The following is a 508,304-nucleotide window of genomic DNA, read 5'->3' as shown; positions in this document are numbered from 1 at the left end:
AGCTCAAGAAGGACGCCAAGGGCGACCAGAAAATACCGTCAGAAAAACGCGTCTATCTTCATATCGAAGGGGAGAAGGAGACTACGACATCCAAGTTTCCTGCGGGCAAGTTCTTTTATAACAAGGAATGGAGCGTGGGCAGAATGCTAGACGAGGCGGCGAAGGGACTGCAAGTGCAGAATGTGAACAATAGGGGCGGCGGAGAAGAGGAGAAACTTCGCGTGTATCATGTGGAAGGCGGCAGGTTACTGGAGTTTAGTGAGAAGCTGGGCGAAGCTTTTGTCAGTGGAAATACGGCCGTTTTGCTTCGAGGCGTTGGGCCTGCTGTGCCGGATCTGATTGAGATATGATTTTTCTGAACTTTTGAGATTGCATGAGCGTTGGCGTTGGTTCGGGTACACCATTTGCAAAAGCAAGACATTGCTTGAGCATGATATACGGCTTTAGATTGGATGATGCATTTACTTTCTCTTTCATTTGGGTCTGTAGTATACTATTGCAAATCGGCTCTAAGTGGAAGACAATTGAGCCGTAGATGTTTACATTGCGAGAGCGCTGGACAGCAACCCCGTCAGCTTTCTACCTAGTGTAAATGTGAAGACCGTCATTCACATCCTGATATCCACGATTGAAATGCGCATTATGTTGTTGTGTTTGAAGATATTTGGTTTACCGTCACATGGCAAGGACGAATCGCTGAATCGTAGACGTCATACACAGTTGCTTCGATTTTGACACTGACCGACCTTCTAATTCCAAGCCCCTCAAAATGGACAGTGAAACAAATAAAAGTCTAAATAATTTATTCAATTCCTAGTTAATAGAGACATCTGCATTGATAAAAGCATTGCACCGCGCGGCGGCAAATACAGGTGGTAGTCGCAAACGACAAGCGCACCACGCCACGCGATTTCCAATTTACGCGTCTGCCCCGCGCTCCGCGATTCGCGATACGCTACGCGATACAGATGATAGTTGCACTGCGCAGGTCCTTACAACCAAACATATTTTGCAAAATCAAACGCAGAGAGGAGAGACAAACGGCTTTCCCACCCACAAGATGTCTCCATCAGCAGTTTCGTCAGACCCTCAGAGCTCATCTGCTCACCAACAAGACCCTGCATCACTCAAAGGCGGCATCGTATCTCTCGCCTCTGACGCACACCATGCGCACGAGGAATATCAATATCTGGACTTGATCCGCAACATTCTCGACAACGGCGAGCATCGTCCTGACCGGTACGATAATGGCCTCCTCCATTGTCATCTTTACTTTCACCTACTCTTTACAAAACATACATAATCACTAACTATTTAAATTCATTTCTCGCAGGACCGGAACAGGAACATACTCCCTCTTTGCCCCTCCTCCGCTGCGCTTCTCCCTGTCCAAACCCTCCGCCTCTTCCTCTTCAACCTCGTCTACATCAGATCCCTCTACTACATCTACATCTACTGCGCAGCCCTCCCAGTCTTCTTCCTCGCCCAGAGATGCAGCCTCCGACACCGATGCGCAATCCTACACGCCAATCCTCCCCCTCCTGACCACCAAACGCGTCTTTCTCCGCGCCGTCATCGCTGAACTCCTCTGGTTCGTGTCCGGCTGCACATCCTCCGTGCCACTCTCGGAGCAAGGGATCCGGATCTGGGACGGCAACGGGAGCCGCGAATTTCTCGACAGCGTGGGGCTTTCGCACCGCGAAGTCGGCGACCTGGGTCCCGTATATGGCTTCCAATGGCGCCATTTTGGCGCCGAATACGTCGACGCACGCGCCGATTATACGGGCCAGGGCGTCGACCAGCTCGCAGAAGTAATTGACAAGTTAAAGAATCGGCCGTATGACCGTCGGATCATCCTAAGCGCGTGGAACCCCGCGGATATCAAAAAGATGGCGCTCCCTCCTTGCCATATGTTTGCGCAGTTTTATGTCTCGTTTCCGTCGAAACGACCTGCCGCGGGTGCTCGGCGGAGACAGACTGCAACAACTACGTCAGCTGATGTAACTCGAGTTTCAACGGAAACTGCACACCAATTACCACAGCAGCAGCAGCAGCAGCATCATCATCATCATCCAGCCGAGACGCCGACTCCAGGTTCAGGAACGAGCACGCCTGTGCCTGTGCCGGTGCCGGTGCCGCAGACCCAGGATGAGCCCTCAAAGACGGCTCAAGAGTCTCAGAATCGAAAAGAAGAACGCGGCGTGCTTCATTGCCAATTATACCAGCGCTCGTGCGACATGGGTCTCGGCGTTCCCTTCAACATTGCTTCGTACGCGCTGCTCACGCACATGCTTGCCCACGTGTGCGATCTGGTTCCCGGCACGTTTACACACACAATGGGCGATGCGCACGTGTATCTCGACCATGTTGACGCGCTGACGGAGCAGCTCCAGCGAGACCCGCGCGAGTTCCCGACGCTCGACATCAAGCGTGAAAAGGGAGGTAGTATTGATGGGTGGCGAGTAGAAGATTTTGAAGTCAAGGGGTATTCGCCGCATAAAGGTATTGCTATGAAGATGTCTGTTTAAAGCTATGCTCCCTCCCGGTTTTTTTTTTTTTTTTTCTTCTCTTCTCCGGTGGGGAGGAGGAATGATTTGAAATGGGGAGGGGCGGGTCTTGGATCTTGTACAGCAGAATACTTGACTGCGTTATTTGACTTTTCGGGTTCATGTTTCAACGATACGGAAAGGGCTTTGGAAGAGGGAAGGTTTCAGAAAAAATCCTTCGATCCTCTTTAAGTTGGGTTCTCGATTTATATTGTTCATTTGTAGTATTACATTCTAGCATATTGGTGCATTGCATATCCAGATACGCAAATAGACCCATAATTCAGCGTCATACTGGCACTGTATTGCCATTTTTTCAGAATCGAGTGATTTCATGTGAATTTTTGCGCACTTGGTGCTAATCTCTACTTTTCGAATATGGTATATAAAATGTACAAGACAGAATTGTGTATGAATCAAATGTTCCAATGCTAGAATTGTTGCAACCCATGCCAGACGCCGCTAAAGAATAAGATAAAAATATGTTTTGAAGCCGAAACGAGCCGCACTTGGCAGCGTGATAAAGTTCGAAGAACCAACCCTAGAGGAGGAGATATGCTAGCGGACGGGTATCACACTATGATGATCCGACCGTCTGGCCAGGGGCATTGAGGGCATGAAATCCATTGAGCGTGACGTTAACCGCACCGGCTTGTACGAGCTAAAGGAAGAAAGTTAGTTTTTTTTTCCTTTTTAATCACTAGCAGCCAGTGATGTGAAGATAGATAAACTTACCGCGCGGCTCAAGTCATCAATGAGATCGTCAACGTCCTCGATACCGACGCACAACCGGATAATGTCTTCAGGCATCTGTCGCTCTGCCCGAGTCTTGGCGTCAATACTAGCATGGCTCATACGGCAAGGCATGCTAATCAAACTGTTGACACAGCCGAAGCTGACACTGATGCCCCAGAGGCGGGCAGACTCGACAATACGCTCGCTGACCTGGACGTCGCCGGTCTCAAATGACAGCACAGCGCCTGCGCCGCGCGCCATGGACCAGTGCAGGTCGTACTGCGGGTGTGAGCGAAGACCGGGATAGCGGACTTTGAAACCGTGGGACTCGAGGAACTCGGCAATACGTTGCGCGTTGGATTGCTGCTTCTCCATGCGAACACCGAGGGTCTTGATACCACGGAGCAGTAGCCAGGAGTCGAATGGAGAGAGGCCGCAGCCGGAAGCGTTGATGGTGAAGAAGAGTTTGTCGCCAATGGCGGGGTCTTGGACTGCAATCACACCAGCCATGAGATCGTGGTGACCAGACAGGTATTTCGTTCCACTCTCGTACACAATGTCGGCGCCAATGTCGAGCGGGTTAAGAAGCATAGGTGAGAGCATGGTGTTGTCAACGGCAACAAGAGCCTTAGGGTTGGCGGCGTGAGCGAGAGACGCAATCGTGGAAATATCCACAATCTTGATCAGCGGGTTCGTGGGAGTTTCCAGAAGAACCATGGCGGTCTTCGGGCCAAGAACCTCCTGGACCTTGTCGGGGTTGGTAGTGTCAACGTGGTGGACGGTAATATCGCCATTGGTTGCAAGATATTTCAGTAGACGATTAGTACCGCCGTACAGGTCATCGCCGGTCACAACCTCGTCACCAGGACGAAGCAGACGGGTGATGACATCCAGAGCGCCCATTCCCGAGGAAACAGCAAGAGCGCGATTAGCGGACATGATCTTTGCGAGATGGCGCTCCAAATGGGAGCGGGTAGGGTTTCCGGAACGAGTGTAATCATACTCGCCGCCTCCGCCGCCAGAAGTCTGCTTGAATGTTGCAGTCTAACGTAGCATACATGTCAATTTCTGCAGATGCGAAAACATTCATTTGAATCAAAGAGTGTGGGATCTACCTGGTAAATGGGAACACTGCTGGCATTGTACTGGTCATTGCTCTCAGTGTAAACTAGCTCCGTGGCCAACGCATACTTTCGACCATTGTGCGGACTAGAGGGAGCGGGTGAAGGCGGGAGATCGTGACCGTCAAGGTCGACCTTGGAGAAGGCTTTGCTGAGCATGCTCGTCTTGCCCGTCGAAGCAGCCGAGCTTCCAGGAGCAGACGAGGAGGACGAGGCAGAGGACATGGCTCTGGAACTGTATGAACGGAGATATGAAATTTATGACTCTTCAGAAGTCTTTTGGGAGAAAATGTTTGGGCTCTTGTGATGAGCCCTCGGTCTTGTATTTTCCTTCTTTGATCAGAAAATGACGGAATGGTACGTAAGGTGGAACAATTGATTCGATTGGACTGAATAGTTTAAGAGATGCGATGATCCATCACTCGGGGTCAAGCTGACTTTGAGATACCCCAGGTTTCCTATGAGCCATTCGTCCAGTGGAATCCAAAGCGAGAGCGGAGGGTTATCGACCATTGACTCATTCTGATTGGCTGTCTCGCCATGGTTTCCTGCCGCCACTGGAATTACGTCTTCATCCGCCAATCACAATCCATATGTACATCAAGTCACGTGCACAGACGATGTCCCCGAAATAACTGATTATTACGAGATGAAATGATAGCAAGTCAACTGGATAAACAATTCAGTTGAAACTCTTCTCTTTATGAAATTAAACGTAATTTCGATGTTCTCACGCTAGGTGGGGAATAGAATGAGTGATAGGGTGAGGACTTTGGGACAGTATATGGTGGCCAAACCGGTCATGACAAGATCACCACCAACAGAAAATATTTATTTGGTGAAAAAGAATATTCAACCAAATTGAAGGATATATGGATGTATGAAAAACTTGACATTTCTTTTGTGACAAGGCGTAATGTCTATGTCTAGAAGGTCAGCGTCCCTAAAGTCTATTTACACCATCATCCTCTCTTTTTGCGCCTGATCGGAGGATCAATGTAGGCCATGGGAATATGCGCAGACTACCCACTAGGTAGTAGATGTGAAACGACCTCCGATCCGTATTAGGGTATCTATCATATGTCGGTATTAATCTCGACTTGATTCTTATTTTTGAAGAGAAGTATGGCAGGGTAATGCGCCGATGGTTGCTGGTCGCAAGCTAGCCGTCGTTGCAAAAGTAGCATGCGGGCATCTGGGAGCCTCTGGCAGGTCTCTTAGGCGCTTCGTAGGCCTCCCAAAAACACCATAGAGCAGATTTGAATCCTTTGTGATTTTTTTTATGACTCTTGTTCCTTCTGCATCTCAGATGCCAGCCACTCCGCCTCTTTTCTCATCTCCTCCTCAGACCGCGGTTTTCGGTTTTCATCGGCATCGACAGCAGGAAACTTCGCCCTCTCACGGTACTTCTGTTGTTCTGACTGATGTTTGCCCACGTCTCCCTCTTCGCTTTCCAACAAGCGGTAGATAGCATCCCCACCCCCTCTGGAATCTAGATCCGCGCGCTGCCGAGGGATGATATGCGCATGGACATGAGGTATACTCTGGCCGGCATCGACACCATCTTGGATGGCGATGTTTATGCTGGACGCCCGAAAGACTCGCTCCACCATGCGGCTCACGCGCTGAACGGTCAAGAAAAGGTCGGCTGCTTCGGCTTGTGTAAGGTCCGCAACTCGTGGAACCACGCGCAGAGGAGAAACTAGAACGTGTCCAGGGAGAATTGGCTTGAGATTGACCAATGCATATGATAACGGTGTGAGATGGAAGACCTGAAAGGCGTCAGGTCAAACTCATGGAGATTTGGGGGTGGAAATGGTTGGTGGCTAGGCGTACTTGGGAATTGACCAAAAAGGTCCCAAAGTGGATCGGCCTTGTGGTAAGAGGCGACATTGTAGATGAAAGGACCCAGGCCAGCAGTAGAAGTCGGAAAGGAGTCTCTTTTGAAGGAGCTTTGGCGTTTGCTTTTCGGTTTGTTGTTGTATCTGGAATTCCGAAAGGTCCGATATAGGTACAACAGAGACGACGTCAGTGGATTGTTTCGCTAGCGTTATCCGGTTCTGGTTATTCCCGAGAGCTAAGCATTACAGCAGAGAACCAACAAGCTCTTGTCACATACAGAGAGAATACGCCATAAATTGCAAACTGTGGCGGAGATTATGCCAAAACCCTAGGTAGACACGACCCAGCGCCGTAGTTTCCCATACCAAAAAGGCCCATTAGAATAACATAGTTACGAGGGGTTTGCCATTTGTTAGTAATTATATAATAAGTAGCCACATTATAGCTATTTAGGTAATGAGATCATCTGACTGTTCTAAAAAAAAAGGCACTTGCAATATTTGTATAACTACTCTTCAAAAAGACAGAAGATAGGAACGAGGGAAGCATGTTATGCTTCTACGACACTTGACTCGGCGAGGCAGAGATATACGTTGAGCTTTTAAGACCAGTTGCGCACAATTTGCTTACGACCTCGGGACGTACTACGTACTTTGTACTCTAACGCGTAGATTGGCGTCAACACTTTACACGAGAAACGCGACAGACGATAAACCCCACGGATAAACCGATACGCAAAGGAAAGCCAACAACAATTCTCTATTCCATCATCTCCAAGAGACTTTGTACCCTTGAAGCTCTTCTTATAAAAATGGGGTCATACTACGACATTGATTCAATTCTCACCGATTCTCAGGTCAGGACTATACCTACTACTTCTTCCATGTGACACATTGCTTGGATCCCTTTGGATAGCTGACTATTGCATTAGAAAGTGCCGTGTACATTTGAGCTGAGTGTGCCAGGGCTAGGATATCTCAGCGGCAATGCGGGTGGAGATGTGAGTTTATTCAATCTTTGCCTCATCTGCTGCCATGAAGGCGTTTGTTGGGTTATGAAAACAACAGCCACCAGATTGGAGTGAAAAACTAAATAAGAAAGAAAAAGAGTGAACTAACGAGGCAATGTTGCGCAGATGAAACAAGGCACACGGTGCGAGCTACCACTGTGGCTTGCGGAGATGCTGGCAGTAAGGTAGAGCAATGATTGCGCCTACACAGATGGTTCTTGATATTCAAGAATCACGTCTTGTTTACGTTGAGTCTAACAATTCTTCTCAGCTTGGGCAATTCGGCACCAATTACGTTGGACATTCCAGATGCGCTTTCTCAGCGGGTGCTTAATGCGCTCAAGGCATCACCCCGGAGCGTGGATCTTAGAGGTCAAGCACCGCACTTTTACCGGCTTGGCACGCGCATTTTAGATCTTTTCGAGGACGAGGAAATTGTTGATGTATTAACCGAGGTCAGTGTCCAAATGAATTTTCTCAATTTTTTTCTTTCCAACGTGACAGTGAAAACTAACAAAAACTAACTTGTGCGGATAACAGTCTTTCAAAAAACGTGCAGCAGAAATTGCAGATCATGCATACAATCCTCGTGGTGCTCTCGGTGAGGGCGCCGACTTCTTGCAAGGTATCGATGAATCAGAAAGAGAACGTAAGTCGTCTAGTCATTAAGCCTCATTATTCGGGCCAGCGCAATGGCGTCTGCACACTGCGTGTGGTAATCCAATTCGTGTCATCCAACGCTAATACAATCTGGTCGTCTAAGTGTTTCGGGCTGCGCACAGTAGTGCCAAAGCCATGCGTGAGTGGATGGGAGAGATGAAGAAAAAGTGATGTGCAAAAGCACTGCCAAGGAGAAAAAGACAAAAGGGAAATCGTCCAATAGAGTTCGGTACTATCGCCGTTAAGGAAAGGATGCCAAAGCTTCTTTCCCTTCAGTGATCATGGATCGAAGCTGTCGGTTCATGTTGCGAAAACTTGTATTTAACTCTCTTTCTTGTTTTCGCCGCTTGGCCGCATATCGTTGTGTCTCCGGGAGGAAATGTTTGTTGGCATGCTTAGAGGCGCTTGTACCTGAAGTTGATCGCGTTGATCGCGCCGGACCAGCAGTATGAGATATATCGTATGAGCGCGGAGATGCAACTGAGGCGGAAGACGCGGACATAGAAGCGGGGGCGCTAGCTTGTGATACAAACGAGGGGCGTCTGGCAGGGAAAAGCGGCCTGCATGACGAGTTCGAGGAGAGCTTTGCAAGGGACGGTCGCCGAGCTCTGCTATCAACGGTTTGCAAAGCAGGTTTCCGCGAGGGCGTAGCAATGGAGGCGTAGCTACTTGACGGCTCCTTATTCGAAGAAGACACCATAACCCAGCTCGCGGAAAGATTATTTTCAGTTGCCTTTCTAGTTTGCTGACGTTTACTTGGCCTCTCTGTCGTGTTGCTTTGCTGATGATTCCGATGCGGTTCGTACTGCAGACTTTTCGTTTGGGGCAAGGGTTGCGGCGAAGAGCTTCCTGCATCCTGCATATCGGTGTCATGAACGTAATACCATGAGCCCCCCATACTCATCGAACCCTGCCGAGGTCGTGTAATAGAATGGCCACTTGCAACACCTGAGTGGAATCCGCGAAAAGGGTTCGTGCGAGCGCATAGATCCCATAATCTCCCAGCAACACCACCCACAATGTTGAAAACAAAGCTTCCCCAGCTGCCACCACTGGAGTCTTCGATCTCTGAATGGGTGCGCTTCCTTCCATTGCCCTCCTGAGCCAGTGCTGAAGGGAGCGGGGGAAAGTATTCGCCCATAGACGCCTTGTAGGGATCAGCGAAAAGTCCAGCGTTTCCACGTCCCCGACGGAAGGAGATGTCGTATTGATTACTTTCGGCATCTTCCTCCGTCATGAGGCCGTATTTTCCAGAGGGAGTCTCCAGACCACCTGCCAGGTCATATTTCAGATTTACCAAAGGAGGTGGGCTGATGACATCGCTTGAGCTAGTCATCGAGCTTTCTGGGCTCGAGGTTGGAGAGCCCCGAAAAGACTTAAAGTCCGCGAAGCGTTCCCTATCCTGAAGCAACGAGATGGACGGCCGGTTGTCGGAACCAAGGGGCATAGAGTAGCATTGTGATGAAGATGCAGACGGTGTCTGAGGCACTTGGAATAAGTTCGAGTGTGTCTGATGATTTTGGTGAAAAGACATCTCAGACTTTTTCCAGAACAGAGAATTATTCAGTGTCGTCGGCTCTGGGGCCTGCTGTATGCGAAAAGAGGAGGACATTGTTACATAAGACCGTCGATGATCTGGCGGTGAGCGAAGCACAATGAGAGATAAGGCGAACGGAGCTGAGTGAAGTTCTGTCTCCAACGCGAGGGCGCTTTTCAGCGCAAAAACCCCGTGTCTAAACAAGCATCATGAAAATTAAAGAATGAAGGACCGTCTTTCGGACAAGCACCACGCACAGCTTTGAGGTTCTGGCGCGGACCTAAGAAGGCGCGATGGAAGAAGATTTAAGGTGCCAGTTGTGGCTGGACGGAACCGATAAGGTCGCTGAGGTGGCTGGGGGATCAGACTTGTCGCTTAGGCAACCACCCTGTCATGGGGTTCAAACAATTGCGGCGGGATGTTGTCGGCTCGGAGAGCTATGGGGGTTTCTGCCTTAAGGATATTGGGTTTTTGTGAAGCAGGGATTCTCCCTGGATTATATAGACGCAGGGAATAGTACTATGTAAGGCAAGAGATGCATGACTCTTCCGATTTTATATCTACTTTTCTTCACTTCAGATATCTCGTGAATTTCAAGCGAGGAACTGATGTTTACCCATATTCCAGACATGTATTTAGTGAATTAATCCAATTACTAAATTTCCATTCATGAATTAAATCAAAAATACCGTCTCCAAACATGTTAACTCATAAAATGAGAGAATAACCCAACCCTTTCAGCCTTGCATAAGAAGTCGTTATCATTGAGCAAGGCAATGACTTGCTCTCGCATTCATCATCATGGTGTAAGCCTTCCTCTTGCCCTGAAAGTATTATACTTAAATCCTTTGTTTCTTCCAGTTTCTGCCGGCGAGCTCTAAACCCCATTCTCCGTCCACCAAAACACACCAGCCTTCAGACCCCCAGCCGCCATCCCCTCCAACAGCGGCCTGAAACTCCTTCTTTGCAAAGTTCAGTACCTTGTCATCAAAAGTTCCCGGCTGCAGCCACACTGCGGGAACACCGGCAGCCTTTGCTTCCTCCAATACTTTTATTGTGACAGCAGGTGGAGTAATTATCGAAATCGACGTCTGCTCTGGCGACGGGAGAGCGGAGACGGAGGCAACGGTGGGATGAGAAGTACTTGCCAGGTCGATGGCTGGAGAGGTAGGGTTGATTGGTGATGCCGGCAGAGAATGCGCTACATACCAGGCAAACACTACGATGTTTAATCAGCAGCTGATTTACTTCAAAGCAATGCTTCCTTGCTCCGAAGTACCTTTGTGACCAAACTTTGCGGGATTTTGGCTCGCCCCAACGACCGCAAAATACGGTGAAGAAAAGAAGGTCTTGACTGCAGCCTCCATGGCTATTTCAAATTGAATATTGCGAACGGTTTTTTTTTTGGCGTGATTGCACCTTCAGAAATTAGAATCAGAGGACAGATTCTGGTGTACTTCGTAATGTTTTGAGCCCTTAGATGACGCCATCGTTCACCAGTATTAATCGATAGCTAACCGCCTCAAGCCGAATGCCGACACCGGAGAAACCATCTTATCACCGAGGTCCTAGAGCTTCAAGCTGAAAATCCCCGCACCTAATCATCTACGAAAGTCCATTGTCCGAAATTAGCCTTTAAATTGGTCACTTTTGCTCGGCTTTATCTGTTTGTTCTTTCAACTCTGCAATTCACAAAAGCTGGATTGATTATTGAAGAAATTTTAATTATGGCGACATTCGCGTATGTTCCTGTCAACCAAATTTCGATCCAATCTAGCTATTGATCAACCGAAAACAGCAAAAGCACGTTTTCCTATGCTTCCTATGCTGCTGTTCGCCCAGTGTATCCGGTTTCTCTCTACGAAAAGATCCTCGCCTACCACCAAGGACCGAAGAGGCTGTGTCTGGATCTCGGATGTGGACATGGACTTGTCACGCGCGCTTTATCCAAGGAGTTTGATCAATTAGTAGGCGCAGACCCATCAGATGGCATGATCAAGCAGGCAGAATCTGGAACCCCGGCGGATAAATATCCAAACGTCAGCTACCGTGCTGCTTCTGCGGAGTCACTCCCGTTCCTAGCGGACAACTCTGTCGACATGGTTGTTGCCGGCCAAGCAGCTCATTGGTTTAATTACCCAAAGCTATTCGCTGAACTGCAGAGAATACTTAGGCCTGGCGCAACTTTGGCTTTTTGGGGTTATAAAGATCCAGTGCTCGTTGAATTTCCGGAAGCGACTAAGATTGTCGACCGGTACGCATACGGATCAGGTGGAAAATATCTTGGAGATTATTGGTCCCAGCCAGGGCGATCAATCGTGCAAAACAAGTTACGAGACATTCAACCGCCGCCATCTCAATGGCAGGATATCCAGCGCATAGAGTATGAGCCTGGAGTACAGGGCCCAAAGTCAGGAGAAGGAACGTTGTTTTTGGATAAGAAAATGACATTGCCCCAGTTTTTAGAATACGCGAGAACCTGGAGTGCTTTTCATGAGTGGCAACAAGCTCATCCGAACTTGACTCGCCGCGATGCTGGTGGGCCCGGGGACGTGTTTGATGAGATGGCAGACGAGATGAAGGCGGCGGAGAGAGGGTTGGACGATGAGAAAGACATCTTTCTGGAATTTGGCACTGGTTTGCTTTTAGCCCGCAAGAAGTAGCATCTCGTATGGTCAACAGGCGTTTAACGCATATTTAGATGGTGTCTCGATAACAAATAGTATAGCCTCGAAAGATATAAGAATCGTAATGATAAATATTAGATTACAGAAGCTAGGAATTAATTAAACTAATGAACTCAGGAAAAAAAAAAAAAAAAAAAAACCCCCTAACAACAGTGGCATATCAACCACTTAAGATTATTAATTGATACATACGCATAAATATATGAATGAGATAAATTATATAATGTCGGCTACAGAGTAAGAGCACTGGACCTATAGGTAAACATGACAGCCTCTCGATCAAGGCTGTGGAATAGTTTTAGAGATCTTCGCTTGTTGCCGAGGTCTTTCTCCTTATGGCGCAGGTACGAAAGGGAGGTGGTTAGGCCGAGGGAACTAAGAAACTTTGTCTGGATGGCCGTTATTCGGTGACGTTAACGACTTATCGTGTAGTCCTACCTCCAAAACCCTTTATCGTCGACAATGCTTCACCCCTAATGTAATTAAAATCGGTACCATGATCGCTAGTAATCATTACATTCGATGATATAATAACTGAAAGTTACATCTCTCATTTAAAAATGCCACCATTTGTGCCAAACAAGCGACGGCACTCACCATCCAATGCTCCTGCCGCAGGCGGCTCTACTCCTAAGCCCAGTCGACCAAGGCCAACGCTGTTTGACACCCTAGACGCGGGACGTGGGAGAACAAGAACTGTAGAGGACAACAAAGCTTACCTCGACAGCCTGCAAGATGAGAGCGACTCGTCCTCTCTGAGCGAAGTCAGCAGCGCGGAATTTGACGATGCCCAAGACGGGACACACTCCGCAAAGCGTCGCAAGCTTGATGGAGCAGGCGCCGGCGAAAGTGACGGTAGTGATGAGGATATGGATTGGGAAGATGCCATGGCGGTGGACCAACCTACTCCGCAAACTTCTGCCATTGAACCCTCTGGAGACCTCGAGCTTACACTTGATAAGGACAACAGACCGGTTGAGTCATTCACAGACACAAGACAGAAAAAAGGCCCCAGCAAGATTGAACGACAGATACGAATACGCACTCACTGCATGCATGTGCAACTCCTGCTGTTTCACAATCTAGCTAGAAATGCTTGGATGTGCGACGAAGAAGTGCAAAATACTTTAGTCGGGCAGTTGCCTCCAAGTATCGTGGAGGCGCACCAAAAATGGAGACTAGCATCTGGATTACCGGTACAAGAGCCTCAGCGGAAGACTGCGAAACGTTCGACAGGGAAGAAAGCCGCGGCAGGGGAGAGGTCTAAGGGACAAAGCCAAAGGGATTGGGGCGATGGTGCGAAGAGGCTAGAGAAAGGGGTTCCTGATACGAGTCATGGCGATCCGCTTATCCGATTTATGAGGGTCTTGTGTGCGTTTTGGAAGAAGCGCTTCAAGGTTGTCACTCCTGGACTTCGAAAGCAAGGTTACAAGCCTCTTGCTGTGGTTGAGTCAGAGCTTGCGTCGTTCAAGAATGAACCTCATAATCTAGAAATCCATGGCGAGAGAATCATGGGCATCAAAGAGTTTCGAGAAAGAGCAAAATTCTGTGAAGGAAGTCGAGACCTTGGCGCTCAGCTCTTTACCGCACTATTGCGAGGCTTAGGACTTGATGCAAGGCTTGTGTCGAGCTTGCAACCAATCGGATTCGGGTGGTCGAAAGGAGAAATGGCGAGCTCGAAAAGCGGCCAGAGATCCTCCCGAGCATCATCAAAGATGACTGACCGGCCGTCGGACACGTTTGAAGACGAAAGTGCATCAGATGGAGACTCTCATCTCGAAGATTACAATGTACCTGTAAACACAGCCCAGCTGTCCCAGAAATCCACCCTAGTGGGTCGAAAGAGAATTTTGCGAGGCACCCAGGACGCCCCAATATCTCTGTCAGAGAACTCGAGTGACCTCTCTAGTCCGCCGAGTGATATTGACTCAGAGATCGATCAAGTAACATCTACACCGCAGAGACCAATTGGAAGATCAGTGGATAAAGACCTGCAGTTCCCAATCTATTGGACCGAAGTATACTCTCCGGTAACCACTCGGTTTCTCGCGGTTGACCCCCTCGTTATCTCAACAATTGCATCTACACCTGATTTATTCGCCTCCTTCGAACCTCGAGGTGCAAGAGCAGAAAAGGCTAAGCAGGTCCTGGCGTACGTTGTGGCCTTTTCGGCTGACGGTACTGCCAAGGATGTGACAGTACGGTATCTCAAACGTCGACAGTGGCCTGGGAAAACAAAGGGAGTAAGACTGCCTGTGGAAAAAGTTCCTGTTTATAACGCAAGCGGCAAGATTAAGAGGCACGAAGAGCGCGACTGGTTTAAAACGGTTATGCGCCTCTATGCCAAAGATGCCAAGGACCGGACTGCTGTGGATGACCTGGAGGAAGAAAACGAACTCAAACCCGCCAATATCCATAAGGCGAATAAGCCTGCGGGCGAAGAGACATTACAAGGATACAAAAATTCTGCGGAATTTGTGCTGGAGAGGCATTTGCGAAGGGAAGAAGCATTGTTACCTCGAGCGCGTCACGTGAAGACATTTACGACTGGGAAAGGCGAGAAGTCAAAAGAGGAAAAAGTATTTCGGAGAAAGGATGTTGTCACCTGCAAGACCAGTGAAAGCTGGCATAAAGAGGGTCGACGAGTAAAACCCGGGGAGCATCCTTTAAAGCTTGTTCCAATGCGTGCGGTCACTTTGATTCGCAAACGCGAAATCGAGGAGGCCGAGCGCGGTGGCGGAGAGAAAATGAAGCAAGGTTTGTATTCTCGAAACCAAACGGAATGGATTATTCCGCCGCCCATTGAAAATGGGATCATTCCCAAGAATGCATTTGGAAATATGGACTGCTATGTTCCGTCAATGGTCCCCAAAGGAGCTGTCCATATTCCACTTAGAGGCACTGCGAGAGTATGCAGAAATTTGGGTATTGATTTCGCTGAAGCTGTCACTGGATTCGAGTTTGGAAACCAACGTGCAGTTCCTGTGATCACAGGAGTAGTTGTTGCGGCCGAGAACGAAGATATGGTTATTGATGCTTGGGAAATTGCTGAAGCTGAGAAAAAGCGGAAAGAAGATGACAAGAGGGCCAAGCTGACACTGTCATTGTGGAGAAAACTTCTCATGGGATTGCGGATTTTCGCCAGGGTTCGGGATGAGTATGGCGGTGATGATGCTCATGTCAAGGATGAGCTCAATCCTTTTACGAACCGGAACAAGTCCAAAACCAAAGGTACTATAGATGACACAACTCACCAAGCTCCTGTAACAAGGGAGCCCGAGCCTGGCGCAGATGAATTTGCCGGTGCAGGTGGCTTCTTACTACACGACGAAACTGGAAACGAAATTCATGGTGGCGGCGGTTTTTTGATTGAAGGTGATGAGGAAGACCCGAAAAAATTCTCCACGGTTGCTGAAGATTCTACTTTCCGAGCACCCATATCTCTACAAGATACTTATCAGCTGGCAGATGGCGAGGAGTGTGAATACGCAAGCAGCGATCATGAGAGTGCCAAATATGCTTCAATATCTGAGAAGGAAGTTGAATTTGAAAGTTCCAATGAACTATCACCGCTACCGGAAACCCTCAAATCTTCTAATAGCAAGGCAGGCAAAGGAGGAAAACTCAAAAGAACTGATCCTGGTCGAAAATATCTTGAATCTCAATCATCTTCGTTCAGCGGCCCTTCGCATTCTGAAACCCCAAAGAGAACAAGGGCCATGCCGACCCGAAAGGCAGCGGAGAGGAGCCAAAGAGCGGTACGCAGCCACTACTTCGAGGGACAAGAGGCGGATGAAGAAGAGGATGACGAGGTAGAATTGGAAGTATATGACGAGCCCAAGACTTCTACACGACGGCAAACCTTGCGGAGATCCTCTAGAAAAGGGAGATGAAGCTGGCGCCATGAATATGAATCACGATTTCGATCTGCTCTTGAACTGACACAGCTAGTGACTGATTGCTGGATTCATCTGGTCGGTATTGAGAGTGGTGATCGGCCCGACACTCTGGGTATATACGTTCCACCAACAAATCAACCAACCTGAAACAGAAGAAATGCATGTGAATGACTCTTATCCACGCTCATGGGCAAATTCAGCTGCAAAATGTCTGAAGTACACAGAATACCAAACAAAGACAGATATCAACATACTTTCTTGCAGCTGCAGCATGTTGAAACATCCTCAACGACCCTAAATAGACCAATGCACCGCTAAAAACCCAAACTGAGCTTGGATTTGGAAAAGGTGTCGACCCAGTTTAATGGCCGAATGCATCATCAAGTAGTCCATCGAGTTGCGTATAGTCTTGTGCAATCTCTTCCATTGCGAATGTCTGCGCCCATGTTTCCTGACAAGTGAAAGCAAACGCAGTTCAAATCTCGCTTTTTCGAAGGATGAGACCCTTGTCGTTGGTCAGGCCTTATGCATGAAACGTATATTACATCAGCTGATACTGATTAGCTAGGGGAAGAAATGTGTTCCAAACCACTTGTTTGATCGTGCTCGGGAAATAATGGACAAAACAAGAAGGGATTACAGCCTTGACTTTGTTTGGTCCTTTTGTACATCTTCATGGACATAAACCCACAGAAGCCAAAAGGGGGTCGTCGAGAGGTGACTTGGAGACTAGGTAGGGAATTAACATCAAGTGGCGGTACCAGCGGATACAAATGGTCGGCAACCAATCGATGACCGCAACACCGCCCCGGAACTGGGGGACCGCTCGGGACCATCTCGCTTCCGGCTGTCCAGTGCATGCCATGCCCCATTACCTTAAACCTTAACGTTGCCGCATTGCGATGAAGGCCTGACGCTGGGCGGTCACACACCTTTCAAATTCGATATTACATACTTTCCATCCGCAAAGCGTCTCTCCAGCCGTCTTTCGAAATTTCGTATTGGAGCCCGGTCGACTCTGGTCGGCGTCGACATTATGGCGACAGAGAATCTGAATTCCGCAACTCCTCAAAACAATACTTCAGTTCATCCCCAAGCTACTTCGCCTCAAGTCAGCACGGGCTCCAATACCCACATCAACTCCGGCGGTCATACAAGCTTCAGGCGGTGAGCGCTCCTTTCGTGTGGAATTTCTTACTTTTTACGAAAATGACATGTCATGATGGATTTGTGACTAACCATTTCACTCTGTCTTCAATAGACAACGCGCCTCAAGAGCTTGCGAGGTATGTTTTGGCCTCGGCGCGATCCGACTTGCCTCGGCATAGGAAAGACTTGTGACTAACTTTTTTAAATCCGCTTTCGATAGACTTGCCATGCGCGAAAGGTGAATACTTATTTCTCATTGCTGGACCGACCGCAAACCTTCCGAGAATTGTTGTTGGAAAGCTGATGGTTTTTCAAGGTCCGATGCGACGCTGCGAGCTTGGGAGTGCCATGCACCAACTGCGTGGCTTTCTCCATCGAATGCAGGATCCCGACACCGAAGCGCAAAAGGGCACCGGGGAAAGCGAAAGAATCGGATAGGTAAAATTTGCTTCAACAGCTCTAGAGCATTCGATCATGGCTTACGTGAATCATGTCGAGTAGCGACCGCGCCGATTCGGTGCAGAATACCCCGCCTGCGAGTGCCTCGCCCTCTGTGACCTCGTTTCTTGACAATCGAACCACAGGCTTCCATGCGTCGGATGGTACTCCTTCGACTCACCTTACTCAAAATCAGGTTGCGCAGCAGGCCGTGACAGCCAATACCTATGCTGAGCTTATGAAGCCCAAGTTTGCTCGTGCACCCATCAAGGAAGCTGGCCGAGTTGCCTATCTGGGAGAGTCGTCCAATTTGACCCTTCTCGTTCATGACCGGCATGGCACGACAGATGTGGTGCATTATCCGCTGCCGGAGAATGTCCGGGGCTCAAAATCACGGGCGACAGAGCTAGATCAGCTGGAGATTGACATTTTGCATCAACGCGGCGCGTTCCTGCTCCCCCCTAGAGCACTGTGCGATGATCTAGTTGAGTCCTTCTTCCGGTGGATTGCTCCCGTGGCCCCGGTGATCAACCGCAGTCGATTTATGAAACGATATCGTGATCCTAAGAACCCGCCATCGCTTTTACTTTTGCAGGCCGTTCTCCTTGCTGGGTCTCGAGTATGCACAAACCCTCAACTAATGGACGCCAATGGCTCCACCACGCCTGCAGCCATGACTTTTTACAAGCGAGCAAAGGCACTTTACGATGCCAATTACGAAGATGATCGCGTCACAATCATCCAGGCTTTGGTCTTGATGGGCTGGTACTGGGAAGGTCCTGAGGGTGAGACGCAGTCGTCATCTGGGCCCACGAAAATTCCTACTCTAACCGCTAACATTGGTTCAGACGTAACCAAAAACGTCTTCTATTGGACCCGCGCCGCAATTATCATTGCACAGGGTTCTGGCATGCATAGGAGGTGAGCCTCAGGCGTTCCGCGGATAAAACAACCATCCTCTTCTTCAGATGTTAGATCTGACTCTGCAATTACCATCTAGCGTCGAGGGCTCGCAGCTGAGCAAAGCGGATAAACGATTGTGGAGAAGAATCTGGTGGACACTCTTCACACGAGATCGATCTGTCGCGGTCGCGCTCGGTCGACCAGTCGGTATCAATACCGATGACACTGACGTTGAGATGATCTCCGAAGATGATTTCGTCGAAGACGACTCGGATGGACCGGCCGAATATCCTCCAAACAAACTACATGTTCAGTTTTTCTTGCAATATGTCAAGCTGTGTGAGATCATGGGTCTTGTGCTGGCTCAGCAATATTCAGTAGGATCCAAACTCCGCCGCCAACACGCAATGGATCTTACCCACAGTGACATGGCACTGGCCGACTGGTTGCAGAATTGTCCCAAGGAAATCCTGTGGGAACGATCGCGCCACCAGTTTTGGTCTGCCCTCCTGCATTCTACCTATTAGTACGTTTGTGCCTTAAAGCTCCTCTTCCATGAAGCTAACCGTTCGCTGCAGCACCACCTTATGCCTCTTGCATCGCGTACACATTGCTCCAGCACCACAAGGGGCCCAAGCGATGCCTCCAGAGTCGGTCTACCCTTCTCGTAATATTGCTTTTCAGGCCGCTTGCATGATTACCGCAATTGTAGAAGACTTGCAGGCTCATGACGAGCTTCGGTTTACCCCTGCTTTCCTGTGAGTTCGACCCTGACTATGCCACCGCTGCTCCTTGCTAAAACCCCTTCCCAGTGTCTACAGTCTCTTCTCGGCTTTGATCATGCATGTGTATCAGATGCGCTCGCCGATCCCCACTGTGAAGGCTGCAACGAGAGAGAAAATCACTACATGCCTCAATGCCTTGGGTGAAGTTTCCAAAGTCTGGTTGGTAGCAAAAATGGTTAAAACCCTTTTTGAATCCATTCTTGGGAACAAGGTCCTGGAGGAACGACTGCAGAAGGCGGCAGGGAAAAGGCACTCCCGATCGTCCAAGCAAGAACCTTCGCCCCTCTGGAGACGGGAGAACCAGCCAAAGCGGAAATTTGATGATATGGAACTGGGCTTTGGTAATGGTCCTCCAGCGCCACAAGTATCCTATGAGCGATCTCGGCCTCAGTCGCCGACCATGGTATCTTCTCGCGAACCTTCTCAGCAGCAACAAGCACAGCCGCAGCCACAGCACCAGAACCCTCTGTCAATGGCTGCTCCACCGCAAACGGCATCACACATCCGCCAGGGCGGCGATACATTCATGGGTGGCGGCACGTCTGCAACCAACACCAGACCTCCAACTCCGTTCAACCCGTCCTATTCCATCCCACCCACCCCTCCCGATCTTTACCTAGTTACCCGCAACTCGCCACCTATCTCTCAGAGTCTGTGGGAGAACTTTCAGCCAGATCAGCTTTTCCCCGCGGAATCCAACATTTCCCTCTCACAATTTTCGCCTCAGGTCAATCCTATCATTGATCCGCAACTATCTCAGACGCAGCCTGGCTCCATACAGACTCCTGTCATGCAGCCCCACCATCAGCAAACTCCGCAGCCAGGCGCCGTTCCCATTCCGATGCAAGGACAAGCGGGCTCGTCTTTGCAAGGACTGCATGGATTTAACGCAGGCGCAGCTTCTACCATGTCTAGTCAAGCGTGGCCGCCGGGTTATGACGGAGTAATGGGTGAAAATCCGGGCGCAAGCCCAGACGATTCGTGGAGCACGGGTTCTTCTGCTGCAGGGGTTGGTGTCCCAGCTACACTGAACGTTGAAGACTGGTAAGTTTCTTGTCTTTACCGCGTTTTTGTGGTGCTATCTTCCCTATCTAGGTACCAAAGAGCTGATTATCATTCATTCATAGGTTCCATTTCCTTGGTATCAATGGAGACTTGAACGGCATGGGAGCTACTCTGTGAGTGCCACGTGCAGATTTACTATTGCATATTTTATTTTGCATTTGACGCAAAGGAGTTTGGGGCTGGCTATTCCCCTTATCAAGGTACTTCTAGAGGGCGTCAACGGTTTGTTTCGGGTCTGGACTGGATATGGCGGCGACCAATTGCTTTATTCGCTACATCGATAGGATGTGCCAGCTTGCTCTTTTTTTTGCATAAGTGAGAATATGCGCGTCATTGTCTATTGATCTATTGCTTGTTTTGCTACACACAGCGGCGGGAAGGAGACAACGCGTTGCAAAGGATATATTGAGCTTTTGATTGCTTGGGAGCTATATCAAATACAGTAACTTATTGCTTATATTTACTTGCCATTCGCCCGAAATGTGCCAGGATACACTGGCGCTCCAGATGCTTAATCAGTCACTCAATTATGCTATCGTATGAACCCATTGCGCGGTGCTGTTGATGCGTGATAATTTAATGCCGCGAGGGTTGCTGTCGTCATGTGGTACCGGTACGGTCCGGGGAGCTCCTCCGCAGACTAAAATGCGTAGCGTGGTCGCTTGCCGGAGGTCTCGGTACCTTTCCCGTTGCCTCGCCTTTACTCGAATCGAGCCTTGGGACGGGGGACATGACATCGTTAATGGGACGCCCTCCTATCCAGCTCGTCCATACCAACAGCTGATCTCTACGGACGCCCTTGATAATGCCGACCCGACCCTTGCCTAACTGAATGACACAAAGAGCAGTTCAGCTTTCAATCTACTAAATTAGCAGGCAATGCTGAAAGCAACATTTCCTTCCATTATCGATCGCCTTGCAGAGTCCTGGTTAGCATCTGCGTCAGCGTATACCCCCGCCGCGACCAGCACGGCCACGGTCACGAGCAATCCCGATACCACCGAACGCCTATATGCCATCCGGAGTTGATCTGGCATCATTGTCGGCCTGCCCCCGACCATGAACAGTGAAACTTCTACTTTGAACCCAAGCTCTTCCAGCCATCATGCTTCCACCGTCGTTAGCCGCGCTTCAGCTTCCCGGACAGCCCCTTCAGGCGGGATCAACTCCTCGACTGCCCGCACAGCGTCTACGATGCGGCCCCGCTTCCGGAATAGCACGATGAATACAGGATTAAGTATGGATGGCGAGCTTGGGTTTGATGACTCGACACCAGATAGCAGTGCAGCTAGTTCTCGGTTTGGGTCATACTTTAACTCTGCCGACCCCTCGCGAGCCGCATCACCGATTCCTGGTCAACACCTGCCTCGAATCGGCTCTACGGGGAAGCTCGGACACTCTGTGGATGTAGGGAGCAGAGGCAGTAGGGATGAAGCCAGATCAAGTGGGCTCAGAGCATTTAGCGCTTCGCCTATGCGGACTTCGGGGATCTGGGAGCAGTCGTGGACCAAGCTGCAAGGTATCGCCTCCAATGTGCTAGGGAGCGATGCACTGCGCAGTGGAACAGCTTCACCAGTGGGATCTCCAGCACCGTCCTCTCGGCGGAGAAAAGACTTTGCGCGTGCGCGCATTGGGTACAGCGCTCCGCCGTCAAAATGGGGCCCAGAAGCCCCGGACCGAAGCTTTGTTGGGACAGGGACTCGACAGGATCGAGAGGAGGCAGTTCGCGTGAAGCGAAGAGAATACATGCTTTCTGCTAATCAGCATGTACTCCCTGATACGATGGGAAATTTCAAACGGCGTTCTTCAGACGACCGAGGGTCTGCTTCTGTTCCGCCAATGGAGCAGGAAGACAGAGATGCTCTAGTTTATATTCATCATGTTCAACCGCAGGACACCTTGGCAGGTGTGTTGATTAAGTATGACTGTCAAGCGCCCGTCTTTCGCAGAGCCAATCGATTTTGGCCCAACGACAGCATTCAGACCCGAAATACGGTGGTTTTGCCAGTTGACGCCTGCAGGGTGAAAGGTCGCCCGGTTCCGAGCCCTTCTGAGTCAACTGCTTTGCTCGGAGATTTGATACCGATGGACCAAGAGCTTGTATCTACTAGTGGGAGCAATGTAGCAGGCTCTCGGAACGATACTCCTCGACAGCCTCCGCCAGCATCCGAGACAACCTCCGTTGCGTCCGCTCAAACGCTAGACCGCCGGGAAGATTCTCCATGGATTCATGAATCCTGGGTGCAAATAGATGGCCATCCTGGCCCCACCGAAATTGCTCGCATGTCGCGCAAAACCTTAGGGTTCTTCCCTCCCAGCCGACGGAAATCCGTGTCCTATTCTGATCTTGATACGCCATCTACTTCCCTCGATCTCCCACGTCTCGGTCACGCGAATGCTACTGTATCAAATGCCCCTCCAATAAGAAAGATATCACGAACTCCGTCAATTTCATACTTTCCGCCTAATTTGCAAGGACCCGGCGGAGTAGGCACACTAGGAAAGGACGTCACCACACCTGGACCGGCGCAGGACCCGTTAAACAAACTCTTTGCGGCGCATCTGCCTAACATGGCGCCGGGTTCTCCATTTGACCCTCATACGGCAACCTCTCCACTTAATGGCATTGAGAACGTGGGATCTGCAATTGAAGGGTGGGTGCGAAAAATGGCTACTCGCGCGGCCTCTTTTGTCGAGCCTCCTGGCACTGCACGTCCGGAACTCGGAGATCTAATTGAGCTAAGCAATGCATCTTCTGTAAATACAATCGAGGAAGACGATAATGGCAACCATTCGGTGGAGATATGCCAAGCAACTCCAGCTGTGGAGCTACGGAGTGCCGCCTCTGCTTCCGCACAAGAAGCGCCACCACGAGGTCGGTTACGTCAGGTAGCAGACAGGAAAAAGGAGGATTGAGCGACACCACACTGGCGTGTTCGGCGTATAGATTTCCCACGGCTTTTTTCCCTTCTTGATTCCCATGGTGCGCAAACAGTTTTTGGGACGTCAACATTCTATTTCCATCCATCAAGCTTTGCGTCGAATTGTTTTTCAGTCCTGCCTTATTTCACCTCGGTGTTTGGAGAGTATCTCATTTTCTTCGACCTGCAGCGTCACTTAGATCCTATGCATATGTGACCGTTTATTTTAAGTTGGGTGGACATTTTCTTCCTAGATGGGTTTCGCATTTCAAGCGGTTCAACGGGAAAGAAAATCCACACAGGGTTCCCTAATTTTTAAGGCGGTCTCATTCTATACAAATATAATATTTTAGGTATAACTGGAAAAGGAAATATGAAGATTCACACCAGAGATGATTATTTCTCTCCGTTACCTGAAAATGATTGACAGACTGATGATCCTACGTCAGCTAGGAGAGATAATATGACAGCAGTCGTCAGCTTCCAAGGACATTGGGGCCATTTCAGGGGTAAAGCGCAGGAAGGGCCCACGTGGGCGAACGTACAGGCTCAACTGCCATCATCCCAGCCCCCCGTAGTATAATAGTTAGTAGTAGTTAACTGGTGTTAGTTATGGTTTGCAGGCTAGACTAGAAGCGCACAGACCAGACTGGGGTTCACTCTCGTCCGTTTACGTCTGGGATCAATAATAACTTCCTAAGCTCCGAGTCTCCACCGTCACCACCAGGGTTCCGAAAGCATACCAGTTAGAAGTATTGACTTCCTTCTCTAATAGACGAAACATTATCAGCAGAGATGATCTTATTAAAGCTTCTCAACAACTTCAATTAGCACAAGTCATTCGACTCAATTTCCTTTCTCTTCTTGACCGACGGAGCTGTGGTGGGTGATGTGTAAGGGGACCGTTGGGGACGACGTTTACAGCGGATTTTTATTTCCTCTAATTTTTGGACTCTCCAGCTTGCTTTGATCAGGGCATCCAATTATTTCTCACATTAGAATCGGTCACGGAGAATTTTACGCAGCAACTGCGACCATGGCCACATCAATATCATCACCGACGAAGGCTCGGCGCCAGCCACGGCCGCAGCGCCGACTCAATCGCTTCGGTTTTATGCTCATTGCAGTCATCTTCCACCTAATATATCTTTACTCGATATTTGATATTTATTTCGTCAGTCCAATCGTGAGCGGGATGAAAGAATTCGGTGTAGAGCGGCCAGAGGGGCGGGAAGCACCGGCGAGGAGATTAGTGCTGGTTGTTGGTTAGTACACACTTGGGATCATGGTGGCATGCTGCGATTGGCGTAGAAAGACAATAGTCTGCCAATGTTGTGCCTTTACGTGCAACAGAGCCATTGGCGCTGTACAGATTGGCTGCGCGGGGCCTTTGCGCCGAGATGTACGAAACTCAAGGCGTAAGCGCAAACGTTCCGCGAGCGAAAGGAGACATCGTGTCAATTGTCTCTGCATTCTTGCGCTAAAGGTCCCTCGGTCTTTGCTGTATTTGTCTTTTTCATTTGCATTTCAAATTATGAAGTTGGTGATGGCCTAACTGCGAAGCTTTTAGGTGACGGTCTCCGCGCGGACAAAGCTTTCCAATCGTTTCCTGACCCCTCAGCCCTTGAAGATGCCGACCCTTCAGCCCTCGAACCTCGACCGCTTGCTCCCTTTCTTCGCTCCAGAGTCCTTGGACACGGAACATTTGGCGTTTCCCATACGCGTGTGCCGACAGAATCGAGACCTGGACATGTGGCCCTTATAGCAGGACTATACGAGGATGTATCGGCAGTCACCACCGGATGGAAACTCAATCCTGTCAACTTTGACAGCGTATTCAACCGGAGCAGACATACGTGGAGCTGGGGAAGCCCGGACATTCTGCCCATGTTCAAAGAAGGAGCAGTGGAAGGACGGGTTGACGCAGACACGTATAGCGAAGAAGCAGAAGACTTTACTCAGGGTGAGGAACCAGGATTGTATTCTTGTATAAGAAGAGTATTCGCTCATTTGGTGCATAATAGATGCCACAGCACTCGACACATGGGTCTTTGATAGGGTCAAAGAATTGTTCGCTTCTGCGGCAACGAATGCGACTCTAGACGCCGCGCTGCGCGAGGATAAGTTGGTCTTCTTCCTCCATCTTCTTGGGTTAGATACGACCGGACATGGCTACCGACCGTACTCTCGAGAATATCTGCGCAACATTCAGATTGTGGACCAAGGCGTCGAAGAAGTTACCAATTTGATTCAAGAATTCTACAAGGACGACAAAACTGCATTCGTCTTTACCGCAGACCATGGGATGAGTGATCTGGGTAGTCACGGCGACGGCCATCCAGACAATACTCGGACACCGTTGATTGCGTGGGGTTCTGGAGTTGCACCGCCAGTTGTCACGCCGGGTATGCTTGCTTCCGGTCATGAGGATGGATTCTCCTCCGACTGGGGTTTCGACCAGGTTCAGCGAAACGATGTGGCTCAGGCAGATGTGGCTGCGCTTATGGCCTACCTCGCTGGCCTGGAATTTCCGGTCAATTCGGTTGGAGAATTGCCTCTTCAGTATCTGGATGCTGGTCCAGAAGAAAAGGCAGAAGCCGCCTTGGTCAACGCGCGGGGTATCCTCGAAATGTACAGAGTCAAAGAAGAGCATAAGCGTACAGTAGCGCTTCAATTCCGCCCTTTTGCTCCTTTGGGAGATGAGGAACATTCGGTCGAGCATCGGGTCGCCGACATCAGAGGCCTGATTGACAACCAGCAATACAATGTTGCCATTGCCAAAAGCTCCGAGCTGATGAAACTTGGTTTGGAAGGGCTTCGGTATCTGCAAACATACGACTGGCTGTTCCTCAGGGCTCTCGTCACGATGGGATACCTTGGTTGGATGTCCTTTGCCATTGTCACACTTATCGATTGGCATGTTCTTCAAGGCGGAGCAGAAACTTGCCGAACAGCCGTGAGCGTTGCCTTTTTTGTTTCGATACTCGTAGCGTTGTACTCGTCAATGTACATTCAGCGCTCTCCGTGGACATATTATGCCTATGCTATTTTCCCGGTGTTCTTCTGGGAAGAGGTAGTGGCGAGAAGAAGCGCTATAAAAGCCGGCAAGGACGCACTTTTACGCAATATCCACGGAGCTGGGGCGTATATCAAACTATGTTTTAACACGTTGGCATTTCTTGGATTATTGGAAGGACTGGTAAGCTATGAAGAACCAGTATTAATTGCGCAGGGTCGTTGACTTCTCATTTGAAAACAGGTCCAGAGTTATTTCTATCGTGAAGTGTACACGGTTTGCTTTCTTCTTGCCGCATTTTGGCCGGCCTTTTACGGTTGGGAGTTTGTTCGCAAAGAGAAGCTTACCGTGGCAACTTGGGCTGTGGCGTGTATACTCATGAGCACATTTACTCTGCTGCCAGTCGTAAAAATTGAGGATATCAACTTGATGTAAGCTTCTCGTCTCGATTGTCCATATATTTGCTGACTGATAGCCCTAGTTTATTTGGTGGCTTCCTCATGGTTGCTGTTGGAGTGCTATACCTCTTGTTCGAGAAGACCATCCTTGCTCAATCACATCCAGCAAAGACTGCGCATGGCAAGCCGTCTGCCGATGTCATGTCTCGATCCATTGTCGGCGTTCAGGTATGGTGTTAATCAAAAATTATGATGCTCTTCCAGTTGTTGGTCCGGTTCCTAACTTGACCATTGTCAGATCGGTCTTGTCGCGTTAGCAATGATTGTAACAAAATCCAGCGTGACTTCACTTCAGGCCAAGCAAGGTCTGCCCGTGGGCACGCAGATAGTTGGCTGGGTCGTTTTAGGTATTCCCCTTCTGAGCCCTCAATAGCTGGACCACCACTGACTTGAGATTCAACAGTCGCATCGTTCATCGTTCCGTTCCTCCACGGTCTGCGACCAAACAGCCACTATCTCCACCGCATGGTCATCATATTCCTCGCCTTTTCACCCGTGTTTATCATCTTGACCATTTCCTATGAGGGACTGTTTTATTTTGCATTTTGCACCATTCTTCTCACCTGGGTCCGATTAGAACATCACATTTATGTGTTTACTACACGCGCCCACTCTCACTCCCACTCTCACTCCCATTCTCATTCCCACCACTCCCACTCGCATTCTCATAAATCTCACCCTGTATCCTCCTCTTTGTCTCCAACCTCGAAATCTCCATCCACCTCTACCACCACCCCCACCCCCCCTACTTCTTCGTCTTCCTCATCATCACCCTCCTCCTCCTCCTCCTCCTCCTCCTCCTCCTCCTCCTCACCCTACCGACCTCTCGTCCTGTCCGACGCTCGCATCTCCCTCTTCTTCTTCTTCCTCTTACAATCCGCCTTCTTCTCTACCGGCAACATTGCAAGCATCTCCTCCTTTTCGCTCGACAGCGTCTACCGCCTGATCCCCGTCTTCAACCCCTTCTCACAGGGCGCCCTCCTCCTTCTCAAAATCATGATCCCCTTCGCTCTCATCTCCGCCAACCTCGGCATCCTCAATCGCCGCATCCACGTCGCCCCGTCCGCCCTCTTCATGATCGTCATTGCCCTGTCTGACGTCCTAACGCTCAACTTCTTCTTCCTCGTCCGTGACGAGGGCTCCTGGCTCGATATCGGCACGTCGATTTCCCACTTTTGCATCGCCAGCCTCTTCTGCGTCTTTGTCGCCGGCCTGGAGCTCGTCTCGGAAGTTTTTGTCGCGGGCGTCGAGGTTGTCGATGTCGGCGTTGAAGCTCTTGAGGCTGCCGGAGCCGGTGTCCGTGTCGGTGTCGCGGCAGAGGAGGAGGAGAAGAAGATAAGGAAAGAGGGGAGGAAAGAAGAGCAAAAGGAATTGGCAGTGGATAGAATCATGGACGAACTCGTCGATGAAGTCGCTGGCGTCATTGCCCCGTCGCCTGCGCCCTCGTTGTCGTCGGAGGAGGAGAGTTCGTCGTCCTCGGCAGAGGCGGAGGCGTCAGCTTCAGCTTCGGACCCGTCCTCTGAGTCTGCATCGCCGCGTAATCCCTCGTCAGGATCAGTCTCGCCGGCCAACCCGGCCCCGGCCGTGACACTGACGGGTTCAGGTCGTGGAGCGTCTACAATGGCGAATACGAATGGCCATGCGACGTCGTAGTAGATGTAGTGTCACTTTGATATTCCGGTGTTTGATTTTTTTTTTTTATTTTAGTTATATTTATTGTATTGTATTGTACTGTATCGTCACTGCATCTCTGTATCTTTTACTGCTAGTATATCCCACCCCAAAAAAAAACCACTGATTTGAACGTCTATTTTTTTTGGTTGGTTCTTTTCTCTTGTCCGTGTCTACAATGACTTGTAGGATGTGAATCCCGTGTGTCTAGGTCAGGGAACTGGTTGGAGCGCGAGTAGATCTGTATGCAGGACAAGGATGGTATGTTTGACATATGTTGGACATGTGTAAGACTTGCATGGCACGCACAAGCCAGATAGCTACGGACACGACATATGTAGATGATCCCATGTTGAAAAAAATTCGTAAATTGTAAATTGTAATCATGTGCTCGTTGGAAAAAAAAAATGTATGTAACAAAGCATTTCCATAATCGTTGCTCTATGCCGACCTTTGTTCGTCCGTTTTTCGATTTGGTATCAGACGGGAGATGCAGAAGATGAAGTCTAGCATCGGGGTAGTAGACAACGTGCGCAAGGAAGTAAACAAGGTGCGCAAACGAGCATTTTATAGGGGAGAATTACATTATCGGATGGAGAATAGGATGAAATGTGGAAATGTCAAGAACAGCGGATATCTTTCAGGAAAAAAGGAATACAAAGAGATTTGAGAGGAAAAGGAAAGAAAAGGAAAGGAAAAGGAAAAGGAAAATGTGCGTCTAAGGTAGAGTGTAAGAGAAAAGAAGATTCGTAACGGCGTAGTGTAAGAGACCAGTGCCTTGGCCATTGGACTATGGTCATTACCGTGGCCAGGAATATGATGGAGGGAATATGAGAATAGATGATGAGAAGGGTCAGGGGAATTCGTGAGATGTGAGGTTGCAATCATAAAGGATGAATGGGATGGTCATTTTAAAGGGAACCGGCTCCACTACCACCACTGCGGGCATCCATCTCGCGACGCATGAGCTCGAGCGAGCGGGGAAAGTAAGGCTCGATGCCATAGTTGCGGAGATAGGCCGCGGTCTTCTCGATGCGCTTGACGTCGCGGACGACGGGCCAGTCCTCGTTGGTGTCGTCAAGACGGCGACGGACCACGTCGAGCATGGACAGGTCGAGCTTCTCGTAAAAGGCACGACGGGTCTCCTGGGAGCCGTCAGACGCATCGAGGCCGCCGTGCGAGTTGAGGTTGCCCGCGAGCTTGATGAGCAGGTCAAAGGCAAAGCGCGAGCCCCGCGACAGGCCAGACAGACGGTCAATGTCGGGCAGGAACTTGGTCATGGCCTGAGCGGCAATGTATGAGGCGCCACTCGAATCATTCAGGTCATCCTGCAGACGGTGGAGGTCCAAGTCGACCATGGAAATCTTGCGGTCAAGCTGGTAGTTGAGGGTCTGAGCGGCTTCGGGCTGGGCGTCCATGACCTTGGCAATGGATGGGGGAACGTCTGAGTCAAGTGAAATTAGTTCAATTGTTCTCGTCATGTCGGCGGTACTTGGGAAAGGTTGTGAAAAGAACATACCAGGTCGGAAGCCGCGCTTGTCAATCCAAGAGAGAATCTCAGATCGCTGAGTCTCCAGCTGTTCGATCCAGAGTTGCATGTCGGCAACCTGGGTCTCAAGCTGCTCCACCTTGTCCGTATAAGGACGAACGGCGGCATTGAAAGCCTGAGTGAGCAAGTCGGGCATGGCCTGGGCAGGACCGGCGCCCTTGGAGGGCGTCGAAGTGAGCGACGGCTTCTCCATGATGCCAGCGTAGTCGACCGAGTGAGGACGTTGAGCGTAGGAGGCGTCGGACGGACCCTGAGAGGTATTGCGGTAAGGAATGTCGTGAGGGGCCGCCGCAGGAGTATTCGGGAGGCTGCTGTACTGAGTTGACTTCTTTGGATCTGAACGACGCGAGTCCATCTGGTCAATGTAGGTCGGGGAATCGAAATCGTCAGACTCGCCTTTTTGGCCTCTGGATAGTCGACGAAGCCACATGATAAAAGGGAAAAAGAAGAAGAGGAAGAGATCAAAAGATATGGACAAGTCTGCCGAGCGAGCAACTACGGATAAAGGGCTTTTCTAATCGGCTCTCGCTCGTCTGGACAAGAGGAGGCTGGTGTTAATTCTATTTTGTTCGTTTCGGGGTGGGTGGGTGGTGTGTGTGTGCGTGTGTGCGTGTGTGTGTGTGTGTGGAGTGAGTGCGACAAGTGTGTGGTGGGTAAAAAAAAAAAAAAGAATGGCAATTGATTGATCAGTGAATTAATTGGCTTCCAATCAATTCGACTTGGACAGCCAGTCGTCTGTGTGGGATGGGGTGGGTTTCGTGTGCTTCCTCATCCAAAACGTGGATTAATATTGGGGGTGGTTGGGAGACTTGAGCTCCAGGGGTGTTTCGGAGATTACTATCACCAACTTTTTTTCTCGTGCAGGTGGCTGGGGCGGAAGCAGAATCAGAGAGAGAGACAAAAGGTTCCACTCAACTCACCTCTAAAATTGAAATCAAAATCAAGGCAGAGTATAACCACCCAATACAGAAGATGGCTGGGGAGCAAGACGGTTTCAAATAATGCAGAGATAAAAAATCCACAACGAGTGACGATAGATAGTCAGAGTAGTTGGACTATTGCTCAAGTTGAACGAGCGATTGTGCACCGTAATGAGTAAGAGAGAGAGACGGAGGAGAAAGAGGATGAAGGAGAACGAAAGAGAGTCAAAGCGTCAGAGCGAAGAGATCAGAAGAAGAAAAAGGACAATCCAATTCAGGGGCTCTCCATGCGACAGCTCAGATCTGTTCAAAAAAAGAGGGGGATCTGCTCTTGCCTGATCAATCCTCGTCGTCGTCGTCGTCTCCGTTTGCTGCAATGGGACATTTACGGCATCGACTCCACATGCGACCACGAACCATTGATGTGTCTCCATCGAGGTGCATGAAAAGAACTAAAAGTCATCCTATAAGATACGACCCAGCCTCGCTATTTTTGTCAATCAAGCACGACTTATTCCGACTCAGGGATGCAAGAGAAGCAATCATGTTCCCCACCCTTCGTCCTCTGACGGACCAAAATGGATTATCGATATTATGATAGAAAGATACGAAAGAAGCTCACCATACTATGACCAAGTCGTGTTAGTTTTGTATCGCTCTCTACGAGGATCTCTGTAGGATTTACCATGGTACATCCCCAACATGACGCCAATCAATCTCTTGCCGAGGGCGGTCAGAGCGGGCAGATCTACGGATTGTATAACAAACTACAGCATCCTTATCCCGTAAAACATAATTCAGTTATCCACTCTGTATAACTTAAGAGTCTATCATGCCCCCGTCTACAATGTATCCTCTTCGATGAAAATATCCAGCCATCTAAATTAAATATTCACTGCATTCCAAATATGTCTCGTCAGATCAGGAGTGTTTCACTCACTGGTCAAGCTGCGACAGACTACCCGCCCGGCGGCCCGCCTCCCTTTTATGAGGATCCGTTGGCAGGCCTCACTGCATCCTTGTCCCGCCACCCTAGCACGCCAGGCGAAACGGTCCTGTGTATCAACGATGGCGCACAACTCTGGCAGTTGGAGCGTGACAGGTGGCTTCGCATCTTCTCTGCAGCCAAAGTTGCAGCGTCGTTACTCAAAATCGCGACAAAGGCAGTCCGGGTGGCATTGGTAACGACCGCCGATGACCAGCTGCAACTCATCCCTCTGCACGGACTGGACGGCACGTGGCAGCCTGTAACGTGCGACGAGCTGGAGGAATGCAGAGACGTCTATCCAGGCTACATTACTTCGCGAAGTGCTGCCCGCATCAAGCCAGGAGACCTGTCTGCGGTACAAGCGAGGATCACAAGCTCTCCAGACGGCATCGATCCTATTGATGCGACGTTTCATGGGGACAGCGCTGATAAGCACCTCTTTGCCCGTATCGTGAGAGGCGAAGAAGAACAATGGCGGTTGTGGCAGAGCCCCTCGCATGTAGCCTTCCTAACTCCCTTTGGCAATACTCCTGGCTTCACGGTATTGATCCCCCGCAAACATCTGGATAGCGATATATTTGCTCTACCTGACGCCGAGTATCGAGCACTCGTGGATGCTCTGTACGACGTGGCTGCTCTTTTGAGGCGCAAGCTGCATGTGCCACGCGCAGGCATCGTCTTTGAAGGCATGGAGCTCGATTATGCTCATGCCAAGCTGATCCCCATCTACGAGCAAGCCCCAGGAGCGTCAGAAAAATCACCTCCTCAGCAGACATATAAGCAGGTCTACGAAGGCTACGTGAGCTCACAACCCGGCCCAGAAGCCGTGACGGAGACATTACTCCCATTGACGGTGGCACTGCAAGTTCTTGCAGCCCAATGAAATGAGCTGTCGTTTGAAATGACATGGGCATCCATTCCTCTTTGCAAGATACATATAATACGCTGAGATATCTAAACCAAGAACACAAAAAGGAATAGAAGAGGAGAAGAAAAACGGCACAGTCGTTCATTAACAACATATAAAAAAAAACTTGCAAGCCGCTCAAAGAAAACTCCGTCGAGGCTTACCAACGCCCGGCTTGACATACAGTCCTGTCGCTTCCTAACAAAAGAACCCCAGGGATATCGTCCAAGACGCCACCAACTCCCAGCGTGCCAACGTCCAAAATCAAATCGCGTTCGCTCCAAGCTTATCCATTCATTCTTCAATGATTCGTCGCGTCAGAGTCTCGACAATCTTGGCGTAAAATCGGCCAGCCTGTGACCTTGGGAAAGTAATCTCTTCGCTAAGATAATCGGGGAGAAGTTCAAGGAGGTCCCGGTCTCTGTTTGCATCAAGTAATGGTATATACTGGAACTCGGTAGTTTCGTAGCTTTCGCCGTGAATGGCAACTTCTAATTTGAAATGCAGCGCTGTGACTTGACTTAGCATCTCGCCCTGAGAGGCCAAATAATCATAAAACTTACTGCCATTGCGACCGGTCTGAATGCAGTCATAGATGTCGGCATCGTGCTCCCTCTGCACGCCGCGAAGAATCAAACCAGTAAGATCACTGTACAGATCCTCTTTGAGCTGCGCCTTTTGAGCGGCTGCTGCTGCCTCAGCGCTGCCCATCATAATCGTTCGAGCTTGCGCGCCGCCCTTGATTGCGCTGCCGGGAACTTTAACGTCTGCGCTCTGAACAGTTGAAGCAGCGGTGCGGGTAGCTGCGAGTTTTGTCGAGATTGCCTTAGTTTCCCTCTGAGCTTCTGCGAGCGAAGACGATAGTTGGTTGACCTTGGCCCGGAGCTTGTCCAGCTCCGCGTCTCGTTCATCCAATTGCTTCTGTAGCGTCTTTGACTTTTGTCCTAATGTTGTCTGCGTGGCCAACTGTTCCTTAAGAGATCCGATAAGCTGGTTTGCGGCTTTGGAGCAGTTAGTTCTCTATTCATTATCTACTTCAAACTTCAGCGTACCTTTGTGCCGCTCATCCGTTTGTTTCTTATATTTATCAAAGTTTGCCTCCGCCTCTTTTATACCCAAGTCTCTCAGAGCGCGGTACTTGAAATCCAGATTCTCGTACTTCTTTGTCATATCTCCCAACTTTCGTCTCAATGCTGGGTCCCCTCCGTGCGGCTCGGCCTCGGATCCATTTCTGCCTCTTCGCGGAGGCACCATGATATCGCGTGACTTAGCTGGCGAGATTCTGCTGTGTGCAGGCGGATACTGCGACATGGGGGCCGAAATATCATCCTCGCCGTCCGACACGAATGAATCTTCAGGGACAGTAACTGGCAGAGGTTGCGATTCCGGAATTTCCTTTTTGGCAGTCTCTTTTTCCACATTGATCTCGAGATCTTTAGATTGAGCAGTAAGTTTCCTTTTGGCTGGAACTGTTTTCTCAGATTTGGAGCGTGAAGCTGCACCTTTGGTAGCGGGCTCAGGTTTCGCGGGCGCTGCTTTTCGGCCAGAAGATCTTGTCGCGGATTGCGCAGGCTCCTTAGCTTTTGTACTCTTTATTGCAGAGCCCTTTGGGCGTCCCCGTGCCCTTTTCGCTGGAGGTTCTCCGTTCTCGCCGGCCGAGGGCGGTGTCAACATTTGGCTGCTTGGCTCGGGCTCTCCGTCGGAGCCAGAGTCGACCATGTTTGCCAATGTCGCAGGTCCTTTACGCTTAGGCGGCATTTCTGACTGTCTTCTCCTCGATTCTGATTACGAGATTAATCGAATACGTCGTCGCTGGCTTTTGTGCGATAGCCCTTGTAAATTATTGATGTCAGATCGGGAAACCAGGGTTGCTTTTGGGAGGGGGGAGATTTGTTTACTCGATGGCGAGCCTCCGACGTGTTTGGGGCACCGAATCGCGCTTCCACGTGACACGACATTTTGCTACAGCGCTTCGCTTGATCCGCCAATAGAAGCTGAACCTCGGATCGACCCTTGTGCACGAGCCACTTGATCAGCCACGGAGGAGCCACATACTGAGCCTCTTCATGTGGCGCATCATTATCTGTCGAGAAGCATACAACTCACCGCCGTCCTCGAACACCAGCAATGCTCCTCTGGAGTATATAATAGTGCTATTTGTGTTTCTGTCATATTTTCTGAAACCTCAGCCTCGATCTTTTGTGACCCGGCTTTATACGTCAATTGATTTTCAGCTTTTCTTCACTTTTCCGGCCAAACCTGTCCTTGCGGTTTCCATCGTCCCATTGACTAACCATGGCCCCTGGTCAAGGTCCTGGGCGGAAGTTTCAGCTCTTCCAGGATCTCATCTTAATTGCTGCTGCGGTATGTGTTGTTAAAGTGGAAGCGCTCTTGAATCATACTTCTCTGCTCTTCAGCTCAAATGATCGCCATTAGCCCAATGTCCATTGCTGATCTCTAGTACAGCAGGTCTCAACATACTATGTTGTTAGATATATCCTTTCGCGCCTTGACCCAGAGTCCGATCAGAAGGAGGAAGCAAAGCGAAAAGCAGCAGCATCAACCGCCGCCTTGCGGAGACTGGATGGTCCGTCAAAGGAGAAATCCCGGTCCAACGAGGAGGAGGCGCGACGGCCCCGCAAAGAAGACCTAGTGCTCAATCAGTATGAGCAAACGATTGCGATGGACTTGGTGGCACCAGACGACATCGCAGTAACATTTGAGGGTAAGTTTTTCTGAGGCGGCCGGATGGGTCAAGGCTGAATGTGTCTTGTTCTAACTCTCTTTTTAAGATATTGGCGGTCTCGACGACATCATTGAGGAACTCAAAGAATCCGTCATTTACCCCCTCACCCTCCCGCATCTATATTCGCACACTTCTTCGCTACTTTCGGCGCCTTCTGGCGTGCTGCTGTACGGGCCCCCAGGATGTGGAAAGACCATGTTGGCAAAGGCCCTTGCCCGCGAAAGCGGTGCTTGCTTCATCAACTTACATATTTCCACCTTGACGGAGAAGTGGTACGGAGATTCAAACAAGTTGGTTAATGCAGTTTTCTCGCTGGCGAGAAAGCTTCAACCAGCCATTGTTTTCATTGACGAGATTGATGCTGTGCTGGGAACGCGCAGAAGCGGCGAACATGAGGCCAGCGGCATGGTTAAAGCAGAGTACGTCATGCTCCCCCATTCCTTCAGCAAGCGTTCTATTCCCTGGAAACCCCCCTTACTAATTTTTTTTTCCCATCCAGGTTTATGACACACTGGGATGGGTTAACATCCGCCAGTGCATCCGGACATCCTGCCCGCATCCTGATCCTCGGCGCCACCAATCGCATCCAGGATATTGACGAGGCCATTCTTCGCCGTATGCCGAAAAAGTTCCCTGTTTCCCTTCCATCTGCACACCAACGCCGCCGTATCTTCCAACTTGTGCTTGAGGACACCAAGGTGGACAAGGATCGATTTGATTTGGACCTTTTGGTCCGCGCGACTGCCGGCATGTCGGGAAGCGACATCAAGGAAGCGTGCAGAGATGCTGCGATGGGGCCAGTGCGAGAGCTGATCCGCTCAAAGTCTTCGCGTGGCGAGTCGATGGACCGGGTCAATCCGGGCGAGGTTCGGGGTATTGTTACAGAGGACTTCTTCAACCGTAAAGGGGGCCTGCACATGATTCAGGAAAATTTAACGGATATGGGCCAGCGCGCGCGGATGGCTGAATTTGCTGAATCAGAGTCCCTGACAGAGGAAACCGATTAATTGATTTAATCCTGTATTTGCGGCTGAATGCTGGTTATTTATGGGGATAGGACGATCTGCTGCTCCTTTTTTTGAATATAGTCATGGTTCTAGGCGTCTTGCGGGCACTATAGTCAAGGTAGATTAGAGAATGCATTTACGACTTGAGACCTTTTCCAAGGTTTTGTTTCACTTTTTCTTGAGTATTAGAAATAATCTGAATTCAAATTGCAAAATGCATATTATTCCTGAAAAAAAGCTCCTTCTAATATGCAAATACCGCTCCAGCCCATGCTCATAATGTCATTAACGCACAGCTTAATGCCAAGTGAATAGGGTATGATTCACGACCCGCCAGCCAGTAAGGAAAAGAAGAAGAAAAAAACACAAAGGTGAGACGGAGTTCAGAAGCAATGCATGCTCATGAGAAATCGAAAGAAATGTATGCTGAGCGAGAGCCCTCAAGGCTTGGCTGCCGATGGACCGCTGCTGTAATACTCGTCCTGCTGGGACTTCAATTTGTCGCTGAGACCAGCTTTGTGCTTTCTACCGATACCCTCCCAAAACACCTCTCTCTCTCGGAGAATGTCCTCGGCCCAGGCCTTAACTTCAGGTAGCACTATACGAGTGGCGACATACGAGAACTCCTGCAAGTCAATGGCGCCCTCGTGTGCGCGCTCATATTCCACCATCTGCAGGAGAAGCTCGACCTTATCGATATCGTGGACGTATTTAGATTCGAGCGTCTCGCCGTCCTCGTATTCCTGCCAAATAGCACGAATCTGCTCCCCAGTCCCAGCGCTTGGCACTCTGCCAAGAAGCGATTTGCAGATGAAATCCATAGTCTCGGCCTCGCGGCGCGACTTCTCCGCCTTGGGCACGCCGTCAACAGGAGTAATATCGCCGACCAGGGCCTCCGCCATGTCGTGAACGAGCGCCATGCGCGTGCAGCGCTGCACGTCAATACGAGAGGCCAGCGAAGGGGGAGCAAACATTGTGAGCAGCGACATTCGGTACATGTGGTCCGAGATGGATTCGCCGTGGTTGATATTGAATCGTCGCCATCCTTCTCGCTTAGTCGTCTTGAGCCGCTCTAGAAGGTGGAAAAATGGGACAGGAGAGGTCGTGTTTGCCTCCAATGGCGTGGACAATGTCGATACAACTAGTAAGTATATTCGTCAGTCGCGTTTGGAATGCCGCAATGCGGGATTTTAATGGGCCCGGTATCTGTACGAACCTGAGTCTACAGACCACTGCTGCTCTTGCGACGAAGGGGGAGTCATGGTGGCTGCTTCGGAGACTGTAGAAGGTTTTGTGTCAATTGACAAATTCTATGATACCAAAGCATGAATTTATAGGAATGAGCTCACCTGGAGCACCGTTCGTGGGAGCGGCTGAGACCATATCGAAAGTGAATGGTAGATCAGAGTGAAAGGTTCAAAATGAAAGAAATCAAAAGGCTAGAGAATTGGAGATTTCAGAACTCCAGATATATTTACAAAGAATACCCTCAGAGTCACTTGAGAGAATAAAGGAGAAAGGTCGAGAAGATGAAGAAGAGTGGGAACATGCATGGTCATGCGCATTTATCAAGCAGGCGGCGGGGCATCTCGGCTCTCCAGCGTCGTTTGTCTCTCTGGTTCCCGTCAAACACGGAGGCGGTGTGTCGCGGCAGAATTACGCTGTCAACATCGCCCACAACAACAATCGTCCAATCACCAGCTTGTTTTATCAAACGTTCCACTCACCGCTTCACGTGGGGTTTTCCCAAACTCGCGACAAGCACATGAAGCTTATCTATCATCAAGCCATGCTCTGTGCGACGTAATGCACAACAAACTTTACAAAACACTGCAAAATTAAATATACCTTGTTTACATTGCTTTCCTCCGCCATGTCTTCAAGGACCGCAGCAACCATTAGGCCACCGCAGATCAGCAGGGGTCCAAATACCTCCCAGCCTGCACCAGAACACATCCCTTCAAACATCAATCTCTTTCTGACAAATTTGCGTCTACTCGACTTGCATTTGCGTTCAGACTGGCCATCAATCACCCCACAGACCTTTTCTACCAAGATTGCTCTCCAGAACCAAAAGGCGCGAATCTCCAGCGTAGAATGGGCTTTATTCCGACTTTTTGAGATCTGGAATCCTATAGAAACGAAAAATGTATGTACTGCTATTTTGAAACATACAAATCAACATTACTCTCTGGGTGTCCAAACAACTAATGCCGTAATGTTCAGAAACTGCGGCCATTCTTTCCGCCTCTTGAGCCTTTGCAGTCGCTGAACCTTCGCGCGGCGCTATTCCGTGCCCTCAATGATCTCAAGAAAGATGGTATCCTTGGACGGGATACAGTCCTTCGAAAGACCATGCTGGACGAATGTAAGGGCGAGAAACTGGAGGAAGTCCTCATGATCTTTTCCGCCGCCGTACTCAAAAAAGTCATCCTGAGCGAAAAGATTCCGGACGGTGTATCAAGCCTCATGATGAAGCTCTCAACAACATCTTACATGTCCGCTAAGGATCAAAAGCTTCTGTTGCCGCTTACCATTGCCCACAGAGGGAGCCTAGTTGCTGCTTTGCAAAGAAAGCAAAATGTTGCGACCAGATATGCCGAATTCAGCGCCATACTCAGAGCAAAGCAGGAACAGATCGACGAGCAAAGAGAAAAGGCTGAAAAAGAATTGAAGGAGAGTTCACATCAGGAGCTGAGCGATGCCGAAGTTGAAATGTTGAAATCAGAACTGAGAGCAAACTGGTTGGGCGATCCTCAATGGCTAAAGCTCTTAGTGGAGGGCGAAGGGACAGGAGCTGCTGATCCTCTTCTGGCCTTGCCATTCCATGAGATCTCGGCCAAGGTCAAGGAAGGGACAATGAAAGATCTGAAATCAGGAGCTACTACAGGACTACTGGAAGATCTCAATGCACGTGTAACGGAGCAGCGGTTGCGACTTCATCGGTGGAAGTTGTTCCGCGAAAATTTCCTCAAACGCGATGAGAGCCGTCAAGTGGACATGTCCAAACAAGAAAAGAAGAAGCAGAATATTCTGTCGTTACGGTTCTCAGAACACACCGACCTTGTGCCGGGTAAACTCAACGGATTGTATACAACTGGAAATGTTCCGCATCATTCTTCTGCCGCGGTGAAATTTGATCCTTCCTCGCATGCTGCTTTCGACTATCAGAACATGACGCAAAAGCTAATTTCAGAGTTGGAGAATGTTGGAAAGGCAAAAAGGAAGGCAAAACCTATACAGAGTGCTCGACATGGACATTCATTATCAGCGACAATTGCTCTCGCAAAAGAAACAGAAAAGCAACATGAAAATCCTGAGCGGTTTGGTCTGGACGCTGACAGTGTCGACAAGCCACTTGGCTCCGGACACATTCCAGGGAGGGGCGAAAGCGATGTTGAAATTGGCGCGACCAATTTGGAAGAGCCCGAACCCTCATCTGAGCAACCATCAGTTCCTGTTAAAGATTATTCTCACATGAGTCCTACGGCAGAATTAGACGATGATGGAGCCAATATCGATACTAGCGTTGAAATGAGCAATGAGCAAAGTGCACGTATCAACAATGAGCACGATCTACAACGGAGGCAGTCACAGGGCGCGAGACATTCAATTGGGCTCAGCGAAGAGGATATGATTGCAGAAAAGATCGTTTTCTCGATAGCAAATGCTGAGCCTTCGCCCGTCAAGCCACAACGACCCCTCGCTGAGCGTGCGCGAATGTCTTTGCGATTTTCAAACTTGGGATTCATGGAAGAAATGGTGAAGGACCAACCGCCCGAGATTAACATCGAGGACGCTCACCAGGAGCATATTCAATCCTCGGATGAAACAGACCAGAAACTTTCCCTGGCCGATCGGACACGGAAATCAATGTCGAGCGCATCTTCTCTGCAAAGGTCTGACGATGGGAACGAAGCAATAACGGCAAACCTACTTCCTAACAATCCATTTGAGACTCCATTGAAAGCTTCCGGCAAAGGTGATGCATCCAGGGCATCTACCCCCCGAGAGGAATTGTTTAGTGCGGAAGCAGAGTATGCCAGCGTATTCAAAAGCAGGCCGAAAATTGCAGTCAGCCCCACAATCTCGCCGATAAGAGATGGTTTCTTGCCTGGACTTGAGGTCGAAGCTGAATCTGATGAGAATGACGAGCTAGAAGAAGCTTGGGGTAGCTCCCCACTTGTCCGAACAGCGCGGAGAATCTGAATTTCTACAGCACTATTTGCGTATATAGATTAAGATCTAATCCTGATAATGGATCCCCGTCCATACAGCTGTGCGAGATGTCCTGCAATTCCTTGGCATGTTTTTTAATCTTATTGTCGTGACTGATTACAAAAATAATGCGGGTTTATCTTTCTCAATCGATTTAAGATTCGATACGAATTATGAGAGTCTGCCAATCTCATTTTTATCTTTGTACAATTTCGGAGTATACATGTGATTGACATCCCTAGGCGGATAGTGCAGGAGCGGAACTTTGTGATGTTGTTGATCGTTCTGTGGGTGCCATAGCAACCAAGCCACAATGACCAGGGATCGGTGATAACTTCAGCACGGCCCAAAGCCCCTCGACAAGAAGTGGGTAAACACAGCAGTCTCTCCACATTACTATTACTACTCATCAATCGTCTACACTAACCACTCTGCTGTCGTCCTTCAAGCACACGTTCAATCTGCATTCCAACAATCCTAGCACAGACGCCCCATTGTCTTTTATCACATATCGTGTCCACCTGCAAGAACTATGGTACGTCTCTGCCCTGTTCTCTGCCCGTACTCTACTCGCACGCAAAAAATGGGAGTCGTTTGAGGGACCCTGGCGTCGGCCCGGCCGCTCCTTCCCGATCTGGGCGACCGACTTCCCTTGGGGGAAGTTGGAACCAAAGCAGGCCGCGCCAACAACAGGATTCCCAAACAGCGATCAATAATACTGCGCATGCGTCTCTGGCTGGTTTACATTTGATTCTGCATCTCTTCAACATTTTGAAATCTGCACGATCATCAACTCTGTCTCCTTGCTCTACGTCTTCTATTCCCAATCGCAAAGGCCCTTGCACGCTCTTCCATAAGCTCTTCACAGCGGGACACTTCTCCTTCTTGATTCGAATCCTTCTACATTTGCTTCGCTTTGCTTTACTTGGGATTCTCAATCCATTTCATCAAACATGTCGAACGCACACTCACTCGATCAGTCTTCTGCCAACTACAAGGAAGCCTTTGCGCTCTTCGATAAGCGCGGCAACGGCCAGGTTGCCCTCGAGTCTCTCGGCGACCTCCTCCGCGCATGCGGTCAGAATCCGACTCTCGCGGAGGTTTCTGAGCTCGAACAAGCTGCTGGAGGCGATTGTAAGTGAATGGACCTCCTTGCTCTGGCGCGCGAATATATTGCCTATCGAGATGATCGACTAACGCACTCCGCCAATTAGTTGACTATGAGTCGTTTGTGAAGCTCCTCAACCGGCCTGGCGGTTTCCGCGACCCGGGCGAGCCCGAGGAGTATTGTCGCGGTTTCCAGGTCTTTGATAAAGACCTGACTGGATATATCGCTGTCGGACAGCTCAAGTACAGTATGTTCTCCTGGATAAAGGGCGGAATCATTGCGGAGCCCCCCACTTTGCTCGAATGGCCGTGGCAGGCTTTTCTCGGACCAGAGAGGCTGATGCTCCTTTAGTTTTGATGAATTTGGGCGAGAAGATGACTGAAGAGGAAGTTAACGAACTTCTGAAGGGTGTTGATACCACTGGCGACAATGTCAACTACGTCGGTAAGATCGTCCGGTCGAGCTCCTAAATTTGATTTCAAAATGCTGACGGAATGATAGATCTTGTCCGGACCATTCTCGCAAACTAAATGCAACGCCTATGATTTTATCAATAATCACATTTTGAGGCTCCACGGAAGTAGGCCTATTCTCCTCTCGAGATGAGACGATAAGGGTCCGTCAATTTGCAATTCTCGATTCGCATCCTTCCTAGCCACTTTGTGGGAAATACTTTGATACGCATCATTCAGTTCGACCAAACACGTTTATTGCTTCACACGGAATACGCAACTCACGAAAGCGATTCTGAAACGAATTACTTTGAAAGGTTTTTGTTGGGTTTGGGTTTCTTTTCAGTCAGAGCGGTCTCTTTTCGTGGCCGCCGGTGTCTGGATACATAGCGGTCGCATAATATCATGGTTACAGTCCACCTCACAACTTCTGTAGATAAGGGTCATTTGCCCTTTTTCCTAGCTCTAGCCCAAAGCAGCTTGAATTCCAAATGACTTGGCTTTCTCTTCTTTCATTGGTGATATGCTTGAAGATGGCCTACGCCTAATGCAAATCATAAGAACTCCTGAAGCGCCTTGCTAGTAGGTCGTTCGTTACGCCAGAAAAGACCTTGTATGATATCCTGCCCATAACTCCCAATCAACAGATGTTTATAAATCCTATAGAGGACGCAGATGTTCTGGGAAAAGCTGCTTCTTTCCGATCGCTTTTCCTAGTCCGTTTGTCTACCTGGCCAATATGGACCAAATGCCATCAAGCTATCAGAGGAATCATCTTTTCTATCTCATTCGCGGGGCCTTTCTCTTCCAGCATCTCTTTGGTCCTTACTAAGCCCTCGGGAAGAAGGTATACCACTTTTCGTTCGCCCTCTAGCACATATCCCACAGCAACTCTGCAGCGACCGCAGCGGTACAGCACCCGCTTCTCGAAGCCATCTTCGCGGCGCACCACGAGCGCCTTGGGTGAGATCACGGTATTGACAAACACGCTCTGAGTATCTCCCGACTGCTTGTCATCCTCCTCATCCTCGCCTTCCGCATCACCTGCGGTTCCAGCCTCGGCCGCCGCTATACCTGAAGACTTAGGATTGCTCGTCGCGTCCGCATTGAGAGATTTCAGAGGAAGTATCAAGGCTTTATCGAGTCCAGAATGTTGCCGTCGAGGAAGGTCTGAGAGGTTATATGTTGTCGCGAGAAGAGTTTGGCTGCAGATGCAATGGTAGGTGTTGATTGCATGAGAGGGCGAGGCCGGTCCCTCTTGGGTTGACATTGTTGTCGAAACGTGATCGCAAGGAGCAATTTGTAAACCCCCGCGCTAGTATTTGGTTCGATGATATTTTTCGGAATGACCGACAAATGTGTTTGCGCAAGTTCAGCAGCTGGTTGAGCATTTGCTCGTTCAAAGACCCTTTTTCGGATTATTCCGCCGTTCCTATGACGATGGACGAATTGCCGGGTAAGCAACGGGTTAAGCGCTCGGTCTTTTGCAACGCCGATGGTTGTCATACGTCGTATGAGAAGTACAGCTGAGCTACTCCTGCAGCTCTCTTGAGGGGTCAATGTTGATGCCAAAACAATACATTTCAAATCTGCCATTCTTTCTATATATCAATCATTTATAAAAAGATTTCTGGATTCGGACTTCCTCTGAAGAGGGTCGTCAACGTGGCTACTCATCGAATCTTTAGATTATTCTTCATCGTTCTTTTCATTTTCGTCGCACTCTACTTCATCGTGGCGTTTCCGTCGAGAGTCGCGCCACGAGTCTCATTGCTCCTCGGACAGCTCAGGCCTCAATTTACTCGACCCCAGAGCTGGTCATCACGGCCACTTACCAACGCGAGTATGGCTGCTCAGGCTTACCGGTCGCCTCCGCAGGCACCCCCAAAGTTCACGGCAACCCCGAAATCCTTGGTTGAAGATACCAAGAGACTCATTGCCAAGTCTCGCGGCCTTCAGGACAAGCTTGCGGCAGATCTCAACGAGGGCAATGCAACTTTTAAAAATGTGCTGGTGCCCATGGCGCACGATGAGAATACTATGGCGCTCGAATCGAACATTATCGGTTTCTACCAGGCCGTGTCGACGGACCAAGGCTTGCGAGATGCATCCACTGAAGCTGAGAAGCTCTTGGATGAGTTCTCAATTGAGTCGGCGATGCGTGAGGATATTTTCAAGCTGGTCGATGCTGCGCTGAAGAAGGGCGAGAAGCTGGATCCTGAATCCCAGCGTCTGCTCGAGAAGGAGCACAAGAGCTACATTCGGAATGGGCTTGGGCTCCCTGCCGGCCCGAAGCGTGATAGATTCAAGGAGATCAAGATGCGGCTAAGCCAGCTTAGCATCATCTTCCAGAAGAACCTGAATGAAGAGACGGGCGGTATTTGGTTTACGCCTGAAGAATTGGACGGTGTCCCAGAGGATATTGTGTCTAATCTGAAGAAGGGCGAGGGCGAGAATGCCGGCAAGGTTTGGCTGACGTTCAAGTACCCGGACCTTTTCCCGACCTTGAAGTATGCCAAGAATGCAGACGTTCGAAAGAAGGTCTTCATAAACAATGAGAACAAGTGCAATCAGAACGTGCCGCTGTTCCGTGAGGCCATAATCTTGCGTGACGAGGCGGCTCGATTGCTCGGTTACCCTAACCATGCAGCCTTTAGAATCGAAGACAAGATGGCGAAGACGCCTGAGACGGTTGACGAGTTCTTGGGTGATTTGCGCACCCGACTCACGGCCGGCGGCAAATCCGAGATTGACAATCTCAAGAGTCTGAAAAAGGAGGACCTTAAAAATCGCGGTCTTGACAAAGCTTACGATGGCAACTACTATCTCTGGGATCACCGCTTTTATGACAGATTATTGGTCGAGCAGCAGTATTCCCTCGATCACCAGAAGATTGCCGAGTATTTCCCATTGCAGACTACGATTCGCGGCATGCTCCAGATTTTCGAAGAGATTTTCGGTCTCGTCTTTGTCGAACTCACTGGCAAGGAGCGGGATGCGATTTCAGAGACTGGCAAGGGTTCCGACATTGTCTGGCACGAGGATGTGCAAGTCTTCAGCGTATGGGATGACGAGGGTGAAGGCGGCAAGTTTTCGGGCTACCTCTACCTCGACCTTTTCCCTCGTGAGGGCAAGTACGGTCACGCCGCCAACTTCAACCTCCAACCGGTTCGTGATTCTATAGCTTTTGACTACAGTATATGTGTTCTTTCAAAAGTCGCCAAAATGCTAACGTAAGATTGCAAAATCCAGGGTTTCATTGATGAGAACGGCAAGCGGCGCTACCCAGCCACGGCACTGGTGTGCAACTTCTCGAAGCCGACGCCTAAGAAACCAAGTCTGCTGAAGCACGAGGAGGTTGTTACCCTCTTCCACGAGCTCGGTCACGGTATCCATGACCTTGTTGGCCGCACCATCTACTCCCGCTTCCACGGAACAAACACGGTGCGAGACTTTGTCGAGGCTCCCAGCCAAATGCTTGAGAACTGGTGCTGGACACCCTCGCAGTTGAAGTCACTCAGTCGGCATTACTCGTCATTGTCGGGCGAGTACATGCAGGCATACATGGAATCCGCTCCGGCCGGCACCGAGAAGCCGTCGGAGCGTCTTCCGGACGAGCTCATCAAAAAGCTCATCGATACTAAGCACGTCAACGATGCGTTATTCAACCTCCGCCAGCTTCACTTTGGCATCTTCGACATGACCGTGCATGAGCCCGAGGACCACGAGGCCGTGGAGAAGCTCAAGGTCTCGGAGAAGTATAACACTCTCCGCAAGGAGATTAGCTTGATCGACGGCCCGGAGGTCCTGGGTGCGCCAAACGACTGGGGTCACGGTCAGGCTACCTTTGGCCATCTGATTGGCGGGTACGATGCCGGATATTATGGCTACCTCAGGTGAGTCAATCCTCCACTGTCCTTTGATCCCATCCAATCCTTCCTTCTCGACTTTCTGATTGCCCGCTTCTTTCTTAACGCGCGCCCCGCTCCGCCCTACCCCATTCCCCCGCGTTCTAGTAAAGTAGCCCAACTTCGCTAACCCGTTTCTATCCCCTCCCCACAGCTCGCAAGTTTACTCCACAGACATGTTCTACACCGTCTTCAAGTCGAACCCAATGAACGCAAAGGAGGGCCGTCGGTACCGCCACACCGTCCTCGAACGTGGCGGCAGTCAGGAAGAGATGCAGACCCTCATCGACTTCCTTGGCCGGAAGCCCAGCACCGAGGCCTTTTACAAGGAACTAGGCATCAGCAAGTAAACCTTTTGGGAGCATTCTTTTGCTCTATATTCTTTTTGAAACCCCAAAACTCTAGCATGTATCATGTTCCGTATAGCCTGTCGCATAACACATGGCATGTAGCTTGTGCGAAGTAGCATTAAATGAGTAAAACGAAAATCAAATATAATTTATATAAAAGTATCGTGACCATATCCATATTCCTCGTTGTTCGATGCTAGAAATTTCCAAGTCTTTTTTCGCTTCCGTTTTGAGTTCCAATCCCTGTCTCTTTTGTTATTCGTCTCATCTTTGTCTCCTTTTTCGTCCATTTCATTTTCGTCTCCTTGTTAGTCCACCACATCTTTGTCTCCTTTTGGTCCACCTCATTCTTTTACCCCCGGAGGACAAGTCCGCGCAAAACATGTCAGTCTGTTTCCCCTACACATACAACCTACACGTAGACTGTACGTCATCGCTGCCACATCATATCATATCATATCAACTCATATCATCTCATGTCATGCGACCTGCATGTTTCCTTTTGAATGTGAGTGTGACTGTCAGTTATGACTGTTGACGGGTAAGTTATCCGGGCCGGAAGTAATACCCGTTTCCGTTCTTATTTTATTATTTTTTTTAATTTGATTATTTTTATTCATTTCTTGTGTATGACTTGATCGTTGTATATAGGATGGTACGTAGACGTGAATCATACTTGCCACATCCATTTCCATTTTCATTTCCATTTTCATTTTCATTTCGCCCTCTAGCAAATACCCCGTGATACCCTGTAAGGTTTGAATAATGTAGGTTGTAAGGTTGTAAGGTTGTAGGGTTGTAGGATGTAGGATGTAGGATGTAGGATGTAAACTTGTTAAACTGGTGTCAGATTACCATACGCGCCTACTCCGGGAACTTTATTCGTCGGGGACGCTGGAGTGCGAGCCGCCGGCCGCCGGAACAGTGGACATTGGGATATTGAGGACTGGAGGTAGGACGTAGGATGTAGGACGGGATGTTGGATGGTGGAGCTCTGTGCAGATGTGCAGAGGCGAGCATTCCGGGATATATATCCGTTGTGAGGATCGTAATGGGTACGTGACATGTGCTTATTTGAGTGACTGTCTGACTGTTTCCCTTTAATCATTGTGTTTTGTATTGTACTTATCTTCTATAATCGGTCTCTTTTATTTTTCTACGTTGGTATAACCGCATATATAATTTAATATGCATTTTTCTATCAAAAAAAAAAAAAAAAAAAGAGACAAAAGGAAACCCGAGAAAGACACCAGGAAAAAGGTTGTTTAGCGGAAAAAAAAAAAAAAGCCCGAAGGAAACGTGAGAGAGAAGAAGAAGAAGAAGAAGAAGAAGAAGAAGAAGAAGAAAGAAATGTACCTAGATAGATGAAAAGAAATAAAGGTGGATAGACAGAACGAAAAGAGACTGAATAGTAATGTAAAATCACGTAAACGCAGAGTCGATGGGAGGAGATCAGATCGGATGTTCCGACGTCAGAGTTCTCTACAACAAACTCCACCCCACTTTTGCGGAGCCGGGCTCCGTGCCCGGTGCCGCCGTGAGGTAATTTCCTATATAGTATTAGCGGGTCAACTTAGGGGGAGGAGCAGGACGAGGAACGAAAGCTTCGGAACCAGCCTCCCATCCACTGGTTAGCCACTGTGGCACTTTTCCCTGGGATGAAAGAGGGGAACCAAGGGGTGCGCGAATGCCCGGAAAAGGAAATTAGCGGGAAATATGACGATTTTTTGTTTGCCGGAGAAGTGTCCCCGAGGGTCCGTGTTGAACCTTTCTGCGCCCCCCCCGTCAAGGGTTCCCGTCTCCCCGTGTCTTTAGGCTCCAGGGGAGGATCCATACGGAGTCGGGTCCTAGCTGGGGCTACTTTTATGCTACGTGTATGAGTTCGCTCTGAAAATTGAGCAGAAAAACGTAAACGACATAAAATCAAATTGGAAAATAAAATACGAGTAAGGGTTTGGGCACTTGTCATACTTACAGTAAACCCATAAGACACGGACGGGAGACCCAAGTTCCTTAGCACAACCTATAGGTATTAGGTAGTAGGTAGGTAGGTAAATACAGAGTACACCCAGCAAACATGAAGACGATTTTTGGGGGCTCTTTTTTTTCGGTTAATGACGCATAACAGCATGGATGGGAAAAGGAGTACGGAGTAACCACATTTGAATGCTCACTGTACTGCGATTGGTCCGGCGAATTGGCCGGTGCAAGGCACCCGAGGGGAAACGAGAATCGACAGGCAGGAATTCCTCTCTGAATCGTTTATTATTTGAAAGATTCTTCTTTAAAGAAAATAATAATAATAATAAGAAGAAGATCATAATAGTATTTACCGGGAACGAACCCGACCAGACAAACCTTGGAAAGAACATATCACGAGGGCATGGTCGATTGCCACAAAGACATAAGGTTGAAATGGAAAAAAAAAAGCCTACTATTGGGCATTGGATGGCTTCTCCGACCCATCATGTCATTGATGGGCTGGCCCGGCTGAACTTCCCGGTCAAAGCCTCTTCCGCTGGGAAACCTAGGTAGTTTTAGCTACACCTCTTTTCTCCGGACAAAGTATAGTCAGCATTAAAGGCAGGGGAATCTTATTCTCTTTAATTGGATATTCAAGCATGACTAGTTTTCCCCACCACTGTCAGCTGCGGGAGCTCTGATTCCTGAGAGGAGTTAAATCGGTCCTGTGTAGATGTCATTCTGCACTAAACAAGATGAAACTTGAACTGTACCTTGTGTGTGTGGACTCGTACTGGGTAGAGAGAACTGTCCACACGAGACAGCCTAACCTCTCTTGAGAGTATTTTGTCTCCACACTGCCTGAAAGAGTGGCAAAAATTGTCCGTTAAGCATGTGCCCTCAGCCATGCCTCCTCCATAATAGCTTAAAAGCAGAACAGCGAATCCCCATCTCGGATTTTCTCTTAGCCTTCTTCTCTGGGAAAACAGAAAAACGGGTTGCCATGGGTTTGTTACGTTTCCAAGACGGTTCAAAAGCCGTTTGATCCGGCATTGGGAAGCGTATCCGGAGCAAAAGGTCGAACCAATTGGGTGGAATGGACGTGAGACGAATGTACGTTACGTCTCCGGAAGGTACAGGGACCCTCGAAATCAGAAATTCCCAATTAGACAAAACCTCCCATAATAAAGCCTCTCGATCCTTGGGATCGGCCGATTCCCTGCATTGCCCTGATATCATTTTGGGGCGATTCCATTCTTCGAATTGCGTAGATGATTCGTAATTTGCATCTAATGTTGTTTCTGTGAAGAAAACGGTTGAATAAAGCACAGAGGACCGTGCAGTGAACCAGTCGCCACCTGTCAGTTTTGAACTATTTTTCAGTATGTACTAATTCCGAGGATCTTCGCGTGAGACATCCAGAAATATCGACCACAAAGATCTCGAACGTACCGATTTAGATAAGAGACCTAGGTTGGTAAGGGTTTCCGTTCCCAGGTGCCGAGGAATCTGGTGTTCGAAGCCCAAAATTCCCCTTATAGAAGGCTTGAAAAGTAATCGTTGCCAATTGAGTGGGAAAAGAGCCCCCGTCGCCCCTAGGGGTTGGTCTAGGTCCGTGACGCTACATAGCCTTTAGGTAGGGGAAACCCCATTGGCTACCCATTCTGCCTCTTTCTGTACGAGTCAGGACCTTTACCCGTTCCTTCCTCCCAATCAATGGGATATGGGAAACGGTCTTTCCCTTACTCCGTACTCCACCGAAAACCTCAGACTGAGAGCGCCATCTTAAGCGCTATTAGCCCGCGTGCCACGACGCCTCCCTAGTGGTTAGGGCGAAAGGACAGACTGACCGCTTCCCCGACAAGATTGTTTTCCCTCCCTTGTGATCTTTAAATCTTGGAATACACGCCCCTCACACTCCAGCAAATCAGACGATAATAAATATTGATATTTAGGCTGGCTTAGTCTGCCCGCATGGCTGACATGGAAGGCTGAGATTTATTAGTGGGGAAATTAAAAAAGCTAGCCATCCAAGTTCGCCATCAAGCCCGCCAATTGGATCTGATCTTTTATTGCTGGCTTTCAGAAGCTCCTCCGAATCTCCGTATATGCCCATATTCCTCTTCGTTGTCGAACCTGACACGATGCTTCGAACATGACAACAAGGTTACCGAACACCAGCCGTGTTGTCTCTTGGATCATTATACCCTTATTTGTCTCAGAGGAAAAGGACCCTTGATTTGATCGTAATCTTTCAATGTCAGGCTACAGGGCTATCCGTCCCTCAGAGCCTGGACGAAGCAGTTTCGATCCTGGCAATAACCAGAGCGAATCGAGCGAAGCTACTGGGAGATCCGCAGGTGAGAAAAGGCGACGAACTCCGGCCCATGTCACACGCAATGCTTGTGTGAACTGCAAGCGATCTAGAGCAAAGGTAGCGTTGAATGGCACTTTGTCTGCGTTCTTCCTGTTCCTCTTGTGTCTGCTTCTATAAGGTCGACGTTCTGCTCTGCCTGACCTCCCTCATCAGAGGTCGCACACTTTCTCTGCATCGACCCTATAAGACAAGTTCTTGTTGAGGAGAAGATATTCTTTTTTTTTTTTTTTTTTTTTTTTAGCTCGTTTCATTCCTTGATGACCCTTTTTTTTTTCTTGCCTTACTAGCTTAAATGATATTGGTCCAGACTTGAATATTATATGGTATGGCAGAGCCACAAAAACTCAATGCAACTTATTGAGAACCTGAGAGTGATTTGCTAACTTGCTGATGCTGAGCGTTTAGTGTGACGGCGAAGAGCCATGCGCCCGATGCGTGAGCCGGGACATTTCAGAAACATGCCATTACGACGTGAACGTGAAAACAGCAAAAGAGGATCTAATACGCATGGTCAAAGACCTCGAGGAACAAAATACTGGCTTGCAAGGAACGAACGAGGAGCTGCAGGACAAATATGAAGGGATGCGCGTCAGACATGATGACTACAAAGAAAAGGCAGCGAGAATTGAATCGATTTTGGCTGCGCTTCGGGCCAATGGTCAAGGCGACGAGATAATTCGTCGCCTCAAAGAAGGGCAAACATATCGGCAAATCTCACACTGGCTTGGTCGGCCCGTTGTGGACGACGTGGACATGCTCTCCCCGACCTCAGAGCGCAAACTGATCGAAGCTCTCAAAAGATCCGGACAAGCAAGCCCAGACTATTTTGAGCTTCCCATCTCTGTTGACCTCATAGAAAAATGGACTGCGGTCACAACTGACCAGAGATTAGTACAGCATCTGCTGGCACTCTATTTCACTTGGATACATCCCGTCCATATGTTTTTCAGCGAGGCGCTTTTTCTCGAGAGCTTTCACAGTGGCGACACAAAGTATTGCTCGAGTTCTCTAGTAAACGCCCTTTGTGCAATGTCGTGCGTCATCTTTGACGAGCATGAGGATGTCCCGGCCCTGTCCCTAGCCCAGGAGTTTTTGGAACAAGCTGAAACAGCTATCCGGAGAGAAGGGCAGTCCAGCTTCCCGACTTTTCAGGCCTTGGCTATCATGTTCCTTGTCGAACTCTCTATCGGCAGCGGAGCCAGAGCGTGGCCCTACCTTAGACTTGCTGCGGACTCAATCAATAGCGTGGTTCTGTCAAATGCGCCATTGGAGGCTCAGAGGATCTATCTCCAGGGTATTGAGACACTCGATGCGTAAGTATTGATTGGCCAGGTATTCTGCATTTCTGGACTTTCTCGTCTCTTTTGTGGGATCCTTTTTGAATTTCGTTTTCCGTTTGCCTGGTTCAGAAGCTTATCAGCTAATTGAAACAGCACATGGGCTTGGTTTACCTACCAAATATCCACTCCTCCCGTGAACAACAAGGCGGCCCCTTTCCCCGATGGCGAACCCGACGTACCTCCTACTTTGTGGAAGTTTTATCGTACTGAAAATGACCGCGAAGCCGCCGACATACCCAGTTTCGAAATGGAGACCGCAAGAGAGCGCGCTAAATTGTATACTCTTGTCCAGAAGACCGTCAACTTATTTTGCGGAAGCGATGGAAATATCTCAGCCAGATCGCTGATGCAGATTTATCGAGAGTTCTTGTCCTGGAAGACATCATTACCTCCAGTACTGGTTCGAGGCAATCCTGCGTCTGCACAGCTACCCCATGTCCTTCTCCTGCAGTACGTTGTACCCTGTCCAACCATAGCTGAGGCCATTCTGACCCGTTAAAAGTATGGAATTCCATGCTGGCATCATTCATCTTTTCCACCCATTGTCGACATGTGAAAAATTCATTCTCCAGTTTCGTGAACAGCTTCAACGTTTCCTCCTGGACCACGCCAGAGCGGGTCTCGACCTTGCCGCATCATATGCGAGCCAGTACTCAAGCCGTTATCAGCTTCCTGTCCATTCCTTTTGCCTCCTCAACTTCTCGGAGATTATCCTGCGCTATGATCCTGAGAGCGCTGTTACTTCTGACCTAATTGGGTTTTGTTTGGAAGCATTTGATCAGGCCGGTGCGGGGTTCAAAATTTGCAGGCCACTCCTGCATATGTTTCTCAAGACAGTCCGCGGCTGTGGACTTGGTATCCCAGGGGAGCATGCGCGATTCAATGTGCCATCCCGGGAGTGCGATGATGAAGAGCTTCTGAAAGCATGTGGACGGCTAACCACAAATCAGCCCGTCACAGAGATCATGGAAAGGATCGAACCGACAATGGCTCAGGATCTTGCAGAAGAGTGGCAAAAGCTGACTCACGAGCATTCGTCTGGTAGGCGTAACAGCACCAGTGAGAGTATGTTGAAAATCAATGCTCTTCTGAACGACTGAGGAAGCTCAGTGGTTGGATGTTTGGCACACCTTGCTGGTTGGGTTTCAAGATACCCTTGGGAAGCGCGGTTTCAAGTGTTCATTCTTTTGTTGCATAAGCGCCGGCTGGTCAATGTAACCATGCCTCTTTTAAAAATTGATGCGGAAGAACATCTTTTTCATGCATGATATCTGAATCTTGAGTATGTGATCTTTTGCTTTGCGGTTGTGCTTGCATCGATCTCAGGGATCAGCGGTGGCATCGGGTAGCTGGGGGCAAAACAATGGTCGTAGCCCTTGCGGTTATATTTTGCATAAATAATACGTTCACGAAGTCCTCAAGACTCATTGAGCAGTTCCAAGGGACCGGAAGACCATTAATTTTTGATATGACTGGGGAAAATTAGAGAAAATTAAATGTGAAGCCCAAATGATATTTGCTGTCTCCCTCCGGGGATACGTCCGGGGAGGCGGCGACATACATTTGGGTTTGGCAGGGCTAGTATTTTTTGAATAGGTAATGGTGACTAAGCTGTCACAGGCCTCTTTGAGTTAAGAAACAAGCGACCGATGACTTCGGCTTAGCGGGTGGTTCAATTGCAAACGAAACACCCGAGTTTCCGCTCGTAATTTTGCTACCAACCTACCTACCTTGTAGTAGGATACAGAAAAGTTCAATACTCTTTACTTACCTACTACGTAGCAATCCTCACCGCGACTCTGTTTAATCCAAGAATTCTGTTCGAATTTCAATGTGCTGAACTTTTCTTTCTCCCTTGTTGCTCATCATGCTGCCATCCAGACTCATTTTTCATCTGTCTTTATGTGTCGCATTAAGATACCTTTTCTTCATTCCTAAATCGCATTGGTGGTTTCAAAACTGCGTGGGCAAACTTCTTTGCTGTTGTATGTACGCAACAAACTTACCCAGAGACGGCTGGGGTAATGCCGTGAGATGGTTAGAACGGCGCTTTCAATATCATGAGAACTTCCAAAGCATTGTGTTCCCTGCATTCGGTATGGTCTTCAGTCCGCTTGGTATAGCTGGTCTGGATGGAGATTGACAGTTATGTCTTTTTATATCACCACGATTTTGACAGCGTTAGCCATCTCCTTTTCATTTGCCGTGCAGACTCACTTGAGGACACATTTTTCATTCCTCATCAATCGAGACATTTGTCTTTTAAAGGCCAAAGGCCGGCCGTTCGTTCGTTTCCCTCAAATTACTTTCTATCTCCTCTCTAATCTCATGTTTGTTCTTCTCTTGAATTGATCCAAAATTGCTATCACTTCATCCCTGAACAGCTTTTCCTTGGAAGATTGCCCGTCCGGGGGCCTCAAATCTCACACACGTTCAAAAATTGGATTGGCGCAGAAACCCAAAATGTATACATACCCGTTCCAGCAACGTCCACAATCATTGGCTGCAGAGAGCTCTCGCCATATGTCTCGCTTTGGGCTTCGACCCCCGTCGATGATTCCCCGTTCTCTCTTTCCCTGGCTTTATCCTCGGCTCAGTGATGATCACGCCGGCGTGAAAGTGTTCATTGACCTTCTTTTCATCATTGTCTTCATCATAATAGCTGGACTTCTCATGTACTTCGCCCCTCAGATTTTCAATAGTGCTAAACGTCTCGTGGGCTGGGCAAACAATCACCTTCAGATCTTGTTCTGTGGCCGTAGGTCTCGAGCCAGACTTGGGTCTCCTGTCCGGCAGACGACAGAGTTACATCATGAGACGTCAGCGTGGGATTCTGATGCATCCAATCTGGACCTGGCCGAAATTGGGACGTCAATTGACCCGAGCAAACTAAGGATGAGCAGTGGAACAGATCGTACGGAATCATCTGGGCCCTCTACCACTAATGAGCTACCACGAATGTCAATAACCTCAGCATATTCACCCAATAATAATAATACGCAATCCTAATCGAAGCTTTTTATATGACTTGAGCACTTCTCGATGCAAAAACCAAATGGGAAAGCCAACATAGAGATCGTAATGGAATGCCTGAGGGTACATATTCTTTTCAGTCCAAGAAAGAGGGTGTCAATGGGGCGTCATCTTTTTGCTTTAGTATTCAATCGGCATCCATTTCTTTTTCTTTTTATGGTTCAAACCTTCTTTAAAAAATTAATTTCTTCTCCCTGGGAGGGTTGACCATGATTATGGTTTGATCACCTGGCTCTGTTTTTCGTCAGATGTTAGACATGTGGTCCTAGTAACTCAGGCCCCTTTCATGTATCATACTTGGATTGTTTGAAGGGTACAGTACCGTTGGTTGGAATCTATTCTTATCTCCTATCCACATAAATCAAATATATCAATTTATTATATTAATCCTGAACTCTTCAGCAGAGCTCAGCCCTTTCCCTCGTTTGCTACGCAATTGCATATGTGGATTCCTCGACTAACGTAGTCAGGGCAGCTACTTCGGCCCAGAACGAAACGGCCACCTGTAGACTCCCAAACGCGCTAAACCTGACTTGGATGCCCGTAGTCGTACTGCTCCCTGCCGACCAGCTATTCGTAACCCGACACGATTGACTGCAGCACAGGTGAACTGGAGAGGAGCAGTAGGTTACCATTACACGATTGGGGAAGATGCGACGTTAATTCTCATGCTCTTTTATCTAGGTGTGTTTGGCGCATGTCGAAAATCCAGCTATCAAGTCGATAATCATCGTTTCGCTGAAGCGCTACCTTCACACTACCGCCCTGAGCTCGAGCAACACGTCCTGGCCTAATCTGGCCTGAGAAGGTCACCTCTCGGTCCCTTGCATTTAGCAACCCGCCAAGATGCGGTTAGACATAAAGGTGCGGTTCTCTCCCAAGGCTGCGTGTCAGGCGCCGGACGCTGTAGACGGTCTATGTGAAAGGGGATCATGAAGCCTAACGCAATTATCGAACAGAGGCAACTTTTTGCCAGATCGGAGAGAGTCAAGGGCATTGATTTTCATCCCACCGAGCCATGGGTATGTACTTTCTGTAAATATTGACTGCAAAGCGATTTTTGCTAATGCGCATATAGATCTTGACTACCTTATACAGTGGTACGTGTCTGGAAGTAGAATGAGATTGGACTTGGGGCTGCCGACTGACGTGCGCCGACTTTGATCTATAGGCCATGTGTATATCTGGTCTTACGAGACGCAGGTTCGTCTCGAAAATTCCCTCAGATGGCTAGGAAAAAGATAAAGCTAATTGGTGAGAGCAGGCTATTGTAAAGACCTTTGAGCTTACGGACGTTCCGGTCCGAGCAGGTCGCTTCATTGCACGTAAAAACTGGATTGTATGCGGCTCGGACGACTTCCAGCTTCGCGTGTACAATTACAATACGTCGGAGAAAATTACCTCCTTTGAAGCTCATCCCGATTACATTCGAGCGATCGTAGTCCATCCTACCCAGCCCTTCGTGCTGACCGCGTCCGATGACATGACCATCAAATTGTGGGATTGGGAGAGGGGATGGAAATGTGTCCGCGTTTTCGAAGGTCATAGCCACTACGTTATGGGACTGGCTATAAACCCTAAAGATACCAATACCTTTGCATCCGCCTGTTTGGACCGGACGGTTAAGATATGGAATTTGGGATCATCCTCGGCGAACTTCACCTTGGAGGCGCATGAGACTAAGGGGGTCAATTATGTCGATTATTATCCTCAGTCGGACAAGCCTTACCTGCTGACAACTTCGGACGATCGAACGGTGAAAGTTTGGGACTACACTACAAAGTCGCTCATTGCGACTCTAGAAGGCCATTTAACAAACGTCTCCTTTGCATGCTATCATCCGGAGCTTCCAATCATTATCTCCGGATCTGAGGATGGAACTGTGAAGATATGGCACGCAAATACTTACAGACTCGAGCAGTCCATTTCATATGGTCTGGAGCGAGCATGGTGCGTCAGCTACCAGCGCGGTAACCAGGGCATCGCGATAGGTTTCGATGATGGTGCTGTAGTGGTAAAAATGGGGCGGGAGGAACCGGCTGTTTCCATGGACAGCTCTGGAAAGCTCATTTGGGCCAAGCACAATGAGGTGCTATCAGCCGTGATCAAGGGTGGAGGTAAGTTTTGGCTTTTTTTTGGCCTGTGACGGGGCTTACTTTGAGGATTCTACAGATGCAACCCTTCAGGATGGCGCACCTTTGACCTTACCGGCCAAGGATCTCGGATCATGTGAAGTTTACCCTCAGTCACTTCTCCACTCACCCAATGGCCGTTTCGTATCAGTTTGCGGCGACGGCGAGTATATCATCTATACAGCTCTTGCGTGGCGAAACAAAGCTTTCGGCTCTGCTCTAGATTTTGCCTGGGGTTCCAAGGACAACAGCAATGATTATGCAATCAGAGAGTCGACCACGAGCGTTCGGATATTCAGAAATTTCAAAGAAAAGGGAGGCGGGCTCGACGTTGGCTTCCAAGCTGAAGGTCTCGCTGGCGGAGTTTTGCTCGGTGTAAAGGGCCAAGGTGGAATCGGGCTCTTCGATTGGGAAACCGGGGGCTTGGTTCGAAGAATTGAGGTCGAACCCAAGAACGTAAGTTGACCCCCTGGTATATATCGGCGGTTCTGTGCTCAGTATTTGTGCAGGTATACTGGTCCGAAAGTGGAGAACTCGTGGTCCTTGCTTGCGAGGACACCTTCTACGTCCTACGCTATTCGAGAGAAAATTATATTGCTGCTGTGAATGCTGGTGAGGTTGAGGAAGATGGTGTAGAGTCAGCCATCGAGGTTGTCACTGATATTAACGAAACGTAAGCCCCTTTCAATTACTCTTCGCTCTCATTTAATTTGTCGTCTAATGAATGGTAGTGTCCGAACGGGAGAGTGGGTTGGCGACTGCTTTATCTACTCTAACTCTACCAACCGCCTAAACTATCTTGTCGGTGATCAAACATACACCATTTCACACTTTGATCAGCCAATGTATATTTTGGGTTACCTACCCCGAGATGGAAGAGTCTATGTTGCAGACAAAGATGTCAATGTCATCTCTTACTCATTATCACTCTCCGTGGTGGAGTATCAAACGCTAGTGCTCAGAGGTGATATGGATGCAGCAAATGAGATCCTAGCGGATATTCCTGAGGAGCAGAGAAACAAGGTCGCTCGCTTCCTCGAGGGCCAGAACTACAAGGAGCTGGCCCTGGAGGTTGCTACTGATTCCGAACAAAAATTCGACCTTGCTCTTGGTCTGGGTCGCCATGACATTGCTCTTGAAATTGCTCGCCAGGCTGACGTGGAGCATAAATGGAAGATCATTGGTGATGCTGCTTTGGCAGGTTGGGATCTTGCTCTTGCGGAAGAATGCTTCACGCATGCCAAAGACTTGGGATCGCTTCTCCTCCTTCATTCTTCCACTGCCAACGTTGCTGCACTTCGCCGGCTGGCTGAGCAAGCGTCTGCCACAAATTCCAATAACATTGCATTCTCTTGCTTGTGGCAGATTGGCGACATCGAAGGCTGTATAGATCTACTCCTCCGTACCAATAGAGTCGCCGAGGCCGTCTTGTTTGCTCAGACCTATAAGCCGAGCAAAGCTCCGCAAGTAGCTACGCAATGGAAGAAGACCCTTGAAGCCGAATCCAAGGGCAAGATCAGCCGAATGATTGCCATGCCTCCGGGTGCTGATGGCGCTGATGACGAGCTTTTCCCAGAATGGAATGGATATCTTGAGCTTGAAAAGCGAGGCCCATCCGCGCAGAACTTGATCGACGTTGATGTCGTGGGCGAAGGTGAGCCGGAAGCAGACAGCGCAACTGCCGGCGGTGACGCTACTGAGCCACATGCTACCGAGGACACGAATGGCGTTGAGGAAAAGGTTGAAGAGCAGGCTGAGGCTGATATTCAGCAGGAGGCCGAAGCAGAGGAAGAGGAATCATAAACTATTCATACTTTGCGCTTCTTTTTAGTTGTTCACCTAGTCTTATTTCCCACGTCTCGACGGTACGAAGGGCCGGCAAAGAGTTCTGTAATCTAGTTGCTAGACGTCTGTTGATCACTTTGAAAAGAAAATAATTATTAGCACCTTGCTTAGCCCATTTTACGCTGCTCCTGACCTCACTGTGGTGTGTCGGGTTTGGAATTCCTAGCAAGCCAACTTAGGTCTTTGAGACTATAAGATTGATATATAACAAAAGATGGTGTAGATAAGTGAGTATTCAAATATATTTGCTGGTCGTCGGCCCAGCACGAAATATGTTCAAAATATATAACCGAACCCTGCAGCCTGGAGCCTTTCTCAATACTGAATTTCTGCCTCACGTCTGACGGCACAAAACCAACAAAGTGACGGAGTATAAATAATGATCTTTAATTTGCTACAATAATAAGGGGAGAAGTAGAGTCTGTTGCTTAGCTCTCCGTCCGCTCATTCTCGGGGCGTCTACAGCACGCCTATTCCAAAGGAGATGCTCAGCTTCATAACCCCAGGAAAGTCGGGTTCAAGCTCATGATACCAGCAACGCCAACGCCCTACGCCACATCAAACCAGCACTGTTATTTTCCCAACATCATTGCTGGAAGATTCTGCTGGTCGAGATAAATAATAGAGAGAAACAGCAAGAGTGAAAGTCATGTAATACGAGAAGAGGAAGACGACGACTACATCAACGCCGGATCATTTCAAACAAAGGACACATGGAGTGAATACCATTTCAAGGATGCCTCTCAAAACGGAAAACTAACCAAAGCCTCAGCGTACCAGCGCCGTGAAGAAGCGCGTTAAACCATCAAAAGCCATCCCAAAACAAACGAAACCCATGACATGTTCATTTCATTTCCGCAGTCCGAGGCGGCGCCCAAGGAGACGCGTCCCACGAACTTCGTCGCGAAACTTGGCCCAGCTGCGCTGCCGTTCCTGCCAGTCCGACATCTGGCCAAGCATGAAATCCCAGGACTTGTTCTCCTGACGGAGAGCGCAGTTCTCCTGTTCCTCGCGACAGCTACGGATATACAGGCGCTGTTTACGTGCTCGATCTGCTGCCTCCTGCCCGACTAAGCCCGGGTCTTCCAACCAGCTCTCTAGCTCGTCATCTGCGCTCGGTGTAGATGCTGCGGTGCTCGACTCATCAGAAGGGATCAAGTTGGTCGATGATGCATCAGACGAAGATGACGAGGGGCTGAGTGAGGCGGAGGATGGAGAGGAGGTATCCGGTGGCATTGCGGAGTTAGATGCCGCTGAAGCTCCAGGAGCATTCTGCGAATTGGCACTATTTAGAACGGTCGACATGGCGGACGCCACCATTGAAAATGAATCGTTCGCTGCAGCTCGGCGCCTCGCGACTGCATGATAGTGCTTTGCCTGATGGCTAGTCTGCGTGGATGACCAGGGACTGATAGCATATGTATGTCCATCGAAATCGGATGCCCTTCTGCCACCCCGGTTCCGCGCCCTGGAGGAGAAGGCAGACACCTCGTCGAGGCTTGGGAGTCCCGTTGCTGTGGTTGAAGCGGTCCGGTTACGACTGGAGACTGCCACGGAGAACGGTGGCGGAGGGGGAAGCACCATCGACGTGTGATAAGAGGGAGCTTCGGACAAGATCGAGCTCGTCTCTGGGTCCCTCGAATATCGAGGAAGCTGATCGGTCGCCCATGGCGTGTTTGTAATATCACACGTCATGCTGGATGTTTTATTTTGCTCTGCGGACAAAATAAGGTACGTGGACGCTTTGAAAAGCAAAACAAATGGCTGAGAGAATCAACTGTGAACGCCTGCAGGTCCTGGAGCTTCAAAAAGAGCTTATATGCTGTGCAAATGACCCCTAAGGATCGAGGACAGCAACCTCCAGAAATAAATACTGCCAATGAGCAGCAAGTCTTTATCTTATATATTTTGAGTCACAAAGGAGGACCACAACACGCAAAACGAGTCTGAGAAACAAAGTCACGGTGGGAGGCAAAGAGCAGGGGGGCTATATGGGATGTGCATATAAGGTTTGTCCGCCCGGACCGGGAAGCATGCTTTATGGGAGGGTGGGGGTGAAGCAGCTAAACCGAACCGCTGTGGGCCATGCACCGATCAACTGGGTCCCAAACCTTGGCTCGAGCATGCAGGTTTGATAACTATACGGTTTGATCCGCGATCATAAAAACCAGAAATTTGTGCTCTCCCGCGGCACCTACTTGGCCAGACACAGATGATGCGCTTGATCTTGGCACGTAGTTCTCTGAGACCTCGGAAAGCATGGCTATGCCGCCTGATCTTCAAAAAGGAGTGGGCACACACTTCGCTGCATTATCGCAGGACGCTGCACCATGCAACTACCGGAGTAGCTCTGGCTTTCGGGCAATAGTCGACTAGTCATAGACTGGTAGACACCCGGAACGTGACTGAATACCTGATCGAGTCATGAGCTATAGAAGAAAGTTGGTGAGGGGTGGGTGGATGGCCGGCCGATGCGGGGCAGCTGCAGACAAACCGCATGGACAGCGGCGATGACTTGCTTGCGAGGGGCCAAAACAACTTTCCCTAAATGGGTGTGCTTAGCGAAGAGATAAGGCGCTGTTGATCCTGATAAGAAAGATTGCAACATGATGCCACGGGACGTCACCAACTTTATATCTTTCGATTAGAATAGCAACACGTCCTCCTCATTCAGATGTAAAGCCTAAATTTATTTATTTTTTTCTTTCTTTTGCAAGTCCTTTCCAAATTATGTATACCTTGATACTTGGGAAAAGAAACCAGCTGTATTTCAGGGTCATCACTTTCAAAAGTAGTCCTTTCAAAAACTGACAACTACAATGTTTAGAGTTGCGTACAAAGATTTTGCATATAGATTTAAAAATAAAGATAGGTCTTGCCAGACACTTACACATATATACCATCCCGTTTCCAATCCTTCATTTTCAGACGATGTTTGATGAAATAAAGCATTGTCCTAATTAGGCAGAACTGTTGAAGTCTTAAGGCATCACATACTAGTCTCATTTGGAGCAGCCAGGCAAATACCACGGGACACAAGTTATTTCAACATGGCGCATCGAAATCGCTATTGATCTGCCACGTTGTCCAAATTCTACAAGACCCATTACAATAACGAAAGCAACTGTGCAAAGCTATAACAGAAGCAGATATGTTCAACAAAGCTTGTCCCTAATGGGGTGCAGTATCACGAGACACCCGTTGGAAAAAAAATAATAAAATAGTAAAAATAGAAATAAAAATAAAAGGCCAACATTCAGGGGTTAATTGTATGGCTATGGCCTCGCCAGTAATTTAGAATGCATCTTGGACAAAAGCAGAAATCGTCTATCATGCTGCACACATTCTTGCCCCTTTTTGGCAATGTCCGAATGGAAGAAGAAATAAATTTCTTCGGTTTGTCGACTTGTTCTATGCCCTCTACAGAGACTCAATACGTGTTCCTTTGCCGGTGCAGGCTGAGCGACCAGAGCTCTGATAGATCCCTCTAATGGATCCTCCTATAAAATGTGAGGGAAGAAAGCAAGTTTTCCCCTTTTCCTTTCCTTCCTCGAAATCGCACTGTTTTAGCTGCTGTTCCAGGTTCCGATACCACTCGAGATCCAAACCCTTCTCTCATCTCATTGTAACTCCGGTAAAGGCATGTGCCTGTACTCCCCATACGGCACACGCTTATCAATGTGCGCTCCCTATTACTTTTCCGGAGACCCGAGCCTCTGCACGAGGTATGATGAAGTCACGACGGAACCCTTTACGCCGCTTCATGAGCTGGATGCCGTGGCCTATACGACGTTCTCAGGGCCAGAAAACTTTGCGCACCTAAGCGGCACGGGAAGATGGCCCTGGCCAATTAGACAACCAATCCTACCACTGTACTGGGAGATAGAAGCGGATATTAACCTTATTCCGAGGGGCCCTTTGCCGCAGCCTTGGCAAACGAGACAGCCAATCGTGCCGCGATTTTGGGATATGGAAGCGGAAATTGACCTTCTTCCAAGACGCCCTTCTCCGCAGCCGTGGCAAAGTGACCTAGCTGTTGCCCTGACATATCCTTTTGAGCCCGACCTGCCATTGGTGGAATATTGGCTACCCGATTCGCCGCATGAAGAAAGCGATGACCTCGTCATGAGGTCAGGAGATGTAACGAGGTTGGAGGAGCGAAGTCGGAACCCTTTGAAGCGATCATGGAGGAAGATTTCAGGGAAGGCAACGAAGATTAAGCATCGTTGTGCCAAGGTGAAGAGTAAGTGAGGATCTGTGATTCTTCTCCCAATCCACTTCAACATCGACTGAAAGAATCTCGCGTCTGAAAGGAGATCTAACTCTTCTGACCAATCGATAGAGTTCTGTGCCATCTCCAAGAGTCGCCGACGAGAGAAGCATGCCAAGGAGATGCGGTCCATATCGATGCACCACATCAACGAATCGACTACACTTGTGAATCGATATCGCAAACGAAGCCCACCAGAGGACGAAATAGAGGGTGTGCACCTTGAAATCCGCAGAACCGAGCAGGGTGTCAGGTACTATCAGGGTATTAGACGGCTTAATAGTCAACACGACTGGGTTGACATCACGGATGAAGTTGGTTCAAGGGTTTGGCTCTTCTGGTATGTTAGCAAACGAAATTTGGTGTTCGGCTATTGACATAATTCAGGGGCCCCGACAGTGACCGAGTGTTGGAGTGATGAAAGGTAGAATAACAGCGGCGCAATTTTTGAAAGCGAACCAATTCCGAGCGTCTCTTTTCCCTGTGATGATTTGGCCTTGGAGTTCCTCTTTGTAACTAGAACTCATCCTCTCGGCGCGAAATCTGATGCCCATACACAACTCTCATTTGCTTTGTAAATCCTCCGCGGCATCCGTAGGTCCAGCTTTATGTCTACTAGACCGAAAAGACAGGAGTGAATTGAACCCGTCCCATCCAATTATTGAGTGAAAAACCGCCCACAAGTCGAGATTCCATTCGAGACGAGCGTGTGCTCAAAGAAAAATTGGCGGCCAATCTAATGGCATACTATCGGTGCGAATGATAAAAATGTCCATTTTAGACAGATAGTTCAGCTTAAATGACTGCTGTCAGCAAAATCTTGAAAGTGTCCACGAGTGAAGAGTAAAACAAACCTCATTTCTTCGGGGCCAATTTCGGCATACTCAACCCACTCGCCAGTAATAGCACGCTTCCAGGTTTTGAGCCTGCCGTCGTCGCCCATAGTAGCAAGCATATCTCCTTAAGCCCCACATTAGCCGAAACAAACAACACCATCGCAAGAACAAGTCTATACCTGTCATATTAAATGCAACTCTCCAAACTCCCTCTTGGTGAGCAGCGAGTGATGCTACTTCTCTTACCACATGCTTGACCTGACTCGAGTCGCCGTCATTTTCGCGACTGCCCCCGTTCGCTCGTAGAGCGCCAGCTAGCCCAGCACCAATTCCAGATGGCGCATTGCGTCCTCCCCGAAGGGGTGTAGAAGTGTTGGCTGTCTCGGAAGCAGAACGAGGAGGAGAGACATAGTCCGTAGACACTAGTGGGCGGCCAGTAGGGGATGGTGTTGTAAGTTCAAAAATGCGAACGAAGCCATCCTTGCAAGCGGTGGCAATAATATCTGACCCTCGCACGGAGCCACGCGCCCAGCTCACATCTCGTACTAGGCTTCTGTGACCTTTGAGTTCGGCGGCCGTGTAGAATTGATTATATCGATTTGTGCGCAACACTTTCACCGTATCCATGGCGCCTACAACCAAAGACAGAGACCTTTCCCCTAAACCGGCCATGACTGCTGTGAAGCAAGGTAGGGGATCTTTGTGGAAACGGACTTTGAATCCAGTTTCTTCTCCCCTTGACGGATTGGGACACACCTGAAGCGAATCAAGTGGCTGCCAATTTCTGAGAGAATCAGGATCAGACGGCTCATAAACGGTCAAGTGACCGTCCCGAGAAATCAGCGCAACAAACGTATCAAGACTCTGATTTTTCATGTCCAAGGAAGAGTATGGTACATGTGTGGGGGACGTGTGAGAATATATGCATTTGAAACGTCTTCCCGAGTTAGGTGGCTCCGCAACGTCTTCTTCCCAAAGTTTGAACTTCCCATCTTCGCCAACACTTCCCAAGACCTGGCCCATTACCGGCCCATTCCATTTCACCTGTCAATGTTTCAGCGCAAATCATCTTTGATGTGAATTTCAGACATTTGGTAGACAACTGCACGTTCTTTTTATGCTTCATTTCAAAAATTAAAATGGCAGCAAAAGTCCAGAAAGTGAGATTCCAAATAGATTCATCGAACGCAAAGCATGATTGATAACCTCGATAAACTTACGTCCATGATTTCGGCATCGTGGCCTCTCCAAGTGTCCGTCAGTTCCCATTCTCCGTCATGCAAGTCCCAAACTTTCAGACGATGATCAGAAGATGCAGTCACTAAGCGATTGCCATAGAAATTATAGTCCGCTGCCTGAACAACATCTTGATGCCCATGCTCAAACACTTGAAAGCCGTTGGTGGAATCCATTGGACGAAAGCGGTGACAAAAAAAGGTACAACAGGCGACAAAAATCGTCGCGACTTCAAGATTTCGAACAGAGATAACTTCGAGATGACGAAGAATGGAAGGAAATCCTAGCAACTAATGAAGGGGTACTGAGGTATTAAAGTTCCCCGAATTGACCTGGATCAAAGACGTTGATATCAACAACACTGCTTGTTTGGTAGTATCGTGAGCACCGTTCACAAAGCCGAGGCGTCACTATCTGAATACAGTTAGTCCATTCTTCAGGAAACTTACCACTTAAGTTAAGGCATACGTCACGTGGATTCGCGTCCTTTGCTTATCCGATATGCCCTGCAATGCAGGGTAAGGTTATGGGATCCGCGTCATGGCATTTGAAGCGTCTAAATGGCCGAGAGTTTACTTCGGGGAGGCCACGTTTGCGACGGCAATTCAAACCCTCCGCCCTGCGTCGCCATCAACGCCATGTCTGCAATTTTGAGCAAAACGGAGTCATGGGCTCTGTTTTCTCTGTCTGCAGCATGTACCGGTATCCTGGCCAATACCTTTCACGGCGAGGGCGAGCCCCTAATCGTCTCGTTAGCTCTCAGTGGGTTGGCATTTGCGTTTAGCTTCTGTCTCATTCGTTGGCTCGGGCCTACTTTCATGAGGGTTGGGCTAAAAGGCAAGGACATGTCGAAGGCGAAGCAAATTGAAATGTATGTGTCCGTCCTTCTTATAGGTAGTGGCGTGAACGGCTAATTTACTGGTATCTCACAGCCCGGAAACCATGGGCGCCATATGTGCAGTCGTATATATTTTGGCAATAATTATTTTCATCCCATTTCCATTCTATAAATATATTGTGGCTGCCACGTCAGGTGGCGGCAACAAAGATGTAATGTTTGAATTAAATCAGGTGGAGACTGGAAGACTTCTCCACCGCTTCCCTCACAGCAAGGTAAGAAAGTTGGAAACATATCATTATGCATAACTAACAAATTTGTTTCTAGCTCGCGTCATATCTATCTGCCATCTTATCGCTTCAATCGGTTGTGCTCCTAGGAGTTGGCGATGACCTGTTCGATATCCGATGGCGACATAAATTGTTCATCCCTGCTTTTGCAGCGATCCCCATGCTCATTGTATACTTTGTCGACTTTGGTGTGACCAAAGTCGTCGTTCCGGTGCCTTTACAGTCATACCTGGGAGAGATTTTCGACCTCGGCTGGCTATACTATGGATATATGGCCAGCGTAACGATATTTTGCCCAAACAGTATAAATATTCTCGCGGGCATTAACGGCATCGAAGTTTCCCAGTCTCTCGTCATCGCTGTGCTCATTGCTCTCAATGACGTCCTTTATCTTATTCCAATCAACGCCCGTCCGCATCCTGCGACGGACTCACATCTCTTCTCGCTCTACTTTTTATTGCCATTCATTGGCGTTTCACTGGCCCTATGGAAACACAATTGGTACCCTGCAAGAGTGTTTGTCGGAGATACCTATTGCTATTTTGCCGGAATGGTTTTTGCTGTCGTTGGAATCCTTGGGCACTTCAGTAAGACTTTACTCCTTCTGTTTGTCCCTCAAATCTTCAATTTTCTATATTCGGCGCCTCAATTATTCGGTCTCGTTCCCTGCCCCCGTCATCGACTCCCACATTTCAATGCCCGTACCGGCCTCCTTGAACCGTCGACTGCCCAGTTCAAGCAGCCTCCGAAGCCACTGGTTGATATTGCCCTCAATATCCTGCACAAGATTGGCCTCCTGAGGATCGAAAAGAACCCTCAGGGACAGATTGTCAGCTGCACCAATTTCACCATATTGAATTTATGGCTCGTGTGGTTTGGTCCCATGCGAGAAGATCGACTGGCAATGGGGATCACAGCCATGCAGACAGTGGTTGGTCTGCTGGGATTGTTAGTGAGGCACAAATTTGCGTTGTTGATATTCCGGCAAGATAACCTGACGGTATGAGGACTGGCTGGTTGACTTATACATCGGGGATTGAAATGAAAGATTATATTTAGATTCGAATTTGCGTGCTTTAGAAATGACTCAGTAAATAGATAGAAAAGGTTCAAGATGCTAGATATGGACAGTGGAGAAGATCTCTTTGTCTGTTGTTTGTCGGGCTGTGCTTTCATATTCGTGTATTGCTGGCCATGGTATGACGTCTGTAAGTCATGCGATAACCGGAGAGTTTCACAGCTTTATCATTAGTGATAAGGTATTTCTGGCTTATCGTTTTTTGTGCGATAAATCGGACTTTGTATTGTGCGATGGCTATTGGTTGTTGCGGCGCTTTGAAATTCCTCCTTCCTGATCTGTCGAAATCAGAATTCGGAGGATGATTCAGACTCGTCCATCGGCCGGGAATTCGCTCACAATACTCTGTACTAATGAAGCTGAAACCCCCCATTGCTTTTGCTGTACCATGCCTTATGCCGGGGTGTGGCTCCGATGTCGGAGGAAAAGCCTGGAGAATTTGTGGCCAATCAGAATAAGGCTGATTCCGGTGACGCTCCCGATGTCGGCTTGCCCCACGAAGTTCTTCGAATGCTCTGCGACCTCATAATACGAAAGACTCCTAACTTTTCTTACCTATCCATAATATTTTGTTGGCGTTCTTCGTCAAATTGGGTCTTTATTATTTTGTCAGAAACCGAAGTTCAGGATGCCGTCTGCAGAGAAAAAGCCTCAGACTCTCTATGACAAGGTCTTCCGAGATCACATTGTCAATGAGGCCGAGGATGGAACTATTTTGCTTTACATTGGTAATTCACGATAATCTCATATTCGCAATAATTATTTACTAAAAGTGTGCAGATCGTCATCTCGTTCATGAAGTTACATCTCCAGTAAGTTTGGTTTGATCCAGAATTCAATATGCAAGCCTGACATGTGAAACAGCAAGCGTTTGAAGGTCTTCGGAATGCTCAACGACCAGTTCGACGACCAGACTGCACTTTAGTCACAACAGATCATGTAAGAATCTAACTGGACTGGCTTTTTTTCACTATTTTTTCCGCTGACGGATGGCTTTAGAATGTGCCTACAAGCTCTCGCAAAGCATTCAAAGATGTTGGGACCTTTGTGCAAGAAGCCGACTCAAGGACACAATGTCTGACCTTGGAGGATAACGTCAAAGAGTTTGGTCTTACATATTTTGGTTTGGGAGACAAACGTCAGGGTATCGTGCATATCATTGGACCTGAACAGGGTTTCACTCTCCCAGGCACCACAGTTGTTTGCGGCGACAGCCACACATCCACCCATGGTGCATTCGGTGCCCTTGCCTTTGGTATTGGAACCAGTGAAGTGGAACACGTCCTCGCTACGCAAACCCTGATTACAAAGCGCAGCAAGAACATGCGGATACAGGTGGATGGCGAGCTGGCTCCAGGTGTTAGCAGCAAGGACATCATTCTTCACGCTATTGGTGTGATCGGTACCGCCGGCGGCACCGGAGCTGTTATCGAGTTTTGCGGCTCTGCCATTCGCGGTCTGAGCATGGAGGCTCGCATGTCCATCTGCAACATGTCAATTGAAGCTGGTGCTCGCGCTGGCATGATCGCTCCTGACCAGATCACCTTTGACTATCTCCAAGGCCGACCTTTAGCGCCAAAATATGATAGTCCCGAGTGGAAGAAGGCCGTCAAATACTGGTCCAGCCTCAAGTCTGATGAGGGAGCAGCCTACGATGTCGACGTTTTCATCGACGCAAAGGATATCGCACCGACCGTTACTTGGGGTACTTCTCCTCAGGATGTGGTCCCTATCACAGGTGTGGTACCTGGGCCTGACGATTTCTCCGACGAATCGAAAAAGCTTAGTTGCAAGAGAGCCCTCGAATACATGGGTTTGACGGCTGGCACACCGATGCAGGACATAGTTCTGGATAAGGTCTTTATTGGTTCGTGCACAAATGCACGAATTGAGGATCTCCGGGCTGCTGCCCAGGTGGTGGAAGGCAGGAAGATCGCGGCCCACATCAAGCGTGCCATGGTTGTTCCTGGTTCAGGTCTTGTGAAGACCCAAGCCGAGGCTGAGGGGTTGGACAAGATCTTTGAAGACGCCGGTTTCGAATGGAGAGAAGCCGGCTGCTCGATGTGCCTTGGCATGAATCCCGATATCCTATCTCCACAAGAACGCTGCGCTAGCACATCTAATCGGAATTTTGAGGGTCGTCAAGGTGCTGGTGGCCGTACTCACCTCGTTTCTCCAGTTATGGCGGCAGCTGCAGCTATCGTTGGCAAACTTACTGATGTCAGGAAGTTGACTAGCCAAAACCCAACTCCTGCTAAAGGCTCCCCTAGGATTGATATTGCTCCAGAAGAAGAGGACCTGGAAACTGATGCGGATCTGGATCGCATCCTTGACATGCCCGAAGACGAGGAAACTGGGAAACATGGGCCGTCGATTTCATCTGCGGGCCTGCCAAAGTTCACGACCCTAAAAGGTATTGCGGCACCTATGGATCGTTCAAACGTGGACACCGACGCGATCATTCCCAAGCAGTTTTTGAAAACGATTAAGCGGACTGGACTGGGCTCTGCCTTGTTCAATGAACTCCGTTACAATCCTGACGGTTCAGAAAAGTCTGATTTTGTCCTGAACAAGGAACCCTACCGCCAGAGTAAAATTCTCGTCGTCACTGGCCCTAACTTTGGTTGTGGAAGCTCAAGAGAACACGCACCGTGGGCCCTTCTCGACTTCGGTATCAAATGCATAATTGCACCAAGCTATGCAGACATTTTCTTCAATAACACTTTCAAGAATGGAATGCTCCCAATCATCATTTCTGATCAATCGATTTTGAAGAAGATTGCTGCCGAAGCTGAAGCTGGCAAGGAACTGGAGATTGACCTTCCTAACCAGCGCATCAACGATGCTCAGGGCAACAAGCTCACCGACTTTGATGTGGAGGAGTTCCGCAAGCATTGCTTGGTTAACGGCCTTGACGACATTGGCTTGACCATGCAACATGAAAGCAAGATTCGCCAATTTGAGCGCCAGCGGACTATTGAGACTCCATGGCTCGATGGTACCGGATACCTTCGTCGCAAGGGTCCGGTCAGAGTTGAAGCTGTGCCTGTCCCAAAGACGAACCGGGGCGAGGTGAAGAACGAGCCCCTTGAGTGGTAAAGCGTGGAACCACCCAAGGAATATTCTATGCATCGATGGGGTTTGCAGGTTGGGCTTTTCCGTTCTGGAATATTTGATTCAAACAGGGAAATTTTTTTTTCTTTAATTTCAGGTTATGCAGGGATCTGACGTCTGTGGTTTTACTTCCCGGCGATTGCGAATTACTGGTGGATTCTTATGAGACTTCCTTTTACACTTGCCTTAGCAATAATAATTTCAAGCACGGAGATTTGTCAGCCAGAGCATGGGTCTACGATTGGAAAGTTTAATATGTGTACACATCCTTTGTGGAATATGGTTCGTTTGCAGTCCTGCTCCTCCACAGCACTGTGCTGAAGAAGAGCACAGGACGGAGTCGACAACCAACCAACGTTGACAACAGAAAAAGGGGCTGGTATCTCCGTTCGCTTATCGCAGCTGCGGCAATCGCCTTGGCTGCAGAAACCAGGAACAGGAACCGTCGGTAGGGAATCGTCGTGAGAAGCAATCGTCAGGGATCATCTCGTATTCGCCCCCTGAGGCTGCAAGCTTTTGGTAGAGCGGATTCTGCTGTGGCAAACAAGCACCCCACTTTGTATTAACTCCGTAATATGCTAAATCAACGGAGAATACAGTATGGAAGATTCGTGAGCACGTGCCAGAAGTGTCCATGGAAGCAGCGAATGAAATATTCCGTAATTTTTGTTGTCATATGGATTTATGAATTTCCGTCTGAATATGCATCGCTTGGACCGCTTGGAGTTACACCAATGGCTCGGGCGCTCAGGGCCGGTAGCTGTACGTGGCATTTACTGCGACCTGATATGAGAGCAGAGTGAACTGACATGACTCTGTCCTGCCCACAGTGCTGTACAACACAATTTTAGGAGTGGGGAACCAGCGCGAGGGCAATGGATAACTTGCCATGATCATTATCATTCTAGAAGAGTTGAGATCCCTTTCTTTTGGTAGAATCACTTGGAAACCAACCGCTGTAGCGTCCGGTCGGCGTCGCTTATTTCAGGATGGAACCCCTCGTTTCCCCTCCGTCCAATTAATTCTCCTGACCCGAGACTACTGTAAGTTAAAAAAGGGTTTTGCTCTCAGTGGCTAAAGAAAACAAATCGGCACGATTTCGGGCCAAGGTTTTAATCGATATTAAGCCAACGGCTTCTCCACCAAACTCATGATTGCTTAAGCCACCGTGTCCATGAGAATTGCTCTTTTATGTCAACCAGCAGTGCTCCTGAACAAGTTCATATTAAGTTTAATTTGTATGATATGCCCGGATAACATCCGACCTATTCCCGAGCCACTTTTCTTCTCTCTGACAAATTTGACTGGGAACGTAGACGATGAATTTCACCCTGTATTACGAGTATTGGACATGATCTTCAGAATAGTTGAAAAGTTTCTGTGCACTACGACTTTGAGCATTAAGACTCAAAATCTGAACGGCCTTCCCCTTTTCTGAGCTGAAAAGTTGTTTCTATAGAGTACTACGTTAGACTTTGCATCGACCACCTTGTGCTCTCGTCAAAGTTTCGGTATTGTGCAGGGCAACTTCTAATTTAAAGTATGAATTCCAGGAGGTTTTAGTTTCCACACTACGTCTCGCAATTAATGATGCCTGGAATGAGGCGGGGAAGCCAAATGTCCACCTGTCGTAGGGAGGCATATTCATCTGTTGACTACCTAAAGAAAAGGAGGCACTTGTGGCACCGTGCCTCGGAGTCATTGTTTAACGTGAAATTGCTTCACTTCGGTACTTCAGCCTACGGAACACATTCGACAGAGCCCCGCTACTCCATACAATGCGGGCGAGTTCTACGAGTAAACCCTGTACTGCAGTGCCGTACAGGAAAGTGTAAATACAGAGCACTTTCATGTCCGACGGTCTTTCCCACTAAGCGGTATCGCGTGCCAAGACTCAAACTTTTTCGCTACGGACGAGGGGAGAATGGCATTATTTTGGCTGAGATGGGCAAAAAGGCTTCGAACGGCACTGCAGGCGAGGGATTCTTAGTTCCCACAGCCCTGACCGCCTGGTCCATTGGTTCGACTGCTCGGTCATATCGTCCGCTCGGGGAAACTAGAAAAGAAAAAGCCGCCAGACCAACTCAAAACCAGATCACGTGACTGTTTCGTCAGCACGCGAAAGGGGCTCTGGTAACTGATTGGTCAACCCCGTCAGGAACGGCCGAGTCGAAGGGGAAAAAAAGAAAAGAGAAAAGAAATTACCCAGAGTGACCTGTGGTTGACATGTCGCGTCCAAGGAGATGCCGCGCCATCTACTCTGTACTCTTTCATGGTGATTCGTTCGGCTACATCAATTCGTCCTACCACCAGCACAAATGAATAAGTTTGACTTTTCTCAAGGCAGACCGACTTGTGAGTATGGATTTTTTTTAGACTATGACTAAGAATCTCTAATAAACAGAGTCTGACTGGGCTGAAGAGCGATGGCAGACCTCATGGGGCCGAATGAGAGCGGGCCCAATTCACGCCAACAATTTGGTGCGGTGCAAGCGTACCGTAGTAAGGAGATAAACAGGGTCCACCTACCTACTCGATACACACTTACCTTGTGGCTGGACATTTTGTTCCACACACTCGCCCCCCATGCGTTCTTGTGCTCATCCGCACACACAGTAGTGATTTGGTACACTGCTGTAGGTGAAGCCAGCCTCTCAGTGATTGGCTGAACCTTTGAAATGGGTACATGGGCTATCTTCCAGCAGAGGCTGCCACCAGTGGTGAATGGCCAAAAGGGGGGCTCTTCTTACCATGAAAAAGGTACAGTACATCTGACGCTTTTGCATCGCTTCAAGCAAAAGCGGAGTACAGAGTAAGTGGCTTATTGGGAGGCCTGCAGGCGCTGGTACTGATCAATATGGGTCCAGGCACACGCGCGCACTGTCTTTTCACCCACCGCCCTAGGCTGACAGCCAAGACGATTCGTCTTTTCGACCGTGGTTGATGACCCGCAGTCGAAGTGTCCGGATACCGCTGATCTTCACTCTTACACTGGGTAAAGGATCTACTTCGGTGGGAACTTTTGCGGTGCTGGTCAACTTTTTCACCATCCTGACGCGCCTAGGAGGTAAACAGTGTCAAGGATCTGTTATCTACACAGGACACCACTCTTTACCCACCAGAGTTTGGTATCGTCATGGTTGTCACTTTTCCCCTGAGCTCTCCCTGTTCTGTCGTAGCCGTTAGCACTGCTGCTTGCTAAAAGGGGGAAGCCTAATTCTCGCTCGATCTAATCAGTATTTTGGCACTGCCGCGATTTGACCCCCGACCCGGTCCACCAAACTGGGGGCTGCTTTCGAAAATCCTCTCCAACGGGGTTATCTCGCAGCTCCTCCCCTTCGTCCCTCACTTTACATGTCCATCGGCGGTTGAGTTGAGCCTCACCACAATCGTGTCAACTGTTAAAACTACATTCGTTTGATATCGCGGCTCTCCTTGCAAAGGGTTTTCGATCTTTCCTCGCTGCTCAACTTCTAGAGCCGCACACGGTCCTCTCGCCGCAGTGGCGGCTTCTTATCTGTTGAGCTTCTCAGCGCAGGCAAGTCCGTCAATTCCACCGACGGCCACGCGAACGCCGGCCGGCTTCGCAGGATGCTGGGCTTTCCTGCGGCTGGCCTCTGGGTGCTACTGACTGCCTCGATTGTCTCGGGACTTCGTTATGATTCAGAGCAGATCCCGTGGAATCTGAACCAGAATCAATCCGCGACGAATCCTGTTGATTACTGGGGAGAATGGACCGGCCACTCCTACACGCCGTCGCCTGACAGTTGGCGTTTCCCTTTCTATACCGTTTTCCCTGACAGGTTCGTGAATGGCGATCCAACCAATGATGATGCCAATGGCACCTACTTTGAGCACGATATTATGGGCAACCAGCTCCGCCATGGTGGAGATCTGGCTGGCTTGGTGGACAGCCTTGACTATTTGCGCGGAATGGGGATGAAGGTCAGTATTCGCGTCTCTTATTTCTTAATCTATGCCCCTACATTGTGCGAGAGCGTTCGTCAATGACTGACCATTGAATAGGGTATCTACATTGCCGGTTCTCCATTTATCAATCAGCCTTGGGGCGCTGACGGGTACTCGGTATGCACTGGCTCCTGGTTGAGCTCGTAACAAGAGAGAGGAAGACTGACGAATGCTGCTAGCCGCTGGACTTGACACTTTTGGACCATCACTTGGGAACCATCGATGTGTGGCGCCAAGCCGTCGCCGAGATCCACAAGCGTGGGATGTATGTCATCTTGGATAATACTTTCGGCACGTGAGTTAGATAACAGCCCACCGATCTTGTCTCGTTATATACTGAATGTTGTAAATTAGGCTGGGCGACCTGATTGGTTTCAAAGGCTATCTTAACGCCACCGCACCCTTCACCCTCAAAGGGCACAAGGTGGAATGGAAGACAGACCGGATATACCGCGACTTTAACTTCTCAAACACCTGGCAAGACAATTGCCAGTTTCCACGGTTCTGGCTCGAGACCGGTTACCCTGTAGGATCCGATGTGACTGATCAATTGAAAGGGTGCTATAATGGCGAATTTGATCAGGTAGGGCCTTTCTGTCTCTTCTGCCTTGGTACAAGTTGGTAGCTGGTTGGCTGACACTCCGAGCAGTTTGGCGATACCGAGGCTTTTGGTGTCTTTCCAGATTGGCAACGTCAATTGTCAAAATTTGCTTCGGTTCAAGATCGACTCCGAGAATGGGACCCCGAAGTGCTCGAAAAGATTCAACATTTCTCCTGCTTGGCAATTGCAATGCTCGATGTTGACGGCTATCGGTTCGATAAGGCAACCCAGGTTACGGTGGACGCCATGGCACAATTCAATGCATATATTCGCGACTGTGCGGCCAGATACGGAAAGCATAACTTTTTTATGCCCGGTGAGATTACGGGTGGAAACGTCTTTGGATCCATCTACTTGGGTCGTGGCCGCCAGCCTGATATGACCCCCTCGAGCAACCTCACAGCGGTCACTATGACGAACAACTCCTCGGAGTCATTCTTCCTCCGTGATCATGGCGAAAATGCCTTGGATGCTGCTGCGTTCCATTATACGGTGTATAGAACACTCACCCGATTCCTAGGGTAAGTCGTCCATCTAGCTGATTTCCATTTACCTGAAACCCTTTGCCTTATCCCCCCCTCCACTTTACAACATAATCTCCCTCTCTTTTCTTTTCCCCTGAAAGGGCAGTGCTGACTTTGCGCAGAATGGACGGTAACCTTGAATCTGGCTATGACACGCCTCCTAATTGGGTTGAAATGTGGGAATACATGCTCCTCACAAACGATTTGGTCAACCCAAGCACGGGATTATTCGACCCCCGCCATATGTATGGTGCAACTAATCAGGACGTTTTCCGATGGCCTGCGATTGCAAATGGCACGGAGAGGATGCTCCTTGGATTGTTCATCACCACCTTGCACATGCCTGGAATACCTTTGGTTCTTTGGGGAGAAGAACAAGCATTCTATATCCTTGACAACACCGCCTCCAACTATCTTTTCGGCCGTCAAGCAATGTCTCCTGCACGCGCATGGCAGATCCATGGATGCTACGAAATTGGCTCTGGGCAGTACTACCGATTCCCAGTCGACAGCGCTACCGATGGCTGTCACGATCCAACTGTCAGTCTCGATCACCGTGATCCTACGCACCCAATCCGCAATATCATGAAGAGCATGTACCACATGCGCTCCAACTTTCCGGCGTTGAATGATGGTTACTACCTGCAACAGCTTTCCAACTTTACTGAAAACGTCTACTACCCTGGTAGTAATGGAACACCAACGGAAACAGGCATGTGGAGTGTGCTTCGGTCCATATGGGACGGCGTCCAAGACTTCGATGATGTCGGTCAAGGCAACCAGTCTGTTTGGCTTCTCTATTCAAACATGAACAGAACGCACAATTACGTCTTTGATTGTAAGAGCAATGATACGGCGCTTATAGCACCTTTCGTCACTGGCACGACTGTCAAGAACCTCTTTTACCCTTTTGATGAGTTTGAGCTGGTTGACTCGCCGCAGAACTGGAGTAAGTCCCATCTCAGAATTAAACATTAACGCCGCAGCACAATTTGCTGACAATTCTCCTAGCATTCACCAAATCAAAAAAGGTCAATGGCTGCTATGGATCTCTCACAATGGAGGCTTATTCATTCCGCGCCTATGTCCCCAAGGACAAGTTTGTTGAACCTCCGCCTATGCTCACCGGATTTGTTCCCGGACACGACGCGCGTCTGAAGTCAACTGTTGCGCCAGGGAAGCAGGAATCAATCAATGTGGAATTCCATTTCTCGACACCGATGGACTGTGATTCAGTGACCAATTCCATAAGCTTTAACTCGTCAACCGAGGATGACACAACGCCGTCTTTGGACAAGAACAGCGTCAAGTGCCAGACTATCTCGGCGGTTAATACGACGTATGTTGGTGGGATTCCTACCACCTGGACCTGGAAGGGTACTCTCATCAATGTTTCAAATGGTATACATGCAGTCACACTCAACAATGCCACCTCGCAGGCAGGCAATGTCACCGATGCTGTCGATCGGCTTCTTTTCCGAACCGGCCAGGACGATAATCCAATCGTTTTCCCTACGTTGGCAAACTATACGCAGGCTCTGTTACACAAGGAATCTGATGGTACACTCTACTTGTCGCACAAAGCTGCCGGCGCTGATATGTTCCGCTATTCACTGAATTGGGGAACCTCTTTCTCCAATTGGACAGAATACAAAGGCGGAAATACAACTCTGGAACCTCAGCATTGGTCGGGTGCGAAGCGACAGGCTTGGAAGGGCGACCATGTCATCGTCCATTATTACAGCCGCTTGGCAGGTAGCAGTGACGCCTTCCAGCATGCCGATGCTGTGGCCCAATCTCCAAAGCGATTCCCACATCTGTTCTTGCATGGTGCCTTCAATCAATACGGCTTCGATTCTGGTGTACCGAATACTATGACTTGGCGGGGCAATGGTATGTGGGACTTTAACCTCATGACTGAATGGCCTGCTACTTTCCAAGTCAATGTTTGGGGAATGAATCCTGATGGCCAGCCGGACCAAACCTGGGTTTTTGGTGACGTGGATGGTGATAGCGTTCTGGACCGGATGCCGCCATCTTCGCTTGCTGGCAACTTCCTGAATGTCTCAGAATATCCCCCTTCGCCATATCTGTCATACAAGATCTCCGTTAATGATGGCGACTATACATACACGCTAACGCCGTCCGGTAACCGATGGCATCAGATGATTTTGTTTTTCCTACTTTGGTTCGTGCCAGTCATTACCGGAGCGTTGGCTATTTGGGCTTTCATGAAGTCTTTCTACCAAGTCAAATTTAATCAAGTTGGTGTCAGTCAGAAGAGAGAGTTGATACCCTTAGCTCTACGTCGCAAGTTTGCTCGGTCGGGATTCTCAGCTGTGCCAGATAATGCGTCGGGACCGCTTTTGAAGCTCGGTCGCGCGATGAATAGCTCGACTAACGTTCTTGACACCGCCGCCGTTGGCGCTGCGGGTGCATCGACGAAGAGACGGATGGTGCTGATTGCCACAATGGAATACGATATCGAAGATTGGAAGATTAAGATCAAAATCGGTGGTTTGGGTGTCATGGCACAGCTCATGGGCAAGAATCTTGGTCATCAGGACCTTATCTGGGTCGTTCCTTGCGTGGGCGGAATTGATTATCCCATTGATACGCCGGCTGAACCAATGGTGGTCACTATCCTGGGTAAACCCTATGAGGTTCAAGTCCAATATCATCAGTTGCATAATATCACCTACGTCCTGTTGGATGCGCCTGTCTTCAGGCAGCAATCTCAGGCCGAGCCTTACCCGCCACGAATGGACGATCTCGACAGTGCCGTGTACTATTCCGCTTGGAATGCCTGCATTGCGGAGACCATCAAGCGATTCCCCATCGATTTATACCATATCAACGACTACCACGGTGCAGTTGCGCCTTTGCACCTCCTGCCGAATACGATTCCCTGCTGTCTTTCTCTTCACAATGCAGAATTTCAAGGATTGTGGCCCATGCGCTCAAACAAAGAGCGGGCAGAAGTTTGTGCTGTCTATAATCTTGACCCGAGCATTGTCAAGAAATATGTCCAGTTTGGTGAAGTCTTCAACTTGCTTCACGCAGGTGCCAGCTATCTTCGAGTCCACCAAAAGGGTTTCGGCGCTGTTGGAGTGTCAAAGAAATATGGAAAGCGATCATATGCACGTTATCCTATCTTCTGGGGGCTCACCAAGGTTGGCCAACTTCCAAACCCTGATCCTTCAGATACTGCAGAATGGGATAGGAACGAGGCGCAGCGAGGCGATGACATCCGAATTGATCCGGAATATGAAGGCTCTCGTGGTGACCTCCGGCGCCAAGCACAAGAATGGGCAGGACTTAATGTGGATCCAAATGCCGAGCTATTTGTGTTTGTTGGCCGTTGGTCCACCCAGAAGGGTGTCGATCTTATTGCTGATGTTTTCCCGGCCGTTCTTGAAGCTCACCCTAAGGTTCAACTAATCTGTGTTGGCCCTGTCATTGATCTCTACGGAAAGTTTGCTGCCTTGAAGCTTGGCAAGATGATGGAACTGTACCCTGGAAGAGTCTTTTCCAGGCCAGAATTTACTGCCCTTCCACCATACATTTTCAGTGGAGCAGAATTTGCACTTATTCCTTCTCGAGACGAACCTTTCGGACTTGTCGCTGTTGAATTCGGCCGTAAAGGAGCCCTTGGTGTCGGTGCGAGGGTTGGAGGTCTGGGACAAATGCCTGGCTGGTGGTATACAGTTGAATCTACCACGACTACACATTTGATCCACCAATTCAAACAAGCCATTGAAGGTGCTCTGGCATCCAAGACAGAGACAAGAGCCATGATGAGAGCTCGGTCCGCCAAGCAGCGATTCCCTGTCCAGCAATGGATTGAAGACCTTGAGACTCTGCAGGGCAATGCCATCCGAGTTCACAACAAGGAAGCTTCCAAAAGTGGATCTTCTACAAGACCGCCGTCTCCGATGGCATACAATCATCAATTTGGCAGCGAGCTCACGCTCCCTACGGTCGCTAGCCGTCCCGTTAGCATCGTCGGCCCTCCTCGAGCTTCATGGTTACATAGGAATTCCAGCAGCTTTTTCCGCTCCCCGAGTCCGGGCGCAGAGGAACAACCACCGGTGCCTGGCCCTGGTTTGAGCCGAAAGTTATCTCTTGGCATTAGATCTGGACCGGGACACAACAATCGAGAAAAGCGTCGGCGCAGCAAAAGCGGTCCTATTGGGGTTGCTGTGTCAGAAGTCGAAGATGAAAGCGAAGAGGACGACATTATCTCTCAATATGGTGACGAGTACACTGTTACTGCTGAGCAAGCTCAAGCTGGTCGAGCGATGGGTGAAGCATACTCTCCCGGCCTCTCCCCGGTCAGCCATGGATTGTCATATCCTCGACAAGATCATGAATTTGAAGAAGAACCGCCGTCCTTGCCTGGTACGCCTGGTGCAGTTTCCCCCGGCCCTCATTCACTCGGCCCCGAGGATGGATTGCTCGCACCTGTGTCCCCTTTTGCTCGTCAAGAGAACCGGCTTAGCAGTGCATCTGTACTCAGTCTTTCTGAAGTGGTGGGCGATAAAAAGGACTTCAAACTACAAAAGGTGGATCCTTTCTTCACTGACTCAAATGGCGAATACTATAAAGCATTTGAAAAGAGGCTAGAAGCACTTGATGGCAAGAACTCTGAAGATGTGATGTGCATTGAGGATTATCTCGTCAAAAGTGAGAAAAAATGGTTCGACAAATTCCGCGATGCACGACTAGGACGAGGCTCTACTCCTGCGCCCTCAGTTTTCAGGATGAAACGGCAACCTAGCCCTACAGGCTCGATCTTCAACGAAGATCTGGACGCAGAGCACAACAATAGCAGTGACAGCCACGATGAATCGGTCAAGAATGAGTTCTTGCTTGGACAAGACTACGTTCCGCCGTCCGGATTGAAGAAATACTTGCAATTCCGGATTGGAGATTGGCCAGTGTACTCCTTCTTTATTGCACTTGTGAGGCAATCTTATGCTCAATGGAAATCTACCCAGCTAATATAATCCAGGGACAAATCATTGCTGCCAATTCGTATCAGATTACTCTCCTTACAGGTCAAGTCGGAGAGTCTGCGGAGAAGCTATATGTCATCGCCAGCATATACCTGGCAACGTCGGTCATCTGGTGGATTCTTTTCCGAAGATTGAAGTCGGTCTATGTTCTTTCAATTCCGTTCCTCTTCTACGGCGCAGCCTTTTTCCTTATTGGTATGGCGCCATTTGTCCACCATGTAGCCGGCCGTGGATGGGTTCAAAATGTTGGGACTGGCATGTATGCGGTTGCATCTTCAAGTGGATCTATTTTCTTTGCTTTGAACTTTGGCGACGAAGGTAAGAATACATCTCGCTGCGGCATGTTCTCCAAGTACTTACTCTTCTAGGTGGCGCTCCCGTCAAATCATGGGTTTTCCGAGCTTGTGCTGTCCAGGGCACTCAACAGATTTATATTGTTGCGCTGTGGTTCTGGGGATCGTATCTCACCAAGCTTACCGACATGGGTGTCACGGAAGCAAGTCCCATTTCAATCACTTGGAAGATGACTGCTATCACTGTGCCTATTGCCTGTTTCATGTGGGTTATAGGCTGGTTGCTATTTGTTGGCCTGCCCGACTATTACCGACAAGTTCCCGGAAAAGTGCCGTCATTCTATATGACCTTGTTCCGACGACGAATCATTTTGGTACGTGTTTATTTCTTGTTGATGTCACATGAATTGGCCCCTGACAGACTATATAGTGGTTCTTCGTCACGGTCATCCTTCAGAATTACTGGCTTTCTGCTCCATATGGTCGCAACTGGTTGTATCTGTGGTCAAGTAATCATGCAAAAGCCTGGCAGATCATTGTACTTGTGGCTGCCTTCTTTATCGGTGCCTGGGCTGCCTTCCTCTGGTTCTTCAGTGTACTCTCCAAAGACCACTCCTGGATTCTCCCAGTCTTTGCCATCGGCCTTGGTGCCCCTCGTTGGTGCCAAATGCTATGGGGCATTTCCAACATTGGTCAATATGTCCCATGGGCAGGTGGACCTGTTGCCGGCGCGCTTGTTGGCCGGTCGATTTGGCTTTGGCTGGGTACCCTCGATGCAATCCAAGGAGTCGGCTTTGGTATGATTCTGCTCCAGACCCTTACACGTATCCATATTGCCTTCACCCTCATTGCGGCTCAAGTCCTCGGCTCTATCGCAACCATCTTGGCCCGTGCCACAGCACCGGATCAGATTGGCCCTGGTGGTGTTTTCCCTGATTTCTCTGGTTCCATTACCGATGGTCTTAAGCAGCCATATTTCTGGGTGGCACTCATCTTCCAGCTCATAATCTGTGCTGGCTTCTTCCTCTTCTTCCGAAAGGAGCAGCTTTCAAAACCTTAAGGCTGTCAATTATTTTCTACGTTTGGAAACCACTCTCTGTCTCTTGTTTCCTCTATTTCGATGAACCTCTCTGAGCGGTACCCACCATACGGTTCACGCTTCCTATCCGAAAACGGGTAACTAGGGGTACCGCCCCTCACATAATTTACGGCAAATGTTACGAACCGCATCGCAGTTACCCATTTCGGCACTTTTGTTGACTCGTCTCATGAAGTCGAGTTGCGTGAATCTTTCATCCAGCGGCATCTACAGCATTGCTTGCGCCAACTTCTATCAATATCATCCTTAAGCTGTCATCATCCCATTTGGATATGATACCAAAGGTATTTAGGATACCGGACCTTTGGGAAGATATTGCTACTCTCTCTGTCATCCATCTGCAATAAGAGTTGCTTAATGGCTTAGGGTCTTGCTTATCAGCTTTAATATATTCGTGCACGCAATGCGGATCCAGCGAGAAGCAAGCCTCGAATACAGCACATTGCAACGTTTCAATATTATTTAATTTTCATTTCTCTTCTACTTTGTACATAACATTCATTTCTTTGTTCCCCCATTTCGGCATTTCCGTTTAGATAGATTCTTCTTCTTCTCCTTCTTTTCTTTTTTATAACCCCTACTGTGTGGCGCATTGTAGAGAGAACCATATATTGTCTTCAGCGTGCCATTACATTGCATCGTCTTATCCATACTGTCTCCGCATGTCTATTGCCCTTTGTGGTTTTTATTCTGTCGTGAGGTTCGTTTTTCGTCTTTCGCATCGCATCGCCTTTCTAACAGTTGAAGTCCACCCCCCCCCTGTGGCGTGGCAGACCACGGATTGGTTGTTTTAGCATGATGGTGCGTAGGCAGGAGCTGGAACTCCCTTTTCCAATAGGTGCACGTCGTTTCAATCCGCAGCAGATGGTGTAAAGACTTTTGTTTGTAAATTAGAGAAATCTTCCTAGGAAACAATCTTACTGCGATCTTCAATTACAGAGTATCGTAGAATCTTGTCAGAGATATCTATTCTCAGTATCACGTGCGGTTCAATGTCGAATGGTTGCTGTAGAATGTGGATTATCCTCCCCAATCAAAAGTACATCTGTGGAGAGGCCGGATATCAGATGCTTCTAATTGCCCGTGGGACACCAAGGAGACGGTCCCAATGGGAAAGGGAATAGTTTCTCCGGCACACATATTCTCCGGGTCCTCTGAGGATCACGGAAGTGAGATTAAAGATGATCCCGGGAAAAGCGTTCCAAGCTCATAGTCGGAAAGTGCTGGGGCATGAGCATGGGAGGCGGCGCCGGTGCGGAAGAGACTGTTACTAAGATCAGGAGGAGAGGTCTTACTATGGACAGTACCATCACTGTTTGCACGGCGTTGATTATGACGACCGTAGACGAATCTTCTCATTGCGATTTGACTGCCTACCTAGGTAGACAGATAGATACTGAATACTACCGGTGACGATAATCATTTCATCATTCCAACCCATACCGTTGTGAGACCCCAAGTGAAAAAAGGAAACAGAAAACGAAAAGGGAGGAAAAGAAGTTTTTAAAAATAAAACCAACAATCAGTGAACCAACGACCAAACCCAATTTGACCCTGTTCCAACAGAGTCTCTGATTCCATACCGATAATGCGAGAGATGCAAACGTCCAACACCAATGACAAGTAAACTCCAGAATGGATAAAGGAGAAACGAAAATGGAGGATATTGAAGGTAATGAAGGAGAAAGTATCCAAGAAACTCGGGACGGGAGAGAGGAAAAATAAAGAATTCACTGGAGAATGTTAATTCAAGCAACCAAAGAAGGAAGAAAGCAAGAAGGCAAGAGAGCAAGAAAGAAACGATCCAAGAATCTAGATGCTTCTATATGCCTTATCGAATTTCTGGAGTAGAGATTCGCACGGGGTGTGCTTCTGTAGTAAACACCCATTCGTCGAGATTCATATGGGAGGGATCGACAAAAGTAAGGTAGAGATACTTGAGCGTTTCAGCAGTCCAGAAACTCTCGCTGTTATCCCCTTGTGGTGCAGTCGCGTTCATGACGTCGCGCAGGTCGCTGTAACCGTGCGCGGCGTGGCAGTGGTCGCGGATCGCGGTGAAGGCTTCCCAATTCCACTCTCGATATTTGGGGTCGCCGGTGAGGCGCCACGCGTAGAAGACGCTTTCGACGTATTCGGGGCGAAGCTTGTAGGTTGGCTCGTTGGCCCAAAAGCCGTATTGCTCCCATTGCTTGCGATGTATCTCGGTCTCCATCGTTTCCGAGGCGTTCTGTTTGGACCTCTCTTCCGGTATCCAGGAGAACTTCTCTGGTCCAACCTTGGTCGGCGTCACAGTATATGTGTGGTGGCATCCTTCTAGAAGCTCGAGTCCCAGCTCAACAATATCCTTCCGGTCAAGATATTTGCCGCCTAGCAGGAGATTTCCCGGAACGAAGTGAGCCAAGTGGCTCATCTCATTTTCGTACACACCATCTTTGTTCTTCCCGAGAAAGAGATGACCTTTTCCTCCGCCTGGCGCAGCTGATCTACTTATCAGGTGTTTGCGAAGGGAATCCACGGCCTGAATCCATCGGTCTCGGTACGTGGCGGCGTACGGCTCGTTTGGGGCCATAATGTAGGCTTTTATCAGATACTCGTAGTAGCTGTCATGGCCCGAATCCCAGGTCCGGTCGTGACCGGCCGCTTTGCCGGTGATGATATCGATAGGAGCGTCTATTATACCTGGGAGTTCTTCAGGGTCTTTGGGCCAGACCATTGGACCCCATGCCTTTGTTGCATTGAGGGTGTAGACGGGGTCTCCAGTCAGCCGACTGAGCACCCGGTTTTCAAGATAGTTTGTCCCTGCTCGTGCTGGAGCCACTGCCGGATGGCCCTCTATGACATATTTTGGAGCCGCGCCAGGGGAGTCATTTTCAAAGTCGATACGCGGCCATGGTAGTCCCGACGGAGTGTCATAAGCCGGGCCCAGCTTTCGAGCCAGCGCCTTAGCCTTGTCGAGCAAACGATCACGTTTCTTTCGAGGCGTGTCAGGCGCGACCCCGCCGTCGATGAGTTCGATGAGAGATATCATGCCACCGAGATATCGTATTGTTGTCTCGAATGGGTCAACGAGACCGCGAGCTTTGTCGAAATCGATCTTCTCAATGATGTGGTCTATTTCTAGCTCTAATTCGGCGGATAAACCCATCACGGCGACTGTTGTTGAAGAGTCCACGATGAACGCTCCCCAGCCATTCCTGCATGGCACATTGAATTGTCAGCATTTAGGCTCTTTAAGCCTCCAAATCAATTGCTTTGGGGGATTGATTGCGACGTGCATATGCTAGTATTCTTACCTGGTTTCTCTCGGCTTTCCAGAGATAGGCTTGATATCGTCGTGGCCCCAGGCTTTGGACCTGTATTTCCAAAATGTCTCCTTCATGACGCCCAAAACTTCCTCAGCTCTCTTGACGTCGGCAAAGTCAACTCCGCTATCCTCGAACGCCGCATATTGGACTTTTCTTGGCCCATTGTTACCAAGTCCATAGAAATGGAGATCTCCCCGATTTATGTCCACATGACGAAATAACAAGTAGAGTAGAATTACGCTTCCAAATGCCAAACCTATGAGCCGGTAACTGGCCAGCCGAAGACCGGAAATCATGACCACTGCATATACCTAGACAGACTCTGAATGTTGGCCAGTTTTCCCAGTGGCTTCCTCATGCATAGCTTTCTAAAAGCAATCTCAGCGTCGAATTTGACAGAAGCTGCAGAAATCCCAGGAATATTTGGCCATTATGCTGTTGGTTGCCCATGATATATATTAAACTGGACATGCTGTCTCCTTCGTGCCTTTCAGCCCACGGGTGCACGTGATGCCCCTTGCGTCTCCCTGCCATGCTGGCCTTTCATTGCCCAACCCCCCTTCTCCCCTCACAACTGTTCGCATAGATTAAAGCTACCTTATTTGACCAGCTAGTGTTATTTCCGGGTTCACTCTGCAGATTGAAGAGGCTTTCAGTCGACCTTGGTGGTGGCCGCTGCTCGAGGGAGGTAAATCAGTCCTCACCTCCTCATCTCCCCTCGCCTGCGCCTCCAGCAATGTCGCTTTGGCAGTGAGTTATATTCCGCGCCTCCCACCCCACCCCAAAGCGCGAAATAGAAGGGATTTACAAAATGCCATCCCTTTGATAAAGCGCCAAAAATGGTCAAGGTGACTGATCTTTTTTTTCTGGTCCTAGATGGTACCGCTCATTGAGCCCGCGCGCCCGTGCTTTCCTGGGGTTGGGCACAGTAGCGTACGCCACTTTTGGACTGGCCCTGTCTGACCGGTTAGAAAAGTCATTCAATCTGGAGGCTACGTCGGAAGAAAGACAGAGGCTGAATGAATATATTCCTAAAGTAAGAGCTGTCGACCGAGAGTATGGTGACGGGACCAAGCATGGGTGATTTCCAAAAGAAATGAGCAATAGCTTGTTATTATCTCTTCGTAGATAGTACTTAGGGTTGATTCCTGGCTCGGCCGAAGGGGAGCGCTCACGCACAGCATGTAAGATTCAATGGGTGAGAACCCTGTATATGGATGGAATGTCAAAAAAATATTTTGAATCAAAGATTTTAAATTCAATGAGAGGAGAATAGCGTATTATAATCATCACGATTGTATTAATACAAGGTGCCCGTCCTTTGTCATAACCAGCACACGATGACTCCCGCCTATGACCTATGAAGACACCTGGTAGAAGAGAGGAAAAGGCTTAAGATAGTAAAACAAATGATGAAATATTCCACAACAGCTTACTGAAGGGAGTATGAAATATAATACAATGCCAACATGTCTAATCACAAGAAAAGAAATAGACCGATTAAAAAAAGGGAAGACGCTTTTGTTGGGCTCAGAGAACAAATTTAAGGCTTCTTCTCGCCCTCACCAGTCTGCTGACCCTCGCCCTGGCCTTGCTGCTGCTGCTGCTCAGAGCCCTCAGAGCGAGCCTTGTGCATCTTGTCGAAAAGGTTCAAGCTGGCCACCTGGAGCTCGTCAGTCTTAGCCTTGAGGTCTTCAGCAGTCGCGGTGCCCTCGCCAGCCTGGCTCTGGGCAATGAACTCGCGAAGAGAGCTGATCTTCTCACGGATGGCGTCGGCCTCGGTCTTGTCAAGACGGTCCTCGAATTCCGTCAGGGCCTTCTCGGTATCGTTGGCGACGCTGTCGGCGCGGTTGGCAGCCTCAATAGCAGACTTGCGCTGCTTGTCCTGTTCACCGTAACGCTCGGCGTCATCAACCATGCTCTGGATCTCAGAATCGGAGAGACCGGAGCCGGAAGCAATGGTGATAGACTGGTCCTTGTTGGTAGACTTGTCCTTGGCGTGAACGTGGACGATAGAGTCGGCATCAATGTCGAAGGTGACCTCAACCTGGGGGACACCACGGTGGGCAGGAGGGATGCCGACAAGCTGGAAGTTACCAAGCAGCTTGTTGTCACGGACAAGCTCACGCTCACCCTGGTAGACCTTGATCTCGACAGCGGTCTGGAAATCAGCCGCGGTAGAGAAGACCTGAGACTTCTTGGTGGGGATAGTAGTGTTACGGTTGATCAGGCGGGTGAAAACACCACCGAGGGTCTCGATACCGAGAGAGAGGGGAGTGACGTCGAGAAGAAGGACATCCATGACTTCACCAGCGAGGACGGCACCCTGAATAGCAGCACCGATGGCAACAGCCTCGTCAGGGTTGACAGACTTGGCGGGGTCGCGGCCGAAAATGCCCTTAACAGAGTCGGTAACCTTGGGCATACGGGTCATACCACCGACAAGGATAACCTCCTGGATGTCCTTGGCTTGGAGGGAGGCATCCTTGAGGGCCTTGCGGACCGGGTCGATGGTGCGGCTGATGAGAGGCTCCACCAAGTTCTCAAGCTGAGATCGGGTAAGCTTGGAGTTGATGTGCTTGGGGCCAGATGCATCGGCAGTAATGAAGGGAAGGTTGATCTCGGTCTGGAGCGAGGACGAAAGCTCAATCTTGGCCTTCTCAGCGGCCTCACGGATACGCTGAATGGCCATGCGGTCACCGGAGAGGTCGATTCCAGCCTCCTTCTTGAACTGCTGAACCAAGTGACGGACGAGAGTGATATCAAAGTCCTCACCACCAAGGTGGGTATCACCGTTGGTGGACTTGACCTCGAAGACACCCTTCTGAATCTCAAGGACGGAGATATCGAAAGTACCACCACCCAAGTCGTAGACGGCGATGATGCGGTCGTCCTCCTTCTCAAGACCATAGGCAAGAGCAGCAGCAGTAGGCTCGTTAACAACACGCAGGACGTTCAGACCAGCAATCTGACCCGCGTCCTTGGTAGCCTGACGCTGGGAGTCGTTGAAGTAGGCAGGGACGGTGACAACACCATTCTTAATAGGCTTGCTGAGGTAGTTCTCAGCAGTCTCCTTCATCTTCTGCAGAACGAAACCACCGATCTGAGCAGGAGAGTACTTTTGACCGCGGGCCTCAACCCAGGCATCACCGTTGGTGTGCTGAACGATCTTGTAGGGGACTTCATTGAGATCACGCTGACATTCGGGGTCGGTGAACTTGCGACCGATGAGACGCTTAGTAGCGAAAAGGGTGTTCTCGGGGTTAACAACAGCTTGACGCTTGGCGGCAATACCGACCAAACGCTCACCATCCTGAGTGAATGCAACGACGGAAGGGGTCGTCCGAGCACCTGCAATTGTCATGTTAGAAGGTGGCAATCAATCATGGGGACAGGGTGGCACCTACCTTCAACGTTTTCAATGATCTTGGGCTGCTTTCCTTCCATGATGGCGACAGCCGAGTTGGTGGTACCTTTGAGTTGGTTAGATTACTGAACGAGTTGTGAACGCGACCAATTTTGCAAGAACTTACCAAGATCAATACCAATGACTTGGCCTTTAACCTTTTCCTCGCCGCCAGTCGAGTTAAACCGCGTAAATGAAGCGCCGAAAGGCGATCTCAGCGCGGAGGCGCGACGGAGGGCAGGAGTGGCCCTGGGGAGCTGTCGTTGAAAAGTCAGTAATCCAATAGTTCACCAGTGCAATAACGGAACATCCTTACCGCTCTTGAAAGTCTTGACGACAACATCTTGCCAAATTAAACCACACAGCCAAAGAAAAAACAACAACGAAAGAACCAAACAAAGGGCTGGTGAATTGGATGAAGATGGGAAGAATTGAAGGTGGATGGGATAAGAAGAGATGGAGATGGGAGGACGTCGTCGGCAGGAGCAGGAAAAAGATTTAGCGTCGCACTGATTGCACCAAAAAGGGTGAATGGGGCGTGAGACTGAGAAGGCACGTTTAGCCGATCCATTGCCGAAATGGGGGAGGCGAGCAATTTTGATAGAAGTTGGTCGAAACTTGGTGAAGTGAACTATAACGCCAGGTTACCCGGCATCTCATAATGGCAATTTCCGTCCATTGGGAAACCCCCCCCTCGCCCGGAACTAACCACATTCCGCCTTTCCTATTCGGATTCTGGTCTCTCATGGGAATCTCAGGGCTGCGGCTGCTGCTTCACTAGGTAGGGTGGGGAAGTTGGCCGACGTCACTGGTAGTCTCGACTTCACTTCGGAGCAAATGTGCAGTGATATTCCCTTTTTTGAATTGTACAGATATTTGTATGGCTTGCGACTCTTGACAGTATTATCATTTGCTTCGAAGCAAGCGTGGTCAACCCAGAAAGCCTTTCGATTTAGCCATCCATTCTCTCTCGTGACTGTCGCATCCGTGAGCGTGTTATTATTTCCGCATTCGAATCCCGTGTCATCCGCCACCAGCTATTCAAATCTCTTCTCGATGCGAGGACAATTGAGCTTCGACTTATTTGCGGCAGAATGACGGCCGACGAGACGTTGTGCGTTAATTCCAACACTTACATGAAGAGACCCTTTCAGAATGGGCTCTAATTTAGTTTTGCTCCATAGCTACCGGCCCACTGAGAGTCTCATCCTGCCCTCTCCACGATACTTTTTTCCGATTAAGATACCAGTTCCGTAAGCTGGAACATAGACCTTTTGTAGTCACAGACCAGGCGCTGAAATTATGCGGGCAGTCACTGGCAACTTCGTCACTTTATCAGCTCGCCTAATCGGGGTCTTATTTACTACGTTTCGGAGAGGGAAATTTACTGCTTACATGCGAAAACCAGGGAGAGACAAATTGTCGGCGTGTTGCCGTTTGAGCCAAGGTGCCTGGTAGCTGGCTATGGATGGGTATGTGTGGGAGGAGGGGATAACGGCCAGTTTGCCGCGGTGAAGTTGGACCGCGCAACAGAGACAGAAGATGCAGCCGCTCGTCGCCATGCAGATGTGGATGCTCTATTACCAGCAGACCTTGACCCCGAATCACGGCGGCAAACTCATGAATTGTTGGAAGAAACTATGGCCATTGCGCGAGAGCTCCCCAGACGAAAGCCGGAAGTGCGAATAGAAGAGCACGGCGGTCTGATCGTGAACTCAGTTACACTACATCAGTGGAAATCAAACGAAGAGTTTGGGGCCGAGGAGACAGTGGCAATTATCACGTAAAGCCCTTTGAAAAAGTTAGCTTGCAACAACAGCTGAGACATTACAGGAACAATGACAAGACGGTTCGCATATTCTCGTTGACTCAATTTCGGATACTCTCGACGCTCGAGTTGCCCTTCGCTACAAACCACGCTACTTTGTCTCCAGATGGACAGCTTCTCGTGGTTGTTGGAGACTCCACCACCGTCTATTTCTACCGCCGGAAGAAGGTTTCGAATTCGTCAAATCCCAAACGCCACGATGCTGAATCAGCGGTAGAGAAGCTTGAATGGGAAGTTTGTGCAGCTCCACAACTTCGAATAGCGACTGAACATTGTTTCACTACAGCGTTTTCTCCAGGTGGACACCTTTGCGCTGTGGGCTCTCAGGATGGAATCGTAACTATATTCGACTCCACTCTGATCGACGGTGCAGAAGGGGATGACGATGCTGTCACGCAGATACTTCGGTCGTCGCGTCCAACGCGAGCGGGCGCAGTTCGATCCATGTGCTTCTCGCCTGAGCCGTGGGATCTTCTTATTTGGGCAGAAGACCACGGCAGAATATGTGTAGCAGACGTTCGAACAGGATTACATGCGCGCCAGGTCATTCATTTGGATATTGACTCTGACAATTTTGAGACTGTCGAAATTACCGATGTGGAAGAGAGTCTGCTCGACCCAGAATTACGGGAATTAAGTAGCGAGGCTGAATTTATCAGACGCTACCGAAGGGCATTGGATGACCACGACGAGACCGCTGCCATCAACTTTGCAGCCGACTATATCGGAGCATCCCCAGTACGTCGTCGGCTGCAGGCAGCCCCTCATGCTTCAGATGACGAGCCACGCGCATTCACCGAAAGAGAGCGTCAGCTTCTAGATGCATTACGTGCTTCGAGAGAACGTTTAGATGCTCGTGAGCATGGACAAATGAGCCCCTTCAGTGTCAATTATTTACCTTCACCAGCTAGCCGGGAAAATCGATCAGGGTCGTCGCTTTTAACACCTGGTGAGTTATTACATTTTCGTGTATAGCCATTGATCAATGGCGGTACATCAAATGCTCGAATCTCGCCTGGCAATGCAGAACTTTTCTCCTGATTTGTTTTATAGAACCTCTCTCCCGAACTCAGACAATCTCACCCACTCAAGGTCGCTTAAGAGGCTCGCCTTCAACAACAAGTGATCCTTGGCGTACGATTGAAGCTGCAATGGCTGCGGGCCCTCTTCCGGACGCGGCGACGCGGCTCCGACGTGAGCGAGAAGCCTCCATTGAGGCAACATTTGAACGCCGGCAAATCACCTGGGCGCGGTTGGATGCCGCCAGGAGAGAGCGGCTAAGAAATGTGCATGCGCGAGGCGGCCCCGTGGATGAGGATGGTCTTGGAAGATATGAACTTGGGCTCCTACGACGAGCAGTAAGTCATCGTGAGAACGCCGCTGATGGAGTTGGAACTGCTGGCGTAACGATGGACGATGATGGCCGAAAACTGTAAGTGCTGTAAAGCCGCGTCGTTGCCACCTATCATGCTAACACAGGGATCCACAAAAGTTATGTAGGAACGGAGGAAGGAATTACTGAATTCTACGTCAATATTCAAGAGAGGAAGTTCTTCCCAAAGTTTCTACCATGCTGAATTCCGAAAATGGACCCGGAATCAGTGCCCGTGCAGGAGCGCGCCCCCAACAGCCATGTCACTCATCTTCAGCCTCGTTTTTGGTAGTACATATGATCATTTCTACCACTCTTTTTTCTTTTTTTCTAATTTTCAGGTCGGGTTGGTGCAAAAGTGGACTGTACAACTTATCTGAAAGGAATCCAGCTCTCGGGGCGTTATTATCGATTGGGAGAGCGGTGGTCAACTCAGCTCAAATGATCACCTCCCCCACGAATTCACTTCTTGAAAATACAGGCCCTTTATGTATTGATATTTTGGTTGAAAAACTTCATCATATCTACCTAGTAATTATTTTAACTTTTTTTTCTACTGTAATTTCGACCTCGTCTTGACGTATATCCATCTTGTGCTTGGCCATTGTCGCATAACTAGGTCGCAGATGAAGCGATTGTTCTTGGGTTTCGCTGGAGGTACAACGACATAAGTACCAGTAGACTGCTCTGTCGTTACCCGATTGGGTTAAAACCATTCTCGCCCCACGAACTTGCCTCCCGATATCGAACTTTGAGAAATATCACACACAATAATTCGCCCCTTGGCAAGCCATCGATTCGTTTCGCGATCGTGTCATTTATCCATCCAAGAACTGGCACCCATAATCGCTGCTCGGATCAAAGATGTCCAAAAATATAAAGTATGATATTTTCCAGCAGATCTTGCGTACGACATCTAGCTGACCGTGTGTGCGCACAAAGCCGGGCCGACTGGGCCGACGATGAAGAATTCGACGATCCCTCTGTTCTCCCTCCCCAGCAGATCACGACGAATAAGGATGGCACGAAGACTATCGTAACCTACCGATACAACGACGATGGCAAAAAGGTTAAGACAACTCGCCGCATTAAGACTGTAGTCATTAAGGAGAGAGTCAATCCCCGGGTCGCCGAGCGAAAAGGCTGGGCCAAATTTGGCCTCGAAAAGGGCCATGCCGCAGGCCCTTCGCTGGATACCACTAGTGTCGGCGAGAACATTATTTTCCGTCCTAGCATCAACTGGAAGGCGAACGCCAAGGAGGAGAAATTGGATAAGAACAGTGTGAAGGAGCAACTCAAGGACAAGAAGGTCAAGTGTCGTATTTGCAGCGGAGACCATTTCACAGCTCGATGCCCATTCAAGGACACTATGGCTCCAATGGACGAAGCTGGTGGCGCTGGCGACTTGGGAAGTGGAGGTGAAGGTCCTGAGCCCGCAGGAGGCTTGTCAGGTGCTGGCGGGAGCTATGTTCCGCCGCACCTGCGAAGAGGAGGTGCAGCTACCGGAGACCGTATGGGCGGCAAGTTTGAGAGAGACGACCTTGCCACTCTACGTGTTACCAATGTGAGTTCTCTGTTGAGACTGGGTTTACAAAATGTTGAAACTGACCGTTTCATCTTTACAGGTCAGCGAGTTTGCCGAAGAGCAAGAGCTGCGAGACATGTTCGAGAGATTCGGTCGCGTCACAAGAGTGTTCTTGGCCAAAGACCGGGAAACCGGACGGGCCAAGGGCTTTGCGTTCATCAGCTTTGCGGACCGCACAGATGCTGCAAGAGCTTGCGAGAAGATGGATGGCTGTAAGTGCAAACCATTATGGCCTTCTTTTTTAATACTCGTCATTTGCTAATACAGATTTGTGTAGTTGGTTATGGTCACCTTATCCTCCGTGTCGAATTTGCGAAGAGATCGCAGTAAAATCGTCTCGGCTTGTTAGGATCTTTCATCTTATCGTGCATTCGGGCTTTCTTTGGTGGAGTTTATGACCCATTTGTAGCTTAAAAATGTAAGCATGATTTGTACACTCTCGCCTTGTAGGCTTGCTTGTGTGGTTCATTTCCTTCTACGTGATGTAGATGAAGCTCGTTTTGTTTACCTCGCTGGGCCCGAGCGGATACCGAAAAACAAACACACCCGCAAATGTTGTCGTAAGTATCCTGTCGATGTGAAATGCAATTCGCCAATGGATATATAAATACTTTTATAGAATGCAATGATTGCGCATGAATATAGAACAGTATTGCGGATATGTACAATGTGTTTACGTCATGAGCCCAAAGACGACACATTATCTTGTCGTCACCACGACATATGGGTTGGAAGATGTGTGACTATCAGAAAAAGCAAAATTATATATATGTATATATATTTTGCTTGGTGTAGAATGCCTTCATTGCATAGACGCTTTTGTCATTTCATCTCTTAGGACAAGATAGATTCTCGGCTTGTTTACGACCATGGGCCAAAACACATTTGATCCAAACACTGACGTGCCCGACCTCACTGGCAAGGTATATACATGTCGTCCACTGTTCGAATCATGAGTCAAGAATAACAGATGATCGTTATAAAGTTAACCATGGCTCTATGTCTAGGTCTATGTAGTTACAGGCGGTAGTGCCGGCATTGGTTTCGGAATCGTGGCACACCTCCTTCAACATAACCCGGCCAAGATATTCCTCCTTTCCAACAAGATAGAACACGGCGAGGACGCTGTCCAAGAACTGAAAAAGTGGGGGGACACCAACCTCGTCGAGTGGAAGAACTGCAACCTGCTCAGTTTGAAAGAGACCGACGAGGTCGCCAAAGACCTGAAGCATCTTGAACAAATGGATGCAGTAAGTCAACCACAGCTGGGTATCTTACTGCATTGTTCTGTAATCTCTTGGATTCTTACATTTTCTAATTGTACTCATCTAGCTCATTTGCAACGCCGGTGAAGGCGTGGGAAATTATAAGAATTCTGACGACGGCATTGGTGAGTAGCCTATGCAACGGCCATCCATCAATTTATTCTTGTTTTTCTTTCTTTTTTTTTCTCTCCTCTCTCTCCATCTCCCCATAATCAAATCAACGCTGTATTCCATTCACGGCATATTTCTTCCTGGCTGAATTTTACTGACCTACCAATACAGACTCGCACTTTCAAGTCAATCACTTAGCGCAAATGCACCTGGCGCTCACAGTTCTCCCTATCCTTCAAAAGACACCAAACTCGCGCCTCGTAGTGCAATCCTCAGAACTGCACCGGATGGCACCAAAATCCACCGCCTTTGCATCTGCGTCTGAGATCAATGAAGAAGACATCGGCGCGTCCTCGCTTTACAGCCGCTCCAAGCTCGCCCAAGTGCTGTTCGTCAAAGCCCTGCTCCGCCGAATGGAGCAAGGAGAAGTCGGTGGTGGCGGCAGCAGCAGCAGCAGCAGCGGCAGTAGTAGAAGCGGCATACCATTCATGAATGCTACGCATCCCGGAGCCATTGTCACTGACCAGCAGGACCAAGCTGTCGAGGCATATGGCACGCTGGGCAAGATTGGCGTTGCGGCCGTCCGGCCATTTATGTCGGACCCTGTCAAGAAGGGGTGCCGAAGCGCTTTATTCGCTGCAACAAGTGAAGATGTCGTTAAGGAGAATATTCAGGGACAATATGTAAGTTTACTAAACGCTTTATGTTGTTGCCTTTTGTGCAAAATCACCTCTTTCTTTCTTTCTTTCTTTCTTTCGCCCTTGACTTTATATACTTTTCACTCCTTTACTTTTTCTTTGCGGTATCCATTCCCCATGTTCATGTATCCATGTATCCATCTCCAAAACCCTAAATCTCATCTACACAATTCTGCTGACCGGAGGTGCTCCACTATCACCGCAACAGATTGTCCCAGATCGCAAAATAGACACACCCTCCGATCGAAGCCAGGATACTCAGCTCCAAGACCGGCTCTGGAAACTGAGCGAGCAGCTCCTCGAAAGCAAGCTCGGCGTCTTATCCTGGAAAAAACCAGCACGTAATTTTAAAAACCTGTCAACACAAACCTGACGCTGGTCGTAAGCCCTTTTGATCTAAACGATCCTATCAATGCGCCGTACAGTGTACTACTGTACAGTGTACTATATATCCAAGACCTCATGGGTCCAACAAATCAGTTTGCACATCGATAACAAAAAAAGCCAGGTTGCTTTGCTTCCTTTTCGAGCGTTACGGGTAACATCATCTAGCTACGGTCCACCAGTCTACCACTGTATAGTTGTAGAGATATGAAATCGATCTTCTCAGGAGTCATGCATTTCATTCGAGATTGTGGTATTTTTATCATGACACGTTGAAACAGGAAGAGAAAGAGTAATTCGAGAGCAGCTGGAAGGAAACAGAAAAGATATATAATGAATAAAATAAAATGAAATAAAATAAAATAAAAAAACACGCAGAAATATAAGCGGTATCAAGTGAGAAAATGAAAATTATAGAGAAAAATAAAAAAAAGTATAAAAAGTAAGAAAGCCCAAAAGATATCTGATATCTTTCGGAAATAGAAAATCGTAATCTGTAATCATAGACCCATAACCACGTAATAAATACTCCCCCATCATTTTGAGAAGGGGCAAAAAAAAGCCCATCCATCATGCGGCCATGCCTTTTACCCTGAAACCCTTTACCCATATCCAATTTCCTGTAGCCGTTCCGGTTCCCATGCCCATGCCCATGCCCGTGACCGTACCCGAAACGCCAATCCCGAGTATCCTTCACGCCAAGCTATTTGGTTCAAGGACCCTGTTTTCATCCTTGAGCAGAAAAAATTAAAAAAAAAAAAGAAAAAGAAACAGAAAGATAACGGAAAAAAAAAGTTCAAATTCAATTCGCAAAAATAAGAAATATCCTTCTAAGTTCCCCCATTTTTTCCAGACTTGGTCGGACAAACTTCATTTAAATGTCGGAATGGGGAGATCAAGGCATGCAGAATGAAAAGAGCGGGCGAGTTTCGGACATCGGAAGTCTTGCCAGCGAGTTCAGTGATGCCAAGCATGCGGCGGCCCATGCATGAATAAAAACTGATGGAGTTCGAAAGAAGGTGGCTCTATCAACCCTCGGGATGATGCCAAATCGGGACATCGTGTCAGCGAAAAGCGATTGCTTCAGATCAGTGGGGAAAATGGCAAAGAGCAGCGAGTAACTCTTTTCCCTCAAAGTAAAAGCAAGAAAAAAATAATACATAAAAACTAAACAAACAGTGAGGAAAAGTAGTAGAGAAGCAATCAAAGTGAAAGACAAATGGGACTGTATGAGCACTGCAACAATTGAAGGTTTGATAAGACAAAGGAATTTGTGCCCGCTGCCAATAAATAATCAGCACAATGCCTTGATCATTGCCACACTAAAATGAGAATTTTCGTTGTAAAGTCCAACGCTGCGCATTTGACGGGGTCTCCGGTATTCGATCTCAATGCTAACAGACGAATTCTAGCTTTCACGGCGCTCATAAAAAAAGTGAGATTGAGCGCGTGAGGAATTCTGCGAGGAATATCAAGTCTGTCATCAAATTGAAAAGTGTCAGAAGGCTAGCTTCGATCCACGACAACTATAATGCCGTAGATATATCAGAATAATATCCTCGACTGGGCTGTACGCCGCGGAGTCGCCCGCATCCGCGGCCACTTTCGCCAATGTTTCCATTGGGCCAGGGATTTCCAAACATTGGAGGCTGCTGGGTAGCGAGGGTTTCCTCTCTTTCCAATCTCTTCGCCTCAGAAATACTGCTAAATCGACCCAGATTTCTGATTGCTTCACCATCGAACGGGGCGGCTGACGGTTCAATGAAGCGGTCATCCTTGAATACAGAATGAACCCGAAGCTGATGTGCCGGAGGTTCAAACATGCCTTGGGAGTAGAGATGGTATCCGGTATAATCATCCATCGCTCCAGAATCCTCGCCAGCTATGATTGGCTCCAGAGAATGCTCAGCAGAAACGTCAATGCTGGAAGAAGAGGAGGAGACCGACTGAGACGTTCCGTCAGTCGTACTGGGGGATGTATAGGAGCGATATGATCCGCCACCTGGAACGGATCCAGAGTTGCCGAAAAGTGAAGCCGAAGTGCTCAGGCCACGAGAGCCAGTCAGCGAGTTTGCGGTACTTCTCAACCCACCCATGCTATCCCCTGATCCGCTAGCCCCGCCGGGTCCGGCACTGCTCGAGCTGGTGCGACGATCCTCGGAATAATGCCCCGGCGATCTCCCTCGCACTACCATTCTTTCAGATATACGAGTTGCAATCTTGACAAACTGGGCATCAGATGATAAAGATCCTCGAACCTCGGCGTAGAGTTCCACAATCAAATGGTAGTATTGCTGAGCGGCGCGGCGCTTTCCATTATTGGCTGTCGCATTCTTGAATTGAATGCGTTCAAAATTGACGCTTGTATTTGCGGCCGAATGTTGCGTTGTGAATGATTGGTCATACTCCGACTGGCTGGTAAGATGTGATGCTGCAAAGGGAAGACCGGCGTGGCTGCCGGAACTGGGGAACATGCCAAGCACTCCAGAAGTGTTAGGTTCCACTTTCACAGGCTCAGGCCGGCTGGTCGGAGCTTTGTCCCTCTTTGGGGTGTGCTGAACCAGCTCAATGGACTTTCCACCTGGGCCATCCACGACAGCCGCAATGGAAATTGCAAATCCTTGGATCGGCTCAGGGCCAGTTTTGGTAGAACGAGTGAGAAAGAGAGGAACAGAAGGTAAATGCGGCCGTAGGGAATATGAGCAATTGACCGAGAAGTAATTCCGCCGGTAACATGTCCAATCATGGTCCGCAAAAAAGAAACCTTTTTCAATCCGCGCATGAATTTGTGGAGTCACTGCTGTACCATCAACAGAAGTTATCGAGTGTAGAATGACAGTATCGCCAAAAGGAGGGCTTTGGTTGGCCGTAGCGAACCCTAGCTGAGAGGGCGTGTCTATCGCCCCGGCCGGGGTAGCACCATTAAAGGTGTTAGCAGCATTGCTCGAGAGAGGCATCATCGCAGGGTCAGACGTGCGGGGAGTGCTTGTCTGAGGCGACCTAGGGGAACGATAAAGAACCTCAGAAGTTTGTCGAGGAGACAGCGTGTGGCGGTTCAGATGGGGCGTAGAGGTGGTGTAATTATCTCTTGCACTCGCAAAGCTCGATGGAGACGCCGCATGTCCTGCACTGGGAGAACGAGATGGGGGAGGCATTCCGGAAATGCCATGTCTGATCGTGACGTCAGCCATGAGCGGTAAATGACTGCGAGTGAGAAAAGGAAGAGCGTGCTTGAGGGGTCGAGGACAATTGGCAGAGCTCGAGGATAGTAGCAGAGTACAAAAGGGTGAAAGGGAGAGAAAGAGAAAGGGGGAAAAAAATGAAAGATTAGATCATACATTGAAGATATTCGCGGTCGAACGTCAGACATGGCGTACGATTGCGAATAATTTGGAGTGTTCGAATAGACCGAAGGTGAGGCCGAGTAGTTGCTGGTACCACTCAGCCCTGGTTGGTAGACATTCATGAAGGGCGAAAAGGCAAGCGATGAGGCGGCTGAGCTTGGACTGGTCGAAGCGGACCCAATGCTTGAGTTCACTGGACTCATCGAGATCCCGGATCTGGGTTGAAAACTGATATCTCATTCTGCGATCAGCCATCTAATGCAGGTGCCGCTGGGATTTCAACGTTTAAAAGCATCACTGATGTTTGGAGACGGCCGCCGCAAGGCAGCCAGTCAGGCGGCGGTAAGCAGGTAATGCGTAGCTAGAAAAAGCGACAGTCCCCAAGGATCGTCGCGTGACGAGGGAAAGCGGAGACAGTGGACCACGAAGCTGAATGAGATAGGCCGTCGGCGCAATGCATGCGCGCCTCAATCCTCTCTCTTTCCTGATGACGCCGAGGCTGACGATCTTCTTGCGAGGCGTCACAGACGTGGGTTGGCCCGCCCGCCTGGGAAGGGTGGGGAGGTGTTTGGGGTCTGGGAGAGAGGGAGGGGGGTTCAAAGGGTCGAGACAAACATCCGAAGCGAAGAAACAAAAGGGTAAGCAGTAAGAAAAATGTGTGCGGCGGTGCGGGAGTGGGAAAAGCAGGATGGGGTGCAAAAGAGTAAAAAGGTGTACTTGAGTCGCAAGTGTAGAAAAAGGACTTACGACACATCCTGCACTGCGGGAAGTTGTGGAATGTAACGAATCCCGTTGGCAGCAGACAGGGACAGCGGATGCACCGACGGGTGTCCCAGCGACCCGTCGCGCCGGATGTGTCCTTCTACTGACCCATCCGGGAAAGGAGGCAGACTCGAATAGATGCGGGACTGGTCAATGCATTCGTTCTCCGAAGGAAGAGCATAGTCGGGCTCCAAAGGTAATTGGATCAGCGGCACTTCGTTCCGGAACGCGCCCAAGTTAGCTTGTCGGCCTAAACAACTGGCGGCAGGCTTGGTTGGGGAAAACGAAAGGCAGAAGGGTGGGTGTGTGCAATGAGCTCAAGACGAGACCCAGGCAGTGCAGCGGCATAGGCGAATGCACGACAAGTCGTCCGAGTTCGGGACATGGGTTACACCGGCCTTCGGTGATCAACCATTCTGCCAAAGCGAGATGATGAAAAAGATAAAACCAGACAAAACGAGAACGATTGAAGCCTCGTTGTAAAACATGCAGATCATGCAGGCGTGCTGGTGACAGAACGACAACGTGACGAGACTGATTTCAGGATTTGTAAAAAGAGAAGGAACGACGCAACCAAAATATCAACACAAAACCCAATAGGGGTACGGTGGGCATGAGAAAACAACTTACTCTCGTTCATTGGTTGGCTCGCTTAGTCAGGGGGATTGCGATCTGGAAACTGTGGGGTGTAAGAGATGGGCCAGGTCCCCAGTCCTGCTACCACGTCGTCGCCAAGCCAGTTTAGACCGCCTTCAACTGGGAAGGAAAAGAATATGAATATAAGCAAAGGCCAAGAGAAAGTAATAATCACAATTGAAAAGACCAACAAATATTGGAGTCGTGATTGGCCGAGCAAAAGAGTAATAAATATACCCTCTGTATTTCCAGCGTCCACGAACGGGACTACCTAGGATGCCGCAAGAAAGGTTTCGCTTCGGCGCGAGAGCAAGGGCGAGGGTCCGGGATGTACCTCCTAAGAGCGTGTCGAGCCTTTTAGCGTGTCAAGCGTGTCAAAGCGTGTGGAGGATCCTCAGCTAAAGAGCGGCCGCTAAAAGTATCTGGTCTAGGTAAAGCTGAGACTAGTCAGTGGCGCCAAACCGAAAATGGACCACCGATGATTTCTGGATGTTGCTTTCGAGCTCGATGCTTTCTTCGACGAAAGAAAGGTGGAAGAAAGAATTTTTCCGGCAAAACTCCCGTTGGATGGGTATTTTCTGATGATAATTATCTTTTGAATTAGTTAGTCAATCTTCTTTCCCAAGCAGCAGAAAGGACATTGAGACACGGAAATGAGACCAATATTGGCAGACCGGGGCCTTGTAATTGGCAGCAAAATGTCATCCCTCCCTGCCCTGAAAGAAGGGGACCCCAGTCCATCCCATTGGCGGTGTAGGTCTTGTAAATGAATCGATGCCGGGATACTAACCTTGAGCGATCTCTAATTCTCGGGCGAATATTAAATCAACCCTGTTGCTGCAGGTAATCTGGCCAAGTCTTGGCCCGGCGACTGATCGAAAAATGTTCGCTAGATCAGAGCGAACCCCGGCAACCCTTGACGTCGGAAAAATCACTTTTCTCCGAGATCGCACAGTGAGTCCGTAATGAATAGCCGTAAGCCGAAATGATCGAGTTGAGATTGACCGCCTTGAGATGAAATGTACGGTATGCGTTGTTTATCTCATGAAATTGCCGGTTTATCGATGATCAAAGCTCCTAATCGGCAAGCAGTATGTTCCTGGAAAGCCGCATTCATTCAGCCAGAATGGTCCGGGCGATAGGCGTGTGGAGTCTAGGTCGCGATCTAGTCGAGGCCCAACTGTCTTGTTCGCAATGGGATTCGGTGCTTGATGCCAGAATTCTCGCAGCCAAAAATCGGGGTCTGCCAGACGATCTGACTCTTCTTTCTGAAAAGAAAGCTTGCAGAGGTCGTTATGTAACAGGACAGCAGATTGTTGATCTCAATCTCACGAGGAAGGGTCTTTCAGAGAGCAAACTTGTGCAAGACTGATCAAGCGTCGATGGTGAGGAACAGCTTCTTTTTGAGCGCATGCAGGGGAACAGTCGTCGAATGCAGAAGCAAATAAAAATACTCCCCCGTCCAAATTATATAGCTTATCTTGCTATAGGCCCACTCAGGCAATTGTGCTGAGGTAGTCCAAGTTAAAAGTAGATTATTCCAGGGCAGAGGCCGAGCATAAAGCAAGAATCCAGGGAAGCATGCGATCCCGGCCATGATCGAATCCCCGAGCTTGGGTCACGTCCCAGATGAGGCTACGCTGGCAAGCTGCATGACGGAGGATTCCCTAAAAAGTTCAGTCCATGACCCAACGGCTGGGTCTTGGTTCTGCCCAGCCGCTCGGCGTCCATTACGACCTGGTATAGACTTTGGTCATTGAGACCGTGTCAAGAAACACAACCCGGCCACGCAAAGTTATCATTGTCTGGCCCGAAACGGAAATGCAAGGAGGGAGCTTTGCTTCTCGCTAGCCCACCTTCTCGGAGCCGTCGGAGGCGGCAGCGGCGACCGCGGTCATGGTTATGGCAGCGACCGTGGTTAAGGGAGGGGGATGGGGTGGGGAAAGTAATCAGGAAAGAAAGAACCTCTTCGGACATGCCATATCTTTCCGACGCAGGAACCAAGTGGCATCCCCTTCAAAGAGAACCTGCCAAAAAAAAACTAAATTGCGCTCTAATCGTGTCCTGCCCATGACTAGATGCGGTGCTCGGGACGCCTGAATCTTGCAAAAGCCGACAACCAGCAGTAGGTCCAAGATTGCGCAATCAAAATGCCGAGCAGCGAATAGCTATCTCCATATTGGTGTCGACAGGCACAACCCACCTCGTAATTGTGCATTCTGGGCCCACCAACGGCAACAAGCTCTTTCGGCGTTTGAGCCATGGACAAATTACGAAACGAACTCCTCATGCCCTCCAAAAGTCCCCAAATCTCTGTTACCCATGAATGAGCTAAAGATAGCGTACAAAGGGAACAATTCAGATGACCGCAATAACATGACCAAGTGGGATGTCATCCCAAGCTGCAAGGCCCACATGAGAGCCATGTAATGATTGGTGATGAGCAGTCTGGACTAGAGTAACGACAGGCTTCAGAGACATGGGGGGGCGCCCACCAGCATGACGAAGTAAAGGATCAAGGAAAGACAGGACAGGACAGGGAGAGCGAAGTCACGTTTCCAGGTCCTCATCCAACCTATTTGAGGCTCCCGGCTCGACTCACTCAATTCTCTCGTCCATGTCTTTCCCATATCCAAGTTCATCCATCTCGCTGATTTTTTCCCTACCAGGGCAAGGGCATATCCGAGAGACCGTGCAATACTGTAATACCTACTTTTCCCCATCAATAAACGTGATCCTGGATTCGCTCATCCTATTCTTTACTGCACATCCTTCAGTGCTTTCCCCCCGCCCCCACTATTTGCTCGAGCCAGGTGCATCAGTTAGAACCAGAAGTCTTCCGTCAGCCAAGACCAAATTTCAGCCTACCGAAAACCGATCAAGGGAAGAGAAAGATGGCCACCCTTTGATTGCCTCGTCATTACTCGTGGCTCGTACACCCTTTGACCTCAGTAGTCTCCCCGTCGGCTTTCAGCTTCTTTATTCCTTGCACAATTCTTTTTTGTATTTTGCACTCCAGCGACAATCAAGCCGATTGATCTACTTGGTCATGACGCTGGCAAGAGAGTTAATGCCCTCTAAGCCAGAGGAAAGTCCTCCCGTCGGGTCCGAAGAGACATTTGTCGGTCCCGAGAAACGGTTTAAACGGTGAGCCGAAAGGTTGAGCTAGTTAGTTGAAATAAGGGAACTCAACCACGGCAGAATAGATTAAAAGTGTGGTGGTGCCTCGACGGACTGGTGTCTAGTCATCTTTAGCCGGTCATGTCCGGCGGTTCTCATTCTACCAAGTTGAAAAGCAAAAGTCGCTACTGCTCTCGGCTGCGGCGTGACCGGCCCACTAATTTACAGCATTGGTTGTAGTGAATACAGTACTATCATTTGTGCTTTTCGCTTTTGCTGGGCCTTTACGACCGTTAAACTTGGACCTTCCTTTCCCACCACAAGCAACAAGAATCATGCCTCATAATATTAAGGCAAGTGCCCATCGACAATAGGCTAGGGTGAGCTGACCACAACGGAAAGCCAGAGCTAGGACTGAATGGTCGACGGCTAGTTACGGTCCTTGCTTTCTCCCATGCCTGATAACCATTCTCAAATTTTTTATGTGCCTTTATCCCGTGAACAAAAAGAAAAGAGAAAGCTCAGGCTCAGGTACACCCACGAGGCATACTTGTAGTCTGTTTCCCTTCTTTTCTTTCCTTACTTTCATGATGGTCGGCCTCATCAAAAGCTCATTGGTCATTTACAATACATGGCGAAGCACAGGTGGAAACGTGTATGTTTTGCCACATTTTTTCTTGCTCTACCAGAGTACTTGCACGACACTTTGGCGGAGCTGGACAAAGACCTCAATCGGTCCGCCTTCATTTCAATTTGGATTGGTTGCAGGGATTAATTCTGATGCGAGAAAGGGCAGGCATACCTTATGTTTATGAATGCTAGGTAGTTCTTGTATCTCATGCCTGCCCCATCTCTGGGAGATACATACTCTGGTCGAGCTGGAGAACAAGTGAACCGTGACCAGGTTCGCCGACCATCTATGATAACCCCAGAATTTACTAATGCAAATTAGACAACTCATTCCTCTCCTTCGGCAACCCCTGATGATAAGCTGCAGCGAGATCCATCATTCCAAAATGTCGTGCAGCACATCTGAGGCACGCGACATCTACGGCCCTTGATTGGACAAAATGTGCCAAGCTCTTACGAATGTCTCAGAACACATTATTGACGCCTAATATCGGCAGGCTTTTTGTCGTTCGTGGTTGAAGTTTCGTCCAAAGTCGATTGACCTATCCGGTTAAGCAACCGATGTTTGACGCTTGCAATATTATCGTGGAACTACCTATCTGAAGGTTACGTGTCCAAAAATACGACTGCACGCTTAGCTTCGACGGGATTGACATGGTGATTTGGAAATCCGTAATGAGATCTCGAACAACGTGCTTTATGCCCTGCATTTCAGACAAAACGCGCATGTCTCAGCATGTTTATCGCTAAATTATGAAAGGGCTGGATTGCAAATTGGCGGGTATTAAGCTGTACACTGATCTATTTTGAGGGTTTGAGAGATTTTATGCAGCAGATAATTTTGGGGATTCGTATCCAGCGTTGACGTACGTGTTTCTCTCGCTATCAAGTCAACCAGAGAATTGTCGATTCTGGTTTGGTTCACTATTGCAAACCGAGACCGAAAAAACTGGCGAATGAGCTGAATGGTACTAGGGCCCAATGATATTCGTCGCTGACGATCATTCTCCTGTGGTCCATCTCCGGATTACGACATGCACTGTCAACACCGAACATCATACTAATTTCAATATTGCCTGGCGATAGTCGCTTTACGAAATGAACAATCATGGATAATCAAGCGCTGAGAAGCCACATTATTAGCTTGGTCATACATGTTGCGTTTTAAGACGAGTCATGATCAGACCATACTTGGCCTCTTAACATTTCTGAGCACTCTCGATGTAAATAGGTTTTAATAGAGATATCATGATCACATGGTTGCATAGAAGCGATGGTCACGTATGGTGTATCAAGCCCACAGCCCACAAGTCAGACAAGGGTCGAGCATTCGGGCCTGAGATGGTGAAAGAGATCTGATGGTTATTACTGACATGGTCTTGGCTAGAGCTACCGGAGAAGGCCACGTCCATACTAGGTAGTCAAAAGCTTGGACCGGCGAGTGGATGCGGGGGAAGTAGACGTGCCGGGGAAAAGGACTCACTCCCCTTGGGCGTGGATCAGCCTAAGGGACGCTCTTTCAAGAAGCGCTACTCATGAACTCCCGCGCTTCACGCTTTTAATTTTTGAAACAAGGATATAGTAGTTAGCAGTTCCTTGTGGGGGGCCCTTTACGGCCAAGCCAGCAGACACATCCTTTTCTGAGCTGTTGACGCAAGGGGTGGTAAAGAACCACTGTACTGGAATATTGGATCGGTACTATTCGACTTCATTTGGTGCATACAGCTTTCACGGCCAGCTTACTGGAATTCGGTGAGATGGTTCCTGAATGGCTCAAAAGAAGAATGCCTTGGTCCCAGAACTCGCAAAAAGGTGCTCACTCCGGCCTATCGGCTCACGAAGATCTCTTCCCCGCTGCACGATCCAAGTAGCCCCTCTACAAATACGAGAGCCACTCGTCCTCATGATGGTGCTGACCCACGAACGTTGGGACGGTCATGAAATGTATACTGCAGGTGGGAGGGCCAGCTTAAGCGTTGGAAAGGGAGAGGGGGGGCAGCCTAAAGCAGCAGCAGCCTTGGGGTTAAGCCCGGTGGACTGGATCCCCACAAATCATTTCCAAATGAGGTGAAGGGTGACCGGGATGGCAGCGGCTACTAAAAGCGGGGAGGTTGAGCGGTGAGAAGAGAGAGCTGTATCAGTCGAACGCATCAGCCTTTTTGGGGCGTCCTTTTTTACCATCTTCTCTGAAACCCATCCATGGCCAAGGGCGGGATCCTGTCATGATTGCTAGCTAGGACTGACGGGGAAGTTGCGTGTCCGCCACGCCAGTGCAGAGTGAGAAAAGCCACGGGTGACTTACGCCCTTGCTTCGTCCAGGGCGAGACTCTCTGGCTAATTCTTCTACATAGCGCTGAGACATTACGTGAATGGACCCAAACGGTCGGGACGGCCCGCTCGAGGCTTCAGACGCAACGCCTGTTGTGCCCCCTCTTGTCCGGGTCCGTGGCCCATAATCCCCAAGGCCCCCCCTCCTTCTCTAGTTTGCAATGACGGTCATAGTCCATTTGGCAAGGCTTTCTCTGTCAAGAAAAGCTGTATCCCTATCTCAACGCTCAGTCACTCTAGGGGAGGCGGGCACCAAAGGAATGGAACCATTCAAAAAGAACTCGAGCACGATCAGGCTCAAACATGAGGATGACCTCTCAGGTGACACTGTTCTCATTCGGGGAGACCGAGCCCTTCTTCTAATCCTCATTCGCAGCAATTTCTGACAGCGGTTACACTGCCTGAGAGTGACCGAGCAGAGCAGAGCGACAACCACCATAGTACTTTTGTTCTGTTCTTTTCCTTGCTGTTCCCAGGTTCCCTTTCTGCCTTCGCTGGGGCATCCACATTTATCGGCCAATCTCATCTCTCCTTTTTGTCGCAATGCCATGTGACACGTTTTGATGAATTTACCATGAGTTTTTCTTCATGCTGTCAACGTGACGAAAAGAAGGGCCAAGGCCAAGGTGTATCCCGCAGAGCGGCAAAACAGATGCTTCCCATGGCCCCGGGTCTGAAGGATTTAGCAACGGCCCGTATACAATCAATTTCGGCTTAAGGGGTTTTTTTAATCACTTTGTCATCGATTGATATATTCTGAAAATTTTGTTGCAACCTGAGGCAATTTTTCAATTCTCTGCGATTCCTTCACCTTTTTCTTTCTCGCGAGGCACGAATTTTTCTTCGGAAGGCTTTTTATTTTTATTTTATTCTTTATTCTTTTTTTTTTTTTTTTTTTTTTTGAAATAGTGATATCTTCAGATTTGAAATGGCAGCCCAAGGATACCTGCGGGACCCTTGCCTGCCGGCCCGACGTCACGTTAAGCTCCACTGCAGCTTTCCTTTTCGTCACACAGCGTGTGAGCCTGGACCATGCTCAAACTTTTCGGCATCGACGACGGCGTCCCCGATAGGACCGTGATGAGCTTTTTCGAATCAACTTATTTTCTCATCTTCTGAAGAATTTGCACCCCAGCACGGCACGGGCGGGCGTTGGCCCATGTGCTGTGGCGGGGGTTGGTCGACAGCCATCAAATCTAGCTCTTTTACTCAATTTTTCGCTAGATGGCACATCTTTTCGGGGCTCTGGAGGGGTTGCTATTATCGCAAAAGGTATCATTTCTTTCCAAGGCTATGGGATGAGAAATGCACATCACTAGTCTGCAGATACCATTTGCTCTTTCTGCATCAGCCGAACGGGGAACTTGGTCTTTGCAGATGAGGTCATATGCGGAAATAATGCCCTCGTCCATGGGACCTTGCTTTGTAGCCCATCCACAGCATTGACCCTGGGAACCAAAAAATATTCAACGAGCTTCTTTTTTTTTTTTTTTGCTCACGGATGCCACAGCCTCACGATGAACTGCGGTAGGGAACGGCCACTCCGTTGGACCCCTTCTTTTTCTTGTCCTGCCGTGCGAGAGCAATGAAGCTTGGGCGTAGCGGGTCGGGCGGTCATCCCGCGAGCATTTTGGAAATCAAATCGCTGCCATGATACTCGCGGCATCTCATCCGATGCGAATAAGTAAAGTGTTTTTTTAGCTGACCGCTCGGAGATGCCGGGGGGTAGCAGTCGCCAGCAATCATGGCAGCATGCCGCATCGTCACTGATCCGGCTTTTCTCTTCCTGTCATAATCTACTTGGCGGAGATGTGGGGGAAACCGGCAGTATCTCTCGAAACAAAACCTCCAGCCCAGAAACCGGCTAATGGCCCCATCGCCCATCATCCATTAATATTACATGGCCACGCTTGACTTGACTTTGCGCGCGCCTGCTCCCGGTGGTCATGTTGCCTGACGCATCCCGCATTTTTCATTCATTCGTTCGTTCGTTCGTTCGTGACCTGTGAACCCTTTTGGGGGGGGGGGGGTCCTCATTCACGGCTGCTTGCATTTCTGGAAGCTCCCCCCGTATATCTCTTCTCTTTTTTTTTTTTTAATATTCCCGCGACTTTTTCTCTTCTATGCATGCTCTTACCCGCTGATCAAGTCTGAAACCGAGGAGCAGACAGCCATCCCATAAGTTACATATCACCGCAGTATCGTAATTCCCAAGATGATGTGCATGTCACCGCTCTGTTGTTTAGGTCTAAGTACATTTACACTTCCCAGTTCATTGAACCCCCTCCAGGATTTATGATTTTTTTTTTCTCTCAAATCATTTTCTGGGTTTAAATTAGCAGAGGTAGGTTCTGCTATACTGATGGCTTTCTCAGTAAGCTTTATAAGGTAGATGGTAATTTTTAAGATAAGTATATTTTATTTTTCTTTGTCTTGAGCTCCCTCTGGGACATCGAAGCTGAGCGGATGTAAGTGAACAGTTTAATAAGCAAAGTCTCATTAGTATCATATAGACTATAGTATCGTAAGACCACGTAAAACAAGCCACTTAATCCATTGAATGACATTCGACATGCTATCCTACTAGGCATAACAATCGTATTGCTAGGGTCTTCATGACAAATTCAACAAGCTACATGATCCCATCTCTGCATCAACTCTTGCAAGGTAATTACCTGACACACTAAGCATATAAGCCACATGACGTCAAGACAATAGTGCTATACGTAGGGATAAAAGGTATTGCTATTACTTTGATTATTAGAATTCCTTGTAAAACGACTCAGAGGGCCAATAATCAACAACCAACAATCGATACCGACGTAAACACCGGATTCCACGTTTCCCAATTTATTCCGAGTTCCCAAGAGACAAGAGAAATGAAAAAAAGGACTAAGGAATAAACAAAGGCTCCGGTCTTTAGTCATATGACCGAACCAGACAAAAGAGAAGCAAAGAAATCTTGAGCTCAAGAGAGCAAGAATTTTAATAGAACAGGTGAAAGGAAAGAATTAAAGTAGTAATAAGAGAAGAAAACTGCCCCTTTCCCCCGCTTCAAATAAGAAAAGGGCAGAAAAGAAGGGGGGAAAAAAAAAAGAAAAAAAAAAAAAAAAAAAAAGAGAAAACTGAAAGCAAAGGTTATACTCCAAATCATACATGCACAGCTTGCTGCACTTGCGGATAGACAGAGACAATCTTTGCCCACAAGTCAGGGTGATCTCTCATGAGGACTTGCGGATCCCAAGCGGCGGCGACGAAGATGGTATCCACGCCGGAACTGATGGGTGTCATGAAAATATTGCAAGACTGGAGGCCGATGAGAAAGGCAAAAGCCATGACAACAGGCGTGTATTTGTTGTCCTGGTTGTACGCGGGCTTGGTGAAGTCCAGGTACAGATAGGCCAGAAAGGAGCATAGGTAGGCGACAAAGGCGGAGCCCATGGTGAGGACGGGCCCAATGAGACAATCGTTGATGAGCGCGTCGATGCCGCGGTTTTTGATGAGTCTAATGGTAATAAAAAAGGGAATGGGTTAGCCTATAAGTACTAGAGGAAAAGGTCCACCAAGGGACGAGTATGATGGAACATAAATGGGGATTTGATACGCACCCCCAAGTATCCTTGGCAGCTGGGATATAAGCTTTTCCATATAGCGCAATGTAGGAGAATGCGTAGCGATTCAAGAATTGCACAGCCCAGTCGAGGATTCCAATGAAGCAACCGAGAATGCAGAATAGGATGCTGCCGACAATGTTTCCCTCTGCTGCTTCTTGACGCTGAGCAATTGACGCGGCTTGCCGCAGCATATTGATGAGAGCCACCAAGAGGCTACCTAGACTGATGCTTCCAAAGCTGTAGGTAGTCGCGCGTCTGAACGCACCGCGAGTGCTGCCCTTGGGCATCCCGCCTGGCTTACCAGCGCAGAAGTACCAGGAGCCGTATACACCCGCGACGGTGGTGTGCATGGTGTTTTTAATCCACTCGGTGATCCAGTATCCTGCAAAGGTAATAAAGACAGTTAAGCCAATGACCTTTGCACTCGAGCAGTTACCTGCGCCTTCGGTGCACGCTGGATTGTTTCCAGGCATATATTTGACGTAGACGCCAACCAAAGTGGCCGAGAACCACGCAGCGAACGCAATTGACACGACACCACCAATAAGGCTGACCAGAAAGACGTGCCCATGCTTCCTCGCCACATCTATAGAAGTTTGCAGCATGACGACGCTGAAAGGGATTCGCGGGATCCACGAGACGAAGCAGATGATTGAGAAGATAGAGAAGACGAGGAACACAATTGCCGCCGAGTAGTAATGTCGAGCAAAGTAAACGATAGCAGTGCCTATTCCAAACACGATATGTAAGATGCCCGTAATCCAAATGAACTGCTTCGTAAATGCCCGCGCCAGGAAGAAGTAGGCAAGGCTTAGGACCAGCGCGACTACCAAAACGAAGGCGAAAAGGACCAGTGTATTAGTCGAGAGACCAAAGGTATTATTTCCACCGTAGATGCTTCCGCCATTGTATCCTTTTGTGGATGCATAGCCTTGCAATACAATTCCAGAGACCGCCACATAGCCAGCGAATGTGATTAGAAACTAATGTGAGACATGTCAACAACAATTTGTGCTGACAAATCAATCGCCGTGCGTCTTGCAGTGAAGGTGCTTGACTTACCAAAATTCCTGCCCAAACATCGTTCCATTTTGGTCCTTCGAGCTTGAAGCTCTGCTCAAAGGTAGGTTTATTTCCTGGGATGGGCGGAGCCGGTCCATTCTGCCCAAAATTCTGACCATAATTAGGCGGCGGTTGTTGGTATTGCTGCTCATACGGCTGTTGATAAGGTTGCTGGTGCTGCGGATTGTTTCCGTTCCCATATGTTGGTTTTGGTTCTTCCATTTTGTGACCTTAAAAGCTGTGCTATCAATTTGAAAGCTCGCGTGGACAGACTTTCGTGGTTCAGCAGTTATCGCGATCGTCCTCAGTTTCGAAAGTAGGTACCGCCTGCTACAATGGCTCTACAGCATCTAGCGGAAGACTGTTGAAAGGTCAGAAAACATCTAGACTGGAGCTCAAGCAGAGTATATACACACCTACCACAGGGTCGAACACAAGCAACAAGTGCGTGCCAGTACGGATCCGCAGAAGTCAGATTGGGAAACTTGCAACTGACACAATTTCTTCACGAGGAGGCTTCTTAGCCGTGCTTTGTGCCAAGATTCACATAAAGAAGCGATCAATTGCGATAGGGAAGCCAAGGAAAGCGCGAGACGCGAAGAAGTCGAAAGGGCACCGTTTGCGAACCATGTGCCCTGTTTGGGCATCGTTGATATTTACATTACGTAGCACAAAAGCACATAGCTCTCAATGGGTTTAGAATCACATGATTGTAAATCGCGGTATCTCTCACTTTTTCACTTCGATCATCTGTCTAACTCTAATCTGATTGAATCTTGTGAAAAGTTGAGCTCACTCTTCTGCGGTTTGCGCTGTTGAATGAAGATGCTTGTCCAAGCTCACAAAAACATTGCTGTAGCTACTTACGTCATCGATATTCCCAGTAACATATTCCCCATGTGAAGCCAAAACATAAACTCCTTTCTCCTCACCTCAAACCTATCCTGAGATCCTTCTAAAATCTGTATATATAACTAATTCTTGAGAAATAGAATCTTTTATGACAATAATAAATATATAGTTAGGAGATGATTAAAGTATCGCAGTGCAATAGCTACGTCAACATTCCAGTGATGGAGCTCCCTGGAAACAGCAATCCGATTACATCATCACCCTAGGCCTCTCCTAGAAGCATCACATGTTGCCTAATTAATAATGAATGCCTCTCCTATCATGATTTAGATAAAAGAGAGAGAGAGGAGAGATATGTTGTCTCCAGAAGCAACCGTCCGTGCCTTTTCTCATATATAACATAGTTAAATACTGACTCGCCTGATCTCCATTGTCCGGAAGGCTTGTCATCATCGCAATTGCCATTCATACGCATATCCGATAAAAGATGTCTAAAGTACTGCTCATAACTGGCGCGACTGGAAAGCAGGGAGGAGCTGTCGTGGATGCTCTGCTCTCGAGCCCAGATGCGAAGGATTTCACAATCTTGGCTGTCACACGCAACGCAAGCTCCTCGGGTGCTCAGGCGCTGGCAAACCGTTCTCCGAATATCAAGCTGGTCGAGGGCGATTTGAATGACCCGGAGGCCATCTTCAAAGCTGCTGCAAGAGTAACCAGTCAGTCTGTATGGGGAGTGTACAGCGTTCAGTCGTCTGTGGGGTCGGGCGGCGCAGACGTTGTCGGTGAAGAACGGCAAGGAAAGGGCTTAGTGGATAGCTCCATTGCGCATAACGTCCACCAGTTTGTTTACTCCTCTGTGGATCGTGGAGGGGACAAATCTATCGAGAACCCGACAAACATTCCCCACTTTATTACCAAGCATAATATTGAACGACACTTGCTCGACAAGGTTAAATCGTCTGGGACCAGCATGGCCTACACGATTCTTCGTCCAGTTTGCTTCATGGAAAATTACACACCTGGCTTCATGGGCAAGACCTTTGCAACTCTGTGGAAGGTCTCTGTTGGCGACAAGAAACTGCAGCTCATCTCGACTGCAGACATTGGATACTTTGCTGCGCAGGCGTTCATTCACCCGGAGCAGTATCACAACAAAGCTCTCAGCCTGGCAGGTGATGACCTCACCTTCTTTGAAGCCAGTGAGATCTTTAAGTCCAAAACCGGTGCCGAAATGTCCACTACATTCGACATTATCGCCTCAGGTATTACATGGGCGAGCAAAGAGATGGGCCTCATGTTCAAATGGTTCCGAGAGGAGGGATATGGTGCTAATGTGGCTGAGCTGAAGAAGATTCATCCGGGACTTTTGGGGTTTGGTGATTGGCTGAAGGAGAAGAGTGCCTTTGAGACAAAATGAATTGGCTGGCGCTTCCTTCAATAAAAATATCTGCAGTTGTTTCCTTCTCTTTAGGTGTGGCCTATAGGTGGTATATCATCACGATTCAACATGAAAGGATTTTATGGGAATATTCCGTTATGTTTAAGCGCTATAGTATGTTAAAATCATTCATTCATAACTCCCTTGGCCATTTCAAAGTTTAGCAAGCATCTTATTACCGGTCTGCAGCCACTTGACTGCATCCGTGACCATTTCATCCACGATGGCCTTTGCACTCTTCCGCTCAGTGACCACAGCCGCTGCTTTGCCCATCAAAAATGGTCGAGCATTGTCCATGGTCTCGTCGTCAATGTCATCTCCGAGCTTTTCAAAATCATGTTCCACAGGAATGATTCCTTTGCCAGTAAGCTCCTTGATCTCCTCTGTTCGTTTCTCTTCCCAGTTCTGTATATATGGATTATTTCTGACCCGCAATGGGCGTCCCTGTTATGGATAGTAGTCAATATACTGCTCATTTGATCTATGAGTGTAAGTGCGTGATCTTACCGTGAAGATGATGGTTCGGACATTGTCGTCAAAGCCTGCAGTTCGGACAGCTTCCTGATGAGCTTTGGGCGCGCCCGCCTCTTCCGAGAGTACAAATCGAGTTCCAATCCAGACAGCATTAGCACCAAGCATAAGAGATGCTGCTAATGATTGCCCGTTGAACAGACCTCCGGCTGCAATGACCTGGACATCCTGGCCGGTAAATGCGCTCTTCTTTCCCCGACACATTTGCGCGACAGTGGGTATAAGTACTGTCGTCGGAACGTGGCCGGTATGACCGCCTCCTTCGCCTCCCTGCGCACATATAATGTCTGCTCCGACCTCTAAACACTTCTTGACGTGTTTTGGGTGACCAATCATATTCATATAAAGCACACCTGCGTTGTGAAGACGATCCACCACATGTTTTGGCGGCACTCCAATTGCCGAGACAAACAATTTGGCGCCACTATCGATGATGATTTCCACTAGTTCATCGAGTTTTCCCTTTGTATAATCATAGCTGTCATAGCATGTTCGTGAGTATTGACTGTCTCATAAAGGAAGAGAAACAGTCATACATACTTTGTCTTTCGCGCACTACCACCAACTTGCGGGATCAAAAGATCCACGCCGAATGGGGCATTCTTGTCCTTTAAATATCCTTTGAGCTCCGCAATTTGTTCCCGAAGCATATCCGGAGTATAGCCAACCCCACCAATCACTCCAAGTCCTCCAGCATTGGTAACAGCCGCAGCCAATCTTGGACCGGCAGCAACGTTCATACCAGCAAGTAGAACTGGGTGATTGATTTTGAGGAGATCCGTGACAGGGGTGCGAATCTGCTCTTCGGAATGTCAGAATGAAGTGACTTCACGTATGGGCAAGCTGACTCACGAGGAGACGCCATCTTAAAGGCAAGTTGCTATATTGGAAGGGAAAAGAAGCAGAACTATCACAGACTTGGATCTGAGCTCAGAGAATTACAGAAATCAAAAACGAATAGATTTGTTTAGCTAAAGTTGCTTCAACCCAGACTCATATACTGGGGAGTAATGGTAATTGGGGGTCAAGTGACAGTCGAATATCTGGGGAATGAGACACCGAGCACCCTGCTGCTCCGAGAGCCGAGGCTCGTGCTACGAGTATCGACCGAGGTACTTCTACCAGTCTCGCGGTCGCTTATATACCCGTGAAAGGAAATGTCACCAGCACTAAGGACCTTTGGGAAACTGTGGAGGGGTCAAGGTTCATCTTATCCGATCTTATCAGATTGAAAATCTAATCTAGAAATAAGCTGTGGGCAACATCCCTGTTTGTTCTGCAGACGCGGGCGGATACGAGTGACGAAAGAAAAGCTTCGGAGAAAATCTACGCTGGAAACATCAATAAAGATGAGATCCGCCCAATTCCAAGCGTAATACTTGATATTTGGAGGCGGCACATGCTTTTTCACTTGTCGTACTTCCCCTCTGTCAATGACAAAGCTTGCCGTGTTTCGGCGGCCAGCTCTCCGCCTTTTCCGTGGCACCCAAAACAATTGGCCGGCACGACCTCTACAGAGGTTTCGCCCAATGTCCTCACTCTCCGACGATGAAGCTTTGAATGGTGTCGCACCGTTGAGCAAGGATACTGCAGATATGATTCATGTAAAAGGAACTCGACTGTGAGTGTGAGCATCGACATTGGACCCACGGGGGACGACTGCTAATTTGAAAATCAACAATGAAGCGGGAAAGATTCTCGTCAGAATGCAGGAGACGTAGACACAGTCGATGTGTTTTTACAAACGGATTTCAGTCTCTCATCATCTGCAGACAGTCCAAAAGAGCCTGTGGATTATGCAAAAGTGTCAAAGTATCTTCGCGAAAAAGTCCCTCGCCCTGGTACTCTACCTCTTCAGTTCGCGCGCAAGATCACAGAGCATGCTCTCTCGCTTTCGCAGTCAATCTTTGAAGCTCGCACGACTCTGCGACTTGGGCCTAGACCACAAGCTCAATTTACGAGTAAAAGGACGTACAATGAAACAATTCCACCCAGACGATCACTGAGCTTGCAAAGGAGAAACGATAATTCAGGTGTATTGAATGGGAGTGACTTAGCGTCGACCAGGATTCCAGAGGCATCGTTGAAAAGCACAACAGAAGGACTCAAATTTACAAACCCATTAGGATCGCCTATCACTGAATATCCAAAGGAGCAGCAGATTACGATGGACGTGCATCTGTATGCTCAGATACCATGCCAGGAATTACTTGATCAACCACCTGCGAGGTTTGCATCTCTGAAGGACAAGGACTTGGAAGCACTGGAGGCGGATCTCCACGAGCTAACCACGCAACTTCCAAATGCTTTAGCAACTGCTGGGAAAATCGCGTCCTGCTCATCAGTGGAAGCTCTAGCTTCTCATTTAGCTGACGAGGGTTTCCGGATCGGCGATGAATACAATGCGGGCCCACTTCTCCACGCCGTGTCAATTCGACTTCGGAGGCCAAATGCTGCAATTGATACAAAATCCGCCGCGATTGTTGTCAAACGGTTCCGAGAAGATCATGGGCAACCAGACTATAAAAGGATTGCGGAGCTGAATCGCAGAGGTCTTCACCGTGCAATAATTGCTCTCGGAAGCAACCTTGGAGATCGCGTGGGTATGATCGAGAAGGCCTGCGAGGAAATGCGACGTCGAGGCATCAAGGTTGTGCGTACCAGTGGACTATGGGAGACGGAAGCAATGTACGTCTTGGACCAAGCACGATTTGTCAACGGAGCCTGTGAGGTAAGTCAACCTGCCATTGAACTTTTTTTTTTATTCGACACTGGACATCAGTCTAACAATACCTGACATCATCTCCAGATTGAAACCAGCCTGAAGCCCTTGGACCTTCTTGATTTGCTGCAGAGCATAGAAAACGACCTCGGTAGAATAAAAGTAATCGACAAAGGTCCTCGAAACATTGATCTGGACATTCTTTTATATGACGCCGAAGTCATCCACCATGATAGACTGATTATCCCCCACAAGCTAATGCTCGACCGACAATTCGTGCTCCAGCCTCTATGCGAGCACGTCCCCCAATCTTCCACAAGTACTACACTCTGCTAATACATCCCAACAGACTGATTCCGTACGAAGCGCAACCGCCCCCAGCGCCACCAACCTCATTTCAGCACCATCTCAGAGCTCTACAGGTTGGCGCCGAGGGTCTTTCAACCATCACACCTCTCAGTCTAGCTCTCGACCCCATTACTGCACTCACGCCAACCCGAAAAACACACATCATGGCCGTCCTCAACCTCACCCCTGATTCCTTTTCTGACGGGGGCCTTCATAACCCTGCCAACACCGAAGCACTTGCCTCCACAATCAAGCAATTCATCGCCGATGGCGCCACCATTCTTGACCTCGGCGGCCAATCAACGCGGCCAGGCGCCGAAGACGTCGGCGAAGCGGAAGAGCTATCTCGCGTCCTCCCAGCTATTCGACTGATCCGATCACTCGCAGAAGGCCAAAAAATCTGCATCAGCGTCGATACCTACCGCGCGCGCGTTGCCGAGGAAGCCGTCAAGGCAGGCGCCGACCTGATCAACGACGTCTCTGCCGGCCTTCTTGACCCTGCCATGCTTTCCACTGTCGCCTCTGCCGGCGCTACCATCTGCTTGATGCACATGCGCGGAACCCCGGCCACAATGACGTCCCTCACCGACTACCCCGCGGGCTTGATCCCAACCATTGCCGACGAACTTACAGCCCGCGTCGCTGCCGCCGAAGCAGCAGGCATACCCCGCTGGCGCATCATTCTTGATCCAGGCATCGGCTTTGCCAAGAACAAGCCCCGGAATCTAGAAATCCTCCGTCGCCTAGCCGAACTCCGTGCCCACGAACCCCTCCATGGTCTACCGTGGCTCATAGGCACCAGTCGCAAAGGCTTCATTGGCCAAATCACTGGCGTCAACGAGCCCCGCGAGCGCACGTGGGGTACCGCCGCCGCCGTCACGGCTGCTGTCCAGGGAGGCGCAGATATCATTCGTGTGCATGATGTCTCGGAAATGACAAAAGTCGTTCGCATGGCAGATGCGATGTTCCGTGTGCCGTCTTGAAAACATTTCACTGCTGAATATCTCCCGATCTATATATTTATATCTTTGATCTATGGTTTTTTGCATTTTTAACTTTTATTGATATCCCTCAAAATCGCCATTTTCTTTTTCCTTTTCTTTTTGCCCTCCTTATCCTTTTTTTTTTTTTTTTTTTTTTTTTTTTTTTTTTTTTTTTTTTTTTTTTTTTTTTTTTTTTTTTTTTTTTTTTTTTTTTTTTTTTTTTTTTCTTTTTTTTTTTTTTTTTTTTTCTGTTCTTTATTTATTTTATTCTATTTTTTGTTCATCTATTATAACTCTTTTGCTTACCACGATTGAAATCCGTTTCAGTCTTTTTATCTTCTCGGCCTTTTTGATTCTTGTGTTTCATTCAAACACATTTCGGTTTAACCCACTGTACTATTGTCATGTCATGTCATGGTCAACCCATGTATTTATGTTGTACTTGGCAAATATATGCCATAGAGGACCTTGCGGGAAAGAAAAAAATAATGAGGGAAATAATACATGCTGTATATACCTTCTCAGATGTCCGACTAAAGCTGATTTGGCACTGGCGCGAATATGTACCACTGAAAGTAACAAAGTAATGTAGCGGAAAAGATGGAAATTTATCGAATCAACATTTTGCATCTATTTTATTTTCCTAGAAAATGGGGGGGAGGGGATCAACATTCACGTGTAAATGACAGAAGAAACAAGAAAATGATAATCAAGAATTTCCACTCGGATTTAAAAAAAAAAAAACAAGCTTTTCACTCGTCGATAAAACGCCAATTCATGTGAAGAGGAGGGGAAAAAAAGGGAGGACATGTTATAATAGAAATAAAATTTTAAAATAAAAAGCTTGTCAAGATCGTAAAATCGGCGTACGTGGATTAGGGACTTTGTTGCCAGTGGCATCAATATCAAAATGAGGTGCATCGAGGGATGGATCATGGAAGTAGAGGGCGAAAAGGGGATTTAAAAAACATGATATACTGCAAAAAACATAGTATCATTGTGATATCTCAATTTAGCTGTTAAAGTAGTTGCGCAAGGCCCCTAAGACAAGAAAGAAATGATAATTAGTATCAGCTGCCCAAGAAATGTAATCGCAATGGGAATGACTGTCGTTGACGGGAAATAAACAAAAGAGGAAGAACCAACCTTGCAATCGAACCGCGCCCTCGCCGAGCGCCTGCGTGACGCTCTCGAGTTCATCGCTAGCCGTAATACCATAACGTCGAATGATATCCTTTGCCGCATCTTCAAGGTTGCCGTAATTGCCGGCAGCCTCCGCAGCAGCCTCGTCTTCTTCGGGTCGTCCAAAATATGCGTTGCTTGAAATTGACGTTGCCCCATCAAACGCTTGGAGACGAGTACGAGCTTCCGACTGAGCCGTTGGGTCAAACTGGTTACGTCCAAACACCTCATCGGACGAAATGCCCTTCTGGCTGCCAAATTTCGAGGTAATTTCTGAGTCTTCATCGTCTGCAAGTCAAGTTAGAAACATAACCCTGACCAAGGCGCGACGAGTTTCCTTACCTGCCGGAGTCGCTCTGCTTGAGCCCGTAGATCCGAAGCCCATTTTCTTAGGTGCAGCGGCAGACTTGCTTGCTCCCACTTGTCCAAAGCCCAAGCGCCCAATGCCCATGCCAAGCCTCTCAACTTCTCCACTGCCTCGCTCACGCTGCGCGGTTCCACCTCTTGGCGGACTCATCGGGGCAGGGCTTCCAATACTCGGCTTTTCTGTGGAAGCTGAAGTCTTGGTCTCGGCTTGAGCTTGTGCGGCTTCGGCCTCGGGATCATAGCCCAACTTCTCGATCCGCTCGGCTTCTTCCTTGGCCTTCTTTTCCGCGGCGTCGAAATCGATAGCCTCAGCTCCAGAGACTTTCTTCGCTCCGAGCTTCTGAGTCTTCTTAGCGCCAAGGATATTCGCTTTTCGAGGGCCACCACTCGGCGTATTCTTTCTGATGGCGGCAGAGGAAGTTGTCCGGGTTGCTGGGGCTGAAGAAGTTTCCGAAGACACAAGAGGTGAGGTTGGTCGCGGGTTGCCGTTGCCATTGGCACCGGGATTGAGGAAAGGAGATGCAGTACGACTAACGACAGGGGGCGTCGCAGTTCGAGATGGAGGATTGCTGGGTCGCTTTATGGCGGGTTTATCCCAAGATGAAAAGAAGTCGTCGCCGGAGTCGCCAGAAGGAGTTGCGGACCCTTCGCCCGAAGCTGGAGTAGCAATATCCGTTATCACTACCTCATCAGGATACCTAACATAATCGTTAGCCTGGTGGCCAATTTCTCGGTCTCTTCAAGTCATACTCTCGAGTGTCCGCCTCCACGCGCTTCCTTAATTCTTCCTTGTATTTAGTTGCGGCGTTTGACTCGTATTTGACTTTTGAATCTTTGCTGGCCAACGCAGCAGACCCGCCGTGGGATTGGAAGTACTTTGTGGCCGACTCGTTTCCGCCGACTTTCATGAATCGTAGTTGGTGCCATGACCATTCTTGCCAGTTGTAAGCATGAGAAATTTCAAATGCAAAGAAGGAGAGACATACGATCAAGGTTAGTTGAGCGAACAAAGGAGATATGTGTTCCAAGGTTTCGGTGGTTTGCGGAGCAATCAAGGCAAAGGTAGATGCCAAAAGGGATTGACGACCAGGTCGGATTCTTGGAGCCGCAATCAAAGCATACCTGGATCAGGCGATCAGTCAGTCAGTCTGGGGGGACCCTAAGAAATCCCAGAGTTATGCCATTCACCTTGTTCGCAGGTTTAGTCTTCAACTTTTGAAACAGTGCATGAGATTGGGATTTCGTTGCGGTAGCCATGGCGGATAGTATGCTCCCTTGAGCGTGAGAGGGATAGTGATTGCAGCAGATGAGGCCCTATCAGCCCCTAGTAATCAAGTTGTGTCTATGCAAGATTGTCACAGAGATGTAAAGCGGTTCAAGGGATGCTGAGAAGGTGAAGTCGTCGATGGTAGGGGGAACGGTCGCGACGTTCGTTGTGCCAGATACACACCAGCCTGGCCCGAAATGGAACCCGCCTCTGGAGAAATCTGCGCCTAACCGGAATAGGCTATCCATTTTCCGCTACCACTGTCGAATCGAAGCCGAAGCTCCATGCAGATCAAGAACACAAGCACTCGACCCTTTGACTGAATTATACAAAATTTGTCTTCCGTATCCGACAACGACAATGATCTCTCAACAATATTGCAGTCTTTTCCGCAGCTCTTGGAAAGTACAACCTCGCCTGCTTTCTACGATTCAGACCCGCCTGGCCCTGGGCCACAGTCCCCGCCTTGCCCAGAGTTATGCCACGCAAAGCAGCCTAGGAGGAAGCAGTGGCTCGTCCCGGAAGCAGGTCTCTATTGCCAGTGATGATGGCAGGGTGCGATGGGGCGAATTGACAGCACGCGAAAAGGCAGCAAGAACTACTCAGCAGTCGATTAATTTCTTAGCGATCATTGCGGGTGTCGTTGGAACCGTAAGCAACACACTTTCGACAATCATACGCAAATAGCTAAGATAATCTCGCACAGGGTGCTGTTGCAGTCTTTCTTTATACCGACGTCTTTTCTCCGGAGAGTAAAACAAATCACTTCAACAGAGCAGTTGACAGAGTAAAGGCCGACTCTCGGTGCGTGGAGCTGCTTGGCGACAGCAAGAAAATCAAGGCACATGGTGAGGGTCAAACAACGAGCAACTGGGCGATGGCGAGACCAATTGCGTAAGTGAAGATGGTTGGCATAAGCTTCGTAGACAGTGACCGCATATTGACTTTATGACCAGTTCAACTGTACAGAAGGACCGGACAGGGACGGAGCATTTGTTGATGCATTTTCATGTACGCTGCATCAGCTCAAATTTGATTTGTGCATACCGCTTACATTCAATCTAGGTCGAAGGCCCAATTGACAAAGGAGTCGTGAGCCTCCATATGACGAAGCGCCCGGGCCAGCACGAGTTCGAGTACAAATATCTGGCACTTGACGTGAAGGGTATGCGACTTTCGTTACATATACCAATGGAGAATGAATGCGCTAACTAGATGCAAGGACATCAACGCCTTTATCTGGAAAATGCCGATGCGCGACCAGACGGTTCCGGTAAATCGAGCGGAAAGCTTTTCGGAGTGCGGTGGTGGTAGACACTGCAAGTGTCTGTCATCGTTGCCTGACTTAAAATGCGTGTCGAACATACTCGCTTGTGGCGCAGTCCGAATCGTTTGAAGAATCGGCCAAATTCATTTCCCTTGGCACAAGCCATGCAACAGAGGCATTCCGGCCCGGGCAGCAATCGAATGCCGGTCTGTCCGCCTCAGCCACCCGTTTGCGTTAACTTTCTGGTAATGCATGATAGGCGATTGTCCCTATTAAAACCAGGTCTTATATACATTAAGTTGGTTGGACGGTTTTTATCCTTTGGCTTGCGTCGGAACCTGGGAAGCCATCGCACTGGAAACCTAGGCGCGATTTGCATTAAAATCTGGATCCGTGCAATGGCGTAATGGCTCTTCTGGCACAAGTGATAGACTGGCGTGCTCTTGCCCTAGTCCTTCATGGACGTTGTTAGCGATTGGAAGGCAGCCCTGGAGTTGTTCCTATGGATATGTTATTGAGTGGATTGTACATGATGGATGTCCAGCCTTTTGGGAAACCATGAGAGCAATATTTGCTGAGTCACACAGGGCTCGAGCTATTGACATGTCGTATGTTTGAGAGCACCATGGACGGATGTATGTGCCAGTGGCGCGACTCTATGGGCCGGCACTAGGGAGATCTACAAGGCTTTTCCCAACATAGGACAGCTTCTCGAATGATGGGGGCTTTTTTGAAAAATTTTTTTTCTTTACCTGTTCGTGCGCCTGGGATATAGCGCTGACTTGGTAAGATTAATCAGTCAATTAAACTGTCATGTTCATTGTCTACGTTCAAGGTGAATTGGTAACGTGGTGGAACGCCTCGAAGCCGAAGTTCACCCAAACAACTTAAAAAAGGACCCCTGTTTTATCGCACGTGGAGTGATCTTTTGAATATGACATTACTCCTTTTGGACCAATGAGCGCATGTCTACCAAGGTACACCCCGGAGACGATGGTCTTCGCGGCAGAGACGATTAGCCACGGTTTGTAAGGGAAGAGCAACCGATTGACAGTGTCATGAATGAAGAACAATTCTGATGGGATCGAATCAGATCCGATCAACATCTCTTGGCTTTGCGACTCAGGGGCTCTTCCAATCCAGGCCCGGTCATCGGCGATGGGTTATCAGTCCGGAACCTCGCAGACCCCAGCCCAATTACCGAGACACACCACTAGTGATGATGACGCTGTGCTAGAACATGAATGATCGTTGCAGCAACAAGACGAAACAGAGGATGACGACGATTCAGGCAAGAAGTAATTCCTTCGGCATGATAGCATATTCTATGAGATTACAATTATCAATGCATCGTAACATAATTGGCTGTGCCTCTTGTTTTTACAGGGACAATCGTCCCTCGGCCACATCGTACGGCGCACGGCAGAGAACCCCCTCACGCTCCCTATGCCCCGCCGAAGTTTCCCGAGATACTATAACTCGCGAGTTGACCACGAGCGCCATTGTCTTGGCGTGCCTTGCCAAAAGCAGCGTCTGGGCTGGGAGCACGATAGATGAGAAGTCCACTGCATGGTGTTCTACTGAGTCAGACAGAAAATGTCGCCTGTGATTTGAGGGGTTAAATCATAATGTCGTCAAAAAAGCCCATGGCAAATGTCATACAAGCTCGAACACTACCAGCAGGGTGACAGTTTGTGGGCAATCATCGGGGAGCATCGATCATTGGAAACATGCGAGATCAGCAATGCTGAGCCACATGGATTTACATCAGACCCTTTTGAAGTGCCAAGGCTTTCTTCATGATTACGTTTGGATCGTGATGCCTACTTTACCTGAGGGAGGTGTTGAAAGACAGGTACAGATACCTGAAGAGGGCACGGTGACGACAGCGAAACGATTGACATGGGGTCAGATTGTTAGGCCCTCGGCCATCCCCCTACGCCAACCCTGGACAAGGGGAACTGTGCTCAAGGCATCCTTATTTTTCCTTGACGATGAGGTAGAGATACGCTCTTGGTACGAATGGATGCTGCCTTGGGGCCGAGGCAAGAGCTGAGATGCTCTGCATGCATTTCATCAGTAGTGCCGAAGAGTGAGGCTGCACGAACCCGTTCCTGACGATATCGGGGAGCTGCCCGTCTGTTTTTCTTTCGTCGTCCCCAAAACTAAGCCCAACTAGAAATTCAGTACGATTAGTGAAGACATGATCGTTATTGGTTTGGAAAATTAATCAGTGTTGACAGAGATCTACAGGGCGGAAAAGGCAGGAAAGATGAGCCGTGGCCTGTTCTTCTCGTCATTGCCGCATTCAGGCCGGGCGGTTCTGGGTGGCTCGGTGGTTCGCTAAAAGGAATGAGATTGGGTGGCCTGGTGGACCTTACCACCTTAACCAATTCACACGATTTTTCAGTTAGAGGGGGCTCGCTATGAAGTGCTGTAGAAGTACCTTCGTTGCCGCATCCCACCTAGCTGGACCTAGAAGGAACTATGGGTCCCTCGTACCGCTCTTGGGGAGCCTTAGCCGTGCAGAAAAAACCAACTGATAGCTGGACCGCGCTAATCTCTAATCCGACTTTTTGTTTGCTTGTCCCGATTATGACAAGCTGCCTGGACTGCCTTGGTCCGTGGCCAAACATCCCACCCTCCACCATCCCAAAGCATTTTCGCGCAATTCCAAACCTAAACAAACCATGGCGCTGATGACACAGGAGAAGCTAACAATCGGCCTTGAAACGGAGGGGCTTGAGAAGCTCGCAAGCCCCCCCCGCGTGACATTGACGCATCCAGCCCTTGAGAAGGTTCACACCAATGGGTGGTATGTTGTTTGAAGAATTTGTTAGAGGGAAATGATTCAAAGCGTGCTGGCTGGTGATGGATAAAAAGGACCCATCTTCGCTGTGGAGGATGGATTCAGGAAATTTCAATAATCATCAATCCACTGCTCAGAAAGGGTTCAATCCAAACTCTTTTACTCAAATATATTCCTTTGCATTCAAAGGTTCATACATTTTATCATCATCAACTCTCTTCCTTCCTTCCCAGTTTCGGCCCCGGCAAATTTCCATCTACCCGAAAGCGGCCCCCTCGCCTGGCAGGAACTTGTTGTGGTTCACGATAGCTGCTAGCTGAAGTCACTCCTGACGTTGTGGCGTTTGCTGTGAACTCCACGTCTTCCTTACCCCACAATATAAACAGGCTACCCCACCATTGGGATACACCCGCACAATCGTTGTTCTTTCCCACGATTTTCTACCCTCAAGTCCTTTCTCATCGACTGAGATTATTATTTTGATCCTCTCAACATTATTTCTCCAGTCATCATGGGAAAGAAAGCAGTACATTTTGGCGCCGGAAACATTGGGCGCGGCTTTGTTGCCGAGTTCCTCCACAAATCGGGCTATGAAGTCGTCTTTGCAGACGTCATGGAGTCCATTATTGGTGCCCTGCAGCGTCAATCATCATACAAGGTGGTTGAAGTTGGCGCCGACGGGGAGCACGAATATACCATCTCAAATTATCGCGCCATCAACTCCAAGGAGAATGAGGCCCAAGTTGTCGAGGAGATTGCCAGCGCAGACCTGGTAACGTGCGCAGTCGGCCCAAACATTCTCAAGTTCATTGCTCCTGTCATTGCCAAGGGCATTGAGGCGCGAACTTCCGGCGCGCCGCTCGCAGTCATCGCTTGCGAAAATGCCATTGGTGCGACCGACACGCTTGCTGGATTCATCAAGGATGAGAAGAACACGCCCAAGGACCGTCTCGCCACCATCGATCAACGAGCCACTTTTGCCAACTCGGCCATTGACCGAATCGTTCCAGCTCAAGACAATCAATCATTGGACGTCAAGATTGAGCAATTCTACGACTGGGTCATCGAGGTCACCCCTTTCAAGGGTGGCCAGCACCCTCCCATCCAAGGCGTCAAGTTTGTCGAGACCTTGGATCCCTATATTGAGCGGAAGTTGTTCACGGTGAACACTGGTCATGCTACTGCCGCATATTTTGGCTATGTTCGGGGTCACCACACTGTCAATGAAGCTCTTGATGACCCTGAGATTAAGCAGATGGTCAAGCGTGTCCTGGCGGAAACCAGCAGGCTCATTGTTGCCAAGCATGAATTCTCCGAGCAAGAGCAAGGCGAATACGCACGCAAGATTATCAAACGCATTTCGAACCCCCATCTAGAAGACCTCGTGGAACGCGTTGGTCGCGAGCCGATGCGAAAGCTAAGCCGCAAGGAACGTTTCATCAACCCTGCCTCGCAACTCGTTGAGCGCGGCGAGAGAGTGGATGCTCTGCTTGGTGCTATCGAGGCGACATTACTATTCCAGAATGTCGAGGGCGACAAGGAAAGCGCCGAGCTGGCCAAGATTTTGAAGCAATTCTCAGCCAAGGACGCTACCGCTCGGATCACCGGTCTTGAGACGGATCATCCCCTATTTGGATTGGTGGAAAAGGTTGTGTTGAAGGTCCAAGAAGGTTCGTCATCACGATTGACTCCACCTCTTCATTCATCTGCTGAGGCTAACTTTTACCAAAGAACGATCAGCAACGCCCTCGAGAGTGTCCACTCCAAAGACCGAAGCAAGATTATGAATTACGTTCCCAGATTTGAACGAGTCCTTTGACGGGATACTCTTTTCCTGTACAATAAAGTCATCGCTGGCGCTGATATATACGCTTTTGCGCTTTCCTTTCCTTTCTTAACTTTCTCTGTTTATTCTTATTTTATATTTTTATTTTCAGGCTTTGGCGCGCGGGCATCACTGGTGTTGGTGCGAACCCAAAGCGCAAGTCGCTGATACTTTTCGATGAAACTTTACGATGGTCTACGGCTGGGAATGATCTGGGGAACAAATTGGCAGATCAACGTGTTTATCAAATTGAACATTTTTCTTTACTCTCTCAAGTCCTCGGACCAAAGCCATTGACATTATGATGTGTGAGCTATGCGGTGAAATGACTCAAACCGACGTCGGATCTTATCTGCCAACAATGGAAATTACCGGCGAGATGGCGAAATTACTTGTCAAACATTGTTGAGGTATCAATAATCCTCAATCTAGAATCTTGCCGCGTTCTGAGCCCTTCCCCCCCCCCCCCCCCCGGGGGGTGATGTGTATCTCACGATAGTGCCCCCCGTATTGCGGCCAGCAGTAGACCCAAGTGGATCCCGGACTGGAGTAGTGTAAGCACTGAGTCTCATGGTTCAGTACTCCATGCCGTACGATGGAAGTTGTCTCCAGCTTCAATTTACCCCGCTGTGGTGCCCCATGGGCCGAGGCGTGGTGCGGGACCCACAAGATTACTTATTACTGTGCCGTTCATTATTACTTCATCCGCGCCCTTATCTGCTTTGTCCTCTCCACACACACACGCACACACACACAGCGAAACACACAGACGAAATCCTCAGTAAAAGCCCCACTCTCTCAGAGTCGTTAGGACACAACCAAAAGGTCTAGAGTAGCCATCATCTTTCGAACCACACGATTTAGAACGTCATCAAACCAGCATCTAAGCCACTCAAATCTCCCCCCATCATATTTGCGTCTTAGCCATACTCGGGCCCTTTGTCCCGGATCTGCCTCTTCTTCTTCTCTCATTCATTCGACCCTCCCCCGGGCAATTTTCGCGCTGAGCCGCGTGGACATTTCAACCCAGTTAAAAGCAACCAAGGCTTAGCCCAAGATGTCCATGGTCACAGTGGGATCCCTGCAACGCATGACGGCGGAACAGCTGCGAAACATTCTTCTCACGACGCCAAAGCCGCCTATTGCAATTATTGATGTACGCGATGCCGGTAAGTGACAAAAAAAGAGATTCTCTTACTTTACTATATTATCAATCATCAATCGTCCCCTGGTACTTTTTCGGTACAAGGAAACGCCCTGTTTTGTTTCTCTTTTCTGCACGTGAAAATAATGCCTTATTATTGCGCAATGCGCAATGCGCACTTACCAACTTGTTATTATTATTTTTATTATTATTACTTTGCTGTGCTTCGCGCGCCTTTGGCGGCTGGCTTTGGTATTTTGTCCGCATGATGGTTTTCCCTTCCCGTCTTGCATAATTCATTCTGCACACTGCAGACTACCTTTCTACCTTTCTACCCATGCTCTTTTCTAAAACTCATCTCCATGCCTGCCCTACCCCGGGTCGTCCTAATAATATATTTTTGCTCGCATCATGGTTTGATGCTTACCCCTCATTTACCTCCTCCTCGGGCTCATTCCTTGAGAGTGTCTCTTCAGCCTCAAAGGCGCACATGCGGCCGTTTCCATTACCCCGCGATGCGCACCTTGTTTGATTCCTCTTTACACTGCTTGGCGTCTGTTGTACCTGTACTTTATTCGACACAATCTCATGCCCTCCGTGCAAACGTGCACAGACTGCAGAATCTCTTACCCTGCATGCAGAATTATCTCTATGCCAAACGCCAAATGCCTCTGCCATTGTTTTTTACTGCGCTGTTTCTCTTTCTGTTTCTGTCTCCGTTTCAGTGTCAGCACTGCCAACACTCCCTGCTCTGCTAACGCTGATACGGGCTCTACCTCAACTTCTCCTTTCTCTTCTCCTTCTCTCTCTCTCTCTTTTTTTTTCGTGAGAACTTTCCTTTGATGAATCTTAGCTAATCTGCTCGGCCGTTTCTGCTCCCCTTCTTTCCCCGCGATATGGTAGAACCACAAGGATGCTCGTCCTCGAGTCCCTCAACCCTGGAGGCTGCTGTGACTACCACCGCAGGTCAGAAGGTTACAAGCGTTCATCGCTATCCTTGTGGTTCTGCCATGCGCATTGCGGAAGAAGGGAGCACCAAGGCCATTGCCTTTGCCACCATAACAGACCATATTGGCGGCCATATTCTAGGAAGCCAGCACGTACCGTCTTCATCGCTAGACTATCGCGCACCCGAGCTGGTCCGGACGCTTGCTGACACGCCCACCGTCGTGTTTCATTGCGCTCTGAGCCAGCAGCGCGGGCCGGGAGCTGCGCTGCGATATCTGCGCGAACGTAGTCGTATGGGATACGACAAGACCGCAGCAGATGTCGTGGCAGAGGGCGGCGAGCAAGCCCAGGGAGCCCGGGAGAAGCCGCAACAGCAGGTATATGTTCTACAGGGAGGTTTTGTAAAATGGCAAGAAAAGTGAGTCGATCTGTTCTTTGCTTTCTTTTTTTTTTTTATCTATAATTCATTCTGCCTCTTATCTATTGATTTCAATTCCTCTTTTTTATCTGGCGTATTTTCGTTTCTTTCCTTTGACTATTGTGTTTTCATCACTCTTTTTTTATCTATTGGGTTAACATCCGTTCTTTTATCTATCGTGTTTTCATCCTCTTTTACACATCCTCCTCCCAGCCCTTTTTTGTTGTGTATTATTTTTCCTTTTTCTTTTTCTTTTCCTTTCGTTTCCCCTTTTTCTTTTTTCTTCTTTCCCCCATTTTCTTTTTTTCATCCCCCAATACTTTTAATCCGTACGCACGTATGCCCGTCTACAATCACCCCCCACTCCTCTCATCCCCTAGTTCTAGCACGTCAGAACCCCCTGATCGATCGCACATGAAGCACGTATACATAGAGCTAACATTAATTGCTTCGCACAGATACGGATCCGACGAGCGCCTGACAGAAGGCTACGTCAAGGATATCTGGGAGGCTTTCTAAACATGTGATGGACGCATCATGCATATTGCGGCTGTAGACTTTCTTTCAAATAGAGATTGATATCCAGTAGTCTGTTGCATGTGTTCGCTTACGGAGTATTTGTTTTGTTCTTGGTCTTTAGTATCCAGAGGAGACTAGTAGTCGTTCTGCTCTTTTATGAGTCTTATTTTAGACGACTCTTGACTGGTGGTGGTGGTGGTGGCGATGATGATACACCGCACGCCGTCTTTTCTCCTCTTTTCTTCTCTTCTCTTCTCCCCTCCTTCGCCCGCGCCCGCGTCCCGTCCCCCTCTCGAAATCACATCCCCATAACCCCACAACCACACAGCATGACCCTTGACCTGCGACCTGTGCCTGGCGACCCTGCGACCTAACATATCAATTCACTTGGACCTCAGATGAACGGACACTGTACATAGATGAAGCGGGTCTCGAAAGATTGAACATAAGATTGAAGATGAAGATGAAGATGAAAGGATAAAGTTAAAAATCAAACTAATTCGTAACTCGTATTCTTGTTCTTGTTCTTGTTCCTGGTCCGTATTTACGTGAGAGACAAAGGACGAAACGCAAAGAGATGTCATAGAGAGAGAGAGAGAGAAGCAAAGGGAAGCAAAGGGAAGCAAACGCTAAGTAACGCCACCATTGTCCGCTGCCCGATGCCCGTTGTCCAATGTCCAATGTCCATAGAGTGACCGAATCCCCGAGTCACGGAATCGCCGGATCGCCGGATCGCTGAATCACTGACGGACTTACAGAAGAAAAAATTGAAAAGGTTTTTTAGACGGGCCGTAGAAGAGGATAAAAAACTGAAAAAGAGGAAAAACGCCTGAGGCAGTGGATAACACCGGAAGACGAGGATAAAAATATTGGAAAAAGAGGATAAACACCCTCAAGAAAAAAAAAAAAAAAACCGCAGAAGAGGAAAAGACAAAAAAGTAAAGAACTCCAGATTAGAATTGTACAGAATTGTATCAGTCTCCCGGGCAAAGAAAGAGGAGTAAGGGAAAAAAAAGGAAAAGTAAATGTCCTTGGGAAACGCCATCCAGCGTGAAAAAAATTGGAGAAAGGGATAACAGGCTAATCTACAACGCGAAGTGGAAACCATTGACCTGTTCAATGGCCGTTTGACAGGCGAGAAAACAACGTTAGGGGATGGAGCGGTGGAATGATGGGATAGGATCATAGAATCATGCTTTTCCGATCCAGCCGCTGTGTACGAAAAACTCAAAGATCTTGCCGCTCTTGTTGACGTCGATCTGGAGATATCATGTTAGTGAGAGGGGAAACATGGGATGAAAACATAAGAAACATGGGATAAAAACACAAGAAACACGGGATGAAAAACATTAAAACGTGTCAGCTACATCAGGTGTGTAATACCTTGCAGATTTCTCGGGCGGCTTTGCGTTTGAGATTGCCGCCCTGCTTCATTGCTTCCTTCATCAGATGCTCCTTGATGACCAGATACGGCTTGGGATAGATTCGGAGTACGCTGCATAGCTCTTGCTCTTCTTTTGTCAGGAGGTGGAAGTCAGTCGCGTTCTCGCTGTTGAGTTTCAGCGGAGGAGCGTTGTTCAGTGGCTGGACGACGTATCGTGACTTGTTGGACGACGGTGTGGGAGTAGGCGTCGCGCCGTTGGTTGCGTAGCCATTGGCGAGCTGGGTCTTGTCGGGCGCGCCGCGGTTCTGATGCTGCTGCGACTGCTGCTGCTGCAAACGAAGCGGCAGCTCGGGCGCGGTGAGGATGCTTGTGGATGTGGGCGTTTCGACTGGCGGCGTGGCCTTGTTGGCGCGAGCGCTGGCTAGTCGGTCAAAGGCGCCGGTGAGGGCGGGGGGTCGTTGGGCGCGAGCTTGTTTCTCCTGTTCGTATTTCTCGCCGGTCTTGAGATCGCCGATGCGCATATTGCGCCACTCTTGGAGCTGGGCAATGGCTTGACGCAGGTTGTATTCGTATTCGAGGCCGGTGCAGAACTCATCGAAATCTTGACGGTTCATCATGCGCGCGAACGGCTTGGCCTTGTTTAGCAAGTCGCGCTCTTCTTTTGTTCGTTTCTTGTCCAGCGCAGTGTTTTTGCGATATTCCAGCAGGTTGTGCTCAAAAATAATCTTCTTGCGTTCGGTCCGCCGTATCAATCTTGAGTTGTAAATGTCCATGACTGTCAATTTGAGCTCAACCTCGGGCTCCGTCTCGCCCGTCCTGGGGTTGACGCCGTCGCCCGGATCGAATTGCATGTGCTGAACTGTCTCCTCGGCTTCGTTCATGAATTCAGTTTCGAATTCGAGTCGTCCTGGCATGTAACCCTGGACTTCGTGACATGCTGGAACACTGCTCGTTGGCTTTTGTTTGGGTGTTGTTGGTGCCGCCGCCTTGGCCGCTTCTTTGCGCTCCTCAATTCGCCGCTTTTTCCGCGCCTGGAACTCTTCGCGCGTTGTTAAATCGATGAGGCTTCGGTCATTGGGACTGGCTCGCTCTGGGAGCGGGAATTTGGAGCTCTCGATATAGGTCTGTGTGTAGTGGTCTCGGACCTCGTCCTTTGTTCGATACCCCCCAATGTGATCCGCAATGTCTGCCCAAGATCCCAGCCCGTAGGTTTCCGCGCCTTCTAAGAGGAGAAGCTCCTCGTCTGCACCCCAATCTTCCTGATAAATTGGTACCGAGTGTTGTTCGATGACCTGATATGGGTGTGTCCTTGGGTCGTGGTTATGCGACGCTTCTCCGCTTGAGAAACACACCACGCATAGGTCGTAATCACTGCAAACGCTATGCGCACAACGTATTCGAACCTGAGTTTACCCTCAGATTAGCCCCATTCGAATAATGCGCCTGACATACATGTGGCGCAAAGACTGATAATTTCAAAGCCCAGATACTCACTGTTGAGGTAATATCCACCGAGCACACATCGCATACGTATTTCACGCCGCCCTCTGTCCCGCGCGCAGCGGTCTTCTTCTTAATAACACCCATGTCCGAAGCCAGCTTGTGTGGTCAGTCTGCCCAGCAAGTTCCCTGACCGGCGTCGGCCTGGAACAAGGAAAAAGAGAGGACAAACGGTCAAGGTGAATGAAATCAATGATATAATATAAACAAGGTTCGGAAGAGCAAATGCTCCACTCGCAGTTTCTTGCGAAAGAAAAGAGGTCAGCAAGTAATGAGAATTGCAGTCACAGGCGCAAGCTTCTCTTTCTCAGGTTGCGGTCGCCTGTTGATTGAAACAATTCTTTGTTTATGGCGTAATTGAATAAACACCTCTTCAAGCATGCGTATCGGGAGTCCTTGATTGCCCGGCCTTCGGCGTCGTCAACTGTCAACCATCCGACGATCAGATTGGTTGCGGATGCGTGTTCAATCAAGAGCCAATCAGAAGCGAGAATAGACACAAATGATGACTAAGGATAGGAGTAAGATGGCTAATTAAAAATTGCAAGTACCTTAAGGGTATTTGATAGTGGGAAATGAAGCTAGAAAATACTTTAAAATTACCTTTTCCTGTGCAGGGTGAAACTGCCGGGCCGAAGCACAGCCTTCCCTCGGCCGCTACGACCCTTTAGGGTCGGACAATAGACAGGACCAAGGTAGAGTCCAGTAGCTTCTCCCAAGTGTCCCCTGGATTTACAATGAGAATCTGTCAAAAATACTTTAAAGTACTTGGCTCATTTTGACCACCTCACTTAAACCCCCACACAAGCCGAATCAGTGCCATCCCCCTTCCATCCAAACGATTTGCACTACCAACTGTACGCTCAGTAGTGAGGGAGGCTGACCCTGTTCACCAACACCACTTATTATTGCTCCACATCAACATTACAAGTCGAAACTTCTGACAATCCTGCACCTTGAACAGAGTTCATATCCTGTCATTCACAGTTCTTCAGGGAATTTTGGCATTCCTGGCTATTCACACCATTTTCTTTGACGTCACGCTGGGCTGGTCTGCCATATTCCCTCATCTTGGGGCCTCACTGCTCGTCTCGCCCCGGCACACCCCGCAGACACAGGTCCATTTCTTCAATTTCACATTTGTCCCTGGCCTGTGTCGTGCCTGGTCCTTCAAAGCACTCTGTGAGTTGGCTTGTTCTGAGCAGCACAAATGTCAGGTTTGCTTACACTCTAACAGCTGAACCACTGCACGGTCGAATTCCGGAGCGTGAGAGCTCATCATGTCGTGGAAACTCACCAAGAGTAAATTAACCAAAGTCCATCACCCAGTGCGCTTCTCTCGCTGACGTTGAATGCACAATATAGAGTTGAAGGAGACGCACCTCGCTCCGTTCACTAGCACCTTTAGCCGCTCTTCATCGACGTCCACGATTACTCCGGAGGCTCAGTCCGATGCAAGCTCAACTGCCGCCAGCTCTAACACTTCAAAGGGTAGGGAGAATGACATCGGTCAGCCCCTAGAAGTCTTTTAATTTGGAGGCATGTCCGTGCTGACTTGTATTTAGATTCCTCAGAATCATATACGTCTCTTCCGCCGCCTCCGGTAAAGCCCGGCATTCTCATTGTCACGTTACATGAAGGAAAGGGTTTCTCGTTGCCCCAGCAATTTGAAGAGACTTACAACACCCAAAACCGGCATTCAATTGGAGGATCCTCGTTTGTTTCGGGCTCCATTCGGCCAAACTCTTCTTCGCGCACCCCAGGCGGAAATGTAGGCTCGTACGCTGGTCGTCCGCAGTCTGCTACCGCCGGCATCAACGCAGCTCCTACCAATCATGGCCGGTACTCTACCAAATATTTGCCATATGCCCTCCTCGACTTTGACAAAGTCCAAGTCTTTGTCAATTCGGTGTCCGGTACGCCGCAGAATCCACTTTGGGCCGGCGACAACACTTCGTACAAATTCGACGTGTCTCGCGTCACCGACCTGTCCGTCTCACTCTTTCTCCGAAACCCCAATGCTAACCCCGGCGCTGGTCGCAACGAGGACATCTTCCTTGGAACTACTAAAGTGCATCCGAGATTTGAAGAAGCTAGGCAGCACGTCGAGGACCCCAAAGCCAGCAAAAAGGAGAAGGAGAAGGCTGCGGCTGCTTTTGCGCAGCAGGAGCGTTCTCTGGGTCAAATAGGCGCAGACTGGTTGGATATTCAATACGGCACCGGCTCAATCAGAATTGGCGTCGAATTTGTCGAAAATAGGCAACGATCGTTGAAGATTGAGGACTTTGAGTTGCTCAAGGTCGTTGGCAAAGGTAGCTTTGGCAAGGTTATGCAGGTTCGGTATGGCAACTTTTCCCCCTTCCTTATTTCTCTCAAAGCTCCCATCCTCCTTCAGCTACTGATTGTCCTTGCAGGAAAAAAGATACCCATCGTATCTACGCGTTGAAGACGATCCGCAAAGCGCATATCATTTCTCGTTCGGAGGTTGCTCATACTTTGGCCGAGCGCTCAGTGCTGGCGCAAATCAACAATCCGTTCATCGTCCCCCTTAAATTCTCGTTCCAATCCCCAGAAAAGCTTTACCTCGTGCTGGCGTTCGTCAATGGCGGCGAACTGTTCCACCACCTGCAAAAGGAGCAGCGATTTGACGTCAACCGCTCGAGATTCTACGCCGCCGAGCTTCTCTGCGCTCTAGAATGTCTGCATGGCTTCAACGTCATCTATCGTGATCTGAAGCCGGAGAACATCCTTTTGGACTACTCTGGTCACATTGCGCTCTGCGACTTTGGGCTCTGCAAACTGGATATGAAGGACGAGGATAGAACAAACAGTAAGTTGTTGTGATCTGTTTTCAATATTTTGTAACCGGTTCATCGCTCATTACGTCTAGCTTTCTGCGGCACGCCCGAATACCTGGCACCGGAGCTCCTGCTCGGCCATGGTTACACCAAGACCGTTGACTGGTGGACCTTGGGAGTGCTTCTCTATGAAATGCTTACTGGTCTACCGCCATTCTACGATGAGAACACCAATGAGATGTATCGGAAGATCTTGACCGAACCACTACACTTTCCAGGTCCCGAAATCGTACCGGAGTCGGCCAAGAACCTGCTCACAAAACTCCTGGATCGAAACCCGGCTACTCGTATGGGTGCGAATGGCGCGGCAGAAATCAAGGCTCACCAATTCTTCCACAGCATTGACTGGAGGAAGCTTTTGCAGCGCAAATATGAACCAAACTTTAAGCCGAACGTGGTATGTGTGCCGCTTTTGCCGAATTCCGAGACAATGATGCTGACGGTGGACGTAGACTGACGCACTTGATACGGCAAACTTTGATCGAGAGTTTACCTCGGAAGCTCCCACAGATTCCTATGTCGATGGCCCGGTGCTTTCCGCCGATATGCAACAGCAGTTTGAAGGCTGGTCCTACATCCGTCCTGTTGCTGGTCTTGGCGATGCTGGGGGTAGTGTCAAAGACCCTTCTTTCGGTAGTGTTTCGGGCTACTGAAACCGTGAGGGCTTGATGGGCATTTTGCGGTCCAGTGTCGGCAATGCGCATGGATATTCTGGTCCTAGCTGATCTTGACCGTACAATCTTTCATTTGGGTTTGGTGGCTGTTCTGCATGGCGATGGGAGATTTGTTTTTTTCAATCGTTTTCCGAAATTGAATTTTGCTCAGAGGCGTGCTACGTACTTTAGCGCATATGGGATCAATCACAACGTAGAGTGAATGCCATCATTGAGGTTTTCAAGATTTTTTTATTGATCTGTCATATGAAATTATTGAAGGATCGTGGGGTCAATTATTGGATACAATTTCAGCCCATTGCAACAGCAATCCGTAGTGTATATGTGGTGGGGGCGTACTTCCGCGGCCAAGCGTGGTCCAATAAATTGTTATTGTGACGCGACCAAATTCGGCGACAGAACTTATCACGCCGTGAGTAATCATGCCATGGTCTGGACAAGACGACATCGTGATGGGTCGTGATGGGTCGTGATGGGTCGTGGTTGAGTGGGGTGAGGGATGACGGAGGCCCCAATCAGAGAGAGCAGCGACTCGGTAATACCGCAACTGACGCAGTTAATTGCGCCTAGTCGAAGGTACCTATACCTCACTACTTGCCTAAGCCGTGCCCGTTTGGTTAACTTACAAGCAATGCCTTTCCCCCCTCCAGAGACGTCACCCCTCCTCCCACCAAAACACCCCTCTTCTGGTCCCCCCGGCAGCACAAGTGCAACAACCACTTCCTTTCCCCTAAACTTCATCCATTGCCTGCCATCAATTTTGACTTTTTCCTTTGCTACCCGTCCCTTTCATTCTTCATAATTGTACTTGCATTTGCCTCAATTGCTTTTATTTGTTGACAAAAATGCCTGGATTCGCTCAAGCCAACGATCTCAAGGCCTGGCAACAGCTCCAGGAGCACCACGCCAGCTTGGGCCGCAACATTGTCCTCAAGGATTACTTTGCCAAGGACCCTCAGCGTTTTGAGAAGTTCTCCCGCACTTTCAAGAATGAGGCCGACAACTCTGAGATTCTCTTCGATTTCTCGAAGAACTTCCTCACTGAGGAGACGCTCAAGCTCCTGATCCAGCTTGCAAAGGAGGCCCAAGTCGAGAAGCTCCGGGATGAGATGTTTGCGGGTGACAAGATTAACTTCACTGAGAAGCGTGCCGTCTACCACGTCGCTCTCCGAAATGTCAGCAACTCGCCCATGCAGGTTGACGGCAAGAGCGTCGTTGAGGATGTCAACAGCGTCCTTGAGCACATGAAGGTCTTCTCCGAGCAAGTGAGAAGCGGTGAATGGAAGGGTTACACTGGAAAGAAGATCAACACCATCATCAACATTGGTATTGGTGGCTCTGACCTGTACGTATTCGAGCTCTTGCTGCTATTTTCGTGTCTTTATCTTAGCTATTGGCTGACATTGTGGCTTGGAATCTTGTAGCGGTCCTGTCATGGTTACTGAAGCCCTTAAGCCCTATGGCCACCCTGACATTAAGCTTCACTTTGTCTCCAACATTGACGGCACTCACATTGCCGAGGCTTTGAAGCACTCCGACCCGGAGACCACTCTGTTCCTGGTCGCCTCCAAGACCTTCACCACCGCTGAGACTACCACCAACGCCATCACTGCCAAGAAGTGGTTCCTTGAGTCTGCAAAGGACGAGTCCCTCATTGCCAAGCACTTCGTTGCCTTGTCTACCAATGAGGAAGAGGTCACCAAATTTGGCATTGACAAGCACAACATGTTTGGCTTTGAGAGCTGGGTTGGTGGCCGTTACAGTGTCTGGAGCGCCATTGGCTTGAGCGTCGCCTTGTACATTGGTTATGACCGATTCCATGAGTTCCTTGCTGGTGCCCAGGCTATGGACAAGCACTTCAAGGAGACTCCTCTGGAGCAGAACATCCCCGTCATTGCCGGTCTGCTCAGCGTCTGGTACTCCGACTTCTTCGGCGCCCAGACGCACCTTGTCGCTCCGTACGTCTAGGATCCCTGACGCCTAGATCAATATGTATCATGCTAACAAGTGACATCTGATAGTTTCGACCAGTACCTTCACCGCTTCCCTGCCTACCTTCAGCAGCTTTCCATGGAGTCGAACGGCAAGGCCATCACTCGTAGCGGCGACTACGTGAAGTACACCACCGGCCCCATCCTCTTCGGCGAGCCGGCGACCAACGCCCAGCACTCCTTCTTCCAGCTCCTCCACCAGGGCACCAAGCTGATCCCGGCCGACTTCATCTTGGCTGCTGAAAGCCACAACCCCGTTGAGAACAACAAGCACCAAAAGTAAGACACACAAAAGCAATGCCATGTTCATTTGGCCAATACTAACTTTCAACTTCAAGGATGCTTGCCTCCAACTTCTTTGCTCAGTCCGAGGCTTTGATGGTTGGAAAGACCCCCGAGGAGGTCAAGGCTGAGGGCGCTCCCGATGAGCTCGTCTCCCACAAGACCTTCTTGGGCAACCGCCCCACAACCTCTATTCTCGCCCAAAAGATTACCCCTGGTACCCTTGGTGCCCTGATTGCCTACTATGAGCACTTGACCTTCACTGAGGGTGCTGTGTGGAACATCAACAGCTTCGACCAGTGGGGTGTCGAGCTTGGCAAGGTCCTTGCCAGTAAGTCAAACCCAGTGTATTCATTTACGATTTCAGTGTCAGATTCTAACTACGTTGATTACAGAGAAAATCTTGACCGAGCTGGACCAGCCCGGCGAGTCTACTGCTCACGATGCAAGCACCAGCGGTCTCATCAACGCCTTCAAGCAGAGGGCTAACATTTAAGTTATGAGTTGATGAAGTGAAAGTATATTTCCAAAGTGGTCGTCACAATACCCGCTCTTGTTCATAATGAAAATGAGACGACCTTTAAATAGCTTAGACTCTTTTATAATGATAAAATTTTATAGTTGTTAAATACCTTTTATATAAATCTATGCAGATCCGCCTTTCGATAAAAAATCCAGTGCGAGTTATTGTAATAAAAGCACTCACGATGCCTGCGATTAATTTTTGGAGGTTATTCCGCAGAACAACTTCGTCCTCAAACATTGCGCTCAAACAAACTGATTACGTAAGCCAAACAACCGTTGTGGCCGCGTCAAAGAACAATGGGCGATTGCTCGAGCATTTTTGGGTCGTAGTCCTCTTTAACCTTGTTGTTCAATTGTCTGCTTCAATGAGTCTTGGGACAGGCCCTTTACGTATATGCTGCTGCTAAAATTGGCTGCGTCACTAAATGCATCATCTTCATATCGGCATCGTCCCGCAGCTTAGCTTAGCTTCCTCTTCCTCCTTTGTAGGACCCTGAGAGAGCCCGGACAATATCGTCATGCGCAATTCTTCACATGGAGGTCAATTACAGCTTCTCTGTAGCCGGATTTTCCTCCTCTTCTCCGTGCTTGCGAGATTGGCTTGTGCCACTACTGGCCAAGAGCCTCTTGCGCCAATAAAGAAGACGGTCTACGCACCTGGCCAGGCAATTCCGGTGGAATGCCTGAATCGAACAATGTAGGAGTGGTCCCAGTATTCTCTGCCCCAGGCGCATTGATGATATGTGGCCCAATATGGCCCCCCTTGGAATATCATACTAATTCCGGCTTTTCTCTTCCTCTAGTGATACTGGTGAACATGTACGTATACATTGTCCAAAGCCGCGGCTCCCTGTTGACGCTTTGGCGGTCATCCCCTCGAACCTCAAATTGAACAAGACAAAAAAATACGCGGCAGTGGAGCCCCGGCCATGCGGTGTCAACAAGATTTTTTCTCTCATGCCATTGAACATTGCCGTATCGAATTGTCGTTGCGAAGTTTCTTTTTGAGCGTAAAAAGTGCCTAATAAACGGATCCGCTGATTCATATATGATACGCTGTTCTTGACAGATCTCTGACTCCCGAGGTCAACTACAATACGTTCCCCTACCAGTATGCAATGAAACCGGACGTCCACTGGAGCTTTATTTTGGCGTGGAGCATGGTCAGTCGAAAATCCTCCTTCCCTTTCCTCTTCTCGTTCACCTAAACCCCCACTCATCCTTTCATTTTCTTTTCTTTTCGCGGCCCGCGAATACTCTCATGTCTCTGGGCCGGCTATGAGAGAGCAGCAGACGGCAGCAGGCCGCAGCATCAACACACGAGATATGCTCTATCAATCGAACAAATCTAACACAGGAACTCATAGAGGTCAATTGCACCATCCCCTTCATCACGGACGAATTCTTTCACCAACTGGAATTCTACGTGCACAACGACGCGCCACTGACATGCCGGATCCCCACGCGGCCCTTGCCCGGTCTCGATAGCGAGCGCGAGATCTCCTCCCCATCCTCTTCATCCTCTTCTGGTGGCTCATCATCATCATCTACTTCGTCCGCAGACGATACATACACGCCTCTCATAATCGCACTGACGGGCACGCTGCAACTCTCACACCTCCACATTGCCACGAACCTGAACATCCTCATCCACGCAGCCCCGCGATCCGTTGCGCCTGGAACCATTGACGCCGCTACCGCGTATTCCATCTCTCATCATTCGCGGGTCACTCGGGTCATTATCGGCGACCCGCTCCCGCTGCGACTCAGTGTGCGGTGGTATCCCAATACGGCCCTGCCGAGCGGCTGGTCTGGCGTCGGCGGCCATCTCTATCTCAGTACGGTCGTGTACTGCTTGCTCAGCGCCGGCGCTGCGGTAGCCGTCTGTGTCGCGTATTTCCGTGGCGTCGAATTTCCGCGCCGTCTGCGCTCCCATGGTCGTGAGCGTCTGGGAGGCGGCGCGGAGGGTTTCGGCGGTAGCGGTGTCGGCCGAATGTACGGCGGCTACGGATACGGTATGAGCACAGTGTATAATGGTACGGGAACGAGTAATGGGTTTGGAAAGCGCGATTGAGCTAAGCGGAGGGTTTTTGATATGGTGCAGCATCTTTTCCACCCTTTGGTATTCAACGAGAGAGAAATGGATTTTTTAGAGGTGAGCTTTGGATAAGGCTTCAAAGCGCGAAGGCTCATGTATTTTACGACCCCATCTATTTTCAATTTTGGGCCTCTTTTTGTGCTACCAGCAGAATTTTCGGCATATACCCTTACATCATCAGGAAATTGGAATTGCTTAACAAAATCTTGATTTATTTTGTCCCGAGATTCGCATACGATATATAAAAAAAACAAGATATAAATTCCAACATGCAAAGATGTATTAACATTAGATGATGCCAAGGGAGTATCACATCCAAACAGCGCACTTTTACTTTGTTTATTTTTGGGGGGAATATTTATCATATTTGGCTCAACATTTGCAAAAAGTTTTGTTGTCTAGGACTGAAAACGCGTTGCATCTCATCGTGCTCTAGATGGTGACCATGCTGATAAGCCATGCGAGCAGCAGCATGGCCAAAATATATCCTGGAGGACGGGGTAATGCTTGTGCGGCACTGCCAGACGGCTGCTGCGAGGGCGCTGAGAGACCTGTCGATGTCGCGTCTTGAGACGTGGGAATTGCGGAGCCTGAATGCGATGCAGCCGAATGCGAGGCAGCCGCAGATTCGACTGAGGAGAAAGCCGTAGGGTTTGAAGGGCTAGTGCCAGGGCTTGCGCCATTCGTTTTTCCGCCTATGGTTTTTCCGCTTGAGCCTGTCGCAGATGCACTCGATCCGGTAGACGCGGTTGGTGAACTCAACTGCGATGCGGGAAGCGTACTTTTGGTCGCAGAGCTCGTAGTCCCAGAAGAATGCGCTTGGGTTGAAGGATGTGTCGTATGATCAGAGGTTGAACTGGTCTCTAATGCTGAAGATACCGCAGCAGCTGTTTTGCTAGAGCTGGATGTTGTAGTTTCTTGGCCTTTTGGTGAGGGCGTCAATGATGTCGATGTAGTTGGAATCTTAGTTGAAGCTGTGGTACGTGTTGAAGCAGATCCAGCTGTTATCTCACTTTTAGATTGTGCACTCGCAGGAGCTGCGGGAACTGCGCTGGCGACGCTTGTCGCTGCACCTGCAACTTCTGATTGCGCAACAATGACACTTGCGCCGACTGTTGACTGGACGTCTGTACCGGAGCAGTAGTCGAGCCATTGCTGAAAATCGGGTTGAACAACATCTTTGAATGCACTCGATTTGTCACCGGCGTGGACGCTGATGCAATCCTTGCAGTTCTGAACAGCGGCAGAAAATGCACTATCAGGGGCGCAGAGAGCGGGGGTCTTGCCGTCGTGCTGAGCTTCAATACCGCATGCGTCTTTTCGTGCCACCAGTCAGCTATTCGCGCGTTTATGCGGTCATTTGGAAAGAGACTTACTGCAGTCATCATAGCAGGCTTGTGGGCAGACCTCTGCTCTTTGGAGGAGTTTGTGAGACAAATGGCGTGCAGCTCTATGTTTTGGTAGGGTTGTGCTTGGACTGGAAGACTCAGAGACGACGACCACGATATCCTCTACAAATATATTAAAATCCAGGCCGAAGTATCTCGGGTCCAGATTGAAGTAATCATCTTGCAGCGTGTAGGTTGAGGTCTCATTGGAAACAACCGGCTGCCCCCATATTTCAGGAGGATTTATAGGTGTGACAGGTAAGCATCGATCTGGATCGCAAACGTATCCAGGATCTGGTAGATCCTCGAAGATATTACAACCGCCCTCTTTTGGGGGATGACATAGATAGCCCGGAGCGCAGCCCCATGTGTAATCAGTGGGAAGAGGTCCAGGTGGACTATATGCGGTATTCGTGTAGAGCTTTGGACAGACCACAATTGAAGATAGAGGTTTTTGAGAAGTGAATGTCGTTGCAGTCCCTTTGATCGTAGTGGTAGTTGATATGGGCCGCGTAACCGTTGCAAAGGTTGTGGTTCCCAGTCCGGGGATGGATGTCTCTAGGGTTTGCGTGCCGCTGAAGACAATGACAGGTTCCGATGGAGATGTTACGCTCCGAGTAAGTGTTTCTGTTTCTGCTCCCAGAGTAAAAGTCGACTGAGAAATAGTTGGCGAGACCGCGAAGGTCACTGTAGAGCTTGAAACTGTAAGTGTGCTGGTTGATGTGTATTCCGATCCAGATATTACAGTATACACTGTGCTTCCTGCGGTTGTAATCGTCGCCGGACTCGGGGGCACAGTGATAGTGGTCAATACTGTCTGAGTCAACCTTGGAGGAACCACTACTAATATTGGCCGGTCAGTGACATGTCGACGCGAGATGGTACAAGGAAAATTAAGTATACGACTGTTTCAGCATGGACATTGTTAGTTAGGTAAGAACCTACCCGACAAAAAGCCAGATGTAGCTGGCAAGCTCGTCTCTAGCAAAGTTGTAGATCCCTCGGAGCCCACAGACTGCGCTTCAGTTACCGTTATCGATGTTCCTGGAGAATTAGCCAGGTTCATTTGCAGTATATACGCCAATTTTTCCTACCAGGGATTGCCGCATTACTTGTCTCTCCACTTTGGGGAACTGTACACAAAGCATTAATAAGTGAATCTTTCGAGAGTAGGTCGGCTTGAGTTCTAACCAGTATCCGTAGAGACTAATAGTAACGACGACGAGGCTGTCACAATTTGAGTCAGCCACCTGGAATTTGTAAACACTCCTCTCACATAAGCATTTTTCTTCAAACCTTTTGCAGTCGCAGTAGAAATGCCGCCAGATGGGTTAGATGTGCCATAGACAGAGCTCGTTAATAGAGAAGTCTGTGTCTGATATACCGACGTCTGTTCAGCTGTGGATTCCGAGGGGAGTCCAGTTGAGTCTAACACAGTGGTCTGAATGGTTGTAGTAGCCCCAGCAACCTGGTCTGAAACCGTTGACGTGGCTTGTATTGTTTCAGTCTGGGTGACCGTTTCTTGTATTGATGTGGTTGACGTCGGTGCTATATCAGGAGTTGATGTTGATATGACAGTCGATGGCAGCACTGTGAGAGTCAAAGTATTGTAGATGGAGTTTGTGCTTGCAGAAATTACTATGGTCGATCCTTCTTGACTAACGATTGATGGTGATAATGTCTGCTCTGAGACGGATATTACGGTCTCAATTGTTCCCGGAAGGGTTACTGTTGAGTAAGGGATTTCAGTGTCAAACATTGTACTGCTGCTGAGACTTGAACCAAGACTTCCACATCCTACAACGCCATTCGAGCAGCTAAAAATTGTAGTAGGAGAACTCAAAGTCAAGGTCGTTGTAACAACGCTTTGCGCAACAAAACTAAGTGATGTCAATACGTCGGTTATGGTGGTGGTCATGGCCGATGCAGCTGATTGTACTTGGTTGGACATTAGCATGACTATTTTTATGGTGTGATATGTGCATCATACCTGTGGATGTCAGGATGGAGGTTTCCAATACGGTAATAGGTGACAAAACAGTCGTGTAGTCAGTTGAGATAGCTGAAACGGTTTCAGTAAAAGATGCTACGACGACCTCTGAGACAGTTGAAAGAGAAAGGACGTTTATAGATTGAATAGAGGTTATGGTTTCGTGGCTGGTTTCATATGCAGTGCTGCCGATAGTGAGTGTAGTCGGAATCGGAATCGAAGCCGTGACGGTTGAGGTCTCCGTGAAGCCACTCGTTATTATCGTGGTCAATGGTGTACCAGCAACAGTGATGATGGACTGGATGGTTTGTAATGAAATGGAATCTACGGTCGACGTGCTGTAGTAAGTTTCAGTTGCTGTAACTACAGAAACTGTTGTGTAAATGAACGTGACTGTCACAAGTGAACCAGTGACAGTCGATAGCGCCGTTGATGTCAGAGTCTGATCAACTGGAATATATTCCGTCGTGCCTATGGTAGATGTTGCGAGGTAGATTAAAGAAGTTGTAACGACGGAAGCGGTCATAAAAGTGTAGGTGATCGTGGCCGGAGATGCCGAGATTGTGGAAATAGAGGACAATGTCACAGTTTGCTCAACGGTGTCCGTGTGCTCAAGTGTCTCTAATTCCGTGGAGTCTTCTGTGATTGTAGCTGTTGCAAGAGAACCAGATGGGCCTGGCAACGTTGAGGTGATAGTCACGGTATGATTTATCGCCTCGATATCTGTGACAACAGTCGTGAGCGTGGTAGTCGTAGGTGACCCACTGATGGTCAGCACAGAGGAGATCACCGAAGTGTCTTCGATGGTCTCGAAGTCCGTAGTACTGATCAACACGGTTGTGGTCTTTGTCGGCTCAGGCACAGAGGTGGTGCTAATAACAGTATGCTCCTCCGTCAAATAGTCTGTTGAGACGACTGTATAGATAGTGGTAGATATTGTCGATTCCGTTATAGTGGCAGAAGTGATATCAGTTTCCGTGCTATCAATAGTGATGGTGCTGTCAGATGTCTCCGAAATAGTTGAAACTGTAGTGACTGTTACGACTGAGTCGCTGATCCCATAATCGGTGGTGGTGGCTGTCGTAGTAAAGGTAGTCGTCGCCGTGGTTGTAGTAGGCGAAGTATTTGTAGCTGTTAAAGACTCAACAATAGTTGAGCTCCGAGTAATAGTGTACTCTACGGTGTCATATTCCGTGCTATCGACTGTAGTAGTGACAGTTGAAGGACTGGCCACCGTCGATAATATAGACTCTGTGAAAGTTTGATCAAGGGTACTCCAGTCTGTTTCGTCCACTGTTGTGGTGACGGTGAGAGATACAGCTGCAGTTGGCGATGCAGTCACTGTAGAATCGAATGTTTGATTTGCGATTGTAGTCGTGACAGTTGTCGGGGTTGGTAATGTGATTGTAACAGTGCCAATAGTCAGAATGCTGCAGCAAATTAATAACAAAGTCTTTATTTGAAGGGAGGCGTATGGCTTCCTACTCCGAAGTGACAGTGGTTAGTGAGCCTTGAGAAACGGTATATGTGACCGATTCTGTCGTCGTCTGATTGATGGTGGAGTAATCCGTATTACTGACAGTAAGTGTGATCGGGAGAGGGACAGACGTCGTAACAGTCGAAGTTGTCGTCGACCTTAACTTGCTTTTAGAGGTGAATCACAATATCAAGCCATCCTCGAGATACTTACTCGGAAAAGAATGTAAGAGTGGAACCCGGAAGTGTTTGAGCCTGTGTGAAAGTGGCTGCAAATTGTGAGCTAGAGCATTTCGGCGCACTAACAAAGAGGTTGAATGCCATATATATTTAGGGTTCAAGGGCTTGCCATCCGCCCAGTACTGCCACAAAGGCGGACCGCTCAGCTCAAACCATTAGAATGATGATACGTACTAGTAAAAGTTGAAATAAAGCTGTATGTAGAATAGCTCGTTTCAATTGTTGTATAATCACTTAATATTGTGGTTTGACTATATACCACGACGGTGTCTGTGATCGTGACTATACTAGTGAATCAGAAAAGGACCCTGAACCATATATTTGATGTTATTAATAAACTGACATGACGAATTCGATGGCAAAGCCGTGATATAAATGCTGTCTGTCGTAGTAACGTCATTTTCCACAGTTGTAGTGGAGATATCAGGGGTGTCAATAATGATAGTCGTGGGCAATACGTCCGTAATTGTGATAGTTTTATTGCTGGGATGCATGTTAAATTACCATGGCGGTTACCAAAAATAGGGGATAATGTTTCCATACTAATCAGTCAAATAAATGCTGCTTGTTTCACTCAGGGACAAGGTAGTGGTTTCCGTAACTATTCCAGCAGAGGTTAGGCCCGTTCCAGAATGCGGATATGGGATCCAAACCTATTGACGTGTATGTTGCCGTGACAGTCTTTGTATAGGATAATGTCACACTAGCCATGTTAGATTTTAGTTGGAATTGACCATGCTCCAAGTTTCTTTGTTCTGTCACCCTATCGTGCCACACCCATGAAAAGAAAAACATCAAGTCAAATTTTCTTATATAATGGCAATGACTCACTTATCTAATTTTGTACTTGTAACTGTCGTGGTTAGGTCGTTCCCGGTAATCGTGGCTGAGGAGGTCACGATAGAATTGTTGGTGGAAGCTGACACTACCGACGTGCTGCAAGAGCTCGTCGCTGTTGAGCTATTTGGAGTGACCGGGATGGTGCTGATTGTCCCAGATGCCGAGCTTGCACATGAAGTTGAAGAAGCACTGCTTGGTATTGTTGCGTTTTCGGAGGTGGAACCTCCACTGAAAGAGCTGCTCAACGTTGTTGATGATGATGATGATGATGATGATGATGATGATGAAACAGGAGAGATAGGTGGAGAGGTCGAAATTGTGCTGACCTGAGAACTGGACGAGACGATATTAGAGCCAGAATAGGTCGGCAAAGAACTGGAAGATGGCACGTCTGATGCTGAGTCGGAAGACGTCGCCGTTGATTCCTCGGAGCAAGAAGTCAGGCTGCTTGTCGAACTTGCAGCACTACTTGGAGAAGGTAGAACTGAGACAGCTGTGCCGGAAGAAGTGGTAGAAAATGGAGCTGTCGTCGTAGGATACGAGGACGTTTGAGAGCTGACGTCCGAGATAGTTGTTGAAATTGTCTGACTTTGAGTGACAGTTACCGTGCTAAGTCGAGAAATTGAGCTCTACCGTACTATATATATGTCGAAATTCGGAATAGGATTGGAATTGATGACTTACTAGTTATTCACAATAGTGATTGGCTGGCATTCGGAAGTGGCTGTTACAGTATAACTTCATCCATATTAGCTTTGACCTAGAACTTCAGCAACCCCTCGGCGTGCCGCGCAATGTCCATACTTTTCTGTCACTGTTGTGCTGGATACATCGGTAATCGTTCTGCATTGTTGGGGAATGCAGCCATCGTGATGCCGCCTCCGTTTTGCGGACGCTATAGGTGTCTGTGTCTCTTTAAGTGACCTATTTCACAGGCGGATCTTGGACAATCGGACTGACATCTTCGCATTGGCAATATATCGTCGATGTAACAGGCAACGTCTCCGTCTCTGTCTCATAGCATGTTCTGTGTATGAATGAGAAATGCAATTCTCCTTGAATGGCCGATGTGGACAAAACTTACTCGGTCACAGTTGCGCCAGGGCAAAACGTGCTCGAACTTTCCGTTGGAAGAGCAGAGGTCTAAAACCCGTCAAAACCCAATGAAACGACTTCGAGCAAGCAAAGGTTATTACCGTCGGCCAAGAAGAAGATGAGGAAGAAACCGAGAAGGTCCAATTGCCTTCAGGGCTGGCGGCAAGGGCTCTCAAGGCGCAGGCCCCGAACCATATTGTCAATACTGCACCGCGCATGCCTAAATCGCCCTACGAAAAGAGCTCCGCCCAGTTCAAGGTCAACAGAAATCGAATATATAAGTGGGAACAGGTCGTTCGTTTGTTGCAATTTTGCGCGGTTCACGAGAAGCAAGCCAATTGCCGGCAACTCGAGGCTGAGACAATGTGCAGTCGTAAAACGCCGCTTCGAAACATCAATGCCATCAACATAATAAGTTCAACTGTGAGAAATTTCAAACTCCATAGATCTAGTGAGATAACAGTTACAAGTGAAAACCGGCAAGCGAGTGTCTCTGTGCTGGTGAAAAAAATGGGAGTTGAGAAAGCGTCATGCCATGGCTTCAGAAGGGCAAAGCGAACAGAAGGGACAGAGAAACATGATGCAGAACTTGTGAAGAGACAATGAAGCAACTTTGAGAATCTATGGCCAGCCACCTGGTGCAATAGCACCAGCATGGCTTGTGAGAGCAGACATGGGACTGACACCAATCATACCACGCAGTGACGCAGCTGATATGGGCCAAGGAAAGCAAAAGCATGATCCAAGAGTGTCCTGTCAAGTATACAGGACCGAAACGTTGCACAGATAAAGCCACCAAGCTCGTGCTGCGTGTGCATGTTAGAGTATGAAAGGAGGTGCATGCTACTCTGGTGCCTGTCACGGCGATCAGGCCGCAGAGCCGCACAAGCGGGGTGGGAAGAAAGAGGCTGAAGCATGGTTGGTGACGAGGATCCGAAGAAATCCCCAGAAGACGTAGGCGTAAATGTACGAACAGACTTGATAACCAACCCTCAGCCGTCTACGGAGTAGTAGCCTCATCGAAAGGGTCGGGCATGATGGGCGGAAGTTGCAGAGCGCTGGCCGCATCGTGGGTGAGTAGTAGCTTACGCTAGAACTGGGAGCCAATAAACACTGCGTTGAGCGGGGGAAATGGTGTTGTCTTAATGCAAGGTAAGGGCGGGGGGGAAGAGCGACGCCATTTTCTTCCCAACTCCAAAGTTTGTGCCGGGAAAAGCTGGCGAAGGTGTGGGTTGTTGCAGCACACTGACTGGTGCAGCCGAGGATATATCATCATTATTGACCTCTACTGCTAATATTACGCCAGCAGATGCCTTGCCATCCGTTTCTTTGTCTCTTCCATGCGCTTTATATCCGCATGTGAGAGAAGGGGGAACCCAAGATTGATCGTGAACTTGTCCGAATGAGGAGGGTCAAAGAAGAGAAAGGTATACTATGGTAAGACGACCACCTACCTACGTACGGTGCAAGAGATTAATGAAAGTCATTATCGGTTGATGATGGAATACGAAATGCCGACAGATAATACGAGGGTGTACACAAGTATTAGTCCAGATAGGCAGCATTATAATATTATGTTGTGCATGAGCTTGCAGCAGAATGTGTCGCATCAAGCGGATGCAAATGATAGTTATCCGGTTCTTCTTTCTTGACTTGGGCAGGCTCAAGTAACTTATAGCGGTACAAGCTGTACCACCATAAGCATTTAGGTGAGTTAATCAGTGGGCGGTATAGCCACATCATAGCCAGGTATTAATACTCGCGGGATAACATGTTAACTACCTCCAGTTCTTCCAATCAGTTCATCAACAGCCACATGCACCTAAACCGGATGTGCGTGAAACCGTGGTGGTACAAAGCATCATTATCTCCTCTTCTTTTCCTCTTTCCTCTTTCTTGTACCCAAATCCATTGGTCCGAACATGTCGTAGGACAAATCAGTCTCGGCCCTGGCCGTTTGGTGGGTGTCCTGCACCCAAAGTTCAAAGGCCGGTGGATGCCAAATTGATAGAACCGATCCCGTTGCTTCAATGAACGCAAGCCGCTACCAATGGATCCATTTCACCCCATGACATGGGTTCTTTGCCCAATGCCTCACATGACCAAGAGGTCAAGGAGTCAAGCAATACTCTAGTCTATTGAAATGCGTCGTCGCTCGGCGTCTTCAACCGGCTCTCCTCTGTCACTTTGATGCTTGTGCAGTACAAGACAAAGAAACGGCCTTGCTTGACGCCCCTAGCTTGGACCCATACAAATGCAAGCCCGAAGATATTCATAGCCTGTCACAGTCATAGAGACTTGACATTGATCGAACGAGGCTGAAGCCTCGTTCGCGGCGAAGTGCCATTCCCTGTGGCGCATAGGGTAGGGAGCGTGCTCACACTGCCTTGTGTTCCTCTTTATACAGTATGTTCAAATGATATTACTGTTCTAGTGTACCTTGCTCTTCTATCTCTGCTACTTCTTGCAAAGAACCTTTCCTTGGCTGAAGATGCATTCTGTCACATAAGTGCTCGCTTTGACTGCCCGTCATGAACCAGGCATTAGATATGTTTTTCTTGGTCCTCATTGGGTCCTTCACAGCGATTTCTGCCGCATCATCGACAGGTGTCGTCAACTTGGCGCGCCGAGACTGGGATGTGAATCAGATCAATTCAACTTGGTGCTCATGGATGCTACCTCGGGGTAGGGCATTCCGTTGCTCGAATGCATGGGCTAAGACTAAGTATATCTTTTATATATAGCGGCAGTGATTCGGGATACCCTCTATATCGATGGAGGCTTTAGATCCTATCTAAGCGGCTTCGCAAATGGAAGCGTCGCACCAGATCAACAATGTAAAGTATTCTCACGTCACTCCGATCGAGAAAATTAGCTGAACTAATTAGATGATTCTTCGCAATTCTACACCCTGAACTTTTCTCGACCATTCAAAACTTCAGATAATGCCAGTGACACTTTTGAGATGATAAACAAGACAGCAGGTGCAAGCAATAACCTTGCTCCCGAGTTCTTGGACGGAATGATGTTCGCCAATGACGGCGAGCTTTATCTTTACGGTGGTCTGCTTCGGGACACGGACAGTATGAACCCACCGTCAGAGAGCTACGTACTGGGATATGAAAGATATCAATGGGGTCCAGAGAGAGAAGCTTGGAGCATTGGATTTTACGAGGGCACTCTTCCGCCCAATGTGACAAGATACGTCACTGCCGGGGCGGGTGTCAACATCCCCTCAGAAAACCTGGGTTTCTACTTCAGTGGCATGAGACGGCCAGACTGGGGAGAGATCAGAACATTGGGGAGGCGGGAATACAATGCAACTGTGGCGGCGAACTCTTTGATTTCAGTTGACATGTCAACCATGCGCGCCGAGAAGTGGTCGAACGATACATTGCCTTCACAAGTATCTGGGAGAGCCAATGCTGAGCTAGCATGGATCCCTGTCTCGGATCGTGGCGTCTTACTTGCAATAGGAGGTGTTGTGAATCCTGAATGGGCATTTATAGCGGAGAGCGATGCGCAGAAGATTCAGAATGTGAGTTTTACGGATCCTATTCTGTCATCATATCTAATCATGGATTTCCTGAAATTAGCAATACATCAGTCCACAACTTATGAGCACAATATCAGTTTACGACGTAAATACTCAGAGATGGTACGTTCTACATTCGAAATTTTATGTAATTTTTTTTACTCATCTTCCCTAGGTTTTCACAAAACGCTAGCGGCGATATTCCGCCCCAACTGACTCAAGCCTGCTCCGTTGTGGCCTCAGCAAAGGATGGCTCGTCCCATAATATCTACCTCTATGGCGGCTACAGTGGACTTCCTGATTCCGAAACCGCTTCTGATGACGTTTATATTCTTTCGGTCCCGTCTTTCGTTTGGGTGAAAGCATACAATGGAAGCGGTTCCCATGGCCGGCAAGGCCATCGATGTGCGAAGCCTTATCCGGATCAGATGTTAGTAATTGGGGGCTCACCGATGGAAGGCACATATGCAGATTGTGTAGAAGACGGTGTGATCCAGATCTTTAATTTGAACACTTTGATGTGGCAGGACAGTTATGATCCTTCCGTTTGGACAGAATACGAGGTTCCCGATATCGTCACGGCTCAGATTGGCGGAAAGTATGTTTTTCAAGCTGCAAGTCTGTACCAGGATATCTCTAACTCTGCATAGCATTAATGGGAGTGCTACACGACTGAGTCCAGCAGCCTGGGACAATAGCGACCTTTCGGGTCTGTTCAGCACCAAATACACCAAGACAATCACCACGTATTACCCATACCCATCAATTAACGAGACCTCTACGCCGGCTCCTCCTCATACAAACATCACAATAGCGTCGCCGTCCAAGTCCCATAATGGCGTCCCCAGTTGGGCTGCGGCCGTGCTGGGAGTAATTCTTGGCCTTGTCTTTTTGATAGCCATCATAACAGCCATCCTACTTTGGCGGCGCCGGCGGTACCTGAGAATGTACGGAAGCAGCACTGGTACGATGAGCAACCGGCAGCGCATTCTCAGCTGGATGAGTGGGACGCCGCCAGCCAAGGCGCCCACGGTAACGACAACTGAAGAGACGTCTGGCCGGCGGACGACTGTTACAAGCACCACTGAAGATGTCTCCACGGTTAGGGACGCGGAACCTCCCCAGGAAGCTGCCAGCAGCCAAGTTCATGAGTTGGCAGGTATGTGACACAAGCGACCATCTATGAGCCCTCTCTCGCTGATATTAGTGTACGTACGTAGATACATCAGTGCCGTCAGAACTACCGTCGCCAGGAAGCGAGACTGAAAAGAACGGTTCGCATTTCTTTGGTCCACGCCCACGAGCTAATTCTCCTGCGGATGGTTTACCGCTGCCCGATTCTCCCACTACTGGGGTTGGAAATCCAGTACCAAACCCAGCAGCATTTCATCCAGCATATTTGGATCAAGCAAGCAAGGCAGGTAGACCAGATGCAATATCATCCCCTTCGCCGAGAAGTGAAGGTGGTAGTGCAAAGCATATCTCGAGTGATGAATTTGTCAGCCCTATATCGCCCAAGGAAGAAGAACGTATAGGGAAAGCAGAAGAAGAGGCTGCCATCGGCAGTCAACGGAGGCCAACTTGGCGCCAAAGCAGCTTTGGTGAAGATTTAGAATGACGAGGCGAATAACCTTTTGTGTAATTAGTTTTACCTGGATCAACTTATATACAATATTGGCCAACTTAGATAGCATATCTTTTAGTTAGAATTAAGTTGAATATTTCTCTGAAGCTAGCATGTTACGACTTGAAATTTTCGAGGTTTTCTACACTGAAAAGCCATAGAAAGTTGTTCGGAAAGTCCCAGGAGCTGGTTGAAGTCAATACTGCACTCCACAACGTCTGAACGTATCGGAGACCATTTTGACGTGCTCTACCTCCGTTTGGAACGAAAGATCAGACAGGAGAGAATATCAAAACTCCAGAAGACGTTCCAAAGCTTGATGGGCTTGAGGTCACGATTACTTTGGCGATTATGTCTAGTGTGAACATTGGACGACTTATAGTCTTAACCAGAAACGCTGAAATGCTCCATATAACTTTAATAATAGGGCTCTATAATACACATATACCAAACATCTAAGGGGCCGCGTATAACCCTGCGACCTCAGAGCAGTAGAACGATTCTGTTGACGAAAATAGCCAGATTCTTCTCTGGAGCCCACGTTGCCAATAAATCAATTTCTGAAGCGTGCATTTCTACCATCCCTGCTTGCGCATATCCTGAACCTTCCTCACTGTAGCTTTGAATCCCTCCTTGAACTTCCTTCTCCACACTTGGGTTGCGAGTCTCTTTCTCTTCAAGCCCGGTCGCTCGTGGAAGCGCTGTCGATTATGGTCCTGCCTAACGGCATTTCTGTTGCACTTCAATTCCAAAAGTCTGATTCCGCGGGCTAAATCGATGCCCCTTGACGGTTCAATGACGACGCTCCGTCCAAGACTTGGGCCGAGTCGCAGAGGAGGCATGGCAGGCGGCTTCGGCGGCTCGCCGAGGGAGATGGACATAGGGTTGAAAGGATCGGATGGCAACGGATTAAGCATGCGGGAGGTATCCACGCGTCCACGAGGGGATGTGCCAAACTGGCTCATGGCAGCGTTCATATCGGAAGCCGAGTTTCCGGGTCGATTCGCGGCCTGTGCGTTTGGAGAGGAGAAACGGCTTGTTTTCGCTGTGTTTGAAGCCGGCCGTGTCATGCCAGCGAGAAGACTGTTGATGGTGTCTTCACTAGACTCCTTGCCAGCCGGCTCGGGAGAGTCCGCGGACTTCTTCTCAGCATCTGCTTTGGTGGTTTCGACGGGGCCATTGGGAGTTGAGCCGCCTTCTTGAAGACATCGCGAGCTGCTAGTGAAAGAGCGCTGGACTTCGGAAGAGCTTTGGATTCGCAATGGGTTCCAGGCATTTATATTAGCTCTCCATGATGATCGAGCGCAAAGTGCGGGAGTGAGCAGCGCAGAGAGAGGAGACCCTCTGGCCCGGAAAAGGGCATCTCCAACCCGCTTCAATTCCATCTCGCAGACTGGTTATCTGAATGTGAGCTCAGAACCCCAAATTGAGCTGAGAAAGGGTTTTCGGGTCTCACCGTTGAAAGCGTTCAATCGTCGCAAGAGTATATTTGATTGATCAATCGGCTTAACCCGCAGAATGAACTTTTTGGGGGTGGTTCTACGTCTGGGCGGATGAGTCCCTTTGGGCCCTTTCCTATTTCGGTTTCGCATTTCGCGCCTAAGCGCGGCTGCGCGAAGCTTCACTTTGTAACGGCTTTACCTCAAGGACGCCCTGTGATTAAAGAGGGAGGTGTGAAGATTCAGCAGATCACTAGGGGTTTGTGCGACTTTAGCCAGTCTGTTGTTTCGCAGAAGCATTTCTTTCTTGTTGTCGAATAATACTGTTTAGGAGAGCGCAATGTACAATCCATACGGCGGTAAGCATCCCTCCACCTGAAGCATTTTTTGCGACTTTGTTTCGCAGAGAACACCAGTCCTGAATCTCACCTTTACGCTCGACTTTGCACTAATGCGCAGGCAGCACCTCCGGCTTATGGTCGTCCTCCGGGATTCCCAGGCTTTCCTGGACAGCCTGGGACCCCGCCCGTCATGGGCGGTCCTCCAGGCATGGGTAAGTTCTGTCTTGGATTCTCATACATTAGAACGGCCATTTTCTGATGTGATAATTCCACAGCTCCGCCACCAGGAATGGCCGCGGCTCCAGGAACTGCACCAGTGCCAGGCATGGCGCCGGCAGCTGCTCCTCAGGCTGCTGGAGGCCGTGGCATCCCTCCGAATTTCCAACCGCCTCCCAACATGCCAAACATTAATTTCTCTGCGCCAGTCATTCGACTGGGTACGACCGGACCATCAAAGCCGGCGACTCCTTTGGCTGGCGGTCCAGGGAGAAAAGAGAGTGCGGCCGACGTCGCAGGTATGTCTGGACGGCCTGGTTTGGGCGCAGGAGGAATGGAACAACAGAGGCAGGCGGTTCGGGAGAGTATGATGGCTCTCGTGCCCCCGACGAAGGAAGAGCTCGTCCGGACAGTCTTTGTTGGTGGTATCACTGAAGGAGTCGACGGCGATGAGGGCATTGAGAGAATACTACGATCTGCGGGTCCTCTCCGGAAGTGGACCAGGGCAACTGATGCTGACAGCAAGCCGTGCCGTTTCGGATTCGCCGAATATGACGACATTGAAAGCTTGGGGGTAGCTGTGGAGATCTTAAAGGACATTATTGTCCCTGTCAACCGGCAGTCTCCTCGTACTGCTGATCAGGAGCAGACGCCGAAGGAAGAGATTGAACAGAGCAAGTTGCTGGTAAGGATGCTTGAAAGATTATATTCTCATCAACGAGTCACTAACAGCATCTTCTAGATTATCATCGACGAAGAATCATTGAACTTTTTGGAAGAGCACCTGGCGACAAATGGTCAACAAGATCCGAGCGCCTTGCAAGCACGATTTGATAATGCACGGGAGACTCTATCGAATGTTCTCAACGAGTTCTTCTATCCTACTGCACCGGCTCAAACGAATGAAAATGCCGCGGTCGACGGCAATGGAGACAGTGTTATGCAAAACGGGGAGACCAAGCCCGATGGGACACAAGGGGAAGTGGTGACGATCCCGCTCACGATGGATGACGAGTTGGCGGATATCCCGCCGGAATTGAGAGAGACGGTAGCAGCAGAAATCGCAGCCTTCCGCGACCGCAGCAATCGCCGCGATATGGAACGCTTGAAGCGGGAGGAGGAAATGGAAGCCATGGAGCGGGCACGTGGATCCAGAGTAAATCGCCTCGCATCCCCTCCGCCGGGCGCCCCTAGTGGGCCAGCCGGCGGTGCAAACGGCATTCCAGTCGGTCCCAGAGACCGAGGCGTACACGGCGCACCGCTCGGGCCCAAGGGATTGCAAGGTGGTCAACAGCTTGGACGTGATTATCAAAAGAACGTCTCGTTCGTTAACGGTGCCGGCGTCAACGGCGCTGCAGATGCAGGCTGGATAAACCGGGAAGATGAGGACTCCGACGCCAGCGACGAAGAACTCGAGCGGAGACGGGAAGAGAAACGCCAAGCGGAACTCGAGAAACAATACCTCGACCAGGAACGCCGCTGGCTCAACCGCGAACGAAGTCGTACAGCAGCCGTCGAGCGTGAAAAGGCTCGCGACAAGGACGAAGCCGCCCAGCAGCAGGTCGAAAAGGACGCCATTGCCAAACGCCTCCGGGAATGGAACGACGACGAGGAGGCCTCTCGCAAGGCGGAAGCATATTACGCCGATCGCGGCACCTGGATCCGCAACCGCGCCGCCTTCCGCACACGCGAAGCCGAACTCGATGACCGCGACCGCGCTGCAGAAGAGCGCGAACGAATCCGCGACTCGGAGAAGAGAGAGCATGCCCGCGGCATGGCCGATCAGTTCCTGGCCCGCCAGGCAGAAGAGCTGGAAGAGCGCAATAACAACAATAACAACAACACCAACATCCAACAAACCCGCCCCCGCGAGCCCCAGCGCTTCAAGCTCTCCCTTGGCGCCGCTGCCCAGCGCGCCCAACAGGCTGCGCACCCCCGCCGAACCGTCGCAGAGGTCGAAGGCCTGCTCGAGGACGAAGAAGAAGCCGGCGCCACCACCAAGCGCACGCTTATTCCTATTACGTTCGATTCCGCCGCCGAGGCCGCCGGGCTCACAGAGGAAGAGCGCACCCAGGCTGTTCGCCAATTGGCTGCAGACATCCCGACCACAAAGGACGGGCTCTGGAGCTGGCCTGTCAAGTGGGAGTTTGTGGATGAATCTGTCCTCACTGAACAGCTTAGGCCATTTGTCGAGAAGAAGATTGTCGAGTACCTCGGCGTGCAGGAACAGATGCTGGTCGAGGTCGTCGAGGAACATATTCGCAAACGCGGCGGTCCTCAGGAGCTCGTTGAACAGTTGGAAGGCGTAAGTCGTTCGTTCCGGTCTCTTGCGATTGCTGCATTTTTTTTTTCCTTTTTGTTTTGTTTTTCATTTATGTTTCGTTTTTCCTTTATGTTTCGTTTTCCTTTTATGTATCTCCTTTCTTTCTTCGTTTCCATGCCCTGTCAATAAATTTTGCAGCTCGTTGCACCGCTTGCTAACATTTCATTCTGTTCTTTAGCCACTCGACGAGGAAGCAGAGGCTCTGGTGAAGAAACTCTGGCGTATGATCATCTTCTTTTCGGAAAGCGAGAAGAGAGGCCTGTCGACATAAACCCTCTTTGTCCGATTCTATCGATTATCATAATTTGCACCTTTCTCGTGTGACGGGTATCGCCTTTGTTATTACAGAAGCGCTTTGATCGCTCACGGCGCGTTTAGTTCAATGTCGACTACGGAGATACAGCTTATTCTCTTTTTTTTTTCTTTCGGATCAGGGAGATTTAAACACTTGCTTTTATTTTCCATAAAAAGATTTTGTACGACTAGTTAGGACTATATCAATCAAAAATGTGCGGTACTCTCAGATTTCATTTGCTATTTTCACGCCGCGGTAGAGCACTGGCCGCGTTGAGCATTTTATATTGCCAAACATCTTCAGTATAGACGAATCAAATTGACTGCCGTCAAACGGTAGTCGTATATCATCTTCTAGCATATGTCTCATTTATAATTTCTCGCCTTCAATGATAGGTTTTGCTTCTGGGCTCCTCCACCAGCTGTCTGCACCGCCAGGATACGTGTACCGATCCATACTCTCTGCCTTCATTTCCACACTATACCCGGGCTCCGTAGGCGTGGTATAGTACCCCTCACGAATCACCGCGGGATGCAGGAAATGTTCATGCAGATGGTCGACGTATTCTAGCACTGAGAGCTTGCCCGATACGGAGACGTAGTTGATCGTGGAGAGGTGCTGGGTGTATTCTGGTAAAGCGACGCCCCCAGAATGCGGCACGACTGGGACATTGAATCTGCAATTAAGGAAAAAGCGTTAGTTGTCATATTCTTTTTTTTTTTCCTCCTCCTTTGAATTATATCCGCTTCCTTCCGGGAAGGGTATTAGGGCGTTGTTCATCGCGTAAGGCAGCTGGGGTAAGAGGATGTCCATTGCATAGCGGGGGTAAGGGGGTATTAGGGGTAATACTTTTTGGCCATGAGTAAGACGGCAAGGACCTCGTTGACGCCGCCGATACGGCAGGCATCGATTTGGCAAACGTCAATAGCACCTATTGACAAAAGTTGCTTAAACAGCACACGATTCTGGCACATTTCGCCCGTGGCTACGCCGATGCCGTACGGCTTGAGCGCATCCCGGATGGCCTTGTGCCCGAGCACGTCGTCAGGTGAGGTTGGTTCCTCGATGAACCAGGGCTGGAATTCAGCCAGGCTTTTCATGTATTCGATGGCTTCGGGGACGGACCAGACCTGTTGATACATGAGTGTTTCAGTTCAAGCTCTAGGAAGATATCTCTAAACGACGGGAAAGGTACAAATGGTATTTTGGATGGTAACACAACTTGGAGGTTAGGCATGCAAGGTATGAAGGTCATACCTGATTTGCGTCCACCATGAGGACATTTCCTTTGTCATATCCGATCACGTCTCGCGCAATTTTTAGACGTTTTCGGTCCGCTTCAAGGCTCGTGCCGACTTTTAGCTTGAAATGGCGATACCCATTCTCCAGCGTCTCTTGGAGGAGGCGCTTCATTCGGTCTTCCGAGTATCCTAGCCATCCTGCACTAGTCGTATACGCGGGAACGGCGCGGTTATGTTCTGCTTCTTTAATTCTCTGCTCTTTTCCTGGCTCCGCTTTCCGCAGCATGTCGATGGCTTCTTGAGGAGTAATCACGTCGGTAATGTACCGAAAATCGATGCAGCGAACGAATTCTTCAGGCGACATCTCAGTCACGATGCGCCAGACGGGCTTTCCTAGGACTTTGGCCCACAGGTCCCACAGTGCATTCACAACGGCCCCGAGGGCGAGGTGGATGACGCCCTTTTCTGGGCCGATCCAGCGAAGCTGCGAATCGGAGACGAGGTAGCGCCATGTTTTGCCCCAGTCGGCAGTGAGAGATTCGAGTGTTTGACCTTTGACTCGCTCGGCGAGGAGCTCAATGGCTGCACAGACAAGCTCGTTGCCGCGACCAATTGTGAAGGTCTGTTCAAGGATCCAGGTGTTATCAGCTCAGAGGCTTTTTTTCTATGCATGGCCGATCATGCTGTGGTAGGTCCAAGGAGAAAAGGAAGCAATCTTGATGACGGCCAAGAGAAGTTGTCTTACCATGCCATGACCCTTGTGGTTTGAATCGGTTTCGATGATGCAGTAGGCAGCAGAGTAATCGCCTGCTGCGTTCATGGCATCGGATCCGGTTTTGTCGAGGGATGTCTAGAGTACGTTAGATGCTTACATTTTTACAATTCGAGGGCTTACTAAGAGCATACTGGGAATCTAATGTCCCTGGAGTATGTATTCGTTATTGTCACCATTGTGAATTAGATATGCAGAAGTAACTTAGGCACGTATTGAAGAGAAATGAGGTATATTATGTAGATTCCTTGAGGTGACTTGAGTCTTTACAATAGAGGATATAATGTAATTGATGTGCAAGCGGACAGAGTACTAGAAGTCTGGTCATGTTGGGATGGAAGAGTATTATATGGTCATGGATTGTTGTCGACTGCGTATACTCTAGATATTCTCGGGCTGTTTTGACGCGAGATACCCCTCGGTGGGGGTCTATGTGATTCAATCCACGGATCACGGAAAAGTATTGCCGGGATCAACGTGGACTCTACAGCAGTAATTGCGCATAATGCAATTTTCAGAGTGATGCCAGCAACACATTGGTCAAAGAGAGTCTAATTCAACCCTCATGGGGATTTGTTCGTCGTCCTTCTTTCTCCCCCCCCCCTCCTCCCCCACACCCCAAAGTTGAAGAAAATCCGGGGTCGCCAAACTGGACTAGTGCGAAACCCCCACACTAGTCCCCGCTGGCTTCAACGTCACCCCCATCCCACCCGCGTGCTTGCCCTAAACGGTATATTATACACAGTCTTTCCTCCTTCAGACTTCAACCTATCTGGAAATTACACCCAAGAAGAAACCCACCCAATACAGGCCTAGAAGTCTTCAAAACTAAACCAACATAACGTCGCCTTTTTGCTTGATCGCAGTATAAGTTGACAAGTTTCCCTCCTTCAGGCGAGTCTAATCTGCTTTTACCACACGTCTAAGAAATCTATGCCTTGCACTTTTCCCGACCATATCACATGATGAATGGCTTTTCTTTGCATTATTTCTGATTTTGAATAGCTTCAAATACACCATCATTTGATATAGCTTAGTACCACCGCCTTTTCTACAACTTATACACAAAGGTTCTCCGAACCCGCTCTTCTGCTACATTGACTTCTCAAACTATCACAAATTGGATACCATTCTTTTGAACACATCATCATTTCCCTCAACTTGAACAAATTATTTGCAATGATTGCTAAACCTTTCATGGATTTCTGCGCACCCTTGTGGCCTTGGAAAAATGGGTATTTAACCATGCCCCCCGTCGCTGGATTGCCAGTTTTCTCCTTCCCTCCTTAGCATCACTCGCACCTCCCATCTTGGCCTCTCAAAGCTGTCTTTTCCACTCTTTTCCGTTCTTGCCTCTTTGGTACTGCTCTTCCTACAAGCATCTTTTCTTTCTTCTATTGAAAGCCAGCACTACCCTGCGACAAGCATCAGCAAGCGCAAGCGACATCTTCGGAAAGACAATCTCCTGCCTCTTTCTACTTCAGTTTCTCTCCCTGCTCCGGCACTCCCGCTCTTACAAAAACATAGTTTCTTTCCTCTCTGAAAGAAATTGGCACTGCCACTGGCGGGTACAAGAGAAAACAAAAAATACCCTCAGAGACTCGGTCTAGTCTCCGACACACCATCCACCGCATTTTTCGCTCCCGTACTGCCCTTTCCTACAAACAGCAACTCTTTAATATATTAAAGAGCCCGGCACTACTCTCTCGAGCAAAACCCTGCGACAAACTCCGACGAAGGACTCTCTTCCGGCTTTACTTTACACCATCAGATTGACATCAGTACTGCTCGACTAGCACTACTGCCCCTCTGCATTTTGCCAAATCTCCGCCACTCCTGGGACCTCGATATCCACCCAACCATACGCTCTTATTAAGAAAAAAAGGCAAAGTCCTTTTACAAAAAAAAAATGAAGACTGCTGGTAAAGTCTTCGATCCTCAAGAGCAAGCTCGACGTTTCAGCAAGATGGCCTGGATTCAACACTACGTCAACAAGAATATTCGTCCTTGTCAGGACTTGAAAGCTGGGTGGCGCGGCGCCGAGGTAAGTCACATTTAGTATATCATCTTCCTATTATTCATATTCCCTAATATATATTATCTTCCCTCTTATATCATCGTTCATTTTGCTCTCGTTTCCAAACCGAATCACAAGCTAGACGCTAACAATTACTCCAACAGATATTACCAGACTGCCACCCAACCAAGACCACCAAAAAAAGTGCAACGTCGGCACGAGAAGAGGCCAGGGTCAGTCTTCCACACACACCCCCCATTTATTTCCAACGCGTTCAAGACGTTGTCTAACTCTTTTCTCTAGGCTTTTCAACCACCACTAGAGGCTTCCGGTCAGCCTCGAACACGGAGGAGCGACGACACGCTCACGGTCTGGGCACCAAGCCCAGACAGCAACAAACGCTCCCCTCCCCATCACTTGGGCGGGCAGAGGGGAGCCACCACAACCACACGTACCGACCAGGCAGTGGTCCCAGCACGGAAACCACTTCCACTGCCATCGACAGCACAGGAAACAATACATCCTGTGCTGCCAATCCCACCACCTGGGTTTCAATTCCCGCGCAGGCCGATCTTTCCACCACCCCCTGCGGCCTGGACGACCCAACTTGCAAGCGGCACCCCCAGGACAGCGCTCGGGATGAGCCCACATCCCCATCGCCCATATCAACATCAACAACCCTCGGCTGTCTCGTCCCTATTCCCCCACCATCGTCTTCCACAATTCCTGGAAGGCAACAGCAGTACGGACTTGGCAGACTGGATGTCCCGGACCCTGGTGCCGAATAAGAACCGGGTAGTCTTCATATTGGGACTGCTCGTGTGCTGGGACCACTCGTGGTACGGCTTGGCGGTACTTTTTGCATTTCTTCTTATTCATTGTTAGGAGTTGGATTTGGTGGTTTTGGGCGATTCTTGGAGGAATTGGGACTTTAAGGAATGTCCAACCCTAGGCTATCAGAGGAGTTGTAGGAGGAAATCAAGGGGGAAATCACAAGGAGAGGGTTGGACAGGGTTAGCACTAGAGAAGAGATGATTCTCATACAGCATCAAAAATAAACCAAAGGAATGAGACTTCTCACAAAACATCTTCGTTTCGTATATTGATATATATTTGCCAGTGAAAGTGAATGCTCATCTATACCCATTCGCCCAGTAACGCCAAAAGAAAAACGATCCGACCGACTTCCGAAGCGCACTGCGCCTAGACCCATGGTAAAAGGAGGTATTGATACAAAAGTAAGATGTATATCTTTTGTCTTTGTAAGACATCCAAGTCTGTCTGTCAACAATGTATGCCGCAAAGAAGCATGAATGAAAAAAAAAAAAAAAAAAAAGAATGGGAAAAGAAGAGGGAGTACTAGCGGACTCTAAGACAAAGGTCTAAAACCTCCCAGTCTCTCGTCTTGCCTGCATCGGATCTAGACGTAATCGCCGACTTAATCCTGATACTGATCCTGAGCCGGATCCTGAACCGGAACCGGAACCTGATCCAGAACGGCCACGTCCATCCATTAAGAACGGACTAGATTCGCGTTTCAGCGGACTTGATTCGCGCTTCGAGCGATGCAGATTATGCATACTTCTACTCCGATTAAGCCCGCTGTTTTCGTCGAGAGAAGGAGGGGCCGCCAAATGCTGAGTGACGGCAGATTTCCGCAACGGAGACTGTGCATGCGAGTATACGCCGAGACTTCCGCCGTCGCCACCGCTTGGGACTGGGCGGAACTGGGGCTGACGCATCGCGGTACTATTGTAATTCCGCATGGGCGTAAAAGAGGATGAAGATGGATGGTCCCGACCAGGACCAGGGCGGCCGGGCGTGGCGAACGAGCCGCCCATTCTCTGGCCTGATGTGAAGCTGCGTGGAAATGTCGAAGAAGATGATGATGATGAGGCGGCGGCGACGCCGTCTGGATCGACGTGCTTGGCGTAATTGGGATTCGGGTTTGTTTGGAACCCGCGGTTGATGATTGTGGTAGCGGGAGAGGCGTCTACGCTGTTGTACAGGTCGTATTTTATACTGAACTTGGAATTACTGGCGTCGGTGGCTATGGAAGTACTGGTATACTGGGTGCCAACGTCTCGCACTTGCGGGGTCAAGCGCGGGTGCACGAATTTGGTGTCGTATTCGTGAAGGACTTCCTTGTGGATGAGCGCGGAGTCTTTTGACTGCTGGGAGAAGAACGACTGGAGGAAGAGGAGCTGCGCTGAGAGTAGGCCCGTGAGAACCATGGCGGTAAGCACGGTCGTGCTGGGTCTCGGGTCGTGGTCTGCGACGGGTAGGAAAAGAGAGTAGATCAGGACATGGCCCGGGCTGAAGACGCAGAAGAGGCGCAGGCATATTGGTGTGGGATCCCATATGGCCAGCTCCCATACGTCGCGTGTCGCGTCTGGATGTGCGCGGGAGGCAGCGGTAGGGACGGTAATCATTTGCGATAGGAAGCGTAAGGGGGATGACGAGACTGGAGACGAATCTACACGGACGCGATGCGCGGAGGGGGTGCTGGGCACTTGGTCGATGGGGGATTCGAACAGGCGGTAGTGCCGTTTGCGAGCGAATGTGTAGAAGGCGTTGAGCAGGGAGAATAGAGTGAGAGAATGTGCTATGAAGGTTGCCTGGATTGCGTGTCAGTATGTATCATTGCAACGCAACGCATCGCATCGCAATCGATCGCGTCTTTGTTAGGTTTTTGGTGATTTACCAGCCAGCGTAGCCACCCGCTACCATTCCCATCGTCGCCAAAGACGTCGTCCGCTCTTGTTCCTATACTGGAGCTTCCACTGTTGGCTTTCGCTATCATCATGACGATATTCAACCCAAGCCCTATTGGGATTCCCCAGTCCCGTTGAAACTGCTCCCAGTCGTTGGAGTTGAGCTCCTCGGAGAGCCATAGTAGGAGATCGAGCGGGTTCAAGTAGGATTTGATTCGCTCGGTCAAAGGCCTCTGCCGTACTAGACGAGGCATTTTTTCTTTGTTTTTCTCGCTGCAGAAGCAGGTTCTGAAGAGAGACGTATCACCCGTTTGACATGTCAAATGTCAGTGTTTAGTTTTGCGTGTAAACAAGAGCTGTTCGGATAATCATCGGCGAAGGAGCTTTCCGATGCGTAGGACGTGACGCTAGCGAATCAGTTAGCGCCCATGTGAGCTAAGTCTGAACTATATGGCAACTGAAGCCTCCCTTCCATTATAAACAACAAGATGAAGAGAAAAATATTACTTGTTCATAAATAGTTCTTATTGCAATACTTCTTCATTTCTAGTGGATAATAATTCTAATTCCTATCCTATGTCTATACTTTCAAATATATATTTTCTCGAATCTTTTCATACGATTTCAGCAATATACAATTCATTCGTTTGATATTACAAGAGATATACAGCCACACAAAAGCAAAATGTACCAAGGCTTGATAGTGTTTCCACAGGCTTTTTCTGGCAGACAGATCGTCAGTGGAATATTCCAATGGGTTCAAGCCGCTGTTGATTGTAGACTTTGGGGCGGTAAGGGTTTCGAATGATTTGATCATTTGACAATGATAAAATGTTGTCGAAAATCCAGCTGACTGACTTTTTTTTATCAGTGGATTAAATGATATTGATAAGAATCGGTCCTGCAAAGTCTGCTTGTCCTCTGACGGAAGGAATTCAGGCTTATTATGCATGTCCTTACCATCATTACGTCCGTTACCGGACAATGGCTTCCTTGCACCATTCAATCTTGGATTCTTGGCATATCTGGTAATTAGCTATGAAATCAAGTACAGCTTTATCATGGATCTCTGCTCCGACAAGTTGGCTTATGACAAATGGAAATGATTTAGATAAGTTTCATTCTCAACAGAACCAGACCAATAATTATTTTCCTTAACCCTGCCTTTAGCACCTTCAAAAGCCACTAGCCGTAGCATAGACAGGTGCTTGAGCTGCTCAGTGATGGCTTATTCAAAACTACAATCTAATAATGCTGTCAAGTCACTAGTTGAACCAGGATTTCAGGAACATAGGCTCGTATTGACTTTGATTTCTCTCAGTGACCAGATGTTATGTCTTACCATTGAACAACCCCCGTGCAAGTGTTTCCACAATGATACAGTCCTCAATGAGACGACCCACAATATGGCAGACTATCTCAATGCATGCAGGGGGATTATATGAGTAGATTATGAGTCTATGACCATGACATTGCAGAGCAGAATATCACACGGTCTTATTCCAAGGCAAGTGTAAGGATCTCAGGGTTTGGAGGTACAGAGAGCATAAGCCATCCATAAAGTACGGAATAAACCAGCATGGATGACTTTGAGACTGGTAGCTCTTCCTTGGGAAAGATTAGTTTGATTCCCTCTTTTCCATTTTTGTTTGAATACTTCTCTAGGATATAGCCTAGCGTGCCTCCCAAATACGCCCCCACAAATGCAATTTTAGCCCCATTTTGGTGTTATATAGACGTAAAAATCTCCATTCAAATGTTATTGCTCAGGTCTCAGCCGCAGCATATTTTGCAATATGAATTAGATTATAACTGCAAAAGCTTGCAAAGGTTATTCTCTTCTCGAGATTCGGCTGTGTTGACTGAGAGAGGGGAGTAAACACCTCGGGCTGCTCTCGTTAAAAAATATTATCGGAGTAGGCAGGTGATCAACGAAGTCTAGTTATGCTTCTTAGTCTATCGGCGGGACCGTGGAGTTTCCGTGCCGCTAATTCGGAGGATTCTCCGGGGGATCTTGAGGGAACCGCAAACTGGAGTTAACGACGGATCGGAGAAGCCCGTTCCATTAATCATGGTTGGGCAATACGAGCGGAACCCCAGTCACCGAGACTTTTATGGTGAGGTCGGTAGAATTACGGTTATATAATAGATTTTGGCAGAACAATGCAGGTAATGCCATACATGCGGAATAGATGGATTACAGGGGGTTTCTTAACTAGAGTACAATTCTCCTCGGTTGCGACTCAGCGGCCCGAAACGCCCAGGATTATGCTGCAGTGTTGGTTTGTGGGGGCCAAACAGCCCGATCGTATTACCGGGCTGAAAGCACTCGTCATGCGGCCAGCATCACCATCTGGGACATGGTCATCAGTCAAAGAATGGATCCATACATTGTGTCAGAGGGCAATTGTCGAAAAACTTCCGGGGTCAAGGCTTGAAGCTTGACCCACAACTCCACTTATTATCTAAGATTTTTTAGGCTGCTGGCAAATGGGGTTTCAATCTTCAAGGAATCCTTATATTTGTCATATGAGGAGTTTGGATCGCATGCTCTTCCACCTCTAGTCTAAGAATCGACTGACCGATCCATCAAAATCTAATAACCTCGTATTGAATCGTCTTCCGAAATCCTTGTTCTGCTCAAAACTTCCCGAAGAGAAGATACCTCAAACGCAGTGGAGTCGCTGAAACCCCGCAGTAAATACAACCGCGGAATGCAACGTCTTGGAATTGTTCAATATATAATTAATCAATGTTTCTCTCCAGGTTGCCTAGCATGAAGTGCCAGAACTTATTCTTTCCAAGCAGCTGGTCGAAAAACACTTTGCTCTGTGTTCAGGCAATCACCTGCATCATTCTGATAAGATTGATTCTTACCACCTACATTTCCCAACCGCCGCTCGAACGAGAGCCTGCACCATGCTTTCTCATAAAATTCATATTGGCAGTGGGCTTGTTGCTTTGCTATGCCTATCAATCGCTCATATAGCCATAGCTGCTCCGACAACGACCTCTCTAGACATTCGTGCGGCCGGGACTGTGGCCGAACACTTTGACCAGGGTGAATTGGTCAAGCGTGTGAACATAGGGCTGCTGAGCATCATTTTAAATAGTTTCGAGAAGGTCGCCGAGACGGCTTGTGCTGCAGACATCGAGCCGACTACCAAAGCAGCGATTTGTGCCGTAGCGGTCGGAGGACTCGTCATGTCGCTCGTATATGGGGCTTACAAAGCCTTCAATACGAATGCTATGCTGGCTGCACGGCAAGAAATGGATCTCCGGCTTGCTTCAAATATGATTCACACCATTCCACGCATCGAAGGAAAGTCGGCAACTTCAGTGATGAAGGAAAACTATGCCGGCATTCCGTTGCTAGTAGGATACAACGATTGCTTCGACCCAGGCTGCTTCCAGGTCCACTATCAGCCACATACCACCAAAGGCGGTGCTTCCATGCACCATCTCTCGGTCAGCCCTCGCAACTCGACCCTCTCACGACGTCAGGACAACCAGGAAGCGTCGGACGACGACGGCCTTTATGGTGATTACCTTTACCACGATGAGGACAAAGGAGCCGAAGGCGTGATCAATGACGACGATTCCAAATCATATGTTGTCGACACAATCGAGAAGGATATGGATAACGACGAGTGGACCAATACCGGTGTCCATTGCTTCAATGTTCTTGATACTGACAGTGGCACGCCCGCGTCTTCGGGCTACCTGGTCTTGAACAACGGCAACCCTTACCAGGATCCGGACCAGGAAGACTCTTGGATTGATAATTGCCAATCCCGCTCCGAGAAGGTGAAATTGCTTTAGTGTTTAACCTAGGACCTAGGTAACCCTGGAAAGCATTTTTACACTCTCTGGTACTTGGGAGGGGCGGTCCGCTGGGTGGGTGTGTGTGTTTTGGCAAAGACATAAAGGAGAAAAAAAAAAGTCTACTGGGCTTCTTAGGCTGCATTTCAGCAGATAGCCATATACTTTCACTACCTAGTAACATGATCAATACTTTTTTCTTCCAATTAGGACCCCTAGCGTACAGGCTCGGCCCGGGCGACCATAAAGTGATTTACAAGTTATTTACCTGCCATGATAAACCGATATCGGAGGGTAGACAATGCTCGTAGGTCCATGACAGGAGTATGGCCAGGTCGTAAAGACTACACCACCAACAAAGTTTATAGTCTTAATTCAAAGTGTTTTGCTCCACCTTTACCCACCATTCCCAGGTAGCTTTTCAGGGGTAGATACTGAGTCATGCAGATAATGTTGTTGGCGCTGGACCTGATATCAACAGAATTATGCATTTGTTGTCAGATTTACAGGCCCTTTCCAAAAGCAGAAGGACGATATTTTATGAGCCGCGGAAGATCCGGAACGTCACCGCGTGCCTTGGTCTTCTCATACGTCAGTCATGCCATTCTAGCGTAAGTAGGAAAGACTAAGAGTCTCGCTCTCGATTCTCATCTCAACATGACATGCAATATTACCTAGTTTTCACGCTAGGCTGCAATGCGGGAACATCGGATGGACGTAAAACAGGGTTCGGGCCAACATCAACGAGCAAAATAGTGGCTTTATCTGGAGATGCATAAAACAGTGGGGAACGCCCAACTATGGGTCTCCACACGGAAAAATCACAGCTCTGTGGTTGGCGAGGAGATTATTTGATTTTCCAGTTTGGGGTCTAATATACGGAATATCTCTAGCAAAAATCATGAGAACTATCACAAACAAGCTCTTTCAGGCAAGACTAGGTGCAATGTTGATTGATGGACGAGTTCTGATAGGAGGATTTTCGATCCAAACCATGCGTCCTTTTAATGAACGGATTAATTCCCCCCCGCACATGGCAATTTCCGTCCCCACATCCCCCGCCTCCCCACAGCCGATCCCTCGTCATTTCCCGTGTTTATCCGGGCTTAGATGGCCCGATTGGTCCAGTAATTATCCAGGCACCGGTGATTCTTTGGTACGAAAAGCTTCACAAAGCTGACCATTCCCATGTAGACACAAGGAGCATCCGAGAACCTCACACCCAATATGAGGTTTTTCCGAATGCTGACACAACGGTTGCGCTATGACCCTCATCCCGCTTTGAAGAGCTTCCAGCATAATATAAATTACGCTTAATTGTTACCCCCCTCCAAACGCTTGATCATCCACAGCTTTGTTCCCATTAATCAAGATCATTATGGCTCGGATCGCTGCTACCGCCATCGCTGCGGCGGCATTCTTCGTTAGGGTTTCACTTGGGGTCGACAATGGCTTAGCTCGAACCCCTCAGATGGGCTGGGTAAACTATACTACTACGCGAAGTTTTGACAGCTGTCTAACGACTTGGGCAACATAGAACAACTGGAATGCTTTTGCCTGTGACGTTTCAGAGGAGCTCATTCTCGGTGCTGCAGACAAACTCGTCAGTCTTGGTTTCAGAGATTTGGGATATACTTATGTCCTCCTTGACGATTGCTGGTCGGCCGGCAGGTCGGAGAATGGCTCATTGCAGCATAACACCACCCGTTTCCCGTAAGCCGTTTCCCAAATTTGAAATATTGTGATCATTGGGCTAAAGAAGAATCCAGAAATGGTATGGCTGATGTAGCGGACCAAATCCACTCTCGCGGCATGCGCTTTGGTATGTATTCTGATGCTGGAAGTCTTACATGTGGAAAGTATGGTAAGTGATTGTTCAAGTACCTTGGCTTGATCTATTCGTCGCTGACATGGCGAAATCATAGCTGGTTCTTTGGGTCATGAAGACGTCGACGCAAAGACATTCGCTTCATGGGGCGTGGACTACCTAAAGTATGATAATTGCTTCAATGAAGGCCAATCGGGAACCCCACTCATCACATATAACCGATACAAAAAGATGAGTGTGGCTCTCAACTCAACTGGACGACCCATTCTCTACTCAATGTGCAATTGGGGCGAAGATTACCCATGGAAGTGGGCCGAGACGGTGGCCAATTCCTGGAGAATATCTGGAGACATTGGCGATTCCTTCCAAAGACCAGATGCTCGATGCCCTTGTGGCCCTGATGAGGGTTACAACTGCGATCTAGCTGGCTTCCACTGTTCAGCAATGAACATCCTTGGCAAGGTTACTTCTTTTGTTGACAAGGGCATTCCTGGCGCTTGGAATGACCTTGACAGTACGGTTCTCTCCATACTCGACTGTGTTGATACCAGCCGCTAACTATTGCATAGTGCTTGAGGTTGGAAACGGGGGTATGACAGATTCGGAATACGTCGTCCATTTCAGTATGTGGGCCGCGGTCAAATCACCATTAATTATGGGCAATGATATAAGAAGCCTCTCGCCGTCAAGCTTTTCCATCCTCGCCAATCCTGCCGTGATTGCCATCTCCCAAGATCCGCTTAGTACATCCGCCGTGCGGCGGTGGCGCTACCCGGTCGAGGATGTTGACGAATACGGCCAAGGTGATATTCAGCTGTGGAGTGGTCAATTGGCTTATGGAGACTATGTTGTAGCGCTGCTCAACACTGGCAATAACGCACGGATAATGAACGCAACCCTTGTAGACATCTTCCGTGACGAAGGCCCCGGCGGGAAACCAAACTCTGCTCAGGCATGGGATGTCTATGATCTCTGGGCCGACCGCATGAGCGATGACACCGCAAACCTCATTCTCAACAGCAATGGAACAGCGCTACAGAACGGCACTGTTTCCCTGCCCTACAATGCAACCAAGTTGTCCTATGCAGACGGTCTCGCAAAGAATACGACCGCATTGTTGGGCAAATACACCACGACGATCCAGCCGCAGGGAACCTTGAAGGCCAATGTTACTGGCCATGGAATTGGCTTCTATCGCCTTCGCCCCCATCTTGGGAGCCAGAAGAGAGATGAATTGTAGAGGGTTGCCTCGAATGGATGCCCAGGGGCAGCTATTAGTACAGATGGCACTGTGAATAGGTTACTAGTCCCCATTTTTCACGATGGGATACGTAAATACCAGCGGTTCAAATGTAGTATATTCTAGATTTGGCTCCAATGACCCAAAATACGTGCCCATAAAATATTTGATATACGAGAGGAAAAACTTCTCGCTGACATATCTCCAAGCCTCTTGTTGACGTTTGTCCAAGTAAGAGTTCCGCTTTAATTAATTAAGCGTACATTGCCTGAGAGCTACCCTTATCTCAACTCTAACTCAGTTAAGCCCCAGTCATAGCTTGGACCGAACTTCTCTGCTAATCCAGTGATCTCATAACCGAGTTCGTCGCGGAGCAATAATGGACCACTGTGCCCGCCGTAGCCAGTTATCTTATCCCGACTTCGGGAACCGCCGTACGAGGGTCCCCCCGGTGAGTCGTGATGTTAGCAGCAGGAGCTCGGACAACCTCTATGAACCACTTGCACTAGAATCTAAACCCAGGAATACAGCCACAGCTCACTCTCAGGCTACAACCTTCTCTCACCGTAAGCCACACAATCATTCGTTATCGTCGCAGGTCTACCTGACCCATTTCGAGTACTCACTTCGGCATCGCACGCGGAGAATTTCCTGCACGCCAGCGCTCTCGAGATCCTCAAATCATGGCGGCACCAACTGCCTCCAACAAGGACCGCCAATTCCTTGCAGTCATTGGCGATGAGGTATAATTCCCTTCCCACAATAACTCCGCTGTCCTCGGTTACATGATCCTCTATCACGCCCGAGGTCGATATACACGCTTGCTCCAGCAACTCTTGTCTCATCAGGATAGAGCGATTCGCGCTCTGGCAACTCGCGCTCTGGCAACTCGCGAGCGTCATTCGCGGTCTATAAGCTATATGAACATACCTCGACGTCATGGACCGCGATTGTTTAAATAAGCAAGAGGAAGGGAAAAGAAAGGGAAAGAAAAAAGAATGCATGCTGATTACAGGATATGTATAGGATTCCGTGACTGGGCTTTTACTCGCTGGTATTGGTGTACGTTCTCTCCCTTTTTCCTCCTTTTCATCTTCATTGCTTTCATTTCGTTTTCCTTCTCGCTTCTTTTTGTGCGTGTTGAATTTTGAGGGGGAAGCATTTACTTCCTGTTGAATCCTTCGACACCGTTCCACTGGAAATATGTCGCGTTGAAAAAAGCGGATATGCGTATAAAGCGGATAAGAACATATAATGGATGAAAGGATCAAAAGCTAACAAGTTACAATCTTCGATGGGAAAATAGCATGTAACGCAGCCGCCGGACTCGCAGAAGAATTTCCTTGTCGTGGATCAGAAAACGGAAACGGCCGCGATCGAAGCCGCCTTTGATAATTTCACAGAGGAGCGCAAAGATATTGCCATTGTGCTCATCAATCAACATGTTTGTGCCCTACCCTGCGTACCCTGGTTTTTGTGAATATACATACTATTGAGGGAAAGAAAAAAAGACAAAGGAAGAAAGAAAGCAAGCAAGGAAGGAAGGAAACTAGCTGCGCTCGTATGAAGCATCGAGCTAACCCGCACGGATTTAGGTTGCGGAACGGATACGACATCGCGTGGACACATATACTGCTGCATTTCCAGCTCTGTTAGAGATACCCTCAAAGGATCACCCGTACGATCCGGAGAAAGACAGTGTTCTCCGCAGAGTAAGACGGCTTTTTGGAGAGTAGATATCTTAGAGGAATGGATTTGTCCGCATTAGTTTGCTCATGGGAGAGGGTTCGAGTTGATTGTTAGAAATGAGCGTGCGGGATTTTGTAATTTCGTCATCTTCGTATAAATATCCATGCGCATTATGATTATACTAACGTTTGGACGTTACAATATCATGCAGTACAATTATGCTACCATTTAGACGTTACAATGTGCGTTTGCAGACAAGAGATGCAATGAGCCGTCATGTTTGGGCTTTGGACAAAACAGTATTTGCGAAAAAAACAAAAACATATTCTACATGTCCAGCAGGTGTTTGATCACCTGATTAGGGACCATGTTACAGTGGCTATCCCCTTCATATCGTCCTTCGTAAATGTCGTATCAACTTTGAGATTAGACGCCAGGTCCAGGATTCGGGATCCAATAACCGGATGACCCATCATCGGGGAAAGACGACAGTTGCGGTAAGACAGGTAATCTTCCGGTCATCAACGGTGTAGACGTCGGCGAAAACAGTGTATTTTCCCTGAAACCACGATTAGCGTAATTCTTCCCAGCTGGCGCAAAGAGCAGCAAATGCCTTACCGGAGGGATTTCTTTGGGAAGCTCGACTTCCTTGGTCAGAACCGTCTTGCCCTTCTTGATCGGGCACTCGAGGTCGACATTCTTGATCTGCTCGCAGAGATCGGCGCGTTGGTTGATCAGTCGGATAAGGCCATATTTGACCTGGAGGTTGACGTAGGCCCCCTCTTCAATATCTTCGCTGAAGACGCCGGCAGCTTCAATGGTCAAGGTTTGGCCACTGTTAAATGAGGGAAAACAAGGTTAGCAGTTGAGATATAAACTTTCGTGGTCAAGACCCGACTTACGGTAGTGGCGGGTTGGGAGTCAAGTTGACGCGCTCGATAGTTAAGATATCCTCTCCAGTGTCACGGCAAAACTCCAACGGGTTTTCACCAGGAACAGACAAGTCGCCCTGGATTCTAGGAGTAGTCTGTTCTGTCAAGCCTCCCGGCCAGATCGAGCGAGCGGCAACGACAGACGATAAGGCAAGCGTAACTAAGGCCGATGAGATCCTCATCTTGAGATGACAGGTTGAAGCACTGATTCGTGCTTCGAGGCGTAGGTGGTAGTAGATAAAAGTAGTAGAGCTGTGTCAAAGGCAGCTCTCTGGGTTGATGAGCCGACCTTACGATGATAGGTGATGCAGCCAGATGATGCGATATGGACGGGCGGTCTGCCGGTCGGTTCGGCGAATGATAATCGTGGCGGGGAGGTTGGCGAATGACCAGGGTCTGGCCTTGGTTTTTACTGAGCTCAATTGGGTCTAGTGCATTTTGAATCCGCCAGCTGCTTCTTCCATTGATAACGGGAATAGATGCTGTTCACTACCTACAGTAAACGATCCCTTGACTATAAGATGAGCCGTGAGAGTAGTATATTGAACAAATATTTGATTATTTTCATGTACTGATTATTTACGTCAGGAAGAGAGCATATTTAACGGTAGGCTGCAACATTCAAAATAACAACTTTGTAATGGCCTCAACTACGAGATAATTTCTCTTGCTTGACTTTCAACCTGAGGAACTAGAAAGCTGCTGGTAAAGGGGAACTGGCGCGACATCCCGTACTGGGAGACTCTGCTCTACAAATTTAAATAAAACCATTGCTTTCATTGCGAATAAGCTGTCACTTGAACGGCCGCCCAAGTGCAAGGGTTCAAGGTTCCTTTTGAAATCAGCTGACCAAGTCGTTGCTCAATGTCTAGAGGCACATGAGAAACCCAAAAGGTCCAGGAAGAGGATTAAAAGGGGAAGGGCTGGCATACGTTTGGAGAACAATACCCTGATTGTCAACCGTTGAAAAGAGAGTCGTTCCATCCTCTCCGCCACTTACGAGTAACGCTCCGCAAATGATCGTGGTGCCTTTTTGATGATTTTTGTCGCTATTGATATCTACTGATAACAGCTATGATCTGCAGCTATTTGGTCATAAGCCGAGTACTTATCCAAGGAAGCCGAGAGTTCATCATCGGTCAAGGGGTTATGGCAAGTATATCATGACGAGACGGCATTTCGCTTCGGCGTCTAATAACAAGATCTAGGCAGGATTCAACTTCTTACGCAGCAATGGGATTTCAGCATTTCAAGACTTTGAGCAATAATCCAGTCCACCAGAATAATGAAGCAGGATCGGTCTGAGAAGTTATTTGACATACTAAACACCGGACGATGATATCCCGACAATGGACCTTCCACCCCCTTGGGCTGGCTCTACGCACGGGATCTCTCACCCTTGGATTTGAAGTCGCAGGATGTGCATCGTCCCACCCCACGACAAGGTGGTCTCTCGGCCAACGAAGCCCTGCGATCCAAAAACACTGAAGAGACGTCCTTCTCGCACACAGAGCAGCTTCACCTCTCGTGCAGGTCATCTGTGTCATCGACACTTAAGTGTTATCTCTTACACCTTCGCTCGAACCCCGTGCGCCATCTTACCGTCATACTTCCTTCCGCCCAAACTTCAGTCCGTCCAGCAACAGAGCCATGGTTCATGACATGTCTTCGCGTTCATGCTGAAACCGGATACTTATGACGTGGTCCTTTTACTATATGAGCTTCGCCTGAGGGTACCTTAAAAGGAAGTACCTCATCAGAGCGACCGACTTTGGCCAAGTCCTTTTTCGACCCTCAATCTGGCAACGGTCGCGGCGCTAAATCCCAAAGCGGCAGTGGCGGCCGGGTTAGAAATGGACAAATTACTTTCGTCCCCCTTCTGTAGAATCCCAAACTTGGGCTTTTCTGGGAAAAATTCATGTCCCATTTGCTCTTCGCTTCTCTTCGGGCTACAGCTGGCCAGTCGACTTTTGTCCGTCTATCTGTCCCTCTCTCTCGCGTCTCGTCCACAGAAGGGAGAAATGGGGCAGGGGAGAGAGAGGAGAAGGCAGAGAAAGAGAGAAAGAGAGAAAAGGGAGCGCTGAGAGGGAGTGAGGTCGCAGCGAGCGGAGAGTGAGAGTAGTAACTCTTACGGTACCATCTCGCTTTCGTTCCCGCTCGCTCGCTCCCCTTCTTGCGGACTCTCTCTACTCTCTTCGGCTCTCTTTGGCTCATCTCGTCCGCTCTCACTCTCTCGTCTCGCCTCGCTTTCGCTCTATACTCTCCCTCAGGACTTGCCCTCTCTTCTCTCCCTCTCTCTCCTACATACACTCTCTTCGACCCTCGACTGACTTCTCCTTCCTCTTCCTCCTCACCCACGCCACCTTACGCAGCTCCGCTTCTTATCTCTCTTACCCATTGCTGTCTTGTCCTTCTCCAAAACTATTTCCTTTAATCTTCATTAATTGCTGGATTCGCCTTCTCATCTCGCCAACAATCTTTAAACATCCCCGCCCACCCACCAGACTCCTCCTCGTCGTCGTGCGCATCGCCAACTGGACACGCCCAGTTGGTTATCAGCATCCGGCTCAGCCTACGCAGAAGCCGCTTCATCTCTATTCCGCTCTGTCTCACGTCTCTGCGGCTTGTTGAATCCACCATCATTGAGCCACCGCTTGAGCCCGCCGCATCCTCTCGCTCTTGGAGTCACGCCGAGAAAGTCGATACAGGCTCCCGCCGACCGCTCTCCGTCAAGCATCGCCGCAGCTTCCAGACCAAAGTCCGAAGTAAACTTTTCGCTCTGCGGTTTGGACTTCGCTTCTTCTACAATAGCTTGATTGGTTGGGGATTTTACAAGTCGTTGACTGTTTGGTGGTGCCTCCAGCCGTCATGCGACACCGACCCAGGAAATTTTAATCTTGTTTCCTTCATGATTGCAGGCCACCTACGGCTACGTTTCAGATTATGAACGATACCCCTTCTTTACTCTCTCCGCATGCGGCGCCCCCACTAGATCCGGTCGTCGCCTTTCCGCCTGCGCCGCCCTTTTCCCCTGGCGGGTTGGCATCTTCTGCCAATGTGCCAGAGGAAGATGAGCCCTATACCATCAAGTGCATTTGCGGCTTTCAGGATGATGATGGCAACACCGTCTTCTGTGAAGGATGCGAGACGTGGCAACACATTGAGTGCTACTACCCGACCAAGAAGGTTCCCGACGTCCACAACTGCGTCGACTGTGAGCCGAGGGTCCTGGACACTCGACGGGCTACGGAGCGCCAGAAGAGACGACGCGAGCAGATTGATTCGGGCGACCGGAAGCCGAAGCGACCGCATACGAAGACCAATAGGAAGAAGGCGAGAGAACAAAGTCAAGGCGCCTCGACCGTGAATGGTTGGTCGAACCACGATCGGCTCGATGGCGCGCAGAATGACAGCAGGAGGAGCGCAAGTCCGCGCGAACATCTGCCGCCGGCAAAGAAGGCTAAAACGAGTCATCGCCCCTCGCTTTCTGGCAGTTCGCACCCTTCTTCCGCCGCCCTCTTGCAGTCGCGCAAACGGACGGGCTCAAGCACTCACTTGGGTCGCAGCCCATCCAAGTCGCCCGCGGCTGTGCCTCCGACGAATGGCCTAGGGAACGAACTATACAGTCAAGAGTTTATGCGACTTCATCGAGAAGATCCGGGAGACGTTGCCATGGAAGCCAACCTCTTTGCCAACATTGGCGTGACCGGCAGTCTTTCGTCCTGGATCAAAGACCCATCAGCTTTGGCCCAGGTGACCAAAGGCAAAACGCCACAGGACGTTTTTCAGCGAATTGACCGGCCCATTGAATCTCTACCCCTACCGGATCTCACCAAAAGACTCAAGCGAGACACGAGCCTCTCGTGTCATGGCACCTACCCTATTTGGCAATATCTCACTGTGGAATCATTTGTCCCGGCCGGCGCTGTCGTCGGTGAGCTCAAGGGACAGATTGGCCATCTTCAGGATTATTATCATGATCCCGCGAACCGCTGGCATACTCTTCGACACCCGGAACCATTTGTCTTCTTTCATCCCCAGTTGCCCATTCACATTGACTGTCGGAAGGAGGGCAGTCGATGTCGCTACGTACGGCGTAGTTGCCAGCCGAACCTAGTCATGAAGACGCTCATTAGCAACGGCGTCGAATATCACTTTTGCCTGTTTGCCAAAGAAGACATGCAGCCAGGAGCAGAGATTACGATTGGCTGGGATCTGGACGAAGAGGTTCACGGATGCATCAATCGGGTTCTCCGCCCCAGCATCAATGGGGGTGTGAAGCAAGAGGGTTTTACTGATGAAGATGATGATTATATTGCTAATTGGGTTAGCCCGCTTCTTGCCAACTTTGGTGGTTGCGCATGTAGTGGTCCACGACCCTGCGCCTTCGCTCGATTTGATCGTCGCGGCATGCCTGCTTCCCCAGAGACTGGAATTCTCAAAGGAAGACGGGGTAAGAAGGGGAAAGCTTCTGGTACCCCGCAAGGCGTGAATAGTAGGGCGAGTAGCGAGAACGTGCCGGAGGACGATGCCGACGACAATCGGTCTGCGTCCGGTTCAGTTCCAAGCAAGTCTCGAAGTCGAGATATGACGCCTTCCTCTCATTTGCTGGAACCAAGTTCTGGCCCGGGACCCGAGTTATCGGATCGTGAGAAGAGAAAGATAGCCGCGCTTGAGAGGAGCTTTGAGCAACTGGAGCAAGAGGCACAGCAGAATGCGCTTCGGAGAAAGAAACGAAACAGCGGTGGGTCTAATCTGAATACGCCTGCCATTTCGTCTTCTGTAAGATACCCACGTCTCTTTGGTCAGTCAGGAAGAAAGAATCTTACTCATGTATCATCACAGAAACAACTAGGCCATCGTCAGGCCTCACCATCGCAGCCAACTACGTCTTCTGGTGCCCAAAAGTCGAGATCGACTGATCGAAATCTGTTCTTCAATCAATCCGAGACTCGAAATCGAAGACAATCAAACGCTGCCGTGGCGGAACAGTCGCCACGTGCGGATAATACTCAATCTTTACTGTGGCCGCGCCCGGTCTATGTCGACATCGCCATCCAAACTGATCCTGAGTCGGACGTTTGGTATGATGTTCCCCAACCACCGCCCAAGCCAAAGGTATATGTATCATTGGCGAGACGGCTTTTGACGCGTTGTCACGCCGACCGAGTCAGACTAGGAGAAGGGTCATCCTCTCCCAATTCCACCAATCGCTCCGTTGCCGAAAGCCCACAGCCCCCTGAAATGGTTCCGTACAGTCCCATGCCAGACAGCAACCTGAAGGACTCCAGTAGGAGTCCGCAAGTAGTGGCAGAGGATATTGAGATGAAGGACAGTGAGTCAGAGGCGCTGGGCGATACGAAGTCATCGTCACCCATGTCTATTGTCAAACAAGAGCAGCCCGAGAAGCTGCCAGGGCCAAACGAGCACCGTGATTCCACTGCGCCGAAATCGGACGTTTCAGCAGCCACAGATATAGGCTTCTCGGACAGCCGTGTTCCGGTGAATGGACATGGCGTTAATACTTCTCCAACTTCGCCGTCTCTCAGTGAGACACTTTCGTTGACGACTAGTACGACCACACACTCGCCGCTCGGTCCTGGACCTGGCTTGCTCTCTGCTACTCTCTCTCCAACAGTGGCTGCTTCTGTGCAGCCGAGTCCTGTGAAGAAGAAGCTCAGCTTGAGCGACTACGTTAGCAGGCGGAGTAAAGCAGAGGCACCCAGCGCAGACAAGACCGTGTCGCAAGGTCAGTCTCTTCTCCCTGATGAGGGGCCCAAGCCTCTTGCACCGGTGCAGGAGGAGCCTCAGCAGCTTGCTGTCGAAGAAACTTCAGGCAAAGCTTCGTCGCCAGTACCGGCCATCACGAAAGGCGAGGAAAAAGGGTCAGATCTGACACAATCGCCTTCTGGCGTGTAAGGAGGGGCTCGATGATGCAAGTCCCGGAGGGCGGAGTTCAAAATTCTTTTCTTTCAATTGGTTCTTGTTTTCCTTCTCTTGGAGTCTCGGTCGAGTCGGGTCTTCGCATGGCACAGGGTTCGGGTTCTAGGCTTACGGCGTTTTGACGGTACTAGGAGAAATTCTTTATCCTTGGGGTCTCCTTATACCGGGAGCTTTTTTTCTTTTTATCTGAGTTAGAGACGATTATTTCATCCTCACTTCAAATTCCTCCCTTTTTTTTTTCTTTTTTCCTTTCATACTTTTTTTGGTTGAACCTTTTTGCGTTCGTACCCGAATTCATCACCTTTTTAGGTGGTCCCCTTTCCCCCCCTCCCTTCTTTTATTCCCCCCAAGTTCGATTTACTAGGCACCATGTGTGCCACTCTCTTTTTTTTTTTTTTTTTTTTTTTTTTTTTCTTTTCTTCAATCTTTTTCTTCATCTTTTGTGTTTATTAAAAACACTCCCCTTTTTATCTATAACTTATAGTTTATTTTACCTTTCGTCTTTTTTTTCGATTCGATTCGATTCGATCAAAATGGATTTGAAATCAAACTTGGATTTAAATATTGCCTTTTTTTCTCAAACCTTTTCTTCTTCTTCTTCTTCTTCTTCTTCTTCTTCTTCCTTGAAAAAGGGATTAGTTTGAAATTAATTTTTGTTTTGACATGTGTGACTCGACGACTTTGGTACAGATATCCCTTTATTACTGACTACGGTCTTTCTGTTTTAACAGGATTTGTAGGATTTGTAGGATTCTCAATTATTTATTTGGACCGTAAGGAAGTTAAAACAACCGTTGTTTTTTTTCCCCCCTAGTATGATGAGCTCGCTGGTTGGTTCGGTCGCCCTGCCGTCTGTTGAATGTGATTGTTGTAGTAACCCTTTTGTCCCTGAGCTATATTGGCGACTTTACTTTCTGTCAAAGTACATATCCCATTTAGTCCTACGCTGTTCTTTCTCCTCCCTACCTACCTACCTACCTATCTCGGATTGAATATATATAACGTAGGATCTCTCTTTGTAAGGCCCACGGAGGAAGGCCCACGGAGGAAATAAACGTGGGCCATAGCCATGGCCATAGCTCATCAATGAGCTATACCATGATGGTATGTGATATGGAGCTGTGCGCGAGTAGTCGAGTAGTCCTCTCCTCTCCTCCCCTCTCCTCCCCTCTCCTCCCCTCTCCTCCCCTCTCCTCCCCTCTCCTCCCCTCTCCTCCCGCCCCATCTCTTCTCTTTTCTCATTGAAGTGGGGAGTTTGAATCTGAATTGGAATTGGAATTGTCTGTCGTTGTTGTTGTTGTTGTTGTTGTTGTTGTTGTTGTTGTTGTGAGAGGCAGATAGACAAGCACATCCACCATTTCCTTCGCAAAAGGAAAGACCAAAAAAAAAAAAAGATGAATGAATCAAATACATACTGTATACGCTTCTTCTGGTTTCCACTACATGTTACTACACATCACATTGTTTGCAATAAGCTGTGGCTAAGCATAGAGACATTGTCATTCTGCCAATTTCCCACAGAGGACATGAAAAAGTAGAGGACAATTTTAGTGCGTCTATTGACTTGTGTGGCAAGGATGCCAGTGCCACTGAGGTAAGATTTCATCTTTGTTTGTTTGATTGTTTGTTTTTTAGGGTACAAGCTCTTTTTGCTCGTGGGGGTTTGTGAAGAATCAAAATAAAGATAAGAAGGAAAAGGAAAAGGGAAATAGAATAAAATCAGAATGAAAAGGAAAAGGAAAAGGAAAGGAAAAGAAAACCTTCTATCAAAGAAATGGGGAAAAGAAAGGGCAAAGAGGTTTAAATGTCATTCAATGAAAAATCTGTGAGGGGAAAAAGCACACACAGACACACACACAATAAAATAAAATAAATTTACTAGAAAGTAAATTATATTATCAAAAGAAGCAAGAGAAAAGCCGAGGGGGTTGTGTAGCTGTCGAGGAAAAAAAGAGGAAGAATGACGGGAAATAATCCAGGACAGCTTTTATCCGCTGTAAGAAAACCGTGATGCGGCAAGGCGGCCCAGACCTTCTCTAGGTGCGACATTACGTCGGCGGTAGGAGGTGGTAAAGTCTGAACAGAAAGGTTTTAGCATGGTGGTACTCAAGAATGGCAAATATTGGAACAGAAGAGTTCTGTGCAACCTGCTTACCTTGTATGAGGACTCGCAATTTCCGTAGCTCTCCACTTTGGATCCTCCTGTGGTTTTGCTCTGGTTAACTTTATATATTTCAGAGGTAACCAGACAACGGAGAAGGACTTACTGGGAAATTCCATTCATGAGACGCTCGGTCTCTTGTGGGCTAACGCTACCTTGCGGCAACAGCTCGACTGTTTGTTTGATCCAAATGGCAACTTCTGTGGGCAAGAGCTCAAACAGACCGAGCAAGGCACCTGAAGCATCGGGAATTGAATCCTTGGGGAAATGGAACATCATGCCTGTCAGCAGTCTCTTCACCATTTCATCGCCATGTGCGAGGAAAAGCTGCTTGACAGCGGCACGAATCTCTGGCGGGTTGGTGGTGGTGCTTCCGGCAGTGTCGAAGCTGGAACCAGGTGGTGTCTCTGAGCCATATGCGAGCAAGTCTCGGAGGAAGTGCAACGTGGCTGCAAGCGGTTCGACTTGTTGCAAAGTCAAAGCAGTAAGGGCGGCAGAAAGAATATGGGTGGTAAGCGCAGAGGGGATGAATTTATAGGGATAGTAGAGCAAAGCATCGATGAGGAGTCGGAAGAAGTCCTCGATGACTGGCAAAGACGTAAGTCAATCTATTCACTTCTAAAAGAGCCTCGGGCCTTTTGACTTACCATCAGGAAGGTCCTCGGGCGGCAAGTCATTGAGCGCGCGGAAGAAGGTGACGGCTTGTTGTTCGAAGAATTGGAATATAGCGTCTGTTGTCGTTTGATCGACGAATTCTGCGCCCTCTGCAAATTCGCGAACAATAGAGTCTGTTGCCCAAAGGAAGCAACCTTGTTTTGAGGCGGCAAAGCCGGAAGCTAATTTATCTGCGAGAGCCGGCAGCATCGGCGAGATTGCTGTCCGGTAAGACAAAACCATATGCCTCCAGCATCGGCACACTCGCTCGAGAATGGGTGGAAAGGTTGTGAAGTTGTCGGAGATGGTAGCAAGCACGGGGAAGATTTCCTGGCAGTATTTTACTGCTGGATTCGCCTCTGACGGGGAGACATATGGTTGGACCCATTGAACAAAAATGGTAATCAGTTGCAAATGATCTGTGATGGATGTTAGATTGTGACAGTTCGCGAACAAAATAATTTCTGGTGTGGAGTATACCTGCAACAGCGAGCTTGCCCTTTTCATCATGTGCATGGTTGGCCAAGTGCATTAATCTAGTCATAAGAGGGTCGCAGTACAGCTTAAATGTCTGGTAGACCTTATCGACAGGCTGCGCAGATACGACTGACGCTACACCCTCTGTGACTTCCTCCTGACTGGCCGTCGGCAACTTGTCAATCACAGATTCATAAAAACTCTGCAATTGGGTGACATGGTCCTTGAGAAGGTCCTTGCAATCATTGCAAAAGTACCTCAAAGCCAAGGCTGAGGCGCGGACAACTTCCTTGGAGGGGTGCTGGAACCCAGCAATGATATACTGTAGTTGTGATTCCAAGAATTCGGGGTGCTCGGCGGTCCATTCAGTGTAACGGGCGAGGGCCATGATTGCTTGGAAGCGAACCTTTTCATGCGAAGGGATTTGCACCAAAAGCGGCATTACCTGCGGCAATACATGGCTCTCCTCACTAGAAACCATTCGACCCATGGCTCTCATACTGAACAAGGGCGCCTCCAGCTCCTGCCAATGCGGGACATTCGTATCCGTTGCCTGAGAGGCATATTTGGACACCCATTGTTGGATGAGTTGGAACGCCTTCCCCAAGCACTCAGTAACGCCAATGACTTCGCAGCAGTCTTTGAGCACGTCTCCCATTTGGTGGCGGAATTGCCGGAATTTTTCTTCCTGTTCACGGTCACCATCAAAGAGATCGGTGTCATTGCCACCTTCAGGTCGAGGAAATTCGAGATGTTTGACCATAATGTCGACGAGCTTTGAGTAAATGTCGGCATACTCCATGCGCGCTTGGATGTACTTTTCCAGCGTGAGATATTGCTTCAATTCGTACCAAAAGAGGAAGGTGAGCGATATGCTTTCCCGATCTTTATCTCGTGCAGCGCACTCAAGAACGGCCTCAACGAGGCCTCGGAACTGACTGGGCAAACGTGCAATGAGCACCACCCAGGCCTCTCCAGCCTCCGCGAACAGTCTAGTCACGCCCTTGAACATTTCCAGATCCTCCTCTTCAGCGGCCTGCGCGATCTTGGGTCGAAGGGCGACTACCCGAGGGTAAAGCGTTTGGATAACACCGAGCGTCTCATCCACATCTCGGGTCTCTTTGAAAATGGCGCACATGCATTCTACTGCTGATTCAAATGAATCATCTACTGAGAGAGCGTTGACAACAATGTCTAGCAGAGGCGACTGGACAATATCGGATATGGGCACTTCTCGAAGCCATGACGTGATACACTCCAGGAGCTGCGGGTTCGTTGCTGCCGATTCTGATAAAACTGTGTCAGCTCATACTCATCGTAGACAACGATGAAGCAGGACAATCATTAGCATACCGGATGATTGTGAATATTGACCAAGAAGGTTTAGCACCTGTCCTGCATTATCTTCGAGCAGCTCCTTTGTCCTCTGAGCAAGCTCATCTTCCTGAATAGACTTCTTGTCAGAATTGTGTAACCCGACCGAATGAAATTCATATTTCCGTAAAGGGTCATCCGAATTTGATCCCGCATACCGTTAAATGTATTTTCCTTCCTTCTGTAACTTCTTCTGGTAAAACACGAAGGAAATCCAGGATACAGGACAAATTCTCCGCTTCAGTCCCTAGAGTCGCGACGATAGTTTGCAAGACGTTTTTCCATTCCAGCATGAATATGGCCAAATTTGCAAGACAGACGCAGAGTTGTATGCGTACTGGTCGAGGACCAGCTCGATAGCTTGTAAGAAGTGACAACAAAGAGTCACGGAGCGCTGGCAGCGTCTCGCGCGGGAGCTGCTCTATATCATACGTGATCTGGGAGCTGTCAGCCTCTAATAGTACCAGCAAGTTGACGCTGATAGCTCCCACTTACTTTTCCCTTCAATGTAGTAGCTGAAAACAGCTTCGATTCGGGTGATGCGTCTGTCGATTGCAGCAAGGCAATGGTAGTAGTCCAAGCTTCCGGCTAACGATCATCGTAAGTCAACTTGCGCCGCATTGGAAGTAAAAAAGAGCTCGGTCGCTTACTGATTTCTGGAACTTCTCAAGGAACTCATGTGCTTGTGCTTTTTGAGAGCGGGAGACATTCCCTTGCATTGTTGCCAGAGCCGTCAATACAGGCGCAAACGCCTCTTGCGCAGCAGCTCCATTGGTAGCCATAGTGGGCTGCAATGAAAGAAAAAGGGACAACAAATGATGCGCAAGTTCAAGGTTAACCAGGAGAAGAATAACAGTTCACCATCAAAAGAGGATTAATAGACAGTAAATCCAATGAAATGAGAAATTGCACAAGAAATTGTGCAAACGTTCGGGACGTTGTTTGAAATTGTTATTGCTGTTGTATGACGATCGGCTTTACCCAAAACTTCGCCCCGCCAAACCCACCGGTCACAGGCAAACATCCGGTTACCCGGCAACGACAAAGCGGCAATCGCAAACGTCGAGCGAACAATCAATGAAACAGAGCTACTTTGAAGCAAAGGAAATCCACTGATTGAACGTTACCGCTTCTCGTCCTGCGCCCCAACCTCCATCTCTCTTTTTTTAATACCTTTTATTGCTCTTACATCTTCTATACTCCATTTACAATGTCTGGTCGCGGCGGAGGCGGTGCGCGCAAGGTTCTATTGCCGCCCATCAACTTCATTTTCAAACTCCTCCAACAGCACTCAACCGTTTCGATCTGGCTCTATGAGCAGCTTGCCATCAGGATAGAAGGAAAGATCCGGGTAAGGCTCTTCATAAAGGTGTGCTCATTCTTCGATCAAATGTTAACGTCTGGCCACAGGGTTTCGATGAGTTCATGAACCTCGTCATCGATGATGCAGTGGAAGTGAAGCTGGCGACAAAATCAGAAGAGGAGTCAAGAAGGGAGCTTGGTAATACTCAGACCCTGGCGCAGCCTTCACCCCGAAATACACTAATGGTGGCTTAGGGCAAATATTGCTCAAGGGCGATAATGTTTCTTTAATCCAAAGTCTACAAGGCTAGAATTTCGCAATATTTTTCTTCTTTCTCACGGGTCCAGGTGGATTAATTGGATGACATATTCTGCGTTCGGGCGCTTGAAAAAGGTCTTTTTGCTGGTCGGCCATTACTTTGAAAGAAATTTTCTCAGAAAATCAATGTTCACGTGGTCCAAGAACTCTCCCGTCACCGACAATCAGGCCATCTAGGAGCCAGTCAGTCGAGTCTTTCGGCACTTCCTGTTCCTCGGGCAGCAGTTGTTCCTTGAGGGATAGGCCGACTTGTCGAGCAACTATGATTAGTAGTGTATTTTTTCAAAAGGAGAGTTTTCGTGACCTACTCAGTAATGGCATCTTCGCATTTTCTCCAAGCTTGGACTTTTGGTTCTCATTCATTTTTTGTAAGAACATGTCATAGAATCCTTTTCCATGCCCTAAGCGGCCCAATTTCGTATCAAAGGCCATTCCTGGCATAACTAGGAAATCCAAACCTCCCTTTCCTTGTTCAATTCCAACCCGATCTGCAGGCAGCCTTCCTAAATCTCCAAGACAGTTTTGTCGTCCCGCTATTGAGTCTTTCGAAGGGGTCGGAATACCCCAGTTGTCTGGCTGAAGTGACTGGTAATCTGTGAGGGAGTGTAATGAAAGCATGTCCATTAAAGATACTGTCTGCCCACTTTGTGCCGTGTGGTTATACGTATATGGGACGAAGACGGTCTTTCCCGCTTGCAAAGCGTCAAGTACTATTGGTGCAGTGTCAATTTCACCACTGGGCATGGAAAGATAGATACCGATCCGTTTGGCTGATTTGTATTCGGGCAACTGGGTGAGCGTGTTGAAGACGTTACCGGCTGGATACAAATTAGCATAGCTGCCTTTGACTGGGTCGGTACTCCACCTACACACATTGACTCGTAACAGATTCCGGAGATAGTGAGGAGAGGGTTTTGCGTATCTGCTGGCGCAGTTCACGCTTTGCGATCTTAAGAGTTGCCATTGTACAAGCGGGCGGCTACCTGACAAAGCTCTTGTGGTGGGCGATGTGCTGAATTGCAACCGCAGAGCTCTTCCTTTTCAGCCCCACGGCGTATAGGATAGAAGGCAGACCCTTGAAGGGTAGTTTTGTGAGTGGCAAGCCTGAATCGTTGTTTGTGATATTGCCTCGGGATTATAGTTGTCGACTATAGCAGCAACAATACGGATATACGATCTCCACGTTTACACGTCTGGGGCAACTCGTGCATCAGAATGTTGCTGGGATATGACTTGTGGGGAGCAGTGGCCGCGGAACAGGGTCCAAAATCAGGGAACCTTTGGGATACATTTGCTGCGTACTATGAAAGATCACCCTTCTGAGTACCTCTAAGAATCTTGCATTTAATGCCGAATGTGGTCTAGGCATTTGCTCACCAGGCACTAACGAATTACAGGGGGGAAATTATACAGGCACTTGAACTGTTTTCAAATTCCAAGCATAAGAGCAGCATCGAGAAATGTAATACTGGATCCGCTGCAGTTGAAAATTCATAATTTGTTTTCAGTCTAGATTATCCAAATGATTTTGGAGAGGATCAAACGACGAGGAATTGTTGTGTATATGAATAAGATCTCTCACTGCGTCATGTCTAGAAGACCAGAGTGTGTACCCCTGGACTTCCCCTTTGCGGATACCCGGTGACGAATACAGCGAGTGGGATGGCAAAAGTCTATAATAATAGCACCGCTTCTAAACTCACGTCTCAAAAGTACCCGGTACGCTCCACGTCTTCCCTCCACGCTTGATGGGACAAGTACTGTTGCCCCATTTCTCCGTATCTTCGCCTCCAATCTTAACCAAGGAACGAAACCATCGCCCTTGGCCCTCCTTCCGATCCCTAATTCCTAAACCTGCTTTCTCACAACTATTCTCCAACGTTCGTTTAGAAAAAAGGATTTATCGGTTGTACGGCCGACCTCAACGACGCTCATTCAGCCTCTGTCGCATGCCCAACATGCATCGGTCGTTCAAGTCTATCCTGGCCGCAGGAGCGATGCTCGTCGCGGTGGCCTCAGCCGCCGTTGACTCGCAGTTGACGGGAACTTGGTCAACGAAATCGGGCAAAGTTGTCACTGGTCCGGTATGTGAACAGATTCAAACTCAACGAGCCGCCCGCAGATATAATCTTAGTGAAAGCGCTTCGACACGGATCGAGTGCTTCTTGGGAATATTCAGTTTGAAGTGTGTGCAGTTACTGACAGGATATGCGCATATAGGCATTTTACAACCCGGTCAGCGACCGATTGATCGAACCAGACCTTACCGGTATTTCATACTCGTTCACCGATGACGGCTGGTATGAGGAAGCGTATTATCGGGCAATTGCGAATCGTGCGTTGACACTCTTCCCGTGGTCACTGATCTCAACTGATGGCTGACTCCCATGAAGCCCAAAACCCCTCTTGCCCCAAAGGTATCATGCAATGGCAGCATGGACAGTACACTAAGGTGGACAATGGATCTTTAATCCTGACGCCTATCGCCGTGGATGGCCGCCAACTGCTTTCCGATCCTTGCAACAGTGGATATTCTACTTACATTCGTTATAACCAAACCGAGCTCTTCAAGGTATGTTGATTCAGTCTGTTGGATTTTTGTTCTGTGCTTGCGCCTACGGTTCTCTTGTTTTTTCTAACATTTGCATTCCTCACAACGCAGAAATATGAAGTTGTTCTTGATCGCTACCACAACGTCCAGCGACTCAACTTGTATCAATTCGACGGCAGCCCGGTGAACCCAATGTACCTCGTGTACAGCCCCCCTCAGATGCTGCCGACTCAGACTTTGAATCCGACGCCAACTTCAAGCGGGGCAAAATCCACGTCAACCTCGAAGAGCAAACTGAAGCGTGCCCTCGGAGATTCGGCGCCTCCCCTTGAGTACATGTCGCTGAAAAAGCCAAAGGGCTCAACCACCGCCGAGTCGATCTGGTGGGTCGGCTTGGGAATGACTGCCCTCGGCGGTGCAACATACTTTTATTTTTAAACACTTTCATCATTTGCCTACCAAGATTTCCAGTTTGGCGACCAAAAAACCCCCCGTCAGAATCGCAAACACGGAGTCATTACAAGTGATGATCATGCGAGGAGTTTGGCAATTCGCAAAAGGGCATAAATGGAATTCGGCCGGTTTCTGTTGATTGGTTAATTTGGGATTCCAAACGTCGACTTGAGCGCTCCCCCGGTTTCTTCACCGCGCACAATCTAATTCCATATATCGCTCTATTCCCCCCTTTTCTCTTTCTCTTCTTTTTCTTTTCTATTTTTCTTTCGTGCCCTTCTACACTACTACTACATTTATTCTTTCATATTTATATTTCTCGTCGCCGGGGAGGAGACATATTGTTTACGCGTTGGGCGTTGGGGCGCAGATGGCCGTATATTGCTCGATACACGAACCTATTAAACATATCTAGCATGAATCAATCAATTTGTCCTCCTGTGCATATCAATCTCATCTGCCAACAGTCTTTTAGTATGGAATATGATCAACTATTGCTTCTCACAGGGAAACGCTCTTCCAATGACAAGGTCAGTATTCCCAAAACTCTTCTGGCAAATTTATCTCAGGTTCTCAAAAAGTATGCGTCTCGCCATAGCATAGACAGTATGTGACGAATACCCCAAATCTATTCTCTATCTATTAATCTGTTCTTCAACTCTGTTGTGAATCAGTGATTTCTCACTATGGTATTGTTCCTTTCAGTTCATGGACGTGCACATGTTTCATCATGCAGTCATTCACTGAACATTGACACACACACAAACAGGTACACAGCTAGTTCAGCCTTGTCAAGAGGCATGATGTCTCTTGACGAGCCCAAACAGTGAATATTTTGCCCTGCTCCCCAAAAAAAAAACAAGAAAGAAAGAGGGAAAGTAATAAAGTAGCCAGAATGTCCCAGCCACAAGACGTTCCCGCGTCTTCATCCATCCGTGAGAGAGTCAAGTCACACCATAACACACCATCAACGCTCCTCTGAAAATCGCAAGCACCAGACGCAGTTGGACTTTGAGAATACTTTCATTCCAAGGCCCTCGAGCACAAATAGAGAAGAAAACAGTAGTACGCTTCTGCGGGCAAATTCAGCAGGCAAGGGAAGTTATTCACTGAGTGGGAACAGTGAAGGGACAGTGAAAAAAAGGACGCCAAAACGAAAATGTCAGTTTGGCAGGGCAGGACGAGGAGTTATGGATTTCCTCCCTCTTATGGGATACATCGCCAATTCGGGCCTTTCGAGATCGTTATCCCTGAGAGGCATCATTCGCCGTCCGAGTACGTTGCGTTTGATGAATTCGACCAGCCAATCGTGCAAGACGAGGGACGTTTGACACCAATCAATTTCCAATTTGAGTTTGAACAGGTCATTCCATCAGTTGAAGCCACGAAGGAGAGCGACGAGCCCTTTAAGTCAGAGGGTTTAGTCAGTGTCAAGAACGAGAAATCTATCGAACCTGAGGTGTTGAACTCAGTTGAGATTCCTACCTCGTTTGAACCACTCCAGCACAACGAGTCAGCTGTGTGCGATACTGACATGATGGACATCGATGAGGCCGAGGCTGCGTCCGCTGGAGGCCCGCATCAGCTTCAAGGCACCTTGGCGCTTCTCAAAGCTCATCAGCGGGCCCTTCTCAGTGAGGTTGACAGAACGAAGGCAGAGATCGCCGAGCTTGACGGCGAATGGGCCAAAACTAAGCTCGCTCGAGTCAAAGAAGACCTGGAGAGGATGGATCTCCTCCATGAAAGAGCCAAGCAGGATCTCAAATTCAAAGAGAAAAAGGATGGGCTCGACACCGAGCACGCTGTAAGTTGATCATTCTCGCCCCAGCCCTTATCCACCAGGCCGGGAGCTTCGACCATGCCACCCGCACATCATCATGAAGTTGACTAGTACTAACGGGGTTCTCGAGTTGTAGAAGGTAGTCAGTGTCATCGCAGAGCTCCAGAATTACCAAGGACGTCTCGAAGACATCCTGCTCGAGATAGGATCAGGCAAATTTGTCTCCATCGCTGGTGGAAAACTCGTTGAGCTTCCAGTTTCTGAAGAGCAAGGGGCAAAGCAACGTTCGGAACTCGCGCGTATTCAACGCCTTCTTCAACAAATTTCTGGCGTGGCTGCTGGTCCATCGGCGTCTGGCGGGATTCTGACCAAAGGATATCCCATTGCGGTCGATCGATTTAATATCAACGTCTTTTGGGACAGGCGTGGAGAAAGATTTGTGCACCTTGTCTGCTCCCGATGCCACCAAATCCACTTCGAGTCGGTGAAGCAATTCATCGACCATAACAAAGTCATCCATCGGATCGATGTTCCCGAGGTGCTGGTCTTGATCAAATACGGCGAGACTGTTAAACCTGAGCATGCAGTCACCCGACTTGAACGACAAGTGGAGAAAAGGAACCAGCCAGTCAAGTCGCGAGACTCAGTTCGGACGTCTGCTCCACCCGGAGGCTGGATAGGTTCGGTCATTGATGACTCGTCAGACGAAGAGGAGGAGCCTGAAGAGACCATCGACGCCAGCCACCTGCACGCCGGTGGAGGGGAGATTGGCACTCAAGAGACAGTTCTCAGCCGAGACAGTCCCAGCAATGGACCTTCACTGCCTTTCCTCAAAACGCTTCCTGAGGTTGACGATCTGTCCCCTACTGCAATCAAGGGTGACGACTTTGCGTCGTTGGAGCTGTTCACTCGAAAGCAACTCTGCGACTTCATCGGCGGTCATCCAGCCAAAATATACAACAAAATCCCCGCCTCAAAGAAAGAAAATCAAGTCGTTGACTGCGATGAATATTGGGTGATTGACCCGAAGATCCACCCTTTTGTGCCAACTAAACCGGCTCAGCATTGTGCCATGACAGTCCCATGGGCACCGCTGGTAACCTTCGACCTTAAGAAGGTATTTGCAGTTTTTCTCAAACAGGATACCGAAAATTTGGTGGTGTATGCAGGTCATTATAGCCTTGCAAAGAAACCGGAGAAGATGGCTCATCGGACAGCGGACCACCTTGTGGGCGAGCCAGAGAGGACTTACTGGACCAGCCGCATCAAGAATGACAAGACTGCTGCCCAAGATTACATACTTGACGCAGGACTCTGCGGCACTCACTCGGCGGTGAAGAACATGTCAAACACAGACGTGTTAGCCATCATGTCGGGCGTATGTAATTCATCTCATTTCAGTAACCTTGACTGGCTAACCCTCCTCCAGGAAGAACATAACAGGATGACCTTCCATTTCTCATTCCATTATTTGAAGTGTGTACGGTTCAACAACACTTTCTATGAGGAACTCGTCCATGCTTGCGAGGGCTAGAGAGATATTCTGGAAATCTGGACTCCAGCCAACATCGATGCTGTTTCGAATTTATGTACAAGCCCCAAGAGGCTTTTAATGCTGATCAAGACCAGTATTCCGGCTCCTTTTCATTCGACGATAGCAAGGCACCTTTGTTGAAAGGAAAGCGCGCTGGGTCTATGCGTGTGTATTTGCATGGTCTTTCGCGGAGTCCTGTTTCCGACGAAGCTGGATATCTTCGGGTTGCCTTGTCCTTTAGCATTAATGTCACAATTATGGTTTAAAACAAAGAGCAAAATTTTACGAGGACGCGTCCCAAATCCCAACCATCCAGGAAAGATGTTCTTACGTCAGGTATACCAATGACTATCACCGCGTCAAACCAAAGATCTCCAAGCGTTGCAGTTTCAGTCTTCATCTTATAAGGATGCCCAGATGTACTACATATCCTGAACCCATTTTTAGACCGTCTGTGAGCAGTTCGTCAGGTACGCGCCAAACATTGAAATAGCGGTCAAAGCAAGCTGCCCATGCCTCAAAGACGTCAGGTGAGCGTAGCTGTTGTGCCACAATGCATAGTGTGGGGGCAAGAGTGGAGCCGTCCTGCCTCAAGCTGCAGACTTCAGCACAAGTACGCACCAAAGGCTCGACAAGGGCTTCATTGTAGATGCAATCGCAGGCAATAACGGCATCGAGACCTGTGCGCTGGTCCGAGTCAAGAGCGTTAGGATTTGATTGACCTAGTATTTCAGATAGTCCAGAGAATTCATCAAGCTCCCAGTCCAAGGACATTGTCTTGACCTTCTTTTGAGGTGTCTTGGAATCTCTTGGGCTAACGGAGTGTTTCGACGGCTTCGGTTGGGGACGCTTTTTAGGGGCTTTTGTCGGGCGAGATGAGGCTTCCGTATTCTCTTCAATATTCTGATTGAGAAGTTTGAGGACGTAAGCCTGATCAGTGGCAACGTATGTTCCAATGAAGGGGGCAAGAGCCAGACCGACCACGCCGGAGATGCCGCACCCTAACTCCAGGACATTGGATTTCGCATCAAGAAGTGATGTCTGGAATAATATATTCTGGGGAGAGGCAATCCAGTCGGCGAACAAAGGGGAAATTTTCCACACCACTAGAGAATGCGGTTGCTTATCAGCATTGAATTTGATCTATCCCATAACTCCTATGGGACCTGGGAGAGCTTGCCTACCTGCACCGGTTGTTCCTCCACTACGATTCGATGAGAGAATTGTTGGCGACTGAAGAATTGTGAGATCTCGGCCAGCAACAGTAAGTTCTAAGCTTGATGCATCTGGATCGACAAATCCAAGATTTTGTGACGGGATCGGATGCGAAAAGAGAAAGAACGACTCTGCTCAAGCCGCAAGAGCATTAGCATTTATTCTGTTCGACTTTTACTCGATAATTTTCTGAAGATGCAACTCCACCTTCATCCGGATCCTCCCATTGAGCGCCCAGGCGGGACAGCAAGGTGTCTATGGCCATTCGGAAGACAAAATGATATGAGTCTAGCAGGGAACGAAATTACTTTATTCTCTCGAGCGAAATCTTTTTGATATTTTATTACAATTAAGCACGACGATGATAAAAGCTTCAACTGAAGTCTGTGAGCTCCACTAACAATGTCTAGAACGTAGCCTAAAGTAGTGTAGTCCAGTAGTCTGCTCTAATCAAGAGTGGAGAGTGAACCAAAGCTTAGCTCGGGAGTTTAACTAATAGACAGTTAATCAACTATTCAGCTACAGCACACTCAAACGTCATTTGCGTGTAACTGCTGCATCTGATTTTCTGAATCGTCAACAGCAGCTTTTCGAAACCATATTTGAAGCCTGCCTGGGTGAATACCTTGCATCCCTGATATTATGCCCCATCACACCTAAGCGCAATACTTCAGGACACGACCTGGCGGGGCAGTGACCTGGGCTTTGACGTGGCTTGATGCCACTGTGGCACTGTATTGGCTCAGCGACTGGGCACTGCAAGGGACTCGGCTCGCCTACATCATCACTATGATTGGGTCTGTCATAATAATGAACAGTTTGTCCTACTCACGATTCTTTTCAAGAGGTATAATAGGATTACAAATTGACCAGGTGAGATTTAGGCAGCAAGGTTCTACTTCCGTAGGCAATTAGTTTCTGAATGGTATTTTTCCATAGACTCGTGACGGTCATCGTCAAGCAGTACATACCTTTCCGAGGTTAGGTATGTTTGCCGCCCAGATAGCGTCTCCCATGGTACGCAAGGTAACTGGTGCGCTGGTTTTCTGTAGAAACGTTCTGAAATAGACTTGGATTATACTCCTCTGCCGTCGTAATATCAGACGTGTCCTGGTTATTACTGGGGGATCAACCGAATCGAGTGCTTTGACCGGGCACATGCCGGTCGCCTAACAACAACGGTTTTAGTTAAGAGCCGATCCGGCAACACATTGACAACAGTGTACGGAGTAGGTTGCTGGTACCCTTGACGGCCTGACGTCTCTGATTCTCAGTAGTCTGAGGCCTGCTTAGAAGCTCGCGAACCACTCCACTACCCCCATCCAGACGACACAGCTCAACCATTTTGTTCTTCCGTCATTCCTTCGCGACAACTGTCGTTCCCCTCTAAACTTTACATACTTTCTCGCACTATCCCTCACGGAGGACTGATTGAAGCTGTTTGGCTAGCTGTATCGATTTGATTTGATTATATCTTATATTTTGTATCGCTAGGTGCCGTTTTGGCCTGTTTTGGGAACGCAGCTTATTAACAAACGTATCAATGTCGACAAAAGCCCAGTTCCACCCGAGGCTTGTGAGGCATCCGCCCTTTTCGGTGGAAGCTCCTGGCTATGAGCCTGTCAAAGGCGAGACAATTCCCCGTCGCAATGCCCGGGCGAGGGATCAACTCGTCAGTCGCCCTGAAGAGGGCGTTGCGACCATCTATGATCTCATCAAGCGCAGCGCCGAGAAGTTCGGCAACGCCAAGGCCATCGGGTCCCGGAAAATAATCAAGACGCATAAAGAAAAGAAGAATATTAAGAAAATGGTTGATGGAAAGGAACAAGAAGTAGAAAAGGAATGGAGCTACTTTGAGCTCAGCGGCTACGAGTACAAGAGTTTCATCGAGTATGAGAAGCTCACTGCTCAAATTGGTTCTGGCTTCAGGAAGCTTGGGCTGTCTTCTACCCAAGACAAGGTTCAAATCTTTGCGGCTACAAGGTAAGGATCCTTTCGTTGGCTGTCTGGCAACTTTGGACTAATCAAAAGTGTTTAGCGCCCAGTGGCTTGCCACAGCACATGGTTAGTTGAATCATTTTGAGATACCCTTTCATTGCAAAATTCTCATGCTGATCGACTTTAGGTTCCGTTACTCAGTCGATTCCCATTGTAACTGCTTACGACACGCTCGGTGAGGAAGGTCTTACTCATTCCCTCATTGAGACCAATGCAACCGCCATTTTCCTCGACCCGCATCTGCTTCCGAAGCTTATCAACCCGTTGAAGGAAGCAAAGGACGTCAAGTATGTCATTTACAATTCCGATGGTGATGTCAAGCAAGGTGACATCGACAAGCTCAAGCAAGAGCACGACTATCTCACCGTCCTGAGCTTTGAGGAGCTGCGGCAGTTGGGCGAAAGCAACCCTGTTGACCCTGTTCCTCCACAACCCGAGGACTTATGCTGCGTCATGTACACCTCTGGCTCAACCGGAAAGCCCAAGGGCGTTCCTCTGAAGCACAGAAACGTCATCGCTGCCAGTGAGTGAACCTCCCCCTCCCCCAAACGTGTTTCTCTACGACTTGCATCTGACCTTCCATTAGTCGCCGGTGTGAATGTTATTGTCGGACCCCACATCGGCCCTGGCGATGCCTTGCTTACTTACCTACCCCTCGCCCACATTCTTGAATTCGTATTCGAAAACTCTTGTCTGTACTGGGGCGGGGTTATGGGTTACGGAAACCCTAGGACTCTCACAGATGCCTCTGTGCGCAACTGCAAGGGTGACATTCGTGAATTCAGACCTACCATTCTCGTGGGCGTTCCGGCCGTGTGGGAGTCGGTCAAAAAGGGAGTTATTGCCAAAGTAAACCAAGGTAGCGCCATTACAAAGAATCTGTTCTGGGGCGCCCTGGCGGCAAAGGGCTTCTTGATGTCCACAGGGCTACCGGGTTCCGGGATTCTCGATACCGTTGTATTCAAGAAGGTCAAGGAAGCTACAGGCGGGAGATTGCGCATTTGTCTGAGCGGAGGTGGCCCGATCGCTCGTGACACCCAGCGCTTCATCTCAATGGCCATCTCCCCATTGATCATTGGTTACGGTCTTACAGAAACTAATGCGTGAGTTCCACTACACTGGTGAAGATATGTATCAGATATACTAACTTTTGTAGTATGGGTGCTCTCATGGATCCCTTGGCGTGGTCTGATAACGCCCTGGGTGAGCCGCCTGCTTGCGTTGAAGTCAAGCTGGTCGATTTCCCCGACGCTGGATATTTTGCCACAAACAACCCGCCACAGGGTGAGATTTGGATTCGTGGTCCTAGCGTCACGGAAGGCTACGTGAACAATCCGAAGGAGACGGAAGATTCAATCACATCTGATGGTTGGTTCAAGACCGGTGATATTGGCGAGTTTGACCACAATGGCCATTTGAGAATCGTCGATCGGAAGAAGAACCTCGTAAAGACCCTTAACGGAGAGTACATTGCTCTGGAAAAGGTAATGTTCCATGCTCCTGTTGCTCCATCCCGTAGCTTTACTGACTTTCTGCTGTAGCTCGAGTCCCTGTACCGCGCCAATAGCGTTGTCGCCAACATCTGCGTTTATGCTGCGCAGGACAAATCTAAGCCGATTGCGATCATTGTGCCCAACGAGGCTGCTCTCAAGTCAATAGCGTCTGACCATGGGATCCAGGGCCATGGCCTTGAGGATCTGTCCCACAACGAGAAACTCCAGGGCATCGTGCTCAAGGAGCTGCAGGCCGCAGGAAGGAAGGGCGGTCTCTCTGGAATCGAGATCATTGACGGAGTCGTTCTCGTCGACGAGGAATGGACACCTCAAAACGTAAGTGCATCTAATCCCTAACTTGCAACAGACTTATCGCTGACAACTACCGTTTCTACAGAATCTTGTCACATCGGCGCAAAAGTTGAACCGACGAGGCATCCTCGATAGATACAAGAAGCTCATTGACCAAGCTTATGCCAAAGCCGGCCAGTAAAGTTGTGAGACTCTTCTTGGATGTTTTGAGTCTCCGGACTTGCTCACGTCAGTCTGTCACGTCAGCCTGCGAAACCGCAAAGGATAGTCATTTGGTCACGAAGGTTGGCTTGGAAACGGCTTGTCTGAGTTTGGGAATGAAATCAGTCTAGATAGTTGATCTGTGGTATGGCACGATGGAACGGCTGCACTTTTCCAAGGCTATGATTGTGTTTGTGTCCTTTTTTTTTCTGACTTGCTTTTGTCCGTCTATTTGTTGCTTTTTTGAGATCTCCCCCTGTGTAAGTAGTCATAGCACAACTTGTTTGTAATTGTATATTTTCACCAGACTGGTAGAAATCCACTCTTGAATCACTGAATTGGACTTATTTATTGATCTCTATTGACAAATGTTTGGGCCGGAGCACAAATCTGAGAGCTATCGAGCATCAATCAAGTATACGTGCATCAAGTTAACAAGTGAATTTTCTACGTAGAGAACAAATAAGAAGGAAAGGTGATACGCGGCGGGGCCGTATCTTTTTCATTTTACTGAAAAGCTGAGAGCGGTGATAGCTTCAAAATTTTGATTAAAAAAAAAAAAGGTAATGGGGCTCAACCGGGATTCGAACCCGGGGCCTGTCACATTTGGATTATCTGGGATAACCAGGTGGCAACAGCCAAACCCGAAGCGACAATCATACCACTAGACCATTGAGCCTTGGTTGTTAGTAATTTCTTTTAATTATACTAAATAAATCACAAACAAGTATCCGTTCTGTGTGACGGATAACTGATGACGCTAAATGCCGCCCCTTCGCGAACGACTCGGATGGAGTGAAGTGGCATGTGCCAAAACAAATATTAGTCCTCTGAATCGGATCGATTCTTCCGAAAGATTAGGAACCAGGATCATGGGAGGCTCTTACTGGGCTTTGCCGTATTACAAACGGTTCTAATACCTTTATAATTTTTTAAATCCGCCTGGACGGCCCTTTTACCTGCATGGCGACTCTTCCGTCTTGGCTGCCTCTACGGGGCGGCGGCGATCACAGTCGAAGCTCAGCAAAGAGTGCCTCCTTGGCATCACTCAGTCCTCAACAAGATACGCAGGCGACAATCTTGTCTAGTTCCTTGACACTTATTCCTGAAGATGCTAACCTTCGCATTCTCAACGAATCTCTCCTTACGCTTGCAGCTATATTCCCTGATATCCAGGCGGAGGTGTTCAGGGAAATGCTAGGCAGCTTTGACGAAGAAAGCAGACTACATGTAGTCACTGAGACGCTTTTAAAGCACAAAGACAAATGGGTGCGTGGACGATGGCGCGTTGCTGGAAATGAGGAAGCCCGTTCATCCGTCAGCACACGAGCAAATTCGCCATCCCAAGGAACCGCATTGCCGGTCGAGGAACGCTTCCGGAGTGAGGCCTATAGGACGGCCGTCAAAAATGCTTTCTACCAGGAGTTCAAGGGTCTCAGTCATTCTACTATCAATGCAGTTCTGGCGGAACATAATCATTCCTACACGCTTACGAGACCCGTGTTATCAGCCTTGGCTGCGAAGTCCTGGCGCTTCGCTCTTAGCAGGTTCCTGTCGAGGAGGAAGATAACTGTCCCTTCGAGCGTCGAGGATCACCCATTGATCGTCATGCGGCCAGTTGATGGCCAGAAAGGACGATCTGTGCCTGTCTTGAAAAGCACCGAGAGCTCCGAATTGAATCGGGAGCTGTTTGACAGTCTTATAGCTCCGGTGCTCCGGCAGCAGCGAGAGGAGCAGGAGGATCGAGACCGAACCTTAGCTACTGAGCTAAACAACAAGGAAGCCGAGCAATACGATGCAATGCAGGATTGTGAGTGTTGCTTTATGCCAACGGCATTTGAGCAACTATCTGCTTGTGACTCTGGCGGACACTTTATTTGCTTCAGGTGCCTCAGGTACACTGTGAGCGAAGCCCTTTTTGGGCAGGGTTGGATATCCAACGTCAACCACCAAAGCATCACGCTCAGATGCATAGCTTCTGTTTCTTCAGGAGAAAGCACCTGCAGCGGTTCAATTCCGCAGCCGTCGGTGAAACGCGCTCTTGCGGATGAGAGAAACGGGAAAGAGCTCTGGCGGAAGATGGAGGAGAGGATCATGAACGACGGCTTGACCAAGAGCGACTTGCCTCTCGTAAGATGCCCATTTTGCGTCTACGCTGAGGTGGACGATATTTATCTGGGCCCCAACAAGCAAGCATGGCGGTTTAAGCGCAAGGGTCTACTATCGCTTGCGACGTGCTTGTTGTTTTTCTTTGCTACTGGCACGATTCCGTTCCTCATTCCCCTGTTGATCATGGCTATCTTCATCTTACCTTATCTTCCTCCTTTCCAAGTGCGTTTTACAACTGCCCTCTGCAACTCTCTGACGCGGTTACGTCGCGCTCGCTACGGTCTAAAGTTCACCTGCAAGAATCCCATCTGCCGTCGATCTTCCTGCCTCACATGCCAAAAGGAATGGCGAGACATTCATGTTTGTTATGAATCTGAAAAACAAGCGCTTCGGAGCACCATTGAGCGCGCCATGGCAGAGGCTGTCAAGCGCACCTGTCCGCGCTGCAACCTATCCTTTGTCAAGAGTACCGGCTGCAACAAATTAACTTGCGTATGCGGCTATCAGATGTGTTACGTCTGTCGGCGCGACGTCGCCCGCGAAGGCTACCGCCATTTCTGCGAACACTTTCGGCCAAATCCAGGCCATCCTTGCGTGGAGTGTGTGAAATGTGACCTGTATCGTTGCGAGGATGAAGAGGTCGCTGTTCGTCGTGCAGGGGAACTTGCGGAGAAACAATGGTGGGAACAGCAGGCCGCGCAAAATGCTTCCGCTCATGGTTCACCGACTAGTATTCGCCAAGGTCTCCAGTTTCCGCATTCCTCGTCTTCTGCCGGCAGTTTGAGTAGGATATGGGCCTTCCTCTTCAACTGGAAAGTTCCTGCACGACAGGACATCTTTGATTCAATTGTGGACTTGTTCTTTGAATGACACTTACAGCTTTTCTCTGGTATAATTTTTTAATATCTTCCAGTACATTAATCTTGGTTTTTTAATCTTGCCTTCTCTACTCATATTTCTCACATTTGTTCTTTTCTTGGCGTTTCATCCCCCCTCTTTCAGGATCAAAGGCGTAAAATCGGGCAATTATAAGTTGCGAAGCGGAATTGGAATTGGAAGCGGATGTCAAATTGCATAGTGTCTTCGTTTCAACAAGAAGCCGCTCAAAGTGTGGCCGTGTCTGGCAGCGTTTCATTTCTTCGTTTTTTCTGCTTGCTACATCACAATACGAAGGTATCCAAAGCAGAATTTCTTTCTAATAGTTCTTTAAGCTTTACGACATATGCGGTGTATCTTGCTTCTTCTTCTTCTTCTGCTATTCATAGAGCTCTTTGTTTAGGTTTAATTACAGCAATGAGCTACATAATACAATTGGAAAAGAAAAATGCCACTTGCTATAAACGCTGAGCAATTAATCTGCAGTCAAAAAAAAATGGTTAATGCATGCCCGTCCGCTCAGTCATCCCTTTCCATTTCCCCGCAAGACGTCCTGGCCGCCTCTGCGCATATTTTGAAGGGCTTCATCAATGCTAATCTTCTTGTTCTTGACCGTTTCTTCTCGCACGGCAATGTCATCCTCAAAAGCCGCGAGCGCCTTGCGCTTCGCTCTTCGGGTGTCCTTCATTTTAGCAATCAGCTCGCCGAACCGCTCAACGAATAGATCGCCACAGTCTTCCCACTCATCAATGGTGAGGGAGGAGAAAAATCTACGTTGCTGTTCGCGTGGTCGGGCAATGACGAGATTGATTCGTTCAGAAAGAGCTTGCGCTTCCATTTCGGGAGGGAACACTGACGGAGGTGCATTTGGATCCGAGTCGAACGGCTGGTCTCTGAGTTCGGAATAATCCATCTCAGAGAATCGGGACGGATCATAATCCAATGACTCTTTCACCTCCTCGACTTCTGTATCGGCGCGGCTCGTGAGGCTTTGAAGCGTATCATCCGCTCCGCTTTCCGCGCTAGCGTCCATTGAGGCGCTGTCGGCGGATTGTGGCAGATGCTGATCCGGAGTTATGGAACCCGCGCGGTGGTGGTTTCGTTGCGGTTTTGGAATTGGACCTCGAAGAGGGAGACTGGCACTTGAAGGCCTCTCGAAAGGGCTGTTTGCGCCGCCTCCTCGCCTGCCGGCAACTTGTGCGGATTGTGCCTTTGACCGTGGCTGTGGGGATTGGTCGTTTCTGGGAATTCCACGCTGTCTTTGTCTGTCGTAGAGTAGTTTCGGGGTGGAGTAAACCTTCTGCGCAGTGCCAGGTGCATCTTGTCGTTTCCGAGGTGTCCATTGCGGAGCAGTGTGTTTTTGATATTCTGCCGTGTTTTCTGGCAGGGTTGCACTCACGAGCTCTACCTCGTCGTCTGATCCGCCTGGTGTAGTAGGCGGATACGATTCTTGAGGGCTGTATGGTCGGTTTTGCTCATACAGTGACTGGTTTGTGCTTCTTTTGTTGTTTTTGGAGTAGAAGTTTGAATTGGATTGCCCAAAACGGGAAGACCCCATCGCCTCTTGCGCGTTCATCATGGCATTCATATTTGCAGCCTGCTGCATGAGTTCTGAGAATTGGTCGGCGGGTATCTCGGTCTCGGCGTTGTGGTCATTCACTGGTCCGAATTCGTCATAAGGTTGCTCAGAGTGGTAGTCGTCCGCGTTTCTTTCAGTCAATGTCTCTTCATGTGCTGGCTGGAGCCCTTCAGGCCAAGTTTGGACGTGCGCATCGTCCTCTTCCTCTTTGATATCGTCTTCGTGCGCAACACCATTTTGTAGATTTTGCTCGTTTTGGACTTGCCCGCTGGTAGAAATTTGTAGCTCGCTCACCGTGTCGTCAATCCCTTCGGCATCGGTGTCCCAGGCTGAAGGAAGGTTGCGGTTACGCTCATCCCACGACGTCGTGTCGATATCTTTGCCATTTTGCTCGACTTCAGCAGGGTATATTCGCTCTGTGGTCGAGCTGCGGCTTAGGTTTGGGCTGGTTATACTGCCAAGCCTGCGGGCATGCCATATCGATACTGGAGGTTGGGGATTGCTGGCCGGGGCGTCTGCGTCGGCTCGACTCCCAGAGTATCGGCGACTGGAAAACAGAGGCGTCTCTGGCCGTGAGTTTCCGTCTGGCTTTGGCGGTGCAGGTAGCTGTGTTCGTCCTCTGACGAAGGTTGAGAGGCTGGCCATTGCGTTCATTGTATTGAGGCAAGTAAGGGCTGCCTTTACGTAGGTCGCGAGCTTCACTTGGAGTGACGCGTGATGTCAATACGGTGCCGGTCAATCAGGCCCAATCGACGGCCAATTTAGAGAATAATTCCACCCTTCGATAAAACTCAAGCAGACAATTATAAATTAGGGGTTTTAATTGCCAGATTTCTTTTATTTACATCTCACGCGATAATAATATTTTTGAGCGTAATATCTATTTATGGTTTATTCGCGAATATATATTTCTCGAAAATTTACTCCAAGCTTCATTTTAAGGAGACTCAGGATTCCAAGTCATGAGATTGAACTTTAAAAGACACAAGAATGTGCAACTTCGAGACCAGTAATTTTATGTCCAATCCATCATTTACAATTGAATATTTGAAGCCGTGTAACTCCATATGTTGACGCTGTTGCCTGCTACGGTTGAGATATTAACAGCGTAAATGGTATATCGTACCCGCCGTATCGGTATATTGTCCCTCCGTAATACGTAAGGTGGGCGACCCTTCCCAAGGACGCGCAGCTCGGCCCTTGTGAAGCAGTGAAGCTGTTAAGGATACGGTAGTGCATTTACTGAGCTGTTCCACCGACAACAGACTTTTGTGCCTCACAAACAGTTCCTTAATGAGATCGTAATTGCGATCGGAGAGTTTTCTTTTCTCATTCTTTTAATTACCATCTACCGTACTTAGACCTCTGATAATAATTATTCCACTTTTTAATCCGCAACCGCAATTATGGAAAGCGCATCAGCGAATCCATATGAGCACTACAACCGCAACTCTATTGAGGAGGACCTCATTGATCCAGATGATGGTAACAAGCTCTGGCCTTTATTTCAAGATCAAATAACTAACTCTTGCATGCCCCAGCTGGCTTGAATGATTTGGATGACCCGCTCGCTCCTCCAACGTCATCTGACCGTGAGCCATTGACTGGCAACATTCAATCGTCCTCCAACGGCCCAATCTCTCAATCTTACTTAACATCGTCGATCCCGGGCGAAGACCGTCGCGCACCTACAAACACAATAGACGAAAGTGTATGGCAGACTTTATCACGAGATCTATTAGCCGTTTGGGAGAAGATGAGACAGGTGCTTTGGCCGAAATATCTCCTCGGGGGTTTATTGCAGAGAGGCGGTGGCATCGGCGGCGCAGAGAGAGGAGAAGGAGGCAGCTTAGCAGGTGGTGTTAGAGGGCTTGCTGGCAGATGGCCAGACGCCGATGTTGTGCTTCAAGGTGGCATGAGTGAGGGCCTCCGGGACTGGGATCTATGGTAAGATCTTACCACTTACTGAGCAAATGCTGTTGGGAGCGTTTAGGAGTATTGGCTTGGTTGCTAACTGTGCTTGAAAGGGGTCCCCTCGTATTTTGCTTGTTACTTAGCTTGCTATTGTCCATGACTGCGTCGAAGGAACAAAAGTCGCTGGTGTTCTCCGGAGTGTTTGCCATGGTCTGGATAGGTGAAGCTGTCGTGACGCTTCAGATCAAGCTCCTCGGCGGCAACATGTATGACACTGTAACTCTGATTCGGGGAAAGATACCTGTTGACTGACATTTCCTGCTCTAGCTCGTTCTTCCAGTCCGTGTGCATCATTGGCTATACGCTATTTCCACTGGTGATTGCTGCAATGCTGAGCGCGCTCCACCTCATTACCATTGCGAGAATACCAGTGTATATTGTTCTCGTCTTATGGTCTCTGGCTGCCGGTGTCAGCATTCTTGGCGGCTCCGGGGTAGTTCGAAACCGTGTAGGCATTGCCGTCTACCCGTTACTCGTCTTCTACGTGGGCCTCGGCTGCCTTTGCTTTATTAGCTAGTGCTATGCTCGTTGTCTGACCTCCGCGAAGCTGTGGCATTTCTTTTCGTGTTTCAATGGGGCTTCCAAGGAATGCCCCATCTCGGACCAGTAGCTCTTCTCCAGTTTATGCATATTTTAGTTCGTTCACATGCTCGGCATCTATTTTACATGGACCGCTGCTTCGTGGACAATCATCTTATCAACTATACCAAGAAAAGTATGAGCGTTAATTTGCTCTTCAGCTTGAAATACATCTTTTGAAGCAAACGGTTGTCTGATGATAATATATCTCGTATCAGCTAAATGCAAGCTCTCAGCGCATACGTCTTCTTCAAGTCAGCTGCACCATTTGAATAGTTCTGGTAACCGAATGTGACACGTTCTTAGTCTTCAAAATTTCCGAAACAATTCCCAAGTCGGCGTTTCATAGATGGCCCAATCGCCTTTTGAAATGGACTGTTCGGATCTTTACAAATAGCCATGGTGGAATCACGAAAGTACAAGCTGTTTGTCTGACGTATCATCATTAGCCGATACAACTCGGTCTCGGTAAATGTTGGCAGGCGCAACCGCAATTCCCCAATTCGACTGCTTTGGTGCCGCCAAGTCACAAGGGTAAGTTACTGCGGTAGACCGTCCTTCTTGCCCACTACCCACTCAAAACACAACATTGGTCCCCTCCAACACCCGCCGATAATACGCAAAACACCACCCTGGGGCTCCTTGACCAACAGCCACCTTATCGCATTGTGGTTACCGCACCCCGCTGCTACGCTCATCTGGGACGTGTGAACCCTTGGCCGGCAGCAGCTTCGTTGCACTGGCTCGCTTCCTTTGCGTCTCTTTGCCTTCTCGCCTTGACAGCAACGTACTCTGACACCTCGCTGCGCCGCTGTTGTTACAACGCACGTTGTGCAGAATACCAAGAGTGATCGCCTCGCCATACTGTCAGTCGACTTCGACTTTTCAAACCGCCCTGCTTCCATTCAATCTTCCGACGCGCCTGTTAGTCTTCTCGAAGGTGCAAAAATTCGCATATCGCATATATTGTACTGCGGGGGTTGACTGGCATCTCCCTAGGCACTGTTCCAATCAGAAATGGCTGCCTCACCGAAACATCACAGCGCAAATATCGATCTCGCCGACGAAGCGAACCGGTCACCCCGAATGGAAGCAACTCACGATGGGGACATAACGAACGATGCCGGTTCGGTGGGGGATAGCGACGCAGGCGAACGCCCTGTTCGCGAAAAGTTCAAGAAGACATCCATTGCGTCAGGCCCCAATCCGGATCTGCCACCTGAAAGCTCTGCTGAAGGAGAGAAGCCTGCCTCCTCGGAACTGCGACAGGAGGAGGGAGGCGAGCGAGGAAGGTCGACGAAGAAGCGATCATTCGACGACCTGGAAGCGGAGGCCGCGCAAAGTGGAGAGGCTACGGCAGAAAAAGAAGAGCGCCGCACAAGAAAGAGATCTAGGGATATGCAAAATGAGGCGCCAGATCAGGAGCGTAGCGCCTCAAAGGACGTTAGGGCCTCGGCAGAAGGCAACGGGACGGAAGGTTTGATGCTTCGAAAACGTAGAGAAAGGTGCAAAAGCTAAATCAAGTTATGCAGGAACCGCTCCCAGCCAGCTAGAAGGTCCCGCAATAGATGTACCGGTTCCTAAAAGAAAGAGGAGCAGAGAGCAGTTCGACAAAGACTCGGTCAAAGCGGCGGGACAACCAGGAACTGAGGAAAAGGTTCTTGTCGAGACTAACGAGGTCGTTGAAGAGAGTCGGCCGGGAAGAGCAGCTAATGATGAGCCCGAGAAGAAACGACATCGCGATACGTCGCAAGAGCCAGAGAAGGCGAAATCAACCGAGACAAAGGTAGGGTATCAGAGGCCCTTTGAAAAGCGATACCTCGATGGCATGGCATTGATAAGCTCCGTGTGATGCAGATACCACCCGGCAGCGGGTTTTCGAATACCTCCGCCATTTCACCGTTCGGCGCTCTTGCCGCCAAAAAATCACCTTCACTTGGAGGTGCTTCCAGCTCAGGAGGAAATGTCCAGACCGACAAAGCTGAGACTTCCGCAGAAAAGTTCGCGGCTTCTGGTTTTGGTGCCCTTGCTAGTTCAGCGGCTTCTCCGTTTGGAACATTGGCTGCATCATCGGGCAAGGCAAGCCCCTTCGCTACTCTGAACTCCGGCGCTGGTAATGCTTCACAATCAGGTACATCTTTCGGCAGTGGTTTCGGTTCGTCTGCCTCTGGGTTTGGAAAGCTCGGAACGGGCTTTGGATCGAGCTTTGGAGGTGGTGGACTGAAGAGCTTCGCTTCCCATGATGGCCCTGGCGTTATTGGAATAAGTGATAAGCCCGCCAAGCCCTTTGGAGCGCCGCCAGATGACGAGGAAGAGGAAGAAGCAGAGGCAAATGGCAACGATGAAGACACGCCAGGCGGCTCAGAAGATGCCAAGGACAAGGAGGATAAGCCTTTCCGACCGCAAGCCGGTAAGATAACCTTCATAATTATCTGAGTACATGAGCAGCATTCAAAGAGATACTAACGTTCAATTTCCATAGTGGAAACTGGTGAGGAGGGCGAACACACCGCCTTTTCTTGCAGATGCAAGCTTTACGCGTTTACCAACAAAGAATGGAAAGAGAGAGGTCTCGGTGTTTTGAAGGTCAATGTACCGCAGACTGATGAAGAGTCTGACAAAGAATCGCCCCCCGCACGACTCGTTATGCGTTCGGATTTTGTTCACAAGGTCATCCTCAATGTCCCAATTAAGGATATGAAGCTTGGCGGAAAGGGAAAGAGCCTAACACTGTTTGAACTTCTTGATGGGAAGCCGGTCCCATTACAATTGAAGGTATGTCTTTCCGACTGCTTTTGCAATACCTTCGGAATTCGGCAACTAATTCTAGTACTATTCTAGGCCAAATCTGATGAGATAGCTTCGGAATTGCGGGAAAAGATCTTGGAAGTGCAGAAGACGCTGTAAGTGCCGGGTGATGAGTTTTCGGGGAGGTGCTCGAGATTGATACCCCAATCGCCATTGTCTTACTGGCGTTAAAGAAGCCCAGTCATTTCTGTGGCACTGGGAAGCCGTGGTTGTTTGGAAATTTACGGATAAGAGCCTGACTGTAGGGTGCCGGGAAATGTTTCAAACCTCGTTCCTCTGCCCGACTCAAATCTTACAGCCATCTTGAATCGTACATTTCTTCAAAAGGCATATTTTACAGAAGGAGAACTGGCCTAAATGCATCTCGAGCTTTGAGTAAATGCCACCGTGTATAGCAGAAATGATTAGATCTCAAAAAGGCAGAAACAAATAGAAGCATTAATAAGTTCCATTGCATGACACTGGCGTTTCGCAGCCGCTTCGGGGCACTATGAGTAAAAATAAATAAATTTCAGCTCCAAACATTGATACAAACCCTTTAGATTGGTAAATATAAAATGTAATTCTGATAATTGCGGAGATGTCAGGGGAAAAATGCCATTTATTATAACAGATTAAGACGCTGTCTTTTTTTTGAACCCATGTCAAATTATGACGACATGACTGTTGACGGGCTCGCGAATGGATGCGCGAATCGACGCGCCTCTACTTTGACGTGAACATCCTATCCATACGCCAGGAGGCAGCACGCAAGCTTAGGGGCAATATCCAAGGCTCAAACCATAGATCCTGATGTTTATGCTCGAAAGAGTTTTCTCGTTTGCGAGATGACCAAGCTGCGGGCGGCAACGGTCTCTAATAAAGTCGTCAGAAAAGGGAAGCGAAAAGCCTCCGAACTGGAAAATGGAACTCCCACCGATCCCGCCAGTGAAAATCCATCGACGACAACTCAGACAGTACCTACCAAGACTCATGATGGTGGAAAGAAGTCCCGCCGCTCGGGGAAATCAGCTTCAGACTCCACACCGGCGCTGGTCCGCCAAGATTCGTCGAACTTCGTCAATAGTAATGTCCCATGGCCAGAACATTTCACAAAGCTTGGACAGATCCACAAAGCATTGAACCTGGTCTATACATTTTGTTGTACGAGAAAACACTTGGCAACAACCTTTGACAACATCAAGTCAGCTGTCGAAAGCCACGTAAAACGACCTTTGATAATAGCGGACATTGGTCAGATCAAGGCTCTGGTCCCTAACGCGATAAATTTCTCCTACGTGGACGAGGCAAGCTTGGATGTCCTTGTGGAAGGGTCTGGAACTAAAGTTCGACAAGTGGACCATTTTGCCCCGCTGGAGACGCCAGATGAGGGTAGTCACAATGGTGCTAGAGAAAGGAGAGGAAGGGAAGTACTCTTCTTCGAATTCATTGATGGCGATCTCAAGCGTCAGGTCCTGCAGCCAAAAACAGGGAAGCCTGTGAATCCAGTCAGGAAACTTCGAGAGGAGAGATTGAAGATGCCCGTCTACAGTCAAGCGCAGATGATGAAGATGATTGACAAGAGGAATACCAAGTTTACCTCTGCGGTTAACGCTTTCCTCAACCAATCTGCTGCAGATGGGGTTGATCCAGTATCCCGTCTGGAAGAAGAGCTGAGTGACTATATTCCTGTCATTTCAAAGGAGCGGAGCGCAACTCCTGCAAGGCAAGCCTACGCAAAACTGCCCGCTAGGATACCAGAGGAACGAGCCTCCATAGCAGACATCATTAAAGAAATCAAGTCACTAGAGTGGTACACTGGTCAGATAGTCCCTGATGGGCATCGAGTATTTGACCCCCAACCTCCTGTTCATGGCGAACTAGAATTTCAATTGTCGCAGACATTGGTCAACGCGCTGTACAATACTCGAGAGATCACGCAACTCTATTCACACCAAGCGGAAGCAATAAACCATCTGTATCATGGACGCCATGTTATTGTATCCACCTCTACGAGTTCAGGGAAATCTCTCATCTATCAGATTCCAGTTTTGCACGAACTAGAGCAAGATCTCAATACTAGAGCAATGTACATCTTCCCGACAAAAGCTTTGGCTCAAGATCAACGAAGAAGCTTGAAAGAGTTGATGAGCCTCATGCCTGGGTTGGAGAATCTCGTTGTCGAGACCTTTGATGGCGATACACCCATGCAAGACAGGAATCGCATAAGAGATGAAGCAAGAATCATCTTCACCAATCCGGACATGTTACATATAACAATTCTGCCCCAAGAAGAGTCATGGAGAACTTTTCTCAAGAATCTCAAATACGTCGTTGTCGACGAGCTTCACGTATACAACGGTCTCTTTGGGTCCCACGTTGCCTTCATTATGAGAAGACTTCGACGAATATGCGCCGCGGTTGGAAACCACCATGTAAAATTCATTTCATGTTCAGCCACGGTTGCCAATCCGGAGGAACACATGAATACCATCTTCGGCGTGGATGACGTTGAACTAATTGATTTTGATGGTTCGCCTTCTGGTCGAAAGGAATTTCTATGCTGGAACACTCCATTCAAGGACCCAGCTGATCCCTCCTCGGGCCGGGGGGATGCCATGGTGGAGTCCGCCAAACTATTCTGTCAACTTATATTGAGAGGCGTAAGGGTCATTGCTTTTTGTCGCGTTCGCAAACAATGCGAAGTGCTCGTAGGCGCTGTCAAGTCCGAGCTGAGGGCACTCGAGCGACCAGAAGTCATGGCGCGCGTGATGGGCTACAGAGGCGGCTACACACCACAAGATCGAAGGCAGATCGAGAAAGAAATGTTCGAAGGCAAACTGCTCGGCATCATAGCGACAAACGCCCTCGAGCTCGGTATCGACATTGGCTCTCTCGACGCCGTAATTACCGTAGGGTTTCCATACAGCATCTCCAACCTGCGCCAGCAGAGTGGCCGAGCTGGACGACGTAACAAAGACTCCTTGTCCGTGCTGCTCGGCGACTGTTTCCCCACAGATCAGTACTACATGGAGAACCCAGATGAGATATTCACCAAGCCCAACTGTGAACTGGGAGTCGATCTACAAAACACGCTCGTACTCGAAGGACATCTTCAGTGCGCTGCATACGAGATGCCAATTCGCCCAGACGAGGACCAAATCTATTTCGGTGAAAACCTCCCTGAGCTCGCGCAGGACCGCCTGGTCAAAGACCCTCTGGGGTTTTACCACTGCCATGAACGATTCCGTCCACATCCGTCGCGGTTCGTCGCCATCCGCGACACAGAAGACGGGCACTTCGCCGTCGTCGACATCACCAACAACCGCAACGTCGTGCTCGAAGAAGTCGAACCGTCTCGGGCCTTTTTCACCATCTACGAAGGTGGCGTCTATCTCCACCAAGGCCAGACATACATTGTCAAGGAATTCTCCATTGACTCGCGCCTGGCCCGCGTCGAGCGCGCCAACATCGACTGGACCACCCAGCAACGCGACTACACCGACGTCGACCCCATTGAGACCGAAGCCATTCGGCGCATCCCAGACTCCCTCTCCCGCGCCTTCTACGGCAGCATCAAAGTCCGCATGGTCGTCTTTGGTTTCTTCAAGGTCGACAAACGCCGCCGCATTCTTGACGCCGTCCAGGTCGACAACCCCCCCGTCGAGATCCTGTCCAAGGGATTCTGGCTCGACGTGCCCTCCAAAGCACTCGAGATTCTTGCCTCCCGTCGCCTCAATGCCGCCGCGGCCATTCATGCCGCCGAACACGCCCTGCTTTCTCTCATGCCCAATTTCGTCATCAGCATGCCCGGCGACGTCCGCACAGAATGCAAAAACGCCCTCAAGGAATTCGCGCGCCGCGAAACCTCGCGCAAACGTCCGGCCCGACTGACCTTTTACGATGCCAAGGGCGGCGCCGCAGGCTCAGGGATTTCTACAAAGGCATTCGAGTTTGTCGATCTGCTTTTACATCAGGCCTGTGATCGCGTCGCGGCGTGCCATTGCCAAGATGGCTGCGTCGAGTGCGTTTGCTCGGAACGCTGCAAAGAGGCGAATCTTGTCCTGAGCAAGGCTGGCGCATCGGTCATCTTGCGTTGTCTCTTGAATCTCGACATTGATATCGATTCCCTGCCCTGGGGCCCCGAAGACGAACTGACACCCGCGGGAATCGAGACGATCATTGCTGCAGAAGAAGTCAGACCGGCCAGAGGCACGCTGATTCAAGTACTTGATATTGAGAGGAACGCAGTCGGGTCGTCGTCAAGACGGGCACAAGGGAAGTCAGTTGTCGCGGGAACCGTGGGCGGGGATAACGGTCATGGGGATGACTCGGCGGTGATTATAAAGGACGAGCCAGATGATTGAGACAGTACAGTGTGTAGGCGTACCGTCGGATGCCCCACCTTTTGTCTACATTACACAGCGCACGAACTTTCGCCATTAGGGTTCAATGTGGACTCGATGGGTACTACATTGTGCGAGACAATGGAAACGCTTAATCACAATGATTTTAGGTTGCGCATGTTGATCATCTCGAAAAAGAGAGAATGGTATTCGAGATTTACCTACCAAATTGCTAACCCCAAAAAAGCAAAGCAAACAAAGGGTACATCAACTTGAATACCTTATCAATCTCTTTCAATAGCATATATGCCCAGCTTCAACCGTCCTGCGGCGGTTTTTGTTTATATATGGCACGCAACAACCCAATCAATGCATCATTCAAAGCTTTCCCTTATCAGTTACTAATTCTGCTCCCGCTCCGGCAATGCAGATCTTGCCCGTCTCGACAACTCTGGTCTGGAAAACGACCTTGTTTCCCTCCTTCCACATTTCTGTGCGCAGAGTCTGGCCTGGCAGCACTGTCCCGGCAAAGCGAACTTTGATATTTCGGTACGGGCCAAACTTCAGGAAGAGGTGTTTGGCTGAAATGCCAAATGTGCAGAGACCGTGCAGAATGGGAGTTTTGAAACCTCCGACCTTGGAGAATTCTGGGTCGATATGCAACGGGTTGCGGTCGCCACTCAGACGATACAATGCTGCTTGTTCCTCGACAGTCTTCTCCTCGACAACGACATCTGGATTCCGCTGTGGCGGCTTGTAATTTGCCGTCGCAGGCCCCCGGTCGATGCCCTTTTTTGGTCCACCAAACCCACCAGACCCACGGATGAATGTGGTGAACTCGTTGTAGAAGACGTCTTCGCCGGTATTCTTATCTTTTGTGGTAATCCCAGAAACTACAATGGCGGCATTGCCTTTATCGATAACATCGACAAGCTTGGCGTAAGAGACGAGGGAGGCGGAAGTGGGAATCGGAAATTTGCGAATCTCAAGAAATTGTTCACCGTGTAAGAGCATCATGGGAGAAAAGTTTGGTACAATGTCATCATAGTTGTATGATGCCTTCGTTCCAAACGCTGGGATAACACCGAAGCTTGGGAGCACCTGGAAGTTCTCGTCTCCTTCAAAGACAAGCGGCAACTCGGTACGCTTGGCTCCAAGACCGAGGTCTGTACAAGTTTAGTATTAGCATGAGGCCTTCATGGCTTTAAATATAAAGAAAGGAACAATGGCCCAATGAAGCTCAGTGAAACTCACTATAGAGAATGACATCACGGTCGTCGTAGTCAAATTCAGTGCCTTCTGCATCGGCTTTCTTGGCTGCTTCAATATTCTTGATGAATTCATTCTCAGAATCTTGTTGACCGCCATTGCTACGATTTTCAAAATTCGCCATGATACTCTTCAGTCCATCTTGAGGGTCCTCGGGATGGTCGGCACGGCCGTCGTCGAAGTTAATAATGCGCGTCCACTGTTCTAGAACAGCCTCGGGAGTGAGCTTCACATCTATCGGGAAGCCGTGTCCGCCACTGCGCTGCCACCTTGTCTTGGCAACGAAGCCACTTCCCACCTCAAAAAGCCCACCTGTCGGCGGAGGGGGAACCTTGTCAGAGGCAAGGAGTACCACAAGTGGCGCAACATAGTCTGGCTTGAGGGCCTGAACCATTTCTTCAGGCATGACTGTCCGAGTCATATTCGTGCCTGCGTTCGGTGCAATCGTGTTTACATAGATGTTGTATTTTGCGCCTTCACGAGCCAAGGTGCGAGAGAAGCCCAAAATGCCCGCTTTCTGTAGAGAAACCGATATTAGCAATTTTTTCCAGATTTGACCATACTGGGAAATCGACTCACCGCTGCGGCATAGTTTGCCTGACCAAAATTGCCGTAGATGCCACTGGTGCTAGTCGTGTTGATGACTCTGCCATACTTTTGTTTCAAAAAGTAGGGCCAGGCAGCCTTGGTAGCCTTGTATGTGCCTCGAAGGTGAACGGCAACGACCTGATCCCACAGTTTCTCGTCCATGTTGGCAAATGCCTTGTCGCGAAGAATCCCGGCATTATTGACCAAGATGTCAATGCGCCCAAACGCATCGATAGCGGCTTTGACAACGACTTCGCCATCTTCGGCAGAAGCTTTGCTTGCAACAGCCTTTCCTCCCAGCTTCTTAATTTCTTGCACGACGGTATCTGGATTGACAAGATCATTTACCACGACGGAAGCTCCAAGTTTAGCGAATAAAAGTGCATAGGAGCGACCAAGACTTTAGGTATGAATCAGTAGAGCGCATATCAATAGGAACCTTCAGGTACTCACCCTCCACCGGCACCAGTAATAAGTGCCACCTTTCCCTTAAAGTCCAGCGTCTCACCAGGATCATTGCTGGAGAGCTTCAACCCTTCTTCTAGCTTCTCCATAAAGTTGGCTGTCCCTTGCGGGTGCTCTGGTTCTGAGAAGTCATTAACGTCCTTCCAGCGCTTGAGGATAGCTCCAGGGGTGAGCGTTGAATCGGTCTTGAGTAAGGCGCCCTTGGCACGCTCCCATCGAATCTTGGCAACATGACCACCGCCAACTTCAAAAATGGACCCGGTCTCGATTTCATTCGATGAGTGTACGAGTACGGCGACGAGCGGAACCACCCAATCTGGTTTCAGACTCTCCAGAACGTCTGGAGGCATGACAGTCTCAGTCATGCGGCTAGCAGCTTTTGAAAGCGTTAGTATTTCCCAATTATCTTTCTTTGACCTCGATAAGCTGGATTCAGACATTAAAGAGCTCAAGGGATCTGATTTTGATTTTCTTCCAGGCAAAGATGTCTATGGAGAAAGGAAATGCTTACCTATGGGCGCAATCACATTCACTAAGATGTTATATTTCAGGCCCTCCTTTGCCAGAGTCTCCGTAAAGCCAACTTGTGCAAGCTTGGCAGCTACAGTTTCTGCTTAGCATAGAACTCGCGATGAAAATTGGAGAAAAAGCTGACCTGCATAATTTGCTTGTCCGAAGCCTCCAAAAAGTCCCGCTGCAGATGCAGTATTTATAACTCTGCCGTATTTCTGCTTCCGAAAGTACGGCCATGCTGCTCGTGCACACTATAGCAACAAATTAGACATTTAAAATCTCTGCGATGTCATGGGCTCTCTGGATCTACCTTATAGGCGCCTTTCACGTGCACCTTCATAATCAGATCCCAGTCTGCATCCTTCATGTTCTTGAAGCTGACATCCCTCAAGATGCCAGCATTATTTAGAAGAATGTCTACCCGGCCAAAGGCCTGGATGGCAGTCTCGATAATCTTCTCCCCATTCTCCACGCTGTCGTAGTTTGCCACTGCTTTACCTCCTGCTGCCTTGATTTCTTCAACGACGACATCGGCGGCCTTGGAAATTTGAGCTGTATTAGTGCATAATTTGACCAAAAGTTTGTAGCTCGAAATTCACGGACACTTAGGAATGAGCAAAATATTTTTAGATACGCACCTTGTTCGACGTTCCCTCACCTTTGAAGGAGCCGCCTAGATCATTAACAACGACATTTGCCCCTCGCGACGCAAAGAAGGTAGCATAAGCTTTACCAAGGCCACCGCCTGCTCCGGTCACGACGACTGTCTGGTTGTCGAAACGTAGTTCAGACATATTGGAAAGATGTTACATAGAGTACAGCTTCAGAGCAAGGTCTCAGAGAATACAAAAATGCATTGATGAAGAAAAAGCGAAGTATTATCAGCTGTTGGAAAGCTTAGAAAGAAGAGGTGAGGTCAGCCAAAGCTAGGTGTATAATGGATCAAGAGTGTCGAGCCCGCGAAAGTGAACCTCGGCTTATTGGACCTTGCACTACTATCCAGGGTCGAAACTCACTCCGTTCGCAGAAGCCGAGGCGGCGCCGGCTATTGAAGGAGAGGGTCTTTACAAGGGAAACCTTATTCAATAGAAAATAATAAATAAGCATGTAATTTATTTGTGATCTTTGTTCTCTCTCTCTCTCTCTCTCTCTCTCCCTCTCACTTTCTTGCTGGCAATTATTTGGCTTTTAACCAGATTGAACGTGCAAGGTTTTGTAAGTTGGTAACATAAGGCATAAACAACCGAACGAAGGTCTATGCGAGGTAATGGCGACATGAAATGAAAGCCAAAGCATTCGTCACATGAAAACGTGGGGTAAAAGCCGAACGAACGCCAATCCGGGCCAAGTGTCAGGGGTGGGAGGATTGGAAGTTCTCAGTACTTTTGTTTTTAGTGCTTGGACGGGTTGAGTTCAGGTTGTCGCTACTAAAAGTAAATGGATGAATCTCTTGGCCAAACCGGCAGCTGTACGTCACGAGCTCGGACTTATTCGGACTTGTCCCGATGTTCCACCGCCCGAGGCAGGTTTGATCTCTCAAACTCATCACACAGAATTGCAATTACTCATTGGAGTTACAAGTAACTTACACTTTGTTCACATTTCGAACAAATAAGTGTTTCCTGTACCCTTTAGCTCTTGCGCCACAGGCTTATCTTGATGTCTCCTTTTGTCGATGACAAATCACCCCACTGCATCCCCTTCATCCTCGAGCGGCTGAAGCTTCACCAGAGAAAGTATGGCGGAGATCAACATCCCCCACCATTCTTTGTAGGTATCAACGGGATTCAAGGAGTGGGGAAAACTACCTTGGTAGGTAAATACAAAAAAGCTAGCGGGTTGCGATCCTCATAGCTGGACCAGCGGTTGATTCATTCTCAACGATTCGCAAACCGGCCAAATTCAGCCTCGTTCAATGTCATGCACCCGTCCCAATATTTGTCTTTTTTGTGCTATGTTTCTTGCATGTAAAGCATGATGATGGACTGTTTGCTTTTGCAACAGAAAATTTTGCTTGGCCTAGATCAGCATTGTTTCTCTTAAATGATCAAGCATTTATCTTGACTGACCGTGTAATTCATTGGCAAATTCAAGGTGTCTGCTTTATGTTCGACGCTTAGGTCCCCTCCATACAACCTGCCCACAGTCGTTCTATCTATCGATGATTTCTACCTTCCACATGAAGAGCAGCTGGAATTAGCTCGTCACCATCCTCAAAATCCACTGATCCAACATCGTGGCGAGCCGGGGACCCACGATCTTGTACTAGCCCAGAGTACTTTTCAAGCACTAGCAGAACAGAAATTTACCAAAATCCCTTCCTATGACAAGTCTGCGTTTGATGGACAAGGAGATCGCACCGATCCGAGTACTTGGGCCCAAGTAAATAGAGCAGGTGAAAACCCTGTGCAAGTGATCATTTTCGAAGGCTGGTGTGTTGCTTTTCGCGCAATCCCCAGCAGCGAGCTGAAGGCCAAGTGGGAGGACGCCGTTCGTCGAGCGGCCAAAAATGAGGGCCAAGGCACATTGGGAAAACATCAACTTAATAATCTAGAGTTTGTCAATGAAAGGCTCAAAGATTACGACCATCTGACAGAGTTAGTTTGGAAACGAATAAACCACATTCAGCCATATACCAAAGCTAACATTTTGATCCTCTAAGTCAGCTAGATGCTCTGATCCATTTGTAAATCTCAAGTTATCAGTTCACCTCTCCGGACGTATTGCTAACTTTAGACACCAGGGACGCTACCGACACGCGATTCGTGTATGACTGGAGGCTTCAGCAAGAAGCCGCGCTTCGATTATCAAAAGGCGTTGGGATGACGGACGAAGAAGTCATTAAATTTGTCGATGGCTGTAAGTCAACAGCACACGATTATGAGCATGGTCAAATGTGATTTATACAACTATCGAAAAACATCTGACTAAATTCTTAAAAAAAAAAATCCAGATTACCCTGCATACGAGCTGTTCACGGATACTCTCCGCAAGGGCGTGTTCATGGGGGAGCAGGGAAGACAGCTCAGGCTGATCGTAGACAAGGAGCGAAGGGTTCAGGATGTAATATTGCTATGATGAAAGAGCTCCATGCCATCTTAGATAATGCTTAGTGGAGGGTGCTGAGTTGCTATCAGGCATCATGCATATCATGGTGCTGCCAGATCTGTCAAGCATTGCGAGCTAGAGCTAATCTCTTTTAAGCGTCGAGGAGCGCGAGAAGCTAGGCCACTGCGGCGCTACGAAGGACATTACGTTATTCCAGTGTCAATTATTACCAGCTTGTGGAACTATTGTGTGCCCCTCACCGCTGGACAGGTTGATAAAGCTGATAGCAACCGGACATATAAATTTAAGTAGCGAATAGATATCAGCCACGATATCTGGTAGTACAAATGATATATCGGAATACAGAACATGCAAATGTAATATAATAAAGTTGTTCCCTTTCGAGGAGAGTATATATTTCCATAGTCTTCAGTAACAAATTCTCGGCCAAACCTGATTTACTGATCCTCTTGACGTGGGATATTGACAACCAAAAAAAAAAAAAAAAATCAAATTTATACACTTTCCACAAATTGTCGCTGTATCTAAGTCCTATTCGACATATCAGGCCGGACTTATAAATGCCTCGTAAGTAGGAGCCATGACCCTATCCCTACGATGTTCTCTTCCCGCTTGATATTCGCTTTGCATCACACAAGGCGAGACACTGACTTTTGCAAGTATGCGGTCGCTGTGATGGCGCCGGCCGCTATCATCCTCAGTGTGGTATATGTGAAGGCTATGGCACCGTGTTGCAGAGCGTTCAATGCCACGAATGCCGCGGCCAAGAAGACGAGGGCGAAGAGTTCGCTTGCAGGCGATGTGCTGGCGAAGGAGAAGTTACGGAAAGAACTACTTGCTTTGGATGCCATGGGAGAGGCGTTGACAAATCTTACTCTGTAAACTGCGATTTGTGTGGCGGTTCTGGCACCCGTTGATCGATGGCGTAATATGCGACTCGAGTGATACTGCTCCACTCAACCCAAGTACTGCAGTCGAGCTGGAGGCGATCATTGTTTGAGTTTGACCATTGTCATCATATGTTGAGGAAATAAAAGAGCCCAGGACTTCAAGTGCCTGGACGAGTTCAGGGTGGATGATGACCCCGTCTTTGATTGGCGGAATCATAGCTATAGCCAGAACCGGTGGGGTTGAAGGATTGGGATTGGTCTGTTACCCCAAAAGGATAGGTTGATTGCACGTTGCCTTGATTACCATGCGCCCATCTGTTTACTGCATTGTTTCCGTAAGGAGCCGTAGGTGGGTAACCTCCTGCGGTATTGTCTGCATATTGTGGATAGAAACCGGGAATCCGTTCACTTGCAGTCTGGTCGGGAACCCAGACAGGAAAGCCATCAGGCGGTTGGGAGAAACCCGTGGGTTTACCGCGAGTGTATTCAGTTAAACAGCCGTTAATACCAGTCAATGCCCAAGCAAAGACGGCAATCTCCCTGATCGAGTTCATGAGATCTTCGGTCGCGGATCCGTAATGATGGGTGACACCTTGGGAATCAACAGCATTCGGGCCGAAAGCTGGGACGAACATATTGGGCGCGGCTTGCTGCGGCTGCGGAACGTACGACGGTAAAATAGGCTCGGCAGTCCATGGAGAAGCAAAGAGGCCGTTGGCGAAGGGGTTAGGTGCCGACGGACGTACGGGGTCAGGAATAGCCGGCCTAGCTCGGCGCAGAATTACCACCAACCCATCAGAAGTGCAAGACACCACGGCTTCAAGTTCGATGTCCCCAGCACGCCGACCACTCGAGTCGGTGGTTTCGCCTGAGGAAGCAGGCAGAGAGGAGGTAGATGACTGTGGAACTCCTGTCTGATCGAAGACGGTAGCTCCAGAGGCGCCTTCTAGATCTGTGCTATTTCCCGATGACAGGGAATGGGACTGCACCGAGGTACTTGTGCTGCTTATACGGCTGCCTGCTTCTGTGCTGTCGCTAGACGATCCTAGGTCGCGTCGTCCCAAAGTGGCAGGATATGGTGGTCGCCTTCTTTCGCCACCATTGAGATGGTCTTCCAGGTGGACACCACCTTCTTCGTCCTCGCTACTTTGATTGCTGGATGTTTCTTCCATGCTCGTGTCGTCATCCGCATGTGTTTCCTCGCGAGGGTCTCTAAACCAGAAACGAAGATATGCGATCGAGTCATTTGCTTTGGCACTTTCCAAGCATTTAATTGCCTCGCGCAAGCAGCGTTCTTGTATACAATAATAAAAGCTTTTCCCCCGCATTTCTTCCGCGGATATTCCCAAAACGCTGGCAACCGCGTTAGAGACATACATTATAGTCAGAGTGCGGGTGAATCTGTTCAAAAACAAAGTAGCGCGAGGCTCGTGAGACAGTGTGTTTGATTGCTTTGAGAATTTGGTAGACAGATGCGTAAGCATATGATAGCGAGGATCTTTCGGAGAAGATGAGAACATGCGCCTGATGATAGGAGCCTCTACAGCTCGCTCTAATGAGTGGTTTTAGTATGACGCTTGCAACATCAGTGGATTCATCGAAACTCCTTCTCAGAGCGAGATTTTGGGGCGCCATATCATAAACTTACTTTCACTCTTCGCTCCGTGGCGATATATGCTTGTGCAAGCCACCAGGACATCATACGCAATGGTAAAACAGCATTCACATCCTACCCACTGTCCATCTTTATTCTTGATCTGGCAATAGGCCAAGACAGCGGCCTTGTCAAGCTTTACTCCTCGCCCGTGAACCTCCCTTGCAAAAGGTATCTCCTCAGGGTGGAAGTATTCCCAGCAAGACTTTCCTGTCGCCTCCTGAGGCGAGTAACCGAGTATGTCCGCGATCGAGTCAGAAGCGTAAAGGATGCGTGCATCGCGAGAAAGATCTTGAAAGAAAGGCAACAAGTCAGTGACGGGGGAACAGCAAAGCAAAAGGTTGACGGAAAATTACCATGGATAGTGATAAAAGTCGACTCCATTTTATCGTGATTGAAGCCCCGGTACTCTGTATAATTTCTCAGAAAACGCTTCGTCTGGCTCCTGTGTGGGCGAAATGGAGCTGTTGAGGTTGAGACTAGATTTCAGACTGTCTTCACAAGGAAGAAGATGTTGCAATCGCTGAAAGTTGTGCAGCAGATTCTGAGCTGGTTGACTTCCTTCGTGGAGTACAGTAGTATGTACAAAACGAGAATCAGATACTGCAGGTTGCTCCACACAAAGCTCTGAAGTGGGGTTCGAATGCCCCTAGCTGAAGAGGTTAAGCAAGTTGGGTTTTTTTGACAAACAATGGATAGAAAAGTGCTGGCCAGGAGAGGATGAACGGGTCAAGCGGTGCTAAGTAATCCGGGCAGAAGAGCCCCGCTCAGATGAGACCGTAGAAGCGTTAAAGTTCGACTTCAATCGCGATCTCGTGAGACAAAGCTGCTGTTGGCGGGCAGTCAGTCATCAGATTTGGGAAATATCATTGCGTTCCACCCGCCCTAAGAAACCGGGCCGTTGCTCGGGGGGAAAGACCGCAAGCTTGCGATTCGCTGGTAGAGTGTTGATACTGCAGAGAGCTGAATGTGCAGACAAAAAATCCGCTAAGCAGTGGAAATTGGGCAAGGGGTTGAAGGAAGGTGGGTATGCGTGCGCAGCTACGACGTTCCTCCCGAACAATTGTGACCAAGCAAAACCAATAGCGAGACTGCAGAGCTCGGCCCTTCGCAAAAGCTCGAACCTGGTGCTCACTCTTGCTCCACTTAAAACGGCTGTAACTCAATGCACCTACGTACAAAAAAGAATAATACTACGCGGAAGGCGATCATCCACTGGGGAGCGAGGGCGCAAAGGTTGGAGGCACCTGCACGACCATCCGACTGAGGAAAAGGGCACCAACCCGGCATAAGTGCGACTACCAATTACAAGGCCCGTTTCAAGGTTGACAGAGTTCCCTTTCTTGTCAGATCGACGATCTACGGGTACGAAGAACAAGAAAAGTGGTCAGCTCCATGCGCACACTTGTGAGCCTCTCCAAAATTGGTCCGGAAATATGAGAAATTGGCGTTTGTTGGATCATTCCTGGCATTGATATTTGATATATAAGGGCAGTTCCAGTCCGAGTAAGAGTGCCTCTTCTCCCGCAAATTACCCAATCCCGACACGGGGTGAACTGGAGATTGTATTTAGTCGTCTCGTGACGTAGCTAGTTGCAAGTCGGTTGCGTCATACTGCCACCGCCTAGATTTAACGTTGTAGGGTCGACGTACTCCGATAGAGGGTTCAACTCTTAGATGTTGTTTGGAGGGATTCACTACGTAGATGGTTCTACATTGCAAAAAATGCCCCAGAACACTTTTTCATGAACTGTACAATCAATGCAAGAGCAGTACTATGGCCTGAATACAGTAAAAATTTGATTTACAGTTTTGGGTGACATTGTGCCGTAGCAGGCGGCAGAAATCTGGTGCAGATAATCTTTCTGTCCAAGCGAGCTGCATCACAAGGTCGCATGGCCTTCCGTACAGACGAGAATCTTCAACGCCAATCAGAACGCGTCCTTGTTAGCAGTTTGTTGACTGCAACCAACACGTTAATCCATTCTCATAAAGAGGGAAAGCAGGGTGATCATGGACAATTCTATCTGAATGACAAGAAAAATACGTGCAAATTATCCAAAGTATGCGTGGGTTTGGTTGTCTCTGTACCCTGGGATGATTTAATCTTAGACCAAGAATCAGGAGATGTGTGTCATGGAATCTTAGAAAAGTCAGTCGGTCCGGATCAAATGAAGGCCAACATCTGTGGCATAATTCATATTCTGAAATTGATAAGTCTCTTTGGGCGACATAAAGAGGTGCACTTTCAAAATGTCTCCCAATGAATGGGACCTCCCCCAACTTAGGTCTACTCTCCGGCTAGGTGTACCATGATCCCCGCAAGCTCTCCTCTTGTCAAATCCAATGCTAACCTGTATCCCAATGGTCAAGGCTCCGACATTAAAAGTAAGCTCAACCCCAGCCAAAGGATTCGATCTTTTCCTTCTTCGGGAACCCTTTTGACCAAGCGCCGCAGCACCATTTTATGGAGTAGCATTTTATCCATATACTGCACCCGGAATTGACCCCATTTTTGCTGTAACTGGCGGTCGTGAGGTGAGCTACGTTCTATGCTAGAAGTAGGTGGTTATGCCAACGCTAATGTCGAAGACAATCATTTGTCGTCCCCTGCCTGGAAAACAAAAGGGGGCGGAAATACTCCAATGGTTTCGAGACGAAGATGTAAGCTTAGCCCATCTCGAAACACTTGTTCTTGCTGACATGTTGTCTTTTAGCAATATGCTGGCCTCAACAGCTGTGTCTGGAGCCGCGATCTTGAGACAGGGGAGCCTTTGGTCTGCGTGGCCGGGACCAGTCCAAAAGTCAAAGTGATTAATGTCAAAACCGGACAGCTTGTCCAAGTAAGTGATCCTCTGCTGCGTTAAAAATAAATTCCCTTCGATCGTCTTGTAACTCTGCAAAGACATTAATAGGCCATGGAAATGTAAGTTCGTTGCGGCGGCTTGCCGTTCAATAGCTCGACACTCATGTCCGCCAGGAAATTGAAGATCTTGCGGTATCCCCTTCTTCCCCTTCAATTCTAGCCTCCGCATCAATGGACCATTCTATACGAATCTGGAGTTTGGACTCGAATCACCAATCCAACCCTTGCAATGTAATATGTGCGGGCGAGGGACATAAGGAAGGCGTTTTGACAATTGTGAGTTGATTCGCTTTGCTTTATTCCCATTATACATCACCTTATTAATAGAGCGAAGGCGTTTCATCATACCGGACGTTACCTCGTATCTGGAGGAATGGACTGTATAATCAATTTAGTAGGTCGCCATCAAGATGTTTGATTTCCTTCGAGGCTTATTTCGGTACCAGTGGGCCCTACCGGAGCTGCCTAGTAAGAACGCTGGCAGCGATAAAACAACTATCTTACACTACCCGCATTTCTCTACAATGGCAATCCATTCTGACTATGTCGATTGGTGAGTAACAAAAACCCCGAGGAGAGAAGCGACACGTTGAGAGTCTGATTGGTGAGGATAGTATTCGATTTTTCGATGATTTAATCCTCTCGAAATCTGCCCAAGAGGGGAAAATTGTGCTTTGGAAAATTGATGGATTTTCCTCCGGAAAACCGTTTCCGAATCCAGAAACGGCTCCAACGAGTCATGATTTTCGGGAGACGAAATCCGCCTTTGGAGAAGGATACCAACGTCTTTTGCAGTTTGAAGCGCCTCAGACGGAGCTCTTTTACATGCGCTTCGGATTTTTTGACAGCCCAGGGATGCACCCGGTCTTGTCCATTGGCAACACCAATAGTAAGGTATATTTCTGGGATTTGAAGCGCTTCGAAGTATATAATCCTAATGGCGATGTTCCATTTCGCCTTCCAATAAAGCGAGGCAGAAGACCGCCTGGCATTCAACGGGAAACGAGCATAGCATCCACTACGTCAAGTAGCATCGTGCCAGGTAGCAATGACGGACAGTCGGCAATCCCTGCTGCCAGTCCTGCTGCCGCAGCTCGAAAGTACGACATCTCTGACCCCTTCAACGTAATTGAGGCACATTCTTCCATTGTGGTACCAAAAGTCAGCTTCGCAGCCCGACAGATCGCATGGAGTGTCGGCGGAGAGTGGATGGTTGTGGTGGGTGACAATGGGGTGATTGCTCTTTTTGGCCGCGAGTTGATCAATCGGTGAATCTCCGCGTGCTTCCGGTGTGTAATGCCATAGAACTGCATTCAACACCGTACAACGAAAACCATTTTGCAGCATGCGCTCCGGTACATCAACTTAGGAGAGATCAACTGACTTTCTCCCCATCTTGTGAGAGACTGAAGCTGTCTAATGATAATTGGAATTTCCGCTATGGATCTTATCAGCACTGGTCCCTTGAATACTTGGGTCGTTCTGGGGGATTGAAAGGATGTTTCAATTTTTCAGAATCATTTGTTAACTTAGAAATTGGGTTTTGTTTGGGCGGTGAAGCGGGCGCAGAAAACCATTAGAGGGAAAAGGGTCGATAGAGATTGGTTGGAGTAAACGTACAGTATGTATGAACTTGGAAACATATATCTTAATCTCTTGAAATGCTTGCCTGTAGGTTTCTCAATCTCGCAATTCATTTATTAGGCGCTTCAAACTTATCGTAACCTTTTCTCTAAATTCACGGTAGAAAAGGCATGTCGAGCCTACCGAGTGTAGGTCACGGCGCAGGTGACCATGGGCAACCAATCAATCCGTCTCTGGCCAGTAGCCGCGGTAGGGCGGCCTCTCAGTAATGCTGGATATGCATTGCATTCAAATTTATGCTGTCTTACGTACACTAACTTATTTACCAATTATATTTTCACCGACGATGTTTGACTTACAGAAATTTTACTTTGGACATCCTTGTTTTCAGACTTAAATAGCACTTTCTGTATAACATCAATTCATCATGATTTGATTGAAGGTTTCTGATTGCGGGGTGCAGTTGAAGGCAAACATGTCTGTCTCGCCACTTGCATACGGTCCTTGATGCTTTTGTGTACTGTCTACTAGAGTATGCGGACAACCCGTAACCCGAGCGGCATTTTTAAGACTGAATAAACGAGAGCGTAGTCAGAGGGATGAATGTAAAGCTAATGTCTAAGTTCAGCTGCGGTGGCAAAGAAACTGACAGCGAAGCTTGACAACTTTTCCTGCTCGAACATCTCGCGATATCCGCAGCCCAAGTCTCACTAGATCCCGGCTTCTGTTGTACAGCACCAACTCGCTGGGCGTATATCAGCTAGCCTAACCTTGAAGCATACGATGCATAAAAGGTCATACCGCCTTCAGATTCTCCAAGCGAGCTCTTTTCGTGAGCAAGGACCCTAATAATGAGAGAAGAATCCATCCAAGGGTTGCTCGGAGCTGACCGAGAGCTATCAAGCGCGGTCTATATTTTGGATCGCGTGGGAACCTCGGAACCCCAGTCTCGGGTTCCTGACAACCGACACTAGACCGATTTAAGGGCCCAAATCAAAGTTGAACTGTACGTACTACTGTAGAGCTCGGACGTTTTCCCCCTCAGTCTCCACATCTTCTTCATCATCATCACTGACTTACGGGACTCAGAGTCACGTTACTCTCCGCCAGCGAACGACCGGCCTTGTGGCGCACCAGACAGGCGATTCTTGAGCACCTGAAGAGCCCCGGTGGAGGCTGCTCTTTCATGCTCTAGATCCGCCACACTTAGCTACCTTTTCAGCAGAGCACACCCAGCCCTTTGAGCCGGCGAGGTTTTTCGGATGCGATTATCGCAAACTACGTTCACGTGGATGGTTATGGCTTGAGGCAGCATTATCTTGACCGCCTGCGTCTCCGCCTCAAGCAGCCATGTTGCCATGACACCGTCTCTTTTTGGTCTCTTTCCGGTAATGCGATAAATTGTCATGAGCGCGCAAAAGCGGCCTGCCAAGATTGTAAATAACTGCTTCGCCGTAACTAGACCAGGTCGGGCGATATTACTGGGCAAAGCTGATCTCCAGCAAATCAGCACATCGGGCATTATTGTGGCTGGCCCACAACCAACTGTAGCCGATCATTTGGTGGACAGGGTAATGTTATTATCAATCTCAGCGTGAGCCTCACCTTACGGTCATCGTGCCCCTGGGACGGGGAAAGTTACCTAGATTCGCAAGCGCCCTGGCTAGTTAAGTGGCGGGAGGGGATTCCTGGTGCTCACCAAGGTAACGCTTTGTTCTGTGGTCGCTTGCAATTCCGTGTCTACGACCTCTGGACGTAGGCTACCTAACTGCTGTGTGCCTGGCGCCCCGCTTCTTTTCTAAATTGCAAATGATACCTGCATAGAGTCTTGAGTGAAAATGACAGGGTCAACAAGGATTTTGCACGCCAATGGAGTAAGCATCAAAAACAAAGTAAGACCCTGTCCATGAGCCGTACTCCGTATAAGCAAAGACCTCTCGTAATCCGTACGACGTAACTGAGATCAATTTGCCGTGAGTAAAGGTACAGTGGACTTCTATTTCTGGTTCTTCGGGCCAACCCTTACCGACAGGCCTAACGTCATACGGGTTCAACACGCGAACAACATGGACCCCAGGGGACTTATCCACCCCTCGCATGCTTTTATTGCGGCCAAGGGTAGAGACAAAGGAAGATCTCCCGTATTTTTGACAGCTGCTCACAGATTTGACACCAATGACTTTTCTCTCCTGGCGCCCGTGTCGTTGTCTCGAGTGGGATCAAGCCAAGAAGAGCTCAGCTCGGAGAAAGGGACAAGATGCTCATGTCTGTGTACCTAGCAAGCTAATCCGCCATTGAGTTTAGCGGATAGTCTGATTGAAGCCCTTCTGATTCCACCGGCGCCGACCTGGATGCATAGTCAGGCTTGCCTAAGCTGCAACGGGCGTACGACCCCACGCACCAAAACAACGTGCCTTTGGCCGTCTCCATAGTATAATGGTCGGATGCCGCGAACCACGCCGCAAAGTGATTGGCTAAATGGAGATGATCAACCCCGAGTTCCATGCTCCGGCTACGCAAGCTGAATATTTCCTCTCAAGATGAGCCCTGTCTCAAGCACCGTTTTGTCGAGATTGCCAAGGAAATTACGTACATGCACCGCATAATACGCTGCAGAGGACGGCCAGGTTATTGTGGTTGGGCCTTTGTTCGGTGAGAAGAACACGATGTCAATCTATTATTATCATACTGGCCGACAGAATCACAATGCGCAAGCAACGTATCTGCATAGAACACGAGATTCGAGAAATCAACCTGAGTTCATCCATAACTGACGCATGGTATGATTCGTCCAGCACAGCGGCGTCATCTTACTGCGAAGGCATGATATGAATTACCGACCAGCGGCCTCTCTTGTGGATTGCCCGTGCCTGCAGCCCAGGTTCAGGAAACCCCGTCTGTCCTTGCTGGTAGTTCGCTGCAATGACTTTCGTGTATGCTGCTTCAACCGTGCACCCTGGCCACGAACACGCATAACTTCTTCGGCGGAACTCGCACGGCCGCACTCTAGCCGGCTGCGATCCCCCGCAAAAGGCTCAAATAGGAATTCGAGGGCCAGCACATGGGTCACTGCGGTCCAAAATGGGAAGTAGCGTTGAAGCATCGACAGGGGTATGGCTTGTTTACTGCTCTGCCCTAAACACTTTGGTTCAAGCTCATGCCTTCAGCCCCTGACCCACGAGACAAACTACCAGCCTTGATTATCGTGATACTCGATGAACAGTCACGCAGGACCCACGACGGAAGCAAAGGCGCTCAATCTATCCGCAAATTCCTGGGTAATGCTTGTGCCGGTGGTGTTGAACGACCAAAGGCTCCACTCTCTGTGATGGGTCATAACGACAATTCAATTCAGAATACAGCGCGAATATTCACATTGGTCCATCTTCCGCATATCCAACTGTCTTTTCTTTTGAGATGCGAGCTAGCTCCGGCCCTCGCAAATAACAGAGAGGTGCCTCGTACCCTGGTCAACCACACCCACTAATATGAAAAATGGCGCCAATGCTGTTTCTTTTGGCTTCTCTGGAAAGCATTTCCCCGTGGGGTAGCCCAAAATTGCATGGCCTGAGTGGTACCCTGGAGCATGGTCTGATGTGAGTTGGGCCTCAAGCCGTGGCTTCTCACCGATCCATGCTCCTCATTTTCCTCTTCAGCTTGTCCCTGATGCTTACTGCCTTGTGGATGCAGTCTAGAATCGACCAAAAGGCATGCACGATGCGCTGCACCTCGTTTTCGGGTCCCCATCTTCTTCTTGAGGGCTTGCAGCAGCGCCTGCTCTGGAGCTGAATGGCGTCGAGAAAGCCATCGGCGTTCATCAATTGCCGGCTTAGACCTTTCGTCCTCCAATTCACTTGGCGTGCCAATATTGAGCTGCAATAAACTTGTGGAGATCAATGGACATGCTGCGGCCGATATTGGGCCCCAATTGTCTATATAAAGACTGTGAATCTCCCTCCCAGAATTCGTCTCCATTCCTCCTCCATCACCAGCTCCGGCAACAAATCTAAACAGAGCAAAAACTTCTCTATATCATCTCTACTTCATCAAACATGCGGAAAGCTCTCATCGCCGCTGCCCTCTTGCACGGACTCGCCCGAGCGGCACCTCATCCGCAGGACATTGACTTCGACGCTGTGGACTCTGCACCGTCGGCTACGGTCACCGGTCCACCCATTACTGCCGTTGAGCAGCCTGTCACGTAAGCAGAACGAAGACGCTTCTCTCCGGCCCAGATACTGACCTTGCCAGTTACAATCCAACCACTGCTTCGCAGTCGGCTGCCGCGGCTGTCACTGCTAGCCCGTTAGCTAAACGATGGGAATTTGGCCTCTTTGAAAGAGACGGAGTGAATGACGACTGCGCTCCGCAACCTGACGGGTAAGATTAGTCTCCATGACTGTAAATGATTTACTTATTGATTTTGCTGTTAGTTACGGACCGAAACCCACCTCCGATACCACAGATGCTTTCATTACAAACACCGTGTTTGCATTGGCTGCAGTTAATGCGCCGACCCCCAACGGCTATAACAATGTTTTCTCAAATCTGCAGGGCAGTGTCAGCTTACCCTCTTACCTCGGTCTGTATACTCTCCAGAGTTATGACCCGCTTCAATGCCAGCAACTCTGTGACGCTGCAGACTCATGTTATGGCTTCAACATTTATTTCGAAAGGGATCCTTCTGTGAATCCTGCAGACGCCTGCCCCAATCCCCCGAGCTTTACCAACATCAAATGCACACTTTGGGGATCTCACGTCACGGCACAATCGGCCTCAAATATGGGCGGATACCGTGACCAGTTCCAGGTTGTGATTGCTGGGTCCAATGGTGAGTTTTAATTGCTTATTACCGGTATTCCTGAATCATGGGACTTTTTCTGAATTGTATTCTAGGGTACAACAAAAAGAAGGCACCACCACCATATAGCGGCTATGATGGTCCGACGGAGCTAGGAGGTGCCATCGCTGCACCCCTGTATACCGACCCCACCACAGGAGCTCAGGTTGATACTTATATTGGCGTGAAATTTTTCCGGGGTGCCTTCAATGCCGGCCAGTGTGCTGCCGCCTGTGACGCAACGGAGGATTATGATCGTACTCACGCTACTGGTGGTAGCTACAAGCCTTGCGTAAGTTTCCCAATGACCACATTTATTGATCCTTACTGATGTGCCGTCGAATAGAATTTCTTCAATGCGTACGTCCTGTCGAAGAACGGCAAAGCACTGGGCACCTACTGTTCTCTCTACACCCAACCCTGGGACAAGAGCTATAGCACAAACGTTGGGCAATACTCGGGATCCGACTATTACTCCGTCAGCCAGAGCTATTCATACACCCGCTCCGTTCAGGACCCGGGCGTCGTCGACTAAGCGCGCCGCTTGTTCAATGGCAGCTTCCTTCTCCGTCAAAGCATTGCACGTTCTTTCTCTATTTCAAAAAACTTCAATGTAGGGCATCAAAGTCATGCAAGTTGATTGACACAATATCTTTTGCGCTCTGCATTTTCTGCTGCGTTCAAGTTCTGTTCCGGTTGCATATGATCCTTTCCAGCCTGCTTTGTCCCAAAGATGCATTGGCTGGTATTTGTTTAGTTAGTTACTCAGGTGCAATCATTTGTATTTTGTAGCATTTTTGCTCCAATACTATCACTTTTCATCATACTGAGGCTCATGTACAATTGAAGTTCCGCCGCGGAGTCTGAAAGCTCTAATGATATGGTCGCAGCCACATGCCAGGCTTTCCTCGCTACTTTTAGCCTATGTTTTGACGCATTATCAGAAATGTCCTTGCAGAATGATCTCAAACCATGTGAATAATTTACCAACAGTAGACTTCTGATTTCTGTATCAAATATTTTGAAAGCATAAATTCTGCATAAATTCTGCATGAAGGAAACCTGCATGCAGTGCCTTCCTCTTGCATACGAGTCACATGAGACATTACCTATTGTGTAGAAGCATGCTAGCTACCTTAGGTACGTTCCTTCATTTCTATTTTCCTTTGCGATGGTGGAATAGAAGAAATGGCTGGAGTAGAAAATCATGTAGTTAGAGGTGTATTGTGCCCCATTCATTTATATGAACATTGCTGCCTGTTCAGATGCTGTTCACTTCACAGGGCTTCCACTGGGCTTTCACTGTGGTACATCGGCCTACGTGGATGACTGGACGCTCGGGGTGGTGGTGGATACTCCCGGTCGCAGCGGTACCTTGTGTACTGACCCCAGCCAACAAGCATTGGGATCTGCGGGATAAAGCCAAACATAACAAAAGGGTTGTCGGGAAAAGGTCGCCAGGTTATTAGGAGGCCGAAGGGCCCTGAGACAGCCACAAGGCGTCACAGCTCCCCTGCCTGATCCCCTCGGTAACCTTCCGTACCACCAGTAAACCCACCGCTCACCACCTAGACTGCCCAAATTGATTGTTAACGTTACCTGTCTACATTACACGATAAAATATCATCCCCCGTTTCTGCTTTACTACTGTGAGACATCAGCAAATCAATTCAATATGGATAAGGTTCAGGCTTTCGGCAAGAATTTCTCGTGCGTCGCTCATAGAACACTGCCCTCTGATAGTGTCGCTCTCCACTAATCTCAAGCTCTTTCGCAGTGCCACCTTTTCTCCCTTTGCGACCAGAACTCAGCAATATGTGAAGGAGCAGCTTGGGCAGGTCGAGGATAAGGTCGGTCACATCACCCTTGTTATCGTATTCCCGTCCCTTGGATTCACAACCTGAATCGTCCGTACGCCTTGTTTCGGAACCGTCCAGAAAGCTGACACATGCACCGCCAATTAGACCGAGCTGCCGCCCGACTACATTGAGCTCGAGAAGCGTGTGGATGCGCTGAAGCAGGTTCACCAGAAGATGCTCCAAGTCACGTAAGCAAAGCCAAGCATGAGAGCTTTATTTTTCCCCATCTCGATCCCTTCCAAGCAGGTGCTTGGGACATTCTACACTTTCTGTTCCGAGGAGGCAGAGATCCATAAACTCCTAGGATATATCACTGACTGATATCTTCTTTTATGCAATGTAGCTCGCAGTATTCAAACGAAGCTTATGACTACCCTCCGAACATTCGTGAGTCTTTCAACGATCTTGGCCGCACCATCACCGAGAAAGTGCACCTCTTGTCCAATGCGACTACGCCGGCCGAGGCTCAAGCTGCTTTCACGGCCCCGCCAACTGCGAAGCCTCAACCAAAGACATTCAACCACGCCATTGGCAGAGCTTCCCTTGCGAGTTCCCAGCTCATCCAGCGCAACAGCGCCGGCGCCGGCGAGGATCCTCTTGCCATTGCACTTGAGAAATACGCTCTGGCTTGCGAGAAGGTCGGCGAGGCCAGGCTAGCGCAGGATGCTCAGATCCAAAGCCGTTTCCTGGCTGCATGGAGCACCACCCTGAACACCAACATCAACTTTGCAACCAGAGCAAGGAAGGGCGTTGAGAACTCGAGACTGATGCTCGATGCGGCCAAGGCAAAGGCCAAGCATGGCGGCGCGGCCTTTTCCCTCCCGGGTCAGGCAAGGGGTGATGAGCATGACGAGGAACACATGACCGAGGAGCAGCGCGTTGAGATTGAGCAAGCCGAGGACGAGTTCGTTGGCCAGACCGAGGAGGCTGTTGGCGTGATGAAGAATGTGAGTAGCCATTGCTGAATCAAACTGTCTCTGCTTGAGAGATGCAGTTTGCCCTTCCTACCCCAAGTCACGTATCTCTAACGAACTTTATTTCTTTTTATTCTTAGGTCCTCGACACTCCGGAACCTCTTCGAAACCTTGCCGACTTGATCGCCGCGCAGCTCGAATATCACAAGAAAGCATATGAGATCTTGAGCGAGCTCGCGCCCGTGGTTGATGGCCTCCAAGTTGAGCAGGAGGTGGGTCGTCACGAATCCTTTGCTGAATAAGTCTAGCACACTATTTTGTTTTTTGGCGCACCGTTTCCTGTTCATCAGATATAACAATCTCCCGGCTCGAATGAATTGCGAATTGACTTATTTCAATAGGCTAGCTATCGCAAGATCCGCGAGGGCGCCTAGAATGACTTTCTGGAAAAACAACATTAACAAGAGCAACAACCCGGCTCTGACTCTGACTTCTCGTGGTCGCATCGCCCGAGGGCTCCGGCCGTTCCCTCACTTTGTCCGGTGATATTGTTTGTCCAGTTTACCTTTTTAAACTTTTTACCAATTTTAAAATACCATGCTCCTTCCCCCTTCCCATTGAATTTGTTGTTTCTCGGAGGATTCACGGATGTGTCGTTATTTTACCATCTTGTGTCTTTAGTTGAGGAGATTCTATTATCTAAATTCACATTACGCATTCAGTGCTTTTTTTCGACAATGCAAATTCTCAGATACCGTCCATGACTACAGTGAGACTTGTCTAATCGTGGAATAGTTACCAACGTAACTGACTAACATCATTAACACTCCCCTCCAGTTTTGATGTGGAAGATAGCTTGTCCCCTTTTTGACCTTCTTGTCGCTTTGCATAAAATATGATACTACTACGATATCCTTGTAACGTTGTACCCATAGAGTGGGTGTGTAAAATTTAAAAAAATAAAACAAGTGGCACCAGGAGCGCCCCATGATAATTGGATAATTGGATCTGTCATCAGGGAAAAGAGGGATATATATATGTACAGATTTGTCCACTCCTTTGGAAAGAACGGAAAGAGACAGAGAAAGGAATTGGGGGGAACAGAGAGAGAAGAGGAGGAGCCCGAGGACAGCATTGCAAGGGAGGTATCTTGAAAAGAAGAAGAAGAAGAAGAAGAAAAGAAAGAAAATACGAACTCGGGGTCTTTTGTACGTTAGAGAAGAGGGGGAAAAAAGGAAATGAGATGGGATGAGTGAGGGTTGAAAGTGGGGAGAGTGAGATGGTGGATGTTAAGAATAAACAAAATCAAAGGGAAGATGAATGGAGAAGAATAGGAGGACGTAGTTGGAGATGTAGAGCCGAGAGAGGTAGGAAATGGGAAGGAGCGAAAAAAAGAAAAGAAGATAAAGAGGATAAAGATTATATATTCGAAAAAAAAAAGAAAAGGGAAAGAAAAGAAAGGACAAGAAAAACGACTTCAGGACAAGGATCCGACATGTTGCTTCGTGCGGAAATGTATAGAAGAATAAGCATACACGGCGCCGACTGCATTAAAAGTCACGGTAAGGGGCGAAGTCGTGAAATAGAGGGGGAACAAAAAAGGAATATCCCCGCCCAGAGTCTAAAAGCGATACGAAGCCACGAGTTGGTGAAATAGCGCCGAACGCTCATGGCATCGCTGTCAAAGATCGCCTCACGTATCAACATTTGAAGCGGAAGGAGATGTAGAAGGCATTGTAGCGCTATTACTTGAGATGGTTGACATTCGTTCGTCCGAAGGGCTGCCGGGGTTACTGTGGACTTGCATCTTGCCGAAAATGGCCTTGATGTCTCTGACGTCTTCACTGGAATGGTCTTTCGGCTTGGCTGTTCTGTCTTGGACAAAGGCACGAATGGATCGGAGGATATCTGAATAGCCTTCGTCGTTGGGGAGCCACCAGTGGTCAACATCAGGTTCGGACCACAATGTAGACATTCTGTTGCGAAAAGTCTGAGGATAGATCCACCTACACAGAGGTTAGCGATTTGAAAGTCTGAAAATCAAAGATATAATGTAGGGATGATGATGACGATGATGACGGCAAAACAGCTGTCTTGGAGGCAGAATAGAATTACTCGCAAAAAGAGTTCAGCTCACGTACCCCGTAGATTCAATTACTGCTAGTTTTCGGCGGCACCACATTGTATGGCGGTCATCCTTTGGTAAGAACAGTGAAGCAATGCCCAGGCTTGCTTGTGCAGTGATCATTGCTCCCGGGGGCTTGTGGGGATATAATTCGATAGCTTCAAATAATTGGCACATTGTCATGGCAAGCATTCCAAGCTCCTGAGATGGTGGAAGCTGCAGGTGCAATATGGTCTGATATTTAAACATCAGCCAGATAGCATACCAGTCCAGAAACGCAAAATTCATTGTCCACAATGGACCATGATAAAGGATACCCGGGAGGTATGGGTTGACTATGTCATCCGGATCTAGAGGTGGAGAGTCCTTGAATTCGTTAACAAGGAATTCAGGGTTAACCAGCGCAGGGTCGATGTTATCCCGCCATGACATGAACCTCTGTGAGAGCTGCTCGTGGCCCTGCAGAAACTCATCATGTGTCACAGTCTCTCTAGCTTTACTGGCAAAGAGTTGTGCCATGTCAGTGGCCAAAAGACGCGAACTGGCCAATTTTTCCTCAATCTTGGAATCAATATCGTTTGGATCTTGCTGGCTTTGTTGCAGGAAGAATTGTTGAATAGAAAAAAACCATTCCCGGCCGAGGACAGTCCCATATCCAGACATCAGCCCAGCGAAGAGATCGAAGCGAGCATACCAGTTGAGAATCCGCCGCTGCGTATCACTCTGCAAGATCGTCTGGGGATTATATAGCTTCGTCAATATCTCATATGCGGCCTTTTGATGGCCTAAGAGGTTGACCCAGTCACCAAGGAACTCCTGCATAGAAACAAAGATCAGCTTTCGCAATTTTTTTTTTTTTCTTAGAAATTTAATGAATAAGAAGAGAAAATCAAAAACGTCTGGTATTTCGTCATGTAACATACCTCTACCGTAGCTAATTGCAAAATGGTCAACAACGTGGCAGTGGTATGCTTTTGGTTCCGTTGGAGGGACATTCGGAGGAGGGACACGGATTTGTTGTAGTACCCAAGGAAGTCTTGTATCCGGCCATTTGGCTGTTGCAAAGTGTGCTGAAACGCCGAAAATCCGACCACAGCGTATAGCAAAGGTTCGTTCTTGGAAGCAATGTCAAGGAAAGTGGTGCGCATCCAATTGCCCGTGTCATGCTTAAATGAATAATGATGGTGGCTCAGGCAGCTTCTGGAGTATTCCAAATAATACTGAAGGTCTGGGCGGAGATGCGGCCATCTTGAATGGCTGACGTTGCTGGTCTCTGAAGTGTCTGGCGAGCTTGCGCTATGTTTGGCTGGGGTGCGAGATGTACTTGACCGAGAACCCGTGTACGAGGCCGAGCCGTCTGTAGAAGGCGTTGGACTCCCCTCCTGATGGGAAGGGGATAACTCCGGCGTATCTGTAAATCCCGTTTGTTGTTGTGTATGGACAGATGGATCTTTATCGGACGCACGTGATACCGTATGCTTGCTTCCAGAAGGCAAAGATGATCCCAGGGCCTCTATTGAAGAGTGTGCTTCCTCGAGGTCCACGAGCAATGTTTCTTTGTCTTGTTCATCTGAACTATCCGGAGAGGAACCTTCCTCAGGAATGGAGGTGGGCTTGCTATGTGTTGATTTCGTGGTAGTACTACCAGGTGCTTTGGACCCTGCTACGTTTTCGGGGTATACGCATTCGCGACCGCCTTTTCGACACCCTATACAAACATTGTGAGTGGTTTGCCCGAGTCTGCAGGCGTGCTAATGAGAGAAACTTACTCTCACACCTAGGATGCGTCTCGTCACACTGCAAACATGAATCGTTAGTGGGGGAATGGATGCTGGCAAACTTGTGTGAATGGAGAGACTCTAGCGAACCTTGACCCTCCTGCTTCTGCAAGTATAACACCCACTCCTTGTCCGGCGATGTTTTATATGTTCTGTGCCGGACTGCTTGCGTTTGCCTTTGCTTGTATCTTTGGAAGCGTGCTCGAATGTCACAGGAACGGGCTGCTGGAGATGAGCTTGTGAAGGATCCCAGGCCTGTGGAAGTGTAGGAGTAAATGACTGCGAGTTGAAATCTGCAATAGCTTCGCCACTAATCGCTCGAGGATCGTTAAAGAGTGAAGGGTCATCGCCAGTCTGCGACGAGGAGGACGGCGGAAGGAATCCACTCATCATGCACTGGATAGCAGTTTACGGGGCAAACGGCGCGGGTTCAAGCTCAAGATAAGAATCCAGTGCCGAGGCAGGCTCGTCATCTCATGTCGAATGTCTGTGGTCGAGCACGTCTGGAAGATATATATCACTTAACACTGAGGAGGAGACTCGTCACGTCGATAAAGTGTCGAATCTGGCAATGCGCATCATACGGGGAAAGATTTGCAGCGCAGAATGGTAGCGTTTTGGAGTCAATGCGAAACGATGACTAGGAGCGCAATTGGGTGATTTTTTTCTCCTTCCCTTGGATAAATCGTGGGACCTGGAGCTTTGGGTGCTAGGGATCTGATTCTACTCTACTTTAGTTGAAGGATGACCCCAGCATCTGCACTTAAAACGGAGAGCTAAGACTAGATCGAGACGGGTAAAGGGTTGGTTGAAGATGCCCCTTGTTTGATAGAGAGGGGTCCCTTTAGAGTCAAGACTTCCTGCCTCTCCCGTCATCTGAATTTCCAACTATGTCTTGTTCGGGAGTTTCTTTTCAAACGTATTACTACTGAAGAGGGGCTAAAAACCTTGCCTGTTTCATTTCTCTTTCACTGCCTTCTCCGGCAACTACGCAACTCGGCCGCCCAAACAAAGTGGCATCCGTCATATGCCATACGTTACTGGAGAGCAATCACTGTAAGGAGGTTTCTAAGCTGAGTGAGTAGCTTATATCACAGCTCATTCTGGGCGATGGCCCTCAGAAATGCAAAGGGCCGATACCGTAGAAAAATCAATAGTCAAGCTATAGCGGCTGTGGGTACTCCATCAACATGTATAAAGCTTTGCTGGACCAACATGATTGAACTCTTATGCCCAAAGAGACGGGCGACGGTGTGCAACATACGCATCCTCTGTAGATTTCAACCCCTCAAACAACAAAACAGTCGGCCGGTCGGTCGGTCGGTGAGTGTCGCAGTCAGATGGAGTACGGAGGTATATTGATTCCATGATGGTGAGCATGACACCGATGGCTGGCGGACGAGCAAGGGGGGATCCCCAGTCCCACCGCCTGCGCCGAAGAGCAGTCCGTCTGCAATGTGGGGTGCGTATTTCACACTGTCATGCAGTAAGAGGGTCTAGCTTTCAAACTACAATGGCATGATCCTGGTTTGATCGAAAGCATCAAATCAGGTTAAACTCTGTCGAAGCACAACAGTGGCTGTGTCCGATCCCATTTTTAAGCATTGGACATCAACACTTATTTGGCTTGAGAGAGCAAATACCCATGGAGTTTCATCAAGAAAGACGCGTCTCCACATCGCCGCTGTTCTTTTAAATGTTCATGCAGTCAAGTCCTACGCCCTGGTCCTGGGAATCCTGGTGGACCCTAAATCACTCAACTCACCGCGCTTTCATCCTGGTCCCTGGAACCCGCTGTAATGCAGCGGGCCAGGCAGAGCGACGGTAGCCTCGTGGCAACGTGCCACGGTAGTCGGAATTAATTGAAATGGGGCATTTGCAATTGCTTTGCTCCGAGAAGCGGATTTGATTGGCACGGGCTAACCACCTAGATGCTCAAAAATAACATTGCTAAGAGATTGTGCTAGTCGAGTAACTATGTCTTTTAGCCAACTAACGGCCGTAGCCCCGCTTGACTAATTGTCATGCTGTAAGAATGTGGAAGGTACTGGTCAACTTGTGCTGTGCGTCCCTTTGCCAGGGCCAGCTATGGGCTGTTCCAGCTCGTGGAAAAAGAAAAAGTCAACAGGGAAGAGGTGAGCGGCCTATCATGACGACGTGGAGCGGCGACCTGGTTTCCCGGGGTCGCATTTTCAAGTCTTCAACCATGGCAACGTTTGAGGATGGAACGGGTGTTTCGGCCAGCGTCACCACCCCATGCACTTTACCACCTGCAACACTTTCGTCCTTCTTTTCTGGACAAGGACACTGAGAAGTTGTAAAATAATAGGAAGAACCCAGAAGTATAATTGTCGGCCGGTGAAAAGGTGCGGGACGGTACTTCAACATTGGATTTGGCACGATTCGAAGCTAGCTGGTCAATGGTTATGCGGCCCTAACGAATGAATCGTCTTATGTCCGTGCTGAAGCTTCAGTCGCATGTTGGCCTCAAGGCGGGCGTAGCTGCAACAATCTTGGAGCGGCTTACCTCTTAGTCTTCAAGCCACGGGAACTTCCGCTTAAGTATCCATCAATGAGTCCACAGAATCAAAGGTCAAGTCTTTTGCGCGACAGCCAATAAGGAGAAGAATTTGGGTTCCCTTTTTCTTTGCTCCACTGCGTTGATGGTGGTTTGCACAAGACTTGCCAGGGGTCGATGAGCTCTTCACCTGATGTGCACATGCTCGGTGCGGACGATCACTTAAAACCGCAGGAAGTGGCTTGGTGGTAGCACTACACTTGATCCTTAGTGCCTTTGCCCCTCTGGTGCCCTTTAGTAGACCCTGCACCTATGGTAAGAGAACTGATGGACCATGGCTAGGCAGACACCCTGAACTTTCCATGGTTTTACTCATAGAGAGTGGTTGATAATGTGCATCGTGCCGTCAGCGATGAGCGCAGTGGACCTGGACCACATCCCTAGTCCCACTAGGCTGTGCGTTTTGGGTGGCTTGTTTGTTTCTCACGCCTCCTCCGCCCTTGGCACTTTTCTTTTTATCTGATGCTGAGGCTTGTTAGTGGCACTTCTCGATCTGCGTACACCAGCACTGGATGGAGAATGGGCGCAACACTTGAAATGCATTAAGGCACTCAAAAGCAACCACCCCACCCTGCATCGACTTTGCATATCAACGATCCATGGCACTGACTCATCTAGCAAATTCAAAGTGGCTGTATACGAATAGGGTGTAGAATCTTATCGAGTCTCCGCGCTTAGAGAATAATGTAGAAGAAATCAACATGCTGCCGTTCATGCCGGCAATGCAGAGGGTTCAGACATGCTTGAACAGCTTCTGTCATAGCTGCAGCTCTCAGGCAAGCAACAGATAGATTCAAAATATCATCGATAAGATTCGGATGTCAAGGGAATAGGCGAATCAACGTTGTTTCATGTCAAGCCCCTTCATCTTCCTCGAACATTAGTGAGAGAAAGGTACTCCGGTATATCGATGAGACGCTCAGGCCATACTTACAAGGCTCAAAACCATACAAGTAGTCAGGACGCAGTCATAATACAGTATAGTGTACGGAATATCTTACTAGCCAAATAGGGTTGTGGATTTTCAGATAGCTCAGTATCAAAATTTTCCATGAATAGGTGGTTGATCATCTGCCGGCCTTGATGCTGCGGCATCGATCTGTTGTGCTGTCTGTAGCAGCCTCGGGGATGCCGTGTGTTGACATTATTGCAGTAGTCTGCTTTGTAGGGACCAAGACGGGGATATGGTCCGATGGGTTTTGGCGAATACAAGACGGAGGGAGACCTCTTCCCAACTATGGGCCCCAGTTTTTATCGGGGCCGACAATGCTCCATCCCTGCGTCCCGACTGTCCCGATGTTGTGCTTCGACCCCAGTGCATGATGTCTCAGGCCTTTCCACGTCTGTATCCCGTATCTGCATCTTGATGAGTTCCTTGAGAACCCCAAGAAACTTATAACATATCATGCTCATAATCAAGTGTGGCTTGCGTGAAGCAGTGACGAGAATGAGTGTTGCCAGAGAGTACCGGTTTGAAGGCTACCGTAACTTGCGATACGCAATCAAAGGAATCGCATCGGCTGAGCAGGCTCTGTAACGCACCCGCACCATTCTCATAGGTACGCTTACCTACACTGAAGAGCCTTCAGAAAATCCAATGGCCACAATGTTTGGTTAGATTCATGATAGCCTCTTCATTCATTTACAGAACTGAACCTTTGCCGGAAACAAGGGTTTTTTTCGTAGAGACTCAAAAGACCCGGCCATAACCCTAAAATTTTCAAATCTTTTATAAAGCAATTATTCGCATTGTTCTGCCATGGTTTACAACGAGTAACCATGGATCATTAAACACAAAGTAGTATGAAACACTGAATGTGGCTATTTAATGCACTGAATCTTTGTACCTAAGTTCGCTCAGAATATTTAACTGATGGGCGTATCTACCAGTAAAGGACGGTTCGCCATGGCCTCCGGTCCATTCAAATTCCCTGGCGCCACACGAAATAATAAAGAAGAACTCCGAAACCCACACCGTTGAATGGTAAAAAAGAGTAATAAATCGACGGGAAAACCTTGATCGTCGATCGCCGCATAGAAATAGTAGACCTCGACGAAGTTGGAGAACACAATATATCTTCCTTACGCCAGCTGAAAAGTTGGACAGACCGAAGAGAATTTCGTAAGATAGTGAGAATGTGAACCTCTGTTCGCCGAGGATTGAGTAGTTGAATCCATATCATAATTGTAATGTCGAAGCGCATTGAAAGAACCCTGTCGATATTGGAATCATGGCAATTCAGTCATCGATGCTATGTCGCTTTAAGTTGAAGACGGTTGGCTCGTTGGCACAACCGGTTGTGACTGTCCGGCTTGGGCAGAGGAGAGCGAGTCCTCGACGCCTTGTCCACGACACAGAGGACAGGAATTTCGTCCAGTTGTCAGCCACTGTCGAGGAGACAGAGTTAACAGTGCGTCCTTCGGTCATTTTACCTAGGTAGGAATGACTTACCTGATCAATGCATTCCTTATGGTAAAGATGGCTGCATTTGGTCAATTGCCGTAATTCTTCATTCGCCTCGTAATCACACAAGCACACAAGACATCTTTCTCCAGGCGCGATCTCAATCCTGTCGGTGCCATTGACCGATACTGCAACCAACAAGCCCGCATCATTTGCAACCCGATAAACTCCTGGTGCAGAAGCCACAGCTTCTCTACTAGCAACAGGCGGCTTCGCTGGCCCGAGCAGGGATGAGAGCATAAGCATGTCCTCGTAGGTGGGATTCTGTAAAGTTGTTAGAGCTCACTCAGGAAATATTTTGATCGTTGCCCCCTGGAGGCTGAGAGTGACGGGTATGAAGAATGTTAACTAAAGCTTGAAAAGGCTTACATCGGTGAATAAACTAGGCGTCGTGAGAATCGGATGCCCCTCCGGATAGCTACCTCCAAGTACGTAAATGATCCAGCTTCTCGGACTTTCGGGCCCTCGACCGCTGTCAGGTTCAACTACCCCATTTCGCCGTGTAGCTCCAGAGCCCAGTTCACGGTGGCGGACATGATCAGAATCGCCGAGACCACGCTGGCGCGCTGTTGTTGATCCAGAGTGGGGACTTTGCGCACCATCGTCAGACCGGGTTTGATTCAAAGCTTCCGTGGATCCAATCTGTCGCGATGGAGAGGGGTTATGGGCCAAACTTGCTGCCGGGGTAGAAGAGCGTCTGCTCAGAAGGCGACTTCTTGAAGAGGTATGACCGTCTTCAGTATCAAAAGTTGATGACCGTCCGGAGCCCGTAGTGGTGTCCGACGACAGTGGCGGGGGTGACGATGTAAATGGATCACCCGGCCTCGCACCTGATCTCGGCCGACGAGGTTCGGGAGAGCGCTGGCTGTCATAATTTGAGGGGAATGTTCCTAAGCCACCCATGGAAGCCCGTCGGCGATGTCCGAATATTGATCTGCCATCGGACCGTCTTGGCACGTCGCCGTCGTTCTCCGGCCTTTGTGGTCTCGCCGGCGCTGTCAACTCTGATAAGGTGTCCATAAAGGGAGGCGTCATGTTTCCCTCCTCGGGCCCAGGAAGGACGGATCGAATGCCAACAATGATGACGGGTACCATGCCGGCATTCTGTCTCCCATCTCCATTCCCATTCTCAGACCCTGCTTGCCCATTCTGCTGATCCTGCGGACCAAAGTTCGCCGGTGCGTTTTGTCCCGCCGTGGGTGCTCTATTACTGCCTTGCGTGCCAGTGACACTAGGAAAGCGGAACATGCGAATGAAATTGAAAGGGGTAGGGGGTATGTCCGGAGAAGGTCCGTCTGCACGGCCGGGGGAATCGGAACCGCTATTTCGCAGTGCAGAAGTCAACCTTCCATTCTGAATGTCTTGCAAAAACTCTTCGAAACTGCCTTCAGCGCCTTCAGCATTGATCCCTTGGGCATTGAGAACATTGCGATCGCGATGACCCATAAGAGATGCGGCGGTCGCCGCAGCAGCAACAGAAAGGAGTCTTGTCAGCATGGCGGCTTGATCCTCTCCTGGTCGGGCTCGAGAACGTCTTCGGCGCAGGACTTCCGGCAGGCTTCGAATCTCTCGTTCATTCCTGGTCGGTCCACTTTCCTGATCATCGGGTGCAGCAAATGTGTGGTCTTCTTCTGGCGTCTGGAACAGAGGATCGCGTAAAAGCCCACCGGCGTCGTCCAGCTCAAAATCTGGCAGGGGTAATTGTGGTACTGGCGAGAGGGAATGCTCGTTAGAACCGAACCTCGGTGGTGCCAACCCATTGTTGCTTCCGGTTCCACGAGAGGCTGTGGTGTTGCTACTAGGGAACAGTGTCGGAAAGGGCATCGACAAAGTTTCCCGCAGCCTCATAAGACGCGATGATCTTCTGGAAGCTCTATTTATGGAAGAGGGCACTTCATTCGCGGAGGAACTGAAATCAGGAGGGTGTGAGCTACCTCTCCAAGGTGAAAGAGTTTCGAGAGGCCCTGGGCTGGCGGAAGGAACTCTAGCACCAGGAGTGGGTTGTCGGCGTCTTCTCAACAAGGGGGACGAAGAAACGCGAGAGGACAAGGAGGACAAGGGCGGAAGCCTGCGACTCGATTCCACTGGCTGCTCCTGATTTTGTGGCGAAAAGCTGAGTCTTTCAGACAATCTTCTTCGTATTGTTCGTTGTCGGCCAGTGTCTGTATCGTCTCGGGACAAACCAAGGTAACGAGGTGCGACCCTGTCTGACAAACGGGAAAGATAGGAGCTTCGAGCAGCGATAGATGGATTTGGAGAGGATATGTTATCGGCATCAGGCATCTCCACGTCCTCCATGGGAGACGAGGGAGAGGCCATGAAAGACGGGAGGGATAAAAGTTCGGCGTTCTGTTCTGTTCCCGAAGGCGAGGCCGGTCGCTCGTTCCTCCAGCTTTCCATCACTGCTCCAACATCTGAGTCCATGGCAGAGTCTGCGTATTCACGTCTAGATCCATTCCAGCTTGAATGTATCCCTGACGACTGATGGGTGGCTCTTCTACTGATATCATTTCCCTCCATGTCCCTGTCACGAGTTGAGCTGGCGTCCAGCCGGGAGGCCCTTCGCAGCAAGTCCTCGCGTTGTGAGGAAGAAGCCTGTCCCATCGCGCCTGTTGTCTGCGATCTTTTGTCGATTCTTTGTTCTGCTAGTTGTGATGATCTTTAGCCTGGGAAGACCATCATGTGTCCAAGGACGCCACCGAACAATAATTTCAGGTTGGCAGTGCAAGTTCAAATGAAAACCGTGAAACTCCGTTAAAACACTGAGAAAGAGAGACTGTGAAAGTCAGCAACAGGAGCTCCAAGAGGGTCACATCTGCAGAACACAAGGCAGGCTTCAAAGTTTGGGATCGCAGGAAGACGGTCCCAGCTGAGTCACTGGGCCGAACGTCTCCAGGATCGAAGAAACAACCTATAAATCACGCTAAATGACTGACCAGAGCAGAGACGCGTGAGCGTTGAAAGGCACCTAAAGCGATGTTGGCTTGGAGACGGAAGCCCAACGTAAGGCGGGGGCGGTAAAGAAGAGTAGACTGATGATGTACTTCACTGAGGACAAGCCCGAAAAGGAACACCGACGGGGAGAACTCAGAAAGCACTGTGGACGCAAATTATTTTTATCCAACAACGATTTGCAATGTGCAAGCTGTCTCTGAACAGCGACAAGTTACAACAAGAGGGAGAAATGTGCGGCGTTGATGGGGAAGATGGACTTGAGTTTACGTGAGATGAGTCTGCGGGTGTGAACAACCAAGGGAATTATCTCTCACTCAGCCAAGGTCCTCCGGGGAGGCTCTACTGTCTGTCCGACACAACAAAGACGTAGAGCAATAGCATTAGCATTAAAGGGAGTGAGCCCAAAGGAGAGCGATGAATTACAGATGCGCAACCAGCGCAAGAGCCTTTAGAGCAGATTATTTCTACGGAAGCTTCTTAGAAAAATGCTCAAGGTTTCAAGTGGTAGAGTAGATGCAAAATGCCTGACGAAAGGGCTACAGTTTGTCTTATCAAAGAGTGTACGGAAAGAGTGATGGTGTAACGCCGACGATTGGACCGCTCTGGCCCTATCCGGCTCTTCCTACGCGCTTGGTTTAAAACTCCAAACGTAATGATATCTTCATCCGCACATGCAAAATCCCCTTCTCAGCAACATAATCGTCTTTAATAATTCCACGAGAAAAGGCACTGAACAAAGGTATCGACGCCACTCGCTTTACATATTGAAGATTTAAGACTGAGTCATTTCAAAGTGTCTTTCAATGGGATCTGTAAAATTTCGAGCGCTTTTTCCTCTACCTGTGAAGCAGTAGTTCTTCTCTGATGCCCGGACATTGACCCGGCTGTTCACGGAGGGGTTGTCCACTTTTAGATCCGACCAGCCGCCTCAACTCCCCATAGCTTAACTTGGGAAAAAAAAGAAGAAGCCAGATCCAGCCGTTTTGCTTATTTGTATCTTGTTTTTCTTGGCTTAGTAGCACAGCAGTTTGCGTCACATGTGACCTATTACTGAGTCTACGCGAACATCAAGAATCATTGATATATTATTAATCTACCTCCACAAATGAAGCAATGGCACCATCGCTGTTTGCATTGCCCCTGACTGGTGTACAGCATCCTGAAACGTTCAGGACACATCAGTTGAAGAAACTCAAGAAACGGAAAAGAGACGCCAGAGGCGCCTCTGATGAGGAGGATGGTGATGATGGACGTCAGAGCGACGAAAGTGATGCGGATGGCGAGCCTTTGGGGAAAGATGGCACAAGAGCATTATCTACGGCGGCCTCAAGTGCACATCTCTCTGCCGCTGATGCCAGCCAATATCGTCTCGCTGGTCACTCGTACGAAGACGATCTCCCTGGAGGTGGCTTTCCCCATGGGCCTGCACCATCAAACGTCGGCAATGCTGAAGACAATATTCAAGAAGACTTGGCGGCCTTGAATCCGCCGCTATATGTGGCCAACACATCCTCTGCCAAGGTCGTTCCAGACGCTGTATTGCAGCCTGGAACCAGACTGCGCAGGCGTCATTTAGCCGTGCTTATTGCAATTATGCACCGGTGCTTACTCGAGGGAGATTTTGTGCGCGCTGGAAGAGCATGGGGCATGCTGCTTCGTATGGAGCTTCGAGGAGATGAGATTGATATTAGAGCTCAAGGCAGATGGGGGCTGGGGGCAGAAATACTATTTCGGAAACCAATGCAGATCTCCGCAAAGAACTCTAACGAGTCTACACACAATGCAGACGAGACTCTACATTCTTCCGATCCAAACGACGAAGCTGATGCAGTGCAGCACTTCTTCAGCTCTGCTGGATTCGACCAAGCCAGAGAATACTATGAGCGGCTCATTCTCCAGCACCCTTTTCGTAAACAAAGACCACATTCCGTCAGCTCAATCGACTTTTACCCAGCAATGTTTGGACTTTGGGTATTCCAAATCGAGGAGCCATTCAAATCGACACAAAGGCTCCACCGAGAAGAATGGAAAAACGACGACGACGAATATGACGAAGGAAGAGTAGACGACAAAGATACCTCAGATCAGTCAATAAGCCGAGAAATGGTGATTTCTTGTCTGAGAAGATATGAGGAGCTTGTTACTCGCCTAGAGGAGCTTCTTTTATCTCCGCCATATTCAGATACTTCTTCTCTATGGCAACTTCGAGGGATGGTCGCGCTGAGAATGGCCGACTTATACGTACTAGATTTGCCAAGTGAGCAATTTCCAGAATCTGACGATCATGAGGATGACAATGATGCGGAAACTATGGCATTCAAGCCGAGCCTTCAAGACCATCGCAGAGAACGGGAGAACAATCTGGCTAAAAGACAAAGAGAGCTGGGCAAGGCACGGCTCGCCTTCCAGAGAGCCAAGAAATGTGGCGGCCAAGTCTGGGAAGGAGTCCAGGACCTTCTCCATGATCCGGAATAGGGCGGACGAAAAGAGAAGAAAAAGCCCCCCAATCACTTAACCCAGGCGAGTCGTGGTATATCCGATGACGTGTTGCAACAGTTTCTTAAATGAGGCGCAAGCCAGCTCATATTACTCGAGCGATGTTGTGAAAAGTCGGCGCCGCCAGATTTACGCTTTTGCGTCTCTTCTCAACGCTCGACAAGCTGACCCGGGTGCTCAAGCCGCTTGGCTTGATGCGCTGGACGAGGACTGAACTTTCGAGTATCCCGTCCCTCTGTGGGTATTTTGGCTTGTGCTGTCATTCGCACAAGGGATAACCATGCTTTTTGCGACGCAATATCCGACCGCCGCCACAAGAGAGCATGTTGTATTGTAACACCACAGCTTTCTGATTTTCCCGTTCACAATCAATTTCTTTTGCGATCCCACCATGCTCGCTCTATGTGGCGCTCTCTCTCTCTCTCTCTCTCTCTCTCTCTCTCTCTCTCTCTCTCTTTCTCTCCTGCACGGATCCCACGCAATGGAATGGTAGCATTGCTTCCAGCATGCCTACACATGTAACGACGGACACTGAATCGCCCCCTTTCTTTTTTCTTTTTCCTTCAAGTCTGACGAGCAGCTCGGACTGTGGGGGCCATTTAGTTGTGCATTCGTTAATTTTCCGCATCTTTGCTTTTCAAGACGCAAGCCAGCGGCACAGGCTTCATCGCAATGCCATAGAACGCGGGTCGTGGGCCGCCATTACGCCCCAATGGAGCTCCCCCACAACTTGGAAAGTAAACATCAATACTTCATGGAAGTTCTAATGAGGGGTGTCTGTTCTTCCTTGCCCGTCTGCACTCTACTCATATGTTACCATAGCATGCTTTAATGCTGGAATTGTTAACTGGAATGGTCCATGAATATTCTGCATGACGCGTAAATATTTCTGCAGATGAAAAGCATGTTCAGCGTTACTTTTTATTTTTACTTTATTTTATTCATACTCATTTATTTTCTATTTTTCCTTTTTTTTTCTAAAAGTATTTCATGAAACCGGAAAAACACCGAGCGACTGGCTTTGCTATCTTCCACAATAATGTGATTGCTTTTTCTTTCCGATTACCTTACCACGCCTACTTTGTGACATTGCGGATGTGGTGAGTGACTGTAGCCGGTACATTACCTACCAAGTAATTAGTTCCGTGGAACGCCATACCTTAGACATCTGCATACGATCCCTCTACACATTATTCTTGAATCGGCTGCCAATTGCTTCATTTATCAAATGTGCCTTTTCTTTTCTTTTTCTTTTTTTTCTTCTTTTCTTTGTGTCGTTACAGCAAGGTAGTCAAGGCAGGCCGCAGGCACGGTGCCCACCTAGCGCGGCTATAAGATAATCTACCATACCTACTGTAGGTCAAAAGGGTCCGCGCATGCCTCCCTAGTATTTTACTAGCCCCAGGCGGGAGAAGCCAAAGCGGCGCGTTGGCGCGGAAAAAGGGACCCCTGCTATAGGTAGTTAACTTACAGCACGGGTTAAATGTTGTGAGGGTCTGTGACTGTTGAGAAACTGCGGGCTGGCGGTGGGGTAGGTACACGTAACGAGACTTGCGTAAGGTACCTAAGGTAGGCAGTACGACGGCAAGGGACCCCAAAAATTACTCCGACCCGCGACCCGCGCGCGCCAAGTCCCCACGCACACACCACACACAACACACAAAACGCAGGTCAAAGTGGGAAAACATTGAAGAGCTTTTTGGGGACCAGACCAGAGGGTATTGTATTGAGGTATTGACAAACCGGCAAGTAGAAAAATACAATAAATGAAAATGAAAATAATAATTATGAAATCGATAATTGATTTTGTGATAAAATTGTAGTAAAATTAGTATTTACTATTGCGTAGATATTCCAATTTATTGCACCAGGCCCGGTTCCCTATTTGCCATATTCCCAGCCTGAGGAACACCTTTTATTTGATTAAGGAATAAAAATTTCCCAAGGAAACTCGTCCGAGAAAAAAGTTTCTCGTATTGATACATAGTAATCATTATGAGCATCCGTTCGGAAGCTCAATAGAAAGGGAAAAAGAAAAAAAAGAAAGGAGAGCAGTTTGTTTAACGAAAGCGAAGACCAAAGTGCGTTCATGGTATCGAATGAGTGAAGAAACCGCGTCTCGTGTGTTTAAGTCGCCGAATGAGCGATTTAGCACTGGCGGATGAAGAGACCAATGGGGCTGGGGTTCCAGTCCTCGAAGTAGCTGAGAGAGAGGTCGCCGCTAGCGAGCTTGGCCTCGTAAGTAAGAGCCTGGCCAGCCGGGCAAGGGAAGGAAGTAATGGGGTAGCTGTTGCCAGGGCTGACGTTCTTGGCGCCAAAGTCGGTCTGCACGCCAGGGGCGTTGGCATAGGTGGTGGACTGGGTGGCGGGGCTGCTCAGCTGAGCAAAGTCGATGCTTCCAGAGCCGGTGAAGTTGTAGCTGGAGGTCTCAAGCTGGCTCTGCTGAGGGAAGAGGAACATGAGCGAGCAAGTCTTGCCCTCGTAGGATTGAGGGATGTCAAAGTTGAAGATGGTAGAGATCTCAGAGTTGACCTCGCCGTTGTACTGGGTTCCGGAGGCCTTGTTCTGGTCCTTGTTGGAGGTGTACACGATCAGGTGAGGGTACTGGTAGTTGCCATTCAGGTCGGTCGGGCAGCCGCTGCCAGAGCTAGAGGGCGCTGAAGAGGTGGGCACCGTGGAAGAGCTCTGAGGCTGGGTGGAACTGGGCTGAGTGGATGAAGGAGCGGGGGTAGAGCTCTGCGCAGTGCTGGCCTGGCTGGAAGGAGTGGATGCCGGAGCAGAGCTCTGAGGGACAGAGGCGGGAGCAGAGCTCGAGGGAGCCTGGCTAGATGCGGGAGCAGAGCTCTGAGGGACAGAAGCCGGGGCAGAGCTTGAAGGAGCTTGGCTGGACGCAGGGACAGAGCTCTGGGGAACAGAGACAGGAGCGGAGCTCGAGGGAGCCTGGCTAGACGCAGGGACAGAGCTCTGGGGAACAGAAGCCGGGGCAGAGCTTGAAGGAGCTTGGCTAGGGGCAGAGCTGGGCTGACCAGTAGGAGCAGAAGACTGGGGCACGGAGCTCTCGGTCACAGGCACGCTCGAACTGGGACCAGGAGCCGAGCCAGCAGGGCAGCTGGTGACTTCGGGGCCGCAGCTGGTGATAGTTACAACTGAAGTGGAATAGATGGTAGAAGTGGAGGGCCCGCTCGGGGGTTGAGAACCGGCAGGCTGGGAGCTAGCAGGTTGAGAAGGAGCGGGAGAAGTCTGGATGCTGCTGCTGCTGCTGGCAGACGAAACGATCGAAGAGGCGCTCGAGGCAGGAGTAGAAGCCTGAGTGGGAGCCGAAGAAGTGGTGTTGCCCTGCGCACCGCAGCCGCTGGCGGTCAAAGAGATCTCAGTGCAGTCCTTCTGGTTCTCGACAGGCGAGGTGTAGATGTTGTATGCGCCATTGTCACCAGTGCCGCAGGCATAGAACTTCTGGCTGCCATCGTGGGTGAGCTGGCCGTTGCTGCCGACAGCGAAGCCACCAGTGGGCTTAGCACCCTCGTCACATTGGAACTGAGTGGTGGGAGGGGTCAAGATGCATCCACGGTGGTTGCTGTCCGTGATACCACCGTTGTCGAGGCAGTAGTTGGCAGGGGAATAAGGGCCACCAATGCGGTTCTGGCCATCGCTCAGCTGGCCGACGGTGCCGTTTTTACCGCCCGAGGCCGTCAGGGTGAAGCAGCACTGATCGGCGCGCTTCAAGGCGGCGGCTGAGGCACCAAGTCCAAAAACGAGAGGAGCGAGAACGTATTTCATTTTGACAACGAAGGAAAGATTATACAAGATAATCCTTTGAAAGAACGAGTGATGAGGGGTGAACAGTCCATTCTCAGAAGGGTGAATGATGGATCCTTATACCCAATGCGGCCCACCCACACGAACATGGCATCCAGTGACGTTCGGGCAGAGTGCAAAGTTTCAATGACGCAGGTCAATGTCATGTTGTCAAGCGAGACGGAAACCAACAGGTTGAAACGTAACAGAAACGGCGATCATTGGGTTTGAGAAGCGGGGAGGCATTGACAGACAAGAAGACGGTTTTTTGGATCGACAGTCAAGCGGAACAAAATAGGGAAAGTCAGGAGAGGGTTCCTGATCTAGGAGAGACCGAGGGGAGATGAAAGTGGACCCTGTGTGGAGAGCCCCTTGAAATATCTCGGAGATCAACAGCTAAGCCCTAATCTCCCTCTCTGAGTGCGTCACCACGTGCCAGGGGTATTCTTCCCATCGGGGAGACGGGACGGTTCTACTCGTATAATTGCAGCCGGTTGCTCATTGACGGCCCATAGGAAGACATCAGGGGGTTTAAAGCGCCTATACGTAAGCCGTTCTATACGCTGAACAAGGAAACAAAAGAGAAAAATGGCTCAACGGGCAGGACAAACAGGACAGGAAACCTTTCAAAACTTGGTGAAGTGTTCGGGCATCTCTTCCTACCGTGGTTGACCTCCAGTTGTGTTTACAATCATTGTCACGAGAATGGAAATCGCCGACAACGGGGAGTCCACGAGTCCGACTCCGCTGGTTGGATTACGCATTCCTCTCTGCCTTCCTCATGCTCTATCTATAGGACAGACGGTTCCCATCTCATAGCCAGATCGATCGGATCATCGATTCTCATGAGCGATATAAAAGATATTCTCAACCGGAAATCTGGTCCTCCGGAGAAAACGAAACCCCTTTTCCGCTACGGAACCAGGCACTGAGCCTCCGGACGGCGTCGGTCCCTGGGCAGATTAGATCGAGGGTTCGGAACCCTTTTCAAGGCACCCGCAACAAGGGTAAAAAGGGGGATCGTCGATTTTCGTCCAATTAGCGTATCACCTTGGCTCGCTTGATTTTTCTTATTGGCTTAGTTCATCTGCACAACATCATCCTTTCCTGTCCCGGGGGTAAACTTCGGATGCCCTGAACGTTGCCTAGGTACGAGGGGGAGTAAGTAGTTATGCTCGGCTAATTATGCAAATTTGGCGGTACACAAATCTGACTGTAGCGGAAGTAAACGGAAGAAAGCCAGAGATTGGACAGCAACATAAAAGCACTACGCAGTAGCAGAGATGAATAACCAAGGTACTAGGTAGATGGCTATGTTTTGTGTAAAGACACCCTCCGTATTTCTGTCATGGATCTTAATCTACAATTTGTAAGGGTTTCCAAAAATAGGTGTTCTGTATTATACGCCGTACACAAATCTCCATCATTCTCAATGGCCATCAGGATTACAATATCATATTAGTTCATCCTGCCTAGTTTTATACAGCCTGACTGAACAATAGCTGTAAAGATAAGGGTTGTTCTATTACAGGATATTTCTAGCTACCTTACCTAAGAAATACGTCGGAAGGACGGTGACAAGGCTTGTATGCTTAGCTAGTTGGCTACCTGTGTAGCATCAATTACGGAGACAAAGCTTATACGTTGGAAAGTCTGTTGGTAGGTGAGGCACTGTCCCATACCATGAGATAGTCATTCACTTTCATTTTTTCTCATTTCCGTTTTGATTTACAGATCTCAAGGTAAATATAGAGCATGCAAGTAATTTGCGTTACGGAGTACTCTGTTACAGAATCGCTGTATGTACTGTGTTCATCTTGTTATCATAATTATTATGTACACAGTACATATATGCATCATCGCCCAACCTGCCCCACCTCCGGCGCCGTACTCTGGCATTTTGTGTATACTACGTACTTTCCCACAATTATTTTTGCCAAGCCCGAAATGCGAGACAACAAATGTGTAATTGAACGAACCGCTTCTGTGCCTGGTCTTCCGAACCTTCCGGGTAGGACCTCGGACGCAGGACCGTAACATTCGACTTTCGCATCCATATACGAGCGGCTATCGGCGTTGGGGGCAGTCTTTTGGGGTCCAAGATTCTTTGATCGTTATGCGGCCGGGATGAGGATAATGATGATGATGATTATGATGATTATGATGACGGTGACAGGCAATCGAACTCAGCCTTGGTAACATCGCTCGAAAATATTCGAGGCTTGAAGCGGTGTGAAGGTTCCAGTCGCAGTCGAGCCGCTGTGCATACGGAGTACAACGATGCTTTTTTACCCCCTACCACCTCAGGCCTGTCCCCGCATAATATTGGTCTCGAATCCGCGCCCTGTGCTGACTTTCCACGTTCCTCACGTCATGCAATGCTCTTATGCGATGCTAAGCTTGGGAGCATGCAAAGGGAGCTCTCTGGTCTACGAAATCTGGCTCGGTCCTCTTTGGCGTCATTGCTTTTCAGAGGCAATTATCCGGATCTTGCCCCCGTCTAACACGTGTTAAGCTGCGCTTTGAACCGTTGAGTTACTTTGGTCCTACAGGAGCAGCTCGTGTATTGAGCGATGCTACTCGCCAAAACTTCTGGTGGCGACCTGCAGGTCCTCCTGTCCAGGTTGGGGGCATTACCTCATTTGGAACCGTCACAACACTATGGCAATAGGCAGACTTGCACTGTGGCTGCTCTACGGGAACGCTTGAATCGCGTGGGATCGACGTCCGTTCACTGCCGTCCCTGTACAGAGGCCCATTCTCATCGTACAAGGTCCCAATACTAGCCAATTTGTCTTTGCGAATCCGTTCCTCCTTGAAAGGGGGGTGATACAACAGCTCCATATAACCAAGGAAATAAGACCTCCATTTAACTGACACACGTTCAGCCCCCTCATGTTGTTGGGACAAGGCAACCCCGCCGTGCATGGGAAAAAAGGAAACCTTCAACCATCAGGGGCCTAATGATTGGAGGCATAGCCTTTCAGCCAGCCATCGTTTCTCGTATTCTTTGCTCAATTGAATTGGCAGACGATTCTAGTGGAATCTCGACCATGGAATGTGTTATTCTGGCCCTGGCGGTCTTAATTTGGAGCCATGAATGAGCACAACAATACTCCCTCATACTATCTGGAGGGTGCAAGACGTGTATATAAATCAGTGAAGCTTCTCATTGACTTGATTCAGCAGACCAAAATCATCTCTCAAAATCCAATTGAGTAGCAGCGAAGTTGCTTTTTGAAAAAAAATCCACAATGAAGACTTTTATTCTTTCTCTGGCAACTGTTGCTGGCCTCATGGCCCACCTTGCAGGCGCTCAATTGACGAACATGGTTCCGCCTCCTCCCTGTCTTGTATGACATCAACGCACCTCAAATCCCATCGTACGACTGACTGGGGATCTTCCTATCTAGTACCAGTGCCTCGAACCTTATCTTGGGACGCCGGAAGCTTCATCTATCTGTGCTTCCGACAGCAAGATCCCTACTTGCTGCGCCTCGGGTTGTTCTTATAGAGACATTAGCTGTAAGGCGTTTCAGGGATACTTTCCGGGATACATTATGCTAAAATCCACGTTGCAGATGCAAATGTATATTACAACGGCATATGCTCCTCTGGGAGCTTCGTTGAGTTTACGCCCAATGGAACCACGACCATCACAGTTCCCTTGCCTTCAGCCACATCTTAAGCCTGATCAGATTTGTTGAGGGAACGAACGAGGCAGTCAACAATCGATTCGTACACTACGCTTCTGTGCAATCGTTTGGTGGAACTCGGGTCAAAAGATTGGAAAATTGTTAAATCAACTCAAGAGAAATTTATTATAGTGTTAAGCTTTAAAAAATTTGGATATAAATTCGCAATAGGCCTGTGTTTGGCAGTATAACCTGTTTTCATTGATCACCGATACGTAGCCTATCATGTACCAGTGCAATTCACAAATTGTTTATCTGATTTTCCCTTGCGACTTTCTTTTCGAAATCCCTGAAACCCTAGGGCATGACAGAAAAGAGCATATTTACTAATGCGGGGACCCATGAACCCTGAAATTCAACGTAGGCTACAGGTAACTTTACCTGATAGTGTGAATTGAGTGTCTGGATTTCCGCATTATCCGCACCTCCCGCAGATTGCCCGCCACTATTTGCTTCGATAAGCATTAGTGACCTTTAGATTGCCGCCAAAGAGGTACCTTAAATGATTCATTCACAGCGTTTGCACACTGCCACGCCTTTGACCGACTCTGACTCTGATCGGAGCTTCGGAGATTATCATACTATACAGGCACAATGCGGATTAACGTTATGACTGTTGTCAAAACATGAAGAAGTCAAATCACAACGCTTAAATAAGAAGACCTACCTCCATAAAAAATCCATCTCTCAAGGACCGTCTTCTCTTATTGCATCAATCATCGAAGTAATTTTTTCTTAGTATCGACGGTCAGTCAAGTGAACAACAATACAGCGTTACAAAATGTCCACCAGATTAGCATGGATTGGTGTGGGAAATTTGGGGCGGGTATGCAATTCTTTCGTTTGCCTCTAATTTTTTTTTTTTTTTTTGACTTCCTATATTATTCCGTAGCTTGATTTGCTCCCTCCCTCTCTCTGAGACTCGGTGCATGTTTGGGGTATCATCGTTAATTTTTTTGCGGAGCAGGGCATGTGCAAGAACCTCGTCGCCAAAGGAAACCTGAGCCAGCCCCTCATTCTTTTTAACCGTACAAAGCAACGTGCTGAGGAGCTCTCCGGGCTACTCCCAGCGGGAAAATCAGCTGTCGCTTCCTCTATCACGGAGGCGGTATCAAAGTCTGATATTATATTTACATGCGTCGGCGATGACAAAGCCCTCAACGAGACCATTGAAACGGCTCTTCAGAGCCAAGTGAAGGGCAAGCTTTTCGTGGACTGCTCAACTGTGCACCCTGAGACTACAGAGCAGTTGGCAAAAGCTATTGTGGAACAGGGTGCCGGATTTGTTGCATCCCCAGGTGAGGCTGAGATTTAACCCCTTACCTCGGGCTTTTTAAATCACTAATGCATTTGAGCAGTATTCGGGGCAGCACCCATAGCAGAAGCTGGCCAACTTATTTTCGTGTTGGCAGGGCCACCTGCGGAAGTTGAAAAAGTCAAGCCGTATACCACTGGAGTTATGGGACGGGCAGTGATTGATTTGTCAGGCGAGTCTCAAGGAAAAGCATCCTTATTGAAGGTCACCGGCAACACCTTCATCCTACAGATGATTGAGGCTCTGTCGGAAGGGCATACGCTTGCTGAGAAGACAGGTCTGGGAGTTGATAATCTGCATAAATTTGTGGAATTATTGTTTCCAGGGCCCTATACTGCTTACTCTGAAAGAATGAAAGGTGGAGCTTATTATAAAAAGGAGGTAAGTGATATCTTCGTCTTCCGTTGATTTTATTTGACTGGCTGATCAACATTCATCTAGCCCTTATTTTATGTAGATTTGGCCCGAAAGGATGCCGGTCATGCATTGGAATTGGCGGAGTCATCTGGTTGTAGATTGCGAGCTGTGGAGGTCGCCGATGAGCATCTTGCGGTAGCCCAGAAACACACGGACTCGAAGGGAGACATTGCCGGCATTTATGGCGCTGTGAGAATGGAAGCTGGCCTCAAGTATGAGAATTAAGTTATCCGTAGTGATCCATCCAAATTCCTCTTCGCTGTCGTTCGGCGAATCTCTTGAAATTGGTGTGATATAATATTAGTAATTTATTTGAAGTTTCCAAATCATCTTGAATGCCCTTTGGACACGAAGTTTTATGAAGTTATATCGGGACGGCGCCCGGGTGCATAGATAAAACCAGGTAGTTCGCCGGGTAACCCAACACACGATCATATCGGAACCTTGAGCTATTCCACTGAGCACTCATACTCCGTCGCTCGTACCGTAGACCGCAGGCCACGACGGACAGTCATTTTACTGTCTCAGCCATATTATCTTCCAAGGAGATTACTTTCTTTGCAAACAAGTATCATCATGGCAAACGGGTAAGCTCTCTGCCTCTATGCCACAGCAATTCTTATGCAGCCAAAGTTCAAACTATCCACGATACTGACCGCGCACTTTCTACAACAGTTGGAGTATCCTCGTCGGACTCATCGTGACCGTCGTCATCTGTGCCGTCGCATGGTTTGCTTCTCCCAAGGGAGAAAACCAAACGTACGTCGTCCTCCCTTTGCTCCGCTGATTTCGCGATTCTACACTTTCTCTCCTTTATCAATCTCGTCATAGCTGCCCCTCCCTCTTGCTCGTCGGATCCTAGCTTGCCCTGGGATCTGCTGAACCGCGCAGTTGCACTTATAAAGCCTGCGCCTATACATTGAAACCCTAGAGCATATCCGCAACTATCTGCATGTGCAATTATGATTCCTCAGACACTGCGCATCTCACCTCGTCTGCATTCAATAATATAACAAGTTCTTTGGGGTATCAAACTAACAAGACTTGCATTACAGGGTCTGGCGAAGCACACTCATCCTCTCTTTCGCAAGCTGTTACTTGATGTGGGGTAAGTTATATGTGGCGAAACATCGGGCTCTCAATCGTCAATTACTCTAGAAGCTAATGGTATGATTCACCTTCGGACAGCAATCACCTTTTTCGCGCAGTGGCATCCCCTTATCAACCCAAAACGAGCCGATTTGCGACCAGAATATGCCCATTGAACTCGGCGTACCTCTTTCCTGCGACTCTATCGGCCGTGTGTTGACGGAATGTCGGTTCAAGACAGTCAGAAACACTGGGATCGGGATATGAGTGATGATACGGATTGGTTTTCTGGTCGCATTATGTGCTCCTTATCCATCACTTAAAGCACAGCCGGCCAGTAGAACTTGATTTCAAGCCATCTTTGCGGCTAATATCACATCATTGGTTTGTACCGAGCGGTCGAGGCTGTATAGTTTGTTTCGAAGCGGCTCTACGGTCGAAGTTCCCCGGACATGTCGACTTTTCTGCATTGTTCAACAAGAATAGCAGGTCGTTCAGAAGTCAGAACTGCGACTGCCTTAATTTCTTTATTTTTGCTACTTCAGATTCCAACCAGACTTGCAAGATTCTACGGCGTTGTTGGGCCCAAGATTAATGGCTCTTTTTGAAATATCCTTCATGCTTGCGGCTTACTCATACCGCCATCTTTAGTTATATTCGTTCTACATTCTTCTTCCTATGTTCTGTATATGCTTACTTGTACAGTATATTGAGCGTTTGTCAATATGAGAGATTTCTCTTGCATCTTCCCGCAGTGAAGCTGCGATTCTAACAGCCTTCGTGAATTCAGCAAGGCGGTCGCAATATCCAAGGGCAGCTGAGGAGAAATCCTCTTGGTGAGCCGGCTGATGCTAGGACTCGGTTTTCCGCATTCAGCGCGCCTTAAAATTAAAGTCGGCAGGATGCGCCCTGAGATTTGCTCTGCTAGTACATGCGTCATGCAAGTATGTAAACAGGTAGGCGGCTTGAAATTTCCGACCGCAACTGCTGTATCGGGTGATTAACCTGTTCGACGGGACAGGCGAATCTAGAATCAGGTTTTTTCCGCGGCCTTGTGCCAGAAGGATGGCACTTTGAGGCATACCCGCTAAGTGGCAGGCACAACTGAAGCCATCCCAGACTGCTAATGCCTTCTGAAAAAGGGGTGATCTCCAGTTTCCCCCCAAAAAAACACATCAGACATCAAACATTTAGTTCATCCCAGCCCGATCCTCGTAGCCAAGTCTTCCCAGTTCTTTATATTTGACCACAGGGCGGCAAAGCTTCGCCAGCCCATAAAGGAGCCCATTCCCACGCCATCGAGTCCAGCCGCCCTCAATATCGTCCAGCCCACAAGCAGCCTGCTCGCAGCTCCCGCGGCCGTGAGGCCCGCCGCAATCAGGTACCCGCAGTCGAGCAGTATTTTCAAGGCCTCGATATTATTGACAACGACCGCCCACCCGACACTTTTTGCTGCAGCCGGGATATCGTATTCCCAAATTACCATCAAGATCGGGAACAGCTTTGTGCAAGACGACACGAGGAGCGCGGTGCTCACGGAGTTCGGACGTAGATAGCGCAGCACATATGTGCTGAGCAGGCGGATGGTGAAATGGAACGTGAGGAATTCAGTCAGGCAGAGGAACAAGAAGAACAGGTATTGTAGCACAATTGATTGTTCGGCGAGAAACGGCACAGTCGTCGCAGCAGCAGCAGCTGCCGCCGCCGCTGCCTCGGGGGTCTCGTAGGATGAGGGAGTTGGAGCTGCGCCAGCGGGCGGCACAATGGGTGATTGTTTCTCGATTCGTGCCCAGGTCAAGTAGACGTCGAAGAGGAGAAGAAGAATGCCGAGACGGATAATGGATGGCTGCGAAGTTGGGAAACCGAATTTCTGTTAGCCAATTTTTCCCCCGCATTTTCTGGGATTGCCGGATTTTGCAGGCGTAGACTTTGGGCAGCCCAACGAATCAGGGGTCATAAGTGAAAGGGAGAGAAGACATACATCTAGTCGATCATCTTCTCGTCCTAATCTATTGAAGAGAAGATGTCTGTAGACCTAGAAATCATTCAAGCATTAGGAATCAGCGACAGCTATGGAAAGCGCGCAAAAGTCCATGGGATAGACTCACCTGTGGCTTAATCAAGACTAGATCTATAAAGAGCACAACAAAGTCATGCTCGACGTACTTGTCTGCAAACCGCTTGCACCGCGGACATTGCGTCAATCGGACACCCTTTCCAAGGCTGCGGTCGTCGGCCTTGCTGTAGGTGCTGTATAACTGGTTGACCGGATATCGACACTCAATACAGATTGGCATGATCTTGAGCTTTATGCTTTTGACCTCTGACCCCCTTGGGAGCTTTTTAGAATAATCTCAAGTGGCTCGCCCTCGAACATGTACGCGTTGCAGATAAAATGGGCGCGGTCCGTTCCTTCCCCAGGGGAGCTCGAATCTGTAGTGGTCCGTGCGTTTCGTCGTCTTCACATGAAACTGTCAGAGTTGGCGGTCGAAGACTCAGCCATACCACTTGGTCGTACGCCTAACAAGAATCACCCCAGGAAAGACGTCAGAATATCTAATGTTCTCAAATTTATGATTGATTATTTTCAATTTCATGACGTCGTCATTCGCTATCTGAACTAAATGTGAACCAAGTTTGTCCGGGAAATTATGCTTGGTCGGGCTGGTATCATTGGACCGTATGCAACGGTCGAATTAGAATCCTCCGTGTCAAACAACATTTCAATATTGATTCATGAAACTTGCAAAATGAATCATGACATAATTCGCAAAATTATTGGAAATAAAAAGATTTCGAAATAGCGAAAAGCGCCTCTCCCTTTGTCCCATCCTTGATAAAAGTGATCGTTTATTAATTCTTCATCAAGAACCACGGCCCAAGGTTGCAACCCCACGCCGGGGAGGCTTGGCACAAACAGAAGCCTTTGCCGGATTGGCCTTGGCCCTTGATATGCAGAGTTCAATGGGATGAAATGACAATTGCAGCTCAAGTAAGAGTCGTCAACATGGCCCTGACGAGGCCAGAACTCGGTGCTACCCCAAGATTATCAGGGCTAGCTCTTGCTTAATAACTCAACGAACCAGGCTCAACCTACCCTTACGATCTTTCTCAATGCGAACTGGACGACTTTCTCGCACAATTTCAACCTCTCCATCTCGCAGCCTTTGTGCCTCCCTCTCCAATTTGAGGGCTTTCTTCTCAGCTTCAAGCGCTCTGATTTCCGCATCGATGCTGCGCTCACCCTTGTGACGATCAGCAAGTACCAAAGCCCCCATGGGACCGGCGATGGCATCAGATGATTCCCTGATTCGCACAATTTCTCTCTCGTCTACTGAACGAGCTCGAGAATGTGAGCGCGAGTGGTGGCGGGAGCGGTGGCGGGAATGGTGGCGATGGTGATCGCTGCCTTCGTCCCATTCCGGTGGTGGTTGAGCATGTACAATTTGAGGCGGAGGCGGAGGAGGCTGAATGATCTGCACAGGCTGTGGTTGAGGTTGCGGAGCAGGTGGCGGTGGTGGGGGAGCGGCGACAGTCTCCGTGACAACTTTTGTCTCGACGAGTTCGGGTTGGGGGGCTTCAAGCATACGATGATGATCTATGTCCTTATGATCCTCAATCTTGTATGTCGTGCGAGCTTGTTTCAAGAGGTTAGGTTCTTGTGCTAAATAATTTTCAAAGGGTTTCTCTTACTATCGCGCATTTCCTCGCTGACTTTGATGACCTCGTCGATGTGTTCTTTACCGAGGGCTTTCAAGATGACAATGGTTTCCTCCTGCAGAAAATTAGCTTCATACATTGTGACCTAAATACAGCAGGACTCGAACCTCTTCCTCAAAAGGATATCCCAACTCGAGAATGGCCCGCTTGCTAACCAGCCGCTTTGGCATTCTGGTCTTGCCGCGGCGGGGAAACTCCCGTTCTGGTTCCTCTTCAGTCGCTCTGCCCTCCTTGACGGCAAAGCGGCTTCGACTCCTGTGACGGCTCTTGTCCCGCTCGCGGAACTCTCGAAAATCCTCCTCGGCATAATATTCTGGATCCGGTACCCTAATCTCCTCATAGTCCCTCTCTTCGTATGCAATCGGGGGCGACCGCCGGCGTCTGGGAAGTGGAATTGGTGTATCCAGAGGGGGAAGATACTCCTCTCGCTCACGCTCACGGTCACCATACCGCGGCATCGGTCGACGGTCAAAGGTATCGAGCGAAGACTGCCGCCGAACGAATTGTGGTCGCGACGGCGGTGCAGGTCCTCGTCGCATGGGGCGGCCATATTTTTCGGCTATTGGCTCATGACGGGCTCCGCGATAAGGGGCCAGAGCACCACGAGAAGGGGGAGGCGGGGGGCTTTCAAAGCTGATACGGTCATCCTCATAGTAGATTGACTTGCGACGACCACGACCCGGACGATCTTCTTCAACAATACGGTCATGCTCCTCGAAACGGGTTCCTCTGCCACCAGACCGGTCATCGATCGAGTCTCCACGACGCCTGCCCAAGACTAATTCCCGGGGTGGGTTACGGCTTCTCTCGAAAAGATCGCGCTCGCGCATGAAACGTTCCGGATCCCATCGTTGATAAACAGGTCTGTCTTCCTCGGCAAAGGCGAGGTTACCTGTCGACTTCCGGTAGGCCATGTTGTGCGTGCCCGCGCACAATGTTATCGTATTGTCTCGTAGGGAGCGAGCGAGCGGGAAACCAAAGCTGAAGGTGAAGAGTAACCACGGATGACAGCGGGTGGCCTAAGAGTTGGCAGGTCCCTTCTAGTGTATCGCGTGGTGAATAATAATACCCGAGCCAGACTCAATTAGTGGGTGAGGGGGGCCTTGGTGGGGGGTGATGGTATATATATGACAACAGCGGTGACAGCTCGTCCTCGGTAGAGAGACAAAGATTAAATTGCTATAAAATCGCCAGAGAAAGAAGTGACTGTCCGAAATGTAAAAGATGGTAGGATGGACGAGGTGGGCAAGTGGATTAGAAAATAAGGGGTCAAAGGCAAGTCATAAGCATTCACAAGTCATTGGTGGTCATCATGGGCAGCGAAGCAGGCTTGGGGAGGCTGAAGGGACAGCGTCATACGGGACGGAATTATTGGGTGGGGTGGATTGCTGCCTCGTTCCCATCCGGGCCCAAGGGATGCGAGGGGGCCACCTGGGGCCCACGTCGAACGAGTAGAATGACAGCAAAATCTCTCTCGAGCATCAATCGAATCTGGTACACGAAACAATTCAGGGTCTGCGTCACAGTCACCTTTCGCTCATGGAAGAACTGTAACCTCTCTTTCGCACCCACGCGACAGACTTCCTTACCCTCCCAGGCTTGTTTTGTTCCGTCGTAGCTTCGAATCATGTGCGACGCTTAAGTATTCATGTTTGATGACGTAGACTGGGCGGTCTTCTTTGCTCAACCACAGATAACTAAGGAGCTCTATGTCCTCTCTTCAAGTGCAATCCTAACCCATCATTCAAAATAGACTAGGCTGCTTGCACAACGCCGCTGGGTGGCTGCCAACAGGCTTGCATGGATGCTGCTCCATCAAAAGGAGTCGCTGTGCCAAATAAATTACTCGTTCATTGCCTGGCCCATGTAGAGCACAACTTTTCGTAATCATGGCTTGGGCACCTTCAGTTACTCCTGTGACATGACAGACAGTAGGTAAAATGCCAAATATTTTTCCTCGAAAATTAAAACGCACAACTGATTTCCACTCAAGCAATGCCCTCAAGCAGTAATTTGTCACTGGCAGAGTGGAAATGTGCTTTTAATTAGAAATGTTGTGTCTTTGGACTGATGTTGGCACTTTCATGGTCCGCTCAGGTCATCGGAACTCTCACGCCCATCCATATTACTGGAACCTCAGGGTCAAAAAAAAAACCAACCACTTTTGATCCCCCTCAGGGGATATTGATATCAAAAAATAAATGCGATGGTCAGTACGGGGGTCGAACCCGCGACCTTGGCGTTAACTTTCCCTTACTGAGTAAGAGACCATTAACTAGGTATTAGCACCACGCTCTAACCAACTGAGCTAACCGACCTGCTAAGTTGATATCGCAGACTCTTAAGATCAATATGAATCGTGCAAATTTTCGAGAGCAGGCTTAGATAGTCCTCATAAAGACTCAATTGGCTCTGGAAATTCTGGTGAGTGTGATTGCTCTAATTTTACTCCACATAGAAGTTCAGGCTGAAGGACAGGTTCCACTCTTTGGAATAATTGATCGAGAGTCAGCTGAACCTCCAAAATTGGCATGATAAACCCGTAAAGCTCCGGAGATCGCATCGAAAAGAGGCATTTTGTTTAGAGCTTTCCCTCCGTCAAGAAAAATTCCAGAGACCCTTTTTTAAAATGAAATCATTATGACTTTTCCTCAATTAAAAAATCCAATAAAGCAAGTTTGAGAAATTGATTTTGATTGCAACTCAGGGCAGGAATATTTTCTGCCCAGAAACTTCACAGCCCTATATTGCGAGACCCTGAGCAAATAATCTACAAAGTACAGGTTAATCTATAAACACAACGATTGCAAGTATCCCGACAGAAACAAATGCAGATTAAGTGGCTTCAGGTGCCCTCTGTCGAGACCATGCACATCGATTTCGAGAAAAGAGGGAAACAGAACCAAATCAACTGGCGCCTATACGGTGACCTTGTCTGCATCTCTCCGTTCTTTCGTAGTCGTCGGCTCCTTCGACCCAACATCCCGCAGTTCCTCCTCCTCAGGTACATCCTCCTATAAAACATTAGCAACCTGATGCCTGTGATGCACAACAGCATGACATTACCTCAAAATCCCGAGGGAGATAAATCTGACCTGGGCTGTTCAGGTCAATCTCTTCATCGGTCTTGGCTAATTTCCGAGCAGCTTCCCAAGCGTACCAACGCTCAGTGAGTACATGTTTGACAGCGCGTTGTGTTCGACGGACCTTTGTGTTTTCCTTTAGTTCGCATCCAAAATGTAAGGCGAAAGGCATCAAACTAGTCCGTAGAAGCATGGGGCGAAGGGGATCTTACAGTCGTGTCCCTGTCGGAAGCCTCAAAATCTCCATAGCCGGCCTTGAGTCTGTTTCGCTCAAAGGTTTCTGTGGCAATTCGATTCCGCTCCTTAACACAGACCCACCACAAGCTATGAAGGTCTTCCCATGACTTCGAGCGCAGCTCTTCGACCGACCAAGAACGTCCTGATAACGAAAGTTAGTGATCCGGAATAGAATCTTAGAGTGCCACCTGCAAGGGCCCTAAGGAAAAAATAACGAACCATGGGAATATTCGTCCTCCGGCGTGCTCAAGGTTGTACGCTGCTTGTTGAAGAAACCCCAGAGCCCATGATTCTCATCCACTTGGACTTTAGACCTCAATTTCGAATCAAGAACTGGCTCCGGCAAAGGTTCCTTGGAAACAGATAATGGCTGACGAGGACCAGTGCCGCGAATTGCAGAAACACCGCGGTTACGATTATAGTCGCGTGGTAGAGATCGCGACGGCGAAGTTGAGAAGTTCCGGGCAGCCGGTGCAGATTTCCATAGCGACGGAACGAGGAAAGTTGGGGGTGTTTCGAGGATGTATGACGATCGCGAAGACCGCGCCCATCGGCCGACGGAGGAAATTGACATGGTGCGGAGAATTGAGCCCGACGCTGTCTGTATCTTGAGATTTCAGAGAAGTCAAGATGCAGGACAAATTTAGGGTCACGTGATTACGGGTACCACATTCGTCCATAGCGGAAGGTACCACTTCCGCCTTTCATGCCACTGGTCCTGCGGCCATCACATAGTTCTTTCCAACGACGGAATTTGTTAATGTTATCTCAGGCTTTCTACAATCATACTGTTATAGTTTAATGCTAGTTGATTAGGAGTTGTTGTGTCAAGGCCTCAAAAATTGGGGACCCTGGCATTGCTCAGTGCTAAAATTTGAGAATCAGGATGAATTAGAAAAGGTCCTACGGGTAGATCTAGCAAGTCAATGAGTACGAACAGCCTTACATAGAGCCACTGGAAATATGCTTGTTCATCATCTATCGGTTGTTTGAAGGAAGATCCCTGACTGCCTTCCAATTGGTATTTTCCTCAAAGTTCGATTTCGATCCTAAGTTACGGGTACCTGCTTTGGTATCAAACGCTAACAAGTAGTGAAGCATACATTGAAGATGATACCACAAAAAGATTAAATCCACACTGAAGAATAAAGGACCAAGAAGCTCAACTTCTTACTGGAAATATCCAAACCCTTCGCGACCTAATTCACAGGAAAGGGGAATCAAGAAAGTCAGCTCAAGATATTCAAATTTCTGTATGAATTGAACTACAAATAGATGGTGATGCCTGAGATTACAATTATACGGATAGATCAAATGACTTCATGACGTTCAAACAGAATATTTACTATTCCAAACCTCGAGCTGCTGCGCAAGAAGATATCACGGTCACATGTGAAAGGATACCCTCTAATCGACGACGTAGCGGAATATGCCGATGAAAGATAAGTGAGGCTCCGTAGTTGAGATGCCGAATCTCGACTAGTAACTGTAGATGCAGATCGATTGTGGCTTCACGCACGGGAAGCAATTCACTCCAGCTTGGCACGTTCATCGAACTTTCCATTTCCCTCAAAGCTGATCACGGTCCCTTCAGCTTGCAACTTCTCTCCATTGCACCTTCCCGAACGCCCACCATGAATCGTCCAGGTTTGTGATCCTTTCGCAATTTCGCTCTTCCAGACATGGCACTGTCCGCCCACGCATAAACGCGGATTTATGTTTCTTAGAGAGAGCTACAGCTGCTCTTGCTGCACGATTCAGGAACCCTTGTCATGGAAACAATTCCTTTGACGTGCTCCAAAGATCTGGCAAGACCAACTCTCAAAGTTACAATTCTATACATTCTTCAACCACTGGCATGAAATTGTACAGGCTTCAAGTATATAAAACTAACTGAAATACGCACCTTAGGACCTGGACCTCAACCGCTACGGGGCATACCCGGCTTTCCGAATCAGCAACCTCTTCCCAATAGAACTGCGCCACTAGCGACAGGGAGATTGCCAAACGGCAAGATAGGTACGGACATCCTTTTGGAAACCGCGACCCTCCAGATTAGCTGATGGGAGATATTCGCTTGGTTTAGGAAGTGGATCAAATTGGGGGTTTGGAGTTCCCTTGGGAGGAGCGCCTGGTCTTCCTAATCCTCAGTCGCGACCGACTAGCGCTGCGATGACAACTTTTGCCCAAACACTTGGAGCCTCGCAACCTGCAACTCCTTTGGATCTTTCGTAAGTACTTTGGCGGATTCTGTCGTCATGGCGAGCCCACGGAACAGGAAAACGCAGAAAAGGAATAGGAAGAGCGACGGACTAACCTTGGACATATCGTCTCTCAGCGAATTCCCTTCTCTTTCCGGATCGCAGCCTCAACACCAGAATCCCTCAGCGCAAGCTGTATGGGCAAACGCGACACAAAGAGCTTCTCAACACACTCCCGTTCAACGGCCGCAACCGCAAAGCAATGTTCAAGCCTCCTCATCACAGGCTCGTCAGCAGCAAACTCAACAACAAGCGCAACCGCCGCAGCAACAGCAACCGCAATCGCAGCCAACGCAACCACAGCCGCCGCCGCAGCAGGATGACGCACTTTCCACAGGCTCGCAACTTTCAGGTCGTCTAGATGACTATCGTTTTGGTGGCCAAGGCGGAATAGGTCAACTGTCGGGTTCAAGTCAGCCGCAAACAGGAAGCATTGATGAATTTCCACCACTTGGGCGGAATGGAACCACTGAAATTGGCCAAGATAGGCGAGCTGGCTTGATGCAGAATGCGGCATTTGGTGGTCCAGCTAGTGCCCCAGGCTTTCCCTCGAATCCACAAGGTGAGCTATGGTTATGAGTTAACCTGATCTCATGAAAATGAGACATGAAATATAATGCGCCTTCTTATCGGGATACATAGGACCTTTCCCTTGCCTTATTTTGTTTAAATGTAAATATGCTAATCATGTCTATAGCTGCCCGATCGCCGATTGATCTTCGCCAGGGACAAAATGCGTCATTCGAGCAGGATAAGACGGTATGTAATAGTGGACGACGGCTCCATTTTGAATGATACTGAATTTCCGCACAGAACAACCTCAGGCATATGCAGAATGGCAACAGCGCTTCGCTCTTCTCCAATCCCCAGTCATCGATACAATCACAAGTGGCTCAAAAACAGAATGCCTTGCTCGATCAGCAGACACGGCAGGCTCAGTCGATTCAGCAGCAGCCACAGAGCTTTGGAAGAGATCTTGTTGATTCGCCAGGATCGGCTCCAACACCGCAACGAATGCAGCTGGTGCAGATGAGTGAACTCGATAGATACGGCCTTCCGGGGCTGCTAGGGATGATCCGGCATGAGAGTGAAGACCTTGCTTCTCTGACTGTTGGGCAAGACCTGACAGCGTTGGGGCTTGATTTGAATCAGCCAGAGTATGTTTTGAAGCCAAGCTACCGCATCCCTTCTGGGTACTGATCGTCTTTAGCAACAACCCCTTATACCACACCTTCGCTTCGCCATTTGCAGAGGCCGGTTCAAGACCAATTGAGCCTGAGTTCACCGTTCCGGCGTGCTATTCTGTCCAAAACGTCCACCCACTACAATCAAAGGTGACGAGCTTCTCCGATGAGACATTATTCTACATTTTCTATAGCATGCCAAAGGATATCATGCAAGAAGTAGCTGCTGGCGAGCTGTAAGTTGCTAAGCTTTCCGAAATTCTTTTTTAAAAATACCTGAATCACTGAATATCCGTAGCACCAACCGGAATTGGAGATATCATAAAGAACAAAAGCAATGGCTTACAAAAGATATGAATTATGAGCCAGTTCCGCTTGGCCCCAATGAAGAGCGCGGTTTCTACATCTTCTTCGATCCTAATACGTGGCAAAGAACAAGAGTAAGTATTTCTTGACTTTTTTTTGATTGATCAGGATTATCTGACATTAAGTTAGCGCGAATTTATTCTTCATTACGATAGTCTCGATTCGCGCAATATTCGCCCTCTAGGAAATATGACCAACCCCTAGCTGTGGTATCGTTCCGACGCTTGATATTGCAAAGACACACACACCTCTCTATTCCCACGGTTTTCGTTTGATTTTTTTCATCTGCTGCTTAATGGAAGATCATGCACTCGGTCTCAGTGTGGCTTATGGTCGTCGGAGTTTCATTTGCGGATTAACACTTTCGTAAGGGAAATCGTGGAAAATGCTTGTTTCATAACTACTTAGTCAAACCGTGGAGCCGGGGGAATCGCCGCAATACAAGAACATTTGCTGCTCTTGCCAAAGAACAATGAACTCGACTCTGTCTTCTGTCAGTGCTATGGTGATTGATAATTTCTGCTGTTCTCTATATGAATCTGGCTCCTAGTCTTCCTTAGCAAATAGTAAAGTGCAACCGCGAAGCAGATTCGGTTGGGCCAACGGAACCGCACCCCAAAACTAGGTGATGAACAATTTGGATCTCTGCCTTAGAGAGGTTCACTAAATTGGATAATTACCCGGAAGTCCCAAATCCAAGGTAGTCATTGAGAAAAGAAGGCAAATTAAAGAGTCCGCAAGTGATAGAAGAGAGAGGTAGCAAAAAGAAACTCAGGATCCTATCAAACAACCGCAGCAAAGCTTTCTGGTGGGTTTGAGGCGCAAACGGTTGGCAAAAAGATATGTTTAGATGGTCAGTACGGGGGTCGAACCCGCGACCTTGGCGTTAACTTTCCCTTACTGAGTAAGGAACCGTTAGGTATTAGCACCACGCTCTAACCAACTGAGCTAACCGACCACTTGATACTATATTGCGGCATAAAATCATATATGATGGGATGTGAACGAATGTACTCTTCCACAACGTTCTCACTCACTACAGCCACTGCATTTCATATTTATAAAGGTTATCCTGAAAGCAAATCCTGAAATTAGACAAACACATGTTCTTATATGCAGACACTCTTGAGTATGTCTCTAGCACAATGACGTGACGGAAGTACCTCTGCAATAACTTTCCATGAATGCATGCATGCCCCGCTGAACTTGCAAGCGTCGAGCTCTTCTAAACTCCCCTTACTACTACGTGCAGTAGGGGAACATGGATGGGCTGCCCGCCGCAAAAAGGCGGCGTCTTGATACGGTGACGGCACAAGCCGCTGGAAATGGAACCACTACGACTGTTGAACATCACCAGCATCAGCATCAGCATCAAGGCACCTCTGAAGCAAATGACAGCGACTTACCAAGAGAACCTCGCAAAGGACAATTGCTATTTTCTCTAGAGCGCTCTATTAGCCCTCCATCGTCTTCAAGAAATGGCTCGGAATGTCGATCCCAGAGTATTCCTGCGAAAGCATCTGAAAATGCAGATGCCGGTGGGAATACGAATATGAAGATAGTTCCTTCGCCGATACAACTTAGTCGGATCCGGGATCTTTCTGCCCAGAACAATATCGATACGGTCCAACTCAAGGACATTCTCGGTGACCCTCTGATAAAAGAATGCTGGCAATTCAATTATCTATTTGATCTTGATTTTCTCATGTACGTTTTTCTTCCCTAAAGGTATTAGGTTTGGGCGGAGGAAAGGTCGTTAATGGTTTTAGGGGCTCCTTTGATGAAGACATAGGGCACCTGGTACAAGTCAGGGTCATGCATGGATCATGGAAGAAAGAAGATCATCATAGAGTCATGTTGGAGGTAAACTTTTTTTCTTTTCCCCGTTTAATAACATCAAGAGACAAGCTGTGTGTAACTCCGTAGCTGACGTGGTGATCTGCTCGGTAGGAATCTGCAAAGCAGTATAAGAATCTGAGACTAATTACTGCTTATATGCCTGAGCCATTTGGTACACATCATTCCAAAATGATGATACTGCTCAGACATGATGATTGTGCACAGTAAGAGCGCCGTTATAGCAGTGGTGAAGGGGATTCCGGTGGTTAATTTTCGGCAGGGTTGTCATTCATACGGCAAATATGATCCCGCAGGATTGGACAAACATGTGCCAAGCCGTCTGGCGCTCACCTTTGTTACCCTTGTTTCCTGGACATGCAGCAAAAGAGAACTCTACTAGCTCCTCAGGCCAGATTGGTAGCGGGGTCAGATTCAAGAATGATTTGCTGGCTTACCTCCGTGCATATGGCAAAGCAAAGACCGGATCTTTGACTGCACAACTGGGCAAATACGATTTTAGTGGAGTGAAAGCCGCATTGGTTGCAAGTACACCTTGCAAGCAAAAGCCGGCACAGATTGACTCGAAAGATGAACCGCTCTGGGGATGGCCCGGTCTAGAGAGGGTCCTGAAACATGTGCCTGTCTCGAGCAGGAGCAATGACTCAGGTCCTCCTCATATTATTGTGCAGGTAAAGATCCAATTCATACTTATCAATTTGACATATCTGAAGACTTACTCTGGATCAGGTATCTTCTATTGCCAGCCTCGGTCAAACAGACCGATATCTCAAAGAGACTTTTTTCCCTACCCTAGCAACGACAGGCCCCCGGACTAAAGACCAGCGTTCGCGGAAGCCAAAGTTTTCAGTTATATTTCCCACTGCCGATGAAATTAGACGATCCCTGGACGGCTACCAGTCGGGCTCGTCTATTCATATGAAGATCCAAACTGCCGCACAAGCAAAGCAGGTAGCTTACATGAAACCGTATTTATCACATTGGGCAGGCGATGGAGATCATCTCTCGCGTAGTAATCCGGAACTTGTTCGAGATGCTGGTAGGAGGAGAGCCGCGCCCCATATCAAAACTTATATCCGCTTCTCTGACTCCAGTGCCAAACAAATCGACTGGGCAATGATAACCTCTGCGAACATGTCCACGCAAGCGTGGGGCAGTGCAATAAACGCCACAGGCGAAGTGCGTATCTGCAGTTGGGAGATCGGTGTCGTTGTTTGGCCGGAGCTCTTCAGCCAGTCGCCATCGAGCTCTTCATCTGACCAGGGATCGGAGAGCGGGACAAGCATTATGGTTCCAGTCTTCAAGCAGGACGCCCCCAATTTGGACACGGTCAATGAATTCTTGTCCTCTGATGAGAAGAGCGTGTCGCAAAGTAAGGATACTAACGTCATTGGTTTCAGGATGCCTTACAACCTTCCTCTCGTGCCGTATCGGCCTATTGATATGCCTTGGTGTGCCACCTCAAGCTACGCCGAGCCGGACTGGATGGGAAGGAGTTACAACGTAAGCTACGACTAAATGGAAACCAGCGGATTATTGATCTGAAGCCGTTTGCATGAGCTTAGAGCTTGACTGAAGTAAGACATAACGTAAGCCAAATTGGGGAGATACTTGGCTGCCTCTGGGCAACGTTAAAAATCTTATATTTAATGCTTAATGAGAACAAGAGCCGGTCGGCGTGTAGGCCCAAAATATATGCTATAGATTTCTTTGCTCTATGTCTAGTGCTTTCCACACCGACACGCAACTAGAGGTCTTGCGCGCTGATTGCAGTCCAGTATGGATTACGAGCTTAAGACTTGACGGACTCGGGCTCCTTGTTGGGGTCGAAGGCGTACTTCTCCTTGAGGGACTCAACGAACTCAATGTAGAGCTTCTGAGCCTCCTCACCAGTGGGGGCATCCTTCACGGCCTGCTCCCATCCGGCGTACTTGCCCTTCTCCTATGAATTGAAAAGCCACATCAGTATCTTGCTGGAACGATCTCCACGAAGGGGTTTGCTTCATTCTGCATATAGAAATCCTCGCTCTAGTAGCTCAAATGGAGCGACCTGCAATCTATTCCTCCTCGAAAAAAGATGGCAGTAGTAGTAGGAAAAGCGATTTACCTTGAAGTTGAACATGCCCTCCGGCTTCTTCACGTTGGCGTAGAACTCATCGAGAGTCTGAGGCTGGGTAGCCTGCTTGTAGAGACCATATAACTGTACACAAACGGAAGCTTCATGTCAGCCTCAGCTAGGACCAAGAATAGACCTTGCGCGCATTCACAAAATACGCCGTGTGCCGCTCTTCTCTTTTTCCTCGTGGAAGCTAATTTATGCAAACTCGCTTCTCCTTCGAGTGCGGGAGAGAGCTACACCAAGGCGCCGAAAAATAAGGTGAAGCTTACTCTCTTCATGTCCTCGGGACCCAGCGGCTTCGTCAGCTGCTTGACCTGCTTAACGGCCAGCTCGAACTCGGGGCTCTGCGCCATAATGTATGAAAAAAAATGTTATGTTATTCTGGTAGAAACGTAAAGTATAAGCTTTCAGTTCAGACACAAAATACAAGACACCACGGCGTTGGAAATAGGGAAATATTGGGAGGAAAGACAGCAACTTACAAATAATCCTTCAAGGTTATTGAGATAGGTATATTGAAGAAAGATGGTGACTTTCCGTCGTGTTGCGGGAAACTAGATCTAGGCGTGACCTGACTTGTTAACTCTTGGGCTCGTGGGGCGGGACCGGCCTTTGCATGCGCCGGGACCACGCCAAATTGGTGGGGTTGAGAGGGGTCCTGGTGGTCGGAGACCTCGGGTTGCTGAGCTACAGTGTGAAGGGGTAGCTTGTCAGCTCAGCTGACGTAACAGGAACGAGCAAGTTCTCTCTTTCGCCGCTACGGAGTGAGTTTGTTGGGGGACCCTTCTTGGGCGGGCGCTACATCCACTCTTACCCAATGATTATGCAGTAAACTACCTATGTCAATATCCACTGGAACTACGAAGTATTGAACGCGTTGACGCCTGCATCGTGATAAACATGTCATTCTGGTTCACATCGTCTTCGTCTTCTACCTAAAAGAGAATATTTGCCAGGCCGAGTGGTAGAGCAAGACAAATACTTAACTTGGCTGTACCTACATCATTTCTTCGCATTACGCGGACACTGCACCTCTGCTTTTGATGCGAGTATAACCTCGAAATTGTAGCATTTTAACCATGGATTGAGAATTTACAATTGCCTATTTTCGACCGGACCTGTGCTGTAAATCTGCACAGCGTTACCGTGAGGCCTTGATTGTACAAGTCTAAGCGCACAAAGATACTGTAAACCACAGACGAGAAAAGGACGAAAAGCACAATAACCGCCATCGCCATATAGTGCTAAGAACAATGAAAAAGATGCGCCTGGGTGCGATGCAGTTGCCATTCTATCCCAAAGGCCGGAGCAGGGAATAAGTCGGAGGGAAGGAGGAAAATCCAATAGAGGAAGTAAACGCCAAAGTTCTGAAAACATCTGTTTTCAGATGGAAGTAGATAAGACTGAAAATTACGGCGCCTTCTGCTTGTCCTTGTCCTCCATTTTCCGGCGCGCCGCGAGAATCATCTCCTCTTTTCGCTGTTGCATCAATGACTGGCGCTCAGTTTTATTCTGCGACCATCCCTGCTTGGAAGCCGGTGCCGGTGAAGTAGATGATGCCGCAGCCTCTGTTGCTTTCACTCGCGAGCCTAGATTGTATCTGGTGATAAGGTCCGGATATTTGGCTTTATGCGGTGTTGAGGTTCGGGAGGTCGTTGTGGCTATTGCAACAGGACTGGGTGTCAAATTCAGCGGCTGGAAGGACGGCGGGGCCTATTCAATAGTATTTCATTAGAACAAATTACACACAGACTGGCTCTGCCAAGCTCAATACGACATAGGGTATGTGAACGACTGGCGATCAATGAAACGGAAGAGAAGGGATGATTCATACCATTTCCAATCTGCCGCTCAGCACTCTCTCCACGGTGGCGGCTACGCTACCACCGTTTCGTTGCAAGTCCCATTGGATATCCCTCCGAGAAGCTTGTGGGAACATTTGTGCCACTTGTTCGACCTGCTGAGGATCTACGCGACGAGCGGCCGTCTGTCTCGCTCCTGACGCTTGAGCATTGCGATTGCCGGCATTGCTGGAGGGAGAGAAGAAGAGCCAGCGAATGAGAAAGAATCCAATGAGCCCGACAGCTATCAATTGAGGGATGCTGAGCGTCTGCTCCGCCATAGTGAGCGACTGGAGAGCGCGAGATTAATTGGGCGTCAGAGGATCGCGGGGTTGCGGTAGGGAAACAGCTGCACGAAACGATTGACGTGCAGGTTATGTGGTGAACGAAGACAGATCAAATCTATCTTCAGAGGATAGCCTCACACCAGGCAGAGACAAAGGGACTTCCTGGTAGAGAATTGGGGAAGCACATGCACGACTTGGTGCTGGAGGATTCAGTTGACAATTAGCCCGCGGACGCTCTGGAAGCGATGACAATAATACGTGGTCGTCTGATAAGATTCACTAGAGCGATAAGATCTTGGTCACCATTTCTTCAGGCAAAACAGACTAAGTTATCTTGCATGCTTTGTATAGACTGACTGTGTCCAACAGTGCTGGAGATGTCAAAAGATCCTAGAAGGCATGCAAAGCTTATCAACATGGATACTGCTTTCTTGACTAGTTTTTCACATTGTCTATGGGAGATTGCAAATTGAACTATGAATATGAAGACCTGTAATAATTCAAAATAACCAACCTGTGAGCTCAAAAGGAATTTTTTCACCATTTGTATAAATAATGCATGTATATTCAAGTGACTGTGACTCGGGATGCTTGGATGAAATTATTCTTGACTTCTAGAGTAAATTTTCTATATCGAATTTTTGACTGACGTTTGGGAGCGAAACCACGAACCACAACCAGAAGCTCGTTTGCCGCATCTCATCTCCAGTTTGAAACTCTAAAAAAAAATATTCATTTATTATTTCTTTTCATTAATCTTTATTTCCTCTTCCTCCTCTTATTCTTGTTCTCTCTTTTTTTTTTTTTTTTTTTTTTTTTTTAAAATTTTTTTTTTTTTTTTTTTTTTTTTTTTTTTTTTTTTTTTTTTCAAAATCTTTCATTTTTATATATTTTCTATTATTGCGATTCAATTTGCCATCTCACCCGTTCATAACAACATATCACCACCAAAATTACGCAGATATAATATTGCATTCATCTAGATCTTACGTGTCATATCTACTCTCTATATTTTTTCTTCTGTCGATTCATATAAAGCCATTTATGGCGCCCTGGCCTCGTCCGAGGTACTGACCTGGTTAGGTTACCACGCATGGAGACCACCGAGCCACGGCGAGCGAGGAGGAACAAATGCCGGCAGAAAAGTCCCCTGAAATGGAGGTATATAGATTTTGATACTGAAAGCTTCTGGTACATGCGACCATAGACTGAGGAGAACTGGGCATCCCGTCCGCTCTGCCATACATAAGCCTCAGATCGGTGGACTAGTAGTTGGGTCGGTGACGACCAGCGAATCCCCGCTGTCGCATGTTTTTTTTGGTCTTTCCCTTCATATTTTTATCACCCTCTCCGCTCCTCCGAGTCCCAGGCAACCTATCTTCAAGATATATATACCTTATATACATATATATACATATATATTAATTATGGTATGCGTGTCTGGTAATCTCTCAATTGGGGTGTCGGTCTAGAACAAATACTAGGGAAAATAGTTCAACCTCATGTCACTATCCGGGGCTACTTTCCAAATAGTGCATTTTAATACAAATTAACGCGAATAAACACACTTTATACTGTGGGACAACTCGTTAGGACAAGATGATAACTTGATCGAAGATGTTGACGAGGTAAAAAATATCTTGCATTGCCAAAAATGATATACAGTATACTCCTGAGAACTTCCTTATATACCAAATCCAGACAAGAATATCGGGCGCCGCATTAAAGAAGAGAAGAAGAACGACATGCACCGAGAAAAGTCAAAGTAAAGTGAAGTATGACGCCAAATCCGACACTTAGTCCCCTGGTCCTAAACAATAGCCAACCCGTCCAAAGCCTTTCCGTTCTACCAGAAACCCAACAGCCAACGAACCTTCTCGCAGGCAAGACTACTCCTCAAACCACGTTTCACACTTAAAGGGAGATACCACATGCTGTTGCGCATTTTCTTTTCGCTCATTGAACTAATTGCACCGAAATATGTCGCACCACCAAAAAAACCGCCTACTTCATATCCGCGGGAGTGAGAGCTTGCACGATACTCGTGCCTTCGCTGAAACGAGTTCTAAAGATGCGGTTGGCGTTCTGGAACATGCCGTCTTTCAGACTAACAACGATGAATTGAGAGCCCCTGAAGCGGGTCTTGATCAGGCGGCCAATGTTCTGGGTATGCGAGAGATCGAGGGCGGCGTCCACTTCGTCGAGAATGTACATGGGGGCAGGCTTGAATTGGAGGAGGGCCATGATGAGAGAGAGGGCAATCAGGGACCTATATAACATTTTTCAAGTCAGTCAATGCACTTGATGTTGAGCATGCCAAAGGCGAAAACAATCCATAGGTTCAAGTTCCAAGGGGCAAAAGAACATACCGTTGACCACCACTCAATTCAGTCAAACTCTGCTTCCAGACTTTGCCAAGCTGGACCTTGACTTCGAGGCCATCAGAAATGGTCTTGTTCTCGGGAGGATCGAGTTTGGCAAAGCTGCCGGGTAACAATTCTGCAAAAATCTGTCCGAAATCCGCATTCACTTTGGTCCAGGTCTTGTGGAGAGCCTTTTTCTTGTACTCGTCGAGACTGCTGATAGTTTCTTCGATCTTACGCTTGTCACGAATAACCGTCTTCATCATGTTCTTCAGTGCGATCTCTTTCTTCTCGACGCTGTCAATCATGTTCATGACCTTTGGATTGATCTTCTTTTTCATGCCTTGGAAGCGTTCGGTCAGATTCCGCAGCGATGATTTACACTCGGCAATGTTCTGAGAGTGGAAGTCATATGGCGTTCCAGAACGGCCAAAACTGTCTTTCTCATCAGGTATCCACTCATGCTCACTTTCCATTTGGGCAACTAGCTGCGATGCGGCTTGTTGTTCCTTCTGGAATTTTTCGATCTGATGACCAAGCTTCTGCATCTCAAGGCCCTCCTCAGTAATGCGGGAGGCCTTGGTCCGAGAGGCGTCCTCAAGAGAACGAAGCTCTTCGTCAAATCCAGAGAGTTTAGTCCGCTCGTCATCCAGTCGGGCCTGTGCAATGTCATGCGCGTCCTGTCCAGGTAAACAATTAGCGTCTTGCAGGCTCAAGCAAAGTTTGCGACACATCAGGGAGGCTTGAAATTTACCTTGACTTGCGCTTGTTGTTGCAAGAGCCCTTTCGTCTCCTCCTGCTGCGCGTTCAGAGTTGCATCCACCTCTTCAAGCTGTTCCTTCGCTGCCGCAAGATCACCACCGGCTTGTTCAGCTTCGAGCCGCGAATTCTGCAGCTCCTTTTGCAGGGCTTTCACTGTCGCCGAATTTTTGCTCAGACTTCTCTTCAGCTTCTCAAGCGAATTCTGCAGTTCGGCCAGTTTGTCGTCCCTGTTGCTACTGAACTCTTTCATGTCGCGTTCAATGATTTTGATCTCCTGTGCTGACTGTTCCTGCCGTGCCTTAGCTTCAACAATATCCTTCTTGAGCTGCTCGACGTTCTGTTTCATTTCTTCAACTGCTTGAATAATCTATATGGGTGTCAGCCATGTTGAACTCCACGCGATATCCTGCAAGCAGTAAACCCACAGATGATGAAGAGTTGCCATTGATTTGTTCCTCCGTCAGCCTAATCTCGTGGGTTTTGAGATCGAGCTCCTGCTGTGTTTTCCGAGCGGCATCAATCCGTTTCTTCTCCCTCACCATCATAGCATGAAGCTCAGCTAGCGCATTTTCGTGAGCTGCCAACTCTTTATTAATCTCGTTGACCTTCTGCAGAACAACGAGCACACCAGCAGAACTGGCAGCACTCCCTCCAGAAAGGGTTCCAGACGGGTCGTAGACATCTCCCTCGAGGGTTACGCTCTTCAGCCTCACGGATGGGTCAAATGTCACGCGCTTTGCGGTGTCTGCATCTGCGCAGATTAGTGTAGAGCCAAATACATAATCCATGGCGGCTTGGATCTCCTCATCATAACCTATGAGTGACAATGCCAAATGGACTTTTCCGGGAGCAATGTTTTGAGCGGCGCCAATTCTCTACTTCAACGTCAACACCAGCTAGCCTGTAACATGATCATCCCAGACTTACCTCCGCCGAAGCTTTGAATGCAGAAATCTTATTGAGCGGGATGATCGTAACTCTCTTTCTAAGTTTGCCATTTTGCAGGAGCTGAGTACCAGTTTCTGCGCTATCAACCACCACGTTGTACAATCTACCGCCGGCGCAAATCTCAAGCGCTGTACTGGCGATCGTTTTGTCCTTGTCGAGTGAAAATAGCTGGGCTATCAAGCCCTTGACTTTACTGCGGTCAAATCCAGGAACGGGATCTTGGTAGGTGAAGTCGATATTGGAGACCTTTCTCTTCATAGCCTCCGATTGCTCGCGCAATTCACGGATCTTCTGCTGCAAAGTCTTTTCTTGCTGATGCAATTTTTCTTCGGCTCCATGCTCAAACCCGAGTCGACTGAGTTCTGCCTCTAGCTTCTTGGCATAGGCTTGCAAACCTTGCAGTTCTTTCAGCAAACCGGAATTTTGCTCCTTAGCTTTGTGCGCACGCGGCTCTTCTTCCTTGATGCGCTTTTGGAGATGTGTTATTTTCAGTTTCGCCTGTTCCTGCTCGGTGGTCGCGGAGCTAAGACTGTCTCTGGCCTTCTGCAACTGTCCTTGATATCCGCTTTCTTGGCCCTCCTTGGATGCTACACCGATTTGCAAAGTCTGCAGTAGTTCTTCTTTCTTCTCGACCTCATCCGTCTGTTTCGAGAGTTCGTCCTTCGCCGCGTCGTATTGAGCCTGGAGCTTTTCGTAGACCTTGGTCTTTTCTTTCAGCTGAGCCTCGATTTCTTTGACTGTGGCTTCGACGCTCTTCCGCCTCTCCAATTCTTCGGAGACACTAGATTTCTTTAGCTCGAGCACGGTCGTCAACCGTACCATTTCATGAGAGGCAGCCTTGACCTCGTCTTCAAGAGCCTGAAATTTCCCTCCCTTCCGGAGTTCCTTGTCTCTGGCCGCCTTGACCCGCCTGACATCCTCTTCAAGCAAGGAAATCTCATTTTTAAGTCGAGCAGCGGATTCTTCAAGGGATCTCGCACGCAGCTTTTTGGCATCAAGCTCATTCGCAGAATGACTTAGCTTATCCTTGTTCCTGATATAATCATGCGCAACAACCAGCCTTGTCAAGCGTTCGAGATCGCTTTGTGTCTGCTGAAAGTCCAAGAATGCCCGTTTTTCCGTCCGAAGTTTCTCAAGCTTCGGTTCAATCTCTTCCTTCAGAAGTTCTGTAATCTCTTGGACTTTCATTTCCTTCTTTGCCATTGTTTTGAACGCCTTATCTCTCCGGTCCTCGAACATTCTCGTGCCCGCAGCCTCTTCAATCATTGCGAGAATCTCCACAGGTTTCATATTAAGAACCTTGGTGATGCGACCTTGCATAATTAAGAAGTTCGGGTTGTTGATGTTGAGCTGCACTGACTGAAATAGGTTCTGCACAGTCTGCTGTTGCGCTCGATGACCGTTGATTAGATATTTGCTCGTACCACCCAGGACGATTTGGCGAGTAACAGATATTTGGGCGTATTCCTCGAAACCGATCGGACTTCTACTTGTGTCGCGATTGTCAAAAACTATTGTCACACTGGCTTTCGTTACGCCTGCTTGGCCTCGTTTGTAGATGAGATCCTGGAAGTGGTATTAGAAAAGCATCGCTCCAATGCACTTCAAAATTTGCTTCTGGAGGGAACGTGATCGCTCTACCCGGTCTAACCTACCTGCAAGTTCTGCGCCCTCACAGTGGACATGTTCGTAATACCGAGGACAAAACATATCGAATCGAGAATGTTGGACTTTCCACTTCCGTTGAGACCGGTAATGGAATTGAAGCTCTCGTCCCTAGTTGTTGTCAGACAACCATCTGCTCTAATTGATATTGCACGGTTGCAATCATTGCGCAAATTTCCTTTAAAGGAGCAATCGCGTCTTTCCGATTGTCCTGCATATGACAATGATTTGGGCCGGGTATAGACTGCTGCCAATGCATCGCCATGCGAAGGTTGAGGGAAAACCAATATCATGCTCAAAGAAAATCCACTCACCATCCAGAAATGACGGTACGCGTCGCGTACGACTTGAAACCCTACAGAGCATCGTCAGCCGACTAGAATGCATAGGAATCTCTAGATCTTACATCGATAATAACTTCTACCACCCTCATGTTGACATTATCCGACCGACAGCCAGTTTGCAATGTTGGAGGAGAAACGCGGCGGGTTTGTTTACTCGTCAACACACTTTGTCCCCGCTAACCGGCGATCTCCGCGATAACTCAAATACTAACACGTCAAGATCTTATCGCTTGATCGTTGAAAGGTATCACGAGTAGCCCACGTGGGCGAAAAGTCTCTCTGAAGATTGAAACTTAAATATTATGACACAGGTGTCTATCTGCTTGGAAAACAACGCAAAATTGAATCATGTTCTCACTTATCAATCATGGAATGTGTTCCAATTGTTCTGAAACGAAGATTATGTATCACTGAAGTAAAGACGCCTGGCTTTGTCCCTATGCTTATTCCTCACCAACCAGATTTTGACCTTCCCGCAGGCCTTCAACAACCAGCTCCTGCCCCTCGGCACGACGATAAATATCCTTGACGTCATCTAAGAAGAAGAAAAAATGTTAGAATCGACAGAGGCGAGAAGCCAATAGAAATGAGCAGAGCATACCGGTTGTGGTCTCGAAATGGCTGGTCGCATCGTAGCTCTTGGAGATGAAGATGTTATCATTGACGCCACTTTCCAAAGGCTCGTAGAGCGGAATGGGAGGGCCCAAGAACATCTCCTCGACCTTACCCAGCCGGTCAAATCCAGCCTGAAGCTCGACATGGTGGTTACTGGTCCTTTCGGCAATGGTCGAGACGATTGCAATGTAGTATCCACGGGGGCAGACGTTGTGCGCAGAGGAGACAACAGCGATGTAGATATCTGTATGATTAGTTGAAAAGACTCAATGTATAGAAATCGGTTTCTTACCATTCTTTCGGCCCACCTGTGACTGCGGAATGATGATCTGAGCAGAGTCGCTGTTGTCTGTGCTGGTAACGGGATGGTTCAGAATGCAAATTGCTCTCAGCACATGGCCAACCACTTGGACCTTGCCGGGGAAGTAAGAAGGATCTCCGATAATCTTCTTCGCCTTCGTCGTGAACTTCATGCCATCGCCCTCTTCGCCACGTTCCTTCATGGTTGCTCGGATGCCGGAGGCTTTGGTACCGTCGTATAAAATCTCGTCAATCGAGGTATTGAGCATATATGTACCACCGTAGATGGCGGACAGACGTGCAAATCCTTGCGGCAGCTCTCCCAAGCCGTAGAGGGGGTAGATGTAAGGCGACTTCCCGTACCGTGCCATTGAGTTAGCATAGAGTCGGATACGGATTACGGCTTCCTTGGCCGCGCCCTTTTCGTTGATATACTCGTCGGTCAAGTACAGAGCCATAGAGTGTCCAATGAAGTCTCGCGTTGTGGCCTCCAGGCCAAATTTGTCGTACACCTCCTTCATCGTGCAAGTGTTCAGGTTCAGACCTGCTTCAGGGATTAGTTACCAAGCACTGAGCGAAGATGGATCGACCGACCGTTATGAGTTACAGGGTCATCCTCCTTGAAGTTGCCAACCCATTCAAAAAATTTCTTAGCCCGTCTCTTCTCGAAGATACCCATCAAAGGCGACCGAAGCGCCTCTCCAGCGTCCGATGGGACTTTGGCGACGGTAGCTTTGGGACCGTTGCCCTGTTGAACATAGCTTCCCGCAATTTGCTTGAACTCGAGATATCGTGTCACATCGGTCGAGACGAGGATATTTGTAAGTTCTCCATTCGACATGAGTAGCTTCGGGATGAGATCTATGTTCCAATCGTTCACTCGGCCGTATTTCTTCCATGGCTCCTCACCAGCATTATAGTTTCCGTACTTTTTAAAGAGCTAATTTGGATCAGCAAGACAACAGCATTCGAGCGGGTGCAGAAAACTAACAGCTTCAATGTTGACAGAAGCGGCCTCACTGGAGACACCTATTAGCGTTGTAGCGCCCGAAAGAGGCTCGAGACAACTAACCCTCCGTAGTGATCATTGCGATCAATGTGTAGGACCTTCTTTCCCTTGACACTGAGAACGCTGTAATGAAAGCCTTAATAACAATATCCAGAGAATTCAAGAAGAGCTTGGGCTATCCTACCCAGAAAGTACGCATTCCGTCAAGCCTGTGGGGTTTGGTGAGTTACAGCGATACCAGTAATACTAGAGCTCCAATGGAAGGTAATACGTACCGGTGCCCAGCACTACGACGTCATACTCAGGAGCTATTTCCTCCATGATAAGGATGAACGATTTGAAGTATGTATTCGAAAAAATGAGAAGTCGAGAAGCAACAAAGTCAAGCACTGAAGGGCAAAGTTATTGCAGCTTTGGCGGTGAATCGAGGGGTCTGGACACCACGCTTGTCTCGTGCGGACCCGAGATGTCGTGGTGACGCGCATGACTATTGGCCAGCCACTGTCACTAGTGTTGATAGAGCTCTGATCGTCACTCGAACCCCACCGCCAACAAGCACCTGCAACGATAGCCCAAAACATGGATTATTTCACCAAAACATGTGCTGTCGACGCAATGCGAGTTATGAATATGTTCAAATCCTCACGAACCTCTCTACACACAATTCTCCTTCCCTTTCTACGCTCCGCAAACTAATGCCTTCCGCATCTATTCCAGTTTTCATACAATCATCTAGCTACCTACCTAGGTATTATGCTTTCCCTTCCTCGACACGATACTTAATCCGTAGCCTTTATATTCTACACCTGCTTCTTGTCCTTTTGCACACGGCTGTTTATTTGGGAATTGAGCCGGCAAAACATATCAATGCCCATGAAGACAGCTATTATTATCGTTGTCAATTATACGCTGCCACGTAGGGAAAGCTGACGACGCCAATGTAAATCGGGACTTACCTAATGCCAAATACGGCACGTAAAGAAATCCCAAATCAATCTTCTCCTGACGCGAAATATCCCAGCTCAAATAGTCCGCTTGATAAAGGAAAGTATGATTAGCAATTCGAGAATCTCCCATCAAGGGTTTTTAAATTAGAACATACCTATGCAAGTCATAGTGGTCATGCCAGCCTCCAGGGCAAATATCAGCAGATGGAGAGGAATTTTAGGGTCATCTAAAACCATAAGATTAGAGCACAATCGCCAAGTTCCGAAAACCCACATCAATACAGAGTCGACGAACCTCGTTTGAGGGCCCCGATAGCCCATATGCTCAAGGGCAAATGATAAAGGGCTTCGAGCAAAAGATATGCGTTGAACCATGCAGGTGGAGATGAAAAGAATTGGTCACGATAGGTCTTTATGTACCACTCTCGGATGGCTGTAATAACTTGCGGTCTGAAAGAATCAGGATAAAATGGGGCCAAGTCGACAACTGGTGCCATTAGACTCCAATGTTTACAAGAATCCTTCCTGGAAATTGCAGCTCAAAGGGTGCTGAAAAGACACAACGTACGGAACATGATTGGAATGTGAATTGCAAAGAACAAAAGATAAAGCAAATCGCACTTTCGTGAGGCTAGAGGTACCGCCATTTTGATGAATCGTTTTTTATGTTGCAGGTGGTTCTTATTGTTTTGCTTTCTTTGCACCATCAACCATTTATTCAAACCATCGGAGTGTGGAAAGCTAATTTGTAGCGTGAAGGCACGTGATGTGGCATGTATGGAAACACAAAACTCATGGCTATCATGATTATCCCATTTGACGTGATATCTACTGGCGGCAGTCGCTCATAAGCTCTACACTACAAAAATTTGTTTCTCTGAGTAATACAAAGAACAAGAAATGGAAATATAAAATGCTATGCCCAAGCTTTTCAAATGACGCAGAACTCCAAAACCCCCAAAGGAATCATACACTTCATTGGACCTTCATCGGAGCAACTGCTCAATCTTAAAGCGCAGCGCCTGACACTCTTCTGACCTTTGCTCATCCATTCCACTCTGCTGAAGCGCTAGAAGTGTCTGGGAGATTGAGATAGCATGTGTATCATCGCCGAAGATAGGACCGCCGCTTCGACCGCTTTCCAAATACGATCGCTTGATCACATAGAACAAATCGTTAGCAATGTACCGTCGATTACGTCCCTGAAAAGGCGCTTCGTCGTTATAAAACATGCCCTCGAGAACAGAAAACAGAGTCTCATAAGGAACCTTGAGGTCCAAAAACGAATCGACGATCCAGCTGGACGGGCCGACACCTCGCTGAAACTCAAAAGCGTACTTTTCAAGCATTGGTAGGAGGTCAGCTAGTATGGTCAGTCTTGATCTTATATCATTGGACAAGTATGTTGGGATCTTACAAATGGGAAACGTGCTGTCAGAGAGGTTGAGCCGTAATCCAAGTCGGCGGACGCATTCTGCCACAGCTTCATAGGGTTGCGCATCGCCTTGCTCAACGGTGTTCTGATGAGTTGCAGTCACCAGATTTTGCCAAGTAGAAATGATATCAGCGGGATTTCTGTGATCTGCAGCTTGATATATCAACAGACAAATGTCGTGATAACCGGCTTGATCGGCATAGACGTTATAAAGCTGACAGCAATCACAGATTAGTGGAGGGAAAAAGTAGCGAAGGCTGAGAGAGGATACGCACATCAGTAAGACCAAGGACTTGACCGTTCAGGTCTTTCAAGATCTCTGGCCTCCGCTCAGGAGATACACGAGCATCTCCTTTCAGTCTTTGCAAGATATCATCCTGAATATTGGCGACATCAAGCAAGTCCGACACTTCGTGAAGCAAAGACTGCCGAGATTGTCTGCCAATTCCAGTTGTATATGTCGACGCGTTTGCTTTGGCTCTGCTAAGGTACTCAATTCTGGCAGCAAGATCCAGAGCAAACCCGCTTTTGGCAAGCTGAACCTGCACAGTAGCAGCATCGTAGAGCCGGTCTACACGAGCGAAATATTTCCAGAGCAGATCGGCGTGTTTCACATCATCGGGTGATTTCCGCTGAAGGTAAGTGATGATAAAGGGAGATTGCACTTCGAGTAGACGTTCGGTCCAACCCTCCGAAAAGTACCAGTCATAGAGGTCCGTCTGGAAGACTTCGTCCGTGGAGTTGTTGATCACGGTGTATGCCTCATTTCTGCGTTTAGCTGTGAGAGTGTAATGTCCATCGATCATCTCTGGGGCTTGGCTCGATGCCTTATCAACAGCGGCAATGATCTGATGGATCAGATTGTAGCATCCTTTGCGTGCGTCGAATGCTGCTTTCCGGGGATCCTGTACAAAATTAGAGGCAATTCGGTTGGAAAGAATGTGTTTTATTTACCAGTTCTGGTCGGCCATCAGCGATCCAGGCTAATGCACGGTTCCCCCTGTCAGCTTCTTGAGCCACATCAAGAACGAGTTGGATAGCGCCTTGTGAAGTCAGCAATGACCCAAATATTGTTTTCTCCAAACCTCTTACCTGCATAGAAATCCATTGCAGTGAATTGCTGCACGGCGCTCTGAAGGTGTTCCATTGAAAGGCTGGCAGCAACCTGGGTGAATAGACGCAAGCTCTCATTCAAAAGGTTCCTGCCAGTTTCCGTATTCGCTCCGGCTTCGGATGCCTTCTTCTGCTGCTCCTGCGCCTTGAAAATGACGACGTCGTCGGCACTGCAAAAGCTTCCACACCGCCGTCGCAAGGCTTCAGCCACCGTGTCCACATTAGACCCACTTGCAATATTTCTGTTCACAATGGCCTTGACCAATTCCTTTGCAAGATCCTTTCCTGCACTGGTGGAGAAAAGTCCTTCGTAAGTCATCTGACGAACTTGCTGTCGGGCACTATCGGCCAAAGAGAGGACAATCTCTTCGACGCGCTCATCGAAAAGAACAAGGACAAATGAGATGCCTTCAATGATATCAGAGATTAATACAACGAGCGAATGCAAAGCACGATGCTCGGCTTGAAGAGAAATTTCCTCCTGTTTCGTGCGAGCCTGACCAAGAGCCTCAGGACCTGCCAGCCCATCAATAAAACTCCTATTAGAGCTTAGAAACTCCTGTACTTGAGTCAAGTCCCGTTGTATTCCCTGCACCTTTGAAAGACTAATTGTGGGTTTGACTGTGAAGCCACCAGTCGGAGTAGTTGCTTCTTTCATAATGGGAGCCTTCCAAATAGATCGTACCAGCCTTGAAATGTAAAGTGCGAGGCCTTCATGTCTTGGTGAGGGTCGAACGTTGTCAATAGCAGGGACTGCCTGGTCCAAAACAGAATTTTCATTCAAGATGGGTTTTCCACCGAACTCGATGAAAGCTTTACGAGCGTACTCAAGCACCTCTGGTTCTGTAATATTGGACACTCTTGCGTCGGAAGAAATATCCAAACCTTGGCCACATGCAACAGCTAAAGCAGTGGCAATGGTTTCGCCTCTGCCATACATCCGAATGAATTTCTTCAATTCCCCTTCAAGACCTTCGTCTCCACCTCCATAGCGAATTGTAGCAGCAAAAATATCCACCAGGCGCCTGCGACGGATGGTGTGAATCCCAGTATTCGTTAGAATTGCAATTTCCGGGACAGGTTCGTCAAACTGAACGGCCAACTCATTCCCGAAACCAATTGGTGTTGAAGCTGCGGCGAAAGGCGGGGTCGTTAACCCGACGTCTTCGGCACGGCTTCCGAGATTGAGCCAAGTGCCAAATTCAGAGTATCTCGTAAGCTGGGTTGGCTCTTGCGGCCGTGCTATGCGCCCAGAGTCGGGAGACGACATAAAGAGCATGTCCGCATCAGAGAGAGGATCGCGGTCGACGAAACAGAAGAAGTATCCAGGGGCAAATCTAGCTGCGGTTCGAGTGGTCTTCAAAGTCTTGGACTGCGTATCAACGGTCACAGCCCCTGGATAGGGGGCCAAGGGGGCTGCCGCCTGCTGATACTGTTGAAATGTCACACCCATGTCCGGCGGCGGCCCCATCTCTGGCGGCGGAAATTTAACATGCTGCACTTGCATGCTTGTTGGAGCTCCCGTGGATTCCCCAGCTGACCACCCATACGATGAAGTGGCGCTCAAAAAGATGCGACAGCCGGTCGAGGTCGTAGCCATCAGGTGCAGCTTCGTGCCTTCCGTTGCCGAGATGGGGCTGATGGAAACAATTTTGGTTCCTGGAACCAGAAGCTCTGAGCGGGATACCATGTGGCCAATGTTCGAAAATATGCTTGCAAGACTGCGACTGATGACTAGATCCAAGCCGTTGTTGGGCCGCATATGAAAGGTCCGGATAGTGGAGCTGGAGGACAGGGTGTAGAGAAGATTTCTTGTGTCATCCACAACAATCTGAACAACGTGCTCCTGAAGAGCCTTCTGGCTAAAAGCGCCCAATGAGAAACTAGGAGTCAGGGCTGCGAAACCCTTGCTAGTATGGTTCACTTTAGCGCAACGATTTTTGAACCATTTTTCCTCTTGCTGATAGGTGAATTCGTAGACGTCATTGTCATCCCTTCCAGCAAAAAAAACTCTTCCTGTAGCAGGCGACGCTTCAATGACGTTGATCTCTAGCCCGCGAATTGGAACTGACATGTTTGTTTGATACAAAGCTACAGTCTTCGTTCCGGCAGGGGATGTTTGAGCGGAAACGCCAACCATGAATATCTCGGCCGTGGTAGCGACAACTAGCACATGCGTAATGCTGGGGATAAATACACCCGCCCGAGGCACACACAGTTTAACGCTGGTTATACTATTTGCCTGATCTTCGTATCCAATCAGGTCAGCGTCCGGAATGGTGTAATCCCACAGGTACAGTGCATTATCAATCGTGATCCAAGCGTGATTGATCTCGGCGAAGAGGCCCATTGTCGTTGAAACCTGCGCCTGATTGTACTGCTCGAAAATCTTATCAGGAATATCATAGATCTTGACTTTTTGAAAAGGAGCCCAGGCAGGAGATACTGGCAGATCATAGTCGGACGAAATGCCCTCTGGGAGGTATGATTAGTTGCATGACTTTTCAAACAAAACACGAAGAGACGTACGGCCGACATAACTGTCCAGCTCCGGATATCTTCTTTCCGCCGCGAGCGTATCATTTATGGTGCGAGACGCTCGATCTATCGGCTTCAAAGACTCTGCTGCACTCTTACTCGCAGCTACCAAGGGCTGCTGTGCCGGCAGGCTAGGCTTTGCCTGTCGCGCATCGTTTCCTGCGAGCGTTGATAAACCAGTCGAGGCAACGGGTCCAGGTATGGGAGCGATGGTCGGATTGAGCTTATTCAAAGCCGGTGTTGACAGAAACGCGCCCGGTAGAGGCCGTTGGGGGGTTTGCGGCTGGAAAGCCATGCTTCAACATTCGGATTGCGGTTGAAGCTAGAGGTTTGATGTCGATGAGACCTTGGAATTAACGCCTCTGACACTCGCTCGAGGCGGCGCAATCCTTTTTCGTAGCCGAAACGAACACAAGCCCTCTCAAAGCTCGAGCAGCTACTGGGAATTGCAACAAACAGATGGCCGTGGCGACAGCGGTTGAAAGGTGGACGCCAACGCGAAAAAAGAGATGGAAGATCAAGAGTAGAAATAAATCATAACCAACAGAATCCAGTAGCAACCAAAAGGTCCAACCGTAGCGGCCGCAGGTACACAGACCAACAGGGAAGTTTTGGCGAGACCTGTGAAGTACAAAGTTGCTTAGACCCCCGGCTTAGCCAGGAACAGCACCATCCCAGATCTTCCCAGTTTTGATTATCCAAACTATTCTCATCTTCAAAATCTCTTAAGAGAGACAATAGCAAATCAATTGGACTGCAAAAGCGGACCTTGTTATATTCAATCAATTCACGTTTCGATTATTTTGTTTGCTATAGAAACCAATCATGCTTTCTCGCCCATTGACCGCATGCCCGACCCTGCGAGCGGTGACTTCTCGTCCTTTGCGCTTCATGGCCACGCCTTACCTGCGTACTTATGCGACTGCGCCGAACACTCCTCAAGTGCCTCCTTTGCTAGCCAAATTTCGCACTGATCTGAAGGATGCTATGCGTGCGAAAGACACGACGCGGCTGAACGTCTTACGAGCTCTCCTCGCGGAGGTCACCAATGCGGCCAAGACTTCAAATCCCTATAAGACCGACATTCAGCTCCTCTCTCTATTACGCAAGAGAGCCGCGGCATCCAAGGCAGCTGCCCAGGATTTCCTCGAGGCTAATAGAGCTGATCTGAAAGAAAAAGAGGATGCACAGATAGCTATCCTGGAGAGCTATGCTGGCGGAATCCAGACTGTTGGTGAGGAGGAGATTCGAGCCGCCGTAAACCAAGTTATCGAAAAGCTCAAGGAAGAAGGAGCTCGAACCGATATGGGAAGCGTATTGAAGCGACTAGTTGGTCCCGGGGGCGAGCTCGACGGGAAACCAGTGGAGAAGGCGGAAGTAGCCAAAATTGTAAAGGGCACGTTAGCCTGAGGAAGCGCATTTTGCAATTAAAACGGTCGAAAGAGTCCCCTAGAGGGCCTGGACATTTTCTTCTTGCAGTGATTTATCATCCTGCATCACAAAAGGGAAGGGGGGGACAAGGAAGTCAGAGTGTGCTGACTTCAATGCTGCTGGAGAAATATATGGCATTAGGAATATCCGAACCAATACTGCTCTAAAATCATTAAGAGAGAATACCGAAACCCCGCTAAAACCCATTTACTTCAAGATTTATCGATCCCTATTCTATCGACCCAACTCCGTATTTTATGCGCTCTATGCCATGACCAAGACATCAAATTCGACAATGCTCAGGATATATCATGAACCGAAAAAAGAACTAGAGAGCAAATGCAGTCGCAGTGGATAGTGGCTGCGAAGCCGAAGCTCAGTGGAAAAATCCAAACACGATTGCTTTTTGAGACGGATTCTCCTGGCGCACAAGAGCTTGCTCGAGCATGACCGACAAGTGCGCAGTCCGCACAAGGAGTTCTAAGAATGATGAGGTCAGCCTACTAAGGATCGACACACAAGTGTGGCTATTTCCTTTCACTCACCTTCAAACTCAATGGTGTATGTGACAGGTATCTCTTCATCCTGATGGCCCAATAGGGGTTGAGAGCGCTCCGTACTTTCCTGTACCTTAAGTCTAATACCAACGTGCTTCTTTCTATCAATCCATAGGATGCGCTCATCGGCCTTTTTGCGGGATTTTCGTTTCTCTTCTTCGGCAGTCAAGGCTGCCTGTTTGGCAAGCCAATCTCGTCGCAACCGGACTACGCTGTCTGTGACCTCCACAAAGTTGAGAAAAATACTAGAAGGCTGACCGGCCTTGACAAGCAGCGTCTTGGTGCAGAGTTGCGTAAAATATTCATCGGCATCGAGGCTGACGGTTTGCGAAACGAGCTCTCCTTTACCCGACGGTTGACGAATCACCAAGGGAGGGAAGGCCGTGCTGGTGCCTGGATGGCCGGGGACATCAACAGCCGGATGCCGAGCGCGTGTTCGCTCTATTTCAGGCTGTTTTGGACGGAATCGCGAATACAGCCCCGTGAGCTTGGCCAATCGACCAGCATCTGCCTTGCCGTAGTAGACATGGCTTTCTTGACCTGCCTTGACATTGAAGCCATTGCTGTCGAGATAATCACATGGAAGTGAGGGCTCCTCAAGCTTTTTTGCCGGATGGTAGCATTCTAGCACGAGTGAATGGCCTCGCAACGATGCAGCCAAGACTAGACGATGATAGACGATGCTCAGCACAAGGTCATAGAAACGTCGAGAGATTGCGGCGAGCGGCAGTAGTGAACGTGTAGGGAAAGTTGCCAGGATCTGAATAAGTATCTGCCCGAAATTGGCAAATGTGCCCGCCCGTCAGCAATCCTTCAGCTAGCAATACTCCGCGTTCTTTCTCATTGCGGGTGCTGGACAGCGGATTCCCCAATGGAAACATTGGTAAGACACGTATGGGGAAGGAATGACCCACCTCCGTCGGAAGTGCGTAGAGCCCCACTGTGGCTGGGGCGCCGGCGTCTGTCATGAGCATGTCCATGTCCATGTTCATGAGGTTTTGCAAGTTTTTAGCAGCAGAACAAAAATCAATTCATCATGAGCGAACTACCATTCTATTTTATAAAATAAAAGAAATAGGGGAGAATTAAATTTCCGCAAATAGACGCAAGCATTAGCAAAGATAAGCTGATCTTAAGGTTCATAAGCTGATCTTTTTTGATTCCGAACGGAAATTTCTCGGAAGGAATCGCCGTGCGGGAAAAAAAGAAGACTGGAAAGGACAAGACCCGGAATATCCTCGTGCCAGACCCAGTCAAGCAAATAGGCGGTTACAGACATAATCCGGGGATACCAATCAATACCTTTGTATAGCTTGCTTGAAGACAAAGATCAAAGTATCCCAATGGTCTCCTACGTCAAGTTGCAGAAGAAGCTCTCTCTGGCCGGCCTTCATCTCGGCCCGTTCCTTCATGGCTTGCTCTATCGGGTACGTTTGCATAGTTAACTTGCATTAGTTAGACCTAACAATTTATGCCTCGTCAAAATGGAATAAAATCTGGATAGACCTGAATTGATGATGATTGACCTCATTCTCTCTCCACCCCACGTTGATGTTTGCGGGCGGCGGATTGACTGCTCTTTTTGTGTCGCTCCCTACCTACCCAAACTATCGCGGATACAGCTGGTATAGAACATTGGAGCTGCCCTTATCAACCTAGCCCACAATCCTCCGTAAAATCTGGGGAAATTTACCTAGTGTAGTGATATTTCCCCACCCTTCGGTCACACTTTGAACCGATTTATGACAAGCCCCACGTTAACAGATTCCGGGGTTGAGTGAGGAGAACGTCCCCGCTGCTTGGACGGACTTCATACAAATTGCGCTTTAATCGCGTCTCTAGAGTAGTTGATTGATCTCTGCGGTCTAATTGCTTTTTTAACCGTGTCCATACCTCACGTAAATAGCGCAAAACTCGTTTCACATCCATTGCACACTATGCCTGATGCTGTACTGGACGATATTTCTCATCGGCGATACAATCCGTTGAGAGGGAGTTGGATCTTGGTCTCGCCGCACCGGACAAAGCGTCCCTGGCAGTAAGTACATGGGATGGCTTCATCACATGAAATATGCGACGACAACTCACCGTGCGAAAAATAATCTAGGGGCCAACAAGAAGCTGCATCAAAGACAACGCTGCCTCTATATGACTCTTCAGTATGCGACAACTGAAATTATATCCATGAGGAATAAGACAATTGATTTGCTCACCCATTGTCTCTTTAGTGCTATCTATGTCCTGGAAACAAGCGCGCACAAGGGGATGTGAATCCGAAATATGAAAGCACATTTGTCTTCGTCAATGATTACAGCGCAGTCAAAGAAGAACAAGCTGAATACCACCCGGAGAATGTGGATAAAGGTATGTCTTGCTCCCGGAGACCGCTTGCTTGGTTTTGCACACTTATTTTGAATGTACGACCATTAATTGACCAATGCTTATGAATAGTGGAATCGACACTCCTTCGAGTTGAGCCTGTGACGGGAAAATGCTACGTTATTACCTTTTCGCCAGCGCACAATCTCACGCTTGCCGACCTCAAGCCGGTCGAAATAATACCCGTGATACAGACGTGGACGAAGCTCTATGCGGCGCACATCTCACCCAACTCTCCACTTGCCGCGGTTGCTGGGCCCACCTCCCTGCCACCACAAACACACGATGGCGATCTCGCCGCTCCCAATGCCCAGTACCGCTACATGCAAATCTTTGAGAACAAAGGCGCCGCCATGGGCTGCTCGAATCCGCATCCACACGGACAGGTTTGGGTCACCACCGGTCTCCCAGAAGAGCCTGGCCTGGAATTGGTACAATTGCAAAAATATCGCAAGGAGAATAACGGTCAACATATGCTCAGAGACTATGCGCAGCTAGAGTCTAGAAAGAAGGAGCGAATCGTATTTGAGAATGGCACATTCCTGGCATTGTGTCCATGGTGGGCAGTCTGGCCATTTGAAGTCATGATTTTGAGCAAAGAGCACAAGAGATGCCTGCTAGACCTCGACGAGCAAGAAAGACAAGATCTGGCCGAGGCTATCTCGGAAGTCACTCGGAGATACGATAATCTCTTTGAAACACATTTCCCGTACAGTGAGTATCGCAGAATTCAAAGGAAATACATATACAGAGAATGGGCGGTCCTAATTAATTCATCAGGCATGGGTATTCACCAGGCGCCATTAGATGGCACCGTAGAGGAGATTGAATCTAGCCACTTCCACATGCATTTCTACCCGCCCCTCCTGCGGAGCGCCACTGTTAGGAAGTTTCTCGTTGGGTAAGAATTTGTTCTTCAACATAAATTGGTCTCGATAGTCATCCACTGACTGTGACACCCTCAGATACGAAATGATGGCCGAACCCCAGCGCGACATCACACCCGAACAAGCAGCTGCAAGGTTACGCAACGCAGGTGGTGCGCTTTACAGATCAAAGCTGGAGTGAAACGAGAGAATGAGAGCGGTCTGGATTGTACTAGAGCAGGGTCTGGCCTTTATATGATTGAGATGTCGTCCATAGTTGATGTTGGTGTCAGAGGTTAGAAGATAGCGCAGGTAACATTTAATTGAATGACTATGGTTTGTCTGGTTGCTTGAACGGACTGATCTGCAGGCCTATTTGAGTTTTATTCTCCTCTCCAATAAATTTACTACTGCACATAATAGCTCCACTGAGAAACCATCCAGAGCAAGGTGCCAGTGCTAACAAATGCGGGTCCTGCGAGACCCTTGCCCCATTTCGCAGTACCGTAGACAAGCCACTCACTGCTAAAATGACCGAGAGCCACTCCGAAGGTCCACAAGGCGAGTTGATAGACTTGGGGATTGTCTATGTTATATGCCGCCCACAGACGGATGATGCTAGAAAGGAACGTCCATGTACCAAACGTACGAGCAGAAAGCGGCGTCACTGGACTTTTTGAGCCAGTTTTTGGCGATCCTTCGTAGACCTTTTGTGTGTAATTGAGTGTAAGATAGGTTTGGACACTATTAGCGACGGATACGACCGAGATCTGTGAGCAGTTTCGTTGTCAGTTCGCAAACTTCCAGGCAATTAAAGCTCCAATGGTGAAGTACCAGCAGAAGCCATTTCGGCAAGAGGCCAGTATGTGGAGGCAGATAGGCCGACATGCTTGATTAGGAGAACTAAGAGAGTTGCACCAAAGAGAAATGCTGAAGGAGAAAATGCAAAATATGCTTCTAAGCTACAATGATGATTGTTGGTGAGCTTTCAATCGCCCGATATTAATCCAAACATCCCATCAGGCGAAATTTATGCACATAAGTTCACAAATTGTGCACATCTTATGAAATCTCTGTAACTTTGTCCGTCGCTAAGCTGCTCCTTTCCCCAGACAATAGACCCCAACATTTCCAACGAGTCAACAGCGAATCCGCACCCCGCCATCATGGCTTGCACATTGACGACTATTCTTGCCGGAGTTGGTGGCTTATACCTCCTTGCAAAGGTTGTGAGCTATGCTAGAGCTCTATTAAGTTTGTTTGTGCTGAGCGGCACCTCGGTAAGCACCCAGTGTCTTTGATCAAAGCTTCCATGTGCCTAATTATTCCTGGTCAGCTCCGTAAATTCGGTAGAAAGGGCTCATGGGCCATTGTCACCGGTGCTTCCGACGGTATTGGCAAAGAGTATGCCATCCAGTTGGCCCAGAAGGGCTTCAACATTGTTCTTATTTCTCGGACCCAGTCCAAGCTTGAAGCTCTCGCGCAGGAGATCCAGACCAAATATGCCGGCTCAGCCATTCAGACAAAGATCTTAACCATGGACTTTACGAAGAATCTCGACGAGGATTATTCGAAGCTAAAGGCATTGGTGGATGGCCTTGATGTTGCTGTTCTCGTCAACAATGTCGGCAAAAGCCACGAAATGCCTGTGCCTTTCATCTTGACTCCCAAACAAGAATTGAACGATATCATTGCGGTCAATTGCATTGGTACTCTACGCGTAACCCAGATTGTTGCCCCTGGAATGGCACAACGTGGACGGGGACTTATTCTGACCATGGGTTCCTTTGGTGGTCTCCTGCCAACTCCTCTGCTTGCGACCTACTCTGGCAGCAAGGCGTTCTTGCAGCAATGGTCAACCGCTCTAGGCGCCGAACTGAAACCGCATGGTGTTCAGGTTGAGCTTGTCATCAGCTATCTTGTTACTTCCGCTATGTCTAAGATTCGCCGACCGAGCTTGGCAATTCCGAATCCGAGAAACTTCGTCAAGACGACACTGGCGAAGATTGGAAGAAGCGGGGGTGCTCAAGGAATTGCTTACACTTCAACCCCTTACTGGAGCCATGGTTTGATGCACTGGGCTCTGTCAACATTTGTGGGAACTATGAACCACGTTGCTCTTGGCCAGAACAAAGCTATGCACGAGAGCATTCGCAAGCGGGCCCTGAAAAAGCAAGAGCGCGAGGCTAAGAAAGCTTTGTGAATTGCTTTACCTTGACCCATCCATGCACGCATTTACAAGCTCAATACTAGATATAGTATTCTATAAGATGGACAGAGCTTAATAGATTGTCCGACCGCCTACACATGCGAGCAAGGCCAGAGAACCTCGAAATGCTACAGATTCGGCAGACGACGAAGTAGATCACGGCATGTAACGTGTCAATGACCATGCATAAATTTAGAGTCACAAATTATTAAATAACAAAGTCAAATAGATCAAATAAATTGCTTTGTCAAAGTGCTTCTTTGAAATATGCGTTTTGCTTTACCACTACACCTCCTCGGACCCTCGCTACTATCGCGGGGTGTTCGATTAGCTTTGAAGCCATCGGCGCCGACTTTCACCGATGGAGGTGGTTCCCCCAGGCCCAAGCTCTCCAGCATTCCATCTTTTCTACCCCATGCACAAACAACAATCCCACAGTAAGTGTGTCCCGCTGCGAACAAGTTGATACTTGTCAGCATGGCGTCCGTGGCAATTGTTAGGCCACGAGTTTTTATGGATATACAAATCGGCACCGAACCTGCAGGACGACTAGTCATCGAGCTCTTTGTCGACAAAGCTCCCAAGACATGTGAGAAGTAAGCTTGCTTCAAATGACCAGAACGTCATACATTCTTTCGGTGATCTCAATTATATGACAGCTAATTGTGTATTGTGTCTCTAGCTTCCGTGCGTTATGCACCAGCTCGAACCCGCCACTGTCGTATCGGCTCTCACCGTTTCACCGAATCATCGATGAATTTATGATCCAGGGCGGGGATATAACAAAGGGAGATGGCACCGGTGGTCAATCAATATATAGCGGTGAATTCGAGGATGAGAATATTGGATGGCGCGAGATTGACCGCGAGGGTCTCATATGCATGGCCAACCGCGGCAAAAATACAAATACCAGTCAGTAAGTATACTATTTTTGGTGGGAGCTTTTTTGGACATCACGATTCACCTTCAGCGGGCATGACTTGCAACCCAGCTCAAAATGGCCTCTCTATTGAATCTCATAAGGTGCTAACGTATTCACTTTGCAATTCACAGATTCTTCATAACACTAGTACCGTGCCCTCACCTGAATACGAAGCATACTGTCTTCGGGCAACTTGTGGCCGGCCAGCAAACTCTTGAGCGCATGGCCAAAGTTTCTGTCGACAAGAACGACAGACCATATGAGGATGTTTTGGTAGCAAGTTGTGGAGAATTGGAACGACGCACGAAGGGCAATATTGCCTCTGCACCGGCCCCCAGCCGAGCATCTGCTCAAGAAGACCAAATGGACACAGGCACAGAAAAGGAAGAGCTCCGTCGTGGGCGAAAGCGGCGCAGACGGACACCATCGCGGTCGCCTTCACGCAGCTCTCCGGGGTCTGGGTCTCAAACACCGCCTCGCCGTGATAGACATCGTCATCACCACTCCGAGAGCCACCACAATGGCCATAGACAAACCCACGAACAAGAACGCGGGAATCAAAATTCGGGGTCCAATTCCCGTTCTTCATCTCCTTCTCGTACTATATCTAAACAGGACGAGGACAAGACACACGAATCACGCCGCCGAAGCGACGACGCCCTGGATTCAACATTGCGCGGTCGACCTCGTCAACGCTCCTCATCCGCACTCATTCAGGCCGAAACGACAGATGTATCATCCACATTCGTTCCGTCAGGCCGAGAAACATCAGTCCCTGATCAGGGTAGCAGCCGCAGTCCTTCAAAACTCTCTCCCATTCATGCCCGCAGTTTAAAACTAGCACAAGAAGGGCAAAAAGGAGCAGGAGACCGGACTTATAATCGCAGCTCAAAACGCGACCACCACCATCGATCCTCCCGCGCTAAAGAAAAGCTTTTACATAAACACGACAGCGATCGCGACCGCGAGCGCAGGCACGAACGTTACCGCGTTCGCAGTGCTCGTCGCCGCAGCTCTTCACCTTCGCGCTCACGCTCTCCACGCTCTTCGTCTCGCTCGCCTCATCTCCGACGCCGCGGCTCTCGGTCCCGCGGTCGCCACGGCCGTCGACGACGACATTTTGACGAACACGAATTCGAGCGAGAACGGCTAGACGAAGAACTCCTCCACCATGAAGAAAGTCTGCGTGAGCGTGGTGAAGCTGCCGAGGGCCGCTACGAGGGCGTTATCGAGCGCGAATATGATGATCATGGTGGGAATGAAGATGAGCAGATGCCGGACGCTGAGAGCACTGGACGGCCCGATGAAAGGCACAACTACAATGACGCACGAGACTATCCTCGAGGACCTCGAGACCCTCAAGGAGGCCGTAGCCGATATCATGATCGATGGTTCGGTAATAATACTACCGGCCGCTCAGGTGGCAGTGGTAATTATGCCAGGGCAAGTGATGGCGGCAGGTTATCTGGCCCAGCGATGACTCCTGCAGGATCAACATCTGGGGAAATCAAATTCAAGGGAAGAGGAAGTATGAAGTATCGCGAGCGAAGGTGGTAAAAGTGGTTGTTATCATGATTATAGTGCGGGTTTCTGCTCAAAAAGTTCGCTTTCTCTCCTTTACTACGGGTCTCAGGAAACACCCATTTTCACTTGCACTTTCACCCAAAACCCTTGCTCACACGGCGTACTCTTCTGAAAACTATTGCTTGATGATTCCATATTGGCGGATATGATAAAGAGTTGATTGGTTCGATCTTGCTACATTTCACAAGACAAATTGGGCGGCTTGTGTACTTCGATTTTCATAAGTTTCACAAGGATGGATAATTAAGGGATTGAAACGGAAGCCAATTGATAGGGTTCTGCCGCTGCAAATGGTATATTCCTACGAAGAAAGGGGGAAATTGCAACGCTGAAATACCGCTGATGATGCGTTTGCGTTTATCCAAGAAATGGCAAGGCTTTTTCCAAGAAAGATGATATGTTAAAAAGAGGTGAGATCATGCAGGGCGTGAGGGGTAATGATGTGGTGTTATAACAAAAGTTCTGCTGTTTTGCGGGCAACGCTCGAAGCTTCCCATCATCGCAATGGCACCCCGGGACGTTGGAAATTCAGTTGATATCCAACCGAGCAATGTCTTCTTCAACTGACAGTAAACCCAAAGCGTAATGTAATCTCGCCTGAGAATTGACTGTGACGAATCTTCTGTCAAGATTATTCAATTGCGCATGGACATCTCCAGCTTTCGCTTCATCTCCAGTGGACCTGGCAGAATGATCAGACTGGGCAGCATTCTGTGGCACGCGATTGGCGGCCACTCGAGTCTCGTCCATGAGGGGATCAGTTCGGCGGTGATACGGCGGGCCACGACCGGCTTCGGCAGCTCGTACCCATGCAGCTTCACAGCCGGCGGCAATGGCGGCCGATGATCTCCAGCCTGTGCGGCGTGTGACGTCCATGAGTCGGGCAATTACCCAATTTCGTTGAGCGGGATCGATGTATTGAATACCACCAAAGAAGAGTGGAAGGGAGATCTCGACGAGCGCAGCGCCGAGCGATGGATTCAAAGGCTGTGAGGGTGGAGTTGGCCGTATACCGGCGGCAATACGGCCAATGAGGTTTGCGAGCTGGGCTGTGTCGCGAGCTGCGATCCCAGCGGCTACCATGGCAGCGGGTGGCATGCTCGGTTGAACCCGCGCAGCAATGATGCGCGCAGTGTAGAAGAGAGCCCACATGCATGCCATCGAGTAGGTGCGATAGTAGATCGCAGGGCCAAAAGGCGTAGATGTAGGTTGCATATATTCGGGTGAGAGAGGTTGATATTCTGATCCAAGAGACTCTTCGAAAGTGTTTATCGCATCGTTTATTTGACTCCACTCCTCTTCCGCCTCTACAGTAGCCGCCTCTAGCTCGATGTCGTCAACTGTAGAAATGTGGTGCGGGCGGCTCGAAGCACCGCTATTTGGGAGACTGCTGGTTGTATCTGTAGTGGAAGTTCCGTGTGGTAGCGTAGTTGATGATGAGGACGACGATGAGGATGTGCGAGGATTTAATGTTGTAGCTGTAAATGCACTAGGCATGTCTGGAGGCCCCTCACTAGGTACCATTCCATACATCGATGGCATTTTGATTCCCATCGGAGGGGGTCCGCCTGGCCCAGCGGAGGAAGCGCCCGATGGAAATCCCTGTGGAGGGGCAGTAGAGGGATTAGGTCCAGTCAAGGGCCTCTTTCTAACGGATTGCGTGTCCTCGGCCCCTTGAGAATCCATGGGATTCTGCTGAGCAGTGTTCTGCGAGCGTAATGGATTTTGATTTGTTGCCGCAGCATTGGTAGGCCCAGCTTGGAATTTTTTTGGCGGTCTCCAAACACCCCCGTTCGCTTTTATCACCCTCCTTTTCCGCCGAAGGTCATTGCATGCAAAGGTGGCTATGCGACCTAAGAGTAAAACCAAATGGTCAACAGTGCCGTACACAGCGTTCAGCCTGCCGATAGGGGCTCGTGGAGTACAGTCCGCCCAACGGTCGTAGTCCAGTCTGCACACAGTTAATGATGCTTTAGTCGTCGTTTCAGTCAATGGCATTTGGACTTACAGTAGAGCATTGCCGCTCAACACGCTTTGATAGACATCTTGCTTGCAATACCACCAAAAGAGATCCTGTTGGGTCTTGAAATTCTCAATATCTTGAGGACTCAGTGGCGGCTTAGGCGCACCCGCGACGCCTCCAAGCTCGCCGTCTATGACGCGTCCATAATAGTCATAACGAAACTGTCGGCCCATAAGCTTGCTAATAAGCTTCTCATCTATATCATCCTCTGGCCGAAAAGCGTTTGCGAGCGGGTTAAGCCCCATCATGTGAAGGTTTGACAGTGAGGTTGGATCACCGGCAAAATAAGCATCCTGCGCTTGTTTAATCGTTGCTGCTGCTTCGCGCTTCATTCCACGCAGTCTTTTAGATTTTTCAGCTAGATTTAGCTCCGCAATGAGCTGTTTCGCACCCGAAAGGTGGCTATTCCACTTTGTATGTTCAGCTGTCATGACCTCATAAAAACCAAGGAGTAATGTTGCAGCCAGAGTTGCAATTTCCAGCCGTTGAGAGTGACTCGCGACGCATCGTCCCACTCTGCGCAATGCATAGTGATAATGCTTTAAGGAGGGCGTAGATGACGTGTTTTGAAGCCGAGAAATGTGTAAACTTGCCAGTGCGAGCATAGCATGTAAAAGCGCTTGGTGATGGAGGGCCATAACAGGGAGAACATAGGTCCAAAGGCTCTGTTGAGCATGGGGAACTGGTGCACCAGTGAGAATCACTGATGGATTCATCGGATGTCTCTCGAATATGGACAGGCTTGGGCCCGTAGCCGTAATAAAATGACAAAAAATTCTAGCCGTTTTCGGATCCAGCAGCGGCGTTGCGATCATTGACGGGCGGTAGGTGGAAAGAATGTTAGGTTCATTCAGAAAGGAGGTGAACGAACGCATCAGCTTTTCATCCTGGGTTGCATGAAGCGCACGAATAAGACCTGTATTTTGGTCCTCTACCGCAACTTCGCTGTCTGTCTGCATGACATCGTCCTCGCCTAAATCGTCCGTTTCAATATCCGAATACTTTTCTTCTTCTTTATACCCCAAGAAGTATCCGCCAATATCTGCGGAATCTGCTTTGATGGGGGGGTCTCCGCTGTGCGGCATTTTCAAATGTTGGTCGAGTGGTGTCCCTAACGGCACTGAAGGAACTGCTTCGATTGACAGGTTAGTATGACGAACGAGTTGAAAATATGCGCAACTAATGGAGCAGAAACAACACGAGCCGACAACACTATAGTCCAATTATCTGAGGGAGAAGCCGAGTCGAAGCACTTTCATACATTGGGGTTCGGCAAGTGACAACATGGACAACCCATTTTTTTCTGGGGCTCACTTACCATTGTGAGATCCTGTGCCGATGACTTGAGAGGGCCCAGATTGCCAAGCCTCCTCAGTCGTTGAAGGCCATTGAGTAGTCCCTGAACCTTCGACTTCATGGCTCGTTGCTGTTCTCCAGGATGGTGACGGTTGATACTCTGCCACCGAAGCACCCTGAAGGTTGCCGGCAACCTCAACTGCTGTTTCGATTCCGGGTGAATTTCCAACCCCTGGCACAAATTGTGAAAAAGATGCCGGGTGGGCTTGGCTAACGAGCTCGGTGTAATCCCCCGATGACGGCTCTGCAGGATATATTGCGTCTCGACCTAAGAGGAATGACGATGGCATGTGGCTGGCCAACTGTTGGAATTCTGCCGGCGCTCTTGCATGAAAAAAAGGCGATGTTTGTGCCTGCAAATTCTCTGGGACGGCGGGAATGCTGTCATTTCGTGAATGGGTGGGCGCAGGAAACGATACAGGTGCACTTTGAAGCGCTGCGAGGGAAGAGAACGTTGAGAGATGCGGATCGTACTGAGGGACGGGCCGCGGAGCAATTGCGGGAAGAGGATTCGTCGGAGCAGTTGTCGGTTGACCGCGAGAATGACCAGCATTGGATGAACTCGAGGTTGAAGATCGATCCAGCCGGGGAAGGTTGAGTGAGTTACTTTGATAAGCATTTCCTGGTGTCCGTATTGCACTCAATGGATCTTTGAAAATTACTCGAGGATTGTAGCCTTCACAAGACCGTTTGGACTTGATGCAATTCTTGCAAGTAGGCCTCTCCTCCCCACATTTTATACGACGTTTGCGACACGCTACAATTGGTCAGTGAGCTCGCGCGAATCTCGAATTATTAGATTGGGCGAAACTTACTTAAACATCCAGTTTTCGTTCGCTTTCGTGACGCTTTGGGATTTGGAAGCGATTCCGCGTCCCGGTTCGGAGGAGAAGGCTCCGCCTTTGCTTGAGGAGAGGACTCCTCGTCCTCCTTCAACCCAGTCGCCTCCGGAGCTGTGGATCTTGCAATCTCCGGCATCGTCTCTGCAATAGATGTTTAGGAGTCACCACAACCTTAAACATGAGTAGTATATCGAATGAAGCCCGATTGCAATTGAGATGACTAGACGTCACTGGAGCATTGGGCAGGGTGCCCTGTGAGAAATCACTTGTCGACCATATATTCGGCCAGCAAGGTGGGAACAGATCTTGCAGTTGACCCATTCAGATCGGCTCCTGCTGTCATTTAAGAATGGACCGTCCCCACGTTTAAGAGCAGTAACAATGGGAATTTAGATAATAAAGTATCCGCTCTCTGATCTATGCTGCGCGGCCCGTGCTCGTTCGGACGCTACGGTTCGGCCTTGGTGGTTCTAAACTGTTATCCCCGCTAAGTTTAGTGGGATCAAGCCGTTGAAAGACGACCCTTAGCCTGCACCTCTTCAGGTAACTTTAGTGCAACCGGCGGGTTGTGACGGCAGGAAGCTTGAGAGAGCGTTAGTGTACAATAGTAGGGTTAGCCAAGTACAGTACGTACGGAGTAGATGAAAAAGCCCCCAACGGGGGCAAGGGGCTCCGCCTTCTGCAGCGAATTGCAGCAACTACCGTATCGTAAATCCATGAGGAAAAGGGGGGCAAAAGAGTCTTGTCAACTCACCTACTCGGGACGTCCGAAGTCGACACAATGGTGCACGAGCGACCATGAGATAATAATTTAGGTCAGAGTAGTACCACTGGAGTGGAGAGTGTGCGCAAAATCGGGCTGACTGCAGCCATCTCAAGAGTTGTTCCCGATAATCATCCCCTGGCCCTGGCATCTTCCGTAATATTAGTGTCATGACGATCTTGACTGAAGAGCCGGGAGAACATGACCAATTCCTCACCCCCAAAAAACAGACTCCAGTCATTCCTGACTAGTAGCCAGTCCGTTCAATACTCCGTATACGGAGCCAGAATCGCATGAGATTACCCACCCACTGTAATTGGTAGACTGAGTGGGTTCTTTCGCTGCGACCCACGACAGTAATAATTACATTATTATTTCATTGTTAGACTGACCAGCCCGAACGTGGGGGCGCCAAGCTTCCCATCCATAGTCCCTGCGCAAAATTGCATCACTGTCGGGTCCCAAATAATAGAAATGAACTCTTCCAATTTAATTTTTGGCTTTCGACATAGGACATTGATGCAACGATCTCCAGGTCAGCACCGCTTGCAGGGATGGCCGGGATCACAGTCCCGGGTTGGTGCAAGGGGTTTCTGGCGGCCTAATTACGTACCAAAGTCCAGTAACTACGCGGAGGCGGAGGTTGTACCGATAGTGAGGAACGAGAAAAGAATATGAACATGTAGCTCCGGCCTCGCATAACCAGAATACTCCTAGGTAGGTAGGTAAGTTAGGGGAGTGAAATAGATGCCATGACAAAGATGCCACCGTCCGTGTGTAAATACAGGACATTCTCAAGAGACCCTGGACAGCATGCAGCACTGGTCGACAAAGGGCGCGCACACAACGTCAATCACTGATTATAGCATATTCCAAGCATCGGATCGTAACGTCCGAATCGGAGAAGGAATGAAAAGGGGGGCGGGTGCGTTGCAGCTAAAATTGCAGTAGCTTCATCCTGGCCATGTCGCTCACATCTGTCCCAGAGCTCATGGTACCAGTCATGCACGAGCCTGCAACATTTCCACCTCGACCATGAATCCGACCCAGCGGACAGCGACACAAATTGAAAAGATGTCATAAAAATTTGGGCGCAATATGTTCAGCCATTCTTTTCGGGTCGCTTCTTGTGCCAACGGTGGAAAGGCCAACTGATTGCACGTATCAAAACACCCCTGAATCCACATAGGCAAGACTCAATCGAATGCATTACAGCGTTAATCGCTGCAGGTAGCTCGAGCATTTTCAGCCAGCCATCATGGCTGTGGCCGGAAAAATGGATGCACGAGAAAGCCATGTGACACGACCGATGTATTGCATCTCAGCTTCTCAGGATCGTAGGGTAAAGCACACATAATCTCAGCAACCAAAATTGTATGAGCCAACCAGGGTGCTGAGTTTTCGAGCCCGCTTTCATCTTTGGCAAAAGATCAAGTTTATGGACTGATGATGTGAGCAACAGCTCTCAAGCGCAGCGTCATATTTCAGAACCCATCATCATCTCTTATCAAGGAATGGGAGTGTTGCAGCCTCCAAGGGGCGGCAATTCCGTAAAAGCTGCTAAATTTTGTTGCCCAAGCTAGTCGGCTGTAGTTGCGCCAGGCGGGAACTCATCATTTCGTTCACAAGGCTCGGAACCGGGGTGCGGCACAACTTGATGGCCGTACCAAGCAAATGGAGCCATGCAGAAAAAAAAAAAAAACCAAGAAATCTGCAAGCAGAATAATTAAGAACGCTAGCTCAGAGTAGAGGGTTACCATCAAACATACAACGAATCAATGAAAAGTCCTCCTTTCTCACTTATAATGCTAGGGGACAGCAAGTGGTCAAAGCTTGATATAAGGCAAAATCAGATAGAAGAACTTGTCTTCACGTTACTTATCGGAGTACGTACGAGTAGGACCGCTTTGATGCAATTTGGACAGAGTAAGCCTCTAGGAGTAAAGAGAGTTTGTGAGCTACGGAGTAGCTCAGGGTTCGACAACCAACCAGCCCAACTTTCGTCGGGGGCAACACTGAACGTTAACTAATCCGAAAAATCTCCGTACGGAACCTACCGAGAAGATGATTCAGGCATTCTGCCTCGACTCTCTACGGAGGCCCTCTCGTACCCGTTTTCCTGGAAGAGAGCGTGTGCGTTTAATACGGAAAGGCATATCTGCCACAGCCGTGTTCAAAGGCAAGTGCCGCGACCTAAAACTTTCTTGAGAAGCGGTCTTACCACAAAAAGTGTTTTGAGGACTGCTCTTGCTATTCAAGACAGAGGACCTGAACGGCGAAGATCTTGTCAATCATGTTTGCTGTTCCAGGCTGGTCGGTATCCTCCACCGAGCTTAAAACGCAGACCAAGCCAGAAACTCCAAAGCCCACAATCACTGAGGCGAACAAAAACAGTGAAGGTGGTATATCCAAGGCGTCGAAGAAGCGGAAGAGAGGACAGGGAGCGACCGGAGGTGTCAATGTGACAGACAAGAACATAGGGGAGCTATGGGATCAGGTCATTGAAGGAAAGGTACCAGAAAAGGCAAATAAACCCAGCCAGCCGAAAAATGCGACCCCCCAAACCCACGAGATCGGCGGCGAAGAAAAGACCAACAAGCGCAAGAAACTGGACAAACTGAAAGGGAAGAAGCAAGAGAAGAAGAATAAAGCACAGCATGAGAAAAATGTGCAGGAAGCACAATCAGAAACACTGCACCCGCCCTCGTCCGCATCGTCGGGTCCTACTCCGGCAGCTCAGCCCGTCGCACCACCTGCGCCCAATGTGAAACTCACGCCCCTGCAGGCCAAGATGCGTGAGAAGCTCATATCTGCGCGTTTCCGTTATCTCAACGAGACGCTCTATACAACACCTTCGGCGAATGCGCTCGATGTCTTCTCCCAAAATCCTGAAATGTTCAACGAATATCACGAAGGTTTCAGGAAGCAAGTCGAAGTGTGGCCCGAGAATCCGGTTGACGGATATATCGAGACGCTGAAGACACGAGGGGCTATAAAGTTCCACGGAGGCAAAGGACGAGACAAACATCACGGTGGCCGTGGTGGAAGCAGTAAAGATGTAGCGGGAGCGGTCCAATCATTGCCCCGTACCGACGGTATATGCAGAGTAGCAGACCTCGGATGCGGCGATGCGCGTTTAGCGCAGATGTTTACATCGGACAAGGCTGCAGCAAAGAAGCTGAAGCTTGAAATCAGCAGCTTTGATCTGCAAAGTCCCAGTCCACTGGTAACAAAAGCAGACATGGCCAACCTTCCGCTCAAGGACGGTAGTGTTAATGTGGCCATCTTTTGCTTGGCCCTCATGGGCACCAATTGGATCGACTTTGTCGAAGAAGCCTACCGAATCCTTCACTGGAGAGGTGAACTCTGGGTAGCCGAAATCAAAAGCCGTTTCGGTCGTGTAGGCAAAGCTGGTCGTGTTGTTGAACACAGCGTCGGCCACAGACAGAAAAAGCAGGCCGCGGGTAAACAAAAGAACAAGAAAGGCAATGCTGCTGAAGGCGATGACATTGATCCTGAAACAGAGCGTGAAGCATTTGTCGAAATTGATGGAGGGAATTTACCCAAGCAAGAGACAGATGTCTCCGCATTCATCGAGGTCTTACGGAAGAGAGGCTTCGTTCTTCAACAGGATTCCACTGCGGTCGATCTCAGTAACAAAATGTTTGTCAAGATGCATTTTGTTAAAGCTGCGACCCCAGTAAGAGGAAAATGCGTTCCAAAACCAGGTGCAGACGATGCCGGAGCACAAGCCAAGAAGCAGAAGCCAAAATTCATCGATGCCGACGCGCTTGGCGGTCCGACTCTCGATGAAGAGAAGACCGTCCTGAAGCCATGTGTTTATAAATTGAGGTAGTGGATCTAGCTATGATCCCTCGCTTACCAAAGCATTGTCTCTCAGAGCATCTTTTTTTCCCTTATTGCATCATTTCCTATTTTTCCTGGTCAGTCGTCGGCAAATTATTCATTTCTTTGAGAATCCAGTCTTCTAGATAATCTAGAGTGTGGATTAGATTTAGCAACAAAAAGACAAGGTGTGACAGAAGATATCTGAAGTAAATTATGGGTTTAAATGCACTGGATAAATGGATCGAAGTGAATCAAGTGATCTGACAAACCCATTGAGGCAAAGGAGGGCGCATTGGGTCAACTGCCTAATGACGACGGCGGGCCTTGACAGAAATTCAGATTAGGCACGCAAACAAAAGCGCGTATAAAATGCATGCAACCTTTCTACGCCGCTTAAATGCAATGAATTAATTAGATGCGTGACTCGTGAAATTATCGTTCCCATAGCAGCCCTGCTGCGAACTCCAAGTTTCCTCCCGCAGCTTCCAATGCGGCAATGGCATCTTCTCTAGAGAAGCCCAGTTGTTGCAGTTGCGCAATCGACTCAGGCGGGAAAGAACTTGTGCGTTGACTGAGGCCAGGTTGGCTGCTCGGGGCGGCGGGAGTAGTCTGAGATGATTGAGGGCCACTTGATGAAGCCTCACTTAATGTGCGACCGGGACCTCGAAAATTGGAGGATTCAGAGGCGCCAGAAGCCGGAGCTGATGAACCAGGCTCAACCACTGCGCCAGATCGCCCGCCGAGCTTGGCTCCACCGGGTCCTTCAACAGTGGGTTCATTGAGGAGATGCTCTTCCTCGAATTTGGGGATATCTGCTTCACCAAGGAAGGGAACTTCCACGTCTTGAATTATAAGCTTGTTCTGGCGAAGGTCGATGCATGCCTGATGTCTTTTCAACATGTCCAGTCCAAGAAGGAGCTCAACGTCTTTACCTTCCATGACGGTGAAGCTGGAGGGCAAGAAGAGGGTTCCTATCTTGATTGGGGCAGCATGGACACGACCGAGAATCTGAGCGGTTCCCACACCCCGAGCAACGCCAGCGAAGCGCTTATCAACTAGGCGCATTATGCCACATTTCTCAGCGCAGGATGGGGACATGATGGTGGCCTGGGCGCCAGAATCGACAAAGGCTTTGACATGATGACCGTTGACTTCGACATCAATATACAGCATATGAACCTTTCCAAATGCTTCAAATTGCGCTGTCAGCCGCTCAAAGTTCGTAATCTTCAATTTTGAATTTCCTTACCTTCCGGGTTGTGCTCAAGTGCACTTTGTAAATTCTCCATAACTTGCTCCTGCCGAATCATCTCTTCAATCTTTGCCTGCGCTTCTACGTTGAATGGATCGTCGTTTAGCAAGGCAATCTCTCTCTGTCTATTCATCTCGGCTTCCGCCTGTTGCCTCTGTAAACCGTACCACATCTCACGAAATCGCTCAGGGTTTTCCACAGCTTGTGCTAGCTCTGGGTTTTGATTTCGTAACTCGGTCCGCATATTCGGATCACCCAAAATTTGCAATCGGATCAATTCCGGATCGGGACCCTGTTGTGTCCGCCTTCCAGCAGACGGGCCGGCTCCCGCGGCGGCACGACCACGAGCAGCGGCCCCTCCGGCCCCTCCGGCCCCTCCGGGCGTACGATTTCTCACATGCATGGCCAGCATTTCTCCATCTCCAATTCCCACTTCTTCGAGGGTTTTGGTATCATCGGATAGGAGCTGTCCGTTATGAAAGAGTTGTTGTGAGGAATTTGACAAGTTGGTTTCACTTTGGATGAGAGCCTTGAGGTCAGCAACCGTCATACTGGCGGGCAGGTCCAAGGTCAGTAAGTCCTGCTCCAGGGCATCGCTTGGCGCGGTAATAGATACGGTAACACGCCTTTACGAATTTTGATCAGTTCATTGAACTTGCAGCGGGGAGCCGAGGGCCTACTCACATGTTGAGCGACAAGAGTTGAAGAGGGCGGTAAGTGGAGAGTGGTTCAAATGGGTAGCCTATTGATGATACCCCGTTTAGGCGGAACCGAGAGGGGACATTCAACGATAGAGGATGTATGGTGGTAAGAGAAGCAACCGAAAATGACGAAGTTGGGATTAGACGGTGAAGATGAACAACAACTTCTTTCGTCCTGGGCACGGTCGTGGGGGGAGACGTCCGAGAGTAAACGTTCTAATGAGTCGTTGCTCTCAGGAGCACACTCCGAGCTGAGAGCGTCTCAAGTCACGTCACCTACCCTGAACGGGGGTCGGTCAGTCAATGGTTGAGTTACGAGGTCACTACTATAGCTTGCTTGCTTGTTTGCTTCCTTGCTGGGTTCGCAGCTTCTCCACCAGGCAGACCGAATGAACGGCGCAGGCAACTTTCACAAACGTGGCTTACGCATCGCCGTTGGGTCTGGAAGCTGGTGGAAGCAAGCGAGCCGGGGCCGCACAGCGGTCCGCCAGTCAAGGGCCCTTAACCATAACCGTTGTCCAAAAGAGCCTTAACGCCCAAGCGTTAAGGTAAGAGGGGAAATCGGGCGAACAAGACGAGCAGCGAACGAGGGAGGAGAGGCGGTCAAGTTCAAGGATTGCTGAGGATGCAAGACGGCACGGCACGGAGCTGCCTAAGATATAGATGGGTATAAGAAGATGGAAATGGAAAGTGGAAGGTGGGATGTGGGATGTGGAAGTTTCAAGTTGTGTGGCAGCAATGGCGCCGGGGAAAGATGCCCATGAGATGATTTGAGGCTGGAGCGAGAATCAACGCACGCTGTGAAACCTGCCACGCTCACTGCGTGGGAACCAGGGAGTGACCAGGCAGGCTATTGAAGGCGATACTCTCCCTTGGGGGCGAGTTTGGCACATGAGCTCCACGTGGATGGATACCCGATTCGGTGCAGCACCAGGTAATAATATTGTGATTTTGTGTTTGCTTTTTACTTTGGACGCTCATCCATGGATGCAGCTGCCGAGGTGCCCATTAAACCCAACGGGTATTGGGGGTGAAAGATCTTCTTGTGCCAACTAGAAATGGAATGCTTTTAATTGCTAGTCCAGCTGCCATGGACGAACACTTAAAGTGGTGATGACGAGTGACGGCTTATGTGTCGTCCATGATCCATCTCACTCATATAGTATCGCGTCCTGTGATTGCGCGTAGTCATTTATCCTGTACTGTCTACGATCTGTATTGAGGTAACACCTCAGGTTAGGTAGGTACGACAGAATGCCTTAACTACTTACAGTGGAGATTATGGAGCAGGTTAAGCTGTGTTACTACCAAAAATACCTAAGGTCCTATTCTATGGCAAACCGCACCCAAACCGCGTCCTTGCAAATCTCGCCCCGAAAGCCCTTACAGGGGCTCAAATTCGGGCAAGGGAGGCTCTTTTGAGAATAGCCGGTAGATCCTTGAGTTAGCGCCACCGTCTCACGTGATCAAAGTTTGAAACGGTCTGGCGTCAGAAGTACATGCTACTGTCGTACTGTGTGCTACTGGGACCAGACGAGGGAAGGATCCCTCGGATGAGATGCAAGCAAGCCTTGACAAGGGTCGTCAAAGAAGCATAAACGGGAGATTAGTACAGCTCCACTGGGAATCGAGGGATCTTGAGAGGATATGGCCAGATCCTCGGACTGTAGGAGAAGCGGTGGAAGGTCATGCGTTACGTGACCATACTCGTACTGCACTCACCTCATCTCCACCCCTTCACCGTGTCCCCCGGAACGTTGCTCCCCTCCGATGATCCATCTGCCTTAGCTTCCCCGTTCATTCTTAACCTGATCCATGTATGACTAAGTCTCGAGATAAATGAGAGCCGCCACTAGCCATATCAAATTCATTTATCAACAACTTCCATGAATTAATTGGCCAAATTATTGATGATTCTTAATCCAGTATAGTAATTTGTACTGAAATCTCATTGTCGCCATTCTTTCCAATTTGCTTGTGTGCAAATCGTTACTTTTTTCAATCCCGACAAAGCATAATGCCAAGAGACTTTCGATCAAGCCTGCCGGAAGGTGTGCTCCCGCTGACGAGCCACCTCGGAAGCAGGCCTCTCAAGGCTCTTGGATTGAACGATATCAACGAATCTTCTAAAGATGACTCTGGCGTCGATAAACCATCGGAAGATCCTACAGAGGGACTGCCCGAAAGTCTGCTGAAGGCAAACGAGAGAAATAATCTGCACCCTTACGTGCGGCCGCTTACCCTGGCCGATGTCGACAGCTGTATGTTCCTTCCTTACACCTCACCACTCGGGAGAGTTGGGCTCCAATTTGACGTTCTCTGTGTAACATTGTCAAATCCAGGTGTCAAACTCGAGACGGCCGCCTTCTCGGAGAATGAGCGGACTCCAAGAGACAAGGTAATTTGCCACAGAATTTCTTATTGGATTTCGCCGCGTTTGTTTTCTCGTTTTTGTTTCTATCAATTCTCAAAACGTTACTCATTCAAGAGCCTCTCATAAGAGCTTCGTTTGATTGCACTATGTCTCCAACATGTTCCATGCCTTACGGATGAAGTCTAGCTCAAGACCGTCCGCGCGCCATCGTGGCGAGGGTCAAATATTCCTCTCGCATGCAATTGATTGCCTTTTACGCGCTGATCTCGGATGTCTTCGTGCCTAACTTTATCAGATCGTCTATCGATTGACCAAATGTCCCGAGCTCTCGTTAGGGCTCTTCACCACGGCAGGGCCTGATTCAGCTGCCCGTCAAGCAGCGACGAGCGAGGCCGGCAAGTCAGAATTTTCGGAGCAGCCGGAAAAAAAGGCTGTTTTGCTAGCGCATGCTCTCGGTGCTAGATTAAACTCCCCAGTGGTTACCGACGAATCCATGATGCTTCCTCCTAACTGGGATACGCCCGGACAAGAAGATTCTCAGATTGGTCATATTAGTGAAGCAAGGACAGTAGCTATCCATGCCCTCGCTGTTCTTCCGGAATATCAGCGCAAAGGTCTTGGGAAGGTCATTGTCAAGTCCTACGTTCAACGTATGCAACATAGTGGCGCGGCCGATAGAATGGCACTTCTCTGCCGCGATCATCTGATCCCATTCTACGAGAGTTGCGGGTTCAAGAATAGCGGCCGAAGCGAAGCGCAAAAATATGGGGGGAACTGGAATGATATGGTATGTCCGTCAAAGCTCTAATTTTCATATCTCTCCTTCTTACGCCATTCATAGACTTTGGAATTTGACTCCTCGACACCTTCGAGCGTGTGAGCTCTGGGAATGCCAGGCGTGGCCCAACAGGGCCACTTCTCGTTTCGCTTTGTCTGACTGAACCAAACTACCCATTTCAAAGCGTTGACAGACGACGCTTATAGTAGAGTTGTACATAATATTCGGGTTCATCAACCCATTAAATTCTCTTCTTGTAATGTCGATCTCTTCCCTGCGACATGAACTTAAAAGTTCCAGACCTTCGCTTCGGTACTTGGTTTACCCCGTCGGCCAAGTGCGGCCCCAGGGTCGATGTGATAGGCAAGATTTAGCGCGATAAGCGAATATCTTCGCGAACTTTTTCACCGCCCAAATTTTTGGCCACCACCTCTCTGACAGTACTTGGCTCGATCCTTCAGGTCTGCTGTGTCTTCACAACCACATTCGGCGACCGTTTCCAAAATGAAGACAGTATGTGATACGCATATTTAAACAGATTCGGTGCAAGCAAGTATACTGATTTCTCGTCGCAGACGTGGAAAGACATCCCTCCGGTGCCATCGAACGCCGAATTCTTGGACATTGTCCTCAGCCGGACTCAGCGTCGGCTGCCTACCCAGATTCGATCGGGGTTTAAAATAAGTCGTATCAGGAGTATGTCTACCTTTCAAACTATTTGAATAGTCCATAATTTTCTAACTGGATGACTGCAGACTTCTACACCCGAAAAGTCAAGTTTACTCAAGAGACCTTCTGTGAGAAGCTCTCCTTGATTCTTGAAGGATTCCCTCGTCTTCAGGACATTCATCCTTTCCGTAAGGACCCCATTCATTAATTATTTCTGTATATGTCGTGCGACTTTCTTTTATGGTCGTTTGATATCCTAGGAACTTTTTCTAGGTCGATAAGTAGCTAATGGCAATTTTCCTCATTAGACAAGGATCTCCTGAACACCCTTTATGACGCCGACCACTTCCGCATTGCTCTTGGGCAATTATCTACTGCAAAGCATCTCATTGAGACCATCTCTAGAGATTATGTCCGCCTTATCAAATATGCGCAGTCCCTTTTCCAGTGCAAACAGCTTAAGCGTGCCGCTCTGGGTCGTATGGCAACGCTTTGCAAACGCTTGAAGGACCCTTTGCTCTATCTCGAGCAAGTGCGACAACATCTTGGCCGTCTTCCTGCTATTGACCCCAACACGCGAACTCTGCTCATTTGTGGATACCCAAACGTGGGAAAGTCTAGTTTCTTGAAGAGTGTCACCAGAGCCGACGTCGACGTCCAGCCATACGCTTTCACCACTAAGAGTCTTTTCGTCGGCCATTTCGACTACAAATACCTTCGCTTTCAAGCCATTGATACCCCCGGAATCCTTGACCATCCCCTTGAGGAGATGAACACGATCGAAATGCAGTCGATCACAGCCATTGCGCATCTGCGATCCGCAATTCTTTACTTCATGGATCTTTCTGAACAGTGTGGTTACTCTGTGTCTGCTCAGATCCAACTTTTCAACAGCATCAAGCCTCTGTTTGCTAACAAGCTCGTTTTTGTCGTTATCAATAAAATTGATGTCACTCGTCCAGAGGACCTCGAACCCGAGCTGCAGCAAGAACTCCAAGCACTGCTCAAGCCTGGGGATGTCGAGCTCTTACAACTTTCTTGCACCACAGCTGAGGGAGTGATGGATGTCCGAAATGCCGTCTGTGACCGCCTCATTGCCGATCGTGTGTCTCAGAAGCTGAAGTCAGGCGCCAACACTTCTGGTGCTATCGGAGGAAGGCTCGGTGATGTTTTGGCTCGTATCCATGTCGCACAGCCTCTGGGCGGAGTGCAGCGTGAGACTTTTGTTCCTGATGCGATCAAGGGCTTGACGAAGTACGACAAGAATGATCCCGACCGCCCCAGACTCGAGCGGGATATCGAGGAGGAGGAAGGTGGTGCTGGTGTCTACAACATCGACCTCAAGAAGAAATACATGCTTGAGAACGATGAGTGGAAGCACGATACTGTCCCCGAGGTGTTCGAAGGCAAGAACGTCTATGACTTTGTCGACCCCGAGATTGAGGCCAGGCTTGCGGCGCTTGAGGAGGAGGAAGAGAAGCTTGAGGCGGATGGCTTCTACAATTCCGAGGAGGAAATTGAGGACGTTGAGGATGCTGATATCCGCACCAAGGCTGAGCTTATTCGCGAAAAACGACAACTGATTCGAAATGAAGCCAAAATGCGGAAATCGCTCAAGAACCGGGCCGTCATTCCCCGCAGCGCCAAGAGCAAAAAGCTGTCCGAAATGGAGGACCACTTGGACTCTCTTGGATTGGACACATCTGGTCTGTCTGCTCGTGCACGATCTCAGTCTCGCGGTCGTAGTGCAGTTCGCAGCTCAGGCGATGGTGATACGGACATGATGGATATGGACGCTCCCGCCAGCGGCCGCGATGCAGCTCTCCTGCGTGCCAAGAGCCGAGCTCGTAGCCAGACGAACCGGAGAGAGGACGGTGTGACAGACGAGACGGCCCGTAGCAAGGCCGAAAGATTGGCCAAACTCGGTCAAAAGAAGATGAACCGTATGGCTCGGGCTGGTGAGGCCGATCGCCACCAGACTGTCTCTCTGCCCAAGCACTTGGTAAGTACCATTCTTAAATCTCTCTCTGGAGATTCGCAATTTCATTCGCTAACATTGTTTCAGTTCGCTGGCAAGCGTGGTATGGGCAAGACCCAGCGTCGTTAAATTACAAAATATTATTGTGTCGACTGCACTAACCTCTTCATTCTCGTCTCGATCACACGGGTGTCGTCGTCTTCTGTAGATTTGGCGTTGACGTATGGATTGTTGGGGCATTGAAATCCTTTGTAGAAGTTCATTTCATTGGCGTTGGTCATTTCAATTTGAGTTGTTGAGACGAATCATGTTAGATATTCGTCCCTTATGTCTAATCTAAGCTGCTAGATCTCAAAAAAGTTTTCTTGGTATATTTACGCATCCTATATTGATACAGGTGTAACTCGGCGTACGAGCGATAAGAACGCTTGGTTATTATCCACACCTTTTATTGTCAAAGTCGGTCTTCATTTTGGTATCCGCTCTCCTTGGGCTCCACCCCCACACATGGTATCATTAATTCAATCGCTTGCCCGGTAACGTCTGCGGTACTCCTCGAGGCGATTCACGTCCTCGTCCGTGCCGACGCCATTCAGGCCCTCGATGATGTCGTCCAGTGTCAAAATCGACATGACTGGCACACCATACTCCTTGCGCACCTGACCAATGGCACTCATTCTCGGAGCATTCGCATCGAGCTCCTGACCTTCCTTCTCACCTCTGGGGTCGGGCATCCGCTCCATTCGATCCAGAGCGACGATGATGCCCACGAGGATTGCGCCCTCCTTGGCGATAATGTCCATGGCCTCCCGAATAGCTGTGCCAGCAGTAATTACGTCGTCTACCACCACGACTCGCTTGCCTTTCAGTGGGGCGCCAACAATGTTGCCTCCCTCGCCATGAGTCTTGGCCTCCTTGCGGTTGAAGCTGTAGCTCAAAGAGCCGAACTGGGCCCTGTCAACCTCGGCAAGACGGCCGACTGTAGCAGTAGCAAGAGGAATGCCCTTGTATGCGGGGCCGAAGAGAACATCGAATTCGCCCAACTCTCCGGATGAGCGGGCTGCGGCGATGGTCTGGGCGTACGCATCGCTGATGGTCAGGAGAAGGTCAGCGCGGTGGAAAAGACCGGCATTGAAAAAGTATGGGGATTGACGTCCGGACTTGAGCGTGAAACTGCCGAGCTTGAGAATCTGTGCGGAGAGGCACGAGTTCAGGAAAGCGGTCTTGTAGGCGGGAAGTTGAGAAGACGAGACGGCCATGATGTAGAGTGGAGCGTGTAAAATGAGGTTTTAATTGAATTGAAATGGAATCACTCGATAGCTCCAAGGGACAGTTGAAGAGCTTCTTGTATATATCCGCGGGCTGCCTTTATGTACTGGCCAAAAGAATTCTGGACCGATTAGAAGTATTTCCTGCTAGGATAACTCTATCAAGAGTTTCTTTTCTCTCTGGTTATACTGGACTCTCACTGGCAGAACCCGGCAGTAGTGGGGACCCCTCTGGGTCGACCCCGCGCTAAACCCTTTCCGTTAGAGCAGTGGATGAGCATATTTGCTTGTAAATTGCTCGCGCCTTTCAAGCTTCCTTTCTCTGCCAATGACTTGAATTGATTGGAGAGCTTCTAGCTTGGGGGTTGTGTCTCTAGCGAGGAAGATCAGGTTCTTATGGTCAGGAAAGTTAGCAGTTTTTTCGTTTTTCTCTTTTCTGCTTTTGTCAGGGGGTTTATTATTGCAGCGGGGAATATGTTTAATGGCCGAGTAGTTTAGGCATTAGAAATTTCATTATCGAGTTGAAGAAGGAAACCAGCTCGACTTGAACTGTAATCAGTTCCGGAAGAGCTCTCTCTCTCTATATATATATTTTCAATCACTGGTCAGATAGCTAAATTGTCATGTACAGATGCTCATGCAGAGGATGAAGCTGTTGAAGAAATGTGTGTTTTGGCAGGCTCCGAGAATCGGGGATGCTGATTGGCGAAGTCCGATCATGAAAGTTTTGAACACCGACGTGCGCACGTCTGCTGTAGCTCAATGATTTGGAATGACTAACTAGACATTTAATACGCATTTCATCAGGCAGCTTAATTCATTATTAACTCTGAATTTTAATTTGTATATGAGATCAAGACACGGTACGAGATGTGTTTGCTGAACTTCCTAGCAGAAAAGGGCCGACCGAGAACTCTCTTTTTGCTGCAGGGCACCCGGAGGCCGACAGCGCATCATTGAACGGGACTAACCGATCCCCACCTAACTGAATCTCTTAGGGAGTCAACTGCAATTTGCGTCTCCCCCCCCCGCTGCCCCTCCGCTTTAATACTTCTATTGATCTGGCCAATCTCTCCTTTTTATTACCCTGGCGTATGTTTCGACCGCTCGCTGATCGCTGGGCTCGAGCTCGATATTTCGGATAGTTGAGGGTCGAAAATATCACTGAGACCCTTACTCGGATCTTCTTTTGTGCCGGCTTGCTTCAGTGGCTCTAGAGCGACTTGGATGACGCTGCGCTTGTAATTTGCATATCAACCCCTCGACGGCTACAACGGACACAATTCTGTGCATCCACTGCTTGAAAGCGTTCAACTCCACGTCTCGTCTGCAGTATACGCAGTTACGAGGCCCAATTCATCAAGACGGTGACCAGTATAGCTAGTCATCTAAACCGGCCCACTTGTACAGCAAGCTTGGTCCCCAAGCTTCTTTTTCTTCCTCTCTACATCTGCTTTCAGGGATTCATATTAGTATACAATCGACATAATGCATATCAGTAAGAAGCTGGCGGAAGCCCAAAAGGCGGGCACACCGAGGTTCTCTTTTGAGTTTTTCCCTCCGAAGACAGCGCAGGTATGAACGGATGCTCTAACGTATTATATATGGGACTATATTGACTTTCGCAATGACAGGGTGTGCAAAATCTCTACGATCGTACGTCCCTTCCCTTCGTCTTCAACACCGATTTGATGACTGGTCAACTTTTAAGGCAGACCATGGAAGACTGACTCTCTGCGCTCTAGGTATGGATCGTATGCACGACCTGGGACCCTCTTTCATTGACGTTACATGGGGCGCTGGTGGACGCCTCTCCCATCTGACATGCGAAATGGTCAATGTTGCGCAGTCCGTTTACGGTTTGGAGACTTGCATGCACTTGACATGCACCGATATGCCGCGCTCTAAGGTGGATGAGGCTCTAAAGGAGGCTTACAAGGCTGGTTGCACCAATATCCTGGCTCTGCGTGGAGACCCCCCGAGAGAAAAAGAGAAGTGGGAGGCTACGGCTGGCGGCTTCCGTTATGCCAAGGATCTGGTCAAGTACATCAAGGAGCAGTACGGCGACCACTTCGATATCGGTGTGGCGGGCTACCCCGAGGGGTGTGAGGACCAGGATGACCTCGAGCTCTTGATGGACCATCTCAAGGAAAAGGTGGATGCCGGTGGTACCTTTATCGTCACCCAGATGTTTTACGATGTTGATATCTTCCTGGACTGGGTATCCAAATGTCGTGCCAGAGGCATTGATATTCCTATCATTCCCGGTATCATGCCCATCCATACGCATGCTGCCTTCCTTCGACGAGCCAACTGGACAAAATGTCACGTCCCTGAGAGCTGGACTGCAGCGCTGGAACCGGTGAAGAACGATGACGCTGCTGTCCGTGAGGTTGGTAAGGGATTGATTGCCGAGATGTGCAGACGGTTGCTGGAAGCGGGTATCTTGCACCTGCACTTGTAAGTCTCTGCAAATAGAAAAAAAGGTTATACCTATCCCTGCCAGTAGCATACTAATCGGATTTTAGTTACACCATGAATTTGGCGCAAGCGACGCGTATGGTTCTCGAGGAGCTGGACCTCATTCCTCAGTCTACCAAGGCTTTGCCGTGGCGGCCATCTCTTGGTTTGAAACGCCGCGAAGAAAATGTTCGGCCAATTTTCTGGCGGAATCGCAACGCCTCCTATGTTGTGCGCACGCAAGATTGGGACGAGTTCCCCAATGGCCGTTGGGGCGACTCCCGCTCGCCTGCTTTCGGCGAGCTGGATGCTTACGACATCGGGCTGAAGGGGACAAACGAGCAGAACATTAAGCTCTGGGGTCAACCGAAGACTCTCCGGGATATTTCCGAGGTTTTTGTTAGCTATCTCGAAAAGCGATTGAATGCCCTACCCTGGAGCGAGACGCCTATCACAGGCGAAGCTGATATCCTGCGCGATGATCTAGTGGATCTTAATCGCCGTGGTCTTCTCACCGTCAATTCGCAGCCTGCTGTGAACGGTGTCAAGTCTTCGCACCCGGTCTACGGATGGGGTCCAAAGAATGGTTACGTCTACCAGAAAGCATACCTCGAGCTCTTCATCTCGCCTGAGCTCATCAGTGAGGTGATTACTCGCATCGAGCGGAACCCTGACTTGACCTACTACGCCGTTAACAAGGATGGTGAGCTCAAGACCAATGCACCAAGCGATGGCCCCAATGCCGTCACCTGGGGTGTTTTCCCCGGCCAGGAGATTATTCAACCTACCATTGTAGAGACCATTAGTTTCCTGGCTTGGAAGGATGAGGCGTTCCGCCTCGGCTACGACTGGGCGCGGTGTCACTCGGCATCCAGCCCGAGCCGACACCTCATCGGCTCTATGATGGACACTTGGTACCTTGTTAACATTGTCCACAATGACTTCCATGAGCCCCGAGGTATCCACCCTCTCTTCGATGGTCTCGAGGTGCCCGACTTCGACGTGCCTTTTTCCGCACCGGAGATTGTCGCAGACGACAAGTCCCTGAAGGATGTTCTTGTCAACGGTTCCGAGCCCGCGCCGGCCGTCAATGGTGTCCACGTCAATGGCACCACTAACGGTCATGCTCAGGCACCAAACTAAAAAAAAATCTTTGTCCCCTCCGCTCCACCCTTCTCAGCCGTTATACATATATCTCGAGGCCTTTTAGCTGCCCAAGCTCTCCTTCGCAGTGGCTTATTATTCCTTTGTTTAATATCTCCAGCGTATATCCATTGATGTCTTGTTTTCAACAATCTATTCAACTAGGACGATGACGACAACAGCAGCAAGCAACAACAACAACAACTTTGACGATGAGGAGGATTTCGTTGGCGCATTTGCATAGTTCTGCGTATGACAGATCATTTGCTTTCTTTTTTTTTTGTCCCTTTATATTTTAGTGGGTTGCGGAGGAAAACCGATTTTCCCTCACGGGAATTTTCTAGCAAGAGTCTTCAACACTGGCGTTTTGCGAAACAAATGAAGAGACCCTTCAACGATCTCATGAACTGACGGGCGCAGCGGGATTTTAACATCAAAAGGAGGGACAGGACAAATGCGTCTCTATGAAAAGTTTTATTTTAATTTATTGTGTTGTTCTTTGTTTTTCAACTTTCTTGATACCTTTGTATCTAGAGCGTCATATCAACTAGACGTGTGCTAGAAGCCGGGCCGGATACCTTGTCTTTGGCCGGCTTCTTAGCTCAGGACTGAAGCACCAAACAACTTACTCCCCGGTGGGGTAATGGGCAGACAGTTCACCCAATCTCATCGTGTATTGATTTGTATCTTGAGTTCCTCTTGCATGCATACATCCCACGTGACAAAGTCGATAGACAGTGATGACCAAGGAGCTCGAAGTAGAATTCTGGCAGTACAGAGTAACGATTCGCTTGCCGGATATTCGCGGGTCGCGGCCTGCGGCTTTGTCTCTGCCCTTTTCAGCCTGACGTGTGCATTATATTAATCCTTGCTTGTCTTATACTATAACTGATAATCACTATAATAGCAGGTGCAAATCCTGACGGAATCCCTTGATTGCGAATTTCCCCGAGCCTCCTTGTCAACGTGTGGCTTACATTTCCTGAGTTACACACCTAGTATAGTACCTTACGTACCTAGTTGTGTTACAGTCTACCACGGAGCTCGGCGACATCCAGCGGTGCCCAGAGATTCATTCCGTGCACATACTTGGTCGAGTAATTTCGTCTTATCCTGTGTAAACATAAACATTACGGAGTTGTTTCCGTTCCTTATGAAAAGACCTGCGGTCTGCCGGAAGCAGATTACGGCTCGGAGACGCGGGAGGCCACTAAAATATAGGTATGACTTATAGGTACGTTACTACACGTTTTCGAGCTTAGACTTTGACAGGTCCGACAAAGGAGTACAGCGTACTGTTGGTGCTTTACGGAGCACATCTTTGCGTCGGAGGATATAGCTGCATACGACGGTGGATATTTTACTTTATTTACTGTTTACTGATTCGCTCATGGAGGATTGAGTTGTTTGGCTGATGACGGTTGTACTCCAAAACAAACAAAAGAAAAAGAAAGAAAGGAAAAAAAAGGGGGGGAAAGGAAAGGAAAAGGAAAAGGAAAAGAAATGATAAACATGAAATATTAACAAATGAGATATTGAATTTTTAAAAAATAAAGAAGAAGACAGATGAGAGAAGACAGAAGACAGAAGACAAGAGACAAAAGAAAAGAAGAAAAGAATAGATAAAAATTAAATAATAATAAAAAGACTATATTTTTCAAGGGTATCATTGCGGCTGAAAGGGTTGCTAATATGTCATTGAGCATACTACGTACAGAGGTAAGTTACGCTTGGACCCTCTGAAATGAACAAACTGAGCGCGAAATAATCCAGCGCCACAGGCCACAAATCTCACCTACCGGAGTAAGAGGGCACTACGTACCGAGTACAAAATATGCTGTGCTGTTATACCCGGGTACACATTTAATACACAGGACAGTATAGTACTCCGGTACTCGCCTTGCTTGGAGGTTAGGTATAGGTACCTTAGGTAGAGGAACGAGTTTCCAAAAAGGGCTGGCTGCATGAAATTCAGTTACAACTTACTACGTACGAGTCAAGTTATATGCCGAAAAAGTACAATTCTTTTGTTCCTTTTGCCAAGAGAGCCGGTAGACCGGGGTTAAGTTACAGGGCTGGTATATTCCCCCCTTGGGACCGAGGGGGCGGAAGAGATTAGTGCTTGTCCTTACAGAATATAGTTACCACAGAACTGCGTATTGTTCGCTCTCGTTCTGCACAAGGTGATTGTCAAAAGTGGAGTACGGCAACGCTGCTCAAAGTTTCAAGGTCTTCAGCATAAGGTAGGCCTAAGCACGCGAAACAATGCCATTGTCCTGATTGCATATAGTATGGCTTTACTTTTGAGGTAAGAAGGTAGGAAAGTAGGTAGACATGATTGTACCTACAGTTGAGGTCCATATGATACTTGTGTTACACTCTCATCAACAGAAATCAAAATGATGACCGAGATTAAACCCAGTTGGAGAATGACAGATGTACTGACGCTGCTCGCACATGTTTGTCTGACAAGCCGTTGCTCGTCCACGTCTGGAACATGCAGGTGTCTCGACGAACGTGCTCAACCGACTTTTTCATCTCTACTCACCTTTCATTTCTTTTCCCAGAATGATGGCTTGGACATGATCAAATTACATGTGGCTAGTGACGAGATCCTGATGGTACAAGATTCAAATCCCCTCTCAATCTGGCCAAATGAAGTTATCCTTGAACGTGACAGCCAGGGTTTCGTTAGGATCTGGGCCCAGAGTCGAAAAAGGCCCTAGCACGACCAGCCAAGACCTGTCGTTACGGTCCAGCTCGGCGCCAACCCACGATAGGCAAGCCACAGGGAGCCGAAAAGCATGCCCTGAGCTAAGTTATCCCCACTGGAAAGAAAAGCTGGAGCTGGACTTATACGTACCGAACTACAAAGTAGTAGTAATAGTAATATAAAGGAAGAGACCAGTAGCAGTCTGGTGATCCCCGAGACGAACTCAACAAGGGCCACCGAGGGCACCAGGGAAACAGATCTACTCGCCGCTCGGATAAACAAGCAAGTGCCGCACGTATCAGCTATGGGCGCCTAGGTTCCTTCTAGGTAGAGTGACCGTGTGTAAATGTCTCACTGCTAGACTGAGTAGGCAGGCAGTCATCACTACGACGAGTATGGTTGAAGGATGATGATGATGTTGCATCTGATGGTGATGACGATGACGATGACCATTGTTCCCTGCCGTGCAAATAATGCCCTATCATCTCCTTTGGGTTTATTTTTTCTTTTCCGCTCTTTGCCGCCCCCTCAGGCATCCTTAATCAGCCCGCCCAGTTCTTGAACTCATCTAGTTATCTAGGTAGTGATGGTGGTGGAGGTAGTGGTGGTTGTCGTCGTCGCAAGTACTAAGAGCCCGCGCTCTTTCCCCCCTTCGAACTGTCGATACTTTTCCCTTTTCTTTCTTTCCCCCCCCCCCATCTCTTAACCAGCAATTTCATTTTCCCTTTCCTTCCCCCACGCGCGCCCAGCCGGCCCTTTCTCCACACTTTTCGCGCGCATCTTTCTGCACTTGTGCCACCACGACCGCTCAGCTGGGGTTGTCGGTCCTAATCGTCGACGATCACCGCGATACACGCATCGACGAAACTAATTAAAATTTTATTATTATTTTAATTTTTTGATGTTTTCTATTTTCGTGCCAACTCGAATTTTGATAGTGTGATATCTGTTTACACATCTCAACCTTGGATCCTTGTTTACGAGTCCCCGGACTTGTTGCTGCTCTGAGCAACCCCTTCCGACCGTTGGACAACCATCGTCGAGTCGTCCAGGCCCCACTCGTTGCAACGGGTCTTTACCCTTTCACCATCGACGGTAACCTTGCCTTTTATTATTCGAATTTCTTGTCCAGGGATCCCGTGCACGGTGCCGTGCGCCAGGTTTGACCTCTACGAGTCTGACCACGACATTGTCAACTTGATCGTTGGCCGGCGGGTGGGCATCGTCATTACACTCCTCTCTTGCTCACACGAGACATTTACACGAAGAAATAGAAAGCGTGGCATTGCTTCTCTTACACTTTTGATCGGAAGATTAGACCGCAGGAGACCAGAAGAGGGGTTCAAATTGACACCCTTCGGTTTATTCGCTGCATTGGACTACTCCCAGCTCAACTTCGGCCGCAGACGCCTTCCCACCTCGAGACACCATTTGAGTGCCTTCTACCGCTTCTCGATTAAAATCCATATAAACTATATATCCTCGCTGCCGCATTTATACATTTCGCAACTCTGATTTCTGTCCATTGAGACGAAAGAATCTCGTCGTGGTTCATGCAACGATCATTCCCACGGCGTTCACCTGGGCAGCCACTTACGGCACGCCAGATACGACACCTACGATTGACAATCTTAGCGAAACTGTCGAGTCCGATTTGTCTGGAAAATCTGCCTTTGATTGGCTTGGCGCGGTGAAGAAGCCGGACAGTTGGTGGGGCTTGGCTCACTGTATGGTGTACAGGACAAAAGGACGTGGCCAAGGGGGCAATCAAGGGCACACGATTAGATTATGAGCCTACAGGCGGCAACACCAATACGCGTGGGCCTTGGTGTTGGACCCGGAATGAGCACCGATTTGGCAAACTTACCACCCAGCTACGCCGACCTCGCCGGCCCGAGAAGCTCGCTGCAGGCCTCACAATCCCAGAGGACTCGGCCACGTAGCCAGGACGATGACCCGGCCGAAAGTCGCGAAGATGCATGGAGTCCTACAGACGATCACGCGGCATCTGCTGGTGGTGGCCCCTCCAAGAAGCGACGAAGGAGCCGACGAGACCAGGACAAGAAGTTTGATTGTCCCCACGAAGGATGCGATAAAAGCTATACTCGCGCCGAGCATCTATATAGACACCAGCTAAACCGTATGTTTTCCCAATTTGACTACTCACCCTGCTGCTGCTGCTAACAGTTCACATTTCCAGATACACCAAAACAGATCTTCTATTGCGATTTCCCCGACTGCACTCGTTCCTTTGTCCGTCAGGACCTCTGTGCCCGTCATAAAGAGCGCCACACCGCCCGAGGCTCTCACCTGCAACGGAAAGATGCACCTCTACACACTATAACACCGATGGCTAATACAGTGCCTTTAACTGGATCCGCGTCGACGCCTTCTTCAGCACAACCGCAGGTCCAGGCCCTATCTTCCCCGGATCTGCTCCGGGCTCGGAGCGAGACGTTTCTGAATAGCAACAGGGTGGCCGCATCGCCGGGGAGCCATGGTCCTCACCCATCAACTTCATCCCCGGCACGCGCCTCAATCGCTTCCACTTCCCCACAGGCTGGAGTCGAACATTTGCACTCGCGGAGTCAAGGCGGTCCGCTAGGCCGCTCAAATAGCGATAGCAGTTACCGACCCCAGACCAGTCTACGGGAATTGCAGGCATCGTCTCCAAGTGCGCCGAATCATACACATTTTGAGCGCCGCCCAAGCATGACCGGCATCGATGCCAATCAGCGAGTCTCTCCAAACTCTCCAGCACATTCCATGCCTCCGGGGACTTCAGCGGCACCAACGTACGTGGAGACTACGTGCGGAGACAATCTGCAATTCTCACCATCGATGAATGTCACCTCATCCGTCTCCACCTTGGGATATAACCACACTTCCAATATGACAGGGATGAGCAACGCTGCATTTGGACTCCAACGCCCCTATGTGCCGCAGCATAATCTTTCCACGTTTTCCTCGCTTCCACCGCCCACCCATCCGATAGCCACCATGACAGCCCAGGCAGTCTCTTCGGTGGCCTCCGAAGCTCCTTTCAAAACTTCTCCCCCAGCGAACACCACTGCTGAACTCGACAATGCCATGAGGGCTGCAGCCGGAGCGGTGACTGATGCAAGCCTCTTGGATCAAATGGCAGCTTTTTCAGTTCCCATGTTTGGTGAAGGATACGTCCGATCGCCGTTCAGTCTTGGCGATAATTTTGCTTGCTGGCTATTTGACCCGCCGCCTTTTGGCAACGCTGGATCTCCTCCACAAGTACAGACTCTGGATCCGACTGGGTACCCAGGCGCATTTGACCCGTCTGGCATGCAGTTTCAAAGCAGCTATTACAGCAGCGGTATTCCGATGGGTGGCATGTACCCACCACCGCTACCTCCTCAGCATCCCATGACCGTCACCTCTATTCTGGACACAAATCTGCCGGAGTCTGTCTTGTCAGAGGAAAAGAGGCAAGAAATACTGGATCTCATTCAAATGCGGTTTAATGAGACCGGCCAAGAGCCTTTTGGAAAACAAAAGGAAACTTTGCTGGACGGGGACCGCGATCAAGATAACCATATTCTGAGCTTGCATATGATGCAGACTTACATTAGCTCGTACTGGTACCATTTCCACCCACAACTTCCGATCCTCCACAAACCAACCTTTGTGGCCGATCGGACTCCAAACTTGTTGCTTATTGCAATTATCGCAATTGGAGCCTCTTGCTTGGACAAGATGCACGGATATGATATGACAACAGCCTGCGCTGAGCTTGCTAATTTTCTCGCATGGCATTTACGATGGGAGGTGTTTAGCGACGCCGACTTTCGACCACCAGCAAAATTATGGATATTTCAGACGCTGCTCTTACTGGAGCTCTATGAAAAGATGTACTCGACTCGGATGCTTCACGAGCGCGCTCATATCCATCATGCAACAACCATCACACTTATGCGAAGAGGCAGTTCCCTGATTGGAAGATCGCCGCTCGATTCGCCGCCTAGCGTCCGTGACGACAAGAGCCGTAGCAACAGCGGCTCTGTTTCTGGTGCACCATCCGTAACCACGCCAGAGGAATGGTGGAGCCAGTGGATTGCCAATGAGGCTACTCGAAGGGCGGCATTTGTTGCATTTGTCATTGACTCGACGCATGCAACCATGTTTGGGCATTCCGCGGTCATGGTCGCCCACGAAATGCGACTGCCTCTACCCTGCGACGAAGCCCTCTGGTCCGCCACGAGCAGCGCCGAAGTGGGACGCGTCGAAGCTAGTCTCCACGCCAATGGCGTCAAGCCATTGACTTTTCTCGAGGGTCTGAAAAAGACACTCAACGGTCAGCCTGTGCGAACAAACTCTTTTGGTCGCACTATTCTCATGGCCGGCTTGCTCAGCGTGAGTTGGCACATGAACCAGCGAGACCTCCAAGTAAGCTCTCTCGGCGTCACACAAGCATTGGGCGGACGAGACAAGTGGCGTGGCGCATTGACTCGGGCATTTGACTTTTGGAAGCGGGATTTTGATGATTTACTCGTCTCACAACCCGACGGAGTCTCTACGCCGTATCACTATTCCAACGGGCTTGACGAGGAAAATGTCTATGAGGGTCGAACCGTATTACATCACCTTGCACACATGGCTATGCATGTTGACACTGTCGATTGCCAAATATTTGCCGGCGCAACACGCCTGCTTGGTCGGAGTATAACAAAAGTCGACTATCACGCCGCGCAGCGACGAATGCGAGAAAATTGGGCACCATCGGCACGAGCTCGTGATGCCACGTTTTATGCCCTACGTTTCCTCAGACAAGTGCTTTTGCCGGAAGAGAATCCGCATATTGGACCCGCAAAGGCAGCATCGGCACCCGAGACGTTTGATTATTCTGCGCGCGACGATTTCTTGCTCAATCGGCCCTGGGTATTGTATTATTCTGCCTTGATTGTCTGGTCCTATGGATTTGCTCTTGATGGAAGAGTACAGCCCGGTCAACTGCCAGACTTGAGCACCACCGAGCTCAAAGTCCGCGACATGCGCGGCTTCCTGAGGCGCGTGGGCGGAGTCAGGTCCCCCGACGACCTTGCCCATATACGTGATCGAAATTCATGCATTGGAATGCTGATGCTGCTCAGCGACATGTATCAAAAAACTAGATGGGAGCTGCTCCACGAAGGGGCAAGGCTGTTGAGCATTGCTGGAAAGAAGTTGAAGGGTGAAATTGAGTGATGCCCGTTACTGGACTGGGTCATTCGATCTCGTAAACCTTTGCTGATCCCCGTGTCTGTGGGGTGTCGTCTGACTTATATAATATCCTCATGTTTCTTTTGTCGCTATCCGCCAGCACGGCGCTCATGCATTTTTGCTTCATCTGACGCGCAATCTGCATATCCTCACCTTATTTTCTTTTTCGTTTTATGGGTTGGAATCGGAGTATATCCTCGGCATACATGATCAAACAGGGTCCATCTAACGGTCTTACATTACTTTTTTTGCATCTGATATGGCATATACCTCATATCATCCTTTTTCAACATCTCAACATCTGCAAATTGTTGGTTGACTGCGGGGTATTGTCGTTGCATTTCTGTTTCTACTTGTTCTGCCATGGTATAACCTATCTTTTTTTTTTTCCCTTTTTCTTCTTTCCCCGTCCATTTCCCTTGATTTCCCTCTCTGTTTTATCTCTGAATTCATCGTCTTTACAGGGACCCTTTTTGGTTTTTGTTTCTCAGATGTGATGCGTCATGACATATATGGCCTTTTGCTTTTGCTTTTTCTTTTTCTTTCTTTCTTTCTTTTTTTTTTTTTTTTTGCCCTGTTCATTGTCTTTTGTCTCTCGTCATCTTCCTCTTCTTTCTCCGTTTTTCCTTTCCCTTCTTCTTGTTCCTCCATTGTCGATGTCGTTGTTGTCGTCAGCTTCTTCTTGATTGCGTCTCGACATATTGTTCTGAAAGGTACATGTCACGTCATTTCGAAAGCGTGTATCCTTTTCTTTTCTTTTCTTTTTTTTTAAATTTTTTTTTGGCATCAATTTGGCGGGAAATGCTCATCATTTTTACTTTCTCCCTTCACTATATCTTCGTTTTGTTGGGGCGACACCCACTTTCTGCAAAGGATAACCAAATTACATGTAGCGTTCTAGCCAGTTATTTGAAATCTGAAATTCGAAATCTGAAAACCGAATTGCTTGATTTTTTGCTCTTGAGCTTGTAATTCTCAAATTCTCAATTCTATACAATCTCAATGATTCAATCTCTCAATTTCTCACTCATAGGTCTTTGGTTTTTGACCTTGTCTCCTTGGAATGAATAGCTCTTGATAACGAAGGGTACTATCTGACTATTCGATCTGTATTTTCACGCTTGTATACAGACTTGCCATTTTATTGATCAACACCGTTGCATTGGGGTTTTGTCCCATGGTTTTACAGTGAAACTTGTCGTGTGGACCGTGCCGTGTAACATCATAGCCACAGACGTAACAAACATGTAGTGTAATACCCACGGACATCAAAGCCTTGTTATACTATAGTCACACATACAATAAAGTCAGAAAAAGCGAGAGAGAAAAAGAGGATTGCATCTTATTTCTTTGAATTCTATTCTGCTACAAACATGTAAAGATGTGGTCATTTTCGCTGGCGGCGCTGACAGCGCTGACGGAACTGGAACTGGACTCGACTGAGCCTAACGCGCGCGAGTTTGCCAGCTTAATTAGTTTGTCGGCAATCGGCCGACGCAATCGGCCATTTCCTCGTCCGTGTAGATCCGGAAGCCCTTTTCCTTTGTGACGCTCGCAAGCTGGACGTTCTTGGCGTCGAGCTTCTCCTCCATGACCTGCTTCAGGGTCTTGAGGACAAGGGTCTCGGCCTCGGGAAGTGTCAGGGACTTGTGGTACTCGTTTTGCAGCTCGGCTTGGGCGCCCTCGGATCCGGACCCGATTGCTTTGGCGTCGTATCTGTAGAATGTACCTGATGGTTCGGCGTGATAGCTATCGCAGTATTAGTCGGAATATACCCTTAGATCTGAAGGGAGAGGAAAAGAGGTGCCAGGGAAACGGGGAATTGCACATACAGCTGAGGACCATCTTCGTCGAATCCGGCAATGAGTAGAGCGACACCAAAGGGCCGACTCATGATGCTCTCCTCGCCATCGGCTCCCTCGCCGAATCGCAGTGCCAAGTCGCAAATGGCTTGTGTGCAGCTCTCCACTCGCAGGGGCTCGTTGTAGTTGAATGCGTGGTTCTGGGATTCTACTCGCGCGTGCTCAATCATGCTTCGCGCATCGGCTTGCAGTCCACTCATCGCACAGCCAATGTGTCTGTCAATCTCGACAATCTTTTCCACTGAGCTCGTCTCTAGCAGCGTCGATGTTACTCGCTTCTCCACGCCGAGGATCACGCCTTCTCCTGTAGCTACCTATATGTATACCAAATCTCGGTGTCAGCTATTGGTCTTGTATTTGAATAAATCCGGGACACGACAGTAGAGTCTGTAGCGTCTAGAGGGTAGATTGGTGAGGCGGGTAAGATGTAGAAGCGTGTGACGTACTCCTATCGCGGTCGAGCCTAGCTTGATGGCTTCAAGAGAATATTCGACTTGGAAGAGACGCCCCTCGGGCGAGAAAGTGCTGGAGTACCACGTCAGTTTGGATGGTCCTAAGAGGGTTGGTTGTTTGCATGGACGCCTTACTTGATACCACGATCTGTACAAGTGATCCCACAATTAGCTTCTTATTCACCAGGACCGTGTCTTCCAAAGTGGAACCGGAGGGCCTTACCATATTCTGACCGTGCAATGAACATCTTGGCGGTTGTCTATGAGGTTTCGGGGAGTGTGGTGTTGAGTTGAGCGAGGAAGGGTTAGGAGATGCGCCCAATGTAAGAATCGATGTATGATGCCCTGAGTCAAGGTGCCTTTGTTCCACTAAGCACAGTTGAAAATGATTGTAGGGCGGAAGAATGAAGCTGTAATATCTGGGGAGAATAGCTAGACCAACTGGAACATCTTAGTGCTATGATGCCCCCAGGCAAGCAGTGAGCATACGCAAGGTTGCACTAGTGATTACCCTACGATTTGGTGAAGCTCGGCCTTTTCCGTATTTGGCACCCTCTAAACACGCCCAACGTTACTACACGACGCGCCCTCTCCATTCGCGCATAAGTTTATACTCCAACGACATTTATTATTGACGACGCCTGACACGACGGCAGAAACTGTAAGGCTGTCGACGACGCATGATTCAATGCCGAACTGGCCGCGGCAGCAGTCATGTCGTCTTCTTCAAATAATGCCCGAAGCTCAAATACACATGGCGAACGGCGCATGACGGTGCCCCACCTACCCAGCAGTGCCAGGCCGAGAGCAATGTCTGGCCGTGACATTGACAATGACGACGACAACGACGAGTGGGATGCGCCTGCGCTGCGCAAACCGAGGTCGCCAAAGGGTAGTACGTCGCCGAGACGGGCAGTGTCCGGTCCGTATAGATCGGTCGACGGAGGAAGTAATTCCTCCCGAGAACGGCGCGCAGAAAGAATAAATGTCTTCAAGAAGGAAAGCCTGATCATGCGGACGCGAAGCCCTGTCAAAAGCTTTGACGATGCGTCCTATCGACCGGACAAGAAAAGGGAAAAAGACAGGAGCAGGCCGGGGACAAGTCATCGAGCAGCTCCAAATAGTTTTGGTGCTGGGAAAAGGGATTATGAGGGATCGCAAGGTTGGTTTCACATTGATATTGTGCCTTTTACAACACTCGCTGCCTCCATTTTTGGTATGATTCGCTGTGTTTATTCATTCAATTGCTGACTGTTTATTTGTCTTCTCTAGATCCTTGGAATCCGCAGGTCTCACTCATACCACATACAACCGCTCCTTTAGCGCCTCGAATAACCATTGCTCCTCTTGCCTCCGATGCGCCTCAGTCATTGCAGCCACCACATCTGAACCAACTCTCTCTTGCGGCGCAAGAAAGCGCCATGCTAGAGGACCTCACTTTTGTTTTCATGGGTTTCGAAGGACAGTATATTCGCTTCGCCAACAACTATAATCCTTCCGAAGATAAGGATCGCTTGGCCGGTCCAGAATTTCGAATATTGTCGGGACTGGACCCGTCGCTACGGGACTTGACGACTACAATGTTAAAGATGGCAACACATTATTCCGCCATCGAAGCCTTCGTGGATGTGCAGAGCAGAGAGGAGTTTGGCGCTGTCAACCATGCTTTATGTGCGGCTATTCGAAAGATTTTGAAAGATTACCTGATTCTCGTGGCGCAGATAGAGCATCAAATTTTCACAAACCAGAATTTCACACTCCATCAGCTCCATCTATATGTCCTACCAACAAGCCGTGTGCTTTCTGAGCTCTACTCTGTCGCACATGAGATACTGCGAAAGAACTCCCTTCTAGAAGAAGATCTAGAAGACTCAAGCGACGAGTTTGATGATGTTGAGAGGGTTCTTGAGTCCTTGCGAGAAGGAGGGGACCTAGGTCCTGGGAATATACCGGGAAAGAAGATATGCAAAGGAGGCGGTGTGTTAGGCCTTTTGACGAAGCGGCTTGCCTCCATGTCGGGAGACCCCGCGGCACGCGATCTGCTGACGACTCTGCTGAGGGAGGCAAGCCGCCCGTATATGGATATGCTCAATGAATGGCTACACCGTGGCGGCATCCGAGATCCCCACGGAGAGTTTCTAATTCGCGAGCAAAAGAGCATACGTCGAGAGAAACTCGAGGAAGATTATACAGATGAGTATTGGGAAAAGCGATACACAATCCGCGAGCAGGACATTCCTCCACAATTAGAGAGTGCCAAGGAAAAGGTGCTACTGGCAGGGAAATACCTGAACGTGGTAAGAGAATGCGGCGGGGTAGACATTAGCAAGGAAGTCAAAGACATTCCAAAAACGTTTGATGACCCAAGGTAAATCATGCCCCCATCCTTTCAATCTTTGATTCTCTCTTTTCACTGCTGACTGCTTGTTCAGGTTTCTCGAAAACGTCAATGCCGCATACGCCTATGCCAACGCTTCCCTACTCAACCTGCTCCTAACGACCCACGCTCTTCCAGCCCGCCTGCGCTCTCTAAAGCACTACTTCTTCCTCGACCGATCCGATTTCTTCTCTTACTTCCTCGAACTGGGCGCATCGGAGCTCAAAAAGCCCGCAAGGGGCGTCAACGTCGGCAAACTCCAGTCATTGCTAGATCTCGTACTCCGCCAACCAGGCAGCGTGGCCGCGCAGGATCCATTCAAAGAGGATGTCAAAGTGCAAATGAACGAGGTCTCTCTGACGAAATGGCTCATGCGCGTCGTCAGCGTGTCCGGCATCGATCAAGACGCTCCCGGTGGCGGACTCGACAGTTACCAAGCCCCCGCGGCGCTCTCTGCCGACGAAGACAAGAACAATACCGGATTCAGCGCTCTCGAACTCGATTACTCTGTGCCCTTTCCCCTATCACTTGTCATCAGTCGCAAGACCGTCCTACGCTACCAGCTTCTTTTTCGCTATCTCCTTTCCCTTCGCCACTTAGAAGCACTACTAGTCAATTGCTGGATCGACCATAACATGGATCGCAGCTGGAAACATAAAAGCTCGAATCCCCGACTCGAGCGATGGAAGAGACGTGCCTGGACCCTCCGCGCGAGAATGCTCGTCTTCGTCCAGCAATTATTGTACTTTAGTACCGCCGAGGTCATTGAGCCGAATTGGCAGAGCCTCATGGCTCGACTAGACGACGGCAGAGAGCCTGGATCTGCGTCGACGTTTGGCAGCAACGGTAATACCGGCAGCCGTAATGGCGCCGCTCTAGTCAAACAGCCCACGCGCACCGTAGACGAGCTGATGCAGGATCATGTTGATTTCTTGGATACGTGCTTGAAGGAGTGCATGCTCACAAACTCTAAACTCTTAAAGGTATGTGTCTTTTTATTCTCCTTTTCTTATTTTATCATTTCTCAATTTCTCAATTGCTCATATCTCATTTTATCATCTCCATTTTTTTTTTTTTTGCTTCTTTCCCATTGCATTGCCCTTTTTTTTTGCTTGTTCCATCTTTTCTCAACCCATCCCTGCCCTTTCTATCCCTCGATGTCTCTCAGCAAAACCCTCTGCTTCATCCCCTCTTCAAACTTATCTCAGCACGACTGACTCTAATCCCAAAACCCATTGCAGATCCACTCCAAAGTCATGACCACATGCACCATGTTTGCCACTTACACCGCCTATCTCTCGCGCAGCCTCGTCAGCGCCGACCCAGATCTCTGCGCCGGTTCTTCTCCCGCCCTCTCTTCTTCGTCCTCCAGGCCCGGATCATCCGCCGCTCATTCTCATGCCAATAATAATAACAACAACACAAACGCCAACCTCAATGCCAATAACGCGCCAACATATGATCCACACCGCATCGACAAGCTCATGGATATTCTCGTCAAGTACGAAGACAACTTTAGTCGCCATTTGAAGATCCTTTTGGACGCGCTCAACTACTATGCTGCCACCGAGACGGTGGTCCTTCTCGGGTTATGTGCGCGGCTTAGTGCCGCGACGGATGGTGGCGGGGCCAGTGCGACGTAACGTCTGTCCTTCGTTATCTTGTTCGTGTTCTTCCTTGATGTTTCTGTTTTCTTCTCCAACTTCTTCTGTGCATGGATTAGCACAATTGGTAAAGTTTACAAAGAATTGCATGTCACGCTGGCCGAGATAGGGGTTTTCTTTTCTTTTTTTCTTCTTTTTTTCCCCGCGTTTATTTTATTTGCATGTATATGCGAGATATCCATGGCGTTGTTCCTTTCCTCACCTTTTTTTTTTGGGAATTTCAAGGTCCAGTTGGCACTGTGTTTTTTTCAAGTCATTTGATTCATTCTGGTAACACCTGATCCTTGATGATAAAGATCAAGGCGTGAATAGAAGCAAAGCACTGCAAATTTCATATAAGAGTTACATTTTAATCAGTATGCAAGCCAGGCGCCTGAAGATGTGCAAGAACCCTCCCGGAACAAAAGAATGCGCCCTAGGTATGATACAAAGGGAGATAAAAAAGCAAATTACTGAAAGAACCAAGAAACAGAGTAGAGCGAAAAGAAGAGATCACATTAGGCCAAACGTCAACTTTTGAATCATACGCCAACAAAAACAACAAGAGTGAATGGGCAACTCGAGAGACGAAGAGAAAGAGATTACTCGTCCGAAGAAGCTTCCGACTCCTTGTGCTTCTTTGACTTCTTCTTCTTCTTGTCCTTGACTTCGCCATCCTCTTCTTTTCGCTTGCGCTTCTTCTTCTCTCCAGCGGCGTCTTCCTTGGGAGGGACAAACTCCTTTGCCCGCTCCTTTTGCCTCTCGATTGCCTTTCCGCGCTGTTGCTCTTCCCGCTGCTCCCGTACTGCACGCTCCTTGGCCTGCTTGCTGAGGAAGTACTCGCCCGATTCGATCTGCAGGTCGACCTTGCTCTTCTCCTGGGGTGGCGGGAAGGGCGTGTACACCTTCTTCGCCTTGTCGGTGACCTTGAAGGGTGTCCGGCGCTTCGACAGGTTCCGCTTCTTAAAGTGCGGCAGGAACCGATCCCAGCTCTCATTCACGAGCTCCGGGTCCTTTGCCAGTTCTCGCTTGATCATGAGCTCCTTGATATGGTAGATGGGGTGGATGTTGGCCATGCAGTCTTCCACAATACGTCGCAGTTCTTTAAGGCCCTTGAATGGTCCCATCGCACTGACCGTGTTACCTTGGACCAGAATATAGGTCTCGGTGAGCAGCTCGAGAGCCTTGAGTGTGGATCCGTTGGGACCAAGGATACGTTGCCGTCGCTTCACGAAACGTTCCTTGTTGCGAACAAGGCTGCGGATCTTGATAACATCGGCGGCGACGCCGTCCTCGAGAATCTTAACTGCCTGTTGAATAAAAAACATTGTCAGTTGGCATTGTACAGTCTCGGCAATCCTAACACATGATGCCTCTATCGAAGCAGCCGAAGAAGACTTGATTTTGAAAAAGAAGGGCGAACGCCCAGTGTGCAGTCGTACCTGTGGAGCTGGAACACTTCGAGCAAGCAGTTTGATGAGATCTCGAGCTTTCAGGATAGCGGCCGGGTCATAAGTCTTTCGAGTCGTTTTCACTGTCATGCAACCCTCAACCAAGTCGAGCGTGCAGGCAATTCCTTGCTTCTCGAGTGCCCGAGTGATCATCGGCCATGCTTCCTTGAGATAGACTTCGCGGTATTTAGGAAATAGTGTCGCAAATGATGATTCCTCAGTGAATGTTCCCGCGGCATTATCTTCGGGCTTGAACTCTTCGATCTAATGCAGGATGAAGAATTAGTAGGACGAGTCTCAAAGGATTCATTTGCTCCTGTATTTTCACCGGAACTCGAAAGAGACTTGTGGGACTAAAATAACACACCTTCCATTTATCGATATCATCCGTATCCCACGGCTTCTCTAATTTGTGTGTGGACGGCATCTTTACTGCGTTTTGCTTTGCAATACGATGTGGGAAATTCCTAAAATGCAATGATAGAAGGCGGTGGCAGAAGGAAAACTATGGGGGCCGATATAGACTAGTCCGCTTTAGGTAAGCGAACTCATGAGTCCGATTCAAACACCAGGAAACACCAAGATAGAATCTATCCATGTTTTCGTTACAACGTTATTTTTATCTGATCTGTTGTTCACTGTGCAGGTTTCGCACTCGCAAATATGTCAGAGTGCCTAGAGCCCAAAATTTTTCTAGGATACCGAAATGACATCTCGACAATTCGGTCTTGAAGCTGGAATGGCTTTGTCATTGCCACTTCTGAGAAGTGACGAAGTCAAGCAGAATTACTGATCTTTTTGATCTCCCGTCACTCAGATACTCGTATATATTCACAGGATTGCGTTATCTGGCACCCTTGAGCTTTGAAACCGTCCTTTTATACAAGTGACGGTTCCAAATGAAAAATTTATCGTATGCTAATATCAAGGGAAAGGTCATCTGATCATGGTACATTTATGAAATACCAGTCTTGTAGGAATTCAAGAAGCAGGATGCCGTCGCAAATCCAAATCGATAGTCATAGATGTTGGCCGATGCATTCATTGCGATTTCTGATCGTGCTGTGAAACGCAAAGGCAAAGTCCGCCAAAACAAGTATTTTCTTCCAGTACGATTCTGTAAATCGCCCCCAATATCGGCGGAATTCCCTCGAGGCAGCTTATTTCGTAACTTCTTCACCCTTCTCAGGCGTACAAGACTCCGTCTTCCACCTGTCATAAGGCGAAATGATCGTAAGCCGTCTTGCTCATCAGGCTCACAACAGGTTCCCCTGGAAGTGCCATCATGTGGGTTTACATATTGGAAACTTCCCGTTTTCAACGTCTCATCACACTGATATTTTGCGCTTTATATCAGCAATGCAATTATCTTCGGGGTTTATGACCGCCATTGCTTAAGATAATAGAATGAGCGAAAGGCACTAAATATGCCCCAAACGGTGAAATGCAACCCATTCCGCTGTACTGATAGTTAGACTCTCGTAATGGACGCCAGCTCCGAGAAGAGCGAATGGAAACTTTGTCCTGAAGTGTAGTGGTCAATTCATGAATTTTTCAATTTACTTGACATCGCGTCTGACTCATCAAGCTTGTTATAGTGGCGTGTTCAAATATCAGTCAGGCTCATTCTGATGTGTGCGTATTGTTGATAATCAACAAAAGCTGGCTCATAGTCGACAGCCCCCTAGTTTCCATTTGGTAGCGACTATAGCTTCCTTATCTGCTTTGCCGTTAGAATTCAATTTTGGATTCTATCAGTATGATAGAAATTTGTAAAGAGCGGTATTGACAATAGACCAAATTTCACTCCGCAAATGTATGGAGATTTCGACTTTTCTCGCTGTTGATTTAGAACGCACATGGGAGCATTAATAACTATACCTTTTAGTGGGGTGCTTAGCCGTAAAAGTTGCTAGTCGAGAATCTGGATTCCCGATATAAACTTTCCCATGTGTAATAGCATTTCCGAAATAGACTCTGCACCCCTTCCAGTCAGTCATGTGGGAATTGATCGTGAGACCAAAATTTGGCGCAAACTGAGAATTTAATGGAACCGCCAAATAAGGCCAGCCCGTAAATAAAAGACGTTGTAAATTAGGCATTGACCGCAATGATAATTGCTTGATGCACCTCTAAATTTTTTTGGCGAGGGAATCCTGAAGGGAACTGAGATTCAGGGGAGTCGCCCCGCTGGTCAGGGCGGTGATGCTCGAAGAGGTAACGTGATGCACGATCGATGCGTGGTTTCCGCGTTCCCCGGCACTTCGCGCTGAGCCCGTCCGCGTCGGTCCCGCCCCGGTTCACTATTCCCTGTTGACCACTCTATAAAAGGAGTTGTGTTTATATGCTGTCTGCTCTTTTCTCGCAGGGACGAGGCGACTTCTCCGTACAACTGACTGTTGCAGACCATTTAATTCTTTCTCTTAAATAGCTGTTTTCGAAATCCTTCGAAATGTAGCATGCCAAGGTGACAAATCTCGGACTCTTCCTTGCATGTTCATTTGTTGGTTGTTAGCGGTTAGCCCTAATAGAGACGGATCTCCATTTCCCCAATCCTTTAGGGTCAGACTAATAAGGCAGCCGCCAAATAAAATTAGTTGCGTTGTTATTTAAGTTGATTTCGCTCGAAGCTGGTATAAAATGGCTAAATATTTCTTCTGGCTTGTCGTTGACATAGGTGGCCTGACGGCCAGACACGGCTTGTCATTATTATTTGGGGGCTAGAAACCAGTACTTTAGTTGAGGATAGTGGGCACTTTTTTGTTCCTTGTTGGGTGGTCGCGACCTACCTGACAAGCACCGGTCCTGCCCACATGCCATTGATGCGAGGAATGACAGTATTGGGTAGTTCCTTGGTATCCCTGATTTCTGTCTTCGCGGCCACGCTGATGATCTGCACGCAACGTGATGCGAGATCTGGTCCGCAGCCTAAGACTCTCCACGCACGGGAAAGCAACATCGAATCAGGGGAACCCATCGGACGGGCCGCTTCTCTTAGTCTTTCAGACCTTATCTCCGTAGCATTGCTTACCGTCTTCATAATTCATTCAGCAGCCTGCAATACGAAAGGGTCCTTGCCTCCCCTCGTTTCCCAACCTGCTTTGATCAAGCGTAATTGACACATCAAAGCCAGTCCGCACCCGTTCTCTGAAGGCCTTATATTTGTTTTATTGTCTTTACCGTGATTCTATATCACGACGATTCCTGGTCGTGTTATTCCAAATTGCATTTGTCGGATGAATGAAACATAATTACGTACTGAAAATACGTCAGTGGGCCTGACATAGCTTGTCGGTCTCGGCTCTTAACTGTCTTGTCCCTGGGCGTGGGAGGCAATAAAAACATCAGAGTAGATGGTTCGCTCTGCGTGTTTATTCTTCGACGAATTCGTTTTAACGGAAGATGACGCCAAATATGGGCAAGTCGGTACCGTGGAAAGAATGATAAATTGGAGGTTAACTGAGCAACCGAACTGTATTAGAATTTCTATCGAATATTGATGCGTTCTATTAGGTCTGAAATTTTGTACTGAAACTGGAGCTCTTTGCTAATCATGAGCAGTTTCCTGGGACTTTTGATCGAAACCAATCCCCCATTAGCCAGCTCAATCTCCACTGCTATAATTTCGACGTGCATATACTGGTTGGGCGAACTCCCTTGCGTCCCGAACGGCGAGCACAAATGGCCAGCTACTCACGACGCATTACATCCAGAGATCCAAAATACACTCAAAGGTCTCTCGATTTTTCCAAGCTTAGATTTTGTAGTATTCTCAACTGTTTGGCTTTCTTCCAATGCAGACGTACCTGGATTTTCGGTAAGCTTCAGAGTCATGATGAGGCATTGAATTTATGCTTACAAAGGAAAATACGCCTTTAGGGATGGATCCTTGGCCTCCTTTCGAGCACGTTCGATCAATGTGGATGCCTCCGCCTCAGACATGCGCAGTTTGGATGTGAAAGAAAATAGTGCAATTGAGCTGAGCATGCCATCAATGTTTTCGCGATTCATCTCGCCAATTGTTCGCTCTCGAGGATCTTTTCATTCCCGGCAATCAGTTTTGTTAATCAATCTTCAGTCGTCCCTGACACTATGCTACCTGGAAAAGGTCATACCTTTTGACCATCCACAAAGCGGCCAAGGAATCATTCTGCTTTCAACTTCCACCAGTCCAGCATGATGCATCAATGCATTTAGTCGCAGCGGCACCCGAAGGTCTTTCGTGGTCTCATGGGCAGCTAGATATTTTGTGCTCCATTGGCGGAGGGCATGGTGCTCGGTGAGGGAGCCGTTGTCTGACTGGCATTGATAATAAATTTCTACCATCTGCAACCATCCACCGGGCTTGAGCGCTCTGCAATAATTAGACACAGTACAATTCGACAAGATATAAGCTAAGGCATTCCCAACACCGCATACCCACCTCACAATATCACGCAAATACGTGGGCCAGCGGTTCTTATATATACCGTTGGCAACAAGCCGCGAATGTATCAAATCGAAAGTGTTGGTTCGGAAAGTGAAGGGCTGGTTTAGGTCGTCAAGCTTTGAGTGGATTTTTGTCAGCTCACTGATGTGACGGTGATATGAGCAGGACCATTGCCGCATTTTCTGCTATGGCATTCCCGTGACTTTTTTAAACAGTGCAGAATCCGCCTCCAGCGCTTGAAAAAGGAGGTGCGTATCTTATTATTATTTTATTCGTACGAGCCGGAGATACCAAAAAGCGATTCCAATATGACCATTTGTCGCACACAAAACTTGGAATTGATGGAATTGCTCACCTGAAGCCACAGATTTTCCGGAGTGTCATCTGGCCTCATCTGAGGAGATATATCGATTCCTGTTACCTATACTTTCAATTAGTATGGGGCGTCGATTTGTGATGCGGTGATTATACCTCACAGTCTGGGTGTTGCTCTGCGACTTCGGAGGCCCAGGACCCTGAGCCATATCCACAGTCTAGGATTCTCCTCGGCTTCTGAACAGGTGGGAAGATTAATCGCCCGTCAAATGTGGAATTCAACACATTATGTTGGAGATTAAGTCTTTCAACCTCATCCTACCGAAATCTCAGCCATCCTATATAATGCAAGGCTCCCCGTAAAGAGAAGGCTTGAAAAGAACCACATGTCAGGAACGATACCTCATCGACTGGTGCCAAATAGATGCCGTTCTCGATTGAGTGTTGCTGAAATACCCGGTTATGGATTGTAACTGTTTTCAGGTATTCACTGTCGAGGGATTTCGTTTCAGCTTCTGGGTCTCTGGGAATTGACCATCAGTCTCGGTATATGGTTTCTTTCCCCATTCAGCGTGCGAAATTGTCCATACTCGGTTCCTCTCTCAGGTGCAGACATTTTGTTCCTACAAAATTTTCTTAACTCGGTAGGCAGCAATAACTGACTTGGGACATCAACAAGGGCGGGGTGACACAGGTGTGGGAATATCCTTCTCTTTTCTCTTCTCAAGCAGCTGCGGGGAGTCACCAAAGAGGAATTGGGTACTAAACTACTAATTCATTGGCCGCAGAAGGACCGCTCTGATCCGTTAGCGTACGAGTGCCCGGATCTTGGAACCCTAGCAATGGCGTTTGAAGCTCCCGAGTCATGCACGATGCTGTAATCATGGGAGGGCTAGGGATATTATTTCGTTGATCAATTTGTTGTTCCTTTCTGACCCACCTGTGAGAAGCCTTTGCAATTGAAACAGGGCGAGCGAAACGGTTATGCGGGAGACGAGGGGCAAGGAGGGGTGCATGGGGCTATAATCTGAACAATCCGACGAGGCGATAATCCGAACCAGCTTCGGACGGACTCCCGAGCGGAAAAAACGGTTTCAATGAAGCAGGCTCTTTGGCATGACCATTGTTGATCTGGGAAGGAAGCCTATCCCGATGGGAGATTCCCTCTTCTTGATTTCTTGCTACTGGCATCAAAGTGGAAACCACCGTTGTCCTCCAAGCTATCCGTGATATTGGACCGAAAATGGCCCTAAATAAGGCATGTTTCTGGCCACGCGGCGGGTCCTGATACTGTACCATGGAAAGTACTGACCCTCTCCTGTTAGTGACACTGCTAATCCTGTCTATTCCATGCAGAATCCACAACCTGTATCTACTGCTTCCTTTGAGACAGGAATGACTTCAGTACGTAGGGTGGCATTCGCGGCTTTCCTCTGGCCTCCTTTTTTATTTTATTTTTTTTTTTTCTTTTCCCCCCCTTTTTCTTCACATCAAGGGGTGCGTTCCGAAGCTTCCTATATTCCGACGGAAGCGAGTTACTCCAGAGATGCTTGACCGTCTTTCCCCGACCCAGTGACATGGAGGCGGGAGTCCTTCCCTCATCTTGTCAGTCTATCGCAGTAAGTCTTCTCCCAGTGGAAATCCTTTAGTCATGTTGTTATTGCGATTGACTGTTATCATTTTCTTTTCCGAAACACTATACTAAACCTATCTTGCGGCACTGTATCTTCGGCGTACTTTTGACAAAGAAAGATTGAATGTCCTTTACGCAGTCGCTTACTTCAATTAATTAACTACTGGCTATCCGGCTTATTTTGAGTTCTATTAGCTGGCTCCTGGGATCTCATTGTTATTTGCCGGGCGTTACAATGCTTGCAAGATATGAAACGCCACTCTGTCCATAACGCGACTTATGGGTCGATCGTGTGTTGTCCCATCAAGCAGGAAGGATACCTGCGTCCCGTTGATGCATGCAGCTGGGCCAGGGGCCCAGAACGGAAGCGTTTTCCAGGTTCCGCTATTTTACACCTGAAGTTACTTGATGTAAAACACTGACCTAGCTGGATTTTGGTGTCGCATGCGCAAGAGAGGAAAGAGGTCTCAATAGCAATTTCTTCTTGATGGTCTTCAACAATTCTCTAATTCCGCGGCGGAGCGATGCACGGGCTTGTGCCATGGCGCTGGATTCATGGATCCACGGCCACAAGGGAGACACTTACCAGGTTGAGGCAGCAACACAACTCAGCACTGGTTACGCACATCATCGGATAACTAGTCAGTGGGTCGGATCAAACGGTACAGTGCACCATTTTGAGACATTGGCGTGGGGGGCGCTTCTGCTGATAGCGCCTTGCTCGGTACAATATTATGATTGCAGTACCCTATTATTGCACAGATCACAACAAGTAAGTGACGCATCGTCACAACATCATTTCATAGCCCTGGCAGCACTTTGTTAATCACCCAGTCATCAAGTTGATGGTGGTAGCGACTTAACGGGAGCCAGCTTTCCTTATATGGCATCCCATTACTGACAGAAATTACACTCTGAAATTATTTTTCGTGGGACACTATACTTGAAAAGTATGACGTGGTTGAGCGCGAGCAAAAGCCCATTTTCACTTTCGTTGAACTCAATGGTTGACGCTGTTACGCAACAAGAATTCGCCTTTTAGGACGGTTGCCAATAGTGGGGTAACGCATTGGTCGGCATGAGCCTAATGATAACCCGGAGTGGAGCAAACGTATCACTTCGACGAGGAAGCACCGGAGCAATCTCTACACCTCTTTACTCTGGGGTACGAGTATTTTGCCCATTTACCCGTGGATCTCCCGGTGCTGCGTACGCACATGTCCAGTTTGTCTGACAACAAGTTGTGATGCGGACTCAATGCTTTTAGATCAGTGCTCGACTAGATGTGCTTTATGTTTTCCAAGGGGGTAGACGCTACGGGGCTTGACTCGTGCATAAAGCATGTGCTCTTGTACGATCCTTCAGCATTTGAATGCCCTTGCTAAATGTTTGCCGTGAAGCAGGGTTTTCGCGGGTGGTATTATAGAAAGCCAATTCCGTAATATATGTAGTCTTAGTGGCCACACAGAGCCACATGTTGGCGAAATAAAAGTCTTCACACCCTTTTTCAGGGTTGATTTGGTGATAGCAATAGTTAGTTATCCTGGGAAGCAGTAATGAGGGCAATCAATGAGTTGGGTGGGCTATTCCGGCCGTTCCACCATCCATGTGCGGGACCGTTCCGGACTTTTGTGACGATCGACGGAGGTATAACCCCTGTAGATCTCCGGAACAATGAGATCCATCACTTTTGAAAAATATTTTCACACACACTAAATGCAGATATATATATTGTAATTTCGAAACTTCCGAACAACGCCTTCTGAAAATGGAAAGCCCTCTACCCGCTCGCATGGCGTAGTTGGTAGCGCGCATCACTAGTATATACGCTAGGTTATGATGAGGTCCTCAGTTCGAATCTGAGTGCGAGCATTCCATTCTTTTTTTCTCCCTCAAATATTTACTTTTTGCCTATTTTGCCTATTTTTTATGCCTTGAACAGATTTGGTTTTTGGACCGGATTTTGGTGATTGGAACATAACATCTACAGATTAGTGCTGGCTGTGGGGGTTCTCGCGGGGTTCTGAAGAAAAAAAGCATTAAGCCATCAGACGACAAAGCCTTACAAATTTGGACAGAAAGGTGCATGCTGGCAGTCATTTTGCTGGCTTCCGATATGACTACAAACCAAAACACGAAAAATTGAACAGCTGCTGATCCATGCCGATTTGTTTTCTGACGAGCAAGTTCTTTATCGACTAATGCCATGAATACATCTACTGCAACAAGAGACTTGCCCGCAGACTCCTCTCCCATTGTTGTCTATCTCCCAGACCTCGCCCTATGAGAACCAATTTCCCTTCTCGAGAGATGCTTTCAGATTCTTTCCCATCATGAACATGTGACACGGTCGAAGCATGTCGTGCCTGCGTACGCTCCGCATCATCTACATCGAAAATCTCAAAGACTTCCCGCACGCCTTGAATAATTTTAATCTTTGACGTAGATGATGATGATGTTGATGATGTCTTCTCCTGAGGAATAACGAGACCTTTGAGGCGATGGATATCGAACTCTACGGCTGACAAGGCAGGGCTTTCGTGCGACAACTGGGCCCGCGAGAGAGCTGACGTTGGATTCGTTGGGTCCGTTGAGGAAGATGCTGGTACTAAGCCAGGTATTTCGCCCGGAGGACAATATATGGCATTAGCTGCGCTTCTGGTGTTCGCAGCGGCGGTTGCTTCCGCGCAAAGAGGGTCACGAATGCCCTCGGTAGGCAAGGGAAGCTGATTATCCCAGAGAATGCGTTGTAGCCAGGTATCTAGTCGTGAAATCTGCTGGGGAGTGAGAGGTGGAAGAGGGAGAGTGAGTGTGCTTATTGTCTGCGTAGTCAAACCATTAGCGTCTAAATTCTTCCCTTTCCTTTCCCTTCCCTTCCTGTCCTTGCCCGGCAGGGGCTGTCCTTTGACCGGTAGAAAGGAAGGATAGAAAGGCAGATGTGATACAAGCCAGGCCGATACCTCGCTGAAACGGATAGAAATGAGGCGCGGTTGAAATACGGATATTGATACTAACCTTATCAAGAGAACTTTTGGGTGACTGAGCAGCTGCCTCAGACAAGGCCTCGACACTGACGTCGTCATAGGCGTGTAAATCTAGTAGCACGCCTTCTAGCTGCGGCACGCGGCTGTGCTGTGTCTTGTGGATCTTAGCAAGGCCGTTAATAGAGCGCAAGCGTGCTTCAAGAGCGGAGAGCTCTTCCGGTGAGACCAAGTCGGTCTTGTTGAGGACAATGACGTCCGCATGGGAGATTTGAAGATGAGCAGTCGACGGCTGAGCGGTTGATGGAGAAGCTGTTGTGGAGCTCGTTGTAGGGTCGTCAAGCGTAGCAAGCATATTCTTGGCATCGACAACAGTGACAATGCCGTCGAGGTAGATGGTGCTGCCTAGACCGGTGTCGACCCAGAAGAGAGGCGCAATGTTTCCGGGATCCGCTAGTCCGGTGGTCTCGAGAAGGATATAGTCGAAGAGACCGCGTTTGTCCATGAGAGACTCAATGGCGTTAACTCCGGAATCTCTGTGATTTATTAGAAAAGGGATGAAATTTTAAAAGACTTCGATCAAAGCCAACTGCATGCATCCGAAAAACGATTAAGACGAGAGAAATGCATGCAGGAAATGTAGGAATGCATATGGAGACGCACTTGACAGAACAGCATATGCAACCATTGTTTAGTTCAAGCCATTCCTCTACCTGTTGCCCGTCTTTGTTGACGGTCAGGGACTTTTCAATATCGGCCGCTGGAAATAAGTTAGTTCCAGAAAATACTGAGAAGGCTTAAGTGCAGTAGTCGCAAGGTACTGACAATCTCCGAATTCTGGATCCAAAGTTAGCAGGGCTCGAAATATTTATAATCTTAAGGGAAAGGTTAGTACTGACCATTTAAAATGACTGCCACTTTTTTCCCATGCTCTTCTTTTAATATGTAATTAAGAAGAGTAGTTTTACCAGCTCCGAGATATCCTTGTGAGGAGTTAGCCATGATAATATTACTAAATGTCAAAGCACAAAAAAACGAGCATATAACATGCATGAAATGAAAACACAAGTAGAAAACATAATATGCGTATGAATTATTTGTTCACCAGATCTAAACATACCTGTAACAATGGTAATGGGGACCTTTGCCACGCTCATATCTTCGAGCTCGGCGTTGAGCGCATCGGTTTGATCCGCCGCAGCGCCATCAGCGCCCACCAACAGCGGAGGTGCTTCATCATCAATATCCATAGTTATAATGGAACCGAAACTGACTTTCGTTCCGATAAATCTCTTTGAATGGCTGAATATGGGACTAGAATTCTTCCATGTAAGAAATGGCTTTGGTGGATTATATATACGCGGAGTAACTATTCTCCGGTCCCGGTAGCTAGCCGCCGTCTCCATGTTGTTGACAGTCTCAGGGAAGAGCTCACCCTATTTCGATACCACAATCACCCGCCCGGGAGCAGCTGATTGACAATTCAAGCGCAAACTCTGCGCTGTGTTCTTTGACTGTTCTGGTTCGACTTGTCTTTTAGGGTAGAACTGCCATCATGAGTAGACCTCATGCTGTCTCGCCGAGCTCACCGCGGCTCCCCAGCCCTCCGCCTTTCACAGAGGACCAGATCGGACCCAAATCGCCCACCGCTGATCCGGCCCTGATGGATGAAAGGTCGGCGGCCAAGGCAGATGCAGTAGCAACGCGACGGATCCGTCCGGGTACAAAGGCAGCGGACATGACTTCCGGTCCTCCGTTAATTCCCCTACAAGACGTAAGTCGCCCAGTCTTTTCCATAAAGCAATGCGTTTGCGCAACTTGATATGAACCGTTTATTCTCATATTGCAAGTTTTATTTTCGAATGTGACTGACAGGAAATGAGTAGCTGGACTCGCCATTCCAATTACAAGAGCATTTGAAAGCACTACACTACAATCTCACGCACCCGCCTAACCTCGACCACACGGTTCCCATTACGCGATCATTGGCCCAGATCCTTGCTGAACCGCCGTCGAATATTGACCGGTCACTATGGCTATACGAACTTTGTCGGTTTTTGACAATGCGCATCAATACCATAATCATCAACCTCTTCAGCGATACCCCATCATGCTCAGCACAAACGTGCCCCGAGATGCGCGCGTCAGAATGGCAATATCTCTGTGCCGTACATGACCCGCCAAAATCTTGTTGTGCAATCGACTATTGCTGCCACACGCTGGACTGGGCTGGCAACATTCTCACCTCTCCAAAGCATTTCCCCAGTCGACTAACACTGGGCTCCGAGTCTGGTGGTGGGACACAGCAGGGGGTGCGGCAACTGACTAATATTTTCCGTAGACTGTACAGGATCTTTGCCCATGCGTGGTTTCAGCACCGCCATGTCTTCTGGCAAGTCGAAGGCAACGAGGGATTGTATGTCTTTTTCAAGACTGTGAGCGACGCGTATAATCTGATCCCCGAGGATAACTATACCATCCCCGCTGAAGCGGAGCATGTTGATCAGGAACTGGAAGCAGAGGATGTGCGGCTAGACCAGCCTCTCCAAACGCCGGTTGTTTTCAGTCGAAGAGAACACTCGCGACAACAAGAACCAACAACCCCCGAAAAAGAAAAGGGCAAAGGAAGGAAGCGGGAAAAGGACCTCGGGACGGATACCGCGAGATTGGCGCCGGGATCTACTACAAGTGGAGGAGTCACGCCTACAGCAACAACTGCTACCAGAAGACACAAACCTACACCCTCAACCGGATCGGCAGTAATGACCGTCGTTGAAGAGGACGAGGACGAAAAGCGAAACGAGGGAATAGAGCCCTTCCCTGCTCATGGCGAGCCAGTCGAGTTGCAGAGCGGACAGGAAGGGTCCACGGACAAGGCTGAAGATCCTGCGAAAAACCAGCCATTTGATGAAAGGCCAGAGGCCGAATCTACAGAAGAACCTACAGAATCCGCACCGCCAACAGCATCCACTGAGCAGGATGGTGGTGATGATGATGGCAAACCAACCGATACCCAGAAATCGGAGCAATCCGAAGCACCATCGGTCGAAGTAACTTCCGAATCGACTCCCGAGGAACAAGCAGAGCCATCGTCATCCACAGAGGACAGATCGGCCGAGCCGCTGGCAGAGGAGGAAGCCAAGAGCCACGACGCAATCCCATCAAATCAACCATCATCATCAGCAGCAGAAGACTCTGATCCCAAGCCTGGCCCTGAACCCGAAGTCTCCACTGAAACCACCAACGCGCCTACCTCGCAACACTCAGCGAACCAGGCCTCATCTTCATCTTCTACTTCTTTGCCTGCCGCTACCTCAAACGAGCCTCACGAATCAAATACAAAACCAGCTCCCGCCGAAGAGCCAGACAACGACCTTTCGTCATCCTCCAGCACTGCGGAAGATGGACCCGAGAAGGACATTTCCAACTCAACCTCGGCCGCGGCCGCAACCGCACCTCCGACGACCTCTGCGCCCGAAATCGCAGAGCATACCGAGCAGTCCGTCCCCTCTCTTTCTTCTTCTTCCGCCAATAACACCGAGCCCACCGAGTCCACCGCGCCCGAAGAAACACCTCATCCTACTTCTTCTTCTACTTCTCATCCCGAACCAAAAGAGCCAGCGGCCGAACAATCCGAGCCACCCGCAATCTCGGAATCAACGCCAGAAGATAAGACAGCAGAAGCCAGCAAAGTCGAAGGTGAAGGTACTTAGCAGTGAAGAAACACCAATTACTACCTACCTTGTATTTAAAAAAACTCGACCTGTTGAGAACATACAGAAGATGATGACTATGAGACTATGATGACGGGTTGCTGGGCTGCTGGGATCTGAGTATTGCGGTGTCACGGTGTGGACATGCTCGCTCAAGGCTTATTGGACTCGTGTACTCTGTAGAGTCGTCGGCTCGTCGGCTCGTCGGCTCGTCGGCTCTTGGACTCGTGGGCTGGGCCTAATGGTTTGAGGCAGGAATTTGATGAAATACACCCGAAATAATTTTTCGTATGCTGTACCCTTTGTAACTTTAGTGCCGTCGAGCGGGATGAATCTAGATTATGTTTTTAATTTAATTTAGTAGCGATACCAGGTTTTATCATTGCTTGTTTACTTGCTTTCGTGCATACCTGCTTGCTTTTTTTCGTCCTCTTTTCTACTTGCCTACGTGCATGTACATCCAAGTAGAAAATACTAGTTAATTGTTATTTTTTTCCCTTCAGTACATTTAAGCAAAACGCATACTGGTGTAATGTAAAGGGAGGGGGTTAAACCCCTACGGCCCCCCCCCCCCCCCAAAAAAGAAAAGAACAAGAATAAGAATGATAATTATTTGAGAAAGTCTGCGGTCTACCTGTGACAACCCTACCAGACTTCCTTCATGCCGGGGGGTTGGATGCGGCAACAACATAACTAACTTAAAAAAAGTAAATAGAAAAGTTTCAAAGAATCTGGGGTTCGAAATTTAAAAGGATCGTTTTTTGAAAATTTGAATTTACGCAAATAGGCTGATTTTGTTAAATGAATAATATTGTGCAAAATCCCCAGAGCAGCAAGCAACGGTATTGTTGTTGCTGTTATTATTATATTCGTAATGTGATATATATATATGCAAAACGCTGACTCAATGCTCAATGCTCAGTTCCCAGCCTAGTGATGCAAAAAAAGGAAAAGAGAGAGAGAGAGAGAGAGAGAGAGAGAGAGAGAGAGAGAGAGAGAGAGAGAGAGAGAGAGAGAAAGGATAATTTAAGGACATATATCGTCATCTATCCAGCCAAAAAAAAAAGGAAATTGGAAAAAGGAAAAGAGAAAAAAGAAAAGAGAAAGGGAAAGGGAAGGGGAAAGAAAACGAAAAAAAAAAGGAAAAGAAAAATCACACGTCCAGACGACACGCGTGTGATCCGATACCAGCCAAATCGCCCGTCAATGGACCTGCGCTGATAGCATGTGATTGCTGCGAGAGTTCAGCAGGGGGTTGTTTTGGTGGGGGGCTATTCTCCGAAGCCAACGGACATGCTGCTGCTGCTGCTGCCGCTGCTGCCGATGATGAGGTCGTATCAACAACTTGTGTCTCTGGCACAGGTTTATAGTCTGGAATGGGCGGGGGGCCTGATGTACTGGAGACATTTGCTGCTGTCGTTTTTGGATCTTCGTTGAAAGCGGGATCTGTCTGATTTGGTATTATGGGCGTTTTGACTGGAAGAGATGATGGTGGTACTGATTCTTGCGTAGATTGTGGCGCCAGGGGGCGGGAATCGAATGTGTCAGCTGGCGTTTCTGGCCATGCTCCAGGGGTGTCCTCGATATGAGGAGTAGCCAAAGGACCGTTGGACGTGCTGTAGAGGGTTTGGGATGGACCAGTCTTAGAATCTAGTCCGCTCGGAGGGATATACTTTGTGCACTCAGACCCAACAGACGTCTCTAACAGACCGGTTGCTGTTGAGTGCTGATCCGATAGAGCTGGTTTTCCTGACTGATCTGTCCTGGACCTAATGGTCTCCTGCTGCGGGAGACGATCTTTGGACGGAACTTTGTGCACAGTGTCGTCACCCCTTTGGCTAGCATATTCTCCTTGGCCTACCTGCGTCCTCTCATTCAAATCGATAGAAGCGACCAAGGTATCGTCTTCTGTCCCTGTCTGGCTTGGCAGAGGAACTTGTCGTACGTCCAGGGGCTCGGCCGTTGCGTCTGTCAGAGAATCTGCAACTCGTTCAGAATGATCACTTCTTTGCTCAGCTGGAGCTTTTGGTAATGCCGAAAATGTATCATCCTCTACTCCGCTAGCATGCTCCCCCATCGCAGAAATCGCTTTCGGCGCACCCTCCGCGGGCATGCATTCAAGGCCACCGTCATGATCAGCCAGTGAGGCTTTTTCTTGAGAATCTATCTCATTCCTTTCCAAACACTTATCTCCTTTCCGATTCGGCTCGGCCGGCTCAATATCAGAGTGCCCCACAGAGATATCCAAATCTCTAGTCTTCTCTGCCTCGAGACCTTCAGACACTTCCGTCTTTTCCAAATCTTCTGCTGGTGGCAGATTGGGGCCATCTTCTCCGTGCTCGTTGAGGTTGGTCGTTGCGGCCTTGAATGTATCTCGACGGATCAGATATGGATGACCTCCAATATCCACCTCTTCCCACTGCTTCTCGTCTGAAGGTGAAATTGATATTATTTGGGCCTCTTCGCCAGCCTCATTTTTGGAACACCCGGAAGTAGAGTTGATGTCATGGTCAACGTGACTAACGTTGCCACCTGGCGACCGGCCTCGTCTATGTCCATCATCCCAGGAGCTCAGGCTGTCCGAATAGCCATCGTGACAATAGCCAGGCGACCTGTTTCCAACCGAATGTCGTTCATAGGATTCCGCTCTGGGAAATCCCTCTTCATTTCCGTAAGAAGTTGGCGCAAAGCTCACAGCGTTTTCAATATCACGATCTTCCTTGTTCGCCAAAGACATCGCCTCCTTTTGGTCCAGCAGCTCCGGAAAGCTGGTGCGTCGAACTATCCTCCGCGGCGGATCTGAGTCACGGCCGGATGAAGAAGGAAATATGCGCAAGAGATCCTTAGCGGACACTCTATCTCGGGGAGAGTCACTAAGACACAATGAGACCAGCTCACGGTAATACGACGGAATATCGTCGGCATGCTCGAATACGAGCGGCCGTGCGTGTCTCTCCGGCTCATCATCCTCGGTGGCCAGCGCCCATAGAACCATACCCAGCTGGAAAAGATCTGATTTGACACCAATATACATTGATATCCGTTGTCCACTCTTGATTAGTGCCGACAGCTCCGGAGGCTCCCATCCAATCGGACAGCCTCTTCGATTGATGTCAATAATCTTGGCATTATCCTCTCCATCAATTACAATATTTGACAATGTAAAATCCCCTTGCACAAACCCGCCCTCGTGAATTTCCGAGAGTCCCTGGACAATCTGCCTGGCCCATCTCTCGCGCCTCCGCCACGGAATATGTCCCTTGAGATCGTAAATGAGATCGACCAGGGCGCCTTGATCGGCAAGACTGATTAACAATCCCTTGACACATTGATGCAGGTCATCCACGACAATGCCACCAAAATTAATTACGCTTTGGGATCCCGTGAGTGCATCCAAAGCATTTATCTCATACAAGAATTCGTCAACGGTGTCCGGTCCAGGAAGCTCCTTTTTTATCAGCACCCGGCCGTCCACAGCGACCTTGTACACGAACCCTGAAAGATGGGAGTCAAATCGAATGGAACTCTCGGGAAACTTTTCGCATTTTAAATGCGCAACAGCAGAAAGCGGCGGAAATTGAATAATTTCATTGACGTCCTCCGTGACATGTACGTGCAGACGATCATCGCTTGTCTGCAGTTTTAAATTCGTCACTGTATCGTAGAATTCTATATCTGGCAGAGACTCTCGAATAGACTCGTAGATTCTCGCGCTCTTGTCCCGTTGATAACGCAGTGCCTTGAGATCGCTCTCTAGTGAATTTTCCGGCGCATGTCGGTAATCGCATGATACAGTCAAACGTCGCCATTTGGTTGGCGTTTCGGCGTACGTGACAAAGAATTTCTCTCGATCGGATCGATCACGAAAATGCATGCTGAGGTTGAGAATCCATCTCTCTTCGAGCTCCGTCGCTATTAACTCGTCAAATTGAGAATCCGCGAGGCGATCGTCATGCTGCTGCGGTGGTGATGATGATTCGCCAACTCCCGACTGTATAGGTGGTGCGTGGGGGTCCAGTCGTGTTTCTGAGAGAATAGGACTAGATGGAGAAGCCTGAGCCTGGGGTGTTGCTTCGGGCTGAATATGCAAACCCTCGTGGTCCTCACATCCTGGATCAACTTCAACAACCTCACTGACGGGAGACTTCTCTACTTCATCCCCAGGTCGATTCGCTGTTGAATTGTCCAGCGGAACAGTAGTTGTGTCGTTTTCATCGGCAGGTGGAGATGATGGTGGAACGTCTGCGGGGGGCACAGAGCTTGAACGGTGGGCGCTTCTTGCTCTTCGGCGATCTGCAGATGCAGACCTGCGCTCGATGAGATGCGGTTCTACGGGCAATAGCCTTTCACGTCGCTCCGAATTCTGGCGCTTAAAGGTTCCTGGGCGCGGCAGGCCGGGGACCACTTTGCGCGATCGACGACGGTTGCGCCCATGAGGCGAAGGTGGCGATGTGCCCTCGATCCCTTGAGCATCATGGTCGGACATGAAATCCCGAGCATCACGGTGATGATGATGATGATGGTGGTCGTCGTCGCCATCGCCATCGTCGTGTTGGCCTTCCTTTCCAAACCAAAAGCCTAATCGCCTGAAGCCGAAACGATCCCATACAGTCTGTCTGGATTCGACACCATACTCGCTTCCCTTTGATGTTGGTCGCTCCGATGGACCCGCTATCGGGTCCGCCATTTGGCCGCACTTCGTTTCAATATGGGGCTCCTATGGAGGTCCCTCCTCCTCTCCCGAGGGGCCCAGCCGAATGCCGAACTAGAGCTGACAACGTAGGAAATATTCTTTTAGGTGCTAAGGCGTTCTTGCTCGTCAGAAAATGCAGCCGGATATGCAAAGGGTCCAAGAAACACCGGCTGACGGGAAACCCAATTGTCAATTATTCGTTTGTTGTCCGTGTTGCTAAATGCCAGGCTCGCCTCCCGGTCAAGGTCAACGTGGTGATCTGGAGGATGGTAGAGGGGCGGGGTCGCGCGTCGGTGACACAAGCGGAGCTTTGCTCCAAGACCACTCCTCGGTCGTTGATCGATCGTCGCCCTTTAACGAATTCGTGAACGAGGAACGCTGAATAGCCTGGTTCGATGAAGCCTTTTCCTCTCCCCTCGCGCTCATCCCACCAAAACCAATCAAATTTGACGCTTGCAGATTATAAGATGTAAGCACACAGGGGGGTTGAACAGGGGATTCAGCTTGGTAATATCGTAAGAATATTGCTGCACTTCAGCCTTAGCAGAAGGCTCCGGCGTAACGGTAAATGTAGGAGCCAAAAATACCGTCTGCGCGAAAAGCAAGGCTTGCTGGAGGCCTGAACGGTGAGAGGCAGGGAAAGGAAAAAGAAAAGCACCGGCACACTTGCAGAAGGCAATGGACAAGAGAAGTTCGGAGGGGGAGGACTGGGACCAGGTCTGTCTGTTTCTCTGTGTCCTCTATTTTTCCAGTCACTCAAAGAAAGGTATCATGCACCATGCAGGTAGGCGTCCGCTTGTACGTTGGTTTTAGGCGTAAAATGAAGGTGTGCGACCCATCTGAGTCACGATCAAGTCACTGCATCTCGTGCTATGCGTTCACTGTAATGTTTGGATGCGCTTCACGGGGCCTCCATTTTCAAGTGGGCAAATAGAATTGGAACGCGATGAATGAGGTGTAAGGGTGCGGTGAAAAGGAGGGAGGGAATTGAATGATAGAGAAAACGGGTGAAATGAGCAGGGTCTTCGTTGGGTTGACGGCAGATGGTGGTGGTCGGACTTTTTTTTTGCCTTTTCTGCCCGCGGCCTAATTGGGTAGTGGGAAGTAATAACTTATAAGCTCGGGATATTTACAATCAAAACACACAACAATGGAGGAATCTGGACGTTAAAAAGAGTCGATCAGGGAGCAACAGATGGTGCTCTTCAGCTCTCATCATTCTCACTAATCGATGGCTTTCCTTAGCTTACGATCAACATGACCTTTGTGAGCTGGCAGACCTAAACGGCAAACTATAACAGTAGTCACGTCCAGCTGCCGAACCCCAGTTCAAAGCCCTCACGCCGTCATAGGCGCAAAAAAAAAGTCCGTTTCAATGCTTCAGTCCACCGGGCGGCGTTGAAGAGGCAAAATACTGACTCGATTAATTAATCAACTGGCTCGGGACTCTCTTTTCCTCCTTTGAATATCTCTTCTTCTCTTGCTCCCCCATCTCTCCTTCAAGAGGCAGCATCATATGAATGTGCCTCATGTTGTGCCGCCTCTGCCACTTTTCATGCAGCTGCAGTGCACGTCACAGACACCCTTGATGCCTCATCCCAATCAGTAACAACCCACAGCACAGCAACATATTCTATTGAACCTTTCATTTCCCCAAGGCCACAATGATATGTTCAGAAATTGAGTATATGATGATACTGAGGAGATTAATGTCATCCATGCGTAGCGTCGCCATTTGCTGCCATCAATGGTTGTTACTTTGATGCCATGCTTCCCACATCATTAGTTGTCTCAAGGGGCAGTGCACTTGCAGGCTGTAAATAACGTTTCCATGCTGCCCAGGCCATTACTGACGAAACCCAAGCCCCATCCGCCCTCCAATAGGAGTCACAAAGGGCATCTCCAAGGGTCCCCCAGCCTCAAGCAGCCGCGGCCCAAAATGAGGCCCGGCCAAACCATGCATCATCACTTGGTCACAAGCAGCGAAAGCCTAATGAGTATTCCAATGCATTGACCTATTCAGGCAGACAAATCATATCAACAGCCCAAAAGTGTCTGTATATGCTGTATATGGCAGTGCCTTACCACTGTTCTGCGCTTCTCACAGTATTTCTGTCCTGGCCGCTCCAGCAGGTGAGTTCAGTGTTGTAGGTAATTTTGATTTCGTGGCACCAATCGCTCTAGCTGCCTAAACTCATCTGCAGGGGGGTGCCAGGCTACCAGGTAAGCTTGGCCCGTGGAGTTTCGACCCAACCACGTATTTAGCAGTCTTGTCCGTGAGAGTATCTCAAGATGCCTTAGTGGATAAATATCTAATGAAACCTTATCGGATCAATGAATCGTTCATCTCAATCTCTTCTGTCATTTCTCAGATGCATTCTGAATGAATCATGCAACAATCGGCCTCGTACCAGTTTGGAGATTTGAGACGTTTGATCGTGGTTTGACTCCTTCGCTACCAAAGTCTTTCTGGCGGTTACGTATTAACCCCTCAGCCTATCCCTCGCTAGAGGAACCCGTCGTATCGTTAAGCTCGGTACCGAGCCTGCCGAGCCCGTCAACCCGTACAGCTGTATTTTAGTGACCGAGATCAGCTTAGTTGCCGCTCTCTCAGCTCGGCTTCCCAGCCAGAACCGTAGAGTTGGGTGACAGGATAGTACGGAGTAGTCATCCCAACGCCACGCTGAAGATCGCCAGAAGGCTGTGCTGTTACCACTCCAGCCAGGACAGTCGGCAAATGTATATCAGTGAAATTAGTCATGTATCCTCAATAAATGTGAGTACGTGCAGAAAATAAGCAAAATGAAGGGCTTGTAACAGACATCAACCAAAACAAAATGTATGTAAACTCCAGGTATAGTATCTAATTAATCCTATCTCTTGTGTTTACTATGTCAGGGTAGAGCCACCAAGGTCAATGGGCAAGCTCCCGCCACGCGACTATTTACAATATAAATATTGACTTTATGAGTTGCCATGAGCTGTACAGGGTCAGAAATAAAACGAAAATGACCAGAAAGCAAAGAGTGGAGACGTAACAAGCAAGAGAATAGAAGTGATGCGGGCAAGGTAGGAAAATATACAAGAAAATTTCAGGCCGGATAGATAAATTGCCAAGAACAAATAGACTGCTGTCATCTCGAAGCACCGTTTTCAGCAGTCGTGTTCCGAGTGAGCCCGTCAATCCCACGGCAATTGCCTATCTCAAAGGCAGCCAGTCCCGGCATCGCATGAAAGGGAAGAACGAACAGTGCATGTCGAGAAAAGGCTAAACAGCTTGTGAAGGACATCCGTGGACCTGCGAGAGCCAGGGCACTGGCAGGCCAGGAAACTTGTGTTCCGTGCCGGGACAATCATCTACCTGAACCCGCGGCTGTTCTCCAATCTTCCGCCAAATAACTGCATCAGTAAAGGGACACGCGTATTGCGACCGCTCAATATCAACAAAACAACATCAAGCTTCATATATCCAAAGCCCACAATCCAGAACCAACGCCATGTCTAATGAGTAGCCCACGCAGAATGCGAATAGACCAAACAGCGGTCTCAAAATCGACCGTCAATAAGCAATATCATCAACGGGTATGTGTAACTCATATGAAGATGAAAGTTTCTTGCAAATGAAGTGCAGGAAAATCTCACATTCCTCTTGTGATGTAAAGCCATGATTCCTTAAAGGGGATGAAGGGTAAAAGAACCAACAATCTGCGTCGTCGAAAGGCGAGTGCAACCGGCTTTATTTCTCCGATTTCTCATGCTTCTCTGCTTCCTCCGATTTGGCCAGCTGGTCTCTCCACGCATTCTGAGCGTGCACACGATCGAGGTCGCGGAAGACCAGGTCAAAAACGTCCGAGTACCAATTTGCCGGTTTGCCTTCCACGCCTTCTTTGATATTCTGCTCCTTCGTCAGTACTCTTACTCGGCGATCTTTCCTAAATGCAGTGCAGGGATAGGGAAAAGTCACGTACTTCTGGCAGCTCCAACCAGTCAGAAAGGTTATCAGCGGGGAAAATGATTGTTTTGGCACCAGCGCGACGCGCGGCAACTGTCTTCTCACGGAGACCACCGATGCGCAATACTTTGCCGGTGACAGTGAGTTCTCCCGTCATAGCAATTGTTGGGTCAATTGGGTAATCAAGCGCCAAGGAGAGTAGTGCGGTAGCCATGGTGATACCCGCAGATGGACCTGCATCAGAAAGGAAATGAGTCAATATCAGAATCAAGATGAATCAAGGGTGATCTACAAACGCACCATCCTTCTGCACTGCTCCCTCGGGGCAGTGCAAGTGAAGCTTGGCCTTCTCAAAGAATTTGTTCTCAGGAAATTCTCTGGCCACCACAGACTTGGCGAAAGAGTAGGCAATGGAAGTAGACTCTTTCATAACGTTTTGGAGATTGCCAGTGCGCTCCAAACTCGGGTGCGACGACGAGGTTAGTGCACTCTCGAGAATAGACTCGACATAGAGGGCGGCACCGCCCATTTGGGTCCATGCCAGGCCCATGGCAACACCAGGCGGAGTAACGTCATAAAGCCGGTCGGCTGTGAAAACAGGAGGGCCAACGAAGTCCTTCAGATTCTCCTTTGTAATGTCGAGATGGACTGATTCAGGGACCTTAAGACTGACACGAGGCTGCTCGGTAGTTTCCTTTTCCATATCAAGCGGCGTGTCTTTGACATCGGTATTGTCCTTCTTCGCTTCTTCTTGAGCGGCCTTGCCTTCATCGGTAAGAGCCTTCTCCTCAGAGAAGACGTCTTCGCCTAGGTCCTGGACAATCTTCAATGCTGATTTGCGGTAGACCTTCTCAATCTGCTTCTTCAGGTTTCGCACACCGCTTTCACGGCAGTACGACTTGATAAGTTCCGTGATAGCATCCTCTTCCAAATTCACATCCACTTCTTTCAAGCCGCTGAGCTCTTTGGCTGCAGGAGCTAGATATCTCTGCGCAATGGCCATCTTCTCGTCAGCGACGTAACCAGACAACTCAATCATCTCCATTCGATCAAGCAGCGGTCGAGGAATGGTGTCGGTCATGTTTGCTGTGCAAACAAAAAGGACCTTAGAAAGGTCAACCGGCACATCCATGTAGTGGTCCAAGAAGGAAGAATTCTGCTCGGGGTCAAGGAGCTCGAGTAGAGCAGATGCGGGATCGCCTTGATGCCCTCTACCAATCTTATCAACCTCATCAATCAAGATGAGAGGATTCTCCGTCTGGCACTTTTTGAGTGCCTGGATGATTCGACCTGGTAATGCACCAACATAGGTGCGACGGTGACCTTTGATCTCCGCAACATCGGTCAGTCCACCAACGCTGAATCTGTAATATTGTCGATTGAGAGCACGAGCAATGGACTTGCCAATGCTCGTCTTTCCAACACCAGGCGGGCCGACGAAGCAGAGAATTTTGCCTTCCACGGTGCCACGCAACTTGCCCACAGCAATGAACTCCAAAATTCTATCTTTGACGTCCTTGAGTCCATAGTGGTCCTCGTCCAGAACTTTCATCGCATTTTTTATGCCAAAGTTCTCTGCGCTTCTCTGACCCCAGGGGATCTGTGTCAGCCAGTCGAGGTAATTCCGCGTGACGTTGAATTCGGATGCAGCAGGCTCGAGGTGAGCCAACTTGTTGAGCTCCTCCTCAAACACCTTTTTGACGGCTTCCGGCATGGCAAGCTTCTCAGCTTTCTCCTTAAATTTCTCCACCAACTTATCCTTGCCATCGCTCTCAATACCCAGTTCCCGTCTAATGCCCTTCATTTGCTCCATTAGCCAATATTCCCGCTGTCGTTTCTGGATTTTAGCTTCAACATCCTTTGAAATCTTAGACTGGAGTTGAGCGTTCATAAGTTCCTTCTTCAAAACAACAAGAGCTTTTGCTAGACGGGACTCGACGTCAAGTGTCTCGAGAACGTCTTGGAGCTCATTGATTTCACCGGCAGATACTGCTGCTGCGAAGTCAGCCAATTTTGCTGGCTCGTCGATAACATTACCAGCGGACTGGCTCATGGAGAATGTAGAGATTTGGTCCCGGAAGAGAGGGTTGAGGTTTGCAACCTCTTTAAAAACGTTCACAATCTCGCTGGTGTATGCTCGAATGGCGGCGCTCTTCTTGTCGTGATCCTCCTCGGTCAGATTCTCCACGTTGACCAAGCTGACGGGATACTTCCGCAGGAACGAAGTTGGCTCGTAGTGCAATACATCACGCGCGGACTGTTCAACACTTCCCTCCTCAAAGCTTGCCACTACATCGCCCTTCTTGTCTTCGTCTGCCTGACCGGTGATTGGCTCCGGTACAGAGACGTCCTCTGCCTTTTTATCCGATTTCTTCTCCGGAGGAATCAAAGCTGACATCTTTATTCGACGATGAGGGTATAAGACAGCTGTCAAGCTGTTCTCTTCGCCATGAACGGGAAATGCGCTTGTGATCTGAGCAAAGACTCCAACATCGTGGACATCGTCCATTTTTTCAATAACGTCTTGGTCTGCATTCTCGTCTTTGAACAAGAAAGCTCCAATATATGGTTGGCCTCTCTTCATCATTTCTTGGATGGCCGCGGAGACATTGGGGTCCCGAATTGTGACTGCTTTGTAGAACCCAGGGAACAGCGGGCGTTTGGCTATCGGGATTGCCATGACTTGAGGGTAGACATCTGGTACTGTTGGTTTCTGAAGGGACTTCTCTGGTGATGACTTGCGACTCTTCTTGCTGGTGCCTTCTCCACCGCTGCCACCAGAGCCAGAGCCAGAGTCACCTCCGCTGCCCCCAGCGCTACTTCCCCGCCCATCAGCGCCGCTTCCTGAAGCTGATCCAGACGCTGGCGCTGCAGAGTCGGAATTTTTGCTTTTGCCTTGTATCTTCTGTTCACCAGCTGCAGGGTCCTGAATATTTGTTTCCTTTCTTTCGCCCTCTTTATCACCTTCCTCTCCCTTCTCTTCCGACTCCGACGAATTGGGCGGCGGCCGTTCTTTCCGTCGTATAGGCGCAGTTGAGAAGGAGAAGGAGCTACCAAGAGATGTCGGCGCAAGAACGCGGCGCGAAGGATTAACGAATACTGAGGAAACGAAAACGGGACTCGATTGGGATTTTGCTGGGTGGTTAGGAGCGCCCTTCAGCTGACGTGACGAAGCGTATCGAGACGCAGAGAGTGTGCTCCCTGACCGAAATTGTAGAAAACGTCTACTTTGTCGGACATTTGGTTGGGCATTTCGTACAGCCGTCCTGCATGCCGAAGCTTGGCTGGAAAACATGCTCGAGACGTATAGTTATTGGCGCGCCGCAATACAGCTGCAGCGTCCGCGAATAAAAGCAGTGGAGATTGTAGAGACCTTATTTGACTGTTAGTTATGTGCAAGCTAAAGACATGCAATCAGGCTTGCGTTTCAAGATGTCATATCGGAAGGTTCGTATGCAGGAGCTCAACGTCTAAAATCCCCAACGTCAAGCGGGAAGGCTTACAACCCGGTAAGGTTCAGGCCCACGATGAACAAATCCAATAGATGAAAAGGGAGCGAGTAAACCTACCTTCTATGCTCTATCTGCTTCCCCCAAGAGTTGCCACCAATGGATAAGAAAGAGCGCAGCTGCGACGGTCAGCACGACGTTGAAGATGTGGATGACTAAAGCACAGATGCGGGATCGGTTCGAAACCGAGAATGACGAGATCCCTCAGCGCCTTTTTGGAGGGTGCGAAAAGAGTGGAAAAGTAGGTAAAGTAAATTGAGATTATACGAGCGTAATTAGAGAATGGCGCAAGGTTCCAACGCAAAGAACCCAAGTCCCTCGACGGAGTAATCCCGCAAAAGCAATGTCGGAGAACGCGGTGACAGCCTATCTCGGCGAGCAGAGACCCAGGAAGAAGCTCAAGGAACATCCCGAATAGGAAATGACACGCCGGGTAAGGTAGTGTGAAACTTTATAGTTATGACATCGAGGGGACAGCACCTTTAAACGCTTTACTTCAACGGGTATATAGGGATATTACGTCAGCAGCGGCATGGATCAAGTCAACGGGATCAGTGGAGTATCAAAGACATCTATCCCAGGCAGGGTGTTGATCATTGATTCGCATCATCCATTGACGCGAGAGAATCTGGACATGGAATTTGCCACCGAGCTCTGATCGTAGACGATGCAGAACCATACTTGAGAAAAAAAGTCGAAATAGATACTGAAAAATGCATATAGATGAAAGATGAGACGAAGAGCACGCCAAATGAACTATGAAAAGCAAGGAAATGTAGTACCGGTGCACATAAAATCCTTGATGGCACCTTGACAACATTGAAATGCATTGTTGAGACATGAAAGAGGTGGAGATGGAAAAGTCAAGGAGTTAGTTTCCGATTCCGAGATACTCCCTTCTTCGACTTCAATCTTCCTAGAGATCCATTTCCACATAAATGTAGGTTCATCTGGAGCATAATATATTTCGCTATTCACCGCACGCTTACCTCCAAGCGTTGAGCGCGGCATACGGATCATTTTGACCTTGAGCCTGCGCTTGACTGGTTGGAGGAGACTGTAAATGGGAATAGCTTGCTGATCCCGTAGGATAATGGCTAGTGGCCGCGGGAGGATAGTTTTGATGAGGAGAGCTGACGGCCGGCGGAGGCCCAGGCGGAGGTGGCGGTGGCACGTAACCCGGAGGCATGTACTGTTTAGGCGGATGGTGTGGAGATGGTTGATACCCATACTGAGAGGGCGTGAAGTATTGCTGAGTCGCAGGGGGCGACATTTGCGGGTAGTTGCTGGGGTTGTATGTACCTGCGCCAGTGGCTTCTTGGGACAAAGAGAGGGGCGGCGGACGGTGACTGTAGGCATCTCTTCCAGGCGCAGCATGTTGTTGTAATCTGTGGTAACTCTCCGCCGGCGTTGCAGAAAAGCCAGGGTGGGCAGTAACTGGGGTCGAGCCGTTCGGGGCCGCTGAATGTGATATTGGTGATGTATATTGGTTCGGAGTGGAGGTGCTTGGAGGATAGCGAGGGGACAGTGGTGGTGAGGGCGCGACAGCCGCACGGTTATGGCTTTGATATGATGATGACTGAGTAGTAGGGGTGCGAGATGAGCCAGGTCGAGGGGGTGCGGGAGGGCCACTGACGGGTGAGGTTGATGAAGACGGGTCCATTGACATTCGATCCATCAAGTCTCGCATTCTTTCCCGTTCCCGATCAGCTTGTCCACTGGCGGCGGTCGCACGATCCCGCTCAATCTGACTTAGAAGCTGGCCTCCTTCAGACCTGCGATTGTTGACAAACGTCTCGACGTTTTGACTCAGGCTGTCGACGCTCTCTTTCATCTCAGAATAAAAGCTCTGCGCGCGCAGAAGCCCAGAAATAAGATCATTGAAAGCTAAATAGATTCGCTTGTATTTCGTCATAACAGAAGTCCTTTGTCTTATAACGCCTTCATGCTTGGTCTGCTCCGATTGCACACGCCGATCTTGCAAAAGCTCACCGTAAGCCTTGGTGAGCTCCTTCATAAGCAGGGATTGTTTATGACTTGCTTGCAGCAATCTATTTTGGTGAGGTCGGAACTTTTCTAATTCGGCCTGGAAGAGCTGCGTTTCGTGAGTCGGAATTGACTTCTTGTTAAGGATTAGCACATTTGAGATGTCGTCCTCCCGAACCTAGAGCATGTCAACAGTCGAGCTTTTTGAGGCTGTTCAGTACCGGAGAAAGGAAAGCACTTGCCTTATCCTTGAGGTCTTTTAACACCTGCGTCCTCTCTCGTTTGATAAGATTCAGCCGCTTTAAGAGGTCCTCTACCTTGGCGATCTGGTCTGCTACAGAGACGCTGGTCTCGCCGTAATCCTCATCGAGAAGATTACCCTCTGCCTGAGATGACAGCGGGCTGCCGACACCATTCCTTCCTTTACGACTGCCTCCGGCAACTATCATAGCTCTTTGAAAGAGAACATCTGCCTCATCAGTCTCACCGGCCGAGCGCATCTCCTCGAAGTCGGATTCATATTGACGGAACGTGCTCATAAGCTGCATGTCACTTGCATTCGCCTCGTCAATTGCGCACCGATAGCTACGAAGATCGTTGCGGAGGGTAGACGTCAGCCTAGAGCTGGGTTGCTGCGTCCAATCGGCGCCATATTTGGAACGCATCTTCTCGCAAACGCTCTCCTCCATGTCCATTTGTTTCGCACACTGGTCGAGTAAATCCAGGATACTCGCACGATCGGCTTTGAGTTGGTCGAAAGCACGACCAAAAGGCTCATGCCCTGCCAACTCCGAGCACCAATGTCGGAATTCGTCATCCACCGCAGCATCGGGCCTTGAGCCGCCTTTGAGCACATTCAAACTTTCTGGCAGTTTGAGATAGTCAAGGCTGGTTGCCATCTCGCTATTGGCTACCTCAACCCGCTCGGTTTCCGCTCGTATTAATTTTGCCTTTTCTTCGTCATACAAGCTGGCCGACTCTGTGACGGACATGGGCACAATTTTCTGGAAGATGTCCGGTCCAATGATACGTTGAATATCCTGACCCTGGTAGAGCTCGCTCACTGGAATTGCTTTGGCCGCTGGAAGCTTTGGGATGACAGTCAGAGAAGCTTCAGCCGGAATGACCTGATGGTAGATATAGTCATTGTCCTTGATAAACTCATTGAGCCTTTCTTGAACGATGCTCAGATGTCTTTTTATAATATCAACGAGGACCGGACCAGTCTCGGAGCTGAGGTTCGAATTGGTTGGTGTTGAAGAGGGAAAAGAATTTGCCATCTTCTGCGCATCCCGGGAATACCGTTCAGCCACCTGTAGTCTGGAGATGGCGGTGCCGTGTGAGTTTGCGTCATTATCCGCAATTGCTTGATAGTATTGTGCAACCGATGCCAGGTGATTTGCCTTGATCTGTGCCAAAAGAAAGAAGTCAGCTAGCCCATTTCATGCATATTTAGAGTTGGATAATGGAAAGGGCCGGGAAGGCGGATTTGTGCAAGAGGTTCCCTAAAGGCGGCGCTGGTTGTCCGTTGTAGGGAGTAGGATATGTGCCATTCTGTAAATTCGTTGGGGTTCGGATTTGGGGTTGACGTACCTGAGTGAGAAGTAGCCAAACCTTCTCAAATATGGCCTTATTGACATTCTCCTGGACACCTTCTACCGACTGCCAGTACAGAAAGCTTGCTTGACTTGCAAGTTTGGCAAGCAGTCCAACCTTCTTGTCATCCATGATCTGCTTTTCGAGAAACACCTCTTGTGCCTGCGCCAACATAATACTGATAAGCGTCTTGACCGTATCCCGGCTCAGGTCAGTGGACGGAGCATGGAGGAAGTTTTCGTTGATGTAAGTGAACATGCCAGCAGATGCTTGAAACGAATGGTAGGCGGTTTTCAGACCAGCGTCTTCAGAACGATTTTGATGAGCGGCATGACAGGATAAGACTGCTGAGATGTTGAAGATGATTGAGGCCTTCTCATAGGCGAGGGAGTACTGTGATGTTGCCTTGTGCGTAAATGCGTCAAACCTGGCAGACCACGATTGGTGTGATTAGCTAACCGTCCAGCCAAAGACGAAACTGTTGCCTGTGTCTTGCAGGCCCAACCCAGACTCTTACCAAGTGAACGAAATCTTGATATGGTTCTCATCGACGGGGAATCGGAGATCTAGGAGCTCTAACTGCCCGTAATATCGGTATAGGAGATCCCTTCCTGAGGCACTATCCTTCCCCGCGCCTCGCATGTCCTGGCGCAGCCGGTTCAAAGTGGCGCATTCTTCCGCATATCTTTCAGGATCGTCGCCATAGGTTTGTCGAATGTAGCCCTTGAGAGGGATAATCCAGTCAATCTCGTTTGTTTGCTTCAGTGGGCTGGAGATCATTGGTGAGTGAACCATCGTGCTGCTTGCGGCCGGGGAACCCGTTCGGAAGTGCCCCGCTTGCCTGGTTCGCTCGTTCTATGCTGCTTCCTAGTGGCCGTGAAAATGACTGTGACAGATATGACCTTTGTGAGTCTGTAAATCACGAAAAACCTTCCTCACGAACGTGGCGACGGCCGGCGGCAGTTGGAGTAAACGGTGGCACAATCGCGGCCCCACGACGGGATGCTCCGGTGCGGGATCGGCAGGCGAGCGGGAATGATCTCAGCGGTTTTAAGGTTGACGCTTTGCAGACTCGCGAGTCTCTCTTCTCGGTGATGGTAAGATGCAAATGCAACTTTTCCTAACAAACAATACTGATGGCCTCACAAAAAGTACACGGAGTACCGACCGGCGTGATACAGCATTAGGTATGATCTGCTGTGTGGCGGCGACGGCGACGATTCGCCGGGCAAGCTTTAGGGGGTTTTGGAGATGGTCGAGGTTGGTTGGTTCGGATTCGGAGCTGGCGACTGCGTGGACCAGTTGTTGCTCAGTGCTTCGTTTGATGAACTTGAAACGTGAAAATAGCTTGACAAGCTAGCTTGGAGGATCACACAACCCTACAGCAATATTCGTTTTGATTGTAACGATGACGGTAATAATAATGGGCAATATTATCCATGGAAAATCGCCAGTCTTGTCATGCCAAGAAGGCCCAGTCACTAACACTTCCAGTCCTAGCTACTTGAAAACAGCATCTTAATGCCTAACTGGATTACACTATGGACAGAGCGTGGACAGCAAGAGTGAGAATAAATGGAGAGATGGCCGCAAAAGACAGGGGTATACGAAGCGTGTAAGCAACTTCAATAGAATGGACATTCATAGATGTAAGTAGATGCATCAGGTGGTTAGTGTAATATAAGCCCAACTGAAAAGCTGCCATGCCTGCCCAAAAAAACGCAGACATTGTGAATATCGAACACCAAAGTACAACATCGTCAAAGTATGGCTACTTGCACACGAAATGGTTGTTCAAGCCACTTATTATTGCCTTTCAGACGGACGTCTCAGCAAGTGGGTGCTTGGCGATATACAATACACCCCCAATCCTAGCACAACCGACCCGTTGGAACCGTTGGTTTCCTAGCCTGCATGCTGTGCCTCTACATACCAACATTTCCCCATCCCGTCGATGAGTGTAAATGTTGTTAAAACCTAGTAAAACATAAAAAAGGTGCCCAACTATCATGCATAGTACAGAAACTGTAGTTTATCACTTCCCCTGAAGGATTCTCGAATAAGCCACTATGAAGAAGTTAGAATAAAAGGGGGAGATAGCTGAGGTGATTCTTCACGTCTCTGCGCACCTCTGCCGACCAATAACGACATATGATTGGTGCCAGAGGCCAAAAAATGAACGTGATTGGGATGGTACCACTATTGAGACGTGCGGTGATAAAATGTGATTGTAGTACATATGGCACCAGTTCCTCATGCCAATCACTAGAGATATGTCGATTCAGTAATGCACGGTGCCTCGAGACCAAGTTCTGGTGGTAAGCTTCGATTGGGTAACTTTATAGAAGAGGCGTACATACCACGCGGAGTTTGGGTAAGCTTACAGTCTAGTTAATTAGCTCAAGAGCGACCAGTGATAGAGGAACGGGCCGAGGTAGCCCGCATATAATGACTTGCCACTTAAGGTACGGAAGGGAAACACCAAACATGATAAACGAAAGATGCCCCGTTGCATGTACAGGTTATCACTTTGTGATATCATTACTACGAGCCAGTGGTAAAGGAAGAACTGGGTCACGAAATATGGAATATCCAGAACATTCAGTTGCTTGACATCATTATAATCTTTGCTTGCGGATAATATTCCCCTTCGTATTGCCTTAACCGAGATAAATAAATTGGCCTGTCCATGACCTGGGACAAGAAATGAACAAGTATTGATATTGAGTTGGGAGGTGTGCTCTTTTCCGATCGCTTCTAAATGCCACAACTTTGACTTATATACATAATATACACAAGAAAAGGATTACAATTGCGGGGCAAAGAAAAGAAAAATGTATGGAAACACCTAAAAATATGCAGCGAGAAATGATTCTCTGCGCCAGAGATCTGATGCGTATTTGCTTCAAGCGGGGAATCCGAAACCCAAGGACGCCGCTGACCATTGCCACGCTGAATGGCATACAACGCACACACGCAAAAATAGAGACCCATGTATGGTAGTAGTACAGAGAAGATGAGGAAACATCATGTCGAAAGATGCTCGTCTGGGTGAGGATAAGAGAAAATAAAGTGACGAGCTTGCGCAGGGGAAGTCGGAAGCTACCCCGAACCAGAGGACTTCTTTGATGGGTCATCCTCACTGGACTGATCCGATGTCTTTTTACTTTCGTCGTGCTTCGTCAGTCGATTCCATGCCGACTTCAGAAACCCTTGGCTTTTATGTGAAGGAGAAGAATCAACTCCGTCCTTGTCTGAAGGTGGCGAAGGTGGGGTTGTGGAAGAAGAGGAAGCGCTGGGACCCCCAAGTTAGTCCCATAGAATGCTTAAGCCCGGATTGTTGTCAAAAAATTTTTACTCACGGCTCGTTGCTGGTGTTTTTTCCACTGCTGCCAAAGTTCATGATGCGTCTGGCATTCTTGTCACCCATCTCGTCGGCCAACATCTCCACGATAGTACGCTGGTTTGCGCTCAGAGATTTGGGCATGGCCACCTTGAACTCAACCTTCAAATCGCCATTAACGCCCTTGCGGCTGCCGAGACGTCGCATGCCCATGCCACTCAGAGTGATCTTGTCTCCCGTTCCAGTTCCAGTGCCCACCTTGACCTTAACGTCTCCATCCAACGTCGGAATCTTAATCTCACCGCCAAGAACGGCAGTTGTAAGCGGGATTGTAGCAGTATACAAGACATCGGATCCAGAACGCTTGAACTGCGGGTCGGGCGCAACTCGGATGAAGACGAAGAGATCACCTTTTCTCGATCGTGCCTTGGGGTCACCGGAAAGGCCAGTAGGCGGGGCATCACCCTCACCGGAAACACGTAGTCTCATACCATCCTCAACTCCACCAGGGATATCAATATTGACAGTTCTCCTCTCGCGAACCACTCCGTTGCCCGAACAAGTGCCACATTCGCTTCCCCGAGGAATGACAACACCTTGTCCACCACAAGCATCACAGGTGCTGGCCATTTGGAAACCACCCTGCATGAAATGGACTCGAGTTCCAGTGCCTCCACACCGCTTACATTCGGATCTCTTTGTTCCCTTCTTCAAGCCACTACCGGTGCATGTCTTGCATTCGACCAAAGGAGTAACAGGTATGTCTTTGCTCATTCCTTTCGCAGCATCCATGAAAGAAATATTGGCCTGTACTTCAATATTGTCACCAACTAATATTTCTTCTTGCATGAAAGGGTTGGCCCGCGAGCCTCTTCTTCTCGCTCCACCACTAAATGCACTGAAGAGATCCTCAAAATTAATGTCGGCTCCAAATCCACCGAAGCCACCGCCAAACCCAGAGAAACCGCCTGCGCCTTGCGCACCAGCGAAAGGATTGTAGCCAGCGCCCCCGGACGGATCAAATCCACCACTACCATCGAATGCGGAAGATCCATATTGGTCAAAGGCCTCTCTCTTCTTAGGATCAGACAAAACCTCGTATGCGGATTGTGCCTCGGTAAACTTTTCTTTCGCATCTGGCTCTTTGTTGGTGTCGGGGTGGTATTTTTTGGCCATACCATAATATGCCTTCTTTATATCCGCAGGCGAAGCGTTTTTATTCAACCCAAGGACATCATAGGGGTTTTTGGAAGCATATGTAGCGGAAGAGGCATGGAATGTCTAACGCACGTTAGCTTGAAATTCATTGATATCGAAGCTATGATTATATTTGATTATAAAGGTACCTACCCTTGCCTGATTGCCCTTGCAAATGGCGTGCCAGCTTTTCAGAGTTGGCCGGCATCGTGGTGCGTGGCTACGGAAGCTCCGAAAGTCTCCTGCCCGTGTCGTCCCTCTGATTCCCTGTCCGCCGCCTATCCGCGGCCTTGTACACAGGCCACGAACTGGCGATACGACTTTTAGCGGGAAATTTGAAACTGCTGCGCTCATTGTCCGAAGGTATTGAAGGCCCGGACCGGGCCAATGGAAGCTGAGCAACAAAAGGCAACCTGGCGAAGATGAATGAGAAAATGAAGGAGAGAAGCAGCGAATAGCCGGCTATGTGACGATGATGGAAGTATTCCACCAGGGAAAAAGTTCGCGTATCCTCTAGTCTCTTCCCTTTTGCCAAAGCGATGCCGATTCTCTCGTATATGATTGGTCAATTTGCTTAGTCATGCGCTCGGAAGAGCCAAGCTCATCGGAAGAACAAATCTCCGATATTTACGCAACTTCTTAGTAGAGGATTGTACCAAATGGAAGAATCAATTTTTAGGATGAAATCTCATATAGCAGCGTGTGCAGTTCCAGGTAATTGAAATTCTTTACGAATCAACAGCAGTGAAGAAAGAGAAAAGAAATTCTAGCGGTATCATATGTGCAGGTCTCATCATACAGGATACAATATCATAAACCACCCTTTGGAAGGACTACAGCCTTCAACCGGTATCGTTCTGCGCCATGATATGCTCAATCTCCTAGAATCAAGAGTGCGCCTGAAATTGATCATTCCTTCGTGAATCCAACCGAAACTCCCGCAATTAAATCCCAAAGAGCAGTACTCTTAGTTGAAGAAGCACTGATTTATCTTGGCCGTGTTGGGGCAAACCTCATCCGGAAACTCTTGTCTAAGGCGTCTTTCTTCAGTATATTCGAAGCGCCAGTGTGCAGGTATGCAGACTCACCTTGCCACCTAACCTTGTAAAGGAAATCCACAACGACCTCTGATTCCTGTATACCAAGACTATTAAAATTCTTTCGCACAGCCGTACTTAATTGCTCCCTGCTGACCCGTCTCCTTTCTTTGTTGCGAGCCATTGTTGGTGAGTAGCGCCCAATACCAGGATTTGAAAGGATAATCTGGTTTCCGTGCGATGCAAACGAAGACGGGGTCTTGAGGCGATAAGCGTATCTGTAGGCATGAAGCATTGTTCTATCGACCGCTGGCCAGTGTAACTGAAGAGAAAGAACGAATTAGAGCGAGTCTGCGTATAACAACAGAACCGTATTCATAACTGTCCATGAAAGTGTATCTTACTCCTGTCAACTCGGGAGCTGCGGTACCTACTGGTACCCCAGTGGCAGTATTGGCAAAAGCAGCTGTATCTTTTGCTAACGTGCTGGCAGCTAAGGAAGACATAGGGTTGCGACGGCCCTTCTGACCTGACGAAGTACCGACTCTTTCTTTTGTACTTGAAGCTTCGGATCGCGAGTCATCTGGGGCAGGCCTCACACGAGGTGGTGCCATCCTGAGGGAATATGGGGAACAAGTCGATCGTGGATGGCAAGGTCAAACCTATGCTGCAGTTCAGAAGATTAGCAAACGGTGTGTCGACGACAGTAGCGTATTAAGGGATTATAGAGTTGTGGATCTGAGATTCTTGACGAGGGGGTTTGCAATGGAAACCGCAGCGCGACCCTTCCCAAGACCAAGCCCAGCATACCAAGACGTTCCACGGAGAGCCGCAATACTTACTGGGTTCGAAGGGAGAGCCTTGTGATTTAAGGCAATCTCAGATATTCAATCAAAGAATATGCCGAAGCTCAAGCGTCGGCGGGCAAAGAATGGCTCGTTCTTCTCTGCAATGTTTGCAGAGTATACGGAGCAGACTGGCTTCGCTCCGCACCGGAAACCGAGCAACCCTTCCGTCACAACTGTGCGTTGCTGTACTACCGTTCGAGGTTTAGCCGACAATCAGCCCGGGCGGGAAATCCTCTTCCCCCAATTACACTTTTGGGGGGAGCGGCAACTTAGTCAAGCGCATTCGAGGCGACTTCAGGGCTCATAATGCTTCCATTTTTGTACTAGGCTCATCGACCCTCTCACTTTGGTCCTATAGTACGCCGCACGAAAGGTATCAAAGCGGTGAGAAATCTCAATCACCCACAGGATCGAGTGGGATTCTTCTTTGAATGATCTTTATCGAGCTCTTTGATGATATAAGATTTGAGCAGTCTTCTCGAGCATACTTGTACACATTGCTTTATGATCTAAATTTTATTATCTTATCATTGATTGCCAATCGCTACGTCATTCAAAACCAAGGAAAATCACAGGGTCGTAGCGAGAAACGCTGCATTATCACCAAGAAGTTATTTCTATGTGCGGCAAAATTTCGTCGTTTCAAAATTCTCCATTTTGGTGAACATAAGAATTGTAGTTTGAAATAATATGCTTTATGAAATTGTGGATACACCGATCTGATAGGTTCTGGCGAATCTATAGAGCGACATGATCCGAAAGAAGAGAAACGCTCTAAATACACAGTAAAGAATGATGCGGGCCCCCGCACCTAGTCCCATACCCCAACCAAAAAGAAAAGAAACCAACCTGGGCGCCAGCAACGGAAAAAGGAGACGAGAAGATCTAGTAATTATGGCCAGAGCACTTTGAGCACGACCATCTCCTGGCCAATGAAGCCCCCCGATTTCAGTCAACCGTTAAAATGGGATCCGGGAGAATCTATGCAGCGCCAGCAGTGACGACGGGCTCAACAACGCGGGTGACCTGATCACCTGAACGGACAATGGCATGTCCATTGCTGTCCTTGACATAGCGAACATCCTTATTCTCCCGCTGAGCACGTTTCCAGATCTCAACTTCACATCCGCCACGAATTACTCCAATGCGCATAGTCGACAGGAGGTTGTGTGCAGCATTGGAATGCAGGTATACACCACCGTTGAACATGGCGGTAGCGTCCTTGCCAATTCCCGAGTTGATCATGGCTCGACCACCGGGGTGGTCTTTGATGAAGTCGGTGACATCATGGACGACACCAGCAACAGCGATGAGGCCGCGGCCATTCTTGGCCTGCTCCTGGTAGTCGTCCCATTCCATGACCGGAAGTTGATCCAAAGGAATACCCCAGTCCAACTTGGCGCGCGCCTGATCAAGTTTCTTCTGCATTTGCTGAACCCGGCCCTTGTCAATTTCATTCTGACGGAACTGCTTGAGATCATACGCAAGACCAAGCTGCTTCCACGCCCAGATGGACCACTTGGTGGGGTCATACTGGAACCATCTGATGGCGTTTCGATAGTCAGACGGGAACTCGTGGTGGAAATTGTGGTAGCCTTCTCCAAGGGTGACGAAGGCAGTCAGGATGTGGTCGCGAGGAGAATTGCGGTCATCAAAAGGCTGGTCTCCCAACCAGTGGGCCAAGGAGTTGACGCAGAAGGTAGCCTGTTGAACAAAGAAGATACGGAGGATGCCAGCGTACACGAAGCCACCCTTCCAGTCGTTCCATCCGAGGCCGGTAACAAGCATGGGGAAAATCAGACCCATGAAGATAACGACCTTGAGGTAGTGGCGGTGTTGCCAAACGACAACCGGGTCGTCATTGAGGTCAGAGATGTCGGTGCGACCAATGCGCTTGGGGTTCTGCTTCATCACCATCCATCCAATGTGAGAGTACATGAGACCCTTGCGAACTGAGTAGGGGTCCTTCTCGGTGTCGGTGTAGCGGTGATGAGCACGGTGGTCGCGGGACCACCATCGAATCGAACCTTCGACGGCACCGCCACCCACGGCAGCGAGGAAGATCTGAAGAGGCAGGCGAGCCTTGTACGAAGTGTGTGCCCAGAGACGGTGATAGCCTGCGGTAGGAGTTAGCCATCGTCTCATCGTCCTCCAGTTGTATCCATCAATTTCGTCTCACCTGCGGTGATACCAAGACCGGTCCAAAAGTAATAGAGAACCGCAAAGGCGGCAGTCTTCCATTGCAAAGGAGTCCAGAGAGCCTGGATGCAGCCATAAAGAGGAACTCCGATGATCAAAGTGACATTAAGCCAGTTGACGTGTTTGTACCAATTGGATCGGGTCAAAGGAGTCTCGGTGATATGAGGCTTGGCAGGATCATATCTCTTGTTCCGGTTGGGCTCAGTGGTCTTAGCCATGCTTGAGCCCTTGGTGTCCTGGGTTGCGGCACCCATGGCGAGAGAGAGTGCAGATGCACAAAAGGTGAAAGGCAGTTCACCGACTGATGAAGGGAAAAGAACGAGAGGGGTTGAGGCGAACGTAGAGGGGCTGGTGGAAAGAAAAGAAGGAGAAGCGTGGGAGGTTTTAAAAAGAGAAGAGGCTTTGGGCGGTGTGAGTGGGGATCGGGGGTTGGGTTTCGCCTGGCCGGTGAACGAAGAATGGGCAGCCGAGGTGAAGCAGACGGACCAAAAGAAAGACGAGCTGGTGTCAAACACCAAAAGCACACAAGGACGAATGGAAGAGCAGCGTGGTGTGAGTCGTCGTCAGTTTTCTGGCCCGAGTTGGGAAAAGGTCAGCAGCGTGGCCACATTCCTACGAAAGATTCCATTGGAGCTTGTCCGCCAAAAACTGGGGAAGCAACGATATACACTGTAGCATTTGGGGCGGGCGAGAAGCCAGGAGAAACTAATCTACTGTAGTGAAGCTTTGGGAGCTTCCTCTCACAGAACTTTCCAAGGGGCTCTGCTGGGGATGTAACATTTTCTGTTGAGACCCAACGTCTTCCCTTCCCATCTGGGCAACAAGCGATCCAATCATGTACTTCAGGGCCCTGCATCTGCTCAGCCTGCCATGACGAAGGTGATCTCAGCTCGTTACTAAATGTGGTAAGCGTGCTTTCGATAGAGAAGGGCAAAGAAGCAAACCTCACGAGGGTCTCAAGAGTCTTCGGATCCCGATCTCACCACTTGCTTTTTTTGATTTTTTTTTTTTTCCAGCCATTGATAGTCTTCCTTCTATCGATGGATCAGCGGGATCCGTAAGCACACAAGAATCTTTCTTCCATTCAGATGATTTCGACGTCTTAATTTCCCATTTTATCGGGGAAAAATCATTTGCTGCAAAAGAATGTATTCATCTATGGGAAATTGCTGCTGTCTGAGGCTTTGCTGTACCTTTTCTCCAATTCGACGTTTTTGCGCCCTGGAAGCCCTTCATCCACCTTTCGAACCAGGGTTGTAGATCAGAGCCGACCGGGCGCTACAAGGCGTGTGGCGTTAAACGCAGCAAGGGTCTTTCTGGGTTCTCGGGTGCCTTCGTCGACTCTTCCTTTGGCCCATTCTGGCCCCAACCACTTCCGACCCCACCTTTTCCCAAAACTCCCGGCCGCCGCTCTGAGCAAGTTTTACGGTATTGTCGGTACTAAAATTTTTGGTAGAGCTACTTCCTCGCTTCTAGTGTTGTCTCCATGTGAGCAAAGGTGGCGCGACGCCGACCGAGTACGTTCCATGTACCTCTCCAAGCACTTTCGTACTTCCCACCTATTCCTCGAGGTGGGACATGCTGAGACCAAGAGCAGTCGTTCCCAACAAGCGCCGACCCGGAACTCTGTTCTCCGGCAGGTCACAAGTGGTGCAACTTCATAAAGTTCAGTCATGTGAATTATCCCCACATGATAGCAATAACGATCGTCATTGTTTCATTCTAGGTAGCAGGGTTAGCTGAATTCTCAGCTAATTGAATAGCATCTTTTATTAACCGGCTCAACTGCTGTCTGCTGACTGTTCCTCGAAGAACCATTGGTTGTATTTTTTTTTAATCTTATCTGATCATAAAGTCACGTGAAAATGCAGACATGAGGTTAAGAACTGTACCTGAATTGTACGTTACCCCTCCTACCATAGTCCACGAAAAGTTGAAGTACCACGGAAATGTACTCTGTCAAATGGCTAAATTACCTTGGTAAAACAAAAATAAATGATATGACTAGAACTACTCCAAGAATTACAAGTCATAAATGTGTTGGTGTGTTTGAAAAACTCGAATCGCGACTTTAATTTTGCCCTCCAAAGTCCACAGCTCGAGAAAGGCGCAGACCTAAGCGCAATCTATAGACCATGCAAAAGAGAGATTATCCACCCGCATGAGACGGGAGTAATGGTATCGACAGACCTCTCTTAACAAATCGGTAGAGAATGAATGGGGCAAGGTCGGATGAGGAGACCTCTCATCCGACGCTTATTACTTTCCCCAACAACACCATGATTTTCTTACGCAACATAAGGTCCAAGTGCCGTGACCAACTGGTGATCAGATTTGAGCTTGTCCCTTTATATTGTTTGCTCTAAAATCTATAATATATAGTCTAGGCCAGACCCTGAACATCCAAATAACCTTATCTCAACCTTGACCTCGTCGCCCTTTAGATTGTGATGCAGCTGATGAAGGTACGGACATGACCATATCTTGGAAGGCTTCCAAAAGAAACTCGCAATGTTCGTCTTGTTCATGTGTTGCATCTCTATCGCAACAAAACTGACTTAGCAGCCCTTGCCTCCAGCTGTTAGCTTGTGGCATCGAGAATGGTAGATTGGGAATGTACGAGCGTGCTCCTCTGTATCACTGACTACATGAAGAGAGTAACTGTGCTGACGTCATTTCTGAAAGAACTCGCCGAGAAGATTTTGGTGTTGGATAAATATTTACCTCATTTCGATACAGACACCATGTCCTTCTGCAGCCCTGGCTAGACATTGCTGACGGGGAAGGCACAGAATGTTCATACCACAACGGCGTTGAATAGATCATTGGAAACAGTTTCATGATCAGCTACATCTGCAAAATCAAATTCGCGCCGAAGACCGATCGAGGTGATAAACCCAACGTCAATTTTGGCTGCGGATCCCGGGCCGAGCCATGAGGATCCCCACAGAGCGCATGTTCTCGAGACTACATTGCGGAGGGTTTGAGGAAGAAAATATACAGCCGCAAGTCTGGATGCAAAAGGACCTGAGAGGGTCGTGCAATTCGTGATAAGAAATCTGAAGTGTACCTTCATCCCAGTGGTTTATTGGAACCCCTCGGACATTCTTCTTATCTCTCTGAAAGAAAGTCATCGGAGGTGACCGAGGGATGCTGAATCATCCATGCGCCCTTGCTGGGGGTAGCGCGCGGGAAGGCACATGGAGTAGTCCCAAAAGAGAAGAGCCTTATCAGTGCGGCGACAGCCGTCAAACCCTCTGAGATTTCCATGCAAAGAACAATTGGTCGAACTCTTCCAGATGGCTTCGATCCTCGGTATTACGAGTATTCTGTCTCGGTTCAAGCTCGTGTTTTCCTGGGTCGAATATAATCATTGCCAGTGGATCTGGGCTCCGAGAACGGCGTAGTTCCGTCGGCTACCTCCACAAAACTTATCAAAATTACATATCGCGTTCACGTATACCACCCTTGAAATTTATTTCGGCGCCGTATATTCTATAAAAGAGGATGCTGTCTGTTTTGCTTCGTGTGCTCTTGAGCTCATAGCTGGTTTCTTATTATCTCTTTACCATTAGCTTTTGGCAGGGTTGAAGCTCGATCAGATTGACATTTAACCTTTTGCTTCTTCTGATTCGCCCTTGGTGACCCGCGTTCGCGTTAGGGTTGGAAGATCCTCGATCTCTGACGCCAGTGTGCATTATCAGCCGCTCAAGCATTGGACGGCATATCTTCCTATATCTATGATTGCCATTGCCTGATATTTCGGATTTCAACTATTCCTGGAGTTTTTACCGTACCCTTCAGATCGTCAATTATTTGACAATCTCGCCAAGTTCTAGGAAGATGTCTGAGGGACCAGATCAGATTGGGCCTGACATGGGTCGCAGGAGGAATTTTGGAGACAAGGCGCGACGTCTGGTACGCGCGTTTACCACAAAGTAAATAATAGAACGGCTCTGGTGCGGCCAATGCGCATATCTTGCTAATTGTCCTCAGGGATGGTCTAATCGGCGACTACGATTACGGGTTCCTCTTTCGCCCGAATATCCCTTTTCTGAAAAGAGAGAGAAGAGCAGCTCCTTTCTTCGGCCTCAATGATAGCATGCCGGTTCTACTTGCGCTGTTGCTTGGTCTTCAACATGCATTGGCTATGTTGGCCGGTGTGATCACTCCGAACATCATCATTTCTGGCCAAGGATTTGCCTATCTCGACGAACAAGATTCTCAGTATCTAGTTTCCACATCATTGATTGTGTGCGGTATTCTCTCTGCGGTTCAAATAACTCGATTCCATATCTGGCGCACTCCATATTATATCGGAACTGGGCTTATATCAGTGTATGTCATGCTCTCTTTACGAATGTCGCACTGTAATGTTGACGTGATACTCTGAACAGCGTCGGCACTTCTTTTGCTCTTCTGTCCGTCGCCTCCGGAGGATTCAACCTAATGTATGAAACCGGTTTCTGCCCTACTGCCAGCGACGGGACCCGGCTACCTTGCCGCCAGGGATATGGCGCCCTGATCGGCACTTGCATTGTCTGCTCGCTGCTGGAAATGCTTCTCTCTTTCATGCCCCCGAAGCTGCTGAAGAGGCTTTTTCCTCCTCTCGTCACTGGTCCCACTGTCTTGCTCATTGGTGTCTCGCTTGTGCAATCCGGCTTCGAAGATTGGGCTGGTGGAAGCGGATTGTGCTACTCCAATCCCCAGGGTCCTTACGCCCTCTGCCCATCGGTGGGTGCGCCGCATGCGCTTCCTTGGGGTAGCGCCGAATTCATCGGTCTTGGATTCTTGGTTCTCGTAACCATTATCATCTGTGAGCGGTTCGGTTCACCAATCATGAAATCCTGCGCGGTCATTATTGGCTTGCTTGTGGGTTGCATCGTTGCCGCTGCGTGTGGATACTTCAGTCACTCAAGTATTGATGCTGCTCCCGTGGCTTCGTTCATTTGGGTCCGTACTTTCCCGCTCACAGTTTACGGTCCTATAGTGCTGCCCATGCTGGCAGTATACATTGTCTTAATGATGGAAGCCATTGGTGACATTACTGCTACCTGCGACGTTTCTCGACTTGAAGTTGACGGCAAGATCTTCGACTCCCGTATCCAAGGTGGCATTCTGGCCGATGGATTGAATGGTCTTTTGGCGGGTCTCTGCACCTTGGGTCCCATGTCAACCTTTGCGCAGAACAACGGTGTCATTGCTCTGACTCGTTGTGCGAACCGTAAAGCTGGATACGCCTGTTGCTTCTTTCTCATTGTCATGGGCATCTTTTCCAAATTTGCCGCTGCTCTGACCTCTATTCCTTCGCCCGTCCTTGGCGGCATGACAACTTTCCTCTTCAGCTCCGTCGTTGCCTCTGGTCTCCGCATCATTTCTACCGTGCCATTTACTCGTCGCACCCGTTTCATCTTCACGGTCTGCCTGTCACTAGGCTTCGGCGCCACCTTGGTTCCTAAGTAAGTTATTCCTTGTCGCCACTTTTACTGCCAGCCTGCTGACTTTCTCTCCCTCAGTTGGTTTAGTCATGTTTTTACGTACAAGGGTGGCAACCATGCCAAGCAGGGATTCTTCAATGCTATCGTGCTTGTTATGGAAACTGGGTTCGCCATCACCGCTTTTTCTGCCATTATTCTCAATTTAATCCTCAAGGAGGAGATTGAGGTGGATGAATTGCCCTCCCTTGAGGCTCACGCTGAGGATGTGGCCGACACTGAAGAATGGGCGAAAATTCGTCGACACCCGAAAGACCTCGAAGACCAAGGCCGAGATCTGGATCAGCATTCCGATCAGAACCACTCGCATAGTGAGATTGAGCCCGTCAAGAACGGATGATCTCAATGCAAGTTGACCTGTTTCTTTCCACGATATCTGGCCATGATGCCTCGATCTTCTTCAAATTAGCCACACATGAGAGCCCTAAAGGCCTTATGCACCCGCTCATCTTATGACTGTCTTTTTTGCCCTTCAACATGATTCCCCGAATTTTCAATAATTAGCGTTGCCATTTGTCCAATGAAGGCCTCGAAAATTTATTTGTATTTATTCCCACCCGCGAAACTGAGCATATAACCTGTGATGAAAATCTCTAAAGAAGGTTTCAGTTGATTGGTTAGGCTATGGCCATGCGTATATCTAGAGATGACTGTCTTCTGTACACATGAAGCTTTTTATTTGTACAGTTCAAATGGAAAACTTCGATCTTTTGTTTCTAGATCTGTCTTGCTTGACTCGTTTCTATATATGCTCCGTGAAAGCGCAACGGCGGTATTATAACTACGATGATGAACATAATGACATCATTGGGAAATTGACAGCTCGAATATCCCAAATGATTTGGCCGTCGTCCATAACTATTTAGGGCATCCTTCAGCTAAGTGAGATGCGATCTCGCTTATCAAGGCTCCCATGGAACTGACTCTCTTGTACCTGCAGTCGAACCGAGTGAGTGGATCATTCTAGCGGAAGGAGCCCTCGGACCTGCTTTTGATGTCCGGATTAATTTCGAGTGCTGGTGAATCATTACGATCATTGAATGAAATGACTGGGTTTTAGATACATTTGCAGCACATCTACATGATCTCTTTGACGCTACACTTTTCGTTTTGAACCCTTGATGACAAGGGTATCGGTGATGCCTTAATTCTTAGCTCTTGCTCATTGTATAGCTGAATGCTTAAGCCGTCTTTTCACATTACATAGTTGCCACTCTCGTCTTTCTTTGCTCTCGTCCAACCATGGACTGCCAGTCAGGCTCGCATTCGATCATGCGCAAAGGAAATAAAATACCACAGCTCAGTTGCGAGCTATGTCGCGAACGCAAGGTCAAATGCGATAAACTCAGTCCGTGTACCAATTGTACGAAAACCGGGGTGTCGTGTATTCCTGTTTACCGCAAGAGGAGGCCGAGAGGGCGTCACGTTCAGAAGGTGTCGAGAAATGATGACTTGCGAGATCGCCTCGATAGATTGGAGGCTTTTGTGATGAGCCGGGAATCCCTCGGAGCATCCTCAACCCCAGTCATCACTCCATCAATTGATCAGGTATTTGCATCTGTTCAGTCAAATGATCACACGGAAATAATGTTCATTGCGAGAACTAGGATGTGAATATGACATCAACACCATCTCCCCCTGGCGAAGGAAGCTCAAATGGCAGCGGGTTTCCCAAGTTGACCGCACCACAAAGTATGGGGAAAACTGGAGATGGAAGCTTAATGGCAAAGGAATTCTGGGGCGATCTTGTTAATGAGGTGATTACAACTCGACCTCATTTGCGGTTTGTTTTCTGTGCCAATCTTTAATTCTGACATTTGTTAGATTCGTGGATTACGTGATGTCATAGCTTTAAGCTCTGAGGACTCAGAAGATGAGGATCAGGACGACTATGGCGTTGGTAGTGCAGCTATTGGCATTACAGCGAGGGATGCCGAGTCTGAACAAAGCCCTAAGACTCCAATTTTGGATCTGCCGCTGTCCCAAGATGTTCAAAGTCTTCTTTGTGGAATCTATTTACGACATGTGGATCCGATTCTTAAGATCCTTCATCGACCGTCCTTATGCAGGTTTATGCGTAATGGAGAACGATATCTGGATTATACGGAACGTCACCCTTCTTCCGAAGCTCTCAGATCAGCCGTTTGCTACGTGGCGATCATTAGCATGACTGAGGAGCAATGCATCTCTTTGCTTAAAGCGGAGAAGAATATCCTCGCCGATGAATATCGGAAGGCCTGCGAGGCGGCGCTTGAACGAGCAGGCTTAATCATTACCAAGGATATCACTGTTCTCCAGTCTTTTGTGTTGTACTTGGTAAATCTGCCTACTTTCGGTTTTTATTTCGATTGTCCCGGTCATCTTTTAGTGAAGAATTCTAGTGACGTGCTGACAACTGGTACAGGCCGGTTTTCGCCGGCAGGGCCATAGTCGTGCAGCATGGACACTCCTTCCTGTTGCCTTCCGAATAGCACGCGCCCTGCGCCTCCAGATGGACGACCATCGACCATCTGAATCCTTTTTCGAACAGCAGATGCGGAAACGATTGTGGTACACGCTATGTCAGGTAGATGCCCAGACCTCGTTTGAACAGGCCTCGGAGCCTCTCGTCAGCCTGAACTCTCCCCGACCTTCCTTGCCCCGAAACATCAACGACGCAGAATTTGGACCAGAGTCCACGATGATAGAACTTCCTGATAGGAATGATCTCACAGACATGACACATGCTTTGGTGCGATACCATGCTCAGTTTTATGGCCGTCTATTGAACTTTGAGAGCACTCCCGACATAGTGGAACACACAGAGGGTTCAGGCAATGTTGGTGAATTCAATTGGGAGGCTCGCCAGCGGTACGCGAATGCTTTTGAGCAAGAAACAATGGCTTTACTTCAGAATTGTGACCCCAACACCAGTTGCTATGCTTGGTCGGCTTGGCACGGCTCGCGATGCACTATCGCATTAATGAAACTTGCTGCTCTACGTCCATTGCATCGGGGCGGCAGCGGAGCCCCTCCACGGGTGCAAGGGAGCTCTCATTGTCTGCAACTAGCTGCTGTGGTCTTAGAAAAGTTAGCGATTATACGAACAGACCCTCGAGGTGAGGCGTTTAGATGGCATGTGACCATAGGATGGCCTGTCCTTGCTATTGCGATTGCAGAAAGCTACGTCTGTAAAGACATTATACTGCTGAGGCGCGCTTGGCCTTTGATTGAGGCATCATTTGAGCATTACAGGGAGACCATTTTAACATCCAGGGAAGGAAGGATCTGGCGACCACTGAAGAGACTCATGTCGCGGACACGGGAGAAGGTGAAACAGGTTCTGGGAGAGGGCTCTGAACAAGAAGGTGCCGGGCAGATACAAAACCCTATCGGTCGTGATCAGACTCGCCCGGAAACAGCCTGTACGATGGAAATGGGAAGCGCATCCTCGTCGACTAGATCGGATCTTCCACCTATATCCACTGACTTTGATGATCCTTGGATGGAACCTCAGATCGATATGGATCCTGGCACAGCACGCTTCACCTCGGCCATGCCTTCTCTTCATACAACAGACGCCATTCCAATGCAGTCATTTATGACGGGAGATTCGTTCATTCCAACTGGAAACGCGCTTGCTGGCGGCTATGATCATGATATCGCTTACGAGCCAAATTACAACGATAGCGTGGCCACGGAGATTCCTCAGCAAACCTTGACTGATCCCGCATGGACGCCCTGGGAAGATTTTGTTCATGATCTTTTATTTTCTAACGATGCTGAGAGGGGTGTGTATAATGAGATGGGACAGTAAAATGAACTCTCTAGACCGCTTCTATAGGGGTGCAGCAAGTCCATTTATCCAGCAGCAAACCTGGATACGGACCGCAACTTTTCACCCCAAAACCAGAATATCCAAGGCGCCGGAATTCCCACCCCAATACTGATGAACGCTAGTACGCTATTTCCCCAGCCGTCGCCCAGTGCAGCATATAGGCTGGGTGCAAATAAGGGGAATGCAAACCCCGCGAGACTCCTCAACACAACAGCGGCAGCTATCCCACTTGCTGCGAACAGAGTATAGCTGTCAAGAATATACGTCTGCATACATTGCAGACAGACCATAGTTCCCACGAACAAGATGAAGACGCCAATGTTTGGCATGATCCAGTGAAGACGTGATTCGACCGACCAGCCGTACCAGAAGAGGCCTATCGGAATAAGTGCAGAGGCGACAAACATTAAAGGGACGCGGTATTCGGGTTTTCCGGGCGGGATGCCGATTGCTTTTGTTGTTGGTGAGGTTGAGGAGTTCATCACTCCGGACGTTTTGGTCGAGGACTTTGATTCACTAGCGATACCTTTGCTTTGTGCGTCAGGCGCAGAATTCTCAACATCGTTGCCGGTGCCGCGGCGACATAACCTTCGATAGATGCGGTCATTTAACTGGGCGGCACTCTGGGCACCAACATAAGCGCCTATGCCCAGAGAGAGGTAGTTGAGACCAGCAATGCCAACATTCTCCCCATATACGTCTTGCCATACGCGAGGGAAAGTTGACAAGATGAGATAGACTGTCCCAAAAAGATACGCCATGTAAATGGCAATGAGTTGAATAATGGGCTGGGTGGCGAGAAGTCGAAACGGTCTTATCATTGCTGATCCGAGCACCTTGGCCAATTTCTTTTCCGAGTCGAATGCTGTGTAGAGTCCTCCATTGCCCGTCTCTCTGCGCAGTCGTGCTGCCCGTGTCTTGAGAAGGACCGGAGCGTAGGTCTCTCGCAGGAACCACAGTCCAATAATTTGCACCACTCCTGCAACAATACTAGTCGCCCAGAATACCCACTTCCATGTTACCTTTTCTGCAATGAACCCGCCCGCTATCGGACCAACAACTGGCCCGAGAAGCGGCGCAAGAGCGTAAATTCCCATTGCTTTGCCGCGCTCGGAGCGGGACCAACAATCTCTGTTTGCGCGTCAATTCAAACAAATCAGTCGCATGCTCTGAAAGAAAAGTACTGCAACCACGGCTTGCATGCTTGCTTGCTTGCAGGTTTTGACGTACCCTAATACACCTCCACCAACAGCCAGTGGCGCACTCCCGCCTAATCCACTCAGAAAGCGGAACGCTATCATCTCCCCCTTGTTCGTCGCAAACCCGCATCCCAGATTCCAGGCCAGATAAAACGCATTACTCGCATGCAAGACGTACACTCTGCCAAACACCTCGGATAGCGGACCAAGCACCAGCGGGCCAATGGCATAAGCCAGTACGAAGATGGACATGCACAATGCCGCCTCGGTCTCGGAATGGATCCCCAGGTCTGCAGAAAGTTTGCCCAGCGCAGGCGCAATCATGGACGACGAGACGGGGGAGATGAATGTGTACAGGGAGACGACGAACGTTACTGCCCATTTTTGACCAAGTGACCAGTTTTGCGGGTTGCCAGGGTCGGATGGGCTGGACCATGTTACCTGCTCGTTGTAATGTATTAGTCTCTTGGGTAACATATATAATTGAGTAAAGATTATCATTTGGTTGCTGCATTTCGTAGTATTGACAACACTGTCAATAGACGGTGTGATAATACTCAAAACGTGCGAACACAATATGATATCAAAAAGCGAAGCATTCCAGGAATAGGGCATGCGGAAGTTGTTTTCTGCTTCCTTCCTTTTCATACAAGAATAACACGGTTCTGGAAAATTGCGTACCAAATTCGGGTCTTTACTCGGCATTCCGCCCTTCTCCTTCTCCTCTCCTGTCTGACTGGCGGTAGAAGTATTCCCATTTTCCTCCCGACCCTTCTCCTCCTCCGTCCCATCTTCACCTTCACTTATGTCACTTATATCACTCGCATCTCCACCAGGACGAGACGAATGTACTTGTGCTTGAGTAGGAATACCGCCCTGTATTTGTGCATCTTGCCCACGATGCGCCGATTGTGGATATTGATCTGGATTTTCCTCTGGATCTGGAGCTAGATTTGTATCTAGACGCCCCTCTTCCAAAGAAGATGCCGAGCTGTCGGAGCCATCAAAGGAGTCGGATACGCGATGCATTGTCGTTTGTCCTTTTTCTTTTTGTCCATCTTGTCCTAGTCCCTTTTGTACATTTTGTTCTTTTTGTCCTGCATGTAGACCCATTTCGTCCGAATGGATTGTACTTTTGTCTTGACTCCTCCGGATTGACTACCTCTGTATCCTATACTATGAAGTATGCCGTATGCCGTATGCCGGGGCCCCTTTTGCTTTCCAGGTAGGTGGTACTGATTGGTACTGATTGGTACTGCGTGTTGCTTCTTGGATTTTGTATTGGATACTGCGAATTTAGTCTTGTGTATGATGTATGATGTATGATGTATTGGGATTTGGTGTTGGTATTAGGTATTGTATTGGGATTTGGTATTGGGATGGGCATCTCTATTTATGTTTATTTCCATTCGTGTACTACATTTTTTTGCGGTAATACATTGTTTGGCAATTCCAGTGGCAATAGCAGTCGCAGTCGCAGTGGTAGTAGCAGTAGTGGTAGATTGTTTAGTCCTAGGGGTAGGAGTAATTCTACAAGTAATCTATTTTTTCGCCTTTCGGGTTTTGACAGTCAATTCATTGTCCGTGTCTACCTTGGGTAGATTTACTGTAACGTTTATGTGTGTACTTTGTGTGCGTTCAGAAAGTCGCGCGGGCCTATAAAGTAGTTTGAAGGTAATTTGCCCTGGGCACATTGTTGTTGTTAAACGCCGAAACAGCATCCGCGTACAAATTCAAGCTCAAAGCCAAGTACCTTTGTACGATATTCGGGTTTTGACATGTCGACTAACTCGCTAGCACGGTATCTTGATATCATTGACTCGTTAAAACCCGAGCCCTGTCCGGTAGCGCAGTTAGACCCCCAGGCCCGCTATTCATATACCTAATGTAGGTAAAGTGGATATAAAGATGGTGAGTGGGCGTAGGTCGTATAGGGATGAGGGTCACCAGTGTACGGAGTACGAGTATCGAGCTCGCGGATTTAGAGGGTCTATGGCTCCATGGCCCTGGGGCGACGAGAGGGTTAGAGGATACGACATGGACACACGACAGGCGAAGACGAAGACGAAGGCGAAGGGGAGGGTTAACATCAACGAATCAGCTATCTTTCGAACAGACAGACAGACATGGTACACGGTATAGATTTATATTAGATCGAAATATGAGTGCCACGCTGTCAGCGACCTCATGTGCCAGCAAGAGGAAATTGGAAATGGAAAAATACATATATCAAAACCCGCAGTTTCCCAAGTGTTAAGTGTTTTTGAAGGGGGGGGGACTGAAAGGGTTGCAAAAGATGGAAATGGAAATGGGAATGAGCATAAAAAACAAGAAAAATACTAGAAAAATGAGAAGGAAAAATAAAGGCACGAAAATACGAGGGAAATAAGAAATAAAAACAGGAAAACAGTGAATAAAAATGAGAAATAAGAACAAGAAACAAAAACCAAAACGAAAACGAAAACAAAATAATAAAAACAAGAATATAAACAAGAAATGATTATAAGACTAAGAACAAGAATAAAAAAAAGAGATATGGATAAATTTGAAGAATTTTAAAATGTCAATTCTTATATGCGTGCCTTGGGCTTTCAAATCTATAACTTTCTAATTGATAGCGTAGACTACTTTTGAAATTACTAAATAGTAAATATATATACCTGACCTCTAAATATGTAGACGGTAGGCCATGTGTCTAGTTACAGCGGGTTACGGGTATCATGAATGAATTACAAGTAGAAATGGTCTCCTGTTTCTAGGACATCTAATTTGTCGCCGACCTTGACGGTGCTCACTTTTTGGAATATAGTAGTTAGCTCACTTGTATACAGTATACCATATACACCACATTTGAAATGGGTTGGAAAATCACGACCACCCTTAACACACAAAAAGGAAAAGAAAATTATAGATAAAAGGAACAGAAAGGGTAGTAGGCAACAAGAGAAAGGGATAGGGGAGAGAGGGTTGATTGTAAATGAGAGAGAGAGAGAGAGAGAGAGAGAGAGAGAGAGAGAGAGAGAGAGAGAGAGAGAGGCGATTGGGAGGGACTTACACTGAGACGAAGCAACCATCATCATTCCCAAACAAGCATGCTTCGGCGACCCCTCGTCAATGCATCGATAGGCACGCAGCGTGCGATCTGGTTCGACTTTGTTCTTGACGCCAGTGTCGGGGTCGTTGTTCGGCAGCTTACAACGTGTCGTGCGGCAAGATACATGGAAGACGTCTTGGCCGATGCGAAGCTTCTTCCACGAGTCTTCGGCGTAGGCTTCGGGGCCGGTAACTGCAATGGGTTGTTAGCCTGTGGTTATCATGCCAGGAGAGTAAAGAAGAGGGACGTATTAAAGAAAGGGACGAATAGTAGAGAAAAGGGACGCATAGTAAAGAGAAGGACGTATACAAGGAACAGAGGCATAATGAACAACCTACCAATAATGTTTGGTCGGAAACGAAGGACACTAAGATTAGGGACTTGAGACTTGACACGCTCTCCAACGTCTCGTACACTGGCGAGGTTTTGGATGTGTAGGGGATACTTAGAATGTCAGCAAGTATAACGAATAGCGAATGAATGAAACTAGTAAAGCCTTCACCGGAGTACATACAGAATCAGCAAAGCCAGTAATGGGCTGGTACCCCAAATCATCGGCGCGCGGTGCGCACTTGAATACTTCTCTATAATGCTCCTTGTCTACGCGGAACAGGGAAAGAGACTCCGTCTCGCTGAGCCGGAGAAACTGGCCAAACTCACGCGGGACAACTCCATTGAGCTTTAGAGAAAGCGGCGAGTCCTTCCAAACAGTCATATTATCCCTCGTGAATCCTCTTGCTTTGATTTGCTCTGCAGTCGGATCTAGTGGGACTCTGAACGATTCCTGGGGAGCGCCGAAAAGGGAATCCAACAGCGTTCCAATGATGCCGTACCTCTTTCCGGGGAACTTGATCACCAGCACGCCGCCGCCCTGTACGTCTTGTGCTTTGAGCGAATAGCCCGGCGATGCCGGGTCTGGTACCCAGACTTCAGTCTCGACGAGCGCAAGCAGCGGGTGGTCGCGTTGCGTGATGAATTTCCAGTACATTTCCTTTTCTTTCCCGCCTTTTTTGGAGTCTATATTATCGTTTGGCTCAGAAGCTGTAGCAGCGGCAGCGGCAGCAGCAGCAGCAGCAACAGACGAACTTTGTGCCGGCCGCTCTTTCCACAACGCAAAGCAGAATTGTCTATCATATTGCATTCCCGTGCTGACCACCGTGCCACGATTGAGTTCGACTCCTCGACAGCTTTTGATCGGGTATATCCAGAGACTCTTGACTCTCCAGCGCTCGACGCCATTTTTGTCCTGGCCCGGTTCCTGCGCTTTGCCGTACTCGCTGTTATATTCGTCTGCGATATTGCTCTTCGCTCGGAGGCCTAGTTTTCGACATCCTCGCGGCTGGAGCTTTTGTCCTCTTCGCTGGGAAGATTCGAATGCAAATAAGACGATGATAGGCGCAGTCGCGACGATGAAGACAACTAGAAGGAACTTTTCCGTTGAAAGCTCGTATCGCGGTATGCTTCTAAGCAGTTGCGCAATCATGATGACTGACGGTAGCGGATGCGACAAGGCAGGGCGTGTGTAAAAAACCACGGACCTACCACGTGAATTGCCTCTACAGAGAAGTATTCCTAGCAATTGCGTCTGCTCTGCGGTATTAGTAGGGAAAATTAATCTCTGCCCCGCTGTAAATTTGACATTGAACCATGACTGGGGCAATTCTTGTCAAAGGGCGTCCGGTCAACTCTTATCGTAGGGAACGAGAGCTGCAATGATGTCGGCCCTGACTAATCGCGGATAAGGCTAAGTCTGATAATTAACTACCGCCAGATCGCGTTGCCGCGCGAAACACCGCTCTAAACGCGACAGCGATATTATGACTATCTATTGAACAGCAAGCAACGCGTGTTTTCCAACAATTTCTTCCCAAATGTATTGACTTTGCTCAGAATTTGTTTTGGTCTTGAGTAGGGAATCTCAACAAGTTACAATGCGGTAAACTATGCGGAAAAGCTGCCCGTTACTCCGTGTCCTGCCGTTGTATAAATGATCCTTCCGACATGATTACCTCTGCCGAGATGGAGAATCAGGACATTTCAAACTACTCTCCCCCTTCGGCGCGTAGGTTCTCAATCGCAGTTATTGCTCCAGGATGCATCGGTTGACATTTTATTAGATCGGCTCCCGACAATCTCGGCCTCGCAAGCACTGCAGGACAGAACAGCGCCGAAATCTAGGGCAATTTCTACCGGTTTACCTTCGCTCGACGCTGCTCTTCAGGGTGGCGGGCATGTATACCACCATCTGCAGGTGCCGCTTGCGAGAGGCATCTCGCGGGGACAGGTCACAGAGATATATGGGCCGCCGGGAGTGGGAAAGACAACATTTGCGTACGTAGACATTTTCAATTTGTCAACATTTTCAGCATTCGGATCTGAATATATATATGTATTACATGAGATGCACCTGGCTGACTGATCACCAATAGTACGCAAGTAGCTACGGATGCCCTTCGTTCAGGAGACCGTGTCAGTTGGATAGGTTAGTGTATGGTACGATGACCAGAGCGATTTGGTCTACACGGGCTTGCCGCCAGATCGCGAGACGAAATCGTAAATCTTACGTTCTTCTGCAGATACTTCATCGAAATTGCACGGGCCGCGGTTCAGACAGATCCTTTCAAGACATGTCCCAGCATCAGAACATCTACCCTCCGCACTATACGGCTCGGAAATGGATAATATGCTGGAACGATTCGAGTACTGGAAAGCGCCGAGGCTCGCTCACTTGTTTGCCTTGCTCATGCACCCGACCGGCTCATTTCCATCTGAAGGCTCAGGGTTGATTGTAATCGACTGTGTGTCAACGCTCTTTGATATCTCATTCCCTCGATCAGGCAATGAACGGGTGCCGACAAACAAGGATGGAACTCCGAAACCGAAAAAGGAGGTTGAAGCGCGACAATGGGCTTCTGGGCGCCGTTTTGCAGTCATGGGCGATTTGATCTCTAGATTGTCTAAATTAGCTGCACTCCGAAATGTTGCCGTCTTGCTTGTCAATCAGACAACAACTAGACTGAGGTTTGAAGGCAGTGCCAGGCTCGTTTCAATGCTCGGAGGCAATAATTGGGATGTCGGTATCTGGAGCCGTATTGTCTTGATTCGCGACTGGGGTACAATCCAAAGTGAAGATGGAGATGGCCATCGTATGCAGGGCATCCGATATGCTGGTGTCCAAAAAATAGCGCGGACAGTGCCTCGCGACGAGGTCTTTGCGCTCAAGGCCGTCCCATTTGTGATTAAGCAGGTATGGAACTGATAGCCCGGGAAAGAAAGAAAAAAAAAAGAATTGTTCGAGCTGACAGGCGCAGGACGGCATCCACGAAATCGAGACGAATCTTGCTCTACCTGACACGGCGCCCCCAGATATCCCAAGTGGGTCACAAAAAAGAAAGCACGATGAGATTGCTGATAGCCAGTCCGAAGATGGAGACATGGGCTCTGACGAGGACTACGGATGGGTCGATGAAGATGAGATAATTACAGAAAACGAAGCCGCCAATGCACATGCAGCAGAAGCAATGGAGCGTGGTCCAATCACCCAGGAAACATGATCAAGAGTACCATGCTTGCAATTCCTTATTTACTTCTTTGGAGCTGCCGGGCAGCTATTTCGCTGTATCGTATAAGGCCATTTGCGGCGCAGCATTAGTCACGGGGCAGCATCAACCAGCTACCCTGGGCTAACGAATAGTTAAGCGAAGGAAATGGAATTGAACACACTACTCCCTTCGTCCGAAACGGGCCCGAACGAACCCCTCTATTCCGAGGGCTCCGTAATGGACCCGAGAGGGTCCGCCACATCAACCAACCATACAATTAAGAAATAGTGTGTAAGGCATTGCCAAATTACTGGTACGCGAGAACCCTGTACGGAATAGGTCCATTCTGGCTGTGAAAATCGACAAGGATGTCAGGCCGCCAATCATTTTGGATTTGCTACGAGTAGAGCAGCCCTGGCCAACCTGAACAAGGATGCTACTCATACATCTGCAGGCAGGCGCCAACGATAGATTGCCTGACCTCTCCGGCTCAGTCAATTGAGGCTCAGGGGACGACCTTGGCAGAGCCAGGCTTCTTCTGGTGAGATGTCGCGGTGGCTGGGCTTTAAAATGGAAAGGAAACACATGTTGTGGGTAGCTATTTTTTTTTTTTTTTTTTTTTTTTAATTTCAAGTCCAGAGAAGATCGCGAACGAATCAAGATTATTCGGAAGACACGTATCGGACAAGTCATGGCACGGCCAACTCCTCGTGGGCTCTCTTTTACATTGCAGCCTGACGGTACAATATTGTCGGCATTTATTGAAAATGGAGAGATTGTTGTCCAGCAACCGCTTCCTGACAGAGTAACTCTTCGGAAGTGGGTCGATACTTTGCTGGAAATGGAGGAGACGATTGGCTGCTTGGAGGATATAAATTTTGACTTGGATGTTTCCAACCAACTGTCACTCTCGACAACAACAGCAACAACCAGTGCATCACCCTACCTCATGACCCCAGATTCTACGACGAGCCTGATGGATGGCTATTTCGGCAGCAATTTGGAGCCACCTTCTTGCGAACAAGGGCCCTATTCAAATATGCAATTGCAGCCAGGGAATTCTCAATGGGTTCCCACTTTGGAAGCGTCTCCGATGGCTACGTCAATAGCAAACTCGCTTGTATACGCTTCTCAATCCGTAAACGCACACCGAACCTCTGGGTCAGTTCAGCACTGCTGCTCTCATGCAACAACCAAACATAACTGCCCCGACTGGAGCTCTAAGCGAATGACGAGACTCCAGAATCAACTGTCTGCTATTTGCAACCAACCTACTCCAGCAATGGCGGAGCACAATGCACAGGTCGACGGCTTATACAATGGTTCATATCTTACAGTACCACTACATGGAATGTCGAGCGTGCAATTTGCGCGAGCTCTAAGTCGGCTTGGAAATGTCTCCAATACGTTGGGTTTTATTTACGGTCTGCTTAGCTGGGAAATTTTCAAAAGAGAAGAGGAGAGAATCATCAAAGAGGAACGAGTTTCGCCAGTTCTTGCTGCGAAAAAGGTTCGATTTTCCTTCCTTTGTTGTTGTTGTTGTCATTTTCGTTGCGGATGGGTTCTCACATTGGATATTTTGTTTGCAGGTAAACCGTCAGATGTCGGAGCTTCTGAAACACCCAGGAAAGGCCAAGGACTGGGCTAGCGATGGCCGTAAGGCGGCAAAGCTTGTTTTTGGTATTCTAGAGGGATACAGTACAGCCGTGCGGTCCTTTGCTCTTTTCTTGCTCGGCAATTCCTGCAGCCTTGACAGCATGCTCAAGATTGCCCACTTTCCTGTCATTCGGGAACATTTTCAAATGAGCTTTGCACAGATCGTTGCAGAAAAGCAACCGCAGTGGGAGGCTTTGGCTGCCAACGATTACAAGGTGTTTGACTATGCCGAATTTCTCCGACTTCGCGGACCCCCAGCGGAAACGTACATTTTCCCCACGATAGTCGTCAAGTTGAATTGAGGCTGACCTTTCGAATAGGGGTGCCCGATCTGACCACATCCTCATGGACCTGAACACGAGAAACATGACTCCTGTTTCCCCATATCTCGAGGCGTCGAACACCGATCGTCATGATCCGATCCTTCCATTGCCCGACGACCTACTTGCTAATCCATTCCATTACGCTGGCATTGATCTCGATGTATGACTGATGCTTGTAATGCATGACCTAACTTTTTCAACTCTTTTTGAATACCCCCCTTCTGTTTTTTTCCGTGCCGGGCAATCCTCTCCAGTATAGATTAGGCAATAGAAATTTGAATTATCGTTAGAGCTGTCAAGTCAATCGGAAAGAAGCAGAGAATACTCCAGCCCAGAAAGTGCGCTTACTGGTACCTCGTTTCATTACTAAACTGGAACGGGGATTACTAAGGTATCTTGAATACAGCTCACTTGACCAAAACTAACGTTACTCTGTAAATTCTGACAGAAAATGGACTGAAAGCGAGACTCGCTTTGGCCCAAAGATACTCCGTAGCTAGGTAGGTACTTACTCCGTATGCCAGCTTTAGTCAAGCGAGAATCCCCACAAAGGTTGATCCGCGAGAAGGACGGACTCGGCACTCTGTCTCCCACTCTGGGGCTGTAGTTGGAGCACTTAGCATCGGCATAGTAAAAAGCTATTTCCCTAGCATTTGCATGGATTCATGCATTAGTCGCGCGACCTCCTCAAAGGGTCTGATCCCACTCTCCCTGTGTGGCTTCCTAGGTCAAGCTGCTAAACGATTGGCCTAACTAACTATATGGAACCCTGGTAAAGGGACCCTCTGGGATGTGTAGACGACTTGAAATTTATTGTTAACATACAACGTAATGGCTGCTGAGCCCTCTCTAATATTTTCAATCTCGAATTGCATTATTTTTTTTTCCAAATCTTACATTTCAGATCTCGATTATTAGACTATGCATGAGGACTAAATCCTTTAAGGCAATACCACAATATCACTGCATGACCTTCTCCCCTCCCCGAAAATGTAAATGACGGCCTACGAATTGTAATACTAGTATTATAACAGACAAATAGTATCATTCATTCTTAACAACCTCATTCGAAACAATAGGAGGTCATTTTAGAGTAGCTACTAATCGTGAATTAGGGGTTGCTAAACCTCTCTAGTGAGCGATTTTTGTTTTTGACCTCGGGAATCGTACCACCGTTCGGCCTGGTCCCTCGCATGGGCCGACCCGTGGCGCCCATCGTTCGCCCGCTTCAAAGCTAGTCAACCTGCTTTAGCGTGAGGCTGCAATTCCACACGCATTAATAAAATAAGCATGTAATAATTCCTAAATAACCCCCCACCCCGTTTACCCACAAACCCCGACTTTTCCCCACCATGCACCTACAGTATTGTGATGGTGGTGGTTGTTGTTGTTGTTGTTGTTGTTGGCAGTAGAGGCCCCAGGCCCCGACACAACAGATGGCCTATAGCCTGGAGGACTGGCTTGACCAACGATTTAGCTCTACAGCACTAAAATACCCCGCCTAGCTTTAGTTAGTTTTTAAAGCTATAGTACGGAAACAGTTGGTGAGATAGCTGACATTCCTTACCTCCCCTTCACTTCCTCCATTCCATCATAATTAACTGACGGATTTAAGGCTATATAACAACAATGGGAAATGGTCCTGGCATGACAATACAATTTAAGACCGAAAAAAAAAAAATAATAATATGATTTTCATAGTCTTTAGTTTGAGGAATTTCATTTGTCAAACCGCCAAGGGGCAAAGCCGTAGTAATTATAGCTCTATTATTGAAGATCGATGTATTGTGAGATTAGATCGGTGACGATTCGCTCCAGTCCCCTGAATTTCCACCCGAAAGTCACTTCGGTGTCAGATGAATCAATCGGAAGAGGAAATGACGCCTGCTCGCCCAAGATAGTAATGCGACCGTTGCGAATCTCCTCAGGAAATCGTTTCTGAATAATGCTTGGAATTTCCTCATAAGCACCTGGTATGCTTGCAATGAAACTCCGACATTCCCCCGATCCCACGATATCTGCTTTTTGTAACGACTCGACTTGTAGGCGGGCCACATCATGGACATCTACAACCGCCCGCATCATCTTGGGAAACGGTGATGCTTGGCCCTTGACAATCGTATTGAGGACCAGCCGGTTGGTGGTATTGAACAAGCCATCTTGATCCTTCCCCAGACACTCCGCTCTGCCCATGACCCAGGATGGATGGATATTGACGACGCTAAATTGCGGCTTGTGGTTTCTCATCCACGTCTCGGTCGCCTCAAGAGACGCCACTTTGGAGGCTATATAGGCGATCCCCGCGTGCGGGAAAGGCGGGCTCATCAGTGGCACGCGGCTGGTGGGAGTGAATGGATGCGTTGGATCTGCGCGCTCCAGCCCCATGAAGATCTTCGGCGATACAAAGGCCACTACCGAACTGGTGATAACGACACGTTCGACCGAGGGGGCTATTGCCGCCGCTTCCAGGATTTCGAGGGTTCCCCGTCTGGCAGGGACGAGAAAATCGGCCTCGGCATCGAGATGGCCTGGCTGAGTGGGCGGGAGAGGCGATGCGACATGGATTACATACTTGATCCCAACGATAGCTTGGTGGAACGCCTGTGGGGCCGCCTGGTCTGGCACGACAACAATTGCTACGCGCGGGGCTGGGACATTGTCGGCGAGCAGGTACGATTGCAATGCTGGCTTGGACAAGAGAGCCTGTCCTTTAGCCTCACTGCGGACCACGCATCGCACTTGAAACCCAGCCTGCAGGGCATCGAGGAGTGTTTGAAAGCCGATAAAGCCCGTGGCCCCGGTCAACAGAATCACTTTCTGAATGGCTGTGGACATCGCTGTGTGCCCCCGTGGTTTATTTGGTTTTCACTTTGTCTGCGCGCTGTATCGATATGGCCGAATTACGCCTTGTATAGAGAATTCATCTACATGATATATTCGTCTGGACCTGTCGCTCAATGTCGATAGAAGGGATAAGAGTTTTGCATGGTAACATAGCTCCGTGAGAAGAGCAAAAGTCGGCAAGTTACCACCAACTCCGTGCGAAACACGGAGCCCAAATGGGATTAGATCAGGGCCCCAAAATAATACGGTTGATCGATTTTGATCCGACTCCTCTCGCCGTTTTGAAATATTCTCCCTACAAGTAACCAATCTCACGAGCCTTACCGTAACGCCCGAAGTCATCGGTAGGTCGGTCTGACGGGGCTTGTACAGTATCTGTACGCACCAATAACTACTAGGGAGGCCCTGTAAAGGCGTTCAAAGGCGTGTCCCCTGGCCCACATGTCGAGGATAAAATGGCATGGCCACTTTTCAGAGAGCCATTCCCTCTGTCACTTCTGTTTCTCCTTCGCCCCTCTTCCCAAATATTATCGCCAGAATGTCAAATCCACACGTATTCCCATGGAAAACCGCTGCAGCTATCGTTGCAGTTGGCGTCTATGGGATTGTCTCCGAGCTCCGTAGCGAAACCTTTGTGGAATCGACAAAGCCCTGCGAGGCAATGGGCAGGCAAAGACCAGGCTTTGGTCCTGGTGGAAGCATGGGCTTTCTGACTTTGCGCCTGGAGAGCTCCCAGCAAGTGAATGACAACACAAAACGTCTTCGCTTCCAACTCCCAGACCCGAATTCCAACGCTGGTCTGGGATTGACTTGTAAGATCCCCGGCTTTCCGCAGGCATGCTTGATTCATCTCAGCGTTTTTAATTTCCAGCTTCATTTACAAAGTAGCAAACGAACCGTATGGCTGATCCATCCTCTAGCATTCATTCTGACATTCCATAAGCCCGCAAATGGTTGGCTCCCAGTGATTCGACCCTATACCCCAATTAATAATTTCGGTCAGTGAACAATTGCATGCTTCTAAAATGGTTCTCTACCTCGAAATCGCTGACCTTCCGGTTCAGCTGAGCCTGGCTACATTGAACTGCTGGTTAAGAAGTACCCTAATGGGAGAGCAAGCTCCTATCTGCATTCTCTCAAGCCTGGCGACACGCTGAACATTCGCGCTCCTATGAATGGCTTCAAATGGACACCCAATGAGTTTGAGTCGGTCAACCTCATCGCAGGTGGCGCTGGCATTACGCCCATGTTTCAACTGATTCAAGGAATTCTGAAAAACCCCGAAGATCGGACCAATATCAAGTTGATATTCGGCGTCAACTCGGACAAAGACCTAGTCCTGAAAGACGAATTGGATGCCTTCGAAAAAGGGTTTCCCGACCGTTTTAAGGTTGTCTACACGGTTTCAAATCCTGCCGAGGGATCGCCATTCCGCGAGGGTAAAGTGACGAAGGAATTGTTGCGGACAGAATTGATTGGCGCCAAAGATGGCCAGGCGACGAAAATTTTCCTCTGTGGACCTCCACCTATGGAGGCCTCTATACTCGGACATAAGGGCTGGCTTTCGACTCAGAAGGGCGCTTTGGAGGAACTTGGTTACCCCTCAGGCAAGGTTCACAAGTTCTGACCCGTTTCGGTTTTGCTTTCTCGATTTTGATCTTCAGCTTCGATATTCACAGTAGACAAAATAATGAGCGACCTGAATCAATCACTGTTCTCGATATACGTATATTTGGCGCGCTGGGTCGGTGCGGGAATCTTGCCCAAGGAGGGGGGCTTCTTCACCAAGTTGACTGGAAGTAACCGTAGAAACCTGAAACAGCGACTGCAAGTATGAGGCAATAAAAAAGCGCTGCATTTTCAGGTGGGAAAACTCACCTACTTCGATAACTGAGATCTAATTTGAATCGCCCCATTTAGCATCCGGCGGACATAGCTTGCTGATGGAATATAATTTATACAGTGTACCAAGTATGCGATGTAGGGAACGAGTAATGAAAAAGTGCAATTGATTGTAAAGTACTGCAGCGAGTAGATATAGCAGCGGCCACGTGAAGGGGTATGCGCGGGAAAAACCTAACATGAATATAGAATAGGCAGACCGGTGCAGCGTAGAAAGCTCGTGGATCCTTCCCTTCTTCTTTAAAGGCGCACTGTACAAGCTAAAATTTATTACGCGAGACGTTCAAGTTGCTCCATCGTGTGCGTCGCCAAAACATATCTATATCTGGAGGATACAGACCCTCCGAGCCGGATGCTCAATATCTAAGGTGTTTGAGGCAAGGGAACACAGTTAAGAAGCTTTCCTCAATTGAGTAAGAAATTTAACAAAACGCCCAAAAGTACCGACGGGTCAAAGAAAATGGCCTACTAAACCATGCCACGTGAGGTCTCATGGATAATACTCGTCAACCTCTCCAGACCAAGCTATTTTCTTAGTAAGAGAAGATAGAGACCGCTTGCTTGGTGTCAGCAGTGGGAGGCTTGATCTGAGTGTGTGCCACATCAATGAGGCCTAGGTCACCGTGCTTCAAGTGAGGAACCATTCCATCGATAATATCAACACTGAAATTATCGATGTGGATCAAATCCTCGGTTCGGATGGCATTCCTGGCCCTCATGGTTGTCAGAATACGTTGCTCATCTGCCGAAAGAGTCTGCTCAAGCAGTGCCGACTTTTTCGGATTACCGCCAGCAGAAGAGCCATTGGATAGCTTGTCGAAAATCACCTCTCGCTGCTCCCGAGGGGCCGGATAGAAAGCCTTCATGCAGAAGTCAATGGTTTGGGAGATTTCGGCTGCGGTGAGGTTGTTCGTCACATCTGCAGTACCTTGGATGACTAGAGGGCATGGAGTTAGAAAACATTCCGCAGATTCAAATTAGAGGGGCAAGCTTACTGGGCTTGAACATGGAGAAAGCTTGGTCGAAGCTCTGCTCATCCCAGTCGCCGATGACCGGTTCCTCTGGTACTGTGATCTGCTTCAGAGCACTCATGACGACGACTAGGAAGCGAGTATAACCCGTTCCGACCTTGCTGGAATGCCACTTGGCGGCATCAACTTCCTTTAACTGACCCCTCTTGGCCGCACAGATGGTAGTGGCAGCCGAGAGACCAGAGGCGAGAGCCAGATGGACACCAGAGGAGAAATAGGGATCAATAAAGCACCCTGCGTCGCCTGCAATGCGGATATATGGGGTCGCATAGGTCGAGGCGCTGTATGACCAATCGGAAGCTGATTTAACCTCAGACACGAGATTTGCATCAGAGACGAGGTCCCATGTTTCGGGGGTGGACTTCAGAGTATCGAGGTAAAAGCGCCCGGTCGATGCGTCCTCCATGGCCTTCTTCTTGGTGGCAGCAGTAGCCTGGTTCATAACGACACCCACAGACGTTCTATTGTTGTGCAGAGGGATTGTCCAAACCCAACCACTGGCATCTGAGTCCAAAGAATGTAAAGTCAGCTCCCGGAACAGATAGTAGCAAGGGGAGATGGAGCAATAAGACAATGAACACGTACCCTGCAATGCCTCAAAGAAAGGCTGGCCTTCTCTCTGAGTTCCAGGAGCATGCACCTTTGCATTCTCCCAATAGCCCCAGTTGGCAATATTCTTCAACCCCTGGTTATACTTGCGATTCTTGTAGTACTTGGTGCTCACCAAGCCAGCACGACCACTGGCGTCAATGAGATACTCAAAATTTATGGTCCCAGAGGTTCCATCCTTGCGCAACCACTGGGCAGAGACAGGGCGTCCGGGGTTGGGAAGTTGCGAGTCACTCTCACCGTCGAGTTCACCCAAGGGTTTGAATTCAATCGACGAAACCTTGACACCATCAAAGGCCTTTGCACCACATTGGCGGGCATGTTGGAACATCAGGTTATCCGCTTCAGCACGATCGACATTCCAGGCATAGGCATCAGGGCCACCCGCGGCCACAAAATCGGTGTCTGGTTTAAAGCATAAGCTTTGGAATTAGGAGAGCAGGCAGCCGGTACCACTTACAAGCCTCGGGGAACGAATTGAGTTTGAAGGCAGCACCTTTCTATTGCACATTGCGCTGGAATATCAGTCCTCAACTCAATAGATTCTCGACAGCTTGAACAGCGCAGACTCCACCTTTTGCACGAATCCATGGTTTACAAAGGTCTCGTCCAGATCGATAAAGCGGAGGAAGTGACGCATTGACGGAAGCATACTCTCGCCAATGTGGTATCTAAGTTTTGCTTAGCTAAGTCCGGTGGGGTTTCCAGCCTTCGGGCCGCCATCGGTTGGACCCACCGTGGAAAGACATCGGCCTCCAACAGCACAGTGCTGATCCCTTCACGCGCCAGCACCGACGCCGCATAGGAGCCTGCCGGGCCACCACCCACCACCAAAACGCTGGTCTCTTGGGGAATCGACATTCTTCTATTTTTGAATAAATAATGCAAGATGTGACAATGTTGAGAATTGCTGGCGATGAAAGAGATTACTGATATCGATTCAATGCTCTGTCTTTTCGACTTTTGCTTCTACTAGATATATTCTATCTATGTATTTCCTGACATCTCGCAGCAGCCACAGGGTTACGACGTACAAGGACGGCGTTCTTAGCACGGAGAGAATTCAGATGTGGATCTTCGTTAGCACTACTGGTACTGCACCATGCATGTGCATGAAAATAATGGGTTAGAACACGGTGGGCCCCTGTGAGGACCTTACCTGTCTGTGTATTAACTTATTACGGGCTTTAGGGATCTGCCCCAAGTACGGATAACCCACAACAATTTCATGGGCATGAACTCTGTTACATGGGGTCCCTTATGAATAGCTAAAGCGAGGACTGAATTTTGAAACGTTTCTTCTATTTGTGCGAAGGATGCGATGACTCTCTTTTCCCGCCCAAGTTTTCTTTTAACAGATGGGACTCTCTTCCCAATTTGTGAGCTTCTCCAGAACGCACTTCGAACCAAGGTCATAACTTCACCTGAAAATCTTGGCGACTGTTCCATCCTGTACGAACTTTCAAAGATTAACATACGACATTGTCAGACACAGGAAAAAGGTGGCACCGTTCTTCCATAGCCTCAAGCCTCGCTGGTCGGTGCCATGGCAGACAGAACCACCAAAGGTAATAATATTGTGATCCCTGAGAATGCCCCTGATATTCGCACTGAAGCCTTGAGCCCATGCGTATCAACTAGATCTGCCCAGGGGCTCGATTCAAACTTTTCATTGGGCACTCGGGGCATGTTGATCTTTGTCATTCTTGCTGTCTTAACTTTAATGGCGGCGCTTGACGGTACATCCATATCTGTCGCTCTGCCGGTACGCAAGACTGTACTGAGAATGAATACTCAAGAAACCCTTTCTAACATGCGTCAGATTATTTCCAAAGATCTAAATGGAACCGCGATTGAAGCATTCTGGAGTGGAACTTCATTTCTTCTCTCCTCGGCAGGTGCGAAAGTTTGCCATACTTTTGGGTGAACTCCGGCTTACCTTGAAAATAGTATTCCAACCTAGCTTTGCATCATTTTCCAATATATTTGGCCGGCGTCCCATCATCTTGGTTGCAATTGCCCTTTTCCTGGCAGGTGCAATCATATCAGGCGTATGTGATGACTTTACCCTCCTTTTGGTCGGTCGTTCCATTCAAGGTGTTGGAGGTGGAGGTATTATCGCCTTGACTGAAGTCGTGGTGACTGATATCGTACCTCTGAGGCACCGCGGCCAGTATTTTGGTGTCTTTAGCGGTATGTGGGCCGTTGGCTCCGTTACTGGACCCATCCTGGGCGGCGCTTTCTCTCAAAACGTTACGTGGGTTCGTTTCTTCGCGTCTCCCTGGGCAAAGCTTCGATTGTTTACTAAATGAAGGATAACAGCGCTGGATCTTCTACATCAATTTTCCTTTTATCGGAGTCGGCGTAGTGCTGATATTGGCCTTCATGAAGCTGAACCTGGCCCCATCTTCGCTGACAGAAAAGCTCCGCCGGGTGGACTATATCGGTACAATCCTGTTTGTTGCCGGTATGGCCTCGTTTTTGATTCCTCTTACCTGGGGTGGAGTGTCTTATCCGTGGAGCTCGTGGCACACTCTTGTGCCGCTTGTTATTGGCTTTGTCGGAACCTGCTTCTTCGGCTACTACGAATATCGCTTTGCTGAGGATCCAGTGATTCCTCCATCGATCTTTAAAAATCGAACGGCGACTGTTTCTTTCATTGGGAGCACTCTTCAAGGCCTCGTTCTCTGGTGCACCTTATATTACCTGCCGCTTTACTATGAGGCGGTCAAGGGTTACAGCCCGATTCTGTCCGGTGTCGCTCTTTTCCCGGAGACATTTACCGTTGCACCCAGCGCTATGGCGGTAGGAATCATATCTTCCAAAACTGGGAGTTACCGCTGGGCAATTTGGGTGGGATGGACATTGGCTACTGTTGGCTGTGGTATCCTTTGCTTGATCAAGGTGACAACTAGCGTGCCCGGATGGATATTCCTCAATTTGGTGACAGGAATCGGGCTAGGGTTCTTGTTCCCGTCTTTGGGTTTCGCCGTGCAAGCGTCTGCCACAAACGAAAATCTAGCTGTTGCAGTGGCAATGTTTAGTTTCTTTCGTGCCCTTGGCCAGGCCCTTGGTGTTGCTATTGGCGGTGCCGTATTCCAGAACCGCATGTACCAAAACCTGCTGAAGGACCCCGAGTTCACTTCGTTGGCTGGCGAATATAGTGCTGACTCATCTGGACTTGTACAAATTATCAAGAGGATGCCGATTGGAATGCAGAAACTGCATTTGCAGGAAGCGTACACGGACAGTTTGAGGATTGTGTGGGCAGTCTGCTGTGGCGTTTCCGCAGTCGGGCTTCTGCTCAGTCTCTTCACAAAAGCCTACGACTTAAATCAGGCTTTGGTTGCCACTCAGGGTCTTCAATCCGAGAAGACTCCAGTGCTTGACGACGAGCACAATCAGCGAGATATGGTGGACTGATAGGGAATGCGCAGCATACTAGGTGTGAAACCGCTTCCCAAAATTTTATTTTTTATTTTTTAAAGATCGAAAACCCCCCAGCTTGTGGACACTGACTGACAAAATATTGAAACTTACTTGGCAAATGTTCGGGCTTTACATCGCATGGTGATTCCCCTGGGCAGAATGATGAGGCCGGTGGCAGTCATCACTATTTTCCTTGCTTCTTGCTTCCTGTTATCTTAGACAATTCAACAGTACTCGTTTCCCTTGATTTCTGATTAGTGTGCTACCTACAGTCCATTGGTTTGCTCTTTCGAACCCAGAGACTGACTATCTGTGAGTACTTGACAGCTTAGCTGTACAATTCATACAACATTGTAATGACCAAAATACGAGGCAAGTCTTGTTATTCAATCCCACACTCCACTAGCTTGCCTATTGTGTCTACTTAATTGGCAGGAATCCTATACACAAATCTGAACGTCCATACAAATGGGACCTTTGAGGCTCCTGATATACTGAAATGTAAGATTGAACTCTCAGTCCGACCTGGGTCTCATGGCTTTGAAAACTAAAGATACCCCAATAAGCTCCACCTCGACTTCATGAAAGTTACTGCGCAGAGCATTAATAAACGTCTCTGCATCATCGTCCACATTGTCAAACACTCCGTTGGCCACGCAATGAGCGCGGATACGTCTGCCCAGGAAATTGTCCTCGATACCTTTTCCCAAGACGGTGGCCCCAGTCAAAACGCCATCCACGGTCATACAACTTTTCAAATTCTCAAACACAACGACCTTGTTCTTTACCGGCCCAGGCACGCAGTGGAGAACATAGAACATGGAAACCGAATCAAACTTGTCATACTTTCCCTCGGAAAGCGGGAAAGGCTGAGTCACGTCCCAGAGTATTTCTGTAGCATCGTGACGTCCAGATCGAAGCTTTGCCACGCGAATAGCATTTGGGCTCAGGTCGGAGAGAGTCAACTGGACTGAGGGGGCGACATTGGAGTTTTTCAGATAATAGCCGGTGCCGACACCGATATCGAGGTGGGTGGTACGAATATTATTTTTGAATAACGGCAAGAGGTGCTTGTTGGTTGGGCAACGCCAGGCAAAGCTGTTGATAAACCCCAAAACGAAGAAGTCGTAGATATACATGATCCACGACTCATAGCAGGCAGCACCACGCTTGGCCGCGGCAGAAGTTTGCACCCCAGCGAGTTTCTGATCCATGTCGAGGATTTTGGCCCGAGGAAACGAAAGACCGGCGAAGTAATGATTTATGATATTAAAATCCGGAATTTCGTTTTATAAAGCACTCATCGTGCTCGCTTTATTAAGGGTGATTCTCCACATCCTCCATGCAAATTATCGGCTTGTGGGTTGAATGCACCACAGCTAGGCTACGCCGTACCTTACGCTGGGAGAATTTTTTAGGCTTAGAGCTCGATCCCGTCAGCGAGTAACAGGTAAGAATCTACAGGAAATAGTCCTGACAGTTGAGCCCCGCTTTTGTCATTCCATTTCATCACCAATTGGGATAAGCAAGCAGTGGCTTAGACACTCCGTGCTGAACACGAAGAAGAGCGGACTCTAGGTTTCAGCAGATGGTTTAAGTATGAGAAACTCTCCCAGTATTTTCAACTAGTAGCAAATGAAAATTTCCTCGTCAGTCAACATGACTTTGGCCATTTTGAATGAGAAAATTTTCCACGACTATCTCGCCAGTCAAGAAGCGAATTTGCCAGTCTTAACAGATGTGGAGGAAATCGCTCCTTTGGTCACGAGAGTACTGGGAGCCAATCCTGGCAAGGTGAGTATCGTCTGGTTTCCATTTTATTGCTCGATACAATCCAGTCGAGCCACTACAGCATGCTGACCTCTACGGGCTGAGTTGAAGTTCCAATTGCAAGGAACGAACACCTATCTCGTCGGAAGTGGGAAAGAAAAAATCCTCATCGACACCGCCCAAGGCGAACCAGAATGGATTGATTTCATCTCGTCCGTTTTGAAAGTAGGCGGCTTCAGCATCAAATACGTGCTTCTTACACACTGGCACTGGGATCACACGGGTGGTGTACCCGATTTGATCAAACGGTACCCGGAGCTCTCATCCAAAGTCTACAAGAATAATCCGGACCTGGGTCAATTGCCGATTGATGATGGACAAGTCTTCGAAGTTAAAGGAGCCACGGTCAGGGCGGTGTTTACACCGGGTCATGCCAACGACCATATGTGTTTCGTGCTCGAGGAAGAAAATGCGTTGTTCACAGGTGACAATGTGTTAGGACATGGCTATACAGTCGTCGAGGATCTCAGACTGTATACCTCATCCCTTGGAATTATGGAAGAGCAGCTGTGTTGCATTGGCTATCCTGCCCATGGTGATGTCATAACAAACCTTCCCATCAAATTGAAGCAGTATAAATCTCAACAGATGCGACGGGAAAGACAGATACTTGGAGCATTGAAACAAATCAAGGATACCCAAATGGAAGGGGGAAATGGGGGCAAATGCAGCGTCTCTATCCAGGAAATTGTCGGTATAGTCTACGGTAATGTCACAAAAGATGTGAGCAGGCTGGCGCTGGAGCCATACATGAATGAGGTCTTATTAAAATTGGCTCAGGATGGGATGGTTGGCTTTCATTTCCAACGGGGCTGTAAGAGGTGGTTTGTCAATCCTCTAGTTTGAGTAATTGAGTCGTAGTATTCCTTTCTTTTCCTTATTCTTCATGATCAAATTGAAATGTGCTCAAAGACGAAGGTGGAATTTATGATGTGTTTTCAATCATGTCATGTAACAGTGTATCCAAGTATTCAAGCGTTACACGCTGGCTCTAGGCCAGCAACTTGAAAAGAAAAACCCAGTCCACAGGATTCGGAAACTAATTTAAGCCATCCTTCCCTCTCCTTTTTTTTTTATCTTTCTGGTCTTTCCGATTAAACGTCATCTCTATCCAGAATCCGGTCATCAATTGCAAAGGTCTTCTACCATCAAGCTGTCAACAATGTCTCCCAAAATCATCTTGATCACCGGTATCAATGGATACCTGGCCTCCAATACTGGAACAGCCGTCTTGCAAGCCGGTCACATCCTCCGCGGGACCTGTCGCTCTCACGAGAGAGTCAAAGCCTTGCTTGAGGGCCCATGGAATCAATATCAATCCCAAATCGAAATTTCCATTGTGCCCGACATCAGCGAGGTACATGCCTTCGACGAAGCCGTCAAAGGTATATGAAACATCATGCTTTTGAATAGTCAAATCCACGCAAGCTGCGGGCTAGAACTGATTTACTATAGGGGTCTCTGCGATCATTCACATGGCGGCTCCTGTGATCAGCCCGGAAATCAGTAAGGCATCGACCCAGTTGATCGAGCCTACAATTGCTGGAACGCGGAACTTGCTCAACTCCGCTCTGAACTATGCTGGAGATCAGCTGGAAATATTTGTCTTTACCTCTTCTGCAGCAGCCTGCATCAAGCCAGGTGCGAAGGCCCCGCACGTGTACGATGATGACAGTTGGAATGTCGTTCATCCAGAGATTGTCGAGAGAGATGGGGATAACGTCTCCATCTTCACATCCTACCCCGTCGCGAAAATCAAAGCGGAGAAGTACGTGTGGTCCCTTTACGAAAGCAAGGTAAATACACTTCCTTCCATAGGGCATTGTATGTTTCGATTAATCATCTTGTTAAGGCTCCATTTGCTATCGCTTCTATCTGCGGTTCCATTGCGACTGGTCCACCCATTGTCCTCCCGGAGAGCGAATCTGAGATCCCTTCAACCTGCAAGTCAGTCTTGAATGCTCTCAGGGGTCTGGACTTGCCTGGTCCCCAGAGCCATATTGCGAATATTGCTGGAGCTGCTCCATACTCGGATATTCGTGATCTGGCCAAGATCTACTTGTGGTGTACAGAGAACCCTCAGATCGCAGATGGACAGCGATATCTTGTTGTCGCGGGACATGGACCGCAGAAGGCTATGTATGACATCCTCAAAGAGGCCTATCCAGAGCGTGCGCATATGATTCCCAATGGAGACGAGTTCCTGCGTTACAACAAGGACTGGACATTTGATGAAGACGGTGTGCGATTCGACTCCAGAAAGGTGCAGAAGCATGTTGGATTGACCTTCAAGACCTACAAGCAGACCATTCTGGATACGGCAGAAGTTTTGGCACCTTACTGGAAACACGGGCTGCCAATAGTCCATTGATCATTCTCTATTGACAACGTTGAGGAGAAAAATTATCTCTATGGATTTGCCTGTAGATAGCCTAATTTCCTTGATTACTTCTCGCCATCTCATGAGACTCGGGGATCAATTATTGACGATGCAAATACCTACAACATCCTCGCCTAACTGCAGGAACGGAAAGCTTAGCTAATTACTCTGCAAATCAAATTCTTAACCAAGTGTTGAGTTTCGATCCGCCTCTCTGACATGCCTAAGTTTGGCAATTAGTCTTGAAGATAACTAAAGGCCGTTAATACATCTGGGACAATGAGACTAAAGTGGGTTTCATACCGAGACCCACGGATGCCCACGTTGTTAGGCTACATGAAGAATGAACTAAAAAACGACGTCTTTCTGTCTCATAATAATTGGAAGAAAATAGAGTCCAGGCCTGAAGCTCTCAAATGGGTTGGAGGTAAGAGCCGAGGTATAATCAAATTTAGATCCAGTTCGATAGGTTGAACCGCTTAGAGACGTCGTCTGACAAACGAGACATCTTTTACACTTCAACGTACAATACATGTATCCTCCAACCAGAATCCAGGACTCCGAATTTTTGGATGAAGGTTCTTTCTCTGAAATGAAACAGTTCACTAGCATCAACACACGGATGGACAGTCATAGTGTCAGTCACTCGGTGTTCCGTGTCAAGCACGTCGTGTTGCATCCACAGGGCATGTCGGCACGATGTCCACTGTCATCATGGCAGTGCCATGTGTTTCTCTCACTCTTGATCCACTTAGTAAACCATATTCCGCTTAGGCTGAGTTATGAGGCTTGTCAGTAGATAAGCTGCTGGAGATGAGGGCATTCCGAGCTCAATTACAGAACGGCCATGTGAATCTCGCCCTCATTAGTGCTGAAAACCCACCGTCGCCCTCTTGACTTTTCAAACAATTTTTCTCTCTTCACATCTGCTCATTGACCTCTTGAATTCTGTCCAATGTCCATTCTCCATTCGCATTAGAAAAAAAAAGGAAAATTTTGGATTCAACCGAGCCCTATTCATCATGGAAACACCCTCATCGGCGTCCGAGTCATTGAATGACTCGATCAACAACTTTAACCCTGAAGATCTCACAACAAACCTTATATACTTCAGCAACGATTTCCCAAACGATGACCTCAAAGACCTCTTCCGTCGTCTGCACAGACACAGCAAAGATAGGCGATTCACATTGTTGGCTACGTTTCTGGAAAATTGCGCACGTGTCTTGAAAGAAGAGACAAACCATTTACCGCAAAGTCTAAGAGAACTCGTTCCACCCTTTGAGACACTTTTCACCCTGGTCGATGGTGGTCAGTTCCGTCTTGGTCCGTTGGGGGCGTCGATGGAAAGCGCCTTTCTGTGTGCGCTTCAAGTTGGCATGATCATTGGGTAAGTTAATGAGGAAACCAAACAGAACCGAGCAGTAAGCTAAATAGTACTCTCCAGTCACTATGAAGGTCGACACATCGATTATGATCTAAACGCGCAAAATACGGTTCTAGCCGGGTTGAGCATTGGACTGCTCGCCGGCGCTGCCGTCTCCCTCTCAAAGGATCTCCATCAACTCGCAACCACCGGCGCCGAGAGTGTTCGAGTTGCTTTCCGGCTCGGCCTCTACATCGATGAGATTTCTCGGAAGATTGAAGTCCGGGATCCCAATGCGCCTCCTCAGAGTTGGGCTTATGTTGTGACCGGCCTGTCCGCTGAGGAGATTCAGCCTGAGATCGATCGCTATAATACCAGTAGTGTGAGTGTTCAAAGATCTAGTTGAGGCATCATTTGTCCAGGCTGACACACAATTGAACCTATTCAGGGCAATACCGAGCTCACCAAAATCTTTCTGAGTGCCGTGGATAAGACCTCTGTCAGTGTCAGCGGGCCGCCTTCCCGGCTGAAGGAGATTTTCTTGCGTTCGCAAATTCTTCGACATTCTAAACACCTCCCACTGCCAGTGTATGAAGGCATGTGCCATGCACCCCATCTCTACAACAAAGAGACCATTTGGGATGTAATCAGCAAGCCTGACCCGAAGATCCTCCGCAACAAGCGGGTTCAGATTCCCTTGATCTCTTCCCAGACAGGGAAGCCCTTCAACTCACTACTGTCGGGCTTCCTCTACGAGGAGATCTGCGCCGAGCTTCTCACAGGGTCAATCTTTGTGGACAAAGTCACTGCCGGAATTTTGGACGGCATCACGAAGTGCCATTTCCTGATCCTACAAGTGAATTGCTTCCGCCCAACACTTGTCGCGAATGGCATTATTTCCGCTATTGAACAACAACTACCCCAAGTGGGTATAAAGCGGCAGGACATGCTTGACTGGATTACGGAAGACTTTGGCCCTCGCCAGCCCCGAAATTTCAAAGATTCCAAAGTGGCCATTGTTGGAATGGCATGTCGGATGCCCGGCGGCGCGGATGATACCGAGTTGTTCTGGAAAATCTTGGACGAGGGTCGCGACACCCATACGCGGGTACCTGCGGATCGATTTGACCTAGAGACTCATTACGACCCGACTGGTAAAACAGAGAATGCAACCCAAACACCATTCGGTAATTTTATTGATAGCCCTGGACTTTTTGATGCGGGGTTCTTTAACATGTCCCCCAAGGAGGCTGAGCAAACCGACCCAATGCAGCGTCTTGCTTTGGTAACGGCTTACGAAGCGTTGGAAATGGCTGGATATTCTCCGAATCGGACGTCTTCGACCAACTGCAAGCGTGTTGGAGCATATTACGGACAGGCAAGTGATGACTGGCGTGAATTGAATGCCAGTCAGAATTTGGGGACGTATGCAGTTCCTGGTGGCGTTCGTGCCTTTGCCAACGGTCGTATCAACTACTTCTTTGGGTTTTCTGGCCCCAGTATCAACCTCGATACTGCTTGTTCCAGTGGCCTAGCGGCTGTTCAAGCTGGTTGCTCGGCACTGTGGGCCGGTGAAGCCGACACGATCGTTGCTGGTGGACTAAACGTAATTACCGATCCTGACAACTACGCTGGCTTGTGCAATGCCCATTTCTTGTCTAAGACTGGCCAGTGCAAGGTTTGGGACCAGAATGCGGATGGTTACTGTCGGGCTGATGGCGTCGGTTCAGTGGTCCTCAAGCGACTCGAGGATGCTGAGGATGATAATGACAACATTCTGGGTGTTATACTTGCTGCGGCTACCAACCATTCCGCTAAGGCGATCTCGATCACTCACCCTCACGCAGGCGCCCAGAAAGATAACTACAATCAAGTCATGCGTGCTGCTGCGATTAATCCTCTCGATGTCAGCTTTATTGAACTACACGGAACTGGCACCCAGGCTGGTGATACAGTCGAATGCGAGTCTGTCTGCGATGTGTTTGCTCCTCTATCATCACGGCGCCGTGCCGATCAGTCCCTTCTTCTTGGTGCTGTCAAGTCAAATATCGGTCACGGCGAGGCTGCTGCAGGTATCGCATCTTTGCTGAAGATGCTTTTGGTCTACCAGAAGGATGAGATTCCTCCACATATCGGCATCAAGACTGAGATCAATCCTGCTATCGGCAAGTACCTGGACAAGCGTAACGTCGGGCTCGCCATGGAGGAGACCCCTTACCCAAGGAAGAAAGGATCAAGACGTTTTGCTGTCGTCAACAGCTTCGGTGCTCACGGTGGTAATACAACGGTCCTTCTTGAAGATGCTCCTGCGCGTCAAGTTACTGGTGTTGACCCTCGGTCAACGCATGTGGTGACGGTGTCCGCCAAGAGCAAAGCATCTCTGAAAGGCAACATCGAAGACCTGTTGTCATATGTCGAGAAGAACCCCGCTACGAGCATTGGCGATTTGGCTTACACAACCTGCGCTCGACGAATTCATCACAATTTCCGAGTAGCCACTGCAGTATCTAACACCGATCAACTTCGCCGGTTTCTGGAGAATGCGGTGGAAAGCGTATCTGACCTGCGCCCCGTCCCTCTTGATGCACCCTCGGTTGCATTCACTTTTACCGGACAAGGAGCCTTCTACGAGGGGATTGGCGCCCAGCTTTTTGAGCAATTCCCTTACTACCGTACGCAAATTCTGCAGCTGGATCAACTGGTCCAACGCTTTGGATACCAATCAATCATCCCTGTCATAAATGAAATCGACGGATCAACATTCTCTCCTCTGATGACCCAGTTGAGTATCCTTGTCGTGGAAATTGCTCTGTCAAGGCTCTGGACATTTCTGGGCATTCAACCCAACGCGGTCATCGGACACAGTTTGGGCGAATACAGCGCTTTGGTAGCTGCTGACGTGATCTCTGCGGCCGATGCGATCCTACTCGTGGGACAACGAGCATCCTACACAATGAGCACATGCGAGGCTGGGACTCATCTGATGTTGTCTGTTCTGGCAAGTGTAGACCAGATTCAGAAGCTCATCGGAGAAGACGGCAAATACGAAGTATCCTGTCGCAATGGCCATTCCGACACGGTGATCAGTGGTAATCGCGAGGACATCGAGGAAGTCCGTCAACACCTTGAAGCCAGCGGACTAAAGTGCACTCCACTGCATTTGCCTTTTGCATTCCACACGAAACAGATGGACCCAATGCTAGATTCCTTCGAGCAGATGGCCAAGGGTGTTTCTTTCAAGCCTCCGAGGCTTCCCGTCATCTCACCTCTCCTGGGCGCGTGCGTGTTTGACGGAAAGACAATCAATGCCGCGTACCTACGTCGTGCGTCACGCGAGCCTGTGGACTTTGTTGGTGCTCTTGATGCAGCCCAAGCGATGGGCATTATTGACTCTCAAACAATCTGGGTTGAGGTTGGACCGCAGCCTATTTGTGCTTCTTTCATTACGAAGCATATCCATCACACAACGACTTTGCCATCACTGAAGAAGAACGAAGATAACTTCACGACCATTGCAAAGGCTCTTGCATCTTTGCATACTAGCGGTGTACCTATATCATGGAATGAGTATTACGCGCCATATGAGTCTTCTCATATCCTTCTCAACCTCCCCCACTACCACTGGAATGTGAAGAACTACTGGATTCAGTATATCGGAACCTGGACACTTGACAAGGCGCTCTTGAAGTACGGCCAGAATAAATCAAAGGGTGCATTTGATATGCACAGCGCGTCGAATCTTCGGACTTCATCTGTCCATCAGATTACCCTAGAAGAGATTACTTCCACTACTGGACAGCTGAAGACCGTATCCGACGTGATGCATCCTGACTTCCTTTCTTCGATAAAGGGACATGCTATGAACCATCATGGCGTTGCCACTTCGGTACGTAAATTACCTCCTTCCTCCTTTTTCTCAATCCCCGCTAACTGTCTCATTCCAAAGTCAATTTGGTGCGACATGGCCTACACTGCTGGAGAGTATCTTTTCAAGCGGATGAGCCCCGCATGTAAACAGGTTCACATGAATCTAGCCGATATGGAAGTCCTTCATGCTATCGTTGCCAAGAAGGTCTCCAGTCGTTCTCAACTTATCGCTCTCGAGTGCAATCTGAATATATCGTCCCGCACAATGACGCTCGCATGGTCCCAGCTTGAAGGAAACGGCAATAGCGACCAAGTACCTTTCGCAACAGCTAAGATGTACTTTGAAGAGGCCGCAGATTGGCGAAACGAATGGGACCGCCTCACCCACCTTGTTACAGGCCGCATCGAGGCTCTAGGTCAGATGGCAAGCACAGGCGCCTGCAACAAGATTTCCAAGAATCTGACGTATAGTCTGTTCAAGAATGTGGTCGACTATGCCGACAAGTATCGTGGCATGGACTCGGTCGTTCTGAATGGGTACGAAGCTTATGCCGATATCACCTTGATACCAGAGACACACGGCAACTGGCACACGCCACCTCATTGGATCGATCCGGTCTGCCACTTGGCCGGTTTCATTATGAATGCTAGTGACGTCTTGAACACTAAGGATTACTTTTATGTCACTCCAGGATTTGGGACCTCCCGTCTCATTGAACCCCTTTCGCCATCGGCAAAGTATCGCAGTTACGTTCACATGTTGCCTACTGCCAACGCCAACATGCATGCGGGAGATGTCTACATTCTTCGTGACAATGTTATTGTCGGTATGCTAGGCCAGATCAAGTTTAAACGAATTTCCCGCATCCTGATGGGTCAATTCTTCTCGCCCAGTGAGGAGAGTGTTTCCGCTCACGCCTCCCCAACACCTCCTCCATCCGTAGGAGTTGAGCCAGCTGTTCCCCCTGCTTCCGTCGATAAGGTAGTTAAAGTGACGCCTCCGTCGTCGTCGTCGTCGTCGTCGTCGTCGCCGCCGCCACCGCAGGCGATTAAGACCGAGTCCGCGGTGGTAGCAAAGTCGGTGCCCGTCGAGGCTGAGACTGGCGTCGTTGGCGAAGCTGTTTCTCTTATTGCACGTGAGACTGGCCTTGAAGTTTCCGAGGTTGCGGACGAGACAACATTTGTACAGATAGGAGTTGACTCATTGATGTCGCTTGTTCTTGCGGAGAAGTTCAGAAGCCAACTGCAACTTGATGTGAAGAGCTCGTTGTTCCTCGACTGTCCCACGATTGGTGACTTGAAAGGGTGGTTGGAGCAGTATTGCTAAGTCAGTTAGATTACCTGGTCCTCCTTTGTTTCAACTTGAAGAGATTTGTCTGTATTACCTTGAACCTCAGATTCTTGATTATATAAAGTATCTTCCTACCTACCTACTCCGTACCTAGGTTCAGAATACTATAGTCTATGGAGCACCCAAATTACCTATTAACTAGGTACCATAGCGTAAGGTACCTTTAGTGGGGAGGTTATAGGTACAAAGTAACAGAGTACTTTTGCACAAGTGGGAGGTATAAATCCTACAAGTAACTGTATGTTGTGCTGCTGTGCTGCTGTGTCGCTGTGCAAGATAACAGCGTGAACTTGGAATTATACTTGGTATTGGTATGGGTAATCGGTATTGATTTAATTATACTCTCATACTTCCACACCTGTTAGGGGAGTTGGAGTTGAGTATAAATTCTGGAACTGCCTTACCTTACCTTACCTATAAAACCGGTTTTTCTTTTTTTTAAAAAGAAAAAAAGAGCCACTTGCATCATCATCATCATCATCATCATCAATACATTAATACTTGTACATCCCTCTTTGCAAAGGTACCGCCATCTTTATCGTCCACGTGGTCCATCGAACAGCACCGACCGTGTCACCGATCCAAAACAGCCACAGTGCCAACTCTGAAAGCAGACCGCGGTATATTTCCCCCACACATATAGTGGGGGGGACCCTACGTCGAAAGTGGTGCGACCGAAACGCGAAATAAGTTTATGAAATTCGGTGACTACTCCGTAGAAAAGTTCATAATAGATTCCCAAAAGACTCATAGACTCAAAACCGTAACCTGCTTCTGCTTCTGCTTCTGCTTCTGCTTCAGTGCTTTAGTGCTTTAGTGCTTTTGCTTCAGCCGGGATTCGAGGACTGTGTACTACGTTGCGGTAAGTTGGAAGTTGGAAGTTGTTACTTAAACTCAAGGTAACATACAGAGTGTATAAAAAAGAAAGGAAAAAAAAAAAAAGCCTACTACGTAACAGAAACGGAGTGAGAGCCCCCCGTAGATTGGTCAGGACTCAGAAGGTTAACTGTTTATCAAACACAAATTACGTTATGTTATATGAAATGATGAAATTTTTAAGCTTTCCTCCTTATCAGTCAGTATCAAGTCATAATCGTATATGATATATCCCTTTAGACTTTTAGGGCCAATGGGGCTTTTGGGACATTTGAGATATGAGATATGAGACATGAGACATGAGACATGGGGAAAGCCGGGGGCAGCGGGGTAGCGGGAGCTTTCAACTTTAGAAAGAAAAGTTAAACTGGTTTTAACTTTTGCGGGATAAGTGACATACCTAGGTAGGTACCTTCCTAAGGTAGTTTATAGTTTACGGTTTACCCTTTTTAGGGCTTACAAAAAGGTTTTTTTTTTTTTACGTGTCACTCTCGAATAGTGGAGTATATTCAAGGGTCAAGACGAAAGCGTAGCGACTAAAAATGTAAGAGTCAAGACAAACTAGAAAGAAAAGATCGAAGATAAGAGGAGAGGGGGCGAAAGGAGAGGAAGGGAGGATAAGAAGAGATATATGTCGCACGGTATGAACAAGTATCTTCGAAAAGATCAAATCAAGAATAGGAAATTCTGACCAGACAAAGATTATCTCTTGTGATGGCGTTCTAATTAATACCCACAGTCAAAAAGAGTACATTGTATGATCCAAGAGTCCAAAAGCGCATTCACCACTACTCGATAATGATTGGAGCTTCGAATAAAAATACAGCAATATTAGAAACACAAAGTACTCCGGTACTCTGCAGGCAAATATTGACACAATTATGCAGACTCGCAGAGGGCTGGAACATTTACATGTGAACTACGTACCTGCTGTGCAAAGCGCGACGGTACATCAGGCCTGGGATACGCCACCAGAACAAAGAACAGGATACTTATGATCCGAAAACGATCAATCTATGGTATAATTAAAATCTTCCATCAGCTTACCGGTGTACGGTTACCATTACCACATACCTGCCGTGGCGCGACGGCGGGAGCACATAGTTGGGAACCGAAAAGGGAACGAGGGCGCCGCGCGGCGCGGGGTGCATAAAAAAAGGTGCAATTCGTGTTGCGAACCTTGTCAAATCTAACACAAAAGACCTTGGCCATATCAGGTATAATCAGGGGTTGGAGGCGGAAAACGGTGCCAAAGTATAGTGGTGAAAGGACGGGTTGAGGGCCTGGTCTGAAATCGAGCTGCGGCCTGCCCGAGAATAATTAGATTCGAAAACGAGCCGGACTGTCGTATCGGCAGGCCGCAGATAGATATCTGAGCGATACGCTTCATCCCGTCCGCGGGGGAAAAAAAATGTTGAACGAGCTGCGAGCAAATTATGAGAAAGAAAGGCGAGAGAAAAATAAAAATCGGGACAATGACTAGGAATATGAGAGGGGCATATTGGTTAATGTAAAGCCGGGGAAAATCAAACGAGCTCAGGCATAGTACGCCAAACCCCAGAACCCCAGATTCGCTGGCGGGCTGTTCCCAATGGGGAAATTATGACCAAATCTTCTGTGGGGGAGAAGAACCGAGTCCAAAAAGGACCCTTTTTTGTGGGGGATGGAGTTGAGCGAGAACCAGATCCAAATTCAAGAGGATTGTCTGAGAATGAAAGGAATCAAATGGCCTGAGAATCACGAAAATAATAAAAACGATGAGAGATAAAAAGATAACAGCCCCCTGGGGGGTTCGAGGAAGAAAACGGAACGGGGAGCGGAGAACGGGAAACGGGACACGGCATGTTGGAAGATACCAAATCGAGTTCTCGGCCCTGAAACTAATCAAGTGGTTGAACTTCGGACCGCCCACCGACCAGGGCAGCAAGGATATCTCATTCTCCAGGCGGGGGGATATCTCGGTTCCATACTGTCTAGCCTGATCGCAAGGTATAGAAACAGTTCTTCGTCAAGAGCACAATGTGGCTTTGAGGTAAGGCCTGGCCAGGTTAGCCAGTGCCCAACGAATTGAGTCAACGACTTCGAATGTCAAATTTTAGTAGCGTAACTAATGAATTGTAAATGGGTCAGGCTGCAAACAGGGCGGATTCCTTGTATGAAAGTATTGACAATAACTGTAGGGCACGCATAAAATACTTGTTTAGGAAGGAGTGTTGCTCCTCTCCCGCAACATGTTCCTGAAACGAATTGCTCTGCCTAGGATCATGACGAGTCATTCAGTCCTTGACCTGGTGTAGCTCAGTAAAGAGAGGATATTTACCACCGTTCTATTATCACCGGAGCGACTTCAGGCAGTTGGATCGGTCGGTCGGCGAATCGGCACGTCGGTCCTTTACCGGCAATGAACGGGCGGAGTATAGGGAAAAAGAAAGGAGGTTGTAGTCACGAGAAGCACAGTGACAGAGTAATGCAGGCCATGAAAATATTATAATGGAGCCGTTGATGAGGACCATCATGACAGAATTGTCTTGCCTTTGTCGCTGGCAGACAGCAAATAGTATCGTCCACATCATGGTGCAAAAAGCATTGCACAGAGTAAAATTGTCTTGGCCTGTCGCAGTATTTCGGACACCGCTGAGGAGTGATCTTTTTGGCCCACAGCGGCCTTCGTCATCATCGTCATCGTCTAATCTGCTTCATCATTCTCATTCTCGTCAATTGCATCAGTGCGGCAGTGGAACCCAATTCAGGTCTACAGCAGCCCACTAAATATCCAATGCTGGCGTACATCCCTGCAATCACTTGCGATGATCTTAACAAACTATTCGTCAGCTCTCGTATCGTGTTAATTTATTTTTCTTACCCTTGACGACCCTGTCTAGTTCACATCTACATGCATCTTCTAGCTATGACCTACCCTTGTCTGATCATGGAATATTCGCTGAAACTCTAGTGCCATTTCATCGTTGTCATCTATGCGCCCGGTCGATATCCACCAGGGTTCTACCCCAATTCAACCTTCCCCAGTCTCGTTCTTATTGCTTGTCGCCATTCCGTATAGTATTGCACGTTGTCGATCAGCCGACATCGCACCACTTCCGTCAGTACACAACTATCTCTTAGTCTCCCCGTTTTTCTCCGCAAACCCCACAATGGCCGGTCGAAATATGGAGTAATAGACAATGTCTACCTGTGCCCCGCAGTGCACGCATCAGTAGAGCTTACCAGATTCAAAGGCCTTTTTTGCTTTTTTTTTGGCCCTTTCTTTTCTTTTTGTTTAGTGTCTTTTCAACACTGCCAAACATATGAAAGACTCGTCAGTGATGTGAGAGCCTTTCGCAGTCTAGCTCCGCCATGTAATTTTCGCCACCAAGTCGTCATACGTAATTGAACCACTGGTAATGCTCTGGCAAGTATCTCGTAGCAGTGGTAAATTCCCAGTACTCTGGACACCAACCTGCAGATTCCCAGTCCAGGAATTTGGTGATATGTCCTCTGTGCACAATGATAGTGTGAATCTTGAGATCGCCATGAGTAAAAATCACTTGGTGTGGCATATATTGTGTATATTCTCTCTGCCCGCGTGCGCACTTCTTGGTAGGCATTCTCTGAGGGAAAGATGCCTGCATATGCAGCTCTGATCAGATAGCCGTTGAAGCCATGTTCATTCTCCCAGGGGCCAATTCTGTCCATTGGAACAGGAACACTCATGATCGCTGTACCAGGGATGGAGCAGATGCGATCTCCACCCTTTGAATTTGGCCACTCTCGGATTGAATGCAAGTAAGTCTTCAATTCCTGGAAAATATTTTCCTTTCGGTCGTTGTGTAGGGTCTCCTAAACGACACCCATTTCTTTCCCTGCAACACGCGTCATAAGAGTCGAGATTGGTGCGTGTGGGGATTCAGGGTGTTCTCCACCGCAAATCACTCGGAGGACTGGCAAACCAGCTGCTCGACCAATTTGCATCGCCTCAACTTCCTCAAGTCAAGTGCCGTCTGACCATTTCAAGACCAGTCCCAAACGGAAGCGGGGCAATCTAATTGTCATAAGGGACCCCTGTCCATTCACATAAATGAAGCGAGAAACTTCTCAAACGCCAGTGAATGAAGCCCCAAAAACCGATGGACCACTAGCCAGCTTGTTGAGGAACTTGCGAAATTTGGACGGTGACGAGAGGCCTCAGGCGATCCGGCCAACTAAATTCGGGCAGAAGGAATCGAGGAACAAGAGACAAAGCCATGGCTCGGATGACCGTTTGAGCTTGGCCTCAGTTTGGCCGCATGTATTCATCCATCCTTAGAGACTGGGCATGTTTTCTCTCTCGTGGGTCGCTTTACTTTTTCAGGATGCGTGTCGGAGGGGATCAACGCGGGACCGGACGAGCGAAAGAAAAGGACAGCCACTGGCTCATTAGCCAAGAGATACCGAAATCGCTCGAAACAGATTCGAGACCTTGCACCAACGTGCTGTTGCTACAAGTGAGTGACAGGGGAAGAGAATCTTAGCAGCGTCATTCATAGGATTGTATGCAGCCTTTCCAACACAGCGAATCCGCAATTGGACCTAGGTCGTCATCTGGCAGCCAGTGTCAGGGTATACACATTTCACCATAACCCCACATACCCTCTTCTACTCGTCTCTCGTCTCTCGTCTCCCTTCCCTGACCCTGTCACCCTTTCTCCCCACCTGCCCACAGAAAAACTTGCCGGCAACCGAAGAGGTGTGGTGTGTGTGCGTGCGTGTAAGAAAATGCAGGATATGCGGGATTGCGGGAGTGCGGGATGCTGATCACTTACGGAATGTGGGTTGATCGATCAATTTGGCAGTGCCGCCGTCGGTGCCGAAGGAGCAACCAACCAGTTTGTACCCCAGGCATACAAATCGGGGTACTTTGTACTGTAGATAACAATACCAACAACAACGAGCGCTCACAACGATGATGAGAACGATGACGACGCACCGTTGCAAATCATAAACCAAAAGAGTACAAAGTCAAAAAGTAAAAATTTAAGAAGCTTTTAAATTAGGTTGGATTAGTTGATTAAGTCGGGCTGCGTAGAGCAGGAGAGTCTCGTATTTTATAATTGTATGTGTAAACTGAACTCTGCCGTTTAAATCTATGAGCTGAGAGGGTTTATGCAGAGAAGAAATCGAGAATTGCAGAGATGATATATGGGATGGACAGAATATGACCATGCGAATTAGGAAAGATAAAAGAAGAAAACTTTGACAATGGTCTAATGTGATATCGCTAAAGAACCAAATCAACTAAAAATTCATGACAAGGAGATGGCCCTCCGTTTCCTCATTCATAGCCCCCGTCTAATGCGCCGCCCATGATTTCAGGATAAGAAAAAGCACAATGTTGAATAACAGCAAAACCTTAAAACAATTATGTAAAATGAACTCGTCAATGCTGAGGAATAGGCCTCCAAGAGGCTCCTGTTCAAGGCCATCATACGCCAGATAACTCCGGATGATTTTGGCACGAGACTTTTGAAGCCTGAACCTCTCAAGGACCAGAAATGTTGGATTCTAAATGGCGAAGTCGCCCGATGTAGAGAAGAAGAGTGGAATGGGATGTGCAAAGAGAAGAATTAAAAATGCACCGCTTGGGTTTCCCGTTTTTTTTTTAAAATCGCTCCGCCAAGTCACCACCAGCCACTGAGCCCGTCGTCGAAGACGTGCCAGAGGTAAACCCGCTATTAGTGTTCAGCATGTCCTGAACAGCCACCTTGGGCACCTGCGGGACTGGCAGTTTGCGCTGGGCACCATCGGGTTTCGACATGATTTCGCTGATTCTCAGGCCCGAAGCGCGAGGAAGGGGACCAAGCGGCGAACTGAATGCAGGCATGCCATCAGCTGCGGGCTCCATGGGAGCAAGAGCCGGTGTGTGGTGGAGCGATAAATGACGAATGCCAGGCAAGTGCATCTCGGAGAGCGTGTGAGGTCTCAAGCGAGGCGAGTGCGCAGGAGTTGCCAGAGGAGTGTGGTCGGGAGTCGGCGAGCACGAGTCGTGCGAGAAAGTCGGAGATGAGGGAGCCGTCGAAATGGGAGAATTCGGGCGCGACTTTTTCGTGCGAATGTGCGCATATGGGTCATCGTCATCGTGCGAGTGCGAGCGAGACATGGACTGCGAGTAAGCATACGAAGCCAACGACGGCAGCCGACTCGTCGAGTAGCTGTAAGGGAAGTGGGCATGTCTTTGCGAGTACTGCGACATGGGCTGTGTCTCTCGCTCCACTTGAGAGGCAGCAGTGGCAAGGAGGTTAATGTCAAGCGGGTTGTGGTGGAGACCGCTGGGACTGCTGCCATTACTTCTCGAGTAGAGGTTGAATCCCGAAGGCGGCGGAGCAGCAAAGGTGGCGTAGGAGTGAGGAGGAGAAACGTTGGGAGACTCCACTCTCGACTGAGGAGCGCTCCGAGAAATGCTCTTGGGCGGAGGAGGCATCATGGATGACATGGCAGCCGCATCATGAAGACCGCCGGTAGCAGCAGCAGCCGCTGCGGCTGCTACATGCTGAGACTTGTTACTTCTCCGTGAGTTGGGGTTATTGTGTATCCTCGAATGCCGAGTAAGCTCGTCTGAGCGAGAGAATCGTTTTGTGCATCCGGGGAACTGGCAGGCGTGAGGCTTCTCGCCAGTATGAGTTCGGATGTGTCTTGTCTGATGCTCGAGGCGGTGAAAGGCCTTGTCGCAGAGAGGACACTTGTAAGGACGAGGCAGGTCCTGTCGGTGGTCCTCCGTCGGCTGGGGCTGAACAGCACCACCGACAAGGGGAGGTAAGATACCGACGGCGGCAGAAGCCATCTGATGATCGCCCCGATAGGTGGGCGAGGAAGGAGAAGACGACGTCTGGGGTCGCGGCTCGAAGGAAGGCTGGGGGTTCAGCAGATTTGAGAAATCTACTGCGGACGTGGATCGTTGCATGTGACTGCCGCTCGCAGCGTTCAAGGAGAGCAGCGGGCAATATATTTCAATTGACCGGGTGACGGTGATGGATGAGTGGTGGTGGTGGTGAAGAAGATTATGGAGAAGAGAAATAAATTGTGGAGTTGTGGACTTTTTGAGGGGGATGTCAAGGTTTGGCTTGGTGGGGGAGGGAGAAGATCGAAAAAGAGAAAGGGGGAGAGGCAGGTGGGTTGTGGGAAAACTTATATCGCGCGGTGTCTCGCACGAAAGAGAGTTGGCAGCGGGAAGGCGAAGGAGCAGTAGTACGGGGCAGTACGTAGTAGGGTGAAAGGGCGAGGGGAGATGCGTGCCGAGAAAAAAAGATACAGTTTCTGTAGTCAAATGAGATGGTGTGGTGGTGGGAGGTGACGGGTAGTAGCTGAAGGGGAAAACGTGGGGAACGTTCCTTTTGGGCGGTCGGAGGTTCGTGGCGGTACCACGGCCCAAAGGGGGTCGACTAGCGAAAAAGATGGATGAGTACACGGGGGGGCGAGCGAGAAGAGAAAAAAGATTTGATCAGTTCAAAATGGACAAGCCACGAAGATCGCCCGGAAAAAGGGCGTTCGCAATCTTTCGCAATCTGCGGGAACTGACTAGATGGGAGCAGCGCACAGCCGAAATGGGTTGAGTGGAGTGTGGAAGTGGAGTAGGAGGGGAGGGGTGGTTGCGACTTGCATGTGGTGTAAAGAGAAAGAATGGTATGGGGCGCGGCCTCTCTCTCTTCTGTAGTGCTGGGGAAACTCCAATAGGTACGGTGCGGTACATTAGTGACTGTAGGGGAAATTGGTGGGGGGGGCTTTTTCCTCTTTGCTAAGGGAGTGGCCCGATGGTGAAAGCAAAAAAGGTTTCGCCTGGGTTGAGAAGAGACCAAAGAGAAGGCAAAGATGGGAAGAGCATAGCGGTCAGCCCAGACTTAGCGCCAAAGTCTAACTGTCCATAGCGTAGCGACCCCCGGTACGGCATCGTAAGTACCGCGAGTACCTGGAGACAGACACGACGGGAGACGAGGGGGAGAGAGAAAGAAATGAGGAAAGGTGCCTGAGTGTCCGGCTGTCTGACCGTGATAGGCCTTAGACGCACTATTACGGAGCGGCGGTCTCTCCGTCTGGCGCGGGACTCGGCGCAGTCGGAATGAACAAGGTACCTCCCTTCGCCCACTGGAGTAATTCCCACGGCCACTTCCCTCCCTTTTCCCCCCCCAAAGCGACTACGGAGTTACTCCATACTGGCACGTACTACTGCAATTACTTCTAGCCACTACACGCTGTTAGTTAATCCACGTTGTCTCTTGTCTTTGATCCCCCTCCCCCCTGAGCACACAGCTGTCTCCTTGTCGAAACAACAATTACTCCATACACTGTAACAAGAAACGCGCACTGGGTTAGGATGCAAGGTGCGATCCTTAACTGTACTTAGAAGATCCCTAAACTCTCTCTGAGACGTCTCATCCTGACTGAACCTGTGACGGAATGGAGCGCCTCCCCCCCCCCCAAAACTGTAAATCTTGGCGAAGACGCAGGGACGCAGTGATGCCGAGCCAATGGTGCTGGCCGTAGTAATGTCTCTCGCCCAGATTTAACTGTCGACACCTAGCAGAGGAGAGGATAACAGTAGAACGGAGTAACCGGACTGGGGAATCCACATGCCCAGATGTGTCCAGAGAGGATCCAGTCCGGAGAAGTGCCGGCTCTAGTGGGGAAAAGCCTGGGTGGATTGAGTTACTATTGAAAATTTTGGGAATGATGGAATCTGCCGATATTATTATCAATGCTGCGTGTGCTACTAAACGTACTACTAGTGACCAAAAAAAATTCTTTCGCCGAGACACCCAGCTTACACGTCTATACAATGCCGGTCTACCTACGAAGTGATGACGACACAGGATGAAGAATTCCAATTGAGCTGCAAGCACCCTTAAATTGTAAAAATGGATGCCGATAGGCGACGGCGGTAGGCAGCCATGAATCTGGGTTTTGAGCAAGTAGGCGACCCTTCCCATTGGGCGATGTTGTTCTGCTTATCGGTGCGATGCGGTACTAATATTTGTACCTTCCCTACGCAGTGATTTACAATGCCAGAGATGTAGGAAGAGATATTGACCTCTTGAGGCGTCTGCGATAAGGCTGGTGAAAAGGAGTTGGTAGTGGGCCAGTCCTCGATTGTGGCGGCGGCACCATCTGGTGGGCTTCGAGGTACTGTAACCTGAGTGGTCAAAGATGCGCTCTCCACAATGAAGATCCAGATGCTGGGGATTCATCGCTCACGCCGACCGTCGTGATGATGAAAAGGATCCACTCTCCGCCTTCACCTGGCCGAAGGCGCAACTGGAGAAGTGTCATGGACGAACGACTCGTAGCACTTCCGGAGAATAGATATCTAGACCTTTCTTTTTCGTCGTCGTAGAGTCTCCCAGCTAAGGACAAGATCTCCCAAGTGTATTGGCGTCGTAGCACAGGTCAGGGTCCAGACGCTTAACTTTGGTATTTTCAAATGCTCATTTCACACATACGGATACGCATACAGACTTGTAGCCTAATATTTGATTTGATACAAGACTGCGTCTGATATGGGTGTCAGCTATGCAGAAAGGTGAGATGACGAATGTGTCAGACGAAGTCCAAGCCAGGAAAGTCTATGCCGGTATCTCGTATAGGAAACTGAGGGTGAGCATCAATCATGTGAGTTTGAGGTATCAGCAGTTTCAGATGCATTCAACCTCGCCTATGTGTGAGGAATCTGGGGTACAACAGTAACATGGGGTCACTCTCCACCCTTGCTGGAGAAGCTGCGATGTCTTAGAAGAAACAAGATCTAGGTTGATCGAATATTCACGGCGAGATTTACAAGCCTCCTGAACGATCAAAAATTCCAGAGGCATCAAAAAGAGAGTCTAGCCCCCAAACATGTCGTTTCAAATTGACGGTGAAATGGTCTGTACTGTGCAATGTCCGGTATCACTAGACAATAGAGGCAGACTGCGTCTGGGCGCTGAGTAGGGCATCAATGGCGGGGGGGAACCTCAATGTCCAAAGCTACTGGGAATACTGCGTAAGGAAACCGCCGCAGTGTCAAACCGACGACGGCTCAATGTTGAGTACAATACGGAGTACGGAGTACTTCCGTAGTAAAACCATCAAATGAGCTGGAGCAGTCGGTGGCGGCGAATCTTTCGTGCGCGCCTAGTATGTCATGGCACTGCATTAACATGGTCGGACGAGTGGAGATGTCCTGATTTTTTTGTGGTGTCTTTGACCCACTGGGCGAAATATTATGAAAGAGAGAGGTCTCTAGACTTCGGTCTGGATGGGGATGGTGACAAATGGCCCAAGTCGGAGGTTCGGCTCTTTTGTGCTATGCAATTTTGTTCTTTTTTTTTCCGGTCGGAGTAAATCGGCACCCGGCCTATCTGGGGGGCTTCTAATGCCAGTTGACGAGATTGATAGAAGACATCAAAGTACGAATTTCCGTGGAGATGAGTAGTACAAATTACAGGTAAAATCGTGAAAAGTTCTGACTAAATCGAGTAACCAGTACTTTTGGTTCCGGTGGTTTGGCTGTATCGTTCAATAAGCTGCGTAGTGCTACACGTCAAATCTGGACAATGAGGCGATTTTTGCAGCCGAGACGGTAGGCGCAGAAAAATTACCTTACGTTATTCTGCTTGGTACAAGGACTGCAGGGGAGGTACCTTAAGGGCCGATTAGCCCCCAGTCGTGAATTTCCTTTTTTGGTCCCAAGAGATGGGTTTGCTGTCACTCTCTCCACTACGGAGTACTCCTCCCCCCTCCTGCTTCTTCCCCTCGTGCCCCAGCCCGAGACGCTTTTCCCGTTCCTGAATATTTGCTAAATAATAATGGGGAAGTCTCTCCGGATATTTCTTCCGTGCCATGGGCACAACTTTGTGCATCATCCATTACCCTGAGAGGTTTTTTTTTGTGGCCGAGGCGCTGGGAGGAAGAGACGGATCTCTCTTTAGTTCCATCATTTTTCGACATTCGGATACCAAGTTATCTCCTGCTAACTCTTTTATTTTGAAATATCTTGTTTAATGCTGCAAGGGCTCCTGATGATCGTCATCAATACCAAATGCTTGGTATGCAGCCTGTTTGCCGGTTCGCTGCAGCTCTGTACTTGGTGAGCCAAGCTCGTCCAAGCCATTTCTCCGACCGGCCCGATAGTTTACGTTGGGAAAGGGGCACCCCGGCATAAATATGGGGCTTGTACTGTAGTCTGGTATCCTGGTATGATGCCTGACTCCAACGTGAAATCCTCTCCAGAGTTCTCCACTCTGAGTGGTCCGCCCAGATTGAATCCCCCAGTCTTGCACCTGTCACTGACAGATTGACGAGACTAATAATGTCCGGCGGTATGTCGGAACCCGCAACCACCCCTCCCTCTCTCTCCCATTTTTTCCCTAGTCCTTACTATTGAGTACGTACTATTGATTTTATATCCGTCCATCCGGTCTGTAACCGTATTTTCACAACACGGCCAAATATCCCTGATGCTATTATAACATGCCATTGCCTAATTCTGTGTCCTCGCTTATGACTTCAAGGCAATATGTACCTTAGTATATTTGCCTCGTGGATTCGTATCAGCCATCTCTCACAAAGCTGACTGCTTTTTGTGGTAAATGTGGATTCTTGTGTGGATGATAATTTTGTTAAAGTATCAATAGAGTAGTATCAGTATATACAAGGAACCTACAAGGGCCCTTCCCGGTATCCGACGTCGATGGAGATTTTGGGGACCGATGGATCTCGGACGTCCCATCGTTACGTCTCGTATCGAGCTTCACGATACAGTACTGTATCGCTGTACCGTCTCCACACAGAGGAGCATCTCTCTACACATGGCTTTTGGCATCGGATAGCAAATGAGAAAGAGGGCCCGATCAGATAGCCCATCCCTACTTGCTGCAGCTTTCATCCTTGACAGACCACGCGATGAAAATTACATTCGGTACAATATAGTGCTGCTGACTTCATCTGACAAGGGCAAATGCAGCATCGCTTCCTCGTTCCAACATGAAAGGACGCCCAGCATCCTAGACGTGTTCTTATCTCATGTATCATTATTGTCCCTTGGCAGCCCCGGTCAAATCAACCAATGCAACGTACCTAGGTCTACTTTGGAAATTTAAGTTACTTTCCCATGCGACAAAATACTAATCTTAGATGTTGAATTTTTATCAAAAATATAACAAAGAACTACCTGTACCTACAGAAGACAATCGGAATACAGTCATCGTGCTGACGAGAGACCGGGGCCTGCAGGATCACCAGCAGCCCATTTTCCAGACCACATCGGACAAGAATCATCATGAGGTTACGGAAATGGTGTCAACAGCTTATGCCGGGCCACAGCATTTTGAAACAGCTTTTGCTCAGACACTTGTCCACCGGGAGGAGGTCACGAGGCACCTGTCACCTGTGCATCCATTACCGGCGTTGACATCCCACGCTTCTCCTCCACAATTGACGCACAGGTATGCATATTCGATGTATATATACTGTGTATCGATATTCCGCTTTCTTCAACCACCCCTTTCCAAAATGCCGGATATGCTTTTGCCCATCTGAATCATAATGCCGGGGTACTCCTCTGACTCTTTGTCGCACTCACCCCACGCCTCTCTCTGCTAGCGACCGTTGCAGCTTCTCAAAATCCCGTATTGGCTGACCCTATCCAACTTCTGTTTGCACCATCCCTTTGGGAGAGTCAGATTGTCTTCTGATTAATTGTGGCTTTACGTAGTATCCCTGGGCCGTTTTCATTGGCTTACTGATCAGCCGCCGGATTGCATCATCCCTAGGGGCGAAAGCTGAGCAGGTGACCAAAGCCGTACGCTCTGTGGTTAATCTTCTTCTTTTCTTTCTCCCTCATTTTGCTCTTTTGTTCTTTTGCATTTGACATTCTTGGTAGAAGTGAAGGGTGAATAGGACTTGGTATAATAACCTTATTTCTATGTTGTTCTGGTACATGCGACCATAGACTGAGGAGAACTGGGCATCCCGTCCGCTCTGCCATACATAAGCCTCAGATCGGCGGACTAGTAGTTGGGTCGGTGACGACCAGCGAATCCCCGCTGTTGCATGTTTCTTTTTTTTTTTTTTTTTTTTTTTTTTTTTTTTTTTTTTTTTTTTTTTTTTTTTTTTTTTTTTTTCCCCTAAATCTTTTGGTTTTGTTGTCTTGGTCCGGCTCCTGATTTTTTTATTTTATTTTTCTTTTTGCTTGATTTGTTATCTTTTTAAAGGTAAAGTCCCCGCCTTGACAACTGAGCACTACCTAGAATCCTTGTCACAACACCACAGCGCAATATACCATAGAAACCCTTGGATGAACAAAAGATATTGAGTACAAATATGTATGCACGCTTGTGCGCCACGACTTTGCATTTTCTTGTATACATAGACCTCATCTCTACAAATGCAGCTCCATGGTCGTGATTTGATCCAGCACTGGTTCTCCTGGTTGACTGCATGGATACGTCTCACCTGTAAGCAGACGCTGTTGTGAAGTCGCCTAGGGCAAGCTTAAACTGAGCAAGGGTGGCTCAATGGATTCGTTTATTCATTAGATGCTGGGATACGCAGCAACCGATGTATTGTCTCATTTTTATCATAATATAGAAGCTTTTCAGAATCGTCTCCCTACATTGAATCATTTTTACACTGCAATTGTCCCATTTGACTGTAGTTCCTCGTACGCCCAAGTAATTTCTCCGCATAAACCTTGCTTACCTAAGCCAACTGATCGTCGGTGGTACAATGTGCGACTCGTAAGCGCCGGGTGCGGATAGCATTACCGCCTTGCGTTTGCGGGCGAGAGAAGAGCACCCTGGCACCTGGAATCTTCAAGTGTCAACAATAATCATACACCCGCATCTCATGTCGAGTCGGGGTACCCTGGGTAATTTCCTTCTCTCGTGATAATGCCAGTCTCGAGCAATGTTCGTCGCATGTACAATGACCTACTCAAAGCAACATTGAGCAATCGCCGTTCGACAATTCTCCTTACTTGCGTATTCCTTACCATTGTCATCTTCGTCTGGTACCATCCTGCATCCGGCAGCAGCGCATCTACAACACCATTATCCTCCTCATCTCAATGGAGCGGCAACAGTGACGTCCAGAATAAAAAGGATTTATTCAATGGAACATGGGACTATGAGCGAGACAGGAACAATCTCCTACTCGATTCTGCACAATGCGAGCAGGCCTTCCCCGGATTGTTCACAGAGGTCGACAGAGCAGTGAAGGAATGGCAGCATCGAAGCATCTCAGTGGCAGACGTTGACGCAATTACTCCAAAGAATGGCTACGTCCGCGCCATGATTTATGACCAAGAGGTAAGTTTTAATTGGGACGGCTCTTGTCACCACGCCTCCATCTTAGCAGTCACACAAAGAAGGCTAACCATTTCCCGCGGGGGAACACAGCTCTATATGATTGCGACCCAAGGCAAGATATACTCTCGCGAACTAGCGACTCTGCACGCCCTGCACCGTGCCATTGTCTCCTCGCCGGAGCCTCTGCCCAACATCGAATTCGCATTCAACACGGACGATCGCATCTTCGAGCCCGTCCCGTTGTGGGGGTACGCGCGGCAGGAAGCAGACGCGCATATATGGCTGATGCCCGATTTCGGATACTGGTCATGGCCAGAAACCAAAGTGGGGACGATGCGCGAAGTGCAAATGAAAGCGGCGCTCACCGAAAACAAATGGTCGTGGGGCAACAAAGTCGACAAGCTGCTCTGGCGCGGAGCGACCATGGGGCTGAAGCTGCGCGAGAAACTGATTGAAGCTGCTCGCGACAAGCCATGGGCCGACGTCAAGGCACTGAACTGGAAGGACAAGGACAGCGTGAGCAACGATCTCAAGTCCATGCCGGAGCATTGCCAGTACAAGTACCTCGCGCACACAGAAGGAAACTCGTATTCCGGACGTCTCAAGTACCTGCAGAGCTGCAAGAGCGTCATCGTTGCCCATGAAATGGACTGGATCCAGCACCATCATCCCCTGATGCGCGCCAAGGGCCCCGACCAGAATTACGTCCAGGTCGATCGCGACTACGAGCGCCTCAGTGAACAGATTGAGTGGCTCCAGGCACACGATGAAGAGGCAGAGCGTATTGCCACGAACAGTGTCAACACCTTCAGATACCGCTACCTCACGCCCGCCGCGGAAACGTGTTACTGGCGCCGCCTCATCCACGGCTGGTCCCATGTCAGTTTCCAGCCGGAGTTTTTCAAGGAGGAAGCCGGCCAAAAGGTTTGGCGTGGCCTGCCTTTTGAATCTTTTGCATTAGAGCGACGACTGGAGTGGGATCCTTATTAATTTTTTTTATCTTTTTATCTCTTTACTTTTTTTTATTTATTTTTTTTTTATTTTCGTCGGATGAAAGCATATCTTATCAAGTTATAGCCTCGTAGATTTGTGGATCATGTACTGTACATAAAATTGCCTCTTTAAGCTGGGTTTCTATCTCCATCTCGCTTTTGCAATTTCCCCCCATTTTTTTATTTCCCTTTTTCCCCTTTCGGGGATTTCCTTATTGGGCTATCCTACGTTAATGGAAGTCATTATGGGGAGTCATTACGGAGAGCCAATCTATCGCCGCACCGCAAAGGCGCAGGAGGAACAGAGTCAGTTGCACAATAGAGACCTTTTCTTTTAATTTCTCTCGTACTTAAAGAGGAAATCTGATCCTGACGAAGTGAAAACAAAAAGAAAAATTGGACGCCTGATTTGTTGCCTAAAAGAGAAAGAGCCTCGATCCGTATAGAGGGATCATAAGAAGGAATAACGGGTGAATGTATGATCTGGTCTGGAGTTTGAGAATTACTAGATGCGGGAGAGTAAAGTGGGAAAATGGAGAGAATGTAAAAGAGAAATTTAAAATAATTAAAGCAAAAAAAAAAAAAAAAAAAAAACCAAAAAGGTAATCAGCTGGAAAGAAGCTCCAAACTAAACAGGAAACAAGGCAGGAGCTTGCTGTGAGAAACAATGTGAGGCAATTGGGATACATTTCCGTATCGAGAAACCCAGTATGAGAACGGAAGATATGTGGAAGAAAAAAAAAATGCAGAGGAATCGGCGCACTATCAGACGTAATCACTGCCAGTACTTTTAACATTGTCAGCATCCATTTGTACCCCATATTGAGCAAAGTATCACAATTAACGTGGGGGTGGGTGGCAAAACATACCATGCTATATTTGACGTTCCCCTGCGGAGGCGCAAGGACGAGCGTGCCATTTTCCATTCTCCGAACATGCATCTTCGCCCGAGAGCAAACCTGGTCTGCGTAAAAAACTGGTGGGACTGATTCGTAACAGTCAGAAAAAGGAAAAAAAGTGTCCTGCCCGACTATATGGCACAGCTGCTGAATCGACATACCTAGGGATACTGCCGTAGTGGCTCGAGCATAGGACCAGCATAAATTGTTGACGAGGCGCTGGAACTGATCGGCGGCGAGATTGTTTTCGTCTTTCAGGACTATATATCTCGTGGGCCTGACGGTGCCTTGTAGGCCAGGATGGGCAACTAGGACTGCACACGTAATATATATATATCAGCCGTAGTCTCCAAATGTGGTAATTGATCTGGGAAACCCACAAATGTCGTGACCGGAAGAGTTTTCCAGGACGGTCCCCGGCATGACGTTTCCGTTTTTGTCGCCTCGGACATTGGTTCCGGGGAAAATGCGCGTGTGATGGCGCTTTATAGCAACGATGACTGTTATTTTCGGTGCGCGAGGTGCATACTCTTTGCATAGGTCTGTATGGCGTTTAGGATGAGCGCTTGAATGAACGGGATGATGCAGCACTTATAGCCAGATGTAGAAAGAGGTATATAGAGGTAATCATGTAGGAGCGATGGAAGGATTGCAACTTACCAATCAACGGCTGGGCTTCGTCGGCCATTATCTGTGCAAACTCGGACTCGGAGAGCCCATCGCGGAAAAAGAAAATCTGCTCCGGGAGGAGGTTATTATTCTTCTGTTTATACCTTTCGAGTACCTCTTGGGCCATTCGTCTAAAATCCGATATCATTTGCGTGGTTGCTTCTTGGCAGCTTGCGATTGCCGTATACGCGCTGCAGGCCTTGTCGTATGTGGCAACAAGAGCAGAAAACGAGGGAGGTGGTGGATTCTTGCGCAATTGGGCGGGGAAAGGGTGCGAGACGTCAGCTCCCATCAGCATGGTCCGCTTCTTTAGGAAAATTTCCTCTTTGAGCTCATGATTTATACCATTGAGTTTGACATTGACTTTGATGGCTACATTTGCGAGATATTGGTCCTGTCCCCGAGGACGGCCGGCTTTGTCCCAGCAAAGCACTACACAAGTGTTAGCGGAAGGACAGTCACACTATCACTATAATATTTCTCACCCTGTGATGCAATGCCCAACTTTGCCTCGCAGATGTTTTTGAGAGCTCGGTAGAGTCGCTCGCTGCGGCTCGGGAGAACAAAGATTAGAATATTTGGCATCTTTTGAAAGGCGTGCGATGCTTTGGACATGATATCCACGCAAATCTTCTCGATTTCCCCATGGGGATTGCCAAGAAGGGTTTCTGGCGCTCGGCGTGGAAGACTTATCCCGGCGCCGGCCAAGGCATAACAGAGTGCATCCCCAAAAGTCTGAATGGAACCTCCAGCGTTCTGACCCGGGAAAAACACCATTCCCCACGATTCGATTTTGCAGGGCTGAAGGAGAAGTTGTTAAAACATCTTAAAACTAGTCTGAGCCGAATGAGCCCTTACCTTCAATAGCTTTTTGCCTCTCAAATTCCATCGACCGGTCTCATTGGGACGAGGATCGGTTCCTGTACCGTAACACGGAAGTGGTGCAGGCAATACTCTGGCTTTTAATTCCATTAGCTTTTCAGATACTGCGATTCCGCTTTGTTTGAGTATTTGCTGCGAATTCCATTGAAGGACTTCGACGTTCTTCTGAATAGCAGACTTTCGAGCGAAAGCAGGAGCAGTAGCCCATTTGATGAACTCTGCGTTGTGTTGTCCTTCCAAAACATCTTTATAGAATTGGGCCTAAGTGACCGGATCAATATCAGACTCAACTTGCCGCCTGCTCAAGGGTAATACGCACGTCAACCGAGTAACAAAGTTCCATGGGAAACATCCCAGATTTCGTGACTAATAGCGGCAATCCAGGATATCTAAGTGTTATTTTGTATTTGTCGACCATGTGTCTATCAAGGTACGTTAGAAGACTTATTAACTTCCTGCTTTGGAAAGAACCACTTACCTAAAGACACTGACTTCCTCAGTCTGTCCATTCGGCAGATTCTTCATGAATTTGGTATTGTGGGCATTGGTCTTGCCAATACTAATGACTTTGCGAGATTTCGACTGGTTATTTTCGGTACCATGTCTGACTTTGAATACAATTCCAGAAAGCGGTTGCAAGGCTTCGTGAATATCTTCAACATCTTTCGTTGCCGCCCTTTCAAGCGAGGTGCGGCTTTCAATGCCAGTTATTGCACAGGCAACTTCGAGTAAATTTCTATTAGAAGCCCACAACACCGCATTTGCCGTATCGACATTTACGGTTAATCGACCAAACCTCACCTGGAGGGATTGGAAGATCCCCTTCGCAGCCTCCAAAATACCCGCCGAGCTCTTGAGGCTCAGGGTCGTCCCGTGAGCTCGCGTAAAAAAGGCAGACCCTTTTGGCTTTGCAAGAAATCTACTTGCAGGATCGTGTCTGAAAAGGACTTGGAGCCATTTCAACGGGATTTGCAGATCCGGGTTAGTCGTGGGGTCTAGGTCAACTTTCCCCGAGATCAAAAATTCAGCGAGAGCTTTTATATTGACTTTTCCTTTGTTCCGAATAGTGACATTGACTGGAAAAGGTTTGTCACGCTTGGATGGAAGATCTATTGTGGTGGACCTTTCTTGTCCAACCGGAATAAACTTTTTCGGAGAAAATCCAAGACTCACGCCTGAAAGAATTTCAGCAATGATCGGCATAACATGAAAAGCGTCATACCGTCGGAGGCAAATTCTTGACCCACGAAATCTGTAAAAATTGGATGAGAGAGAACCTGCGAGACTCTCTGCGAGAAGACTTTCCCCTCTCCCAAAGATGAGGATGATTCAAAAGTGAACTACCCAGAGAATTTAGCTAAGTTTTCTAGGCCGTACGCCTGCCAGACTTACCTCATAATGATAAATTGCGATTATAGGAAGAGAGAGAACATCAAAGTGGTTTGTGAAAATGCTGATTTGACTTCCTTTGGTGCCCTTGGTGGGCTTATTGGCAATATTCAAAAGTCGGCCTTTTCCGGGCACGGGCTCATTTGTCAAGCCTTTCTGCTTCTCAGGAGTTCGTCTTCGAGCATCCTGATGGCGTCGCCCCTCTTGAGGGGAACGTGAACGCGACCGTAGAGAACGCTGCATTTTCGAAACTGTATACGCAATATGTGCAACTCGTAAGTGCTCGAGCTGCAGCTAAGGATAGATTCAGTCGAGAGAACAAGAATAGTCAAGTTAGGAGGGAAGAATTAAATCAAAAGAGACACGGGAAAAAGCGATGCTTGATATGAAACTGGAGAAATTGAATGGCCTGAAAGTTTGTCGAATGATTGGAGAGTGCAAATATCTTGCGGGACTGGAGTACAAAGGTAAGTTGGAATTGAAGAGCCAGAGTCTTACGGTGTGGTAGAATTCTAGGAAAGCTTGACAAGCGAACTGAGTTCAAATCGTCGATAGAAGAAAATAGAGAAGGTATCTGGATGTAAATAAAGAATCCAAGATAAATGGGAGGTATGTTTGAAGTAGCTGTGCTTCTGTGTTTGACGATGAAGAGTCGTTTGAGAAGGGGGATGAGCAAGTAAAGTAAATAAAGGGCCTGGGTTATTGAACGGAAGAAGTCTAGACCTTTGGGGCAAAGAATCTTGGAGATCAAAGGTGCAGTGAGACAGGTTTAAGATGTAGGTAAGCAGTGATGATCATTAAAAATGATCTCCCACTTGGTGAAAGTAGAGTCAGCTGTAGTGTGACTGTGAAAGTGTGGTCTGATAGAAACAAGCTGGTCGGTATGAGATGAGCAGCTGGAGGTGAACGTAAGAAGAAGGATGATGTGAGGGAAAGAAGATAGCAGTGAGACAGTAAGAATGTATCTCGTGGTACAAGTCGTAAAATCAGGTGAGCTCCTCAATAGATCTAAGATATACTGAATGGGGCCAGAGGTATAAGATGATGAGAGATGCTTACGCCTTTCACACAGTAAAGCCTGTATGGAGCTCGAATGATAATCAGCTATATGTGCTTGGTGGCTGAAATGATCAGATCATAATTGTCAAGTTGTTGAAAGGGAAGAGATATTCAGCCGCAGCGGTAGTGGTACTATTTAACTGAGGAAGAAGAGGCGGCGATGCGAAGCTTTATTGAAGGAGAATTGAGCAAAACGGAAATAGATCTCTTAAGTGAAGATGGTAAATTTGATCCGACTATTTCCTGATCAAAACAAATATATCTGGTGTATTCCGAGGTGAAAACGAGGCATACTTCGTGGCATATGTGATGAGACGATTAGGGGACAAACCTAGATGTCCTTTGATCGGAGCTCGAAAAAGCCATAGTCAAAAATCTTGGTTAGATTAGTTGTTTTTTATGTCTGCTGAGAGTGAAGAAGTTGCGATATGTATCGATAAAGGTAATGCCCTTCAGGTACATTCTCGAGGCGAGAAGGGAAGACGCTTGATCGGTTTTGGATGAAGGCCTGGTCCTCTGCTCAAAAATGCCGGATCCTTTACAACAAGAGAAAGTAAAGAGTAGTTTAAAGACGTGTAAAAAATTTCTTGCGGCGAAATATTATGAGGATGGCGTATAAATTATTCCTTTGCATGCAATGAGCACGGGAAAACACCAGTCCGGATGCCTCCACCAACACCTGGATTCGTGTTTGGCGCGGGCTTTTCGAGAATGATTATCAGTATTGAAGCCAAAAGAATCTTTCAAGCGGGTTATCCGCTGGTCTGGTCAATCACGTTCCGCAGTCTGGCCTCCAGTTCGACATCTCCAGACCTAACTAGGGTTATTTTGTGACCTTGATATAGGTTCGGATGGTCTCGTCCGGCCGACAGCGAGCTGAGCTTGTTGGAACTAAACTTGAGAATTTTTAGGGCCAGTCCACCCTCATAACATGGTAATATGGCTGTAATGGTATCCGGAGGTCGCTGCATGAATATATCAGAGATAGTAGTCCCAATGTTGCCTTCGCCTTGAAGAGCACTCATCGCGCCATCAAGGCCGTGCAGAACCACCGTATAGAAATAGATGGTCTGAAAAATTGAATCATGAAGAGAAGAATTTGCGGTTCAGGAAAGGCAAGCATAGAATAATTGGCCCATTCGAGCAGAGATGGGCCAAGAAATGTATACCGCAATAAAGCAGTCACAGGTATCCCGCGGAGAGGTTAAGTAGGGTAGAGCATCGCTGCACTTGATAGGAGTTGCCTTCCAGGAAAAGAAAAGAAGAAGTGAAGAATAATGCACGTTATATAAGCAGCCACATTGCTTATATCGAATGACGCAATGCAAAACACACGCAATTGATACAACAGACCAACGCAAAGAAGAGTCAACGACAGAAAAGAGATGACCGCAGAGTAAAAATTGTCGAATTTATGGACAATAATGGAACAGTTGATCAGATTCCAATACTGCACAAGCTATTACCTTCCATCTTTCAGTCTCATTGGTAGAGCCAGTGTCTCTACTTTTTCGTAGATAATGGCGATACTAGCGTTCTCTCTTGGGATGGAACATCATTATTCCAGAGAGCTGTACCTTGTTAGGTGTCAGTTATCCATCCTCTCACTGTGGCTGGAGTCGCAAGAATGTGTTTTCAATTAGTAGATCTCGTAGATATACGATCTAGGGTAAGGGACGACGGAAACCCGAGCAGTGATGGCGGGGCTTGAAGTGTCACAGAGGCAGGCTTGCAAGATCACTTTGCTCGGAATCATTTCCCAGTAAAACGCTGCGTGTAATGTCATTTACCAATGTCTCAGATTGCAAGCAATGATTTGATGGGTTTTTGACCAAGCTTATGTTCAAGGATTGATGAAAACGGTGAGGGTAGACACTGAATCTGACGAGCTTAGCAGCATCGGCACAGATCAGACTGCTAGCCAGTCGCTAACGTACAGGTGCTTCCTAATCCCAATATAGCTGAACTGGGTCGGGCTAGTTCCTCTCGGCAGCTAATGATTTAGTGTACACCTTAATCGAAGAAGTGCTGCTTGAAAAATATCAGGAACAACACGCTCATAATATCTTCTCTTTTTTATAGAAATTGGATCAAAAATTGCAAGCGCTGAGATCTCTGGTAGCACCAAGACATGGAACCACTTACTGTCGGTTAACCCAAGTAACTGGCGTACGGTACAAAAAGCCAATCCTACTTGGAATGTCTCAGATGATGTCGCTTCGTAGAATTTGATCGCCTCATGTTACGCCGAGCATTTCCCTCAACACACACTAATCTCCGACTCGCCATGGTTTGTTGAACATGCTCTTAAACTGCTGATACGGCAAGTACTGCAGCCGATAAATTGAGTTTCTACTCAATAAGGCGGAATGTCAAAGCAGATCGATATTGGATACGGAGACAGAACAGTGGGTGAGTGTGAAGAAATCGTATCCTAAATGAACAAAATTCCCTTCACTCTTCCTGTTTTCCTTGACCAAATTACAGGTACTTGAGATGATGCAGCTACGTGCCTATCCTCCGTCAGACTGGACTAATGAAAGAGCATATCACTGCGCCTCAAAAATCCGCCACATATAATTGTTGTGTCTATTCGGCCTGTTATTGAATCTACCGATACGTGTTCATCTGTTTAAATTGGAGTGATGGCCAACTGCTGTAGCATCCGGATTCCATCAACTTCAATCGCCACTTGCGACCCTTGCAGATAATGACGAAAGTCAATTATACCTAGAGCTTCATTTTAACGGTACGCGTCGGACAGCCCGACATCATTCCTAGACAATTTTCACAATTTGCACGAAAAAACCGCTGTATTGGCCAGTAAGTGTTTGGCTTGATCGTGGCGAAACTCGCAATCACAGTATCAATGGGATGAAGAAACCGAATGCGAGGGAGAACGAAGCAACCTGCCGCCTATGCGTTTAGCAAATCATTCACCTCCCCCTTACTGCGATATCTCATTTCTTCATCGCCACCCGAATATTGAATTTCTTTTGGGCTTCATTCAGACTAGGATTACTAGCGAGCTTAATTCCCATTATTGGGAATTGTCGGTGCGTGGTGGGGATTGTGGCCAACTACGGTAAGCTGGTGGACAGAAGACTCTCGTGCCGATGGAAACAGGCGCTTCTGCGCTTGACAGGTTTCTGGTGCCACAAATATCGTTCGACTCAAGCGATGTCGGTGAGATACAGACAGCCAGTGTTGGCCAGCCCTCTTTTCAAACCAAAAGGTCCTCACTTCTACCCTGATGTACAAGTCCAGAAGTTATTAACGCTCTTCAGAAACTCTTTCGAAAATTTGTTGCTGGGAATATTTTCTCAAATATTTCTGACAATGTCCAAGTCCTATTACAGTGAAGGCGGAAAGTACGATCAATACAACAGGAGATACATATATCACAATCGTCTTCAGCGCCAGCTTTCGAGAGCATGACGAACGCCTTGAAGGCTAAACGAGTATGCGCTGCACAAGTACGATAGGGACCGTTGATGCTTTGCAGAAAATTGGGCGACTATACAATATTGCTGCATCCAAGAGACACTTGCTCTTCTGCACCAAGGGAAGAGACAGCCAGAAAAGGCGGTGCGCATAAGTGAGATCTGCCAGGTCTTAAACTTACACATCCGACAGGATTCGAATCAAAGTCGCGCCATATGTCTTTGAGAGAAGAGAAGCCTTTCTGGCCACTGCGAAGCAAACAAGACTGTGACACGGCCATCGGCTGTTTGCGTGCTATTATGCCCGCTGTCCGGGAATTTCGCAGATAGGTGTGTACCTGTGCCGTCATGTCGTGTACTCCGTAGTTGGCGTGGTATCGCGGCGTCGTCGAGCAGCAATACTAGGCGAGCTGTCTTAGTCCCTACAGATCAGAGCGAAGGAGCTGCTGCATGTCGAACGGATCATGATCTGTCGGTCAGTCTGAGATACACGGATGGTGCCGTGGGGAGAGCAAGATGATTGGGGAAAGCCCGCTCTCCGTTGACCCGACCCGTCGTTTTTGTCCTGTGCTACCGTTCAGGGGTTTCCTGCAGGGATGAGGCGATGGTGCGAGGAGAGCACCATGCTCGAGGCCGGTCGGAGCATGTGCAGTCTCACCAATCGTGCCAAGTCCAAGTCTCGCCAAAGCATCTAAAAGCGAAGCGATTTGAGAAAAGATGCTTTATCAAATTGTTCTGCCGCTGCAATGCATTGAGGCCTTGCCTTGATGCGAGGATCTCAAGATTTTATGCGCAATTGTTTCTTAAATATGGCGGTGTCGCGAAGGAACAATTACAATCATGTGATGATCATTTTCATCTGCGACACAGATTATGACACCGGATCTAACTATGTGTCAAAGTGTTCTTAGTGAAACTGGGCTTGAAGTAACGGTTTGAGGGGAGCAATGACCCAAACGCAGATGATTTATTGCGAGTCATAACGGAAGATACTTGGAACCGACAGTCGATTAGGCTGAGCTGGGGAGTAACTATTGTATCTGGATATCTCCACTCTATCTCTGTGCCTGGGGTGCCCACGTCTTTCCCCGCGTTCGCTTCGGCTGAGCAGAAACGGGGTTAGCGGGACCAACTATAGCTTAAGTGAAAGCTCACTAAGTTAGGACCGTATGGCCATTCAAGTTCGGTTTCCGGATCACCGGCGAGCTTTGTCAGTCAAAGTCAAGCCCAAACCGCCACGACCAGGGCCCTCTCAACCTCATTTACTCCTGTCCCTTTTCTCCGGACCAGCTCACGCTCTCGGGCCCATGAGGAATTGGGCGGTCGAGCGCTCAAGTCTCGACTCGCAAAGCTACTATGCTGCAATGTACTTACCTACCTACCTTTCTGTGCAATCTGTGCGGTTCCTACCCTTGCCTGGTCACTCAGGACCTTACCTCCATCCACGTAGCTTCGCACGTACATACATGGACGCCACCTCGAGAAGCGTTGACAAGATGAAATTATTTATCTCTTTTTCTCTCTAGTTTGAAAACGACGAGATGGTCCCAAGCCCCCTTATTCATCGCGTACAGGAGCGGGCGTCTAGGAGGCTGTTCTGTGCACAATGAAATTGGCACCTCTCATCTGTATGCAATATTACCCTTAGGGTTTAAATGAAAAATTTCCTCCCAAATACGGTCTAGCCTAGCCATTGGACCGGACAGAACTATGATTGATGATGGATCCTGGTCCTCGTCGTAGGACGTTGTGATATATCACGTTTATAATGCTGCTTTCCGCTCGTTCTTCCAACAACCATTCAAAGCTGCTTGTGCGCATACGAACTCTTCTTGTCGACTGTTCTGCTTTCTCTATCTCAACTGTGTATCCTATAAATATTACGTCTCTCCTTGAATTCTTTCTTTCTTTCTTCTTTCTCGTTTGCAATCCTCCACTTTACATCCTTCTCATCGGTGCCATTGCAGCTCACATTCGACCTCAGTTGCATCCCCGTTGGATCTACACTTTTCCTTCTTTCATCCCTCATTAGCCTCGTTCCGGCATGTCGGTCACTCGCGGAGATCCTAATGGCCAGCCTTTGGAAAAGGATTACTCGCAGACGGGCGTGTGTTCGCACCACTCGAATGAGGGCGACCCCATTGCTGCGCACGATGCCACCAGCGATACAGGTCTCGGGCGGGTCCCCACCGCACGAAGCTTCAGCATCTCTCCAGAACTCTTCGAGAAGATATATCTCTCCCCAGCAACCGCAGGTACGGATGTTTCCGTCCAGACCATTAGCTTGGTCGTAATTGCTAATGTCAAATAGTCAAGGGTGATCTTCGAAAGACCTTTGGTAATCCCACACCACTGTAAGTACCCGTCTGGGCCTTAGTCATAGAGAACTACAGGAGCTACGCTGACATGATATCCAGGGCTCTTGTAGGATTTGTTCTGTCATTGACACCCCTCTCGTGCGAGCTTATGGGATGGAGAGGCTCAGGTGGTTTCGGTGCTGCTGGAATGTAGGCAAACCTTGCTTCCCTTTTTTATAAGCATCCGGATCCAAGCCTAACAATTGCTGTTTAGCGGTTCATATTTTTTCTTCGGCGGAGTTTGCATGCTTATTGGTGGTGTTCTCGAATTTATCCTCGGAAATACTTTCCCTTTCGTTGTCTTCTGCTCTTATGGTGAGATCCCCTCTGATTATATCCAAGCCTTCCAAATGCTCAGATTTTTTAACTCGGCCCCAGGTGGCTTTTGGCTTACTTATGGCGCAACTCTCCAACCATCGTTCAACGCGTATGGGGCATACTCACCAGATACGTCCAACCCGGCAGCAGGTTTGAACGCTGCCTCTTTCAATGCCAGCTTTGGTAAGGCTCTATTCAGATTTCTATGGTGAACTAGGTAATTAACGCTTCATCTTACGATACAGCATTCTTTCTCCTCTTTATGGCTCTCTTGAGCTTTGTCTTTCTTATCTGCGCATTGAGGACTAACATTGTCTTCTTCCTCATCTTTCTATTCCTGACTCCGGGCTTCGCTCTTCTGGCTGCAGCCTTTTGGCAAGTCGCAAATGGGAACGTCGCTTTGGCAGGTCATATTCAGACTGTAAGTATCCGTTTATCTGGAGAACCATCCCTAGAATTTTGTACCGCCGAACCATTTTGCTGTCATTTATCTCGATCCACCAGGCTCAATTGGCTAACTCTACTCTCTCTTTGACCATGCAGGCCGGAGGAGCATGTCTTTTTGTTGTCTCCTCATGCGGATGGTACATCTTTTTCGCGCAGATGCTCGCTGCGCTCGACTTCCCCTTCCAGATCCCTGTCGGTGACCTCAGTCATATCATTAAGGGAGCTAGCCAACGGGCCAAAGCCGGCGGCTCTACAGCCTACTCTGACGCCTGATGCAATGCATCTCAACACTGCCATGTGCGAGGGAAAGTATGAGGCGGCCAAATTAGCTCCGCATCACGTTCTTCTCTGCTTGTGGTAAGCATAAGATGCGTTGCATCTGTTGCCATACCTGTCCACCCTGTCTAAATCGCTGGATATTTGCTGGCAACATTGTCAGTATCAACTCAACTCAAGGGCCCAAAAGTTCGCGGGAGTGAGCCTACTCTAGCAACGGATTGCAGTTGCTTGCTACCTATACGTGACGATGAAATGCTGGGACGACACTTTCTGACGAAACCAAAGATATTTATCCCCTTTGATATCCGGAATAGGAGTATTTTGCTTATCTAGCGTCGTTGGCTGGCGTTTAAAATATCCGACCCTTTTTTATATTTCCTTTGCTTTATGTTCTATTAGCGGCGTGCGATGCAAACTCTTCTTCTAATATGGTCAATGCTGGATCATTGTGTAGCCATGGTTTGCTCTTTCTCTATCTTCTATCTCGTTCGCAATTTTATGACGCATTTATTTGGCCATATAGCAACCAACCAATGCACCGATTTTTAGGTTATTGCACCAGTTTTTATTTTATTTGAAATGTGTTAGAAATCGCGATCGTTTGCGTTCTGCGTATGACGGTGGCATCTTTGAAATAACTATGTGCGTCGGACGAGGACCACTACACCAAACAGGTTATAAAACACGAGCGCATATACGGCTCGATATATACTACATATTGAAGACTGGGCACGGCATTCATTCTTGCTTTATCCGGTAACCTATTCGAATCGCCTGAACACCCTCTCCGCATTTGCTCTATCAATCTTTCTCCTCAGCTCATCACTCATCCCATACTTTTCATAACTTTGAGTCATGCGCCCAATGGATTCAGCGGGCGCATATGGGTAGTCACTGCCGAACAAGATTCGGTCGTGAGGTGCCCATTTGAGGAAGGAATCCAGAATGTTTGACGTGCCTGACAAGGCAAGATCAAAATAAAAAGACTTTGCATCTTCTTCAACCTGTTCGCGGGACACTTTTTGAGAGTATTCGGCATGCTCTGCGTTGACCGCGCCAGCAGCGCTTGCAACCGGTATCCTCGCGTCTGGAAAGACGATAGGCAGCATGATGCCCACTCGCTCGATAAGTGTGGGCAAGGTGCCTCCAGCGTGCGACAAGATTATCTTGCATCCGGAGGCCGGACCGCGCTTTGTCCCGGTCAGAATCATGTCGGCGGCTGATCTAGCCGATTCGTGCGGGTAATCCATCATGGGCTGCGGAAGCAGAGGATTTACCAAAGTTGTGTCTCGAGGATGAGTCGGATGAATGAATACTACAGCTTGAAAACTAGACAAAAGCTCCCAAATCGGCCGAAAAGACGCATGTCCTAGATAATAATGCTTGGACTCTTCGGGATCGGGTTTGGTCAGGATTGGAGGGCGAAAAATGTCCTCCTCATGTGCGCGAGGTCCGTAGCTTGTGTACAGACAAATTCCATCCGCTTTGAGAATGGTTAGCGCATAGTGTATCTCCGCCATGGCACCTTCTTGGTCGCGCAGAGACGGCAAAGTCGCAAAGAATCCAAATTCCCGAGGTTTCGCATCGCGGATTGACGCCGCATATTCGTTCAGCTCGCGCGCAAGACGACGGCTCGCGTCGCGATCGGGAAGGATTTCAGCGCCTGGAGCAGTAATGGAAAGAATGGTCGTGGTGGTGTCCAGCCGCGAATTGAGCACTTGGCTGTTGCGCAATGACCACTTGGGGATTTTCCAACCTGAGGGGTCCCCACCAGAAACAAATAGTGCTGTATAAGATGGTCGATTAGTCAATGGCGCTCGGATTTGGGAAAATTATGGGGGCGCATCAATCACAAAGGACGAAAGAAAAATAATATGTCCGCACAATATTCTACTAACGTTTCAGAAAACAAAATGGAAATAGGGAACACACCTTCCTCATAGGCAGGCGGAATAAAGTGGTGGTGAACGTCCACTTTTCCTGGCGATACCATGGTGTGATGTTCGCTTCTTGTTTGGTGGCTGTAGCGTGCTGGTCTTTGTCCGCGAAATCGAAGAATTGCAGCCTCTCCAATGTTCTGACGCTTCGTGTTTGCAAATTGGAGGCAACAGAGTTGAGATTTGGTTTTCGAGGTTTCGACTCTGAAACTTATATCTTGCGCTGGGGCCGAGAATCAACCACTCCGAGGGTCGAGAGCTCCGGGATGATAAACCGAACGTCATTGTTGCCTGTGAAGATGAGGCACAGTCAAGGCAACAATGGCATTCTTTTGATCATGCGGCAAAGCCGCTCTAACCTTTTTGTACACAACGCCCTTTTTCTTTTTCTGAACATTGGCTTTGCTGTCGACATCCGAGTAATCATTCAATCATGTCAAGCTCTCTTTGAGCAACAACGAAATCGTGTTCACTTGTAAGTTACCGGATATCCGGAGTTGAACATTGAGATACTCCAGCGCCATGGTCTTTTCCGCACTTGAAGGGACTTTTATCTCGGAAAACGGCCACGCTTCACTTGAATTATGATCTCGAGATTCGAAAATCGACGTCGTGTCCATGCCCAAAACGTAAGTATGTTCCGATATTGCCAGATACGGTTCGGAGCTTGCGTAGTGACCAAAGCTGACATGACACTGTGGAGAGGGTTTAGCCTGAAGGGGAAAGTGGCGTTCTGACAGTCCCCGGGCAGGAAATTGCCCAATCAAGCGTTAGCTCCTTGAGAGCGTCATGGTTTTGAGTTCTAAAATTGCATCTCGTTCACATGGATAAAATCCAGTAAATTACCATCGTTTGATCTCCCAAAGTGATCCTGTCAAGTGCATATTCTTGGGGAGATTCCCCGCAACAAGTGACCCTACAGGATCCTGAGTCAAATGATTGGCTGAATCGTTGGGGGGGTTTCCAAACAATACTTTAGGCGATGAAGCCCGGTTCCGCTCCAATGATTTGACATGACTGACATCCACCGTCTACCGTATAAAGATGCTCTAGTAGCTTCTGCGGCGGGCCAAAGGAACCGCCACTCCCCCCCCGGCTAGGCGCCCCTCGCTCGCATGATTGTTTGGCGCATCATGGCTGCCATGGGTGATTGGTAATATAGCCCTCAACTGGCTGTCCATTATTACATCTCCCTGTCCCAACTCTCTGGGTCGTCAACACTAAACGCAGATCATGGCAAGTCGGGCAGTGCAGTTAAAAGAAGAGGGAAACAAGTAAGTGACATAAATCTACTCGTCGTCAAAACAGCAATTCTATTCCAAACAGTATAATATTTGATATTGACTATCAGTTTCCAGGCGTTTCCAAGAGGGTGACTACAAAGGCGCTGAAGAGCTGTATACCAAAGCGTACGTGCATGGCGCCCTTGTTTCATTTGGACTCAAATCCTAATTATCCTTTCTGCTGCTCTAGAATTCAAAAAGATGCTTCGAATCCGTTCCTCTTCACGAATCGCGCCTTTAGTCGCATCAAGCTTCAATACTGGGAAGGAGTGCTCAATGACAGCTTGAAATCGATTGAGCTTTTGCCGCAGAATATGAAAGCTTACTATTACCTCGCGCAAGCGCAACTAGCTTTGAAGCATCCGAATGAAGCGCTTAACTCGGCGCTCACAGCCTATGACGCCGCCATAAAGTCGAATAGCTCCAGTGCGGGCAATATTTCCTCTTTAGTGCTGCGTGCGAAGAAGGAGAAGTGGGAGCGGTCGGAGCGGGAGCGAATTGCCAGAAGTAATGAGCTTCTGACCGAGCTCGAAGAGGGTTTGAATACGAAAAAGGAGGAAGAAATTCGAGGATTGGAAGAGCAGGTCGCTACGGGCGAGATTGGTCCGGCGCAAGCTGAGGAGGAGAGGCAATATGCCGAAGAAAGTTGGAGGAACAAGATTGAGACCTTGAGGAGCGCATTCGCAGCTGCAGATCCGGATCAATCTACACATAGGGTATGTTGTATTTTGTTGATTGCTTGCGCTTCCTGACCGCATTCCGCATGTCGGATTAAACGTAGATCAGTGCTAATTCCACATGGCAGGAGGTCCCCGACTACCTTATCGACGATATCACATTCGCCGTCATGCACGATCCCGTCGTGACAAAGACGGGTCATTCATATGAACGTTCAGCCATACTTGAGCATCTCAAGCGCTCACCAACTGATCCGCTGACAAGGGAGCCACTAGTGATTGATGATCTTCGACCAAATTTGGCGCTCAGAGAAGCTTGCGCCGAGTTCTTGGAAAAGAACGGGTGGGCGGTAGATTGGTAGCACCGGTGTCTTCAAGCGCGGAAGAGCACTGCAAAGCGCATACGAGCATGGCATTTGAAAGGCGTTGGCTACTTTGTTTCCCTTTGTGGGTAATTTGTGTTATATTGAGAGTTTGCGCGACCGATCTAAAAGGGCTAAGCCCCTTTGCAAGCATGCGCATGATGCTTTATGCATAGCGAGGTTCGGTTCTATATCCCAGCATGATAGATTTTTTCCGCATATAATGAGCAGATGAAACCATATCTTGTTCCCGACCTGGCATTCAGTTTGTGAAGTCTCTTTTCCCCCGGCCTTTTTAGTCGCATTGTGGTCTTGGCCTGCCAAAAAGAAAAGGCTGTGCAAGAAGTATGGGCCGTCTTCAAGCTACCAACGCCCGACACGACAGGGGTGAGCTTGAGCGCCACGGCGTGACCCCTTCCATGCAAAATATGAGCGGCCAATATGCGTTAGAGTATCTGGAGAGTGCTCCAAAACGCTCTGCATCGTATTCAAACTGAGGTGCGGAAGTAAGAGTGTCCGCACTCGTTGACGGGGGGTATCTTTCAAAAGAAGTGGTATAAACAAAAACCATGGACCTTTTGCCATTTCATCAGAGACCCATATCCTCATCTTCATCGGCATCATCGTAGCCGTTTTCTCTTTCTTCAGCCTCTCTTTCGCGACGGCTCTGTTCTCTTGAGGCGCCGATTTTCCTGTTTTACGCAAGTATATCAGATAAATATAATCCTACTCCTTACTCCTTGCCATGGATACCGGGTGGGTGTGTCAATCCAAACACCAGTTTCAATTGCAACTTACCTCAAATTGTCAATGACTCCAGAAATGAATGCGCGTCCTTCACTCACCTCCATGCCCCCCACGCCTTTCAAGCCCACCACGGCGCCTCCATCCAGCACCGCCACGCCAGCGCGCATCTTGGCCATGCGCACTTCTCGCAGATCCCGCATCAGCCGCCGCACAGTGTCCGGCTCGACCAAGTCATCCGGCGCCGCGTCCAGCAGGATCTCTCCTACTTCTAGCCAGTGGTAGGGCAGCGCATCTGCTGCCGCGTCCGCAGTGCACGAGGGCAAGAAGGGCGCGCTCCTCGTTTCGTGTAGGTTGTTGTTACTTGGCGGAAAGAGCGGCGGTGGCGAGAAAGTCTCCTTGTGCACTTCTGTCTCGAGACGAAGAATTGTGTCCAGCGACGAAGGGTGTAGCCATGGCGGCGGAAGAATATTGGCGCGGCGTTGGCGCTTCAGTAACAGTGCAAGCCAGAGCGGCAGCACGGCGCGATACGGTGGGCGTAGCTCGGGTGTTGTGCCCTGTGTTGTTTGCAATCTCGCGTCAATAATTGGATTTGCAAATTTCTGAGTAGGGTATGTGACGGTCCATTGAACAAAACTGAAGAGCTGTGCTGGGATGGCAGGCAAAATATTGGGGAGCACTGTACTCACGCCAAGCAATTCGAGTCCTTCAAGCCTCTGGCGGGGCACCACCGTGACCAGCTCCATTTCGCAGAGGAACGCTACCTCTGGAGGAGTCAGACCTGGGGGAAGCGGCAATGCCATTATAATTTCTCTATATCTCTATATTTTTGGGAGCGAACCAGGGCGCCCCAAAAAAACAAACTGAGTGATTTCATTCAGCGAACACTTTGGGCTTTCTTGGTAAACTTCCGTAACGCGGAGTTTGCGGAGCAATCGCGAACTGTTAGGGTTGCCGGGTAAATCCATTTAAGCAAACCAGCGCGTATGGTTGCTGCGGGTTACTGGACAATTAGATCTCGGGAATATTCCGTCTTTCCGCTTTTGTCCCTCAAGGGCCAAGTTAGTCCCATCCGGGTTGACCTCAAGTTTACTTTAACGTGGTTTCGCAAATTCCGTTTCGATGATACCCTCTGCAGGAACTGGCATGCTCAAAATAAATTATATCAATTGATATAAAGCGGGACAAATGGCTGGCTTGGTGTCCTTTCTTGGCGCGAGTCGCGGTTCTGGCTCGAGACCGCCGTCACTTTTCTCGTCCAATGCATCTGCGTTTATTTTCCTCGCTCTGGTTGTTCTTGTAAACACGTGGAACAAGGCGGTCCAAGATGTTGTGCAAGAACCCTACCTCGTAAGTTCGAACAATGAGTTTCCTTCATTTTGTTCAATGTAAAGGAAACAATTTTGACGTGATACAATAGGATGAAGTCTTTCATGTACGCCAAGCGCAGGAATACTGCGCTGGTAACTGGCGTGTATGGGACCCCAAAATCACGACACCGCCAGGGCTGTACCTCGTGTCATCCTTGCTCAAGTACTGGAGAGGATGCTCGACCCAGTCACTAAGATGGCTGAACGGGGCTGTCCTGTATTGCTTTGTCCGCGATGAAGTCAATGCTCTGGTGTGGCATCTCAAGGGCGGCCGTTACCAAAAGAGCAGTGGCGGTGCCGCTTCGCGTTCGAATGAAGGCGAACGGTTGCTGTCCGTGCTGAATATCTGTCTTTTCCCTGTCCTCTTTTTCTTTGCGGCTTTGTTTTATACCGATGTCCTGTCGGTATATTTCGTCTTGCGTGCCTACCGGCTCTTTCTCGAGAAGCCCGTGACTGTTATTGCAGCATCCGAGTCTCAGCAGTTGAGTCTCGCGAGAATAGTCAAGGCTTGCTGGAGATCCGCGTCCTCAGGCAAAAATCTCATTCTCCACTGCATCTTCTCGCTGCTTTTTAGGCAGACGAATGTTTTCTGGGTAGTAGTGTTCTTGGGCGGTCTGGAGATAGTGCGCAGTCTGAAAAGACTTCGTCCGGCATGGTATTTCCACGAACAGCCTCCGACGTATCGTCGAGTAATCAGCACCAGTTGGCGAAAAATGGGTGTCTATGACCCTCCCGTTGACGTTGCTACTTTTGAAGGTGCGCATAAACAGACCTCTCCCCGCACGACCATTTTTCTTGTTTATTTCCGGGTCCTTCAGCTCACTCGGTTTCTCTCGTGGCAGATTACATCAAGACTGGAATCTCTCTTATCATCTCCACTGTCGCGAATCTGGAAATGATCATTCCAGCGCTGGTCCCATACTTTATCACTCTAGTGACTTTTGCAAGCTTTGTCATTTGGAACGGCGGCGTCGTCCTGGGTAAGTCATGTTCCACCCTTCTATTTCTTCAATGCTCCTATTCCTGTCGTCATCATTAACAATAACGTTCTCAACAATACAGGCGACAAATCAAACCACATTGCGACTATCCATCTGCCACAGATGCTGTACATATGGCCATATTTTACCTTCTTCTCCCTGCCTCTTCTCTGGCCCTACTTTGTCGGGCTCATCCTCCCTCGCAAGCTCCGGCCCGGCTTCGTCACTCGCCTCTACGGCCAAACGCGCCATCCCGGTATCCTTGTGACCCTCGGGTTTACCGGCGCCATGCTATCCGTTATCCACTTCAACACGATCATCCATCCGTTCACGCTGGCCGATAATCGACACTACATGTTCTACGTCTTCAAACTTCTCCGCGCTCACCCGCTGACCAAGTACCTCGTTGCACCAATCTACTTGCTCTGCGGCTGGGCCGTGCTCAGCTCTCTCGGCGGGTCCACTACCTCCGCTTCATCCACTTCTTCCTCCTCGGGCCGAACACTCGTCTTCTCCAAGCAACAAGGCAAAAAGACCAAGGTCGAGAGCAAAACCGACACGGGCAACGGCGCGAGTTTCACCCTCGTCTTCCTTGCCGCAACGACTTTGTCTCTCGTCTCTGCGCCCCTCGTCGAGCCGCGATACTTTATCCTGCCGTGGATTATATGGCGATTGCATTTACCTATTGAGTCGCGGTCTCTTCTCGTCCCCCTCGAGTCTGACACTCTTGTGCCCCAAAGTCCCAACGGAACAGTTTCGGCATCGAAGCAGGTTTCTTCCCCGTCTACTTCCTCCACTCCTACTTCCGCTTCGAAGTCCTCTTCCAAGTCCTCTTCCAAGTCCTCTTCCAAGTCCTCTTCCAAGTCCTCTTCCAAGTCCACGTCCAAATCATCTTCCAAGAAATCCGTCCGCTTCTCTGCTGCATCCCACCAGAATACCACCAAGACTGCGGATAGTACTGCTGCTGGTCATCGTCGTCCTGATGATCCATCGTCGTCGTCGCCGTCGTCGTCGTCGTCCCGCGTCCCGCTCGTCGCGTGCCTCGTTGCCGAAACGCTCTGGTTCCTCGCCATCAATGCCGTCACGGGCTACGTCTTTTTGAACAATGGCTTCGCCTGGCCCCAGGAACCGGGCAACGTCCAGCGTTTCATGTGGTGATTCTTTCTGCTACCTACTACCTACTACCTACCACCTACTTTCTATTGTCTGGTTGTCTGCTGTCTACTATTTGGTTGTCTGGTCGTCTGCTGTCTACTTTCTACTTTCTACTATCTGCTGTCTGCCCGTCTACCCAGTCTACCTTGTCCGCCTGTCCCCCTTGGGTTTCCTCGTGTTGTCTTGCCCTGGGTTGGATTGGGTTAGATTGGGTTGGACGGCTCGACTTTATACCTACCTTGGATATCTGTACATTCATATACCCAGCAAACTAACTAGACCCGCTACTCCACTACTCCCTCCATTTCATATGATCTACCATCTTTTGATTTAGTCGCCAAACCTGGCTCTCTCTCTTGTTAATACCTCTTGCTCATTTATTCATCTCATGTTAATAAACATGTACATAGAAACCAAAAATTTCATCGACACGCACATATCACATGCAGAGTACCTTCTACATATAACATCCAACGATGAAAATTCACATTGATACATACATCCTGTGGTACACGAGCATTGTTCTACACAACTAGGTTATGAGAAAAAAGGGAGCAATATCTGAAATGAAAAATGAGGATTAAAAAGATACAGTTTTACATCCTATATATATATCTATTATCTATTTACAGAAAAAATATAATATGCAAATGTATGAGAAATTGGGGGAATTAAAGGCGATAGAAAAAGACAAAAGAGACAAAAAGAAAAAAAAAAAAGAAGAGGTGATTACAAAAGATATACACGGTTAAATATATGCAAAAGGTAAACAGGTTCAATGCGGATGCCAAAAGGTCCCAAAGGGGAAGGGTAAATGCTCAAATGAGAAAGAGGCAAAAGAAAAGTAAAACTGAACCAAAACCTGGTATGCAAGAACCTCCACACAACTCCTAATGTAAATGCAATGCAAGCCCTTGAAGCCGAGGGACAGTGATGAAGAGTGACCAAAGTGATCAAAGGATCAGAAAAAAGTAAGAGCCAAAAACCTAGAAAAAAAAAAAAGAAAAAAAAAAAAAAAAAAAAAGGCAAAAAACATTCACCAGACCGTCAACCACCCTCCAAGTACCGTGGGGTGCCCCCTCCTTTTTCCCAAAATGCTGTACTCCCTTTTCTCTCTCTCCGGATGATGAAAAAGGTATATAGAGAATGATGCAATACAAGAAAGGAAAAAAAATGAGAGGCATAACACGTGAACATCCGTGTTCGTAACATGTTTCGGATCAAAAAAAAAGGGGGGGGAAGCGGGATGGATCAGATCAATTACATGGGGATGTAGTATGCGGAAAAAAAGGGGCTTTTTTGTGCTTCTTATGCAACGAAGAGAAATGATGGTGGTATGACGATGATGGATATGACAAGAAGGAAACGAGTGAGGTCAATGAGCGTGTTGATAGCGTGGGAAAGTCGGGATGTTGCGCGTGCGACTCCAGTTACCATGCTGTGAAGCCATAGAGGCCGAAGCGCGGTCGATTGACTTGCTTTGATCAGACAATTGCTGAACCGCAAATGGCACCACAAAAGGCTGCTTCAACTGCAAGGCCTTCTTCACTTGGAAAGCTTGCTAGGCGGCCGGTCGGCAGACGGCATAATCTGATGGAGTGCGGAAGCAACTGCATTCTCAAAGTCATGCTCGCGCAGGATAGGGGCATATTTCTGGTCTCGGAGGAATTTTGGCACAGAGTCCTATAAAAAATAAGATTAGCATTGAACTGGTACTTGCATCAATCAAAGGTGTAGACTCACACTGGCCATGAGCTTGAAGACTGAGCGCTGCGCCTGGTCAAAGAGCGATGAAATTTCTTCCAAGCATTGAGCAATGGCTTCATCGCCCTGGACTGACCGAGTCATGCGACTGGCAAGGGAGCTTCGCAAGCTGTGATCAATGTTCAATTCGCATGGCGAACCCGGAGCGAGGAATGCATTGTAGAGGCCTAGCGAGGAAAAAAAAAATTGTTAATTAGAATTACTTGATTATCATTTGACTAGACAATGTAGGCTTACCATAGGCTGCGGCTAGCATTTCACGCGTCGTCTCCGCATCGTCGGCCACGCGTTTGCGCTCTCGAAGAAATGACACCATTTCTTGGTAAAATGTCAGGTTCTCTTCACAGTGCGTGTCTCGGAGGTACTCGCGGAACAATAGACGAAGAGCTGGGTCATTGAGAATCACCGTCATCCGACTAGTGTTCGAGTCGCGACCAGCTTTATCACCCTTGGCCGTGATGCCATCGGGCATGGGCACATTAGTATCGTGGGCAATCCAGCCAGCAACTCGTTGACCCTTGCCGGTTAAAGTGTAAATGGCATACTTGGTGGGCTGGAAGTGGGTGGCCATTGGGTGCTCCTTTCGATAAAACGAGTCCTCGGCCGAAGGCCAGACTAATCCAAGGCGGACAAAGGAGTCGGACAAGTCATATGCCTCGCGGCGGTCAAAACAGCTGCAGCAATCCATGAGCCAAGTCATGGCCCCTTTACCCGTAAATGAATTCTCCACAACCTTGTCGCCAGCTTTGCGCTCCTTGGTCATCTTGACGCCCGTGAGTCCGGTGGTGTAGTCCTCGAGCGAGTCCGAGTCGGAAATGGACTGGCTCGAGCGGAGGTTGGGGGCTTCATATCCCGCAAAACGGCGGAAGATGACCTCGAGAGTGCCACGATCATGCGACAATGCGTCTGTGCGAGGATCACGCTCCAAGAATAGGAGCTGCATGGTGTTACGCGCGCTCTCTAGCAAGTCCAACACATGACGCTGAGTGATGCCGTTCCGCTGGCAAAAGACTTGCACGACGCAAATACCCTTTGGCGAGAGCTGCCACACGCTGCCCTTGAGGGGAAACGTCGTGTTGGACTTGCCATCCGTAGTCTCAATCAGCCTGCCATCAAGAAACTTTTGGCAAATAGACCGCGCCATATCTTTTGCCATGGAGAAGGTGGTTGTTGTTGTCGTCGTGACAATCCGCGAGGGGTCCTTGGGGTCTGGCATGCGGTTGGATTGAGAGAATTTGAGCGAACCCAGGTTCGCAATGGCCTCTTCAGAGGAAAAAGTGTGCTCAACCTTGGCAAAGCGCACACGGTGCGGTGTCAAAGGCAAACTGACCATTAAGGTCGCAAAGAGGTCATAAAAGTCCTTGATAAATGGGCGTCCATCGCTCGTCATACGGAGCAGGCGGGAGGAGGACTGGTGCATGTTATTGGCGGAGCGGCCATTGGCCGCTGCTGCATTCTCTTCAGCGTCAGGCATGATTGGATGCGGCATGCCAGGATTCGTCAGAGATGTTGCTCGCTCCGCAGTCCCGTCACGTTTTGGGAGGATAATCGAACTGCGGTAAGATACCCTTGCTGGTCGTTTGGTTTTATCGTTTGTGGGTTCGGGTGCGGACGTGTTGCGCTCCGCAGTCTCAGCAATTGTGTCGCTCGTGAAGCTGGCTAGCGACGAAGATGTCCGCAACGGCGGACGAGAGGTCAAGGAAGAAAGGGCGTTTGTAATCTTCTCCAGGCCAACGTCGGCGAGCGAGCGTGGGTGCGAAGAATCCGGCAGAGAGCTGGCGGGGGCAGAGGAATGGTCAGTTGAAAACGGTGAAGTAGCTGTTGCCGTCGACGAGGATCGATTGTGCAGGAGTTCTGAGAAGCGCAGCGCAGATCGGTACACCGGCCGCTCCTGTGAAGGACGATGTCGCAGAGGGAGAGAAGAAGAAATGGGAGCCGGAGAGGGAGGAGTGAACGAGGTGGACGTGAGGGTCGTCATGTATGTGGGCGGTCTGAGGATGACACGGGCAGCGAACCGGGTTCAGAATCCGGTAAGGCCCTGATCGGAGGTGTCAGGATTGCCACGAGGCGCCAGGGGTGGGGGGTTTAAGGAATTGGTGGCCGGTAAGCGTGTGTCAGAGAAGGATGAACCAAGAGTTAAAAGGAAACGGCTAGACAAGAATAACGGAGGTGAAAGTTGGTATCAGGTGGGGACCTGGGACGAGCGGTACCAAAGAATGAAGGAATCGGCCGTATCAGGGCCAAGGATACCGTAGTCTAGGCTACCACCTGCCGGAGCTTCTTCTTTCTTTCTTTTTTGCCGTCTTTTCTTCTCCTTCTCCCTCTCTTTCACTCTTTTTGGTTGGCGATCGACAATTGGAAACACCGGCGGAGTCCCTTTGGCTGCCAGACAGGCTAAACCGGGATGACGAACCACAGGGCAAGCGTGGCCGTTCCGCTATCTCTCGGGAAAAGATTTCGGATCTCACACGTGGGAAACACCTGGACTTGCAGCCGAATTCGGAAGGTGCGCCACAAGCGCCACGAGGTGAGAACGTTTAGCAATAATAGCTAGGATCAGAAGCAATATTGAAAGAGAGAGAGAGAGGAGTGGGGGGGAAAGATTCGAAAGCAGAACCATCAAAACAATTCGCTTGGATGTGGGAGTTTGCTGAAGAAATAATATGATTTGCACCCATTCACACGAAATAAGTAGATGGTTGCGGTTATGATCTCTCACGTCTTTCTTCAACGCTCGTCTTGTCACGGTGTCATGCCGGTCTTTTGATCGCTTTGTGACCGTGGCCGGACTAGGCATGGTCTCTCAGTCCATGAGTCGTGACTGCCTGCACCCTTTCTCCTTCTTTTTGCTTTTAGCCTGCAGCTTGGTTTCAGTAGTGGAGATCCCCTAGTCCCTGGTCGGTCGGGCGACGACAAGTGGATTAGGAGCGAACAGGACATGACTGCACACAACACTTAACCCGAGACAAGGTTAGAAGCTTGGCACCAACTAGTAAGGGTGCCTCACCCTCCAAGCATCAAGCTTAGTGGAGAAAGAGGAGATAGATGAACGTGCAAGTCAGAAATAACAGGACGGAAGAAATAGTGTATCTTGAGTGGAGACTGAACAAGGAAACCTGAAAGGTAGAAGGGGAGGTGTGGGTTCGGTCAAACATGTGCTTGCAACCAGAGACGGGCACACACAGCCCGAGCGTGGCTGCCACGAGGCCCAAGAGATGCCCGCCACCAAGCTCAATACCAGTACAGAACAGGAAATGGCAAAGAAGCAAAAAGCGACAGGGGGAAGGGGGGGGGTTCGCTTCGCACGAGGGTTTGAGGCGGGAGAAAACGGTGATGATGCAGTCAAAAGAGCCAATCGTCTCAAAGAGAACTTTTGTCCTCCGAAACGAAAGAAAACAAGCATGGGGGGGGAATTGTCAGGGGTATGAAGCTCTTGTAGCCAATCAGCATAGCCCATCTTCCCTAGTGCTTTCCCTGTTGGGGTAATCTGATGCAACCGCGGATGTTTGCTGACCCGAAATCTCCCTCTAAACTACTCTCGGTTTGTGAGCCGAGACTCGGCAAGAGTCAGTTAAGAACCAACACCACACAAGTCACAGACAAAAGGGGCAGTGTGTGGATGGGAGACCCTGGTGAACTAGCGTGATGCTCTCTAATGTCGCCCGAGTCAGCAGCCATGGCTAGGCGCTTCTACTCGCAAGCAAGAAGAATCAGGGATATCCAATTGAGTAAGAAAGACAAAAGCAATGATACCTCAGTACCTGCCTGCCGCTTGAATTCACGCAACACAAATTGTGTCAGATAAGAGGAAGTAGAATGCAACAAGTTCGACCGGGCACACTGTAAGAGAATTGAGCCTATAGCATCATCATCATCAAACAGGTGGTCAACCCGGAGGCAGGGGGTCTCGGGTTGGCGAAGAAGTTTTCGGTCAGATCTGAGAAGTGAGAACCTGTAATGCTGTCCTGTATGGGAGTCCTGGAGTGGTTGAAGAATCAGTCATGATTGCGCGATACGAGACTAGACTATAACAGTCTGAGCAGGGGTTTAGATCCTGTAATGGGCCAGACAAAGGTGCGACGCGCCAAATCGCTCCTGCTCCCAATGTGTTCCATTTTTTCCTTGGTGCTTCTTCGCGTATTCTCAATCTGGGAAGCCTTCCCTGATGTATTTTGCTGATCATTGCTGTTTGCTGTTTTCTGCCAGACCCTGAGCACCTCGCTGTCTTAGCGATCAATCCTTCCAACAGACTAATTCAGATCAATCCTCTAAGTGGACGGTCTCATTTTTTCGTCCTATTTCCATGTAATCTGGTATTGGTTTCCAACGCCAGGGCATAGTGTACAAAGTGCCTCCGTACTTACTCAGTTGACAGCTACCGGAGTAAGGTCGGTTAGGGACGAAGGGACCAAAGGCCGTCGTCATCCATGGCTTCTCCACCCACATGCTTCTCTCACTCCCTCTTGGCTCTTCTCTCACCGGCGGCATCGACCGACGTCAAGCCACGGCCACGTGGTCGAAAGGTGACTATCAATAACCTACCTGGTCCGGGCCAAGACAGTTAAAAGGGACCCACACTCAAAAACAATTTTACTCGCTTATGTCAACAAGGGTTTGAAGGGCCAAAAAAAGTATCTTTCCCCAGCTAGTCGCGATGATTTTGATGATCCCATGCATCTCATGAGTAGATCAGTCGAATGCATAAGGGCCACAGGCCATTGAACCCCAGCGTGGTTTCCCCACATTGGAAAGGGAAAAGTAGCTTCGACTCGTACACAAAAGATACGAAGCTAGCATAACAACTGTAAAGTACTCCGTAGGTAGATACTGTATTTGGTGGGGTGTGTCAGCGAGATCATAAGATGGAGCTAGTCGCTCTCTCAACTGACGCTTCGAAAATATTTGCCTTGCGCTAGGCAAATTGAAAGCGGGAAGAATGGGATTTTTTCGTTGCACTTTGGCTTATCAGCCGGCAAAGAAGCTCTAGTAGGAGACTGTCATCACCCCTCATTAGCCAATCGATTAAGGAAGTGCAGTGACGGGTTCTTGAGCTCAGAATTGTCAAAAGCAGTTCACGCCTAAACTTTCCAAGGGTTCGTGTTATCTCCTCTTAGAATTCCGCGTTATGCAGAGTGGAGAGTGGATTGATTCCTCAACGCAAAATCTGCACTAGAATGCTGGCTTATCGTGCGACAAAATGATTTGGAAGTGGGCGCCGATCGGGAGGCCTCGTGGCAGCCACTGGCGCTATCCCGACGACTTACCATGCAAATATCAAACTAGTTGTCACTACTGGGCTCGTAATAAGGTCAAGAATAACAGATGGTTAGAAACGCAATCTAAGGGTATATCAGAATTAAGCACTATCTAGGTAAAGAGCTATCCCATCCGTCTCCACCAGAAAAGACTTCTTCTTAGCCTGGTTATTACGTTGTTGATTGCCCTGCTTGCATCTTCCAGTTCTCAGGTTATGCTAAACGTACCTAGATTGAAGGAAATGGAAATACTACGTACACGTCACTGTACTCTTGCACCGAAGGTCTCAATCATTCGAGCGTACGACAATGCGTCAAGAGCATGATTGGCGACTAGCATCGCTCCCTGTAGAGGGCGAAAATGGAAAAGGTAAAGAGCGGCATCATCTCGGAGTAACGGATGAATCTACAGGATTGACAGTGCAACAAGGCGTGCTATCGATTACTTTCGTTGCTCCGCTTCACCGCTCGTTCGGGCTTCGCTCATTCGATGAGGCGTTCATCAATTCGGTCCCCTTTCTTTCCTCACTTGACAGGCTCCACTTTGACAGGGTTCTTCAAATGCTGGAAAAAATTAGATTCAGAACTATCCCCAGCATGAGAAGACAAAATCACGCATCATGATGAAGATTGGCAGATGGAGGCGATGAGCCATGTCAAGATGAAGAAAGATGGTCTCCACTCTGACATCCTGGTCGCCACGTGTGGAATGATGAGCCAAAAGTCCCCCCCCCCCCATTCTTTTCCCTCCGGCCCATTCGCTAAAAGGAAAGACCCCATAGAATGTCACCAATGAGAGTAATCCACTCCGCGATGCAATAATTTTCGTCATTATTATTATTATCATTATTCCCTACTATCGCATTATAGACATCTAGCTGCTGGTACCGCACTGTACGATCTACACAAGCATTATCTTTATCCTCGGGACCAACGAGATCCATAGAAGAAAAACTTTCGCTGCATTCCGAGAGATGACTGGAGATCCCGACCTGGTCCACCCAGTAGAATGAATCTGCGACGCAGCGATAATCGCAACATTGTTTGCAAGCTCACTGGTTTCTTATTTCATACTCTGTGCAGCTTGACTTTATTTGGCCATATTCGACGCACTGCAGGCGGGCTTGATCTGCATTCACTCGACCAACCCAGCTGGTGGAGAATATTCTCTTCCCCTGTACTGCATTGTCATCATTACTGTATTTTTCGTCCTCGTGTTTCCCCATACCTTCAGGTTACGAATCCTCGCGTTTCTAGTTAGTTTTACTCCCAACAACGCACTATGTTGATGTTGCCGATCATTTTAAGAGCGGTCAGACCCTTCCGTTGGTCATGGCCGCGAGATTTTGCTGATTTTCATTATTCACATACCGCTTGTACCCCTTTAACGGGCTGCATGCCTCCCTCTGCCATCTCACTTTATGCAGTTTTTTCCCTATCTCTGCTTGTTTCCATTGGCGGATGGAAGAACGAAAATTTTTTGATAGCATGCTTCCGACATCGCTGCTTCTTCTAAGGCAACAGCCATGCGAGAGGTGGCCAGGCTGGCTGACCCGAGTGGGCACAGTCACTTACCTTAGTGGCTGGCACTAACAATGGCTATGTCTCAAAGGTCCTTTCAGCAGAATCGAGCCAAACAAGGCGATCTCCGAAAGCAATAATCTAGGGTTGGCTTTGGAAGAATCGCCGGAGCTTAAATGAATGGGCGTTACAGGCTGTAACATCCGTTGCAACGCCGGCAAATTCTTTTCCACCTTTGTTCCAAGAAAAATGTTCGTCAAGTCAAATCTTCTTGCCCTAATGCATACGAACTCGTCCGAGCAATCATAACTCTGAGACGTCTATCCATCGAATTTTCTCAATGCTCTCACCCGAAAAGCGGTGAGCGCAGATGGACCGTGGAAGAGAACAGGAAAGTCGGGGGCGGCCATCCTCCCGTCTACAAGCAGGAGCGCTACGCACTCATGGAAGGCTATACCTCAAGGAGTCTTGCTATGGTCAAGTGCCTCCATCTTTGGAAGTCCAGCTTGAGGGCTGCAAAGGAAGTATTCTCTCTCATGCCTAGGGCATGCTAGGGTTGCTCTCGAGCAGAACGTTGCGGCAAACCCTGGCAAAGAAGGCTTATGTCCTTGACCTCTGTAACTTTTGCGAGATCGCTGAGGAGACTTGCAGTGGAAACGCTGAAGTACAGGTAGAAATGAAAGAAGAACGGGAGGCGTAGACGATGAGAGGAGCAAAGTTTCTCGCTCTTACACTCATCATCCTCAAGGATTCGGTGACTCGGCCATAGAAATCTCATTGGTATTCGATTATCACTGGATGCAATCTGCTCATTTTCAAATGCAGACTCATCTACTAACTCTGCAGCATCGCTGTTTCGTACGCAGCAAGACGTGTCCCGAATAGATAAAAATGAGGACGAGCCCCTGAATCCGTAATGTACACTCGCCGACCGAACAAACGATAACCAAGATCAAAAATTGCCTCATCAGCTGCTCCGCACTATCCGAATACATTCTATCCGCTCCACACAAAAGGAAATTTTCACCGCTATATTGAAATCTCTCCTGGTTGGAAATATGCCGAGCCTCTATTGCCAGTGGTTGAAAACGCGCTTTTGAATCATGATGCTTTCAAAGGCGATAAGCAAACACCCTCTCAATAGTTTAAGATGCCTCCAATCTTGTTCTCTAGATCTAAATGACGCTCTTTTCAAAGCCAAACATATTCAGTAAAATTTTCTCCATATCCGAAGAGCGTCATTGTTCGTAGCCTTCATTCGCAGGGAGCATCAGACCTGTAGGGGGTTTCATTCCAAAGCACAATCAAATTATTGCATCAAAAGGATTACAACTACCAGAAAGTGCCTTCAACTTTTACTTCCAGAAGCAAGATTTTACGGTTGAGAAACCCCCAATTGACACGTTAATTACAGATGGTCCACATCACTAAATTGTGCAGGCCGATCTTTGGCGCCTTATCAAAAAGCGTTCACAAGTAGGCAAAGGCCTCGCACCTTCCGTAATGCGTAAAATTTTCAGATTTTCATGCTACCCTTCCAATTTGAAAACCTCCATACTTTTGAATGTACCGCTTCAAAACAAATCGCATAGGAAGGAACTGACGCCTGAAATCCCTCTAGCCATGGCACTCATAGCTGACATTCTAGTCTCGAATGTTCAGCTTCTGCTTCGAGAGCATAACTTTGATTAAGAAAGAAAGGGCGTGGAGACAGGAGTAAGGCGAATCTTGCAACTACGAAAAACGCTTCCTTTTCTAAACAGTAACTGACAAGAAAGAATCCAGCAGGTGTTTGGGAAGACAGAAGATGCCGTTCTTTATAAAATCTTGCGCTGTCCATGCTTTTTGTTGCAGTGCCGCCCGCATCATCTATCCTTAATCTCTATGATCATGCAGTGCGATAATCGCACCTTGGTTCCTTAAAACAAAAATTTCAGTCCTCGAGATTCCATAACATAAAGCATTGCTTCGAGTCGCGATAGTTGAGACGTCTCAGGAGACTCTGTTTCCGTTTTCTTTTAGATCTGGGTCTCAAAGAGACACCGCCGAGACTGTTTGGAAAATTGGGGCAAGGTATGACTGCAAGAAAGTTCAAGATAATAATGTTGCTGTCTTCATGAATGAGAGCAAACTGACTGTTGAAACATCACAAACAGTGATTTCCGAATGCGTTGGAGAGCGATATGTCTAAGAATACAACGCCAACCGGATTTAAAACATCCCCGTTCTTCTCCTGGTCTCCACGACTCCGCTCAGATGACAACGAGAAGAAGAGATCACCTCGGCATTCTCCAGGCTCGCCACATAATACTGGAATAGCAACGCGTCAGAGCTCTCCTAGTTTACCCGATGTCGCGTTTGCAGGCCGGCAACGGTCTCCCTGCTCTTCGAACGCCGGGCGTGTGGTTCGAAATAAATCTTATACTACCATTAGACCGTTACCTGGTCCGGCACATTCTTCGCCAGACTTGACTGCTGCTGCACTTTCTTCGAAAATATCATGCGAGTCCATTTGCTCCGGGCAGGCCAGCTCAAGGGCGTCCTCCATCAGCAGCCGCGCTCGTCGGTTGCTCAGACTGTCTGATAGCGAACCGCGAGTGACGGAAATCCTTGAGTCGGACGTCTATCCAACACAGGAGCCTCGTCCCGGGTTTGTATGGTTTGAGGAAGCACCACATGAGTGGCGGCAAATAAAAGAGCACAAGTTGCGGGCCGCAAGGTCTCGTAGACATCGATCTTCGGAGATGTCTTCTGCCTCCGATTCTACCGTGAGACGTGGAAGTACCGCTGAAGATTCTTCATCAGAAACTGACCAGTCATCAAGAGGTCGGTTGCGTGCAAAGGATGGCCGACCCGGTCCATCTACTTTGTCGAAGAGGAGTTTTTACCAAAGAACAAAACGGAAAATCCGCCAGCAGGTAGAACGCCTTCCGCCTTCCGATGGAGAGACTGATTTGGATTATGTCCAAGGATATCCTATGAGCTCTGTGAATATGAATACATCGACAACGAGGTACATTTTGGAAAAAGCTGCTAGCTTGCTGGGGGAGGAGCAAGGCCGAAGGCAGTCAGAAAGTTCAGGTGCGCCGTCTCCATCGGGAAGCTCCAGAGATTCTGCCTCATATCGTCGTCATATCCATTCCGATCAACGGTCACCGGCATTATCCCACACGAGCTCCATTCTCAAGGTCATCATGGGCCACCCGCCTTCGAATACGCCCAATCCAGAAGCCCTCTATGGTGGAAAGAATTCGACAGACTATTTCAAAGTGGAGATCTCGGACCCGGATGGGCCAACATTCCTACCTTCGGAAGCTCGCAGGGTAAACACACCACCTCTTAGAGAGACTCGGCCGCGAAGTGGGGCGAAACGGCCTCGGGGGTTCTTCTTTGACTACAGCAATCCTGGAGGGCAATTGTTGGGTTCAGGCGAAGACCAGGAAGGTGTACCTGCCCCATTTGTTGGAAAAAATCTGCCGGACTCCGGACCTCCAGCGTCTCCCGACTGGTATCGGACATGTATTGAAATTGAAGACAGCATCGAGGAGGAAAAGCAATTTGACCTAAATGTTCCGGAGCATCTTCCGGGTAGTCCCCTGTGTCCATTGAGTCCCCTTCACAAGTCTGGTGGTAAGGGAATTTGTGTGTACCACGGGCGAAGGAAAACTAATTCGTTTGAATAGCCTAGGTTGCTTCGATATGAAATTCTGAGGTCCTTTTTTTTTTTAAATCAAGTAGGGCTTATGTGTTTGTTTATCGCGACTGCGGTTGACATGTTATTTTACCACAATATGGATTATACGTAACCGTAGTATGTGTTTGTGATCCTCTCTGCGTCATGCAACTCTAAAGTCTCCCGTATACTCTTAGCGAGCTGCTTTGACGACTTGAGTTTCGAGCTTCGATCTTGAGCATCATCACATTCATGTTGAACGAGCAGCTTGCCGACGCTGCAAGATAATTACAATTGGGATTCTACGCCAGCGGCGCAAATAATTTTGAGGGAGACAATCGCAAACTTATCTTTCTTGCCCTTTTCCTCGAAAAAGGTCCCCGTCATCATGGCTAATGTCACCGACCAAGCAAGCGCCGATCCGCTTCTTCGTCTGCGTCAGTCGATTGCCGCCAACAGTCCGCCTGTGCCCACAAAATCGGCCGACGCAGATGCTTCTGCCTCTGACGCGGTCCCAAGCATCGCCACTGCTACACATTTACTTTTTTCCAAGCCTGATCGCAAAGCCTTTCCGCTGGATACGCCGACGCGGTTCGTGCCGTCTGGCGAGCCCGTCGACCTGCGAAGCATCTATTTTGCATGGCAGAAAAAGGACGTTGCTATTCCCGACTACATTGCCTCAGCGCAGCGACTCAATGAGGAATTAGGTGGATCCGGCGGTGCGGGCGGCAAAGTTCGCAACCTCGTCTTTGTCGAAAGATTAGATCTCATCACTTGGCTTGAAGGCGCGTCCGAAGAGAGCGAATACATCAAGCCACTGGCCGGAGACTCTGCTGCAGCAGCGGCCGCTGCCGGATCCTCGGCAGATGTTGCATCTGGCGCAGCCGGTGGAATTGCGCCCGTCCCCAGCGGAGCTCCTGGCGCGAGTCTTGCCGCCGGCCCAGGCGGTCGGCCGGTCAAGACTATTGACCCCAGACTGGCGGAGATTTATCGCGGGGAGAGAAGAATGGGAGATAGAAATACCATCCTGAGAGGAATCAAGCCGACTGTACGTCTTAATCCTGCCTTTCTTTTTTAAATCACACTGACTCTTATGGCTAACTCCTCCCTGATCCCAGGAATTCTCTCACGTTCGCAAAGCCGCCGAATCCTTTCTCGCGCGGGCCCGCAGCGCTCGAGCCGGCGCCGGCGCATCTGGTACTCACCCGGCAATCGCATCCTCTACCGCCGCGGCATTGGGTCTACCCGGCAGTCTATCGCAGCCGAGTCTCGTGTCGCTGCCCTCGAAGCGTGGATCGGGCCGCCGCCCTGAGCCGATCATTCTCCTATCCCCCTCTGCCTCATCTCTGCTTCGGATGAGCAACATCAAATCGTTCCTCGAGAGCGGACTGTACATCCCCGCGGACTCTGCGCTGGCCGGGTCGTCGAATACGGCGAATATCTTGCACATTTCGCGCCTCCTTCCGTCCATTGATGCGCAGCGTCCCATGCGATTCATTCTGGTTGATACCCCCGAGCAGTTCAAGCCCGATTACTGGTCCCGTGTTGTCGCCGTCTTCACGACCGGCCAGGCCTGGCAGTTTAAATCTTACAAGTGGCCTTCCCCGCCGGACCTCTTTCGAAATGTCCTCGGCATCTATATCGGCTGGAGAGGCGAGGACGTGCCCTCGTCTGTCAAGGGTTGGGGGCGTGGCGTCATGAAGACCCAGGTCGACAAGTGGAATAATCATTTCGGCGTCCAGGGAAGATGGAGAGACAGGGAGGTCGTAGAGGAGATTTGGCTGGCCATTGAAGAGAGTATGCGTGCAAAGGGCTGGACCAGGGACGCTGGACCCGCGATGAGATAGTAATTGTGTTTATTCCTTGTCCTTTCCTTTCCTCTCACCCACCTACCACTACCTACCTACACTTCTTCAATCATCATCAATCACTGCACAGTCCACGGCGTTTCACTACGGCGTCAGGTTCAGGTTCAGGTTTAGTTTCATAACACGAGGCATCATCATCATCATCATCATCATCCTATTATTTTAAATCATCTCAGTCCCAAAGGAGCAGGAAGAAAAACATTTCGTACCGTATTCGAACCGTTCGAGTTTGAATTGTTGCAATTACCTCTCGTGTCTTTACATGTCCTATCATTACCTCTCGTTATCGATAAACCCTTTTCTTTTCCTTCTTCCGCATATAAAAAGCAAGCAAGCACAATGGGAGTTTGAACGGCAGCAAGTTTACTTTTCTTACATTTATCTAGCTATTTATCTACCTATCTATTTACTTTATATCTGACTAGGTCCTTTTTACTTGTTTACTTATAAACTAGTTCTATATCTAGCTAGTTATTCACTTGTCCAATTATATCTGGCTAGTCCTTTTTATTCACTTGTCGATTCATATCTGCCTACTTTGTCATCTACTCGTTTGCATATTCGAGTTACTACACATTCGTTTCTGGTTGCTAGACATGAGTGATATCGATTGGAATCAACTTTAAGGTCAATGCTTTAATCACTACTCGGAGTCAACTTTGGAGTCAACTTTGGAATATACTTCAAGGTCAATGCTTTAATCAATGCTTTATGCAATGTTGTGAGGTCAATACTTGCAATCAGTACCTTGGAATCAGTACCTTGGGGATATATATATCCATAGACGGGCATATACAGATATATGCATATATACACGTCGAGCATCATGTGGAAGACCGAGGCAGGCTAAGACTAAAGTCATGAGGCTCATGTATCAAGTGAACAAGGCCAAGTAGTACAAAGACAGGGTAGTAATAACCATCTACATGACAAGAATACGCATATATGATGAGACTAGCTTAAATGCAAATAGGCTAAATATATAACACTGTAGGAACACTATGCAAATAATGACAAGACTGTGATGACACATGAAATAAATAAGACTACACGACTTGAGACTCCTTCGCTCTAGTAAAATACAGAACATATAAAACTACACTAACTAAATCTCTCGGCACCACTTGGCCAACAAGCCCGTCAATCCGGGGACACTGGGCGCGATTTCCTCAAGCGCGACATCGACTCGGACCATACGGCCCGCGCGGCCCGCGACGGCAGCCAGGGCGCCTACAGAGGCGGAAGCAGGGACGAGGAGTTCGACATCGAGCAGAGTTTCCCAGGCCGCGAGGGCGAGATGGCGGGGCCAGAGCTTGACGGTGGTGCCTCCGGCGGTTGATATAGTTGTAGTAGTATTGGTATTGGACCTCGAGGGAGTTGTCGGGGCGGACGTAGACGGTGTTCCATAGCCAGACCTAGATGGGGTGCCGTAGGGAGAGGCTCTCGATGGGGTTCCATGGTCGGACGCAGCAGACCCAGCTCCCGTGCGTAGTCCGCCGCCCGGTGACATTGCCAGAGAGGAGTAAGACGATGTAGTAAAGGACTGGACTTTTGCCTTTGCTGCAAGACTGCAGTACTGGTCGTAGGCCATGTTGAAGTTGCATACGTCCGTGTCGAGGATGACGTCGAGGCGGGCCGCGGCGATGAGCATGGACAAGGCGAGGTCGCTCAGGCCGGGAAGGAGATGCAGTTTGGAATCAGGTGGTAAGAGGTCATTCTCTATAAAGGCAACGCCGCGCACCGGGAGCGAGGAGGTGGTGATGCTGGATATTGGCACGAGAGCGCTGTTGAGAAATGCTCGTATGGATTTTGATTGGTAGAATATCCGATGTAGGTGTGCGCGGAAGTGGATATCGTTTGTATACAAGTCCTGTGGAGATTGTATCAGTTGGAGCGTTGGTTGCGGAAAGGAAAGGGAGTGGGGATGGTTAGGTATGACAGGAGGTGATTGGAATATATGTGCGAGAATGGAAAATGGGAAAACAAAATGCAAGCAAGAAGGAGGAATAAAGTGGCGCATATCGCTTACATACATTCATCATCATTTTCCACGCTTCAATCAATTTCAACCCGCCTGGCGAATCAAGTATGGCTCGATCATTCTGCTCAAGCTCATCCAACTGGTCCCGCTCAATGGATAGAAAATATCTGCAAATTTCCCAAAAGGCTGGAATGTTTGGCGGTGGAGAAAGATGCACGTAACGGTGACTAAAACGACTTTTGACTCGCTTTTCCAAACTCTCCATGATGTCCACGCGCGTAGTCGCACCAATCACTGCAATTGGCGCCTTTCTCGATTGTGCAATGTCGAAAAGGTTATACAGTAGTGTTTGTCGCGGGTGGGCGGCGAAGAGGTCGAATTCGTTGATGATGAAAACAACGGACTTGGATGTCTGGCCTGCTTCCTCCGTCTCCGACAGCTCAGAGGGATGAGATAAGAGCGCCAGAAAGGAAGACAAAGTATCTGCGTAGTTACTCGACTATTCCAGCCGTGTTTTGTTAGTATAAAGTAACCAGACATTGTTACGCTTTGAAAGGACTGACCTTTGTCATTGCTTCTTCTTCATCCATTTCTCGACCCAGTTGTCTCCAAATCTCCCTGAGAGCCAGCCGGTCATCCGTCTGGAAGAATCCGTCTAGACGAATAACATGAAATTCTTCGTCATGCTCGCGTTTCAGACTTGATATCACCGACTCAACAAGGACTGTTTTTCCAGTACCCCTTGCGCCTATGACAAGCATGGAGTTGCCCTCGCCAGCGACGACAGTCTGCTTGACCAGCTGATGAACTTTCCTATACTCTGTTTCATGCCCAATCACACGCATACCGCCCCTTCCAGTGATCCTCTGCATGAGGACTTTTTGGAGAACATCAAGCTTCTCAGAGAGGTCCTCTATGCCTTCAAACAGGGACCTGGTAGTCTCAAGTCTGCTGTTTTCTGCATCAACATCAAGGTCCATTCCGTCATAGCCCCTTAAATCCACTCCATTCACCGTCAGGTCATCTGCATAAGGAAGCATTGACTCCCCCGTTCGCTTCGGTGGTCTTCCACGCTTTCTTTTCGGCGTGCCAATTGTGCTTGGGTCCAAGTTCGCTGGAGAAGGTGCTGGGCGATCATTACTTGCTACATCATCAACAGGTCGCTGCTCTGTAGACCTCGTTTCCTTTGGGATGTCTTTAAATCCCAAATCCAAGCCTGCGTCTCCTTGGTTCACATTGCCGAATGTAACAATCTTCTTCGGTGTGCCGTGCTTTCGCTTTGAAGGAGTCAAAATCCCGACCAGCTTTTTTGCGGGTAGCTTTGACATTTCCTCGGAGTAGTTATGCACCCCCCCAGACTCGTCTTCGCTGGGATGTGGAGATATTCGGTCTTCAGCACTATTGTTCCTATGGTTCTCGGTGGATTCGTTCCAAGATCGTGCAGCAGCCACAGCAGCCTTGCGCTTTTCTCGGCGCCTCGACGGCGTTGAAACTTCGACATCTCCATTCTCTAGTTCGGCATCTTGTCCCGGAAATTTCGACGACGTAACGTCCTTGCTCCCCTGCTCCAAAGAGAGGCGTGGGCTGGCATTTACAGGCGAACTTCGTGAATCAGTCTGACCCTTGCGGTTCTTGGGAGTTCCTTTTTGGCTTGTATTTTCTGCCGAAGTCTGTGATTGCAGTTGCTTTCGTGGTCGTCCGCGCTTGCGTTTTGCTGGAGAGTCCTGGGCTTGACTGGTCCCGTTCAGTGCATGGGCTATTTCGGAAATTTGGGTAGTTTCCACCGGCTCAGAGTTGCCATTTTCAAGTTGCGATGTGACAATAATGGTGTCGATTTGAGTGTTTCCATCGTTAGACCTAGATTCAGTCGCTTTATACTCGCTGTGGCCGTTTGACTCTGGTATTGCCCTCGTAATCTGTTCTAGTTCAGCGACGTTTTCAGGAGCGGGCCTTATTTGGTCGTCATTTCTAGCTTTCCCATGTGGTCTCAGCGGAGATGCTCCCGCAAAAGATTTCTCTTCTGCGCTTAGCCTTCTCCTTTTGCTGGACCTTGGAGATTCATCCATATTGACTTGGCCCGGGGTTGGTGAGCTCCCAGGGCTTCAGTGTTGACAATGCTCGTGTCCTGGTCCGGTTGTTGTGCGGCCTTCAACCAATCATTGGGCTCAGCATTCTCACCGCCTTTCGCAGCATTGGCAGAATTAATTTCTAACCATTTTCCTTTTATTTGTCCTTTTTCTGTTTTTTCCTTCTATCCAAAAACTTGCAATTTCTATGATGGGGTTATTTAGCAATATTTATCGTACTTAATCTAGACTATATGCACACTAGTATTTTTGAAGCGCCAGCTTCAAAAAAAACATTTCCTCAATTGTCATTTTCACTTATTTTTTTTTTTTTTTTTTTCTTCCCGGGAAAATAAATTCAAGCCCACATGCATAATTCTCTTAAATGCCTGAATAATTCGATTTGTATTGCACAAAATATACTGACTCTATAAAAATGACAAAGGAAGCATTAAATTGACCATATGAAGAGCTCTTGTATCCATCAGAGGGTAAATATATAGATTCAGATTCATGTACGCTATTCGGATAGCAATTAAGAATGTCGTCCAAGTAATTCCCCACAAGCTCTCCACAAAGAAATTACTAGGTCGTTTCAAATCCAGGATAGGTGCGAACTGACTCTTTCAAGACGATAATAATGTGGAGATGCCCGCACATTTATCTGGATTTCTGGGTAGTCTGACCCACATATCTGCATTATTTCTTCGCTTCAATTGAAATATAGTAAGTCAGGTTGTTGTCTCTTGCCTCTCCTTCTGTTTCCAGCGAAGATTCAAATGTCTGACCGAGCAATCATCTACTTACCAGCATGTCACCCTTAGACAGGCGCTGCACAGCACTATAGTGCAAAAAAATTCACCAAAATTTGACAGTCTCCAATATTAGGAGACCGATGCAGGTGCCGGATTGAGTCAACAGATAATTTATGCTTGCAGCTGCCATCATTGCTTATTGCCGATAGATGTGACATTCTTAGCACAATCAGAAGGGCACTCTGGATCCGTGAGCCAATGATTGATTTAATCTAGCTATCCCGGTCGATAAACGTCCTCTGCTACTACTGCACGGGACATGTTGACATGCATTTTCCTGTTTGATGCGGAGAGGATTACCAAAAGAAGGAGGGGATGAAGCAATTGAGACGGGAACACCTTCATGTGCTTCTGCCCAGCGCGTGTCTGGCTCTCGCGACCCCATGGAGATGGGCCAAAGAAGCTTCAAGCCTGGAACATCCGATGCATCGTTCAGAAACGGAGTGAGGACGGACATGGCTTCCCAACATATTGCGCGGGACAGGGTTTTGATTGGTCCATGCTCGAAGCGCAGGACCTATGGAATAACTCGGACCAAAACGACAATGACGGTATCAAAGAAGGTGGAATCTATCACCGTATATTCTATACTGGAATCAATCGGGATGCCGATCGAGTCGTTTATACTTCAACCAGCATGCGACCAGGCGCGCCATTTTGCACCTCCTGCTCTTGAAGAGGAAGGCGAAGGCTACAGCACTGCACAGAAGTCGGCGGTTATCCCACCTGATTAGAATTGCCTTTGTGGGACAGCTTGAGTTTTCTTGGCACGTTCCGCGGAGACAACGCTACGGTCAAGACAGTTGAGAGTTAGTGCTGGACGAGAGTGAATCTACTACGTACTAACTTAGCAAGCTTATTGTATACGCTATAGGACTTTGATTATGAGTGATGTTATTTGACGCTCCCCTGCAACTACGGGTCGGACACCGAGCACTGAGCCTGCATCATTATTGGCTTCTAGAACCAGCGGCGTTTATGCAGCATGATTTCTTTCCTGCCCTTTTCGTTACGGTTCAATCCGGCCAACCTTCGTTGTGCTTCCGAGCTTCCTTCAAGGAATTACCTATTGTCTTTTCGAAAAGATTCGAATTCAAGGTGAGTGGCATGCGTGAATTATTTATTTCTGTTGCGCTCCTTCATTGAGCCTGTACAGGATAAGATGAGTGATATTGTTTCATGGGAGCAGATGTGAGCCTTTCTACGCAACTCGTCCTAAGCTGGGTCTTCCTTCCCTCGGAAAACTCTCGGACGTGATCGCATCATCGATGTGAAAAGATGTGCCTCAATTCTTCCAATAGCAAAGACGCTTTTACTTTCGACCGGCACGAATCTACATTCCTTAGGCTGGTGGTCTAAAGGAAACGTATCTATGTGAACCATTGAGGCCCCGGCGGACGGGAATTCGGGCGATGAGTCCCCTGTTGAATTTTCACTCTAATCCACGGGTGCCCGGAGAATTTCAATGCTAGTGGTCCAGACATTTCTCCAGATTCGTACAGCACATCACGCAGCAATAGGAAGACCGAATGCTGCTTCTTGTTGTAAGCGATGCTCATCTTCAAGCAGGCAGCAAGAATGTCAAGCCCATAATTATGGCCGAGTTTGATCGGAGCGATCGCCGAAAATTTACAAGAGTTTCGCCGAGGAAAGGGATAAATCCTCTGGAAAACAATTTTGCTCATTGACGATGCCGAAAAAAAGATTCGATGAAGAGATCGGCATGGACAGCCACAAGTCACATGGCCTTCGAAAAAGTTTCGCATAGACTTCCAGCCAATCATATTCGTGTCTTGTTCGAACCGAGCCTTGGGAAGAAGTCCTCCCTTTTGACTGTGAGAGCAGCCACGACAAGGTCTTACCACCACTCACACCTACCGCACAAACATGCGATCGGAGGCATTCTCGGCTTGACTGTTGCTCTTAGCTTCTTCTGTCATTTCCCATTCTATGCTCGATCGGTCTTTTGACACACGTCGCAACAACATGGCAATGTCTCTTGCATCGCGTGGCGTGGCATGGTGTGCAAAAAGGACAGTTATGGCAGAGGGAAGTAACAATCTGTCCAAGGCGTTTGATGCATGGCCAAGTCTGTACAAAAAGCGAACATGGTCAGATCGTTGTCAACGGGGGAGATGATCCTAGTACCTCGTGACTTTAGAGACAGGGTCGGTCGATGTTGATCCTTCCCGATCCTTTCCCACCTACGGCTTTGCAATGCCGGGCGGAAGCCAAAAGGTACGAGGGGATTCGATGCAACTTGGAAATCTCTTGGTGCCGGGACTATACTCCGTAGGCTGCAAAGTCGTGGGAGTTAAGGTCTTGGCACAAGCAGTTGCGCGATAATCTGATCAAGCGAGGACACTGGGATGAAGTTGCCGTCCCGCTGCACCTTCCAGTCTGCAGGGACAGCATGTCCGAAGAACCATCGAAACCCTACCAGACCGTGCTAGTCAACCTTTCATGTCGTGGTAGCTCGCCACGACCTAGGCTGATGTGGCCATAGTGGCTGGCCGGTTGCCCTGAAGAGTTACCGATGAAGTTTAACTCCATGTTCAAGGGGGTCACCAAATTGATTGGCGTCTCCGACCATCGGAAAATCTTGGATGCAGCAGTCGCCATCGGCTGCCAATTGGAGTGCCATGCGAAAGGAGAGAGAAAAAAAAAGCTCTCTCTTGTGCCGGAATAATGCGTCGTTACTCCTTACGGGCTGCCGGCGGAAACCGATAGCCAAATGGGCGCGCTGTCTGTCTTCCCAAATTCTCCTTTTCGGCACCACCAATCCCATTGGGGTTCGAGGCTCCTCGCTCTCGCAGTTCTCTTGACTAACGATCAAATCTGTTCCTGACACCAGCGTCATACTCTGTTTTTCCGTCCCAGCGGAACCTGACGCCTTCCCACCATACAGGAACGAACTGCCAAATACTTTTGGCTCTGGCTTTCAAATCGCCCGCGCACGTACTTTTTCTCGTAGGCACACCCGGGCAAATACCGTAATTCTCACCACACCCTTCCCCCAATCTCCCTCCGTTCGGATTCCCCTCCGAGTTAAGGGTGGTGGACGAGAGCAACCTTAGCATCTCGAGATGACCGGCGCCATATCGACTCGATTCGAGTGTGCCACCGTCGCCCACGCCCTTCTATCCCTCTTGCCTGCTTGCCCTCTTGCTCATTCTCAATCTCTCCGTGGTGCCTGTGTCTTTTTTTCCGTAGTCCTTCACCCTCCTCATTTCTGACCGCGAGAAAGGCCGTCAGAGTAGAAACGACGAAAAGAGGCAAAAGGGAGAAAAAAAGAAGCCCTAAAGACGTTTTTTTTTTTGCCCGTTGCCCTCAAACTGCCTTCTCACCGCCCACCCCCGGAATTTGCAGCATTGAATCGTTCGCTCCGCTCAGCGCAGACACAATCCAAGACACGTCGAGGTCATCCAAGAACAACGTTCCCCTCTAACTTTCCCCCACCATCCAACATCATCATTGTCGATATCACCGTCCACCAGAAGAACGGTTAGTCTGTCTTTTGCATTGCGCAACGACAGAGAAAAGGTGGGAGGTGCAAGGACCCTCCTTAAAGTTGATTGACTCGCCTGGAGGTGCCAAAAGTGCTCCACCTCGCGGCTCTCGGTGGGACCATTACATCGCTCGCGACGCCTCTCCATCCCCACGCGTCAACAGGCCACCGTCGAACAGCACAAACAATCCTCTCGAACTCAATCATCTTTGAGGATATCGTCGTCGACAATTGAAGTGTTGTTACATCGTCGGTTTGCGTCGTTGGCCCCCCTCCGCTTGAGGGTCGCAGTCTCTTTTCCGCCATCGGAACCTGCTGGTCGGGTGCCCGCAAGAAATTTTGCATCGTCGTCGAAACTTTGTTCTCGACAGTGACAGCGAAGACCTTCCATCCGATCCTACTCGACAAGTCATTGAAAAGCCCAATCCGTCATCATGGACGTTCATTTCCCTCCAAATGGGTCTGATGTGTCTGTGTCCTCTGGCCACTTGCCGCAGTTGACCTCGCTCAGTGGGCTACAGTCACAGCCTCTTCAGCATTCTCATTTGCCTGCTCATACGCTGCCGCCGCTGCAACCCCAGAGTGCAGCTCTTTCCTTTGCTCGTTCTGTCTACAGTAGTTCGGCGAGCAGTGCTTCGCACACTCCCAGGGAAGCGCAGTCTCCGAATGTTTCCATTCCCGGCACCCCGTCGAGTCAATTCCCTCATGTGGGTTCGTCGTCGTCTCTGAGGGATATGGGAACAGGATCCTACTTTCAACCGAGCACGTCGTATCAAACCTCTCAGCCCCTCCCTTCGACGGCTACCTTGGCACACGCACAACCTCATCCTATCGCGCCTGCGCCGCCTCATGGCCGCCTGCCCGTTCCCCTCCGTCCGATGCCGAGCGGTGGCCTGGGGCCTTTGACGTTGCCCTCCCAGTACAGTCCGTCGCCTTCGCTCCCGCAGACTCCGGTCCTCTCAGATCACGAACAACAGCCTACTCATGTCGTTGGTTCTCAGGGTCGTCGTGGCATACTGCCGAGCGCTCCAGGACGAGCTGCTGCAGTGGGTGGAAACACTCCTACCTCAGGAAAGAATACTACAATCCCTGCCAAGGATGCGGATGGAAAATTCCCTTGCCCTCATTGCAACAAGACCTACCTCCATGCAAAGCATCTTAAAAGGCATTTACTCCGGCGTAAGTTTTTTTTTTTTTTTGGTCTCTCTCTGCCCTTGAGCATGACCCCTGCTCACTGACCTTGCCTCTCAGACACGGGTGATCGTCCGTACATGTGCATTCTTTGCAAAGATACCTTCTCGCGCAGCGATATCCTGAAGCGTCACTTTCAAAAGTGCTCGCTCCGACGAGGAAATCCAACTGGTGCTAGTCATCTCTCACATTCACAGGCACATTTGAAGAAGACCCTCCCTGGACAGAATAAACAGGCTCCAGCTGGCTCCGAGAATCCAGAATTCAACTTGAACGGAGCAGATGACTTTCATGATAATTCCCTGCCTGCCCCAATCGGCGGGGTCTCCTCGACCTTGCCTGCCCCTAATCAAAACAAATATCTGGACGAGCCGCACCCTGCTCTCGCTCCTTTGAATGGCAGTGCTAATGGCATCAAGCGACCCAACAGCGGCGACGGTAGAGATCAACGAAGTCTGACTGGTCCTGGCCCGTCAGGTTCAAATCGAGCTAGCTTTGACGCAGCCCATGGGACAGGTATTCCGTCAACGTATCATTCGACCCTTGACCACGGTATGCCAGCCTATGCCATGCCTAACAACCAGGGCCATTTCTCGCACGGCTATGACTATCGACACCATACCCCTGACCATGGCTTCAATTTGGACGCCAACCACAGAAGCAATATGTACAACGGCACGCATTCCGGTACCGGGCATGAATTCGACTGGTCAAATATGTTTCACGGAAATTCCCACGACGGCTTCATGGACCCGCTCTTCCATTCCTCTGGAGGGCACGCAAACTTGCATGTGAAGCCTGAGCAAGGCATGGCTCATGGGCATTTTGATGGGCACCCTGATGGACACCACGACTCCGCCTTTCCTGGCCTGTACCAGGCGGGGGGCGTTGGGCCAGAAGCACTAGTAGGCACTTTCCCACATTGGAATCCTGAGACTTCTCAGGATGATCCTTTGCAAGCAAAGGCTGATCGGCTTGTTGGGTTCTGCCTCTCAGCAGAAGGAGCAGACCAATCTGTAGATGATTACCAGGCGACCGGAGTGCTGAGGCGCATCTTGAGCGTCGACAACATCAAGCACTTTGTCCAGCTTTTCGCGAATTACCAGACGCATTGGCCCATTGTGCATATGCCAACCTTCAACATCGTCGAAGCGTTCAACGGCTTAGTTCTCGGCGTTTTGTGTCTGGGTGCCGTCTACTCGGACAAGGTCAGTGGCGCCGATGTCAAATTCCTCATGGAGCGCACTCGCGCAGCCATTCAACGACACTTCCCCACCGTATTCCCCACCACCAAAGGTAGCGGCGCCATCCGTGCCGGTTCGCGCAATAATGGTCCTTTTACGTTTGAAGAACTTCAGGCTCTCTTTCTCTTCCAGAGCATGTGTATCTGGCACGGCGATCTGGTTCAGCGGGAGGCTGCCAAACAGTCGCTTGCTACTTTGGTCGCAATGGTGCGCGATGCTGGCTTCTTGCATCCTGCGGGCCCGGGAAGCTCGGCCTACAGCGTTCTGCATCAGATCGGCCAGCCTATCGATCGGTTCACTGCAGACTGGGACTGGTCTGCCTGGGTGGAACAGGAGAAGCGGTCTCGGCTGATGTATGCATGCTTCCTCATCGACTCGTCTCTGACCATTTACTTCAACATGCCGCCGCAACTTAACCCCTTTGAAATCCGGCTTCCATTGCCCGCGGACGATGCTGCGTGGGAGGCAAAGACGGCTGTCGAATGTGCCGATGCTCTCGGGTTGCACGGCTCGACAGCCCAAGGCAGGAACATCACTGGCAGTCGCCGTATTCAGCAGCCTGAAATGAGCCAGGCTCTCAAGGCGTTGATGAGCCCTGTGTATGCCTTCCAGACGCGCACGACGAATGTCTTGTCCAAGTTCATTCTCATTCATGCTCTGCACATTCTTCTCTGGCAAGGTCAAAGGCAAATCTCTCAAGGCCTGGGCCTCGCTGGCTGGAGCGAGATGAGCTTGTCTGACGTGAATCTTGCCAGGGCGATGCCGCAGAATGATTGGGTCAGCATGAGCGCCTCTAGTAGCGCTGCTACGAGTGGCCGCGAGACACCTATTGAATACGCCACGGGTGCCCAATCTCCTGGCGGGCAGCAATTCCTCAAGAGCATGAACCAGGCACTCCAAAAGTGGAAGCAAGTCTGGGATGAGGATCTGTCTCTTCAATATCCAGTTGGCTCTCCGAGGCAATGGAGGCAAGGATTGTGCCGCGATGCTGTCCATTTCTACTGGCTCGCACGCATCATCCTTCGCAATTACCGTGCTCTTGACTGGAAGGTGCCTGCTGATACGCGCCTGGCTCAGGTGATGAGTCTCCTGCAAAAGATCAAGGGTTGGGTTGCGTCCGACCATGCTGCGCGCGGTGAGGAAGTTGGCTCGGTTGGTAACATTGATGACAGCTTCGGTGTTGAAGACCTCAACCTGGATATGAAGCTTATCTACAAGCCTATCAGCGACCAGACCACTTCTACGGCAGTGCCTGGTGTTGGACATGTCCCTCTAGGTCTGTAGGTATTCTTCTGCTCTCCGTGATGCAACCAGGCGCCTGAACAAATTTTTTTTCTCCCATCTACCCCGCTTTTTTCTTGCTGCACCATAACTTTGTTCTGCCAATTGGAGCGAAGAACATTGTTGCATGACGCTCAAAATCTTTCTCACTTCTTTAAACATATAAATATCTTGATTTCCTTTCAGCATGACCATCCAAACATAGAAAAAAGTTTATAGAGTTGGCATTTTAGATGTCTTAGACTTGTTAGCATTGCCGGAGAATGGCGGACTGGAGTTTTTCTTCCTTTTTTCCTCTTCTGTTTTCCTTTTTATTTTATTTTTTCTCCTTCTCCCTTCTCCTGTGAATATTACTTTCTCATATTGGTGCTTTTGCGTCTTGCATATCTTGGCTGAGCATCTGCTCGCATTGCAGCGTAATGTGTACCATTATGTGTCTTGCGTTTTTACTTATCTTACCTCTCCGGTTATTCTGACGATAGAAAGTTTCAAATATGATCACAGCATCAAATCTTTGATATTATATATATATCTCTCTCTCCCCCCATCCATTCTATTTTCTGTTTTCGACTTTCGGGTTTTCCCCCTCCTTTTCCGCACGCCATAGGGCGATGCATGAATGAGAGAGGGAGAGCCTTTCTGTGCCCCTCCCCCCCCCCCCTTAAATTGCTGTCTTTTTTTTTTTTTACTCTCTAGGTGTGCAAGTTGGATAAAAAAAGATGGTGTGAATATATCTGGCTTAGTTTTTCTGCTTTTCCATCCTATTGTTGCATGAATGCCTCTAAGACACATAGATAGGGAGTGGTTCGTATTTGTTGACTTTATATATTAAACCGTCCATATTACATGACGCTTTACCGTTTCATATCATATCATATCATATCATATTTAAGACTAAAGCGTTCCCTTTTAGCTTTTATGATGCTCGATGGAAACTTCGACATCAGCGGTTCAGGGTCAGCGGTGAACGATGAACGGTGAACGGTAACAGCATCTGGAAATAGACTTATAGATTTATAGATTACTGCATCGCATCTGCTTAGATCAAACGGGCATCTTTCGGAGAAAGACTATACTCGACTTATGAAAAAAAAATCCAGTAACCGTCAAGAGTCAAGCACAACCAGTATTCTCTCAGCTTGAGGGAACGAAAGATAACAATTGTCAATGCAATTCGGATTAATTGTAGTGCGCACAGCACACCTTTGTACTGCGGCAATTGAGAATTCCATTTCATATGCAATTCGAATTTGCTGGAGCGACAGGTGACTGTATGCTCCCTGTGAGTTCTAAGAAATGTGTTTGTTATCGCACAGCAGGTCAGTCCGTCCGTCCGTCCGTCCGTCCGTCCGTCTGTCTAGAAGTAGATATAGTACTGGTCGTTGCTCTATGTATGGCAAGAAGGTCATGTTTATATATATATTGGAGAACGAATTGCAAGATAAAGAGAGAAGATCACTTGGAGTGTGCATAGGATGTTATCATATTACAGTTGGAATGATCCTCGATCTGTGAAGTGCGCCTTGGTATAGTGCGCGTAAGGTTGAATGAGAAGATGAAGAGTGCTGCAGTGTGGGTGAAATGGGTATACGGTGGTGTCTGTTGACTATCGCTGGATCTTTGATATGGTACTCTATTGCAAGGCATGAAAACCAAAAACCATAAAAAATAAAATAAAATAAAAATACAAACAACCCCCCCCCCCCCCCCCCCCCCCCCCCAAACCAAAAAAAAAGAACAAAAACAAAAAAAAAAAACAAAAAAACGCATACGCTGGCAGACCTAGCAGGCTATTGTACGAGCTTATCACAAAACAGGAAGAATAATAAAAAAAGAAAAAGAGAAAGAGGGGGGGAAAAAAGAAAGAGAGGGACAAAAAGAGAAGGGAAAAAAAGTCATCCCTAATCCATATTGCATCCTTCTTTCCGAGCCAGCTGCGTTACTAGCCCCTCTATGATCCACTCCAACACCCGCACTCCGCGTTGAATCCACTCGTCATCGTATTCTCTAGGGACATGGACGAAGAGCGACTTGCTCGTGCCAAGTTCTGGTCCTAACCGCGTCACGCCGGCACGAAGAGAATTATAGAAGATATATTCACATAGATACCGGCCCGCATCGCGTGATGTCTTGATCTTGATCTTCATCGCGTCATCGTCCTCATCATCCCGGAGCTGATCTCGAGCCCGGCGTTTGACGTGCTCAACAATGTCCGCAACGGGCAATTTCGTCTCCAGGCGTTCTCCGTCATCGAGCGGTCGTCCAGTCTCGGGGTTCCGCGCAGGAGATGGTCCAGGTTTCCCATCAACGTCTAGTCCGCCGTAGCCTTTTGACCAGGCGATTGTTTCGATCTGGTATTCTCCAGGAAAACCAGCGCCGAGGTGGATTATGTAGTCGAATGCAGGGACGTGATGGTGATGGTCCCCCTCCTCCTTCTTCTCTTCTTCGTTTCCATGCACATGAGCATTGTGCGTTTGGATATCATTCTTCTCGATAAAAACCCAATCTTCCTCTCGATCATCCGGTCCGTGACTGCTGCTCGTGCCGGTAGGGATAGTCTTGGCGCTTAGACTTTCGTCCCAGATTGCAGGGACTGTCTCTCGGACGTACTCGTACGAGACGAAAAGTGGAGTAGGTCGAGAACATATTGAGACGCGGTACGTGTATTCGTGCTTTGGATCTCTCGCATCTTTCGCGGCGGTTGAGTTTTCTGCGTTACAGGAGCTCGCGCTGTTGGTGCTAGCATGCTCCGGATCATGAGCATAAGCTGCATCGGATGGCCGGTGAAGAGCGCCGCCAGAAGTGGATGTTTGGTTGTCGTTCGAATCAAATGTGAAGATCAACTCTGATCGAATTTTGGAGGCGATTTCGAATGACGGATTTCGATCCAGAAGATCGCCAAATGGCTTTTGTGAAACAATGGAAATGTGAGCAACTGTGCTGTATTTTTTCTTCATTCATATGCAAGTTTGGATGTTGGCATTTTGAAATCATGACCAGAAATCTTCCAAAAATTGGCCTGTTACTGTTTCATCCAATAAAATTTGCGTTTAAGATCTCTGGATCAAGAAATGAAATCATACATATAAAAAAGACAGAGTAGGGTCGTCATTGGCTCATTGCAACTGCACATCCTGCATGCTGACTTGAAACAAGGAACCCAGAGTCAAAAAACGACAAAGGATGTAAAAAGCATCTTCGTTACAGGAAGGAAAAAAATATGACAATTCGCAACAATCTTTACAACGGGAGGAAAGAAGACCAAACCTACCCCGCAACCAGTAAGATACACAGTCACATGCCTCGTGGATTTATGACTTGTTTTTGAATTATTAATCGGGCTCGCCGTTCTTCTTGCTGAAGATCTCGACTGCTCAACATCGACCGGGACATTGTCTCCATGGAAACTCATGGTCTCGACTTTCAGAAAGGACTCATTCGTAAAAGAGAGAAGGGTCAGGCCAGATAGGTTGACCAAGGAGTGTCAGAGAATAGGCGTCGAATGAGAAACAATCCTATCTCAGTACTCGTAGAGACGATACCTTAGATATCAAGGCTGTTAGTACCCTTGTACTCTGTACGAACTTACTCCGGCTCCCCTTGTTCAAAAAAATATTTCACCGCGGTTGGTTCATCAAGTGGTGTGAGGAGGGGGACCCCGGGGCGGGGGATGGAGATGCACGGTACAGGTTGAGCGACTATCTAATGACAAGGACCCCCCGTGTGCTTGAAATCAGCCCGTTATTACCTACCTACACGTACCTGCTTCACTTTCAATCTTTGAAATTTCACTCGAAATTACCAGTCTCAATTGCCACGGATTCGATTTGAAAGTAATATTTTACATACTTGATATTCATTCCGTCTATTTGCCTAGGTACTCACTCGCTCCTCCCATGCTGTCCCGAGAAGTCGGCGGTTGACTTCGTTACTATCTTGCCCCGCCTGATGGGTTTATCAGTCCTCGACCCTTGTCGGGTTAGTTCGGCCAGAAAGTATTTTGGCAGACAGTTTTGTTTCACACGAACCAAACTGAGTTTAGCAGACTCCTTTCAACAAGTCACAGCGACATGGCGCAGCGGAAGCGCGCCGGGCTCATAACCCGGAGGACCTTGGATCGAAACCAAGTGTCGCTACTTTTCTTTTTTTTTTTTTTTTCCCTTCCTCCATTTCTACATACCTCCTTCCGCCTCATCCCAAAAAAAAATAAAATAAAAATAAAAAATAAAAGCCGAAGTAATTTTTCTGTATTTTTTTTTTCCGGAATTTTCTTCGCTCAAACGCAGCAATTAACAAAGGGGGATATCATGACCGTATATCTACATTGCAAATTATCCGTTTCTCACGAGGTTTTGTCTGGAATAGTCCAAGAGCGCTGTCTATTTCCAGAAACAAAAAGTTCTTTAAGTAAAAGTGATTTCCAAGATCACATACAAATTGCATCAATATGGCACACGGCTCTCTATGATAACAAGCAGAGATCTCCAGATTCCACCGTCATTCGTTCTCTCTACCGGGGCTGTGGCTCGGAATGTGTCGAATACTTTTTACTTGGCTTTTTGGGGGAAGGGGGGGGGGGGGGAATGAGCACTATTTGCTCAGTAGATGGCTGCTTGTACATACAAATTTCGGGACCTTATGTCAATAGCTCGTTGGAGTTCCGGTGCATAGCCAAACAAGTACCAACAAGTATTTTCATTTTCTTGAAAAGTTATGGGACATGATAGTAGACGATATTCACTGAATTTAAAAAGCTCTTTTTCTAATAGAGACACGCAAAATATTTGGCGCAATTAGCGCGGCCAGAGTTTGGTACACCTATTACAAGGAAGAAGAAGTAGAAGTAGAAGTAGAAGAAGAATGAAGTAGGTAGGTAGTTAGAATGTAAAAGTTGCGCATGCAAAGGAGAAAAAAAAAGGGAACCTCTATCCACTCTCCAGGAAAATTAAACAGAGCAAAACAACCAAGTTAAACAATCGAAACAATAGAAAATAGCTTAATCCACCTTTCCATTGTTTCCGCCAACCCCAAGAAGACCTTCTCTGCCGTCGAGGTGGAAGAACCCGCCACCGTGACCACGCGCGCGTCGGATGCGGCGACGGCCCCATAGTGACAGACCACATACGAAGCCAATGAGGAGGCCTAGCGCGAGGAAAGGGTGTTCATAAGACAGCCTTCGTCCAGAGTAAAAGACGGTCTCAATCTTGCCAGCAGTAGATTTCGGCGTAAGCTTGGGCGGAGAAGCTACTACTTTTGGAAGTGTCTCGAGTATTGAAGTCCGCGATGGAACAATGTAATTGCCAGTAATGGTCTGGTCCCAGAATCGTCGGTTCTGTAAAACACATGTGTTAATAAATGACCAAAGAGACATTTCGAAAGCAGACCACTGGGCCCAAAAGTCCTTCCCCAATGGATGAGAGGATTCCAAGGAAAATGCTCCAACATTTCACTTACATCTTCATCATTGATAATGACACGTTCGCCGTTCTTGACATCGATTCCGTACGTGGTTCGAACCCAGCGATCCCAGAAAACACCATCAACCCAGGCAAATCCAACCTCTTTTCGCTCAAAATCGTCCATGTTAATGCGGATACTCTTTGCCGCTCGGAGGCCTCGCTGATCATTACGGTCCTCGGCCTCCTCTATTCGAAGTTGCTTGGCGTCCCTGAGCTCCTGTTTCTCAAGCTGGTAGGCTTGAGTCTGCTTATCCATCCATTCCAAAGCGGCATTGGTCATCTCACGCTTCGCCGCAGTGAATTCGCCAGAACGTTCGCGAGACAGAACACCGAGTACCACAAGACGCCCATCCATAATCTCGCGAGCGTTCGAGGCAGTCAGTTCGGGGACGATAGGGAGCCAAACGGATTGCATCCAGTCCAAAACCTTGCGGAAGTCGCGCATGTCGCGCGGTGATAGGGCGTTATAGTATGTTGGGCGTCCTTGACGAGAAACAAGCAGGCGCGGCCAGGTGGAAATCCTGAATCGGTTAACCAGCAATTGGTCATCTGTTTTGACGAGCTTCGCGTGGCCGATAAGGCTCAATGTTAAGCGCTCAAGGGCCTCAAAATCTTCGGAGGTGGTGGCGTGGTCATAAAAGTACACAAAGATCACTTCCTCCTGTTTCTCCAGCTCTTCAAACTCTGCAGCATTGACGTGACGCACACCTTCTCCAATGGCCAGAGCCTTGCTAGAGAAGCTCTGCAAGTCGCCTAAGCCGCGAAGCCCTTCGTACTCGATACGCTCGCCTCCCCGGAAAAATAGCAGCGTGGGGAACCCTGAAATTTTTGCATCCTTACACAGGCGGCTCTGCTCGTCGCAATTAACCTCGCCAATGTTCAGCTTCTCCTTCATCTGTATGCCAAGCTCAGCCCACGTCGGAGCCATGGCCTGACAATGGTGGCACCAAGGAGCGTAAAATTTGACAAACCAAGGATCCTGAGTTGTCGTGACCAAAGACTGAAAGCTCTCCGCGTTCAGTGGGACAGATTGGCCGGCAGGGTTCGGAGTGCGCTTGGGCTTTGCCTGCTTCGGAGCATGAGAAGCGCCAACCTCTGGTAACAGTAACCCTTCTTTCGGTCGAGATCCAGGCCGAATTGACTCCAAAGTCTCCTCGACAAAAGCGCTAAGGCTTTCCAAATCTTTGACGCCAGTGAAAGCCTTGAGGAGTTTGCCATCCTTGAACATAGACAGAGTCGGCCAAGCATTGACATCATTCTTCTCGCAAGTGTCTCCGTATGCCACACAATCAAGCTTGCCAAAGTTAAATTTGTAGTACCGACGAAAAGAGTTTAGAGAAGAGGAACCTGCAGGTTCCGGGGCTGATGGAACAGGATTTGAAGTCTAGAAAAAAAAAAATTAGCTTCTATTGCATGCGCAATATATTCGGCGGCATCACCCACATAATAGAATTCGTAGAGCGTCTGATATATCGGAGCCAATGCTTGGCAATGATGGCAATACGGTGAATAATGATCCACAAGCCTAACTCAGAAGTCAGCATTCTATAGCACTTATCACAGCATGCCATGTCCGGAATGCGCTATCAAAGCCGTACCAATAGCCGTCCTTAATCTCCTCGTCAAACTTCGCACCGTTGATTTCCTTCATAGGAGGTACATTGACGCCATTGAAAACTGTTCCTGCTCCCTCAGAATCTTCGCCGCGTATCGATTGCGAGTTTAAAGAGGAGCCAGTGGCTGCCGCACCAGTTGCTTCAGGTGTGTATTCTGGCGGTGGCGCTGCTATCACTGGCGACAGCAGCAGGGAAACCAATGAAACGGGGAGAAGGAACCGCATTGTGATCGGTTCAGCTTCAGTCCCTGGGACTCGTATCCTCTAGCTTTCCAGCCAGTCGTGAGCCTGAAGAGCAGCCAATATCCAGTCGACTGGTTGATGTCTATAGAGAAGAAGGCCAGCGGATGAAAGGTGCCAAAACAACGCGGTAACGAGTGAAGACAGGAGTCGAAGAACACAGGTGGCGGCAGACGACGTTATGGACGTTGGGGGGCTAGAGGGCGAAAGTCAGAAGATCATCGAATCCAATGTGAAGTTTTCTGACGAGCTTTCAGCCGAAGTGGTGTGGAAATGCAAGAGGTCAGGAGGGTATAAGGTTGCCGGCCAAGACGTATAGCGAATGCACAAGTTGGACGTCGTGGGGAGCTGGAATCGTTCGCGGCCAAGGGAGATCTTTTTCCAAGAATGGAAAGGAGTGGTGGTGTGCCACAGGGAGAATAAGGTACATCGGATCTCTCAATATTTTGGTGCAGTGGAAAAGTAGAGATACCTAACATCCGAAAAGCTCAACCGTCCTTGCCATGTTTGGCTTTTCCTTCGCTGACATAAGTTGCAAGTCGCTTTTTTTGCTAGAAAAGCAACGACCGAGAACGCAAATCACGTCTCGTTCAACCCGCCAATCATCACTTAGCTTTTTCGACAGAGGGTCCTCGGTACGAAGCGCTACCGGCATGTCGTTCCCCGTATACCCGTACCCCAGCCGTAACTTAGTGGTACTGTAGCGCTGTATGGAAGTGGTGCCCCCCATATTCAAGGCAGCCCGCTATTCCCAATAGTTGGGGTTCGTTGACCTGTCAACGTCACGTCTCAGTCAAGCTGGTCATCTATACCAAGTCCACTTGCTTCATCAAATAACCATCAAGCCAACTGGCAGCTAATTGCCTTTTTTTTGAAATTGGGTATTTCCTTTCAAAGAATCTACAAGAAATCGATATAACCATGCGAGCAACTACGCGACTGCTGGCCACCCTTAAGCCGGCACGTTACCTGGAGCCCAACAGTCCTACAGGACTGACTGGGCTCTTCACGCACCCCACCCCTCGCTCGACGCTGCTCTATTTGTACAGTGCGACTCTGGACAAGCTTCAGAGCATGCCAGAATCCTGCGTGTACCGCCAATCAACTGAAGCATTGACGAAGCACCGCTTGCAAATTGTAGAGAGTGTCAAGCCACCTGGCTATGAAACTTGGCTAGCCAAAATCAACAAAGAAATGGAAACACACCCGGAGGTCTTCAAGTCAAGCGGTCCGCAAGCTGGTCGAAGTCAAAAGATTAGCCATCATGGTCGCACCTTTGTCGCCACAGAATTGAGAGAGCCACCGGACGAGCGGGAGGAAGAGTGGGATGGAGAGCATGTAGGGCCGCCAGAACTAGAAGGCACGAGAACGAGCGCCGAGCGTGCAGGCCAGAAAAATCTCGCCCATGACGAATATGAAGCGTCCAAAACGGTTGAGTGGGACCCGGAGCCTCTGCTTGAAGCAAGCCAGTATGTCGAGCCAATCCCCTGGATGTAAGACTGTCATCCTCTAATATTATCTCTCCATAGGATTGCCGAGCTTGAAAACCAGATAGGCGCTGGCCTCATAGAAGAGGTCATTGAAGTCGCCGAAGGTGAACTCAAGCTTGCAGATGTGATAGCCCAGAACCGAGTGTAAGTTGTCCCATTGGCCATTCTACATGACCTTAATGATGCCAGCTCAGCGCTCATATCTGTACAGATGGGAAGACCTCGAAGAAAAACCAGCCGAAGGTCAATGGACATACTTTGAACGGGGTACACATATGCCACAAACTCAAAGTCCTTAAATCTAGTGGCATAGACAAGAGCGGGCCTAGCTCATCGGATGGGCTTTGACGATTTTCACACATATACGGGCATTTAGCGACGCTTCTTCCTCAGGAGATAATTTGCATTTGCATATGGTTCCCTTCCACGCTCTCCCTGTACACTCACTTTGATCGGTCGTTGCGCGTGTATCCAGATTTCTATCATAGCGGTTCGTGGAATGGCTGGAGGGCCGGGAAGATGCACGGTATCGACAACGATAGCCAAATAAATAGGGCTCACAGTTGAAAGTTTCTCCAGTTTGATCTTGCTCGTGATACAGGTAGCGTTGTACAAAATTGGTCTATATTCACAATTATTTGCTTATAGAGTCTCGTAGCGGCCCGACAAACAGCTCCCAGATATAACGTTCTAGGCTCGCATCAACCACGCCATGCTACATTCAGCAGAAGCAAGAAAAAAATCCTTTAGAAAGGCTGGAAAAGTGATATCAGTATCATAATCTCTGCTAGATAGGGGACGGAGAACATACGTTGTCAGAGGCAGGAATCTCCTTGACATACAAGTCGCCGACCACGGGGATTTTCTGTAAACCATGGTATCAGTATACTCCGTTTTCAAAGCATATTGCACTGCTTCCAGCACCCCTCTCCAATGGCATGAATGGAGCAGCAATTGCTCATTTTGGACGCACCTGCATAATGTCCTTGCGCACACGGGGAACCTCAGAGAAGAAGTAGAGGCAGAAGACACCAGCGACACCAGTAAAGGCGGCAATGGTACCACCACTGCAAAATAATTTAGCTTGCGATCTCGCCGAGAGTGAAAGGATTGGTTCGAAAGGGGTCAGCGTACAATCTCAGGGCCTGGCGGGCATCGATGCCGTGGAAGTTAGGAGAGGCCTTGTAGCTATTATTTATAGTCAGCAAAAACATGCCAAGGAAGAGAGATTGAGCAGATGCTTGACTCACATAGGGCCGTACGGCGACTTGTAAGTCGGGTACGAAGGCCGAAGGACGAAGGGCATAGAAGGCTTCCAGGCGGCAGACTAATTGAGCCGCAGTCAGTAAAGCAATTGCACCAGGGATTTCGAGAACAAAAACCATACCATGATGTCTAATGGTCAAGAGAGGAACGGATGGCCTCTGTGAAGGTTGTAGGTTTGGAATTGGGAATCCTCTTCTGCTGCTGTCCAAGGTTGCGATGGGAAGCGCTGAATGTCTATGGGGCCAATGAAAATCGTGAATTAGGTAAGCGCGACTTTCCACCTCGGATTGGTCGGCATGTTCTCTGTGGCTGAGTCATGTGATTTATGATCGCACAGCCACAGGAGATGGATATCAACTTATTGCTTTGGGCTGAACCATTATTATTTTTTCCCCCAAGTGTTTTAAACCTATTATTATGAGTGTCTTCATACGACAAGGAATAGTTGACATAGGTGAGCCCTACAAGTGCCAATACTACACGCTTTGGGATCTTAGCTTATCGAGTCTATCTCTAACCATAGGTCCATATCAGTGGCCGGTTCTTTAGACCTTTGAATAATGTCCGGCTTTTGAGGAATGAACAATGTATCCAATTGATGCCAACGTGGTTCTTGATTTTGATAAAGAACTCGATCTTTTCATAGTGTTCGGCCTCGAGTGTGGCCCGCAGCCGTTTCTTTGTTACGGCTCCGAAACTTATTCTGTCCGGGTTACCAGAACAACTGAATGGAGTGCAAAATTTACAAGGAAAAGGTCGAATCCGGAAATCCTTATCCTTGAGTTCATATGGCACGACTTTTGAATCATGTTCAGCCCCACTGCATCCACTCGTTGGAACCATGAGATGTTGAAATCTCAATCAAACTTTTGTTATTTGACACCTCTAGTTCGAACTAAAAAATAACTAGGCTGCATTTGCATTCTTGTAGTTGCAGTTAAAAAATTCAGTGGTGCATTTTAGTGTCGCTGTTTGGTCAGGAACGACAAAGGGTCAGTCATTATCAACTAATATTTTGTTCAGCCACACAAACTGATATTACTTCTGAAGTTCTGATGGCTGTTTTTGGAAGAACAGCGTCTGCATCATAAAGAACTATTTTGGGACTGAATGATAACTACCGGAAACAGTCACCTGGAAGGACTTGACATTCAAAGTCTTTCACAACCAGCTGCAGAAGAAAATGTGATTCGCTTTGCATAGTTGTGAAAACAAGCTTCCGTCCCTTTGTCGCCTTGAATGCCTCATGGTGAGCCGATAATAGATGTCAATAGATTGCTTTCGCTCGCAAAGTACACATCGTACTTGATCAAAGAAAACAGGCTCGGGAGACGACTAGTTGCAGGAACTCCTCCATGGTCCAGAACTTTGAGTGTTGACGACTCGAACAAAGTCTGGAATGGGTGCCCAGGACTCGAACTTTATCTCCGGAAGAGGTTGTGAATGGGCGCGCGGCAGCCATTGTTGTACGTCTCTGCATTATTTTACATAAATACTGCCATCGCGCCTCTGAAGATGAAATACCATTACTCACAAATTCAAGAGATCCTTCATATACCTTTACTACACATCATTTTTCTTCGCACGCGCAACCAGAATGTTTGAACTGATTAAACGTTTCCTCTCGCCGGAGTGGACTTGGCCATGTCCAGAGCGACTGCAACCCGATATGCCAATGCCGCCCGTCCCCAAGCCACATCATCCTCTCGTCGCCAAGTTTTGGGCTTACGTTCACTATTACCTTAAGGAGTTTTCCTACCGATATTATAGCCCGTGGTACGGGGTGGAATGGAATAATGGGATTATAGACCTTCCGTTTGGATTGATCATAAAGTGGTCCGATGGCACGCGGGCTGAAGAATACCTTGCTACGCAAGTTGTCCGGGCTGCTGGCTTTCCCGCGCCTTTGGTCCTTTGCTACGGCTTTCATCCTCACATGCCGCACGCCCCTGTCTCTATCCTTATGAGTCGTCTTCCTGGCAAGGAGCTGGGTGAAGTATATAATACACTCGAAGACACTGAGAGAGGCCAAATAATGCAGGATCTGAAAAAATACCTGAGTATAATGCGAAAGTGGAAAAGTCCTTGGGGCAGCGACCGGGTTTGCTCTGTAACTGGGACATCCCTTCGGAGTGTTCGTATCCCTCATGAGTCTGGCGGGCCATTTGAATCTCTAAACGAATTCAACGATTATTTATTGGCTCCGAAATGGATAAACGAAATGACAGAAGAGGTGTATGCCGAACGCCTAGCGAAGGCGGAGAAATTTCACTCAATAAACCACAGGATCGTGTTCACGCATGGTGATCTAAAGCACCACAATATTATGGTCCACAAAGGGCATGTATCAGGCTTCATCGACTGGGAATCTGCTGGTTGGTATCCGGAGTATTGGGAGTACACTACATCAATGAGAATATTGCGCAAAACCTTTTGGTGGTATGATTTTATAGTGGAGTTGGGTGCGAAAGATTACATGAAAGAGGCGGATTACGACCGGGGTCGCCACAATATTACATGCTTTTCATATTGGGGGTGATTTAATGTACAATTTGCTTCCTAGAGCCATGTGTGTTTATTCTAATTTTCCTGTCAATCTCAATAGCATGCATTATCCATCAATCATTTCCATATGCAGTGTGTGTACGGTTCAACAAGAAGACCGCCCATTGAGACATTCTTTCTCGGCGCGACTCCTATAGCCTGCAATGGGTAGAGTCATGGATAGGTCGTGGCTGGATGTTGTTTTCAGCGTCCATTACATTTGATCTCCCCCAGGCCTCCGCCTCTTGTCTTAGCGCTTCGAGATTGTTGCAAACGAGAATTGTATGCCCAGATAAGGGCTGCTGTAGGAGCTCAAGTAATCTAAAAGTCCAAGTTCTTGAGTCGAGTTGAAGAGTATTGAGCTGGCTGTCAAATCCTCTCATGATGCTGTCAACGAGATTGGGAATCTCCAAACCATCCGGTAGGTTGGCAATTCGAATGAGTCCAATGAGGCCGATAGATTTGAGTATTGCAGCTGTGTGACCATGATTGGCAATAGAATTACCTCTCGCACATTCTATGCGATATCTCATGCCGCCGGTTCTGCCATCAAGGTGTAAATACATCGACCATTGGAGAGGTCCTGGTATATCTGCAAATTCAACTTCTTTTGTATGCATGACGATGTACAGACTATTGATTCGAAGACTTGCCAACGACATGGCTGAAAACAAGTCCGTTTGGAATTGCGATGAGACAAGCCGGAGATAGAATTATCACAAATTGGAATCCTGGGAAAATTTGTACGTTTTTTTGCTTCAACCAAGACGGATCTCCCCCCTTTTTATATTGAGGGCTGTGACGAGCTCTTGTCTGTTCAAATGAAACCCATTTGTAGACTGCAGAATTTCTGTTGGAATCTTTCCTGCAAAGCCGCATGAGCTGAGAAAGCTATGTAGCGTTCTCATTGTGCCATGAAGATCAGGATCAAAGCCGAGACTAGCATGAAACGTTGCATACAAATGCAACAGTCGATTTTCAAAAGAGTAATGATCCGTAATGAAACGTTGCGACACTTGCGGTCTCGCTTTTTGATACCTTTAAGGTTCTCCATCCATCTAGAAGGTTCATTCGCCGATTCAGACAATTCTTCCTCACAAAGCTTGGTGGACTTTTCGGAATTGTGGGAAAGTTATGAGCTTGCGTTCAACCGACATGGGATGAGAGTGAGAGAGAGAGAGATGATGAAACTAGTGCGATGCTTTCATTAAGATTACAGAAGGCAAAAGCAATATGACTGGCGAAATTTATGATGGAAATATCAGTGCCTGATTAAATAGCGCTATTTCAGAGATGCAAATGAAATATTGATTTTGGAAGAAGACAACATTGAATAGAATTCAGAACGGCCAGCTCTGCCTTTGAAAGTAACACTTGAAGCATCAAGATGATCATCTTGATAAAACAGAAACACCTATCGAGGCAGAAAAACAAGTGTAAATGACGTGCAGATGCTATAATGTCGAGAGGAGAGAGCGGCACAGTCGATGGATCAACCTAGAGATCTTTCAGTAAAGTCATTCTTATTCCATTCTTTCTGTGATACCTGCTTCATGGACACTCCCTTTTCTTTTCATTGTCCGTTTTATTTTATTTTTAATACTTTTTTTATTCTTTATTTTTCAATACCCGCCGTTTAGTACCAGAGTAGTTGTGGGCTGTGGATTTAAGGAAACTGATTGTCCAGAAGGAGGAAAGGCGTGGAAGCTAAAACTCTCCGCTCCCGAGAATTCTCCACACGCACAAACCCACCTATTACACGACGCCTATTATATACTCCCGCTCCCACTTCCTTCCGTTCCCCACTTGGACTTTACCCATCATCCAACTGGGCATTGAGTTACTCACCATCGACAATAAATAACAGGCCGAATCTCTCGCAGCCACGAAATAGTGAGGAAGACGTACAAAGGGTCATATCTCCCACAGCCGCATCTCACCTCGGCCACACCCTTCGTGAAGGCGAGAAAACGCATTCCGTTGCGACCCGAGTTGTCACTCTCGTTCAGCTTTAAGCCCTCCTCGTGTTTCCGACGCACTTACCGAGGTGTCGGACTCCGGACGTACGGCTCCTCAATATTGCTGCTCCCAGATTAATATTTCAAAGCGATTCAAGAAGACAAACGGTGCCTTTTGACAAGTGGGCCGTTCAGCTTGTCGGATTTTGCCCATATGCAGTCTTAAATATAATACTGAAGTCCTGGTCCTGTCTTCACGAGGTCCGAGCGCTTTTCTATTCTCTCCTCGTTATATTCCCTCAGCAGTCTTCTCGACGACGACGACGACGACGACGACGACGACCGCGACAACTGCTTCAACAATGCCAACCAACCGGCCATTCTTCTCCAATTTCCTCGCCGCTTTTCGTGCGCATTCGGCTATACAAAAAGCTTCTGCTGCCACTCCGTCCTCAAGCCCGCCAAATTCGTCTCAATCCACTTACGCTTCGGCTTCGAGTGCCATCTCGCAGAATGCGGCTTCTGCTCCTCGTTCGATAGCCACAAAGGCCGGCCAGTCTTCGAACGGCGCCACAACTGCCGCGGTGCAGGCAGCAGGTCATTTGCAGACTTCGCCCTTGTCCAGATCAGCCGGCGCTCCTGGCCCAAGCAGCCACGGTAGCGTTGCGGGTAGTGCAAGCCGGCAACGAAGGGGATCTGATAGCTCGACAGAGGGCTTTCGCGATGCCTTGGGTGCCGAGAAGTGGTACATTGGCGGTCGCACAGCAGGAGGCGAAGAGCGATTCTACAAGCTTGGGATGGCGAAAAGGCACCGAAGCATCGACCGACTCAGTCTCGATCGGTTGAGCCTATAGGTGCGAAGCTTTTATTAGATATAAATGCAAATAAACATCTGGCTAGGCGTTCAACTGGTATGGATCGTTCTGATGACGGATATGGGCCTGGCCGTACATACTTTTTTACCTGTTATCGAATGCTTGAATGGTCTGATTTCGGGATTTTCCAAAAGCGGAGTTTTATCGTCGTGGCGCTTACATATTCACAGGCCGTTGTGCCGTTCTTTCCGGCTAACAACTCTACCATATAGCTTGGGCCAAGGTTTTCTCGTCGGTTTGTTTCTCAAATGTTTCTTGGACTTCTTATCCGATGAAGAAATGCTACAGGTCATCCATCAGTTTGTGTATATGCTTTTATACTTTTCTCTCAAGATATTATTGACCAATTCGTCGTACATAGGCAGAATCATCATTACCAATGTGTTTGCTGATCGCTCCCTTCTCCTTTTGGATCCCCATGTCTCTATGAATTACGCTACCCCGGTAGATATTTTGGGTAGATGAGCGAATATAGATGCTCCGGGCCAAGCACGGCGGAAATTCCAGCCATGAAAGGGTGAATTGACCTTTTGCAACCCCGTGAAAGAGAAGTGAAATCAACAGTAATATCCATTCCCACGCAGCCTTTGATGAACCAATTCCTAAAGATGAGACGTGTGGCCCTAGGCAAGCAACTCATGTGATTAATAGTTCTTTAATGTGAAATGATCTCTGCTGTTCTCATCTTGTGTATTGGATCGTGTTTAAGAGGAGATGCTTTCGGCTCGCTGCCCAAGACAGCAATTACTATGCAAATCGAGCCAGCCTAGGGCAACTCAGGCCACTCTGTAGACCTCAATTGCGTACAGAGAGCAATGCATAACCAGCTAGCTCCAGTTATGAGGTTCTCCGCCGTGGTTTGTTCGTTTAATACTTTCGGTTCAAGGACGTGGAGTTGCTTTTTCATCATAAGGTATGTTTTGTGTCTTCTCTACCGTGAGCTCGCCTCTTCATAGTAATACATGGCGCCAGACACGGGCCAGATGTATTCAGGCAACCCCTCCCCGAGAAGGGGAAATATTGGCGTATTATTTGATCACCATACAAGAGGTTGAGCCACCAACACGCCATGTCTCTAGTTCAATTCATTTCGTTGGTGCTGCCTGCAGAAGAAGGCTGATCTCACCGCAGCACGTGGGCTTCAATAATGCTGGATTCGCCATGCATTGGGCTGCTGCAAGGCTATGGCTTTTCCGCCCCCGATCGTCATAGTGCTGCATTTGCTGGGTGGAGTACCGCCCACTGTGTCCTAAACTTTCTAGCGATGAACGCCTCGTCTGATATTTGCCCCTTCCAGGTCGACCTTGAAATTCTTCTGACCTACTGGTCTTTGCATACAAGATCGAGTACACAATCGTGGCTGAGACGACATTCTAGTGTACAACCCCAGACTACGCCCCCTGGCCCTGGTATGCTCTGCCGCCTGATACTCGGGTCCAGGAACGTGTATAACGGGATGGGTCAGCACTACACTCGGATCCACCAAGGGGTATCTCCGATATTTGCAACATTCAGAACTCGGTCTTACTAAAATCTAATACTACAAATGTCAGCTGGGCATAATATGCGACGACGCCCCTGGCAAGTAATCACAGTGGGGGCTATTTCACGATACTATCTTGTCTACGGCAAAAGTGTTCCTTCGACATTGAAAATTATATAAGATCTAGGTTCCGCGATGGATCTTAGGGCCGCACCAGTTGGAGCTGATCGAAGGGTTGCAATACGCTCATTATTATTGTTATTTGACAAATAAAAATGCTTTCACCTCATTATCGCCATCTTCTTTCGACTTTGTGCGTGCTGCTTTGCGGATCAGTGGCTATCCAAGCAACTCCGTTGCTGGAGCTTGATCCGCGGGCCGACATATCATCTACACTAGGGCCCAAATTATCGCCCGGGGCTCAAATTATTCTAAAAGGATCACCTGAATTCGTCAATCAGACTATTCGATGGACGACCTTGGGCGCGCCCACGTATCAAGCAGCCGTGGAGGTTGTAACCGAACAAGATGTGGTTGAGACGGTGCGTCTTGCCCCCTTTTATATAAGATGCTACGAGCCAGCTTTTCCGACTATGGTCCAACGATTCTCTTTGGCAAAAAAAAAAAAAACATGGTAGCTGACACGCTGTCCGCAGATGAATTATGCGATTCATAACAACATTAGTTTCCTAGCATCATCACCACGCCATGGCTACTCTTTGACTCTGGCATCCATTGAGAATGGCATTGAGATTGACCTCAAAAACTTCAATCAAATCCACGTCGATGCCCAAGCGAACCAGTTGACTACCGGCGGCGCAGTCATTTTTGAAGATGTGATTGATGCGCTCTATGCTGCGGGCAAGGAAATGCGTCAGTTGCCACATCCACCCCGTATCTACTTTGTTGTTGATAATTAACATCTTAAACTCCAGCGACCGGCTCATGTTCCTGCGTTGGCTTGATAGGAGCAACGCTTGGAGGTGGCGTCGGTCGACTCCAGGGCCTGCATGGCTTGATTCTCGACTCTCTGCTCTCTGTCAGAATTGCACTCGCAGATGGCTGTGTAGTAACTGCGTCCGAGACGGAAAATGCGGACTTGTTCTGGGGCATCCGCGGAGCAGGTCACAACTTTGGGATTATTCTGTCTGCAACCTACAAAATCTACGATCAAGTACCACAGGGAAAGCATTTCAACGCAGACTTCATCTTCGCTGCAAATAAGACAGAGAGCATGTATACCATGCTCAAAGGCCTTGCTGCAAACCAGCCGCCTGAGCTTTCAGCTCTTGTTTTGTTCAATTGGGACAAGGATTTCAACCAGGTGAGTTTCGCATCCCGAAGACAGTAGGAAGTCATAATATCCTGCCACCGCGCGTAATGCTCGATGCCAGTGATCAATAAACTGATGTCCATAGACTGTCATTACTGTCAACGCCGTATACGCCGGTCCCGAAGATGCTGGCCGCGCAGCCGTGCAACCCTTTGTTGACCAGGGACCGCTAGTACAAAACTTCACCGTGGTGCCGTGGAATAAGTTGATCCAGACAGCTGGCTTTGGCTTCACTGGCCCGGCGATTTGCGAAAAGGGCAACCGGCGCAGCCAGTGGGCGGCGGGCGTCATAAACATTGATCCACCAACATACGTCAGCGTGCTGAAGCAGTTTGAAGAAATGATTACAGAGTATCCTGCAGCCATTGATAGCTCTGTCGATTTCCAGCTCTTGCCAAACCAGGCAGCCGTTGCCGTGCCCGATGACACCACAGCCTATCCATATCGCGACTTTATCGCTCATGCGTGAGTATCCCGTTGCCTCCTACTGCTGCTGTTGTTGTTGTCGTTGCTTTACACCAAAAATCTTTTTTCCCCTTGTTCCCAGATCACTGCTATACCCATCCGAATCCCTCATTTTTGTTCCCACAAAAGTCTCCTTCCCCCGCCCGCCCGCCCCCCAATATTTCTATACTAATACCTCGTATAAATAGACTCCTCGAGTTCAAGTACACCACATCAGCTCTCGATGACGCCATTACTGGGTACGCTCAGCGCATGCGAGCCACAATGGCCGCAACCGCAGGCACGGGCGGACTCGAGGTTTATTCGAGCTATTCTCACGGCGACGAGACGCCTCAGCAGCTCTACTCTGCGCGCAAACTCCCGCGCTTGGAGGCGCTGAAGAAGCAATACGACCCGCTCGGCGTGTTCAGCCATTACCATCCCATTCCCTTGTCATAGTTTCCATCCCATTCCTTGTCATAGCCAGAAGACGCATCATCCGAGTTTATCTCCGAGGAAACCCTGTTCTTTCTTCTCACAACTTCTCTACCCGAGTTTTATATATATGTCTTCGCATCCAAGTACATTATATATATGTCTTCCTACCTGAGCATTACATATATACATATATATATTCCTGTACAAATCCAAAACTCCAATGCGTTTTCTGCATAATGTACTCTGTAACATATGCGCCCAAATAACATGACAGTAAGACGACCACCGGTTCCCTCCCTAGTCCAATGTCTAGCTGGGACCTGTGAATGCTCCTGTAAAATCGATAATAATGTATTTATTCATTTCTCCTCGAGTCTTCGAGTCCTCGGGCGTATACTATCCCACTTCGAAGTCCGTGTTCGACTATGAGAAGAACGGAACTTTACCAATGTCGATATGGATGCAGGTGACATTACTATACCTCCGATCTCCAATCCTCAATCCTCAATCCTCAAACTCCAATCTCCAATCTCCAATCTCCAACTTTCTTCAGATACTTCAGATACTCCAGAGTCAATGGAGGACTGATATGCAGTATGAGTCGTGGTACCCGGGACAGCGGGACGCGGGACAGCCTTACGACCTACCGTCTACGAGTAGACGGTTTACCTCTACACCCCGGACACGGGTATTAATACCAACAGGTTACGGCTCTACTTACAAAATTGGATACTAACAACTATGACTGTGTGACTTGTCTTAAAGCACTAACAGCTCTGCCTTAAAAAATTAGAGAAGAAGAGAAGAGAAGAGAAGTAAACCGAGTATGTGTGCCGTTGTAGTAAAACATAAAAACAATATATTCCAAAAGAAAAAAAAAAGGTAAGAAAAAAATAAATAAATACAATACAATACAAAAAACGAAAAACAAAAAAGGCACAGAACTTATACCGAGTAACGCGCAAAGGAAGACGTGATATAGTAGTGTGTACAAACACCGGACAAAAGACTAAAGACCAAGGACAAAGACCAAAGACAAGGGCTAAAATCCAAGGACAAAAAACCACGGACGGATTTTCTGCTTACAGAGTACGTAGTACTTTGCAAACGGAGAAAGAAGCAAGATGCATCCGAGCGAGTATACGGTATACCACCCCTCCCCTCGGGTACCCTAGGCCCCCGAGCCCCCAACCCACCAACCAACCGACAATCCTGATTCCTGATTGGTGCGGGATGTGCCAGTATGCAGGGCAGTGCAGGGCAGTGCAGTGACACTTCAAAGAGGAAAAAAAAAAAAAGAAAAAAAAAAAAAAAGAAACCAGGTAAACGGGATCGCAACAAAGCAGGGTGATGGCTGTAATGGTGGTGGTGGACATGTGGTGGAGTAAGCACTTAAAGGTGACATGGGCTCCGTGACTGTTGCTCCGTGACTCCGGCCGAGGTTTGTTTGGTCAGTGGACACTGGACAAACTTGACGGATATGGAACATGAAACCCACCCCGGCGACCCTGGGGGAAATGGAGATCTTCTTCCTCATCTGTAGACAATTTATTTGAAATGTGTACTTTTTGCTTACTGTACTTTTCGCTCTGATTTGTCATCTTCAAACAAGAAAAAAAGAAAATGATAGAGAAAGTGGATTACTGTACTGCGACAGTGGCGAATGGGATTAGGTATGGGGGTTATGAAGTATTATTTACGTGTGTTCCAGCTCTAAGATGCTTTAATAACTCATGAAGGGAGAGAATGGATCAGAGAAGAAAAAGAGAAAGGGAAAGGTCCGTCTGCTACGGACGAGAATAAATAATATTATAATCCCATAATTCGACAATGGTGTTGTCCAGTTCTAAGCACCATTGCCAATGACGGATTTGTTCACGTTGGTGGTTGGACCAACTGTGCCGTCCGGATGTCATGTTGAAGCATAGCCGCAGACCGATAGCCGGGCAGTGAGCCAGGAGCCAAGTGACGTATATACTTCAAGAGCGATCCACAGAGGTCTCATAGAGGGCCGTTGGCTCTGCTATTTTCTCGTTGGGGCTGTATCGGAGTAAGCATTCCAATGTAACAGCACGGCAATATGCTTGCTCCAAGAATGTCTAGGAGGAGCTGGACCGAAGAGAATAACAGTAGACATGTGGACCCTGAGGGGTACTATCCCCAAAGAAATAGCGTCAATGTGACTGAAGGGCAAAAGTCTTGGTATGAAGTCCAAGAGGAGACCCGAGCAATTGTGGACATGCCCACGTATATGGGGCACGCTGAATAAAAGTTTCGAGGACTAGAGTTAGAACCACGGTCTAGCGGAGAGACGGACCCAAATCTATTTCAAGAGGCGGGGATGGAAAGACCGAAAAAGGAATAATGATCGGGAGCATGCTTGCTGCTATAGTCTCGTGGAACTCAACGTCTATAGGGAGCATGGATAGAGATAGTTTGACCAGAAAGAAGCAAACTTGACAAACTCGGCAAAAAGAAATAACATCTTCCCCTTGGTGATGCAATGTCGGAATATTTCCGTGATATCAGGTCCATGTATCTGTAGGCTCCATATTGCCTTCAATTTCAGCGTCGTTCGATCGAATCGCCTAGGGTACGTCAAATACTGCTGCAAGGAGAGTCAAGATAACGTTCTCAACAAATGCAAGAGACAGAAGACAACCACCGCTGACGTTTTCCCTGTGTTATGACGAATTAGTGTCTCTAAAAGTTCCGGTTCGATGCAGAAATCACCTGTCCAAACAGCTCCCCTTGCGCTGACAGTCCCGTAGCTTTGGATGGCCAGTCTCCACCGGTTGACATTGCATATACTGCAAACGCTGCCTGATAGAACAGAGTTCGGATGTTTAATGGGATCAATCATTTTGATAAGAGTCCGATTCTTAGATAGACTTCGGGCCCTTCCATCTCACTCGGATCCCACAGGCGACAGCATAGCTGTCCACAGGGATAATGAAAGACTGTTGGTCGGGGCCGCTGCAACAAGGGCTGCTAATCCGACCCAACCCCACCATACATGCCACTCACCTGGATTACGTACAACGATAGTAGACATCAGTCATCAGTCATCCAGTCGGTGTAACCATCTTTTTATTGTTAATAGTGGTCGATTTGTTGGTTCAAGAGGTACTGAAGGTTAGCTTGCAAGGCGATAGCCGAAGCGCGACGGTACAACCAACTCCTAACTAACCCCCATCTAAACTTAACGGGGAAGTAAGGGTCCGACCGAGGGACCGGGGAGGGAAAACTAGAGAACGCCGGCCTTTATGCTTTCCGTTTGCCTGGACCAGCCATGATGGCCTCCTCAACGTCATGCTGCCGTCCCAAACGATTCGGCTTTCCTGCGAGAGTAGTCTCATCCAATCTGAGCTTGTAATGTTCTGTAATATCAGGCTACTCTCTATGAGACATTTCTAAGCATCCAAGCAATGTTCACGTCTCTTCAGACACGCCTCACATATGTCCGACGCCGTTATAAACCCCGAGTAGCTGCGGCTAGCTTTGACAAATTCGTGCTCCTATGATGGGTTAGTCCGGTCACCTGGTTCTTGGACCTTCTTTGCTTCAATGAGCTCAGGAATCTTCCTGTAGTTAGCCGGTATGCATCCTGACCTCGATTGAGCAGGGGCTTCGTCATTGCCCTTGGACACTGCTTGCAAAGCATGGTCAGAGGAGGAAGTTCCCAGAGTACAATGAGCATAAATATCGTTGCAGCAGGACTTGTTTGGATCCGTAACTTCATCAAAGTTTCCGTGGCCAAAAGCGTTGATTGATTTGTTTCAAGAAGACCTTCTCCAATTCGTCGTCTTGCCAACTGACCACGGCTTCAAATATACTTTTTCATCTTTGGTAGCCATCATGAGGTTTAGTTTCCAACATGCGCTCTCAGGGCTTTGGCTCCTCTTTTCGATTGCCTTTGTTGCTGGTAGTCCAGTAAACAATATTCACAGCCTACAGCGTCGCGACACGAATGTCACGGCGCCAGTCAACAGAACGATGCCTTTTGGTACCATCAAGACTAGCCAAGACGGATACATTGTGCGGGCCACTTTCGACCACGGACCGATCAATATCATGGACTGGTCGATGGTACAAGACCTTGCGACATTCGTCGACTCTCTGAAGAATGATTCCTCTGTGAAGGTAGTCATATTTGACAGTGCGAATCCCGAGTTCTTCATCGCTCAATTCTCATTGTTGAAACATCCAAGTAAGCTTGCTGTCGGAAACAATAATTACGGAGTACTTTCGCTCACATTTGCAGATGTGCCTGCTCCAATTGACCAGGTGAAGCTATTTCTAAATGCGACTGAGGCAATTGCAACGCTGCCGATCGTGTTCATTGCCGAAATTGCCGGTAGAGCTCGCGGTGCGGGAAACGAGTTTATTCTGCAATGTGATATTCGATATGCGGCCAAAGATCGCGTCTTCCTTGGAAACTTTGAAACAGCTCTTGGTATGATTCCAGGTGGTGGAGGTATCTCATACTTGCTCAATCTTGTCGGAAGAGCAAAGGCGATGGAGTATGTCATCTCCGGTAAAGATATAGGAGCTGAGGATGCGGCCGCTGTCAATTGGATTAATGGCGCTTATGAGTATTCAGAGTTGAGCTCTGTTGTCAACAATTTTGCTCAACGTGTTGCAAAGTTCCCTGCCGACGGTATTGCAGCAGCAAAAGCACGGATTAATGTTGGCAAGCCGCCTTTTCAGGAAATCCTGGATGACTATAATGCCTGGGTAGAACTTGCAAAGACACCTGCCGCTCAAGACCTTGTCGCAAAGGAAATGATTCTGTCTCAGAACGAAGGATACACGGAGTATCAGCTCTTCGAAGGCGATGAGGTCATGGAGGTCTATAACATGTAAAAAAGTATCGACGAGCGTTTAGCCCTCAGCAAGAATGTCAATAGATGTCCCAAAATAATATTAGACTTGATAGAAACTTTACGTACCTAATCTCCAGAGCATTATCAGTGATAATGTCCGAGACGTCTTTACTTTTTGTCCAAGCTCAGACTCTTGACGGTGGGAAATTTGATCAAGCAAACCCAGTTCGGAGGATTCTACTATTCTGCTTCGGCATTTCCAATCCGACTCGATCCCTGCAAAGTCAGATATAGGTATTGAGCAGTCAGAAATAACATGACAGTATCGACCTCTTCAACTGACGGATAGAGTATTGGTAAGAAAGTGCCTCTCTCTGTGTATATCATATGTATTTAGCTTGAGGTCTTGTGCGATAAAATCGAGCTTTTGCTGAGTTAGGCATATACGCATATTCATTCGAATGCACTATGTCATACAAAATTCCCGTTAAGTGTACAGTTACCTTCAACTCCCTTGGTCCCGTTTCGAACACATACAACAATCAACGAGTAAACCCAGCGGCTAAACATGTACATGGAATAATTTAATTTTCATTGTTGACTGTACGACTAGTGTCTAGACTTTTATATTATTCTTTATGTCTAGGTCCTGCTTGACATAGTCAAGGCGCGGTCTATATTTGCAGTCCTCTAAGGAACACAGCGAAAAAATCTCTATTTACAGGGAGGTCCCGGAAGGATTTTGGCCAATCGATACTCGACATTGAAGAAGGAAGAGTTATCGGCGTCACCAGGGAAAAGTCGGAAATTACCTACAAACATCGATTCGCCGAGATCTTTATACTTTGGGTGACCAGTCTTAAACGTCCAGACGGACCCTGCGAAAACACAAAATATGTGAGCTCTAGAAAAGCAAGGGGGAGAGGAAGGTGCGGTCAGTGGCCCGCTGCGCCACAAAGCACAATAAGAGGCCCGAGCGACCACCAGTATGCTTACCAGAGGGAATCTCTCCAAAGTCCGTCCCGTTAACACCGGGTTCCTTGTTGAAAATAGCTTGAACATGAGGGATGTTGTCAAAGTAACCACTCGCTTCAACACCAATCTTAACTCCATCCTCGGTGACGAAGAGACCGCGCGGGCTAATGGCGTAGGTTTTGTTGTCGGGGTACAGGCTGAAGAAGTCGTCCATGTGAATGACGGTGCCATTTACAGTCGTATTGTACTGAATAATTGAGTGTCAATCATCTCTCTTGCACTGCGGCAGGCACTGAGACCATTTTATACTTACCCCATGCACAGATGTGACAGTACCCCGAGACTGGCCGTTGAAGGCCGTCACACCCTCTTCAAGCGGACCGATGATGTTCTGTTGACCAAGTCAGGGAAGATATTTTCGCACAGAACGGCATATGAAGGAGCTCACTGTATTCCATATTTTGAGCTACAGAGGAGGGTTAGTTAGGTCTCATCAGCTGATGATGATAACGGGTTACTTACATTAAAAATCAGGGCAGGCAAGAGGTAATTGAAGCCAACCATGATTATTTGTCAAAATATATTCGACACAGAATTTTAATGCCTTCAGTGGGTTCGAGTCTTCAAGGTATGCGACAACGGTCAATCTGCAGCAGTCGATCTGTGGGAGCGGAGGACGTTCTACGGCACCCACGCCGCCATATTTATACAAGCCCTTTGCTCGCCGCTTCACAGTGGTACTGGAAGCATGCAGCTGAACCGGAAACAAACAAGTCAGCAGGAGACGCACCAGCCATCAAAGTGACGCAAAGCGGACCTTGAAAGATGAATAAGGCATGTTGGCTGACTACGGCTCAAAGACCCAGGCGTTCCAGCTATGACCAGGGATGCAGGCTCCCATTTTTGGGCCCTAGCTTTCCCCGATTTTTCCCTCCTTAGCAGCATGTATTTTGGTGTCGATCTCTCTCTCTCTATCTCTCTCTTCTGCGTTGCCCAGTCTACTCGGGTTTCCAGTAGCAAAAGTGCGCCAACACGCAAGCTACCTAAGAAGTACACAGTAGTGGGAGATACCTTGCGAGACCGAGTTCTTTCGCCTCAATGTGGCCACGAACCACATGGCGTTCATCCCGGTCGATCGGTCACATTTGCCCCTTTGAAGTAGTCTCCTTGCATGGCCCAGCGGCGATTGAAGTAGGCGGTGACACTCAAACGTGATTAGGGAAAGCGAGGAGCTTTGGGGGCCCCAGCACTAAACGACACCATGCCAGTCAGTATTTAACCTATGGCGATATACCTATGCGTATGAGCACAGAGTAGCACTCGGATCCCTCAATTACAGCGACAGGCCTTGGCACCACCCGCATTTTACCTCCTCGGGTAGCAAACATACCAGTATTTACCGCTAATAACTAAACCAAATTGCATTGAAACCGGTACTTCCAAGTCTACACTACTTTGTCAACAAAATATTAATTTGACCGTTCAAAATAATAACGTCACAATGTTCTCGGCATTTTGCCGCTTTTGAAATCAATTTGGGAAGGTGCAATTTCGCGCCTCATGATTAATTGACATGATTCAACGATATCTCACTGGTTTCTTTTTACCAGGAGTTCTTGCACTTCCTTTTTATCGACGATGCCCTAAGCATCCAAACTTCGTAGCTACAGGAAAGCATTAGTAGTAAGATTATATGCTGTCAGGCAACTTTTGTGAAGCTTAGATAACAAATTTCGGCATCCAAGAGTATGAGCCATTCTCAGGGCCATGTTTCACTTAAGAATGCGTGTTCCGGATGTCCTTCGGCCTTAATTTGGATCTTCATACTCTCTAGAACCCGCGCCTTGACATCTCGGCCCCGCACGTTCATTCCCATGAATGCACCGAGAGTTGTGTTGAACTCAAATGGTTTTAGCGCTCCCCAGATTTTCTCGATCTCAAGAGGAGGAAGCGGAATCATATTTGGGATTGACCACATGAAGCTATAGGACGTCGTTCCAGGGACACGGTTAATGTGGTAGAGCGCTGACTATAATGGGGTTAGCACGATTCTAGAATTCAAGGTGGTCACTCAAAGTCGCCAAAGGAACACTTGACATATTATGCTCAACAACGACATACCGGGACAGTAACGAATGTGTCGGCAATAAGAAGCTTATCTTCCCAATGCATGACCTGCGGTAGAATCATGGTTAGAGTGCTGAAGCATGACGTTTATCACCATTCCTTGGGCCGAAAGTCGATTTTGCCCCTCGCACAAACCTACCATGCTTCCGTCAAAATGTCCTCCTGTCTTTATTGCAGTCACTCCTTCAACAATCTCTTCTCGCTGCTGATCAATGAACCTCCGATACTTCTGACCGCCTTCTGTGCAATTTATCCATTTTTTATCTTCCAATGCCAAATACACAGGACATTGAAATCTCTGAGCCCACTCAACATGTGTAGTGTAGTAATGGGGGTGAGAAATTACGATAGCTCTGAGACCGCCTATGGAATCAATCTAATTTTGGGGCAAAAACCATCATTAGCATGCCTTCGTGAAAAGCGCCTCCGTTCGACAACGGGGCGTCATTGAACATACAAATTCAGCGGTGTCATCATCGAGGTAAGTAATGAGATCCCATAGGACGTTTCCGGAGGGAGTTTGAAGCAGAATCGCACGCTGACCAATGGCAAACTGACCCAATGTTAATAAATTACATTGACTTCAAGTTAGGTGTACCTCGCCAAGAAGCAGGGAAAAATGTTACTCACCTTAGGTTCTGTCCATATGAACCATATTCGATTGTCCTCCGAGTATTGCTCTCTTTTATTCTTGTACCGGTCTTTCCTTATATCTGCTAGGGTCGTGAAGCTCTGCCCCGAGGGCGGAACGAATTGCCGGGGATCCTTCGTTGATTAGCACGAGGTTGGTTCATCAAGTCCTCACAATCCATTGCATTCACTGCCTTGGCACAATGAGCCAAGAGAACATTTTCTTCGTTTTCATTCATAAAAAATTGCTTACATCGCAAATCCTACAGGACTTGAGCGCATTTCTGTCGGTAGTGTCGAACTGTGTGCCACAAGTAAAGCAAATGAGAAAGCTATCATTCGAGGAAGCCATTGCAAGTTGCAGAAACGATCCAACTAGGCCTGAAAATTGTGGTCTTAAAAAGGAAAAATCAAGAACTCCAGTCTTTCAATTACAGCTGGCAGCTGTCTTCGCTGCCTGGTCTGTTATCATACAGTGAAGGAATCAGTGGGGTAGATAATGTGCGACGGCAGCCAAAAGTGGGGAAGAAAACTTCCACAAAGCAAGGGCGTTGCTGTACCCAAAGAAAGAGTAGGTAAACACAGTGAAAATGAGCCGAAATAAGTTCAATCAGATTTCGTGATTATAATTTCAATCAACTAAGATAAAGATATTTTATCGCCGTTTCAGACTGATCATAGCATTTAATATTCTTGCTCTAGTTATCTTCAGTAACGTCATTCTTATTGCTCAAGCCTTATCGCTCGCGATAAAACCAATGATTTTAGCGAAATATGCCCCTTTCAGATTTAGAACCGTAGCTCATTAGCCTCGCCCGCTCAAGGGCGACATATATAGCGCCAATCTCACATTCTGAAGGTGGAATCATACAAAATGATTGGTCGCCATTCCCGAAATCATAAAGCATAAAGCAACTGAAGCTTTAAATTGGGACTTTCAAGGCCTGCTGTGCAGCGGGGAGAAAGACTTGTGGCTGGTTTTCCTTCATTTGTATCCTGTCTTGCGATGGCAGAACCCTCCCTGCCAAAGGCCCCGGTAACAACCGCATCCAGTGGAACTACGAATACACCTGCCCAGGAACACGACAGCTTAAAAACTCAGACACATGGCAATGAACTTCCGCTGGAACATACAGAGCTACAACCAGTCCAGGCGCTTACCTGCCAGTCAAGGCGCTCCCACTCTAATACACAAACCAATCAAGACCATGGCGCGTCCTCAGCCTCCAGAGGACGAACATGTTCAGGTTTAACCCTTGCCGTTAGGAGGTTCTGGACTCGACAAATTGCGGTAACCGTTCCTCGTGATGCTTGCAGGGACCATCTAGGTGAGTGTGTCTCTAAGCAACTGAGAAAGCGCCCTGCGCTCTAGAATCCCCTAGTCATTTAAACCCGCTGTTTGAGCAATTTGTTGCAGATGTTAAAATACTTCAATACCTACCTTGGCTTTTGATTTTCTAGGATGTCTACGTGACACATCTGGGTTTTTTTCGGATGTAATTGAAGCTTTATTCCTACCGTTCCTTCTGGACCTCTTGCCCGGGAAACGGTCCTTCTGTTCTGTGTCTGCTCGTGATGCTAGACCCGGAAAATCATTTTCTAAAAATCAACCTCTGTTCAGTTTATATTTTGCGCTGCTACTTTTGCCATCTGTATGGCGCCTTATATTTTTTCTGGCTATTTTTTTTTTTTTTTTATTTTTTACTGCAATTCTCCGTCCAGTTGCCTTCCATCATTTTCGTCACAAATAGTCACGTCCTGGAAACATCCCACTAACCTCCTAAATAGCACTAGAGCGTACATTCTTAGGCTATCTGAGAACATCTCTTGCTCTCTCCATGATTGGGGTAACTATTACACAGCTTTTCCGTCTTCAACACGCCCTCGACCCGAACCCAGTTCTTGGATACTACGTCCTTGGCAAGCCATTAGGCTGTCTTTGTTTAGGATCAGCCATTGTCGTTGTCCTCAGCGGTGCATTCCGCTGCTGGAGACAACAGAATGCTATGGTTCGACGCAAGATCCTTGTAGGCGGATGGGAGTTGAAGCTCATTGGGACTTTGACTGCTCTGGTATGTATAGGACTGGCCTTCGGCTTATAGACATGCTAAGGTATTTCCTCCAAATTTCGGCGGCTAACGCATATCATCTTAGATACTCTTATGTGTCTTCGTTGTTCTTGTAGCAGTAGACGTGTCGAAGTTGGGAAAGCACTAGACGTGTTGTTGATCTGGTGGATGGTAGAATTTCGTCTGAACCACGCTTACAATGGCATGAATATGATACCATGGATTATAGTTTTGGAATTTATGTACAGAAAAATTGATAACTCAATAACTTATTACAATACTGTCACCGAAGCTGAAGGCAGCAAGCCGTATGATTGAATATCCATTAAAGAAGTGGAGACAGTCGATCTCAGAAGCCACCGTTGGTTTCCAAAGTCGAATTTGGGGAGCCGAGGTTGCCGATCGCTCTTGCTGGAAGGAGAAAAGGCTTAGCTCATGCATTGATGAGTTAGGTCCGATTCGCGCGAACGTTCGCTGCAGAAGCAATACGAAGTATGGGGTACTTTCCCCGTTGATGACGGTTTCGAATTTTCCCCGACTGCCATGAGATAGTCAATGTGAGCACCAATCTTAGATTGGCAGAGCTGTGCAATAGTTACAAGGATCACGTTCCCCTTTAGGTCACGTAATCGAATTCAAATTGCCCGTATTCCGTTTCGGACGAAACTTTGTATCGGCCGAGGCTGCCCTATCCTTGTATTGTTGGCGAAGACCAAGGGCGAATTTGTCCGAAGCGGGGGCTTGAAGCGAAGAGCGTCAACCACAATTTTGCATTAGTCAAGGCTTTCATCGTTCATCTGCTCTGGCTGCCCCAATCTGAAAAAAGAACATCTTTTGACTGGAAGTCGAATCATCACAGCATCTTCTCAATAACTATCCTAAGACAATTGGCTATAGACATTGAGGGGGTAGTTCGAGCCCATCGATCTCAACCAGGTTCCCGACGTCACCTGTGTCGCGTCAGAAATTTCAAATTGCTTCAGCACGCTGGCGTGCTCCCTTAAACGCTCAATATGGGCCTATCGAAATCCACTCGAATCGGGATTCTTCTTGGCATAGACACGGCATTTTTCCTGCTTGAGATAACTGTTGGTGAGTTGATACACAGGGGCTATCACCTCAGGGACAGAGCCCTGATTGATTAACGCGTTTGCGGCAAATAGGATATACGGTCCACTCCCTCGCCCTCATCGCCGATGCTTTTCATATGGTAAAATCGATCTTGACAGTCAAGTATTCGTGTTCTGAGATTGACGAATCTATAGCTCAACGATGTCATATCGTTACTGGTCGGATTGTGGGCGGTAAAAATTGCCAATCGCAAGAGCAATCGCATGTATACATATGGTGTACGTCTCGAGAATCATTTGGCTCAAGAGCGTTTTCGTGGACGCTAATGATGTTGTAGTGGCAACGTGCGGAGACACTGGGTGCCTTGGTGAACGGCGTATTCCTCGTTGCCTTGTGTTTGACGATTTTCTTGGAAGCAATCCAGCGCTTTTTCGAACCTCAAGAAATTTCAAATCCGAAGCTGGTGCTTATAGTTGGATGCGCCGGCCTTGCCTCGAACATTCTCGGACTTGCTCTTTTCCATGATCACGGCCATGCACATGGGGGACATGACGAGCATGGAGATTCTCATGGCGAACACAATGGTTTGGCTGCTGCCGAAGAGGGACGAAATGGTGCCCACATCGAATCGGATGAATCAACCCAGGTTGCGGACGAGTCTGGTAATGTTGCAGATGTACTCCCTCATGCACAAGTTGCTGGATGGCCACGAACTCAAGATGGTGACTCCGGCCGCGAGAGAAGCTTCTCTGGGACAGGGTCTGGTCCCACTGTCCGAAACTCTGATGAGACTGGGTCGACTTTACCTGGTTCAATGTATAGAACTAGAAGCGGCAGTCATCGCAGGACTGGCAGAAGTGGGAGAGGGTCATGGTCGAGAGCACCTGCGACTGAGGATGATATCCGCGTGCATCCAGCAGAATTCCGAAGCGAGATCCAGCGGACGGCTCGCGAGCTTGATATGGAGACACCCACTGAGTCTGAGTGCGACGAGGCAGCTGAAGATAGCGCACAGGCTACGGAAAGCTCACCGTTGCTTCAAGGGACCAAGAGCGCAAAGCCTTCCAAGCATGGTATACAGGATGGGCAAGCCTCTTGGCATGTTGGGCACAAGCACACCAAGCCGAAACCCGAAAAGTCAGGCGGCCATTCTCATGATCTCAACATGAAAGGCGTCTTTCTCCATGTCCTCGGTGATGCCCTGGGTAATGTCGGTGTCATTGCTTCCGCACTTTTCATCTGGTTGACGACGTTCTCGTGGCGCTACTACTTTGATCCACTCATCTCCCTGGTCATCACCTGCATCATCCTTGGTTCCGCCATCCCACTGTGCAAAGCAGCCTCTCGCATTCTCCTTCAGGCTGTTCCGGCAGGCATCGACGTCGAAGAAATCAAGCACGACATTGAACAACTTCCAGGGATTGTGAGCTGCCATCACGTCCATGTGTGGCAA

At 48.6% G+C, this 508,304-nt stretch overlaps 168 protein-coding genes and 5 non-coding genes across 173 annotated transcripts in view; 96 read left to right on the top strand and 77 right to left on the bottom strand.

Moving 5' to 3' along the window:
• L228DRAFT_265946 (hypothetical protein) overlaps positions 1-350 on the top strand; it is a gene marked incomplete at both ends in the record, with an annotated part of 994 nt that extends 644 nt beyond the window's left edge. The window contains one exon of the mRNA XM_018334783.1: positions 1-350. This exon is cut by the window's left edge and continues 431 nt beyond it. Coding sequence (XP_018191033.1) covers positions 1-350 — 350 coding nt within the window.
• A 641-nt stretch (positions 351-991) lies between these two features.
• On the top strand, positions 992-2,548 carry L228DRAFT_244323 (thymidylate synthase). Its single transcript, XM_018331896.1, has 2 exons — positions 992-1,239; positions 1,334-2,548. Exons 1-2 carry the CDS (start codon positions 1,061-1,063, stop codon positions 2,526-2,528), a joined length of 1,374 nt encoding a protein of 457 aa, XP_018191032.1. The 5' UTR covers positions 992-1,060; the 3' UTR covers positions 2,529-2,548.
• Positions 2,549-2,871: 323 nt separating this feature from the next.
• L228DRAFT_244322 (cystathionine beta-l) lies at positions 2,872-4,855 on the bottom strand. The gene is made up of 3 exons (XM_018331895.1): positions 4,397-4,855; positions 3,282-4,325; positions 2,872-3,207 (listed from the first exon to the last, which is right to left on the bottom strand). The coding sequence occupies exons 1-3, from the start codon at positions 4,625-4,627 to the stop codon at positions 3,124-3,126; spliced, it is 1,359 nt and encodes a 452-aa protein (XP_018191031.1). The 5' UTR covers positions 4,628-4,855; the 3' UTR covers positions 2,872-3,123.
• Positions 4,856-5,337: 482 nt separating this feature from the next.
• Positions 5,338-6,342, bottom strand: L228DRAFT_244320 (HIT domain-containing protein). The gene is made up of 2 exons (XM_018331894.1): positions 6,239-6,342; positions 5,338-6,174 (listed from the first exon to the last, which is right to left on the bottom strand). Exons 1-2 carry the CDS (start codon positions 6,293-6,295, stop codon positions 5,683-5,685), a joined length of 549 nt encoding a protein of 182 aa, XP_018191030.1. The 5' UTR covers positions 6,296-6,342; the 3' UTR covers positions 5,338-5,682.
• Positions 6,343-6,925: 583 nt separating this feature from the next.
• On the top strand, positions 6,926-8,122 carry L228DRAFT_280713 (DNA replication complex GINS protein PSF3). Its single transcript, XM_018335813.1, has 6 exons — positions 6,926-7,100; positions 7,176-7,244; positions 7,380-7,438; positions 7,525-7,708; positions 7,794-7,902; positions 8,017-8,122. The coding sequence occupies exons 1-6, from the start codon at positions 7,056-7,058 to the stop codon at positions 8,082-8,084; spliced, it is 534 nt and encodes a 177-aa protein (XP_018191029.1). The 5' UTR covers positions 6,926-7,055; the 3' UTR covers positions 8,085-8,122.
• Positions 7,679-9,742, bottom strand: L228DRAFT_244318 (hypothetical protein). Its single transcript, XM_018331893.1, has one exon. The coding sequence runs from the start codon at positions 9,523-9,525 to the stop codon at positions 8,155-8,157; it is 1,371 nt and encodes a 456-aa protein (XP_018191028.1). The 5' UTR covers positions 9,526-9,742; the 3' UTR covers positions 7,679-8,154.
• Positions 9,743-10,064: 322 nt separating this feature from the next.
• L228DRAFT_217824 (NAD(P)-binding protein) lies at positions 10,065-10,890 on the bottom strand. Its single transcript, XM_018330168.1, has 2 exons — positions 10,730-10,890; positions 10,065-10,669 (listed from the first exon to the last, which is right to left on the bottom strand). The coding sequence occupies exons 1-2, from the start codon at positions 10,815-10,817 to the stop codon at positions 10,290-10,292; spliced, it is 468 nt and encodes a 155-aa protein (XP_018191027.1). The 5' UTR covers positions 10,818-10,890; the 3' UTR covers positions 10,065-10,289.
• A 161-nt stretch (positions 10,891-11,051) lies between these two features.
• Positions 11,052-12,257, top strand: L228DRAFT_217821 (S-adenosyl-L-methionine-dependent methyltransferase). The gene is made up of 2 exons (XM_018330167.1): positions 11,052-11,191; positions 11,249-12,257. Exons 1-2 carry the CDS (start codon positions 11,178-11,180, stop codon positions 12,111-12,113), a joined length of 879 nt encoding a protein of 292 aa, XP_018191026.1. The 5' UTR covers positions 11,052-11,177; the 3' UTR covers positions 12,114-12,257.
• A 440-nt stretch (positions 12,258-12,697) lies between these two features.
• L228DRAFT_236564 (Rad4-domain-containing protein) lies at positions 12,698-16,030 on the top strand (the record flags this gene model as incomplete). Its single annotated transcript, XM_018330843.1, has 1 exon — positions 12,698-16,030. One exon carries the CDS (start codon positions 12,698-12,700, stop codon positions 16,028-16,030), a length of 3,333 nt encoding a protein of 1,110 aa, XP_018191025.1.
• A 1,178-nt stretch (positions 16,031-17,208) lies between these two features.
• On the top strand, positions 17,209-20,854 carry L228DRAFT_244314 (hypothetical protein). The gene is made up of 6 exons (XM_018331892.1): positions 17,209-17,322; positions 17,406-18,544; positions 18,624-19,052; positions 19,105-19,284; positions 19,339-20,355; positions 20,439-20,854. The coding sequence occupies exons 2-6, from the start codon at positions 17,676-17,678 to the stop codon at positions 20,491-20,493; spliced, it is 2,550 nt and encodes an 849-aa protein (XP_018191024.1). The 5' UTR covers positions 17,209-17,322; positions 17,406-17,675; the 3' UTR covers positions 20,494-20,854.
• A 297-nt stretch (positions 20,855-21,151) lies between these two features.
• Positions 21,152-23,689, top strand: L228DRAFT_244313 (carbohydrate-binding module family 50 protein). The gene has a single exon (XM_018331891.1). It carries the CDS (start codon positions 21,436-21,438, stop codon positions 23,290-23,292), a length of 1,857 nt encoding a protein of 618 aa, XP_018191023.1. The 5' UTR covers positions 21,152-21,435; the 3' UTR covers positions 23,293-23,689.
• A 287-nt stretch (positions 23,690-23,976) lies between these two features.
• On the top strand, positions 23,977-28,562 carry L228DRAFT_244311 (Phosphatidylinositolglycan class N family protein). Its single transcript, XM_018331890.1, has 7 exons — positions 23,977-24,562; positions 24,868-25,260; positions 25,322-26,496; positions 26,557-26,744; positions 26,795-26,939; positions 27,010-27,118; positions 27,175-28,562. The coding sequence occupies exons 1-7, from the start codon at positions 24,334-24,336 to the stop codon at positions 28,422-28,424; spliced, it is 3,489 nt and encodes a 1,162-aa protein (XP_018191022.1). The 5' UTR covers positions 23,977-24,333; the 3' UTR covers positions 28,425-28,562.
• A 791-nt stretch (positions 28,563-29,353) lies between these two features.
• Positions 29,354-30,421, bottom strand: L228DRAFT_236561 (hypothetical protein; the record flags this gene model as incomplete). Its single annotated transcript, XM_018330842.1, has 2 exons — positions 29,354-29,886; positions 29,962-30,421. The coding sequence occupies 2 exons, from the start codon at positions 30,419-30,421 to the stop codon at positions 29,354-29,356; spliced, it is 993 nt and encodes a 330-aa protein (XP_018191021.1).
• Positions 30,422-31,711: 1,290 nt separating this feature from the next.
• L228DRAFT_76990 (hypothetical protein) lies at positions 31,712-32,941 on the top strand. Its single transcript, XM_018336845.1, has one exon. The coding sequence runs from the start codon at positions 31,820-31,822 to the stop codon at positions 32,780-32,782; it is 963 nt and encodes a 320-aa protein (XP_018191020.1). The 5' UTR covers positions 31,712-31,819; the 3' UTR covers positions 32,783-32,941.
• L228DRAFT_258885 (hypothetical protein) lies at positions 32,809-34,743 on the bottom strand. Its single transcript, XM_018334115.1, has 3 exons — positions 33,859-34,743; positions 33,370-33,807; positions 32,809-33,315 (listed from the first exon to the last, which is right to left on the bottom strand). The coding sequence occupies exons 1-3, from the start codon at positions 34,562-34,564 to the stop codon at positions 33,101-33,103; spliced, it is 1,359 nt and encodes a 452-aa protein (XP_018191019.1). The 5' UTR covers positions 34,565-34,743; the 3' UTR covers positions 32,809-33,100.
• A 178-nt stretch (positions 34,744-34,921) lies between these two features.
• L228DRAFT_244307 (ATPase family AAA domain-containing protein) lies at positions 34,922-36,709 on the top strand. Its single transcript, XM_018331889.1, has 4 exons — positions 34,922-35,170; positions 35,273-35,531; positions 35,599-35,971; positions 36,052-36,709. Exons 1-4 carry the CDS (start codon positions 35,102-35,104, stop codon positions 36,557-36,559), a joined length of 1,209 nt encoding a protein of 402 aa, XP_018191018.1. The 5' UTR covers positions 34,922-35,101; the 3' UTR covers positions 36,560-36,709.
• A 290-nt stretch (positions 36,710-36,999) lies between these two features.
• Positions 37,000-38,121, bottom strand: L228DRAFT_280701 (hypothetical protein; the record flags this gene model as incomplete). Its single annotated transcript, XM_018335812.1, has 3 exons — positions 37,909-38,121; positions 37,776-37,838; positions 37,000-37,700 (listed from the first exon to the last, which is right to left on the bottom strand). The coding sequence occupies exons 1-3, from the start codon at positions 37,940-37,942 to the stop codon at positions 37,000-37,002; spliced, it is 798 nt and encodes a 265-aa protein (XP_018191017.1). The 5' UTR covers positions 37,943-38,121.
• Positions 38,122-38,384: 263 nt separating this feature from the next.
• Positions 38,385-40,830, top strand: L228DRAFT_258882 (hypothetical protein). The gene is made up of 2 exons (XM_018334114.1): positions 38,385-38,708; positions 38,786-40,830. The coding sequence occupies exons 1-2, from the start codon at positions 38,433-38,435 to the stop codon at positions 40,766-40,768; spliced, it is 2,259 nt and encodes a 752-aa protein (XP_018191016.1). The 5' UTR covers positions 38,385-38,432; the 3' UTR covers positions 40,769-40,830.
• A 787-nt stretch (positions 40,831-41,617) lies between these two features.
• L228DRAFT_76949 (EF-hand) lies at positions 41,618-42,893 on the top strand. The gene is made up of 4 exons (XM_018336844.1): positions 41,618-41,911; positions 41,992-42,132; positions 42,237-42,329; positions 42,387-42,893. The coding sequence occupies exons 1-4, from the start codon at positions 41,731-41,733 to the stop codon at positions 42,413-42,415; spliced, it is 444 nt and encodes a 147-aa protein (XP_018191015.1). The 5' UTR covers positions 41,618-41,730; the 3' UTR covers positions 42,416-42,893.
• On the bottom strand, positions 42,670-43,714 carry L228DRAFT_244304 (hypothetical protein). Its single transcript, XM_018331888.1, has one exon. It carries the CDS (start codon positions 43,605-43,607, stop codon positions 43,092-43,094), a length of 516 nt encoding a protein of 171 aa, XP_018191014.1. The 5' UTR covers positions 43,608-43,714; the 3' UTR covers positions 42,670-43,091.
• A 183-nt stretch (positions 43,715-43,897) lies between these two features.
• On the top strand, positions 43,898-46,711 carry L228DRAFT_244303 (metallopeptidase MepB). Its single transcript, XM_018331887.1, has 3 exons — positions 43,898-45,505; positions 45,590-46,233; positions 46,400-46,711. The coding sequence occupies exons 1-3, from the start codon at positions 44,183-44,185 to the stop codon at positions 46,593-46,595; spliced, it is 2,163 nt and encodes a 720-aa protein (XP_018191013.1). The 5' UTR covers positions 43,898-44,182; the 3' UTR covers positions 46,596-46,711.
• A 4,543-nt stretch (positions 46,712-51,254) lies between these two features.
• Positions 51,255-53,374, top strand: L228DRAFT_236552 (hypothetical protein; the record flags this gene model as incomplete). The annotated part of the gene is made up of 4 exons (XM_018330841.1): positions 51,255-51,257; positions 51,340-52,247; positions 52,368-52,724; positions 52,777-53,374. 4 exons carry the CDS (start codon positions 51,255-51,257, stop codon positions 53,372-53,374), a joined length of 1,866 nt encoding a protein of 621 aa, XP_018191012.1.
• A 1,203-nt stretch (positions 53,375-54,577) lies between these two features.
• On the top strand, positions 54,578-55,588 carry L228DRAFT_76886 (hypothetical protein). The gene has a single exon (XM_018336843.1). It carries the CDS (start codon positions 54,738-54,740, stop codon positions 55,281-55,283), a length of 546 nt encoding a protein of 181 aa, XP_018191011.1. The 5' UTR covers positions 54,578-54,737; the 3' UTR covers positions 55,284-55,588.
• Positions 55,589-55,835: 247 nt separating this feature from the next.
• On the top strand, positions 55,836-59,417 carry L228DRAFT_244296 (coatomer beta). The gene is made up of 9 exons (XM_018331886.1): positions 55,836-55,930; positions 55,992-56,171; positions 56,267-56,329; positions 56,386-56,407; positions 56,479-56,510; positions 56,572-57,424; positions 57,480-57,895; positions 57,949-58,112; positions 58,171-59,417. The coding sequence occupies exons 2-9, from the start codon at positions 56,154-56,156 to the stop codon at positions 59,240-59,242; spliced, it is 2,640 nt and encodes an 879-aa protein (XP_018191010.1). The 5' UTR covers positions 55,836-55,930; positions 55,992-56,153; the 3' UTR covers positions 59,243-59,417.
• Positions 59,418-60,133: 716 nt separating this feature from the next.
• On the bottom strand, positions 60,134-60,979 carry L228DRAFT_265923 (hypothetical protein; the record flags this gene model as incomplete). Its single annotated transcript, XM_018334782.1, has 1 exon — positions 60,134-60,979. The coding sequence occupies one exon, from the start codon at positions 60,977-60,979 to the stop codon at positions 60,134-60,136; it is 846 nt and encodes a 281-aa protein (XP_018191009.1).
• Positions 60,980-62,926: 1,947 nt separating this feature from the next.
• Positions 62,927-63,972, top strand: L228DRAFT_236549 (hypothetical protein; the record flags this gene model as incomplete). Its single annotated transcript, XM_018330840.1, has 3 exons — positions 62,927-63,527; positions 63,627-63,894; positions 63,942-63,972. 3 exons carry the CDS (start codon positions 62,927-62,929, stop codon positions 63,970-63,972), a joined length of 900 nt encoding a protein of 299 aa, XP_018191008.1.
• A 51-nt stretch (positions 63,973-64,023) lies between these two features.
• L228DRAFT_76836 (putative nuclear pore protein) lies at positions 64,024-65,991 on the bottom strand. The gene is made up of 4 exons (XM_018336842.1): positions 65,611-65,991; positions 64,570-65,434; positions 64,409-64,514; positions 64,024-64,348 (listed from the first exon to the last, which is right to left on the bottom strand). The coding sequence occupies exons 1-4, from the start codon at positions 65,800-65,802 to the stop codon at positions 64,345-64,347; spliced, it is 1,167 nt and encodes a 388-aa protein (XP_018191007.1). The 5' UTR covers positions 65,803-65,991; the 3' UTR covers positions 64,024-64,344.
• Positions 65,992-66,232: 241 nt separating this feature from the next.
• On the top strand, positions 66,233-68,113 carry L228DRAFT_217803 (UDP-N-acetyl-glucosamine-1-P transferase Alg7). Its single transcript, XM_018330166.1, has 3 exons — positions 66,233-66,497; positions 66,559-66,739; positions 66,792-68,113. The coding sequence occupies exons 1-3, from the start codon at positions 66,265-66,267 to the stop codon at positions 67,758-67,760; spliced, it is 1,383 nt and encodes a 460-aa protein (XP_018191006.1). The 5' UTR covers positions 66,233-66,264; the 3' UTR covers positions 67,761-68,113.
• Positions 68,114-68,363: 250 nt separating this feature from the next.
• On the top strand, positions 68,364-71,174 carry L228DRAFT_227376 (3-isopropylmalate dehydratase). Its single transcript, XM_018330450.1, has 4 exons — positions 68,364-68,560; positions 68,613-68,644; positions 68,697-68,771; positions 68,832-71,174. Exons 1-4 carry the CDS (start codon positions 68,461-68,463, stop codon positions 70,929-70,931), a joined length of 2,307 nt encoding a protein of 768 aa, XP_018191005.1. The 5' UTR covers positions 68,364-68,460; the 3' UTR covers positions 70,932-71,174.
• Positions 71,175-74,537: 3,363 nt separating this feature from the next.
• Positions 74,538-82,411, top strand: L228DRAFT_207759 (glycosyltransferase family 5 protein; the record flags this gene model as incomplete). Its single annotated transcript, XM_018329736.1, has 10 exons — positions 74,538-74,891; positions 74,973-75,032; positions 75,095-75,210; positions 75,270-75,498; positions 75,562-76,037; positions 76,163-76,989; positions 77,052-81,004; positions 81,055-81,376; positions 81,427-81,725; positions 81,782-82,411. 10 exons carry the CDS (start codon positions 74,538-74,540, stop codon positions 82,409-82,411), a joined length of 7,266 nt encoding a protein of 2,421 aa, XP_018191004.1.
• A 1,870-nt stretch (positions 82,412-84,281) lies between these two features.
• L228DRAFT_236545 (glycoside hydrolase family 47 protein) lies at positions 84,282-86,051 on the bottom strand (the record flags this gene model as incomplete). Its single annotated transcript, XM_018330839.1, has 2 exons — positions 84,282-85,644; positions 85,744-86,051. The coding sequence occupies 2 exons, from the start codon at positions 86,049-86,051 to the stop codon at positions 84,282-84,284; spliced, it is 1,671 nt and encodes a 556-aa protein (XP_018191003.1).
• A 1,247-nt stretch (positions 86,052-87,298) lies between these two features.
• Positions 87,299-89,504, bottom strand: L228DRAFT_207457 (heat shock protein 70; the record flags this gene model as incomplete). Its single annotated transcript, XM_018329719.1, has 4 exons — positions 87,299-89,106; positions 89,163-89,228; positions 89,289-89,418; positions 89,478-89,504. 4 exons carry the CDS (start codon positions 89,502-89,504, stop codon positions 87,299-87,301), a joined length of 2,031 nt encoding a protein of 676 aa, XP_018191002.1.
• Positions 89,505-89,978: 474 nt separating this feature from the next.
• On the top strand, positions 89,979-92,894 carry L228DRAFT_244287 (hypothetical protein). The gene is made up of 6 exons (XM_018331885.1): positions 89,979-90,275; positions 90,346-90,414; positions 90,474-90,944; positions 90,995-91,938; positions 92,043-92,421; positions 92,482-92,894. Exons 1-6 carry the CDS (start codon positions 90,256-90,258, stop codon positions 92,564-92,566), a joined length of 1,968 nt encoding a protein of 655 aa, XP_018191001.1. The 5' UTR covers positions 89,979-90,255; the 3' UTR covers positions 92,567-92,894.
• On the top strand, positions 92,387-92,971 carry L228DRAFT_76719 (hypothetical protein). Its single transcript, XM_018336841.1, has one exon. It carries the CDS (start codon positions 92,560-92,562, stop codon positions 92,938-92,940), a length of 381 nt encoding a protein of 126 aa, XP_018191000.1. The 5' UTR covers positions 92,387-92,559; the 3' UTR covers positions 92,941-92,971.
• A 147-nt stretch (positions 92,972-93,118) lies between these two features.
• L228DRAFT_244285 (translation initiation factor 3, RNA-binding subunit) lies at positions 93,119-94,388 on the top strand. Its single transcript, XM_018331884.1, has 4 exons — positions 93,119-93,242; positions 93,304-93,925; positions 93,987-94,158; positions 94,224-94,388. The coding sequence occupies exons 1-4, from the start codon at positions 93,226-93,228 to the stop codon at positions 94,274-94,276; spliced, it is 864 nt and encodes a 287-aa protein (XP_018190999.1). The 5' UTR covers positions 93,119-93,225; the 3' UTR covers positions 94,277-94,388.
• A 427-nt stretch (positions 94,389-94,815) lies between these two features.
• L228DRAFT_280685 (NAD(P)-binding protein) lies at positions 94,816-96,393 on the top strand (the record flags this gene model as incomplete). The annotated part of the gene is made up of 5 exons (XM_018335811.1): positions 94,816-94,869; positions 94,954-95,196; positions 95,279-95,336; positions 95,494-96,005; positions 96,229-96,393. 5 exons carry the CDS (start codon positions 94,816-94,818, stop codon positions 96,391-96,393), a joined length of 1,032 nt encoding a protein of 343 aa, XP_018190998.1.
• A 1,537-nt stretch (positions 96,394-97,930) lies between these two features.
• On the bottom strand, positions 97,931-100,353 carry L228DRAFT_280684 (p53-like transcription factor; the record flags this gene model as incomplete). Its single annotated transcript, XM_018335810.1, has 2 exons — positions 99,743-100,353; positions 97,931-99,575 (listed from the first exon to the last, which is right to left on the bottom strand). Exons 1-2 carry the CDS (start codon positions 99,949-99,951, stop codon positions 97,931-97,933), a joined length of 1,854 nt encoding a protein of 617 aa, XP_018190997.1. The 5' UTR covers positions 99,952-100,353.
• A 3,247-nt stretch (positions 100,354-103,600) lies between these two features.
• L228DRAFT_76626 (hypothetical protein) lies at positions 103,601-104,568 on the top strand. The gene has a single exon (XM_018336840.1). It carries the CDS (start codon positions 103,764-103,766, stop codon positions 104,295-104,297), a length of 534 nt encoding a protein of 177 aa, XP_018190996.1. The 5' UTR covers positions 103,601-103,763; the 3' UTR covers positions 104,298-104,568.
• Positions 104,569-110,374: 5,806 nt separating this feature from the next.
• Positions 110,375-112,538, bottom strand: L228DRAFT_227365 (DUF580-domain-containing protein; the record flags this gene model as incomplete). The annotated part of the gene is made up of 4 exons (XM_018330449.1): positions 112,317-112,538; positions 111,901-112,261; positions 110,833-111,821; positions 110,375-110,729 (listed from the first exon to the last, which is right to left on the bottom strand). The coding sequence occupies exons 2-4, from the start codon at positions 112,120-112,122 to the stop codon at positions 110,375-110,377; spliced, it is 1,566 nt and encodes a 521-aa protein (XP_018190995.1). The 5' UTR covers positions 112,123-112,261; positions 112,317-112,538.
• A 529-nt stretch (positions 112,539-113,067) lies between these two features.
• On the top strand, positions 113,068-114,635 carry L228DRAFT_244280 (NAD(P)-binding protein). The gene has a single exon (XM_018331883.1). The coding sequence runs from the start codon at positions 113,240-113,242 to the stop codon at positions 114,167-114,169; it is 930 nt and encodes a 309-aa protein (XP_018190994.1). The 5' UTR covers positions 113,068-113,239; the 3' UTR covers positions 114,170-114,635.
• Positions 113,968-115,719, bottom strand: L228DRAFT_244279 (oxidoreductase). The gene is made up of 4 exons (XM_018331882.1): positions 115,574-115,719; positions 115,262-115,523; positions 114,698-115,199; positions 113,968-114,634 (listed from the first exon to the last, which is right to left on the bottom strand). Exons 1-4 carry the CDS (start codon positions 115,584-115,586, stop codon positions 114,344-114,346), a joined length of 1,068 nt encoding a protein of 355 aa, XP_018190993.1. The 5' UTR covers positions 115,587-115,719; the 3' UTR covers positions 113,968-114,343.
• A 531-nt stretch (positions 115,720-116,250) lies between these two features.
• Positions 116,251-118,774, top strand: L228DRAFT_236538 (Dihydropteroate synthase; the record flags this gene model as incomplete). Its single annotated transcript, XM_018330838.1, has 4 exons — positions 116,251-116,342; positions 116,408-117,452; positions 117,531-117,605; positions 117,680-118,774. 4 exons carry the CDS (start codon positions 116,251-116,253, stop codon positions 118,772-118,774), a joined length of 2,307 nt encoding a protein of 768 aa, XP_018190992.1.
• Positions 118,775-119,595: 821 nt separating this feature from the next.
• L228DRAFT_76546 (arf GTPase-activating protein) lies at positions 119,596-121,920 on the bottom strand. The gene is made up of 6 exons (XM_018336839.1): positions 121,511-121,920; positions 121,309-121,444; positions 121,073-121,256; positions 120,299-121,020; positions 119,921-120,244; positions 119,596-119,815 (listed from the first exon to the last, which is right to left on the bottom strand). The coding sequence occupies exons 1-6, from the start codon at positions 121,577-121,579 to the stop codon at positions 119,787-119,789; spliced, it is 1,464 nt and encodes a 487-aa protein (XP_018190991.1). The 5' UTR covers positions 121,580-121,920; the 3' UTR covers positions 119,596-119,786.
• Positions 121,921-121,949: 29 nt separating this feature from the next.
• On the top strand, positions 121,950-122,903 carry L228DRAFT_265905 (TIM21-domain-containing protein; the record flags this gene model as incomplete). Its single annotated transcript, XM_018334781.1, has 5 exons — positions 121,950-122,240; positions 122,296-122,483; positions 122,546-122,600; positions 122,655-122,754; positions 122,812-122,903. The coding sequence occupies 5 exons, from the start codon at positions 121,950-121,952 to the stop codon at positions 122,901-122,903; spliced, it is 726 nt and encodes a 241-aa protein (XP_018190990.1).
• A 2,831-nt stretch (positions 122,904-125,734) lies between these two features.
• On the top strand, positions 125,735-127,763 carry L228DRAFT_244275 (mannitol-1-phosphate 5-dehydrogenase). The gene has a single exon (XM_018331881.1). It carries the CDS (start codon positions 126,177-126,179, stop codon positions 127,482-127,484), a length of 1,308 nt encoding a protein of 435 aa, XP_018190989.1. The 5' UTR covers positions 125,735-126,176; the 3' UTR covers positions 127,485-127,763.
• A 648-nt stretch (positions 127,764-128,411) lies between these two features.
• L228DRAFT_76496 (Rhodanese-like protein) lies at positions 128,412-130,586 on the top strand. Its single transcript, XM_018336838.1, has 3 exons — positions 128,412-128,659; positions 129,700-130,000; positions 130,459-130,586. Exons 1-3 carry the CDS (start codon positions 128,548-128,550, stop codon positions 130,517-130,519), a joined length of 474 nt encoding a protein of 157 aa, XP_018190988.1. The 5' UTR covers positions 128,412-128,547; the 3' UTR covers positions 130,520-130,586.
• Positions 130,587-131,431: 845 nt separating this feature from the next.
• On the bottom strand, positions 131,432-133,828 carry L228DRAFT_217780 (SAGA complex subunit Ada2). The gene is made up of 3 exons (XM_018330165.1): positions 133,398-133,828; positions 131,903-133,306; positions 131,432-131,778 (listed from the first exon to the last, which is right to left on the bottom strand). Exons 1-3 carry the CDS (start codon positions 133,488-133,490, stop codon positions 131,710-131,712), a joined length of 1,566 nt encoding a protein of 521 aa, XP_018190987.1. The 5' UTR covers positions 133,491-133,828; the 3' UTR covers positions 131,432-131,709.
• Positions 133,829-134,256: 428 nt separating this feature from the next.
• Positions 134,257-137,282, top strand: L228DRAFT_244270 (kinase-like protein). Its single transcript, XM_018331880.1, has 7 exons — positions 134,257-134,585; positions 134,641-134,705; positions 134,769-134,894; positions 134,969-135,743; positions 135,818-136,233; positions 136,294-136,658; positions 136,714-137,282. The coding sequence occupies exons 2-7, from the start codon at positions 134,684-134,686 to the stop codon at positions 136,912-136,914; spliced, it is 1,905 nt and encodes a 634-aa protein (XP_018190986.1). The 5' UTR covers positions 134,257-134,585; positions 134,641-134,683; the 3' UTR covers positions 136,915-137,282.
• Positions 137,283-137,605: 323 nt separating this feature from the next.
• On the top strand, positions 137,606-139,889 carry L228DRAFT_244269 (glucose-6-phosphate isomerase). Its single transcript, XM_018331879.1, has 5 exons — positions 137,606-138,280; positions 138,360-138,893; positions 138,957-139,205; positions 139,265-139,539; positions 139,604-139,889. Exons 1-5 carry the CDS (start codon positions 137,781-137,783, stop codon positions 139,702-139,704), a joined length of 1,659 nt encoding a protein of 552 aa, XP_018190985.1. The 5' UTR covers positions 137,606-137,780; the 3' UTR covers positions 139,705-139,889.
• A 296-nt stretch (positions 139,890-140,185) lies between these two features.
• On the top strand, positions 140,186-142,057 carry L228DRAFT_280671 (hypothetical protein). The gene is made up of 4 exons (XM_018335809.1): positions 140,186-140,430; positions 140,537-140,550; positions 140,801-140,896; positions 141,101-142,057. Exons 1-4 carry the CDS (start codon positions 140,252-140,254, stop codon positions 141,805-141,807), a joined length of 996 nt encoding a protein of 331 aa, XP_018190984.1. The 5' UTR covers positions 140,186-140,251; the 3' UTR covers positions 141,808-142,057.
• A 5,508-nt stretch (positions 142,058-147,565) lies between these two features.
• Positions 147,566-148,317, top strand: L228DRAFT_236528 (hypothetical protein; the record flags this gene model as incomplete). The annotated part of the gene is made up of 3 exons (XM_018330837.1): positions 147,566-147,588; positions 147,792-148,074; positions 148,129-148,317. The coding sequence occupies 3 exons, from the start codon at positions 147,566-147,568 to the stop codon at positions 148,315-148,317; spliced, it is 495 nt and encodes a 164-aa protein (XP_018190983.1).
• A 2,728-nt stretch (positions 148,318-151,045) lies between these two features.
• Positions 151,046-154,091, top strand: L228DRAFT_280669 (hypothetical protein). Its single transcript, XM_018335808.1, has 8 exons — positions 151,046-151,266; positions 151,401-151,545; positions 151,605-151,697; positions 151,749-152,398; positions 152,457-152,518; positions 152,571-152,993; positions 153,046-153,554; positions 153,616-154,091. Exons 2-8 carry the CDS (start codon positions 151,410-151,412, stop codon positions 154,011-154,013), a joined length of 2,271 nt encoding a protein of 756 aa, XP_018190982.1. The 5' UTR covers positions 151,046-151,266; positions 151,401-151,409; the 3' UTR covers positions 154,014-154,091.
• A 281-nt stretch (positions 154,092-154,372) lies between these two features.
• Positions 154,373-155,550, bottom strand: L228DRAFT_280668 (hypothetical protein). Its single transcript, XM_018335807.1, has 2 exons — positions 155,476-155,550; positions 154,373-155,412 (listed from the first exon to the last, which is right to left on the bottom strand). The coding sequence occupies exon 2, from the start codon at positions 155,402-155,404 to the stop codon at positions 154,595-154,597; it is 810 nt and encodes a 269-aa protein (XP_018190981.1). The 5' UTR covers positions 155,405-155,412; positions 155,476-155,550; the 3' UTR covers positions 154,373-154,594.
• Positions 155,551-155,679: 129 nt separating this feature from the next.
• L228DRAFT_258854 (hypothetical protein) lies at positions 155,680-158,853 on the top strand. The gene is made up of 5 exons (XM_018334113.1): positions 155,680-155,817; positions 155,922-156,011; positions 156,075-156,700; positions 156,758-158,320; positions 158,517-158,853. The coding sequence occupies exons 1-5, from the start codon at positions 155,799-155,801 to the stop codon at positions 158,607-158,609; spliced, it is 2,391 nt and encodes a 796-aa protein (XP_018190980.1). The 5' UTR covers positions 155,680-155,798; the 3' UTR covers positions 158,610-158,853.
• On the bottom strand, positions 158,824-160,980 carry L228DRAFT_244261 (mandelate racemase-like protein). Its single transcript, XM_018331878.1, has 5 exons — positions 160,781-160,980; positions 160,620-160,724; positions 159,891-160,496; positions 159,483-159,763; positions 158,824-159,309 (listed from the first exon to the last, which is right to left on the bottom strand). The coding sequence occupies exons 1-5, from the start codon at positions 160,823-160,825 to the stop codon at positions 159,003-159,005; spliced, it is 1,344 nt and encodes a 447-aa protein (XP_018190979.1). The 5' UTR covers positions 160,826-160,980; the 3' UTR covers positions 158,824-159,002.
• Positions 160,981-162,418: 1,438 nt separating this feature from the next.
• Positions 162,419-163,630, top strand: L228DRAFT_76286 (hypothetical protein). The gene is made up of 3 exons (XM_018336837.1): positions 162,419-162,690; positions 162,828-162,896; positions 162,967-163,630. The coding sequence occupies exons 1-3, from the start codon at positions 162,556-162,558 to the stop codon at positions 163,546-163,548; spliced, it is 786 nt and encodes a 261-aa protein (XP_018190978.1). The 5' UTR covers positions 162,419-162,555; the 3' UTR covers positions 163,549-163,630.
• A 386-nt stretch (positions 163,631-164,016) lies between these two features.
• On the bottom strand, positions 164,017-165,709 carry L228DRAFT_258851 (hypothetical protein). The gene is made up of 2 exons (XM_018334112.1): positions 165,368-165,709; positions 164,017-165,281 (listed from the first exon to the last, which is right to left on the bottom strand). Exons 1-2 carry the CDS (start codon positions 165,629-165,631, stop codon positions 164,046-164,048), a joined length of 1,500 nt encoding a protein of 499 aa, XP_018190977.1. The 5' UTR covers positions 165,632-165,709; the 3' UTR covers positions 164,017-164,045.
• Positions 165,710-168,296: 2,587 nt separating this feature from the next.
• Positions 168,297-169,199, top strand: L228DRAFT_265890 (hypothetical protein; the record flags this gene model as incomplete). The annotated part of the gene is made up of 1 exon (XM_018334780.1): positions 168,297-169,199. The coding sequence occupies one exon, from the start codon at positions 168,297-168,299 to the stop codon at positions 169,197-169,199; it is 903 nt and encodes a 300-aa protein (XP_018190976.1).
• A 1,361-nt stretch (positions 169,200-170,560) lies between these two features.
• Positions 170,561-172,426, top strand: L228DRAFT_227344 (glycoside hydrolase family 27 protein). Its single transcript, XM_018330448.1, has 5 exons — positions 170,561-170,679; positions 170,737-170,912; positions 170,969-171,063; positions 171,125-171,541; positions 171,597-172,426. Exons 1-5 carry the CDS (start codon positions 170,578-170,580, stop codon positions 172,265-172,267), a joined length of 1,461 nt encoding a protein of 486 aa, XP_018190975.1. The 5' UTR covers positions 170,561-170,577; the 3' UTR covers positions 172,268-172,426.
• Positions 172,427-172,762: 336 nt separating this feature from the next.
• L228DRAFT_244257 (vacuolar ATP synthase) lies at positions 172,763-174,170 on the top strand. Its single transcript, XM_018331877.1, has 4 exons — positions 172,763-173,010; positions 173,294-173,329; positions 173,574-173,711; positions 173,863-174,170. Exons 1-4 carry the CDS (start codon positions 172,951-172,953, stop codon positions 174,001-174,003), a joined length of 375 nt encoding a protein of 124 aa, XP_018190974.1. The 5' UTR covers positions 172,763-172,950; the 3' UTR covers positions 174,004-174,170.
• Positions 174,171-174,428: 258 nt separating this feature from the next.
• L228DRAFT_236519 (putative phosphatidylglycerol/phosphatidylinositol transfer protein) lies at positions 174,429-175,070 on the bottom strand (the record flags this gene model as incomplete). The annotated part of the gene is made up of 3 exons (XM_018330836.1): positions 174,429-174,515; positions 174,575-174,791; positions 174,859-175,070. 3 exons carry the CDS (start codon positions 175,068-175,070, stop codon positions 174,429-174,431), a joined length of 516 nt encoding a protein of 171 aa, XP_018190973.1.
• A 2,761-nt stretch (positions 175,071-177,831) lies between these two features.
• On the top strand, positions 177,832-180,807 carry L228DRAFT_265886 (hypothetical protein; the record flags this gene model as incomplete). The annotated part of the gene is made up of 2 exons (XM_018334779.1): positions 177,832-179,670; positions 179,734-180,807. The coding sequence occupies 2 exons, from the start codon at positions 177,832-177,834 to the stop codon at positions 180,805-180,807; spliced, it is 2,913 nt and encodes a 970-aa protein (XP_018190972.1).
• Positions 180,808-182,680: 1,873 nt separating this feature from the next.
• Positions 182,681-186,440, bottom strand: L228DRAFT_280658 (putative mRNA transport regulator). The gene is made up of 9 exons (XM_018335806.1): positions 186,148-186,440; positions 185,993-186,085; positions 185,656-185,934; positions 185,477-185,567; positions 184,127-185,410; positions 183,640-184,065; positions 183,099-183,579; positions 182,987-183,033; positions 182,681-182,907 (listed from the first exon to the last, which is right to left on the bottom strand). The coding sequence occupies exons 1-9, from the start codon at positions 186,277-186,279 to the stop codon at positions 182,819-182,821; spliced, it is 2,922 nt and encodes a 973-aa protein (XP_018190971.1). The 5' UTR covers positions 186,280-186,440; the 3' UTR covers positions 182,681-182,818.
• Positions 186,441-186,594: 154 nt separating this feature from the next.
• Positions 186,595-187,610, top strand: L228DRAFT_244251 (Sm-like ribonucleo protein). The gene is made up of 3 exons (XM_018331876.1): positions 186,595-186,848; positions 186,908-186,998; positions 187,055-187,610. Exons 1-3 carry the CDS (start codon positions 186,708-186,710, stop codon positions 187,108-187,110), a joined length of 288 nt encoding a protein of 95 aa, XP_018190970.1. The 5' UTR covers positions 186,595-186,707; the 3' UTR covers positions 187,111-187,610.
• L228DRAFT_244249 (5-formyltetrahydrofolate cyclo-ligase) lies at positions 187,070-188,394 on the bottom strand. Its single transcript, XM_018331875.1, has 3 exons — positions 187,992-188,394; positions 187,427-187,936; positions 187,070-187,366 (listed from the first exon to the last, which is right to left on the bottom strand). Exons 1-3 carry the CDS (start codon positions 188,080-188,082, stop codon positions 187,242-187,244), a joined length of 726 nt encoding a protein of 241 aa, XP_018190969.1. The 5' UTR covers positions 188,083-188,394; the 3' UTR covers positions 187,070-187,241.
• A 461-nt stretch (positions 188,395-188,855) lies between these two features.
• On the top strand, positions 188,856-190,566 carry L228DRAFT_244248 (hypothetical protein). The gene is made up of 4 exons (XM_018331874.1): positions 188,856-189,202; positions 189,339-189,453; positions 189,512-189,690; positions 189,781-190,566. Exons 1-4 carry the CDS (start codon positions 189,077-189,079, stop codon positions 190,105-190,107), a joined length of 747 nt encoding a protein of 248 aa, XP_018190968.1. The 5' UTR covers positions 188,856-189,076; the 3' UTR covers positions 190,108-190,566.
• Positions 190,567-191,009: 443 nt separating this feature from the next.
• L228DRAFT_76104 (hypothetical protein) lies at positions 191,010-193,525 on the top strand. The gene is made up of 2 exons (XM_018336836.1): positions 191,010-191,926; positions 192,039-193,525. Exons 1-2 carry the CDS (start codon positions 191,282-191,284, stop codon positions 193,434-193,436), a joined length of 2,043 nt encoding a protein of 680 aa, XP_018190967.1. The 5' UTR covers positions 191,010-191,281; the 3' UTR covers positions 193,437-193,525.
• A 307-nt stretch (positions 193,526-193,832) lies between these two features.
• L228DRAFT_265880 (hypothetical protein) lies at positions 193,833-194,916 on the bottom strand (the record flags this gene model as incomplete). The annotated part of the gene is made up of 3 exons (XM_018334778.1): positions 193,833-194,542; positions 194,621-194,782; positions 194,859-194,916. 3 exons carry the CDS (start codon positions 194,914-194,916, stop codon positions 193,833-193,835), a joined length of 930 nt encoding a protein of 309 aa, XP_018190966.1.
• A 997-nt stretch (positions 194,917-195,913) lies between these two features.
• On the top strand, positions 195,914-198,849 carry L228DRAFT_227335 (acetyl-CoA synthetase-like protein). The gene is made up of 7 exons (XM_018330447.1): positions 195,914-196,634; positions 196,690-196,715; positions 196,777-197,172; positions 197,236-197,752; positions 197,806-198,133; positions 198,191-198,478; positions 198,540-198,849. Exons 1-7 carry the CDS (start codon positions 196,195-196,197, stop codon positions 198,633-198,635), a joined length of 2,091 nt encoding a protein of 696 aa, XP_018190965.1. The 5' UTR covers positions 195,914-196,194; the 3' UTR covers positions 198,636-198,849.
• A 375-nt stretch (positions 198,850-199,224) lies between these two features.
• Positions 199,225-199,334, bottom strand: L228DRAFT_t31. The gene has a single exon. It is a non-coding gene; the product is annotated as a tRNA-Pro (tRNA).
• Positions 199,335-199,618: 284 nt separating this feature from the next.
• On the top strand, positions 199,619-201,634 carry L228DRAFT_236511 (hypothetical protein; the record flags this gene model as incomplete). Its single annotated transcript, XM_018330835.1, has 1 exon — positions 199,619-201,634. The coding sequence occupies one exon, from the start codon at positions 199,619-199,621 to the stop codon at positions 201,632-201,634; it is 2,016 nt and encodes a 671-aa protein (XP_018190964.1).
• A 354-nt stretch (positions 201,635-201,988) lies between these two features.
• On the bottom strand, positions 201,989-203,892 carry L228DRAFT_244243 (hypothetical protein). Its single transcript, XM_018331873.1, has one exon. It carries the CDS (start codon positions 203,862-203,864, stop codon positions 202,164-202,166), a length of 1,701 nt encoding a protein of 566 aa, XP_018190963.1. The 5' UTR covers positions 203,865-203,892; the 3' UTR covers positions 201,989-202,163.
• Positions 203,893-204,433: 541 nt separating this feature from the next.
• L228DRAFT_258838 (Yip1-domain-containing protein) lies at positions 204,434-205,904 on the top strand. The gene is made up of 4 exons (XM_018334111.1): positions 204,434-204,704; positions 204,761-205,166; positions 205,247-205,399; positions 205,461-205,904. The coding sequence occupies exons 1-4, from the start codon at positions 204,626-204,628 to the stop codon at positions 205,708-205,710; spliced, it is 888 nt and encodes a 295-aa protein (XP_018190962.1). The 5' UTR covers positions 204,434-204,625; the 3' UTR covers positions 205,711-205,904.
• Positions 205,905-206,858: 954 nt separating this feature from the next.
• Positions 206,859-212,926, top strand: L228DRAFT_207484 (P-loop containing nucleoside triphosphate hydrolase protein; the record flags this gene model as incomplete). Its single annotated transcript, XM_018329720.1, has 6 exons — positions 206,859-207,215; positions 207,322-207,563; positions 207,644-208,182; positions 208,255-208,601; positions 208,826-208,969; positions 209,408-212,926. The coding sequence occupies 6 exons, from the start codon at positions 206,859-206,861 to the stop codon at positions 212,924-212,926; spliced, it is 5,148 nt and encodes a 1,715-aa protein (XP_018190961.1).
• Positions 212,927-213,283: 357 nt separating this feature from the next.
• L228DRAFT_252370 (NAD(P)-binding protein) lies at positions 213,284-216,534 on the bottom strand (the record flags this gene model as incomplete). The annotated part of the gene is made up of 8 exons (XM_018333686.1): positions 213,284-214,071; positions 214,160-214,691; positions 214,754-215,162; positions 215,216-215,603; positions 215,739-215,828; positions 215,883-215,991; positions 216,051-216,278; positions 216,379-216,534. The coding sequence occupies 8 exons, from the start codon at positions 216,532-216,534 to the stop codon at positions 213,284-213,286; spliced, it is 2,700 nt and encodes an 899-aa protein (XP_018190960.1).
• A 731-nt stretch (positions 216,535-217,265) lies between these two features.
• Positions 217,266-219,161, top strand: L228DRAFT_244238 (P-loop containing nucleoside triphosphate hydrolase protein). Its single transcript, XM_018331872.1, is given in 6 exon segments — positions 217,266-217,552; positions 217,835-218,337; positions 218,403-218,426; positions 218,484-218,603; positions 218,616-218,619; positions 218,663-219,161. 6 exon segments carry the CDS (start codon positions 217,400-217,402, stop codon positions 218,669-218,671), a joined length of 813 nt encoding a protein of 270 aa, XP_018190959.1. The 5' UTR covers positions 217,266-217,399; the 3' UTR covers positions 218,672-219,161.
• Positions 219,162-219,875: 714 nt separating this feature from the next.
• Positions 219,876-221,737, bottom strand: L228DRAFT_265871 (hypothetical protein; the record flags this gene model as incomplete). Its single annotated transcript, XM_018334777.1, has 3 exons — positions 219,876-221,251; positions 221,348-221,644; positions 221,710-221,737. The coding sequence occupies 3 exons, from the start codon at positions 221,735-221,737 to the stop codon at positions 219,876-219,878; spliced, it is 1,701 nt and encodes a 566-aa protein (XP_018190958.1).
• A 1,829-nt stretch (positions 221,738-223,566) lies between these two features.
• On the top strand, positions 223,567-225,876 carry L228DRAFT_280643 (WD40 repeat-like protein). The gene is made up of 9 exons (XM_018335805.1): positions 223,567-223,741; positions 223,812-223,891; positions 223,946-224,017; positions 224,071-224,196; positions 224,259-224,279; positions 224,334-224,495; positions 224,554-224,613; positions 224,666-224,772; positions 224,834-225,876. Exons 1-9 carry the CDS (start codon positions 223,666-223,668, stop codon positions 225,489-225,491), a joined length of 1,362 nt encoding a protein of 453 aa, XP_018190957.1. The 5' UTR covers positions 223,567-223,665; the 3' UTR covers positions 225,492-225,876.
• Positions 225,877-229,096: 3,220 nt separating this feature from the next.
• L228DRAFT_75817 (hypothetical protein) lies at positions 229,097-229,988 on the bottom strand. The gene has a single exon (XM_018336835.1). It carries the CDS (start codon positions 229,776-229,778, stop codon positions 229,287-229,289), a length of 492 nt encoding a protein of 163 aa, XP_018190956.1. The 5' UTR covers positions 229,779-229,988; the 3' UTR covers positions 229,097-229,286.
• Positions 229,856-231,178, top strand: L228DRAFT_265869 (hypothetical protein; the record flags this gene model as incomplete). Its single annotated transcript, XM_018334776.1, has 5 exons — positions 229,856-230,004; positions 230,055-230,183; positions 230,237-230,634; positions 230,700-230,935; positions 230,990-231,178. 5 exons carry the CDS (start codon positions 229,856-229,858, stop codon positions 231,176-231,178), a joined length of 1,101 nt encoding a protein of 366 aa, XP_018190955.1.
• A 1,037-nt stretch (positions 231,179-232,215) lies between these two features.
• On the top strand, positions 232,216-234,185 carry L228DRAFT_75788 (meiotically up-regulated gene 64 protein). The gene is made up of 6 exons (XM_018336834.1): positions 232,216-232,353; positions 232,421-232,493; positions 232,608-232,690; positions 232,846-233,449; positions 233,557-233,718; positions 233,818-234,185. Exons 1-5 carry the CDS (start codon positions 232,319-232,321, stop codon positions 233,716-233,718), a joined length of 957 nt encoding a protein of 318 aa, XP_018190954.1. The 5' UTR covers positions 232,216-232,318; the 3' UTR covers positions 233,818-234,185.
• Positions 234,186-235,109: 924 nt separating this feature from the next.
• L228DRAFT_265867 (hypothetical protein) lies at positions 235,110-237,709 on the bottom strand (the record flags this gene model as incomplete). The annotated part of the gene is made up of 5 exons (XM_018334775.1): positions 235,110-235,422; positions 235,558-236,357; positions 236,465-237,249; positions 237,311-237,338; positions 237,410-237,709. The coding sequence occupies 5 exons, from the start codon at positions 237,707-237,709 to the stop codon at positions 235,110-235,112; spliced, it is 2,226 nt and encodes a 741-aa protein (XP_018190953.1).
• Positions 237,710-242,159: 4,450 nt separating this feature from the next.
• On the bottom strand, positions 242,160-244,965 carry L228DRAFT_265866 (hypothetical protein; the record flags this gene model as incomplete). Its single annotated transcript, XM_018334774.1, has 3 exons — positions 242,160-242,285; positions 242,350-242,625; positions 242,731-244,965. 3 exons carry the CDS (start codon positions 244,963-244,965, stop codon positions 242,160-242,162), a joined length of 2,637 nt encoding a protein of 878 aa, XP_018190952.1.
• Positions 244,966-246,026: 1,061 nt separating this feature from the next.
• L228DRAFT_244226 (hypothetical protein) lies at positions 246,027-248,276 on the top strand. The gene has a single exon (XM_018331871.1). The coding sequence runs from the start codon at positions 246,430-246,432 to the stop codon at positions 247,789-247,791; it is 1,362 nt and encodes a 453-aa protein (XP_018190951.1). The 5' UTR covers positions 246,027-246,429; the 3' UTR covers positions 247,792-248,276.
• Positions 248,277-249,960: 1,684 nt separating this feature from the next.
• Positions 249,961-251,589, bottom strand: L228DRAFT_265864 (hypothetical protein; the record flags this gene model as incomplete). The annotated part of the gene is made up of 1 exon (XM_018334773.1): positions 249,961-251,589. The coding sequence occupies one exon, from the start codon at positions 251,587-251,589 to the stop codon at positions 249,961-249,963; it is 1,629 nt and encodes a 542-aa protein (XP_018190950.1).
• A 3,100-nt stretch (positions 251,590-254,689) lies between these two features.
• On the top strand, positions 254,690-255,476 carry L228DRAFT_244223 (hypothetical protein). The gene is made up of 3 exons (XM_018331870.1): positions 254,690-254,960; positions 255,021-255,132; positions 255,189-255,476. The coding sequence occupies exons 1-3, from the start codon at positions 254,862-254,864 to the stop codon at positions 255,293-255,295; spliced, it is 318 nt and encodes a 105-aa protein (XP_018190949.1). The 5' UTR covers positions 254,690-254,861; the 3' UTR covers positions 255,296-255,476.
• A 607-nt stretch (positions 255,477-256,083) lies between these two features.
• L228DRAFT_255181 (6-phosphogluconate dehydrogenase) lies at positions 256,084-257,371 on the top strand (the record flags this gene model as incomplete). Its single annotated transcript, XM_018333872.1, has 4 exons — positions 256,084-256,128; positions 256,270-256,600; positions 256,661-256,998; positions 257,059-257,371. The coding sequence occupies 4 exons, from the start codon at positions 256,084-256,086 to the stop codon at positions 257,257-257,259; spliced, it is 915 nt and encodes a 304-aa protein (XP_018190948.1). The 3' UTR covers positions 257,260-257,371.
• A 1,947-nt stretch (positions 257,372-259,318) lies between these two features.
• L228DRAFT_280633 (Arv1-like protein) lies at positions 259,319-260,420 on the bottom strand (the record flags this gene model as incomplete). The annotated part of the gene is made up of 3 exons (XM_018335804.1): positions 259,319-259,969; positions 260,105-260,158; positions 260,232-260,420. The coding sequence occupies 3 exons, from the start codon at positions 260,418-260,420 to the stop codon at positions 259,319-259,321; spliced, it is 894 nt and encodes a 297-aa protein (XP_018190947.1).
• A 300-nt stretch (positions 260,421-260,720) lies between these two features.
• L228DRAFT_258823 (hypothetical protein) lies at positions 260,721-263,131 on the bottom strand. The gene is made up of 3 exons (XM_018334110.1): positions 261,951-263,131; positions 261,817-261,898; positions 260,721-261,760 (listed from the first exon to the last, which is right to left on the bottom strand). The coding sequence occupies exons 1-3, from the start codon at positions 262,755-262,757 to the stop codon at positions 261,198-261,200; spliced, it is 1,452 nt and encodes a 483-aa protein (XP_018190946.1). The 5' UTR covers positions 262,758-263,131; the 3' UTR covers positions 260,721-261,197.
• Positions 263,132-264,050: 919 nt separating this feature from the next.
• Positions 264,051-264,161, bottom strand: L228DRAFT_t30. The gene has a single exon. It is a non-coding gene; the product is annotated as a tRNA-Ile (tRNA).
• A 378-nt stretch (positions 264,162-264,539) lies between these two features.
• Positions 264,540-265,755, bottom strand: L228DRAFT_244217 (54S ribosomal protein L4, mitochondrial). The gene is made up of 4 exons (XM_018331869.1): positions 265,383-265,755; positions 265,139-265,305; positions 264,910-265,050; positions 264,540-264,857 (listed from the first exon to the last, which is right to left on the bottom strand). Exons 1-4 carry the CDS (start codon positions 265,735-265,737, stop codon positions 264,762-264,764), a joined length of 759 nt encoding a protein of 252 aa, XP_018190945.1. The 5' UTR covers positions 265,738-265,755; the 3' UTR covers positions 264,540-264,761.
• A 902-nt stretch (positions 265,756-266,657) lies between these two features.
• L228DRAFT_244216 (hypothetical protein) lies at positions 266,658-269,410 on the top strand. The gene is made up of 9 exons (XM_018331868.1): positions 266,658-266,810; positions 267,075-267,182; positions 267,250-267,394; positions 267,502-267,986; positions 268,122-268,183; positions 268,238-268,581; positions 268,635-268,844; positions 268,907-269,048; positions 269,104-269,410. The coding sequence occupies exons 1-9, from the start codon at positions 266,798-266,800 to the stop codon at positions 269,176-269,178; spliced, it is 1,584 nt and encodes a 527-aa protein (XP_018190944.1). The 5' UTR covers positions 266,658-266,797; the 3' UTR covers positions 269,179-269,410.
• Positions 269,411-269,825: 415 nt separating this feature from the next.
• On the bottom strand, positions 269,826-269,932 carry L228DRAFT_t29. Its single transcript has one exon. It is a non-coding gene; the product is annotated as a tRNA-Ile (tRNA).
• A 317-nt stretch (positions 269,933-270,249) lies between these two features.
• Positions 270,250-272,349, top strand: L228DRAFT_258820 (tyrosyl-DNA phosphodiesterase 1; the record flags this gene model as incomplete). The annotated part of the gene is made up of 5 exons (XM_018334109.1): positions 270,250-270,681; positions 270,744-270,837; positions 270,925-271,037; positions 271,094-271,502; positions 271,561-272,349. Exons 1-5 carry the CDS (start codon positions 270,527-270,529, stop codon positions 272,347-272,349), a joined length of 1,560 nt encoding a protein of 519 aa, XP_018190943.1. The 5' UTR covers positions 270,250-270,526.
• A 28-nt stretch (positions 272,350-272,377) lies between these two features.
• L228DRAFT_258819 (hypothetical protein) lies at positions 272,378-273,303 on the bottom strand (the record flags this gene model as incomplete). The annotated part of the gene is made up of 3 exons (XM_018334108.1): positions 272,378-272,773; positions 272,939-273,031; positions 273,220-273,303. The coding sequence occupies 3 exons, from the start codon at positions 273,301-273,303 to the stop codon at positions 272,624-272,626; spliced, it is 327 nt and encodes a 108-aa protein (XP_018190942.1). The 3' UTR covers positions 272,378-272,623.
• A 705-nt stretch (positions 273,304-274,008) lies between these two features.
• L228DRAFT_280627 (hypothetical protein) lies at positions 274,009-275,288 on the bottom strand. Its single transcript, XM_018335803.1, has 2 exons — positions 274,785-275,288; positions 274,009-274,663 (listed from the first exon to the last, which is right to left on the bottom strand). The coding sequence occupies exons 1-2, from the start codon at positions 275,070-275,072 to the stop codon at positions 274,361-274,363; spliced, it is 591 nt and encodes a 196-aa protein (XP_018190941.1). The 5' UTR covers positions 275,073-275,288; the 3' UTR covers positions 274,009-274,360.
• A 1,413-nt stretch (positions 275,289-276,701) lies between these two features.
• L228DRAFT_258817 (putative nuclear condensin complex subunit Smc2) lies at positions 276,702-281,249 on the bottom strand (the record flags this gene model as incomplete). Its single annotated transcript, XM_018334107.1, has 8 exons — positions 276,702-277,347; positions 277,448-278,121; positions 278,196-278,570; positions 278,629-279,078; positions 279,131-280,717; positions 280,807-280,927; positions 281,131-281,171; positions 281,223-281,249. 8 exons carry the CDS (start codon positions 281,247-281,249, stop codon positions 277,083-277,085), a joined length of 3,540 nt encoding a protein of 1,179 aa, XP_018190940.1. The 3' UTR covers positions 276,702-277,082.
• A 173-nt stretch (positions 281,250-281,422) lies between these two features.
• L228DRAFT_244211 (rab GDP-dissociation inhibitor) lies at positions 281,423-283,520 on the bottom strand. Its single transcript, XM_018331867.1, has 8 exons — positions 283,360-283,520; positions 283,269-283,293; positions 283,148-283,207; positions 283,067-283,094; positions 282,670-283,015; positions 282,068-282,619; positions 281,762-282,019; positions 281,423-281,695 (listed from the first exon to the last, which is right to left on the bottom strand). Exons 1-8 carry the CDS (start codon positions 283,403-283,405, stop codon positions 281,604-281,606), a joined length of 1,407 nt encoding a protein of 468 aa, XP_018190939.1. The 5' UTR covers positions 283,406-283,520; the 3' UTR covers positions 281,423-281,603.
• Positions 283,521-283,576: 56 nt separating this feature from the next.
• Positions 283,577-284,721, bottom strand: L228DRAFT_280624 (hypothetical protein). Its single transcript, XM_018335802.1, has 5 exons — positions 284,600-284,721; positions 284,327-284,518; positions 284,187-284,258; positions 284,041-284,118; positions 283,577-283,967 (listed from the first exon to the last, which is right to left on the bottom strand). Exons 1-5 carry the CDS (start codon positions 284,676-284,678, stop codon positions 283,885-283,887), a joined length of 504 nt encoding a protein of 167 aa, XP_018190938.1. The 5' UTR covers positions 284,679-284,721; the 3' UTR covers positions 283,577-283,884.
• Positions 284,722-284,826: 105 nt separating this feature from the next.
• L228DRAFT_244209 (non-repetitive nucleoporin) lies at positions 284,827-289,610 on the bottom strand. The gene is made up of 6 exons (XM_018331866.1): positions 289,109-289,610; positions 286,559-289,054; positions 286,421-286,509; positions 285,742-286,371; positions 285,449-285,680; positions 284,827-285,394 (listed from the first exon to the last, which is right to left on the bottom strand). The coding sequence occupies exons 1-6, from the start codon at positions 289,410-289,412 to the stop codon at positions 285,018-285,020; spliced, it is 4,128 nt and encodes a 1,375-aa protein (XP_018190937.1). The 5' UTR covers positions 289,413-289,610; the 3' UTR covers positions 284,827-285,017.
• A 332-nt stretch (positions 289,611-289,942) lies between these two features.
• Positions 289,943-290,527, top strand: L228DRAFT_265849 (GatB/YqeY domain-containing protein; the record flags this gene model as incomplete). Its single annotated transcript, XM_018334772.1, has 1 exon — positions 289,943-290,527. One exon carries the CDS (start codon positions 289,943-289,945, stop codon positions 290,525-290,527), a length of 585 nt encoding a protein of 194 aa, XP_018190936.1.
• Positions 290,528-290,924: 397 nt separating this feature from the next.
• L228DRAFT_236484 (hypothetical protein) lies at positions 290,925-292,091 on the bottom strand (the record flags this gene model as incomplete). Its single annotated transcript, XM_018330834.1, has 3 exons — positions 290,925-291,028; positions 291,094-291,877; positions 292,020-292,091. The coding sequence occupies 3 exons, from the start codon at positions 292,089-292,091 to the stop codon at positions 290,925-290,927; spliced, it is 960 nt and encodes a 319-aa protein (XP_018190935.1).
• Positions 292,092-292,670: 579 nt separating this feature from the next.
• Positions 292,671-294,802, top strand: L228DRAFT_244205 (galactose-1-phosphate uridylyltransferase). Its single transcript, XM_018331865.1, has 6 exons — positions 292,671-293,143; positions 293,213-293,264; positions 293,334-293,469; positions 293,557-294,198; positions 294,265-294,385; positions 294,450-294,802. Exons 1-6 carry the CDS (start codon positions 293,043-293,045, stop codon positions 294,550-294,552), a joined length of 1,155 nt encoding a protein of 384 aa, XP_018190934.1. The 5' UTR covers positions 292,671-293,042; the 3' UTR covers positions 294,553-294,802.
• On the bottom strand, positions 294,463-295,336 carry L228DRAFT_217736 (ergosterol 28). The gene is made up of 2 exons (XM_018330164.1): positions 295,185-295,336; positions 294,463-295,120 (listed from the first exon to the last, which is right to left on the bottom strand). The coding sequence occupies exons 1-2, from the start codon at positions 295,236-295,238 to the stop codon at positions 294,758-294,760; spliced, it is 417 nt and encodes a 138-aa protein (XP_018190933.1). The 5' UTR covers positions 295,239-295,336; the 3' UTR covers positions 294,463-294,757.
• A 131-nt stretch (positions 295,337-295,467) lies between these two features.
• L228DRAFT_280618 (estradiol 17-beta-dehydrogenase-like protein 12-b) lies at positions 295,468-296,782 on the top strand. Its single transcript, XM_018335801.1, has 2 exons — positions 295,468-295,630; positions 295,687-296,782. Exons 1-2 carry the CDS (start codon positions 295,517-295,519, stop codon positions 296,551-296,553), a joined length of 981 nt encoding a protein of 326 aa, XP_018190932.1. The 5' UTR covers positions 295,468-295,516; the 3' UTR covers positions 296,554-296,782.
• A 17-nt stretch (positions 296,783-296,799) lies between these two features.
• L228DRAFT_75370 (hypothetical protein) lies at positions 296,800-299,316 on the top strand. Its single transcript, XM_018336833.1, has 3 exons — positions 296,800-297,155; positions 297,242-297,475; positions 297,613-299,316. The coding sequence occupies exons 1-3, from the start codon at positions 297,037-297,039 to the stop codon at positions 299,036-299,038; spliced, it is 1,779 nt and encodes a 592-aa protein (XP_018190931.1). The 5' UTR covers positions 296,800-297,036; the 3' UTR covers positions 299,039-299,316.
• Positions 299,316-303,605, bottom strand: L228DRAFT_75322 (hypothetical protein). The gene is made up of 4 exons (XM_018336832.1): positions 303,260-303,605; positions 302,407-303,201; positions 301,074-302,220; positions 299,316-301,016 (listed from the first exon to the last, which is right to left on the bottom strand). The coding sequence occupies exons 1-4, from the start codon at positions 303,420-303,422 to the stop codon at positions 299,594-299,596; spliced, it is 3,528 nt and encodes a 1,175-aa protein (XP_018190930.1). The 5' UTR covers positions 303,423-303,605; the 3' UTR covers positions 299,316-299,593.
• A 2,297-nt stretch (positions 303,606-305,902) lies between these two features.
• On the top strand, positions 305,903-308,292 carry L228DRAFT_244198 (hypothetical protein; the record flags this gene model as incomplete). The annotated part of the gene is made up of 1 exon (XM_018331864.1): positions 305,903-308,292. A coding segment is annotated over exon 1 (1,558 nt), but the record flags the coding sequence as incomplete, so codon positions are not given.
• A 3,376-nt stretch (positions 308,293-311,668) lies between these two features.
• Positions 311,669-313,306, top strand: L228DRAFT_244196 (acyl-CoA N-acyltransferase). Its single transcript, XM_018331863.1, has 4 exons — positions 311,669-312,112; positions 312,194-312,249; positions 312,521-313,012; positions 313,067-313,306. The coding sequence occupies exons 1-4, from the start codon at positions 311,869-311,871 to the stop codon at positions 313,103-313,105; spliced, it is 831 nt and encodes a 276-aa protein (XP_018190928.1). The 5' UTR covers positions 311,669-311,868; the 3' UTR covers positions 313,106-313,306.
• L228DRAFT_252363 (nucleolar GTP-binding protein) lies at positions 313,285-315,779 on the top strand (the record flags this gene model as incomplete). The annotated part of the gene is made up of 5 exons (XM_018333685.1): positions 313,285-313,296; positions 313,579-313,699; positions 313,759-313,860; positions 313,981-315,674; positions 315,738-315,779. The coding sequence occupies 5 exons, from the start codon at positions 313,285-313,287 to the stop codon at positions 315,777-315,779; spliced, it is 1,971 nt and encodes a 656-aa protein (XP_018190927.1).
• Positions 315,780-315,896: 117 nt separating this feature from the next.
• On the bottom strand, positions 315,897-317,286 carry L228DRAFT_244195 (orotate phosphoribosyltransferase). Its single transcript, XM_018331862.1, has one exon. The coding sequence runs from the start codon at positions 316,907-316,909 to the stop codon at positions 316,172-316,174; it is 738 nt and encodes a 245-aa protein (XP_018190926.1). The 5' UTR covers positions 316,910-317,286; the 3' UTR covers positions 315,897-316,171.
• Positions 317,287-318,226: 940 nt separating this feature from the next.
• L228DRAFT_75237 (methylenetetrahydrofolate reductase 2) lies at positions 318,227-320,647 on the top strand. The gene is made up of 2 exons (XM_018336831.1): positions 318,227-319,378; positions 319,447-320,647. Exons 1-2 carry the CDS (start codon positions 318,546-318,548, stop codon positions 320,519-320,521), a joined length of 1,908 nt encoding a protein of 635 aa, XP_018190925.1. The 5' UTR covers positions 318,227-318,545; the 3' UTR covers positions 320,522-320,647.
• Positions 320,648-325,022: 4,375 nt separating this feature from the next.
• Positions 325,023-328,448, top strand: L228DRAFT_258802 (hypothetical protein; the record flags this gene model as incomplete). The annotated part of the gene is made up of 2 exons (XM_018334106.1): positions 325,023-325,374; positions 325,435-328,448. 2 exons carry the CDS (start codon positions 325,023-325,025, stop codon positions 328,446-328,448), a joined length of 3,366 nt encoding a protein of 1,121 aa, XP_018190924.1.
• Positions 328,449-328,542: 94 nt separating this feature from the next.
• L228DRAFT_75188 (hypothetical protein) lies at positions 328,543-329,022 on the top strand. The gene has a single exon (XM_018336830.1). It carries the CDS (start codon positions 328,637-328,639, stop codon positions 328,958-328,960), a length of 324 nt encoding a protein of 107 aa, XP_018190923.1. The 5' UTR covers positions 328,543-328,636; the 3' UTR covers positions 328,961-329,022.
• Position 329,023: 1 nt separating this feature from the next.
• L228DRAFT_75187 (hypothetical protein) lies at positions 329,024-329,498 on the top strand. Its single transcript, XM_018336829.1, has one exon. The coding sequence runs from the start codon at positions 329,181-329,183 to the stop codon at positions 329,433-329,435; it is 255 nt and encodes an 84-aa protein (XP_018190922.1). The 5' UTR covers positions 329,024-329,180; the 3' UTR covers positions 329,436-329,498.
• A 282-nt stretch (positions 329,499-329,780) lies between these two features.
• L228DRAFT_244193 (N-terminal nucleophile aminohydrolase) lies at positions 329,781-331,220 on the bottom strand. Its single transcript, XM_018331861.1, has 5 exons — positions 331,001-331,220; positions 330,913-330,925; positions 330,772-330,850; positions 330,296-330,639; positions 329,781-330,212 (listed from the first exon to the last, which is right to left on the bottom strand). Exons 1-5 carry the CDS (start codon positions 331,023-331,025, stop codon positions 329,936-329,938), a joined length of 738 nt encoding a protein of 245 aa, XP_018190921.1. The 5' UTR covers positions 331,026-331,220; the 3' UTR covers positions 329,781-329,935.
• Positions 331,221-331,380: 160 nt separating this feature from the next.
• Positions 331,381-334,987, top strand: L228DRAFT_75177 (putative spindle pole body component). Its single transcript, XM_018336828.1, has 4 exons — positions 331,381-331,939; positions 332,050-333,145; positions 333,210-334,137; positions 334,396-334,987. The coding sequence occupies exons 1-4, from the start codon at positions 331,492-331,494 to the stop codon at positions 334,795-334,797; spliced, it is 2,874 nt and encodes a 957-aa protein (XP_018190920.1). The 5' UTR covers positions 331,381-331,491; the 3' UTR covers positions 334,798-334,987.
• An 86-nt stretch (positions 334,988-335,073) lies between these two features.
• On the bottom strand, positions 335,074-336,709 carry L228DRAFT_227292 (ribosomal RNA assembly protein KRR1). The gene is made up of 3 exons (XM_018330446.1): positions 336,616-336,709; positions 336,240-336,512; positions 335,074-336,107 (listed from the first exon to the last, which is right to left on the bottom strand). The coding sequence occupies exons 1-3, from the start codon at positions 336,673-336,675 to the stop codon at positions 335,400-335,402; spliced, it is 1,041 nt and encodes a 346-aa protein (XP_018190919.1). The 5' UTR covers positions 336,676-336,709; the 3' UTR covers positions 335,074-335,399.
• Positions 336,710-339,711: 3,002 nt separating this feature from the next.
• On the bottom strand, positions 339,712-341,924 carry L228DRAFT_244186 (S-adenosyl-L-methionine-dependent methyltransferase). The gene is made up of 8 exons (XM_018331860.1): positions 341,583-341,924; positions 341,395-341,515; positions 341,149-341,310; positions 341,033-341,098; positions 340,672-340,793; positions 340,364-340,602; positions 340,108-340,285; positions 339,712-340,054 (listed from the first exon to the last, which is right to left on the bottom strand). Exons 1-8 carry the CDS (start codon positions 341,606-341,608, stop codon positions 340,021-340,023), a joined length of 948 nt encoding a protein of 315 aa, XP_018190918.1. The 5' UTR covers positions 341,609-341,924; the 3' UTR covers positions 339,712-340,020.
• Positions 341,925-344,411: 2,487 nt separating this feature from the next.
• Positions 344,412-344,497, top strand: L228DRAFT_t35. Its single transcript has one exon. It is a non-coding gene; the product is annotated as a tRNA-Thr (tRNA).
• Positions 344,498-344,593: 96 nt separating this feature from the next.
• On the bottom strand, positions 344,594-346,911 carry L228DRAFT_258798 (cobW-domain-containing protein). The gene is made up of 6 exons (XM_018334105.1): positions 346,727-346,911; positions 346,506-346,589; positions 346,432-346,443; positions 346,270-346,366; positions 345,641-346,142; positions 344,594-345,447 (listed from the first exon to the last, which is right to left on the bottom strand). The coding sequence occupies exons 1-6, from the start codon at positions 346,854-346,856 to the stop codon at positions 344,842-344,844; spliced, it is 1,431 nt and encodes a 476-aa protein (XP_018190917.1). The 5' UTR covers positions 346,857-346,911; the 3' UTR covers positions 344,594-344,841.
• A 149-nt stretch (positions 346,912-347,060) lies between these two features.
• L228DRAFT_280605 (hypothetical protein) lies at positions 347,061-349,751 on the top strand. The gene is made up of 2 exons (XM_018335800.1): positions 347,061-347,380; positions 347,493-349,751. The coding sequence occupies exons 1-2, from the start codon at positions 347,162-347,164 to the stop codon at positions 349,317-349,319; spliced, it is 2,046 nt and encodes a 681-aa protein (XP_018190916.1). The 5' UTR covers positions 347,061-347,161; the 3' UTR covers positions 349,320-349,751.
• A 721-nt stretch (positions 349,752-350,472) lies between these two features.
• On the bottom strand, positions 350,473-354,006 carry L228DRAFT_265829 (hypothetical protein; the record flags this gene model as incomplete). The annotated part of the gene is made up of 1 exon (XM_018334771.1): positions 350,473-354,006. The coding sequence occupies one exon, from the start codon at positions 354,004-354,006 to the stop codon at positions 350,473-350,475; it is 3,534 nt and encodes a 1,177-aa protein (XP_018190915.1).
• Positions 354,007-357,748: 3,742 nt separating this feature from the next.
• Positions 357,749-361,259, bottom strand: L228DRAFT_252356 (ATP-dependent protease La; the record flags this gene model as incomplete). Its single annotated transcript, XM_018333684.1, has 4 exons — positions 357,749-357,907; positions 357,981-358,198; positions 358,265-360,880; positions 360,929-361,259. The coding sequence occupies 4 exons, from the start codon at positions 361,257-361,259 to the stop codon at positions 357,749-357,751; spliced, it is 3,324 nt and encodes a 1,107-aa protein (XP_018190914.1).
• Positions 361,260-361,401: 142 nt separating this feature from the next.
• Positions 361,402-362,056, bottom strand: L228DRAFT_75064 (hypothetical protein). Its single transcript, XM_018336827.1, has one exon. It carries the CDS (start codon positions 361,880-361,882, stop codon positions 361,544-361,546), a length of 339 nt encoding a protein of 112 aa, XP_018190913.1. The 5' UTR covers positions 361,883-362,056; the 3' UTR covers positions 361,402-361,543.
• A 402-nt stretch (positions 362,057-362,458) lies between these two features.
• Positions 362,459-369,803, bottom strand: L228DRAFT_252355 (BRO1-domain-containing protein; the record flags this gene model as incomplete). The annotated part of the gene is made up of 8 exons (XM_018333683.1): positions 362,459-363,637; positions 363,702-364,868; positions 365,053-365,482; positions 365,573-365,896; positions 368,162-368,350; positions 368,418-369,589; positions 369,689-369,693; positions 369,749-369,803. The coding sequence occupies 8 exons, from the start codon at positions 369,801-369,803 to the stop codon at positions 362,459-362,461; spliced, it is 4,521 nt and encodes a 1,506-aa protein (XP_018190912.1).
• Positions 369,804-370,293: 490 nt separating this feature from the next.
• L228DRAFT_244176 (hypothetical protein) lies at positions 370,294-371,578 on the bottom strand. The gene is made up of 4 exons (XM_018331859.1): positions 371,475-371,578; positions 371,037-371,299; positions 370,684-370,954; positions 370,294-370,626 (listed from the first exon to the last, which is right to left on the bottom strand). The coding sequence occupies exons 2-4, from the start codon at positions 371,244-371,246 to the stop codon at positions 370,583-370,585; spliced, it is 525 nt and encodes a 174-aa protein (XP_018190911.1). The 5' UTR covers positions 371,247-371,299; positions 371,475-371,578; the 3' UTR covers positions 370,294-370,582.
• A 544-nt stretch (positions 371,579-372,122) lies between these two features.
• L228DRAFT_252354 (stearoyl-CoA desaturase) lies at positions 372,123-373,897 on the bottom strand (the record flags this gene model as incomplete). The annotated part of the gene is made up of 3 exons (XM_018333682.1): positions 372,123-372,218; positions 372,600-373,597; positions 373,660-373,897. The coding sequence occupies 3 exons, from the start codon at positions 373,895-373,897 to the stop codon at positions 372,123-372,125; spliced, it is 1,332 nt and encodes a 443-aa protein (XP_018190910.1).
• A 3,625-nt stretch (positions 373,898-377,522) lies between these two features.
• On the top strand, positions 377,523-379,514 carry L228DRAFT_236459 (Xanthine/uracil permease; the record flags this gene model as incomplete). Its single annotated transcript, XM_018330833.1, has 4 exons — positions 377,523-377,597; positions 377,629-378,017; positions 378,077-379,138; positions 379,196-379,514. The coding sequence occupies 4 exons, from the start codon at positions 377,523-377,525 to the stop codon at positions 379,512-379,514; spliced, it is 1,845 nt and encodes a 614-aa protein (XP_018190909.1).
• Positions 379,515-380,416: 902 nt separating this feature from the next.
• Positions 380,417-382,970, top strand: L228DRAFT_236458 (hypothetical protein; the record flags this gene model as incomplete). Its single annotated transcript, XM_018330832.1, has 4 exons — positions 380,417-380,722; positions 380,782-380,866; positions 381,024-381,490; positions 381,579-382,970. 4 exons carry the CDS (start codon positions 380,417-380,419, stop codon positions 382,968-382,970), a joined length of 2,250 nt encoding a protein of 749 aa, XP_018190908.1.
• Positions 382,971-383,014: 44 nt separating this feature from the next.
• On the bottom strand, positions 383,015-385,219 carry L228DRAFT_265822 (MFS general substrate transporter; the record flags this gene model as incomplete). The annotated part of the gene is made up of 3 exons (XM_018334770.1): positions 383,015-384,122; positions 384,222-384,631; positions 384,872-385,219. 3 exons carry the CDS (start codon positions 385,217-385,219, stop codon positions 383,015-383,017), a joined length of 1,866 nt encoding a protein of 621 aa, XP_018190907.1.
• A 1,548-nt stretch (positions 385,220-386,767) lies between these two features.
• On the bottom strand, positions 386,768-388,937 carry L228DRAFT_244169 (hypothetical protein). Its single transcript, XM_018331858.1, has 4 exons — positions 387,799-388,937; positions 387,623-387,728; positions 387,246-387,476; positions 386,768-386,984 (listed from the first exon to the last, which is right to left on the bottom strand). The coding sequence occupies exons 1-4, from the start codon at positions 388,765-388,767 to the stop codon at positions 386,920-386,922; spliced, it is 1,371 nt and encodes a 456-aa protein (XP_018190906.1). The 5' UTR covers positions 388,768-388,937; the 3' UTR covers positions 386,768-386,919.
• A 626-nt stretch (positions 388,938-389,563) lies between these two features.
• L228DRAFT_244167 (hypothetical protein) lies at positions 389,564-390,848 on the top strand. The gene is made up of 2 exons (XM_018331857.1): positions 389,564-390,531; positions 390,596-390,848. The coding sequence occupies exons 1-2, from the start codon at positions 389,959-389,961 to the stop codon at positions 390,836-390,838; spliced, it is 816 nt and encodes a 271-aa protein (XP_018190905.1). The 5' UTR covers positions 389,564-389,958; the 3' UTR covers positions 390,839-390,848.
• A 610-nt stretch (positions 390,849-391,458) lies between these two features.
• Positions 391,459-393,138, top strand: L228DRAFT_244165 (hypothetical protein). Its single transcript, XM_018331856.1, has 3 exons — positions 391,459-392,336; positions 392,416-392,747; positions 392,803-393,138. The coding sequence occupies exons 1-3, from the start codon at positions 391,518-391,520 to the stop codon at positions 392,969-392,971; spliced, it is 1,320 nt and encodes a 439-aa protein (XP_018190904.1). The 5' UTR covers positions 391,459-391,517; the 3' UTR covers positions 392,972-393,138.
• Positions 393,139-394,572: 1,434 nt separating this feature from the next.
• L228DRAFT_236453 (NAD(P)-binding protein) lies at positions 394,573-395,640 on the bottom strand (the record flags this gene model as incomplete). The annotated part of the gene is made up of 1 exon (XM_018330831.1): positions 394,573-395,640. One exon carries the CDS (start codon positions 395,638-395,640, stop codon positions 394,573-394,575), a length of 1,068 nt encoding a protein of 355 aa, XP_018190903.1.
• A 709-nt stretch (positions 395,641-396,349) lies between these two features.
• L228DRAFT_208152 (oxidoreductase NAD-binding domain-containing protein) lies at positions 396,350-397,276 on the top strand (the record flags this gene model as incomplete). Its single annotated transcript, XM_018329751.1, has 3 exons — positions 396,350-396,461; positions 396,570-396,647; positions 396,714-397,276. 3 exons carry the CDS (start codon positions 396,350-396,352, stop codon positions 397,274-397,276), a joined length of 753 nt encoding a protein of 250 aa, XP_018190902.1.
• Positions 397,277-397,908: 632 nt separating this feature from the next.
• Positions 397,909-400,394, bottom strand: L228DRAFT_67442 (FAD/NAD(P)-binding domain-containing protein). The gene is made up of 6 exons (XM_018336819.1): positions 399,928-400,394; positions 399,766-399,862; positions 399,652-399,691; positions 399,168-399,596; positions 398,547-399,086; positions 397,909-398,488 (listed from the first exon to the last, which is right to left on the bottom strand). The coding sequence occupies exons 1-6, from the start codon at positions 400,050-400,052 to the stop codon at positions 398,085-398,087; spliced, it is 1,635 nt and encodes a 544-aa protein (XP_018190901.1). The 5' UTR covers positions 400,053-400,394; the 3' UTR covers positions 397,909-398,084.
• A 286-nt stretch (positions 400,395-400,680) lies between these two features.
• Positions 400,681-402,936, top strand: L228DRAFT_244160 (putative MFS multidrug transporter). Its single transcript, XM_018331855.1, has 4 exons — positions 400,681-400,956; positions 401,014-401,089; positions 401,142-401,452; positions 401,514-402,936. The coding sequence occupies exons 1-4, from the start codon at positions 400,738-400,740 to the stop codon at positions 402,612-402,614; spliced, it is 1,707 nt and encodes a 568-aa protein (XP_018190900.1). The 5' UTR covers positions 400,681-400,737; the 3' UTR covers positions 402,615-402,936.
• A 73-nt stretch (positions 402,937-403,009) lies between these two features.
• L228DRAFT_244159 (S-adenosyl-L-methionine dependent methyltransferase) lies at positions 403,010-403,889 on the bottom strand. Its single transcript, XM_018331854.1, has one exon. The coding sequence runs from the start codon at positions 403,832-403,834 to the stop codon at positions 403,136-403,138; it is 699 nt and encodes a 232-aa protein (XP_018190899.1). The 5' UTR covers positions 403,835-403,889; the 3' UTR covers positions 403,010-403,135.
• Positions 403,890-404,279: 390 nt separating this feature from the next.
• Positions 404,280-405,296, top strand: L228DRAFT_252348 (metallo-beta-lactamase domain protein; the record flags this gene model as incomplete). Its single annotated transcript, XM_018333681.1, has 2 exons — positions 404,280-404,414; positions 404,502-405,296. The coding sequence occupies 2 exons, from the start codon at positions 404,280-404,282 to the stop codon at positions 405,294-405,296; spliced, it is 930 nt and encodes a 309-aa protein (XP_018190898.1).
• Positions 405,297-405,511: 215 nt separating this feature from the next.
• L228DRAFT_280587 (NAD(P)-binding protein) lies at positions 405,512-406,997 on the top strand. The gene is made up of 3 exons (XM_018335799.1): positions 405,512-405,835; positions 405,906-406,246; positions 406,303-406,997. Exons 1-3 carry the CDS (start codon positions 405,613-405,615, stop codon positions 406,819-406,821), a joined length of 1,083 nt encoding a protein of 360 aa, XP_018190897.1. The 5' UTR covers positions 405,512-405,612; the 3' UTR covers positions 406,822-406,997.
• A 534-nt stretch (positions 406,998-407,531) lies between these two features.
• L228DRAFT_217688 (beta-ketoacyl synthase domain-containing protein) lies at positions 407,532-413,758 on the top strand. The gene is made up of 4 exons (XM_018330163.1): positions 407,532-408,220; positions 408,278-408,578; positions 408,645-412,082; positions 412,143-413,758. The coding sequence occupies exons 1-4, from the start codon at positions 407,853-407,855 to the stop codon at positions 413,388-413,390; spliced, it is 5,355 nt and encodes a 1,784-aa protein (XP_018190896.1). The 5' UTR covers positions 407,532-407,852; the 3' UTR covers positions 413,391-413,758.
• A 2,628-nt stretch (positions 413,759-416,386) lies between these two features.
• Positions 416,387-417,051, bottom strand: L228DRAFT_244152 (hypothetical protein). The gene is made up of 2 exons (XM_018331853.1): positions 416,611-417,051; positions 416,387-416,546 (listed from the first exon to the last, which is right to left on the bottom strand). The coding sequence occupies exon 1, from the start codon at positions 416,861-416,863 to the stop codon at positions 416,624-416,626; it is 240 nt and encodes a 79-aa protein (XP_018190895.1). The 5' UTR covers positions 416,864-417,051; the 3' UTR covers positions 416,387-416,546; positions 416,611-416,623.
• Positions 417,052-417,247: 196 nt separating this feature from the next.
• On the bottom strand, positions 417,248-418,183 carry L228DRAFT_67156 (hypothetical protein). The gene is made up of 2 exons (XM_018336818.1): positions 417,516-418,183; positions 417,248-417,373 (listed from the first exon to the last, which is right to left on the bottom strand). The coding sequence occupies exon 1, from the start codon at positions 417,999-418,001 to the stop codon at positions 417,579-417,581; it is 423 nt and encodes a 140-aa protein (XP_018190894.1). The 5' UTR covers positions 418,002-418,183; the 3' UTR covers positions 417,248-417,373; positions 417,516-417,578.
• Positions 418,184-419,925: 1,742 nt separating this feature from the next.
• On the bottom strand, positions 419,926-421,224 carry L228DRAFT_236445 (hypothetical protein; the record flags this gene model as incomplete). The annotated part of the gene is made up of 1 exon (XM_018330830.1): positions 419,926-421,224. The coding sequence occupies one exon, from the start codon at positions 421,222-421,224 to the stop codon at positions 419,926-419,928; it is 1,299 nt and encodes a 432-aa protein (XP_018190893.1).
• Positions 421,225-428,182: 6,958 nt separating this feature from the next.
• Positions 428,183-429,589, top strand: L228DRAFT_236444 (hypothetical protein; the record flags this gene model as incomplete). Its single annotated transcript, XM_018330829.1, has 2 exons — positions 428,183-428,599; positions 428,690-429,589. 2 exons carry the CDS (start codon positions 428,183-428,185, stop codon positions 429,587-429,589), a joined length of 1,317 nt encoding a protein of 438 aa, XP_018190892.1.
• Positions 429,590-430,262: 673 nt separating this feature from the next.
• Positions 430,263-432,450, bottom strand: L228DRAFT_217682 (Piwi-domain-containing protein). The gene is made up of 8 exons (XM_018330162.1): positions 432,361-432,450; positions 432,018-432,302; positions 431,645-431,960; positions 431,151-431,591; positions 430,871-431,032; positions 430,652-430,804; positions 430,461-430,576; positions 430,263-430,378 (listed from the first exon to the last, which is right to left on the bottom strand). Exons 1-8 carry the CDS (start codon positions 432,391-432,393, stop codon positions 430,367-430,369), a joined length of 1,518 nt encoding a protein of 505 aa, XP_018190891.1. The 5' UTR covers positions 432,394-432,450; the 3' UTR covers positions 430,263-430,366.
• Positions 432,451-439,717: 7,267 nt separating this feature from the next.
• L228DRAFT_66969 (hypothetical protein) lies at positions 439,718-441,711 on the top strand. Its single transcript, XM_018336815.1, has 7 exons — positions 439,718-440,187; positions 440,244-440,286; positions 440,350-440,439; positions 440,504-440,604; positions 440,668-440,790; positions 440,853-441,028; positions 441,151-441,711. The coding sequence occupies exons 1-7, from the start codon at positions 439,977-439,979 to the stop codon at positions 441,325-441,327; spliced, it is 921 nt and encodes a 306-aa protein (XP_018190890.1). The 5' UTR covers positions 439,718-439,976; the 3' UTR covers positions 441,328-441,711.
• A 42-nt stretch (positions 441,712-441,753) lies between these two features.
• On the bottom strand, positions 441,754-443,513 carry L228DRAFT_67033 (amidohydrolase 2). Its single transcript, XM_018336817.1, has 2 exons — positions 443,266-443,513; positions 441,754-443,119 (listed from the first exon to the last, which is right to left on the bottom strand). Exons 1-2 carry the CDS (start codon positions 443,324-443,326, stop codon positions 442,095-442,097), a joined length of 1,086 nt encoding a protein of 361 aa, XP_018190889.1. The 5' UTR covers positions 443,327-443,513; the 3' UTR covers positions 441,754-442,094.
• Positions 443,094-443,864, top strand: L228DRAFT_66971 (hypothetical protein). The gene has a single exon (XM_018336816.1). The coding sequence runs from the start codon at positions 443,333-443,335 to the stop codon at positions 443,747-443,749; it is 417 nt and encodes a 138-aa protein (XP_018190888.1). The 5' UTR covers positions 443,094-443,332; the 3' UTR covers positions 443,750-443,864.
• A 639-nt stretch (positions 443,865-444,503) lies between these two features.
• L228DRAFT_236440 (U-box-domain-containing protein) lies at positions 444,504-445,592 on the top strand (the record flags this gene model as incomplete). Its single annotated transcript, XM_018330828.1, has 4 exons — positions 444,504-444,544; positions 444,629-444,679; positions 444,744-445,269; positions 445,359-445,592. 4 exons carry the CDS (start codon positions 444,504-444,506, stop codon positions 445,590-445,592), a joined length of 852 nt encoding a protein of 283 aa, XP_018190887.1.
• Positions 445,593-446,172: 580 nt separating this feature from the next.
• L228DRAFT_258770 (GINS complex, PSF2 component) lies at positions 446,173-447,229 on the bottom strand. The gene is made up of 3 exons (XM_018334104.1): positions 447,026-447,229; positions 446,391-446,893; positions 446,173-446,284 (listed from the first exon to the last, which is right to left on the bottom strand). The coding sequence occupies exons 1-3, from the start codon at positions 447,137-447,139 to the stop codon at positions 446,182-446,184; spliced, it is 720 nt and encodes a 239-aa protein (XP_018190886.1). The 5' UTR covers positions 447,140-447,229; the 3' UTR covers positions 446,173-446,181.
• A 242-nt stretch (positions 447,230-447,471) lies between these two features.
• Positions 447,472-450,273, top strand: L228DRAFT_244144 (glycosyltransferase family 59 protein). The gene is made up of 4 exons (XM_018331852.1): positions 447,472-447,686; positions 447,757-448,462; positions 448,549-448,686; positions 448,769-450,273. The coding sequence occupies exons 1-4, from the start codon at positions 447,525-447,527 to the stop codon at positions 449,842-449,844; spliced, it is 2,082 nt and encodes a 693-aa protein (XP_018190885.1). The 5' UTR covers positions 447,472-447,524; the 3' UTR covers positions 449,845-450,273.
• Positions 450,274-451,205: 932 nt separating this feature from the next.
• Positions 451,206-453,826, bottom strand: L228DRAFT_66885 (RGS-domain-containing protein). Its single transcript, XM_018336814.1, has 3 exons — positions 451,843-453,826; positions 451,585-451,772; positions 451,206-451,524 (listed from the first exon to the last, which is right to left on the bottom strand). The coding sequence occupies exons 1-3, from the start codon at positions 453,581-453,583 to the stop codon at positions 451,387-451,389; spliced, it is 2,067 nt and encodes a 688-aa protein (XP_018190884.1). The 5' UTR covers positions 453,584-453,826; the 3' UTR covers positions 451,206-451,386.
• Positions 453,827-460,080: 6,254 nt separating this feature from the next.
• On the top strand, positions 460,081-462,128 carry L228DRAFT_66824 (hypothetical protein). Its single transcript, XM_018336813.1, has one exon. The coding sequence runs from the start codon at positions 460,565-460,567 to the stop codon at positions 462,062-462,064; it is 1,500 nt and encodes a 499-aa protein (XP_018190883.1). The 5' UTR covers positions 460,081-460,564; the 3' UTR covers positions 462,065-462,128.
• A 314-nt stretch (positions 462,129-462,442) lies between these two features.
• L228DRAFT_265800 (CDC73-domain-containing protein) lies at positions 462,443-463,901 on the top strand (the record flags this gene model as incomplete). The annotated part of the gene is made up of 2 exons (XM_018334769.1): positions 462,443-463,102; positions 463,173-463,901. The coding sequence occupies 2 exons, from the start codon at positions 462,443-462,445 to the stop codon at positions 463,899-463,901; spliced, it is 1,389 nt and encodes a 462-aa protein (XP_018190882.1).
• Positions 463,902-465,027: 1,126 nt separating this feature from the next.
• L228DRAFT_280574 (hypothetical protein) lies at positions 465,028-467,992 on the bottom strand (the record flags this gene model as incomplete). Its single annotated transcript, XM_018335798.1, has 3 exons — positions 466,467-467,992; positions 465,956-466,402; positions 465,028-465,792 (listed from the first exon to the last, which is right to left on the bottom strand). Exons 1-3 carry the CDS (start codon positions 467,967-467,969, stop codon positions 465,028-465,030), a joined length of 2,715 nt encoding a protein of 904 aa, XP_018190881.1. The 5' UTR covers positions 467,970-467,992.
• A 4,734-nt stretch (positions 467,993-472,726) lies between these two features.
• On the top strand, positions 472,727-476,011 carry L228DRAFT_236434 (hypothetical protein; the record flags this gene model as incomplete). The annotated part of the gene is made up of 2 exons (XM_018330827.1): positions 472,727-473,471; positions 473,544-476,011. 2 exons carry the CDS (start codon positions 472,727-472,729, stop codon positions 476,009-476,011), a joined length of 3,213 nt encoding a protein of 1,070 aa, XP_018190880.1.
• Positions 476,012-477,386: 1,375 nt separating this feature from the next.
• L228DRAFT_244135 (hypothetical protein) lies at positions 477,387-477,704 on the bottom strand. Its single transcript, XM_018331851.1, has one exon. It carries the CDS (start codon positions 477,653-477,655, stop codon positions 477,464-477,466), a length of 192 nt encoding a protein of 63 aa, XP_018190879.1. The 5' UTR covers positions 477,656-477,704; the 3' UTR covers positions 477,387-477,463.
• Positions 477,705-477,722: 18 nt separating this feature from the next.
• On the bottom strand, positions 477,723-479,011 carry L228DRAFT_244134 (hypothetical protein). The gene has a single exon (XM_018331850.1). It carries the CDS (start codon positions 478,963-478,965, stop codon positions 477,910-477,912), a length of 1,056 nt encoding a protein of 351 aa, XP_018190878.1. The 5' UTR covers positions 478,966-479,011; the 3' UTR covers positions 477,723-477,909.
• A 1,061-nt stretch (positions 479,012-480,072) lies between these two features.
• On the top strand, positions 480,073-480,144 carry L228DRAFT_t36. Its single transcript has one exon. It is a non-coding gene; the product is annotated as a tRNA-Met (tRNA).
• A 576-nt stretch (positions 480,145-480,720) lies between these two features.
• Positions 480,721-483,655, bottom strand: L228DRAFT_244133 (putative disulfide isomerase). The gene is made up of 4 exons (XM_018331849.1): positions 483,066-483,655; positions 482,911-482,992; positions 481,463-482,851; positions 480,721-481,340 (listed from the first exon to the last, which is right to left on the bottom strand). The coding sequence occupies exons 1-4, from the start codon at positions 483,305-483,307 to the stop codon at positions 481,005-481,007; spliced, it is 2,049 nt and encodes a 682-aa protein (XP_018190877.1). The 5' UTR covers positions 483,308-483,655; the 3' UTR covers positions 480,721-481,004.
• A 446-nt stretch (positions 483,656-484,101) lies between these two features.
• L228DRAFT_244132 (hypothetical protein) lies at positions 484,102-485,478 on the top strand. The gene is made up of 3 exons (XM_018331848.1): positions 484,102-484,791; positions 484,852-484,956; positions 485,024-485,478. Exons 1-3 carry the CDS (start codon positions 484,244-484,246, stop codon positions 485,109-485,111), a joined length of 741 nt encoding a protein of 246 aa, XP_018190876.1. The 5' UTR covers positions 484,102-484,243; the 3' UTR covers positions 485,112-485,478.
• Positions 485,379-486,280, bottom strand: L228DRAFT_244130 (hypothetical protein). Its single transcript, XM_018331847.1, has 6 exons — positions 486,200-486,280; positions 486,063-486,139; positions 485,947-486,000; positions 485,786-485,879; positions 485,624-485,677; positions 485,379-485,567 (listed from the first exon to the last, which is right to left on the bottom strand). The coding sequence occupies exons 1-6, from the start codon at positions 486,200-486,202 to the stop codon at positions 485,559-485,561; spliced, it is 291 nt and encodes a 96-aa protein (XP_018190875.1). The 5' UTR covers positions 486,203-486,280; the 3' UTR covers positions 485,379-485,558.
• A 1,238-nt stretch (positions 486,281-487,518) lies between these two features.
• Positions 487,519-488,706, top strand: L228DRAFT_244128 (kinase-like protein). The gene has a single exon (XM_018331846.1). The coding sequence runs from the start codon at positions 487,676-487,678 to the stop codon at positions 488,615-488,617; it is 942 nt and encodes a 313-aa protein (XP_018190874.1). The 5' UTR covers positions 487,519-487,675; the 3' UTR covers positions 488,618-488,706.
• L228DRAFT_66478 (hypothetical protein) lies at positions 488,696-489,696 on the bottom strand. Its single transcript, XM_018336811.1, has one exon. The coding sequence runs from the start codon at positions 489,282-489,284 to the stop codon at positions 488,775-488,777; it is 510 nt and encodes a 169-aa protein (XP_018190873.1). The 5' UTR covers positions 489,285-489,696; the 3' UTR covers positions 488,696-488,774.
• A 1,246-nt stretch (positions 489,697-490,942) lies between these two features.
• L228DRAFT_265792 (hypothetical protein) lies at positions 490,943-491,434 on the top strand (the record flags this gene model as incomplete). Its single annotated transcript, XM_018334768.1, has 1 exon — positions 490,943-491,434. The coding sequence occupies one exon, from the start codon at positions 490,943-490,945 to the stop codon at positions 491,432-491,434; it is 492 nt and encodes a 163-aa protein (XP_018190872.1).
• A 1,779-nt stretch (positions 491,435-493,213) lies between these two features.
• On the top strand, positions 493,214-495,174 carry L228DRAFT_265791 (FAD-dependent oxidase; the record flags this gene model as incomplete). Its single annotated transcript, XM_018334767.1, has 5 exons — positions 493,214-493,480; positions 493,595-493,811; positions 493,874-494,262; positions 494,357-494,736; positions 494,925-495,174. The coding sequence occupies 5 exons, from the start codon at positions 493,214-493,216 to the stop codon at positions 495,172-495,174; spliced, it is 1,503 nt and encodes a 500-aa protein (XP_018190871.1).
• A 3,837-nt stretch (positions 495,175-499,011) lies between these two features.
• L228DRAFT_265790 (ClpP/crotonase) lies at positions 499,012-500,019 on the top strand (the record flags this gene model as incomplete). The annotated part of the gene is made up of 2 exons (XM_018334766.1): positions 499,012-499,363; positions 499,418-500,019. The coding sequence occupies 2 exons, from the start codon at positions 499,012-499,014 to the stop codon at positions 500,017-500,019; spliced, it is 954 nt and encodes a 317-aa protein (XP_018190870.1).
• A 674-nt stretch (positions 500,020-500,693) lies between these two features.
• On the bottom strand, positions 500,694-501,518 carry L228DRAFT_236427 (hypothetical protein; the record flags this gene model as incomplete). The annotated part of the gene is made up of 5 exons (XM_018330826.1): positions 500,694-500,857; positions 500,976-501,201; positions 501,268-501,345; positions 501,403-501,420; positions 501,477-501,518. The coding sequence occupies 5 exons, from the start codon at positions 501,516-501,518 to the stop codon at positions 500,694-500,696; spliced, it is 528 nt and encodes a 175-aa protein (XP_018190869.1).
• Positions 501,519-502,574: 1,056 nt separating this feature from the next.
• L228DRAFT_258757 (hypothetical protein) lies at positions 502,575-504,185 on the bottom strand. The gene is made up of 6 exons (XM_018334103.1): positions 503,965-504,185; positions 503,712-503,846; positions 503,539-503,634; positions 503,221-503,457; positions 503,076-503,129; positions 502,575-502,983 (listed from the first exon to the last, which is right to left on the bottom strand). The coding sequence occupies exons 1-6, from the start codon at positions 504,061-504,063 to the stop codon at positions 502,714-502,716; spliced, it is 891 nt and encodes a 296-aa protein (XP_018190868.1). The 5' UTR covers positions 504,064-504,185; the 3' UTR covers positions 502,575-502,713.
• A 349-nt stretch (positions 504,186-504,534) lies between these two features.
• On the top strand, positions 504,535-506,002 carry L228DRAFT_280563 (hypothetical protein). Its single transcript, XM_018335797.1, has 3 exons — positions 504,535-505,039; positions 505,500-505,783; positions 505,866-506,002. The coding sequence occupies exons 1-3, from the start codon at positions 504,718-504,720 to the stop codon at positions 505,926-505,928; spliced, it is 669 nt and encodes a 222-aa protein (XP_018190867.1). The 5' UTR covers positions 504,535-504,717; the 3' UTR covers positions 505,929-506,002.
• A 538-nt stretch (positions 506,003-506,540) lies between these two features.
• L228DRAFT_244117 (cation efflux protein) overlaps positions 506,541-508,304 on the top strand; it is a 2,504-nt gene continuing 740 nt past the window's right edge. Inside the window, exons 1-4 of the mRNA XM_018331845.1 lie at positions 506,541-506,872; positions 506,944-506,990; positions 507,046-507,129; positions 507,189-508,304. The exon at positions 507,189-508,304 is cut by the window's right edge and continues 740 nt beyond it. Of these exons, the coding sequence (XP_018190866.1) occupies positions 506,794-506,872; positions 506,944-506,990; positions 507,046-507,129; positions 507,189-508,304 (1,326 nt within the window). The 5' untranslated portion in view covers positions 506,541-506,793. The remainder of the gene's footprint in view (positions 506,873-506,943; positions 506,991-507,045; positions 507,130-507,188) is intronic.

Source organism: Xylona heveae (genome assembly GCF_001619985.1).
Source record: "Xylona heveae TC161 unplaced genomic scaffold L228scaffold_2, whole genome shotgun sequence".
Classification (NCBI taxonomy): Eukaryota; Fungi; Ascomycota; class Xylonomycetes; order Xylonales; family Xylonaceae; genus Xylona; species Xylona heveae.
Note: the sequence above shows the minus strand (reverse complement) of the source record. Positions and strands in the feature narration are given on the sequence as shown.

Bases quoted from the DNA above. Each gene is read 5' to 3' on its own strand.
- L228DRAFT_244323 (XM_018331896.1), top strand. From the start codon at position 1,061: ATGTCTCCATCAGCAGTTTCGTCAGACCCTCAGAGCTCATCTGCTCAC. The intron at 1,240-1,333 runs GTACGATAATGG...CATTTCTCGCAG, and splicing joins GGCGAGCATCGTCCTGACCG to GACCGGAACAGGAACATACT.
- L228DRAFT_244322 (XM_018331895.1), bottom strand. From the start codon at position 4,627: ATGTCCTCTGCCTCGTCCTCCTCGTCTGCTCCTGGAAGCTCGGCTGCT. The intron at 4,326-4,396 runs GTAGATCCCACA...ATGCTACGTTAG, and splicing joins GCAGTGTTCCCATTTACCAG to ACTGCAACATTCAAGCAGAC. The intron at 3,208-3,281 runs GTAAGTTTATCT...TTCTTCCTTTAG, and splicing joins TTGATGACTTGAGCCGCGCG to CTCGTACAAGCCGGTGCGGT.
- L228DRAFT_244320 (XM_018331894.1), bottom strand. From the start codon at position 6,295: ATGTCGCCTCTTACCACAAGGCCGATCCACTTTGGGACCTTTTTGGTC. The intron at 6,175-6,238 runs GTACGCCTAGCC...GACGCCTTTCAG, and splicing joins CCTTTTTGGTCAATTCCCAA to GTCTTCCATCTCACACCGTT.
- L228DRAFT_280713 (XM_018335813.1), top strand. From the start codon at position 7,056: ATGGGGTCATACTACGACATTGATTCAATTCTCACCGATTCTCAG. The intron at 7,245-7,379 runs GTGAGTTTATTC...AATGTTGCGCAG, and splicing joins GCGGCAATGCGGGTGGAGAT to ATGAAACAAGGCACACGGTG. The intron at 7,709-7,793 runs GTCAGTGTCCAA...TGCGGATAACAG, and splicing joins TTGTTGATGTATTAACCGAG to TCTTTCAAAAAACGTGCAGC.
- L228DRAFT_244318 (XM_018331893.1), bottom strand. From the start codon at position 9,525: ATGTCCTCCTCTTTTCGCATACAGCAGGCCCCAGAGCCGACGACACTG.
- L228DRAFT_217824 (XM_018330168.1), bottom strand. From the start codon at position 10,817: ATGGAGGCTGCAGTCAAGACCTTCTTTTCTTCACCGTATTTTGCGGTC. The intron at 10,670-10,729 runs GTACTTCGGAGC...TAAACATCGTAG, and splicing joins CGCAAAGTTTGGTCACAAAG to TGTTTGCCTGGTATGTAGCG.
- L228DRAFT_244314 (XM_018331892.1), top strand. From the start codon at position 17,676: ATGTCGAGTAGCGACCGCGCCGATTCGGTGCAGAATACCCCGCCTGCG. The intron at 19,053-19,104 runs GTACGTTTGTGC...CGTTCGCTGCAG, and splicing joins CTCCTGCATTCTACCTATTA to CACCACCTTATGCCTCTTGC. The intron at 19,285-19,338 runs GTGAGTTCGACC...ACCCCTTCCCAG, and splicing joins CGGTTTACCCCTGCTTTCCT to TGTCTACAGTCTCTTCTCGG.
- L228DRAFT_244313 (XM_018331891.1), top strand. From the start codon at position 21,436: ATGAACAGTGAAACTTCTACTTTGAACCCAAGCTCTTCCAGCCATCAT.
- L228DRAFT_244311 (XM_018331890.1), top strand. From the start codon at position 24,334: ATGGCCACATCAATATCATCACCGACGAAGGCTCGGCGCCAGCCACGG. The intron at 25,261-25,321 runs GTGAGGAACCAG...GGTGCATAATAG, and splicing joins AGCAGAAGACTTTACTCAGG to ATGCCACAGCACTCGACACA. The intron at 26,497-26,556 runs GTAAGCTATGAA...ATTTGAAAACAG, and splicing joins TTGGATTATTGGAAGGACTG to GTCCAGAGTTATTTCTATCG.
- L228DRAFT_76990 (XM_018336845.1), top strand. From the start codon at position 31,820: ATGTCTCGTCAGATCAGGAGTGTTTCACTCACTGGTCAAGCTGCGACA.
- L228DRAFT_258885 (XM_018334115.1), bottom strand. From the start codon at position 34,564: ATGCCGCCTAAGCGTAAAGGACCTGCGACATTGGCAAACATGGTCGAC. The intron at 33,808-33,858 runs GTACGCTGAAGT...ACTGCTCCAAAG, and splicing joins AACGGATGAGCGGCACAAAG to CCGCAAACCAGCTTATCGGA. The intron at 33,316-33,369 runs GTAAGTTTTATG...GTCAAGTCACAG, and splicing joins TCAGACCGGTCGCAATGGCA to CGCTGCATTTCAAATTAGAA.
- L228DRAFT_244307 (XM_018331889.1), top strand. From the start codon at position 35,102: ATGGCCCCTGGTCAAGGTCCTGGGCGGAAGTTTCAGCTCTTCCAGGAT. The intron at 35,532-35,598 runs GTAAGTTTTTCT...TCTCTTTTTAAG, and splicing joins CATCGCAGTAACATTTGAGG to ATATTGGCGGTCTCGACGAC. The intron at 35,972-36,051 runs GTACGTCATGCT...TTTCCCATCCAG, and splicing joins AGCGGCATGGTTAAAGCAGA to GTTTATGACACACTGGGATG.
- L228DRAFT_258882 (XM_018334114.1), top strand. From the start codon at position 38,433: ATGTCTTCAAGGACCGCAGCAACCATTAGGCCACCGCAGATCAGCAGG. The intron at 38,709-38,785 runs GTATGTACTGCT...CGTAATGTTCAG, and splicing joins ATCCTATAGAAACGAAAAAT to AAACTGCGGCCATTCTTTCC.
- L228DRAFT_76949 (XM_018336844.1), top strand. From the start codon at position 41,731: ATGTCGAACGCACACTCACTCGATCAGTCTTCTGCCAACTACAAGGAA. The intron at 41,912-41,991 runs GTAAGTGAATGG...TCCGCCAATTAG, and splicing joins ACAAGCTGCTGGAGGCGATT to TTGACTATGAGTCGTTTGTG. The intron at 42,330-42,386 runs GTAAGATCGTCC...ACGGAATGATAG, and splicing joins CGACAATGTCAACTACGTCG to ATCTTGTCCGGACCATTCTC.
- L228DRAFT_244304 (XM_018331888.1), bottom strand. From the start codon at position 43,607: ATGTCAACCCAAGAGGGACCGGCCTCGCCCTCTCATGCAATCAACACC.
- L228DRAFT_244303 (XM_018331887.1), top strand. From the start codon at position 44,183: ATGGCTGCTCAGGCTTACCGGTCGCCTCCGCAGGCACCCCCAAAGTTC. The intron at 45,506-45,589 runs GTTCGTGATTCT...TGCAAAATCCAG, and splicing joins CCAACTTCAACCTCCAACCG to GGTTTCATTGATGAGAACGG. The intron at 46,234-46,399 runs GTGAGTCAATCC...CCCTCCCCACAG, and splicing joins GGATATTATGGCTACCTCAG to CTCGCAAGTTTACTCCACAG.
- L228DRAFT_76886 (XM_018336843.1), top strand. From the start codon at position 54,738: ATGTATACATACCCGTTCCAGCAACGTCCACAATCATTGGCTGCAGAG.
- L228DRAFT_244296 (XM_018331886.1), top strand. The intron at 57,896-57,948 runs GTAAGTTGACCC...GTATTTGTGCAG, and splicing joins TTGAGGTCGAACCCAAGAAC to GTATACTGGTCCGAAAGTGG. The intron at 58,113-58,170 runs GTAAGCCCCTTT...AATGAATGGTAG, and splicing joins GTCACTGATATTAACGAAAC to TGTCCGAACGGGAGAGTGGG.
- L228DRAFT_76836 (XM_018336842.1), bottom strand. From the start codon at position 65,802: ATGGATTCCACCAACGGCTTTCAAGTGTTTGAGCATGGGCATCAAGAT. The intron at 65,435-65,610 runs GTAAGTTTATCG...AAACATTGACAG, and splicing joins ACGATGCCGAAATCATGGAC to GTGAAATGGAATGGGCCGGT. The intron at 64,515-64,569 runs GTATAGACTTGT...GTGGGGCTTAAG, and splicing joins AGTTGCATTTAATATGACAG to GAGATATGCTTGCTACTATG.
- L228DRAFT_217803 (XM_018330166.1), top strand. From the start codon at position 66,265: ATGTCTGCAATTTTGAGCAAAACGGAGTCATGGGCTCTGTTTTCTCTG. The intron at 66,498-66,558 runs GTATGTGTCCGT...GGTATCTCACAG, and splicing joins AAGGCGAAGCAAATTGAAAT to CCCGGAAACCATGGGCGCCA. The intron at 66,740-66,791 runs GTAAGAAAGTTG...ATTTGTTTCTAG, and splicing joins ACCGCTTCCCTCACAGCAAG to CTCGCGTCATATCTATCTGC.
- L228DRAFT_227376 (XM_018330450.1), top strand. From the start codon at position 68,461: ATGCCGTCTGCAGAGAAAAAGCCTCAGACTCTCTATGACAAGGTCTTC. The intron at 68,561-68,612 runs GTAATTCACGAT...AAAAGTGTGCAG, and splicing joins AACTATTTTGCTTTACATTG to ATCGTCATCTCGTTCATGAA. The intron at 68,772-68,831 runs GTAAGAATCTAA...GGATGGCTTTAG, and splicing joins CTTTAGTCACAACAGATCAT to AATGTGCCTACAAGCTCTCG.
- L228DRAFT_244287 (XM_018331885.1), top strand. From the start codon at position 90,256: ATGACGGCCGACGAGACGTT. The intron at 90,276-90,345 runs GTGCGTTAATTC...TTTGCTCCATAG, and splicing joins ATGACGGCCGACGAGACGTT to CTACCGGCCCACTGAGAGTC. The intron at 91,939-92,042 runs GTGAGTTATTAC...TTTGTTTTATAG, and splicing joins GTCGTCGCTTTTAACACCTG to AACCTCTCTCCCGAACTCAG.
- L228DRAFT_76719 (XM_018336841.1), top strand. From the start codon at position 92,560: ATGCTGAATTCCGAAAATGGACCCGGAATCAGTGCCCGTGCAGGAGCG.
- L228DRAFT_244285 (XM_018331884.1), top strand. The intron at 93,926-93,986 runs GTGAGTTCTCTG...TCATCTTTACAG, and splicing joins CCACTCTACGTGTTACCAAT to GTCAGCGAGTTTGCCGAAGA. The intron at 94,159-94,223 runs GTAAGTGCAAAC...AGATTTGTGTAG, and splicing joins TTGCGAGAAGATGGATGGCT to TTGGTTATGGTCACCTTATC.
- L228DRAFT_76626 (XM_018336840.1), top strand. From the start codon at position 103,764: ATGTCTTTCCCATATCCAAGTTCATCCATCTCGCTGATTTTTTCCCTA.
- L228DRAFT_244280 (XM_018331883.1), top strand. From the start codon at position 113,240: ATGTCTAAAGTACTGCTCATAACTGGCGCGACTGGAAAGCAGGGAGGA.
- L228DRAFT_244279 (XM_018331882.1), bottom strand. The intron at 115,200-115,261 runs GTATGTATGACT...ATGCTATGACAG, and splicing joins GGTAGTGCGCGAAAGACAAA to CTATGATTATACAAAGGGAA. The intron at 114,635-114,697 runs GTAAGATCACGC...TATCCATAACAG, and splicing joins TCCGAACCATCATCTTCACG to GGACGCCCATTGCGGGTCAG.
- L228DRAFT_76546 (XM_018336839.1), bottom strand. From the start codon at position 121,579: ATGGCTACCGCAACGAAATCCCAATCTCATGCACTGTTTCAAAAGTTG. The intron at 121,257-121,308 runs GTATGTCTCTCC...ACAACTGGCAAG, and splicing joins TCGCTCAACTAACCTTGATC to AATGGTCATGGCACCAACTA. The intron at 119,816-119,920 runs GTTGGTTCTTCC...TTCTTGTCTTAG, and splicing joins GGGCGCGGTTCGATTGCAAG to GGGCCTTGCGCAACTACTTT.
- L228DRAFT_244275 (XM_018331881.1), top strand. From the start codon at position 126,177: ATGGGAAAGAAAGCAGTACATTTTGGCGCCGGAAACATTGGGCGCGGC.
- L228DRAFT_76496 (XM_018336838.1), top strand. From the start codon at position 128,548: ATGTCCATGGTCACAGTGGGATCCCTGCAACGCATGACGGCGGAACAG. The intron at 128,660-129,699 runs GTAAGTGACAAA...CCACCATAACAG, and splicing joins TATTGATGTACGCGATGCCG to ACCATATTGGCGGCCATATT. The intron at 130,001-130,458 runs GTGAGTCGATCT...TGCTTCGCACAG, and splicing joins TTTGTAAAATGGCAAGAAAA to ATACGGATCCGACGAGCGCC.
- L228DRAFT_217780 (XM_018330165.1), bottom strand. From the start codon at position 133,490: ATGGGTGTTATTAAGAAGAAGACCGCTGCGCGCGGGACAGAGGGCGGC. The intron at 133,307-133,397 runs GTGAGTATCTGG...GGGTAAACTCAG, and splicing joins CGGTGGATATTACCTCAACA to GTTCGAATACGTTGTGCGCA. The intron at 131,779-131,902 runs GTATTACACACC...TGATATCTCCAG, and splicing joins CCGCCCGAGAAATCTGCAAG to ATCGACGTCAACAAGAGCGG.
- L228DRAFT_244270 (XM_018331880.1), top strand. From the start codon at position 134,684: ATGTCGTGGAAACTCACCAAGA. The intron at 134,706-134,768 runs GTAAATTAACCA...TGCACAATATAG, and splicing joins GTCGTGGAAACTCACCAAGA to AGTTGAAGGAGACGCACCTC. The intron at 134,895-134,968 runs GTAGGGAGAATG...ACTTGTATTTAG, and splicing joins CAGCTCTAACACTTCAAAGG to ATTCCTCAGAATCATATACG.
- L228DRAFT_244269 (XM_018331879.1), top strand. From the start codon at position 137,781: ATGCCTGGATTCGCTCAAGCCAACGATCTCAAGGCCTGGCAACAGCTC. The intron at 138,281-138,359 runs GTACGTATTCGA...GGAATCTTGTAG, and splicing joins GGTATTGGTGGCTCTGACCT to CGGTCCTGTCATGGTTACTG. The intron at 139,540-139,603 runs GTAAGTCAAACC...CGTTGATTACAG, and splicing joins GCTTGGCAAGGTCCTTGCCA to AGAAAATCTTGACCGAGCTG.
- L228DRAFT_280671 (XM_018335809.1), top strand. From the start codon at position 140,252: ATGCGCAATTCTTCACATGGAGGTCAATTACAGCTTCTCTGTAGCCGG. The intron at 140,897-141,100 runs GTCAGTCGAAAA...AGGAACTCATAG, and splicing joins TTATTTTGGCGTGGAGCATG to AGGTCAATTGCACCATCCCC.
- L228DRAFT_280669 (XM_018335808.1), top strand. From the start codon at position 151,410: ATGTTTTTCTTGGTCCTCATTGGGTCCTTCACAGCGATTTCTGCCGCA. The intron at 152,519-152,570 runs GTACGTTCTACA...CATCTTCCCTAG, and splicing joins GACGTAAATACTCAGAGATG to GTTTTCACAAAACGCTAGCG. The intron at 152,994-153,045 runs GTATGTTTTTCA...AACTCTGCATAG, and splicing joins ACGGCTCAGATTGGCGGAAA to CATTAATGGGAGTGCTACAC.
- L228DRAFT_280668 (XM_018335807.1), bottom strand. From the start codon at position 155,404: ATGGAATTGAAGCGGGTTGGAGATGCCCTTTTCCGGGCCAGAGGGTCT.
- L228DRAFT_258854 (XM_018334113.1), top strand. The intron at 156,701-156,757 runs GTAAGGATGCTT...AGCATCTTCTAG, and splicing joins TTGAACAGAGCAAGTTGCTG to ATTATCATCGACGAAGAATC. The intron at 158,321-158,516 runs GTAAGTCGTTCG...TCTGTTCTTTAG, and splicing joins TCGTTGAACAGTTGGAAGGC to CCACTCGACGAGGAAGCAGA.
- L228DRAFT_244261 (XM_018331878.1), bottom strand. From the start codon at position 160,825: ATGGTGACAATAACGAATACATACTCCAGGGACATTAGATTCCCA. The intron at 160,497-160,619 runs GTAAGACAACTT...ATCCTTGAACAG, and splicing joins ACCACAAGGGTCATGGCATG to ACCTTCACAATTGGTCGCGG. The intron at 159,310-159,482 runs GTATTACCCCTA...CCTTAATTGCAG, and splicing joins GTCTTACTCATGGCCAAAAA to ATTCAATGTCCCAGTCGTGC.
- L228DRAFT_76286 (XM_018336837.1), top strand. From the start codon at position 162,556: ATGAAGACTGCTGGTAAAGTCTTCGATCCTCAAGAGCAAGCTCGACGT. The intron at 162,691-162,827 runs GTAAGTCACATT...TTACTCCAACAG, and splicing joins CTGGGTGGCGCGGCGCCGAG to ATATTACCAGACTGCCACCC. The intron at 162,897-162,966 runs GTCAGTCTTCCA...TCTTTTCTCTAG, and splicing joins CGGCACGAGAAGAGGCCAGG to GCTTTTCAACCACCACTAGA.
- L228DRAFT_258851 (XM_018334112.1), bottom strand. From the start codon at position 165,631: ATGCCTCGTCTAGTACGGCAGAGGCCTTTGACCGAGCGAATCAAATCC. The intron at 165,282-165,367 runs GTAAATCACCAA...CACGCAATCCAG, and splicing joins GCGGGTGGCTACGCTGGCTG to GCAACCTTCATAGCACATTC.
- L228DRAFT_227344 (XM_018330448.1), top strand. From the start codon at position 170,578: ATGGCTCGGATCGCTGCTACCGCCATCGCTGCGGCGGCATTCTTCGTT. The intron at 170,913-170,968 runs GTAAGCCGTTTC...AGAAGAATCCAG, and splicing joins CATAACACCACCCGTTTCCC to AAATGGTATGGCTGATGTAG. The intron at 171,064-171,124 runs GTAAGTGATTGT...GCGAAATCATAG, and splicing joins TCTTACATGTGGAAAGTATG to CTGGTTCTTTGGGTCATGAA.
- L228DRAFT_244257 (XM_018331877.1), top strand. From the start codon at position 172,951: ATGGCGGCACCAACTGCCTCCAACAAGGACCGCCAATTCCTTGCAGTC. The intron at 173,011-173,293 runs GTATAATTCCCT...GGATATGTATAG, and splicing joins TTGCAGTCATTGGCGATGAG to GATTCCGTGACTGGGCTTTT. The intron at 173,330-173,573 runs GTACGTTCTCTC...ATGGGAAAATAG, and splicing joins TTTTACTCGCTGGTATTGGT to CATGTAACGCAGCCGCCGGA.
- L228DRAFT_280658 (XM_018335806.1), bottom strand. From the start codon at position 186,279: ATGGCTACCAATGGAGCTGCTGCGCAAGAGGCGTTTGCGCCTGTATTG. The intron at 185,935-185,992 runs GTAAGTGGGAGC...GACAGCTCCCAG, and splicing joins CTACTACATTGAAGGGAAAA to ATCACGTATGATATAGAGCA. The intron at 185,568-185,655 runs GTATGCGGGATC...AAGTCTATTCAG, and splicing joins GAAGGAAAATACATTTAACG to GAAGATGAGCTTGCTCAGAG.
- L228DRAFT_244251 (XM_018331876.1), top strand. From the start codon at position 186,708: ATGTCTGGTCGCGGCGGAGGCGGTGCGCGCAAGGTTCTATTGCCGCCC. The intron at 186,849-186,907 runs GTAAGGCTCTTC...GTCTGGCCACAG, and splicing joins GGATAGAAGGAAAGATCCGG to GGTTTCGATGAGTTCATGAA. The intron at 186,999-187,054 runs GTAATACTCAGA...ATGGTGGCTTAG, and splicing joins GGAGTCAAGAAGGGAGCTTG to GGCAAATATTGCTCAAGGGC.
- L228DRAFT_244249 (XM_018331875.1), bottom strand. From the start codon at position 188,082: ATGGCAACTCTTAAGATCGCAAAGCGTGAACTGCGCCAGCAGATACGC. The intron at 187,937-187,991 runs GTGTGTAGGTGG...ATTTGTATCCAG, and splicing joins GGAATCTGTTACGAGTCAAT to CCGGTAACGTCTTCAACACG. The intron at 187,367-187,426 runs GTAGGTCACGAA...TTGCTCGACAAG, and splicing joins TGCGAAGATGCCATTACTGA to TCGGCCTATCCCTCAAGGAA.
- L228DRAFT_244248 (XM_018331874.1), top strand. From the start codon at position 189,077: ATGCATCGGTCGTTCAAGTCTATCCTGGCCGCAGGAGCGATGCTCGTC. The intron at 189,203-189,338 runs GTATGTGAACAG...ATGCGCATATAG, and splicing joins GCAAAGTTGTCACTGGTCCG to GCATTTTACAACCCGGTCAG. The intron at 189,691-189,780 runs GTATGTTGATTC...CTCACAACGCAG, and splicing joins ACCAAACCGAGCTCTTCAAG to AAATATGAAGTTGTTCTTGA.
- L228DRAFT_76104 (XM_018336836.1), top strand. From the start codon at position 191,282: ATGTCAGTTTGGCAGGGCAGGACGAGGAGTTATGGATTTCCTCCCTCT. The intron at 191,927-192,038 runs GTAAGTTGATCA...CTCGAGTTGTAG, and splicing joins GGCTCGACACCGAGCACGCT to AAGGTAGTCAGTGTCATCGC.
- L228DRAFT_227335 (XM_018330447.1), top strand. From the start codon at position 196,195: ATGTCGACAAAAGCCCAGTTCCACCCGAGGCTTGTGAGGCATCCGCCC. The intron at 198,134-198,190 runs GTAATGTTCCAT...TTTCTGCTGTAG, and splicing joins AGTACATTGCTCTGGAAAAG to CTCGAGTCCCTGTACCGCGC. The intron at 198,479-198,539 runs GTAAGTGCATCT...CCGTTTCTACAG, and splicing joins AGGAATGGACACCTCAAAAC to AATCTTGTCACATCGGCGCA.
- L228DRAFT_244243 (XM_018331873.1), bottom strand. From the start codon at position 203,864: ATGGCCAGCCTCTCAACCTTCGTCAGAGGACGAACACAGCTACCTGCA.
- L228DRAFT_258838 (XM_018334111.1), top strand. From the start codon at position 204,626: ATGGAAAGCGCATCAGCGAATCCATATGAGCACTACAACCGCAACTCT. The intron at 205,167-205,246 runs GTAAGATCTTAC...TGTGCTTGAAAG, and splicing joins CTCCGGGACTGGGATCTATG to GGGTCCCCTCGTATTTTGCT. The intron at 205,400-205,460 runs GTATGACACTGT...TTCCTGCTCTAG, and splicing joins AAGCTCCTCGGCGGCAACAT to CTCGTTCTTCCAGTCCGTGT.
- L228DRAFT_244238 (XM_018331872.1), top strand. From the start codon at position 217,400: ATGTCTCCTTTTGTCGATGACAAATCACCCCACTGCATCCCCTTCATC. The intron at 217,553-217,834 runs GTAGGTAAATAC...GGCAAATTCAAG, and splicing joins GAGTGGGGAAAACTACCTTG to GTGTCTGCTTTATGTTCGAC. The intron at 218,427-218,483 runs GTAAATCTCAAG...TTTAGACACCAG, and splicing joins CTAGATGCTCTGATCCATTT to GGACGCTACCGACACGCGAT.
- L228DRAFT_280643 (XM_018335805.1), top strand. From the start codon at position 223,666: ATGATCCCCGCAAGCTCTCCTCTTGTCAAATCCAATGCTAACCTGTAT. The intron at 224,018-224,070 runs GTAAGCTTAGCC...GTTGTCTTTTAG, and splicing joins AATGGTTTCGAGACGAAGAT to CAATATGCTGGCCTCAACAG. The intron at 224,197-224,258 runs GTAAGTGATCCT...AACTCTGCAAAG, and splicing joins AAACCGGACAGCTTGTCCAA to ACATTAATAGGCCATGGAAA.
- L228DRAFT_75817 (XM_018336835.1), bottom strand. From the start codon at position 229,778: ATGGAGACGAATTCTGGGAGGGAGATTCACAGTCTTTATATAGACAAT.
- L228DRAFT_75788 (XM_018336834.1), top strand. From the start codon at position 232,319: ATGGATAAGGTTCAGGCTTTCGGCAAGAATTTCTC. The intron at 232,691-232,845 runs GTAAGCAAAGCC...TATGCAATGTAG, and splicing joins CAGAAGATGCTCCAAGTCAC to CTCGCAGTATTCAAACGAAG. The intron at 233,450-233,556 runs GTGAGTAGCCAT...TTTTATTCTTAG, and splicing joins CTGTTGGCGTGATGAAGAAT to GTCCTCGACACTCCGGAACC.
- L228DRAFT_244226 (XM_018331871.1), top strand. From the start codon at position 246,430: ATGGCACCATCGCTGTTTGCATTGCCCCTGACTGGTGTACAGCATCCT.
- L228DRAFT_244223 (XM_018331870.1), top strand. From the start codon at position 254,862: ATGAAGACTTTTATTCTTTCTCTGGCAACTGTTGCTGGCCTCATGGCC. The intron at 254,961-255,020 runs GTATGACATCAA...CTTCCTATCTAG, and splicing joins TTCCGCCTCCTCCCTGTCTT to TACCAGTGCCTCGAACCTTA. The intron at 255,133-255,188 runs GTAAGGCGTTTC...TCCACGTTGCAG, and splicing joins TTCTTATAGAGACATTAGCT to ATGCAAATGTATATTACAAC.
- L228DRAFT_258823 (XM_018334110.1), bottom strand. From the start codon at position 262,757: ATGGCCTACCGGAAGTCGACAGGTAACCTCGCCTTTGCCGAGGAAGAC. The intron at 261,899-261,950 runs GTTCGAGTCCTG...AATTTTCTGCAG, and splicing joins GATATCCTTTTGAGGAAGAG to GAGGAAACCATTGTCATCTT. The intron at 261,761-261,816 runs GTAAGAGAAACC...TCTTGAAACAAG, and splicing joins CAGCGAGGAAATGCGCGATA to CTCGCACGACATACAAGATT.
- L228DRAFT_244217 (XM_018331869.1), bottom strand. From the start codon at position 265,737: ATGTCAATTTCCTCCGTCGGCCGATGGGCGCGGTCTTCGCGATCGTCA. The intron at 265,306-265,382 runs GTTCGTTATTTT...TTTCGTTATCAG, and splicing joins GGAGGACGAATATTCCCATG to GACGTTCTTGGTCGGTCGAA. The intron at 264,858-264,909 runs GTAATGTCATGC...AATGTTTTATAG, and splicing joins ATCTCCCTCGGGATTTTGAG to GAGGATGTACCTGAGGAGGA.
- L228DRAFT_244216 (XM_018331868.1), top strand. The intron at 267,183-267,249 runs GTACGGACATCC...CGCTTGGTTTAG, and splicing joins ATTGCCAAACGGCAAGATAG to GAAGTGGATCAAATTGGGGG. The intron at 269,049-269,103 runs GTAAGTATTTCT...ACATTAAGTTAG, and splicing joins ATACGTGGCAAAGAACAAGA to CGCGAATTTATTCTTCATTA.
- L228DRAFT_280627 (XM_018335803.1), bottom strand. From the start codon at position 275,072: ATGGCGGAGCAGACGCTCAGCATCCCTCAATTGATAGCTGTCGGGCTC. The intron at 274,664-274,784 runs GTATGAATCATC...ACTATTGAATAG, and splicing joins TGAGCGGCAGATTGGAAATG to GCCCCGCCGTCCTTCCAGCC.
- L228DRAFT_244211 (XM_018331867.1), bottom strand. From the start codon at position 283,405: ATGGAGGAAATAGCTCCTGAGTATGACGTCGTAGTGCTGGGCACCG. The intron at 282,020-282,067 runs GTAAGAAACCGA...CTAATCATACAG, and splicing joins ACAGGTGGGCCGAAAGAATG to ATATCTACATCGCTGTTGTC. The intron at 281,696-281,761 runs GTATGCTCTGCT...TCTTCTTCTTAG, and splicing joins CCATTTCGAGACCACAACCG to ATGACGTCAAGGATATTTAT.
- L228DRAFT_280624 (XM_018335802.1), bottom strand. From the start codon at position 284,678: ATGGCGGTACCTCTAGCCTCACGAAAGTGCGATTTGCTTTATCTTTTG. The intron at 284,259-284,326 runs GTTCGTCGACTC...TTATGGTTTTAG, and splicing joins TATCGGGGCCCTCAAACGAG to ATGACCCTAAAATTCCTCTC. The intron at 283,968-284,040 runs GTAAGTCCCGAT...CGATAATAATAG, and splicing joins CGTGCCGTATTTGGCATTAG to CTGTCTTCATGGGCATTGAT.
- L228DRAFT_244209 (XM_018331866.1), bottom strand. From the start codon at position 289,412: ATGGCTTTCCAGCCGCAAACCCCCCAACGGCCTCTACCGGGCGCGTTT. The intron at 286,510-286,558 runs GTAAGAGGTTTG...TGACTTCACAAG, and splicing joins TGCAATGGATTTCTATGCAG to GCGCTATCCAACTCGTTCTT. The intron at 285,395-285,448 runs GTAAGATCCCAA...TGACCATACTAG, and splicing joins TGACAGCACGTTTCCCATTT to CTGACCTCCTACCAATGCTT.
- L228DRAFT_244205 (XM_018331865.1), top strand. From the start codon at position 293,043: ATGCCTGATGCTGTACTGGACGATATTTCTCATCGGCGATACAATCCG. The intron at 293,265-293,333 runs GTATGCGACAAC...TTGTCTCTTTAG, and splicing joins TGCCTCTATATGACTCTTCA to TGCTATCTATGTCCTGGAAA. The intron at 293,470-293,556 runs GTATGTCTTGCT...GCTTATGAATAG, and splicing joins CCCGGAGAATGTGGATAAAG to TGGAATCGACACTCCTTCGA.
- L228DRAFT_217736 (XM_018330164.1), bottom strand. From the start codon at position 295,238: ATGTCGGCCTATCTGCCTCCACATACTGGCCTCTTGCCGAAATGGCTT. The intron at 295,121-295,184 runs GTACTTCACCAT...AACTGCTCACAG, and splicing joins TGCCGAAATGGCTTCTGCTG to ATCTCGGTCGTATCCGTCGC.
- L228DRAFT_280618 (XM_018335801.1), top strand. From the start codon at position 295,517: ATGGCTTGCACATTGACGACTATTCTTGCCGGAGTTGGTGGCTTATAC. The intron at 295,631-295,686 runs GTAAGCACCCAG...ATTCCTGGTCAG, and splicing joins TTGTGCTGAGCGGCACCTCG to CTCCGTAAATTCGGTAGAAA.
- L228DRAFT_75370 (XM_018336833.1), top strand. From the start codon at position 297,037: ATGGCGTCCGTGGCAATTGTTAGGCCACGAGTTTTTATGGATATACAA. The intron at 297,156-297,241 runs GTAAGCTTGCTT...TTGTGTCTCTAG, and splicing joins GCTCCCAAGACATGTGAGAA to CTTCCGTGCGTTATGCACCA. The intron at 297,476-297,612 runs GTAAGTATACTA...TGCAATTCACAG, and splicing joins AAAAATACAAATACCAGTCA to ATTCTTCATAACACTAGTAC.
- L228DRAFT_75322 (XM_018336832.1), bottom strand. From the start codon at position 303,422: ATGCCGGAGATTGCAAGATCCACAGCTCCGGAGGCGACTGGGTTGAAG. The intron at 303,202-303,259 runs GTAAGTTTCGCC...GACCAATTGTAG, and splicing joins AACGAAAACTGGATGTTTAA to CGTGTCGCAAACGTCGTATA. The intron at 301,017-301,073 runs GTAAGTCCAAAT...AACTGTGTGCAG, and splicing joins TTGAGCGGCAATGCTCTACT to ACTGGACTACGACCGTTGGG.
- L228DRAFT_244196 (XM_018331863.1), top strand. From the start codon at position 311,869: ATGCCAAGAGACTTTCGATCAAGCCTGCCGGAAGGTGTGCTCCCGCTG. The intron at 312,113-312,193 runs GTATGTTCCTTC...TGTCAAATCCAG, and splicing joins CCTGGCCGATGTCGACAGCT to GTGTCAAACTCGAGACGGCC. The intron at 313,013-313,066 runs GTATGTCCGTCA...CGCCATTCATAG, and splicing joins GGGGGAACTGGAATGATATG to ACTTTGGAATTTGACTCCTC.
- L228DRAFT_244195 (XM_018331862.1), bottom strand. From the start codon at position 316,909: ATGGCCGTCTCGTCTTCTCAACTTCCCGCCTACAAGACCGCTTTCCTG.
- L228DRAFT_75237 (XM_018336831.1), top strand. From the start codon at position 318,546: ATGACAGGGTGTGCAAAATCTCTACGATCGTACGTCCCTTCCCTTCGT. The intron at 319,379-319,446 runs GTAAGTCTCTGC...ATCGGATTTTAG, and splicing joins GGTATCTTGCACCTGCACTT to TTACACCATGAATTTGGCGC.
- L228DRAFT_75188 (XM_018336830.1), top strand. From the start codon at position 328,637: ATGGGTTGGAATCGGAGTATATCCTCGGCATACATGATCAAACAGGGT.
- L228DRAFT_75187 (XM_018336829.1), top strand. From the start codon at position 329,181: ATGTCACGTCATTTCGAAAGCGTGTATCCTTTTCTTTTCTTTTCTTTT.
- L228DRAFT_244193 (XM_018331861.1), bottom strand. From the start codon at position 331,025: ATGTTCATTGCACGGTCAGAATATG. The intron at 330,640-330,771 runs GTACGTCACACG...GTATACATATAG, and splicing joins TAGGCTCGACCGCGATAGGA to GTAGCTACAGGAGAAGGCGT. The intron at 330,213-330,295 runs GTATGTGCAATT...ATACTGCGATAG, and splicing joins GACGAAGATGGTCCTCAGCT to CTATCACGCCGAACCATCAG.
- L228DRAFT_75177 (XM_018336828.1), top strand. From the start codon at position 331,492: ATGTCGTCTTCTTCAAATAATGCCCGAAGCTCAAATACACATGGCGAA. The intron at 331,940-332,049 runs GTTGGTTTCACA...TGTCTTCTCTAG, and splicing joins GGATTATGAGGGATCGCAAG to ATCCTTGGAATCCGCAGGTC. The intron at 334,138-334,395 runs GTATGTGTCTTT...AACCCATTGCAG, and splicing joins CAAACTCTAAACTCTTAAAG to ATCCACTCCAAAGTCATGAC.
- L228DRAFT_227292 (XM_018330446.1), bottom strand. From the start codon at position 336,675: ATGCCGTCCACACACAAATTAGAGAAGCCGTGGGATACGGATGATATC. The intron at 336,513-336,615 runs GTGTGTTATTTT...ATCCTGCATTAG, and splicing joins ATGATATCGATAAATGGAAG to ATCGAAGAGTTCAAGCCCGA. The intron at 336,108-336,239 runs GTACGACTGCAC...TTTATTCAACAG, and splicing joins GAAGTGTTCCAGCTCCACAG to GCAGTTAAGATTCTCGAGGA.
- L228DRAFT_244186 (XM_018331860.1), bottom strand. From the start codon at position 341,608: ATGTCTGCACCTGAGAGAGGAACCGA. The intron at 341,516-341,582 runs GTATGGACAATT...GTCAATTCCCAG, and splicing joins GCACCTGAGAGAGGAACCGA to AGACCCAGAAGCTGAAACGA. The intron at 341,311-341,394 runs GTATCGTTCCTG...AGATTTCGGTAG, and splicing joins ATTTGGCACCAGTCGATGAG to GATGAGGTTGAAAGACTTAA.
- L228DRAFT_258798 (XM_018334105.1), bottom strand. From the start codon at position 346,856: ATGGATATTGATGATGAAGCACCTCCGCTGTTGGTGGGCGCTGATGGC. The intron at 346,143-346,269 runs GTGCGTCTCCAT...AATAAATCACAG, and splicing joins TGCATATGCTGTTCTGTCAA to AGATTCCGGAGTTAACGCCA. The intron at 345,448-345,640 runs GTTAGTATCAAT...TTGACTACGCAG, and splicing joins CCAAAAGTTCTCTTGATAAG to ACAATAAGCACACTCACTCT.
- L228DRAFT_280605 (XM_018335800.1), top strand. From the start codon at position 347,162: ATGAGTAGACCTCATGCTGTCTCGCCGAGCTCACCGCGGCTCCCCAGC. The intron at 347,381-347,492 runs GTAAGTCGCCCA...GGAAATGAGTAG, and splicing joins CGTTAATTCCCCTACAAGAC to CTGGACTCGCCATTCCAATT.
- L228DRAFT_75064 (XM_018336827.1), bottom strand. From the start codon at position 361,882: ATGTTCCTTGAGCTTCTTCCTGGGTCTCTGCTCGCCGAGATAGGCTGT.
- L228DRAFT_244176 (XM_018331859.1), bottom strand. From the start codon at position 371,246: ATGGCACCACCTCGTGTGAGGCCTGCCCCAGATGACTCGCGATCCGAA. The intron at 370,955-371,036 runs GTAAGATACACT...CTTTCTCTTCAG, and splicing joins CAGCTCCCGAGTTGACAGGA to TTACACTGGCCAGCGGTCGA. The intron at 370,627-370,683 runs GTGAGTCTGCAT...AAGACGCCTTAG, and splicing joins TTACAAGGTTAGGTGGCAAG to ACAAGAGTTTCCGGATGAGG.
- L228DRAFT_244169 (XM_018331858.1), bottom strand. From the start codon at position 388,767: ATGATTGCGCAACTGCTTAGAAGCATACCGCGATACGAGCTTTCAACG. The intron at 387,729-387,798 runs GTATGTACTCCG...TGACATTCTAAG, and splicing joins TTACTGGCTTTGCTGATTCT to TATCCCCTACACATCCAAAA. The intron at 387,477-387,622 runs GTAGGTTGTTCA...AACCCATTGCAG, and splicing joins TTTCCGACCAAACATTATTG to TTACCGGCCCCGAAGCCTAC.
- L228DRAFT_244167 (XM_018331857.1), top strand. From the start codon at position 389,959: ATGGATAATATGCTGGAACGATTCGAGTACTGGAAAGCGCCGAGGCTC. The intron at 390,532-390,595 runs GTATGGAACTGA...TGACAGGCGCAG, and splicing joins TCCCATTTGTGATTAAGCAG to GACGGCATCCACGAAATCGA.
- L228DRAFT_244165 (XM_018331856.1), top strand. From the start codon at position 391,518: ATGGCACGGCCAACTCCTCGTGGGCTCTCTTTTACATTGCAGCCTGAC. The intron at 392,337-392,415 runs GTTCGATTTTCC...TTTTGTTTGCAG, and splicing joins CAGTTCTTGCTGCGAAAAAG to GTAAACCGTCAGATGTCGGA. The intron at 392,748-392,802 runs GTACATTTTCCC...CCTTTCGAATAG, and splicing joins CGCGGACCCCCAGCGGAAAC to GGGTGCCCGATCTGACCACA.
- L228DRAFT_67442 (XM_018336819.1), bottom strand. From the start codon at position 400,052: ATGTCGATTCCCCAAGAGACCAGCGTTTTGGTGGTGGGTGGTGGCCCG. The intron at 399,863-399,927 runs GTGGGTCCAACC...AGCAAAACTTAG, and splicing joins GAGGCCGATGTCTTTCCACG to ATACCACATTGGCGAGAGTA. The intron at 398,489-398,546 runs GTAAGCTTGCCC...CATGCCCTCTAG, and splicing joins TTTCTCCATGTTCAAGCCCA to TCATCCAAGGTACTGCAGAT.
- L228DRAFT_244160 (XM_018331855.1), top strand. From the start codon at position 400,738: ATGGCAGACAGAACCACCAAAGGTAATAATATTGTGATCCCTGAGAAT. The intron at 400,957-401,013 runs GTACGCAAGACT...AACATGCGTCAG, and splicing joins CCATATCTGTCGCTCTGCCG to ATTATTTCCAAAGATCTAAA. The intron at 401,453-401,513 runs GTTCGTTTCTTC...GAAGGATAACAG, and splicing joins TCTCTCAAAACGTTACGTGG to CGCTGGATCTTCTACATCAA.
- L228DRAFT_244159 (XM_018331854.1), bottom strand. From the start codon at position 403,834: ATGGATCAGAAACTCGCTGGGGTGCAAACTTCTGCCGCGGCCAAGCGT.
- L228DRAFT_280587 (XM_018335799.1), top strand. From the start codon at position 405,613: ATGTCTCCCAAAATCATCTTGATCACCGGTATCAATGGATACCTGGCC. The intron at 405,836-405,905 runs GTATATGAAACA...GATTTACTATAG, and splicing joins CTTCGACGAAGCCGTCAAAG to GGGTCTCTGCGATCATTCAC. The intron at 406,247-406,302 runs GTAAATACACTT...CATCTTGTTAAG, and splicing joins GGTCCCTTTACGAAAGCAAG to GCTCCATTTGCTATCGCTTC.
- L228DRAFT_217688 (XM_018330163.1), top strand. From the start codon at position 407,853: ATGGAAACACCCTCATCGGCGTCCGAGTCATTGAATGACTCGATCAAC. The intron at 408,579-408,644 runs GTGAGTGTTCAA...GAACCTATTCAG, and splicing joins ATCGCTATAATACCAGTAGT to GGCAATACCGAGCTCACCAA. The intron at 412,083-412,142 runs GTACGTAAATTA...CTCATTCCAAAG, and splicing joins ATCATGGCGTTGCCACTTCG to TCAATTTGGTGCGACATGGC.
- L228DRAFT_244152 (XM_018331853.1), bottom strand. From the start codon at position 416,863: ATGATGTGGACGATACTATTTGCTGTCTGCCAGCGACAAAGGCAAGAC.
- L228DRAFT_67156 (XM_018336818.1), bottom strand. From the start codon at position 418,001: ATGAGTGTTCCTGTTCCAATGGACAGAATTGGCCCCTGGGAGAATGAA.
- L228DRAFT_217682 (XM_018330162.1), bottom strand. From the start codon at position 432,393: ATGTTTCCCATGGAACTTTGTTACTCGGTTGAC. The intron at 432,303-432,360 runs GTGCGTATTACC...CCGGTCACTTAG, and splicing joins AACTTTGTTACTCGGTTGAC to GCCCAATTCTATAAAGATGT. The intron at 431,961-432,017 runs GTAAGGGCTCAT...CTTCTCCTTCAG, and splicing joins GAGGCAAAAAGCTATTGAAG to CCCTGCAAAATCGAATCGTG.
- L228DRAFT_66969 (XM_018336815.1), top strand. From the start codon at position 439,977: ATGTCGGTCACTCGCGGAGATCCTAATGGCCAGCCTTTGGAAAAGGAT. The intron at 440,440-440,503 runs GTAGGCAAACCT...ATTGCTGTTTAG, and splicing joins GGTTTCGGTGCTGCTGGAAT to CGGTTCATATTTTTTCTTCG. The intron at 440,791-440,852 runs GTAAGGCTCTAT...CTTACGATACAG, and splicing joins CTCTTTCAATGCCAGCTTTG to CATTCTTTCTCCTCTTTATG.
- L228DRAFT_67033 (XM_018336817.1), bottom strand. From the start codon at position 443,326: ATGGTATCGCCAGGAAAAGTGGACGTTCACCACCACTTTATTCCGCCT. The intron at 443,120-443,265 runs GTGTGTTCCCTA...CATCTTATACAG, and splicing joins TCCGCCTGCCTATGAGGAAG to CACTATTTGTTTCTGGTGGG.
- L228DRAFT_66971 (XM_018336816.1), top strand. From the start codon at position 443,333: ATGTTCGCTTCTTGTTTGGTGGCTGTAGCGTGCTGGTCTTTGTCCGCG.
- L228DRAFT_258770 (XM_018334104.1), bottom strand. From the start codon at position 447,139: ATGGCATTGCCGCTTCCCCCAGGTCTGACTCCTCCAGAGGTAGCGTTC. The intron at 446,894-447,025 runs GTGAGTACAGTG...CAAACAACACAG, and splicing joins AAGGACTCGAATTGCTTGGC to GGCACAACACCCGAGCTACG. The intron at 446,285-446,390 runs GTAAGTTGCAAT...TGCGTAAAACAG, and splicing joins GGAGTCATTGACAATTTGAG to GAAAATCGGCGCCTCAAGAG.
- L228DRAFT_244144 (XM_018331852.1), top strand. From the start codon at position 447,525: ATGGCTGGCTTGGTGTCCTTTCTTGGCGCGAGTCGCGGTTCTGGCTCG. The intron at 447,687-447,756 runs GTAAGTTCGAAC...GTGATACAATAG, and splicing joins TTGTGCAAGAACCCTACCTC to GATGAAGTCTTTCATGTACG. The intron at 448,687-448,768 runs GTAAGTCATGTT...TCAACAATACAG, and splicing joins GAACGGCGGCGTCGTCCTGG to GCGACAAATCAAACCACATT.
- L228DRAFT_66885 (XM_018336814.1), bottom strand. From the start codon at position 453,583: ATGACGACCCTCACGTCCACCTCGTTCACTCCTCCCTCTCCGGCTCCC. The intron at 451,773-451,842 runs GTAAGCCTACAT...TTTCCTCGCTAG, and splicing joins AATGCTAGCCGCAGCCTATG to GCCTCTACAATGCATTCCTC. The intron at 451,525-451,584 runs GTGAGTCTACAC...TATTTTTTATAG, and splicing joins TCTTCAAGCTCATGGCCAGT to GACTCTGTGCCAAAATTCCT.
- L228DRAFT_66824 (XM_018336813.1), top strand. From the start codon at position 460,565: ATGTCTAAGAATACAACGCCAACCGGATTTAAAACATCCCCGTTCTTC.
- L228DRAFT_244135 (XM_018331851.1), bottom strand. From the start codon at position 477,655: ATGCCTTGCAATAGAGTACCATATCAAAGATCCAGCGATAGTCAACAG.
- L228DRAFT_244134 (XM_018331850.1), bottom strand. From the start codon at position 478,965: ATGAAGAAAAAATACAGCACAGTTGCTCACATTTCCATTGTTTCACAA.
- L228DRAFT_244133 (XM_018331849.1), bottom strand. From the start codon at position 483,307: ATGCGGTTCCTTCTCCCCGTTTCATTGGTTTCCCTGCTGCTGTCGCCA. The intron at 482,993-483,065 runs GTACGGCTTTGA...CTTCTGAGTTAG, and splicing joins GAGATTAAGGACGGCTATTG to GCTTGTGGATCATTATTCAC. The intron at 482,852-482,910 runs GTGGGTGATGCC...TTTTTTTTCTAG, and splicing joins CGCTCTACGAATTCTATTAT to ACTTCAAATCCTGTTCCATC.
- L228DRAFT_244132 (XM_018331848.1), top strand. From the start codon at position 484,244: ATGCGAGCAACTACGCGACTGCTGGCCACCCTTAAGCCGGCACGTTAC. The intron at 484,792-484,851 runs GTATGTCGAGCC...ATCTCTCCATAG, and splicing joins CCTCTGCTTGAAGCAAGCCA to GATTGCCGAGCTTGAAAACC. The intron at 484,957-485,023 runs GTAAGTTGTCCC...ATATCTGTACAG, and splicing joins GTGATAGCCCAGAACCGAGT to ATGGGAAGACCTCGAAGAAA.
- L228DRAFT_244130 (XM_018331847.1), bottom strand. The intron at 486,001-486,062 runs GTGAGTCAAGCA...TATAAATAATAG, and splicing joins AAGTCGCCGTACGGCCCTAT to CTACAAGGCCTCTCCTAACT. The intron at 485,678-485,785 runs GTGCGTCCAAAA...CATGGTTTACAG, and splicing joins TGCGCAAGGACATTATGCAG to AAAATCCCCGTGGTCGGCGA.
- L228DRAFT_244128 (XM_018331846.1), top strand. From the start codon at position 487,676: ATGTTTGAACTGATTAAACGTTTCCTCTCGCCGGAGTGGACTTGGCCA.
- L228DRAFT_66478 (XM_018336811.1), bottom strand. From the start codon at position 489,284: ATGTCGTTGGCAAGTCTTCGAATCAATAGTCTGTACATCGTCATGCAT.
- L228DRAFT_258757 (XM_018334103.1), bottom strand. From the start codon at position 504,063: ATGGCTTCCTCGAATGATAGCTTTCTCATTTGCTTTACTTGTGGCACA. The intron at 503,847-503,964 runs GTAAGCAATTTT...TAATCAACGAAG, and splicing joins AGTCCTGTAGGATTTGCGAT to GATCCCCGGCAATTCGTTCC. The intron at 502,984-503,075 runs GTATGTCGTTGT...ACCCCATTATAG, and splicing joins ACACATTCGTTACTGTCCCG to TCAGCGCTCTACCACATTAA.
- L228DRAFT_280563 (XM_018335797.1), top strand. From the start codon at position 504,718: ATGGCAGAACCCTCCCTGCCAAAGGCCCCGGTAACAACCGCATCCAGT. The intron at 505,040-505,499 runs GTGAGTGTGTCT...CCTCCTAAATAG, and splicing joins TGCTTGCAGGGACCATCTAG to CACTAGAGCGTACATTCTTA. The intron at 505,784-505,865 runs GTATGTATAGGA...ATATCATCTTAG, and splicing joins TTGGGACTTTGACTGCTCTG to ATACTCTTATGTGTCTTCGT.